This window comes from Diabrotica virgifera, chromosome 6 (genome assembly GCF_917563875.1).
Source record: "Diabrotica virgifera virgifera chromosome 6, PGI_DIABVI_V3a".
In the NCBI taxonomy this organism is placed as follows: Eukaryota; Metazoa; Arthropoda; class Insecta; order Coleoptera; family Chrysomelidae; genus Diabrotica; species Diabrotica virgifera.
In genome coordinates, this window is record NC_065448.1 from 190,409,877 (window position 1) to 190,986,592 (window position 576,716).

Here is a 576,716-nt window from a genome sequence, read left to right on the forward strand (position 1 = left end):
TGAGCCAATATGTGATATCCATATAAAAATGGATCGAATTCTTTTGCAGCATCATCATTGCATATAAAACGAGCATTTATGATGTGGCGGCATACACACAATTGACGGGCCTTGATGATGCTGCAAAAGAACTATGATTCATGAACAAAATCTATGAACAAAAGATTCTAGATCCACTTTATATGGATATCATATAGATAATTAGACTCTGAAGCCTCAAAAAGTTTTAGTTTTACTGCCTACAAGAACAGACTTGTACCACCATGTAACTGTTAAAATTTCGCTAAGAACTTATGCAGATGTAAAAAATCTGATGATATTCCTTGTATATCTCTTTGCAGATTTGCAGATGCATGAAAAAAATGTTTGTAAAAATAGTACTAATAAATAATATCAACTTACTTTTTAGTTATACTTCTGAAATATTAGTTTTTAATGTTTTTTTTTCTCATTTAGTGCAAAAAATAGAAGACAAAGTAAATAGAATGAAAGGTGATACGAGGTACAGTATGATGATTTAATTATAAGAATTATATGATAAAATTTTATTAGGATCTTCAAAAATGAAAAATGAAGATAACGTATGTATACATAGAAATTATAATTTGCATCGAGAAGTTAGCGCGTGAACCTTTACGCGGTGAGCCGATATTGCGCTTCATAGCGCGCGCCATTAAAATATCGACATCTTGGCCAAAAATAAACTTATGAACATTTTCACAACCTCAAATTGTTCCTTTTGAGTTTTTCTATCATTATTGTTCATTAAAGTATAAATGTTTATAGCTCAAATTTGCTTGAAACCCTTATAAACAAATGAATGTACAATATTTTTAAGAAAATTGTAACTTCAAACGGGTATAACTTTAAAACAAATGAAGATCAAATAATTTAATGAACTTTGTTTGGAAGCCTATTAATTAATCTTTAAAGCGACACCTTCTAAGACTCATTTGCATGCGTAGAAGCCGAGTTACGATCGATAAAGCTTCGAAAAATACTTATTTTGCAATTTGCAATTTGCATTGTGCACTAATTTTACAATATCTTGAGTTCTAATTGTTAGATTTAAGTTTAGTAAACGGTTTTTTCTTGGTTTTTTATTAAGGAACAAATTTTGTTTGAAACATTTTTTTTCATCTCTTTTAGTTTATGAGCCAGAGCCTTATAAACAATTTATAAACAATTAAATTGTTTATAACACTTTTTTGACCACTCGGATCAAAATCCCCCCTCGAAATTCGTAATCAGCAGCCAAAAATCCAAAAGAAACCGTTGAGTTTGTCCATCAGAATTGAATATGACACGGTGACCCCTCTGGCGCCTAGACTATTTATTATAAAGGTTGTAACACAGCGGGAGGTCAGGTCATAAATTAAATCACATGTTCCGGGACCCAAAATAGATCGATTTAACCTAACTTACCTTAGTACAAATTTGTACTTCAAAAAAGTTACGGCCTTTTGGAGTTACCAAATGAAAATTGATTTTTTCCAATATATCGAAAACTGTAGGGATTTTATATTGATAATGGACATGTGGACTATCACAAACTACACACCTGAAGTGCAGTATAAATGTAACGTGCTAACACTAACCTATTGGGTATTTATTGAATATTGAATCAAAAAAACTAAAACCGGTTTTTGGAAAAACCGGTTTTTTGGCCGGTTATAACCGCCATGTTAAACCGTAAGTAAAAAAAAAACGTTATAACCGAAAACCGGTGTTTTGTCAAAAACCGCTATCCCTAGTGTGAATAAGGATCAGATAGCAAATAGTCCAAGTAATGAAGCTTAAAATAGAACAAAACCTCGCAATTTTTACAGAATGGATCGATTTGCTTGAAAATTTGAGAATAAGTAGTGGATAGTCCAAGGATCAAAACCTATATGACGCCGAAAGGCGCTTTTACCATGTGGCTGGTTGCCACCCCATCTCGAAGGTGGAAATTTTTTATTATATTTTACCGCAAAAGTTGATAAAAACACTCATTTTAATCAAAAAACGTTCTATACATTTTTTTGATAAAATTACTAATTTTAGATTTATTCGCTTTCGAAAGTGTTAGTTTTATATCGAAAAAAACAATGTTTTTAATCAGTTTTCTGCTAATAACTCAAAAAGTTTTCGTTTTATCAAAACAACTTTGCTTAACAAAAATGTACCTTCTAAAAAAATAAACAAAATCCTTTGTTTAAATTTTCTTTAAGACCAATAGTAATCGAGCTATACTTTATTATATGTCAGCTCTTCTTCGTCAAATGCTAAATATTGTAGTTTCAAAGTCAAAAGCAAGTAAACTATGCATTTTTCGAGAATAAATTGTTTAAACTAATTTAAAATATTTAAAAATATCTATCTTCAGAAATAAAAAAATAGTCTCTAGCTCAAAAATTAAGTGACTTATAATAAAAAGAATGTCAGTACCTATTTTTTTCAGTGAAAAAGTGATCAAAAACTTCCCCCTACTTACCACCCTAATTAAAATTAATCATTAACCTTATTTGGTATTCTTTACTTATGTATTATTAATAGGCTCTGGAGCTTTGACCGGCTTAGAATGATTAGTTTAAAAAAAATGAAGTTAAAAGCGAATAACGAATTTTTGTAGTTTGGTAAAAATGCATTTTTCTTCAGAATAGAAAGATAAGCATCAGAGATACGAAAAAATTATTAATATAAAATTGTAGCTTATTTAATTCCTAAGAACTTAGTTTGCAAACATATTTTCTGCCATAAAAAATTAAGTGAGCTATTGACAATTAAATCTAGTAATAACATGCAAAAACCACCTTTACCAACCCTTTCAAAGTCACCTCTTTTTGCAACTGAGGATTTTAAAAGGATTTAATATTAACAGCCTTATATATCTTATAAAAACCTACAAAATTATTTATTAATAAACTTTCTAGGATACAAAATAAAAAAGTTACAGTTAAAAAATTAATATATTTTTTGAAAAAAAAAGGAGAAATCCAATTTGAAGCATAATAATGTAAGTTAGCGGTATTTTTAGTAATTGGCCTTATACATTCTTCTTTATTCATGTATTATTAATAGATTCCAGAAGTTTGAGTGGATTAGAATGATTAGTTTTTCAAAAACTGGAGTTAAAAGCGAATAACCAATTTTTGTAGTTTAGTAAAAAATGCTATTTTCTTCAGAATAGAAAGATTACCATCAGGGATACGAAAAATTGTTTTTAGACGAAATTATAGGTTATTTAATTCCCAAGACGTTGGTTTAAAACATTTTTTTCTACGGCAAAATTTGAGTGAATGGTAAGTGAGTATAATATCGAAAAACATTGATTATTTCGATATAAAACTAACACTTTCGATAGCGAATAAATAGAAAACTATTAATTTTATCAAAAAAATGTATAGAACATTATTTGCTTAAAATGAAAGTTTTTATCAACTTCTGCGATCAAAATATAATAGAAAGTTTCCACCCCCGAGATGGGGCGGCAACCACCCCCAAGGTAAAAGCGCCTTTCAGCATTATATAGATTTTGATCCTTGGACTATCCACTACTTATTCTCAAATTTTCAAGCAAATCGATCCATTCTGTAAAAATTGCGAGGTGAAAAGCTTCGGTTCCTGGACTAAAAGGCGGGCGTTTCCAAACTCACTAAAAAGAAGATAGCCAGATATATATGAAATACTGGAACGCTCTAAATGAACGCATGATAAAATCCAAGTAAAACTTTATTAAATAGTAATAATAGAGGTGTATAGGTGCACCATCCAACGATGAAACTTCTTTGTGTGTCGTGCTTGTTTTTAAGCGTTGGCAATCGTCGCATTAACAAGCTGATGAAATGTTTCTCGGTCGGCAGCTATATGAAGCAATTCCTCGACCGTTCGATCTGTCCATTGTCTAATGTTACGCAGCCAGGATAGTTGTTTTCTTCCAACCCAGCGTTTTTCTTCGATTTTGTCCTGAATGATCAACCGGAGTAGGCGATATTTAGGTCCTCTCAAAAATGAGCGGAGTATTGAACCTTTCTCATTTTTATGACATTGAAGAATTCTCGCTCTTTGTGAATGGTCTCCAGCACATTTTCGTTGGATATGTGTGCTGTCCACGGGATTCTGAGTATGCGACGGTAACACCACAATGATAACACGGTTACCGCTAAAGATGACCACGATAAAAACTGAGTCTACTTTTAGATCTTATCAGCGAAAGGAACGAAAATTTCTAGTAGTCGTGAAATCAATAGAACACTTCTATCAATACCTCTATGAAAAGAACTTTTTAATCCGAACCCGTTTTTATATATAAGAATCCGGACGGATTGTCAGAAAGCCAGAAGGATTGAACAACTAAAATAATATACGATTTCAATATTGAACATCGGGCCGAAATTAGCCACAGGATCTCTGATATTATCTCTCTAGCTAGACTCTAGAGAACTCTAGAAGGCCGTGTCCAGAATTTTCCCACTTCAACAAAAGAGAATCCAAGAAAGTAGCAGCTCAAAGAACAACCAGTGGCGGACCAGTGACTTCCCCTCCCCCCTAACACGGTCCCAAATTAAAGAAAAAAAATTTTTGAGACATAAAAATACACTCACCGGGACAAATTCCGCCACTTAAATTATTTTGATTAATTTTGGCAATAACTCATAACTTTATTATTTGTTCTCTGATTTTCAAGATTCTTGCAACAGTTTGTACGTACGTGTATTAGTATCGTTTGTTATTATTCCGGTAACAAAAAAAATTTTCTTACATGGCATTATACGGGGGTGAATGGGAGCCGTTGTATTTTCTCCTAACTTTAAAAAGTTCTGGGAATCAATTGAAGAGCTGATTTTGTTTCATAGTTCTGTCATATTATCCCGGAGGCATCGCTAAAAGAATATCTCTTTTATTGTAACAGCTGTACAATTTTTTGTAAATAAAAACACTGATTGACTCATATACATAAGTGGTTGGATTGATAAGATTAAAATGGACCGCATGCAGCCAAGATCTCAATCCTATCGAGAATTTATGAGATGAATTAAAAATAGCTTCTCGCCGTCATCCTAGTTCTCCAAAATTGGTACAGTTATGGCCCTGGTAGAGGAATATCGGGCTATTTCCCAGGTAGGGACAAAACCTCTTTATTCGATGCCAAACAGACTGAGAGCAATTGTTGCTGCGAGAGGTCAACATACCCGTTTTTGAATTGTTTTGTTTTGCTGTTAATTTTGTTTTGTATTATTAATTTTAGTACGTTTGATATTTTTAACTAAATAAACCTCCAAAGCAGTGTTTTTATTTACAGCTTTTACAAGAAAAGAGATATTCGGACAATTCAAAAAACAAAATGTTAAAGATGCCTCCGAGATAATACGATACTTTAAAATCTTAAATAGGAGCCCCATTTTTGATTGCAGATTTGGATTTCTTACGTAAAAATAAGTAACTTTTATTCAAATTATGGACAGATGGCGTTGTATTCGGAATAAACGATTATTGGAAATAAAAAATTAAATTCAAAAATTGCAAGCGCCCACTAAAGTGGAAAACTTTACTGATTTTTTTTTGGTTTTAGGACCTACTCTTCACAACACAATAGGTCCCCAAAACGCTCGAGTGACTGCACATTTAGCATACTTTGCTCCCCTACTATTAGTTGCGGTCTGTAATAATGATTACAAAAACTTAATTGTTTAAATAAATTACTAGAGACTTGCGGAAGACTATCCAGTGACAATAACCTATTAAATCATAATGTTAGCACAAATTATTTGTCACTCTAATAAATGATCATAACATATTTAAAAAAAAAATAAAAATTTAAAATCGTGTTGGTAGACCGCCTGGAGTGTGGCGATTTAGCCTTCTGTTTGCCCGGGGCCTCATAAAATTCTTCGCTAACGTGTTGGGGTGGTTTGGCATTCGTCTATCGTATTTTTGGAAGGAACTGTCAATTTCTTCTTTGACAGTCTTCAATATTTGAAGATAGCGATTGATGTATTCGTTGGGCATGTACCATGGTGCATTAGTGATATTGCCGAAAGCCTTCAATTGTAATCTGCACAGGATGTCAATGATGGAACTCGACGCAGATCCCCACACTCAAAGAAAAATCATTGTAAAAAAGTAATGATTCAACTAAAATCCAATATGTTTTTACTTCATTAGTGTTTTTATTTAAACTAATAAAGGATCTTATGATTTTAAACGCATTTTTAAAATAAGCATGCTCATAGTCATTCTAATTGGTTAATCCTATTAAAACGTCGCACTGTGTTTTTTGAAGTAAATAAATACATACCATTAAGCAATTGAAAGGACCTACCTATTTCAATGAACATGAAACACTGTTATATTTATAATAGTTCTGTATAGATTTAAATGTCGATAATAGCTTTTTAAAAGTAAATTTGATTTGAAATCAAAATGCTATCCCTTTGATTTAAAGAGAAAATGATTTTACTCCCTTGGCTTTCCTTTTTGTTTTAAAATACGTTCCTTTTATTTCAAAACATACAGCAAAAATCTAAGTTGTTTGTCAATTTAAATCAAATTGTTTTCTTTATGAATTAAAACGAACAGTTTATTAATATATTAGTATTTAACTTTGTTTATAGTTTGAGCCGACTTTAATTCAAGCGCATTAGTACTAACATTTTAAATAAAATCAACATTAAAATTATAACAAAAATATATATTTTAATAATTTTGCACATACAAAAATAACGTAAACCTATTATAACATCAATCTAAAAAATAATCAAAACAAGATTGAATTCTAAACTAAAAAACAAAATCAATGAGGCGTATCCATCAGTCTTTCACTGGGATACACGAATCTAGTAAGTTGAAAAGTAAATAACAAGTAAGTATTCTTTTTTATCAACAAAAGTTTAGTGTACTACGACACAATTTTTAAAAACCATAATTTAACAGATTTTTTTTATGGCCTTGGCATAGCCAATTAGCCAGAATTTAATAGATGTCTTATAATTTAATAGGTGTCTGAATCAATGGGCGTTTGTAGCGTAATAATGTATTTCAAAGGCTAACCGATTTTAGCACTCTGGTGCCGTAGTATAGGAGCATCTGTAAATATGCATCCCGACTGGACTATTATGACTTCGAATGAAATAACGCACGTCAGGGCCGCGTTTAGGTCAATTGCCGCCCTAGGAAATTCTCTAGTAGCCGCCCTTCAAACATGTACCATTTTTGCGAAAAAAAAAAATGCAAACAGAATTTTTTATTTATGGAGCGTTCAAGTATTATGTAACGCGATTTTTGAAGATTTTTGAAGATTTTTGACCCCCCTACGTAACGTAATTTTTGAAGATTTTTGACCCCACCTAACCTGCGTTACGTAATACTTGAACGGTCCCTTAAATAAGAAATGTATTGTTTGGAAATGTATTAAAATGAGGAACATAGAATTTATAAGAAATAATATTTTACACAAGTGAGAAGAACAAAAATCACACTGATCACAGTATGGTATGAATTCACTTTTGACCGGTGAAAATAAACACAGAATGTTTTACATAAAAATGAAAAATTATGATTATGTATAATTTGCAATTTGCACTAGTATAAGATAGGAATGTCTTGCGATAGCAGTAGCCGTTATTTTTTAACTGTTATTTCACTAAAGCTATTTCACACTGTTACATCATTTTCATAATAACTGAAATATTCAGGTAGCTGACTACTTTTTTAATTATTGTAGACCTATAGCAAGAAAACCTACCCGTGTCCTGTCTAGAGTTCATGTCCGTTTTTTTAATTATTAACAATTTAATTTGTACGTAATTTCTACATACATTAAATATATGCAATTTTATTATAAATGTATTAATTAATAAAGGGTCAAGTTTGATTAAACATTTCTTGAAAAAATTATTTTTTTCCAAATACCTATTTTCTTAATCATATCATTATAGTATGGTATAACTAGATCCAAACCCAGACATCCAAAGTGAAAGTTATCCTCCAACACCAAATTGTTCTATATGCTCTATATAATGTTCAGAAAAAAGTCACACCACTTTGAGCGTCGGGTTTGGGGGGAGAGGGGGGAGAGGGGGGAGAAATCGGTAAATTCGTAGTTTTTTAGGTTTCTCGTCAATATTTCTAAAACTATGTGGTTTAGCATGAACAACCTTCTATACAAAAATAGTCTACATTAAATTTGAAACAAAAAAGGTCCTCTGCATAATCTGTCTAAAATGAACGGTTCCAAAGTTATGGAGGTAGTATAGTATAATTGGTCCAAAAAAGGCTTAAGACATTAAAAGTAAACGTTTTCCTCCAACACCAAATTGTTCTATATGGTCCAGATATTATTCAGTAAAAAGTTACACCATTTTGAGCGTCCAGTTTGGGGGGTAAATAGGGGAGAAATCGGTAAATTAGTAGTTTTTTATGTTTTTCGTCAATATTTCTAAAAATATACTTTAATGTTCTATACAAAAATGTTCTACATTAAATTTAATACAAAAAAGGTCCTATACATAATTGTTATAAAATCAACGATTCCACAGTTACGGAGGGTGAAAAGTGGAGGTTTTCGATACTTTTTATATTTTTTGAGCAATTTATAATATTTGTACTGATTGAAAGAAATTTTCTTTAACAGGATTTGCTATTTCAGCGGCCGATGGTATGTTAGTAATAAGCCCTTAAAGAAACGTCAACCTCACCACCCAAAATCATCTTCAATTGCCCAAGAACTATAAAAAGTATCGAAAATCTCCACATTTCACCCTCCGTAACTCTGGAACCGTTGATTTTATAACAAATAAGGATAGGACCATTTTGGTTTTAAATTTTATGTAGAATGTTTTTGTATATAACATTATTCACGCTTAAACATAGTTTTAGAAATATTGACGAAAAACGTAAAGAAATAACTAATTTACCGACTTCTCCCCCATCTCCCCCCCCCCCAAACCGGACTCTCAAAATGGTGTAACGTTTTACTGAAAAATATGTGGATCATATAGAACAATTTGGTGTTGGAGGAAAACTTTTACTTTGGATGTCTATAGTTAGGCCTTTTTTTGGACCAATTATAGATACTATACTTCCTCCGTAACTTTGGAATCGTTCATTTTAGGAGGATTATGTATAGGGGCATTTTTTATTTCAAATTTATTGTAGAACATTTTTGTATAAAAGGTTGTTCATGCTAAACCTCATAGTTTTAGAAGTATTGACGAAAAACGTAAAAAACTACGAATTTACCGATTTCTCCCCCCTCTCCCCCCCAAACCCGACGCTCAAAGTGGTGTGACTTTTTCTGAACATTATATAGAGCATATAGAACAATTTGGTGTTGGAGGATAACTTTCACTTTGAATGTCTGGGTTTGGATCTAGTTATACCATACTATAATGATATGATTAAGAAAATAGGTATTTGGAAAAAAATAATTTTTTCAAGAAATGTTTAAACAAAGTTGACCCTTTATTAATTAATACATTTATAATAAAATTGCATATATTTAATGTATGTAGAAATTACATACAAATTAAATTGTTAATAATTAAAAAAAACGGACATGAACTCTAGACAGGACACGGGTAGGTTTTCTTGCTATAGGTCTACAATAATTAAAAAAGTAGTCAGCTACCTGAATATTTCAGTTATTATGAAAATGATGTAACAGTGTGAAATAGCTTCAGTGAAATAACAGTTAAAAAATAACGGCTACTGCTATCGCAAGACATTCCTATCTTATACTAGTGCAAATTGCAAATTATACATAATCATAATTTTTCATTTTTATGTAAAACATTCTGTGTTTATTTTCACCGGTCAAAAGTGAATTCATACCATACTGTGATCAGTGTGATTTTTGTTCTTCTCACTTGTGTAAAATATTATTTCTTATAAATTCTATGTTCCTCATTTTAATACATTTCCAAACAATACATTTCTTATTTAAGGGACCGTTCAAGTATTACGTAACGCAGGTTAGGTGGGGTCAAAAATCTTCAAAAATTGCGTTACGTAGGGGGGGTCAAAAATCTTCAAAAATCTTCAAAAATCGCGTTACATAATACTTGAACGCTCCATAAATAAAAAATTCTGTTTGCATTTTTTTTTCGCAAAAATGGTACATGTTTGAAGGGCGGCTACTAGAGAATTTCCTAGGGCGGCAATTGACCTAAACGCGGCCCTGACGTGCGTTATTTCATTCGAAGTCATAATAGTCCAGTCGGGATGCATATTTACAGATGCTCCTATACTACGGCGCCAGAGTGCTAAAATCGGTTAGCCTTTGAAATACATTATTACGCTACAAACGCCCATTGATTCAGACACCTATTAAATTATAAGACATCTATTAAATTCTGGCTAATTGGCTATGCCAAGGCCATAAAAAAAATCTGTTAAATTATGGTTTTTAAAAATTGTGTCGTAGTACACTAAACTTTTGTTGATAAAAAAGAATACTTACTTGTTATTTACTTTTCAACTTACTAGATTCGTGTATCCCAGTGAAAGACTGATGGATACGCCTCATTGATTTTGTTTTTTAGTTTAGAATTCAATCTTGTTTTGATTATTTTTTAGATTGATGTTATAATAGGTTTACGTTATTTTTGTATGTGCAAAATTATTAAAATATATATTTTTGTTATAATTTTAATGTTGATTTTATTTAAAATGTTAGTACTAATGCGCTTGAATTAAAGTCGGCTCAAACTATAAACAAAGTTAAATACTAATATATTAATAAACTGTTCGTTTTAATTCATAAAGAAAACAATTTGATTTAAATTGACAAACAACTTAGATTTTGCTGTATGTTTTGAAATAAAAGGAACGTATTTTAAAACAAAAAGGAAAGCCAAGGGAGTAAAATCTTTGTCTCTTTAAATCAAAGGGATAGCATTTTGATTTCAAATCAAATTTACTTTTAAAAAGCTATTATCGACATTTAAATCTATACAGAACTATTATAAATATAACAGTGTTTCATGTTCATTGAAATAGGTAGGTCCTTTCAATTGCTTAATGGTATGTATTTATTTACTTCAAATAACACAGTGCGACGTTTTAATAGGATTAACCAATTAGAATGACTATGAGCATGCTTATTTTAAAAATGCGTTTAAAATCATAAGATCCTTTATTAGTTTAAATAAAAACACTAATGAAGTAAAAACATATTGGATTTTAGTTGAATCATTACTTTTTTACAATGATTTTTCTTTGAGTGTGGGGATCTGCGTCGAGTTCCATCATTGACATCCTGTGCAGATTACAATTGAAGGCTTTCGGCAATATCACTAATGCACCATGGTACATGCCCAACGAATACATCAATCGCTATCTTCAAATATTGAAGACTGTCAAAGAAGAAATTGACAGTTCCTTCCAAAAATACGATAGACGAATGCCAAACCACCCCAACACGTTAGCGAAGAACTTTATGAGGCCCCAGGCAAACAGAAGGCTAAATCGCCACACTCCAGGCGGTCTACCAACACGATTTTAAATTTTTATTTTTTTTTTAAATTTGTTATGATCATTATTAGAGTGACAAATAATTTGTGCTAACATTATGATTTAATAGGTTATTGTCACTGGATAGTCTTCCGCAAGTCTCTAGTAATTTATTTAAACAATTAAGTTTTTGTAATCATTATTACAGACCGCAACTAATAGTAGGGGAGCAAAGTATGCTAAATGTGCAGTCACTCGAGCGTTTTGGGGACCTATTGTGTTGTGAAGAGTAGGTCCTAAAACCAAAAAAAAATCAGTAAAGTTTTCCACTTTAGTGGGCGCTTGCAATTGTTGAATTTAATTTTTTATTTCCAATAATCGTTTATTCCGAATACAACGCCATCTGTCCATAATTTGAATAAAAGTTACTTATTTTTACGTAAGAAATCCAAATCTGCAATCAAAAATGGGGCTCCTGTTTAAGATTTTAAAGTATCGTATTATCTCGGAGGCATCCCTAACATTTTGTTTTTTGAATTGTCCGAATATCTCTTTTCTTGTAAAAGCTGTAAATAAAAACACTGCTTTGGAGGTTTATTTAGTTAAAAATATCAAACGTACTAAAATTAATAATACAAAACAAAATTAACAGCAAAACAAAACAATTCAAAAACGGGTATGTTGACCTCTCGCAGCAACAATTGCTCTCAGTCTGTTTGGCATCGAATAAAGAGGTCTTGTCCCTACCTGGGAAATAGCCCGATATTCCTCTACCAGGGCCATAACTGTACCAATTTTGGAGAACTAGGATGACGGCGAGAAGCTATTTTTAATTCATCTCATAAATTCTCGATAGGATTGAGATCTTAGCTGCATGCGGTCCATTTTAATCTTATCAATCCAACCACTTATGTATATGAGTCAATCAGTGTTTTTATTTACAAAAAATTGTACAGCTGTTACAATAAAAGAGATATTCTTTTAGCGATGCCTCCGGCATAATATGACAGAACTATGAAACAAAATCAGCTCTTCAATTGATTCCCAGAACTTTTTAAAGTTAGGAGAAAATACAACGGCTCCCATTCACCCCCGTATAATGCCATGTAAGAAAATTTTTTTCGTTACCGGAATAATAACAAACAATACTAATACATGTACGTACAAACTGTTGCAAGAATCTTGAAAATCAGAGGACAAATAATAAAGTTATGGGCCTTTTTTTGGACCAATTATTATAGATACTATACTACCTCCGTAACTTTGGAATCGTTCATTGTAGGAGGATTATGTATAGGGGCATTTTTTATTTCAAATTTATTGTAGAACATTTTCGTATAAAAGGTTGTTCATGCTAAACCTCATAGTTTTAGAAGTATTGACGAAAAACGTAAAAAACTACGAATTTACCGATTACTCCCCCCTCTCCCCCACCCAAACCCGACGCTCAAAAACGCTTTTTCTGAACATTATATGGACAATTATATAGAACAATTGGTGTTGGAGGATAACTTTCACTTTGGATGTCTGGGTTGTCATTTTTCCCGCGAGTAGTCGCGCGGTGAGATAGAATCTCAATTTTTATCCTTTTTCGCGATAACTTGATGAAAAATTTTGCAATTTTGAAAAAATTTCGTAAGTGCCTCGAGGAAGGGTGTAGTAATACGTAGGAATTTTTTTTCTTCTTCTTATTTTTGTGGAATTTATGGCTTTGGGGAGAGCCAATTAGCTTTAACCCGCGAGTAGTCGAGCCGTTAGATAGAATCTCACATTTCATCCTTTTTCGTAATACAGTAAAACCTGTCAGTAACGGCCACTAAAAATGAAAGAACTATTGGCCGATATAGAAAGGTGGCCGCTATTGCCAGTTTTTGTAGTGTACATATAATTGGTTTGCGAAATTTTTAAACTGGCCGTTAGGACAGGTGGCCGATGTTGGCAGGTGGCCGTTAACACAGGTTTTTTTAATAAAATTGTTAGAAATATATATTTTCAATATAAAAAGTAGATAAAACTAGTACAAAATATAAATTTGTTTTAAATTCGTATTTTGAGATAGAATCTCACACGCGACTATCGACGTTACAGAAGTGAGCGCGACTACTCCCGGGTTAATCAATTCTATCATACTATTAATGATCATAGAAAAAGGTAAAGTACCTATATTTTAATAAATAAATTATTTTTATTAAATAATAATTTATTGAACATAATTTATTCATTAAAATATACCTTAACTTTTTCTATGAATAATAATGATATTATCATTACAAAAAATGGATTTTTGAGAAAATATTATTTTTTCAAAAATTGTTTAAAAAATTAGACTGTTTATTAATTAATAAATTAATGTCTAGACAAATTGCATATTTGTAATTTACACAAAAGTACATACAAATTAAAAGAAGAAATATTAAAATTCATTGAGTAGATCCCAAGATATAGAAAGTGGTAGTAGTTTTAAGTTGCTTTTTTAGTTATTGAACTCGTGCATTTTTCGGCTCCCGCCAGGTAGCTGACAACTGTTTTAATTGTTGACCTATAGGATGAAAACCTACATGTTTCCTGCCTAGTGTTCGCGTTCGTTTTTTATTTATTAACAATTTAGTGCAATCAACGCAGAAGCTTCCCCTTCACTTACTATGACTAATCATCATTTGAACTACATTTTTAAAAATTCGAGTAAAATATCATCTTTCCGAATACCTCTGTAAGAAGATGTTTTGTAAATGTTTATAAACTAGTATTTTTTACTATATTAGATAATTTTTTATCTTTTCTTAATATATTTTGATAGGATCACTTTTCTACTTTCATTTGGCATACGCAGAATTGTCCTATTTTCATTATTTTCTGTCATTTGTTATTGCAAAACAAAGGTCTCTGGGATAAACAAATAGAATACCTAACTTTTAAACTAATTAATGGATCGGTCTCAAATTTTGGGAGTTTGTTATGTACCCCAATACCCAACTTTGAGTAAAGCGAAACACTACAGTTCTAAGTTAGTTTTAGGATAAGTTATTAATAAATAACGATTTTCAGTTATTTTGCAGTTTACGAAGCAACAAATTAACTTTTTGACTTTCAAAAATCGTCATTGTGAAGGTTTTCAATGTTCTAAAAAAATAAATTTTGTAATTTTATGTCAACTATTTAGCTTTTTAATTGAGTGCAAAAAATGGAAAATATCGCATTGATGGCACCAAATTGTTAATAATTAAAAAACACGATCTCTAGGCAGGAAACACGAAGGTTTTCATCCTATAAGTCAAATCCACAATAACTAAAAAAGTAGTCAGCTACCTTGATATTAATTTCATTGTCCCGAACATGGTCTATTTCTTGCTTATTTCCCTGGCTGGAGTATTATATCAGTGCGACGACACGAATGTTATCTCCTTGTAATAATACAGTTTGAAAATCCCAACTCCAACTCGATTTCCTACTGGTAATCTTTAGTTTCTGCAATATGTGCAATATTAATGTTTTCAGTCAATTCACCGTATTTGTGGAGCTTCTGGCTGCCCAATAATCACTAAATTAGGTTTAAGATAACAGAATGCTATGTTTGTTTTATTTTTGATATGAATGCAATTTCTTTTATTTAGAAACGAACGCCCACTTCTATTTCATTGATGGATGAATGATGAATATACATATTTGTTATTCGATTTTAATTTTTAAATACAAATATTTTTTTGTACAGTATTTTTGCCGCCCCCGGGGCGTCATTTGATACGGTTAGGGGAGGCAGTTGCCCCCTCCCCTGAAACTGAAAATGACTGAAATTTACAAAAAATACTTTCAGTTTTCATTATTACATCATATAATATAATGTATTGTATATTATATAATGCTTGCCCCCCCCCCAATCAAAATTTCAAGCCCCTGTGCCGCCCTCTCACAATTTGCCGCCCTAGGCAGCTGCCTATATTGCCTAATAGATAAAGCAGCCCTGACGTACGTCATTTTATTAAATTTGTTAAAAGTGTGGGAAGCGATATCCTTTCCTGTTCTAACTTCACTCAAACTCAAACTGGACGACTGATCCCAATGGTATTTATTTCTGATTTTCCTCATGCTTTTACTCGGTTGCAACCGCTGACATGCTAACTTTACAGAGCACGTCCATGTACAGGGTGTCCCAAATTGGTATGTTTTGCAGTGTATACCGAAAACTAGAGGAGATAGAAAAAAAGTAGTTAAGATGTCATAACTTTTTTTTCCTTAAAGTAACGATTGCCCAATCAAATCATCAATAGCTCCTCATATTATCGAGATACTGGGCGATTATTGAAAAATGTCGAAAACGAAAGGGTTACAGATCTTTTTTATTAAGAAAAATTTTAAAAAACTTTATAGGAACTATTGATAGATATATTATGGACGGATTCAGTGGCGTACAAAAAACTTTTTTAGGGGGTCTCGTTAAGGAAATATAAACCATACTTATGTTTTTTTAAATGGGACACCCTGTATATTTTGACATTTTTCGTTTACCTTTTTAATTCTCTTTCATCTGATATGACATATCATATATCTATTTTCAGTTGTTGGAGCTACCGTGCAAATAAATTGTTTATAGTTAACGTCAGGTTAAAGGCACTTAAAAATAAAACACTCGGTAACGTATTTTAACATTTTAATATTAGGGTACCAATCCTGGACATTTTTATTTAGCAAAAATAAAATCAATCAACTTAAAAATAGGAATAACGAATTTACTAACAACAAAAAACTACTTAACTACAAGAATTAATTTTACAAAAATAATAACATTAACATAAACCAACAAACAACAATAATAAACAACGTAACAACTATAATTAATTTTACAAAAATATGAAAATTATAATAAATGTTCAAAATACTCCCCGTTTTGTTGTAATAATAATTGACACGATATTGATATCGTAACGATTATTTGAGAAGGATACAATTTGCAGAATGGTATATAGAAAAATGTAATGAAAATCCAAATTTTTATTCAAAAGTAATATTTAGCGATGAAGCTCGCATATCCAGTGCAGGAATATTTAACCGACACAATGAACTATATTGGAATGACTCAAATTCCCACTTAGTTCAAGGGATCAGGACGCAAGGCAGATTCGGTTTTAACGTTAGTTGTTTTGTCAAGCATAATAAATTAGTTTATCACGTATTTGACGATAAACTAACATCTTAGAAACTAATTTAAATAACATTTCTGATGAGAAATATTTGGCTGATCTTAATACATTTTGGTTCCGACAAGATGGAGCACCTGCCCATAATGCAGAATTCGTTAGAAATTATTTAAATGAAAAATTTCATAATCGGTGGATTGGAACTCATGGTCCTGTTAGGTGGCCCCCTCATTCACCAGAACTAAAACCTGATTTTTTTATTTGAGGATTTTTAAAAAACAACATTTATAAAACTGAATTTAACACACAGGAAGAATTATTGCAAAGCATTTATCAAGCATTTAGAAAAATAAAACCAGTGCATAATATGCACTGCATATACTCAATTGTGTAAGATCTGTAAGAAAAAGGAGTCAATTATTATTACAACAAAACGGGGAGTATTTTGAACATTTATTATAATTTTCATATTTTTGTAAAATTAATTATAGTTGTTACGTTGTTTTTTATTGTTGTTTTTTGGTTTATGTTAATGTTATTAACATATATGTTAATGTTATAAAAAGTAGCTTTTGTTGTTAGTAAATTCGTTATTCCTATTTTTTAAGTTGATTGATTTTATTTTTGCTAAATAAAAATGTCGAGGATTGGTACCCTAATATTAAAATGTTAAAATACGTTACCGAGTGTTTTATTTTTAAGTGCCTTTAACCTGACGTCAACTATAAACAATTTATTTGCACGGTAGCTCCAACAACTGAAAATAGATATATGATATGTCATGTCAGATGAAAGAGAATTAAAAAGGTAAACGAAAAATGTCAAAATATACAGGGTGTCCCATTTAAAAAAACATAAGTATGGTTTATATTTCCTTAAGGAGACCCCCTAAAATAGTTTTTTGTACGCCACTGAATCCGTCCATAATATATCTATCAATAGTTCCTATAAAGTTTTTTAAAATTTTTCTTAATAAAGAAGATCTGTAACCCTGTCATTTTCGACATTTTTCAATAATCGCCCAGTATCTCGATAATGTGAGGAGCTATTGATGATTTGATTGAACAATCGTTACTTTAACGAAAAAAGAAGTCATGACATCCTAACTACTTTTTTTCTATCTCCTCTAGTTTTCGGTATACACTACAAAACATACCAATTTGGGACACCCTGTACAGATAAAGTCTAATTTATTTTCCTTCTGCAAATTTGAAGCGGTTTTCGTACTCGTTGAGAAAACTATAAATTAGATATAAACAAGAATTTCTACGTCCTTAACGGTTAAAGTTTTTAGATCAGCCTTGTAATAAGAAAAGTTCTCGAACTAAAGACATTTGTTATATTTTGAATGTGATGGGCCGATTATTTTTCGCGAAAACCTATTATTTTAAATGGTTGGGATAAAAAATATCTATCTGTTAATATATCGCACTAAAAGAGATAGGTACATAAAACCAAGAACTTTCTTACAACTTTCGATAAGATTTGAGTTGTAAGATTCTTCAATAAATGCAGTAAAAGTTTATTTGAAAACTGTTTATTTGTGGTATAACAGTTTGTAATCTTGGTTCAACCGCAGAAACTAAATTATAAAGTATTATTTACTGATTTTCTTTTATTTTAGGTCGAAGATTATTGATCATTTAAACTTCTGAAAACTTCGGAAACTTCCTTCTTGTAAAATGTCTAAATTAAATATTATATTTACATGGTTTTAAACGGCAATTGTTATTGTTTTAATGAAAATTAACGCAGAACGCTTTTATTTAGAAAAACGAAAATTAGTACACATATATCTTCCAGAGATAAATCGATTCCATCCATTGCAAATTTCTAGTACCGGTCATAGGCGTCCGTTTTTGGTAGGGCAACAGATATATTATGGCATAACTTTTTTGTTTTTAATTTTTAAGCATTTTTGAGTCTGGATTATTAAAGTGTAAGGTATTATAGTACTAAAAGGTACTATTACTTAAGTCGATAAGATACACCGTTTTCTACAAAAATCGATTTAAAAATTTTTCGTTTTTTGAATATCAAAAAAAATTCAAAAAAAAACTATTTAGAAAAACGAAAACTGGTACGTTTATTTATATTCCAGAGTTGAATCGATTTCATTAATTGCGAATTTCTAATACCGGTCATATGCGTCCGTTTTGGGTAGGTCACCGGCTATTTTATCGCATAACTCTTTTGTCTTTAATTTTTAACGATTTTTGACACTAGATTATTAAGTTATGAGGTATTCTAGTACTAAAAGTTACTCTTGCTTTAAGTTGGTAAAATACACCGTTTTTTTAAGTTTTTTTTCAATTTTTTTTTTCAAATTCAGGAAACGAAGAATTTTTAAATCGATTTTTCTAGAAAACGGTGTGTCCAACCGAAAGAGTACATTTTACTACAAGAATACCTCACAATTTAATAATCCGGTAGCAAAAATACTTAAAAGTTAAAGACAAAAAAGTTTGTTATGCGATAAAATAACTGTTGCCCCACCCAAAAGCGATGCCTATGACTGGTACTAGAAACTCACAATGAATGTAATCGATTTATCTCTTGAAGATGAATATGTGTACCAATTTTCGTTTTTCTAATTGGAAGTGTTCTGAAGGTATTTAAGAAAACTTAATTAGAAGACTCCATGTTCAAAGAGCTTTAGCTCCCTTTAGGCAAGCCGCACACCAAAGAAACATGAAACGAAAAACATGAAACATGAAACGAAAAACATGTTTCATGAAAAGAAAACACTGCTAAACAAATCACAAAGTCCGCCTATCAATGAAACGAGTGTGATTCATGCTCATGACACATTTTTATTTTCGGAGAGTCTCATAAATGGCCGGACGTATATTTGTTTAGCAGTGGTTTATTTCCATGAAACGTAATTTACGTTTCATGTTTCTTTGATATGCGGCTTAAGAAGCATTTTCGGACTACGTGAATTTGGTTAAATTGTCTTAAAATTACCTGAAGAATCTCCTGTGTTCGTTTGTCGCTAGAGTTTCTGGACACCCTGTATAGAAAATGATTTATAAAAAAAATTGATAGAAATGTAATGATTGATTTTAGTGAAATAAAAATAAGAAAAAAATTTTAATGTAATCTACCTATTTTGTTTTTCTTACTCATAATTTTTGTTCTTTTCTGTAGAGACAGTATTATTTGTTTTGTTATAATTATATCTTAGTACTTCCTGTAAATATTTTAGTTGTAAGTTAATTAATAGTTATTTATGAAACAATTCGTGAAGTATTGCTTTTTGCGAACGCACGCGATGTTTAGAGCACGAGCGACAGCGGAACGAGTGCTATACATCGCGTAAGTTCGCAGAAATTACTTCACGCACAGTTTCATACAATATTTTATCTACGAAAAACAAATAAAAAAACTGTAACACTTCGTCAATGGAATTCATTTCTATTCTACAATTTTTAAAACTTTGACAATTAAAAATTCTAACTTCTTTCAAACCACAAAACTGTCAAAACTTTTGTTGTAATTTATTGCTCATTATGTCATTACCATGACAACGCGAACGTTAAACCTTAAGGATAATTTTTGATAATATGAAAGTGTGTCAAAAACAGTGCGAAAAAGTAAATCCCATTTAAAACACATTGTTACTTCACGCACACTTTAACCCTCGTAAGGCGGTGCTTAAATACTTACGTAAACAACGGTGCGGGGTGCATTTGCACCCCATCCGTATATCCATTTTTTATATGTGAACGTTGGGTTAATTGATTTGAAAGATAATTAGGACTTGTTTTTCATTACTATGAAACATAATTTTACAAACAAAGTACTCACTTCATCTTAAAAACAATATTATCGCTTTAAGCGCGTGATACACACGCAATCTTTAATGGTAGGGGAGCAAAGTATGCTAAATGTGCAGTCACTCGAGCGCTTTGGGGACCTATTGGGTTGTGAAGAGTAGGTCCTAAAACCAAAAAAAGTTAAGTAAAGTTTTCCATTTTAGTGGGCGCTTGCCATTTTTCAATTTAATTTTCCATTTCCAACAATGGTTTTTCCGATTATAACGCCATCTATCCATAATTCGAAAAAATGTTTCGAATAAAAGTTACTTATTTTTACGTAAGGAATCCAAATCTGCAATAAAAAATGAGGGCTCCTATTTAAGATTTTAAAATAACCCCCCACCCCACCACCGTATGGGGTCGTGTTTGATGCCATTCGATAGATTTTTCAAAAATATTGAATAAGTGTATTTTACAGTTTTTCGATCTGATGTTCATTTCGCGAAATATCGCGGGATTCGTATTTAAAATATTAAATTTACCCCCACCCCTGTCAGTGGGCAGTCGTGTTTGGTATCATTCGATAGATTTTCAAAAAATATTGAGCACATATTTGTTAGTTTTTCGATCTGTCATTCATTTCGCGAAATATTCGCTTTTTTCTTGTGAAACTTTGGGACCCACCTATTTCCTTACCCCCGGCTCAAATCGTCAGATTTTTGAAATATACACTCTTTTGCATGTACTTAACCTACCTTATCTTAATCTGACAATTTTGAGTTTTTTTAAGGAGAGATTTTTTTTTCGGTTCCCCCTTAACGAACTCCCCTGTGTTAAGAGCCAATATATGGTAGAGGTACATCTGCAGGGTACCAGGTTTCTCCCCATATGATAATCTGACGCGCTCGAGTAACTGCAAAAATCCCCGCTTGGGCTCCCCTACCATAAGTACGCGGGTTTAAAGATCGCGGACTTACTCGGCTCGCCGTCGGTGATACACGGCAGACTTAAAGTACGCGGTTTTAAAGATCGCGGTCGCCGTCGGTAGCAAAAAATTTAGCAACTGTCCTCGTGGTTAAATTTTTTATTTTCTGTGTACCTAATTTTGCTGAAATCTTATGTATTTTAGTAGAGTTTGATTATTTTTTTGATCGGGTTTTGTTAAATAGAAGAATAATTTGATTTTTTATAAGTGTGGTAAGCTGTCAAAATCATGATGTGAAGTATAGCACTCGTTTTTGATCTATTTTAATTTAATACAAGGTAGGCATAAACAAACAAAATATCATAGATAAGATGGTAATATTTTCATCACGAGGATAAAACAGCCTATAAATAATTAGGTTTACTCAAAAACAAATAATCAAAATAATTTAGTATAGCTTAAAATAGTGTTTTACGGTTTTCTCAAAACTTATAAAATGTAACTTGTCCCCTTTCAGCAATAAACGATTGAGTTATTTCTAGGCAATTTGCTTAATTAGTGAAAATATAAGTGTAACTTTAAATGCAATAACATGATGGCTCGAGGCTCGTGGCTCGTGGCTCGTGGCTCGTGGCTCGTGGCAGTGATACACGTACGGGTTACGAGTAAGATTTCAAACTTGTTGGATCGACGGCGTACTTACTCGGCGGACTTAAAGTACGCGTACTTATTCGCGTGTGTATCACCCCTTTAAGACAAACACATGAAATTTTTCACAGTGTGAGCAACGCAAAATTTTTACACACAAAACAGTTATGCCGGGACTTTCGGTATTTTTTTTCTGACATAAATAACACAGACATTGTCCCATAGCTCTATTAGTTCCAGGTGGAACAGCAGAAACGTCTAATTTAGGATGAAATTTTCATCACTTGCACCTTACAGTCATGTTCCAAAAAAAACACGTAAACGCAAAGAGTTTTAAATGCTGTAATGGGTGGAATGCGTTTAGAATTTAATTTAATGCGAATAAAAAAATGGACAAAAATTATTAAAAAGGATAGGTGAGAAAAACGAGGTCTGGGGTGCAGCTGCACCCCGCACCGCCTTACGAGGGTTAAACCCTTCACGCACTGCTATCTATAATGACAGTTTTCACAAACTAAAAACTTACAATAATATATGACATAGAGTAGATAAAATTTTTTATTGTTAGATATCTATGTTATGTATAATGTACCAATAATATAGGTAGGTACTAACTATTTAATTTTTACTCATATTTAAAAATTTAAATTTATTGAAAAATTTAAATTTCTGGTAGAGGTACAAGTGTAGGTATTATTTCTGTTAAATAATTAATTCATTAATTCATTAAAAATTTAGGGGCCGGGGCCCGAAAATTGAATGCCTCGGGCCTGATTTGAAATAAAATAGGCTCTGATTCTAGGATCAAACTACACCTCTTAACCTTCTAAGATAGGTTTTTTTTATTTGAGGACAGCAGCAGATACTTGCTTTCTTAACCATTTCGACAAGCTTCTGCATCAGGATAACAGAAACGCATGATCGTTCAATAATTCTCAGTCCCTCTTCTAGTCAGTCTCCCTAGCATTGTTCTGTGTGCACGCCCAGAAAATGGAGACAGTAGACAATTATTTTAAATATGTATTAATATTTTGGAAAATATCTAAAACTGTAAATCTTTTATATAAAAATATTAGTATTATGTAATAATTATAATATATAATTATAGGTTTATTTGTATTTTATTTAGATATTAAAGCAATTTTTGTATTAACTACTATTGCCACCTGTCATCAAAGAACAAAAGTTTTGCTGAAAGTGTCCAGATACCTACTTACTTAACGTTGGTTAATACATTGATTTCAAACTTTATTTTGAATCAGCTTATTTATTTTATAGGTACAACAACTAATTTACTATCAAATTAATAATATTAATAATAAATTATTTTTACAATCATTAAACTTATTTCAGCGTTAGCCGATAGCTGGCCACCTTCTTGAAAAGCCAATAATATTCTCGAAAAATTTTATTAATTAAAAAAATATACCTAATACAATATATCAAAAAAAACGCAAAGAAAAAGATTGAACAAACTAATAAATGGATCGAAAAAAGAGCCAAGAAAAAGAGATTTGACAAACGTCAATAACAAATTAATACAAAACATCAAATTTTAGCTGTCCCTAGCCTAGAACACAAAATCACACACTAATTCCAAATCCAGTTTCCAACTTCCAACTGAACATGCGCATTGTTCAAATCACAAACCGTTTGTAATCAATCCTCTACGAACAAACCTACTTACACTCTTCACCATTTCTACCAGATTTTGTATCAGGATATCAGAAACACATGAGCATTGTTCAATTCTCAGTCCCTCTGCTATTTACGTTTATTTACGGCATAACCAACACTGTGCTGGGCACAAAGGCACGTTCACGCACAAAATTCAAAATTTAATATGATGGCATGGCTGGACCAAACTATAAATATTAATATTTTGAAGAATATTTTTAACTGTTATTATCTTCGTAGACTTGTAGTCTGTTATCATCATCGTCATGGTATCTACACCAGTGGCGGCTCGTGGCTTTAGGGACAGGGTCGGCAAGGTTTTGTCTCCTCAGATAGGTATGCCATCTAATTAAAAGGCTTCAATTTCATAGAAGATTTTTGGTTTTTGTTTTTTTTTCATTTTTTTTTTATTTTTTTTTTTTGTTTTTTTTTTTGTAAACCTCTTTATAAATTAACTCTAGTCTATGTTGTTTCGAAGTAGCCAAATGGGTTATAACGTCATTGTAAAATTTATTATTGTTTTGGAGAGGTTTTAAAAGTTTTTTTTTCTATTGACATTTGAGACATTCTCTCAAGTTTGATATTCTCTCTTGTTTCATGGTGTTTCGACAATACGTTTTGACTCTTTTGAGACAAGAGAAATTCCGTTCATTTGAGACAGAATTTACCCACATTTGAGCACAATAATTTATTAAATTCGGGAACAGTTTGTTATATGTACCTAATAAATTGAAGTGTATAAAATTAAACATATTTTGTACCACCTTCCGAAAATATTTAGATCAGTATATAAAATTGTTAATACACTTTCTTATTTTATTTGATTAAAGAATGATGATTTTTTTCTTCGTTTTTTGATTTTAACTTTCAAACTATTCACTTCCGAGAAAAGTTACACTGACATAAAAGTTGGGTAATTAAATTTTCTACAATATAGGATTGGTTAAAATTTTTAGAAAGTGTCATCCTTGTTGCAAAACAGCAATAATTGCGAAAAAAAACATAAAAAATAAGTATTGGCATTTTACGTTTTTAAACCATTTATAATACACTTACGACCTTCATATTTTAACCAGAAAACCTTTATGATAAATTAAAACAATACTGTAAATTTCATTAAGATCGATTCGATACATTTTGCAAAATGAATTTTGCAATCCAGCTTTTGCAAAAAAAATTAATTTTTTCAAAATGTTGCAGTACTGACAATAAAGCAGATAGCATGTTTAATTTTTTTTACATATAGAAGAAAGATACAGTATTCTTCTATACGTAAAAATAAATTCAACTTGCTGTCTGCTTTATTTTCAGTTCTGCAACATTATGAAAAAATGAATTTATTTGCGAAAGCTGGATTGCAAATTTTATCTTGCAAAATCTATTGAACCGATCTTAATGAAGTTCATAGTATTGTTTTATTATATGATATAGTTTTTCTGGGTAAAATTATAAAGGTCCTAAGTGTAGCATAAACGGTTGAAAAACGTAAAATGCGAATACTTGTTTTTTATGATTTTTTCGCATTGATTGCTATTTTGTAACAAGGGTGACAATTTTTAAAATTTTTAGCTAATCCTATATTGTAGGAAATTTAATTATGCAACTTTTATGTCAGCGCAACTTTTCTCTAAAATAAATACTTTTAAAGTTATAATCAAAAAATGAAGAAAAAAATCGAATTTTTCCTTAATTTTTTGACATTTCTGGTTATTTAAACAATGTTCCGGACCTTTTTGAGTGGGAGGATAACTTAAATTAATATTATTATATGGGTTATTTTCAAGCGATTTCTGCAAACAAATATGAGTCACCTCTCAACGTCCAAATTAGAGTTATGTAGGTACTAATATTATTACATATGCGCCCTGGTCATAAGTACGTGTCTTGTTGCCGTTTGCAGATCACCGCTGGACTCGGCAGATTGTTTTTCTGCCGTACTTGTCATTCAAATAAATACGGGGCATGTATAATTGGTTGCCTATCGGCTAATATTCCATAGCGTCTTATTACAAGCAAATGGTCACTCTGGGTACGGCTTGTCGAAGCGGGCCTTGAATTCACACAATCACAGTCGGGTGTATGGCTGGTTAGGATAGGATCATTAATTTGAAGTCTCTTACGCACAGCGCACAGGGATCACTTAACGTATTGGATCGATCGAATTCTCTTATAAACAATGAATAAAATTTAGTCTATATTATCTCACAGATATTTTTTTAATTCACAGAAACGAATATCATCAACTCTGATTAACTTATATATTTAAAAAAATCTATAATGTGTCCATAAATGTGTGGGTCGGCACTGCCGACCCTGTCGACCCTGACCAGCCGCCACTGATCTACACACCTAGCGGAGTGATTGCATTTCACGATCACAAAATTATTGGTTGTGTGTTGTGTGTTGCGCGACTTGGCATCTTCTACAATTTTTCTCCATTCGTTCCTGTTTTTGCTTATAGTTGCCCATTTTCTAACTCCCATCTTCTTAAGGTTCTACCATCTCGTTTTCTGCATTCAGAGTGGTCTGCCTGATACTGCCATCAGTGAAGGATTAACCATTAGGCAAAGTAGGCAGTTGCCTAGGGTCCTCTACCCCAAAGGGGGCCTCGCAGCTCTCGCAGGGCCCAAAACGAAAACTATAAAATTGTTAAAATATAAAAATATGCCAAATTTTTACCCTTACCCAACTGACAATATAATCTAAACAATATGTTTCTACGAGTTGTATCTGTTTTGAGTAATAGCCACTAAAATATTTTTATACCTAACTGTTGCAGGGGCGGCCGGTCGGGGTAGGCAAGGTAGGCGCCGCCTACCCTCTTCAAATGTAGTACAATAATATAAATTATTAATATAAATTACTTATTTCAAAATTGTAATTTATAAATTTTGACACAATATCTACAATAAAATAGCAAAAATTATCACTAGTAATACCACTAGAGGTCAAATTATTTCCGGAAATTTTTTTGAGATCATGAATATTTTGAAAATTTCCCGAGTCGCAGACGAGGGAAATTTTCTAAAAATATTCATGACCAAAAAAAAATTTCCGGATATTAATTTGACTTCGCGTGGTATTCGGTAAGAAAATTCCACACCAAATTTGCATTTGAAAATCCAAAGCTGCATGAACAGATTAATAGCGCGCCATAGCTTTGTCAGCAATTATTTAGGCTTTCAAATTCGTAATTTCTACTCATTGTAGTTGCATGGGAATACCATTTCAAGATAGAAAATAGTATATTCTTCAATTTTACATAAGTTTTGAGTAACTACAAGTGATAGAAAATGAATCAAAACTAAATTATGTAAACAAATAAAAACCAGTCTGTCAAAAATGTTCTGTTATTGTAAACGTCAAAAAATTTTCACTATAATTCGCTGTTGGGTACCCCACGAGCAAAAAATTTCCGATAAAATACCTCCGTTGCCATGGTGATCTGTCAAAATAACGTATTTTGATTGGTTCAAAATTACAGGTGTGGAATTTTCCAGCTCTGTGAAGTTGGCACCTCTAAATATGATATTTTCAAAAATTTTTCTTTTTTTTAATTGTCCATCAAATGTCCACTCTTGTCCAGTAAAAAATTTTTTTTGTCCACCTTTTGTTTACGAGATACTAAAAAAACGTGAAATAAGGCCCAACACCCCGACGTCAAAAAAACGTCGTAAAAACTGATACGTTTGATTGTCCAACTGTTGTCCACACTTGTCCAGGCATTTTTTAATTGTCCACCTTTTATTTATTTAAATTAGCAATAATCATCGTTTGTTAAGTAGTAAAAATGCCAAAAAATGAGAATTTTTGGAATTTTTTTTTCACGTTTGATTGTCCATCGAATGTCCACCCTTGTCCAGCAAAAAATTTTTTTTGTCCACCTTTTGTTTACGAGATACTAAAAAAACGTGAAATAAGGCCCAACACCCCGAAGTCAAAAAACGTCGTAAAAACTGATACGTTTGATTGTCCAACTGTTGTCCACACTTGTCCAGGCATTTTTTTTAATTGTTCACCTTTTATTAATTTAAATTAGCAATAATCATCGTTTGTTAAGTAGTGAAAATGCCAAAAAATGAGAATTTTTGGATTTTTTTTTACGTTTGATTGTCCATCGAATGTCCACCCTTGTCCAGCAAAAATTTTTTTTTGTCCACCTTTGGTTTACGAGATACTAAAAAAACGTGAAATAAGGCCCAACACCCCGAAGTCAAAAAAACGTCGTAAAAACTGATACGTTTGATTGTCCAACTGTTGTCCACACTTGTCCAGGCATTTTTTTTAATTGTCCACCTTTTATTTATTTAAATTAGCAATAATTATCGTTTTTTAAGTAGTAAAAATGCCAAAAAATGAGAATTTTTAGAAATTTTTTTCACGTTTGATCGTCCATCAAATGTCCACCCTTTTCCAGCAAAAATTTTTTTTGTCCACCTTTGGTTTACGAGATACTAAAAAAACGTGAAATAAGGTCCAACACCCCCAAGTCCAAAAAACGCCGTAAAAACTGATACATTTGATTGTCCAACTGTTGTCCACACTTGTCCAGGCATTTTTTTTTTAATTGTCCACCTTTTGTTTATTTAAATTAGCAATAATTATTGTTGGTTAGTAAAAATGCCAAAAAATGAGAATTTCTCATTTCGTCTTCTGTGATTGGTAGATGCCGCGTCAAAGAATATTGATCGGGAAAAAATTATTTCGTCATTAGTTAAAGCGAGACAGAAGCCGTTTTCTCCGTTTCCTCCTTCCACTCATTCGCTTTCTGTTCTATGCGTCTCACTCGCACTGCAGCAGCCTCTGTGTCTCCTTAAGATGGGAAATATTGCTTGCACCAGGAATTTGATTAAAACTTGCAGTTTACATTTTTCGTTTATTAAAACATTTATCACCGACACTTTTACTATTTTCTATAAACTTATAGAAAAATGAAATGTTGAATGTTTACAAAAATCCTACAGAAGTATATCAATAAACTCACTTATTAATTGTTAGTCGTCTAATTGTCTATTTCTCCGTGATTCTCAAACCTATCATGCATTTTTTTTTCAAAAATGTAAACATATATTATTTTTCGGTTATCCAATCAACATAACTTGAGCATAGTTTCTTCGAATTTTACGATTTAACTTGTGCCTTACTTTTCATTCACAATCAACTATTAAAATATATGACAAGTACCTACTGCATATTAAAATGAGTTATCTTTTTAAATAGTAAGTAACCCATGTGAAAAGTTACAGATGACATACTATTCTCAAAAATGTTGATCATCAAGAAATTTTTCATCCTCGCCTTTAAATTTACAGAAAATTGTCAGCATTTAACGCATCAAATGAATCATACTTCCGAGGAATTTTCTAATATGTTATTATCAAATTATAAATAATTGCGATCAACAAAAAAAAAAGAAAAATAGAAAGTGTACAAATAAAAAAAATGCCAAAATATGGCTAAACATCAGTTGGACAGTAAAATCTATTAATATTTATGACCATTTTTCAAAGTCCAGGTGCTTGGCCTTATTATGGGTAAAATATATTATGTATCATTTTCTAATTATCTCTTAGGCTAAAAATGGACAACGAAAATTTTCTTGCTAAGCAATAGTAAAAGTTAAAAACATCAAACAAACAATAATATATTTCTTCACTAGTGTGGAAAAGTTTTTTTAAACGAATCTGAGGGTTGCAATGCGAGCCGAAGGCGAGCATTGTAATCAGATGAGTTAAAAAAACTGTTCCACACTAGTTAAAAACGATATTTTATTCAACAATGTGTGAAAATGCGAATATTGCATCGCTCGAGCGTGTGGAAAAGTAACCTTTCCTACACGGCGTTGAATAAAAATACCATTTTTTGGAATACGCATTCATGATCCATTGTTGCTACCAAATTAAAAAATATTGCTGAGAAAAAACCAATGTTTCACAAGTAATGAAAATGTTTGAACACGAATGGACAACTTTTGGACAATCCAAAGCTGTTAGTCCTGACAACTTTTTCTCGAATTCGTAAACTTGTACTCCTTCCCTGTCCAAAAAATTTGTTTCAACTATTTTTTTCAAAAAAAGTGGACAAAAAAAACTTTTTGTTGGACAAGGGTGGACATTCGACGGACAATCAAACGTGAAAAAAAAATTTCCAAAAATTCTCAATTTTTGGCATTTTTACTAACAAACAATAATTATTGCTAATTTAAATAAACAAAAGGTGGACAATTAAAAAAAATGCCTGGACAAGTGTGGACAACAGTTGGACAATCAAACGTATCAGTTTTTACGACGTTTTTTTGACTTCGGGGAGTTGGGCCTTATTTCACGTTTTTTAGTATCTCGTAAACAAAAGGTGGTCAAAAAAAAATTTTTGCTGGACAAGGGTGGACATTCGATGGACAATCAAACGTGAAAAAAAATTTCCAAAAATTCTGACTTTTTGGCATTTTTACTACTTAACAAACGATAATTATTGCTAATTTAAATAAATAAAAGGTTGACAATTAAAAGAATGCCTGGACAAGTGTGGACAACAGTTGGACAATCAAACGTATCAGTTTTTACGACGTTTTTTTGACTTCGGGGTGTTGGGCCTTATTTCACGTTTTTTTAGTATCACGTAAACAAAAGGTGGACAAAAAAAATTTTTGCTGGACAAGGGTGGACATTCGATGGACAATCAAACGTGAAAAAAAATTTCCAAAAATTCTCATTTTTTGGCATTTTTACTACTTAACAAACGATAATTATTGCTAATTTAAATAAATAAAAGGTGGACAATTAAAAAAATGCCTGGACAAGTGTGGACAACAGTTGGACAATCAAACGTATCAATTTTTACGACGTGTTTTTGACTTCGGGGTGTTGGGCCTTATTTCACGTTTTTTTAGTATCACGTAAACAAAAGGTGGACAAAAAAAATGTTTGCTGGACAAGGGTGGACATTCGATGGACAATCAAACGTGAAAAAAAATTTCCAAAAATTCTCATTTTTTGGCATTTTTACTATTTAAAAAACGATAATTATTGCTAACTTAAATAAATAAAAGGTGGACAATTAAAACAAATGCCTGGACAAGTGTGGACAACAGTTGGACAATCAAACGTATCAGTTTTTACGACGTTTTTTTGACTTCGGGGTGTTGGGCCTTATTTCACGTTTTTTTAGTATCACGTAAACAAAAGGTGGACAAAAAAAAATTTTTGTTGGACAAGGGTGGACATTCGATGGACAATCAAACGTGAAAAAAAATTTCCAAAAATTCTCATTTTTTGGCATTTTTACTACTTAACAAACGATAATTATTGTACCACAGCTATTTCTCAGTCGGAATTATTTTTATATTATTAGTTGGTTTGATTTAGATGAGCATGAGACATGACAGTTCAAATAAAACACTAGATAACTATAGAGAATATAATGTCAACAAAATTTTAAGTCCCTTTTTACATACAAATATTAATTTTGATTTCAATAGTTTATAAGAACAAAAGTAAGTAATTAATTAAAAAAAAATAAACCAGAACCAGCTGTTTCCTTCACATAAATATAAAAATCATTGTATTTTAGTCCCCTTTTTAGACCCCTTAACCCAATCTAAATTGTACCTTGTTCTTTCTTGTTTTCTCCCATAAAATAAAATAAAATCTATTACCGTCCTTATTTCCTTCAATAAAAAAAAATCATTTTCCTGGATAAACACACTGCAATCTTCCTTAAATTTTGTCAAAATGTCACGTCAAATATCGAACTTCTAAATAAATCTGCCAAATTTATTATTTCCAATATACTGAATAAATGTAAATCTGGTAAATAAATGTACTTCTATTACTTCTTTAAACAGGATCGATAAATACATACAATTTTGTACTACCGGAACACCCTAGCAAAAGAAAAAGAAAATAAAAATAACTGAACTAACTTCTTAAAACTGAGAACCAATAAACTGAACAAAAATGACTTCAGCTTACCTTTAACATACAAAAGGGTCTATTACACGACTCTCAGCCTGGCCATCAATAAACATCGAATTAATCTCTAGAGGATTTTCCAAGACAAATCTTTACGTGCCCCAAATTTCCAGCACACCAACGGATACCTCAATAAGAGAATTCCCAGTACATCCCACCAAAGGATTGAAAAAGTACCATTTCAATTAAAAAAACTGGGAATCCAAATCGCCGACCAGGCTTCAAGTGCTTTCTCAAAAAAATGTTTATTGAAAAGAATGAACGTTGTTGATTTGCTAACAAGGCGTTCAAAACAAAAAACTCTACAACAAAAATCTTCTCTCACTGACTCACACAAAAAGCATATACATCCAAACATACAAATTATACATCCTCCAAGGACAAAATAATCGGTTATAAACAACCAAAACTCAACAAACGTTACTACTAAATTTTCAACCGTAATAACTCCACCTTTCCTTCTGGAAAGAAAATTAAGTTTCTTTGAATTGAATCCCAAAGAAACTTGTTAAAAATACATACTCTGTTACACTATCTACATCAGAATCCGATTCAACGTGGCTATCAGAGTTCTGTGGGTGAGGTTTCAAGTCTTTCACATGCCAGTGACCAATAGACTTACCATTATCATTTATTAATTCATATGTACAATAACCAACCTTACGCTTTACTCTAAAAGGTCCAACAAATCTATCAGCAAACTTAGATGTAAAATAATTAGCTTTATCAGAAAGAACATAGTTCTTTTTCCAAACTAAATCATTTTCCTTAAAATGAACATCCCTTCTTCTTAAATTATATCTTTCTCTGGTGTTATCTGAAGCTTTATCAATCCGCTTCTTAACCCAGTCTCTCAACCTATTCATATTTTTAGAACGATCATACACACGTTGTTTATTTTCTTCATTCCCTATTTTTAGATGATATTCACTTCCATGAGTCATCATCTCACAACCAAAATTAATGAAGTATGGTGTTTGACCTGTCACCTCATGTTTGGCAGTTCTAATAGCACAACCTAGTTCAGGTAAATTAACATCCCACAACCTATGATTATCTTTAACATAAGCCATCAACATGGTTTTCATGATACGATTAATTCGTTCAGTAGGGTTTGGATGAGGGGTAAAATTTGGAGTAAAAAGAAATCTGATTCCAAACTCTTGACAAAAAGATCTTAGAACATTACCTTTGAACTGACTTCCATTATCACATTTTAAGACTCTGGGAACACCAAACAAAAGAAATACATTTTCTTTTAAAATTTTACTTATAGAAGTGGCAGTTGCCTTTCTCAGAGGGAATAAAAGAGGAAATTTACTGAACTTATCAGTAACTACCAAAATCCAAGTATTACCAGCTGAACTTCTGGGCAATGGTCCAAATAAGTCCATACTGATGATCTCCCAAGGTTTTGTGGGTTCGACAGCCTGTCCCATATGTCCTGCAGGACTTTTCTGTTCAGGCTTTGTCCTTAAACAAACCTCACATTTTCTTATATATTTCGTAATGTCCATTTTCATAAAAGGCCAATAGAAAAGGCGAGATACACGATGAAATGTTTTGTAGATACCTAAATGACCTGAAACACAAGAATCATGACACCTCTGAAGTATCTTATCTCGAAAATCTTTTGGAACTACAAGTTTCCAATATTCACAATCATCTCTTAAACTCGGAAAATCTTGATCAATATATTTATACAACTTATTATTTGCTAGTCTCCATCTGACAAATTTTAAAGGATTTTTATTTACATTATTACACATTTTCTTATACCATTTATCACTGGTAGAAGAAAAATCATATTCGTCACATTCGGGGTTTATTGCTTGAACATTACTTATTTCTACAGAATTTATCATATGTACACTATCAACAGGTAGTTCTAAAGCTCGCGAAAGGGTGTCAGGAACTATGTGATCCTTACCTTTGCGATGCAGTACTTCATAGTCAAACTGTTGCAGACGTAAGGCCCATCTACCAAGTCGTCCTTGAGGGTCCTTCAAATTGTCCAACCATAACAACGAGTAGCAATCAGTGATTACGTAGAACTTAGAACCATCTAGATAAGCTCGTAAAGTTTCACACGCCCACAAAACACAGAGGCATTCACGCTCAACACTGCTATAGTTTCTCTCGGCTCTATTTAGAGTTCTAGACAAATAACAAATTACATGTTCAGTTTCATCATACTTTTGAGTAAGGACAGCTCCAAGACCATACGCTGACGCATCAGTTTGTACGTAAAAAGGTTTGTCAAAATTAGGACTAGACAAAATAGGTGCTGAGACAAGAGCGTCTTTAATACTCTGAAAAGCTTCCTCACAAGCTTTGTCCCAAACGAACTTCTTGTTCTTTTGTAATAATCTACACAAAGGTGAAATAAGATCTGAATAACTATTTACAAACTTACGATACCATCCTATAACTCCAAGGACTCTTCTGACTTCAGTGACATTGGTGGGTCGTGGAAGATTCACAATGGCCTCTACTTTTGCCGGATCTACAGACAGACCACTAGAGTTAACAACATAACCCAAGTATTTAAGTTCTGACACACAGAAAGAACATTTTTCTTTATTAAGGGTCAAATTGGCTTTTTTCAATCTGGCAAAGATTTCTGTCAAGACTTCGACATGTTTATCGTAAGTTGACGTAGCCAGACATATATCATCTAAGTACACAAAAACATACTCAGAGAGTTCAGGACCTAATAGATTATCTACTAATCTTTGAAACGTAGCTGGAGCGTTGTGCAATCCGAAAGGCATACGACAATACTGGAAAAGTCCACGCCCTGGCACAGTAAACGCCGTGTACTGCTTGCTCTCTTCAGTAAGACCCACCTGCCAATAGGCACTCTTAATGTCCATTGTTGACAAATATCTAGCTCCACCTAACTTACTTAAAATGCTATTTATATAGGGTAAAGGATAAGCATCACGCTCAGTAACACGATTTACTTTCCTAAAATCAACGCAAAAACGCCATTCCCCATTCTTTTTAGGTACCAGCAACACTGGTGAAGACCATCCGCTGTGTGACTGTTCGACAACACCAAGCTTCAGCATTTTGTCCAGCTCCTTGTTGATCATATCCTGCTTAATTGGTGATACCGGATAAAACCTCTGCTTGATTGGTTCTTGTTGACCAACTACAATTTTGTGTTGAACTACATTAGTACAAGTTAATTTGTCTGGGTCGATACTAGAAAAATAAGAATCAACGAGTTCGTTAAGCTGTTTACGTTGCTCTGGTAGAAGTTCAGATTCCGATTGTATCGAATTAACCACTGGAACACTCATAACTTCCGAAGAGAAAAACCACTCTCCTTTTCGTAAATCTGGTACAATACCCATTCGCACCCAGAAATCTACACCTAGTACTAAAGAGTGTCTACACTGTGGCCAAACGAAAACATCAATTACCTTAACAACATCACGAAGTTTTATAGGCACCGAAGCTACACCTAATAAAGGACTCTGACTACCATCCGCAACTCTGCAAGACCCATCTGGAACAGTTTTTAAATGTACACCTAAACTACGTAAAATCTCCCATGTAGGCATATTTACAAAAACTTTATTGGCTCCACAATCCAATAAACCGAATACTGTCTTACCTAAGATATCAACTTCTACATAAGGACATTCACTGTCATTACTCTGTGCTAAAATATAATCTAAAACTAACTTAAATGAATAAAAATTATCACTACCTTCTTCCTTATCGACCGTTAACTGTCCGTTCCGATTCGAGATAGCCCGGTCGTCCACTATCTCCGGTTGCCGTTTCCCGAATTATTTCCAGAATTGTTTCCAGTTCTAGAATTATTATTGTTACGATTCTGTGAATTACATTGAGGACAAGTATTTTTAGTAAAACCTTCCTTGTTACAACCAAAGCATCTAAACACACGTTTTGGCCTCTTACAGTCCTTAACCACGTGACCATACTCATTACAGCGCCAGCATTTAGGTACAAACGCCTCTACTTCTTGTACAACGTGATGACGAGAAGAATTAGCTCTACTACTAGAAGAAGGCTTAAACGACTCAATATTAATTCGAGTTTGCTCAATTTTTCGACACAAGTCAATTAAATCAAAAGGACTCTTTACTTCGACTAAAGTTAATCTTTCCTGATAAAAAGGTAAAATGTTTTTAAGTAACACCTGCATTTTTAAACTGTCCGGAACTGGTGTTGGCATTTGTTCGAACTTACTGGTCATCTTGGCAACAAACATACCAAAAGATTCGTTAGATTCCTGAGTAGTATGAAGAATATCCTGCCAGATCTCATCTGCAGAAAGGGTAAATTCTTCCTTCATTAAGCTCACTAAACTATCCCAGTTGCTAGCATAGTTCCTATACAATTTATAAAAACCTAAAGCGTTACCAGTAAATAAATCTCTAGCACAAGAAAATAACTGAATTTTATTTACATTACGTGACCTACAATACTCCTCAACTTCTTCAAGAAAAACAGAAAAATTTTGTGGTTTACCAGAATACTTAATTCCCCACTTATATACAGGTTCTGAAGGAAAGTCACTATTAGATGGCAAGAAAACAATGGGATTAACTGTTGAATTCGAAGTTTGATTTGTTTGGTTACTCACATTCGGTGCAGAAATATTTCGAGTAGGGGTAGAATTACCATTAGGGTCATTTAAATTAAGACCTGATAAATCAATATGATGATAAAAATTAGGATCAGTAGGCATCTCTACAGAAACAACATTACTAGTTTTCAAAACATTAGACTTAGTAGTATATTCACCTATCAAATCCATCAATTTCTTTAACAATGCAGAACGCTTTGACATTTCATCAGTGTCTGTACTGTGAATACGGTTCAATCTACCAGAAAGATGTGCAAACTTAGTCTCAATTCTTCTTACTTGGTTTGCAGTACCTGTAAAAACATTAACAACATCCTGAATCTCTTTTAATTTATTTTCACAATTTGTCAACTCAGCAGGAATATCAGGGGGTAAATCAAAGTTAGGGATTTTGCCAGATTTTTCTAAAACTAGGCAACTACGCAAAGTACTCTTTAACTCTTCTACCTTACAATTAGTCAAAACAATACCTCTCATTTGCAACTCAACTTCAAGTTCGTCTTTGACCAAACGGTCAACATCAAGTTTAAACGACATTTTCTTTTAGAGAAATTAAAATACACAAAAAAATAAGACAAGAAAACCTCTACCTCACTTTAAATAAAAGTACATTTAACTTTTGATTATTAATTTTCAACTTCTGTAACTCTACGTAACCTATGTCTTACTTGAACTATCTAAAAAAAAATAAAAATCTCGGGTGGTTGAAAAGCCCCTTAAGTTGGCCGCCAAAAATGTACCACAGCTATTTCTCAGTCGGAATTATTTTTATATTATTAGTTGGTTTGATTTAGATGAGCATGAGACATGACAGTTCAAATAAAACACTAGATAACTATAGAGAATATAATGTCAACAAAATTTTAAGTCCCTTTTTACATACAAATATTAATTTTGATTTCAATAGTTTATAAGAACAAAAGTAAGTAATTAATTAAAAAAAAATAAACCAGAACCAGCTGTTTCCTTCACATAAATATAAAAATCATTGTATTTTAGTCCCCTTTTTAGACCCCTTAACCCAATCTAAATTGTACCTTGTTCTTTCTTGTTTTCTCCCATAAAATAAAATAAAATCTATTACCGTCCTTATTTCCTTCAATAAAAAAAAATCATTTGCCTGGATAAACACACTGCAATCTTCCTTAAATTTTGTCAAAATGTCACGTCAAATATCGAACTTCTAAATAAATCTGCCAAATTTATTATTTCCAATATACTGAATAAATGTAAATCTGGTAAATAAATGTACTTCTATTACTTCTTTAAACAGGATCGATAAATACATACAATTTTGTACTACCGGAACACCCTAGCAAAAGAAAAAGAAAATAAAAATAACTGAACTAACTTCTTAAAACTGAGAACCAATAAACTGAACAAAAATGACTTCAGCTTACCTTTAACATACAAAAGGGTCTATTACACGACTCTCAGCCTGGCCATCAATAAACATCGAATTAATCTCTAGAGGATTTTCCAAGACAAATCTTTACGTGCCCCAAATTTCCAGCACACCAACGGATACCTCAATAAGAGAATTCCCAGTACATCCCACCAAAGGATTGAAAAAGTACCATTTCAATTAAAAAAACTGGGAATCCAAATCGCCGACCAGGCTTCAAGTGCTTTCTCAAAAAAATGTTTATTGAAAAGAATGAACGTTGTTGATTTGCTAACAAGGCGTTCAAAACAAAAAACTCTACAACAAAAATCTTCTCTCACTGACTCACACAAAAAGCATATACATCCAAACATACAAATTATACATCCTCCAAGGACAAAATAATCGGTTATAAACAACCAAAACTCAACAAACGTTACTACTAAATTTTCAACCGTAATAATTGCTAATTTAAATAAATAAAAGGTGGATATTATATACAAGAAATGGACATGTTAACAGTAGTTATTCAATTATATTTTATGACAGTGACAACATTATATTAATCTAGAAACATAAAAAAACATTAGTAACTAAGGTAGATATTAGTAGCCTTAGATCTTAACTACTAAATATATAACAGTCCTCCGCCCCAATTCCCAACTACAAGACTAGAGGTGCTGGCAGCAGCTGATCTAAGTGACGTTTCCAAAGTAGACCTTCATCTGTTCGTATTTCATAATGTAAGTAACCTATGCGTCTGATTACCTTTCCAAATACCCATCGTTGATCACTGCAGTACTTTCTAGCCTGAACTCTGTCTCCCAAGGCAAATTCCCTACCAGGTGTAGGCCTGTCTGATGGAAAGGAAGTTGTGTGTCTGCAAGGTTTTCTTAACATTGCATGAAGATCCGTTCTAATTTCTCGTCCGAACATAAGCTCATACGGGGTGAAACCGTTAACACCTGGTGTACGACGTAAACGTGTTCGTACTTTAAGTAGTTTATCAGTTAAGCTATTGCTCTCCCCCGCTAAGCTGCGCAGGGTCCTTTTTATAGTTTGTACAAATCGTTCTGCTTGACCGTTCGTTGCTGGGTGATATGGAGCAATAGTTCTATGGGTGATACCGCAATTGGATAGAAATTTGTTAAATTCTGCTGAAACAAATTGTCGGCCGTTGTCAGATACCAGCACATATGGATTTCCGAACGTGGCAAATATTTGTCTTAGCGTTTGTATACACCACGAACTAGTTGTTACCTTTGTAGATATAATTTCCACCCATTTTGTATATGCATCTACCACAATGAATAGTTGAGAACCAGAAATTGGTCCAGCGAAGTCAATATGGATTCTTTGCCAGGGACCTGTGGGCTCTTCCCAGTGATGTAAATGTGTCTTTGCTGGTTCATTTTGTTCTAAACGGCATGATCTACATGATTTCACTTTTTCTTCAATATCTTTATCAATATTTTTCCAGTAGACATGACTGCGTGCTAGTTGTTTCATCTTTAATATACCAATATGTCCCGCGTGCAGTTCGTTAAGAATAAATTTACGAAATTTATGTGGTATTACGACCCTTGTTCCTCTTAAAATACAGTCATCTTGTAAAGTAAATTCATTGTCTTTGTATCCATATTGTTTCAGAGATTGACCTGTTCTTAGTGCTTTAATTATTTTCTGTAATTCGATATCATTTTCTGTCTCCTTAGCGATTATATCTGGGCTAATTTCTAATATCTGAATTTGTTGTATTTGGTATAAGCCATGTTGATCTACTTCATATGTATTTGTGTTCTCAACAGGAAACCGCGACAAGAAGTCTGCGTTAGCATTTTTTGTGCTTGTTATGTACTGTATATCATAATCAAATCCAGATAAAAAATGAGCATAATGAAACAGTCTCATTGTACTCAGTTCTGGTAGATTATGGTGGGGATGAAAGATTGATGTTAACGGTTTGTGGTCAGTAATCAGAGTAAATTTTCGCCCATAGCAAAAATGAAAAAATTTCTTTATACCCCAGTATATCGCAGTCGCTTCCTTATCAATCTGACTGTAATTCTTTTCGGCATTGGTTAAGGTTCTTGACGCAAAAGCTATCGGTCTTTCTGAGCCGTCTTCAACTATGTGTGAAAGGACTGCTCCAAGTCCTGTTGGTGAAGCATCCGTGGCTATGATTAGAGGTTTTCTCGGGTCGAAATGTGTTAATACGTTTTCACTTGCAATTTCCGTTTTAATTATGTTAAAATTTTCTTCGCATTTCACAGTCCAGGTAAACTTGTTATCTTTCTTCAAGAGTTGATTTAGAGGATTTGATATAGACGCAAGATTAGCAATAAATTTGTTGTAGTAATTAGCCATACCCAGAAAAGTTCGCAATTCGTTTATATTAGAAGGCCGTTCCATACCTATTATAGCTTTAATTTTGTCTTTGTTCTTATGGAGCCCATCTTTATCAATTTTATGTCCTAAATAGTTTATGTTCTTTTTAAAAAATTGGCATTTTTCTTTATTCACCCGTAGGTTATTTTCTTTTAACTTGGTAAGTACCTCTCTTAATCTTAGTAATAGCTGGTCTTCTGTTGATCCTTGAATTATTATATCATCAAAAAAACATTGTACGCCTTCTAAACCTTTAAGTAAATTATCCATGAATCTTTGCCATAAACTGGGAGCCACTTTTACACCAAACATCAGTCTGTTTACTTTGTATGTTCCCATATGAGTGCTTAAAGTTTGTATTTGGGCGCTGTCTTCGTCCATCTCCATATTAAGGTAAGCTTGTTTAATATCTAATGTGCAAAATAATTTACCCCCATTCATTTTGGCAAAAATATCTTCTATGATAGGTATCGGGTATTTTTCGTCTTTAATAACTCTATTTAAAGTTATTTTGTAATCGGCACATAGTCTGATACTCCCATTAGGTTTAACAATAGGTACAATGGGTGTACCCCAATTACTATGGTCGATTTTTGTTATAATACCTTCAGAACTTAGCCGTTCTATTTCTGCTTCTACTTTCGATTTTAGAGCGTATGGAATTCTTCTAGACTTAATGAAAATTGGTTGTGTATTTTCCTGTAAGTTCAAACGAGCTTTGAAATTTGGTATTTTTCCTAGGTCTGACCTAAATACTGATGTTGCAAATTCTTCAAGAAGTTGGTCTAATTTGGGTATTTCAACAGTTTGTAGTCTTCGTACATCTGCCAATTCAATATTTATTTCTTTCATCCAGTTACGTCCGCATAAAGGATCAACGTCCTTAGCTATAATGTATAATTTGCTGAAGAAGGTTTGGTTCTTGTAGTTACATTTAACATAAGCAACTCCAGTAGGTTTGATTACTTCTCCTGTATAAGTTCTTAATATTAAGTCCGTTTTAAAAATTTTCTTTGGAATGTTCAGTTGTTTGTACAATTTTAGTGATATAAGAGATAGTGTAGCCCCTGTATCAAATTCCATAGTAACTGGCCTATTTTCAATACTGATTGTAATTGTATATTTTTCAGATCGTTCATCCTTAACAAGGTTTATTTCTCCGATAGATTCTTCACTTGTATTACTGGTACAATCATTAATCTGGAGTGCATTGTTTCTTTTTAAACAAACGTTTGCTAGGTGTCCCTCTATTTGACATTTGTGGCAAGTTCTTTTAATGGCCCAACATTCGTTGGACCTATGATCTGGTTGTCCACATCTGAAACATTTTCCCCTTAAGTCTTTTAATGTTATATTATCATGTTTTTTCTTGTAAGTACATGATCTTTGAGGGTTTTTTACAGATGTCGATAATTTGTTCACCTTTTCAATTTCATTACGTATGTCTGCAGATATTTTATTGTTTTCTATTTTTCCCATTTCAATTGATGTAGCTATCTGAACTAATTTTGAGAATGTGTGTATTTCTCTGTCTTGCAGAATTTTTATTCGAATTTCGCTGTCATGCAATCCTCTGATAAACTGTAACGATAAAAATCCATCTATTGTGGACCTACAACAATTCTGGCATTTAAATTCACAGTTAGAAGCAAGTTTCTTGAGTTCTGCAGCGTATGTTGCCAAAGTTTCATTTTGTCGTTGTAAATGTGTAACAAATTTATGTTGTTGAGCCCACAAACTAGGTTTAGGATCAATAAAGTCATCAAGTAGTTTAATTATTTCTTCAAAGCTTTTATTTAATGGATCCTCCGGAGAACAAAGATTATGTAAAGTATCATAAAGTTGTGGAGAGATCGTAGATAATAGAAAGTAAATTTTACTTTGCTCATCTGTGATGTTATTTAATAGGAAAAATACCGTCAATCTCCTTGTAAAGTTATTAATTGTTTCTGTTTCTTGTAATGGTTGAAAATTAACTTTTGGTAATTGTATCTTATGGTCTATGTTTTGAATTTTTGTACTACATAAAACATCTTGGTCTTTTGATCCATTTTTCTTTCGCAAAATTAGGAGTTTTGTCTTTATCACTGTATATTTTTCTTCAAATTCAAATCTTTCTTGTGTTTCTTGTTCTATATCTGCGTCTTCAATTTCTTGTTCGATATCATATTGTATATTTTGAAATTTCTTTATGGTTTCGTCTAACGTATGTAATCTGGATTCAATTTCTTCGTTTGTGATTTCTCGTTCATGTAAACAGTTTTCAGTTTTTGTCAGGGTGCCTCGTAAACAGGCTCGTACTTTTTTTAGCTTTTTAATGTCCATTCTACTAATCTCGTCGCCAATATTATATACAAGAAATGGACATGTTAACAGTAGTTATTCAATTATATTTTATGACAGTGACAACATTATATTAATCTAGAAACATAAAAAAACATTAGTAACTAAGGTAGATATTAGTAGCCTTAGATCTTAACTACTAAATATATAACAGTGGACAATTAAAAAAATGCCTGGACAAGTGTGGACACCAGTTGGACAATCAAACGTATTAATTTTTACGACGTTTTTTTGACTTCGGGGTGTTGGGCCTTATTTCACGTTTTTTAGTATCTCGTAAACAAAAGGTGGACAAAAAAAAATTTTTACTGGACAAGAGTGGACATTTGATGGACAATTAAAAAAAACAAAAATTTTTGAAAAAATCGTATTTAGAGGTGCTAACTTCACAGAGCTGAATTTTCCAAATTATTTTTAAAAATATCCAAAAAAATTTCTCCGTAGTTATAATTATTGTACGCTCCTTGTAGTATCAGTAGTACTGTATAGATTCTATATTCTCCTTGGTCAGGCACTCGGGAACGTAGCCTGAAATAGAACGACGCCAACACCGAATTGATAGACTAAGAGCCGCTATAGGTGAAATTTCTTAATCATTTTAGGGACGATGGGACCCTATAACTTAAATAGTAGAACCTAAAAGAAAACGTTTGAACACTGTGCCGTCACTTTTCAGTGGCACATGCGTCGACAGTGGCGCATCAAACTTTCCACTTATGGACGGGATAAATAAATTAAAAGTTAACAGAACTTACTAACAGAATTAAATTTTTTTATTTTTTTAAGTTCTATGTGATTAACACATAGGATTCATCGTGATTTTAACCCACCACCCCCTTCCCCCTGCCCCCACCATCAAAAACTTCATTTTTCGTTTTTATTTTTTTTGGTGGGATGCAATCAATTTTAAAATTTCAAAAAATTCACACGCATAGTTGAGGCTTTTATAAAATATGCCTATTTTTTATAGACCCATAGGTAGAGTGTACATAACCTCAAAAAATTAAAAGAAATTTTTTTTTTTTCAAAAAAGCGTATAACTTTTTTTGAGGAATAGCTGCAGGTCTAATTTTTTCTTAATCTTGTGTGTTTTATCAAACACTATATTTTTAATTTTTTTCAGATTTTTCCGTAAGTCTCCCCACCTTCAAAAATCCGAAAAACTGTTTTTTGAGGGGTTTTGGGGGATTTTCCCTATTTTATAGACTTCATAATATATCAAATCAATTTTGTTTTTATAGGTTATATGTAACTTGAAGTAACTAAGTTCTTTAGAATATTTAAAAATTAGAAAAACACGTTCAAACCCCCCAAAACCCCCTTAAAAACAGTTTTTTGGATTTTTGAAGGTGAATAACGTTACAGAAAAATCTGAAAAAAATTAGAAATATAGGGTTTGATAAAATACATAAGACTAAGAAAAAATTAGATATGCAGCTATCCCCAAAAAAGTTATATACTTTTTTTCAAAAAAAAAAATTTTAAAATTTTTTTGAGATTATGTACATTCAACCTACAGGTCTATAAAAAATAGACGTGTTTTATAAAAGCCTTAACTATGCGTGTAAATTTTTTGAAATTTTAAAATTGATTGCATCCCACCAAAAAAAATAAAATCGAAAAATAAATTTTTTGATGGTGGGGGCAGGGAGAAGGGGCTGGTGGGTTAAAATTACGATGAATCTTATGTATTAATCACATAAAACTTAAAAAAATGAAAAAAATTAAATTCTGGTAATGAGGGAGGGTATTTTTTAATTTATGTATCCCGTCTATAAGTGGAAAGTTTGATGCGCCACTGTAGACGCCTGTGCCACTGAAAAGTGACGGCACAGTGCTCAAACGTTTTCTTTTAGGTTCTACTATTTAAGTTATAGGGTCCCGTCGTGCCTAAAATGATTAAGAATTTTCACCTATAGCGGCTCTTAGTCTATGATGTGCGATCTCTCTCTGTTTACGCGAGCAGGCCTGTCGTAGCGACCGTATTCTACGATTTTGAACGGGCGGATAGGCACAGAGTCTTATAGCCGGACCTACAAAATTTTATCAGTTGCTTCTCTTTTGTCTTGTGAAACTGTTTAAAAATATGTAATTGTTTTTTGATTTTGGCTGTTATTAGTAGGTTAAGTATTGAATAAAACTAGGTAGGACAATTTAAATTTGTTTATGAAAACTGAATAATGTGTTATTAGATTATATAGATAATTAAAAATTTAAAGCCAGGTTAATTGTTAACTTATCAATTTATTCGAATAGTAAATTATTATTTGATAAATAAATAAAATAAGTAATATTTGACGTTGTTGAAACGTAGGTGTGTTAGTTTTATTGGTGAAAAAACTTTAGTCATCGAATATGAATATTTTAAACGATGTAATATGCAGTTTGATCGAGACGCCTTTTTCAAGGCGCCAAAATCAAGAAAGATTAGTAATTATTTCAATGGGCCGGCCTTTACCAAATTTAACAATTTTATCCACAGATAAGACAAAAGACAATCAACCATTTTCGAGATCGTTTAAAACAATATGGTATGAAAATCATAAATGGCTAAGCGGAAGTTATTTTAAAAATTCACTTTTCTGTTGGCCTTGTCTGTTGCTTTCAAATTTGAAGCAAAATGTTTGGGTGAGTCAGGGATATTCAGATTTGAAAAATTTATCAGCTAGTGTAAAAAAACATGAATCTTCGATAGAACATTTAAACAATTGCTTAGATTTAAAACGGTTAGAAAAAAATAAACAAACTACTGACAGTGCTTTCGCTGGACATATTTCTCTATCTAATAAGATATATAATGAAGAAGTTGAAAAAGATTGAAGAAGTTGAAGAAGTTGAAGAAATTGATGTTACAATTCTTTTAGCAAAACAAGAACTTACATTTCGCGGTCGTGATGAGAGCCATAATTCTTCAAACATGGGTAATTTTAAAGAAATTTTTAATTTAGTAGTTAAACGCGATCAGGAAATCCAGGATCATGTTAAAAAATAGAAGGGGTGTTCACGGGTTTGTCAAAAACAATACAAAATGATTTAATAGATTGTCTTGCCGATTACGTAAAAAATGAAATTTCAACAGAAATTAATGAAAGTCAATTTTTTTCTATACTAGCTGACGATACTACTGATATAACCGAAAAATCACAGTGTACTTTAACAATCCGTTTTGTTAGAATAGAATAGAATAGAATAGAAATATGCTTTATTGTCACTGAAAATACAAATTTTATGGACAAAGCTTAATTAAAGTCAGAAAAAATAAATAAATAATATCTAACAATAACAATAACAAATACAATTTTCTGAAATTTGATAAATCGTCAATATAAAAAAATATACATAAATACAAAATATAAGTTAATAAAGTAAAGAAAAAAAAATCGATATATTGCAACAATTTATAGAAATTGCAAAGTGAATATACAACAAAGTAAACTATTTATAGACATAGGAACTAATAAGTTTAAGCTGCTGCATGTGACACCCAAATATAGATAAGTTTGGTTACTTATACATTACTGTAATTTCTTAGTTAGTCATTAAGAAACTCTTCTACTGAATAATATGGTCTTTTAGATAGATGAGCTTTTGTCATTTTACGGAACTTGGGGAAAGATGTTGCAGATTTGAGTTGTAAAGGAAGATGCTTGTATAGTTTTTTTGCGGAATATAATATAGATTTCTTTACTAACTCAGAGGACGGGATCGGTAAATAGACATCAAAATTTGAATTTCTGGTGGAGTAGTCATGACGAGGCCTTGCTGGAAAGACATGCATTTGTTTACGAATTAAGCAAACAGTTTCTAAAATATATAAAGATGTAAGGGTTAAAATGCCGTGATCTTTGAAGTAACTTCTGCAATGTGTTGTTCTTCTGAGGCCAAACAGATACCTTATTGCTCTTTTTTGTAATTTAAAAATAACATCTAATTGGGCAGCTGTACTTGAACCCCAAAAAGGAAGACCATATCGAAGATGAGACTCGAACAAAGAAAAATATGTTAGTTTAGAAGATGCTAAATTGAGTTCTTTCGAAACAGATCTTATAGCATAGCAGGCTGAAGCGAGTTTCTTACTTAACACATCGATATGAAGGGACCATTTGAGGTTGCTGTCTAAAAAAATACCAAGAAATTTTACAGAATCAACGGTAGAGATCTGGCTGTTATTAACAAGCAGGGGTTGAAGAGCACTTTTATAGGATAATGCTACTGTCTTATCCACGTTAAAAGAGAGTAAATTAGAGTCAGACCAGGTTTTTATCGTAAGCAAATCAGAAGTTATAGTTGCATGAAGAGATGCAATAGTTGAGTTGCTCCAAGTGATACTGGTATCATCAGCAAAAAGAAAAATTTTTCCATCGATTTTTAAGTTAGTGATGTCATTTATAAAGACAAGGAACAGTAGAGGACCCAATACTGAACCTTGTGGTACTCCACATACAATGTTTTTGAGACTAGAGTCAGTATCATTTGCTCTAACTAGTTGTTTCCTATTATTCAAGTAAGATTGGAACCAATTCAAAGAAATACCTCGAATCCCATAGAAATTTAGTTTCTTAATCAAAATGTCGTGATTTACACAATCAAAAGCTTTGGCATAGTCACAGAAAACAGTGGCAGTATAAAGATTATTGTTTAGTGCTTGGTAAACCTCATGAAACACAGAAAACAAGGCATCAGTGGTACATTTATTAGTTAAAAAGCCGAACTGATTTTGGGATAAGATGTTGTTATCAATGAGAAAGGACATAAGACGGGTTTTTATGAGTCTCTCAATAATTTTTGAAAGTACCGGTAGTAAGGCAATAGGTCTATAGTTGCAAGCATTAGATTTTTCACCACCCTTATGAAGGGGAATAATAATGGCTATCTTTAGGCACTCTGGGAATTTGCCTCTTTCAAAGGAATCATTAATTAGTGAGACGAGGTTTTCCAACACATTTTCTGTGAGATTTGAGAAGATTTTTATGGATAGTCCATCAGTACTACAGGATGATTTGCTTTTGATACTATTGATAGTTTGGATCAGTTCAGAGATATCGATTGGTCTTAAAAATAATGAATTCGAGAACACTCCTAAATTGGGGAGATAGGAAATGGGATCTTTTTGTGGCAAAATAGTAGAAGTTATATTTTTACTCACAATAACGAAATATTCGTTTAGATTTTCCGGGTCTGGAAGGGCAACTGTTTGAACTGCGTGAGTTCTATTTCGAAGATCGGTTAGTATGGACCAAGTTTCTTTTGCAACACTTTTAGAGCTTTCCATACGATTTTGATAGTAGGCTTTTTTAGCTTTTTTTAGTTAACAAAGTTGGTCAGGTAACAGAAAGATTTTGAGCCATATGATTACAAAAATAAATTAATTGCTCAATTTTACGATGGTGCAAGTGTAATGGCTGGCTCTTTAAACGGATTACAATCAAAAATTAAAGTAGATGCTCCAAAAGCAATTTTTACACATTGTTGCGCTCATAGATTACATTTAGTATTGCAATACGGCTCAAAATGTACTACAAATTGTAGGATATTTTTTGTCGCCTACCCGAAGTATATGTGTAGCCTACCCGCATACTGAGGTCACGAGCCGCCACTGAACTGTTGAAAAACATTTCAGGTAAATACAAGATTTTAGCAATATAAGTAACCTACAATGGGGTAAGGTTATATCAACCATAATAAATTTATTTGAATTTGGATATTTGTCACGTACATTTTATGAAGTCTTATAATTATATTGTATATACTTAAACTTAATATTTTGGCGTTGGGTGGTTTTATTTAAACATCGATAGTTCTTTCAATCTAATATTTATATCGAAGTCATCTTTCCTTATTTTGGTTTTGTTCTTTGGAAGAGAATAATTGTTATCGTGTAGTTAGGTGCAATAGTTGATTTTATAAATTTGCACATCAGATTGATCAATATTTTATGCTAATAACTCTTCATTTTAAAGCAGTGCCAGGGCACTTTTAAGTGATCACCAGACACCTTATTTTTTGACTTAGCGTATTTATCTGTTGTGCTTGGTATAATATTGGAATTTAAGCATTTGTTTTGATCTCTACAATATTTAAACCAGGTAAGTTATTTTCAATAAAATGTATATAGTCCAGGGTAATACCTAAGGTTTTTTCCATGACACTTCAAGAGCAAGGACACTGAAGCGTTTTTTCGACAAGTAATGCCTATAAGAGCAAATTGTAAATATTTCCTGCGTAGGATCATGGGGCCATTTTTATTTATAAACAATTTAGTGTCAAAAAACGGCATTTTTCCTTTTTTTTTCAAATCAATTGAAAACAGTGAAACTTATGGGTTTTTAGTACGAACATCTTCGAGGGCATGGAAAAAGCTTTAAGATGGATTATTACAAAGTTTGATACACTCAACTGATACTCAAAGTTTGATATACTAATAGATTATTATAAAGGTTAATATAATTGCGAAAAAGGTCAAAATTGCAAAAAAATTAATTTCGCATAACTATTGTAAAAATGAATGTACAGCTTTGAAATTATTTTCAAATGAGGGTTCTTTGGTGCTAATAGGTGACAAAAATTTCAAAGCGATTCATTAAATTGTTTAAATTTTATTCAAATTGTTTATCCCAGAAAGCATTTTTTTGCAATAACATGTCAGAAAAAAAAATGATGTTAGAACCAATCCACAATGAAAGAGCATGTTTTTTCAACTTGGTTTAAAAAAAGTAAATAAAAAATGCATTTATTAGTAATAAATAATTATGCAAAAGTATCATCAATCTTTCCTTATAAATATTACTTATTAGTTGTGAATCTAAAACAGAGTAAAAAAATTGATTTTTTTTATAATTATTCAAAAAGATTATAAGGAAACATTGACGATACTTTTGCATAATTATTTATTACTAATAACTTTTTCTTAAGGGGCCTCATAGCTTTGGTTGCCTAGGGGCCTCAAGATTCTTAATCCGGCACTGACTGCCATACTGGTCTCCATTTAGTGATTTTCTTGATAATTGCTTCTGGATTTCCCATTTCTATAACATCTTCCTATCTATCTGAATATATGTGCATTATCTTGATAAATCCAACGGTGTCTTGTCCTCCCCTTTCAAAAGTTCTCGTAGATACTTCGTAGTTGATCAGTTTTATAAATTAATTCATTCTTACCTAAGTTTAGTGGGCCAGATAAAAAGGTTAAAGGGCTCTATATTCCCAACAACTTCACCATTTAACTTGTTTTAATCTAACTTCTTTAGATTTTTAGGCCGGAAAAGTTTTTATCCTTAAAAACCCCTAAAAAATTTATAACTCTAAATTTTGAATTTAATCGATAAAAGTGTAAATGCAAAAAGAGACCGTAGAACCTGTAGAGCTTTTTATTACCAACCACTTTGCAACTTAACTTTTTTCATCTGAAATTTTTTTAATTGTAAAGAAGATATGTTTGCCCTTAAAAACGGCCTTAAAATCCCTTTGAAAGGCACATTGTGTGTAGAAAAAATTTAGGGTAAAAAATCGATAGGAGGACGAAGAATTTGCTGGTTGAGAAAGCTAAGAGAGTAGTGTAGCTAGTGTTGCCCAAATGCAAGAACAAGACGAGACTTAGAGAGTCTTGGTCTTGGTCTTGCACCAATACACGTGGTCTTGTCTTGGTCTTGGTCTTGGTATTGCACTTCCGGTCTTGGTCTTGGTCTTGCAGCAAGAGTCTTGCAAGTCTCGCAGTTACCAACTAGCATATTGCTATTTATTAAGCGTTACTTTGGATTTTAGAAAAACGTAACAATATAGGTACATTTTCAGCTTGACTTTGACTTAACATATAGGGCGAGGCATAAAAAAAACTTCCTATTAGAAATATCTCGAGAACTAAAGACAACAGAATCATGAAAATTGGAATTAAGGGGTTTTGAAGATTGAAGAGTGGTCTATTTAATGAAAATATTTTTATCTATTTCCTACTTCCAGTTATACCGGAAGTTGCTTATAACTTCATTTTTTTAAATGGGATACCCTGTATATTTTTACATTTCTGAATTCACTTCCATGTCTTCTTTCTAAAAATATGAGGTTTTGTAATGTTATCTAGGGTAGTTTAAAAGAAATGTTTTCTTATTAATTTCGTAGCAATTTTCACACCCTGTAGAATTTTAGTTATTTGACATCAAAAACTTTATTTATGTTCAATTGATTTTTAATATAGTCTACTATTGTTAAAAGTTATTAGTATGGCTAAATATTAAATTTGGTATACAGGGTTGGTCGAAACTCGGAATAAGTATTTTCTGAGTTTTCTTAAAATGGAACACCCTGTATTTTAGTCTTGTAATGAAATGATATTTTGTGGTACTTTTTATTTGTTAAGCATTCCCTATACCTAACTGCCATAATTTGTGCTTAATTGTTAATTGCACCAACAATCTTAACTACGTAGTTATTTTGATAGCTCAACCATTATTGGTAATTGTTAGGATTAGTCTAGATTAATATGTACTTAACTATTTCCAAAAAAGTATTTGTTATTGAATATGTTCACGGCCAACCTAATAAAATTTCACGTATTTTTGTTGCAATTAATATTTGGCTTGAATCACCAATAACTCACAAACTAAAGCAGTTAGGTATAGGGAATGTTTAAGAAATAAAAAAGTAACATAACATATCATTTCATTACAATACTAAAATACAGGGTGTTCCATTTAAGAAAACTCAGAAAATACTAATTCCGGGTTTCGACCAACCCTGTACTCTAAAATTAAAAACTTAGCTATATGTACTAACAATTCTTAACAATAATAGACTATTATATTACAAATCATTTGAACATACATAGAGTTTATAATGTCAAACTACTACAATTCTACATGATGTGAATTATTTTGCTACGAAATTAAGAAAAAAAATGTAGGTAATTCTCTTTTAAACTACCCTATATAACATTACAAAACCTTTATATTTTAACAACGAAGGCATCGAGGAGAATTATTTAAAAATGTAAAAATATACAGGGTGTCCCATTCAAAAAAACGAATTTATAAGCAACTTCCGCTATAACCGAAAGTAGGAAATAGACGAAAATACTTTCATTAAATAGATCACTCTTTAAAATTCCTTTCGATTCTGTTGCCTTTAGTTCTCGAGATATTTCTAATAGGCCATTTATCTGCCTCACCCTGTAGACAGACACAGTAAAAACCAACCAAATTAATAAATGTCCAAACAACTCACATCGGGTGGGGTTTGAATCCACGATCTAAACTATCTCTGCCTATACTCTCACTAACTGAGTTATCTACCATATCCCGAGGGAGTCAGTCTGTTTCTTAATAAACATTTGCATTTAATAACCTTACATGTGCTAAAACATGATTAAAACAAAAATTAACTGACATATTAAAGAACATTCTCTGTCTAAATAGAAAGGAATTTTGTTTGGCCAATTGATATAATAATTGCACACTCTGCAGAAAGTTTATAAGAACGTTGTTTAATCTTTACGATCTGGTATTTTAGAATCCTGAAAAACAATTGAGTAAGTGTCGTATTATATTTTTTTTATCAGCTTTAGGTGGCATATCTTTAAAAAGTTTCAATAGTCAATAGGATATTACTGTCGGCGTCACAACATAAGATTATTTTATGAAAGGACAGCTATTCTCAAAATCTAGACAATTACAATTCATTTCAGAGCGAAGGCGTCGTCTGCTAGAAAACACTGTATTACAAAATATTTTATTTTTACATTGTAATAATTTAGTATGACGTCTGAGTACGTGTCAAATAAATATGTCAATGTATATTTATTGTATTGTTCATCTTCTTCTTCTTCTTCTTCCTACTTTATAAATAGGCTCAATCCCTTTTTTACTTCGGTTGTTAGCCTCAATTGACATTGTCTGACCATCTTTTCCTCGGTCGTCCCAATGATCTTCTTCCATTTGAAGATGTGTCTTTTGCTATTCGTACTATTATATTTTCTGTCATTATTTGCATGTGTCGGTTCCATTCTATTTTTCTTCTTTTGGTCCACATGTTTATTTCTTCTATACCACATCTCGCTCGTATTTCCTCACTTCTTACTCTGTCTCTTAGAATTTGGTTTGTTATTTTTCGTAAGACTTTCATTTCTGCTGTTTCCAGCAGTCTTTGTGTTTTCGCCGTATCTGATCTTGTTTCCGCTGTGTACGTCATTATCGGTCTTATTGTTGATTTATATAATATCTTGGTTTCCGTTTCATTGTGAGGTATTTTTTGTTTCTCCAGATTGTGTTGTTGAGACATCCTGTTGCTCTATTCGCCATGTTCACTTCTTTTTGTACTTCTTCTTCCACTTTTCCGTAGCTTGACAGTTTTATTGCCAAGTATTCCGTTTCCATCACTTGTTCTATTATTTTATTATTTACGACCAATTTACATCGTCTTGGTTCCGATGATATTGCTTGTATTGTTCATAATGCGCATAAGTCCAATTTTACAAATTTTTGTTACATATTTGTTTCGTCTCATAGTCTCTAAGCATATACCCGAACTACTATATTCCCTAAAACGACACTCAATCCTTACTGCAAGACGCAAGAGTCTCGCAGGCTTAGTCTTGTTCTTGCTCAAGTCTTGCATGGTCAGTCTTGGTCTTGGTCTTGCTAAAATAAAGCGGTCTTGGTCTTGGTCTTGGTCTTACGAAAACGCAAGAACAAGACCAAGGCTGCAAGACCAAGACCGATTTTGGGCAACACTAAGTGTAGCTGCAGCTCAGTAGATCTTTTCACAGCAGTCTCCGATAAGGTACGGATAGCTGTGATGATAGCAAACCTCTGATAGGAGAAAGAACTACAAGAAGAGGAGTAGGTAGATACAAGGCATAGCCTAAACAGCTGATTAGGTAACTTTTTTTATTGAATCAAGGTTAAGAACTGATTGTGACACCCACTAGAATTCAGCAAGACATTTGAACATATTTTAATTTTACAAGTTAATTTCTCATATCCTCCTACTTTGTCATATCCATATCAATTTAGTATTTTAGTTGGAAATAAGCCACTAAATTGGCATATTCCCAGCTTTAATAGCAAATTAGTTTGACAAGTTAAATTATTATTATTAAGCATTATGTCGTAAAATTAAAATAATAATTCTTACGCGTTTTATTCACTTTGTTTTATTCATTTTTTTGTCGGCATTGTAATTGTAACAGCTTCTACACCGCATTCCTACGTAGACCGCAACCTATGGTAGAAACGCGACGGTAGACCGCATACTATAATAGCACCCGTCATCGTCATGGTTACTTTTGCAAAATCTATTTAAAGAATAAAGCACTACTACTATCATTGTTTGATTTGCGTGTATAGATATAATGCTATGTGGAAATGCGACCAATAATTGTCCCCGTTTAGGATTTTGTCCTCTTCAGGGTTTGTAGTGAATGTATAGTGTTGGCAGCAAAAGCAAACAGTCCGAAAAACACTGGGGCAAGCGCCGTGTCCTGGTGTTTATGGATCCTGGGTTATGCCGGACGGTGGTGTCCAGAAGGCTAAGAAGTCAACAGAGAAGAAAGTTTGATGGATTGTTGTTGGTTCCATAGACATTTACGTGTACTGTCCGTGCTTTGCTCTCGACCAGTCTCCCTAGAAACCATTGTACAACGACAGGCGAACCTGCGTCCCTCGTCGGCGGTCAGGAGGTGGTTTTGAGGGCGGCGTGGACAGTGTGCGTTCGAGTGGAGAAAATAGTTGCGGCTATTTTCTTGGCACGAACAGGTATAATTGTGCAATGAAGTTGGGAAACCGCAAAAAACCAACTTCTCCCTGTTCGGGGTAGGGAAGAGGAGTTGTTAAAGGTGGGTACGGAAGGCTAACGGGGTAGCCTCGAGGATGTTTTCGTACTCCACCGGGAGTTCGTCAATGCATGTTTGCATTAGAGCGGACGGTAAATGAATCTTTTTGCGTTTGGGCTTTCGGTGGAGTACGTGGCCGGAAGATGAACAGGAACATTTGAGAGATTCTTGTGTGTCGGAGGGGGGGCCGTTGATTACTTTGATTGTGAAGTTCCTGTTCAGAGAGTTTATTCTCTCGGTGATTTTGGGGATGTTCGAGATGTTATGGATTTCGTTTGAGGGATATCGCCAGTGCTCATAGTTACATCTACGCAAGATTCTACGTTCAGCGCTCAACTTGTTTTGCTCTAGCGCAAAGAGAGTAGAGGCAAGATTTGTACTCCATGACGGGTCGAATAAAGGTCTTGTAAGTGTGAATGAGAGTCTTCTTGTGTGTCTTGCCAATTCATCCAGAGAGAGAGTTGAGAAGTCTGGCCCTGTTCCTTACCCTATCTAAAGTTGCCTTTAGATCTGCGTTCCAGTTAAGAGTCCTGGTGAACAGAACTCCTAAATAGTTCGCAGTCGGACTAACAACAAGCCTTTCTCCCAACAGTCTCAGAGGATATTGGTCGTCTTCATTAATTATGATTCTATGTGACACAGAAGGGGCGCGAAACACAATTGTTGTTGTTTTGTTCGCGTTCAGCGTGACTCTGCACTTACAACACCATTCGCCGACACCGTCCAACAGAGCCTGGGCTCTTCTGAAGAGGAGTCTTGGGTTGTATCGAGAGGTTGTTGTGAGCAGAGTCGTGTCGTCTGCATAGAGAAACAGCCGAGTGCCTGGGATATTTTGGTTAGTGATATCGCTGTTGTAGATAATATACAACAGCGGTGCCAGGACTGAACCCTGGGGGACTCCAGCTTGTGGAGTGAAGGGGGTGGACTTTTGATCACTTATTTTCACTCTGACAGTTCGGTTGTGGAGGTATGAGTGTACAATTTTGGTAAATTGCAATGGTAGCCCGATGTCCAGAAGTTTCCGAACAAGTCCGTCATGCCAGACCTGATCGAAAGCCTTCTGCACATCCAGGAATGTGGCTATGGCGAATGAACCATCGTTGATGGTTTGAGTAACTTTAGTAGTGAAATCAGTTATTGCATGTTTGGTAGATTTACCTGACTGGAATCCGTATTGAAATTTTGGTATGATATTGTGGTTTTCGAGAAAGTCATTGAGCTTCTCTTTTAGGATTAGCTCAAGAACTTGCCCAGAGTGTTGATTAAAGAGATTGGTCTATAGGATTCCACGTTGGTTGGGGGTTTGCCTTTTTTCAAAAGCATGATGGTATTGGCCACTTTCCAAGGAGTAGGGAAGTGGCTGTTTTTGAGACATGCATTGAATATTTTAGTTAGAAGAGGGATGATACTCTCTGGAAGTTTTTTGAGGCATCTTCGGTTGATGCCATCAGGTCCGGGAGCGCTGTTTTTACCTATTTGGCAAAAGCTCTCCGTTTCCCTGTTTGTGAGGGGGTCCATGATAGGATCATAGACTGGAACGTGGTGATTGAGAGTAACATTTACTATGTATTATGTGTTGAGTTTAAACAAGTGATCAAAGTTCGGGTTGTCTGGGGTTTGAAAGTTGATTTGAAGCGAATTTTTGAATGCTTCGGCTTTCCCTTCTGGGGAATTGACTATGTGATTGTTGACCAACAGATGAGATGGTTGAGATAATTTTTGTTTTGTTAGGACTTTGAATTTGTGCCAGAATTTACTACCGTCTCTGTAGTCCAGTTTTGAGGTAGTATCTTCCCACCGGCGAGCCGTTAGGTCAGATATCTCTCTCTTTATCCTGGCACAGATCCGGTTGCATTCTGTTTTGATTAGTGGATTTCTGTTGGCCTTGTATTGACGTAGAAGACGTCTTTTTTGTTGGATTTTGGCAATGATGTATTGTGGAAGTGCCGGTGATGTATAGGATATTTGTTTAAGTGGAATAGCGTGCGTGATCGCCTCGGTGATGAGGTTCTCAATTTCGGTTGCACTGGTGTCGATACTATCGTTAGTATCAAGTTCGCCTAACATAGGGAGATTTTGAGTGATGGAATTTTGGAATTCAGTCCAGTTAGCGTGACGATAGTCTCTTATAGTTCTTGGAGGGTTGGGTTGTTTTGGAGTTAGTATGTCAGTGTTGACAAGAAGTGGTACGTGGTCTGACGTCACTGAGTCACCGATGTGGCATCTATCCTCGAACCGATCCAGAATGTTACTAGTAACTAGGATGTGGTCGACAATAGAGGCCCCAGCAGCGTTCAGAAACGTGTATTCAGTGTTGGTGATTCGAGAGATAGGAAGGTCTAGTAGAAAATCCGTGAGGCGGATGCCTTCTGGGTTTTGACGGTGATCACCAAACTGTGTGTGTCTACAATTTAGATCGCCCATCAACACGGCCTTGCCGAGCCTTGAAAAATACTCTAGCAAATGCCTGTTGAGTGGTTGATCCGGGTGTTTGTAGTAAGAGACTATCGTGAGGGTTTCGTTATTGGGGATATGCACGTCAATTGCCAGGAAGTCCACATCAGGTGGACGAAAATTTTGTGGGAATGTGTGTGTGGTGTGCGGTATTCCGTGTTTAACGAGAATACCATTCCCGCGTGAAACCTGACAGCGGCTTCGATGGATGATCGAATATCCTGCGAAGTGTGGATCGCTTTTCGACAGAGTATCTGTGAGTGCGAGGATCTGGATGTTATGCTTCGACAGGATATTCTTGATGAGGGGTCTCTTTTTGGAGAGACCCTGACAGTTGACTGTGCCTAGGGTGAAATCCATAAGGGGAGGGTGTTTAGTGGTTGGAGCGGAATGTCACCGTGACATTGCTTCCGTACCCGTGGACCACTGTCGAGTGGTCGTAGACTTGGCTAATTAGATTAGCCGTGATAGCTGCGATATGCTCGCGAAGTTCGGGCAACAAGTTCAGTAACAGAGCAGTCTGGATAGACAGGATGTTCTTCGTTTCCGTTGGGAGTTCAAATGGAGGGAATGATCTTTCGATCGATAGTGGCTGTGTTTCGTGTGGGGCGGAGGGGATAGTGTGTCTTTGTGGACACTTATTGGAATATGCAGGGTGGTCGCCACTGCAATTCGGGCATTTGGGTTCCTGCTGTTTTGTGCAGGCGCTGGATTTATGATTGCCGCCGCAGTGGGGGCAGACGAATGCTTTTTGAGGGCATTCGTCGATAGAGTGTCCGTTGATGCAACATTTGCTGCAATATTTTGGGGTAGGGATAGTTGGATCGGAGCCGTGTGGAAGCTCGGCATTGTAGATTTCTCCGTCGAGAGTTATGCCTCGGCTCAATGCTGTTGTGAATTTTTCTAAGGATTTAGTCACCACCTTGATCACCTTAGAGTCCTTGCCTAGCTTGTAGGACTTGACTCTCCACAGTTTTTCAACTGGGAATTCTTGTTCGGTGAGCAATGCGGTGACCTCCTCCTCAGAATAATCCACATCGATACCGGTGATGCAGAGGAGATAAGTGGGCTCTCTAGAGGAAGTGTTGGGGTTTTTGCTACGGCTGTGAACCGTAACCATAGTTTGGCCAGTTGCTTTTCGGATAGCTTTCTCTATTTCCTCTGCATTTATTTAATTAAAGAGTCGCAAGTGTGCGATGCCGTGAGAGAGAACTTTGCATGAGTGAATCTTATTGGCAAGCAGAGAGGTGGCATTTATTTGCCGAAAGAAGGTACGTTTATTGCATAAATCTTTTGGAAGATCTTTGATAAGGTACTCGGACAGAGTCGGATCGTTAATGGCATTGATAACGTTTTGGTTTTTAGACTGATTTTTTGGGCGAGGATTTGCTGCGGCATTGGCATATGAAATTTGTTTTAGTTGTCTTCTTTGGAAGACGAAGTCGTTAGATTGTTGCGGATTGTTGGCGCTGATGGGTGCTTGTTGTGGCGTGGGTTGTTGTTGAGATGATGATCGTTGAGATACTTGATTGGACGTTTGAGTGGGAATTTTTGGAATAGCACCCTGCCTAACATGAGTGCTCTGACGCTGAGGACCAGCCTGTGCTGGTCGCGTTAAAGGCGGAAAGTCGCGTGCATATCGCTGCAGAAAAGGGTTATTGGCGTCTTCCTGCTCGATGCGGCCGTAGGCCTCGAGATACTTCTCGCGGACGATTTTCATCTCCGCGCTAAGCGTCGCGAGGTCCAGTTCCGCCCGGAGCCGGTCGTAGCCGCTGTGTGGAGGTACTGTGCCTTCCTGTTGCAAGGAGGCATATTGGTTGGCTGTAGTGGTGGTAATAGTGGTGGCAACATTTGTCGAGGTCGACGTCCGAGGACGAAGCGACCGGGTGGAGCTGACGGACCTTACTGATCAAGGCATGACAATTGGGAGGATGCTAGTCTGGCGATCGGAGGGCACCTCAGCCTCAAGGTGTTCTGGGGGGTAAACCCCAGGGATAAAGGTGGCTTGTCCACCTCTCCGTGCTTTTCCGGCGTTAGACAATGGCTATATTTACCTGATGGGTGCAGTTTACCCTGCCGCTGGTGGGTCCCTCGCTGAAAGCCTTTCTCGTGATTAGTTTGTCCCCCTTACTCGCACTTGTTCTTGGAGCCGTATGTGAACACTAGATAGAGTTTGGGACGAGCGTTGCCACTCGAGCCCAGGGCCAGAGTATTCCTCTGTAACCCAGCAATCCGTCTACCTTTTTGGTTTACACGGCCAAGCGTCGTTGGTTTTTCACACTGAGTCCAAACTAATCGCTTAGGGCTAGCTGTGCGCCGCTACTTCAGCACTTGGTGCTCTTAGGCTTCTCGCTGTTCGTCGGTAAGAGTGGGGTGTGCAAGCAGTGACCTAACTCTTCGACGTCCGGATCGAGAATGAAGAATAAAGCAAGCAAGCAAGCAATTTGATTTAACCCGACCTGTGGGAATGTCCACCCTCTCGAAAGAGTACATTCGGGTGTAACAATTCATTGGGGCGAGGTGTTTTGACCCGAGCGTAAACAGGGATCACCCCACCTCGCTCCAATGCCCCAGGCCATCCCTTTCCCCCCCATAGCACGCTGATGCGCGATGAGGGCACAACTATCGTAGCCAAATGCTCTTCACAATGGAATCCTGGGTAATAAGATTCCATGTGGTACCCTAATCGAATGCAAAAATCTTAGGCTCAGCGTGATGCGCTCTATACCTTTATCGTCTTACTTACTTAACCGCGGTACTAAAAATTGCTTGCTTGGGCCCCAAGTCATCGTGCTGAGCCCTATTGGGCTCCGCCCAATGACTTGTTGCTCGAGTTTTTATGTGTTTTGTATGGTTTTTTATATTTTTTTTGGGGGCTTACGCCTTTTTATTTTTTTATATATATTTTTTTGGGGGCCTGCGCTCTTCTATAATTTTCTAAAATTGTCTTACCTTGGAGGTGATCGTGGTGTTGGATCTCCGTATGTAACGCTATCTTCGGCACTTGTTTTGAGCTACGAACAGACTACTATCACTTTTCACTTTTGATCACTTTATTCCACTATTTGCTGTTTCGGTCTTCTATGCTTCCATCGGTGGAACTCATCATACCTTAGCATCTCTCGCAGTATATGACTTGGGTGGTGCTCCAGTTCCGCGAATTTGACTCTTGCTTTGTCTGTCATGATTTCGGTGACTCTCACCTGTTGGAGTTCTCTGAACAGGAATCTTTCTGCGACGTATCTTGGGACTCTGGCGGCTTCTCTCAAGCTGCTGTTGTGGACCGCTTGGATCTTCTTTTTGTGGGTGTTACATGTTTGTCCCCATGCGAGAGATGCGTATGTTAATACCGGTAGTATAATACTGTTTATCAATCTTAACCTTGTTTTTAGTCTTAGTTTGCTTTTTCTGCCTGTAAGTCCTCTTAGTGTTGCTTTTGCTATGTTGGCCTTATGGACTGTGGCTTCTACATGTTTTTGGAAGGTTAATCCTTTGTCCATGATGACTCCTAGGTATTTAGCTTCGTTTATTCACTCGATGGGGGTGTTCTGTACCGTCAGCTGTTCCTCTGGTTGTTGTCTTCCTTTCTTGTATAGAACCGATTGTGTTTTTTCCGAGTTGATGGCTATCTTCCATTTTATACTCCATTCCTCTACTTCTTGTAGTGCTGTTTGCAGGTTGGTCACTGCTATATCTACATTTCTGTGTTTGGCCGCTATCGCTGTATCGTCGGCATATAGGCTCATAAGGGTACCTGGTGTTCTAGGTACGTCAGCGGTGTATATCGTGTATAGCAGGGGCGACAGGACCGCTCCCTGGGGTACTCCAGCCTCCGGGTTCCCGAGTTCGGACAGGACTTGTCCTATCCGAACCCTGAAACTCCGGCCGCCGAAGTACGATGAGATTAGCCTCGTCATAGCCCCGCTGTACCCGTAGCCCCTCATTTTGTATAGAAGCCCCTTATGCCATACTCTGTCGAATGCTTTGCTTACGTCCAGGAACGCTGCTCCAGTGTAATGCCTGTCGTTGAATCCAGCTGCTATGTACTCGGTTAGTCTGAGTACTTGTAGCTCGCTGGAGTGCTCTGCTCTGAATCCGAATTGAGCTTCTGGGATAATGTTTAATCTATTTGTTTCCGCTTGCAGTCTGCTAAGAATGATTCTTTCCACTATCTTGCTGATCGCTGGAAGTAAGCTGATTGGCCTGTAGTTCTGCGGGAATGTGTGGTTCTTACCAGGTTTTGGGATCATAATGACGTGGGCCATTTTCCACCTGTTCGGGAATATCTTGAATCTTAGTATCGCGTTCACTATGTTTGTGAAGTACACTATAGCTTTTCTGGGCAAATACTTTAGGGCTCTGTTTGTTGTTTCGTCTGGACCAGGTGCTTTCCTCGGTGAACTGTTTCGGATGTGTTCGTTGATTTCTTCCGGTGATGTTGGGGGAATGATGTCCTCTGGGTCTTCTGGTCCTTCTTCTTGTTCTTCGACTTCTTCCAGGAAGTCGTCGTCTTCGTCTTGGTGGTAGTTTAGGTCGCATTCTCTTTCGAGTGTAGCCCTCATCGCCTCTACTTTATCCTCTATGGTGTATACCATGCCGTCTCTTCCATGTAATGGGGGGATGGGTTTTCTGTCGCTTCTCAACATTTTTTGGATCTTCCAAACGTTTTTCATGTTTGAGTCTAGTTCTTCCATCTCTTGTACAAAGTTGTCCCATTTTTTGCTGCGGTGGAGTTGTAGGGCCGTTTTGACCTCTCTGTTTAATGTATTTGCCCAGGTTTTGTCTACTCGATTTCTTGTTCTTCTGGCTATTTTTTTCGCTCTATTTTTTTTCCTTATCAGCTCTTGAGTTTCTTGTGGTATGTCTTTGAACCTTCCCGTGTGGATCTCGACTTCTTCCTCTATTGTGCTGTTTCTGATTGCCTCTTGGATGATGTTTTCAAGCTCTAGGACTTTTACTTCTATTTCTTCAGGGTTATTTATAACTGGCACTATGTTTATTCTTTCACTCACTAATCTTTTATAATTCGTCCACTTTGTTTTCTTTTTTGTTCTTTTCGGTGGGTTTGTCTCTTCCCATGTTCCAATTTCTAGAAGAATGGGGTTGTGGTCTGTTGATCCTTCGTCCAGCGTGATTAGTTCTGATTGTAGTCCTAGGTTTTTGGCCACAACTATGTCGATATGGGTGGGAAGTCCATTTCCTGGGAAGTGTGTTGGTTCTTCTGGGCCCATTGCCACTGTATCTTCATTATTTTCTATATAGCTATTTAGTAGTCTTCCATTTCTGTTCGTAGCTCTATCGTTCCAGTTGGGGGATCTTGCATTCAGGTCTCCTATTATGATGGATGTTTCAGCGATGTTAAGGAACGCGTCTAGGTCATCGTCCATTAATGGGTGTTGCGGTCTTACGTAGGCTGATGTTATTCTGACTGCGCCTTGCCTCATTTTCACTTCGACTCTTGTTGCCTCCATGTTAACTAGTGGTGGAGTCGTGAATCTGGTGTGAGTGATTCCCTTCTTAACTAGGATGGCCGTTCCTCCTGATCTTCTATTGAGGTCGTTCCTATATACATCGTACCCAGGGAACTTTAGGTTGAAGTTGTTTGTTAGCTTGGTTTCCTGGATTGCTACGATGTCCATCTCATATCTATTGACGATTTCATCCATGATGTTTTGGTTCGTTGATATACCGCCCGGATTCCAGGAGCCTATCCTCAAATATCCCCTGTCTGTCAGCATTACTTCTGCGCTTCCCTGGTGCCTTGTATAACTTCTCTAACTACCCTAGTCACTATTCTGACTATGTAGTCTTCATCAGGGATCGCTGTTTGGTGTTGGTTGTTCTGCATGGCCTGGACGTAGGTGGTGCCGGTGGCTTGTGGTCTTCTTGCCTGTGGTTGTTGTTGTTGCGGCCTCCTTGGTGGGGGTCTTCCCCACGTAGGGCATCTAGGGCATCCTCTGTAGCTGGCTGGATGGCTGCCTTTACAGTTGGCACATGTAGCTTTAACTTCTTTGGCCCTTTTGCACATCTTAGTGGGGTGATCCTCACCGCATTTGACACACCTGGGGTCCTTGTGGCACGCGTTCTGGGCGTGGTGGTAGCCTTGGCAGTTGAAACACTGCGTGGGTCCTGTCGCTTTTCGGAGATCCTCTACCACGACCTTCATGTGGCACAGGTTGGTTATGCGCCTCGCCGCCTCGACGTCCCCCTGATCCAGAGTTATGACGAACATAGGTAGCTGTCTTCTTGGGCCGGCTCTTGTTGACATGTTCTTTGCTGCTTGGCAGTCAATGTTATATTGATCTGCCATGTCATTCTTGATCTCTTCCTCTTTGGTATTCGTTGGTAGCCCTCTTATTACCATTTTACGTTTTACTTCTTCCTCGAATGGGAAGGCTATCCATTGTAGTCTCTTCTTGGGATCTTTTAGGGTCATGTTCTTTGCGTAATCCTCAATAATGTGGGTCATCTTTCGATAATCTTCCGGGCTTTTCGCCTGGATGAGGGTTTCCCTTCCGCTTCTGGAGATCTTATTTGTCGTGATTACGCCTTGTTTCTGGGCTATACTGAGGATAGCCCCTGTCTCGCTCACGCTCTGTAATTTAATTACAGGCGGCTTTCGTTGGTGGGTTACCTGTTGTTCAGGTAACGCGGCAGCTTCTTCTTGTTGGTTTGTCTCCATTTGGTTCGACTCTGAATCCTTGGGATGCCGTGCGGCAGGCGTATCTCCACCCGTGCTCGTAGATGGATGCATTGGTGGGGCATTTCCTCGGGGTAGGTTGAAGGATTCTTCTGGTGGGGGTGTAACAGCTCTCATGGCGTTTCTTGCTTGGTTTTCCCATGATGTCGTCTCGTCTTTTGAGATGGGTGTCTTCAGTTTTGGGAAATCTTCTTTATTTTTTGATGTCTCTCGGATTTTCCTTAGTCTCTCCTCTGCGGGTGACTTTTTGGCTTCAGGGATTGGCTGCGATTTCTCGACTTCAGAGACTGGCTTCTGTTGGAGATTCTGTAAGAGTCCGTTCATCTTTATTTGTTGTTCTGTCATTGTTCTTTGTTGATCTATCAGATCATTCAATCGGGCTGACATTTGCTTCATCTCTTCCTTTTATTCTTGGATTACGATCCTTAGTTTCTCGTTTTCGGCTCTTTGTTGGTCTCTCTCTGCCGTCATCGCCTCTAGCATTTTCCTCATCTCTTCTTGCTCATTCGTCTTGAGTACCTTCTCTTTCTTGTTTTCGTTGGCTTCGCTCTCTTCTGGTTTGGCTCGTTTGGTGGTGCCTCTGACTGCCTGCTCTGCCTCGTCACCCATGGGCTCTGCTTGTGGATTTTCTCCATCCTTCTTCGCTTCTGCGTCGTTCTTAGATTTCTCCTCTTTCTTCTTTTTGGATTTCTCCTTCTTTCTCTCGCTCCTAGGTTTCTTGAACCCATTTTCATCCATGGATTAGCAATCATCGGTGTCGGAACTTAATTCCTGAAACAGGTTTGGGCCCACTTTGCGTGAGCCCTCATAGATTGGCGGGGATTGCGCCATGGATCGGGGGCGTGATCGAGACCTAGCTCGATCAATCGTCTGGGGTTGGGGGCGAACGGTCCTAATTTTTTATGAAGCCTTTTTTTCTGCCGACTGGCCCGACGCCAGCTCGACTTCAGGGTTGGCTCCCTGCACCAAGCGCGGTAGATTACGTACCCAGACAGAACTAGATACGGGTTCCTCTTGCGTTTCTCAATCTACTGACCTAGGGGCCGGGGCTGCACGATGTAGGTTCTAAAGAACTACACCTTGCAGTGTCGAGGTACAATGTTTTAAATTGCACCCATCCCTTACGGAGGCACAGTAGATATCCCGTAGCGGGCTCCCGTCGAGCCCGCTTTGCTTCTTCTGCTAACCGATCTCTAGCTGCGGCGTCTCAGAGAATCCAATAAAATCAAATTCCCTAAGTTTCACCACATCCAGTCGATCGGCCTTTGCCTCTCCTTCTTGCCTAAGGCTTAGAAGTGCACGATTTCGCTATCACGCTTACATTCGTGATGGAATGAAAATTCCTGCTAGTCGTACAACCTCTTTCACCGTTGGCTCCTCGTCGTCTTCTCGCCTCGGAGAGTGAAAACGCTCAACTGTTACCTCGCTTACAGAATGAAGAATAAAGCAAAATTCATTCATTATTTATACTTCACATTCACTTATATTTACCAAACTCTGTGCGAGGATAACAGAAACGCGTGAAGATCGTTCAAATCCCAGTTCCTCTCCTACATCAGTCACACTGTATTTTGTACACGCCCAGAAAATGTACATTTTAAATTAATAAAAGTTATTTCTTTAAAATATTAACATTTTAAAGAATATTGGAAATCTTTTGTATAAAAATACTAGTATTATGTAATTATAATATATAATTTTGACCAGTTTATTTGTATTTTATGCAGATATTAAACTAATTTTGCTATTGCCAATAATTACCATTGTCACCTGTCTTCAAAAGCTAAAAATTTTGGTGGAAATAATTAGATAATAAAGGTTAGTTATTGCTAAATTAACTTCACACTCAAAAATTTTTTCTGAATTCTCTTATTAATTAATATATTAGATATTATAATAATTAAATTCACTAGTAAATAATATATATATTTTAATAATAAATTATTTTTAGATATTATTAATTTAATATTATTTAGCCTAATTTTTGCCCCATCTATCAGATGTAAACTAAACATGCCAAACTAGTAAAGATGGAACTATAAGGCAAGGGAGTTTTCTCTACCTCATTCTGTATAATACTGTTAATTGAAATGGGCACGTTCAGGCGCGGATCTAGAAATTCATAATAGGGGGGCCCAGACTTACCACAAATATTATATTATCAAAATTTAGCCATAAAATTGACTCAACCCAGATATCTACGGTTTTTTTTTGATCTAACACTTTTTGTTGAATTGTTTTTTTCTGGAGCTAATACACAATCCAAGTTTAGCTGGGGTACTAGTTTTTTTGTGTTTTTCTTCTGCATACTTTGCTCTAATTCTTCTTTGTGTGGTGTTAGAGTAATTACTGAAGCCTTTCCTGATCTGGCATGTGGCTTTTTAGTGGTGTCTCTCTTGTCGGGCAGATGTCTTTCGGAGACACAAGTTGTTGATGAGGTAGTGGTGGATTAGGAGTTCTATATTCTCGCATTGGATGATTTGGTTGTTCATGGTTTGGTTCTATTATTTGTTCGTCCCTTTTGTTTTGTGTTTCCAAGTGCTCTTGAATTCCAAATTCAAAGTCTTTAAAAATATGGCGACAAATAGGGACCAGTCCAGTTTTTCGGAAACCATTGCAAGATATTTCCATCGTCGCAGCTTTGTTATACGCTTTACAAAAAATACTGACAATGGCATAAGGCGACACAATACTCAACTGATTTTCTCTAAGCCAGTTTTATATTTCTTGTGCGTAGTTAGTGTTGCCCAAAATCGGTCTTGGTCGTGCAGTCTTGGTCTTGTTCTTGCGTTTTCGCAAGACCAAGACCAAGACCAAGACCGCCTAATTTTAGCAAGACCAAGACCAAGACTTACCGTGCAAGACTTGAGCAAGAACAAGACTAAGCCTGCGAGACTCTTGCGTCTTGCAGTTAGAACTGAGGGTCGTTTTAGGGAGTATATAAGTTCGGCTATATTCTTAGATACTCTATGAGAAACAAAAAAATTGTATCAAAAATTTTGAAAATTGGACTTATGCGCATTACGAACAATACCATAAACATACATAGCGAATCAAAATATCCATTAAAAGAACACTCGACACATTTGACATATGTACTGAGAGGTCATTATTATAATGTAAAAATAAAATTTTTTAGTCATACATTCTTTCTCAGCAGCAGTGACGTAGCTAGTCCCACAGGGGCCCCGTATCAAAGATTTTCGCGGGGCCCTTTTCAAGAACTGATATAAGGTAGTGCTAGAAAATGTTCGATTGAACACCGTACTTATGTGAATGTGTACTCTTTTGTATGGTGTCTAAGGTTAGACTTTAACGGATACCCTTCTCAAAAACCTGGAAGCCTTTGAAACCTTGGTGTATCGGAGGATCCTACGAATAAGTTGGGTGGATAGAGTTCGTAACGAAGTTGTTATACATCGGAGGGGAAAAATTACGGGAAGTCATCAGAACAGTCAAAACTCGCAAACTTGAATATTTTTTGGCCATGCTATGAGGAGCTATGTGCTATCCGTATTATACTACGGGATGGAAGCGTGGACACTGAAGAAAATTGACGTGAGAAGACCTGAGACATTAGAGATGTGGATGTACCGAAGAGTGCTGAAGATCTCATGGTTAAATAGAATAACCAACGTAGAGGTAATGAGACAGACGTATGCATAAGGAAAGAGAAGTACTTCTAACAATTAAGAGAAGAAAACTGAGATATATGCGACATGTTATGAGAGGAGATAAATATCTAATACTCCACTTCATTATGTAAGTAAAATCCAGGAAAAAGATTTATAGGAAGCTGATAGCTGATTTAACTCATGGCTGAAGAATCTTAGGGCATAGTTTGGATGTAGTAATAACGAATTACTTAGAGCCGCACTCTCAAAAGTAAAAATCGCTTTGATGATTGCCAACCTTCGAAGCGGAGACGGCACCTAGAGAAGAATGCGCCACCCAGAGAATTATAATATACTCCATTTAATAATAAAAGGCAAAGGAGACCGAAGAAAAGGGTCAGGTCGAAGAAAAACGCCATGGCGTAGAAACTTAAGAGAGTGGTTTGAGAAACTCCAGCTTCCATTTTCCGAGCTGCCGCCAACAAAATTACTATAGCCAATTTGATAGCCAACACTCGATAATCGAGCACGGCATATGAAGAAGAAGACATGTGTGAATAATTTTATTCCACTTTAAAATTCCTGAAATTCAATTACTCATCAGTACCAACTAACCAGCATCTGAAAGAATTACTAAGAAGTGCTGTCACCATTTATTCACTAAGATTTAAAGAATTATCAAAAGAAGTAAAATAAATTTATAATATTTAAAATTAGTACAAATAGGTTGTACTTTTATTTACACGTGTTCAATAAATATTCTGTAGAAAATTTTGTAAAAAAATTTTTAACTCCTCTTTTGCATAACTTTTTAATACGCATTTAATGACGGCTTCTAAAAAATTTCAAATTTCTATCAAAGAATATCAAGGATCTTGGCCACCCCTGTTACAGACGACAATTAGATAAGAATTAATTATTGTTTCATTAGTAGATAGAGATCTAGATCTAGTACTTACCATTGCAATCTAAATCACTTTGAGAATCTGGTTGATGGAAAAATGAAGAAATTTTGGGTATTATCTTCAAAACTTCTTCCTTTTTTTGTTTCATTTTTCTTTTCATCGCTCCACTCAGCTACACTCTTTTTATTTCACTAATTTTTTTCACTTCACAATATTTTCAGAATTTAAAATTTAAACTTTCTGAATCGACTGCACAAATTGAACCTAATAAACCTAATAAACTCTAATAAACCAAACTCAAAAAATAGATTTGAAAACAGATTCAGTTTTTTCAACAACACTTGTTATATATAAGCCAAGGGTGACTGGACAATGAAAAAATGGGCTAAACAATAAATAGATTAAGTACACGAAAATATACCCAAAACAATACATATACACACTGTTCCAAATCGTCAAGGATTAAGCGATACAAAAATTGCAATTTGGCCATTTTACAGTGTGTCACCGCCAACGGTAAATGAACCATGAAAAGTACCTAACTTGAAAACAAAAACAAAGCTTCTTTGTTGTTATGGAATACGGCGGCAAATGATACAATATTAGAGATATCCATTACACGAAAAGGTCGACATCCAAACAATACACTGTTTCAAAGCATTTTATTAGGGAAATTGTATAATATTTTGTTAAATTTTTTAAATGGAAGTTTTGTTTCGACATGCAGCGCCAAGGCCCAGTATAATATGCCGAATATCGTGTAGACATAATACCGAAATATTATTTTAACGATATAGGTACACTTCTCCAAGAAATTAACGCACCACCCATCTTTATTTATACGTCCATGGCACCACCTTAAAAATGGGTCATTTTTAATGTCTCAAATTTCCTAAACCTGTTGTTATTTAAATTTAATTGATTCTTTTTAATATTTGGTCTTATTCTATTCTTTATAAATATCGCAGTAATAATAGATATTTTTGCTAGACAGGTCAATTTTGTCAGTGTATACCGGGTGTACTAATCAAACTGTGTTTTTTCTCACTCTGTGGAATATTCTAGAATTATGCTAACTTATTATTCTAGCATGCAATAATAGCATACTGAAATTAAAGTCCGACTAAAGCCTCATATTTTCTTAACATTATGTTTTTTTATTCATTCACTTATATTGGATAATAAAAAAGTTAAGTACTTTTTTAACTATCCATGTTTGTCATCAATACAGAATGTTTTTAAATAAGTATGGCAAACTTTAATGGGTAATTCTGCACGAAAAACTAATGACAGTTTACTTCATAAACGTTTACTTTATAAATGCTTTGTTTACCAAATAGGGAGGGGTTGAAATTTTTCTTACAAACTGGCGATTTATTTATTGCTCTAAAATCGGCTGAGATATGCAAATGAAATTTTGTGGGTTTTAAGAGGTAGTTTTAACTTTAGTTAGTTAGAACATAACAGCGATCACTTTAGATCGTGGGTTCAAACCCCACCCGGTGTCAGTTGTTTAGATATTTATTAATTTGGCTAGTCTTTACTATGGCTATGATATTCAAGCTTAAAATGTACCTCTCTATTACGTTGTTCTAAGATATGCAATAGGCTAATGGGCAACTGCGAGACTTGCAAGACTCTTGCTGCAAGACCAAGACCAAGACCAAGGCTGGGAGCGCAATACCAAGACCAAGACCAAGACCAGGTGTACTGGCGCAAGACCAAGACCAAGACTGTCTTAGTCTCGTCTTGGTCTTGCATTTGGGCAACACTATGCGTAGTAAGTTTTCAGCGGTGCCATAATAGCAACATCCAACGGTTGCATTTTACACACGCGGATCCAAGGGGGGTCAATGGGGTCAATTTCCCCCTCCTTGAGACCTCGCCTGGTGTCTACTGACAGTTTATTTAAGAAAGAGATAATTGCGATTAAAAATAAATACTGAGTTTTGTGTCTTGTCGATAACTGAATAACTGAAACATAACACAGAATTCCTTGGAATCGAAGATTATTAAAAGTCTTTAGAACATAATAAATGAAAAATTCTCAAAATAAATCTGTTTATTACCATCAAATGCCAGAGACCATATATCAATAGTAATTTGTTTTTTGTTTGTGGCAAATTAATTAGTCAGTTTCGTTTCAAAAAATGTCATTCTCATCTGAGGCTATTTTAAGATCTGAAGTACAAACTACAAACAGTAAAAATTCAGTCATGCAAAGCTTTAAATTTTGCGATGAAGATGTATTTCCACATTATTGTAAAATACTATTACAAATATTGCTTACTTTGCCTTTTAGTACATCACGTGCATAACTATCGTTTTCTGCTTTTAAACGTCTAAAACTAGTCTTAGAAACAAAATGAGTCAGGATCGATTGTTAGGTCTATCTTTACTCTATGTGCATTTTGATTTAAAATTAATATATAAATTAAATAAAATTCATTATATAAAATTAACGATCGTTTTCTGATTCCAAACGCCTTAAACCTTGGCTTAGAAACAAAAGGAGTCATAATCGATTGTTAGGTCTAGCTTTACTGTTCATTTTGATTTAAAATTAATATAGAAAATATTGTTAATAAATTTGTGTGATTTATTTATGTGATATATTTCGAGCGATACTGCGTTTTCGTCTAATAGTGATTAAATAACAAATAGGTATACATAGTTGGTTTTTATGGTAGGTAGGGGAGAGTTGGACAAAACCGGGTACCGGTCCAAAAACCGTCTGTATCTTTTGCTATGTGAGAGTAGCAAATCTTTGCTGCAGATTGAATTATTCTCCAATGACTAAGTTTGATATGCCAATGTCAATTTTGAAAAATATTCTTAGATTTTTAATTTTTTTTATTTTTGTGAAAATATTGCAAAATACCCGGTTTTGTCCAACCGGTATGATAAAACCGGGTAGTAACTTAATTACCATGTAAAAAGACTAATGGGCAGAAAATAAAATATTTATTAAAAGTATGTGAACAATAATCGAAAATCTATTAACAGAAGTCACAAATAAAAACTTCATCAAGACACACATTTAATTCAGCCTTCCTTCGCATTATAATTTGAAAATAGTTAATTGTAATATAGACACGCATCGTCCTTATTATCTTCTTCCTCCAAACTCTCCAAAATGTTGTTTTTGGTGCAGCCCTTTTTACCACGTTTTTTCTTTTTTTTTTGTCCAGTTCATTTAGTTTTAATTTTTCAACGACTGGAGATTTTTTTTATTTTTTCTACTAGCTTTCTTACTAGCTTCTTCACGAAAGAAGCCACATGTTGTAGTTAACTAAAATAAAAAAAACCACTGCAGAAACTGGAAGTAACAACAGGTCTGATAAAATCGGGTACCCGGTTTTGTCGATTTTCGGACTACCCAGTTTTGTCAAACTCGTAAACAAGACATTAAATGTTATTTAAATTTTTAAGTTATGAAATAATATTCAAATTTTTTTGCCAAATTAAAGGTAATATACTAGGTTACATGTATTAAATTTTGAAATGGCCATTAGTTATTGATTAGAGAAGAAAGCAGCTAGAAACATACCTTAAAAATCGAGTTTCCTGCATCAAAAAACAGGTGAAATCTTACTGCTCCGGCACAGATTACTCAAATGAGGTAGAAATGAATACACACGACTGTTGGTAGTAAAGGGACACTTATTTTAATATTGTCTAATAGATAGCAGCAGACAGTTAGAAGAATTAAGGGGTACCCAGTTTTATCAACCTACCCGGTTTTGTCCAACTCTCCCCTACTATTGATAAACTTTACCAAATTACAAGTTTTACTATCTTTTAGAAAATAATTATCAAATGTTATTAAGGTGAATTTAAATAATTTTACAAACTTTGGATGTACATAATATACCCATTTTTGGTCAAACTAACGTCAGAACGTGTATATGTATCGATCTGTAAATTGGTGCCGAAATTTGTAATTATTACTGTAAATACTAGTTATCAAAATTAGTTTTCGCTCAAATAGTGACTAATAACAATTGTGTTACGTGTTAATCATCAAGAACAAGCTGTAACTTCGGTCAGTAAGAGATGTTTTACTTAATAATCTTCCAACTTAAACTCATTCAGTGTCAAACTGTCAATAGTTTTTCAATGTTGCTATCCCGTCCCAACGGACGCCAACGGTTAGGCAACCAGTATTGCAGTGATGTATCCAAGGTTATCACTTATTTCCAGACATCCAAAACGTTAATATAAACAAATTCAAGTTACTTTTGACTACATGAGTAACAATTTAAATCAATGTTCCCCCACTGTTAGCAACACAATGTCTGGATCCAATTCTTCCAGTAATCTTACTAGTTTATATGCAACTGCTACTATGACTAAACAACGTCCGAAGTATCCCAAGAAGACGGAAGCAATTTTATAATTAGTTGTACGTCTCTATTGTATATCCAATTTCTTTTTCTTCATAATTTTTACCTAATGTTATTTAAGATTTAGAAATTAACTGTTATAAGATTTAGTTTTAAGTCCTTATTGTAATTAATTATTGTATAACCAATATTGTTTGTGTTTGTGTCAATGGCCATTGCTGCCGAGACACATAAATTTAAATAAAAAAAATATATATCTATATATATATATATATATATATATATATATATATATATATACCCATTTTAATTAAGTATATTTAACAAAGCAGAGTTAGTTAAATATGTTTGATAATTTACTAAAAACTCTCCGAATAAAAGCCGCTTTTAGAAGAATTTCCAAATTATTATGTAACAGAGATCTAAAATTGGCATTAAGGATGCGCCTACTTCGCTGCTAAAAGCGAAGTACGTGTTCTTGGTCTTACTGTATGGTATAATTGGACTGTGAATAAATCGATCTAAATCGCCATGAGGCTTTCGAGATGTGGTGCCATAGAAAAATTTTAAGAGTTTCTTGGGTGGAGAAGAGTCGAAACTCCACAATACTAGAACGTTTCAGCAAGACTACTTCGATTATAAAAGGCATCAACAAAAGAAAGCTGGAATATTTCGGACATGTAATAAGAGGTCCCAAATATAGGTTGCTACAAAATATTATGCAAGTGAAAATATAAGGCAAACGCAGTCCAGGACGAAGAATCACTTCGTGGTTCATTTATGGTGGCAGTGAATAAATATAAGATAGCTATGATGCTAACCAACGTTCTGAAAGTATATGGAACATGAAGAAAAAGAAAGTAATAGCCCATTCCGAAATAGAATCCTGCCTAGCCAGTGACGAGAAAATTTTTATTTCATTGCCCCCACCTTGCCAGGTTGCTGGATCCGCCGTTGCTATTTGCTAAATTTGAAGTAAAACGCGACACACAAGGTCTTAAGAATGCAAACTGTAGATATCAAAGTTACTCTTTTGTGGTGCGATTTACTTCAAATTTAGCAAATAATATGGAAAAATCTTGCAAAATAAAACTAGAATTTTATTTTCCATCAAAATGAAAATACATTTTCGCGCCACGTAATATTCATATTAGCTCTTTTGTAGCTGGAATATCGTATGAGCCACTCATTTTTACTGCGTTTAGCGGTTTATACAATAACTAAATTTTCTATCAAATGACATTCGCGAACTCAAGCGAGGGTGCTGCCGCTTATTTGGAACTAGAGGAATTGGGATAAAAATTTAAACAAATCATCCGTTAACCTGGGTACTAACGTCGGTTGAATGCTTGTCGAGTGTGTTCATTTAATGAATGATTTTATTTATATGAATTAATTACATCAATAACAATAGATACTAATTACAGTGGAACCCCGATAAGTCGGCCCCCGATAACCCGGAAGTCCGGCTAACCCGGACCGATTTTCATCAGATAAATATTTTGATTTTCAACATTTTGTATTTTGACAACCACCCGATTTGGGCGTCGCGAAACGTTAATAAAATTATTTTTCAATTTAATTGTGGCTTATTTACCATCAAAATAGTTAATTATCAGACAAACCTTTCAACAATAAAAATGTATGTAATATAATATTTGAGAGATAATGTGTATGTGTGTAATTTGAACTATACGATATTAAAAATGACTCAGCACACGCCGCAGAAACAACAGGCACCTGTCTGTAGTACCTATTCCTTTTTATTTCAAACTGTCTTAGCATTGTTTAGGAAAGACTATTTAAAAAATTCTTTTATAAACAATGGTCTTTAGTTTTCACTGTTCTTAAATAACATTACATCGTTGTGACTGTATTGTGTGCCTTGTATTGTTCGCTTCCGTTTGCTTACGTTTGTGTTTGGTGTTTTTTTTAGTAATTTTGATGAGTAGGTACTGTGCATATTTATAAATATATTTCATGTTATTTCAATTCTAACGGAGTTTACCTGTAAGTATACCGTATTTTATTAATTTTTACCATATTCTCCGGCTACCTCGGATTTTCGATAACCCGGATCGGCCGCGGTCCCGATTAATCCGAGTTATCGAGGTTCCACTGTATACTAAAATATGTTAAGTAAGTATTCCAATTACATACTACATCGTCCATTTTTATGCAACTGCATTGCCACCTATACAGTCGATTGGCGATTGGCGACCGAAGATCAATTTACCATGTAAACAACTTTACAGTTTAAGTCTACAAGTTAGTAGGTGTACATAGGTAATATTGAGGTGGATAATACACATATTTTATCAAGCTAACAGAACCGCCTGAAGATCGTCCAATTCTCAGTCCCTCTGCTACAGGTCCGTGAACTTAGCCTGAAAAAGTCGGGAAAAAAATGTGATCGATGCCATTCGATTGTCTATTGATTGTCCACGTTTGTCCACCATGTTATTTCGTTAGTCCACCCATCAATTTTTTTTATAAACAATAAATTTTTTTCGGGCTAACTTCACAAATCCACAAATTTTAGAAAATTTAAAAAAACTCTTGCTACATTGTTTGTCCATCGTTTGTCCATGTTTGTCCACCACATAATTTTTTTGTCCACCCACTGATATTTTTAAAATAATTTTTTTTATATATTTATATTGCTTACGGATAATAGGACAGTACCGCCGAAAAAGTACTTCAGACATTAGAATGAATGTTTATGCGGGAGCAAAATCTCAACTACCCATTTGTCCACACCCTCGCAGCGTTTGTCCAACCCCTTAAAGTGCAAAACAACCCCCTTGAAGACTTTAATTTATTTTTTTTAATTCTCAACCCGGACCAAATTCACGTCCGCTTAAAAACGCATTTAAACGTTATTTCAGGTTCAGAATCCCAACTACCCGTTTGTCCACTCCTTAGCCGCGTTTGTCCAACCACTTAAAGTGCGAAACGACCCCCCTGGAGATTGTAATTATTTTTTTCAATTCTCAATTCGGGCTAACTTCACGTCCGCCTAAATGCGTACTTAAACGTTAATTCGGGGACAGAATCCCAACTACAAGTTTGCCCACCTCTTCGCAGTGTTTGTCCAACCCCTTAAAGTGCGAAACGACCCCCCGCAGGTTGTAATTATTTTTTTTATTTCTCAATTCGGGCTAACTTCACGTCCGCTTAAAAACACATTTACATGTTATTTCAGGTTCAGAATCCCAACTATCCGATTTTCCACTCCTTCGCAGAGTTTGTCCAACCACTTAAAGTGCGAAGCCACTCCCCTGTTATTTGTAGATAATTATTTTTTTTTTATTTCCTAATTCGGGCTAACTTCACGTCCACTTAAATGCGTATTTAAACGTTAATTCGGGGACAGAATCCCAACTACCCGTTTGTCCACCCCTTCACAGCGTTTTTCCAACCCCTTAAAGTGCGAAACGACCCCCCTGGAGATTGTAATTATTTTTTTCAATTCTCAATTCGGGCTAACTTCACGTCCTCTTAAATGCGTATTTTAACGTTAATTCGGGTGCAGAATCACAACTACCCGTTTGTCCAACCCTTCACAGCGTTTGTCCAACCCCTTAAAGTGCGAAACGACCCCCCTGGAGATTGTAATTATTTTTTATTTCTTAATTCGGGCTAACTTCACGTCCGCTTAAATGCGTATTTAAACATTAATTGGTGGACAGAGTCCCAACCAAACGTTTCTCCACACCTTCACATCGTTTGTCCAACCCCTTAAACTGCAAAACGACCCCCGTGGAGATTGTAATTATTTTTTTTAATTCTCAATTCGGGCTTACCTACTTCACGTCCGCTTAAAAACACATTTACATGTTATTTCAGGTTTAGAATCCGAACTATCCGTTTGTCCATTCCTTCGCAGCGTTTGTCCAACCCGTTAAAGTGCGAAACTACCCCCCTGTTATTTGTAATTATTTTTTTTATTTCTTAATTCGGGCTAACTTCACGTCCGCCTACACAGAATCCCAACTACTGGGACAGAATCCCAACTACCCGTTTGTCCACCCCTTCGCAACGTTTGGACAACCCCTTAAAGTGCGAAACCACCCTCCTGCAGATTGTAATTATTTTTTATTTCTTTATTCTCTAGACTCTGTCGATAAGGTAGAGTCGTGTTGGGGAAACCTGGCGTGACTATGTAAGTATCTCAACATAAACACTTACCGCAAAACTTTTCACCTTTGATGACAGGTGGCAATAGTAGTTAATACAAAAATTAGTTTAACATCTAAATAAAGTACAAAGTACAAATAAACTTTTTAAAATCATATATTATTACATTTACATAATACTAATATTTGTGTAAGTATAAAAGATGTCACGTATTAAATATTCATCAAAATATTAGTACATATTATTTTTTATAATTGTTCGAAACTCTCACAAAATATTCATAAAATTCAAAGAAGTACGTTCCTTATTTATGTTATCGTTCATATGCGGCATCTCCCATCTCTGGTAACGTCAAAGTGACAATTACAGAACAGAAATATATCTCCCGTAAAAGAAGGTCAAAAATTATCTCGTTGAAGAAAAAATTAGAACAGTAGCTCCAGAAGAGACAAGTATGTGTCTCACTCCTCGTATAATATAGTGATAGTGGATACATAGTTATATCAGAAGACTCAAATACTCTCTCTCTCGTTAAGTATCACTACGAAAAACGACGTTAAAATTTTAGTCAACTTGGTTCCTCGTACAATTGGAGTGAAAGATTGCTGCATATCGAGGCAGAGGCAAGAGATATCCAGCTGGTGAGGTAAGGACATATTTATGAGCTCATAAAATAAAGGCCTAACGGACTATTTTCGTGCGCGGAACCATTTAAGAAACAATATCGTAGTTTTCTTTCATTCGTTCATTTTCATTAGTTTTAGTTTTTAATATATATGTATTACCGTTTTTTACTGTTCATAATTATTTATATTTAGGTACACATTATTTTATTTGCGTATATATCTTCTTCTTCTTCTTCATCTTTTTTATATAGAGGGAGAATTAGTTATATATGTATATATTTTTCACTTTACTTTAATATTAATTGTTTAATTTAGAATAAATGTGTTAAATTCTCGTCTCGTCAAATTCATTTCTCTAAATTTATCACTTTAAGAAGCAGTCTCGCTGGTACTTTTAGTGGTATCAGCTAATTACCTTTCTCAGCGAACCAGCACCTATAGAACCTGAGATTGGAACAATTTCATTAAAGTGGGGTCTATTTACCAGCCTCATAACATGGTCCTTCGAGCCGGATCTGAGTAGATATTGGTGATTTGCTTATTTTGCTATTAATTTAACTCATTAAAGATCATATTAATTTTTCTCTCTCATTTTATTAAGTTTCTTTGTTTCTCTTAATATAAATTAACACATTTATTCTAAACCAGGTACTTCTCTGAACTTTAAGAATGGATATTAAAACGGCCAAGGAAAATTGCAAATCCGCGAAAGCGTCTATGACCAGAATTCAGAAATGGGTTAATAGTAAATTAAACTCGGAAACTAATTTATTCATCGTAGAAAATAAAATGTCACTGTTAAAAGATGCCTTTGATAAATTTTCGGTAAATCAAGATATAATAGATTTAGCTACACCTGACACACAAGAACCTGTGGACAGGTCCCTTCAGGAGGATTTGTTTTCTGAGTTATCAGCTCGTCTAGCTGAGAAGATGAATCCTCAGAAGCACAGAGCCGTAATAGATTCAACTCAAGTACTAGTCAATAATAAGACAAGTACGGCACCTAGTGTAAAGTTACCCAATATTTCTATTCAATATTTCTCTGGTGACCCTAGTCAATGGTCAAATTTTTTCGATTTATTTTCTGCCCTTATTATAAATAATAATGAAATTACCGATGTACAACGTTTTATTTATTTAAAGTCATATCTTAAAGGTGAAGCTCTCAAAATGATTAATAATATAACAGTTTCGAATGATAACTTTCATATAGCTTTAAAAACTTTGAAAGATAGATATTCAAATAAATATAATATTATAAAAGCATTATTAAACGAATTACTCGATATTAAGTCTCTTAATAGTAATGCAAGCCATATTCAAGTACGCGAATTTTATATTCAGATAAAAAATACGTTGCAAGCTATAAATAATTTAACTCTCTCTGACTCTGAATTATTGCAATTGATTTTGATTAATTTTATTGATAGACATTTAGACTTTGGTACACGTAGGTTTATAGAATTTGAAAGAAAAGGCGAAAAAATAGACTCTCTTGATGAATACCTTAACTTTATAGATGAAAGATGTTCTCACCTAGAGAATCTAAACGTTAAAGAAAGGAATAAATCTCATTATAGAAAGGAGGAAACACAGGCCTCGTTTCATACAACGGTGGTAAATCGTAAAGCTAGTCCATCTTCGGGATATGTCAATAAATGCTCATTTTGCAATAATACGGGTCACAAAATTTACGCTTGTCACGCATATCAAGCACTCTCAATTCAAGATAGGTTGTCTTTTGTGAAACGATCGAAGCTTTGTATAAATTGTCTAGGACATTCTCATCTAATTGCTAATTGTACTTCGTCTCAGTTATGTGCTTTATGTCATAAAAAACATCATTCGTCCCTGCACCATTCGTCCAACAGTGAAGGCAACAGGAATATGGGAAGTAGAAGAGGCTTCGCTGATGCATCCAGAGGACAATCTCCTACAATTTCAGCTGACAGTCAGGTACAACGGAGTGCTACTATTTTAAATGACAATAGAGAAAATGATATTTCTCGAGCAGCGCTAGCTGTTAGCAGACCTCTAGTACAAAAGGGCTCTATTCTATTGGCCACATGTAAAGTAAAAATAGCAGATGCATTTGGCAATTATATCTCGTGTAAAATGCTGATCGATACGGCTAGTCAGCTATCCTTGATAAAGAGTAGCTTAGTAGAAAGACTAGGTTTTCAAACGTACGCAAACACAACTAGTGTTCTAGGAGTAGGGTCTCGGGTAGCTAAATCAACAGAAATGGTTGATCTCGTAGTTTATTCAAGTAATACAAAGAATAGTTTAAATATTAATTGTGCAGTATTAGAAAATATCACTTGTGAGTTACCTCAGGTAGAGATTGATATATCCAAGCTCAATATTCCTCTCGAGTATAGATTAGCTGATGATGAGTTTCACGTTAGGTCAGAAATTTCTATTCTCCTCGGCGCAGATTTCTGTTATAAACTTTTCTCGGATGGCATATTTCACCTAGGTAAAGGACTCCCGACTCTTCAAAATACCTTGTTCGGTTGGATTGTTGGTGGTTCTGTTGATAGAAAATATCATCGCCACAAGGATTCTACTAATCCTTCTCGAAATTTGGGTCTAGTGAGTTATGCATCTTGTGAAGAACAGGACCGACATGTATCGTTGCTGGTGTCGGAGGAAAATGATGAAAGCCTTAACACTCTCGTGGAAAGATTTTGGAAGGTTGAAGAGATACCGATAATCCATACACCCGGGTCTGAAGCTGAAATGGCTGAGCGTATATTTAAAGAAACAACCAAGATATTGCCGGATGGCAGGTATCAAATCTCTATACCCTTTAGTTCTCAAAATGCGACGTCTAAACTAGGCGACTCTTATAGAATTGCGCAGAAAAGGTTTTTAAATGTTGAAAAAAGGCTGATTGCTAATCCCGAAGTATTTGCCCAATACCATTCTATTATAAATGATCATTTGAAGGTAGGAATTTCACAGATAGTCAAAGATCCTCATCCCGTGGTAGGTAAAGATCAACACTTCATTCCTCATTTTAATGTTTCGAAACAGAAAGCGGACGGTAGTATAGGTATTCGTGTGGTTTACGATGGTTCTTGTCCTACTTCTAACGGCATTGCTTTAAATGAAGTAATGTTAAATGGTGGCAATTTGCAGCCGTCATTGTTTTCAATTATATGTCGTTTCAGGATGTTTAAGTACGTTCTTACTGCCGATTTAAGTAACATGTATATGAACATTGCCATTGATCCCACACAACATGCATTATTGCGCATAATATGGCGCAATGATACCTCGGACCCATTGCAGATAATTGAGTATAAAAGGTTGTTATATGGGTTAAAATGCAGTTCATACATTAGTCAAAGAGTTTTAAAAGATATAGCGGACAATGCCCATGAAATGCCCTTGGCCACCAATGCGATTCAAAATCAGACATACATAGACGATATTTTAGCCGGTACCCAAACGTTAAATGACATGCAAGTGTTGTATGAACAATTGTCTACTGTTCTGAATGCAGCTTGTTTTTCTCTTCATAAGTTTAACTCAAATTCATCACAGTTCTTGATGTCTAACAATCTGGTAGCTCGCGATAATGTAGAAATTCACACTAACGAATCTCAAAATAGTAAAGTGTTAGGACTGCATTGGAATCCGCAAGAAGATAGTTTTTATTTTTCTAGTCCTCGTCATCTAATTGAAGGTAAGCTTACTAAACGTCGCATATTGTCAATAGTAAGTCAGTGTTTTGATCCAATAGGCATCATTAACCCATTTGTTTTAAAGGGAAAGCTGTTAATGCAAAAATTGTGGAAACTAAAAATTGGATGGGATGACGTCATCACGGACGATTCCATCATTAAGGAGTGGTTAAGGTTGGTCAATGGCTTTGAATCATTGAATATGTGTAAAATTGCGAGATGGTATTTTCATAACAAGTTAATACGAGAACAGGAGCTTCATATTTTCTCAGACGCCAGCAAGGATGCTTACAGTACATGTGCTTATATAAGGTCCCTTTATCTAGATGGATCAGTCTCGTCAAGTTTGGTCGCAGCAAAATCTCGGGTAGCTCCTTTAAAGGAAATTACAATTCCTCGATTGGAATTAGCAGGACTAGTGTTAGCTGCTAGGTTATTTGCAACTCTAAAACAGGTTTTTGAGAATGGTTTATCCTTTAGCTCATATCACATATATTCAGACAGCATGATAGTATTAAGTTGGTTAGCCAGTGATTCGTCTAAATGGAAACAGTATGTTGCGAATAGGGTAGCATTAATTAAGGAATTGACTCCAGAGGTACATTTTCATCATGTACCAGGCTCAGGCAATCCTGCGGATATAAATTCTCGAGGTTCCTTTCCTCAGGAACTCTCAAATAATTCTCTGTGGTTTTATGGTCCTTCTTTCTTACAAGAAAGAATTATTGACTATTCAAATTTAAAGTTAATCCTACTAGACTCGTTACCGGAAGAAAAAACGGAACATTCTCGTTCACATCACGTCGCAATAGACGATGTGCTAGACTGGGTTGAATTTTTCTCGCGATTTTCTGAATATGAAAGACTAGTTAAGGCCGTTAGCTATGTATTTCGGTTCGTTCATAATGCTCGTTTCAAGGGAAGTAATAGTCGCTTGCAGTCAGGCAAGGTAGTAACCGCGGATGAACGACTAAATGCAGAAAATTTTATCGTTAAAAGTCTCCAAAGAAAATATTTCAAAGCTGAATACAAGGTTCTTTTAGACAATAGCACAAGAAGCTCGTCACGTATTTGGTCTCTATCTCCCTTCATCGATAATTCACGTGGACTTATATTGGTAGGTGGTCGGTTAAGCTCGTCTGAGCTGTCCTTTAACCATAAACATCCAGTTTTGTTGCCAAAGGACGACCACACAGTCTCGCTTTTAATAAAGTCTGTGCATATATCACTCGGACACGCTGGAGTTCAAGCTACTCTAGCTAATATTCGGCAACGGTTTTGGGTAATAAACGGTTTAAATGAGGTCAAGAAGGTTATTCACCGATGTATTCTTTGTCATAGATTTCGAGCAAAATTTGCTACTCAAATGATGGCCGGTATGCACAAGGACCGAGTTCAAATTTGTAGACCATTTTCTAAAGTTAGTGTCGACTATGCCGGTTACTTTTTGTTAAAAACCTCTAAGTTACGAAAGGCCGCTACTGAAAAGTGCTATATCGCCGTATTTGTTTGTATGGTGACAAAGGCTACACATCTCGAGGTTGTTACCAGCTTGTCAACCGATGCCTATCTAATGGCATTGAAAAGGTTTATAGCACGTAGGGGCAATCCTGCCCTTATATGGAGTGATAATGGTACAAATTTTTCTGGTGCAAGTAACAGATTCGTTGAATTGCACCACTTTTTTGCAAATAATGCAAACTCTAATTGCATCTTGGATTTCTGTGCAACAAATAGAATAGAATTTAAATTTATAGTACCTAAGGCACCACATTGGGCAGGTCTTCAAGAAGCCGCCGTAAAAAGCACGAAACGGCATTTATACCGAATAATGAAAAATCTCACAGTTACATATGAAGTTTTCTCTACAATCGTGACCCAAATAGAAGGAATTTTAAATTCGCGTCCTCTCTCCCCACTTTCTGATGACCCAAATGATTATGGCTGCCTTACCCCTGGGCATTTTCTTATCGGAACTGCTTTAACTGCTCATCCGGAAAGAGATCTCTCGCAACATAATTCGAATAGGTTGAATATATATCAGAAAATTTGTCAAGCTCGACAACTCTTTTGGAAAAGGTGGAAGTTAGAGTATCTTCATCAACTGCAACATCGACCTAAATGGTGTAAACCTGTTAAAAATATACAGATTAATGATCTAGTTATCTTACGCGACGACGATTCGCCTCCCCTTTGTTGGCCACTTGGACGTGTGATTGAGACATATCCCGGTAAGGATGGATTAGTCCGATCTATTAAAGTTAAAACTTCATCCGGGGAGTATGTTAGGCCCATTACACGTGTTTCACTTCTCCCGATTGATGATTCCAAACTCATGGAAGTTGGAATGTCATAGCCCAGGACATGATAGTCCAGTCATATTTGTAGTAGAGGTATTATGATTCAATTTTAGTTTTTAGCATTGTTACACAGTAGTATAAGATTTAGTTTACGGTTACATTCTGATCCATCTGGGATCTGGTCCTTCGAGATTTTTTTTTAGTTTATTAATTTATTTAGACATTTTGACAAGACATCGCCTTGTCAAGGCCGGCCAATATGTTCGAAACTCTCACAAAATATTCATAAAATTCAAAGAAGTACGTTCCTTATTTATGTTATCGTTCATATGCGGCATCTCCCATCTCTGGTAACGTCAAAGTGACAATTACAGAACAGAAATATATCTCCCGTAAAAGAAGGTCAAAAATTATCTCGTTGAAGAAAAAATTAGAACAGTAGCTCCAGAAGAGACAAGTATGTGTCTCACTCCTCGTATAATATAGTGATAGTGGATACATAGTTATATCAGAAGACTCAAATACTCTCTCTCTCGTTAAGTATCACTACGAAAAACGACGTTAAAATTTTAGTCAACTTGGTTCCTCGTACAATTGGAGTGAAAGATTGCTGCATATCGAGGCAGAGGCAAGAGATATCCAGCTGGTGAGGTAAGGACATATTTATGAGCTCATAAAATAAAGGCCTAACGGACTATTTTCGTGCGCGGAACCATTTAAGAAACAATATCGTAGTTTTCTTTCATTCGTTCATTTTCATTAGTTTTAGTTTTTAATATATATGTATTACCGTTTTTTACTGTTCATAATTATTTATATTTAGGTACACATTATTTTATTTGCGTATATATCTTCTTCTTCTTCTTCATCTTTTTTATATAGAGGGAGAATTAGTTATATATGTATATATTTTTCACTTTACTTTAATATTAATTGTTTAATTTAGAATAAATGTGTTAAATTCTCGTCTCGTCAAATTCATTTCTCTAAATTTATCACTTTAAGAAGCAGTCTCGCTGGTACTTTTAGTGGTATCAGCTAATTACCTTTCTCAGCGAACCAGCACCTATAGAACCTGAGATTGGAACAATTTCATTAAAGTGGGGTCTATTTACCAGCCTCATAACAATAATTTTGTCAATCATTTTCTGAGCATGTACACAGTAGGTACAGGCGTTTCTGTTATCCTGATGCAAGGACTGGCTGGCAGAGAGAAGAGAAATTACCCAGTCTGGGTGATATTGTTCAAAAGTTTTTGACTTATTTAATAATAAGAGAGACCATAAGTAAGTTTATTAAAAAATACCTACTTATAAAATTCAAGGTAAAAAGTTACATAAATTTAGTTAGAAAAGATTTAGTTAGATTACGAAATTAAGTAAAAGTGGGCATTGCTGGCCACCTTAGCAGAAATATTATTTATACTAAATTTACATTCAAGATGCAGTAGAAGTAGAAATAAACAAACCAAGACACCAGTGCCGGATTTAGGGTATTTGCGGCCCTAGTGCCAAATTACCCCGAGCGGCCCCCGATAACTTCACGATTATATGTAATTAAAGCATGAAGACCTAATAATAATACAGTGGAACCCCGATAAGTCGGCCCCCGATAACCCGGAACTCCGGCTAACCCGGACCGATTTTAATCAGACAAACATTTCAACAATAAAAATGTATTGCTGTTACAAAATCTCGTGAACCTAATTCATTCATTTGGTGACGTCAATATACGAACGAAACGATTGATGAATCCGACATTACTGAAAATATCAGGGTGCAGATGGGACCCTGTCGCGCAATTCGCAGCAAATAAAATAGTCGTATGTTTTTGGCTTCATTTTATTTCGGTTATACATACGCATTTTCAAGGTTCACGAGGTTTTGTACCAACTCTATGTAATATAATATTTGAGAGATAATGGAACCGGATTGAACTATATAGGTATAGCATAGTAAAAATGACTCATGGTACACCACATTCATTGTCGAAAACAACAGGAACCTGTATTATCCTTTATTTTTTTGAAACTGTCTGTGTTAGCATTGTTTAGAAAAGACTATTAAAATTCTTTTTTTAACAATGGTCTTAGTCATCACTGTTATTAAATAACATAACATCAGAGACGGTATTGTGTGTAGTAAAGTCGTATTGTTCGCTTCAGTTTTGTAATCGTTCGTAAATTTATTCAGATTTTGTGTTTGCGTGTCTTTTGTCTATAAGGGCAACAAAACGTAAAAATTTTGTAGTGACAATGGAAAAGACACTAGAAGCATTAAGTAGAATTGATAAAGGTGAATCTTGCAGCATTATATTATGGTGTCGGTACATCTACAGTATCGGATTGGAAGAAAAATAGAACTAAAATCGAAGAATTTTTTTTTCAAAATGATAACAAAAGACAGTTTAATCGGTGCAAAGCTAATAAAGCTAAGAATGAGACTTTTGACGACGCTTTGTATGTGTGGTTTTGTGTGGAATGCGAACGTGGTTTACCAGTGTCTGTGTGACAATTATAACGGAGTTTATCTGTAAGCATACCATATTTTATTAATTTTTACCATTTTCTCCGGCTAACCCGGATTTTCGATAACCCGGATCGGCCGCGGTCCCAATTAATCCGAGTTAACGGGGTTCCACTGTAATTAAAACGTTTATTACTAATTATTACTTTTTAAAATTCGTAATACAAAGTATAACATAAATGAATAAAAATGCCTCTAATCTTCTATTTGAATACGGACATAAATAGGTTGAAATGTATTTTACTAATTAAATAATCTTGGTTTGCAAATTTGGCTAAAACCCCAAAACAGCTCTAAAAATTTCTATATTTATAGAAATTTCGAAAAAGAAAATTTATAGAAAGAACTCTATATTAGAAGCCTTTTAGTCTATGTGGTGAGACCGCTCCCGTCTGGAAAAATTTCTGATTCGGTTTCTTTGTGGATTCCTATTCAAAAATGTCCCCTTTAAACAAATCTTAAGGGTGCCGGGCGGAATTTTTGGACAGAAATTGTTTAAACAATTTTTCTAAACAAATACAAAAGATCACGTTTTTTTGTTTCGGAGCATATATTTTTAAGTTTTGTCGGTCATTCTAAACCTGAAAGGTATCTTGTAAATTTTCTAAAAAATTGATAGTTTTCGAGTTATAGGCGATCTAAAATCTGAAAAGTGCGAAAATACGCAATTCCGAGGCCTAAAAACTCATATTTAAATTAGTATTTTAGTTTAAACATTCAGCTTCAAGATTCTAAAGAGTGATTGTGTCTAACCTAAATAATTTATACCGTTGTTTTTTAATTGTTAAATATGCGTGTTTATCCGATTTTTATGCCGGTGCGGCGCGCTCTATTTCAAAAATCTCCTATTTTCCTCCAAAAAATATTTTTTCTAGATTCTTTGAGACATTAGTTTCTTGACATTTTTCTCAAAAATTAATAGTTTTAAAGTTAAAAGCGATTTAAAATTCAAAAATGCGTTTTTAGTCATTTTTCGGATATTAAATCGCTTATAACTTTAAAACCATTAACTTTTGAGAAAAAGTGTGAGAGACTGGACAGGGACAAGCATGGGGCGCGTTCACCAGATGCAAACGTTGGCAATCAGTTTGCGCTTTATGCTTCCGAACGACTTGCTAACGTCAAACATGTTTGGAAAGCGGTCGCCATTTTTGCAAACATAAAATATTTAAGGCTATGGGTACATAATTCGCAAATATTTTACGTATATCCCTACTTTTTCTGTCTTTACACGGCAAATTACGTGTAGTAAAATTCACACTTGTATGGATATGTAAACATTACTATAATGTCATTCTACTTGAAAGTGTCATCATTAATTTAAAGAGATGGGTTTTGAATGTTCTTGGATAACTGTTATTTTTATAATTGCAAATTATTAATTCAGTTAATAAATGTAATAATTTTTTCACTAACTATGTATTCAGTGATTGTAATAATTTATTTGTACAACAAAGACTAATACTCAATCAAGAAAAGAGGAAAAGTGTTAAAGTGATTTTTTAATAATAGGTATATTGTTATGGAAAGCTTACAATTTTGAACATCTTTAGCAACAAAATACTTGGATTACAGAATATATTATCCTGATGTATTCTCTGCTTGGATCTTCCACAAATAATACACAGTAAATAACTTTTTATTAAGTTCACGTCTTAAATCAATTATTTATCAAATACACTATATATCAATAATATTTAATCAATAACTCAACATATTCCCGATGCAATGTCAAATATTTGAAATTGTCACTGATTGTCAGTGTCTGACTGACAATATATGCTGACAATAACTAACTTCCTTTTTCCTTAAACAGTGTGCAGAGTCTGTAGCCATTCCTATATCCTTTATAATGAATACTTCTTTTAATCAGGGTTCTCTTCCCTCGTCATGGAAATTGGCTTCGGTTACTCTTACTCCTATATTCAAGAAAGGAAATAAACTTGACTGCAATAATTATCGTCCAATCAGCCTAGTTCCTATTGTTGGCAAGGTCATGGAATCCATTATTTCTGAAGCTATGTCTGAATTCCTCCTTCAAGAAAATGTCATCCCTCACCAGCAGCATGGTTTTATCAAGGGTCGTTCAACGATCACAAACTTACTTCATTGTATAAGTGACTGGTCTTCATCTTTAAACAATCGACATCCTGTTGATGTAGTCTATTTAGATTTCTCCAAAGCTTTCGACCGTGTTCCCAAACGTCGATTACTAGCTAAATTGGATCACTATGGTATCCGCGGAAAGTTAAACTTTTGGATTCAAAATTTTCTATCAGACAGGTACTTCCGAGTTCGTGTTGGGGAAGCTTATTCACTGGACAAACCAGTCAAGAGTGGAGTTCCACAAGGATCAGTACTTGGACCACTACTATTTTGTATATACACTAGTGATCTTCCTCTTGTTGTATCCAGTAAGGTTTCCATTTACGCAGATGATACTAAATTATATGTGAATCCAATTATTGACCAACATGTTCTTCAAACCGACCTTGACGCAATATTCAAATGGTCCTCAGAGTGGTTACTTCCACTGAATATTGAAAAATGCGTCATACTACATATTGGCAAAAATAACCCATTACTACCGTACTTTATTAATGGGCATCCCATAGAGTCAGTAACCTCCCACAAAGATCTTGGAGTGATAGTTAACAGTAACTTAAATTGGTCTGACCATATAGTGTCCGTGTGTAAACGTGCAAATTCCAAACTGTTTCTAATCCGCAAATGTTTTACACGAATATCTCTAACCTCAATGAGTAAACTTTACTCTATATACGTCAGACCTATTCTTGAGTTTGCCGGACCAGTGTGGAGTCCAGATCTTAACCGTGATAAAGTCTTACTTGAAAATGTTCAACGTAAAGCCACAAGACTGGCATTTGGCCGTGTAAGACCTAATTATGAAGACAGACTATCCTTGGCTCATCTAACAACATTTGAACATCGACGTCTTCGAGGTGACCTAATTATATCCTTCCATATTTTAAAATATAATTTTGGAAACCTTAACACAATATTTACGCTAAATCTAGACGAACGATTAAGAGGTCATCGTTATAAATTAAAGAGGGAACATACGACAACAAGATCCAGAATGAACTTTTTACCAAACAGAATATTTAACATCTGGAATAACTTAGATGAAGACACCATATCAGCAACTAGTGTTAACATTTTTAAAAATAGACTTGATAATTCTTTATTTTCTTTGCAAGACTGAATAATTTTAGGACGGCATTATTTATTGTTTCAAAATTTTGTTTGAAATTGTAATCTTTAAAATTTTTATTAGTTTTATAACGATATTTTTCTTTGTTTTGAACATTATGGGAGCTTTACAGGATTGAATTGTTTTAGGGCGACATTGTTTTATTGTTTCAATATTTTTATTTGATGTTTGTTAATTTTTAACTATATTCTTAATTTGTATTAGTTGTAAAATGATATTTCTCTTTGTTTTGGGCATAATAGGAGCTTGCTCCTCTGCCCTTATTTGATTTATAATAATAATAATAATAATAATAATAATAATAATAATAATAATCGCCTGGGGATCGCCAGGGCACGTCTGGAGCCGGCGCTGGACGTGACAGCATGCGGGACGTCGGTGGCAGGGTGTTGAGGAGGCGGGCCCCTGTCATACAATCAGCTACAGCCCAACCACAACCACAACCACAAGCGAGCCAAACAACAACAAGAGCTCCACCCGCCGAAGGTGCTGCGCTGGATCATCAGCCGGCGCTCACTCAAGCGGGACGACCGAGGCAGCGCATGAAATGGACTGTGTCCATTAATGAAAACATTTTGCGCTTCTACTACAAGGTGACAAACCTCGGTCAAGAAACAATCGGCTACCGACAACAGCTGTATGCCGAATTTTGCAGGACGTACCCAGATATTCAAGTATCGGAGCAACGAGTGTCAGACCAATACCGGGTAATTATAAGAAACAACCTTATCCCAGAGACTAGACGCAATATCATCAGAAGCGAAGTCGAACGGGAGATTCATAACGATATTGTAATTGAAGATCAAGTCCCCAATGAAGTTCATGAGCAGATTACTGAGCTTGCCATACAAGAAACTCAACCTGACAATACAGAGCAGGAAAACAACGAGCTATATGATAACCTAGTAAGCGAAATGGCACGTGCTGTACAAGAGTTTAATGGAACAAACCCACTTAGCAGACCACCGCTACCACGAATAAACTCTTGTAAGAGACTAGGTGTGCTGTTACAAATTGTGAACACTGAAGTCCTACCCAATTATGTCGTAGAAGCCCACACATTAGAGTATCTGCACATGCTAATCTACTGTGCAGCAACAGCAATTGCTAATGTAATGGGCATTAAGATCAGAACACGACGGGGTACTAATAATGGAAGGACTGGTAGCAGAACTGCACCCTGGGAAAAAAGACTGCTCGGAAAGATTGAATTGCTGCGTAGGGATATTGGTCAAGTCACAGAATATATACGAGGTGTAAGAAGTACAAGAGTCATCAGGAGAGCTGAAGAAATAATACGGAATACTGCAAGACACTCAAGATACGATCCAGAAAACAACACAGCCCAACAGTGCCTGGATACATTAAAACAAAGACTCTCAGTTTATTCAGGACGACTAAGAAGGTACAAAGTGAGTAACAACCGAAAATCCGACAATGCCCTTTTTGAGACTGCTGAGAAGGCGTTCTATCGAAAACTCAATTCCACCGTAGAAAATCTCGATAAGTCTTACCCAAGCCAAGAAGAAATTCATGAGTTTTGGGGAAATCAACTTTCCACACCAGCTGCTCTTAACAACAATGCTGGATAGATAGAAGATACGGCACAGAACTGCCAACACTACACTACTACTCTCTACGAACCCTTCACCACTGAAGAAGTCTCAACTATCATCAAAGAGCTTCATAACTGGAAATCTCCTGGACCAGACGGAGTTCAAAACTTTTGGCTCAAGAAGTTTTGGAGTGCTCATGAATGCTTATCAACACTAATTAATCATGTTATTTCTAATCCGCAGGATATACCATCATTCCTAACTCAGGGAACCACTTATTTAATACCGAAGGATCAAAATAACACCCAAGATCCAGCAAAATACCGCCCAATTACTTGTCTTCCAACTTTGTATAAATTGGTCACATCCTGTGTAGCCCGGCGTATCTACCAACACTGTGCTCTGAACACTATCATAGAGCCTCAACAGAAAGGATGCGCTAAGGGTTCCATGGGTTGCAAAGAACAACTTATCATCGACTCAGTCATTTCTAATCAAGCATATTCCAAAAAGAGGAATCTATTTACTGCTTTTATTGATTACAAGAAGGCCTTTGATTCAGTCCCGCATGAATGGCTTATAGATATACTGAGAATATATAAAGTCGATGATAATATAGTAACCTTTTTACAACATATAATGACAGAGTGGAAAACTACAATTCACCTTCAAATCCCTGGTGAAAGTAACATCGAAACTGAAAATATCGTAATCAGCCGGGGCCTGTTTCAAGGAGATTCGTTGAGTCCTCTGTGGTTCTGTCTAGCTATGAACCCACTATCTCAGCTATTGAACTCCACAGATGCAGGTTTTAGCATCAAAAATAACAACAATGTGGTGGCGAAGCTTAATCATTTATTGTACATGGATGATTTGAAATTAATGGCTTCCACTCGAAACCAACTCGACGAGATGCTAAAAACTGTAGAAACTTTTTCTAATGATATTAGTATGCACTTCGGACTAGATAAGTGCCGTATTTTAAATATAGTCAGAGGAAAAGTACAGCCCGGAGGATTCGATATGCAAAATGGCCAGAACATCGACGCCATGGGTGAAAACGATATGTATAAATATCTTGGAGTAAAGCAAGCGCGGAAAATTGACCATAAACAAATGAAAACAGAGATAACTACTGAGTTTATACGAAGGGTAAAACAGCTGCTTCGCTCACACCTTAACAGTAGAAATTTGTTTAAGGCACTAAACACCTACGCATGTTCCGCGCTTAGCTACTCATTTGGTATTGTTAAGTGGACAAAAACAGATATAGAAGCTCTTCAGCGAAAAGTACGAACACACCTCACAAAGGCACAAAAACACCATCCGAAAAGTGCAGTAGAAAGAACAACATTACCACGGAATCTAGGAGGAAGAGGACTTATGGATATAGGTGAGCAATTAGATAAACAAATTGCTAATTTAAGAACTTATTTTCAGATGCAGGCTGAGACATCTACTCTACATCGCGCTATCTGCGCAGTAGATGACACAACACCGATCAAACTGAGGGAACCAGAAATACGCATAAACCACCTTACTAAGGACGAAAAAGTGCGCGCCTGGATGGGTAAACCTCTGCACGGGCGACATCCCAATGAGGTCAGCCAAGATTATGTCGACAATATAGCGTCGAACTACTGGTTGACATCAGGAAAGATGTTCCCTGAGACGGAGGGTTCATTACTGGCCATTCAGGATCAGGTTATACCAACAAGAAATTACCTGAAATATATCATCAAAGACCCTCAGGTTCAAAACGACAGATGCCGATATGGATGTCAAGCCCAAGAAACCATCCAACATCTTACAGGGGGCTGCCAGGCATTTGCTGCAACTGAATACAAGGAACGGCATGACGCAGTGGGAAAAATCCTTCATCAAGAGGTAGCTATCAAGCTGGGACTTCTCCAAACAGACCATCTCCCGTATTATCAATACGTCCCTGAGAGTATGCTTGAGGATGGCAACTACAAGCTATACTGGGACCGCACTGTGCTCACAGACCAAACAGCGGCACATAATAGACCAGATCTCGTACTAGTTAATAAATTAACAAGACAAACAACACTAATTGATGTGGCGATACCTAACAACAATAATCTACGTAGTAAATTTACTGAAAAGATCGCCAAGTACAGAGATCTAGAAATTCAAATACGAAGGCAATGGAGAATGGAAAGTACCCAGACGATACCGATTATTATGTCTACTACTGGAGTCATTCCGAAGACCCTCCTCGAAAGCATAAAAAAGGTGGGTCTGAATGAACATCTTTATAAGACCATGCAGAAAGCTGTACTACTCGCGACGGCCAGATGCGTACGAAAATTTCTGAGAGATACACCTGCATTCCAAGTCACCTAGGGCTCGATAACACGGAAAGAGTCCCACCAGAGCTCAATCCTTTTGATACCGTAGGTATCTGGGATGAGTCAATTTTCCCCTTAGAGGGAGTGTGAGCCGTATGGCTAAATCTGGGATAATAATAATAATAATAACCTGTGGGAGTTTTTTGTCAGTTCTTCTATCAGGCGCGGCCCCCTGCGAATGGGGGATGCTTTCTGGGTATTCGTAGCGCCAGTACCCAGAGAGTAGCAGGGATACTTGCCGTGGAACAAAAACTGACACCTGGCAGTAGGTATAAAATGCACACCCATTAATATGGAGAATTATGGTTTATGTTTAGGATCGCTGCCTGGGGATCGCCAGGGCACGTCTGGAGCCGGCGCTGGACGTGACAGCATGCGGGACGTCGGTGGCAGGGTGTTGAGGAGGCGGGCCCCTGTCACACAAACAGCTACAGCCCAACAACAACAACAACCACAAGCGAGCCAAACAACAGCAAGAGCTCCGCTCGCTGAAGGTGCTGCGCTGGAACATCAGCCGGCGCTCACTCAAGCGGGACGACCGAGGCAGCGCATGAAATGGACTGTGTCCATTAACGAAAGCATTTTGCGCTTCTATTTTAAGGTGACAAACCTCGGTCAAGAAACTATCGACTACAGAAAACAGCTGTATGCCGAATTCTGCAGGGAGTACCCAGATATTCAAGTATCGGAGCAAAGAGTATCAGATCAATACCGGGTAATCATAAGAAACAACCTTATCCCAGAGACTAGACGCAATACGATCAAAAGCGAAGTCGAACGGGAAATTAATAACCAAGAGCTAGTTATAGATCAAGTCCCTAATGCAATTCTTGATGAGCAGATTCCTGAGATTCCTATAGCAGAAACTCAACCTGACAATACAGAGCAGGAAAACAACGAGTTGCGCGATAGTCTAGCAAACGAAATGGCTCGTGCTGTACAAGAGTTTAATGGAACAAATCCACTTAGCAGACCACCGCTACCACGAATAAACTCTTGTAAGAAACTAGGTGCGCTGTTACAAATTGTGAACACTGAAGTCCTACCCAACTATGTCGTAGAAGCCCACTCATTGGAATATCTGCATATGCTAATCTACTGTGCAGCAACAGCAATTGCTAATGTAATGGGCGTTAAGATCAGAACACGACGGGGTACTAATAACGGAAGGACTTGTAACAGAACTGCTCCTTGGGAAAAAAGACTTCTCGGAAAAATTGAATTACTGCGTAGGGATATTGGTCAAGTAACAGAATATATAAGAGGTGTAACAAGTAGAAAAGTCATTAAGAGAGCTGAAGAAATAATGCGGAGCACTGCAAGACACGCGAGATACGATCCAGAAAATAACAAAGCCCAACAGTGTCTGGATACATTAAAACAAAAACTCTCCGTCTATTCAGGTCGATTAAGAAGGTATAAAGTTAGTAACAACCGAAAATGTGACAATGCACTTTTTGAGAACTCTGAGAAGGCGTTCTACCGAAAACTCAATTCCACCGTAGAAAGTGTCGACAAGTCTTACCCAAGCCTAGAAGAGATTCATGAGTTTTGGGGAAATCAACTTTCCACACCAGCTGCTCTTAACAACAATGCTGGCTGGATAGAAGATACGACGCACAACAGTCGCCACTATGTCACAGCTAATTACGAACCATTCAATACCGATGAGGTCTCAAATATCATCAAAGAGCTTCATAACTGGAAATCTCCTGGACCAGACGGAGTTCAGAACTTCTGGCTTAAGAAGTTTTGGAGTGCTCATGAGTGCTTGTCAACATTAATTAATCATGTTGTTTCTAACCCGCAGGAAATACCATCATTTCTAACTCAGGGAACCACTTATTTAATACCGAAGGATCAAAATAACACCCAAGATCCAGCCAAGTACCGCCCAGTTACTTGTCTTCCAACTTTGTATAAATTGGTTACATCCTGTATAACCCGGCGTATCTACCAACACTGTGCTCTAAACAATATCATAGAGCCTCAACAGAAAGGATGCGCTAAGGGTTCTATGGGTTGCAAAGAACAACTGATCATCGACTTAGTCATTTCTAACCAGGCATTCACCAAAAAAAGGAACCTCTTTACTGCCTTTATTGACTACAAAAAGGCCTTTGATTCAGTGCCGCATGAATGGCTTATAGATATATTGAGAATATACAAAGTCGATGATAACATAGTGACTTTTTTAAGGCATATAATGACAAGTTGGAAGACTAAAATTCACCTCCAAATACCTGGTGAAAACAATATAGAAACGGAAAATATCGCAATCAACCGGGGCCTGTTTCAAGGAGACTCGCTGAGTCCATTATGGTTCTGCTTGGCTATGAACCCTCTATCACAGCTATTAAATTCCACTGACTCAGGTTTTAGCATTAAAAACAACAATACTGTAGTAGCGAAGCTTAATCATCTGTTGTATATGGATGATTTGAAATTAATGGCTTCTACTCGAGACAATCTAGAAGAAATGCTAAAAACAGTAGAAACATTCTCTAACGATATTAATATGCAATTTGGACTAGACAAGTGCCGCGTTTTAAATATAGTCAGAGGAAAGATACAGCCCGGTGGATTCGATATGCAAAATGGCCAGAACATCGAGGCCATGGGTGAAAACGATATATACAAATATCTTGGAGTAAAGCAGGCGCGGAAAATTGACCATAAGCAAATGAAAACTGAGATAACTACTGAGTTTATACGAAGGATAAAACAGCTGCTTCGTTCACAGCTTAACAGTAAAAATTTGTTTAAAGCACTAAACACCTACGCTTGTTCCGCGCTTAGCTATTCATTTGGTATTGTTAAGTGGACAAAAACAGATATAGAAAATCTTCAGCGAAAAGTACGAAGACACCTCACAAAGGCACAAAAACACCATCCTAAAAGTGCAGTAGAAAGAACGACATTACCACGGAATCTAGGAGGAAGAGGGCTTATGGATATAGGTGAGCAATTAGATAAACAAATAGCTAATTTAAGATCTTATTTTCAGATGCAAGCTGAGACATCTACTCTACATCGCGCTATTTGCGCAGTAGATGACACAACACCGATCAAACTGAGGGAACCAGAAATGCGCATAAACCACCTCACTAAAGACGAAAAAATGCGCACGTGGATGGGTAAACCTCTGCACGGGCGACATCCCAATGAGGTCAGCCAAGACTATGTCGACAATACAGCGTCGAACTATTGGTTGACATCAGGAAAGATGTTCCCTGAAACGGAGGGTTCATTACTGGCCATTCAGGATCAGGTTATACCAACCAGAAATTGCCTGAAATATATCATCAAAGACCCTCAGGTTAAAAACGACAGATGCCGATATGGATGTCAAGCCCAAGAAACCATCCAACATCTTACAGGGGGCTGCCAGGCATTTGCTGCAACTGAATACAAAGAACGGCATGACGCAGTGGGAGAGATAGCTATCAAGAGATAGCTATCAAGCTGGGACTTCTCCAAACGGACCATCTCCCGTATTATCAATACGTCCCCGAGAGTATGCTTGAGGATGGCAACTACAAGCTATACTGGGACCGCACTGTGCTCACAGACGAAACAGTGGCACATAATAGACCAGATCTCGTACTAGTTAATAAATTAACAAGACAAACAACACTAATTGATGTGGCGATACCTAACAACAATAATCTACGTAGTAAATTTACTGAAAAGATCGCCAAGTACAGAGATCTGGAAATTCAAATACGAAGGCAATGGAGAATGCAAAGTACCCAGACGATACCGATTATTATGTCTACTACTGGAGTCGTTCCGAAGACCCTCCTCGAAAGCATAAAAAAGCTCGGTCTAAATGAACACCTTTATAAGACCATGCAGAAAGCTGTACTACTCGCGACGGCCAGATGCGTACGAAAATTTCTGGGAGAAACTCCAGCATACCAAGTCTCCTAGGGCTCGATAACACGGAAAGAGTCCCACCAGAGCTCAATCCTTTTGATACCGTAGGTATCTGGGATGAGTCAATTTTCCCCTTAGAGGGAGTGTGAGCCGTATGGCTAAATATAATAATAATAATAATATTATATTCGGCTGAGTGCGTTGTAAGACAAAGATAGATTTGGAAAATATTACCACGGCATTGTGTTCATTTTGGCTAAGTCTGGATAATAATAATAATAATAATTCGGCATACAGCTGTTGTCGGTAGCCGATTGTTTCTTGACTGAGGTTTGTCACCTTGTAGTAGAAGCGCAAAATGTTTTCATTAATGGACACAGTCCATTTCATGCGCTGCCTCGGCCGTCCCGCTTGAGTGAGCGCCGGCTGATGATCCAGCGCAGCACCTTCGGCGGGTGGAGCTCTTGTTGTTGTTTGGCTCGCTTGTGGTTGTGGTTGGGCTGTAGCTAATTGTATGACAGGGGCCCGCCTCCTCAACACCCTGCCACCGACGTCCCGCATGCTGTCACGTCCAGCGCCGGCTCCAGACGTGCCCTGGCGATCCCCAGGCAGCGATCCTAAACATAAATTATTATTCTCCATTCTCATGGGTGTGCATTTTATACCTACTGCCAGGTGTCAGTTTTTGTTCCACGGCAGGTATCCCTGCTACTCTCTGGGTACTGGCGCTACGAATACCCAGAAAGCATCCCCCATTCGCAGGGGGCCGCGCCTGATAGAAGAACTGACAAAAACTCCCACAGGATAATAATAATCCGCAGGAATCTAATAATAATCTTTCTAATCCGCAGGAATTACCATCATTTCTAACTCAGGGAACTACTTATTTAATACCCAAGGATCAAAATAACACCCAAGATCCATCCAAGTACCGCCCAATTACTTGTCTTCCAACTTTGTATAAATTGGTCACATCCTGTGTAACCCGGCGTATTTACCAACATTGTGCTCTAAACAATATCAGAGAGCCTCAACAGAAAGGATGCGCTAAGGGTTCCATGGGTTGCAAAGAACAGCTTATCATCGACTCAGTCATTTCTAACCAGGCATTCACTAAAAAAAGGAACCTTTTTACTGCTTTTATTGACTATAAAAGGCCTTTGATTCAGTACCGCATGAATGGCTAATAGATATATTGAAAATATACAAAGTCGATGATAACATAGTGACCTTTTTAAGGCATATAATGAGAGATTGGAAGACTAAAATTCACCTCCAAATACCTGGTGAAACAATATCGAAACCGAAAATATCGCAATCAACCGGGGCCTATTTCAAGGAGACTCGTTGAGTCCACTGTGGTTCTGTTTAGCTTTGAACCCCCTTTCCCAGCTATTAAACTCCACTGACTCAGGTTTTAGCATTAAAAGCAATAATACTGTGGTAGCGAAGCTCAATCATCTGTTGTATATGGATGATTTGAAATTAATGGCTTCCACTCGAGAAAACCTAGAAGAGATGCTAAAAACTGTAGAAACATTCTCTAATGATATTAGTATGCAGTTCGGTCTAGACAAGTGCCGTGTTTTGAATATAGTCAGAGGAAAGGTACAGCCCGGTGGATTCGATATGCAAAATGGCCAGAACATCGAGGCTATGGGCGACAACGATATGTACAAATATCTTGGAGTAAAGCAGGCGCGGAAAATTGACCATAAGCAAATGAAAACTGAGATAACTACTGAGTTTATAAGAAGGGTAAAACAGCTGCTTCGTTCACAGCTTAACAGTAAAAATTTGTTTAAGGCACTAAACACCTACGCTTGTTCCGCGCTTAGCTATTCATTTGGTATTGTTAAGTGGACAAAAACGGATATAGAAAATCTTCAGCGAAAAGTACGAACACACCTCACAAAGGCACAAAAACACCACCCTAAAAGTGCAGTAGAACGAACGACATTACCCCGGTATTTAGGAGGAAGAGGACTTATGGATATAGGTGAGCAATTAGATAAACAAATTGCTAATTTAAGAACTTATTTTCAGATGCAGGCTGAGACATCTACTCTACACCGCGCAATTTGCGCAGTAGATGACACAACACCGATCAAACTGAGGGAACCAGAAATGCGCTTAAACCACCTTACTAAGGACGAAAAACTGCGCGCCTGGATGGGTAAACCTCTGCACGGGCAACATCCCAATGAGGTCAGCCAAGACTATGTCGACAATACAGCGTCGAACTATTGGTTGACATCAGGAAAGATGTTCCCTGAAACGGAGGGCTCATTACTGGCCATTCAGGATCAGGTTATACCAACCAGAAATTACCTGAAATATATCGTCAAAGACCCTCAGGTTCAAAACGACAGATGCCGATATGGATGTCAAGCCCAAGAAACCATCCAACATATTACAGGGGGCTGCCAGGCATTTGCTGCAACTGAATATAAGGAACGGCATGACGCAGTGGGAAAAATCCTTCATCAAGAGATAGCTAACAAGTTGGGACTTCTCCAAACGGACCATCTCCCATATTATCAATACGTTCCTGAGAGTATGCTTTAGGATGGCAACTACAAGCTATACTGGGACCGCAGTGTGCTCACAGACCAAACAGTGGCACATAATAGACCAGATCTCGTACTAGTTAATAAATTAACAAGACAAACAACACTAATTGATGTGGCGATACCTAACAACAATAATCTACGTAGTAAATTTACTGAAAAGATCGCCAAGTATAGAGATCTGGAAATTCAAATACGGAGACAATGGAGAATGCAAAGTACCCAGACGATACCTATTGTTATGTCTACTACTGGAGTCATTCCGAAGACCCTCCTCGAAAGCATAAAAAAGCTGGGTCTCAATGAACATATTTATAAGACCATGCAGAAAGCTGTACTATTGCGACGGCCAGAAGTGTAAGAAAATTTTTGGGAGATACACCTGCATTCCAAGTCATCTAGAGCTCGATAACACGGAAAGAGTCCCACCAGAGCTCAATCCTTTTGATACCGTAGGTATCTGGGATGAGTCAATTTTCCCCTCAGCGGGAGTGTGAGCCGTATGGCTAAATATAATAATAATAATAATATTATATTCGGCTGAGTGCGTTGTAAGACAAAGATAGATTTGGAAAATATTACCACGGCATTGTGTTCATTTTTTTCGAATAGTGAAAAAACCAATAAATATTTTTGAAAAATTTAAACACAGAATGAAAGACTAAATTATTTCCGAGGGCCGAAAGTCCCTTAGAATAAATAAAAAGTTTATTTTGAATGATATATTTGAAATTAAAAATCACTCTAAATTTTCTCTTAGTTTTTCACCCATGTAACTTATTAAAATAAAAATTAAAGAAGTTCTCAGGGACTTTCGGCCCTCGCTAATAACGTAATCTTTCATTCTGCGTTTAAATTTTTCAAAAATACTTATTAGTTTTCTCAGGATTCGAAATAGCATTTGAATAGCATTGCAGCCGAAAATACGTACCGATACTCTTAAGTTGAACTTTGCAAACGTGTTGAATATTGAAAAAATATGGCGGGAATTTAAATTATATATGTTGTAGAATGTATTGATAAGGGTTTTATATACAGTATGTCCCTGTAAGTTGTATCCATATGGAAAACTTTTTTATTATTAATTTTACGAAAAAAGTTATTCTTTATAAAAAGCTCTGCATGGTCCAAAACCTACGATTTAATCACCAAATATCAAATTTTTTGAATATTATACGAGGTATGTCAAAAAGTTCGAATTCCACTCAAGAGTAAAGTAGCTTTATTTTTCGTAATATTGGAAATTGCTATTATGAAAAGTTGTTTGGAATTAAAAACTATATTCTAATATGCAATTACATCCTTCTAATTGAAAAAAAATTTTTTGAGAAATTATGGATACCTATCATTTTTTCAGTTATTTCAATTCTGATAACTCTTTTATTATTAATTTTACGAAAAAAAGTGATTCTTAATAAAAAGGTCTGGATAGTCTAAAACTTAAGATACAACCATCTTATATCAAATTTTATCAATTTTATACGAGGTATGTCAAATAAGATAAATTTAAATCAAAAGTAAAGTACCTTTATAGTTCAGAATATTTCAGTTAGAAGGATGTAATTAGATACTGAAACATAGTTTTTAATTCTAAATAACTTTTCATAATAACAATTTTCGATATTGTGAAAAATAAACGTGATTTACTCTTGAGCGAAATTCATATTTTTTGACATACTTCGTATAAAATTGATAAAATTTGATAAAAGATTTTAGATTTTAGACCATGCAAAACTTTTTATTAAGAATCACTTTTTTCGTAAAATTAATAATAAAAGAGTTATCTGAATTAAAATATCTGAAAATAATGTTACGTTATCCATAATTTTTCAAAAAAAAAATTTCAATTAGAAGGATATAATTGCATACTAGAATACAGTTTTTAATTCCAAACAACTTTTCATAATAGCAATTTTCAATATTGTGAAAAATAAAGGTACTTTACTCTTGAGTGAAATTCAAACTTTTTGACATACCTCGTATAATATTCAAAAAATTTGATATTTAATGGTTAAATCTTAGGTTTTGGACCATGCAGAGCTTTTTATAAAGAATAACTTTTTTTCGTAAAATTAATAATAAAAAAGTTTTCCATATGGATACAACTTACAGGGACATACTGTATAAAATAAAGGCTACTGAAGACATTCTGCTACGTTATTATCTATTAAATAAATTTTCTTTTTTCCTTTAATACAAAAAATAAATTCAAAAACGTATTTATTGAGAAAATTTATTTTAGGTTACGTTCAAACCAAGCAAGCAAAATGTGAAATTTTAACGTAAACAACCAACCGTTCAGCTCGCTGCCAACAAGTTTAGAATCAAAGCGCAAACATTTGTGAACGTGTTTGCATCTGGTGAACGCAGTCATGGACAAACATTCGATACTCAGAACCGCTCAAGATAGAGAGCAATTTGTTGAAGTTATAGCCAACCTCAACCTTCAGTAATGGGGAAGGCACCTTAAGAAGAAGATAGAAAATATGTAAGTATGTAATTCAAAATGTTAGCAAATAGCAGTTATTTGTAAAATTATTAATATTGCTAAAATGATTATATATTATTATAAATAATTAGTATTGTAGTTAATTGTTAAAATTAAATACCATTTGTTTCATTCGGAGTGAAAAGTACAGATGACAACAAAAAAACTGAAAAAGTCCGAGTTGAAAAGACATTATAAGCAAAAAAAAACAAGCAAAATAATATGAACTGTAGTAATAGGCTACGGTACTAAAAAATAAAAATATTAATGCCTGCGTTGCACCAACAAATCTTAAGCTCCAGCTCAGCATATAGATAGGGCTGATTTAAGTGTCACATACGTTGCACCATAATTTTCAATTCTTATCAATATGTAATCCACATGACAATCCATTGTGGCAAGCTGAAAATTTATCTAAGACTCAATGGTGCAACGCATATGTTTCGTTAATGCACGCCTTAAGCTTAAGATCTGTTGGTGCAACCAGGCATAAGAATACAACAAATAAACTTCTAGATCGTTCAATTCATTACTCATTATTCTCTTATAATAATCATATCTAAATTCTAAAAACTTACTTTCTAGCTTTTTTTGGCTGCAAAATCTTTAATCAAATTTTTAAAGTCTAAGGCTTGAAAAAGCTCAGAATTTGAAACAAAACTGGCCGAACTAAACAATCCAGAATCTTCGTCAGAAGTCGAGTTACTCAAGTAGTTTTTGATTCTTTTCAACACGCTGAATGATGAATGATCTTTCTCCAGATGCATTTGATGTCATCCTGCATAGTAGAATGCGCAAAGCCGTGTCCATATTCGGAAGTAATGTTGTTAACTGTTTTTCATGAATGATTTTCAGATACTCCAAAAGTGTATTTCTCGGAGGCTTGGTAATCTTGTTGTCATGAGGTGCTCTTTCTTCATTAAATATACCTTCAACAAAGCCTTTGAACGTACACATACACACTCTTCTTCAAAGTCGGCATCTATGTCGATTCGATACTTTTTAGTCAAAATAAAAACGTTTACCCCGATTTCTTCATTGGAAATTGATAAGTTGTTTTAAATCCATATTCTTCGTTAAGACTGAAATAAACTTCGGACCTTTCATTCAATTCTAAATAAAGCGTGTCAATTACAATATTTATGCCTGGTTGCACCAACAGATATTAAGCTTAAGACGTGCCTTAAGCTCAGTTTACGAAACATAAGCTTTACACCATTGACTCATAGATCAATTTTCCACTTGTCACAATGGTTTGCCATATGAATTGGATCGATAAAAATCGAAAATTATGGTGCAAAGTAAGTGAGCCTTAAAGCGACCCTATCTATAAGCTGAGCTAGGCTAAGGTGGAGCTTAAGATTTGTTGGTGCAACCAGGCATGAATATTTAATGCCTGGTTGCACCAACAAATCTTAAGCTTCAGCTTAGCCAAGCTCAGCTTATAGATAGGGCCGATATTATTTTTAATATTACTGAGAAGAAGTTTAAGGTACTATCCACGTGGAAATCCATTGTGGCAAGCTGAAAATTGATCTAAGACTCAATTATGCAACGCATATATTTCGTAAGCTGAGCTTAAGGCACGCCTTAAGCTTAAGATATGTTGGTGCAACCAGGCATAAGTTTTCTTTGCCAATAAAGTGGGGTTCAGTGGATTTATCTTCTTTGTCTTAGCCAGAGAGAGCTTTTCTTTTCGGGCGTCTTTTTATTTCAAGAATATAGGTTTCATTTTTAGACAATTATTTTCCTCTTTTTTTCACAGGAATCAAAGTAGTCTCTCAGACTCAATGCATACTCCTTTAGAGATTTGTATGTTGCAAGTCACATTCAAGTCTGTAGCAGTTAATGTTTTGCTACTCTTGTCAAAACGTTGTAAAATACCGTACCACGTGTTTAGTAGAATAGCTATTCTCTTATTTGAAAAATTGTTTACTGATTTTAATTCAATTTGTAAAATTTTTTACCAAAAATTTTTTTTTACAAAACGCTCCGGCCCCCTTTTGCTTGCGAGTCGGCCTAGTGGTAAATCCGGCACTGCAAGACACGTTAAATGCTACTAAGGAGCACTCCCGAATCATAATTTACAATGAATAGACTTTGGAAATCATTATTTGGGATTTACAATGTATATACCTACATTGTAAATTATGATTCGGGAGTGCTCCTAGTACCTAGCATTTAACGTAACTTGATTTGTTTATTTCTACTGCATCTGGATTGTAAATTTAGTATAGTAATAAACATAATTATAGTGGATTCGCTACTCTGAGATACAATGACTGTAGTGACGTTGGTAATTTTTGTTTGGGAACTTAGGTTGCTAGGCGTAACTGGAAATTACTAAACAACCAATACCAAATATATCTACCTACCTGCTCTGCTCATACTCATAACCAATATTATTAATGGGCACGCTGCAGTTTCTCAACACGACTCTACCTTATCGGTGGAGACGATTGAGTTCGCGAGTTTATGATAAATTATTTTTATTATTAATTTAATCTTCTTCTTCTTCTTGTGCCACTCCTATGGGAGATTGGAAATCATCAAGGCTACCCTGACTTTGTTTACAGCTGACCTAAAAAGTTCATTAGTGGTGCAGCCAAACCACTTTCTCAAATTCCGCATCCACGACATTCTTCTACGGCCTGGATTCCGTTTTCCTTCTATTTTTCCTTGCATTATATTTTGAAGTAATGCGTATTTATGACCTCTCATCAGGTGACCCAAATACTCGAGTTTTCTTCGTTTTATCGTTAATAAAATTTCTGGGTCTCTTCCTATCCTTCGTATTACTTCAAGATTTGTGATTCTTTCAACCCAACTTATCTTCAGCATTCAACGGTAGCACCACATCTCGAAACTTTCAATATTTTTTATGTTGTTCTGTTTGAGAGTCCAGGCCTCTACACCGTATAATAGCGTGTTAAATACGTAGCCACTTATCATTCTTAATCGTAGAGGGATGCTTATATATCTGTTGCAGAAGAATTTTCTCATCTTTATGAAGGTGGCCCTGGCAATTTCGATACGTCTTTTTATTTCATTGTTTTGGTCTCCAGCTTCGTTTATTAAAGTTCCCAAGTATTTATAACTTGATACTTTTTCAATTTGAATGCCGTTTATACTAATATGTGCTGGTTGTGTCATGATTTTACTGAAGACCATATACTTGGTTTTTTTGATATTAATGTTTATGCCATAATTGTTGCAAGCAATATTTATGTTTGTAAGTAATCGTTGTAATTCTTCTACTGTTCTTGCAACTAGTACAGTGTCGTCTGCGTATCGAATATTATTTACAACCTCTCCATTGATTACGATTCCTTCATTTGCTTGCAAAAGGGCTTCCTGACAGATGCTTTCACTATATACATTAAATAGCAGTGGTGACAAAATGCATCCCTGTCTTACTCCTCTACGTATTTCTATTGCTTTTGATATCTCGTTTTCTATTTTGATGTTAGCTTTCTGATTCCAATATAAGTTGAGAATTATTCGCAGATCTTTATTATCTATGTCTTTTCTTTCAAGAATGTCTCTTAGCCTATCGTGGCGTACTCTGTCAAACGCTTTTTCAAAATCGATAAAACATGCATGTACCTCTTGATTAACGTCTAGGCATCTAATTTAATAGTTAGTCGAATCTTGCGTCATCTAGGTATTCGATATATGCCCAACTAATAAAGAAGCAACTGTAACGGAGCCTGTAAAACAACGAAGACAAAAATTCTCTTTATGGTGTTGCCAATACTATCACAAAATATTTTTAGTTTGTAAGCAAGATTGTGTCTGATAGTTTGGTTTTCTGATTCTTTTCTTCAGAATCAGAGGCTACTTCGTCTATGGGTTCATGCTGAATTCTCATATAATGACGACTACTATGAGTTAGCTTTTTTTTTATTACTCCAATTTATTTAACAATCTGTTCCGTTAGGGACAATCAGTTAACGTTATGACTTTCTTAGGCTATGACATGTAGGTAAGAATTCCAATGAAAGCTTTCCTTTCTAGATTATCAACAAATGTATAGATAGTACTACTAGTAAAATAAAGTATAACTTAAAATAGTTCTAATTTATCTAAAATCTATTTAGTAAGTCAGTTGGTTTATAACGCTTAAGTCTAAACCAACTGACTTACCAAATACATTTTAGATAAATTAGAACTATGAGAGAATGAGTTAGCTAAATATCATATTTTTGTGCCTTGTGCAGAATTCTGGAGTGCATTTGCCTTCGGGGGAACTTCCATTGAAACACCAACCAAAAAACATACTTAAAAGAGATAAACCCAAACTACGTAAAAGGCATAAATAATAACTTACAATACTTACATGCATTGTTCCCTCAAATTTCCAGTTACTCGAGCGTTATGGAGGCCTATTGGGTTGTGAAGATTAGGTCCTAAAACCAAAAAAAGTTGAGTCAAGTTTTCCATTTAAGTCGGGACTTTCCATTTTTAATTTATTTTCCATTTCCAACAATCGTTTTTTCCAATTATAGCGTCATCTATCCATAGTTCGAAAAAATGTTTCAAATAAAATTTACTTATTTTTACGTAAGGAATCTAAATCTGCAATAAAAAATGGGGGCTCCTATTTAAGATTTTAAAGTAACTCCCCACTCCACCTCCGTGGGGGTTCATGTTTGATGTCATTCGATAGATTTTTCAAAAATATTGAATACGTATGTTTTGCAGTTTTTCGATCTGATTCATTTCGCGAAATATCGCGGAGTTCCCATTTAAAATTTTACATTTACCCCCACCCCTCTCCGTGGGGGGTAGTGTTTAGTATCATTCGATAGATTTTTGAAAAATATTAAACACGTATTTTTTAGTGTTTCGATCTGACGTTTACGTATTTCTCGAAATATTCGCTTTTTCTTGTGAAACTTTGTGACTAGCTCATTTCCTTACGCCCACCCATCGTCAGATTTTTTAAATATACCTACACTGTTTTGCATGTATTTAACTTACCTTATCTTAATCTGACGATTTCGAGCTTGTCTAAGGATACATTTTTATTTTTGGACCCCCTTAACGAACTCCCCTGTATTAAGATCCAATATATGGTAGGGGTACATTTACAGGGTACAAGGTTTCTCCTCATGTGATTTTCTAACGCGCTCGAGTAACTGCAAAAATCCCCGCTTGGGCTCCCCTACCATTAGCAAGTAAAAGACTTCACTGAGTATGGACTGATAGGTCCGAAAACGTTTTCAACATTATGTAATCTATCTGGAGTTTCTAAGATTTTAATTTTCAATTAAAACTATATACAGTAAAACCTCCGTTAACCGAAATAATTGGGGAGGAGACCGTTTCGGATAACAAGAATTTCGGTTAATAATAACATTGCTTTTCGTATTCTTCTTGTATCAAATTTCAAATTACATAGTATTGGAGAGATATAGCTGCAAAACATCGTTTTCAAGGAAAATACAACAGAAAATAGGATATTTCTTTAAAAAAAACACTCCAAACATCTTCATTTTCATAAATTTTATTACTTTTTTAAAATTTACTTTTTATTAACGAAATTAGGGAAACCTGTCAGCCATTTCGGTTAAACGATGATTCGATTAAAAAGGTTTCGGTTAACGCAGGTTTTACTGTAGGTATACCTATTACTAAAGAGTTCTTACTTCGATTTTTAGAGTTATTTTGTTATTTACCTACCTACCTATATCGTATACAGTACCTACTAGTACCTACATTCTACAAATATCGTATACAGCAAACAGCCAACTCACGGGAACTATCCCGCTAATTCCGCAAAACTCCCTGCGACTTCGTAAATCTTAGGCATTTACGCAGCACAACTTTTGTCACAGAACACCATTAGTATGGTATAACTAGACCCAAACCCAGACATCCAAAGTGAAAGTTATCCTCCAACACCAAATTGTTCTATATGGTCCACATAATGTTCAGAAAAAAGTCACACCATCTTGAGCGTCGGGTTTGGGGGGGAGAGGGGGAGAAATCGGTAAATTCGTAGTTTTTTACGTTTGTCGTAAATATTTCTAAAACTATACGATTTAGCATAAACAACCTTCTATACAAAAATGTTCTAAATTAAATTAAAAATTAAAAAGGTCCTATGCATAATCCTTCTAAAATGAACGGTTTCAAAGTTACTGAGGTAGTACCTACAATACAATTGGTCCAAAAAAGGCCTAACCTAAACATCCAAACTAGAAGTTTTTCTCCAACACCAAATTGTTCTTAATGGTCCACATATTGTTCAGTAAAAAGTTACACCATTTTGAACGGCCAGATTGGGGGGGAGATGGGGGAGAAGTCGGTAAATTAGTAGTTTTTTTACGTTTTTCCTCAATATTTCTAAAACTATACTTTAGCGTAAACAATGTTCTATACAAAAATGTTCTACATAAAATTTAAAACAAAAAAGGTCGTGTACATAATTGTTATAAAATCAACAGTTCCAGAGTTACGCAGGGTGAAAAGTGGAGGTTTTCGATACTTTTTATATTTTTTGGGCAATTTCCTACTGATTTTCTTTAACAGGATTGTGTTTTATAAATCAAATTTGCTATGTCAGTGGCCGATGGTATGTTACTGATAACCCCTTGAAGAAACGTCAACCTCACCACCCAAAATCATCATCAATTGCCCAAAAAATATAAAAAGTATCGAAAACCTCCACTTTTCACCATCCGTAACTCTGGAACCGTTGATTTTATAACAATTATGTGTATAGAGCCTTTTTTGTTTTAAATTTTATGTAGAACATTTTTGTATAGAACATTGTTTACGCTAAAGTATAGTTTTAGAATTATTGACGAAAAATTAAAAAAAAAAACTACTAATTTACCTACTTCTCCCCCATCTCCCCCCAAACCGAATGCTCAAAATGGTGTAACTTTTTACTGAACCATATATGGACCATATAGAACAATTTGGTGTAGAAGGAAAACTTTTATTGTGGATGTCTGGGTTAGGCCTTTTTTGGACCAATTATACTATACTACCTCCGTAACTTTGGAACCATTCATTTTAGAAGGATTATGCATGGGACCTTTTTTATTTCAAATTTAATGTAGAACATTTTTGTATAGAGGGTTGTTTATGCTAAACCGCACAGTTTTGAGAAATATTGACGAAAAACGTAAAAAACTACGAATATACCGATTTCTCCCCCTCTCCCCCCCCTAAACCCGACGCTCAAAATGATGTGACTTCTTTCTGAACATTATGTGGACCATATAGAACAATTTGGTGTTGGAAAATAACTTTCACTTTGGATGTCTGGGTTATGCCATCTTTTGGATCAATTTCTATCATACTACATTCCATTTTATCATTTTTCCGATAGTTATGAGGTGATAGGTACCTACTTTAAAAAATGTTTTAAAATCTTTTATGTCAGGTTTATTCAAAACATGAATCTGTCTCACATATTTGTTGCCCCCGAGTAATTTGCTTGGTTCCAGTTTTTGCCAATACTTGTGTCACTAAAAATGGCGACATTGGTCATAGGTTGTTGTCTCGAGCTCGTTGTGTATCAAATGAAACAATCTCTGCTTACTGACAGTTGACAGCATTGTAAATGGTGAAGTTGTACTTAGTTAGGAAGCCTGTGTTTATAAAAAGGAAAGGGTGCATTTTTGTGGGATCAAAGAATACTACCTACCTACCTACAAACAACCCACCTACTCTACTAATAAAACTTAATTGAGATCAAAATTGGCACATACGTCTTTTCCATTAGAAGATGCACAAAAATTCGATCTTTAAATTTTCGGCTCTAGCTCGGTTCTTTAATTAATAAGATATCTCAAAAATAAAAATTTTCGGTTAAAAGTATCTCCTATCCTCTGTAGTATTGAGGTGGATAATCACATATTTTATCAGGCTAACAGAACCGCCTGAAGATCGTCCAATTCTCAGTCACTCAACTACTTACATCAGTCACCGTCAGTGATGTGGGAGCAGTTGTGGGAGGGAGGATTCTCTCTCCCACATCACTGGTCACCGTACACTGTACCTTGTACACGCCCAGAAAATGGTGCGCACATATTTGTAAAGATTAATATTTTGAAGTGTATTTTATTATTACTAGAAATGTTTTAGATAAAGATATTATCATTATTAATTATTATAATATATAATTTTAAACAGTCTTTTGTATTTTGTTTAGATATTAAAATAATTTTGTATTAACTACCATTGCCACCTATCATCAAAGGCTCAAAGCTTTGCTGGAAGTGTTTATTTGATACCTACTTAGTTACCGTTAGTTCTTAAAATATTAAATTCCATACTGCACTCAAAATTTATTTTGAATCATTTTAGGTAGTTAGTTTATATAAAAACTAAATTTAATATCAAATAATATTTATAATACACAATATTTATTATTAATAATAGGTAGGTATATTATTTAGCAGTGGCGAAGCGTCCATGTAACCACTGTTACCATTGGTAACAGTTACAAATCTTACAAATAAATATTTTATGACTACTACGAAATAATTTCATTTATATTTTTTACCAACAGAAATACTGGTTAATAGCACCTAATTCAGGACCTAATACGCAGGAGAAACCCTCGCTATCGATCGTAACTAGCTCTGAAAATTTTGAAGGAGCGACGGGTCTAGAGACGGCGCGCGGGCACGCTGTGCATATCAGTAGTGTCACCATTTTGAAGATTGGTAACGTTGGTTTGGTTTAGTACCTATTACAGATTACAGTGTGCGTGCATTTAAACATGGAAGAGTGTTGCTACGTATTGCGTAATTGATCAACTACTTGAAAAGTCATTCTACTTGTATATATTTTTTTATATATTATTTTAAAGAAAAAAATGATATTATTGAAAATGGAAGAATTAAAATATAAACAATAGTTTTCAAAATCTGTTCTTTTTCCTACTTGTTCATTTTTTTATGTTAATTTTATGGTATAGAATAATATGTTTAGTTTGTTTATTATTTATTGTTATACCTGTTACATATACATAATTACATAAATAAAATTTGGGAATCGTGATTTGTTTAATTTTATCCCACAGGATTGAAAACAAAAACTTATATTTGGGCGGTTTAAAATATTTCTTTTAAATAAGATTTTTTTACATCTGGTTTTGTTAACACTTTAGAAAAACTCACGCGTCGCCACTGTTATTTAGTCAAACTTTGCACCTTCTATCACATATATTATATTATGGCAAACATTCCAAACTAAGGTAAGTGCGCAGTGCGCCAAATATTGCCATGCCATGATCCTAATATTGCCACTCCTCATAAATTTATTAATTTGTCCCTTGAGCCACAGATCGCCATGTAAGCTCAAATATCGAATTAAAACAACCACTCTAAAATCGTTATAGGTGGAACCAGGCAGTCAGTATTGATGTTCACGGCAAAACAGCGTGTATTTCGTGCGATTTGTTTATAAAAACGTGGGAAAACTGTAATGATTGTTATATTGCTGATACCGATTATAGAAGGGTGAGAACGTTATGAGGTAGGTACATTCAAGTACTTTATTAATCCATATTGTGTTTAAGTAATATAAAATAGAATAAAACATAAATCGACATTTTTGTTCCGCAGTAGTAATGATCTTAATATTGCCACATGAGAGTTCCTAATATTGCCATGGCAATATTTGGAACCTAACATGAAAATTTACTTTTTATTAATAAAAACTTTCTTTTCAGCAGAATGCCGAATAGAAAGAGAGCCATGTGGTCTGAGGCGAATCTCGTTGCAGCGTTAGAAGCAATAAGAGCTGGAAGCAGTATAAGCCAAGCTTCATTAAGATATGAAATTCCTCGAACAAAACTTGGACTACATTATCGCAGCCAGTGCCGGTTTAACCTAACTTCGGGCCCTGGGCGCTGGAGGTTTAGGGTTCCCCTTCATTGCTATTCGTTGTCAGTTTTTTAACAGGAAAACACATGCATTAACTATAAAGGTTTATTGTAAAATCCATAAAGTAATTTTTTTAAACAAGCAAGAAGAATGGCAAACGTAAAAAATAATAAAAAAAATACTTTTAAAAACATAAATAAAAAACAGAAAGTTCCATAGAAACATATTCTAAAAAATACATAAAGATAAAAATTAGATCACTTTTTTTCTTGACTTGGCATTCGCAAACTGCCATATTATATACTATCATCACAATTCAGTTTCTCCAGTTCTTCATTCTCTATATACAATAGTGATAATGCGTCTAGGTTTTTTGATACAAATTTGACCTTAAATATGTTTTTATGCTTTTTAAAGCCGAAAAAGACCGCTCACCTGACGCGTCAAATAAATTTGCAGTAAAGTTAAGATATTGGGAAAAGTTGACTTTACATCCTGGATGACATCAAATTTTTCATAAATTATATGTTTATTCGAACTTTGGCATAACGTTACAAAATGGGTAATTTCATTATGCAAGTTCTCTTTGGTTTCATCAACATCGTTTTTATGTTTCTCGCATAAAGTATTATTAGATGTCTTGACTTCTTCTTTAACTAGAGTAAAAAAAATCATCTAAAAGCTGATGTCACTCCCTTGTAGCATTCAATTCGCGATTCTGAAAACAGCGACTAATTTTCTAGACTCTAAATTACACACTGTGACTACAAATCGCAAGTGGAGTGCTAGCCTTATGGCGCGTCCGCATTGGTAAATTTTTCGTGCGTACCAGCTGTTCGTCGCAAATATTTGCGTGCTCGAAGTAAATTGTGCTAGTGTGGACGTGTTCGTCGCATAAATCGGACGCAAGAATTTTCGACGCACCCAACTCACACGCTCCATCGGTTATCGTTTTCGAGCGAAGATCAAATGATCTGAGCACTGCGTCCTCACTGGTAAAAATTTGCGACGAACCATTAGTTCAATACGCATGAAAAATTTACCAATGCGGACGCGCCATTGAAGGCCACTGTATAATGCCAAATTGCAATTTTTGTAATCGCTTTACTTTTGAATGTTTGAAAGAGTGTGTACCTATTGTTTGGGTATTGGCATTTTCGAGAATAATCTATTCTTGATCTATAAATTAGATGTATGTATATCTATTTTTGTCTTTCGTTTAACTATTTTAAAAGAAATGATTTTGTTCCTATTTTAAAAGAATTTATTTTAAAGCCGAAAAGTGAGATATACCTATTATTATTTAAGCCCCACAATTCAAAATAAAATTATTAGAAACTAAAAAAACTCCGTTTATTCGATTATTTTGGATACAATTCGAGATATAGCTAAATCTGACAACTTTCTGTAGTTTTTGGAAAAGGGCCCGCCAAAAACACTGACACGGGGCCCCTGTGGGGCTAGGCTACGCCACTGTGTATAGGCGTGAAGAGATGTAACAATAGAACATAGGCTTTTGCAGTGTATTGGCGTATCTGCGTATGAGATTTTTTTCTGAGAATATGTAGATTATTTCGCGTCTTTATTTTTTTATAATTAAAGGAACGGGCCCCTTCGGGCCCCGGGCTCCTGGGCGCCCGCCCCAAGCGCCCAGTGGATAAACCGGCACTGATCGCAGCCAAAATTCGGTTAAACCACTTGGAAGGAAACGTGTTTTAAGTTTTGAACAAGAAAGAGATCTAGTTCGCAGAATTCATAAACTAGCAGAGGTGGGTATGCCAATAACCAGTAAAATAGTAAGAAGAAGTGTATTTTCATATGCGATGATAATGAACATTCCTAATCCTTTTTCTGATACATCTAAATTAGCAGGAAGGAAATGGCTGAAATTATTCTTTGCAAGACATCCCGATGTGGCTAGAAGGAAGGCTCAGCAAATGAATCAAACAAGAGCACAGAAAATGAATCCATTTATTGTAAAGGATTATTTTAACAAATTGGAGGAAGTATTCATTAAATTGGAATTGTTTGATAGACCTGGAAACATTTATAATATGGACGAGAATGGTTGCCGTCTAACGATCCATAAACCAGCAAACCGTATTGGCCAAGAAAGGTGCTAAACGTATCCACTTGACAGCGCCTGAACACGGTGAAAATGTTAGTATTGTGGGTTGTGGAAATGCCCTGGGGTAAGCCATCCCACCGTTCATTATTTTTAAAGGGAAGAGATTGAAGCCTGAATGGAATGATCATCTACCACCAGGATCAACTGTAATGATGACAAATCATGACATGACAAATGAGGCGTTTATTTCATGGCTAGCACATTTTGCAAAGTATAAGAATACAGGACCCACACTCCTGATATTCGATGGTGCAAAATTGTTGAAACTGCAGAAAATTATGGTGTTACTTTATTTTGTCTTCCAAGTAACACCACGCATGAACTGCAGCCTATGGATAAAGCAGTCTTCAAAAGTTATGAGTCTTTTGGGACCAGGAGGTTTTAACTTTTTTGATAACTCAACCTGGGAAAAATTTAACCAAAATGCGGTTTAGTGAAGTATTTAGTAAAGTTTGGTTAAAATCGATGACACCAGCTAACATCATCTCTGGATTCAAAGCAACTGGAATATTTCCTTTTAACCCAGATATCATACCTGAATCAGCATTTGCACCCAGTCTTATAACGCATATTGAAGAAAATGTGTTACAACCACTAGACGTCGACAATAACAACGTAAATGAGCCATCAACTTCTACAGTTGATGAAAACGGTCGCTGCACAAGTGGAATAAGTAATAAAAAAAAATCAACAAAACGACTTCGTTTATATAGCGAGTCGTCTCATTCTAAATCAGATTTCAGTGTTCATGATAGTACATCTGATGATATAAACAGCAAAGATGAAAATATGGTACCATTCACTCCCGAAAACGTTCCAGAACCAGACACTTCTTTTAAAGGTATGGGCTTACTAATTTCGCCTCTAATCAAGATAACTGCTACAAAGCGAAAACCAGCAATTAATAGCAAAGCTCAATAAGTTACGAAAGATTTATTTTCCACAGCGATAGAAAAACCACCCAAAGGTAAAAGTAACAAAGAACCTTCCAAACAACAAGAAAAATCAAAAGACAAAAACAAAGAACAGGACGAAAAGAAAATAAACAAACATCAAAAAGAACAAGACAATCTGAACAAGAAAATAAAGAAAAGAAAATAAACAAGAATTTAAAAAGTAGTGAATCATGGTTCTGTCATGTATGTAATGAAGACCGCCAGGCTGATATAAGATTATGTCTTGTATGTGGCCAATATACGTACATGAAGAGTGTGTGGGTCTTACTAAACATGATAAGGATAAATTCATATGCCCCAATTGTTCTCAAAAATAGTCAATGTCTCACATTAGTTTTTTAAATGTTATTAACAAAATACCTGTTCCTTTTATTGCCAGTAGGGGAGCAGGGGGCTAGTTGTAACAATTTTCATAAAATCAAATATATATTGACAGCTATTTTCCCAATTATCACTAATTAAACTCTAAACGTTAGTTTAACTCTTTCTGAATAAAATTGAACTGAAGAAAAGTTAAAAAGACTGGTATTTTTTAATCAACTAGCATTTTACCAAAAAAGTGCATTGTTACAACTTACCCCGCGCTTGGGGCTACTTGTAACATCTATTGGGGCAGGTTGTAACATTACGAAAATTCGAATTTTTTTGAATATTTCGAAGAAAATACCAACGTTGGTCCTGTTGAAAGATGTTGCTCGACTTAATAACGTGGCTTCCGGTGTTCTTAAATATAAATGTAGATTTCTACGCATACAATTTTGGACCCAATCTGGACCAACCGTATAATTTTGATACCAAGAAAGAAAGAAGTTGCTTATCACTGATTTTCACAGTTTCAGCACATTGGTAAAGTAGTTTTCGCATCTTCATCATGGGAATTAGTCCAAAATATATTTATGTGCACTTCAGAATATACGAAGCCATTTTACTTTCTTCTTCGGCTGTAAAAACTATCCCTGGTTTAATAGGTACAGCCCACTTGTAGACTCTTAATGTTTTTCTTTTTTTCTATATCGGTATCAAGATACATGGCACAGTCCGTGCTGTTTTACTTACTTGCTTTATGCTACATTGATTATCTAAAATGCCTGTTGAACCTAACTGGTAGACTTCACTTTCTGGCTTTGAGTTGCCCTTGGTTATGGTATTTTGGGGCAGGGTCCACTTGTGAGCCCTTCAGACACTTAGACCTCCTAAGTTGCCTTGAGTTGCCCTTGCTGATTTTCTTTTATGTAGTCTCATTCTGGACTATTACTAAACTAAATAATACGTTTTTATATTGTAGATAATAAATTTAGTAAGATTCAGCGCAATTTGTAACACGTTACAACAAGCCCCAACGTTTGTTACAACATGCCCCGTAGCACACTTTTGTATATTTATTAAAATAACTGTAAAAATATCTTGCTAATCGTAAAATCGTTAAGCATCATCAAAGTATAACTAAATTTAGAAAAGAAATGAACACCGAAAGATTCATTTCCGTTTAAAACAATAGCGATAACCAAAATTTTATGAGAGTCAAATTTTAAATTAGCTCATCCAAATTAAGCACGTGCATAAAACTACTATTTGCAACTATCGGAGGATGAATGGCTAGACGGTGTCATTTGCAAGGGGATAAGAGAATAAGATTGAGCCAGCTAAATTAGTTAACAACTGTTAAATAACCTATGAAAAAGCCGTGTTACTACTTACCCCTGTTACAACAAGCCCCTTGTTCCCCTACTGTGGCAATATTAAGGGTATAGGTTCCAAAAATTGCCAGTTGGCAATCGTTTTAAAAAAGAAGAATATATATTTTTTTGATTGTTTTATTTTTATAATTGTTTAGAAATTAGACTATAAACATGTTTAGTACTTGTTTAATAAATTTACAGGTTATTTCAAATAAATTTGTATTTAATAAAAAATAATAAGTCTTAGCATGGCAATATTTAGCTCACTTACCTTCTTCTTCTTCTTCTTGTGCCACTCCTATCGGAGACTGGAAATCATCAAGGCTACCCTGACTTTGTTTACAGCTGACCTAAAAAGTTCATTAGTGGTGCAGCCAAATCACTCTCTCAAATTCCGCATCCACGACATTCTTCTACGGCCTGGATTCCGTTTTCCTTCTATTTTTCCTTGCATTATATTTTGAAGTAATGCGTATTTATGACCTCTCATCAGGTGACCCAAATACTCGAGTTTTCTTCGTTTTATCGTTAATAAAATTTCTGGGTCTCTTCCTATCCTTCGTATTACTTCAAGATTTGTGATTCTTTCAACCCAGCTTATCTTCAGCATTCGACGGTAGCACCACATCTCGAAACTTTCAATATTTTTTATGTTGTTCTGTTTGAGAGTCCAGGCCTCTACACCGTATAATAGCGTGTTAAATACGTAGCCACTTAGCATTCTTAATCGTAGAGGGATGCTTATATCTCTGTTGCAGAAGAATTTTCTCATCTTTATGAAGGTGGCCCTGGCAATTCCGATACGTCTTTTTATTTCATTGTTTTGGTCTCCAGTTTCGTTTATTAAACTTCCCAAGTATTTATAACTTAATACTTTTTTAATTTGAATGCCCTTTATACTAATATGTGCTGGTTGTGTCATGATTTTACTGAAGACCATATACTTGGCTTTTTTGATATTAATGTTTATGCCATAATTGTTGCAAGCAATATTTATGTTTGTAAGTAATCGTTGTAATTCTTCTACTGTTCTTGCAACTAGTACAGTGTCGTCTGCGTATCGAATATTATTTACAACCTCTCCATTGATTACGATTCCTTCATTTGCTTGCAAAAGGGCTTCCTGACAGATGCTTTCACTATATACATTAAATAGCAGTGGTGACAAAATGCATCCCTGTCTTACTCCTCTACGTATTTCTATTGCTTTTGATATCTCGTTTTCTATTTTGATGTTAGCTTTCTGATTCCAATATAAGTTGAGAATTATTCGCAGATCTTTTCTTTCAAGAATGTCTCTTAGCCTATCGTGGCGAACTCTGTCAAACGCTTTTTCAAAATCGATAAAACATGCATGTACTTCTTGATTAACGTCTAGGCATCTTTGTGTAAGAACATTCAAACCGAAGAGAGCTTCTCGAGTACCTAGTCCTTTTCTGAACCCCATCTGTGTATTACTAATATCTGACTCCAACTTTTGATAAACTCGGTTGTGGATGATTTTTAGAAATATCTTTAGTAGATGGCTCATTAAAGATATTGTTCGATGTTCTGAACATTCTTTTGCATTGGATTTCTTTGGCAGTGTAACGAGTGTAGACAGCAGCCACTCTTGAGGTATAATACCAGTATTGTATACTGTGTTAAATAAGTGCATTATACCTATTGATTCATCATTCAAGAGCTTTAGTAATTCAGTAGGAACCTCATCGGGTCCATTTGCCTTTCCAGTTTTGGAATTTCTAAGTGCCATTTCTACTTCACATTTTAGGATTTCAGGTCCCGTTTCACCATTTACCTTGTCAATGTTATTTCTGTTGTCCTCAAACAATTCTCTTATGTATTCACTCCATCTATTAATTTTTTCTGTTAAGTCTACAATAATATTTCCGTCTTTGTCCTTAAGCAAACTTATTTGATGTCTTCTTTGGGTTCCTGTAAGTTCTTTTACTTTTTTATGTATATTGAATGTGTCATACTTTCTTTCATAGTCTTCCATTTCTACACATTGTTCTGTAATCCATGATTCTTTGGCCTTCTTTATTATTTGCTTTATGTTCTTATCAACCTCTCTGTATTTTTCTGAATTATTCTTCAATTTGCGTCTTTCATCCATTAGTTCTAGTATGTCTGGTGTCATCCACACCTTATGTTTCTTTGGAGATTTGGTTAGGTGTTTCTTTCCCGTAGTTCTTATTATAGTGTTTATATACTTCAGTTTTTCATCTATGTTGTCTGTTCTGCGGATTTGGTTTTCTGCTACACTGAGGTCGGTGTTGATTTCTTCGCGCACTGTTTGTCGTCGGTGTTCACTTTTAAGCTGACTTGAGTCTAACGTTGATGATGGTTTTTCTCATTTTCTTTGGTCTAGCTTCTAACACAGATAATACTGGATTATGATCCGAACCGATATCAGTTCCAGGGTGAGTTTTAGTAGATTTCACGGCATTACGGTATCTTTTTGTCACCATTATGTAATCTATTTGGTCTCTGATTACTTTTTCTTGTGTGTGTTGAGGTGACGTCCACGTATAGAGTCTTCTTGGGGGTAATTTAAAGAATGTATTAGTTATTATTAAATCTTCGCTTTGACAAAACTGAACTAAACGATCACCCCTTTCATTTCTATTACCTAAGCCGTATTTACCGACATTTTCTCCAACTTTACCCTGACCTACCTTGGCGTTCAGATCGTCCATTACTATGTTAATGTGTTGCCTCTTTGTTGTTCTCCTCACCTCTTCTAAGTTATTATAGAATTGTTCTATTTCCTCTTCGTCTTTGTCTGCTGTAGGAGCGTACACTTGTATGATGTTTATTATGTTCTTCTTATCTTTCAGTTGTATTAACATCACGCGCTCTGAGAATGGAGTAAAATTTGCTACAGCATCTTTCCATTTTTTTGAGATGATGACTCCAACTCCGTATCGATGGGTTGTGGTGTCACTTCCGGCATAATAAAACATACCATGATTAGTTGTGGGGCATTTGCCATTTCCTGGCCATTGTGTATCGCTTATGCCTAATATGTCTATACCCAAACGATCCATTTCCAACACGGCGTTATCTAATTTTCCCGAAGAGAATAAGCTCCTCACATTCCACATACCTTAGTACCTACCTAAACAAGACCCGAAACTACCGGCTCCGTTAAATCTGTGGCTTGGTAAAGTCGGGTCCATCGATATTTCGCCCGTCGGTCGGCAAATTCAAAGAGATAATATTTGTATGTTATGAAATTCGAGTAAACCGATGTCCCTTTATCTAGGCACATGCCGGTATTTTTACAACCCGGTTACTCATCGTAAATCAATCAGTTTAGCACTTAAAATTTATACTTGGGGATTAGTACAGTTAAAATTGTTAGACAATTATACTATTAAGCAATATAATTGAAACTTTTTTCTACTTTGAAGGACAAAAAAGCGAGTTCATTAGCGGAACGTAATTCAAAATTATTCTGCAAATTATATTTGATACAATTTTTGATTAAAATATCTCATTTTTGATGGTAAAAAATATATTAAAAACACATATTAATTTGTCTGGACTAAAGGTGGTAAAAGATGGTCTGGAGTTATATTTTTGTTTGAATTTGCCGACGGGCGATAGATAGATGGTGTCAACTTTACAAGAAGTGCCTATAGCTATGACATATATTATGTCATTCTTTTAAACAAAAAACATCTGTCTACATAAGCATTTCTAGCACCAATTTTAAAAGAGATTTTGAGGAGATAGGTATTTTTTGATCTTCTGAAGATGCTATTTTAAAGGTTAGATAGACTTAGGATGTATTGGATTGAAACATTTGTCTTTTTTAAAGACACTAAAGTCAAAAATGTCAAAAGTGGAGAAAAGTGACTCAGGCACTTCTTGTGCCCAGGCATAGAAATACGATTTGATTTGAAATTAAATATGATTTGAAATTTAACTAATATAGACTAAATAATAATTATGATAGGTACAAAATAATTCTCTGTGCGGTTTATAATTAATTTCTTAATAACTATAGTCGGAGTCGGAGAGATAGAGCGGATTTTGCTTGTGAATGCAAAGCGATAATAATATGGAAAAACTATACGGGGATATGTTGAATTAGTTGTGTATATGACTTTCCCCAACGGGCGGAAACCAGAGTGGGGGACGAGGGTAGTTATAAGGGGTCAAAGTCGCGGTTTTTATTATTTTTTTTGTGATGCTCCTGATCGAGATAGTGCACCAAAATTTGGGAATAAGTAGGTCATGACGTAACTAAGTAAACTCTCCAGGGGCGGAACGCTGTGTGGCCGACAAAGGGGTGGGGGCAGGGGTGAATATAACAATTATAAGGGGGTTTTTTGACGTTCGTGATTGAGATAGTTCACCAATATTTGGGAATAAGTAGACCATGACATAACTCAGTAAAATCCCCAGAGGCGGAAACCAGAGTGGGGGACGAGGGTAGTTATTAGGGGCTAAAATCGCGGTTTTTATTTTTTTTGTGACGCTCATGATCGAGGTAGTACACCAAAATTGAGGAATAAGTACCCTTATAACTACCCTCGTTCCCCACCCTGGTATCCGCGCCTTGGGAAAATTCATGTACACAACTAATTCAACATATCCCGGTTTTTGCATATTACTTCACGAGCAAAATCCGCTCCCAGCTCTTGGATTACTAAGGTTGACTAAAGGGACGATTCCGAACAAAACCGCAAACCGCAGACCGCAGCGACAAGCCTACTGGTTCATATGGTTTCTTATGAGCTGTATGTCGAGTAGAGCGGCACTGTCGCCGCCGCACGAAGAACGTCGCCACCGCAGACCGCAGTACTACACCAGAACCAGTAGTGTCGCCGACTGAAAATTGACTGAAAAGTGAAAAGAATTGAATCTCTTTTGAAAATGAGTATTTCAGATGAACAAGAAGAGCAATTACTTAATTGTGTAGCAAAATATTCAGTTATTTACGAAGCAAGCTTCCTTCAAATTATCTATTTTCAAATAAAGACCTAGCTGACTTCCTTTTTCTTTTATAATGCCAAAGTAACAGATCGTCGTCATCTTCTTCTTCCATCAAAATATATAACATTAATTCATCGTTGTTCATTGCGTCTGACATCCTACTTATACGACTTTTAATATTATACTATTATAAATTCCCATCGTGCAATGCTGTTGTCGCTATTGTGTAGAGCAGTGCAGTTCTGCTCGGAATTGGTCTGACCGCAGACGACACTGTCGCTGCAGTCTGCGGTTTGCGGTCTGCAGTCTGCAGCCACTTTCGGAATCGTACCTTAAAGATTTTTTCAACACTTTTTCCCCATCTAAAAAGTGTATAACGTCCCTAAAAAAGTTTTCGCTTCAAAAATTTATTTTGTCGAAGCAATGACGGTCGCGATGACGATCAATAATTCAATACTTTTTCTCCATCTAAAAAGTGCAACACGTCCCTGAAAATGTTTTCACTTTAAAAATTTATTTCGTCGAACCAATAACGGTCGTTAATTTAATACTTTTTCCCATCTAAAAAGTGCACAACGTCCTTAAAGAAGTGTTAACTTCAAAAATGTATTTCGTCGAAGCAATGTCGGTCGCTAATTCAATACCTTTTCCCCATCTAAAAAGGGCAAAACGTCCCTAAAGAAGTTTTCACTTCAAAACACTATATCGTCGAAGCAATGACGGTCGCTAATCCAATGCCTTTTTCCCCATATAAAAAGTGCACAACGTCCCTAAAGAAGTTTATACTTCAAAAATTTATTTTGTCGAAGCAATGACGATCGCTAATTCAATACTTTTTCCCCATCTAAAAAGGGCACAACGTTTCTACAGAAGTTTTCACTTCAAAAATTTATTTCGCCGAAGCGATGGCGGTCGCTAATTCAACACTTTTTTCCCATCTAAAAGTGCACAACGTCCCTAAAAAAGTTATCACTTCAAAAATGTATTTCGTCGAACCAATGACGGTCGTTAGTTTTTACTTTTTCCCCCATCCAAAATGTGCACAACTTCCCTAAAAAACTTTTCACTAAAATAACATTAGTATTATTATACGTACATTATATTAATATACGTACAAAATTTATTTCGTCGAAGCGATGACGTCGCAATGACGGTCGTGAAATCAATCTTTTTTCCCCATCCCAAAATAGATTTTACATTTATTTTAAATTTAAATATTTCTACACAATATATACACATATACATACACATATAATAAATATACGTACAAAATTTATTTCGCCGAAGAGATGACGGTCGCGAATTAAATCTTTTTCGCCATCCTAAAAAGGTTTTACATTTATTTTAAATTTAAATACCTCCGCACAATTTATATTATACATACACATAATATAGGTATAGCATAAGCGATGATGGTCGCAATGTCGGTCGCGATGACGTTCGCGATGACGGTCGCCAATTTAATGCTTTTTCTTCTATCCAAAAATCGCACAACGTCCCTAAAGAAGTTTTCACTTCAAAAAAATTCAACTTGCTGTCTGCTTTATTTTCAGTGCTGCAACATTGCGAAAAAATGAATTTTTTTCGCGAAAGCTGGATTGCAAAATTTATTTTGCAAAATCTATAAAACCGATCTTAATGAAATTCGCAGTATTGTTTTACCATATTATAAAGTTTTTCTTGGTGAAACATGAAGGTCCTAAGTGTAGCATAAATAGTTGAAAAACGTAAAATGCGAATACTTATTTTTTATGTTTTTTTTTTTCGAAATTATTGCTATTTTGCAACAAGGGTGACAATTTTTAAAATTTTTAGTTAATCATTATTGTAGTAAATTTAATTACGCAACTTTTATGTTGGTGCAACTTTTCTAGAAAATTAATACTTTTAAAGTTATAATCAAAAAACCAAGAAAAAATCGAATTTTTCTTTCATTTTTTGACATTTTGATTATTTAAGCAATGTTCCGTACCTTTTTGAGTGGGAGGATAACTTAAATATTATTATATGAGGTATTTTCTAGCAATTTCTGCAAAAAAATTTGAGGCACCTCTCAACATCCAAATGTACTAATATTTTTACAGATGCGCCCTGGTCTATTATAGCAATGATCAGTGGCGTGCTGGGACTTTTCAGGCGGCCCGGTGATTTTATAGAAAATCGGCCTCCCATCCTCATTTTACCTCCTATCTATCAGGATGTTTTATTCGTTATTTATAAAATAAAAAAAAAAAACGAAAGGTAAATTATTTTTAGAAAACACAAAAATTTTGAATGTAATGATTTTTTTTAATTAGGTATATTTTTTATTTAAAAATAAGCAATCTTACAAATAATAAATGACATGTATGACAATATTGTATGCAGTAAAGTAGGAACCATAATTTCCTGAATAAATATAATATGAATCTGATTTAGGAATTAAGATAAAAGTAAAATAAAATTTTGAGCATTTTTCAATTATGTATTAGGTAAGTTGAATTTTAGTAAATCAATTATACATGAGAGTACAAATACAAGTACAGTGCAAATACTTTAATTTAACAATATTTAAATATTAATACAGCTCTATAATCTAAACATGTATAAGCTCATATAAAGCCAATACTTTATTTTTCTATAGCCATTAGCATAAATATTTTCAAGTGATCTTTTGTTAAAGTACTTCTTAACCGATTTTTTATGTATTTCAACATTGAAAAGCTTCTTTTTCAAGATACTTGCGTCACTGAAAGAGTTAATAAATGTTTATAGGTATACTATATTTATATTTGGATAAGCACACTGATATAAGTTATACTTATGCAGAAGAGCGTAACAGCAAGCTATACAATATTTACACTTTTTAGTACCACAGGGAGGTGAAGTTTTCACGATGTCAACAACTTTGTCATTTGTTACTTTATGTTCGTTATCACTTGGATTAATAATATCATCCTTCATATTTTCTGTAGATATTCATCATAAACTCGATCTTCTATAATTTCAGTTATTTGCAAAATCCTATTTTTAATACAATCCATTTATCAGAAAATCTACGCGTTCTTCTTGAATTGCAGTCGCAGATAATATGGTAGGATAAATGTTTTAAATTTTTAAGCAAATTATTTAAATGCCGTTAAAGGTGTTAGGTCTGGATCCCGCGTATGAAAAAGATGTTGATTAATAGCAAGCTGAAAATTTGTTAATAGCTTAAGGGTGTCTAGTCGGACAAACTTTGATATATGGGAACACGGGAACAGGGGTAGTTTTAATTGTGGAACAGGTTAAAAATTTGGAACGGTCACACCACGAAAACGGCACATTCATTTTGTCCGACAGAACAGACTTAAACTCTTCGAACAGAGATTAAACTCTCATGCAAAAATCAGACCGCTATTTATCACCAAATGGGCGTTTTAATGAGTGGAACATGTAGAATATTTCAAATGACAGGAATTATGACAGGTGATAAATAGCAGTCTGATTTTTGCATGAGAGTTTAATCTCTGTTCGGAGAGTTTAAGTCTGTTCTGTGGGACAAAATGAATGTGCCCTTTTCGTGGTGTGACCGTTCCAAATTTTTAACCTGTTCCACAGTTAAAACTGCCCCTGTTCCAGTTTTCCCATATATCAAAGTTTATCTGACTAGACACTCTTAAGCTATTAACAAATTTTCAGCTTGCTATTAATCAACTTTTTTTTCATACGCCAGATCCAGACCTATATATCATTTTTTTATTGTATCAAAATCTCTAGGATGTAGAGGGTTTATACGCAATAAAACGATTTGTCTTGATCAAATCGTTTGGCGATACTTCCAATAATTCGGTAAAAAATGCACTTTTTTCCTTTTTTTATTCTGCAGAGTACATATTAGATATTTGAAGGAAGTTGGAATACCATAATTAATATACTTGTATGTATGAAAATAAATATTACCTGTAGCAATAATTTATGTATATAGAGTCTTATTCATTTCCTTTAACTGTATTTTACAATTAAAAGAAAATAAATTTTTTTTAATGTTTTTGAAATTAAAAAATATTTTTTTATTATGTCTAAAATTTTTGGTAAAAAAACCTATCTGACCGGCCTCAACAGGCCGCGGCCTCTCGGTGATTGCACCGATTCATTTATATGGCCAGCACGCCACTGGCAATGATAGCAAAACTTTTAGCCTTCGATGAGAGGTGGCAATGGTAGTTCATACAAAAATTAGTTTAATATCTAAATCAAATACAGGTAAACTGTTAAAAATTAAATATACTATAATTACATAATACTAATATTTCTGTATGTATAAAAGATTTCTAGTATTAAATATTTTCCAAAATATTAATATTTATATATTTTTTAATAAGCCTCCATTTTCTGTATGTGTAAACAGTACAGTGTTGTAGTGTGCTCTCTTTTTTTCTAAGATAATGTGATTGACGTAGCAGAGAGACAGCATTGAATGATCTTCGCAGGTGTTTCTGTTATCCTGATAAAAAAACAGGTAGAGAGAAGTGAAGTTCCTTTGATTCTAATTGACATTTCGACTCAAAACAGGTCGAAATTAATATGGCGCAGTGGCGACGCCTGGTGTAAAATATTGGGGGTGCACACATAATATTCAGACAGATATAAAAAGACCTTGAGACCCTATTTCCGTAGGTAAAATTTTTTGAGTGTCGTCAAATTGTAAAAATCAAAGGACCTTACTAAAAATTAAATGTATTTTATTGACTTAATAATTTAGTGTTTAAATGTTACAAGCAAGTTTTGAAACGAAAATCAGTCGCCTTTTTTTAGATAAATTATTCACAACCAAATTCAGTAAAATTTGGAATTTCTTGAATAATTTTTTTAATTGAAAACATTGCGAGTGCAGTTAATAGATCCTGGCCCATAGCTATTCTAAGGAAAGTTTTGATACGTTTCAATGCAGAGAGACATCGTTCTGTTTCTGCAGTTGTCACTGGCATCGTAACAAGTAATTGAAGAATTCAAATTATTTTGGAAAAATCATCTTGTAAATTATTTTTAATAAAAAATTTAGTTAAGTGGACTGCGCCGGATAGTTAAAATCGTATCTTCTATTTTATTCATTATGCTTTCTCTTCTCCAAATATGTGCTTCACACATACACAATTTGTAAGTTTTTACACATATCTCCATTTTAAATAATCATTTATAATCCCGACCTTTGCACTTTGGTACATTTTTAATTAACAAATTTGGTTACGGCATTTTTAATTTTTCTTCTAAATATAATGAAGAAAATTTAATTGATTTTAAATATTCCACGCTAACATTTACATCCACAAATCCTTCCATTCTTAATATTGTTCCGAAATTCGAACTTCACGAAAGCAAAATTTAAAGGTACGTGTGCCGTGCACGTTAAAAACACCATAAGATCACATCAGATCACATCCAACTTGTGCTCTTGTGGCCATCTAAACTTGTGGGCTATAACGGGTAGCGGGGCGGGTGGTGAGTTGTATTTTGCCTTATGAAAAGTCATTGGGATAGGAACCACCGTAAGAGCGGTGAACGAGGGGTTCTATCTAAGGCCTCGCATCCGTGAAGTTTCTCCTTTGAAATAGAATAAAAATAATTAAATGTTACCTATTAGATACTTATAAACTCCTTGGATCTGTTATTTCGAATTTCAATTATTACTGTATAGTTAGATTAAAATGTTATTTACAGAATGATAAATTTTACATATATGAATGTTGGTGTGAAAATAATTTTGGGGGTTCACGTGCACATGTGCACTTATGGAGAAACCGCCACTGATATGGCGACGTCGAAATGCGACTTTGCGAGCTTTGTGAATTTTAGTTGAACTAACTAAAGGACGTCATTAATTTTCGATTTATCGAAATTAATTTCAACTTCAACTGAAAAACAAATGGTTGGAATTTCATTTCGAGTCGAAGTTAATGTGACATGTACATGACATGACTGGCTGTATTGGGAGAAGATAGGTTATGTGTAGTTTAGGAGGTGTCGTGTTTTGTATGCTTCTTGCAAGGAAAACTGGAGCAAAATTGTTAATACGGCTGAATTTTATGGAAATTTGCTTGGTTTGGAGGAATTACTGTAGAGAGGATAGTCTTAAATTAGAAATATAATATGTTAGATGTCCACAACGTGATTTAACAAATCAAATCAGTAGCGGGACCTAGACAATTGCCTTGGGAGAGGGGGGATAGAAATTCTAATGAAACACCAACCTAAAGAAAAAAAAAATAAACGCAAACTACATAAAAGACATACATAATAATTTATACGAGCTATATGCATTAAGTTCCCTTAATATTCCTAACTAGCGTGTTTATAGGGTTGGATTTGTCAGTCTGTTGTTTAAGTTTCATGTCAGAATAATTTTTATGTTTCAACAATTTTTTCTTTAATTTTGGACTTTGTTAGGGGAAACATTTCCCTTTTTTCCCTCCCGTAGATGCGCCACGGACTCAAATGAAAGATGTAATGCTGGCCACTCACTTACGGATATCGAAGAGGCCATGGCATGCAGGCCAGGACTGAAGGCCGTTATTTGAGTAGTTAAGTTAATGAACTGTAGTTGAGACGCCACACACATGCAGTTTTGTGATCGAGCGTGCCAACGCCTTTACGAAAACTGCGTGTATGTGGTGATTTTGGCTTCAATTAACCGCCTGTCAGTCACCTGGCCTCTTCGATATCCGTAAGTGAGTGGCCAGCATAACGTAAACAAACATTCAACAAACGTTGCGTAGCCAATAAACAAGAGGGCCAACCCAAATTCTGAGCAGAGTCAAAATGCTCAAGTAAACATCCCCAGTTGTAACTAAAATCGAAATGAATAAGAATCGGTAGCAATTGCGACTGTCATGGCGTAATCGCTTTTAACCCGGCATCCAACAAGTGAACTTTTTTGCCACTAACAGACAGGTGGGGTATGAGAAACCCCAGCAATTGAAATAGTTGAAGAACCTCAAAAATATCTTTACGTTTAGTTTTTTGACATAAGTGGAACGTCAACGTCTTGAAGCTGGTCAGGATAGTCACTATTTACACTAACATTGTCTATTCCTTCACTTACTTCCGTATCACTCTTGTCAATACATTCGGCACTGTCTGCTTTATCCCATAAGACCTGAAGGCGTGCTTAGTTTCGTTCGTAATTCATTTTAGCTTAGACAAAAAATATGTTAAAACCTGTAATAAGTATTATTACTTATTTATGGGCGAAAAACAAAATAAAGACAATTTTTCAGAAAGTACAAAATCCGACTCGTGGGGTGTGACCACTTTCAATCCAAATGTACTTGCTGAAACTAAACAGACGACTAAAAACTATATGTGTAATCGCATGGCATAGATGAATATACAATAGAAAGCTATCTAGCCGCTATTTCCACTACATGCAAAATTTTCTTATGTTTTAGGCGCTTCAGCATTGTTGGGGTGTACTACACCCCACCTGTCGGATGCCGGGTTAAATTTTAAAATCGAAATGAAATGGAATCAGGGCTCTAGTCTTATCTCCATTGTTTCCTGTTCTTTTTTTGCTGCTGTTTTTCTAGAATTGTCCAGTTTTCACTTGCTCAGTCGCTATCACTATTGTGTTATATATGTATTTTTATCCTTGTGTCTCGTGTACCTAAGTTCTCCTTTTCGTAGTAACATATTGGGGTTAACGCATAGTATAACTTGTTTTATAATAAAATAATCATTTTAATAAACATTGTATCCATTCCATCCCATCCATACCGATAAACTGTGTTTTGACCTACGAAGCATGTCCACCTACCCAGTCCTTCACCTTGTTACCAAGTTATCCTACTAGCATAATACGGACGTGTAAACATGTTACTGATGAACCTACAAATCATCCCATGTAACGGCTTAGAAGTAGATCAAAATTTAAAATTTAATTTTAATTTAACAAATAGTCATAAACCTCATGAATCCGTGTACGTGTGCGTGCTTATGAGTACTTGTTTGCTCATGTGTGTGCATACGCAAGTACTTGATTGTTGTTCTAAAATGTCAACATTTTACAAACTTTTCAAAATTTTGGCTTTATATTAGCAATTTGATAAAACCAGACAATGTTCTAACTCTGGCTTTCTTTAAATTGCAGTATTTAATCACTTGTAACGCCGACCTGAAGATGATCTGTATATTGTAGAGATCGAAACCGGTCGTCGAAGTAAATTAAATGATTGTGAGTACGTCTGGGTTTCTTTACTTCATTTTCTAGCGGTTATATTAAATTGGTGTAGCATACGTTGTAAATTATCTTCACTTTGACAGATTAGTATTGTGTCGTCTGAATAGCAGAATATTTTAAGTTGTTTTTCTCCCATTTGGTATTCTATTTTTGTTCTTACTTTTTTAATATTTCATCCATGATCGGGTTGAACAATAGAGGACTCAGAGAGTCTCCCTGTCTTATCCCATTGCCAGCTTCAATTGAGTCAGTTAGTTCTTCATCTACTTTTACTCTTATTGTGTTGGTCTGGTAGATATTTTCGATGGTTTTAATTATTCCTAGAGGTACCTCTCTTGCGTACAATAAATGGATAACGTCTTTTAGTTTGACCCTGTCCGGTGTCACGGTGTCCATAAAATAATAGTTTTAGAAATATATTTGGTTTTGAGTTTAATGTTTATACAGCTATAGACTAAGAGCTGCTATAGGTAAAATTTCTTAATCATTTTAGGCACGACGGGACCCTATAACTTAAATAGTAAAACCTAAAAGAAAATGTTTGAGCACTGTGCCGTCACTTTTCAGTGGCACATGCGTCTACAGTGGCGCATCAAATTTTCCACTTATGGACGGGATACATAAATTAAAAAATACCCTCCCTCATTACCAGAATTTAATTTTTTTTATTTTTTTAAGTTCTATGTAATTAAGACATAAGATTCATCGTTATTTTAACCCACCACCCCCTTCTTCCTGCCCCCACCATCAAAAACTTTATTTTTCGATTTCATTTTTTTTGGTGGAATGCAATCAATTTTAAAATTTCAAAAAATTTACGCGCATAGTTAAGGCTTTTATAAAACACGTCTATTTTTTTATAGACCTGTAGGTTGAGTGCACATAACCTCAAAAAAATTTTAAAATTTGTTTTTTGGAAAAAAGTATATAACTTTTTTTTGGGGACAGCTGCAGATCTAATTTTTTCTTAGTCTTGTGTATTTTATCAAACACTATATTTCTATTTTTTTCAGATTTTTCTGTAACGCTTGTCACCTTCAAAAATCCAAAAAACTTTTTTTAAGGGGGTTTTGGGGGGTTTGAACGTGTTTTTCTGATTTTTAAATATTCTAAAGGACTCAGTTACTTTAAATTACATATAATCTATAAAAACAAAATTGATTTGATATATTATGAAGTCTATAAAATAGGGAAAATCCCCCAAAACCCCCCAAAAAACAGTTTTTCGGATTTTTGAAAGTGGAGAAGCTTACGGAAAAATCTGAAAAAAATTAAAAATATAGTGTTTGAAAAACACACAAGATTAAGAAAAAATTAGACCTGCAGCTATTCCTCAAAAAAAGTTATACGCTTTTTTGAAAAAAAAAATTTCTTTTAATTTTTTGAGGTTATGTACACTCTACCTGTAGGTCTATAAAAAATAGACATGTTTTAAAAAAGCCTCAGGTATGTGTGAATTTTTTGAAATTTTAAAATTGATTGCATCCCACAAAAAAAAATAAAAACGAAAAATGAAGATTTTGATGGTGGGGGCAGGGGGAAGGGGGTGGTGGGTTAAAATTACGCTGAATCCTATGTCTTAATCACATAGAACTTAAAAAAATAAAAAAATAATTCTCTTAGTAAGGGAGGGTAACTTTTAATTTATTTATCCCGTCCATAAGTGGAAAGTTTGATGCGCCACTGTCGACGCATGTGCCACTGAAAAGTGACGCCACAGTGTTCAAACGTTTTCTTTTAGGTTCTACTATTTAAGTTATAGGGTCCCATCGTGCCTAAAATGATTAAGAAATTTCACCTATAGCGGCTCTTAGTCTACTACTTATGCGAGTTGACATATATACAGTACGTAAATCGTTCAGCTGGACATAGGGAATATACATTATACATTGAGAGAATTGTGGCAACGGCGCTGACCTGTGTTAGTTGACGCTTGTGTTCGAGTACGAGTTTTTGGTGCAATAGAACTGTTAGAACGAATATAATGAGTTAGTTTTGAAGCAAGGCTGTCCATAAATAAATCAAAAACAAAGGTTATGATTAATGAGTTAATAATAATTTTACTTTAATTTTTAAAATATTTTTGAAGATATTCTTCTTTAAGCGCGATTCGATTGAGGGTAAAATTGTACATAAATCTGCGCGCCTGCGCACACAGTCAGTATGTAGTTCCTTGCTAATCTTTCAAGATAGGTATTCATGTATCTGTATCCGTGCAAATAAGTCATTAAAAGAATATATTAGTGTTTTCAGTAAATGTATTATTTATTATAATTCTTGTGTTTTTGGATTTGCGTTTCTCTGTAGTAAAATAATAACATATTATGTAGGCATAACATTTTGTGTGTGTTTTGTAATTATATCCGAAACTTAGATGTAAATTAGAAGGACTTCGCTGGTGTAGTTGGAACGGCATTAGCTGCGTGATTGGAATAACCTGTTAAGTATATTTACTTCGTTGAAATTATCTATATAATAGAAGAATATCTTCTTACGTGCGTACAAAGTACACACACATTCTTTTTTATTTAAAAACTAATTTCAAAACTAAATAGTTTTCCCATTCCTTTGGGCCAAAAATACTTAGCTACTGCATTGTCATATTTGACGTTCTTCTTCTTCTTCTTCCTTTATTGGGTTATATCCCTCGGGATAATTCGCCCAGCTTACACCAGGGAAATACTCGTGTCTTGCTCTGGGCAATCGAATATTTCCAAATATATATGCTAATAGGTCCGGATCCCGCGTATGAAAAAAAGTTGATTAGGAGCAAGCTGAAAATTTGTTAATAGCTTAAGGGTGTCTAGTCGGACAAACTTTGATATATGGGAACACTGGAACAGGGGAGGTTTTAATTGTGGAACAGGCTAAAAATTTGGAACGGTCAGACCACGAAAACGGCACATGTATTTTGTCCGACAGAACAGACTTATACTCTCCGAACAGAGATTAAACTCTCATACAAAAATCAGACTGCTATTTATCACCAAATAAGCGTTTTAATGAGTGGAACATGTAGAATATGTCAAATGACAGGAATTATGACAGGTGATAAATAGCAGTCTGATTTTTGCATGAGTGTTTAATCTCTGTTCGGAGAGTTTAAGTCTGTTCTGTCGGACAAAATAAATGTGCCGTTTTCGTGGTCTGACCGTTCCAAATTTTTAACCTGTTCCACAATTAAAACTGCCCCTGTTACAGTATTCCCATATATTAAAGTTTATCCTACAAGACACCCTTAAGCTATTAACAAATTTTCAGCTTGCTATTAATCAACTTTTTTTTCATACGCGGGATCCAGACCTATAAAGCCTCAATTTTTTTAAATATAAGTAGGAACATCTTCTTATAGGGCCAGACAGTCCCTACAGGAAAGGCAGTATTATAACATAAGGGTTAAAACTATTATCGTTTGGAGGTCTAATATCTTTTTATACCTTTATCTTCTTAATTTTTTTAATTCAAAGTTGGGAATTGATTAATTTATAAGTTAAGTTTAGCTAAGTTAAGGAATTTAAGGATCAAGTTAATCCTACGTGGATTAAGGTTGGTCATAAGTAGGCAAATTTCAATGGGGGTAGGGATATTTGTTTTAGCTAATTCTTTATATAGGTCAAAATTGGGTGACATATTTATAGGGCACTCAAAAATCAGATGATTCAAGGACCCAACCCGGCCACAGTCACAATATGGGTTGTCTTTTACTCCTATCCTGAATAGGTGAACTGGAGTAGCACAATGACCTGTCCTCATTCTAATAATGGTGGTTATATGTCTTCTGTCTTGGTATGCAAAATTGTGGTACCAGGGGAGTTTATCTATCTGACCTACAATTTTAGAGTAAAATGAATTATTTCGATTTTTCCCCTGCCATTCTTGCTTTCACCGATTCCAGATGGAATGCTTGATATCTGGTAGAAAGTTGGAATAGTGAAGAGTGATACCAGCAGCTACATTTAAGGTTCTACCTATATTAGCTAGTTTATCAGCCACCATGTTCCCTTTAATATTCGAGTGTCCTGGAATCCATGCCAGACTAATATTAACGGTATTTTCTTTCGCTTCAATGATGCCTCTCTTGGTCATGAACGATGAGTGTTCTGTTTCCATGGAATAGGTTGATCTGCCTATTTTCTGTATGGCACTTTTAGAGTCCGAGCAGATGATTGCTTGTTTAATCCCATTTTTCAAAATAATTTGGAGAGCATGATTAATTGCGACAATCTCAGCCGCACATATTTGGGTATAATTAGGTAGTCTACTGGTATAAGAATAGTTGATCTCTGGGCTAAAGACACCAAAGCCTGCTGATCCTTCACCATCAACCGAGCCATCCGTGAAGAATTTGATGTGACTAGGTTTATTTAGAATTATTTTTTGGAGTTGAACTGAGGCAAGTTCATCTGAACGATTAGATTGGATATTTATGATTGGAATTGTTGATAATTACTGGTCTAGTTCAAGGTTATGGCATGGGTATAAGTCACTTAAATATAAGTTGGGATAAGTACTTTTAAATGTGTTTTTTAAAAGCACTAGAAATGGAATATTTCTGTTTTTCCAATGATTTTGGTTCCTTTGAATTGCCAAGTCTAAGACGTCGAGAGCGGAAATAATTGGGTTGCCAATTAACATTAAGTTTTTTAATATAAATTTAGAGCTAAGCCATTCCCATCTAGTTTTAAGCGAGATCTGACCACTTTCACTTAAGAGAGCATGGATTGGGGTAGATTTCATGCATCCAGTTATAATTCGGATACTTTTGTATTTTAGTTTCTCCAATCTTTTAATTAAGGAAGTTGGGCAATCAAAAATTACCTGGCAGCCATAGTCCAGATGGCTCTGAATCAGACCATTGTGTACAATTTGTAAGGTTTTTGGATCACTTCCCCAATAAGTCCCACAAAGAGCTCTCATCACATTCAGGCCACGATTTACTTTTAGTTCTATTGAGTTTACATATGAATTCCACTTTAAGCTTTTTGAATATTTACCCCCAGGTATTTGACTAAATCCACCCAACCAATATTCTGGTTACAAAATATTACGTTGGGGGAGAGATGTTCGTGTTTCCTTTTGTAAATAATATTGCAGAAGGTTTGTTCTGAGATAGATTTGAATTGTGGTCTAGCAACCATGATTCCATCTGAATCAAGAATTTATTTACATTAATTACCAATTCATTAATATCACTCCCTCTAATCAGAAGAACTAAATCGTCTGCATACTGAACTAGTTTGCATGAAGAGGGTATTATATTATACAGGAAAAGACAATATAGGTTGAAGAGAATAGGGCTTAATGGGGAACCTTGGGGTAGTCCCAGACTTGATTTTCTTGGGCCATGGGTTTGTCCCAGTTTGTCTTTGACAAATAGCTCTCTGTCATTTAGAAGGCAGAAAATCAAAATGCCAGTTGGGTTGAAATGTTATACTTTAATAATTTGGAATACAGGAGTGATATATTGACATTATCATAAGCAGAAGAGATATCTAGAAAGATGCCAATAGTGTATTGGTTTAGAGCGAAGCCTATTTGAATTGTTGAGGTGAGGTATGTAAGGCATTCCGTACAACCTCTACCCCTTCTAAATCCTAGTTGTAGTGGATTAAAAATCTTATTATGTTCCACAGTCCACTCTATTCTATTCTTTATAAGAGTTTCGAGCATTTTGCCTACACATGAAGAAAGAGCTATTGGTCTAAAGTTTAACGGATTATTACAATCTTTATCTTTTTTGATTATAGGTAAAATTACTGATTGTTTCCACTGAACAGGAACTATACCCGTTCTAAGACTTTCATTGAAAAGTTGAATTAATAACAAAGATCCATCAACGGGAAGATTTTTTAACATGGAGTAGGAAATCTGATCCAAACCAGGAGCCGAGTCAGATTTAATTGAGAGGGAGTTCTGATACTCGTCGAGAGCAAAAATGGCGGTTCTAGGGCTTGAGGAGATCTAACCAGTACTTTATTGACAGCGGAAAGAGGGGTTAAGCAACATAGAATTTCGTGGGATATAGGAGTAGAAGGCAATTGAGTATATATTGAAGGTTTCGAAGCCGATACCTTATTAATTTTCTCCCACACAACTTTTAGAGGAGTGTCTCTATTCAATTTACTGCAAAATAGCCTGAAACTATTTTTACGTTTTGATTTTAGGAATTTTCTTGATTTGGCTATATTCTTTTTAGCCTCGATATAGTTTTCCATTGAGGGGATATTTTTAAAATTTTTTAAGGCAGACACTCTCGCAGAGACGACTTCAGCACATAAGTCATCCCACCATGGAATGTGGTATTTGGAATTATTAGCAGGGTGAAGCCAAGGAATTGTTTCATCAGCTACCGATGATATGGAGTTAGTAAAAAATTCGTAATCTTCCCTGGGAGAAGCTGAGAAAATGCTGTTTAAATTGTTGTGATAAGTAGACCAATCAGCTTTCTTTAGATTTCTTCTTTTACATGAATGCTGGGGAGATTGAGGACATACACCTATCTGACATATTATGGGGAAGTGGTCACTAGTTCCAGTATCTGAAATAGTGGACCACTTGCCCACCCTGGCTGCCACATCGACTGATGCCATTGTTAGATCTACTACCGACTTACTGCCTCCTGGGGCCACCAATCTAGTTGAAGACCCATCATTGAGAAATACTAGCTCAAGTTCCTCCAAAGAATCAAAAATAATCCTACCATTATGACTGTCTCTAGAACTACCCCATGCCTTATGATTACAATTTAGATCACCCATGATTAAAAATGGCTTATTAAGTGATTTCACAAGGGAAGACCAGTTGGATTTGGAGATAGAGTTGTCTTGTGGACAGTATGTATTAAGAATATTCAAATTAAAGTTAGGGAGAAATGTGAGTTGGAATTGGACATCATGATTGAAACCTGAATTGGCAATTTGAATTTCCCTATAATCAATATTGTTTTTGATAAGAGTAATTAATCCGCCATAGCCATCCTCTCGATCTTATCTGATTATTTGATACCCTCTACATCTTATAACATGTTGGTTTAAGAGCCAAGATTCGCTAAAAAGGATTATATCTGGGTTAAGGTTTTTTATAAGGATTTTTAGATTGTCAGAATTAGTGTTATATGAACGTATATTCCACTGAATAATAGTTATCGGAGTGTTAGGATTCATTATATAGAGTATGTTTGCTAGACCAAGGAGTCAGAAGATCTTGAATCCTCAGGCTCGAGATCCTCTATTCCCCTCCGACTCTGGTTTACATTTGTATTGAAAGGTGATACATTTTTACTTATGCTGGTCTTTAGATCTACCATATTGTAAGGAATGGAGTATGATTTTGAGTTTATTAAGTCCCCAATGAAGGTCATGACGAGCTCCCTGTGAGATTGGTTCAGCATAGACATGGCCTGATTGAAATCCAAATGAAGTTGGGATAAATATTGTGAGTTAGTGATTTGAGAATCATGAGCAGGATTGAATTTTGAAGTTGAGGGCTCATTTATTCTTCTACCTGATGGATTAATAAGTAGTCTTTGATGGGAGATTTTATCATAACCTGTATTTTCTTGTATTGAAGGTCTTCTTCTTTTTTGTGGAGATTGAGTGACTTGACTAAAAGGTTTTGAATATTGAGCTGATGCTGCAGACCTCCTCTCCTGTGGTAAGATGCCATTAGAATTATTCTGATCGTTATGTAAGGGGGGGAAATCGTTTATGTTGAAAGATGAAATATTAGAGATCCTAGGAACCTGCTGACTTACCTCATAGAAAGATAGATTAGAAAAGGATATTAGATCCTTAATATCTTTTTGTCTGTCTCTCTCTCTACAATTACGACTACTTGATTCATGGTCAGAAGATTTGCAGAAAATGCAATATTTTCTACACGTATTAGATAAAGAATCCTCATGAGAAGTTCCGCATCTAGCACATTTCTTTTTTCCTCTACATTGGTTTGTAGAATGGCCATAAAGTAAGCAATTCCGACATTGAAGAACAGGGCTGATGAATGGTGTGACCCTCATTGGTAGTTGATATATGGAAATTTCTTTAGGACTAGTTTTTCCTAAAAAAGTTATGCTAATAGTTCCCGTGGAGACAAATTCAATCTTTAAATCTACTTGTACTCTTCGATTCATTCGCTTAACACTTAATATCTTACATAAAGCCAAGTTTGTTTCTGATGCCTCCTTTATTTCTTCCTCTGTGAATTTTTTATTAACTCCCCTTACTATACCCTTACAAGAAACCTGATGAAATGGAATGAACACCTCATACCCTAGGGCTTCCCAATCTTTTTTCACAACGAAATCGTTGGCTGCTTTTCTAGTAGCAAATAATACACCTATCCTGTTTTTACCCTTTCTACTGATTTTCGTGATGTCTTTAATTTTTAAAACGGAAATAGATTTAGCTATGCTTAACACGTGGTAATCTCCAATATTGCTATTCTGACCTTGGACAAATACTTCGTAAGGACCTATGTCGGTCTCCGAATATAGTATTTGTTTTTTTTACTGTAAGACTTTTTTGAATACTTGGACGTTGAGATTGACATTCATATTGGTTGATTTTATTAGGAGGGTCAGGTGGTGGAGGAGGATCGGGAGGAACTTCTTCCTCCATCTTATACGGCGGATTGACGAATTTAAAATCTGTACTAGGCGATGCAAATTAGAAATTAACAGGAAAATATAGATAGTTTTGGCCCTTACCCTTTGGATGAGTTTCAAAAGTCGTCCGTTCACCTCGAACGATAGTCACAGATTTGTCTATTTCAAGTTTTCTTAAAAAAAAATGAAACGTCAAACACAACAAAAATCACAAGAGATATTCACTGCGAAAAGAAGCCGAGGCTGTTCATCCCAGCGGACCTCGACTTCTTATCAGCGATAAATAAAAAATTAACAAATTTAACAATTGTTTTCAAATTAAATTACGTTTGATCAGGTTTTTTTTTATCAAAAAGAAAAAACTGTCAACTATTCGCTATTTGACAACCGTTTTTTGATATTTTGACGTTTATTTTTGTCAGTCGAAATGAGTTGTCAATTTTGAGGTTAATGCCCATTAATGCTATTATAATGCTAACCATATTGTCATCAAGAGAGCTCAGTTGCCACAATTTTCTCAATATAATACAATGTATGTATTTATGTATCCAAATATATACAATGTATGTTCCCTATGTCCAGCTGAACGATTTACGTACTGTATATTATAGGGGAGTGCAATTAGAACGAAAACATGCATTGTTTCGAAATAATTCAAACAAGCTTATATTTTTCTAAAACTTTTTTTGTTAGTTTATATACATGTTAAAGTAAAAAGTTCTACTCACAGATTTTGCAATAATTGTTTATTAATTGTTTAAACAATAACAATTGTTTTGTATAAATACCTAATTTCGTTGAATTCATCATTTTACTTTAATCAAATATGTTTTTATTTTGTTTTTGATTATACTGAATCCGAATATGGCATTATAATTTGAAAATTCTTATACACTAGCTCTTATGCAGCATGTCTGCGTAGCTAGAAACCATATGGGAAACTTTTTTATTATCAATTTTACCAAAAAAAGTTATTTTTCATAAAATGCTCTGCATAGCCTAAAAGCTAAAACTCAACCATCAGATACCAAATTTTATCAATTTTATACGAGGTATGTCAAAAATATTAATTTCGTTAAAGGGTAAAGTACCTGTATATTCCAGAATAATAAAAATTGTTATTATGAAAAGTTATTTGGAATTAAAAACTATGTTTTAATATTCAATTACATCCTTCTAATTAAAAAAAACAATTTTTTCTCAAATTACGCGATATCCAGATGTAATTAAACACTAAAACATATTTTTTAATTAGAAACAACTTTCCTTAATAACAATTTTCAATATTGTGAAATATAAAGGTACTTTACTCTTGAGTGAAATTCATATTTTTTGACATACCTCGTATAAAATTAATAAAATTTGATATTTGATGGTTGCATATTAGATTATATACCTTGCAGAGTATTTTATAAAGAATAACTTTTTTTCGTAAAACTTATAATAAAAAAGTTATTAATAGGTTCCAATTCGCGCAGGCATACTGTATAAGAGCTAAAAAAATTTTTTTGTTGAACATTTATTATTATTGAAGCTTATTATTAAATGTATTTTAGGTAAATTTTACAGAGAAAAGAGAAAAGTTTTGATCACTTTGTATAAACCTTTTTTTAGCTGGTAATTTTCGGTTTTTGTATTACATTTTTGTTATCTTTCTTATTTTCTCAAAAAGAAATCGATTATTTCATCTCTAAAGTAAGATAATTCAGTGCATTTTAAAGATTATAACCTACGCTTTAAAAAAGCACCTATCAAATTGTAATAAATATGTTCCAACTTGAGTAATACCGTCTTAAGTTGGTGGTAATTCTGTAAAACTACGAAGTTTTCAAAAATTACATTTTTTGAGACGTCATATCATTTGAACTAAATTTTTGAGATTTTTTTTGAATGAAGCATCGTTTAGTAAGATATTTAAGAGGTAAGTTGTGCAAAATTCAGAGTTTTATAAGAAAAATTGTATTAGTTACACATTTTTAAATCATTTTTAAACAAAATTCATGTAAATCTGATTTTTCCGCCCACACCGTACTTATGCCCATACACTTAATTTCTTTTTATTATAATTATAAGATAGCTTAATTATTCTTCTTTCATGTCCAATTTGTAAAATTTTATTTGATCTATTAGTTAAAGAATTACATTAAAATATCTCAACCGTGCACTTCTCCGAACGCAAGTTTACAGTGCGCCAATGTTTGTGAGAAGGGTGACTTTAGCGTTATAAATAAAAAATTATAGGAGCTACAGATTTAATTTTAGCAAAATCTTTATATAAGGTTTTTTTTGTAAAATTTTATGAATTTTTTAATGGTCAAGTCAGCTTTTTTCTAAATTTTACATTTTCGGAGTTACTTAAAAAAACATCTAATTTCGCAGTCTATTTGTTTAATAAAAAATGAAGCACCCACGTCTCGAGTAGAACTTTTTGATATTTTGTTTATTAAACATTTTTTAATCAAATTACAAAAAGTTCTATCTTGTTTGATTTTTTCCGAAGTGAAAACCTATATGCACTCCCCTAATAAGAAAAATCTATACTTTTATGGCCATCGTGGAAATTTGAATTTGCTCTCCTGAAAAGTACCAAAAATGGACATATTTATCTGATTTTGGCAAACGACCACTGAATTGTATTAAGATTGTGTTTTCCGTGTTCATTAGTGCAATTTTTATTTCGCCATCATCATTTTTATTCACAAAGTTTTCTTTGTGTCTTACGAAGGGTCTTACGAATCGAAGGCAAAAGTTTCATTGTAGTCCGTTCTTTAACGGTAAAATATTGCAAAACCTCTAAATTTTAAAGAACCGCTTGGATTGACATGAAATATGGCATACACATAGCTAACAAGTCAAAGAAAAAAAGTGATATTGTGCCGATATGTGCTTTTGCCCTGGGGGTGGATTTCCCCCCTCTTGGTGGTGAAAAAATATTCGTCCAAAGTAAGTCCAAAAATGGATAAACTGACCAATTCTAAGTAACTTTTGTTTTATAGAGTTTTTTCACTAAGCCAATATTTTTCGATTTATTTGCTAGTGAATATGTTCATTTTTTCAACAAAATAAATACGCTTTTAGATGGTTTTTTGCAAATAACTCAAATAGTAAGTATTTTGTCGAAAAAACATTCTTAGTAAAAATATAGCCTCTAAAACATTTAAAAAAATGGTATATATATCACGTCAGTATACGTAGTAGAAGCAGAGTTATAGCTAATTAAAATAGGTTCATATTCGTAAAATTCCAAATGGAATAATTTAAAGTGAAATAACCAAAAATTAAGCACATTTCGGGGAAAACTTATTACAACTTATTTAAAGTGTTTAAAAAAAGCTTCATTTTTGTTTTATAAAAAAATTTCTAGCATCAGAAGTAAACAAGTTACGCTCAAAATAAAGTTAGTCCCTTTTCTTTTGGTTAAAAAAATCGGGAAAATCACCCCGTAATTAGTATCTCAAATGAACTTAATCGTTACTACTTTACAAGTTTCTTGACTCGTGTATTTATTGTTTATATGATCTGTAAGTTTCATCGGTTCAAAGCCCTTATTTTTGAAAGGGCTCTAGTTAAAATGGGTTGAACGAGTCACGGATGACGAATGTATGCAAATTTCGAAACACCAAATCTTAATCAATTTTTGTCTAACAGAAAAACAAAAAAATACATGATATTCAGAAAAGCAATGCTGACTTTCTTGTTTTTCGAGATTTTTGGTATCTTTAACAATTTTTAAGTTATTTTGAAAAAAATCATATTTTTCAAAATTAAAATTTTTAAAAATTTCATTTTAAAACCAAATTTTTTCCAAAATAAGCACTTTGAATCGATGAAACTTACAGATCATATAAACACAACATAAGTAAAATAATTTGTGGAGCGGTAACGAATTATTTCATTTAAGTTGCTAATTAGGGGGTGGTCTTCCCGATTTTTTTTTTGCCAAAACAAGAGGGAACAACTTTATTTTGAGCTTAACTTGCTTAACTTTAATAATAAAAACTTTTTATAATAACAGAAATAAACCTCTTTTTAAACACTTTAAAAATAGTTATAATGGATTTTCCCTAAAAAGTGCTTAATTTTTTAGATATTTCACTTCAAAATATTCTATTTGAAATTTGGTGAATATGAATCTATATTTCATTGGCCATAACTCTGGTTTTACGAGGTCCAGAGACCTAACGCGTACACCATTTTTTTTCTTTTTTACAGGCCATATTTTTGCTAATAACGTTTTTTTCGACAAAATACTTACTTTTTGAGTTATTTGCGAAAAACCGTCCAAAAATGTAGTATTTTTGTATATTTTGTTGAAAAATTAACATATTCACTCGCAAATAACTCGAAAATTGTTGACTTAGTGAAAAAGCTCTATAAAACAAAAGTTACTTAAAATTAGTCAGTTTATCCATTTCCGGACTTCTTGGAATTATATTTTTTCACCCCCAAGAGAGGGTGCAAGTCACCCCCAGGGCAAAAGCACATATCGGCACATCACTTTTTTTCTTTGACATGTAAGCTATGCGTATGCGTATGCCAAATTTCATGTCAATCCAAGCGGTTCTTTAAAATTTAGAGCGAAAACCGTGAAAGAATGTACTATTGATATTTATCCAACTACAAAAATTTGGTAGGTTTTCGGCTTCTTATTTTTCCATTGCCTCATTGCCTCCCCTACTTTCAATTTTCAAAATAACTTTTTCAAAATAACAAAATACTTTTCAATTTTCTTTCATACGCTTAACTTGCAAGGACCGCATAGGGTACAATAAAATACAAATTTGTAACGCTTTCAAATAAAATTTATTTATCTTTATTTTTAATTAGTTTGCAATATTAGGTTATAATATTCCACTGATTTTTACATTGACCAAACAACGAACATTGCAATTTATTTCACAGTTATCGACTTTTAAACAGAGTTCACAATAGGAAACGAACAGCTGAAGCAATAACATTGTCCCCTCTACCGATATTTGGAAAATTACTAATATTATAAAATATATATGTCACTCGTGGAGAGGAGAAAATATCATCTATACATAAACGTAATACAACTTTCATACTATTTATAAAATCCTCTTAAAACAGACAACATTTTTAAAGGATATAATTCAAACACAAACATCGATATGCATAAGTTTCTATTTATGTAATTTAGTTCGACGTCTTAGGTCCTGGAACATGATTAAGTACAATAATTTGGCAAAATGGCAAAAGTACAGATTAAGATCATGTAATTTAAAGGTCTTTTGGTTCATTTCTGTGGCTAGTTTAATACAGGGTGATTGATTAGTAGGGTAAAGCTCAATAGCTCCGCTATAGTAATAGATAGCAATCAAAATTAATAACAAAAATTTTAGCCACCTTTGAGCTTCACATTATAAAATTAGTTAGAATGTTACAGGGTGTTCGATAACACAGTGGCAGATTTATGTTTTTTAAATGGAACACCCTATATTTTATTTTATATTCGAAATCCTGTTAACTTCTTTATCACAAAAATATAAAGGTTTGTTATGTTATACAGGGTATTTACAAAGTTATAACCAATTTTATATGAAAATCGTAACAAGTTCAATTCCCTGTATAAATAAAAATAAGCAAAACAACAATGGTTTATTAACGCCATCTTCAAATAGTTAAGATTTTCAAGAATGGTCGATATTGCTAATTTTCGTTATATCAAATACACGGTGAGTCAAAACGCAAGTACATTATTTTCTCTGTAATTTTAAACGGAACACCCTGTATTTTATATCACTATTGAAAAGTACAATTAGCCTACTTTAATTTTTAAATAACATTCCCTATGTCTAAATTTATTAGTTTTAGAGATATTAGTAGCGTGGCCACCCAAATCACCAGAATTTAATAAACTGGACTGTTTTTTTTGGGGTTACGTTAATAATGAAGTTTATAAAATACCTCCAACAACAAGGGATGAGATGAAAAATAGAATACAAAGTGTATTTCGATGTGTTAATCTACAAATGCTCCGTAGAGTAAGTAGGTCATTCAATGATTGTTTTTAGGCGTACATAAATGTGTTAGGAGATAATTTTGAACACCTTATGTAATTAAATATTAAAAATATTTTATTAAAAGTAGCTTCTAATTTTTTCAGGCATGTTTTTTTGCAAAATGTATTGCAAAATGTATTAATTATGTTTCGTTCTTTATTTGTTACATTGTTACATTTACATACAAAAGTAGTGTTTAATTGTCTCCACAAAATATTGTATTTTGTGTTTGTGTGTTTTTTTGTAAAATTTATTACTAATCTTCTTTGTTTATTTGTTGCATTTACATAAAAGATAGTTTTTAATTGTTTCAAAAATGTTGCATGTAGTGGTTGTGTTTTTGTTTGTAAAATGTATTACTAATAAATTATTTTTATTTCTTTATTTGCTACAGTGTTACATTGATTACCGGATTGATAATCGGTAATCTTCAATTGTCAATTCAGTCATGGCTTACTTAAAATTTAGATAAATTTAAACACCTAAAATAATTTGCTTTGAAAAATGAAAATATCTCGAAAACTAATAAATTTGGGCATAGGGAATGTTATATAAAAATTAAATTACGTTAACGTTACTTTTCAATAATGATATAAAATAGAGGGTGTTCCATTTAACATTACTGAGAAAATAATGTACTTGCGTTTTGACTCACCCTGTATTTGATATAAAGAAAATTAGCAATATCAATCATTCTTAAAAATTTTGACAGTAAATAAAAAAATATGGCATTAATAAACCGTTGCTGTTATGCTTATTTTTATTTATTCAGGGAGTTGAATTTGTTACGATTTTCATACAAAATTGGTTATAACTTTGTAAATACCCTGTATAATATTACAAACCTTTATATTTTTGCGATGAAGAAGTTAAAAGGATTTCGAATATAAAATAAAATATAGGGTGTTCCATTTAAAATAACATAAATTAGGTCTGCCACTGTGTTATCGAACACCCTGTAACGTTCTAACTAATTTTGTAATGTGAAGCTCAAAGGTGGCTAAAATTTTTGTTTTTAACTTTTATTTATATCTCTTACTATAGCGGAGCTATTGAGCTTTACCCTACTAATCAATCACCCTGTATACTGATGCTTAGACGTTCTCACTATTGATGATCTGATTGGACCGAAAACATTTTGATGTATTTTATTAATCCATTTAGATAATTTGAATTTTTTTAATAAAAAATTTATATACGTTTTACATTTTACATTTGAAGTCTTTATTGAAATAGTAAATTTTTATACCTAGGTACATAGGGATTTCCCTTTTAAATTTCAATGGAATACTATTTTGACCAATGACATATGGAGCAGAAATTCTCACTCGAACAAAAAAAAAACAGTACTAAAAATGCGAGTGGCACAAAGGCGTATGGAAACATCGATTTTCGGCGTGATAAAAAAAAACAAAACAAGGAACCAAGACCTTAGAAAAAGACCAGGTATCACTGATGTCCTCGAATGTTTAGCCAAGCTGAAATGGAATTGGGCAGGTCACGTAGCAAGACTAAAAGACTCAAGAAGGACCAGAAAACTAATTGACTGGCGCCCAAGAAAAGACAAACGCAGCCGAGGACGACCACCATCACGCTGGATGGACGACATTAAACGAATATCCAAGAAATGACAAGACGTACAGAACCGTGGAGAGTGGCGAAAAATGGGAGAGACCAATGTTCAGCAGTGGACGGAAGAGGTTGCATGATGATGATTATGACTATTTTGTGGTGCGAGGAATTGAGATTTGACGTGCGAGTTAGAGACACTTGAAGCTGAGCTGTAAGAACTAAAGCAGTTTTTCATAATAATTGTCTTAACAATGTTGTTCTGAAGCTATTTCCTTGTGGCATTTTTATAATGAATTATTTTAAATGGGAAATAAGCCACAATTTTACCAAAAAAAATAAATTTATTAACGTTTCGACGCCCAAGTCGGGTGTCGTTTTTATTTTGACAACGACACCCGACTTGGGCGTCGAAACGTTAATAAATTTATTTTTTGTTAAAATTGTGGCTTATTTCCCATTTAAAATAATTCATTGTCTTAACAAATAAAGTAAAGTTTCCTGCTTCAGTAAAAGTATACAATTCAGTTTATATGGTGGACACATTTAAACTATCAGATGGAATAATGAATGCTAATAAACAAATACTATCTGTTAGAGTATTTCCTGTAATGTAAATGATAAAGTATGGAGGACAACAAATCATAAAAATGCTAAAAATTAATCCAACAAATATATAGAAATATCAACAGTACCCACAGTACAAATACCCACAGCTTGGTTAAATGCCTTTATAATACTGTTATATAAAAAGGGGAAAAATATAAATTAGAAAATATGATAGACTCATTAGCCTGATATCAATCTTGTATAAGTTGTTTGTGAAGATAATTACATTGCGACTAACAAATAAAAAACTGGACAGCCTCGGGAACAAGCAGGATTTAAAATAGACTATAGCACCGTAGATCTATAGAAGTAATAAGAACATTTATCGAAAAATCAAACGAATATAATATACCTATCTGGACAGCTATGGTAGATTACAAAAAGACATTTCACTCCATAGAAATTTGAGCAATCCTTAATGCGTTAAGCAGCAGTAGAGCTGATAACATATATAAAAATCATTAATGCGAAAAAACGTCTATTTCTGGATGTGAGAGGTGGCATTCGGATTTTTACAGATAAGGTTAGGTGACACCTTCAGTAATAATAATTGACTTATGCTCCTTCTCAAATATGACAGGAACATTAATAGAAAAATTAAAATATTTAAAAATTTCAAAAAACATCGATTTTTTTCTGCTTTCTTTGCTTATAACTTTAAAACGATTCGTTTTTGAACAAAGTCGTAGAGAAATAAAATAAAGATAATTGAATTTTGTATGCTATACGACTGGTAAAAAATGTCTTAAGGTATTACCTTTTCTCCAATATAGCAATAAATACAAAATAAGGGGCAAATAAGTCTGTTGTTATTCAATATTTTTTAACCACTTCGGTGGAACTTAGAACCTTAGTAATTCGCTTAGAAAATTCTTTGCAAAATACTTAAATCGTCTACCAAATTTCATTAAAATCGACTTAATAAATTTTGCATAATAAATTTGCAATCTAAATGTTTTTAAAAAAGTTCAAATTTTTAAAATCTTTCTGAACAAAAAGTAGACCATTTAGAAGTTGGCTAATTTTTTTACATATAAAGAGGTGATCTACCTGTCTAATACACTTTACAGAATTAAAATCGGATTATTTAAGGGGCCCCAGCAATGTTTTAAATTTATAAACAATTTTTTGGCTTATAAACATATAGCTTTTGTAATAATAAAAAAATTAATTTTTAGCAATGCAAATAATTAAAACCGGTATAATTTGACTTAAACTTTCAAATACTGTCAGCAGAATTGCTATTTTATTTTTTAATCAAACGTTATTCGCGTTCAAAAATTGCATTTTCTCGATTTTTTGAAAGTTCCACCGCGTTTATCTAGAAAACTGTGCATCGTACGAAAAAACTTGTAAGAACATTTTTGGCTTAGAATTACCCAAGAAATAAAAAAAATATTTTATTTTGCGAACAATCGATTTTATGTAATTCTTCAAGTTCTTTGTTTATAACAATCTTATCGACATCGGATCAACTGTTACCCAAAAAATTCGTGTTCTACGGGTCAAAATATATAAAAAAACTTGGGTAAGTCCATCTAAATAAAGGAGCCCGTAGCACCCCCTCCTGGCCACAGCACTAATTTGTTTATAAGCCAAAAAATTGTTTATAAATTTAAAACATTGCTGAGGCTGCTTAAATAATCCGATTTCAATTATGTAAAGTGCATTAGATAGGTGGTGTACTTCTTTATATGTAAAAAAATTGACAAATCTTTGTATGCTCTAGTTTTTGTTGTGCAAGATTTTAAAACATTTTAATTTTTTAAAAAAAGTTTAGATTGCAAAATTATTATGCAAAATCTAGTAAGTTAATTATAATGAAATTTGGTGTACGGTTTTAGCACATTACAAAAATTATCTAAGCGAATTAGGAAGCTTCCAAGTATAACTTAAGTGATGGAAAATCATTGAATATTGAATAAGGACAGGCTTGTTTTGCCCCCTTATTTTATATTTATTACTATTTTGAAGCAAGAGTGATAAATTAAGACATTTTTAACCAATTGAATCTGATAGAAAATTTAATTATCTTTGTTTTATTCTTATAGGACTTTGTTCTAAAATGAATAGTTTTTAAGTTATAAGCAAAAAAATATAGAAACAATTTTTTTTTTAATTTTTAAATATTTTATTTTTTTTATTAATGTTCCGGCCATATTTGAGAAGGACCATAAATCAATTATTATTAACGAAGTTATCACCTATCTTTATCCGACAAAAATCTGAATGCCACCTCTCACATCCACCTAAAAACAGATCCTTACTGTTCTACTATATAAATAATTTAACGATGCAACTCAGTAAATAAAAACAGAGGAAAAAGGTATTAGATCAGGAGACTACATCTTACCAAAACTACTTTTGACTTTAATTTTAGAATATATCTAAGCTTCGAACTTTGGTATGGGCAAATAAAAGAGCGACGATAGACGGCGAAAACCTGAACCATCTGAGATTTGCCGATTATCTTGCGCTAATAGTAGAAGACAGAGAAGAATTTCAAGAAATGGTATTAGACCAAGTACAAAATCAAAAGAAATAGGATTAAAAATAAATCTAACAAAACCTCAATATTTAACCAAAGAATCTTTAGAAATAATTGAGGATATAATTCCAGACAATAATAATAGTCCAGGGTAATAAGGATTTTCTCGGGACACTCAAAGATCCAGGTAGCTGACTACTTTTTTAGTTATTGTAGACCTATAGGAAGAAAACCCTACCTGTTTCCTGCCTAGAGTTCGCGTCCGTTTTTTAATTATTAACAATTTAGTGGAAAAATCGCGATTTTTTCGATTTTTTGCACCCCATTTAAAAGCTAAATAGTTGACATAAAATTACAAAATCCAATTTTTTAGAACATTGAAAAACCTTTAAAATGCCGATTTTTAAAAGTTAAAGAGTTAATTTGTTGCTACGCAAACTGCAAAATAACTGAAAATCGTTAATTGTTAATAACTTTTACTAAAACTATCTTAAAACTTTAGTGTTTCACCCAAAGTTGGGTATTGGGGTACTTAACAAACCTTTAACATTTATTGAGACCGATCCATTAATTAGTTTAACAGTTATTCTATTTGTTGATCCCAGAGACCTTTATTTTGCAATAACATAAGACAGAAAATAATGAAGATAGGGCAATTTTGAGTATGCCAAATGAAAGTAGAAGAGTGATAGTATCAAAATGTATTAAAAAAAGATAAAAAATTAATCAATATAATCAAAAATCCTAATGCCAAATTTTTGAAATTTTGTAGTTTATAAACATTTTGAATAACTTTACAAATATTATCCGTAGGAACAATCTTTTTATATATTCGAAAAGCTAGTATCAAATAAAAAATAGCATGGGTTCACTAGGGACAAAGTTAGCCATGTGCTTTTTTTTATTTCACAGCTAATTTGTTTATAATAATTAAGGAATTTCATTGACGCCATTTTAAAAACAATGCGATTTGTATTTTTTGTTAAAAAATTTGCAATATCATTGTATCATAACAGCTCCCTCTACGATTTTTCAAAATTGTAGTTCAAACGGTTACTAGGGGGAACCTACGAATCCACCGAGTTAAAATAACGAAAAAGCAATTTCAAACTAATACAATTTTCTGTATCTCCGGATGAACTCAATGGATTTTCATCTTTCTTTTTTTAATTTGTATGTAATTTCGACGTAAATTACAGATTTGCAATTTGTTTAAAAATTTATAATTAATAATCAGTCTAATTTGTTTAAACAATACTTGAAAAAATATTTTTTACAAAAATCTACTTTTTTAATCATAGTATCATTAATGATCATACAAAAAGTTAAAGTTCACTTTAATAAATAAAATATTTTTATTAGATAATTATTTATTGAAGATAATTTATTTATTAAAGTATACCTTAACTTTTTGGAATGATTAATAATGATAGTCTGATTAAAAACCTGGATTTTTGGGAAAAAATAATTTTTTCAAAAATTGTTTAAACAAATTAAACTTTTTATTAATTAATAAATGTCAAATTGCAAATAGGCGAATTACATATTTGTAATGTACAGAAAAATTACATACAAATTAAAAAAGAAAGATCAAAATGTATTCAGCAGATCCCGAGATATAGAAAATGATAGTAGTTTTAAGTTTGCCTTTTTTAGTTTTTGAACTCGTGCATTTGTCGGCTCCCAGCTCCCCCTTCACTTACCACGACTAGCCACCAACTTAACAACATTTTTAAAAATTCGTGTAAAATGCCAACTTTTCGAATATGTAAAATGATTTTTCTACGGATAATATTTTTAAAGTTGTTCTAAATGTTTATAAACTACAAAATTTCAAAAATTTGGCATTAGTATTTTTGACCATATGAGATAATTCTTTTATCTTTTTTAGTACATTTTGATAGTATCTCTGTTCTACTTTCATTTGACATACGCAGAATTGCCTTATCTTCATTATTTTCTGTCTTATGTTATTGCAAAATAAAGCTCTCTGGGAAAAACAAATAGAATAACTTTTAAACTAATTAATGGATCGGTCTCAAATTTTGATTAAATACACACAACTTTGGGTGAAACACTAAAATTCTAAAGTAGTTTTAGTAAAATTTATTAACAAATAACGATTTTCACTTATTTTGCAGTTTGCGTAGCAACAAATTAACCGGCAAATTATTTAAAAAAAATCGGCATTTTGAAGGTTTTTCAATGTTCTAAAATACTAAATTTCGTAGTTTTATGTCAACTGTTTAGCTTTTGAATGGGGTGCAAAAAATCGAAAAATCGTGATTTTTGCACTAAATTGTTAATAATTAAACAACGAACGCGAACTCTAGGCAGGAAACAGGTAGGTTTTCTTTCTCTAGGTCTACAATAACTAAAAAAGTAGTCAGCTACCTGGATCTTTGAGTGTATCGAACATGGTCTATTTCTAGCTTATTGCCCTGCACTATAATATAGAAAAGGTTTCATCGTGTATACACTTAGGACAAAAAATAGAACTGTCAAAGTTAAAGACTGATTTAACTAGAAGATATTCTTTAGCATGGGCAGCATTTGATCGATAACACAAAATACTATTCAAATCAAACTTGCCAAGATTTTAAAGGCAAAAACCTTTAATCAGTACGAATTACCATTTCTGGCACATCGTTGGTCTAAAATGAAAAATGCATAAGTCCAAAATATTGAATTTTAGACTTCTGATGGAATTTGTTAGCGTTATCCAAAAGCTATGTTTGGCTCGGTTTTCTTCTAATATAGTATACTAGATTTTGCTAAAATTGTAAAAATGAAATCTGCATAAGTGTATTAATAATAAAACCATATGAAAACTGCACAAGTCCCACAAGTCCTCCCTTGATAGTGGCCAAACCTTTCAAACGTATGGGTGCTTTTCTGATGTGTTTACATTAAAAAGATTTTTCATTGTAAAGGGGTGCATACCTACAGGGTACAGGTTAAAATGACATAACAATTTGATTACCAAAAACGCGACTTTAAATTGTTTAGGGACTTGTGCTATTTTCACATTATATTTAGTTGTGTAAAAGTGGAGTTATGAACAGTTAGTTTTTTGTCTCTCCTGTAAAATCAGGTATTTTGGACTTATGCATTTTTCATAATAGGCCGATGATATGGAAAAGTTCCAGTTACTGAAACATGTGCTTTTACATCTTAATCTACAAACTTAAAGTAACTCAAAGAGCTATGAAACGGAGAATGCTCAACATTGAGCTCAGAGATTTTAAATCCAACGAAGAAATAAGACGATCACAAGTGACAGATGTAATCCAAAAGATTTTCATGTTAAAATGGAACTAGGCAGGACATATAGGAAGAATGAAAAACAACTATTGACTGGGCGAAGTCATTCTTTAATGGTGACCAAGACCACGTAAGAGAAGTAGAGGCAGATCTCAAACCAGATGATACCAAGTGAAAGGCTGTCCAAGAAATCATGCAAAAAAACAACGAACAGAAATGAATGATGATGACGGAGCCTCGGAGCCTGTTATTAGTTTTAGTTTGGTTTTGAAGATAATATTGAAATGCAAATAAATAGTTTATATAGATTAGAACCGCTCGTTTTATTTCAAATCGTAACAATATAATATTACAATTCAAGTATTTAAGAGAAATAAAAGACTGTCGTGTAATAAATGACAATTTTCATAATTTAAAAACAATACAATATATAAAAACCATGTGTATTTCATGTACGTAGCAAAAGAAACGTTCAGAATAAATGTATATGAAAATTGTTAAAAAGTTTGTTCCAGAACAGTAAGCGGGGTTTGTACTAAAGATATTCGAAGTAGCTTTGTCGAGATTTAATCAGATATTTTAAAAAGTACCATATTCTAATTCACTAACTTAAATCTACGATATTATCAACATTTTTTTGTGTAAAATATGAAAAAAATTTTTTGTGTTAGGTATATACAGGGTGTTAGTAAATAAGTATGAAAAATTTTAAGGGCTAATTCTACATGAAAAATTAATGCCAATTGGCTCTATAAACATATGTCCGCAAATGCTTAGTTTCGGAGATACGGGGTGTTGAAATTTTTATTTCAAACTGCCAATTTATTTATTGCTCTAAGACCAGTTGAGCTATGAAAATGAAATTTGGTGAGTTTTAGGAGGTAGTTATTACGAATTTTATGACATACAATTAAGAATTTTGTATTCATCATTGGCGCGCCTACGGGCAATGGTCTGAATTATTTTAAAGAAAAAAATAGTACGCCACTGAGATATTTCGAATTAGAAATTATTTTTAAATTCCACGTCTAATTTATGATAAAAAACCTTTGCTGCCTTTTTTTATATGATGCACCGTTTTTATGCAGAAAAATAAAACCTCTTGGCGCATATTTTTCATTTCTTAATACATCATCAAGAACTATCCAATATAATAATACTAAACTAGAACAATAACAGAAAATATTAATAATAGCATTTCAACTAGGTGCAAAGCTGCAAGAAATGTTTAAAATGATCTCCTTTACAGGTAACAGAAGAATTTTATATTCATCATTGGCGCGCGTAGGGGTAATGGTCTGAATTTTTTGAAGAAAAAAATAGTACGCCACTGAGATATGTCAAACTAAAAATCATTTTTAAATTCCTGGTTCAATTGACGACAAACAATCTTTCCTGCCCTTTTTTCATTTGCGGCGCCGTTTTTATGCAAAAAGATTAAACATCTTAACGTTTACAAAGTATTTGAACTAAGTTTCTATGCATATGGAAACTACCTCAAATACTTGGTAAGCGTTAAGATGTTTTATTTTTTTGTATAAAAACGGCGTCTCGTATGAAAAAAAGGAAAGAAAGATTTTTTGTCGTAAATTGAACGAGGAATTCAAAACTGATTTTTAATTTGACATATCTCAGTGGCGTACTATTTTTTTCTTCAAAAAATTCAGACCATTACCCGTACGCGCGCCAATGATGAATATAAAATTCTTCTGTTATCTGTAAAGGAGATCATTTTAAACATTTCTTGCAGCTTTGCACCTAGTTGAAATCTTATTAGTAATATTTTCTGTTATTGTTCTAGTTTAGTATTATTATATTGGATAGTTCTTGATGATGTATTAAGAAATGAAAAATACGCGCTAAGATGTTTTATTTTTCTGCATAAAAACGGTGCATCATATGAAAAAATGGCAAGAAAAGTTTTTTATCATAAATTAGACGTGAAATTTAAAAATAATTTTTAGTTCGAAATATCTCAGTGGCGTACTACTTTTTTCTTTAAAAAAATTCAGACCATTGCCCGTAGGCGCGCCAATGATGAATACAAAATTCTAAATTGTATGTCAAAAAATTCGTAATAACTACCTCCTAAAACTCACCAAATTTCATTTTCATAGCTCAACTGGTCTTAGATCAATAAATAAATTGGCAGTTTGAAATAAAAATTTCAACACCCCGTATCTCCGAAACTAAGCATTTGCGGACATATGTTTATAGAGCAAACTTGTATTAATTTTTCATGTAGAATGATCCCTTAAAATTTTTCATACTTATTTACTAACACCCTGTATGTATTATTAATCTTTATAATAATATTCAGCTAATATTATAAAAAACGATTCCAGTTTATGTGTAGGTATATGAATATTATGTATCCCTGTACCGGAGGGAAGATACATGGAAATCCATTATTTTATCCAGACTTTAAATACTAAGCTATTTATTACTTAAATGATAGTATGTAATTGTTGGTTAAAAAAATTTAACTGTTAAATATAAGTATTTGTTCTTTTCTTCCTCTCGTTATAAGCAATCCTGCTCGTTCATTGGCCCATTAATACCTCTACGAATGTAACTCCATTTTTTATCTCTACTTATTCTACCTTTTGGTAATTTATTTCTTGCTCTTTTCGCCTCACTGGCCTCCTCCATTCTACTTTTGTGATTATTCCTTTTTTTGTATTAAGCATCCTTGTTCATACTCTGTACGTCACATTTTCTTTTAATGTCTTCACTCCCCTTTCGTTTCCTCAGTTTTCTCAGTATGTGTTCTCCTGAAGAAACAACAAGAGATTATTAAATAAAAAGCTCATAAAATCATAAATAATCATCATCATTCAACCCGGATATATCCACTGCTGGATATAGGTTTCCGTCAGTTTTTTCCATGTATTCCTGTGTTGTGTTCTTTGCATCCATTCCATCTTTAACTTCCAATGAGGTAATGTTTTCTACTTTTTAAATTTTTAAGTATCTTTTGAACTAACTGTTTATTTGCATTACCTTTTTCATTTTAGTTATTTTTGGAGTTTCTGATTATAACGTCATTTGTTATTCCTGTACATGCAGTTTTGGGTCCAAAACGTTCAAAATTGGCAGTTTAGACCTAGTTAATAAAATATGTATAAAGTTTTACCTAACACTAAGATAACTTTAAAGAAGTACAATTCCGAAAAGTTTTGGCGTATGAGCCTTATATGACAAAAATATATTTCATTTATAAAAAATTTTTTTTTCAAAAAGCCAACGAATATCTTCAGTCTAACGAACTAATTCACAAATTTTAAGCATTTTCACATTTTTTAGAAATTATACGTTACAGATTGGAAAATAAATTATTATTTATTATAATGTTTTCGTTTAGTAAAAATATAAAAGTTAAAACTAAGGTTTATTGTGATGTCATATCTAGTAGAATGCTAAAAAATCCTACATCATCAAGTGAAAATCAAATAATTTTTTTTTATTTTTCTTAAAGAATTTTAACAATTTTTAATTAATGCCAGATGTGTTTTGTAATACTCTAAAGCTTCTTGCTGTTTTTGGATTTCAAAATAAGTCGGGGTGAAGTTATCGACTAGAAAATTTATTTAATCATCATTAGATTTTTTTAATTCTGCGAATTTTTTAAATCAAATTGCGAGTATTTTGCAATTGCCAAATACATGTATTTGTATAGGTCGCCACAAAACCTAAAAATGTATGAAAATTAAAATATCTGAAGCAAATCAAAGGGCATTAAGACAAAATCATAGTTAAAATTCACCGCGCAACTTATATGTAGTTAAGTGTTTTTGTGGAATGACGTTATTGTAAGACACGTTTCTAGATCAACATGTCACTGAGAGGACCAAAAATTAGGATTTGGTACTTACGAAGTAAGTTGTATAATAATGTAGTCGAAAAAATCAGTAGGTACGCATGTGTTTCATGCTAAGGAAAAGCGACTTTGAATATTACAACAGAAGAAAATAAAATGATTAAAAGGGCAAAAACATTGGACACAGTCACGATGGAATGGAATACAATGGAGTGCTGAGTCCAGATTTGAATTATGTGTTAGAGACAATAGTCCCGGAGAAAACCAAATTTCCCGCGTCTGTCATAATCTGCGGCAGCATGTCGTATATAGGGTGAGAGATCTTATCGATGGTATTGTAAATATGGCCAAATATTTGAAGATTTTATGAGAATCTCTTTTACCGATTATGGAACAAAATGTAACCTGAACAGAACACTTTGTCTTCCATCAGGGCAGCGCAGGTTGCCATACCTCAAAAAGAGAGTTGAGGTAAAATAAAATGAAACCTGTGGTATACCATGTCTAAAATGGATTTCTAACAGTCCCGACTTGTCTCCGATAGAAACTTGGTGAGGCGAAATCAAAAAAGCATTAAGGAAACATCCATTAAGTCCATCAACGAGTAGAGGAAAAATTGATTGGAAAAAGTAATATGATATTATTTTCATTAGAATTTTGTCAAAACTTGCTAAAACAATGTCTTGTAACAATAGTTTTTTATGTAATTAAAAAAGAAAGGGGATGTCACTTCAGGGAAAGGGAAATTATCAGATTGTCTTTGTAAATGCTTTTGTTAAATATATTATTATTTTTAATTAATCGTTTTTATTGTTTTAAAAAATATTTTCTATACTTATGAAAATTCAAAATTGTTGTTCGATACATCAAAACTTTTAACGTTTACATAGTACGAGTACAAGTTACAAGAACAATAGTCCTGTAAACTTTTAAAGTTTAGACGACTATTTTTTTTAATTCTCTAAAAAAATTATTATTTAGCTTAATGCCTCGACAACTATTGGCCATTTGAATGGTAGGGATTTTTCCAATAAGGTACCTAGTGTAATGTGTAGAGTGTGTGTTGGGTAAATGTCTTGTTACTTAGCAAAGTCGATGTCATTTTCTTTGCAAATGTAAAATTTAATTTTCTTCTGACTTGCTTTAATCATTTTGACATTTTAACTAATTATGCAAGAAACAAAGCTTATATAACTTTAATTAACAATTATTAATATTTATGTATACAATTGCATTAGCTTGATGATATAGGATTATTCGTCAAAATATAAGTACAACCCATCTAAAATCAATTACTTTTTACAGGTAAGTGTAAGTTATGTATATCCAGGATGCACAGACTCAAACAGATTATTTTTAGAGTTAAAATTGGTATTTAATTATTAAGTATCAAAATATCTTTTTACTATCTACGTGTAATTAAAATATATATTAAGTCTTAACACATTGATGTGTTTCCTTATTTTCAGATTTAAACATCGAACACATATATATTTACTTACAAACAGCAATGGTTTACTTAATTATTTTTCTAAAAACGTCTGCTTACTGCTTTATACACCAGATTAGGTAATATTGTGACATGTTTTTTATCGCAAGCTTTTTCATAAATATTTTAACATGATCTAGGTATTTCGTAAAATTTGACATCATTATTTCCATAAAATAACAAAAGATTGGCAATCTCTTGCAATATACAGGTTTTTCTACTTTAAATAGCGCTGTTTTATCTTAACTTTTAAAAATGTTTTAAAAATGTAATTTATTTCTATATTAAATTTACAGTAAATAGCTTGTAGTTCAGGGCGCATCTGTTTTGAGATGGAGGTTGAGAGGTGACTCAAATTTTTTTGCAGAAATTGCTTGAAAATAACTCGAACATTAATATTTGAGTTATCCTTCCACTTAAAATGGTCCGGAACATTGTTTAAATAATCAAAATGTCAAATATGAAGGAAAAATTCGATTTTTTATTGGTTTTTTGATTATAACTTTAAAACTGTTCATTTCTGAGAAAAGTTGTATGTACATAAAAGTTGTGAAATTAAATTTCCTACAATATAGAATTGGTTACAAATTTAAAAAATAGTCACCCTTGTTGCAAAATAGCATCAATTGCGAAAAAATACATACAAAAACAGGTATTCGCATTTTACATTTTTCAACCATTTATGCTACACCTAGAACCTTCATATTTTACCCAGAAAAACTTTAGGCTCTAGTAAAACAACACTGTAAATTTCATTAAGATCGTTTTAATAGATTTTGCAAAATAAATTTTGCAATCCAGCTTTCGGAAAAAAGTCATTTTTTTTTAATGTTGCAGGACTGAAATAAAGCAGATAGCAAGTTGAGTTTCTTTTTTGCTGATAGAAGTGTACTGTACCTTTCATTTGCAATATGCAAAATTAAAATAGATTAATTACCACGGCGTCAGGAAATTTTTTAAATAAACATTAATTTTTGGTGCTACGCGCAAAACAGCGGTGTTCGATTCACACAAGTTGATTTCCACTAAAATTTCTTCTAATCTGTATCTAATATATTATTTTCTTACTCTATATTTTGTTGTACTTTAATATTTTAATTCCACAAAAATCAAACTAATTTTATTATTGTTTGTGAAATATTGTTTAAACAATTGCTTATGTTTAAAAATAATAAAATTTTATTCTCTAAATTAAAATATATGAACAAATAAAAATTTTGCAAAAAAAGTGTTATTTCAAAGGATAGAGTATGTGTTTTTATTTTGCAATAAACAAATTTATTTATTTATATCGAACTGTAATAAAAATTAAAATGTATTAATCATTATCAAAGGTCATTGGAATGCCTGATCAGAGCAAAATATCCGCTGTCCTGCGCGTACCAATAATAATTAATGTTTATTTAAAAAAAATCCTGACGCCGTGGTAGTAAATCGATTTTAATTTTGCAAATTGCAAATGAAAGATACAGTACACCTCTAGACGCAAAAAAAATTCAACTTGCTATCTGCTTTATTTTCAGTCCTGTAACTTTTTTAAAAAATGAATTTTTTTTTGCGAAAGCTGGATTGCAAAATTTATTTTGCAAAATCTGTTAAACCGATCTTAATGAAATTTACAGCATTGTTTTACTGTATCATAAAGTTTTTCTGTGTGAAATATGAAGGTCCTAAGTGTAGCATAAATGGTTGAAAAACGTAAAATGCGAATACTGGTTTTTGTATGGATTTTTCGCAATTATTGCTATTTTGCCACAAGTGTGAATATGTTTTTAATTTTTAACTTATTTTATATTGTAGAAAATTGAATTAGGCAACTTTTATGTCAGCACAACTTTTCTCGGAAATCGAGATGCATCAAACCAAAGTAGTTTGATTTTATTCAACAAACTTGACTTGACTTGAAAACCAAATTACACAACTTTTATGTTAGTACAACTTTTCTTGAAAATGAATACTTTTAACGTTATAATCAAAAAACCAAGAAAAAGATCGAATTTTTCCTTCATTTTTTGACATTTTGATTATTTAAACAATGTTCCGGACCTTTTTGAGAGGGAGGATAACTCAAATATTAGTATTTGAGTTATTTTCAAGCAATTTCTGCAAAAAAAAATTGAGTCACCTCTCAACGTCCAAATGTACTAATATTTTTACCGGTGCGCCCTGGTCTATTGTAGATTATTTCATTCATAGAGATTGTGACCAATAGAAACCTACACGAATAAAAATTATAGCGATTATTTTTTATTGACTTTAATATTAATCGTATAGTAAGATTTTTCATCACGTGTTTAATTCTGTCTAATCAGATAATTATTTCATCGGTAATTTTCTACTGTAGAAAATTACAGTGAGAATTTTTTTAAGTAGATTGTTTTTGTTTAATTGCAACCAGTTTCCTAGTTTTCACAACTGTCACATTTAATAAAATATCAATAATATACTTTTAGTTCTGCATCTAATGTCAAATTGTCACGAGGAGAACACAAATAGGCAAATTTAAGCGCTCGATTTACTTCGTTAAGATTATTTCATGAATAAAACTGTATTTATAAATAAATTAACAAGTATTTTATTAATATCTTCATCTAAATATTTGCTAAACTGTGCTTTTCACTTTAAGAAGTTGAAAAATGTGTGTCACATTAATTGGGATAAATGTCACTGATTATTTTTATATAAAGACTTGAATTTTATATGTAAGTATTAAAAAATAATCTTACGAATATCACATCAGAGTAAGAATAAATAAGAAAATAATGCTTCATTTTTTCTCAAATTTGTTGTCATTGGGAAATAGCCACTCGAGCCCTGCGGGCTCTCGTGTCTATTGCCAGACAATAAATTTTCGAAAAACTGTCGCATTATTGTCAATTTATTCTCACTCTCTTGTGATATTATACCCGATAATTTTTGATAATTTCCCATCGTCAAGTATTTTACGCCAGATGCCCTTCGTTGCTACGCAAAAATACATTCAGTGGCATCAATGAAAATTAATGTTGTAAAACTTGTCATAGAGAACAAAAAGAAACAGGTTTAGCAAATATTCAGGGGAAGATATTAATAAAATATGAGTTAAAATGATTTAAAAAGACAGTTTTATTCATGAAATAATCTTACTGAATTACTCTCGAGCTCGAATTATCGATTTGTTTTGCCCTCGTGACACTTTTACATTATTTCACTCCCCTACGGGTCGTGAAATTAAAACTGTCAAAGTGTCATCCGGGATACAAATCGATAATTTTAGAGCTCTCGTGTAATTATTACTGAAAATTTTCCAATTCCTGTAACAGATTATCGCTAAGCTCTCTAGAATTTGTTTTTCTCTCATTAATTTTAACCACCTCGGAATAGATGTATGGCATGATAAATCTGTTGGTAGATCCTCTGCAGATATACTGCAGAGGAAGTGAAAATAATCAACAAGGAAGCCAGAATATTGAGGGATACATGAGGGATATTTTATGCAGGAATAAATATTTGAAGAGAGCAAAATATTTCTTCTTCTTCTTCATTCTTGTATGTAGGCATTAAAGCCTGTTTCTTTTTCAATATTAGCCTCCTAAATTGTTTAAATTATCGCACCATCTTTTTCTTGGTCTGCCAATACTTCTATTTCCATCCTCTGCCATTCTAATAATGTGTTGTTCCACTCCTGTTTCGGTTTTGTCACCCATTCATTTATGTCTTCTACATTGCATGATCTTCTTATGTTTTCGCTTCTCTTCCTCTCCAACAGACGTTTCCCTGATATTCGTCGAAGTATTTTCATCTCTGTTGTTTCTAGTAGTCGTCTCGTTTTAGATGTGTTAGGTCTTGTCTCCGCCGTCTCTGTCAATATAGGTCTAATTGTTACTTTATAGATTCTTGCTTTTGTGTCTTGTCTTAGGTGTTTGTTCTTCCAGATTGTGTTATTAAGAGATCCCGCCGCTTTACTTGCTTTTAAGCTTCGTCGTACTTCCTCTTCAACATCTCCGTAACTGAATATACCCATTCCAAGATATCTAAACCTTGCTTCCTGCTTTATTATTTTCCCATCAATTTCGATTTTACATCGTAGTGGATATTTAGATGTTGTCATACATTTGGTTTTTTCTGCTGATATTATCATATTGTATTTACAAAAATACGGACATATAAAACACGTGTAACACGAGCAAGTAGCAGAAATAAGAGATGAAACGTCGCTTACAAAAAGACTAATAAGAACTACAGAAATAAAAGTACATATTAAGAACCATAAGAGGAGTTTCTGTCGGAGAGAATAAAAAATCAGGATACAATAAGAAAAACTGAAGTCCAGTATATTGTAAAATGGATACGAGCACGACTCCGCAAATAGAGAGATCATGTCGACAGAAGGGACCCGGCAAAAATTGCAAAAACACAATTAATCCAATACAAATATATCACTAGCAATACCCCTGAACAAATGGTATGAGAGCTAGACAACAACATCCCTATACCTGGGATGATAGAAAAAACATGAGCATGTCCTAGAAGAAGAAAAAGAAGAATAGTAAAAGATATACTTAAATAATGTCGGGGTTAATCCAGAAAAGGAGTCCAATGAGCGGCCAGTCCTCATCTCTCACCATCTTACTCATAAATCGTCCGCAACTCGCAACTCAATTTAAAGTAAATGTAATAAGAATTTTTACTGCTAAGTTTGAAATTTATATTTCCGGATAGATAACTAAACCATGAGGATGAGATCATAAAATAATGAAGACCTAAAATCAATACGCAATTACTACGATCTAAAATCAAACTGAATAAACTGGCAAAAAATGAACTGAAGGATATTGCCTGGAGGTAAACAAAGAGTTTACGTATTAAATAAAAGCCTAACCGCCCAGCAATTTAGGATTGATAAATCGTTGATCTGTTATTCTCTGACCGTGTATTGAACTGCCGCTCCAATCTTCATCATCGTGCCAATTACCTGTCCTTTGTTGACGTGTGTGAATATACTTCCAAAGCGTCGTATTAAAGATACCCCATATTAATTGTATTTGGCGATGCAACCTTTAAAATTATTAAATTACATTATAAGTTATATTTCTTTTTAGGTATTGTTGTAGAATTGTTTTTTTTTGTAAAGAAATTCAGAAAAAATTAAATTTGTATCAACGACCATGAAATCATAGTTTTTCATCACCCTGTATATCACCAAAATTGTTTAGAATTTAATTTTGCTATTAAGCAAGTGTTTCGGGAAAAATTGAAACGACTAATAAGTGATGAACAAACAATTCGGTGATTAGAGAGTTGGACATCGTTGACGAAAACAAAGACGGTTTTAAGATCCTTCCGGGAAAGTATTTTAATGTGGTAAACAAACTGTATTAGTTTTTAGTTGTAAAAGTAGAAAGTAGTAAAGAACCAATTATGATATTCTTTGAAATTTGACAAATTGTAAAAGTTGTTGGAAGAATATTTGGTTTCTTAAGAAATAAATGGTTTGAGAGAGGTTGTTGTTAATTGGATGGAAAATATCAGGAGAAGGGATAATGAATATGAGAGTATGTATTTGAGAGAAAAATAAAGACACTGTGTAATTGACATCGGAAGAGAGCAGTCCAATTTTTTTATAAAGTGTAGAATCAGTGTAGAGTGGTGTGATCGGCCTTTGGGAGCAGAATCAAGTTGAAACCAAATCGTCGACCGGTTGAAGAGTTAATTTTCCTGGTTCGAGGGAGATTCCTTTATTTTGTCTAGAACGAGTAGCTGATTATTATCCGTTTGTGCACAAGATATTCGAGCAAGTCCTGTGTGTTTTTCTTGGAAGCAGTTTGGACGAGAGGGACTTCTTCGCAACATCCAGAGAGTAGGTGTTGGGAGAATCAAGGACGGCGCAATCCAGAAAGCGAGGGAGTGAAGAATAAAAGGTTAGTCAAATTATTTGTCGGAATTTGGAAAATTTATTTATATCAAAACCATATTTGTTTATTTGTTTATTGAACAATTTTTTAACGTAGTTAGTCATTTCAAATTTGAGAAATCAATTCAAAAGAAGAAAAGTAAAATTCACTCAATTTAGTATGAGTAAATAAGAAACTAATCAAATAAATATTTTGTCAAAACAAGGAGATATCAGAGTTAGAGTTTAATTTATTAAGTTAGAGATTGTTGCAACAAAGTTAGGTTTTAGTATTTTTTGAATATTATGTACACGGCTTATTTGATAAAAACAATAGATTACATTTATATGATTTTGAGTGTTTTCAATTTCCCTGTTTCCACCCTGGAAGAAGTAAGCAACCAGAAATACTAGAAGCCACAGATCACAGGTATTGTATCAAATCCAAGATTACCCCTGAGAATAAAATTGATTGGAAAATTTAATTGGAATTTAGTTGTTTTTACATAGGCAAGAAATGAAATAATTGAATAATCAATTAAATTAAGAATTTGCTAACTAATCTAAATAAATAGAAAAAGTAGATCATAACAGTATATTGCCTTGAGTTGGATTTTAAGTAAATAATTTCTTTTTCGAGTTATCAATAAGTCTCACCGCTGATATAAATACAAGTTAATACATTCAAAAAGTACAATTAGTTTTATACAATATTTTTATACAGGTCTAAAACCTTTTCGGTGATTTTATTAATTTTATCTCGAATAAATATTCTTTGATATAATACCAAAATGAAAATTAATTTTACCTAAAGACCATGTTAATAATTTTAATCCCTTGCGAGAGTTCTTCAAATTTCCATAATTTAGGTGAGGATTACGACGTTTTCAGAAAATTTGCAATTCAATCGGTTACAAAGTACAAACAAGGTCCACTTAACCTGCCGTAATTTGCATAGGCGTATTTATGAGGGCAACGTGGAAAAAATGCTCAAATTGCAAATTACTAATCATACTCTGGACAAATTAAAAAAAAAACAACGAACAGTTTGTTAGCAGTAAATTTACTGCTGGAATCGAATCTTAAGACGGCATGTATTAGTAATATCGGTATGCGAAAATCACAGAAAGTGTGTAATTTTGTTGTTAAACAAATTAACGCTCTGAAATCATCTTTGTTTCAATTATTGCTTTGTAACTCCGAAGATATTAACTTTAAACCAAAAACACCAAAATACAAATTCAGCGTACCTAATTTAGTTCAGCACAGAGCTATTTTTTCCGATTTCCTTTGACGAAAATTTTCCTCGAAAAATGAATTTACGTATAAACGACACTATACCTACGTACTTTACAGAATTGAAATTTAACTCCAATTGAAATTGAACTCCAATGACCAGGTACTGACCACGGAGAGGTGAATGGCTAGTTTTATTCATACTTTATATTTTTGAAGGTGCTGAAAACGAAAATGAGGTTTATTTTGAATTTTATGTGGGGGAACATTGTCAAAATCGTAATTTTAAGCTAACAATAAAACAAAAAGAAATCACGTTTTTTGCGTTTACCTCGCTACAACTCTGTTCCCTTTTAATATTTTTTTCTGAAATTTGTACGGTATATATTTCTCACCTTTCTTAAGAGAATGGTACTTACTTCAAGCTTTTATCCTTATTCTAATAAAAGTTATTAATTTTTTAAAGTGACAGGTGCAGATTTCTGAATTCCAAAGTTCAATCGCAAAAGTTGAGCGACGAATTTTTTAAATTTAGCTTATTAATCACGTGTATGTTAAAGTATAGAGTACAAAAAAGTTTTTTGGAAAGTTTTAGATCAAAATGTTTTATAGAAAAATATAGTGCAACTTTTATTATCGACATTAGAAATCTCCGATATAACGGTTATTTTTATGGTGCTGAAAACGAAAATGAAATTTATTTTAAATTTTAGGTGGGGGAATATTGTCAAAATCTCAATTTTACCATAGAAATAAAAAAAGTGAAATCACGTTTTTTTGCGTTTAACTCGCTACAACTCTGGTCGATTTTAATATTTTTATCTAAGGTTTGTACACTATGTTGCTCACTTTTTTGATGACTGCTTTAAGATTTTAGTCTTATTCTAGTAAAAGTTATGAATTTTTCAAAGTACAAGGTACAGATTCTTGAATTGAAAAGTTTAATCGCAAAAGTTAAGAGGCAAAATTTAAAATTTATCTTATTAATTACGTTTATGTTAAAACATAGAGTACAAAGAAATTTTCTGGAAAGTTTTAGGTACAAATGTTTAATAGAACAAAAACTGCGCCACTTTTAATATAGACGTTATACGTCCCAAAATAGCGCTTATTTTTCGACATAATGACCATGGGAGGTGAATGGCTAATTTTGGTCTTATTTTATATTTTTCGATGGTACTGACAATGAAAAAGAGGTTTATTTTGAATTTTATGTGACGGAACATTGTCAAAATCGCAATTTTAACCTAAAAATGAAAAAAAAAAAGTGAAGTCACGAATTTTTACGTTTAACTCGCTACAACTCTGTTCCATTTTAATATTTTTTTTTCTAAAATTTCTACGGCATATATTTCTTACCTTTGTGAAGACTATGTAAGTAACTGTAGTCTTTCAGTCTTTTTTTATAAAAGTTATGAATTTTTAAAAATTAAAGGTGCAGATTCGTGAATTGCAGAGTTAAATCGCAAAAATTAAGTGACAACATTTAAAATTTATCTATTTGATTACATTTATGTTAAACCATAGAGTTCAAAGAAGTTTTATGGGGAGTTTTAGGTCTAGATGTGTTATAGAAAAAATATGGTGCAACTTTTAATTTTAAGAAAAAGGTGGTTTAACTCTTTTTTTATTTTTTAGGGCAAAATAGCGATTTTGACAATTTTCTCCCACCTAAAATTCAAAATAAACTTGATTTTCGTTTTCGGCACCATCAAAAACATAAAGTAAGACCAAAATTAGCCATTCACCACCAATGGTCAGTATCTCGAAAAATTAGCGTTATTTTGGGGATTTATAGCGTAGATGTTAAACGTTGCACCATTTGTTTTCTATAAAACATTTTGATCCAAAACTTTCCAGAAAATTTTTTTTGTACTTATGTTTTATTTTTGAATTTGATTTAAAATCTATATTTCAAATTTTGTCAGTAAAATTGTGCGATTAAACTTTGCAATTCACGAATCTGCACCTTGTACTTTAAAAGATTCATAACTTTTACTAGAATAAGACTAAAAGCTTAAAGTTGAAACCATTGTCTTCAAAAAAAGTGAGTGATATATAGTGTAGAAACTTTAGCAAAAAAATATTAAAACGGACCAGAGTTGTAGCGAGCTAAACGCAAAAAACGTGATTTTTTTTTTATTTTTAGGGTACAATTATACAATTTTGACAATATTCCCCCACCTAAAATTTAAAACAAATTTTATTTTCGTTTTCATCACGGTCAAAAACATAATCTAAGACCAAAATTAGCCATTCTCCACCCATGGTCAGTACCTCGAAAAATAAGCGTTATAGTGGGCATTTCTAATGTCGACATTAAAAGTTGCACCATTTTTTGTCTATAAAACATTTTGATCTAAAACTTTCCAGAAAACTTCTTTGTACATTTTATTTTAACATAAACGTAATTAAAAAGCTAAATCTTAAACTCTTCAATTAAACTTTGCAATGTACAAATCCGCACCTTTTCCTTTGAAAAATTCATAACCTTTATCAGGATAAGAATAAAAGCTTGGAACAGGTACTGTGTCTTCAGAAATATTAGAGCTATATACTGTAAAAATTTTAGAAAAAAATATTAAAACGAAACAGGGTTGTAGCGAGGTAAACGCAAAAAAACGTGATTTCATTTTTTTTAGGTTAAAATTGCGATTTTGACAATGTTCCCCCACATAAAATTCAAAATAAACCTCTTTTTGGTTTTCAGCACCCTCTAAAATATAAAGTATGAATAAACTTAGCCCTTCGGCCCTCCGTGGTCAGTATCTTGAAAACTAAGCGCTTTTTGAGGGTGTCCCGCTCGTGTAAGTGGCCCCAGGAATGTTTTAAAGTTGTAAATAAGTTTTTGGCTTATACACAAATAGGATATCTCGGTAAATATTAGACTAAATTAAATTAAGAAAATGGTGTTGGAAAGGACGCGGCAAGACGCTTCCTTTAAAAGAAAAAAGTTGAATTGCAAGAAGTTGTTCCTGAGTTACAACCGGTCAAATTTGGCGGGCATTTGCGATGAAGTTATAAACAATAGGATGGTAATCTTCGAACCATTACTTACCTGTTTATTTCTTTTCCCTTTCTCCGTACAAATTTTTAAATATTCAGGATATTCATAATATGTATATTAAGTATAATAATAAAAACGACCGGTACCTATTAGGCGTCAAAAATACCAAAAAATCTAGGTTGAAGAAAATATAATTTCAAAATTCAAATTTGATATACGGAAAAAATGTACTTTCTTCGCATAGAGTAATTTTCTTCATTTTTGTTATCATAAGTAGCTCAATTAATGCCACCTAACTAACGAATTACCAAATAGCAAAGATGCTTTAGTTTTGTTATAACAAATTAACTTATTTATAGCAAAATACAACGACATTATTTTTTCCCATGTTATAGACTTTTTTAGAAAAGCTTACCACGTGTCCTGTCATTTTTCATTAGTAACACCGATCGTTTTTATTATTATAATATTATATATAATGTTACGAAAAGATAGTGGTTCAAAATTACCAACCTACTCTTTATAACTTCGTCGCGAATGTCAGTCAATAATAATAATTTTGACCGGTTTTATCTCAAGGACCACTCCTCATTATTAATTTTGTTTCTTTTAGAACAAGCGTCTCATCGAGTCCTTTCCAACATAATTTTCTTAATTTAATTTAGTATAACAATTACCGAGATATTATATTGAGGCCGCACAATAATAATCCAATTTCAATTCTGCAAAATTACGTTTGATAGGTACCTACAGATATTTATACGTAAAATCATGATTATTTTGGTGTGCCATAATTATTCTGGTTATTATTGGAACTGTAAATTTTTAATTAACAATTTAATTCTTGCTAAACTAATTATTCGATTTTCACCGGCTTCTAGAAATATTATACCGGATTATAAAAAGTTTTTAAGTCAACAAGTTATTTTATTATTGATAGAGAATTACTTCCCTAAAATTTTAGTTGAAAATAAAAGATTTTGTTGCGAAAACTCGAATTTTCCGAGGAAAATTTTTGTCAAAGGAAATGTGTAAAAAAATATCTCAGTGCAAAATTAAACTACATAGAATTTTAGTTGAAGTGTTTTTGGATTGAAGTTAAAATTTTTGAAGTTACGGAGTAACAATTGAAAAAAAAACACGATTTTGGAGCGTTTATTTGGTAATAACCAAAATAGCATACTTTCTGCGGATTTTGCAAACCACCATTACGAATATATTATGAAATCTTAAGATTCGATTCCAGTAATAATAAAAACTTTTCCAAAAAATGGTCATTTTTTCGACAATTATTCCAGATTCGTTGCAATTTTGTATAAAAAAGGAAAGGTTGCATAATTTTATTAAAAGATATGCTTTTCTAGACAAAATTACCCTTACTACCCCCAAAAATACCCCCATAATATGTTATGGGTAATTTTGTGATTAAAATCGGAACAGCCTATTTTTTTCATTTCGACATTTTTTCCACAACTATACTTTTCAATTTTTATATAAACTCAGGTTCAGTACATATATCATAATTTTATAAAATAAAAGAATAATATTATTAAAATATTAGAAAAATATTAAAGGGGTTAAAAATTGGAAAAGGGCATTGAAGAAAAAGATAATATAATATTTTAATTTCAAAAGTGTATTTCGAAAATGTTTCCCATTCGGAATTCAACACGTAAACACAAACTATGTGCCTACTGTTAAATTTTTAAAATATATTTTATAAAAGCATTTTTTAGAAAAATATGAATTTAAAAAATGTGTTCCAAAATATTCGAATCATAACAATACCTATATAAATTTTTCTGTATAATTGTTTCTGTAACAATTAAATTAAATAAAATATTTCTCATTTCATATTTTCCCAGTGCAAATAGACAGCAAGAGGAGCATTTATGAAACTTAGATCAACACTGTGCAACTCTCAGTTGAACTTACAACTAAAAATCAAGTTCTTAAAATGTTATACAGGGTAGCGAGAAAGTATGGAAACACGGTAATTTCTCGGAAACCGCTTGAATGATCGTTATAAGTTTTGGTGGGTAAGGGTATTCTAATACGGCCGATATTATAGTGGTAATTACATTGTTGTCAAATCTTCCGTTTTTTTGAAAATCTAATGAACTTTCTTATTTTAAATAGAACACCCTGTATATTTTTTGTGTTTTGAAGTCCTTAAGAAATACTGATTATTTTTTATGTTATATTTCCTATACCTAAATGCCATAATTTTGGAGTTATTGCTACATTTATTAAAAAAAATTTTTAACTAATTATACAAATTTAATTTTTTGTACCGGGTATATATTATTTTAGGTTCTTTGAGTTATTGTTATAATTTTCCTCAAAAGTTAATCCTTTCCGAGTTATAAACAATTTAAAACTGAAAAAAATCGAAAAATGACGATTTTTCTTATCAAACTTATCAGATGCAGATAAGTGATTTGATCTTATTTCATTCTAAAACATTATTTTTTAGTTGTTAATGATGAGCGATAGCCCTTCCTCTCACACAAGCTTTATTAACATTAAAAAAAACAATGTTTTAGAATAAAATATGCCAAAAATTGTTATAGGGATCTGATAGAAAAAGGTTTGAGCTTTAATTTAGGTACTTCGTAATTTTAAAAATGATTTTTTTAGTTGTGTTTTTGAACCTTGAAAATCGTCATTTTTCGATTTTTTTCAGTTTTAAACTGTTTATAACTCGAAAACGATTAGCTTTTGAGAAAAATTACATAAGACCATTTTTGTTTCCAATGATCCAAAGAACCTAAAATAATGTCTACTTGAGCCGACAAAATTGATTTTTATAAATTATTGTTGAATTTTTTTTTAAATGTAGCAATAACTCCGAAATTATTGCATTTAGGTATAGAGAACGTAACATAAAAAATAATCAGTACTTCTTAAGGACTTCAAAACGCAAAAAAATATACAGGGTGTCCTATTTAAAATAAGAAAGTTCATTAGATTTCCAGAAAAACGGAAAATTTGACAACAATGTAATTACCACTATAATATCGGTCGCATTAGGACACCCCTACCCACCAAAATTTATAAAAATCGTTTGAGCGGTTTCCGAGAAATCACCGTGTTTCCATACTTTCTCGCTACCCTGTATGTATCATCTATTATTAAATTTATGTGAAATCTGGACCATGAAGGTTAATATGATGAACAAATTAAAAGCCTTCGAGATATAGTTATATGGTAGAAGGCTCAAAATGCCATGGGTTCAACGCATTTCAAATATACAAGTCTTAAACAGAATAAAACAAGGCGAAGGTGACTTGACGAAGATGATGGACAAGAGAAAACTTAAATATCTGGGGTTAATACTGCAGCTAATACTCAAAGAAAAACTCGAGGTTGTAGAACGAAATATTCATGGCTCCGAAATCTTCGTCAATTACCAGTCATTCAGGAAATACAATGCGGTAGCCGTTAACCGAATAATATAGTTATTTCTAAGATAGGTACATTTTTGTTTTTTCTAAAAACAGTACCTATACCTACTAAAATCACAATAAAGGTACACTAGAAATAAACAAACGAAGACACGTTGAATGTTACGAGGAGCACTCCCGAATCATGATCTACAATGTATTATTGTGTATCATTTTATCAATCAAAGATAGAATCAAAATTTAATTTTTTAATATAACGCGGGGACATAAATTTGATACACCCTCTATATTGATTTGTAACTATTTATTAGAAGTTAGCTTTTACGCAGTGGGTTTATCCTTAATGAGTTTTTCCCTGAAGAATAAAGACATTTGTAAATAAGGTGAAGTGAAAAGACAATTTATTTCGGATTATGATTTTAAAAAGATTGTTTTGTTACGGGAACGGCAAAATCCACAGGTAATTGTAATTATTAGTTTTTAGAAAAAAAAGGTAGAGAAATTTGGAATTTGAAGTCCTTTTGTTTATGCCCAAGAATATTTGTAGAATTCCCGAAAGTAATTATGAGGAGTAGAAGTATTTGTTGAAAGAATGCATGGGTTTTTTCGAATGTGGAGAGAGAAATATTTCTGATTGGCTTGGCAATTTGGAATGGGGAGAGAGAAGTTTGAATGTTCAGACAGTTTGGAAAATGAGATTATTATGAGACCGGCATCCGATAAGAGCAGTAAAAGTTTTCGTAAGTAGTTCAGAAGCAAGTACTAGTGGTTGTTTGATAGTGAAGAATAGCTGAAAAGTGGAACGAGAGACAAATCAAAATTGAGAAGAAATACCTCTTTGATTCTCTAAAGTCCAAGGGAGTAAGTTACAAGAACTGTAGTTATTAAAATTATTTGTGATACCAAATAAAAAAGATACTTGGGTCTCAGGAGATTATCATTGTGAGAAATAGAGGAGAGAGTTTTGGAGTTTATTGAACGAGTACTGGTCAAAAGAGGCCTGGATCGTGTTTTGGAGAAATAGTTGCTGGTATGCGGATGAATTGATGCTGAGAACGGAGAGGGCTTTGATTGGTTGCCTAACATAATCAACAAGGAAGAGCTGTTTGGGTCAAGAGGAGACATCATTGTGTGTGAATCAAAAGGTCAGTCAATAACTTATGTGATAGATTTTCTTTATAATCAGAAGTTAATTTTTTTTGCGTAAAAGTATATAAATTAAGATTCCAACATTTTAAAAATGTAATAGGAAGTATAAGTAGTTTTGCGAATACCTAAATTGGTTTGTTTAGCTTGGTTTATTCTGGTATCAAGAACAAAGCGATAAATATTTGTTTGAATTAGACTAATTTATATGGTAAAAGTTTCATTTGAATAGTTATGCCCACAGGATTTAATTGATAAATTTTCAGAACATTGCTTTTGATAATAAAGGTATTTGTATGTGCTTATTTATGGTACAGTCGAACCCGCTTATTAGAATACCGGTTAAAGGAATATCCCGGTTTAAAAAATAGAAATTTGAGGTCCCGAAACGTTTAAACCAGTAAAAAATGATCGGTTATTAGAATATCCCGGTTATAGGAATACTTTTGCTTGGTACGAAGGCGAAAGCGGGTTCGACTGTATTTCTATTTATTTACTTTTCCTATTTTATCCCGGTAAGGATCAACCAAGAGATACTGAAGCCACGAGAAAGAATAAGTATAACCTAAGATAATTTAGTTATTTTTTTTATGACAAAAAGGCACCCTGAGATTTTTCTTAAATTTTTTATATATGATTTGCGACAATTGAATAATTAAGTAAATAAATACTAATTAATATAAAAGTAAGAGAAAGCAGATCATAACAGTATATAATTTGTAAATCATGATTTGGTAGTGCTACTTGTAACACTCAACGTGTCTTGGTTTGTTTATTTGTAGTGCATCTTGATTGTGATACCTTAAAAAAAAGCATGACATCGAAAGACAACAGCTAGTTTGGTACGGACACGTAAGACGAATGGACGAAAGGAGAATCCCCAAAAAAGTGTTAGAATGGACCCCCACAGAAAAACGAAAACTAGGAACACCAGCAACTACATGGATAAAGGGCATCTCCAAGGCGATGTCTGAAAGAAATCTAAGAGAGGAAGACTGCCACAATAGAAAGGAGTGGCGGTTAGGAACAAAAAAGGCGTAGAACGCTATAAAACCGATATAATAATAAATAAAAAAATCATTAAAAATAATTATTTAAATCGTGAAAAGTGAAAAGTAATATTATGGAACAAATTTTTAATTTTATAAAATGGAAATAAATTTCATTGCAGCTCACACACTTAACCCCATAATGCATTCTCAAGACCGTACCAAAAACAAAACAGATGAAATTTTCTACAAACCTGAATTTGAAGAAATTTTGCTGTTTTTGCTCTCAAACTTAAATACGCCTATATTCAATTTTACTTAAATACGAGGTAATTACCAAGTAACTTATTTTCCTACTAACAAATTCTACGTTGTAAAAAATTAGCAGCATACATAGGTACAGTCACAGCTTTTAAAAAGATTAACATACCTACAATTTTTACAATACGCACTTCCTATTTACACTGAGTACTAATTATTGGGTACATATTTTTACATCAGCACATGATCAAGAATGTCCCACAATTAATTTTAAGCATATCCGTAACTTAATATATACCATATTTTTTCTTCTTTGTTTGTCGCAAGTACCATCATTCGAAATTGTATATTGTGTACCTACAGTAGGTACTGCAACTATGCCAAATAAACATCGATATGTTTAACAGTTACAAAAAACAATAATTGTGTAAAATTAGTAAATTATTTTCTAGGACAGGTTAATATAAATTATTATAGTTCAGAGAAATAAGGAAAAAAATATCCTGTTGGTGACACAACCCCCTCCATGCCGAAACCAAATTTTTTGAGTAGGACATCTATAAAAATAACCTATATGTTTCCTGCAGCCGATTTTGATGATATACATAGTTATAAACAAATGAAGATCAAAAAACTGTAAATTTTCGTTTTTTTTTTGTTTATTATGAATAATTTAAGCATTTTAAACAAATTTGAGAGTAAGAAACTCATAAATCGTATAAAAAAATTTCAATATGGCGTTCGCTGAATATGTCTATCCTTAATGGTTGCTTAGAAAATTGCAAAATAAATCATAAATTTTGAGTTTTTATAAATATTCATAACTTATTTAAAAATTAACTTAGAACCTTTTTATTACACGGAATGCTGATCCTTCAGGTGCTTAAGTCATACCCTAAATTTCAAAGCAATTGGTAAAATAGTTTAAAAGTTATTTAATTTGTTTTTCCCAAATTAATTTTGGTTGCAACACTATAAGACAAAAAATAATGAAGTTACAGTAATACTTTGGATAGTTTATGAAAGAAGAAGATTTACACTATTCATTTATTGAAAAAAAAAATGACAAAAAATAATTCTAAATAGTGCAAAATTATTTTTACTTTGTTCCTAATTGTCCTAGGACAATTGTTTTTCTTTCTACATGTGTATACAAATTCAGTCTTTCTAAGTATGAAAAAATAATTTTTCTACGGGTAACGGTTAAAAAGTTATTTTAATTGTTTATAAGTAAGCAAAAAATCGACATGTTTTTGCAAAATAATTTTACACTGTTTAAAATTTATTTTTTTATTTTTTTTAGTTAAGTTAATAGTATAAATGTTCTTTCATAAACTGTCCGAAGTATTACTGAAACCTTATAATTTTCTGACTTATAGTGTTACAAAACAAATGAATTTGGGATAAACAAATTAAATAACTTTTAAACTATTTGACCAATTGCTTTGAAATTTAGGGTATGGTTTAAGTACCAGAAGTCTCAGAATTCTGTGTAATAAGAAGGTTCTAAGTTATTTTTTACATAAGTTGTGAATATTTATAAAAACTCAAAATTTATGATTTATTTTGCAATTTTCTAAGCGACGAATAAGGATATACGTATTCAGCGAACGCCATATTGAAGTTTTTTATACAGTTTATGAGTTTCTTACTCTCAAATTTGTTTAAAATGCTTAAATTTTTGGCAATTCTTCATTTGTTTATAACTATGTATATCATTAAAATCGGCTGCAGGAAATATATAGGTTATTAATGTAGATGTCCATACTACTCAAAAAATTTGGTTTCGGCCTGGAGGGGGATGTGTCACAAGAAAAATCTTATTTCTCTGCACTACTAGTAAAATTAAGACGAACAAAAGATTCACTTTAAGATAAAAATACAGGGCGGAACTCACTATGGAATAAAATTATTTCTGTCCTTGTTTTAAAAAAATATTAAAACGATGAGACCCGTCAATTTTTTATCTGAGTTTGCATTTTTAAATACAAATTTAAATGTACACGATGTTGTTTTAGCCCATGTGGTGAGACCGCTCCGGTCTGAAAAACATTTCTAATTCGGTTTCTCTGCGGATTCATATTCAAAAATGTCCCCTTTATACAAATGGACAGAAATTGTTTAAACAATTTTTTTAAACAAATACATAACCTTTTATTTCTCCAAAAAAATATATTTTTAGGTTTTTTGGGTCATTCTAAACAAGAAACGTATCTTTTGATTTTTCTAAAAATTGAAAGTTTTCGAGTTATACGCGATTTAAAATCTAATAGAAAATGCGAAAATGCGCATTTTCGAGGCTTAAAAACTCATATTTACATTAGTTTTTTTAAGGGTGGCAATAAGTTGGATTAAAGTTTAAACATTCCTTTTCAAGATTCCGAAGAGTGATCGGGTCCAACTTCAATTTAGACCGTAGTTTTTTATTATGGGTGTCCATCCGTTTTTTTTGCCGGTGCGCCTCGCACTATTTTCAAAAATCTTCTATTTTCTTCCGAAAAATATTTTTTCTAGATTCTTTGGGACGTTCTCAATAAAATAAATTTCTTGACATTTTTCTCAAAAGTTAATATCTTTAAAGTTATAAGCGATTAAAAATCCGAAAAATGACAAAAAACACATTTTCGCATTTTAAATCGCTTATAACTTTAAAACTAGTAACTTTTGAGAAAAATGTCAAGAAACTTATTTTATTTAGAATGTACCAAAGAATCCAGAAAAAATATTTGTCGGAGGAAAATAGAAGATTTTTGAAAATAGTGCGCGCCGCACCGGCAAAGAAACCGGATGGACACGCATAATTAACAATTAAAAAACTACGGTCTAAATTGAAGCTAGGCCCGATCACTCTTTGGAATCTTGAAAATGAACGTTTAAACTTCAATCCAAGTCATTGGTACCCTTAAAAATACTAATTTGAATATGAGTTTTAAGCTCGAAAATGCGTATTTTCGCATTTTCAACGAAAATTTTTCGTTTATAAATTTGCAAAAGTGTGTGTGTTATTGCGTTGCCGCTCCTAAAATATCTAGAGGCCACCTAGCGATGGATACCTATGTAGTTTTGTTTTCTGAATCCAAATCAGAAAACGGCATTTCGCTATCTCTAACCATCTTCGAGATATTCGACCTCAAAGTCGTCATTGTGACGTCACAAGCCTCCTTTAAATTGTCATTTTATTCCCACATAGAAACGTCAACTATACTTTGTTTTCGTTTGACGCAACTAAACGTCAACATAAAATTGAAATATCAGATAAACAAATTTTATTTATTTATATTAATGTAATATTAAATTACAGTTCACTACTTTCAAGGAAAACTGTCTATTTTGTATTTATTCATTTTTATTAGAGATATCAAATCTATATTATACGAGGTATGTCAAAAAATATGAAGTTCGATCAAGATTAAAATATCTTTATTTTTCACAATATTGAAAAGTGTTTTTATAAAAAGTTGTTTGGAGTTAAAAACTATGTTCTAATATACAATTATTACTTGTACATCCTTCTAAAGATAAAAAATATTTGAAAATTTTTCTCAAGTTACGGATACCAATATCATTTTCATTCATAACTCTTTTATTATTAATTCTACGAAGAAAAGTTATTCTTCATAAAAAGATCTGCATGATCTAAAATCTAAGATGCAATCATCAGATATCAAATTTTATCAATTTTATTCGAAGTATGTCAAAAAATATGAATTTCGTTCGAGAGTAGAGTACCTTTATAGTTCACAATATTTAAATTAGGATATAATTGAATATTAAAACATAGCATTTAATACTAAACAACTTATCGTAATAGAAATTTTCCATATTATGAATTTAAATACGTAAATAAACAAAGTTTTCGTTATGATAATGCTCGAATTTTCAGCTTGTTTAGATTTTAAATCGCCTATAACTCGAAAACTGTCAATTTTTTTCAAAAATGAATCCGCAGAGAAACCGAATTAGAAATGTTTTTCAGACGGGAGAGGTCTCACCACATGGACTATTTCAATAGTTACAACATCGCTCTTTGTATCACAGTAAGTGAGTCATGGATCTTGACCGAAAATATGTGAAGAGTATTGGAAGCATTTGCGATATTGTTATATCGGAAAATACTTAATATCTCGTGAACCGACGAGTTGCACATGAGAAGATACTCAGAAGAATGAAAAATAACCGAGACCACCATCAAATCTCGAAAGCTACAATATTTTGGACACGTTATGAGAAGTAAATCCAGATATGACCTGCTGCAAGCCATCCTGAACCGTTTGTATAAGTATCGATTGATGATCTTGGTATCGATATATTTTTTCAACAGTATCGATAATATTAATATCGATATTATTCGAATGGAGTATCGCACACAAAAGTGCATTGTAAATGTAACATTGTAACCTAATGGATATTGGCTATTAATTAAAAAAACAAACACCGGCTTTTGGAATAACCGATTTTTTTGAGCGGTTATAACTGCCAGATTAAACCATAAGTAAAAAAACCGGTATAATCAAAAACCGGTGTTTTTCCAACAACTGCCATCCCTACTAGACAGCACCATAGCATTATTGAGCATTAAATATAAGTCTATTTAACTGTATTATCATCATTTTAAGTTGACCCTACTAAAGACCTCAAGATGGACAGTAAATTGTAGTCTCCGAAACCGGTCGTCCTGTGTTTCTATAAAATAGATTGTATGTCTGAAATTTATTATTATAACCCATTTGGCAAGGACTCACAGATACAACCTATTTTTTTTATAAAGTTAAGGTTTAAGGGTTATCCTTTAAGGGTTAAGAAAGATATTTTTGAAAGACCAAAATAGAATGTCTGTTAAAAAAAGAGCAAATTTTATTAATTGTAAATGGAAACTTTATTTATCTTTCATTTATTCCTCAATTCAATGTGTTTTACCTGAATAATTAATTATGCCATTATCTTTATTATATTCGTACCTATCTAAGATGGTCGATAAATTAGGCAGAAAGAAACAAACAAAAATAGAGATCCACAGAACACAAAACTTTAAGATAAGTAAGTCTCAAAATAGGAGATTTAAAAAATAAAAAATCGAATTGTTTAATGCTAAAAGAAAAAACCTGTCAGATACAGAGGTAAAATTTTGGACAGATCTAAATTAAACATGAATGTTAACAATCAAAAATATTTAACGAAGCCAAAAATTTTTATCTTAAAAATAAATCAATATAATGCACAAAAATTTTATTGCGTGACACTCTTTTAACCAGACCAGATATTTATTCAGCAAAACGTATATTATAGAGGACCTGTAAAACATTAATAAATTAGTTAAATGAGCTACTAAATGTACCACACACACATTATATAGATATATAGTAATATTATTGTTGATATGTTACAGGTATGAGAAATACAGTATGCGGCAAAATAAACAGTATCTACTGAAATGAATATTGAAATGTTTATGATTATTTATATATCTATAATACATGATATAGCCTTGCAAACATCATCCACGACGACGCACGTTCCCGATAAAACAGATGTTAAAGATGCCCTCTGGTCAGTGGCGGATCTACAAGGAGGAAAAATAAGGAAATGTCCACCCTAACAAGGTCCAAAATTAAAGAAAAAAAATTGTTCAAACATAAAAATATATTAGTTCACATCAAACCAAAACCACAGAAAGACAAATTCAACCCAATAAACACGCTAGTTAGGAAAATTAAGGAAACTTAATGCCTATAAGTTATTATTTGTCTTTTATAAAACCTGAGTTTAACTTTGTTATGTCTTTTGGGTGGTTTCTTATTGGAAGTTCCCCCCTAAAGCAAATTTCCCCTTCCAAGGCAAATTTCTAGATCCGCCACTGCCTCTGGCACGAAAAAAATCTTTAATTTTAGTCCTCAATTCCGAAATGGCAGACGATGACCCTTTGAGCATTCCCCATATGTACGCATCTGGTGGCGTTATTTCTGGTGAGTGGAACTCAGTGGAAGTTCCAAAAATGATCGCACAGTTAAGTATTCGAAGAGACTCTCTAGCAGTGTGACAGGTTATCTTGTCCTGCTGAAACCACTGTTGATTTTAAGCTTGACCATATTCGTTACATTTTCCGTATGGCCGAAAATAGTACTCCATTATAAAAAATTTTTCTGCAAAACTGAAAACCATCCTGAAGTATCTAACATTAACATGATATTGAAAAGACGTTATAACAACGTTCAGAAACCACTCAATACGTTTCGGCACATGACACATACAAATTTGAGTCATACGAATTTCAGTACTGTTTATTTTGCCGCATACCGTATTATTGTAGGATATATTGTGCAAGAATTTTTGTGCTACAACCGTTTTTTTTAAACTGACAGTTTTGATATATCGGTAATTTTCCTGAGTTTTCTCAGAAATAGTAATTTTCAAGTAGTTTTTTATATAAAATAATATGTACGCTTAGACCACATTAAATATTTTATATTGATTTTTTTTTAAATAAGTAATTTAGATCTGGATCCCGCGTATGAAAAAAAAGTTGATTAATAGCAAGCTGAAAATTTGTTAATAGCTTAAGGGTGTCTAGTCGGATAAACTTTGATATATGGGAACACTGGAACAGGCGCAGTTTTAATTGTGGAACAGGTTAAAAATTTGGAACGGTCAGACCACGAAAACGGCACATTTATTTTGTCCGACAGAACCGACTTAAGCTCTCCGAAGAGAGATTAAACTCTCATGCAAAAATCAGACTGCTATTTATCACCTGTCATAATTCCTGTCATTTGACATATTCTACATGTTCCACTCATTAAAACGCCCATTTGGTAATAAATAGCAGTCTAATTTTTGCATGAGAGTTTAATCTCTGTTCGGAGAGTTTCAGTCTGTCCTGTCGGACAAAATACGTGTGCCGTTTTCGTGGTCTGACCGTTCCAAATTTTTAACCTGTTCCACAATTAAAACTTCCCCTATTCCAGTGTTCCCATATATCAAAGTTTGTCCGACTAGACACCCTTAAGCTATTAACAAATTTTCAGCTTGCTATTAATCAACTTTTTTTCATACGCCGGATCCAGACCTAATTCATCCTAACAAATTAATCCTAACAATTAGATATCAAATTTTGCCAACATATAAATTTGTCTAAGGGTCAAAATAAATTTATTTTCAATAACGGAAAAATTATGTAATGTTATAACATTAATGTTATAACAACTTTAAATTTTTATTTACTATCCTCATATAATTATTTTATCCCCAGTTTCTTTAGATTTCGTTTGTTTGTTAACTTTTTTCGTTTTACTATTTTTCTTCAAAAGTAGTTGGCAGTAAAGTTTCCTTGCCACCAATTATCCTGTGCATACATAATTTTTCTATTACCATGTTCTAATATCATAACTCAATATCAACTTTTAATTTGATATCTGATGCTCTTAGATTTAAGACCATGTAAAACCATTTATGAAGCTGTAGTATTTGCTTTTATTTTTATTAGAAAACGTTTCCAATTATGTCACAACTTAAATTGTATATATCATACAAAATATTGACTAAAACTTGTTATACCAGATAAATATTGTCGAAAATATCTAATAAATAAAACGTTATCTATCTTTATTATTATTATTTGATATTTTGAAAAATTTATATATTATATAAAAACACCTGATTATAAATGTATTGAACTTATGTAATCATTATTAACTTTCTTTATTATTCTAGTTATGTAAATATGGCACTCTGTTAAAATCAGCCAAATATTTCTAATAAAAAAAAATTGATAGTTAACAGATTTTTACTTTTTCAGATTCTTCAGCGTTTAGGTGATCGGCTTTAAATCTACGATATCGAAAATTTAATGCTCAATAATTATAGACCAGGGAATTTATGACAAAAAACCAGAATAAATATCGATTTTTAAATACAGTACCTAGAGACATGCCAGTTTTTGCATTGTGATCGGGATCACGCCAGAAAAAAAGTATAAAATAGAAATATGGGTAGAAATGCATTATTCAAAATTGCATAAACCTGTCAAAATCAGTACATTAACGACCAGCTTTTGTCATTAGGGGGTTTTTGCGGTCGTTCAACATGAATATGTTATCAGGACCTCGGAGCATCTGGTGTTTAGGTTTGAAATTTCGGTGGACGACATGCATAGTAGTGATCCTGCGTACTAGGTGCTCCGAGGGTCGGTCTGATGCCATTTCGTGTTCAGCAACCATTCTGTTTGCATCAATTTAGTGCCAAAAATGCTTGCACTCCACAAGATGACCTAACTTTGCAGTGACCCTCGGCACGCACTTTGTGCTCCGTGGGCCAGTTATGATGGCGTACTCGTGTTCAACGACCCCAAAACCTCCGAATAATCTGTTTCTCTAAATATAGTGCCGAAATTCTCGAAGCTTCACAAGATGACGTGCCTTAGCAATACCCCTGGGCATCAGGTGCTCTTGGGTCGGTTCTGATGACGTATTTATATTCAGCGACTCCAAAAACCCTTGGTAAATAAAACCTGGCCATTACCTAACAACACAAAACATTCTAGGAATGTACTATCAAAGTTCTATTAATGTTTGAATGTTCTGGACATTCAAGGAACATTCGGTGAACATCTGATTAAATTATTGGTGGAATATTACCGCAAGAGATTCTATGAACATACTACCAATGTCCTGTATTTTAAGAGAGGCCATTTACTATTCAATTTGCGTTCATTTTTAAATTTGCCGCGCGTGTATCTATGTATTAGGCAATCCAAACCACGTGACTTCTGGTTGGCCTCATGGCACACAAAAAGTTACAAAGGTTATGTTTATGTTTGTAATATCTATTTTTCATTGTTTATCGTTGTATTTTGTCTATTTTGGGTTCATTTGAATTTAGTTTGCTGTATTTTGTGAACTTTATAAACTTTACCACCATGCAAAGTGATTATTTAAGGAAATTATTATTGGAAACTTCTCAGTTGTTGGAGGGAGGTAGGGGAAACAATTTTTATTTACTGTTTATTTTTCCCTGATATTTATCAATATTGATGAATTTTGCAAGCAATAACATTATTTCTTTTCTTTTAATATTAAAAAAAAAATCTTTTAGTAATGTTCTTAATATTTTCAATATTAATAATTTTGCTATTAGGATTGAAAACTAACTTCATCTTTCAATTGCCAGATGACGCTAGTCACCTAATACCTTCCCTTCGGTTGCAATGGGTGGGAAAGACTCTCGACGCTAATCAATTGGGGTATGGAGAACAGTGCCTACGTTCTTTCCGATGAGGCTCCAATAAGAGCCGAAAATCGCGTTTCAGAGGACTGGGCTGCGCTCCGTACTCTAATTGAAAAGTTAGATTGTTTTGCCTTCGCATTGCAACTGAATAAAAATGGTATACATTTTTTTTATATCATTTCTTTTATTGTTTTAGATATTTATTAAAGCTGAAAATAATTGTGGATTTAGATCCATACCTATACAATTCACTCAGAATTGGATTTTACAGTACATTCCACCAAATTACTATTATAGATATTTATTTATACATATCTGGTGGAGTCTCACAGTTACTACCCTAAGCAGCAGATGAAAGCATACAAAGGCCTTCAGGCACATAAATATTTTACAGCTGGATTTGTTTTTAAAGTTGGAGTAAAGTTGGAAGTCATGAGCAACAACTTCATAAGTACCTACAAGAATATTGAGGAAAGCTCCTCGATATTACTGGGCAAACTAGAAGATTGAAGAGGACAAAGCCTTTTGAACTAGTTTGAGTAATAGGTGATAGTGAAAAGCAGAGTATAGTGCTTGTGTGCCTGTGTAGGTTAGAATAGTGCACGATCTTGTTAGATTAGATAAGAGACGCTATTGGTTAAGCTTTTCATTTTAAGGAACAGTAGTAATTTAGGTTAAATTAAAATTGCTCATTGGTCAGTTATGACCAGATTGTAATTGTAATGTACAATTCAATACAATGAATCATCATCATAGTGATGATTATGGAAAAAAATGTATGACAAGATTTTGTTCAATAAAAATGTTTATAATTTATCAAGGATGTATTATTTGGTATGGCCACATATATTTCTGGTATATCGTCAGTGATGTGACCATACCTCCTATCTGCTTTTTCATGAATTTTGGAGGAGACGAAAAACCATTTTTAGGGTCATCTCCTGTTTTCACATGTAAATTTTGACATATTTTGTAGTAAATAGATAGTTGAATTTACTACAAAACATGTCAAAAAATATCATATGAAAATAGGAGGTGACTGTAAAAAAAGTTTTTATTCTCTCTTACAAAACTCATCAAAAAACAAATCAGAGGTATTATGTCACATTAGCGACTATATCCAGGTAATGTATAAAAAATATACTGTGAATGTCCAAAGAACATTCGTAGACATTCATGGAATGTTCCAACAAGACATTCAAGGAATATTTAAAATGCTGACAGAGGACTTTCCTGGGACATTTAGGGGACATTCTTGTGCTTTTGAGGACATTCCAGGAATGTTTTCAATATCCTGTGTGTACATTCTACATGGAGTGTTTGGTGTTATTAGGGTTAATATAATAGATTTTGACATACGTGCGCTCTTGTGGATGCATTTTATACACCGTAAATACAATTATGCATTTCCAACATTTTTTTTATTTTAGAAATTTTTCCTGACGTCATCACGAACAAAATGCAAAAAATTCCAACTGAAATTTTTGCTGTATTTAAAAATAAATTATATTTTTTCCTTAATGCCCTGGTATCTTTTCAACTCTTGTTCTTTAGATACTAACTTGAATATGAGTATTTGTGCATAATTAAATTCATAAAATTTTATAGGGGTTATCTTTCTGTATCTTAACAATGATTCTCTCATATTAGAAAAATGGTCGAATAGGTAAACAAATATAAAAATGTAAAAGGAATTCGTTACGTAATTATTAAATAAGTCAATGTATCTATAATATTTATAATCGTAATAATATGTATTCTAATAACCTGATTTTTGATTACAAAAAAGACGAAGAGATTATGTACAATTATTAAATAATCATATTTCTCAGTGTATAGGTATTTAAAAACTTATTAACATGTTAAATTATATATTAGGTCCTCTATAATATTTACAATCTTAAACTAAATGAATAACATACCAATTTGCAGAAAATGTAAACACAATCACGTACTGCGCATGCGCATAGCGGATAGAGAAGGAGATTGTCCTTGCATCAAAAGAAGCGGTCATGCAGATTTACGGATATCAAAATCGAATGCTCACTTTGTTCCCGCAATGTATCAAATGCAAAAATATACCGAATTTTTACAAATATTTATTATACAGTATAATGACCTCAAAAAGATACAGCGGTTGCATTATTCGCCAGCAAAAAAGAGAACAAATAAAAACTAATTATGTATTAATTACCAGATAATACAAATAGTCCAAGATGTGGGTGAAAAATAGGTCGATTTCAGGATATAGGTCAGGAATTTTTGAAACCGATCGGGTGTTTTAAAGGACGATGCCCGGAATAACGTCTATTAAAATATAACCAAATATTTTGTGAGCTTTATTATTTATGACGTTTTTCACTTGTTAAATTTGCAATTTTTAAAGATTTTTAATTTTGCAGCTTAGGATATTCATTTTAGAGAAAAAATTTTTCATAGAAAGTTGTAGTAAATTAAATAACCTACAATTTTAGGGAAGTTTCATTTCGTTAATTTGTTATTGCAAAACAACCTGCGAAAAGGCCAAAATGGCCGTTATTTGGAATTGCATTATTTATTGTAAAATTAACATTTTTATACTTAAGGCTTTAAAGATCTTTTAATTCCCGATAATATTATAAATTGTTTATTCCGAGAGGTCAACTGTCGAAGGCTATAACTTTTTAAAAGAAATCCTAGAGAGTTAATCCTTGAACCTCTTGATCCTCTTTCTGATGATTTATGTATATTTTTATATGTTTATATAAATAAATGCGTAAAACATTTTTTAACCTCTTATTTCGGGTTTGAAAATAGGGGTGAAAATTTCGTTATAAACGTTTAGAACTGAAGCGACCCCTATACATTATACATCTTATGAGTTTCTAACTTGCAGATTATTGTTGCTGAATACAAAACGAAGATTTAAAATAAAATAAAAATTTTCTATGACTGAAGTCGAGATTTTTTTTAAATCGTAGTGACTTTATTTATAACAATTAAAAATTATTTTAGTCATTGACTAAAGAAAGACTTGTTTTATCTTAAAATAAAAATTATTTTAAAATAAACTTATAAAAGATATAATTATTAAAAATGATTTTAAAAGTGGAATGGAGATTAATTTTTCTTTACGATTGTGATTTATTGTGTTTGGTTGCCCTTAGCAACTTATAGTACATATAATCACGGTTTTTGCTCAAAATTTTAAAGAACCGCTTGGATTGACATGAATTTTGGCATATACATAGATACAATGTCAAAGAAGAAAAGTGATATTAGTCCGATGTGTGCTTTTGCCATAGGGGTGAGTTTCACTCCTTATAAAGGGTAAAAAAATATACGTTCAAAGCAGTCCAAAAATGGATAAACTGACTAATTTTAAGCAACTTTAATTTTGTTTTATTGCGCTTTTTCACTAAGTTTAGTACTTTTCGAGTTATTTGCGAGTAACTTCATTCATTTTTCAACAAAGAAAATATGTTTTGGACGGTTTAAATTTTTAAAGTTTTTTGCGAGTAAATATGAAAATTTTTTGATAGAAAAAACACATTTTCAGAGGTTTTTTGCGGATAACTCAAAAAGGAAGTATTTTTTTGAAAAAAATATTCTTAGCAAAAATATAGCCCATAAAAAAGTAAAAAAAACGCATTTTTTGGCTGTTTGGTCATAACAGATTAGCAAAATTAAACTTGTCATAGCTCAAATTGTAGGTTTTTTAATTAACTACAACTTCCTATTTAAAAGTTTTTCTCTAGGATGAATATCCTAAGCTGCAAAATTAAAAATCTTTAAAAATTGCAAATTTAACAAATGAAAACCGTCATAAATAAAAAAGCAAACAAAATTTTTGATTACATTTTAGGAGAGGTTATTCCTGGCTTCGTCCTTTACGAAACCTGGTAGGTTTCAAAAAATTCCTAAATTATAACACATTTTTTAACCCACAGCCTAGAGTAAAAGTAGGGTTCACATTAATCTTCTCCTGTATGATGTAATCTAACAAGGATAACACAAGTATCTCTGATACTGAATTAATTGAAGTCTCTCCTTCGTACTCTATTAGCATAACTTGACTAGACAATATTGATATACTCCGACGTTTATGGTGCACCAATGAATTAGGAAAATACAATATTCAAGGAGCCTGGAGGAATTTAAAGCCCGAGAAAATTAACAGACTTATTTATTTTCTGTTTTAATAAAAATATTAAATTAAAACAACCACTTACCGAAGAAAAGGGACCCACAAGTGTTATTACAGAGTTACGTCTTCAGTCGACATAATACTGCTTGCGGACAGCAGAGGAGGAATGAAAGTTTTATGCCGGATTTATACTCAGCCATTGCCACTGCTGCTGCCACTGCCGAAAATATTGCCCGAAATACGATATCGACGAGAGTGAGGTGTTCACATCAGTTCCTCGCCAATGTCCGTACAACTCATTTACCGAACGACTCTCAAGAATGGAATGTGACGACAGCATCGTCTTGCTCCCTTACTCACTTGCCGCTTTGCCGGCGGCAAGTGAGAGAGAGAGAGAGAGAGAGAGAGAGAGAGAGAGAGAGAGAGAGAGAGAGAGAGAGAGAGAGAGAGAGAGAGAGAGAGAGAGAGAGAGAGAGAGAGAGTGGTTGAATGTGAATACTTACTCGCGCTCGCGCTGCCAGTCCTTTGACTTCCATCTGGAAAACCGACTTTTGAAAGAGCGCCGTGCAATTACAGTAGCATGAGCAGCAGCAGCGCGAGTGAGCTATGTACATATTCACGCTGCCCACTTATCTGCCCAATTCCCTGTCCAACAGGACTGAGTGTAAATGGGGTATTAGTTGATTGTATTACGCAGTACTGCGAGAGGTATGGAATGGCTCTGAATCGCCAATGTCCTTAAAGCAGTGGTCGGCAAACTTTTCAGCCAAAGAGCCAAATATGAACATTATAAAAATTTTAAAAAAATTGGGAGCCAAATCTGCTTGTTCAGCAAACCTTTATTGCACTTAATAAAACTAAAGGGTCTTGCCGGTTAAGATAGTGAAAACAACCCCAGCAGACGACAGCAGATTTGAAATTCGCAGACGACAATAGTTTTGTTCTCTGACAACCTCCAGGTTGTCCTCTGAGTACCAACCTCTGACTACCAAGGAGATAGGTACAATGCTACATGAACTTCAGTTAGTGTGTGCCAGTGTAGGTCTTCAAACAAACATTTCCAAAACAAAATTCATTACAAACCTAGTACCTAGCGGAAATATCAATATTGGAGACAACGAAGTAAAGCTAGTGGAAAAATACATATACCTTGGGCACGAAATAAAGATCACAAGAGATAACCAAACATGCGAACTACGAAGAAGAATAAACCTAGCATGGGCAGCCTATGGAAAACTCAAAGACATCTTTAAAGGCGATATACCAATTTCTTTAAAACGTAAAACATTTGACCAATGTGTGTTGCCTGTGATGACTTATGGTGTCGAAACTTTGACATTGACAGCTACAACTTCTAAAATGCTGCAAATAGCTCAAAGGAAAATGGAAAGGTCAATGCTGAGCATATCGCTTCGTGACCGAGTTATAAATGAAGACAGGATGAAGAACAGGAGTTACCGATGTAATTTCCCGAATTGCCCCCTGAAATGGAACTGGGCCGGACACGTCGCCCGAATCAGTGATGCGAGGTGGACGAAGAGATTACTTGAGTGGAGGCCGAGATTAGACAAAAGAAGTAGAGGAAGACCCCCTACTCGTTGGACTGATGATTTCAACAAAATGTCAAGAAATTGGATGCAAAGTGCTCAAAATAGAGCACAATGGACAAAAATGAGGGAGGCCTATGTCCAGCAGTAGACGCAAAGGGCTGGATGATGATGATATTACTACAGATATCATATTATGTGGAGACCCCTCGTTCTATTATCTAAGTATCTCTGGATATCTGGTTTAAAAACTTAAATTACAGTTGAAACAAAAATTAGCAAGTTTCTTTGATATATTTTTCAGGCCATTGCTACATATCTTAACCTTTCCGTGGCCGTGCGGGGCAACTTGGTTACCCCAGATGCGGTTTTGTCTTTATAACTTTTCAAAATATTTTTATTTTTTTTATCCCTCTAGGTAATCTTAGAAAATATATTATTAAATCGTTTTTTTTTTATAAAAACTATCAAATATAATTTAAATTTTATACTAAAATTGAAATTAACTCCTCGGGGCACACAGTGCCAGAAACCTTTGCCAGAGACATTCAACAATATACAAGTCGAAGATGCAGCTTTTGTGTCAGGGCACGTGATATAAAGACTTAAATATCATGTAGTACATGCAGAAAACAAATTTGTACCATACATCGAGAAGAAAGTAAAACATTTTTATGCCCTGACTGTAAAAATAGGGAATAAGATCAAATTGTAATTACAGGTAAAAATAAAAAAAAATGTAAATCTGTTTAATAATAAAAACAAGTTATTTCAGTTACTAGTGCCTTATTATACAGGGTGTCCCGAAAAGAATGGTCATAAATTATACCACACATTCTGGGGTCAAAAATAGTTCGATTGAACCTAACTTACCTTAGTACAAATGTGCTCACAAAAAAAGTTACAGCCCTTTGAAGTTACAAAATGAAAATCGATTTTTTTCAATATATCGAAAACTATTAGAGATTTTTTATTGAAAATGGACATCTATAATTCTTATGTCAGGAACATCTTAAAACAAAATTATAGTGAAATTTGTCCACCCCATAAAAAATTTATGGGGATTTTGTTCCCTTAAACCCCCCCAAACTTTTGTGTACGTTCCAATTAATTCATTATTGTGGTACCATTAGTTAAACACAACGTTTTTAAAACTTTTTTGCCTCTTAGTATTTTTTCGATAAGCTAGTTTTTATTGAGATGCGACTTCTTTTTCAATATATTTACGTAAAAATTTTATGGGGGTTTTGTTCCTTTAAACCCCCCTAATGTTTGTGTATGTTCCAATTAAACTATTATTGTGGTACCATTAGATAAACACAGTGTTTTTAAAACTTTTGTCTCTTAGTCTTTTGTTCTTAAGTCACCTTTTATCGAGATGTAGCTTCTTTTTCAAAATATACCTAAAAATGTAAATTATAAATAAATTTTCAGATTATTAACCGGTCTCTATAACCGTACTTAACCATATACAAATATGTGGTGGATTCGACAAATATTCAAAATATCTCGATAAAAACTGGCTTATCGAAAAACTACTAAGAGGCAAAAAAGTTTTAAAAATAATGTGTTTAACTAATAGTGCCACAATAATAATTTAATTGGAACGTACACAAAAGTTTGGGGGGGGGTTTAAGGGAACAAAACCCCCATAAAATTTGTATGGGGTGCATAAATTTTACTTAATTTTTTTTTAAGATATTGCTGTCGTAAAAATGCTACATGTCAATTTTCAATAAAAAATCTCTGAGAGTTTTCGATATATGAAAAAAAATCGATTTTCATTTTGTAACTTCAAAGGGCTGTAACTTTTTTTGTGTGCACTATTGTATATAGGTAAGTGAGGTTCAACCTATTTTTGACCCCTGAATCTGTGGTATAATTTATGAACAATCTTTTCGGGACACCCTGTATAACTTTCCAAACAATAATGTAAAATTTAAATGAAATATTAAAGTATTTTAGTGGGGTAACATAGTTACCCCGCACGGCCTGCAGCGTAAGTTTTTATAGCACGGTTCCGGAAAGGTAAAGGTCAAATGCAAAAACTATTTCGAAACTGGGCTCTACCCTTTATTTTTATGTAATATCACAATATTTAATAATTTAAACTAGAGTCATAATATATATCAATAAATAGTATGAAGAACAAACATGGTGTCACTCTTTATATGCCTACGATAACCTACGATACGTTTATATAGTATATATTTATGTCCTTTAAAACTTTTAACAGACAATTTACCTACATTTTACCTTAAATACAACATACCCGAGACCAACATATATATTAAACTATACAATTATAACGACAAAATTTTATTATCAATTTTAAAATTATGTGCAAATAACTAACTTTTGTTATAATCAACGATGAAGGTTTGATAAAAAAATATCTCTTTATCTTTTAGTGTACATTGGACGAAAACAATAATCTTATAAATCGCGAATGAAATTAAAGCACAACAACACAATTGCCAATACATCTTAAGGCACATATCCATTGGTGCTCCGTGTCACTGCTCCAATGGATACGGCATGCGCTCCCCTACATATAAACCGTCACCGATTGGATCGCCGAGGGTGAGCGCCGAGCGGGAGTACCAACGTATCTACTATGTGGAGCTGCTACACGGAGCACGGAACACCAACCTAATGGATACGTACCTTTATAGTGTAAAATCATATCGAAAAACAAGTACTTTGACAATAATTATTACATTAAATTACCTATAACTAACTTTCAATTAAATATTAAAAGGATTCTAAGTCAGAAAACATTTTTTTTTTCAGGAAAAGTTAAAATCTTTGATCTTTAATAACTCAAAAAGTATTGATTTATTGATTACAAATTTTGCTTAGAATTTGTTTCTCTATCGATTTATAGGATTATTTTTAATAAAATAATTTTCACCCACAAGAAGGGGTGGCATCGACCCCCAGCGTGAAAGCGCCAGTTGTCACGCACCACTTTTGTTTCTTAAGGTGTCTTCTAACTACTCACCAATTTTCATGAAAATAGATGGATGTTTAACGAAATCGGAGGTGAAAATCTTTAGTTACTGCACTAACTATGATTTCAAATATTTCAAGAAGTATTTTAAAAAGTACCCTCATTTTGATTACTTAATTATTACCATAGTTTAAAAATTTGCTAAATTTAATATTTCAGATTATATTTTTAATATGACTGTTTCACATATAAACATCTTTATATTTATTTTATAATAAAATTTTATCGTTATTTTAAAAAAATCAACATTAAATATTTGAATCACCCTTTAAAATCTCAATTTTTATTACCAAAGAATATTAGATAAAAATAGGTATATATTACAAAGTTACAAATACCCAATATTCCTACATTTTAATGGTAAATTTTGATACAATTTTTTAATAACTTTATTGTTTACAATTTAAAATATGGTATCAAGTAATAGGTTATATTTATATTTATTCTTTAAAAAATCAATTACACGTTTATCACAGAACTTTTTTAAACAAAAAATCCACGTCAAAGTTGTAATAGTTCATGCATTTGATATTACCGATGACTCTAAATTCTCTTTAGTAGATTACACTCAGAAACTAATACTTTAATCTTTTACGAAATTGCTTACTAATAATGATACACTGAGAGACTAGGTCTTGGACCCACACTTAACAAAAATTATTACCTTCCTCATGAGACTTCGTTTATTCACTTATTCACGTCGAGTCAGAAAACTTTTCTAATACGGAAAATTTTCGGGAGAGGGACGTTTAGTAAATATAGAGGTTTCTCAACTTTGGTGCATGCGGCATACTGTAAAGAGACCGAAATCATTAGACCGAAAGCAGTAGACCGAACTCATTAGACCGAAAAGCACTTTACCGATACCTCACTAGACCTAACAGTAGGAGACCGAAAAGCAGGAGACCGAAAAGCATTAGGTACATAATACAGGGTGCTCAAAAGATTGTACTCTGAGTAAGGGTAACATCAATCACCCTGCACCTTTTATCCATAATGGTTGTTGTCATAATCATGAAATTCAATTTACCGTTAATTTCTTTTTACTTGTCGCAGTAAAAGAGACAAGACAAATGTAATTACAACTAAATGTCATTTGGATGCTTATTAGAAATAGGTAAAATGGTGTTAACCTCACTCTACCCTTAATTTATTTTTACCTTCACTAATTTGTTTAACGGATGAAAATTATTTCATATCAGACTGTACAGTACAGTACTGTACTGTACACAGCATACAAAAATAATACAAAAAAACACAATAAACAAAAAGACAGATATACAAAATCTTAGCATGATTTACTGCAATCTTTTTTAATTTATGTACCATTTCGGTCTAATGCTGTTCGATCTAGTGAGGTTTCGGTAAAGTGCTTTTCGGTCTAATGAGTTCGGTCTAATGATTTCGGTGTAATTGTCGTGTACCGACAACTGGAGTACCCTTATTAATTTGTCGGACAATATTACCAGTTAATTGTAAAGATTTATATCAAACAATCCTGCAAAAATAAGCTGTAAGGGTATAAATTTTATGACTCTTTATGATGCGTGCTCCTCGCCCCACCTCCACATAGGGGGCACTATGGAGTCATAAATGAAGATTTTTTTGTAGAATTGTTTAATAAAAATACCTACTTTACAATTACTGGTAATACTTTCCGATACATTTTTTGGGGTGCTCTAATTTTAGTGGATGAATGTGTTCTAATGCGGCCAATATTATAGTGGTAATTACATTATTATCAAATCTTCTGTTTTTCTGAAAATCTAATGAACGTTCTTATTTTAAATAGAATACTAATAGAATAGTTTTGAAGTCCTTAAGAAATACTGATTATTTTTCATTTTATATTTCCTATACATAAATGCCACAATTTCGGAGTTATTGCTACATTTATTAAAAAAAATCTAGGAAGAAAAAAACGTACCTCAGTTTCCTTGATATGGAAAAAGCATTCGACAAAGTCCCTAGATCAAAAGTATGGAAATGTCTGAAGAACAGAAACATACCAGAGAAGCTTATACAGGTAACTAAATCAATATACAGAGACACTAGAAACCGTGTGATAAGTAAAAATATGATATCTGACCAGTTCAGAACAACTGAAGGTGTAAGACAAGGGGGAAGCTTGAGCCCGTTACCTACTATTTATTACTTTTATGGACGAAATAATAAAAGAAACAAAAACAAAAGTCAGGCCATTACACATAGGGTATAGAAATCTGAAAAGCACGGAGATAGCAGATTGTACATTTGCCGACGATGTAGTAATTTTAGCAGCGACTGAAGACGAGCTACAAAGAAGCGTAAAAACATGGAACACAGTTTTAAAAAAGTATGGTATGACTATGAACAAAGAGAAATCGAAGGTAATGGTAATAGCTAAAGAAAGAGAGGATGTGCATGTCCAGGTAGATGATACAGAGATTAGACAGGTACAATCATTCGAGTACTTGGAAGTAACCATTGAAGAAACAGGTAGACAGGGAGCTGAGATCAACAAAAGAATTGATAAAGTGAATAGACTGTACCACGCAATAGGAAAAACAATTATTAACAAGAAAGAAGTATCGAAACATACGAAAATCAAGGTATTTAAGGCTATATACAGACCAGTACTTACATACGGATGTGAATCCTGGGTACTAAATAGACAACAGAAAAGTAAGATACAGGCAGCAGAAATGAGGTATCTACGCAGAGTTCAAGCAGTCACTAGAAGGGATAGGGTAAGAAATAACTACATAAGAGAAGAACTGAAAATCGAGACAATGATGGAGTATGTTGAAAAAAAACAATTAAGTTGGTGGGGTCATCTACAACGACTACAGAAAGAAGTACCAGTTAAAAAGATATGGGAAACGAAGGTGCAGGGAAAAAGAAGTAGAGGAAGACCGAGAGAGACATGGAACGAAGTGATGGCAAGGATTCTGGACAAAAAAGGAATAGCATGGAACGAAGCAAAGGCGATGGCACAGGACAGGAAACAATGGAAGAGATTTGTGCACTGTTAACAGAGCACACGTTAATACCTACACCCGAGAGGGTAGAAGGTCTAAAGATTATATATATTATTAAAAAAAAATTACAAATTATAAAAATCAATTTTTTTGACCCGGGTTGATATTATTTTAGGTTCTTTGGATCATTTGAAACAAAAAATGTCTTATGTAATTTTGCTCAAAAGTTAATCGTTTCCGAGTTATAAACAATTTAAAACTGAAAAAAATCGAAAAATGACGATTTCTAGGTTTAAAAACACAAGTAAAAAATATCATTTTTTAAACTAAGAAGCACCTTAATTCAAGTTCAAATCTTATTGTATAGGTACCGATAAGCGATTTGGTCTTATTTCATTTTAAAACATTATTTTTTAGTTGTTAATGCAGCCCGATCGCCCGTCCTCTCATATGAGCTTTATTAACAATTAAAAAAAACAATGTTTTAGAATGAAACATGCCAAAAAGTACTTATAGGGATATGATAGAAAAATACTTGAGCTTGAATTTAGGTACTTTCCAATTTAAAAAATGATTTTTGTACTTGTGTTTTTGAACCTTGAAGATCGTCATTTTTAGATTTTTTCCAGTTTTAAATTGTTTATAGCTCGGAAATGGAAAATTTAGAGGAAAATAAAATTACAAAAGACCTTTTTTGTTCCCAATGATACAAAGAACCCAAAATAATGTCTACCGGGGACGAAAAAATTGATATTTATAATTAATTAAACATTTTTTTTAATAATTGGAGCAACAACTCCTAAATTATGGTATTTAGGTATAGGGAATATAGCATGAAAAATAATTAGTATTTTTTAGGGACCTTCAAAAGGCAAAAAATATACAGGGTGTTCCATTTAAAATATGAAAATTCATTAGATATCCAGAAAAACGGAAGACTTGACAACAATGTAATTACCACTATAATATCGGTCGCATTAAAGCACACTTACCCACTACAATTTATAAAAATAGTTTAAGCGGTTTACGAGAAATTACCGTGTTTCCATACTTTCTCGATACCCTGTATAAAACACAGACGGTTAAAAGTTCGACCTATATTAATGATATGAATGAAAATATGAAGTTCTGTTAGAAATTTAAACGAACTCTTAAAAATTTTTGAAAAGCGATAAAAGTCTCTTATAACGTTAGGTCATAAAAAATTTCGTAAAAAATAAAAAACATTCCTTATGATATGGATAAATCAGTAGTTAACCAGCGTAATTTTTAATTTTTACTGTAACTTAATAGCAAAATCTTAATCATTCGTATGTCTCTGAATGTAATCTACACATAATTTAGAAAGCACAGTATATACTTTATGATCTTCATGAAATGATTGTCTTCTATACTAAAATGTCCTAGTCTTTAGTTGCTGTAGTCGAAAGACTCCATTTCTGAAAATCGGGAGTCTTGTTTTTGCAGTCTTTGTGTGCATTCCTTCAAATAGGAATCTTGTATCCTGTACATACCAGAATTGGCTTGGAACATTAAGGTTTCCAATATTCGCTCATTCTTGATAGCTTTTGATGGTAACACAACCTGTAAAACATGAAAAATGATATCAAATTTTCACCAAAAAAAGATTTTCTAATTTACGTTTTAACACAAAGTCGATTTTTAACAGAATTCTGTAGTATTTACATAAAAAAGTTCATAAAATGACATTTTTGGGAACTCTCATAACGGACCAACTAGATCCAGACATAGCAGTAAGCACCTCAGTTTATAACTAAGACAAATAATTGTTAAGTGTTATGCTTGGTCTGTACTCTTGTATATGGTGCAGAAGTGTGAACACTAAAGGTACCGACCATGAACTTAACTATACTAAGGTAACTTACCTTGATGAGCTCCTGTGGCGTTATCCTATACAGCTTAAGATCTCTAGCTAGTCTTTCCATTATACACTTAAATTCTAACTTGGCATCGAGTTTACTAGAAGTCTTTGTACGAATTTTGTGCCTTGCCCATGCCAGCATCGCTTCGAATTTCAGGACTTCAGCTACTTCCAGATTCCTGTAAATGTCAAAATGCTAAAGATAAAATTTGATTATCTAAATATCAGTACCATAAAATTTATTAACTTCCAGATATATCATCAGCGATTACTGCACAAATATGTCTCCACTCGACAATACGTTGTGTCCATCGATTGCCTGATAATCTGGCGACGTGTCCTGTCCAATTCCACTTTGGGGACGCGATTCTTTCGACAGCTTCTGTTGTTTTTGTTCTAGCACGTATATCTTCTTTTGGGGTTCGGTCTCTCGGAGAGAAACCCAACGTCTGGTGATTCATGGACCTCTGAGGTAGGCGAATCTTGTTCACTACCTTTTTTTGTTCATGTTAACGTTTCTGCTCCATAAGTGCGTACAGGCAACACACACTGGTCAAATATTTTCCTTTTCGGGTACATGGATAAGTCTAAATTAAATACATAATTTAATTTACAAATAATGCTGTCCAGGCTAATCCTGTTCGACCGAGTTTCATGTCACAAGTATTTATAAGATTCAGTCTGCTCAATATCCCTTCCATCAACAACAATATTATGATTTAGCACCAGATAAGTCATTATTTGCGTCTTCTTCATGTTAGCCGGTAGTCAGACCTCTAAACAAGCGTGATATAATTTATTAAACATTATTATTGCATCATCCATACGATCAGCTATAAGGACGGTGTCATCTGCAAATCTCGAATAACTAAGCTTATCTCCATTTATTTATTTTGATATGTACCATATTCGTTTAGATCTGCCTTCTTACAAGAAGTTTGTTCTAAAAGGGTCGTGAATAGCTTTGGTGAGATGGTGTCTCCTTGTCGTACTCCTCGCTGTAAACAGAAATTATTTGTTTCGTGTTTAGATAGTGTTGCTAATAAAATATATCAAATAATATAATAGTTGTTATTTTATTCTTTCGAATAGTTTCTGTCTCAAACACAGACTGTAATACTGCGCAAAGACGCCATCCCCTACCGGCACCTTTAAAATCTGTGCACTGTATACGTATCTAATTTTACACGATTCATTTTATTACCTTGGTAGAGATTACCATATCTAGCAAATAAAAATTAAAAAATACATTACCTGCACATAATCATCTGCACCATCGATTCGCTTAGATTGAGAAATTCGGTAGTTTGAAATAAAGTAGAAGCTCTTGTTTCTACAAAAGCTAATATCATATTAACAAGTTCAGAGGCCGAAGTATACCTCCAATAATAATTCTCTAACGAACACAACATACAACACACAACTTCTATTCTTAAAAACTGTTTGGCGTGGTGGAAACATGCTTGCAGAAGTTCCGGCAAATCATAATGCTCAGCTGCACAAATAAGACCGGGAATAGTGGAGCATGTAAGAGGACACGACCCTGTATGAAGATAATCCAGAAGAACTCGAAACGTCTCAGCATCGAATTCAATAATGGAAAATTCAGTCTGGGCAAGTTTCGCTCTATCCACTTTCTGAGCATCCGCGCACACGCTCAACCTTGGAACGGGTAGTTGCGACAACGAAGGCTTTTCCTTTCCGTCCTTGTCTTTACCGTCTTTATCTAAAAAATATACATATTAATAAGTAATTTTCAACAGAACACCTATAATACTTGAACAGTCTTGGCTGCTGGCCCATTTCTTTTTGTCCTCAGCAGAAAGCTGCTGAGCATTGTGTTTTCTTATAGATCTACCCCAACCTGCTGTTATCGTTCCTAATCTTGTAAAGGCCCTTTTTACCATGGGAGAGCTGGGTACGCTCTTTGGTCGCGGAGATTCTATGTCTGGAACTTGAAGGAAGTTGCTACTTTTAGGTCGAGCTTGTTGAGGACTGAGTAGTGTAGGAACAGGTCTAGCTAGAAGTTCTGCTACAGGAACTTGCGGAGATCCAAATCCTGTTTGAATACCATAAAGCATTTCCTGAAAGACTCGACTCCGAACCTAAAATGATATTCGTTTAAGATAACACATCGTTCAATTCAATATATTTATTAAATAAGTTAATAATGTTCTGAAGCTATTTGCTTGTGGCATTTTTATAATCAACAATTTTAAATGGGAAATAAGCCACAATTTTACCAAAAAAATTATTTTATTAACGTTTCGAAGCCCAAATCGGGTTTCTTTGTCAAAATACGAAACGTTAATAAAATCATTTTTTTGGTAAAATTGTGGCTTATTTCCCATTTAAAATAGTTGATTATAAGTTAATAAGTTCTGTATTTGTCTAACAATTTAACTTTACTTTTCATCTGAAAACAAAATATAAGTTCTCCTATTCCATTTCATAATCCCTCTTCAACCGCGGGGGTTACGTTCCGAAGAAAAAGGTGTGGTTGGTGAAACCGTGGATGGCGAGGGATCCACGATCCAAAGAAGAATATGACATATTTATAATCCCAATTTGGATACGTACGGTCGGAAAAATGAAAGAATATGGCTTTTCATCGATTGTCGTGTGTTTCAAGCTTCTGTCATGTGTTGTATAATCTGTGTATAATATTTCTATACATGGATTATACGACATATGACAGAATCTCGAAATAAATGACTGTGAATGAAAAGCCCCATGAACGATCACATCAATCACTTATTTTGTATTTGCTGTCTTTTTCTATAAATAACAAACGTTTGTTATAGAAAAAGACAGCAAATACAAAATCAGTAATTAATGTAATCGTTCATGGGTATTCTTTGATTTTCCGACTGTATAGTATGTATGTGGGTGTCCCAATAAGAATGTCGCTCAGCCATATCTCAGGAACCGTTTATAGTACAGCTTTGGGAAAAAATTTTTTATAAGAAAAGTTGCCTCGAGAAAAGCCTGGAAATTATTTTCATAATTGTAAGTCCACCGCTAGAGGGCGTAATTGAATATCAAAAATTAAAAAATCGAAATTTTACAAAATTTGCCTAATGAAAGGGCACTGGAAATCCGATTATCGTATTCTTTATAAAATTCTGCGCATATTTTATTTCACAAGTTTAAGTCTACCTGTGCAAATAAGAGGTAGGAGTGAGTGGGAACCTTGTTATGAAAAAATCGTTGTAAGTCCGGTTCTGCTTAATCCATTTTTGGAAACTTGGTCTTATTAAAAACAGCTTTTTTCGCCAATGTAACAGTTATAATTTGAAAACAGCCTATTACGTAATATGCCGGCTAGGAGGCGCTATTTATTTTCTTTTTAGAAATCTAGTTTTCTTTGGAAAATATTAAATACAAGTATGTATTTTTTTTCCTGTATTACAAAATTAGACTAAATTAGCAACAGAATACCGAAAACCGCATGTCTATACATTTTTTCTAGCTCGAGATCGAGATATCTTAAGAAACGTGTAAATTTTAAACATAACTGTTGCTGTCATGTAAGTGGAAATATATAGAAGCAAGCAGTGTGCTATGGAAAAAACAAAGAAACATTTTCCAGATGTGACCGTATATAATAAATCAAAACAAAATATGAAAAACTCTACTACTGGGGTGACGTCTTTGGAGATAGTTCACTGCATATATTCTAGCCGCAACAATTTCATTTCTTATGCGTTCAAAGAATGTGGCTATCATGTCAAATGCTTCTTAGTTTGTAAGAATCATCTTGAATTTCACTCTGTATAAATTTTATATAAAATTTAATAGAAACAAACCGCAACAAACCATCAATGCACAAATTTTTATGTTTTACTGATTTGACACATGATGACTTCTTGAAGTTAATACTTCTAATAGTTCTATTTTTTTCCATAGCACACTACTTGTTTCCACTTTGACTTCCTTAACTTAGCTTACCGGTGACAATAACAGTTATATATTTATTTTAGTTGGGAATAGGATAAAATTGATAATGAAATAAAAATTAAAAATTTGTGTATAAAATCTGACGTTTTTACATTTTCTACGATTCATCGAGAGAAAAGCAAATGCGCGGAGGCAACAATTAATAAAATTTACATATTAACGCTATTTTTTTGGTATTATTTTAAGTATTAAAATTAGTGTAATATTTAAATAAAAATAAAATTAAACTGTTTAAAATATATTTATTTCGTTAAAATCATAATAGAAGTATAACTTCTTACTCGCGTACAAAGTACACACACTCTTTTTTTGTTATATTTTATAGTGTTATTTGTCTTATTGTTGTTTTGATTCATTATTTACGGTGACATCTGGACAATGTTCTTTGTTTTTTTTTCATAGCACACTACGTGCTTCTATATATTTCCACTTATATGACAGCAACAGTTATGTTTAAAATTTACACGTTTCTTAAGATATCTGGAGATAGAAAAAAGGAATCGACATGCGGTTTTCGGTATTCTGTTGCTAATTTGGTCTAATTTTGTAATACAGGAAAAAATATACATACTTGTATTTAATATTTTCCAAAGAAAACTAGATTTCAAAAAAATAGCGCCTTCTAGCCGGCGTATTACGTAATAGGCTGTTTCCAAATTATAACTATTATATTGAAGAAAAAGAGCTGTTTTCAACAAGACCAAGTTTGTAAAAATCGATTAAGCAGAACCGGACTACAGCGATTTTTTCATAACAAAGTTCCCACTCACCCCCACCTCTTATTTGCACAGGTAGACTTAAACTTGTGAAATAAAATATGCACAGAATTGTATGAAGAATACGACGATTGGATTTCCAGTTCCCTTTCATTGGGCAAATTTTGTAAAATTTCGATTTTTTAATTTTTGATATTCAATTACACCCTCTAGCGGTGGACTTACAATTATGAAAATAATTTCCAGGCTTTTCTAGGGGCAACTTTTGTTATAAATTTTTTTTCCCAAAGCTGTAGTATAAACGGTTCCTGAGATATGGCCGAGAGCCATTTTTATTGGGACACCCGGTACATAGAAAGAAATATTATGACATTGCATATCTGTGAAATAGTGTTATCATATCAACAAAAATAAAGACGCTGAGATCAGCGTCTACATTCGTCGATATTTTAAACCTTCCGAAGTATAAACTGATTGTAGTCTTACTACTAATAAGAACAAGCGCCAGTGGCGTATCATGAGTAATTTAACGCGACTGGTCAAATTATAAAAAATATATAAAAATAATAAAATATTCTCATTAAAGTTTCAACAGATATCGTAACCGCGGATAAGTGAAACCGCGGTTGATGAGTCCGCGGATAATGAGGGATTGCTGTACACAAATTTTTGCATTATTTTAACTGTATGCCGTATATTTTAAAAGGTGTCAGATACATGAAAATCCTGCAAAATGGACTAAAACAATAATCTACTTAGACTCCAGAATATTAATGATGTCATTTGAGGTGAAGAACTATCTAAGAGAATCTTCTTCTTAAGGTGCATTCTTCTTTCTCGAAGGTTTGCGATCATCATGCCTGTTTGTATTCTGTTTAAAGCTGATGTAAAAAGCTGGTTAGACAAGCAATTAATTAATTAAACCTATTCCTGAGAATGCGCAGTCATGACGTTCGTCGCCTTTCAATGCTATGATTTTCTAAAATCTTTCACTCCATGATATTATGCAGCAGCTGGTGTTCTGTTCCGTTCATCACGTGAGAAAGGTATTGTAGTTTTCATATCATTTATTTCATTATTCATTTCTGGTTCTTTTGAGTTTATTGACAAGACTTCTTCATTCGTGACTCTGTCTATGTAAGATTCAGGATTCTTCTGTAAAGCCATATCTCAAAAACTACCACTTTTCTTCTCATCGATTTAGCCAGAGTGGCTGTTTCTATACTGTAAAGGAGAATACTAAAAATACGATGTAATATCTAATCATGCACAACTATTAAAACGAATACAAAGAATAATAGAACGAAACGGAATACCACAAGAATGGAGATCAAGCATCCTAATGCCTCTCTTAAAAAAAGGAGACAAAATGGACCCAGAGAATCACCACAGTGATAACAAACAAACTAAATGAAATTGTAACCTTAGCAGAACAATAAAGTTTTAGGTCGGGAAGATCATGCACCGACGCGATGGTCTATTTATATTGTGACAAGTTCAAGAGAAATCATTAGAATACAACAAACTGGCATATTTATGTTTCTTGGACATTCTGAAGGCATTTGAAAAGGTCAAATAAAAGGATGTTTTCCATTTGTCATACGTACGAGGTACCTCTAAGAATAATTAGAACGATCGAAAACATCTACTGGCGCAACACAATAACAGTAAAAGTAGAAGATGAACTAACTGATCCAATTGAAGCTGGCAATGGGATAGGACAGTGTAAATCCCTGAGTCCTTTATTGTTCAACTTGATTGTGGATGAAATAATAAAAAAGCAAGAAATAAAAGAGGATACCAAATGAGAAAAAAAAACAACCTAAAATATTCTGCTATGCAGACGATGCAATACTAATCTCTCAAAGTGAAGATGATTTACGACGTATGCTGCACCAGTTTAATGTAAATTAGAGCTGGAGGGTCAAATAATAGAACCGAAAGCTCGAAACGGAAAGGAAATAGAAGAAATAAAAATGTAGGAAAAGAAATGAAAGGCAGAATTTACAAAACAGTCATCAGACCAATAATGATATACGCGGCAGAAACACGACCTGACACAGAAAGGACAAAAAGATTGCTCGAAACAGCGGATATGAAAACCTTTATCGATGGTAAGACACTATGAGACAGAGCTAGAAGTACAGATATACCTACGACGGAGATGCAAGGTGAACATCATTAATAACTGGGTAATAAATGCAGAATAATAGAATGAAGTGACGATATAAGCCGGATGACAACAAATAGAGACGGTTCTCCAATAGGAAGACGATCAGTGGGAAGACAAACAACAAAAAGGAGAAGAAGCAGAATATCTAAGCATGCACATTTTTATGTCGACACTCAAAGTTATATTGTAAAAAAATTGTTTCATTTTCATAAATGAGTTACGTGCAATTCAATTTCTGGTTGTTAGTTCCTTTGCAAGATCGCTATTCTCACTAACACGTTGATTGACGGACAGTGCGTCAAATATATAAGCAAGTGTTGTGACACTATATTATGTATTTTGAAAAGTAGAATAGGGAAATTGCTGAATTTCTTTTATACCCCATTCCACGAATATACGACCCTCTTGGATTATCGCAACAACGAATATTTTACGGTGCAAAATATGAAGATCGAAAGTAAATTACAAATTATATTGTTGTTTATTGGAGTACCTAATTATTATAGCAAAATACTTTCGTACTTCTTATGTTGCACACTTATGCGATAAACACCATACCGCTTATAGTTTATGGAAACAATGAGTTTTTTAATAGTTTTTGTAAACATGTGAATGACAACCATGGACGTCGTGTCATATTTCAGAAGCATCTGTAGATGTACAGTTGAGTCCACGAGTCTTTACCCGTGCGTCATCATTTAAAGCATACGAAAAAGTCGATGATAAGTCGGAAATTGAAATTTAATAAACGCATCAGCAAGTGACAGTAAGTGACTTGCTGTTGCGTTTAGTAAATTTCAATTTGCGACTTATCATCTACTTATTTCGTATGCTTTAAATGATGACGCACGGCTAAAGATTACCGGACTCAACTGTAATGTGACATTTTTTGACATCGATTTTTTGTCACAACTCGTTATTTTAAAAATGACGTCTATAGACGTTGTGTCACATAACATCAATGGGATGGAGACGTCTATAGACGTTCTGTCCGTCAACGTGTTAATTTATTATGATTATTTCAAAGTATTTTACATTTATATACGCGTCCGATATTTTCGCCATAAATAATAAGTTGAGCATTTTGGTTTCTTTGATGGTGTGTTTGTTTTCTTGTTGGGCATTATTAGAACCTTTTTTTTATCCAAACTCATACTTTAAACAATAATTTAAACTTGATGAGTAAAGATTTTGGAACATTATCTGCAAATTTTCAGTATTCACTGCCATTAACAAGGTGTCATCTGCATTCCTTAAGTCATTTTCCGTTCCCTTTCAGTCTACGCAGACAAAAGTAGGAAAATGACTCAAACAAGAACTGTACTATCATTAGTAAGAAATATTTCTGTCAAAAAGCCTACTTCGGATATATAATTCTAATAAGGTCTTAAAAGACTATGCACAAAGTATATCAAATACTAAAAAAGGAGATTGCGCAAAAACGTTACGTGATTAAAAGAAAACTATCAATTATTTTTGGACGGACAACACGTTATACTAATATTCTTATAATAACAAAAAAGTCATTCATCTTTAAAAGATTGATATCGCTGGTGAATATTTTACAATATAGTTTCTTACTTACCCCTAATATTGCTCTAACTCCCACTAATTTCACCTTTTGTTTTGATTGGCCTACGAGGAAAGTCACATCAAACAATTGTGCATTTGTTAAGGTATTAGATTCATTGTTCAAAAACATTCTCGTAAAGTCTTTAGCAATTTGATCATAGTCTTCAAATTGATCTCGAACACTATCTAGTAGAGGTGAAGACGGTCTCATATGTCCAATTGGTCTCCAAGAGCCTAAAAACAAAAGTAAACTATAACAATAATAGTCTTTTAGCCTTACATAATATAGATCAGGGGTCACCAATTATATTTCCTGAAGGTCCGTTTCGAAAACCTATGACACTTCCGGGGTCCGGAGTTAATACTACCTGTCTGCCCAGGCAACCAAGTGACGTCATATAACGTTGAGGAAACGTCAGTTTTTTGGTTGAATATAACACGTGTTTGAACATTACGTCATATAAACGTCTTTTGTAAGTGATTTTAAATACGTAATATTAATGACGTTAAAATTACGTTTAAAAAACGTTTTAATTTCAGACAGCCCAAGTCTGACGTCACAAAATTGGGAGGAGCTTGCTTGTTTGTATTGACTCCAAACAATTTCGTTTAGGTATAGGTAACGATAAATGTTCATAAGACATTTCTCATTTATTGTTTACGCGGTTTGTGTCTTGTGTGATAAAATAATACTTTTCATTTATATATTTAGTTAAAGAAACGTGTAAATTAAGAGATTTTTATGCGTTTTTGCTCAGTGAGTTAGTTTAATGCAGTAATTCTTCTTGACAACTATCTGAGGTTATGTTTATTTGTTTTTAATTAAGCGTTAAATGAAGATATTAAGACAGAGTTAAATTAAGATATTAAGTATGCTGGATAATTTGTTAATAAATTATTTATTATTAGTTTCATATTTTCTTGTTTTTTTTTACATTTTTGCTTCATATTTTTAGTTGTTTCAGTTTTGACACAATAAGTACATATATGTGATCATAAACAAGTGGTAGCACTTATATCTTCGACACATGGGACGTAGGGTTATGTACCTATTTTTTTATACTATTTGGAAACATCTAAAGAGGTCACTTTTTGAAAGTATTAAAAACGTGATTTTACCTACGTGAAAAAAACGTAGATAGGATTACGTTTTAAAATCGTCACAATTATGACGTCAAATCGATGAGACAAATACACGTGATTTTCAACGTCAGTACTACGTCATAGAAACACGTCAATTGATCATTTTTATGACGTATTATCTACTTTATAAAAACGTCGTTTGGTTGCCTGGGTGGTTGTTCCAATACGGTAAACAACTCAGAAGGGTGCAGTGTGAACTTTTTGGCAAAAATTGTTTTTAACAGTTTTTTAATAATTCCAAAATATCACCTTTTTTGCTCCCGAAAATATGTTTTTAGCTTTTTTGGTCATCTTAAGCAAAAAAGATTTTCTGTAATTTTTTTCAAAACTTGATAGATTTCAAGTTTTAAGCGATTTATAAACTGAAAAATGCGAAAATAAGCATTTTCAAAGCTTGAAGATTCATGTGTACATTATTATTTATGCGGTTGTCAAGTGCTTAAATTGAAGTTTAAACATTCAACATTGTATTTATAAACTTCAATTGAGGCACTTGGCAATCTGAAAACTAATAATTTACATATGAGTTTTCAAACCTCAAAAATGCGTAGGTATTTTCACATTTTTCAGATTTTAAATCGTTATAACTCAAAAACCATCAACTTTTGAAAAAATGACAAGATACCTTTTTTTTAAAAACAATTTTTGGGCTAAAAGGTAATTTTGAATTTGTATAAAGATTGTTTTGCCCGGCATCCCGGGCCCCTTCTGATTTGTTTAAGGGGACATTTTTGAACAGGAATCCACAAAAAAACCGAATCCGAAAATTTGTCATTCTTTACAAAATTAAATTATTAGTGAGAGAAATGACATTTTTTATTATGTACAACCTGTCTGAAGTTTGGAGTGAATTTGGTGCAACTGATTCTCATTGGGGAGTTGAGATATTCATCTGTTATCTGAGATCTGTACCGATTTTTAATAAAGTTCATTCTTGATAAAGAGGCTTCGCACACAAAAGTTGAGTCACACATAAAATACAATTTCATGGCCAAACATCTTTAAAATTGCCAAACGCTATATTCTGAATTTAATGACGGTCCGCACAAAAGTATCTCACGGTCCGGATGCGGACCGCGGTCCGCTAATTGGTGATCCCTGATATAGATTATTTAAAATATGTATATTAAAGGTTTTTAATAAAACATGAAGAGAAGTATCCATATTTCACAAAAGGGAACTTGCATAAATTTTTAAATATTAAAATAATATTAAAAAACATAAGGTAACATGATATTAAAACTTTCTTGCAGGTAAAAAAAAACAAATATTTTTAACCCATACGCTTATTACGAGGCTTTGAAAATGCTATATAATTAAAATTCCTTAGAAGGCGCTTGAAGTAGTGATGTAACGAATGTCATTTTTTGAACATTCGCGAATACGAATGCGAATGCGAATATCTGCTACCCACATTCGCGAATGCCGATACGAATGCGAATATTCAGTTTTTTTAAATTTGTTTCTATTCTGCGATGTTTTCTAAATTTTATAATAAGAAGTTAATAGATATTTAGTGTAAATCGATCCGAATCTTACGCTTTATTTTATTACTTCTTCTTACTCATAATCCTTTGTGCCCTTCAGTGCGTCGGATATAGGGTTCCCCTCCGCTTCTTATCCATTTCTTTCACGCACTTCTATTGGTAGCCAGTTTGTTCATATCTCTTATAGTCATGTCTCTCTTTTCACCTATATTATGGATTTGGTCCATCCATGTCTTCCTCGGCCTTCCCTTTTTTTGTTACCAATTTTGGCTTAATGTACTTTCTTTGTTAGCCTCTTTTGCTCCACTTGCAAAAGTTTTGTTCAAAACCAGTTCAATTGTTAGTTTTCGATCTTCCACATATGTTATTATCGGATTAACTATGCTGTTATATACTTACTCTGAGTTTAGTTTTGTTATCTATTTTTGATTTCCCAAAATTTGTATTATTTAATGAGTAATACACGTTAGTAGCCTTTTTCATTTTATAACTCTTATTGACATGTCCGTTTTTCCATCATCTGTTATTATATTTTCCAAATACATATATTTAAAATTAAAAGCTGTATTACATAATACCAAATAAGAAAAAAAGTGAAGGCTGATAATGTGATTATTGAGGTTAACACATTCACTTACAAAACTGCATATGAAGTAACTTACTCCTAAGAAAACAGAAATCGTGTCTACAGGTGAAGCGGGTCCGTGAATGTGTTAAGTTACATTTTCTTGATAAAAATAGACGAGAAGTGATTAGATTTTGATTTTATTAACCAAATATTAACTTCAAATTATTTTTTTTTCTGTTATTCATATTCGCAAAATATTCGCACAAACTTCGCGAATGCGAATGCGGATGCGAATATGCAAAAATATGCGAATATTCGCGAATGCGAATGCGAATACGAATATTCGTTACATCACTAGCTTGAAGGTCCTTCTATTGGTCTGACGTCACGGACCACAACCAAGTTACGAGTCGAGCCCGGTTAAACGCGATTAAAGTATTACGGGAATTGTATATAAAATTTTCATCGGATTTAATTGGAAATTACCAGATATTATTTGTATTCTTGCATAGTTTTACAATCAGTTTATTTAGTTTCAAAGTGCAATTTATAAATCTTTAGAAATTGGTACTTTCAAAAGTGCTTAAAACGCATAAGTAGATACTATTACTCACGAGGGTTTTTCAAAAGAAAGCGATTAGGCTATTCTGGGGAATGTATAGTACATTTTAATCCTCTTTAATTGAAATGCTAAAGGTAATTAATATAAAATTTAACTGGACCAACTTGGGGATTAAAAATACAAGATCTTAAAGATTTACTAGTTAATGTAACCGATTTTTCAAATATTTTCGAAGCATTGCTTTCGCTTATGCCGAAATCATCTCCAAGAGACATAAATGTGTGTTTTGTTCTTTTTAGAGTTAAAAATAGATGCATTGTTTGTGTTTTTCAATATATTTCTATTAATTGAAACGTATACAATCTAGGTCTGTATTGTAACTTCATCACTTTGCACTTCAGAGACAACATTTTAAATTGTTTTGGTTCCTCTTCTTTCGCATCTCCATCACAAAATAATCACTTTTATTTTACCAATAGTCATCTCTACCATGATATTCACTATTATCTTCAAATACAAAACGTCCTGATTCACTTTTTGTATCTTCAAATAATGTTTGCAAGTCTTTTATAGGTGAAGTTCATGCATCCTTATTATGTATTTTCAATGGCGACAACCCGACTGTAACACTTCTTTGAAATTTACACTAAATACCTTTACTTCTGATTTTGATGTGAGTCTGTGTTGATGCATTACTCAATTTTTGAGGTGAAGCTGATTGGTTTAATTCAGGTCCTGGTTGAACTCAGTTTGTGAAACTAGGATCACACTGTCTCTTATAATCAGTGCCCTCTAGAACAGAGTTAGATGTGGAAGCGGCATCTTCAAGAAGCTGACGTTTAACCCTTTTAAGGGCTGCTTCCCTCATGGGCTCAGGAAAAGTTCGATTTATGTCTGGTTAACAATCAAATTTGTGCGGGACAACACACAACTACCTATAATTTTTTCTTGAAACAGAAAATGTCTTATTTATTAGGTACCTAATTAAATAAATACTCACATCAAAATGATCCTCACAGACATAAAGACTTTGCTACTTTGTGAAATATTCTTTTTATTTCGTCTGCATGCCTTTAGCCATTTTAATCGACGTTTTTTGGTTCTACTGGTAGAGTAAAAAAATATTTATTGTATGTTCTGACACTTGTGCTTTGGCATTCCGGCACTAAATAGTTCTTATATTGCGCAGATTTGTTTTCCATATTGATAAAGTATATTCACTAAATACGATAATATAAACACCGAGCAAACAAGACAGTTATTCGACACGCACAACTAGCAATGGCAAAATGCATTCAATGCAATAGCTCACCGAACGGCGAACGAGAACGCAGTGGTTGGTGACGTCAGACCCCAGCCCGCGCTTTTGAAGTTGTTTGAAACGGATATTTTGGGCGCGGAACTATTATTAGCTGTTGTACGTACACTATTCATTGTTAAGATGTAATATTTTGAATACAACATTTTTATGTGCAAGTTCCCTAATGTGGTCTCGAGGTGACAAATTGCAAAATACTCGAAGAAGTCCACAATTTTTTTTTTATTAAAAAGATCAATAAAATTGGACGCGTTTCGGCTCAACTAGAGTCATCATCAGCATATAAGTACAGGGACACAAACATCAAGAACTGACCAGAACAGGAAGGAGGAAGAATCAACTAGTTTAAACGATTAAACATTACTGCACAAACATTCTTTGGTTTTGCTGTTAAGCGATTTTTACATTATATTATAAATAAAGGAGTAATTTTGTAAGGACATCTTCATGTGGAGGAAAGAAAGCCGAGGGAGGAAAGAGGAGCTAAAACGCGTCCAATTTTATCGATCTTTTTAATAAAAAATTTTGTGGTATTTCTTCGCGTTTTTTGTATTTTGTTTTTAATAAATGTTTAAAACAAATAAAAATATGTAATTGCAATTCGATTCATAAGGTAATATATTGGAAAATCGCGCAAGAAAATTGAAAAGTACATATAAATAGTAAAATAAATATCAGCATAGGAGTATAAATAATTACAATCATAGGATTTCTTTCTCTTTATAAGCAATTCTGGTTGTTCATTGCCGGATTGACACCTCTGTGGAAGGTCTTCGTTCCATCTTTTGCGCGATCGACTGATACTTCTTCTACCGATTGCTCATTTATCTCTTGCTATTTTGACCACACGTGTATCTCCCATTCTGCTTATGTGCTTATTGCATACTTTTTTTTCTATTTAGTGTCCATTCGTTTATACACTGTGCGTTACATTGTCTTCTAATATCTTCACTCCTTTTTCGAGCTCTCAGCGTATTTCCTGTAATTGTTTTCAGTACTCTCACTCTGCCGTTTCCAATAAACTTTTTGTTGTAGCTGTATCGGGTACAGCCGATCAACAATCGGTAGAAGACGTATCGGCCGACCGCGCAAAAGATGGAATGATAATGCACTGCGCGTCATAGAAAACGGGCACCCTAAAAAATGGGTCATATTTGATGTCGCGTATCTCCTAAACATGTTATCCGATTTAAGTGATTTTTTGAATATGTTATAGCCCTATTCTTTGTCAATATCCCTGTAATAATAGTTTTGCAAAACAGGTAAATTTTCATTGTATACCGGGTGTACGAATCAAACTGTGTTTTTTTCTCAAAGTTCGCAACACCCTGTGGAATATTCTAGCATTTAAAAAATACTGAAATTAAAACCCAACTATAGCCTCAGGTTTTCTTAACATTCTGTTTTTGATTCATTCGCTTATGTTGGATAATACATAAGTTATGTACTTTAACAACTAGGCATGCTCTTTATCAGTACAGGGTGTTTCTAAAGAAGTATGACAAACTTTAAGGGGTAATTCTGCATGAAAACATAATGACCGGTTGCTTTATAAACATATGTCCTCAAATGCTTCGTTTCCGACATACAGGATGTTGAATTTTTTCTTACAAACTGACGATTTATTTATTGCCCTAAAACCGGTTGAGATATGCAAATGAAATTTGGTGGGTTTTAAGACGTAATTTTTGATCATTTTTTGACATACAATTAAGAATTTTTTATTCACCATTGGCGTGCATACGAATAATATGATCGGTCATATTACCCGTATGCGCTCCAATAGTGAATATAAAATTCTTAGTTGAATGTCAAAAAATGCGCAATAACCATCTCTTAAAACCTACCAAATTTCATTTGAATATCTCAACCGGTTTTAAAGCAATAAATAAATCATCAGTTTGTAAGAAAAAATTTAACATCCCGTATCTCGGAAACGAAGCTTTTGCGGATATATGATTATAAAGCAAACTGTCATTATTTTTAATGCAGAATTACCCCTTAAAGTTTGTCGAACTTATTTAGTCCCTAAAACCCTTTAGACTTATAACACCCTGTACTGATGAAGAACATGGCTAGTTGTTAAAGTACATAACTTTTGTATTATCCAACATAAGCGAATTAATCAAAAAACAGAATGTTAAGAAAACCTGAGGCTATAGTTGGGTTTTAATTTCAGTATTTTGTAAATGCTAGAATATTCCACAAAGTGTTGCGAACTTTGAGAAAAAAACACAGTTTGATTCGTACACCCGGTATACAATGAAAATTTACATGTTTAGCAAAAATATTATTACAGAGATATTGAAAAAGAATAGGGCTATAACATATTCAAAAAATCATTTAAATCGGACAACAGGTTTAGGAGATACGCGACATCAAAAATGACCCATTTTTTAGGGTGCCCGTTTTCTATGACGCGCAGTTTATATTATATAAAGATATCAATGAACCTCCGATAACGAGGATAACCTACAGAGAATGGCACAAACTTTCAATACAGTGGCAAAGAACTACATCATGAAAATATCAACAGCTAAGACAAAATCCCTGGTAGTGTCATAAGGGAACCCATAAGGTGCAAATTAGTAATTCATTATCATCATCATGCAACCGCTTCTGTCCACTGCTGGACATAGGTCTCTTCCATTCTTCGCCACTCTTCACGGTTATGTGCTTCTTGTTGCCATTTCTTGGATATTCGGTTAATGTCGTCCATCCAGCGTGTTGGTGGTCGTCCTCTGCTGCCTTGGTCTTCTCTTGGGCGCCAGTCAATTAGTTTTCTGGTCCATCTTGAGTCTTTCAGTCGCGCTCTGTGACCTGCCCAATTCCATTTCAGCTTGGCTATACGTTCAACGACATCAGTGTTACCTATTCTTTTCCTTAAGTCTTGGTTCCTTATTTTGTCTTTTTTGTCACGCCGAGAGTTTTTGTGAGCGTGAGAGTTTCTGTTCCGTACGTCATAATAGGAAGAACGCATTGGTCAAATGTCTTCCGTTTCGTAGCTGTCGGGATGTTGCTTCTTAAAGATGTCTCTTAGTGAACCATACGCCGCCCAAGCAAGTGTTATTCGTCGTTGAAATTCGCAAGGCTGATTGTCCTTGGCTATTCTGATTTCATGACCGAGATATATGTACTTTTCTGTCAATTCTACCACTTGATTTTGGATGGTTAGGTGTTCGCTGGGAACTAAATTTATCATAAATTTGGTTTTACTGATGTTCATTTTTAGACCTATTGTCAAAGATACGTTTTCTAATTCTAGAAGCATTTGTTGCTCTTCACCCAGATCTTCGGTAATAAGTACTATATCGTCGGCAAAACGCAGATGATTGAGCATTTCTCCATCTATTTTTATTCCTCTATTTTCCCACTTTAGCCTTTTAAATGCGTATTGGAGGACCGCTATAAATAATTTAGGTGAGAGAGTGTCGCCCTGTCTCACACCTCGCTTGATATGAATTTCTTTGGTAGTATCATGTAGTTTTACATGCATTGTGGCGTTTTGGTATAATGTTTGCACTATCCTTGTAAACCGGTAATCTATTCTACTATTGTTCAGAGCAGTTATAATGCTGTCTAATTCCACAGTGTCCAAGGCTTTGTGAAAGTATACGAAGATAAGTACCAGTGGTCTGTTATATTCTTTCGACTTTTCTATTAACGTTTTTACTGTTTGTAGGTGATCGTTTGTTCCGAATTTTGAGCGGAATCCAGCTTGTTCTCGGGGTTGGTAGAAATCTATTTTTTTCCAGTCTTGTCGTAATTATTCGGGTAAACATTTTATAGATGTGGTTTAATAAGCTGATTGGTCTATAGTTTTCTAGGTGCGCCTTGTCTCCTGTCTTGTGTAGTAAAATTGTTACTGCATTGTTCCATGTTTCCGGTATGCAACAATCTGTTAGATAAAGGTTAAAAAAAAATTTTATTTGGTTGAGAAGGGCACGTACACCCATCTTTATAGTTTCTATTACGACTCCATCTTCTCCTGGCGCTTTATTGTTTTTCATCTTTTTCATTGCGACCAATGACGTCCAGGACGCAATGAAAAAAAAAAAGAATTAGTAATTAACAACGAACTAATTGAACAAATCTCGAGATTCGAATATCTGGGAGTCGAAATGTGTACTTATGGAGAGGTTAAAGAATGTGTCCGAAAGCAAGCAAATAAAGCCAATTACGTGTCAGGATGTCTCAGGGATGTCATCTGGAGAAATGAAGATATAAGGCTGGAAGGGAAAGTTCGCATATATAAATCACGTGTAAGACCGATAATGACGTACGCGATAGAAACAGGATGTGACAAAGCAGAAATAAAAGAGGATATTGAGAACTTCAGAAATGAGAAAGTTGAGGTAAATAACGGGGAAAACACTGAGAGACAGAATACCGAACGGCAGATTAAGAGATCTCTGTAACATACTGCAAGCGCCAGTTAACTTGGCGACAGCGAATACGCACAACGACACTGAGACTGATGATCATCCCATAAGCCACTGTGCAATGAGTCTCGCCAAGTTAACTGGCGCTTGCAGTACAAGACATAGTACGGTGGGGAAGACAGAGAAGACGAGAGTGGAATCAGCATGTGACGAGAATGGACAGCGAGAGAATAGCCCGTATAGCCAGATATTCAAAGCTAACCAATAGCCAGATATTCGAAGCAAGAGACCAATAGGAAGGCCCTTTAAAAGATGGCAAGATAGCTGGCAGTCAACATCACAGCTACGAATACAAGCTTAAAATCGGTTACGAACAGGCTAAGAGGCCCAATATAAGAAGAAGAAGAAGGACAAGATCAATGAACTAGTAAAATTGCTTATAAAGAGGAAGACAAAGAAGATAGAGGTTTACATGAGCTTTCAATCCGATGGCCAAATTGATTGCCTTTTTGATAAACCATGTGCCAATTATCAAATTGCAGTTGATATTATTTCACTTGGCTCTTATCTTCTTTCCATAAGAGCTGTATACTCGTAACTAAAGCTTATAAAATATTTTTAAAGTACCTAAATAGTGATCCTGGTTTTAATAGGACAATCAACCGGGTGATGGATGACCGAAGTTATCTTTAACGTTTGAGTTAAAGTTAAGACTACTCTGCTATTTAGAGATGCCCATAACTATTTGGATAAAATTCGGTGTGATGTATTCTTCACAGTTATGAGATAGTTATTTCTTCCACGTTATATTAGAAATAAAATTTGAGGAACAAAGATTGACGTAACAAAGATAACCTTATGTAGAAATAGTACAAGTTAGAGTGAACGCAAGAGATTGTTCGGAACATGCTACAGGATGGGTAGATGACCGTAAAAGCAAATACCCATCGTCGGCCACCGTCAATGACCGAACAGTGCCGAACACCAAACAGCTCTTCAAGTTCAGTGGTGTTTCAAATGGTAGATAGGAACAGGGTTGCCAGATTGGTGTATTTTGGTAAAGACGATAGGAACTACTAATTATTTCCAGGGCCCTCGTTGATAGTAGTATAGTGAAGTAGTATAATTTTGGTTTACTGTTGTCTTCATTTGAATACTAATTTATTAAAATGCGGCAAAAATTTAAATTTTGGGTATTTGAGCTTTAATTTGAGAGAATTTCAGTTTCTAAGTGGGTGATTTATAAAATATCATCTGGAAACTCGGGATAGAAAGCTCAGTAAGTACTTAAAATAAAATTTCAACTTATACCTCTCGATTTGATTTTTGTATGATTTTTAAAATTGTTTGTAAACTTGATTATGCTATTGTTTGTATATCATCTAATTACCTCTCGAAATTAATTTGAACTACACCCTATAGTCGACAAACTCTGAAATGATTATAATATTTTCGTATATGTAAATGTAATTCTACAACCTCCATGGTGTTTCCTCAAAGTAGTAATTCACCCTGTATAATTAAATAATAAAATATTTAATATAATATGGTATTATTTGTCAATGTATAAAAAAATAAATAGTTTTTCATGTATTAGTGTTATCAAAAGAATATTGAATCTTACCTCGCCTATAAGGTTTTGGAATTTGTCCAGTTTCCGCATGATTTTGCAAATTGGCAACAATATCCTCCAACATTTGTGATCTTGTCCTCTCTTGCATTCTGGCAAATTTAGGAGCCGAATAACTGGCTCGTTCTCCATTAACAATTTTCGTTAGCAACCATTCTCTGAACATCGGACCCTTATCAAAGACACTTTGTTCCCACAAATAAGGTTTATAAGCTCCCACTTCGTCTCTTGTCACCACAGATACCTCATAATGTGTCGGTTTCCGCTTAATCCGAGGAGATGTTCGAACTGAAATATATGTGTTATTGATTGGTTTTTAATTTTAAAAGAACATGAAAAATTTATCACGATAATATCAGAAAAAATCTTTCTCTTATGTCAAGAGTACATTCGAAAAAGAGAAGCGTCTTTAGATAATGCATAAAAAAACAACCTCAGAAAGTACAGGCACATAAGTCGACTTTCCCATATTATGTACAAACTATTTACAAAAATAATTACGAAACGTTTATGGTAGGGGAGCAAAGTATGCTAAATGTGCAGTCACTCGAGCGCTTTGGGGACCTATTGGGTTGTAAACAGTAGGTCCTAAAACCAAAAAAAGTTAAGTAAAGTTTTCCATTTTAGTGGGCGCTTGCCATTTTTTAATTTAATTTTCCATTTCCAACAATCGTTTTTTCCGATTATAGCGACATCTATCCATAATTCGAAAAAATGTTTCGAATAAAAGTTACTTATTTTTACGCAAGGAATCCAAATCTGTAATAAAAAGTGAGGGTTCCTATTTATGATTTTAAAGTAACCCCCCACCCCACATCCATGGGGGGTCGTGTTTGGTGCCTTTCGACAGATTTTTCAAAAATAATGAATAAGTATATTTTACAGTTTTTCGATCTGATGTTCATTTCGCGAAATATCACGGGATTCGTATTTAAAATATTAAATTTACCCCCCACCCCTCTTCGTGAGAAGTCGTGTTTGGTATCATTCGATAGATTTTTAAAAAATATTGAGCATATATTTTTTAGTTTTTTGATCTCTCATTCATTTCGCGAAATATTCGGTTTTTTCTTGTGAAACTTTGGGGCTCACCCATTTCCTTACGCCTGGCTCAAATCGTCAGATTTTTGAAATATAAACTCGATTACATGTACTTAACCTACCTTATCTTAATCTGACAATTTCGAGTTTTTTTAAGGGTAGATTTTTTTTTTCGGGCCCCCCTTAACGAACTCCCCTGTGTTAAGAGCCAATATATAGTAGAGGTACATCTGCAGGGTACCAGGTTTCTCACCATATGCTAATCTGACGCGCTCGAGTGACTGCAAAAATCCCCGCTTGGGCTCCCCTACCATTAGAAAACAAATGGAGTTTATCAGCCCATCGAACAAGCGGGTTTTACGGAACAAACGATTACCTCATAATAGTTATTTTCCTAACAAGTGCAGAAAGTCATCCGCACGCGACTCGCAGTTTGTCGAACGACGCGAAGCAGTCGAGTGCGGAAAAGAGACTTTCTGCAAGCGTTAGGAACAATATTTTTTCTATGAGTCTTTAAAAAATGACCAGATCTTAATCAATTAATTTAACTAATATGAAAATACATGCACAAATTAATTCTTTGACAAGGTTGTCAAAACCAAAGTTTCAGCATAATTGGTTAGCATGACGACGATCTTGGTTTCCATAACGACGATTCAAAACCACTGTTACTGTCTACTGATTTAACTTTCGAATATTATGTCAAAATTATTTTATTTCATCGAATTCTCGCGTTAATTTCATTAAAATATGAACACAAAAAGATATATTTGAGATAAATTCTTCTTCTTCTTAAAGTTCCATCTCCTAGCGGAGGTTGGATATCATAATGGCTATGGTCACTTTGTTGGCTGCTGCTCTGAACAGTTGTAATAAACTACAGTTAAACCATTCTCTAAGGTTCCTTAGCCAGGAGATGCGTCTTCTTCCTATGCTTCTTTTTCCTTGGATCCTTCCTTGCATAATAACTCTCAGCAGCTCATATTTCTCTCCTCTGGTAATGTGACCCAAATATTCTAGTTTTCTTGTTTTTATACTGTTCATAATTTCTAACTCCTTATTTAAACGTCGTAGCACTTCAACATTGGTAATCCTTTGAACCCACTGAATTTTCAACATTCTTCTGTAACACCACATTTCGAACGCTACTATTTTTCTTATATGTTGCCTTTTCAATGTCCAAGCTTCCATTCCGTATAGTAAAATAGAAAATATGTAGCATCTTAGAGCCCTCAATCTGAGAGGCAGCTGAAGATCTTTGTTTGTAAGCAGTGACTTCATTTTTATAAATGCTTGCCTTGCAGTTTCAATTCGGACTTTAATTTCTTTGCTTTGGTCATTTTTGTCATCAACCCAGGTTCCCAGATATTTGTATGTCTTTACTTTTTCTATTTGGGTTTGCTCTAGTATTAACCTTTCATTTCCATGTTGTGTTTTTGAGACAATCATAAATTTAGTTTTTTTCTTGTTTATTTTGAGTCCATATCGAATGCAATAATCGTTAATTCTATTTAACAATTCTTGTAGCGACTCAAGGGTGTCTGCCATTATAACGGTGTCATCAGCGAATCTTATGTTATTTACTGTTCTTCCGTTTATAGAGATTCCACCACTTAGTTCCGCTATCGCTTCCTGAAATATGGCTTCACTGTACACGTTAAACAGTAGCGGCGACAGTACACCACCCTGTCTTACCCCTCTCTTTATATCAATATTCTCGGACTCTTGTTCGTCTATCTTTATATTGGCCTTTTGATTCCAATACAGATTGATGATAATTCGTAAGTCTCGTCTGTCTATATCTCTGTTTTTCAATAATTCTATTAGTTTTTCATGTCGGACTCTGTCGAACGCTTTTTCGAAGTCGATGAAACAGGAATAAATATCCAGGTTCATATCTAAGCATCTTTGAGAGAGGACATTAAATGCAAACAATGCCTCTCTTGTTCCAAGTCCTTTGCGGAACCCAAATTGGGTATCATCCATATCATTTTCTAGCTTTCTGTATAATCTTCCATGAATCACCTTTAGAAATATTTTGAGGGTATGGCTTATTAGTGATATTGTCCTATAGTCTGAACAATCTTTGGCATATATTGTTTTAGGTATTGGTACAAAGGTGGACACCAACCATTCCTGAGGTATTTTTCCGGTTTTATACACTTCATTAAACAGATCCAGTAGTACAGGTAGAGTTTCATCGTCTAGACATTTCAGTAATTCTGCAGGTATTTCGTCTGGACCTACAGTTTTTCCGTTTTTTGCGTTTCGTATTGCTTGTTCGATTTCCTCCATTATGATCTCTGGTCCCGTTTCGCTATCCATTTCTTCCGGTTTTTGTCTATTATCCTCAAACAGATCTGTTATGTACGCCTTCCACTTTTTTAATTTCTCTTTGACTTCTATAATAATTTTTCCATTTATGTCTTTAAGAAGGCCATCTTTCTTTTTTCGCTGTGTATTTGTGATTTCCTTTATTTTCTTATGCATATTAAAGCTATCATGTTTTTTAGAATATTCCTCTATTTCACTGCATTGATTTGTCAGCCAGGTGGATTTGGCCTCTTTTATTTTCTTTATTATTAACCTCTGTATTTCTTTGTATTTTTCCTTATTCCTGCCTTTATGTTTTCTTCTTTCCTCCATTAACTCTAGGATTTCTGAAGTCATCCATCTCTGTTTTTTTCTTATTTTTGTCTGTAATATTTTCTTTCCTGCATCTACTAACGTTTCTTGTATCATGTTCCATTTGTCATTAACATCTGTTGTCTTTATCACGTCTTGTTTGATTTTCTTTAAGTTATCATTTATTTCTTGTTTTAAACTCTGACGTATAGGTTCTTCTTTTATCTTTGAGACATCGAATCGTGGTATATTTGTTTGTTTTTGGATCTTTTTTAAGTTTATCTTTATTACGCCTACTAGTGGATTATGGTCTGAATTTATGTCAGCTCCGGGGTATGTTCTCACAGACTTTATAGTGTTTTTATATCTGGATTTGATTAAAATGTAATCTATCTGGTTTCTTACAATGTGATCTTCCGAATCCGCCGGTGATTTCCAGGTATAAAGTCTTCTTTTAGGTAGTTTAAATAATGTATTCATTACTACCAGCTCCTCGCTTTGGCAGAATTCGACAAGTCTGTTCCCCCTTTCATTTCTTTCTCCCAAGCCAAATTCTCCCACACATCCATCCACTTTTCCTTTTCCAATCTTGGCGTTGAAATCTCCCATCACCAACAATATGTCATCTTTTTTTGTGGATCTTATGATTTCGTTCAATTGCATGTAGAACCTTTCTATCTCGGCCTCATCTTTGTCTGCAGTAGGTGCATATATTTGGACAACGTTTACCTTCTTAGAGAATGTTGGCAACTGAATCATCATCAATCTCTCTGAGTAGGGGGTAAAACCAACGACAGATTTGTTTGTCTCTTTGTCTACAAGTATGGCAACTCCATATCGGTGTCTTGGATCATTGTTACCAACATAATACATCATGCCGTTGTTTGTGGTTAGTTTTCCTAGAAAGGTAGTTTCCTGAGATAAATTAGTAAATAATATCTAAATATTAGTTTATTGCATGTATTATAATTACTTTAAGGCCATATTAACATATCTAAATTAACACGCATGCGGAAAAGTAAAACGCGTGCCGAAAAGTAAAACGCGTGCGGAATAGTAACACGCGAGCGGAAAAGTAAAACTTTCTAAACTAAAATGCGTGCGCGAAAGTAGACATTTTTGCACGCTCGTAGAAAAAAAGATTGTAGAAAAATGTACTAAAAATAATAAACCACTCTGCCTTTGACACAATTAAGTAATTAACAAAAATATTGGAAGCTTTGAAAAAATGTCGAATTGCTTATCGTAAGTGGGTAATCGTCAAACTCAGAAATCCCCGATACAACGTGATGTACGTCGGACACCATATTACACAAATTGTTCACCTCGCTTATGGAATATGTATAAAAGGACTAAACTGACCGTCATAGGTATAAACATAAACGGAGAAAAGTTTACCCACCTGAGGTTTGCAGTTGATATTGAATAGGTAATATGATGATATTGATATAGAAGAACAAATCAGCTCTACCATTCCTGGCAAGAAGGGGCATTGAAAATAAATACAGGGTGATTGATTAGTAGGGTAAAGCTCAATAGCTCCGCTATAGTAATATATAGCAATAAAAGTTAATAAAAATTTTAGCCACCTTTGAGCTTCACATTACAAAATTAGTTAGAATGCTACAGGGTGTTCGATAACACAGTGGCAGACCAAATTTATGTTTTTTTTTTAATGGAACACCCTACATTTTATTTCAAATTCGAAATCCTGTTAACTTCTCCATCACAAAAATATAAAGGTTTGTTATGTTATATAGGGTATTTATAAAGTTATAACCAATTTTATATGAAAATCGTAACAAGTTCAACTCCCTGTATAAATAAAAATAAGCAAAACAACAATGGTTTATTAATGCCATATTTTTTAACGTATTGTTAAAATTTTCAAGAATGGTCGATATTGCTAATTTTCTTTATATCAAATACAGCGTGAGTCAAAACGCAAGTACATTATTTTCTCAGTAATTTTAAATGGAACACCCTGTATTTTATATCACTATTGAAAAGTACCATTACCGTACTTCAATTTTTAGGTAATATTCCCTATGTCTAAACTTATTAGTTTTCGAGATATTTTCATTTTTCAATGGACCAGTAGCGTGGCCACCCAAATCACCCGAATTTAATAAACTGGACTGATTTTTTTGGGCTTACGTTAATAATGAAGTTTATAAAATACCTCCAACAACAAGGGATGAGATAAAGTGTTAATTTACAAATGCTCCGTAGAGTAAGTAGCTCATTCAATGATCGTTTATAGGCGTACATAAATGTGTTAGGAGATAATTTTGAACACCTTATGTAATAAAATATTAAAAATATTTTATTAAAAGTAGCTTCTAATTTTTTCAAACATGTTTTTTTGCAAAATGTATTACTGATAAATTATGTTTGGTTCTTTATTTGTTACATTGTTATATTTACATAAAAAAGTACAGTCCGTCTAATTTACTTACCGTTGCACGGCATTATCTACGTTAGAGATCTAAGTTGACATTGTTGCCCAATTACAAAAAATTCTTGAATTCATTTTAAATCAAATACGTCACACAATTTTTGCAGAAGTGGATTATACAGCGAAACAAATTAATATTCAATGTAAACAAATAAAAACTTTAGAAATAGAAAACAAGAATTAAGTTATAATCTTACATTAAAGTACATAAAAAAAACAGTAAACATAATGAAACAAATACTTATAGTAAAGAATATAAATAAATATGAAGTGTCATCACCGCAACTGTCAAATAAATGTTACCAATTTATGCCAAAATATCACCTTCGTTCGATTATAGTTACAGTGTATTCCGAACAAATGTGCTTTAGATAAGCGCTTTATAATCCATTTATACAAATTAAATGAAACATACTATTGTGTATTTCTTTAAGTTAACATTAATAGAAGTCTTAAAATATTATTTCTACGCGTATGTAATAAAATATGTCTAGTGGCTGTAATGCCAGTGTACTCGGCAAAGTGATTCTAAAAAAGAACACACCTACCGCCTAAATATTTCGTGTTGGTATCATGTGACGTCACGGGCTATGACACGGATGACGTGCAACGGTAAGTAAATTAGATGGAGTATAGTGTATAATTGTCTTCACAAAATATTGTATTTATGAATAAAAATGGTATACATTTTTATTGTATTGTATTTTGTGTTTGTGTGTTTTTTTGTAAAATTTATTACTAATTTTCTTTGTTTATTTGTTGCATGTAGTGGTTGTGTTTTTATTTGTAAAATGTATTACTAATAAATTATTTTTATTTATTTATTTGCTACAGTGTTACATTGATTACCGGACTGATAATCGGTAATCTTCAATTGTCAATTCAGTCATGGCTTACTTAAAATTTAGATAAATTTAAACACCTAAAATAATTTGCTCTGAAAAATGAAAATATCTCGAAAACTAATAAATTTGGGCATACGGAATGTTATATAAAATTTAAAGTACGTTAATGTTACTTTTTAATAATGATATAAAATACAGGGTGTTCCATTTAACATTACTGATTGTACTTGCGTTTTGACTCACCCTGTATTTGATATAAAGAAAATTAGCAAAATCAATAATTCTTAAAAAATTTGACAATAAATAAAAAATATGGCATTAATAAACCATTGCTGTTGTGCATATTTTTATTTATACAGGGAGTTGAACTTGTTACGATTTTCATACATAATTGGTTATAACTTTGTAAATACCCTGTATAACATTACAAACCTTTATATTTTTGTGATGGAGAAGTTAACAGGATTTCGAATATAAAATAAAATATAGGGTGTTCTATTTAAAAAAACAAACCTTAGGTCTGCCACTGTGTTATCGAACACCCTGTAACATTCTAACTAATTTTGTAATGTGAAGCTCAACGGTGGCTAAAATTTTTGTTAATAACTTTAATTGCTATCTATTACTATAGCGGAGCTATTAAGCTTTACCCTACTAATCAATCACCATGTATATCTACACCCCAGATAACGACAAACCAATCCTGTAGTCAGCGAAGATTATACGGGTAGAAACAAGATCCATAGACCAGGCAATGGTCTATAAATACCTCGTGCCCAGCACTGGACAACTGGTAACGGACAACTCGTAACAGCGACAGTTCGTAACGGCGACACTTCGTAACGGCGAGAGTTCGTAACTATACAAGTTCGTAACGGACAATTCGTAACGTCCAAACTTAATTATTCTGCTTATTTTTGTCAACGTGGATATTAACTGTTATTACAGGAATAATTGAAATTATCTTTATCAGTTTAACGAATCAGTTCCGGGATAAACATCTTTAACACATTTTATATTTCGTGTTTCAGAATATTTTAAAAGTGTTTAAACACAAATAACTATTTACTTAAATACCGACAAATTTTTAACCATATTTCTAAAATCCCTTTAATATCCCTCTTATTGTTCCTTAAATTTGCATACATCTAGACAAAGGGATAATAATGTAATTAGTGAAATTTTTAAGCCGTCTTAACCGTCTTTAGACATTTCAAACTTTCTATAGAAAGGAAAGATTTTTGTAAAGGAAAGATTATAATTACCTGTTATTATAATAAACATTTGGTTATAGCGTTGGGCTATTTAATCAACGGTTATAGTTGATAAGAGGGGTGGCTTCAAATAATATGATAGCACGAATCATTCTTCAAACATTAGTGATCCTTTAGCTAGTCTGTACTATAGAGTTTTCTCCATAATAATTGTAAGAAATTTAATATGGCAAATGTCGCGTGGAAAACGGACTCTAATATACCAAAATTTCGAGTTTTTTCAAAATCATGTAACGGAATCTGGAATTGTGCATTGGAAGTGTCGGAATAGTTATAATTACAAGTGCAAAGCAACTGCGCATACAAATGGTGACGATATCATTAAATCCAAGGAAGGACATTCACATATTGTAGAACCTTTCGCAGCAGATGCAAGAAAGATGGTAAGTGAAATAAAATCAAATATGAAAAACATAAAATATAAAATTAAATGACACTAAGTTTTTCAACCTAATAAAAATAATTGTAAATTAAATATTTTTAAAAGATTTTTAATTGAAAAACTTTATTGGCCCATTTCCTGGTGACAACCTCCAAGGCTTCTACAATATGCAAGCACATGGATGCTGCAGTGAAGACTAAGGGGAAGGAATTCTACACTATGCAATTCACAACCCCCGTCTGCAGCGTGGTAAAGTTCCAGCGGAAAATGGACCTAGTTACTCTATAGGAGTAATACTAATCAAAATAAAAATGTATACCATTTTTATTCATTCAGTTGCGGTGCGAAACCAAAACTGTCTTAATTTTTACTCAGATCAGAGAGTGCAGCCAGCACTCTTATCGACGATTTCACCTCTTTTTAGAGGTTCATCAGAGACTTCATAGTAAAAAAAAATGGTATACATTTTTATTTTTATTAGTATTACTCCTATAGAGTAACTAGGTCCATTTTCCGCTGGAACTTTAGCACGCTGCAGACGGGGGTTGTGAACTGCATAGTGTAGAATTCCTTCCCCTTAGTCTTCACTGCAGCATCCATGTGCTTGCATATTGTAGAAGCCTTGGAGGTTGTCACCAGGAAATGGGCCAATAAAGTTTTTCAATTAAAAATCTTTTAAAAATATTTAATTTACAAATATTTTTATTAGGTTGAAAAACTTAGTCTTTTATTTAGCAGATGCCGCTAGGCACCTACTACCATCTCGTCAGTTGCGGTGGGAGATGGATATGTCGAAGATTTTTACCTGGGCCAGAGAAAAGCAGCCTATGCAGTCTCTGATGAACCTCTAAAAAGAGGTGAAATCGTCGATAAGAGTGCTGGCTGCACTCTCTGATCTGAGTAAAAATTAAGACAGTTTTGGTTTCGCACCGCAACTGAATGAATAAAAATGGTATACATTTTTATTTTTATTAGTATTACTCCTATAGAGTAACTAGGTCCATTTTCCGCTGGAACTTTACCACGCTGCAGACGGGGGTTGTGAACTGCATAGTGTAGAATTCCTTCCCCTTAGTCTTCACTGCAGCATCCATGTGCTTGCATATTGTAGAAGCCTTGGAGGTTGTCACCAGGAAATGGGCCAATAAAGTTTTTCAATTAAAAATCTTTTAAAAATATTTAATTTACAAATATTTTTATTAGGTTGAAAAACTTAGTCTTTTATTTAGCAGATGCCGCTAGGCACCTACTACCATCTCGTCAGTTGCGGTGGGAGATGGATATGTCGAAGATTTTTACCTGGGCCAGAGAAAAGCAGCCTATGCAGTCTCTGATGAACCTCTAAAAAGAGGTGAAATCGTCGATAAGAGTGCTGTCTGCACTCTATGATCTGAGTAAAAATTAAGACAGTTTTGGTTTCGCACCGCAACTGAATGAATAAAAATGGTATACATTTTTATTTTTATTAGTATTACTCCTATAGAGTAACTAGGTCCATTTTCCGCTGGAACTTTACCACGCTGCAGACGGGGGTTGTGAATTGCATAGTGTAGAATTCCTTCCCCTTAGTCTTCACTGCAGCATCCATGTGCTTGCATATTGTAGAAGCCTTGAAGGTTGTCACCAGGAAATGGGCCAATAAAGTTTTTCAATTAAAAATCTTTTAAAAATATTTAATTTACAAATATTTTTATTAGGTTGAAAAACTTAGTCTTTTATTTAGCAGATGCCGCTAGGCACCTACTACCATCTCGTCAGTTGCGGTGGGAGATGGATATGTCGAAGATTTTTACCTGGGCCAGAGAAAAGCAGCCTATGCAGTCTCTGATGAACCTCTAAAAAGAGGTGAAATCGTCGATAAGAGTGCTGGCTGCACTCTCTGATCTGAGTAAAAATTAAGACAGTTTTGGTTTCGCACCGCAACTGAATGAATAAAAATGGTATACATTTTTATAAAATTAAATATAAAATATACCTATGAAAAAAAATTCTGAAACACGAAATATGAAATGCCTTAAAAATGTTTATCCTGTTACTGATTCGTTAAATTGATAACATAAGTTCATTTATAACTGTAATAACATTAGATTTCCACGTTAACAAACATAAACAGAATAATTAAATTTGGACGTTACGAATTGTCCGGTACGAACTTGTATAGTTACGAACTGTCGCCGTTATGAAGTGTCGCCGTTACGAACTGTCGCTGTTACGAGTTGTCCGTTACCAGTTGTCCGGTTACGAACTGTCGCGTTACGAGATGTCATGGAACCATAAATACCTATGTGACGAGATTCGCGTAGGAAGAGATAACCAAACCATTGGGTTTCTCCATCGTAGAAGACTGACTTGGGCAGCCTTTGGCAAGTTAAAGAGCTCTTGTTGTATATCGTAGTTCTAACACATTTTTTTGTTCATCGACAACTTAATTTACAAAAATATATTTTTATAATAGTTAATTTAGTTAGTTATGTTACACTAAATATTTAGTTAGTTATAATTTAATGTAATATAAATAAAAATATTAAAAATAGAAAACAAGAATTAAGTAATAATCTTACGTTAAAGTAAATAATAAAAACAATAAATATAATAAAACAAAGAATAATTATAGTAAATAACAAAAACAAATCTGTATTGTCAACACCGCAGCTGTCAAATAAATGTTACCAATTTATGCCAAAATTTTACCTTCGTTCGATTCCAGTTACACAGTTTAATCCGGACAAGTGTGCTTCATAAAAACGCTTTATAATCTACTTATACAAATTAAATGAAACAAGTTATGGTGTATTTCTTTTTTACATTAATAGAAATCTTTAAATATTATTTATAGTCGTATATAACACAAATATGTCTAGTTGCTGTAATTCCATTGTACCTACTGGATTAAATACTTTTAAAAAGAAAAAGCCCTTCTACTTATTTACGGTAATTTTACGGTATTTAATGCAACGGTATTTATTCTGTACTAACCATAGTTTTATTCGTTTAGTAAACCTTTCCTTTTTAAAATTTTGCTTTTTCTATACAGGGTGTTTGGTAAAGAATAGTACATAATAGCTTAACCTTAGATTCCTGACGTTAAAATAGGTCGAGTTAAGCTGACTTACCTTAGTACAAAAGTTGATAATAACCGAAATACAGGGTGTCAAAATTAAACTTTTATTTGATTTATTTCTGAATATTTCCTGACAGGCATGAGACAACAACACGAAATTTGGTAAATGGTGCTGGTATTGTACAATCTATTAAATTATGTTAAACAAACGTTTCAGGCTACTACCAGAGGCGTACGACGGGGGAAGGTGAATGGTTGATCCTTCCCAAATTCTACGCCACTGATGGAATTGCTATTTTAGGGCAATTTTTTGATTCTCCGATACTTTCTATGTAAATAACATACTCTTTATTCGTAACGATAAACCCATTATTTTTCGAGATATTTGAAGCTAAAAACAAAGGAGCCTAATACATTAATCAAAATAAGTGTGCCTTATCATTTTTAACTTCAAATATCTCGAAAACTAATGACATTATCGTTACGAATGAAGAGTAAATTATTTGCATAGAAAGTATTGTAAAATCTAAAAATTATGCTAAAATAGAAGTTTTCTCAGTGGCGTAGAATTTGGGAAGGGTCAACCATTCACTTCCACTGTCGAACGCGTCTGGTAGTAGCCAAAAACGGTTATTTAACATAATTTAGTAGGGTATACAGTACCTACATTTTCTGCCAAGTATCACATGGATATGTCAAATTATTTTAAAGTATTCTCTTTTTTTAAATAATTTATTCATTATTTAAAACTTTAAGAACTATGTGTGCCTGGTACTATAAAACTATTTGACATATCCTTATGGTACTTGGCATAAAGTGTAGGTACTGTACACCTTACTAAATTATGTTAAATAATCGTTTGTGGTTAATACCAGAGACCTACTACAGGGGAAAGTGAATGGTTGACCCTTCCTAAATTCTACGCCACTGATGAAACTGCTATTTTTGCATAATTTTTTGATTCTCCAAAACTTTCTTTGTAAATAATATACTCTTCATTCGTAACGATAAAGTCATTAGTTTTCGAGATATTTGAAGTAAAAAATGAAAAGGCACACTTATTTTGATTTAATGTATTATGGTCCTTCGTTTTTAGCTTCAAATATCTCGAAAAACTAATGGCTTTATCGTTACGAATGAAAAGTATGTTATTTACATAGAAAGTATTGGAGAATCAAAAAGTTGCACTTAAATAGAAATTCCGCCAGTGGCGTAAAATTTGGGAAGGATCAACCATTCACGTTCCCCCGTCGTACGCCTCTGGTAGTAGCCAAAAACGTTTGTTTAACATAATTTAGTAGGGTGTACAATACCAGCACCACTTACCAAATTTCGTGTTGTTGTCTCATGCCTGTCAGGAAATATTCCAAAATAAATAATATAGAAGTTTAATTTTGACACCTTCTTCTTTAAGTACCGTGCCCAAATTTTTAGGCGTGGGTAGCTTCCATAACAATTTGCCGATATCGTTCTCGATCTTGTGCGGCATGTAACAATTGATCTGCTGATAAGCCAGTCCATTGACGAAGGTTTCGGAGCCATGAATATTTCTTTCGACCAATTCCTCTTTTTCCGTCGATCTTTCCATTGAGTATTAACTGCAGCATCCTGTGTCTGCTACCTCTCATTATATGCCCCAGATATTCAAGTTTTCTCTTTTTTATCATCTTCATTAAGTCACCTTCGCCTTGACCTACTCTGTTTAAGACTTCTCTGTTTGAAATGCGTTGAACCCAATGTATTCTGAGCATTCTACGATACGACCACATCTCAAAGGCTTCTAATTTGTTCATCATGTTAACCTTCATGATCCAGGTTTCACATCCATATAGTAATACAGGATACACATAACATTTTAGGAACTTGATTCTTAGTTGTAAATTCAGCTGAGAGTTGCTCAGAATAGATCTAAGTTTCATAAATGCTCCTCTTGCAATTTCTATACGAGTTTTAATTTCTTTATCCGGATTTAGTGTCTCGTTTATCCAACATCCTAGGTATTTAAAATGGTTAACTTTTGTTATTGATTCATCACTGACAATTAGTTGCATAGGGCCGACGTCTTGTTTACTAACCACAAGTAACTTTGTCTTTGTTGCATTTATGTTAAGTCCGTTATTGGAGCATTCTCTAGTGACTCGATCAATAAGGAATTGAAGATCTTCGATATTTTCAGCCATGATCGCGGTGTCGTCTGCATATCGGATGTTGTTAATAGTTTCTCCCCCGATTCGAACTCCACATTGTCCTTCCAAGGCTTCATTAAAAATTATTTCTGAGTATACGTTAAGCAAAGTTGGGGATAACACACAACCCTGTCTGACACCTCTTTGAATGCAAATTTTGTCTGTTTCTTTGCCGTCTACCAGAATAGAAGCTTCTGGATTCCAATATAGAAGTATAGATGTAAAAGTCTCAGATCTTTATCATCTATTCCAATCATTTCTAGATATTCAAACAACCTATCATGTTGAACTCTATCAAACGCCTTCTCAAAATCTATAAAGCAGACGTAAATTGGTTTCTGTACTTTCCATGATCGTTGAAGTAATGTTAACATTGAGAACAAAGCTTCCCTTGTTCCCAATCCTTCTCTGAAACCGAATTGTTTGTTTCCCATTGTCTCTTCACATTTCTGCTTGATTCTATTAAGAATTATCTTAAGAAGTAGCTTGAGAGAGTGGCTCATGAGACTAATTAGTCTAAAGTCTTTACATGATGATGTATTAGGTTTTTTTGGGAGTGGAATAAATGTAGACTCCAACCATATCTGTGGCATCATTCCAGTCTCGTATGGTTATAAATGTTTGTTAATTTTGAGACATTATCGTCATCCAGAAGTTTGAGCCAGTCTGATGGTATTTGGTCAGGGCCTGGAGATTTCCCATTTTTGCTCTGTTTGATGGCTTTCTCTACTTCCGCTTTTAAAATTTTGACACGTATTTCGGTTATTATCAACTTTTGTACTAAGGTAAGTTAGCTTAAATCGACCTATTTTAACCTCAGGAATCTAAGGCTAAGCTATGGCCCATTCTTTACCAAAAACCCTGTATAGTCCGTCAGCTATAACTTTTCCCATGCAGTACGATTCATTTTCAATCAAATTAAGTCAAAACAGAAATTGAAACGTACGCCGATGTATGTAGTATATAGTATACAGTATACAAAATGTATATACACATCGACGTTCGTTTCAATTTATGTTTTGACTTAATTTGATTGAAAATGAATCGTACCGCATGGAAAAAGTTATAGCGGACGGACTATACATATATGTTTTATATTATGTTGTAATAATGAAAAAAAAATGCTTACCTAATATAAATGTATGTAAAAAATGGCTTTTTATACAAGCTGGAGAGAATGACGTATTATCTGCTTCCAGGAAAACCACACACACAATGTCGTTACCAATGTGCCTTTTTCTTTGAAGTTTCTGGGGATCGTGTCTTTCATATGGCAATAAAGTACTGACGTGAAACATTATCTCAATGTTTCTCCAGTTTGTGTATACCGAATAAAGTCCTGTTAAATCGTGTACGGTATCCAAACCCCCTTTATACCTATCGAAGCCACGTAATCTGACCTTTTCGCCAAGAATTTGAAGAAATTCTTCGAAAAGGAATGAGTTGTCATTATTGTCTAGGATTTCTTCTTCGGTGTACTGTCCTTCTTTTACATAAATCACTCCAACTTTAAGTTCAGATTTGATAAATACCTAAAACAGTAAACATTTGTAAATATGTACTAATAAAGTGAGAGAGAAATCCGAACACCCATTAGAAATTACTATTTTTTATTATGAAATGTATTTCTAAAGTGGAAATATCAGTTCAATATAATTAATATAATTATATTGTGTGGCATAACACCCAAAGGATGGCTCATATCTACAATAATAATTATGAGTAAGCCATTCTAAAGACTAAATTACAAAAGAGACAATATTTTGTTCAGAATCTTGAAGGGGAGATTTTAATCTTTGATTTGATCACTTTCTGACTTTCATAATATAATTATTAATCGAGTTAATAAGCCTTGAAAATGGCCATTTTTGCATTTTTTAAATGTTAAATCGCGTATAATTCGGCAACAATCAATTTTAGCGAAAAATGGAGAGAGATTTTTTGCTCAGAATCACCCAGATTACCTAAAAAAAATTTGTTCAAAATGAAAAATTTTGTTTTTGTGAATTTGTTAAAAAATAATTGTTCAATCAATTTTTCGACCACGGCATCGCCTGGCACCCTCTGTATTTTTTATAACGACCTCTTGTTGAGTAAATTTGTGCAAAAAAATCTAATCGGAATAATTTCGCTAACGGGGGCGATGGTACATATCCGTCTATATTGTTAAATACTTATTTTATGTGATTTTTTGCTCCTATTCAGTACTTGTTCTGTTATAAAAGCCTCATTAAGAAACTCGTTTAGCCGTTGATAGAGATAAATAAATGATCCTATTTTTAGAGCTAACTCTACTTATTTCTATTTTAATATCATTATATTTACCTGATCTAGTTTAAGTAATTCTTCGGGTGTATCAGGAAGTTGTCCGAGAATAAGGGGCGGGTTAATGTTGACTTCCTTGCCTAAAGATCGAACTACTTCCTCTCGATTATATCGATCTGCAAATACGCAACTGGCTGGAATTAAACCGTGGACTGTATAGCTAATTGCCCTAACGAGTATTCTGCAAAAAATAAAAAGTTCTTTTAATATTTGAATTCAGAAAATTGTCTCTAAAATATTCTACTGTTTTGCATTTTACATATATAGTAGAGGATCCGATATAAGGTCGATTTGCACTGATCTGTTGAATGGATAAAAATAATTGGATATCGACGCTTGAAAGGTAAAACTGCTAATACGCCATTTACGAATTTTACAGGAGAACCGTTTAAAGTTTGAAATTTTATAAAAAAAATTATAATTTTTGTTGTAAGCTTACTATCTTGAAAAATCTTAGGAATATAAATGTTTTATAGTAGAATGCTTTCATGGTATAAATTTCTAAAAGAAATATTATCTAGTTTTAAAATTAATGGCGCATTATACAAAGTGATTCTTGAATGCAATCAGGAGAAATGTATTATAAGCATAATGCGTTATATAACCAGGTAACTGAAAACGGCTAATTTACCAAATATGAGTAATTTTATTAGAAGGTGAAATGTTTTATAATATATCAGTCTTATGAGTGCAAGCTATTAGAAGTGTCTTTTGGGAAAATTACAAGAATATAAGTCATTCTTGGTTTAAATTCTAATGTTATTTTATTATATTTATTGCATAATTATTAGATATTCTAGACATTTTACATTACAAAACAAAAAGACATAGTATAAGTTACTAGAAAATACTTTATTTCTACGAAAAAAAAAACAAGTGAGGTTCATGACAAAAACAATAAAAGAGACATCAGCAATATTAAAGTTGAACTCAATCTTCTTCGTCAGTCTCTGGAAGGATATCATTTACACTATTTAGATTTGAATATTTATTATGATATTGCAAGGGTACATTCAAACAAAACATACTAAAATAAAAAATTTCAGCGAAAACCGCATATTTCTATCTTGAGCCGTTTAAAAGTTATAGACAGTAAAAATGGGGGAAAATATAAGTGGACACCTGGTATATCAGTTACTATTTCACTACCTGTATCATAATGAACTTCATTATGATACAGATTTTCATTAGGATACAGATTTGTAACCAATAGAATCGCGATATGGCATTCGCGATGAAGGTGGAACACGCGCAGTGACCAATGGCGAGTCAAATACATACTTTGATGGCTTTAACAGTTCTCAATATGTAAACAAACTGACAAATTACTTAATTTGTTTGCGTTACAAAATTAATAAATTTGAATATATTTTTTGTTGTGAATGATCATAGAAAAAATCGTGTATACATCTTGCATTTAATTATCATTATGAAGCTCGTACTCTATGATGAAGCTATTATTAGCTCATATTACTTGTTTTGGCTTTTAGCAAACCAAATGGAAAAAATTTAATAATAATAACTTACCGAGATTTTCTTAGATTTTCTTCGTGTTGTTAAATGTTGAAGCACTATTTTCGGTGGCATTAAGGAAAATGAAGGATGGGATAAAAGAAGGGAACTTACCGAAAATATGTTGTCTGGTATCATCAATTTGTCTCACGGAAAACACACACAAAATCAAATTAAAATTGTCAAAGTGTACTATACGTTCCGACCGTATGTCTGTTAACGACTGACTGACTTAACATAAAGGACAGAAGATTATGCTTACTTAGAACTGTGTTGCCAAGACGTTCCCGAATTAAAATAAATGAAATATATATTCATATTGGCGCAAACATTACTCATTATGAAGCTAACTCGTTTCGTATCCCTCATACGCGCTTCATAATGACCATCATTAAATGCTCGTTGCATAATATACTATTATGAAACTCTCTAATTTTTGTGTTTTAAATCTTTCAATATTTTAAACGTTGAGTTTATTATGAGAATACTATGTGTATAAAAATTAAATGTTTTATTGCCAAAACTGAAATTCTCTTGCACCATCTTTTATCAGGAAGAAATATTTCTAAGAGATTTATAATAAAACATTTCTAATTTGCCGCAAACATTTTGGCTCACACTGTAGATGTACATATACCTACCATAAAATCGAGTTTCTGTAGGTGAAGTCAGAATTAAAAAAAATTGTTATTTAGGTACTTATCAGATATAACTAATTTATATTTTTATAGTGTTTTTCACAAAATATTAATAAACCATGTCCTTACCTCTGTGTTGATGTTATGTTTGAAATTTTGTTTGGAAATAGTTTTTATCTTTGGAAAGACCATCTTCGAAGTGGATAATGTAGCACGCTTGATATTATTTTAAACAGATAAAACGTATGATACGCCACCTGTACCCGTAACTGATGTACACAAAACTGTTTTAAGCACCACTATACAGAAATATTCTGCCATATGAAATGACTAACACGGCTTTAAGGCTCTAATACCTGAAAGTAAAATTGACGTATTTCCTAGAATCAAACGTGGGGGTGTATTATACGACTGATAACATATTTTTGTATTAAAATTTGGCGCATAAGACATAGCTGCTTTCAAAACCATCCCAAAAATAAAATGTTTAATACGCCAAAAAAGTAGTTCAAACAGCCTAAATCCCCTTTATACATATGTAGAAAAATTCACTGAATCTAATGGTATATAAAGTCTATTTTACAAAAAGTGGCGTATTATACATTTTACCTTTCAAGCGTCGATATGTAATTTAGCATGTTAATAATTACAAAAACAATGGTTGCCCGATTTAATAATAAAAAAATGACATTTTTTTATGAATGTAAAAAATAGTTTTTTTATGAAACAGTTCGCAAAAAGTACTTCACGCACAGTTTCATACAATATTTTATATACCTACGATAAACAAATAAAAAAAGCTGTAACTCTTCGTCACTTGAATTCATTTCCATTCTAAAATTTTTAGAACTTTGACATTTAAAAATTCTAACTACTTTCAAACCACAAAACTGTCAAAATTTTGTTGTAATTCATTGCTCATATTGTCAGTAAAGTTAAGGATTGTCACCATGACAACTCGAAAGTTAAAAACAGTGCGAAAAAGTAAATCCCATTTAAAATACATTGTTACTTCACGCACACTTTAAATCCTTCACGCACTGCTATCTATAATGACAGTTTTCACAAACTAAAAACTTGTAAATAATATTACATAGAGCAGCTAATAGCTATTTATGAAACCGTTCGTGAAGTATGCTTTTGGCGAACGCACACGATTTTTAGAGCACGAGCGACAACGGAGCGAATGCTATAAATCGCGTAAGTTTGCAAAAAGTACTTCACGCACAGTTTCATACAATATTTTAACTACGATAAACAAATAAAAAAAGCTGTAATTCTTCGTCACTGGAATTCACTTCTATTCTACAATTTTTAGAACAATTCTTAGTAAAAAATTCTAACTACTTTCAAACCACAAAACTGTCAAAACTTTTGTTGTAATTCATTGCTCAAATTGTCATCACTATGACAACGCAAAAGTTAAGGACTGTCACCATGACAACTCGAAAGTTACAAACAGTGCGATAAATTAAATCCCATTTAAAATACATTGTTACTTCACGCACACTTTAAATCCTTCACGCACTGCTATTATATATTATATATCTATAATGACAGTTTTCACATATTAAAACCTTATACATAATATGACATAGACTAGATAAAAATTTTTTTGACCCGGGCAGATATTATTTCAGATTTTTTGGAGCATTCTAAACAAAAAAGTTCTTCTGTAATTTTCCTCTAAAATTGATCGTTTTCTAATTATAAACAATTTAAAACTGAAAAAAGAACAAAAGATGACAATTTTCAAGGCTCAAAAACACAAGTAAATAATATCATTTTTGTAATTATCAAGTACATAAATTAAATTTCTGACCTTTTTCTATCAGGTCTCGATAATAATTTTAGCCATGTTTTATTATACAACATATTTTTTTAATTGTTAATGAGGAATGTTTCTTATGGAAAGACGGGCATTAACAACAAAAAAACATTATTTCAGAATGAAATAAGTCCAAAAGACTTATCAGGAACTGATAGAAAAAGGTTTGAGCTAGAATTTGGGTGTATCGTAATTTCAAAAATGCTATTTTATACTTATGTTTTTGAGCCTTGAAAATCGTCATCTTTCGTTCTTTTTTCAGTTTTAAATTGTTTATAACTAGAAAACGATCAACTTTAGAGAAAAATCACAAAAGACCTTTTTTGTTTAGAATGACCTAAAAAATCTGAAATGATATCTGCCCATGCCGAAATTTGTTTTTTTAAATTTATAAAAAAAATGTTTTTTAAATATTAATAATTAATTATAGTTAGAACAAGCTTAGATTGGGCAACCCTTGTTTTTTGTAATTGTTAACATGCTAAATTACATATTCAACAATTTTTATCCGTTAAACAAAAGCAAATCGATCTTATCTCGTATCTTAGACTAATATTTTTAGCTAAGGGATAAACATTAAGTTAGTATATAGATTGTCCGTCACAATTTTTTTTATCGAACTCTAAAATATTGATTTTTTTCCTGATTGTTATGTTTCAAACTTTAAAATTTATTTTCTGATCTTTTGATCCTTTGTTTAGATTATATAACTTTTTTAATTTCTGTAAATGTATCTGTATGTGGATGAAGTGTTAGTCCATCATATTATGTTGTTAGCAGTTTCCGTTGAAGACAATTTTCCATCAACTTATTTTACTGCAACGGAGCATAAAGAAATTTAGGTCAGCATATCTCTCTCATCGAATATGAAATGCTTTTAAAATGTTTGTTTTCCACTTTAAAACGTCAATTTTGTTTTATTTGATATTTAAAGGAAAATTTGTTACTATAATGTTTGATGGCTGAGAGTAAAAAAAGAATAATAATGTATTTTTAATTTCAAGTCTCTGGTTAGTTCAAAAGCACATTTAAAAATTAAATGTACTATGTGTAAGAAGTATGCTTCTGTTTTTTCAATGTGCGCCCAGCAAGTTGTCATTCTATCGTTTCCGGTGTCTTCCTACTGATCGTCTTTTTATTGGGGAACCATCTGTCGCCATGCTTACTACTTAGTGGAATCACTGAAGGTTTTCACCTCTGAATTCGTTGAACCTCCATCAATTTTCATGAACATTGATGAGTAGTTAAGGATACATCAAGCAACAAAGGTGACGTGATGCAAATTTGCGCTTTTACCTTGGGGGTGGAAGCCACCCCTTCTCGGGGGTGAAAATTATTTTAACATAAATCAATGCCTTTGGATTTATTGAGGATCAAAGATTTTATTTTTTCGTAAAAAAATGCATGCTTTAAAGCTGTTTTTCACGAATAACTCAAAAACTATAAGCTTTTACAAAAAAGTTATAATTACCAAAATTGAAGAAAATAAAAAACTAAATACACTTTTTACTTAAAGAACTAAACTAATGTTAAGATAAAGTGAGTTACAGGTAATAGAATGTAAATGTTTTTCGTCGAGTACTCAAATCTAAGTATTCAAGCTTAAATAAAGGGAAAACGATGCATTTTATAAAATATACCTGTTAAGCACTTGGCAAAGCATTTCGGATTACCTATCAATTGAGCTTCAGAAGAAGTCAACAGCATTAAAATTAAGCAAGTTATGATGAAAATAAGAGCAACCTTTCGAATTTTTTAGGAAAAAGTGAAAGATTGAACATATGCCATTTCCACAAAAATTAAAATTCATAGTAATCCTTACAAAAGTTTCTTTATATTAGCATAAGTAATGATTTCGAAAATTTTGACCGATTTAAAATGAAAATTAAAAAAAAAATGTATAATCAGAAATCAGATTTTTTAAAATGATCGTAATTTTAATTTTCTTTAGGTAATAACTCCAAAAATACTTAATATACGTAAAAAATGATATACAACCAAACTATAGTTTTTCCTGTGTCAATGTAAGGTAAAAAATAATCGAGATAGAAACGTTTAAAGCTTAAATTTTGCTGCGAGAACCATGTAACCAGGGCCATTTAACCTTTTATTTTTAAAAAAGTAAGGGGTTTAAAAGATTAAATTTAACGTCGCTTAATTTTCCTTGGAATTAACTTTCAAATGGTTTTAGGTGCATCTGATATCTTAAAAATTAACGGAGTTATTTAAAAAAGGACAATAACATTTTTTGGAAAAAAATTTAAAATATAAATTTTGAAACATGTTTGGAGCACAAATTTTAATGATATCAACTTGGTCGAGGACTCATTTGATAGATATTTCTAAGTACTTTGCCAAATATTTAAAAAGTTTATGTTGTAATATGCATCATTTTCCCGTTATTTAAAATTGAATACTTAGACTTGCGTACTCGCCGAAAAATATACATTCAATTACCTATAACTCACTTTCAGTTCACATTAAAAGATTTTATTAGTAAGAAGTTTCTTTCACTTTCTATTAGCTTCAATTTTGGTAATAATAACTTTTTTATAGAAACTTATAGTTTTTGAGTTATTTTTGAAAAATCGGTTAAAAACATACAATAAAAATCTCGAAAAATTAAAATCTTTGATATTAAATAACTCAAAAATTTTGATTTATTTTCATAACTTTATATAACAAATTTGTTTCTTAGAATTTGCCCCTCTATCGAACTATGGGATTATTTTTAATAAAATAATTGTCACCCTCGAGAAGGGGTGGCACCCACCCCCATGGTAAAAGCGCAAGTTGGTATTATGTCACCTTTGTTCCTTGAGATAGTTTCTAACCACTCACCAATTTTCCAGCAAATCGATGAAGGTTCAACGAAATCGGAGGTAATAGCTCATATCCACCTTCAGTGACTATAACTGTATTTTTTGTCATTCGGCTTATTTGGTCACTCCATTCTATTTTCTGTAAGTTACCCAATTATTAATCTTCTCCACCTTGAATTTCCGTCGTATATCTCTACTTATATCTCTGTCACATAGTGTCTTGTCATCGATTTTTCAAAGGGTTTTCATCTCTGATGTTTCTAGTAATCTTTTTGTCCTCGTTGTGTAAGGTCGTGCTTCTGCTGCATATGGCATTATTGGTCTGATGACTGTTTTGTAAATGCTACCTTTCATTTTTTATCCGACATTTTTATTTTCTTCATATGGTTTCATTCGGGTAACCTCGGCATTGTTTGCTCTGTTCACCTAATCTTCCACTTTTGTTTCGAGTTTTCCGTACCTAGATAGTGTGATGCATAGATATTTAAACTCCGTTACTTGTTTTATGATCTGACCCTCCAGCTCTAATTTACATCAGTGCCAGTTCTAAAAATTATTATATCTTTATCAACTAATTAAATCATAACAATGAAAATGTAAATAACTTCATTGTGTTATAAACGGAAAGTAGTATAACTGTTATAATCAAAACCCGAAATTCAGGCACTCATAGGTTTGACTAGGCAAGCCTCAGGTCTGACTGACGGTCTTAGTCCAAGCCCGAAATAAATTACAGTTTTGGCCTTTGACTAGTCAAACCTAGGAGATACGAAGATGGTCAGGCAAAGGTCGAAATTTAATTTTATGAAATCGGCGTTTGACTAGTCAAACCCCGATCAGCTATTAAAATGTCGTAATTTGTGAGATTATGTTTAAGGCTCTGGGTACATAATTCGCAAATATTTTACGTGTATCCCTACTTTTTCTGTCTTTACACGGCAAATTACGCGTAGTAAAATTCACACTGGTATGGATATGTAAACATTACTAGAATGTCATTCTACTTGAAAATGTCATCATTAATTTCAAGAGATGGGTTTTGAATGTTCTGGGATAACTGTTATTTTTATAATTGGAAATTATTATTTTTTTTTATTTGGCTAATGCCTCGACAACTAATGGCCATTGGCATGGTAGGTACGGTAATTTTGAACAGTTAGGTACCTAGTGTCATGTGTAGTGTGTGTGTTGAGTAAGTGTCTTGTTACTTTGCAAAGTCGACGTCATTGTCTTTGCAAAGAGACGCTAATTGTATCCGAACGTCTGCGGTCCCTCCGGTGAGTACCGATCCCACAAGGACAGAAACTATATTCATTTATTAATTTATAATAAATGAAAAATTTCTGCCCCTGGTGAGATTCGAACCCACAACCTTTCCGATTGTTTCGATCCAAAGGCAGGCGCTCTTACCACTGAGCCACGGAGGGGGTCTGGAAATTATTAATTCAGTTAATAAATGTGATAATTTTTTCACTAACTATGTATTCAGTGATTGTAATAATTTATTTGTACAACAAAGACTAATACTCAATCGAGAAAAGAGGAAAAGTGTTAAAGTGATTTTTTAATAATATATTGTTATGGAACGCTTACAATTTTGAACATCTTTAACAACAAAATACTTGGATCACAGAATATATTATCCTGATGTATTCTCTGCTTGGATCTTCCACAAATAATACACAATAAATAACTTTTTATTAAGTTCACGTCATAAATCAATTATTTATCAAATACACTATATTTCAATAATATTTAATCAATAACTCAACATATTCCCGATGCAATGTCAAATATTTAAAATTGTCACTAATTGTCAGTGTCTGACTGACAATATATTATGCTGACAATATTATATTCGGCTGAGTGCGTTGTAAGACAAAGATAGATTTGGAAAATATTGCCACGGCATTGTGTTTATTTTTTTCGAATCCTGAAAAAACCAATAAATATTTTTGTAAAATTTAAACGCAGAATAAAAGACTAAATTATTACCGAGGGCCGAAAGTCCCTTAGAAAAAATAAAAAGTTTATTTTGAATGATATAATTGAAATTAAAAATCACACTAAATTTTCTCTTAGTTTTTCACCCCTGTAACTTATTAAAATAAACATTATAGAAGTTCTCAGGGACTTTCGGCCCTCGCTAATAACGTGGTCTTTCATTCTGCGTTTAAATTTTTCAAAAATACTTATTACTTTTCTCAGGATTCGAAAAAAATGAATCCCCATTTGAATTGCATTGCAACCGAAAATACGTACCGATCCTCTTAATAAAACATCATTTTTTAATTTTAATGTTCATTATTTTTATATTAAACAAAGTATATGAAATGGACAAATAAGTAATTCGTTCGGAGGCAATACATAACAATGACAACAGCGAAAGGAACACAGTATAAATTCGAAGAAGTTGAGAGATTTGAGTACTTAGGAACTGTCTCCACAAGAGATCCTAACTGTGAAGAAGAAATACAAAAGAGAATTATGTCGGGCAACCGCGCTATATTTGCTCTTATTGGGTTGTTAATAAGTAAAAATATATCACGAAGAGCAAAACTAAGAACATACAAGACCGTAATAAGGCCGATAGTAACGTATGCTTTTGAAACATGGGTCACAACAAAAAAAAAAAAAACACGAAGAGTTGTTATTAGTTTGGGAGAGGAAAATACTGCGCAAAATCTTCGGTGGGAAAAACTTAAATCGACAATGGGTAAGAAGAACAAATAAGGAACTAACTGAACTCTATCAAGATCCTAACATACTAGCAGTAATTAAGGCGCAAAGATTTAGATGGTTGGGCCATGTGTAGAGAATGATTCCATCTAGAATTCCCAGAATGGTACTATCTAGTGCATTGGCAGGGAAAAGGCGAAGAGCAAGACCGAGGTAACGATGGAGTAATGGAGTTAGAGAAGATATAAGAAGAGTTAACGTAAGGAACTGGGAAAGAAAAGCGACTGACAAAAGGGAGTGGAAAAGAAAAGTACATCAAGCCATGGGCCTACTAGGCTCGTAGTGCTTACATATTATTATTATTTTTATATTGTCGTAATTAAAATAAAAAAAAATAGTGTTTATTCTCACATGTTCCTTCAGGCTTTGTAGAATTTAGAGTTGCACAATACGTTAGACCTTTTACACTTAAATAATTTTGCAGAGCATTTCTTATTGCAGTAGTATTTTATAAAGCCTTGTCCTCCAAATTTAGAACCTTTTGTACAAATTTCTATTTATAGAGACAGCTTAATATCTGGAACATCTTCGAAATTAAGAAAATTCTCTTTGCATTCTCGTATTTCATTTCTTAAAAAACGTAATTTGGTTTGACTAAGTATATGAATTTTATTTTAGCACAAACATATGGAATAGGAATGTCATTGTCAACTGTGAAAGAAGATATTGCAATCGGAGAAAAACACTAAGGAGGATTACCATAATACTAAGGAAGCTTCTGGACCGTCGTCAGTAGGATAAGAAGAAAATTGTCAAACAATTCAGATTACTTCTTCAGAACTGGTTTGTTGTATTTACCAAAAAGAGAGCTTTGACGCACATACGTGCATAATTTATAATTAGGTGGTACATGGTGTGTGCGCTGACAGCTCACTTGGTGCATACTATGAAGGGTTTGACAGAAAACGTACATGCATACGTTGTACACAGACAGAAATGATTAAAATAAATAAAGAAAAGGCGATTGAAGGTCTTCATGCCCAGAATAATTCTATGAAACAATTAAGTGAAAACAATTTCCTTCAATTTTGACCGGAAAACTGTAACAATACCTCTCCCCAGCTTTGATAGGGTCAAAGGAAATGCACGAAATATTTTGGATATCATACAAGATAAAACCATTGACGGTTTATATAGAGTTGGTACGAAATTAGGAACAATAAACACACTTTTTTCAAGAAATCAAATATGCAAAGAGAATTTTCTTAATTTCGAAGATGTTCCAGACTTTAAGCTGTCTCAAAGAGAAATTAGTACAAAAAATTCTAAATTTGCAGAACAAGGCTTCACAAAATGCTACTGCAATAAGAAATGCTCTTCAGAATTATGTAAGTGTACCTAAAAAGTCTAAAGTATTGTGCAACTCTTCTTCTTCTCGTTGTCCTTATGCCCTATAAGAGCGTCGGACTTTGGTATCACCTATCCATCTTTTACCCATTTCTTTCTGATGTTTTCGTTCCTTTCCCTGCCCATATCGTCTTTCCAGTTATTTTTCTCAGCTACTTCATTCCTACTGCATTTATGGTACTTTCATGTCTTTTATTTGTGCAACTCTAAATACCATAATGCTTCAACATCTGAGAATAAACACTATTTTTTTTTATTTGAATTGGGACAATATAAAAATATATAAATATTAAAATTAAAAAATAACGTTTTATTAAACCTAATCTAACAAATTACGACATTTTAATAGCTGATCGGGGTTTGACTAGTCAAACCCCGATTTCATAAAATTAAATTTCGACCTTTGCCTGACCAACTTAGTTCCTCCTAGGTTTGACTAGTCAAAGGCCGAAACTGTAATTTATTTCGGGCTTTGACTAAGACCGTCAGTCAGACCTGAGGATGGCCTAGTTAAACCTAGGAGTTCCTGAAATTCGGGCTTTGACTATAACATAACTACGTGAAGTTACCGTCGACGCTCGATGGTCGAACGCTGTACGCAGTGTACGCGACCTATGGTTTAATGCTGAACGCAACGTACGGCGTTTATTGGAGATCACAGGCTAACTTCTGAAGTGACTACGTTACAGAAGTTGCCGACGACTGACAAACGCTGTGTTCGACGTATGGGCGTAATGCTGTAGGTGGCTTATGGCGTTTATTGGAGACAACAGCTTAAAACAGAATTATACTGGTGATTGTAAAATATATTTATCTATATGTATTATCATTTAAAAAAACTGACCTAAATTGATCCCTGGAGTTAAGCGTTTCTTGTTTAATAGATAAAATTACTGGACCTAGATCCTCATCATTTGTGAAGTAATTCCAATGTTCAGTACCATAAAAATACTTCTCATAAGTCTCTTGCTCCACGCTAGTAAGTTCGAATCCTTGATTCTTTTCCCATTGCTCTTCTATGGTGGTTTTCTTTTTTGGAGAAGATGTGTCATCTTCGTCATCTTCGTACAAATCGTTACAACCTAAAAAACATATTGCACTTGTAGCAAAATAGTTAAAGAATACTCAACAATAATAATTATTGTATAATACAAAAAATATACTGCGTAAGCGATCATATTTATTATTATTAAACAGTAATCATTTAAATTAGCAATAAAATACACTCCTATAAATTCATCCATAACCGAATATATCATAAACACAGACTGGGAACTCGTGAAGCTCTTTTTTCACTTAACAGACTTATACAAAGGTGTCTGCCTGGATGTCAATCAAGATATATATTTATGCGTGTTTTATTGACTATAATAAAGCATTCGACAAAGTACGACATGAACAATTAATGCATGTCCTGGAATCAAAGAAGCTGGACTACAATGACCTCAGGATTATATCGAATTTATACTATAAGCAACGAGTTAAAGTACGTGTTAACGACCAGGTGTCAGAGGAAATTGAAATCAGACGTGGAGTGAGACAGGAATGCGTGTTGTCGCCAATTCTTTTTAATGCCTACTCGGAAGAGATCTTGAAAAAAGCTCTTGAGAGTGAAACAGCTGGAATAAAGGTAAATGGAGTTCCCATTAACAACGTTAGATATGCGGATGACACTGTCATCTTAGCTGAAAATATTGGGGATCTTCAGAGGCTGGTGACCAGAATAGCAGAGTTTGGACAATAATACGGGCTAACAATGAATGTCAAGAAGATAAAGTTTATGAGAATATCAAAAACTTAAACAAATAACGAAAATCTTTTCATAAGCGGTTCCAATATCTAACGAGTCGACCAATATGCATACCTTTGAACAATGATTAACTCCACAGGAGATTACTTACAGGAAATCAAAATCAAAGCAGAAAAGACTAGAGCAAATTTTAACAAAATGATAAAAGTGCTCTGCACAAGAGATTTGAAGTTGGAGCTAAGAGTTAGGTTGGCTAGGTCCTGCGTTTTCTCGACTTTGTTCAATGTAATGGAAGCTTGGACCTTGAATGCTGCATCAATGAAAAAACTAGAATCGTTCGAGCTGTGGGTGTACAGAAGAATTCTGAAAATATCGTGGACAGAACACGTTACAAACAAAGAGGTTCTGAGAAAGATGAATAAAGTAATGGAATTCCTAAATACCATCAAAACAAGAAAATTGGAATATCTCGGACATTACACGTGGAGAGAGAAACAGCTTGCTCCAATTGATTATGCAGGGAAATATTCAAGGAAAGAGAAGCATAGGGAGACGCAGAATATCGTGACTGCCAACCTGAGAGAGTGGTACGGATGTACATCAAATGAACTTTTCAGAGCAGCCGTCTCTAAAATACGAGTAGGTATGATGACTGCCGACCTCCGCCGCGGATATGGCACTTAAAGAAGAAGAATGAAATACAAGACATTCTCACAATCAATTTATTTACATCGGACGACCGGTTTCGCTGTCTATACCTTGCACAGCGTGCTCAGGTCTCGGTATAAAGTAAATTACATGCTACAAATAAAAAAACCAGAATTAGTTATGCTCTCTGGTGTATGTCCAAGAATAATGATCAGTCTTAGAGGTAGCAATAATATTCATAATTTATTATTTTACCAGTTTGCAAGTAATTAACAAACAAAATCTCTTTCGCGTACCAAAAAAACACCTTGGTCGATTTCTGGCCACAAACTTATTTCGGAGTCGAATAACCTGGTTCATACCACGCTTTACCCTATTATTTACACTCAGAATCATGGCGATATATCCAAGCCTTATCTTTAGTGATGATCAAATGCACAAAATCCACTTTACACATTCGCATAGTCTAAATGTTGCTGATAAAGTCGCAATCGAATGTGTTTTTGTCCAATTGTTAGCGAATGCAGCACCCATTGTGAATACAGCTTTCTGAAACCCAATATTTCATTCAAAATATGACTTACACTACCCAATGAGATACTTAGTGTGCAAAGAGCGAGCGAGCGTGGAGGTGGAGGACATATATAATGGAGAAAGGTACACTGTCTGATCTCGAAAGCGATAAAGAAGAAGAGGCAGGAGGACAGAGGAGAAAGATGACGAGGCTGATCTCTTCGTACTTGGGCGGCCGGAGTTTCAGGGTTCGGATAGGACAAGTTCTGTCCGAGCTCGGAAACCCGGAGGCTGGAGTGCCACAGGGAGCAGTCCTGTCACCACTGCTGTGCACAATATACACCGCAGACGTACCAAGAACACCAGGTACCCTGATGAGTCTCTATGCCGATGCCACAGCGATAGCGGCCAAACACAGAAACGTAGATTTAGCAGTGACCAACCTGCAAACAGCGTTAGAAGACATCGAGAAATGGAGTATAAAGTGGAAGATAGCCATCAACTCCGAAAAGACGCAAGCGGTGCTATATAAGAAAGGAAGACAACAGCCAGAAGAACAACTGACGGTGCAGAACAACCCCATCGAGTGGAAAGATGAAGCCAAATACCTAGGAGTCATCATGGACAAAGGATTAACCTTCCAAAAACATGTAGAAGCCACAGTCCAGAAGGCCAACATGGCAAGAACAACATTAAGAGGACTCACAGGCAGGAAAAGTAAATTAAGTTTAAAAACGAGGATAAGGTTAATAACCAGCATCATATCACCTGTACTAACATACGCATCTCTCGCATGGGGACAAGTATGCAAAACACACAAAAAGAAGATACAAGCGGTTCACAACAACAGCCTAAGAGAAGCAGCCAAAGTCTCGAAGTACGTTGCAGAAAGATTCCTGTTCAGAGAGCTACAACAAGTGAGAGTTACAGAAATGATGAGAGACAAGGCTAGGATTAAATTCGCAGAGCTGGAGCACCATGCAAGCCCCATATTGCGAGAGATGCTAGGGAATGACGCTTTCCACCGACGGAAGCATAAACGTCCCAAACACCAAATAGTGGAATAAGGTAAAGAAAATAAAGTGGAATAAATAAAATAAATAAAGAGAGACACGAAGAATAAAATGAAAGTGAAATCAAAGTGATAAAGAAAAGTAAAAATAAAAATAGTAGATAGTTCGTAGCTCGAAACACCAAGTGCCGAAGAAACACGTAACCCAAGTGTAGGTCCAATACCACGATCATAATAAAGTCAGCCTACAAAAAAAATATATAAAAAAGGCGCAAGACACCAAAAAAATATAAAAAAAAACAAAAAATTACTTACCAAGCCATTGGACCGAGCCCAGTGGGGCTTGGTACAATGACTTGAGGCCCAAGCAAGCAATTTTTAGTTCACGGATAAGTAATTAGAAGATAAACGCATAGAGCGCTTCACGCTGGCTTAGTTTTGAATTCGATTAGGGCACCACATTGGAATCTCATTACCCAGGATTCCATTGTGAAGAGCATTTGGCTACGATAGTTGTGCCCCTATCGCGCATCAGCGTGCTATAGGGGGGAAAGGGATGGCCTGAAGCATTGGAGCGAGGGGGGGTGATCCCTGTTTTTACTCGGGTTAAAACACCACGCTCCAATGAATTGTTACACCCGAACATACTTTTTAGATAGGGTGGACATCTCTTACAGGTCGGGTTAAATCAAATTGCTTGCTTGCTTGCTACAGAGGAGGAAATTTAATCAGGGATCTGAGATCTTGTTTCTCTTTTTCCAGAGCCAGGAATCAGTAAGTACCAAAATTAGGTTATGGCGTTAGGGAAATATTTTCTTTTGTATTTATTTGTAGCAGTAACTTCGCAAAAATTCAAACAATTAAACATACAATAGAAGCATGTAGACAACCACACTAAGGTAATCCTAAAATCAGGGCGTAGGTGCAAAATTTCGCGCCAATGTGTTTTAAATGCATTAATTTTTTTCGAATCTTGAGAAAACTAATAAGCATTTTTGAAAAATTTAAACGCAGAATGAAAGATTATATTATTACGGAGGGCTCAAAGTCCTTTAGAATAACCAATAGGTTTGTTTTGAATAAGATATTTAAAATTAAAAATCACACGTTAATTTTCTCTTCCTTGTCACCCCTGTAACTCATTAAAATAAATACATATTATAGAGGTTTTCAGGGAGTTTCGGCCGTGCGTCGGTAATAATGTAATCTTTCATTTTTCGTTTAAATTTTTCAAAATTGCTTATTAGTTTTCTCAGTAGTCGAAAAAAATGAATGTATTTAAAACACATTGACGAGAAATTCTGCGCCTTCGCCCTTAAATATATGAAATATAATACCCTAAATAAACAAATATCTAATATATCAAGTGGAGACCCCACAAATCACTTTAAATGAACTCATATTTTTCAACGGTTCACTAACTCCCAGAGTTTCAAATCTTTTTTTCTGTTCACCCAGTATTTAATGAAGTGATAGTAATTTTACAAAATTTTTAATGTCACCGAGTTTTTGGTATTTTTGTTTCTTGCAACCATTTATTATAAACGAGTAATTCTACAAAGTTGGATATTGTTACCAGATAGTTCTATATACACATATAAATTAAAAGTTTTGACCAACTTACTTCGATCTTTCCTTCGAAAGGCTGATATCCCGTTGTCATGATCCATCCCGTCCGTGTGAAGCTCATCTTCTTCTTCTCCCTCTTGTATCTCATTATCGTGCTCAGACTCGCTTTCATCCCAGATGGTATCGGAAGTTATCTTTTGTCGGGAACACTCTATCCAGTATCCAGGTGTAGGAATAAAGTTGTGAGGAAATTCTTCGCAAAACTCATCTGCAAAAGATTTCTTGTTTGAAACTTACTTACGAACTACAACCAAAGTGAAATAGATATCTTTAACCTAATCTTAGAGTTTCTAACATCAAATTTTCTGCTCAGAAATAAATTTTGATATATTAATGAAATAATAAAATATACCTTAATGGCAACATATTTATATCTTAAAAATGTAATATAAATAGCAAAATAGTTCAAAATTTTTTAAAAATTCATAATTAAATAAAAATATCATTTTTGACAGTTTTTTTTAAGAATAAAACTGCTTAAAAAACTACTTTTTGCTCAGCCCTATTTATTATACTGTATACGCCCTGTGGGGCGCCCCCCCTAGGGGGCGTGAGACTGTTGCAAGGGGGGCATTCAGCTGTTACAAATTGTTGTTACATGTATAAAATTGTAACAAAATGCCTGAAAATTAATTTAAAAATGCTATGAAAAAGCAAATGTTATTATTTTTTTATTATGTAAACTTTTATATGATATTTTATATTATTCTGTAGCCCATTAAATAAATTATACTACCAGTTGGATATTTATAAAATTAGATCGTTACAAAAATTAAGGGGGCGCAACAATTTTTTGTTTTTTTAAGAGGGGTGCAGGTACAAAAAGGTTGGAAACCTACCCTATGGCCTACCTATATGTGAAATTATATACGCCGATGACACATTACTAGCAGAAACTAATACAGATCTACAAAGAATTTTAGATAAGGTTGTTGGAACGAGTGAATAATTTGGTCTGTCGCTAAACATAAAGAAAACGAAATTCAGGGTTAAATCAAAGAAAAATATTAGAAACATCAATCTACACGTAAATAATAAGACGATAGAACGAATTCGGAACTATAACTATTTAGGGACAAACATTAGAGAAACAAAGGAGTATACCAAATAAATCCGAATTAGAATAGAAAAGGCTAGAAGTGCATTCACTAATATGAAACAAATATTATGTAGTAGAGACCTCAGGCTAAATTTTTTAAAGCGAGTACTAAAATGTTATGTATTTTGTGTTCTTTTGTATGGTGTGGAGACATAGACTTTCAATAAACAATGTCTCAATAGATTGGAAGCATTTGAGATGTGGACTGAGAATCTCCTGGACAGAGAGAATAACCAATGAGGAAATACTAAGGAGAATACAGAACAGCAGGGAGGATGCATTCCATCAAAATAAGAAAACTTTAGTACTTGGGTCATATAACACGTGGTGATAGATATGAACTCCTAAAATTAATTATGCAGCGAAAGATTCAAGGAAGGCGCAGCATAGGCAGGAGAAAAATGTCCTGGCTGAGAAATCTCAGAGAATGGTTTGGATGCAGCTCAACCGAAATCTTTCGGGCTGTAGTGTCAAAAGTGAGAATAGCAATTATGATTGCCAACCTTCGTCGCGGAGATGGCACGTAATGAAGATATGCGTATTCATTTTTTATTATTGTCATATTCTTAACGTAGCACTTACTAATAAGTGATCCGAATTACAGTCTGCTCCTAGCCCTATTTTTATGTTGGTAATATAGTTGCCATTTTTTCTTTCTAAGAGTACATGATTTTTTTGGTGGAATGTATTGCTATCCGCTGACGTCTAAGTTCATTTGTATAAAGTTATCTCTCCATTTAAAATTGGTTATTTTTGATTTTTTCTTGCAGTTAATAGTTAAATTGGTAAACTGCACTCGATCTCTCGACATTTTATTTACTTTCTATGCACGTCAAATTAGTTTATTTTTTTTTTCATTGTCATCATCTTTCTCTTTGCCTTATCCCTATGAGGGGTCGGCTTTCCCAATTGCATTTCTTCACTCAATTCTATCTTGGGTCATATCAATGTTAATCCCATTTACCAACATATCCTGCCTTAGCGTCTCCCCAGGTCTTTTTTGGTCTTCCTCTTCTACTCCTTCCAGGAATCTGCACTTCAGCTATTCTTCATATTGGGTGATTAATGTCTCGACGTTGAACATGACCAAACCATATTAACCTATGCTCTCTCATTTTGGCATCAATTGGTGCCACACCTAGACTTCCCCTAATATACTCATTTCTAATTTTACCCTTCTTTGTCACTCCACTCATCCATCTAAGCATTCTCATTTCCGCCACATGCATTCGTTGTTCCTCTTTCTTTTTCAATGCCCAACATTCAGTTACATACATCATAGCCGGTCTTATGGCTGTTTTATAGAATTTTCCCTTCAGCTTTATTGGAATTTTTCTGTCACACAACACACCACTCGCTTCTTTCCACTTCATCCACTTCAGCCATCCAGCCCTAATTCTACTGCATGCATCTCCATCTATTTCTCCATTACTCTGTAATACCGATCCTAGGTACTTAAAACTATTGCTTTTCACAATCATTTCACCATCCAAAGATAACATTTTATTTGTAGTAGCTCCATCTTTAAATGAACATTTCAAATACTTTGTTTTTGTCCTACTAAGATTTAAACCTTTTTCCTCCAGAGCCTGTCTCCACTGTTTCAGTTTTTGTTCTAAGTCTCTTTCAATATTTCCAATTAACACGACATTATCGGCATACATTAAGCACCATGGAATGTTACCCTGTAGTTTCGCTGTTATCTGGTCCAAAACTAATGAGAATACATACGGACTAAGCACAGAGCCTTGGTGCAATCCTACTTTCACATGAAATTTATTAGTCTCTCCCACACCTGTCCCAACACTACTCGTTACTCCCTCATACATATCCCTCACAATCTTTACATATTCACCAGCGACTCCTTTCTTATTGAGTGCCCACCACAGAATCTCTCGAGGAACTTTATCATATGCTTTCTCAAGATCAATGGATACCATAAGAGCGTTGGTCTCTTTATTCCTGTATTTTTTCATCAGTTGCCTTACAATGAAAATTGCATCTGTTGTTGATCTACCCTGCATAAAGCCAAATTGATTTTTGGATATTTCGGTCTCTTCACGTATCCGTCTATCAATTACTCTTTCCCATATTTTCATGGTGTGGCTAAGCAATTTTGTAGCCCTGTAGTTTGTACATTGTTGTATATCTCCCTTGTTTTTGTAAACAGGTACCAGTATGCTGTTTCTACATTCGTCTGGCATTTGTCCGACTTCCATAATTCTATTAAACAGACCTGCTAGCCACCTTGTTCCTGTCTCTCCCAATGCTCTCCATACTTCCCCAGGAATATCATCTGGTCCTACCGCTTTTCCTTTCTTTATTTTTTGAAGCGCTTGAGCCAAATCCTCGTTGGTTATTTTGGTGACCATTGTTGCTACTGTCTCCCTTGACTCTACAGGCTGTCTGTCAAATTATTCATTTAATTAGCTGTCAAAGTACTTTCTCCATCTCTTTTTGACGTCCTTTTCGTGAACTAGTATTTTATTATTTTCATTTCGGATACATCTAATCTGATTAAAATCTTTTGCATTATTTGCTCTCTGTTTGGCTATTTTATATATCTTCGTTTCGCCTTCCCTGGTATCAAGTTGATCGTATAGGTTTGAATACTCTTCTGCTTTGGCTTTTGCTACTGCTACTTTCGCATTTTTTTTTCATTATATTGGTAGTAAAAGCTAAAGACGTCTATAAAATTTATTTATATTTAAAATAGATTTGTCTAGGTGTTGTTACTGGCAATTTTCCAAAACATCTCTTAATCTACCGCTTTTAATCAAACATAAGTAAATTTTACACGTATGAGAGTTTTAGTGCACAGTTCAGTATGTAAGCAAATATTCTTCAGCAGCTCTACTTACAAGCAGAACTACTTAAACTAATGAACAACAAATCAATAGCAATAATCAAAAAGACACTCAACAACATAATACAGCAACAACTCTGAAGAAATGCCAACAGAATATCTGAAGTCTGCGTTTGTTTCACATAAAAAAACCAGCAGCAGAAATGCAAAGTTATGACTTCATAATTATATACGATATTTATGAAGAATGTACATAAGCCTCATGAGTCATATTCTAAAATTGTTTCTAAAGATAATCTATAATAAGACGGTGTACAAACTGTTATGGGTCTAATGCCGTTAATTTTCGCATTATTTACCATCTCTGTAATGCAAATAATGCGATAATTAATGGCACTAGAAGCTCGTGTGGCCCCAGCATTAGGGAGTCAAAAATATTTCCGACCATTTCGTGTTCATAAATGCTGTTGTTACGAGAGAGGCTTGTTCTCAGTACAAGTCTTATTCAAGAGATGCAGATATGTCCATTGGGACGCTTAGACGTATATTATGCATATATCGCTCATCCCGAAGAAAAGTGACATAACTCAAAAAATGCATAAATCGAGTTTCCAAATATTCTATACTTTTATCAGGAAAAATGTTACATAGATATTTTCCAATTTCGAAAGATGGCGGTAGTGTAATTATTCATTTGATGGTAAAATGAATAGTTTTATTCCGGAACAACGACATTTATGCTCAGACATACGACGTGAATTTATCCTTATTTAACACAAAAACCGTTGTATTTCGAGAAGTGTTCTAGGTATTTTTCGTTAATTTTAAAAATAGTGGCCAGTATTTTAAATGGAAAGTGACATAACTCAAAATTATGATCTTCTTTTCTTTGTTAAATCAGACGTGATAGTTTTTTTTTGGTTTTGCCTCTTACACAATTAGAAACATTCACTTATCTACATTCTTCGTTTTTAATTTGTAAATTTTAGCAGTTACCGTTTAAAACTTATAGTTAAATTAAGATCTAAAAAATATATTTTTGTCTCCCCAGAAAAACGTGGATTTTTAGTTGGGACACTGTTCTTCCGGATGGGCGATATGCATATCGGGTTTATTTAAAAAGCGTCTGATCGAGTACAGCGTATCAAGATGATGCCAATACGAAATAAGCAAAAATTAACAAAAAATAAATCCCAAAATAGAAACCTTTATTGAAATTGGACTGCCAATACGTCTAGACAAGACGAAAACGGCTGGTTCTTTGGAGAAAATATTCCCATGAGAGTTTTTTGCATAATCACATTCGTGAGAAATTCCAGAATAAGATTCAAGAAGTCGCCCACGCGAAAAGTGGTCCAAATTTTTTTAAACAATTTTTTTTAATCAAATTGCAAAAATCAATATTTTTGACCCGGACCATTTTTTAGGTTCTTTGGACCATTGTGGATAAAAAAGGTCTCTTATAATTTTTCTCTAAAGTTGCTCGTTTTCGAGGAAAAAGCATTTTAAAATTGAAAAAAACTAAAAATGGCGATTTTCAAGGCTTAATAAGTCGGTTAAAAGTTATTACTATAAAAGTCAAAAAGTGACTAAATGAAAGTTTAAAGCCCCCTACAAGATCCTGAAGAAATTTTTGTCATTATTTGATTACTAAGCTGTTATTTTTAAGTAATAATAATGAGCGCCATTCACGTTTTAGACGGCCGTCCATGATGAGTGCGACTGAGATGCCATTCAGGCAGTACAATGGCGCATCTCACTCGCACTCACATTTACAACCGCGTCAATACCAGCTCATTATTAATAATTATTATAAATAACAGTTTAGTAATAAATTAATGAGACAAATTTCTTTTGGATCATGTAGGGGGTGCTTCAGAATTTATTTAGTCACTTTCTGACTTTCATAATAATAATTTTTAACCGAGTTATAAATCTTAAAAATGGCCATTTTCGCGTTTTTCAAATTTTAAATTGCTTATAACTCGAACACGGTCAATTTTAGAGAAAAATTACAAGAGACATTTTTTATCCGGAATGGTCCGGTAAATCTAGAAAAAAATTTCCCGGGCCAAAAGTATAAATTTTTGCAATTTGATTAAAAAAAATTTTTAAAAAAAAATTTGGACCACTTTTCGCGTGGGCGACTTCTTGAACCTTATTCTGGGGTGTCTCACGAATGTGATTATGCAAAAAACTCTTATGGGAATATTTTTTCCAACGATCCCGCCGTTTTCGCCTTGTCTAGTCCGCAATCCGCAAGGAGTTAATGGTGAACATACCGAATACGTAAAAATTATGCGTGGAGGGAGGCAAGGCTTTATTTTGTCTCCTCTAATATTTACCGAAGCTTTGCTTGAAACTGAAAAAAGCCTTCTAGTAAGAAACCTTCATCAGAGAAATAAGAGCGCCCATCGGAAAAACTAGATCCACCTTCAACCGGATACATGCGGTCTTCAAGAGCCTTTTAGTATAAAAGTGAAAATGCTGCGACGCTACGTCTTCCCTGTCCTTTTTTATGGTATTCAATGGTGGACGTTTAAACAAAGATATGTGGACAAGATTGGAAGCATGTGAAAAGTTATACCGGAAAATATTTAAGTTCCCGTAGACTGACCGAGTGACAAATGACGAGATCCTCAAGCTCAAAGGAATAAAGAAGAACCGAGGGTTATTGACCACTATCAAATCTCGAAAGTTAAAATACTTTTGACACATTATGCGAAATGAATCCAGATATTCCCTACTGCAAGCCATCATGCAAGGAAACATATTTGGAAAGCGAGGTCCAGGAATAAGAAGAACACCATTGTTAAAGAATCTCAAAACCTGGTTCAACATAACATCTGTGTAGCTTTTTCCATGTAATGCAAGATAAAGGTTGCCATGACGATCACCAACATTCGTCATGAATAGGCCCATCAAGAAGAAGAATATAAAATTGAACGAAACTATAAAATTACACAGTGTTAAAATTGACAATGCTGCTCAATTATGGAGTAAATATGTTTCATAAAATATATAGTCACTTTTTTCTAATTATTGTCTAATGGTTGTCTAATCGTCAGAAAAAGAATATTACCATAAACACTTATAGTCCACGGAAATAAATTTTCTCAGGACACTTAATAATCCAGGTACTTAACTGAAAATTTTGAGTTATTGTAAACTTATAGAAAGAAAACCTGACTATTTCCTGCCTATTGTAATGGGCCGTTTTTAATTATTAACAATTTAGAGCAAAAACGCGATTTTTGCATACGCCGATTTGCCTTATCTTCATTATTCTGTCTTGTTATTTAGTCCATTCTTTCACGGTTTTTGCTCTAAATTTTAAAGAACCGCTTGGATTGACATGAGATTTTTCATACGCATAGCTTACATGTCAAAGAAAAAAAGGGATATTGTGCCGATGTGTGCTTTTGCCCTGGGGGTGACTTTCACCCCCTCTTGGGGGTGAAAAAATATAAGTCCAAAATAAGTCCGGAAATGGATAAACTGACCAATTTTAAGTAACTTTTGTTATATAGAGCTTTTTCGCCAAGTCAACACTTTTCGAGTTACTTGCGAGTGAATATATTCATTTTTCAACAAAATAACTACATATTTAGACGGTTTTTCGCAAATAACTCAAAAAGTAAGGATTTTGTCGAAAAAACGTTCTTAGCAAAAATATAGCCTGTAAAAAAGTAAAAAAATGGTGTACGCGTGTTAGGTCTCTGGATCTCGTAAAACCAGAGTTATAGCCAATGAAAAATAGAATCATATTCACCAAATTTCAAATAGAATACTTCGAAGTGAAATATCCAAAAAATTAAGCACTTTTTGGGAAAAAACCATTTTAACTTATTTAAAGTGTTTAAAAAGCTTTATTTCTGTTTTTATAAAAAGTTTCTAGCGTTAAATTTAAGCAAGTTATGCTCAAAATAAGGATGGTACCTTTTGTTTTGGCAAAAAAAAAAAAAAAAATCGGGAAGACCACCCCCTAATTAGCAACTTAAATGAAATTAATCGTTACCGCTCCACAAATTATTTTACTTATGTTGTGTTTATATGATCTGTAAGTCTCATCTATTCAAAGTGCTTATTTTGGAAAAAATTTGGTTTTAAAATAAAATTTTTAAAAATTTTTTTTGAAAAATATGCTTTTTTCCAAAATAACTTAAAAATTGTTGTAGGTACCAAAAATCTCGAAAAACAAAAAAAGTCAGTATTGCTTTTCTGAATATCATGTATTTTTTTTGTTTTTCTTTTAGACAAAAATTGATTAAGATTTGCTGTTTCTAAATTTGCTTACATTCGTGATCAGTGATTCGTTCAACCCCTTTTAACTATAGTCCTTTCAAAAATAAGGACTTTGAACCGATGAAACTTACAGATCATATAAACAATACATACACGAGTGAAGAAATTTGTGAAGTCGTAACGATTAGTTCTTTTGAGATACTAATTAGGGGGTGATTTTCCCGATTTTCTTACCAAAAAAAGGGACTAACTTTATTTTGAGCGTAACTTGTTTACTTTGAATGCTAGAATTTTTTTTTAAAACAAAAATTAAGCTTTTTTTAAACACTTTAAATAAGTTGTAATAAGTTTTCCCCGACATGTGCTTCATTTTTGGTTATTTCTCGTTAAAATATTCCATTTGGAATTTGAGGAATATGAACCTATTTTTAATTAGCTATAACTCTGCTTCTACTAGGTATAGAAATATAATATATACATCATTTTTTAAAAATTTTTACAGGCTATATTTTTGCTACGAATGTTTTTTCGACAAAATACTTACTATTTGAGTTATTTGCAAAAAACCGTTTAAAAGCGTGGTTATTTTGTTGAAAAAATGAACATATTCACTGGCAAATAACTCGAAAAGTATTGACTTAGTGAAAAAACTCTATGGAACAAAAGTTACTTAAAATTAGTCAGTTTATCAATTTCCGGACTTACTTTGGACGAATACTTTTTCAGCCCCAAGAGAGGGTGAAAACCACCCCCGGGGCAAAAGCACATATCGGCACAATATCACTTTTTTTCTTTGACATGTTAGATATGTGTATACCAAATTTCATGTCAATTCAAGCGGTTCTTTTAAATTTAGAGGTTTTGCAATATTTTACCGTTAAAGAACGTACTAATTGCAAAACAAAAGTCTTTGGAGTAAACAAATAAAATATCTTTTAAACTAATTAATGGATGGGTCTCAATTTTTGAGAGTTTGTTAAGTACCTCAATAGGCAACTTTGGGTGTAACACCAAAGTTCCACATTAGTTTTTATAAAAGTTATTAACCAATAACGATTTTCACTATTCTGGAATTTGCCAAGCAAAAAATTGTCTTTTTAACTTTCAAAATTAACTATTTATAATGGGAAATAAGCCACAATTTTACCAAAAAAATGATTTTATTAACGTTTCGAAGCCCAAATCGGGTTTCGTTGTCAAAATACAAAATTCTACCAAATGCAACGATGACAGTAAAATTCTCGAGTTGGAATCTCTAACGCGAGAATTTTACTGTCATCGTTGCATTTGGTTGTCTTTTTAAAGACAGATCACATGCTATGATTTTTTTGTGACGGATATTCTTTAGTTGGGATTGATTGCATGTAATCGAATAAACTATCTTTTAGTAAAGTCGTCCCAGGAACGCAACTCATAAATATTGGCGATATCATTTTAAACTCTTCTATTTAAAATATAGACGAAGCAACGAAGCATTAAACCTAGGAATTTTGTGCAGTAAGATGAATCGTCATGGAACTTTTTGCATTCGATTAGAGAGAGTGTCAGGCAACTTTGTGAACTAAATTCATCTAGGGCAAAAATTTTTGTGCATAAGAAAATGCATTTTAAAAGTGCATCTCGAAGAGGTGAAAATGAAAAATTTAGAACTCGGGCAATATTGATGGAAATGACATGAATTTTTATAATCGGGGATTTTGGGGATCGCTGAGTACGAGTTTCATATCGGCGATGGTCCCCAAGGTACCTGGTGCCCACGGTGGAACTCATCGCCTAGAGTTTTACGTTATAATCATTAAAAATCAGTCAATATCCATTACTCGGTGGGTTTTTGGGCTCGCCGGCCACGAATTTAGTGTTGGCGATGGTCTCCAAGATACCTGGTGCCCAGGGTGGAACTCGTCGCCTGGAGTTTTATGATATAATTATTCCAAATCATTTAAAACCATTACGCGGGGGGTTTTGGGGGTCGCTGAGCACGAATTTTATGACGGCGATGGTCTCCTGTGTACCTGGTGCCCAGAGTGGAACTCGTCGCCTGAAGTTTTATGTTATAATCATTCAAAATCAGTCAATAACCATTACTCTGAGGATTTTGGGGGTCGCTGAACAATAATTTCATGTGTTCGATGGTCTCCAAGGTACCTGGTGCCCAAAGTGGAACTCGTCGTCTAGAGTTTTATGTTATAATTATTACAAATCATTTAAAACCACTACTCGGGGAGTTTTGGGGGTCGCTGAACATGAATTTCATGACGGTGATGGTCTGCAAGGTACCTGGTGCCTAGGGTGGAACTCGTCGCCTGGAGTTTTATGGTATAATCATAAAAAATCAGTCAATAACCATTACTATGAACGTTTAAGGGGTCGTTGGGCATCAATTTCATGTTGGCGATGGTCTTCAAGGTAGGTATAAAATAATCTAAAAAATACGTGTTAAATTAAATGTTAGTGGACGTATCCATAATCAATTTATTTGTATAATATCATGAAAAACTTAATAAAAAAGTAAAATAAAATAAAAAAATATATTTACTTATATGAAGTTACACAAATTTCTCTCTTCCGCAATTTCGAAAACCAAAATTATAAAACAGCGCAGCTATAGGCTGTAGATAATGAATATTCCTTTAATACCAATCTTAAATACCTTGATATTATAATATTATTATTTACTCTGTAATTAACAAAACTAATAAGTATAAAATATATGACTTTTTCAAAACACCAACACTAAAAGCTTACTTTGCTTTAAATACGGTATCACTTTTTAGATGTTTTTTTTTATAATTAATTAAAAATTTTTAACAGAACAGAACTACATAAAAGTGTAGCTTGGAGGTATTCACATATATACTATGCTTTGTTTTTAAACCAGGAGCAGTAAAATAAAAAGACAGATTCACACCCAAGAAGGTCAATAGAAAAATCACCATATACATCTTCTTTTTTGGTTGATCATATCGGCCTTCGACGGTAATCCATCAACATTATATTATACTAATACGTCGCTAAAGAGTTCTAAACTGTTTTTTATATAAAAGCAGACTAGAAACCTAAAAATTAAAATAATACCGTAGAAAACACAAAAAATCGCTGATATAAATTAATTACCCTTGAAATGCCAATTATGTCAAAATTTCATAAATGTCATTAGTGTCAAAATTTAATGCCAACTGCTTTAAAAGCGACAAAATTCTAAAATAATTTTTAAATAGGTAATTTTTTAGGATATAATATAAAAGTGTTTTAAGAAAAATTATTAATGAAAAATATATTTAGCGACCCCCCAAAACACCGAAGTAATGGATATTGACTGATTCTGAATGAATATATGTAACATAAAACTGCAGGCGACCAGTTCCACCCTAGGCACCAGGTACTTTGGAGACCATCGCCGACATGAAATTCGTACTCAGAGACCCCAAAAACCCCCCGAGTAATGGCTATTGACTGGTTTTGAATGGTTACAACATAAAACTCCAGGCGACGAGTTTCACCCTGGGCACCAGGTAACTTAGAGACCATCGCCGACATGAAATTCGTACTAAGCGACCCCCAAAACACCCAGATTTATGGTTTTTCACTGATTTTGAAAAATTATGACATATAACTAAAGGCGACGAGTTGCACCCTGGGAACCAGGTAGGTTGGAGACCACCGCCAACATTAAATTGTGTTTAGCGACTCCAAAAAACCCCCGAGTAGTGGTTATTGACTGATTTTAAATGGTTATAACATAAAACGCTAGAAAACGAGTTCCAACCCTTGGCACCAGGTACCTTGGGCACCATCGCCGATATGAAATTCGTACTCAGTTACCTTCAAAACCACCAGGGTAATAGTTTTTGACTAATTTTGAATAATTATAACTAAAGACTCCTGGCGACGAGTTCCACTTTAGGCACTAGGTATCTTGGAGACCACCGCCGACATTAAATTCGTGGTCAGCGACTCCAGAAACCGCCGTGTAATTGACATTGGCTGATTTTTAATTAGTATAACATAAAACTCCAGGCGACGAGTTCCACACTGGGCACCAGGTACCTTGGAGACCATGGCCGACATGAAATTCGTACTCAGCGACTCCAAAAACCGCCAGGGTAATAGTTTTTGGCTGATTTTGGATAATTATAACTAAAAACTCTAGGCGACGAGTTCCACCCTGGGCACCAGGTACCTTGGATGCCATCGCCAACATTAAATTCGTGGCCGGCGACCCCAAAAACCCCCAACTAATGGATATTGACTGATTTTTAATGATTATAACATAAAACTCTAGGCGACGAGTTCCACCCTGGGCACCAGGTACCTTGGAGACCATCGCCGATATAAAATTCGTACTCAGCGACCCCCAAAACCTCCGAGTATAAAAATTCAACTCATTTCCTTCAATATTTTCCAAGTTCTAAATTTTTCATTTTCACCTCTTCGAGATGCACTTTTAAAATGCATTTTGTTATGCACAAAAATTTTTACCCTAGATGAATTTACTTCACACAGTTGCCTGACACTCTCTCTAATCGAATGCAAAAAGTTCCATGATGATTCATCTTACTGCACAAAATTCCTAGGTTTTGGGCTTCTTAGTGCTTCGTTGCTTGGTCTAATAGAAGAATTGTTTTACTTAGCAACAACATTTTTGTTTATTTTAGTAGTATTTTGTATTTTGACAAAAAAAAAACCCGATGGGGGCCCGATTTGAAACCCGATTTGGGCTTCGAAACGTTAATAAAATCATTTTTTTTTTGGTAAAATTGTGGCTTATTTCCCATTATAAATAGTTGATTATCAAAATGCCACAAGGAAATAGCTTCAGAACAACTTTTATTTTCAAAAATCAACATTTTCAAGCTTTTTCAATGTTCTAAAAATTCAAGTTTTGTAATTTAATGTTAACAACTTAGCTTTTTAACAGGGTGCAAAAATTCGAAAAAACCGCATTTTTGCAATAAATTTTTAATAATTAAAAACGACCCCGAACTCCAAGCAGAAAACATTTAGGTTTTTGTCCTATAAGTCCGCAATAACTAAAAAAGTTGTCACCTACCTGGATTATTCAGTGTCCTGCCTGAACATGGAATATTTATTCCTGATTCCCTGGAGTATTATTCCGTAGGTTTTAAAACTCTATATTTTATTTCATTGTATAACACGATTATCCGTTCTTTTAGACCTCACCGAAAGAATAATCAATAGATGGATTTTTTTTTCAGGACGATTATTTCCGCTCATTAATTCAGACAATGCTAAAACATGTATGTTAATTAAAAATGGATAAGGTGTCACTTCTCATATGTACGTAAGCGAACATTTAGTTACGTGAGATCACGTTGAGCGGATTTATCATTCGAAAGGTTTGACAATAATCTGGGACTGATTAAACAAATTTGCACATTGCCAGCAATGTGAGAGAAATATTCTAAAAAATAAACCAAAGAACTATTGAACTATAGTAGATACAAGGATAAACAAGTGTACGGACTGAAATTGTTGCAATTACGATTCACTACAATTTTTCGAGAGGACAAGTGGCGGGTCTACGAGGGGGATAGGAAAATCCCCCCCCCCCCAACAGGGTCCGAAATTTATAAAATTGTTGAAATATAAAAATATATTAGCTGACATGAAACTTAAAATATCGACAGGCAAATTCAACCAATAAAACCCGCTAGTCAATAAAAATAAGTGAACTTAATGCAAATAAGTTATTATTTATATCTTTTATATAGGTACTTAGTTTGGTTGGTGTTTCATCTAAAGTTTCAAAAATGGTATAAATCTTTATTTTGATTTGTGTACAATTATGTCGTAAAGTTAATAAAAAATAAGACAATTCAACTCACAGTAACTCGGAAAATGTCGGCCGCACGAAAAAAATTGTAATAAAAGAAATTATAGAAAATCATATTTTCAACAATTTTAGTTGTTTTAATTTTTCTCGAAAAGCTGAAAATGGCGGAGATATGAAGCAAAAACAGTTCTCGTTTAAAACCAAGCCGAGATTTTAAATTTGCACTACTATTGACTCCCCCTAAAAATTGGAAAAATAAAATTTGGGGCAGCTCGTAATGCAAGGTCAAATGCCATCCCGATTGGGCTAATACGTTTTGCAAACGCTTAGTGTTAATTCAGTTAATTAATACTTAAAAAAACATCCTTGGTTAATTTTCTGGTGATATTTCAACTGAATCAGTGATATCGTGTTGTGTGTTGCGGACTAGTGTAAATTAGACATTAATAGGCCAGGAACCGAAGCTTTTCACCTCGAAATTTTTACAGAATGGATCGATTTGCTTGAAAATTTGAGAATAAGTAGTGTATAGTTCAGGGATCAAAATCTATATGATTCCGAAAGGCTATTTTACCATGGGGGTGGTTGCCACTCTATCTCAGGGGTGGAAATTTTTTATCATATCTTGATCACAAAAGTTGATAAAAACATCAATTCTAAGCAAAAAATGTTCTATACATTTTTTTGATAAAATTATTAGTTTTCGATTTATTCTTATCGAAAGTGTTAGTTTTGTATAGAAAAAATCAATGTTTACGTTTCACTCAATTTTGCCGTAGAAAAATTTTTATCAAACCAAATTCTTGGGAATTAAATAACCTACAATTTTATATTGAAACATTTGTTCGTATCTCTGATGCTAATCTTTCTATTCTGAAGAAAATGGCATTTTTTACCAAACTACACAAATTCGTTATTCGCTTTTAACTCCAGTTTTTTAAAAACTCACCATTCTAAGCCAGTCAAACTTCTAGAATATATTAATAATACATAGATAAATAAGAATGAATGGGGCCAATGATTAAAAATACAGCTTACTTACATTATTATGCTTCCAATTGGATTTCTCCTTTTTTTTTTTTCAAAAAAATATATTGATTTTTTGACCGTAACTTTTTTATATTTCATCTTAGAAAGTTTGGTAAAACATAATTTTGTAAGCCTTTACAAGCTCTATAAGCTTATTAATATTAAATCTTTTTAAAATCCTCAGTTGCAAAAAGAGGTGACTTTGAAAGAGTTGGTAAAGGCGGTTTTTGCATGTTATTATAAGTTTTAATTGTCAATAATACCTCACTCAATTTATTTTTGCCGTAACAAAATTTTTGCAAACCGGATTCTTGGGAATTAAATAAGCTACAATTTCATATTTAAACATTTTTTCGTATCATTTCCAAACTACAATAATTCGCTATTCGCTTTTAACTCAATTTTTTTTAAAACTAATCATTCTATGCCTGTCAAACTTTTAAAACCTATTAATAATATATAAATAAAAATGACCAAATAAGGTTAATGATTCATTTTAATTAGGGTGGTGATTAGGAGGTAGCTTGCGATCACTTTTTCGCTGAAAAAAAATGAGGACTGACATTCTCTTCATTATAAGTCACTAAATTTTTGAGTTAGAGACTTTTTTTATTTCTAGAGATAGGTATTTTTAAGTACTTTAAATTAATTTGAACAAGTTGTCCTCGAAAAATGCATAAATTTCCCGTCTTTTGACTTTGAAACTACAATATTTTGCATTTGACGAAGAAGAGCCAACATATAATAAAGTTTAGCTCGATTACTTTTGGTCTTTGGTACATTTTGGTAAGTAAAGTTGATTTGATAAAACGAAAACTTTTGGAGTTATTAGCAGAAATCTTATTAAAAACACTGATTTTTCGATATAAAACTAACACTTTCGATAGCGAATAAATCGAAAGCTATCAATTTTATCAAAAAAATGTATAGAACATTGTTTGCTTAGAATGAACGTATTTACCAACTTTTGCGATTAAAATATAAAAAAAATTATGGGGTGGCAACCACCCCCATGGTAAAAGCGCCTTTCGGCATGATATAGATTTTGATCCTTGGACTATATACTACTTATTCTCAAATTTTCTGTAAAAATTGCGAGGTTTTGTCCTATTTTAAGCTTCATTACTGGGACTATAAATGGGCGGTTTAAATATTATGTTAGAACTTTTCGCTAAAACTTTGATCAGTTGTAAAATACATTTTTTAATTATTAATATAATGATTTGTGTTCTTTATTTCCCACATTATTGGGTGGTACTTTGAATTGTAATTTATTAAATTGCTTATTAAGCTCTAAAGAATAGTAAGATCTCCATTAAGTCATGAGGTTGCCATTAAGTCATTGAAATGTGATCAACTCAATTTGGATCCCACGTGTTGGGAAACCTGTATACCTTACCTTAGGGCATTATCCTGTTTGCCATGTGACCATCACAGGCCTTTTTATCGAAGTATACACTTTTAAGGCATCTATATTATATGTAAAGGGTTTTTACCCAGATATTTTTCTTTTGTGGCTCAGCTAGCATCCAGTTTATCGAACACTGATGATGATTTTTTATAAAAATCGAAAACGTGTTGTTGTGATGTAGCCCTTTTAAGGGATTTTTAATAAAAAATTTTTATACCTTTTACAAAGGATTTCTTTCCAATTTTAAGATCTCCATACTAGATGATTATGACGCCAAACGAAGGTTTGGCGAGTTGTGTTCCTAAATCCTAAACTTTTTCAAATTTCTTTCAGCTCAAAAGAACAAAAGACGATTATATCAAATCGTTCGTTTTTTGGCGATCAGAGTAGATGGCATTTTTGTAGATATTCACTTGAAATGGGAAATAAGCGGGATACATTCTTCGGCCGTCTGTATTTACCTATGTTATTCATTGCATGGAACAATATCATAAATAAAGTCCGGATTATAAGCATTTTGTTTTTTTTGCTTTTTTTGCTTATAATTAGGATTTTTAAGAAAAATGCTTATTTTAAAGATATGTTGCTTATCTTTGTTTATTTTACTTCTTATGATAAACTATAGTGAATTTCATGGTATTTCCTGTCTTAAGCAAAATTCTATGAAGTATACAGAGCTATAAAACTGAAATAATTCAATAAACCATACGAATGTTAATCCCTTAGGCTTAGGAGATAAACGGGAAAACCCGTAGTTATACCTGTCATGTATTAAACTAATATTTGTCTGCAGACAGCCCAAATTTATTATATTGTAAAATAATACCGGTACATTTGTCTAAATTTAAATACGCACCAATCATATCTGCAGATGTTGAAAGAAATTTTTCTACGTATAAATATAATGTATAGAGATAGAATATATAGCTTTTTACAAGAAAATTTTGAAAAACATATTATTGTTAATAGTTTTTAGCTAATGGCCATGAATAAAAAATATACTAATATGTTAATTATTTTTAGATTTTTTTTATTATATTATAGCTTAACACTTCGGTAATTCTTTATTTATTGCTAATAATACGATAATTCAAAATAAGTGTAATTCAATGTTAATGTCCTTTATTAATATTTATATCATTATATCCATGTTTACTTACACCATTTTTTTTCTTGAACCTTGCTTATTTCATAAAAACTTTGCTTATTTTTGCGACATTGTTTGCTTATATAAGTGCTTATTTTGACCTTTCTGTCATGCTTATAATCCGGACTTTAATCATAAAGCCACAAAAAGGTACACTAATAGTTTCGGAAGTTATAAAAAAGCTTATATAATGGACTCAGCATCTCTAATCTTCTCTAGTCTCTAATCATCCATACTTTAACACAACGTATCTTTTTACATCGTATGTTGATAACGATTTTTAAAATAACGTGGACTTATCCAATTGTAAATGAAAAGATCCTCAGAAGACTGAAGAAAAGAGAGAGGTTCTAAACACCTCGAGAAAGGTACAGTGGAAATTATTTGGAAGGCGAGGTTTAGGATGAAATAGAACAGCCTGGTTAAAGAATCTCAGAACCTAGTTAAACATAACTTAATAATATGTGCAGCTCTTCCATTTCCCTTCAGGTAAAATAACGATTGCCGTGATCATTCCCAACATAGGTCACGGATATGCAAATTAAAAAAGGAATAGCACTAGTCATCACTAGACTTGATAGACAATAACTATTTTTTTTAATTGTCGGTCTCTGACACCGTAGCGACTCTTGATGCTCCGTTTATCCTAGCGACTAACGGAGGGTTAATTAAGATTTAAAATGAAACCTTTTAAGCCTCATTTTTATGCGTAGAAGCCGAGTTACGATCGATAAAGCTTCAAAAAAATATTTATTTTACAATTTGAAATTTGCATTGTGCACCAATTTTACAATATCTTGAGTTATAATTATTGGATTTAAGTTTAGTAAACGTTTTTTCTTTGTTTTTTATTAAGGAACAAATTTTAGTTGAACCATTTTTTTATCTCCTCTAGTTTATGAGCCAGCGCTTTATAAACAATTTATAAACAATTAAATTGTTTATAAAAATTTTTTGACCACTCGGATCGAAATCCACCCTCGAAATTCGTAATCAGCAGCCAAATATCCATAAGAAACCGTTGAGCTTGTCCATCAGAAATGAAAAGGACACGGTGACCCATCTGGCGCCTAGACTATATTATAATCATTAATTACTGTCCGTATCTATGTAAGTAGATCTATATTTTGTACAATATGTATAAGAGAAATACACATCATATGCTTTAGCGAAGGACTTAAACGTAAAGCTCATTTACAAATTACTTGTTTGTCAGTACTTTTAGAGAAGTGTTTCTCGTTTATGTAAATTTAGTTGTATGTATTTAATCTACTTTGTGATTTAAACCCGCAAGGAGCTTACAAAAGCGTTGAGAAACAAACGATGCGTCTCTAGTGGGAAAGCCGTATTTACCGCTATTATATGTATATTAAAGAAATATTATTTGTAAATGCGATTAAGATATAGTTATTTTCCTAACAAGTGCAGAAAGTCATTCTTTTCCGCACGCGACTGCAGTTTGACGAACGACGCGAAGCGGGAGTTCGGCAAGCAGTCGAGTGCGGAAAAGAGACTTTCTGCAAGAGTTAGGAACAATATTTTTTATAAGAGTCTTTAAAAAATTACCAAATATTAATCAATTAATTTAATTAATATGAAATTACATACACAAATTAATTCTTTGACAAGGTTGTCAAAACCAAACTTTCAATATAATTAGTTAGCATGACGACGATCTTGGTTTCCATGACGATGATTCAAAATGACTGTTATTGTCTACCGATTTGACTTTCGAATATTATGTCAAAATAATTTTATTTCATCGAATTGTCTTGTTAATTTCATTAAAACAGGAACACAATAAGATATATTTGAAATAAATTAGTAAATAATATCTAAATATTAGTTTATTGCATGTATTATAATTACTTTAAGGCCATATTAACATATCTAAATTAAGACGCGTGCGGAAAAGTAAAAACCGCGTGCGGAAAAGTAATACGTGTCCGGAAAAGTAACACGCGTGCGGAAAAGTGAAACTTTCTAAACTAAAATGCGTGCGCGAAAGTAGACATTTTTGCACGCTCGTAGAAAAAATAGTTATTTATCTACTCTATGCCAAGTTTTAAGTTTGTTTTAAGTTGTTTTCTATGTATAAGTTTTAAGTTTGTGAAAACTGTCATTATAGATAGCAGTGCGTGAAGGATTAAAAGTGTGCGTGAAGTAATAATGTATTTTAAATGGGATTTACTTTTTTGCACTGTTTTAACCTTCGCGTTGTCATGGTGACAATCCTTAACTTTCGCATTGTCATGGTGATGACAATATGAGCAATGAATTACAACAAAAGTTTTGACAGTTTTGTGGTTTGAAAGTAGTTCGGATTTTTAAATGTCAAAGTTCTAAAAATTGTAGAATAGAAATGAATTCCAGTGACGAAGAGTTACAGTTTTTTTATTTGTTTATCGTAGATAAAATATTGTATGAAACTATGCATGAATTACTTTTAGCGAACTTAGGCGATGTACAGCACTCGCTCCGTTGTCGCTCGTGCTCTAAATATCGCGTACGTTCGCAAAAAGCATACTTCACGAACTGTTTCATAAATAACGGATAACGAGCGACAACGGAGCGAGCGCTATACATCGCGTAAGTTCGCAAAAAGTACTTCACGCACAGTTTCACACAATATTTTATCTACGATAAACAAATAAAAACACTGTAACTCTTCGTCACTGGAATTCATTTCTATTCTACAATTTTTAGAACTTTGACATTTAAAAATCCTAACTACTTTCAAATCACAAAACTGTCAAAAATGTTGTTGTAAGGCATTGCTCATATTGTCGTCACCATGACAACGCGAAATTTAAAGATATTTGATTATCTGAAAGTGTGCCAAAAACCCATTGAAAGTGTGCGAAAAAGTAAATCACATTTAAAATACATTGTTACTTCAGGCACACTTTAAACCCTTCACGCACTGCTATCTATAATGACAGTTTTCACAAACTAAAAACTTATACATAATATGACATATAGTCAGAGCCGGATTTAAGGCAGTGGGGGCCCCTGGGCAGAATTGGTGTGGGACCCTACCTCCTACCATTAAAAATTGTTGTTATAACTATGGTATACAGTTAAGTATAGAGTATTCCGTTTTAAAAATTAAAAAAATGTTGATCTACATTTATAAATATATTTTTAAATAATAAAAAATACAAGAGGTGTAACTTGTTACCGTAACATATTAAAAATAAATATTGCAAAATGTATGGTTAAAGTCTGGGTATTTTTTAGATTTTTGAATTGAAAATTCCTTAATTATGTCTGACATATCTATTTAGTTCCTATAAGACATGACATTTAATGCTCATTATAGAGAGATGAAACGCTCTTTGCTCATCATAGACCGAAGGCGATTTTTAATTAACTTTAGTTTTGAGAATGATTACTCTCCACTGTAGTTAGAGACAGCAAGGCTGGACTTGCTATCTAGAATTCATATATACACCATTTTTTTCACTTATTCATAAGATACACTTATATTTTTGATAAGAATGTTTTTTCGAGAAAATACTTACTTTTTTAGTCATTTTCAAAAAACCGTCTAAAAACGTGTTTTTTTGTTGAAAAATGAACATATCTACTCGCAAATTTACTGCAAATAACTGAAATAATAACAGACCTCTTCAAAGAAAAGTTTAAAAAAAACTCCCTTGTTTGTAAAAAAAAAAGTTCTGGCGCTCCATAACCCTCTGTGTTACGCGAATCTTGTTCATTACCTTTTTTGTGAGTGTTAATGTTTCGGCTCCATAAGTGAGTAGAGGCAACACACACTGGTCAAAGAGTTTCCTTTTGAGGCATATGGGTAAGTCCGATTTAAATAAAAAGTTCAGTTTACCAAACGCTGCCCAGGCTAATGCCCCTGTGCGATGTGGGAGCTCACACTTCTGGTTATCTCTGCTCAACTGAATTTCATGTCCCACGTACTTATAAGATGCAGTCTGCTCAATATCCATTCCATCAACACCAACAATATTAAGATTTAGCACCAGGTTAGTCATTATTTGCGTCTTGTTTTTGATGCAATATTACTATTGCATCATCCATACGATCGGCTATAAGGACGATGTCATCTGCGAATCTCAAATGACTGAGTTTCGCTCCATTTAAGTTGATACCATATTGTGTGTATCCTTGCTATACTCGCTATAATACCTATACAAAATTAATTTGATTTTTGTTCAGATAGTCTTAAGCTAGCCGTTGCCTTTTGGTAGATATATTTGATCATGTGAGTGTAGCGATGGTCTATTCAGCATTCTGTCAATGCTTTTAACATTTTCTACTGGCTTATGGTATGGAATGCTTTCTCGTAGTCCACAAATATCAGTGCCAATGATTTATTTTATTCCGCAGACTTCTTTATTAGGTTTTTTATTACCAGCAGTGGTCGTTAGTGCTATATCCAGATCTAAGTCCAGCTTGTTCTCTAGGCTGACCGAAGTCTAACTTAGCCTCCAGTCTTTTTTTGATAATTTTTGTGAAAACTTTATTGTGTGATATCAGCAAACGGATAGGACGGTAGTTTGTTAGGTCTGTTATGTTACCCTTCTTGTGTAATAGGTGAGTGCATTTAGATTTTCACTTCGGAAAAAAATCAAACAAGATAAAACTTTTTGTAATTTCATTAAGAAATGTTTAATAAACAACATATCAAAAAGTTCTACTCGAGAAGTGGGTGCTTCATTTTTTATTAAACAAATGAACAGCGAAGTTAGATGTTTTTTTAAATAACTCCGAAAATACAATTTTTAGAAAAAAACTGACTTGACCATTGAAAAATTCAGAAAATTTTACAAAAAAAGCTTATATAAAGATTTTTCTAAAATTAAATCTCTAGCTTCTGTATTTTTTTATTTATAACGCTAAAGTCACCCTTCTCACAAACATTGGCTCACTGTAAACTAGCGTTGGAAGAATTGCACTGTTGAGTTTTTTTAATGTAATTCTTTAACTAATGGATCAAATGAAATTTTACAAATTGGACATGAAAGAGGAAGAAATAAGCTATCTTATGGTTGTAATATAAAGAAATTAAATGTATTAACATAAGTACGGTGTTGCCGGAAAGTGAGCCTTGCATGAATTTTGTTTAAAAATGATTTAAAAATGTGTAACTAATACAATTTTACTTATAAAACTCTCAAATTTGCACAACTTACCTCTCAATCATCTTATTAAACAATGTTTTATTCAAAAAAAATCTCAAAAATTTAATTCAAATAATACGATGTCTCAAAAAATGTAATTTTTTAAAAACTTCGTAGTTTTACAGAATTCCCACCATTTTAAGATGGTATTACACAAGTGTGAATAAATCTAATACAATTTTTTTGCTATTTTTTAAAGCTTGGAATGTAATCTTTAAAAATCACTTAATTATTTTAGTTTAAAAGTGAAATAAACAATTTCTTTTTGAGAAAACTAAGAAAGATAACAAAAATGTAATACAAAAACCGAAAATTACCAGCTGAAAAAATGTATATACAGAGTGATCAAAACTTTTTTCTGTAAAACTTACCTAAAACACATTTAATAATAAGCTTCAACAATAATAAATGTTTAACAAAAAAATTTTTTTTTAGCTCTTATACAGTATGTCTGTTTAACTTAGAACCTATTGATAACTTTATATCAGTTTTACAAAAAAAAGTTATTCTTTGTAAAATACTCTGCATCGTATATAACATAAAATGCAACCATCAAATATCAAATTATGTTAATTTTGTACGAGGTATGTTAAAAAATATGAATTTCACTCAAGAGTAAAGTACCTTTATATTTCACAATATCGAAAATCTTTATAAAGAAAAGTTGTTTGGAATTAAAAACTATGTTCCAATATGTAATTATATCCTTCTAATCGAAAATTTGTTTTTTTTTAAATATTCTTTCCAATACATTTTAATTTTTAATATTATTGTGAAAATTATTTGTTTATCTTTTTTTAAGAATGAAATTCCATATTTGTTTGATTGGATTCTACTTGTTTTTCATTTAAATATCCGCCATTTTGGATCCGCCATTTTGAAATTTAAATTTTTAATCTTTAATTCAGATTCAACAACCTGTTAAAAATAAAGACAATAAATGTTTTAGAAAAATGTTCTTTTTTTATGTTATTTTTAGAAAATCTGCATTTTGGATCCGCCATTTTATAGTTTATAAACCTAACATTTAAGTTAGGTTTATCAAAGCTCTCAAAAATAAATATATGTAGAAATAAATACATTTTGTAAAGAAATTATGATTTTACAACTCTTTTTTAAGTTATCCGCCATTTTGGATCTGCCATTTTATATGTAAACAAACACGTTTTATAAAAAAATCGGATTTTACAACTACTTTTTAAGGATTTTTAGGAAAAAATCCGCCATTTTGAATCCGCCATTTTGAATTTGCAAATTGTAATGTCAGATTCGGTTTCTGCATAATCAAAACTAAAATAAAAACATTTTTTATCAAAATAAAATGGTGAATTCACCCATATTCTTAACATTATTTATACAAAACAATTGTTATTGTTTAAACAATTAATAAACAATTAGCGGCGAAATTTGTGAGTAGAACTTTTTACTTTAACATATTTATAAACTAACAAAAAAAGTAAAATATAACCTTGTTTGATTTTTTCCGACACATTGTACCTATCTTTCGTTCTAATTGCACTCCCCTATAACTAGTGTTTTAAAGTCGCCGAAATAGTACAAGCAATATGTTATTCGAAGCGCCTTAGCAAGATAAAAAGAAATATATACTTTCGTTTTCATGCCTGTCTGTCCGTCCGTCTGTCTATCCGTGAATATTGCTCCTACGTTAATAAAGCTGATAAAATGATGTGTCATGTAAGAGGTTATAACTCAAGGATTATTATTAAAGGTGAGAAATATAACCTCGGACATACGGTTGCAGAGTTGCAACTGGAATTACTGTTTTAAAGTAGCCGAAATAGTACAAGCGATAGATTACTCGACACACCTTAGCAAGGCGAGAATAAATACATACTTCCGGTTTTGTATCACTTCTGAGTATAAAGGTGTAATCGGAAGTTCTACCTTATGTATACTCGCAGATATAGTACATAATATCAGTATCAGTATCAGTATATAAGGTATATATATAGTATCAGTATCAGTATATAAGGTATAGTATATAAGGTATCAGTCATAGGGCTTAAGCAGTCCAATTGCTTGTTACATACCGGTTAGTGTACACTTAAGATTTAAAATTTCCTGAAAAATTGAGTGCAGGAAAAAAACCTGTTATTTTTACGGAAAAAACAGGAAAAAACGGAAAAATACGGAAAAATTGAAATTTGTTACAATATACCAAACAAATTAGTAGAATCGGATAGATCTATATTATCAGAAGTGCCTTTTGTCTTTAAGTATAAAACAGACACAATATGAAATATTCCCCAACAAGTTGACCAGACTAGTTCTCTTATTCAAAGCTTGCTAAAATATGTTAAAGAACGCTACGAATTTTGTTCTAAGCCGATTTACTTTGCAGCCAATCTTCTTGGTGCTCGCTTTAAAGGAGAACAATTGAATGAAGACCAACTAATGGAAGCTATAGACTTATATTTAGTGCAGTCACTGAAGGTTTTCACCTCCGACTTCGTTGAACCTCCATCGATTTTCATGAAAATTGGTGAGTAATTATAGGATACCTCAAGGAACAAAGGTGACCTGTTGCCAACTTGCGCTTTGACCCTGGGGGTGGATGCCACCCCTTCTCGAGGGTGAAAATTATTTTATTAAAAATAATACCATAAATCGATAGAGGGACAAATTATAAGCAAATTTTGTTATATAAAGTTATTAAAATAAATCAACACTTTTTGATTTATTAAAGACCAAAATTTTTATTTTTTCGTAAAAAATGCATGTTTTAAATCGGTTTTTTACGTATAAATAAAAAACTATAAGCTTTCACAAAAAAGTTATTATTATCTACTGAAATTAAAGATAATAAAAAACTGAATACATTCCTCACTAAAGAAATAAACTAATGTTAGTTCAAAGTGAGTTATTGGCAATTGAATGTGTATCTTTTTCGACGAGTACTCAAATCTAAGTATTCAAGCTTCAATAACGAGAAAACGATGCAATGTATAAAATATTCCTGTTAAACATTTGTAAAACGACTTCGGAATATCTATCAAATGAGCTTCAGAATAAGGTAATAGCGTCAAAATTAAGCAAGTTGTGATGAAAATAAAAGAACCGTTTCGAATTTTTTAGGAAAAAGTGAAAAATAAAACATACGCCATTTCCACAAAAAAAATTTATAGTAATTCTTACAAGAACTTCTTTATATTAGCATAAGTAAGGTTTTCGATAATTTTGGCCGGTTTAGAAAGCACATTTTTGAAAAAAAGGTATAATTAAAAAAAATCATAATTTTTAAAATTATTTTAATCCTCATGTTCATTGATAATAACTTGAAAAATACTCGATATACGTAAAAAATTATATATAATCAAATTTTAGTTTTTTCTGTACCAAATATTTTACTTGTTTTACTATTTTTATAGGTTATAAAAAATAACCGAGATAGAAACCTTTATATCTTAAATTTTGCTGTGGGAACCATGCAAATGGGGCCATTTAACCATTAATTGTTTAAAAAATAAGGAGTTTAAAAGAGTAAGTTTAACATGCTTAAATAGCACTTGGAATTAACTGTCAAACAGTTTTTAGATGAACCTAATGTTGTAAACACGAACGGAGTTATTAAAAAAAAAACCATAACATTTTTTGGAAAAATTTTTAAAAGATAAATTTTGAAAAAACTTTTGAGCATAAATTTTAACGCTATCAACACGTTCGGGGCTCATTTGATAGATATTTTTAAGTACTTTGACAAATGATTAATAAGCTTATGTTATAAAATGCATCAATTTCCCGTTATTTCAGCTTGAATACTTGAGTTTTTTACTCGCCGAAAAAAATATACATTCAATTACCTCTAACTCACTTTTAGTTAACATTAAAAGGTATTTCTAGAAAGGGATTTATTTTCTTTATTATTAGCTTCAATTTTAATAATAATAATTTTTTTATAAAAACTTATAGTTTTTGAGTTATTGATGAAAAATCGGTTAAAAACACTCCTTTCTCTCAAGAAAAGGTAAAATTTTTGATCTTTAATAACTTAAAAAGTTTTGATTTATTTTAATAACTTTAAACAACAAATTTTGCTTAGAATTTGTCCCTCTATCGAATTATGGGGTTATTTTTAATAAAATAATTTTCACCCCCGAGAAGGGGTCGCATCCACCCCTAGGGTAAAAGCGCAAGTTGGCACCATGTCACCTTTGTTCCTCTAGATATCCTCTAACCACTCACCAATTTTCATGCAAATCGATGGAGGTTCAACGAAATCGGAGGTAATAGCTCATATCCACCTTCAGTGACTCCACTAATTTCTGCAATGGCTCATTCACTAAATCTAGATGTAGGGAACGTGGTGACGAATGTGTCCCAATTCAGAACAAAAACTGGATTATTTTGGTAGAAATTTTTTATGGGATGGTGCGAATAGTACTCGTCCCGTTATATGGTGGCAAGATTTGTTACATCGCAGCCACTTATGCCAATTGCCTCCTTCCACCTCTTCCACCTTCTCTTTGGGAAAAAACCTGTTTTTTCCCAATTTTTGTCGTTTTTTTCCAACTTGTTAAATCTCTAGTGTGCACTATAATTTTCGTAATTATTTCAGCAAAAAATTATTCTGTTTTTGTATTTAAATAATACCTTTTTTTCTGAAGGAAACCTTTTATATAATACAATCTATAGTCTGAAAACATTTTAACTCAAACACTTAAATATATTACGCGATGAATAGTTAATGAACACCAAAATTATTGGTGCTTAATCATTGTACAGGAAAAAGCTCACGGGCTATTATTCACCTCTGATCAAAATTGTACTCCACACCTAGTTTTTTAACATCGATTGATTTCTGCTTTAAATAAAAAACGAAAATAATGAGTGGCCGCCAAAGCATCAACAACAAACAACGTAGATTCTAGCATTAACGATTTTAATCAAAGATAAATAACCTCTACTCAATCACATGTTAATTGTTTTGTATTGCAATCGATTATTGATTTCAAAACGGGAAATGTGAGGGAATTTAATTTTTTGCCAACTTGATTTGTAATTTTAACTTTAGTGTAACCATGTATATGTTTATTTTTGTGCTTATGCAAAGCTTCTTCTTCCTCTTCTTTTTGTATAGACATGACTCTGTCTATTTTTTCAATGTACCTCTAGTACGTTGTCGTTCTATCGTTTTCGTGGTCTTCCCACTGATCGTCTTCCTATTGGGGAACCGTCTCTCGCTGTCTTGACTACCCCATTTGTTGTCATTCAGCTTATGTGGTCATTCCATTCTATTCTTCTGTTTCTTACCCAGTTATTAATATTATCCACCTTGCATCTGCGTCGTATATCTGTACTTCTAGCTCTGTCCCATAGAGGCTTACCATCGATTTTTCGACGAATTTTCATCTCCGCTGTTTCGAACAATCTTTTTGTCCTCTCTGTGTCGGGTCGTGTTTCTGCCGCGTTTGTCATTATTGGTATGTATATGGTTTTAGTCGAACCCGCTTATTAGAATACCGGTTAAAGGAATATCCCGGTTTAAGGAATAGAAATTTGTGGCCCTAAAACGTTTTTACTAGGCTTATATGATCGGTTATTAGAATATCTCTGTTATAGGAATACTTTTTCTTGGCACGACGGCTATTCCAATAAGCGGGTTCGACTGTATTTCTTTTGATGTCAATAATACAGTACCTAGTAAAACTATTGCTTATTTTATTAAAAGACCAAACTACATTATCTGTGCATACATACACAAATAAGTATGAAATGTATGCAATAATATATGTAGATGTAGGTATACATATTTTCTTATTAACATACATTCAACAGACTAACTTTTTTTCTGGAAAAATAATCGGTAATCTGAGACTAACTTTTTTTGTTACCTAAAATATTAGTCCTTGTTGCTTTAAAATATAATAATTAACAAATTGACATTGGTCTTACCCCCCAGAAAACTTCTTATAATACATATTATTATAACGCGGTTATTATACAGGGCGTCCCGAAAACATTTGTCATAAATTATACCATAGATTCTGGGGTCAAAAATATGTTGATTGAATCTAACTTACCTTAGTACAAATGTGCACATAAAAAAAGTTATAGCCCTTTAAATTTACAAAATGAAAATCAATATTTTCCAATATTTCGAAAACTACTAAAGATTTTTTATTGAAAATAGGCATGTGGTATTCTTATGGCAGGAGCATCTTAACAAAAAATTATATAGAAATTTGTGCACCCCATAAAAATTTTATGAGGTTTTGTTTCCTTAAACCCCTCCCAAACTTTTGTGTAAGTTCCAATTAAATTATTATTGTGGTATCAATACTTAGACACAATATTTTTAAAGCTTTTTGGCCTGTTAGTATTTTTTCGGTAAACCAGTTTTTATCGAGATGCGGCTTCTATATTAATATGTTTACATAAAACTTATATGGTAGTTTCGTTCCTTTAAACCCCCCAAATGTTTGTGTACGTTCCAATTAAACTTTTATTGCGGTACCATTAGTTAAAAACAGTACAACAAAAACGTTGATTTTTCGGAAAAAACGTTTTTAAGCTGTTTTTCGCAAATATCTCGAAAAGTAAATATTTTATCGAAACAAACGTTCCTAGCAAAAATGTAGCTTATAAAAAACCGAAAAAATCGTGTAATAATGAAATCTATAAACCCAGTAAAAGAAAAGTTGTAGCTCATGAAAAATGCGTTCCTATTCGTCAAATTCCAAATCGAATATTTCAACGTGAAATAGCCAAAAAATTAAGCAATTTTCGGGAAAAACTTTTAAAAATTTTTAAAGTGCCTTTTAAAAATAGATATATCTTTATTTTTTATAATAGTTTCCAGCACCAAAACTAAACGAGTTACCTACGCTCAAAATAAACTTAACCTTTTTTTAGTCAAAAAAAAAAAACCGTGGAAATCTCCCTCTATTTAGAACCCTAAATAAAATTAATCGTTGCCGCTTTACTTTTGACTTTATAATAATATGTATGTTACCTACTGTTTATGCGATCTCCTTTATACGAGCTTGAAGGCTTTATGGGGCCCCTCCTAACGTCGGCCCCCCGCCTTGCGGGCCCTGCGGGCCTGTCAGTTACTCCACTGCTTTGACTGTCAATCACTAAATTAATCCTGATTACAAGTGGCGCGCGACGACGTAATGCCAATGAGTGAAAGAACAGTATAAGCGTTGCACGTATACGGTTCTTTCACTCATATCTACCAAATTGCCCTGTCGATATTGAAGAGGCAGAGAGTTGTGTTTATACAGTTCTTTTGCCCAGTGATGCATTAACCATTAACATATTAAACGTATTTTGGCTATCTCAGTTCAAAATGTCGTTTTTGGCGTTTATATTGTTCTTTCACTCACCGATTCAATTGAACACCGGTGGCGGACATCGGTGCCAGCCACCAGTGTCTTAGTCTAAAAGGGCACTAACTAATATTGTAGAATGACAGTTAAGTGATTACAATTGCTTCCAAGGCTAACCTGGTCAAATATGCGTTTCAATTGAACAAGCTTATTTATGAATAATGGCTTTTAATGTATAACTTATTTTTATGTTGATTAGTTCTATGTACCTATAATCTTTTTAATATCTTCTTCTTTAAGTGCCATCTCCGCGACGGCGATCGGCAATCATAATAGCCATTCGGACTTTAGAGACGGCTGCCCTGAAAAGTTCTTTGATGTATATCAGTAATATCCTCTCAGGTTGCACAGCCATGATATTCTGCGTCTCCCTACTCTTCTTTTTTCTTGAATCCTTCCCTGCATAATCAATGGGAGCAAGTTGTATCTCTCTCCACGGTAATAAGTCAGACATATTCTAATGTTCTTGGTAACACTTAAGATTGTTATTTATTCATCTTTCTCAGAACCTCTTTGTTTGTGACGTGTTCTGTCCCGAATGTTTTCATAATATTCTTATTTTATATTATATAAAAACTTCTTTTTCCATTTTTTAGTAGTCACTGTTTGATATGATTACTATGTGTTTATTTTCTACAAGAAAACTGTATGTAAATATACAACAGACTATTCTGCAAAATTAAATTTTGGGATGTTTATTGATGTAAATATTTTTGGACAAAGTTGATTAGACATTTACCTAACACAATCAGCAGCTCAAATACCCGTTAAATCCAATTGAATCATTTAAAAGATAAAGGATGTATTTAACTTGTTTAAATCCTGACATATGTCAATAATTCCCGCAACTTTGAAGTGAATTTTAGGGTCTATAAATGTTTGATCATAAGTTGGTTTAAAATTTATTGAATCCGTTTTCCCCATTATTGTTTATTAGCATTCTAACGTGGATACCTTGCTTTATTGTAGTTCACTACAATTCAGTTGCGAATTTACAAACTCTGGGATATACTATATGCTATAGGCTACTTCTATTAGGATTAAATATTTAATAAATCTAAATAAAATAAAATTCACATGGAAAAATTTCCTGTATACCATTAATCACAAAAAATACTTTATAAAAGGTATATTTATGTAAAAAAAAAAACCTCAAAGGGCCACATCTCTCACAGAAAATTTTCGATCTAAGTAGATCATCATCAGTGCTCCTAGGCACAAGCACAAACCACATGCACCGAAAATACATGTTTAACTCTTAACCACAGGTATGTGGTATGCGCTGCCTCGCCAAAAATATATTTTCTTGTAAAATTTGTTTTATAAAAGATTTCTGGGAACACCAAATGTGTACCATCAAGTGGTGTGTAATTGTTTCTCCTCCCATCTGCTGCAATTTTAGTATGATTTGTTCTTTCAGCAAAGTTGACGTAAAATTTTCTGGCTGTATGACGCACCATATATCAGTGTTTACGCTTCTATAGTGAAAAGCAGTCCATTCAGTATTCTATCAATATTAGAATGGCAGCAAGTTCATCCAGTTGTTCTACTTTCGAGGACTTTCAACATTGTTTTACTATTTTTTAGTTTAACAATACTAGTTTTTTTTTGTAATTCAGTTTATAAAGATTTTTTTAAAAAACCTTCACCATTTTTTATAATAGGTACGCACCTTAGTTCTGTTTCACATTATAAGAATTTAAACGTGCGAGAGTTAGAACGCACGACGACATTACAATGGTGGCGCATGTAATCATATGGAGCCTTTCTCACCAGACGGTGGTTGGAACGTTCGGCGAAGTCGCCGTGTTTATGCCGTCCCTCGCTTACAACAACAGACGGCAGCTGTGCCGTCTTTATGCACCCAGTAGCATAGGGCACTTAATGCATCCTTTCTTATGATACTGTCGTTCAGTTGCACGAAGGTAGTTTCTTTAATTGTTTGGTACATTATTTTCATTTACACTTTGTGGCTGTTTAAAGTAGGTGCATATATTTTATATTATGATGTCTCAGATTGATAGTGAAATATTAATAACATTAATTGAAGCGAAACCTGTTCATTGGGACAAAACAATAGAAATATATAAAGATAGAAACTTGACGAGAAATGCTTGGAATGGTGTATGCCGTGCACTTAACAGTGCACGAAATAATTTAAATTAATTAATTTGACGAATTAGGTGATAAAGAAAAAAATCGTTTCCTTTTATTTCTCTTTCTTCGACGATGAAGTAAACACAACGTTATAATTTGATTTCGCTCCATATAAAATATACCTTTTTTTTTTAGAAATTATATTTAGTTTTATAGGGTAAAACAACTCGGTGAACACTGGAGTAGGGCTGCGGTCACGTCTTGTGTGAAATTATCTAAAAACAACATTTAAAACGAGGGGAACAACATTTAAAAATTAATGGATGACAGAGGGTCTTTTAAATTCTGTACATGAAAAACATAGATTGTAATGTTGTTCTGAAGCTCTTTCCTTGTGGATTTTTTAGAATAAACTAGTCTAAATGGGAAATAAGCCACAATTTAACCAAAAAAAATAATTTTGTTAACGTTTCGACGCCCAAATCGAATGTCGAAGCGTTAATAAAATCATTTTTTTTTTCAATTGTGGCTTATTTCCCATTTAGAATAGTTTATTACATAGATTGTATGAGCTAATTAGATGAGCTAATCCAAGATCCCACAAATAACTTAGTAGAACAACGATTATAAAAACAAATTAAGGCTGTTAATTAAAAACATAAGAAACAGTAACTGAAAAAATAGAAATTGCAAATAAATTAAATACGCATTACAGTACATTAGGTCAAAAGTATGGACAAAAAATACCCATGTGTAATGATACATCGTAATGATACATATCAGAAATCGTATCATGTACCTACCTCAACCACAAAGTGTAAATCAAAATAATATACCAAACAACACAGCAAAATGTTTTCATGCGACTCAATTCTTATTATGTGAAAAGGATAGGTCCGTCAAAACTATCGCACGAGAAATCCCTCGCACGTTCAAAATTCTTATAATGTGAAACAATAGAATAGAATAGAAATATGCTTTATTGTCACTGAAAATTTTACAAATTTTATGGACAAAACTTAATTAAAGTCAGAAAAAATAAATAAATAATATCTCACAATAACAATAACAAATACAATTTTCTGAAATTTGATAAATCGTCAATATAAAAAAAAAACATATATATAAATACAAAATATAAGTTAATAAAGTAAAGAAAAAAAAACAAAATCGATATATTACAACAATTTATAGAAATTGCAAAGTGAACATACAACAAAGTAAACTATTTATAGACATAGGACCTAATAAGTTTAAGCTGCTGCATGTGACACCCAAATATAGATAAGCTTGGTTACTTGTACATTACTGTAATTTCTTAGTTAGTCAATAAGAAACTCTTCTACTGAATAATATGGTCTTTTAGATAGATGAGCTTTTGTCATTTTACGGAACTTGGGGAAATATGTTGCAGATTTGAGTTGTAAAGGAAGATGGTTGTATAGTTTTTTTGCGGAATATAATATAGATTTCTTTACTAACTCAGAGGACGGGATCGGTAAATATTCATCAAAATTTGAATTTCTGGTGGAGTATTCATGACGAGGCCTTGCTGGAAAGACATGCATGTGTTTACGAATTAAACAAACAGTTTCTAAAATATATAAAGATGTAAGGGTTAAAATGCCGTGATCTTTGAAGTAACCTCTGCAATGTGTTGTTCTTCTGAGGCCAAACAGATACCTTATTGCTCTTTTTTGTAATTTAAAAATAACATCTAATTGGGCAGCTGTACTAGAACCCCAAAAAGGAAGACCATATCGAAGATAAGACTCGAACAAGGAAAAATATGTTAGTTTAGAAGATGCTAAATTGAGTTCTTTCGAAACAGATCTTATAGCATAGCAGGCTGAGGCGAGTTTCTTACTTAACAGATCGATATGAAGGGACCATTTGAGGTTGCTGTCTAAAAAAATACCAAGAAATTTTACAGAATCAACGGTATAGATCTGGCTGGTATTAACAAGCAGGGGTTGAAGGGCATTTTTAAAGGATAATGCTACTGTCTTATCCACGTTAAAAGAGAGTAAATTAGAGTCAGACCAGGTTTTTATCGTAAGCAAATCAGAAGTTATAGTTGCATGAAGAGATGCAATAGTTGAGTTGCTCCAAGTGATACTGGTATCATCAGCAAAAAAAAAATTCCATCGATTTTTAAGTTAGTGATGTCATTTATAAAGATAAGAAACAGTAGAGGACCCAATACTGAACCTTGTGGTACTCCACATACAATGTTTTTGAGACTAGAGTGAGTATCATTTGTTCTAACTAGTTGTTTCCTATTATTCAAGTAAGATTGGAACCAATTCAAAGAAATACCTCGAATCCCATAGAAATTTAGTTTTTTAATCAAAATGTCGTGATTTACACAATCAAAAGCTTTGGCATAGTCACAGAAAACAGTGGCAGTATAAAGATTATTGTTTAGTGCTGGGTAAACCTCATGAAGCACAGAAAACAAGGCATCAGTGGTACATTTATTAGTTAAAAAGCCGAACTGATTTTGGGATAAGATGTTGTTATCAATGAGAAAGGAAATAAGACGGGTTTTTATGAGTCTCTCAATAATTTTTGAAAGTACCGGTAGTAAGGCAATAGGTCTATAGTTGCAAGCATTAGATTTTTCACCACCCTTATGAAGGGGAATAATAATGGCTATCTTTAGGCACTCTCGGAATTTGCCTCTTTCAAAGGAATCATTAATTAGTGAGACGAGGATTTCCAACACATTTTCTGTGAGATTTGAGAAGATTTTTATGGATAGTCCATCAGTACTACAGGATGATTTGCTTTTGATACTATTGATAGTTTGGATCAGTTCAGATGTATCGATTGGTCTTAAAAATAATGAATTCGAGAACACTCCTGAATTGGGGAGATAGGAAATGGGATCTTTTTGTGGCAAAATAGTAGAAGTTATATTTTTACTCACATTAACGAAAAAATTCGTTTAGATTTCCCGGGTCTGGAAGGGCAAATGTTTGAACTGCGTGAGTTCTATTTCGAAGATCGTTTATTATGAACCAAGTTTCTTTTGCAACACTTACAGAGCTTTCCATACGATTTTGATAGTAGGTTTTTTTAGCTGATTTGATGAGTTTTAGATAGGTTACCCTGTACTTGGTGATATATTGAGTGACAGAGACGTTGGTAGCAAATTTCTTAATATACAATAGTGAGCGCATATTTTTGGCTGATATGCGGAAACTTTTGGTAGCCCAGGGTTTGTGATGTTTTGGCTTAATTGAAATTAAAGGAAATGCCTTATTGAAGATAGAGACAAGCTTTTCTATAAAATCGTTGAAATTATAATTCACGTCCGCAGAAGGAAAATGCCACTCAGAAGTTAAGCATAAATTTTGAAATTTATGAAAATTCCGAGAAAAAATCCTACCTATACGTCGGGTTTTCGAGGAGGGTTTGCTGAAGATGTTAAACTTCGTAAATACTGCTTCATGATCTGATAATCCCGCATTAATAATTGTAGAGCAGATATCAAGTGGTGAGAAATCTGAGACAATATAGTCAATTATGGTAGATGAAGTATTTGTAATCCTTGTAGGAGAATTAACGTGCATTGAGAGACCATATGATTCAAATATGTTGACCAAGGACATTTGGGTAGCACAAGCAGCATCATAATTAATGTTGAAGTCCCCGCATAGAATTTTTCTGCTTCTATGAGGCAAGTCATCTAACAAATTTAACAGGTTCTGAAAAAATAGTTCCACAGGAGAGTCAGGTGATCTATAGATGCAAATAATGTAAAGATTAAGATTTTTATTATAAACTAGGGAAAACTCAAGGAAGGCTTCATTTAACAGAAAGTCATATTTTGTAATCAGAGAAAAATCTTTATTTCTAGAAAGAATTAGGGTGCCTCCATGAGCTGAACTTGGACGATCATACCTAGCAATTGTGGTATATTTCTCTACAAAAAAAGGCTCGTTGACTTCAAGCCAGTGCTCTGTAACCGCAACTATCGGGGGAAATCCTAATTCCTCCAGAAACAAAAATAATTCGTCAGTTTTATTTCTTATAGAACGAATATTAATCAGAACCATACTAAAGTTGTCATCACTAAAATTATTCGAGGTTTCTAGTTCCTCAGAACACGTCGTGTTATTTAAAAATTTCGTCTTGGAGAGCTAGTAGAATAATAATTTCGGTGACATTCCCTTGATTTTTGTAGATGTATGATTCTTTCTGAACTTAGAAAGGACCTTTAAGCAGCAAGATCAGCTTCCACCTCAGCTGGACCAATTCCATAGGCATCATTAAATTCTAGAAGAATTTTTCTTAGTTCCTCAGTCTTGGTAGGTAGTCCTTCGGAAGCCAAAAATAGTTTTACACTGGTGTTGGTATATCCATCACAAAATACTGAGGCAGGCTGGTCGTGTAGGAAAGCAAGGTGTAGCTTAATTGATTTTAATATGTCCGGTTCCCTTAATCTTGCTAGAAGATATCGACTGTTTGAGTTATTGGTTAATCTAACTCTTGGTGGTGTTAAAGGATCCAAATTTATCGATGGTTCCAAAGTATCTTTCTTAATGAAATTAATTTGGGAACGGAACGGATCTTTAGATTTGCAAATTTCGATGGCCTGCTTATCAGTAAGTATATTTGTGTTTTGAACTTCATTTTTGTTTTTACTTGGAATGGTAATTGGATTTTCCAAGCTATCTGGGCTTCTGATGTGCTTCGGTTTCATATTTGCCTCAGATGAAGTTTTTGGTTCGGACCATGATGATTCTGTAGACCATTTAATGTTTACACCAGGTGGCCAAATTTCCTTATTAAATAATAAGTCAATAGATGTTTTAGACTTAATACCTATTTTGAATGAGGACCCTGTTGTTGTGTTGGCATCTTTAAGAAGGGCATAACATCTTATATATTCCTTGATACCTAGCTTTTCTTTAATGTAGTGAGCTACTTGAATAGGAGTGTAAATTGGGGTTAAGTTGCTAATAACGACAAAGTGGCATTTATCTTCTGCACTTTTTGATTTTGTGACTGGACTAGCTTCGAAATGTTGAGTGTCTTCGGTTTGAGTACTTGAAGTGGCATACACAATGTCTCTCTTCGATACATCTTTCTTCGTTGGTAGAGCAGGTAGTTTATTTGAAAGATTACTCATTTGATTAGATATTTCACTTACGTTTGAAGAGAGCCTATCTAGTCCCAATTTTATCTCAGATGAATTTGAATCTTGGACTTGCACCTTAATCGTGTCATTGGAACAGCCGAAAAAAATTGACGATATATTGAAGATATCTTGTTCCATCTGCCTTATCGATTTTAAAAGGTATTCAGGATTTAGCAGGTTATTTAATTTATGTATCTCGTCAATTTTTTTCGTAATATAGTCTAATTTGCCGTCATTTTTGGTTAATAAATCATATATGTCTCGATGAAAATTGGCAAATTATCAGTGAGCTTTTTTGTAACTTGAATTAAGGCGTCAAAATTCTGTTGTGGTATTTAATTTTTTGAAAGATTGTTAATTTTTTCATTTAGATATCTGAGACTAGGCGAATCACATAAAGTACAGAAAAATCTTAAATGAGAATTTTTTGGGTCCAGTAGAGTTTTTGCCGTTGTTTTATTGAGACCAGAACATTTGATGCAAAAATACCGTTTACAATCTCCATGGCAACGTATCTGATATTTTTCGTTTTCAGAAAATTCAGCTAAGCAAATTTCACAATTTTTGGACATCATGGTGTCAAGGTTAAATATTATACAAATATTTAACTAGGTCGTTTAAACGTGGTGATGTGATGATATTAATGAAAAAAAAATAAAACACTTACAGCTAGTATTCACAACACATCAAATCAAAACAAATAACAAAATGTGTAAACACAAGAAACAAAACAAAACATACAACCGTACGCTTCCAGTGCTGATAAACGACTGTAAACAGCAATAAGCGTTCATAATTTTCTTGAAAAAAAAAAGTTTATTTTATTTGGAGTAGTATTTTATTTTATAGCAGTTTAAAGAATCATTTCGTGGTTTATATAAAAAACAAATATAGTGATATAAGACAAACCCTTATTAAAAACAAAGTAGAATAGGCAACGGTATGACATACCGCATGTCAGTGTCTACGTCGTGAAACATCCACGTCAGTAGTTAATGGTTAAATGTTAACAAAATTTGTTACAATGATATTATTTTTTGAAAAATCTAAGTGATGGATAAAATTTTTATCGCCAACCGTCACTAAAGTTATTCATTATTGTACTCATTTGCCCTCATTTGCGGCAGCAAAGTAACTCTTTATTGTACTGAAAGAAAAATTTTACTTTACCTGCCGCGATTTATCAAATTAACCCAGATTAAATGTAAGTGGTCGATAATCGATTGGCGAGAATTTTAGTGAACTTAAAATTAATTTACTTTAATTTTTAAAAATATTGTACACAATTTGCGTTATTATCAATTAAATTTATGTCAAAAAGTGAAATTCTATAGTATTTTGTAAATATATTCATATAAAAAAAATTAAAACTTTACCGATTTAGTAATTATTCAATATTGAAAACTATCGATTAAAAATCGAAAGCGGCCATCTTGCAAAAGTTATCTGTCATTACTGTCATGAAATTATTATGGCGTCTTAAATTTAAAAAGTTCTTAAATTGTAAATTGCAAGTATGTATGTGTTAAAACTAATATCAAGTTATTATAGAAAGTGAAACTGTAGATAAAATATATTTTAGGGATTATTAAAATTAAAAATGATTAATTTTATGAAATAATGAAGATAATCAAATTAAAAAAATTGTGTAGTGTTATAATGAGATTTTAAAGAAATTAAATAAACAACAGATTTCTATTCAATTTATTTTATAAATTTTATATTATTTTTAAATAATTACAGAGCACAAACTCTTACGTAGTCAACTTTAAGGTGTGAATAATCGGAATTCAAATTCCAAGTTGATTTCCGATCAAATTATGTTGGCGATTTTGTAGGCACCACGTCAGTAAACTGTTACTCGCCTCGCTCACTACGCTCGCTCTTCTCGTAATATCAAGACTCGTTCGATAAAGAGTCACTTTACTGACTTGGTACATAAATACCTATTATCCAGTACTTGGATTTTTTTCTGGAGCTGCATAGAGATGTGATATAAAGTTGTTAAAAAAATTATACGTTCGGTCAGATGACGCTTCTGAGGATCACCAGCAATGCATTATTTCAAGTTACGTGTATATTTTCTTTTTCAATATTTAAAGATAAATATGTAGGGTTTCAATTTTATCAATAAAAAGTTACCAAGTTTATGTTTTACGTTTATATGGTAGAGATCTGACAGGACTCACCCGTCAGCTGGAAAGTTAAGTTGCTGATGGTCTCCAAAAATTTCAACAAAATTAGTACCTACACTTTCTAAATATACATTTGCTATGAAACGTTTAATCTATAATGATACAAACATATTTAGTCCAGAAAGCCACTGCGCATCCGCTAGGAAAAATATTCCGATTCGGATTTTTTACCCAGTCTTATTCAAAACGGACCACTTTTAACAAATTTGCATGTTTCCAGGTCCAAAAGTGAATCAAAATTTTTTTAAACTTTTTTTTTGTTTTTTTCCTAAAATATTTTTTGCATCGAACAAAGTTTTTTTAGGTTTTTTTGGATCATGTGGCGTAAATGTCTTTTTACGCGGTTGACTCTACTATTTTATTTATTTATATTTTTAGGCACTAATTTAAATAAAGGAAGACTTACTTATATTATTTTATTTACATCGCTTATTTATTTAATAATTACAAATAACACCAACTAACACATCTAATTTATTTACAACTCAAATTTATGATTTAATTAACTAAACATACTTCCGATAACTAATAAATACATTTCACTAAATCCGATTTCGAATACAATTATATCACGCGTCGCGGCTCGTTCATTTACTGACTCCCTGCTGCTTAAAAATCATCCGCTTATATAGATACGGCTCTGCTTCGAGAACATTTGGAAGGCCTGAGGCACGTCTCCGCCTATCATCGGGAAACTTCTGGATTAGCGGAGACATTACTCGTCGATGACGTGTCGCTGTTGTTTGTTAACTGCTAGGGGCAGGACCGGCCTCAGTTAGAAATTCGTCACATTGCCCCCTTCTTAAAAGATGGTTCCTCCTGGAACCTTGTCAGGACTGGAACTGGATGCTGGTATCGGCAACTGGACCCTCTTTTACAACTCCCAGTTGTATAAAAGTGGCAGGGGACGGTCTTCTCTCCGCACCAGTAACTATGCGGATTGCAACAGACTAACACCTGGACCTCGGTGTCTTGGAAAATTTCTTCTACCATATTTCGGATAACTCTCCAGTCTAATTGGCTGCATTCTAACTTTGGCATGGCTAACTTTTGCACGTCGGACTCCAACACGTGCTCTCTCAATTGAATTAATGCATCCCATACATCTTGGTAGGTAGGTTGGTCACGGACAGTGTCTTTTGTTACCAGATAGAATAGGTAACGTGATGCATCTTGGAGTTTCAACGCTTTGCCAGGAGCTGGCAGTTGGCATTGAAGTTCTTCAACTCGACCAAACTTCCTTCGGAAGGCGGATGCCAACCCTCGTGCGTCTTTGATACTGGCCGGGATGGTATGGGCCAGCGAATAGTCATCGGGAAGTGCGAGAAGATCTCGCTTTTCTTCAGTGGTAACACCATGTCTTGCTTTACCGGTACCTCCGTAGGCACCCATGAACTCTTCAAAGGTAAGGTCAGGTATTCCTCGAATTTGGTTGACTTCCACTTCTTCATCTACGTTGTGGTCTCCCTCGTACGGTGCCAACCGGTTATGGTGGACTACCATCGGCTTTCCCCTAGGAATCTTGCTTATTCGGTAGATAACGTCATTGATTTTCTTGACAATGAGGTACGGACCTTCCCAGAACTGCTGCAACTTGGGAGAACAACCTGTTCGCTTCTTTGGATTATAAAGCCAGACTTTGTCGTGCTCCTTGAAACATCCCTTCTCGGCTTGGGTATCGTATCATTTCTTCATTCGGTCGCTAGCGATCTGAAGATTAGAACGGACCAACTCATGTATATCGTCCATTCTTCTTCGTAATTCATTCACGTAATCCTCACCAGCAACATCTTTTCCAGGTCGACATCCAAACTCTAGATCACAGGGTAGACGCATCTCACGTCCAAATAGGACTTTGGCTGGTGTTTGGCCAGTTGATTCATTAACAGCAGATCTATAGGCCATTGCGAAGAACGGAAGGTACTGGTCCCAGTCTCGTTGATGATTGGACACCATCTTTGTCAAATACTTGCCGACTGTCCTATTCATACGCTCCACCATTCCATCCGATTGCGAGTGATAGGCCGTGGTCCTTGTCTTCTTCATGCCTAGTTTATCACAGATTCCTTGAAATAGGTCGCTCTCAAAGTTCCTTCCTTGGTCACTATGGATCTCCAGAGGTACTCCAAATCGGCTGATGCAGTCTTTGATTAACACATCTGCAATAGTGGCGGCCTTCTGGTCTGGAATTGCGTAGATCTCCACCCACTTCGTGAAGTAATCCATTATCACCAACATGTATTTGCATCCATTGTCACTTTCTGGAAATGGCCCGGCAATATCCAAAGCTATTCTTTCAAACGGACTTCCAACATTGTACTGTCTCATATGAGCCTTTCTTTTCCGGTAGGGCCCGTTACTTGTAACACAGGTAGTACATTTCTTACACCAGTCCTTCACATCGTCGGAACTATTCATCCAATAAAATCGTTCCCGAATTCTCTGAAGGGTCTTCTTTACACCAAAATGCCCTCCTGATGGACTGTCGTGTAACTGACGAAGTACTTCGGCTACTCTGCTCTTTGGAATCACCAACTGTGTTCTCCTCACCGAACCATCATCATTTTCTATTACTCGTTGAAGCAAGCTGTCTTCCAAGATAAATGAGTCCCACTGGGCCCAATACGTCTTAACTACTGAGCCTAGGCTTGATATTTCTTGCCAAGATGGTCGACGATTTTCTTCTTTCCATTTTCGAATCTTCTGTAAAACTGGATCTTTTTCTTGTTCTTCCTTGATCTTGGTAGGCGTCCACTCGTCGTTGACCACTGTTGTTCTTAGTACTGCTGCTTCCTTTGACTCTGTTTTGTTGCAATGGGAACATTCTGCTGGACACGGTCTTCTAGATAGAGAATCAGCGTTCCTGTGGCTAACTCCGGCCCGATGCTCGATCTTGAAATCATATTCTTGAAGTCGTTCAATCCATCTGGCTATCTGACCCTCTGGATTCTTAAACTGCATTAACCATTTAAGGGCGGCATGGTCGGTTCGGATTAGAAACTTCCTTCCGTAGAGGTATTGATAGAAGTGTTCCACTGATTTTACTACTGCTAGAAGTTCTCTTCTCGTGACGCAATAATTTCGTTCAGGTTTTGAAAGCACTTTACTAAAATATCCAAGGACTTGTTCCTGTCCTCCTTGGTTCTGCGACAGCACTCCTCCAATTCCCACATTGCTTGCATCCGTATCTAAGATGAACTCTCCTTCTGGCAGTGGATACCCTAATATTGGCGCTGTAATTAAATGCCTCTTCAAAGTTTCAAAGGCCGTTTGTCAGTCTCCATCCCAGCAATAATCCCTTGCTTCCTCTGTAAGTCGCGTTAATGGCTTAGCGACATCTGCAAACTTCTTAATGAATCTCCGGTAGTAAGTACATAGTCCCAGAAAACTTCTCACTTGATGTTTATCAGTTGGTTCCGGCCATTCCTTAATGGAATCGATTTTTCCTTTGTCCACGGCCACTCCTTCTTTGCTGACTATATGGCCTAGATAATTGACTTTACTTTGAAATAGCTGGCATTTCTTGGGGTTTAACATTAACTGGGCAGCTTTAAGTCGATTAAAAACGTCTTCTAAATTCTTCAGGTGGTCTTCAAACGTCTCCCCCAAAACGATTATGTCGTCTAAATACACCAGGCACGTTTTCCAAGATAACCCTCTCAACACATTTTCCATAAGCCTTTCAAATGTCGCAGGAGCGTTACAGAGTCCAAACGGCATAACGTTGAATTCCCATAATCCAGATCCTGTCGTAAAGGCCGTCTTCTCTTTACTGTACCCACCAGAGGCCTGGGTAGCTGATTCGTATTCGAGGGCGGCAGACAAGACATCGACCAGCGTCTTGTGACGAGCTAATCGCAGTGTTCTTTGCATTTCATGATCACGAAGGCCATCAATAAATGTTTGAACAGCCAACTTTTCCATCATGTCTTCGGGAGCTGTTGGATATGCATATCGTACCAACCTGGCAATATCGACCTCGTATTCTTGAAGAGCTTCATCTTTCTTTTGTCTTCGATTTTTAAACTGCGACTGATAGACATGCTCTAAATGTTCGTGCCCGTATCGCATATTCAGTCTCTTTTTAAGCTGCTCGAAGTCATCTGTTTCCTTTACGGCTATGGTCTGGAGGACATCCAAAGCGTCGCCTCGAAGAGCAATAGTGAGGTTTACAGCTTTTTCTTTTTCGGACCATCCGTTCGCTCTAGCCGCCGATTCGAACTGTTTCATGTAGTTGTTCCATGATGACTTTCCGTCGAAATTTGGCACCTTAACACGAGCATGACCTACACTCCCTTCAACTATCGACCGTGGCTCCAACTTGTATTTGGTTTCATCATCTTTAATATCTGTTAAGATGGGTTCCACCACTTTGTCCACTTTTTCCGTTTCCTCCAGTTTCTTTTCTATTTCCTTGATCTTTTCTTCAAAAGTAGATTTTATGGACGATATCTTGTCGTCAAAATCCGCAGTGACTTTAGAGATCTCGTTAGTCATTTTGCTGTCAAGGGATGAAATATCACCCGAAACTTTCTTCTCTAATGATGCAATGTCTGTCGAAACTTTCAAAACATCCGAGGAAACTTGGGAAATTTCACTAGAAACCTTTTTCTCTAACGATGTGATCTCTGTTGAAACTTTGTTCTCTAGCGATGTAATGTCTGCCGAAACTTTGAAAACATCCGAGGAAACTTGGGAGATTTCACTAGAAACTTTGCTCTCTAACGACGTAATGTCTGTCGAAACTTGGGAGATTTCACTAGAAACTTTGCTCTCTAACGATGTTATTGACGAAATTAAAGCAGCATGCTTGTCTTCAAACACGTAAGTTTCTGGATCATGACCCTCTTCTTTTAGTGCGTTCTTCAGACGTTCAACTAGATCAGCCTTTTTGCCAGTAGAACTCAGGTCCGTTTCTTCCAATTCAAGTCTCAGGTCTGCAATTGTTAGCTTACACAAGGAAGGCATGATCACACACTTTAATATTACGATTTATATTTAGTTATTATTAAAGATTCCACACTGTATTAAACCGAGCTTATTTACTTATTTATTTTTTATCCACTTCTGATCACCACTTGTGGCGTAATTGTCTTTTTACGCGGTTGACTCTACTATTTTATTTATTTATATTTTTAGGCACTAATTTAAATAAAGGAAGACTTACTTATATTATTTTATTTACATCGCTTATTTATTTAATAATTACAAATAACACCAACTAACACATCTAATTTATTTACAACTCAAATTTATGATTTAATTAACTAAACATACTTCCGATAACTAATAAATACATTTCACTAAATCCGATTTCGAATACAATTATATCACGCGTCGCGGCTCGTTCATTGACTGACTCCCTGCTGCTTAAAAATCATCCGCTTATATAGATACGGCTCTGCTTCGAGAACATTTGGAAGGCCTGAGGCAAGTCTCCGCCTATCATCGGGAAACTTCTGGATTAGCGGAGACATTACTCGTCGATGACGTGTCGCTGTTGTTTGTTAACTGCTAGGGGCAGGACCGGCCTCAGTTAGAAATTCGTCACAATCATTTCAAACAGAAAATGTCTTTAGTGACTTTTCTCTAAAGTTGATAGTTTTTTTTTACATATAAGCGATTAAAAATTTAAAAATTGCGAAATCGGCCATTTTTAACCTTCAAAAACTATGTGAAAGCCTGAAAATTTTGATGTTGCCAAGGTAAGAAGATATTATTTGAACATCGATTGATGAAATCCCGAAGAGTTTTTTGCAATACAGTATCGAAAACCCCTTTGTTTTTTAATTGCCAATCAAGCGGTTGCTTGATTGGCAACCGTTGCATTTATATATAACATGAATAAATATATGTGCGGAAAAATATTTCGATTAAATTTTTTTTCACGATCTTGCTTGAAAATATCCCCTCTTAACAAATTTGTATGTTGCCAGTAAAAATTAAAAAAAATTTTTAAACGTTTGTTTTTTGTTTTTTTCTAAAACTAATTTTTTTGCATCGGACACATTTTTTTAGGTTTTTTGGATCATTCCAAATAGAAAATATCTTCAGTGACTTTTCTGTAAATGTGATAATTTTCGAGATAAAAGCGTTTGAAAATTTAAAAATTGCAGAATCGGCCATTTTTACCCCTCAAAAACTATGTAAAACACCGAAAATTTCAATGATTGTAAGGTACGCAGATATTCTAAGAATATCGATTGATGAAGTCCTGAAGAGATTCTTTCAATACAATATCGAAAATTTCTTTGTTTTTTAATTTTTAGTCAAGCGGTCGCTACGATATTTTTAACGGTTCCATGTATAAAATATTGTATGTAATATGCGTAAATATTGTTATGATCTGCTTTCTCTTACTTTTATATTAATTAGTATTTATTTAGTTAATGATTCAATTGTCGCAAATCATACATAAAATTAAGAAAAATCTCAGGGTGCCTTTTTATCATACAAAAAAATAAATAAATTATCTTAGGTTATACTTATCCTTTCTCGTGGTTTCAGTATCTCTTAGTTGATCCTTATCGGGATAAAATAGGAAAAGGAAATAAATAGAAATACCATAAATAAGCACATACAAATATCTTTTATTATCAAAAGCAATACTCTGAAAATTTATCAATTAAATCCTGTGGGCATAACTGTCCCAATGAAAGTTTTACCACATAAATTAATTTTAATTCAACAAATCTTTATCGGTTTGTTCTTGATAACATTGATAAAACAAGCTAAACAAAACAAATTTAGGGATTCGCAAAACTACTTATACTTCCTATTAAATTTTTGAAATATTGGAATCTTAGTTCATATGCTTTTACCCAACAAAATTAACTTCTGAACATAAAGAAAATCTATCACATAAATTATTGACTGACCTTTTGATTCACACACAATGATGTCTCCTCTTGACCCAAACAGCTCTTCCTTGTTGATTATGTTAGGCTACCCATCAAAGCCCTCTCCGTTCTCAGCATCAATCCAGCAGCATACCAGCAACTAATTCTCCAAAACACGAGCCAGGCCTCTTTTAACCAGTACTCGTTAAAAATACTCCCAAATTCTCTCCTCTCTCTCTCACAATAATATTCTCTCTCTTGGACTTTACAGAATAAAAGAGGTATTTCTTCTCAATTTGATCTGTCTCTCGTTCCACTTTTCAGCTACACTCTTCACTATCTAACAACCACTGGTACTTGCTTCTGTACTGTTCACGAAAACTTTGACAGCTCTTCTCCGATGCCGGTCACATAATAATCTCCTTTTCCAAACTATCTGAACATTCACCCTTCTCTCATCCCCATTTGACTTTTTCATTCGAAAAACCTATGCATCCTTCCAAACAAATACTTCTACTCATGATAATTACTTTTCGGGAATTCTACAAATTTACTTGAGGCTTAAACAAAGAGACTTAAAATTCCAACTTTCTCTACATTACTTTTCTAAATATAAAAATTACCTGTGGCTTTTGGCCTCGCCCGTAACAAAGCTACCGTTTTAAAATTATAATCCCGAAACAAATTGTCTATTCACATCACTTTATTTACTAATGTCTTTAATTCTTCAGGGAAAAACTCATTAAGGATAAACCCACTGCTTAAAAACTAACTTATAATAAATAGTTACAAATCAATACACAGGGTGTATCAAATTTATGTGCCCGCGTTATATTAAAAAATAAAATTTTTATTCTATTTTTGATTGATAAAATGATACACAATATATGCGCGGAAAAATATTCTGATTTTTTTTTACCATCTTGCTTAAAAATGTTCCCTATTAACAAATTTGCATGTTGCCAGGGTCAAAAATGTGTCAAAAAAATTTTAAACAATTTTTTTAAACTTAAAATGTTCTCCGATTACATATACACATGCACCGGTTAAAAATAGTGTCGCTCCAGCTTGATTAGCAATTAAAAAACAAAGGGGTTTTCGATATTGTATTGCAAAAAGCTCTTCGGTATTTTATCAATCGATATTCTTAAAATATCTACGTACCTTGGTATCATTGAAATTTTTGGTGTTTCACATAGATATTGTGGGTTAAAAATGGCCGATTTTGCAATTTTTAAAATTTCAATCGCTTATATCTCGAAAACTATCACATTTACAGAAAAGTCACTTAAGCTATTTTCTATTTCGAATGATCAAAAAAACCTAAAAAAAAAAACTGTCCGATGCAAAAAAATTAGTTTTAGGAAAAAACAAACGTTTAAAAATTTTTTTGACTTTTTGATCCTGGCAACATACAAATTTGTTAAGAGGGGATATTTTCAAGCAAGATGGTGAAAAAAAATTGAATCGAAATATTTTTCCGCACCTACAGGGTGATTGATTAGTAGGGTAAAGCTCAATAGCGCCTCTGTAGTAACAGATAGCAATAAAAGTTAATAACAAAAATTTTAGCCACCTTTGAGCTTCATATTACAAAATTAGTTAGAATGTTACAGGGTGTTCGATAACACAGTGGCAGACCTAATTTATGTTTTTTTAAATGGAAAACCCTATATTTTATTTTAAATTCGAAATCCTGTTAACTTCCCCATTACAAAAATATAAAGGTTTGTTATGTGAAACAGGGTATTTACAAGGTTACAACAAATTTTATATGAAGATCGTAACAAGTTCAACTCCCTGTATAAATAAAAATAAGCAAAACAACAACGGTTTATTAATGCCATATTTTTTAACGTATTGTCAGAATTTTCAAGAATGGTTGATATTGCTAATTTTCTTTATATCAAATACAGGGTGAGTCAAAACGCAAGTACATTATTTTCTCAGTAATTTTAAATGGAACACCCTGTATTTTATATCACTATTGAAAAGTACCATTACCGTACTTTAGTTTTTAGATAACATTCCCTATGTCTAAATTTATTAGTTTTCGAGATATTTTCATTTTTCAATGGACCAGTAGCGTGGTCACCCAAATCACCAGAATTTAATAAACTGGACTGATTTTTCTTGGGGTTACGTAAATAATGAAATTTATCAACATACCTCCAACAACAAGGGATGAGATGAAAAATAGAATACAAAGTGTATTTCGATGTGTTAATTTACAAATGCTCCGTAGAGTAAGTAGCTCATTCAATGATCGTTTTTAGGCGTACATAAATGTGTTGGAGATAATTTTGAACACCTTATATAATTAAATATTAAAAATATTTTATTAAAAGTAGCTTCTCATTTTTTCAAACATGTTTTTTGCAAAATGTATTACTGATAAATTATGTTTCGTTCTTTATTTGTTGCATTGTTACATTTACATAAAAAAGTAGTGTTTAATTGTCTTCACAAAATATTGTATTTTGTGTTTGTGTGTTTTTTTTGTAAAATTTATTACTAATTTTCTTTGTTTATTTATTGCATTTACATGAAAAAATAGTTTTTAATTGTTTCAAAAATGTTGCATGTAGTGTTGTGTTTTTGTTTGTAAAATGTATTACTAATAAATTATTTTTATTTCTTTATTTGCTGCAGTGTTACATTGATTACCGGATTGATAATCGGTAATCTTCAATTGTCAATTCAGTCAGGGCTTACTTAAAATTTAGATAAATTTAAACACCTAAAATAGTTTGTTCCGAAAAATGAAAATATCTCGAAAACTAATTAATTTGGGCATAGGGAATGTTGTATAAAAATTAAAGCACGTTAATGTTACTTTTCAAAAATGATATAAAATACAGGGTGTTCGATTTAACATTACTGAGAAAATAATGTACTTGCGTTTTGACTCACCCTGTATTTGATATAAAGAAAATTAGCAATATCAATAATTCTTAAAAATTTTGACAATAAATAAAAAAATATGGCATTAATAAACCATTGCTGTTTTGCTTATTTTTATTTAAACAGGGAGTTGAACTTGTTAAGATTTTCATACAAAATTGGTTATAATTTGGTAAATACCCTGTATAACATTACAAATATTTATATTTTTGTGATGGAGAAGTTAACAGGATTTCGAATATAAAATAAAATATAGGGTGTTCTATTTAAAAAAACATAAGTTAGGTCTGCCACTGTGTTATCGAACATCCTGTAACATTCTAACTAATTTTCTAATGTGAAGCTCAAAGGTGGCTAAAATTTTTGTTGTTAACTTTTATTGTTATCTACTACTATAGCGAAGCTTTTGAGCTTTACCCTACTAATAAATCACCCTGTATATGTATCTACGCATGTTACGTATACATGCAACGGCTGCCAATCAAGCACCCGCTTGATTAACAATTAAAAAACAAAGGGGCTTTCGATATTGTATTGCAAAAAACTCTTCGGGATTTCATCAATCGATGTTCAAAAAATATCTTCTTACCTTGGCAACATCGAAATGTTAGATGCAAAAAAAATAATTTTAGGAAAAAAACAAAAAAAAACGTTTAAAAAAAATTTTGACCAACTTTTGGACCTGGCAACATGCAAATTTGTTAAAAGGGGTCCTTTTTGAGTAAGATTGTGCAAAAAATCCGAATCGGAATATTATGTTTCCTAGCGGATACGCAGTGGCTTTCTGGACTAATTAAAGTTATGTGAATTGTCAGTATATTTGGCGAAGTTTTTATAACTTAACGACAGTAAAGTTAAAAAAAGTACTCAGAAAATTAAAAATTTCAATGGAAGTATTTGTATATAAAGCAGAATATATTATATCTAATATCGCTGATTCTAAATTTTCTTCAGATTTCTTCGGGAAGATCTTCATTGTTGATTAGGCGTACAGTCCGCTCACTGTAAGGTAGAACACCAAACGAATAACAGTAGCTTGGTGTTCAAACTTAGAGTGACCCAACTATACGCACAGGGTTTAAAGTTGTTGATGATCCATAATTCTTCTATATACGCAGCTGCTCAGAAGAGCCTGGGAGGCGCAGTCATTTTGTTAATATATCATCCTTACTTATCGGTTTCTAGAGATTTATGGTATAAATTAGCCTTAACTTCTTACAGATCTAAAACTAATGATTTTATGGATTGATTATTTTAATACAAAATATCTGTCTTAACAAGAGAGTGTTTACAAACTAATAGTTACTTATCTTCACTGGTAATTAGTGAAATATCTAATAATATCTAAAAATACAGAATAACATAACATAAATGTCAGTACACATATGCGAGTCCAACTGTTCGCGAACCGTTTAAGAACACTATATTCGTGTAATTTGTACGGCGGGACGAACCGCTTGCGAGTTGTTCATCCGTCGCTCGTCACGAACCACCGCCTGTCGGTTTAGACGAACAAAAAGGATATTCGCAATTCAATTTGGACGGCGTTCGCAACGATATTGTCTGTTCGTATCGTCGCATCGAGATTGTGTGAATGACGTGTTCCTAAGATACAACAAACATGAGAAACACTATATAAGCAATACCCTAATTATAAGAATTATTTACATAAATTTCGCACAAGTTGGTTCGTCGCTTTTCATATATCGTGATAAGTTTTCTGTATGTAAATATAATTTCAAGGAACTGTTCGTAAACAGTTCGGCTCGGATGTGTGTACCTACCTTAAGCTAAATAAGAAATTCTACAAGTATGCATAAATACTGTTTGGAAATATAATATCATTTCTGATCAATTTGTAGTAATTTGCAGTATAAAAGAGTTGTAATGATATTACAGGTTTAATATAATTTATATTATCTGAACTATGGGTTTACAGTATGGTTCAAATGAAAGGAATACATTCGTTATTTCGTAAACCGGTGACTTTAAGGAAAAATCCCGAAACGGGTCGATTTTTCATTTTAAATTATGATATTTTGGCATATATTTCATACTAGTGACGTCATACATCTGGGCGTGATGACGTAATCAATCATTTTTTTAAATGGGAATATCCTTCACCTAACTATCCTACTAGCATAATCTGGACGTTTAAACATGTTACTGATGAACTTACAAGTCATCCCTTGTAAAGGCATCATTTAATCACTTGTAACGCCGACTTGAAGATGATCTGTATATTGTAGAGATCGAAACCGGTCGTCGAAGTAAATTAAATGATTGTGAGCACGCCTGTATTTCTTTACTTCATTTAAAATGAACTCACATATGCAACCCATTCAACATTTTTGAAGTTATACTTCTTTACGGGCGTAATGACGGTGAAATTTTATATGGGAAAACCTAGCGACCGGGCGCATGCGCATTATAACTTTGTTCTGATTGGATGTTCAAATGACATGACAAAAAATATCCAATATGGCAGCTGTGGCACAGCTGTGGGACTATGCATGGTTTGGTTATAATGTATGCTGTATGCTGCTTGTTGCGTTTTAAAATTTGTAGGAAGAGAAACAACAAACAAAAAGTTAGTTAATGGTTATACTGCCTTTTTAAATAGTTTTCATATTATATTTTTGGACTTATTTACATAGAACAGATGATTGTTGCATGACAATGTGAAAGCTCATCAAACTGTGCCTAGTATGAGTGCCGCAGATCTCGCTTATTCAAAGCTAAAGAATCTTTCACTGGTAAGTGTTTTATAAATAGTTGATCAAATTTTGTTATGATATTTGAACATAGCCACTTTGCACGACGCAAGTGATTGCGAAATTTATTAGTCGTTATACGGACTCCGATACCTACCTTGAACCTACCAAAATACATAAGTAGTATGTAATACTTTTATTTTACACCTTAATATTGTAGCGGTTATTTACTGTAATTACTTCTAATTACAATAAAACTAGCGGTTCGTAATTTATATACGACTTTATTTTTTTATTTATACAAGTTTACTTTACAAACTTTAGCTTAAGACTAACTCTATTTACAAATATGTCCTATTTATATATGCGATACAGATATTCCAGAAATATCTATATATCTCCAGCTATGTCCATGTGACCGCTTGCACGTCATCGGCGCTGCATCGGCGTATCTCGAAACATCGATAGTGTTCTGTCTGTGCGGAGACGGGAACAGGTATACGAGGGTAGGTCAATAATTATTTTGTTACACTGCTCCCCTCTTAAGATCTGAGCGTCCCGATCAGCAACTCTAGATGGCCCAGGATGGCGGAATCTACAGGATCCTCCAGCTCTGCATACACCCCTAGAAAAGAAGTAACAGTCTACTGTCTTTGAAGGGTATGACATCTTCGGGTTCATGCAACACACAGTAATCCGTACGCCAGTTTCTCTGAAGATCACTTCCAGCATGCTTCTCACAATCTTCCAATCCAGATTTTCTACTGCATGGCCAATTTTTGGTAAAGCCAAATCTTTGATGTCATAATTACAGACCATTTTCTTCAAATTAGTTAGAGCACGCCATATGTTCTCGTAGCTTGGCGTGTCCGTATAAGACTTCCTGGTCACTATATACAGCAAAGATCGAGGACCATCTTCCAATCGCAATACTCTTCCAATTTTAGGTTGTTGATTCCTTAACTCGTCCAGGCGGCCGAACTTTCTATTGAATACGGACGAGATTCCTTTAGTCATCTCGAGGTCTTGTGCAACACAGTGGGCTAGAGAGACGTTTTCTGGAACACCAAACAGATCTTGCTGAACTTCTGTGGTCACGCCGAATCTAGCACTCTTTCTTTCTGCGTAATTTGACATAAATTCCTTAAAACTTGGCTGTGGTGCATCTTTCATCTCCTGTTGGAGGACTCGGGCTTCCTCTGTTTCATTTGAGCCAGCATATGGTGCAAGACGATTTATGTGAATAACTTTTGGTTTACCGTTTGGTAACTTGTTAATTCTGTATATTACGTCATTTATTTTCTTCTTAACTTCATACGGACCTTCCCATTGTCTTTGCAGTTTAGGACACAGGCCTCGACGACGTTGTGGATTATAAAGCCAGACAAGATCACCTACTTCGAAGCTTTCATTCTTGCAGCGAGAATCATATTGATCTTTCATTCTGTCACTGGCTATCTGGATGTGTTGTCGGGCAAGTTCATGAATGTTGTTCATTCGTAACTTCAGGCGGTCTACGTATTCTTCGCCTGCAACATATTCCTCGGAAGGTCTGCAGCCAAACTCTAGGTCGCAGGGCAAACGAACTTCACGACCCAACATCAGGCAGGTTGGTGTTTGACCTGTAGTTTCATTCACGGCCGAGCGGTAGGCCATCAGGAATAAATGAATGTGTTGGTCCCAATCTCGCTGATGTTCAGATACAACTTTGGACAAGTGTTTACCCATCGTTCGGTTCATCCTCTCGACCATTCCATCTGATTGAGGATGCAGGGGTGTTGTTCTGGTCTTATTGGCACCAATCAATTTACAAACGTTTTGGAAAAGAGCTGACTCAAAGTTTCGCCCTTGGTCGGAGTGGATCTCCAAGGGAACACCAAATCGGCTGAAGAATTCTTTAACAAGTACCTCTGCAACGGTAGCAGCTTCTTGATTCGGTAATGCATAGGCCTCGGTCCATTTCGTAAAATAGTCCATGGCTACCAGAATGTATTTATTTCCAGCATCGGTTTCTGGAAATGGACCTGCAATGTCGATTGCTACTCTTTCCATAGGACTTCCAACATTGTACTGTCTCATGGGTGCTCTCTTTTTACCAACTGGACCATTACCGGATGCACACAGTTCACATTTCCGGCACCATCTTCTTACATCATCTTTACAGTTCACCCAATAGAACCGTTCTCGAACCTTTTGCAGAGTCTTCGTAATACCAAAGTGTCCACCTGATGTACCGTCATGCAACTGACGCAATACTTCTGACACTTTACTTTTAGGTACAATCAACTGAAGCTTAGATTCTGTACCATCATCGTTCTCAAAGGTTCTGTACAGAAGATCATCTTTTAGTATCAGGCAATTCCATTGGCTCCAGTAGGCCTTGACTTCTGGACTACATGCACTAATGTTCTGCCAACTAGGTCTCTCACCTTGCCGCATCCAATCCAATACTCTTTTTATACATGGATCGTCTTCTTGGGCTTCTTGTAACTGTTGTGGCTGCCATTGCTCATTAACGACGGTAGTTCGTCTCACAGGGCAAAGCTGTTTATCTACTTTAAGCCGGTGATTACAACTTTCACTACATGGCCGTATCGAGGAAGCATCTGTATTTGAACCAACTCTTCCAGCCCTCTTCATGCGTCTCTTCGGCATCGTGTCACGAATCACCCTCCGTACCATTTCCACCAAACGTTCATCTTTTCTCGTATCGCCTTTTTCCACGGTTATTACCCGATTGTTTCGTGAAGCTTGGCTAGCTGCTTCGTGTTCCAAGGCAATAGCAAGTGCTTCATCTAAAACTTTCGGCCTTGCTAGTCGTAAAGCTTTCTGTAGTTCATTATCTTTCAGCCCATTGACGAAGGTATCTACTGCAATTTCTTCTAAAACGCTGTCTGGCACCTCTGGATAAGCCAACCGCACCACACGAGCCACATCTGCTTCAAATTCTTGCAGATTCTCACTTGCTCGTTGACTTCTACTTCGCAGTTGTGCTTTGTATACTTGTTGTAGATGGGCATCTCCATAGCGTTTTTCTAGACGAGTGAACAAGGTCTGGTAACAATTTTCTTGACCCTTGGGAATTGACCTTAATATATCTGCAGCATCACCTCGTAAAGCAGCAGTCAAGGAAACAGCCTTTTCTTGTTCGGTCCAATGATTGGCGGTCGCAATAGCTTCAAATTGTTTAAGGTATATGGACCAAGAGGACTTTCCATCAAATGGTGGTAATTTGAATCTCATATTATGCGACGTTTCGTCTCTCGGTAGTTCATCTTTCACCACAGGATCTAACGCTGCTGCATTAACTGATGGTTGTACTTTTGTATCGGTTATCATGCTCTCTAGTTGTTTGATCTTTTCTTCTACGGTCTCTACACTTTTCTGCATCTTATCGAATGTTCTAGAAACTTCTTCAAATTTCTCGTCGTTCTGTCTACAAACTTCTTCAAGTTTTTCGTTGTTTTGTCTACAGACCTCTTTAAAAGTTTCGTCAATCTTTTGCGAAACACTTTCGAATTTCTCATTGTTTTGACTACATACGTCTTTAATTATTTGAGAAGTCTCATCGAATCTTTTAGCAACATTTTCGAATTTATCGTCGCTTTTTCTACAAGTTTCATCAATCTTTTGAGAAGTCTCGTCGAATCTTTTAGCAACATTTTCGAATTTATCGTCGCTTTTTCTACAAGTTTCATCAATCTTTTGAGAAGTCTCGTCGAATCTTTTAGCAACATTTTCGAATTTATCGTCGCTTTTTCTAGAAGTTTCATTGATCGTTTCAGAAACAGTTTTTAATTTCGATAAGATTACTTGTTCTGCTGACTGGAAGTGGAACGTCTCTGGGTCATCTCCGTTCTTCGTGAGGACATCCTTGAGTCGTGCTTGTAGGACTATCTTGCACCCACTGCTGTCTAATTCGTACTCTTCTAATTGTTCACGGAGCTGTTTTATGGTCAGTTCTTGTAGCAACCTCTTTGGTCGGCACACACGTACTTTTCAAAATGTCTAAGTCTTTCCGAATACCGAACAATCAACGCACTTCAATTATTCCCGACGAATAAAGTTCAAAAGTCTTTCCGAATACCGAACAATTAACGCACTCCGATTATTCCCGACGAATAAAGTTCAAAAGTCTTTTTTTCACTTTTCATTTATTTACACTCCACACCGTTAACACCACTGTAGCGGTTATTTACTGTAATTACTTCTAATTACAATAAAACTAGCGGTTCGTAATTTATATACGACTTTATTTTTTTATTTATACAAGTTTACTTTACAAACTTTAGCTTAAGACTAACTCTATTTACAAATATGTCCTATTTATATATGCGATACAGATATTCCAGAAATATCTATATATCTCCAGCTATGTCCATGTGACCGCTTGCACGTCATCGGCGCTGCATCGGCGTATCTCGAAACATCGATAGTGTTCTGTCTGTGCGGAGACGGGAGCTGGTATACGAGGGTAGGTCAATAATTATTTTGTTACAATATTCACCTAATATATTGTCTTCTTACTCTATGTTTTGTTGTATTTTTTCAATTCTAAATCATTTCAATTCAAAATCAAAATAATTTGATTTACATAAGTTAAAAATGTCAAAAGGTTAATCTGTTTAGTTAGACGATCTTCGCACATAATGACAAGCTGTCTCTGTGGCGAAGTTTTAATGCGGGTGAATCCCAATACAACGCAAATACCAGCCGCGTGGTAAGTTGGTTCGAATCCCAATAGAAACTTTTATTTTTTTATTTTTTTTATACATTTTATGATTGTAAGTATATTTATTATATAATTTTATTTTCAGAAAATACGTATTTAGTTAAAAAAATTTCCGACAATTAATGTTCAGAAATCATTTGTGGCATTTTTAATGTGTTTTTTGGCACTGTTTTAATAAAAATTTTTGAGAAGTAGTAAGTATAAATTAATTTAATATTTAAATAAAATATAAATAAAAAGTATATTAATTTCGTTTATAATCATATAATCATATAATAGAAGTATAACTTCTTACGTGCGTACAAAGTACACACACATTCTTTTTTTTTATCTTCTTCTAATCCCGTTTCGATGTACTTTTTCCATGCCATTTTCTTCTTTTTTATTCCTGTTTACATTTCTTTATTTCACCACGTTGTCCTTTTTATTTGATTATTACATTTTCTGATTCCACATACTTCAGCTGATGTTTTTTTTAATACTTCCCTATAAGTATTCCATCTTTCTTCCATTGTCCATGTTTCTTCTTGGCACTCTATCTGCCTCAATCTTTTATTGGTTTTCTTCTTGTAAAGTTCTTGTACACGTTCTATCTTTAGTTTGTTTACTTTTACTTTCTTGTACTCTTTTATTTCCACCTCCTCTATTTTTTCATCCTTCAGTTTTGCAGTGACAAGCCTGTGTTGTGTGAGCAGCTCCAGTTCTCTTTCCGTTAAGATATTTTATATTTTTTTTTTCCAAATTTCTCGTATATACTATTATAGTCGATTAAGCTCTTTGCATTTCTCTCTTCAGCCACAAATGTACATTTGTCTTCAATGGTTTGTTTACTGAATGTGTTTCCTATTATCAGTTCATTCGTTTGGCTGAATTCTAGCATTTTAGTTCCATTTCTATTTAGTGTTTCTTCCCCATATTATCCAATACATCCTAATCCCCTATTAACCTTTCCTACTCTAGAATTCTAATCTCCTGAAATTATTGTTTGTTTCTGCTGTCTGTCTTAACTTATCTAATGTATATTGGAGTTCGTTGTAGAATTCTGTCATTGCCTCTTCTTCATTACCTTCTGTTGGTCTTTATATTTGTATTATCCCTATCTTGCCTTTAGTTCTATTTGCGCTGTAATTATTCTAGATGATACTGCTTCGTAATTGGTTACCCTTGATTCTATTCTTTTATTCACTGCAGTACTCCGGAATAGTATAGTCTATATTTCTCGTTGATATTGATATGTCCTCTCCCTATCTTTTTTGTTTCGCTTATTCCCAATATTTGTACATCCATTTTGATTTTAAAATATTGATTATTTAGGACGTTAAATACCCAAAATATCCTATAATATACTCCAGAGTGAACCTATTCAACTCGTGATTTTTAATCTAATAATTTTTGACGGGATTAATTGAGGGGTGTCAATCATCCTCAATTTCTAATTATTGAAAATTAATCAACATCTCTATAGTAGGTAGTATGAAAATGTGGCTGCTAACGTAGTTAATAAACTTTCCGTTTAAGAAATTTTTACATTGTTAAAACTAATAGCAAATCTTGTGTATGGGAAATTGTGCATAAAAATATAAAATGTGCATAAAGGTGCATAAAGAATAGTCGTTTTTAAAAAATAAATTTTTTTTTATCTTAAAATACTTTTACGGTTCAATTTTGACTACTTTTTAAAGATTGAAGAAAAAAATAACCCAGATTAATTTGTATTATACAGATTTCCAAATGTTGCCGCATTTACAAAGGAAAAAAATAAAAATGACTTCAGGTTGATAAAGGATCTTAGAGACAAAATGAGTTGCCCATGTTCATATTCTAATAAACATGCGAGTAATTTCCACTGCATGGCGTACAATGGGTGTTCGTTATTTATAGTTGGTGAGTATGGGCAAAAGACGGGACTCTGGCGCCTAAAAACTGGAACCATATGGGCTGGGAGCCCTTATGGTTTCAACCCGAAAGAAAATTCGGCCATACTGTAATATAAAAAAAATATAAAATATTAAGTCTGCTTCATTCTTACTCAAAACATCTTGCGATGTTAGGTAGACGTACGTAGATGTATTTTTTCGCTCACTGAGTTCTATACTGGCACATTTTCAGAAAATGGTGTTTTGTAATAACCACTTTTTAAAAATCACGAAATTTATACTCACATAATCACTTTATAATAACTGAACGAAACCGGCATAACGGTAGCTTGCATAGAATCCCCTAGATAGAGTTGTACCACGTGCATATTTCCCTCCATTTCGCTCGAGCGGCAGCACTATACCGTCACATATTTCGACACCTGATATGAAAAACATTGTATCTCCACTTACAATGTTTTTCAACTATGGCTTAAATAGCGTCTATAAACGATAACGTTCAATTTGGTCTAAGAACTTTTATCCTATCTTATGTAATTATAAAGTTATTTAACAAAATAACCTCACTGTAAGTGCAAATTTTTGATCACTGGGTGGAAAAAACGTTGTAACCAATGTTACAATATTAAAATTTTTTATTATTGATGAAAATTTTTTACTAAAACATTGTAACATGGGATACAATGTTTTTCTCGAAACATTTTATTGAGTAAGTTTTTATAACTGCATTGTAAGTGTAAGTTGTGATGCAAGAAAGCAAGGTAGTGGAATATTACGATGAAAAACATTGTAAGTCAATTTACCATGTGTTTACATCCAATACTTTACATTTTGTAGGGATAACGATCACTGAACGAAATAGTATCGTGTTCTTACAATGTTATTATGACTCATTTCGTAGTGTTGATTGTTGACAGGAATAGATTTGCAAAATGCAAGATTGCAGAACTTGAGAATTTATCGAAATTTCTGGGTAATGACTGTTAAACTTTTAGTTCTTGTCTACTGGTTCGTGTGTTATTGTAAACATATCTAAATATAAACGTGCTGTGTTAAACTTACTAAATATTAGCACAATTATTGTGCTACGAATTTTTTAAATAAGAAAAATGAGTCGTGGAAAACTGCTTTTGGATTTAGCTATAAAAGACAAAAATCTCAAAGACAATGATGGTACGTAATCTTGATTATAAACTAGTTTTAATTTAAAGATAAACTTAAGGGGATAGGCGCAAAATCTCGATCCAATGCTATTCAGTTGCATTTATTTTTTTTGAATAGTGAGAAAACTAATAAATATTTTTTAAAAATTTGAACGCAAAATGAAAGATTACATTATTACCGAGGGTCGAAAGTCCCTAATAATAAACAAAAAGTTTCTTTCGAATGAAATATTTGAAATTAAAAATCACACTAAATTTTCTCTTTTTTTTTCAGCTCTGTAACTTATTAAAACAAACTTTATAGACGTTTTCAGAGACTTTCGGCCCTCGGTAATAATGTAATCTTTCATTCTGCGTTTAATTTTTTCAAAAAATACTTACCTATTAGGTTTCTCAGGATTCGAAAAAAAATGAATGCATTTAAATACCATTGGACCAAGATTTTGCGCCTACCCTCTTAACAGTTAAGTATAGATTATTAGGTAGGTACTAAGTTATATCAACCTTTTTTTGGTCCTTTCATCCGGTACTTCATCAGCTAAGAATGTTAGCGGCAATGGTGTAGATTACAACGAACTTGGATTGTTTATTGATAAAGTTAGTAGGCTATTATTTTGTATTTTACTAAAACAGTTTTATTGTTTTTATCTTTAAAAATTTACTTTGAGATATTTTATATTAATGGGATATTTTATAGAAATCACGTTTCAAGTAAAACCAATAAACTAAAATAATTATAATCTCTTCATTTTGATATTTACTGATTAGTTGCAATTTATATGCACCTAACCAAATAAACATACTGTGTTGAAATATCATTGTATGAACCACTTACAATGATCTTCACCTAAAATTCTGAAAAAATTTGCTATTGTAACTCGACCTAAATCAGGACCAGTAATGTTGACAACAATGTGATATGTAAAAGTGAAAAGCTGAGAAAAAGTTATAAAGTATGGATTAAGAACATTACAAAAAATATATAAGCTGACACAGTAAAAAAATAAAATGTTTTGGAAATTTCTTTGAATCGCTCTCCTGTAAATTAAGCAAAAGTGAGTTACAATGTTTTTCATATCAGGTGTCGATTTAATATGCCGTTGACATTAGGTGTGTTTGTGTGTTTAATAAAACTAATGTTATGACACTTTATAATTTTTATAACCTTCAATAAAAATATCTTATTTTTTAGTCTATACCGGCACAATAGAAGTTGTGCCAGTATGAAATGAATTTTTTGGCAAAAACATGCTATTTGTGTCACCAAAATATAAGGTTGTGTCGGTATAGAATTTAATTTAATTCAAATACTTCGCTTTATGCCATGAAAGAACAAAGTTGTGCCAGTATAGGTTTACTTTTTCTAATATTTCACTTAGCATGTAAGAAGAAGAAGAAGAAGAATGTAAGAAGTGGATACAAAACCGAATTTAAACAGGAAGATAGACGTTCCAGGCAATTTGTATTTCGAGCAACTTTCATGTCGAGCAATTGATTTTCGAGCAATTGCATTCGAGCAATTGACCTAGAACCCTTCAGCAGGTACCTACCTACATACGTAATATTGGAATTTGTTCGAGATTTCTAGTTTTAACTGAATTTAGCAGTCAAATGTAATTTTGAGTAGTTAAAACTAGAATTGTCTAAAGCGCACAGTTAAAACTAGCTTTTCGTAGTAAATTCGGGTTTTAACTGAAATTGGGTTTCAACGGTAACACATATACGCATAGTACAAGTTAGTGAAAAATCTGTTACGATTGGCGCACAAGAAAATATTGCTTTAAAAGTTAGAACATGCTAGATTGAATTAGATAGTAAGTTAGAAAAAAGGCTGATATAACTTAATTAACCTATGTTAGTAGTGTCAATGTCTATGTAAATGTCAATAGTGTCAAAATTTTATAAATGTCATTTGTGTTAAAATTTGATAACAGTTGAGTAAACTTGACTGAGGTTGGACCAATTACAAACAAGCTTTACAGCGCGGAAAATTTGAATTACTCCTCCTGGTTTAAAAACAGACTATAGTAAAATGGCGTATAAATCTCAATTTCGAAAAATATGTGACTTATCGGGTTTGGCATTTATACGACGAAGGATAAAATATTCTAAATTAAATATTATAAATATTTTTAATATGCTCTACCTGGGACGACTTTATTGAACAAGAGTTTATTTAATTACATGAAATTAACTTTTACTTCAGAATAACTGTCAGAAAAATAATGGTAGGTATGTACCATAAAATGACAGTAAAATAAAGTATATTTCCTTTTAAAGCCTTTTTTCTATTGTGTACCTACTTCTATAAAGGGGACGTCCTCACATGTCACGGCTGACAAAACTTTCTTTAACACTTTTAAGCCTTTTTGTACAAAACATAAAAATTGATTTTCTTAAAAGGATTTATTCATGCATACATAAATTTTAGATAAAAAAGCAAGGTACACGGTGAAAAAAATCCACAATATGTTGTGTATACAGTATGGTGCAAATGTTTGGAATAAACTCGTTATTTCCTAGGCCAGCGACTTTAAGAAAAAATCCTGGATCAGGTCGATTTTTATTTTTGAATTATGATTTTTTGACATATATATCATCCTGGTGACGTCATCCACCTGGGCGTGATGGCGTAATCGACGGTTTTTTAATGAGAATAGGGGTCGTATGCTAGCTCAATTGAATGTTTAATAAATTCTCTATTTAGTAATATAAACGTTGACAAAATTATTTGTACAGGGTGTTTAAGAAAAAATATTTTGGATTAAACTAATTGACACAAAAATAAGAATGTGTGTAATTTATTTAGTTCAAAATACATTATACTGCTGTCATAAAACAAAACAGTTATTTATGAAACAGTTCGTGAAGTATGCTTTTCGCGAACGCACGCGATGTTTAGAGCACGAGCGACAGCGGGGCGAGTGCTATACATCGCGTAAGTTCGCAAAAAGTACTTCACGCACAGTTTCATACAATATTTTATCTATGATAAACAAACAAAAAGTCAAAACTTTTGTTATTGCTCAATATGTTATCACCATGACAACGCGAAAGTTAAGGATATTTGATTATATGAAAGTGTGCCAAAAACAGTGCGAAAAAGTAAATCCCATTTAAAACACATTGTTACTTCACGCACCCTTTAAACCCTTTACGCACTGCTATCTATAATGAAAGTTTTCACAAACTAAAAATTTATACATAATATGACATAGAGTAGATAAAACAATTTTTAATTTACAAATAAACAGCTTAAATTAAATATTCAAACTGTCAAGAGGTCGATGGGTGGCAGGTCGAAAGGAGACGATAGACCAGTAATATAACATTCTGCTAAAAATTAAAACTTATTTTTAAACTTTTTTCTGTTTCAAAAATTATGCGATACTTTTTGCGTTTAGTGTATTATAAGAATAGATTACAAGTTAGACAACACTGAATTGATTTTAATCTGTCTGCTTGAGCTCTGCCATGCCGTCCGTTTACATAATTTTACTACTGTCAATTTCGGTAAACGAAGAACGAAATTTCAATATTGGATGTACCACCTTGTCAGATCGTTGTTACTCACTGATTTTACAGTTTTAACAGAAATGACGTCAGAACCAGATCACATCTCTCCAAATATTTTCTCATGTGTGATGGGGGAATGAATATTTGGTTAAAATATCCAGGTTATATTCACTAGAGGCTAAAGGAACATCGTATAGTTGTCAGTTGATGTCAGTTACTATTACGAGTAAATAGAAGGAAATAATAATCAGAGGAAAGTGTTTAAAATCTACAAATAATTCAAACATAAAATAAAGTATACAGTGATGAGAGCGCTAATAACCGGCAAAATAACGTAAAAGATATAATAATTAGTTCATATTATAGTTAGGAAAGCATATAGTAATTAAATACATTATGTAGCAAAAAGGGATGAAACTAGTAGAGGTGAAAATTATCGATATAAACGTATAAATTAACATTACATTACACAGTTTTCCACCTTTAGCAGTATCGGAGTATTATGACTAATGTCACTGTGACAGGGGAATTTTATAAAATACTCCTGTCACAAACGTCTAAGGGCGGGAAACTATGTAATGTAATGGTAATTTATACGTTTATATCGATAATTTCCACCTTTACTAGTTTCATCATCTTTTTATTTCACAATGTATTATGTTTTCCATATTGTGCCGGTTATTAGTATATGACATTACTGTATTATTGTATATGACACAATAATTATTAACCCGGCATTGGTCGCTAGGTAGGTTAGTACGCGAGTGATCGCGCCTGAGATTTTCTCTCACATATTCAACTTTTGCCTTTTTTTTACAAAATAAAATTTTGAAAACAGATTTTAAACGTTTTTTATTAACTAATAATAAGAACATAACAATATAACAGAATATGGCTAATAATATGATAAGGTACAAAAAAAAAAACGATCGGAATTAAACCACTATTAATCAATCTCCGTATCTTCATAATTTGCGGCACCGCACAAAAGTACAACAAGAATCCTCTGGACAAATTGGTTGATGACAAGAATGACAATTTTTTTACGTTTCTATTTTTGCGGCAAGGGCAAAATGAACAAAACTGAATATCCGATGGTTCAGTTTGTGATGAGTTCGATAATGTTATTGATTTATAAGATTTATAAGATGAGGTTTCATCAACGATAAAGCCAATTCCTTAAAAAAGACACGACGTTCTTCTGTTTTATTATTATTATCTTAATATACAATGTGATTTTTGATGTCGCCAATATTTATTTAGTTCAGAAAAATAAGGAAAAAAAATACCCTGTTGGTGACACAGCTCCCTCCAGGCCAAAACCAAATTTTTTGAATAGTATGGACATCTATATTAATAACCAATAAGTTTCCTGCAGGCGATTTTGATGATATACATAGTTATAAACAAATGAAGATAAAAAACGGTAAATTTTCGTTTTTTCATCTATACGCTCTGAGCTTCGCTGGTGGCGCTCCTAGCGGATTACTAATTCAACTTTCACCGGTAATTTTTAAATTTATTATTTAATTGTTATCGTTTAATATTTACAACGCAAAAAAGAAATTAAATTGTAATCGATTTTTTTTTTTATTTTGCTAATCATTTTGACGTTCTATTGATAAAATATGAATTTCTTACTTCAGATACTTTCACAATTATCGTGTAGATGGCGCTAAGACTAATATATTAATTTATAATTAAATATTACGGAACATTAAAAAAACTTAAATTCGGTATTTAAAACGTAAGTATATTTAAGGTAAAAATATATACCACAGCTTTGACCAACTAATATTTTTTATAATTATTGTTTTTAATTTTAATTTTAAATTAATCAATTTGACATTTATGTCAAATTTCCGGTAAACGTTTACAGACTTGCCACTACTAGCGCTCGCGAATTTGTAAATATCCCCTCTATGTACGAGCTCACAGCGTATAACCAAAAAGTTAAGCATTTTAAACAAATGTGACAGTAAGATACTCATAAATCGTATAAAAAACTTCAATATGGCGCTCGCTGAATATGTCTATCATTATTGGTTGCTTAGAAAATTGCAAAATAAATAATAAATTTTGAGTTTATATAAATATTCATAACTTCTGTAAAAATTAACTTAGAACGTTCTTATTACACGGAATGCCGAGACTTCTGGTGCTTAAATTATACCCTAAATTTCAAAGCAATTGGTCAAATAGTTTAAAAGGTATTTAATTTCAAAATTGGAGAGAAATCCTTTGTAAAAGGTATAAAATTTTTTTTATTAAAAATCCCTTAAAAGGGCTACATCACAACAAAACGTTTTCGATTTTGATAAAAGGGCCAGTTGCCATTAAGTCATTGAAATGTGATCAACTCAATTTGGATCCCACGTGTTGGGAAACCTGTATACCTTACCTTAGGGCATTATCCTGTTTGCCATGTGACCATCACAGGCCTTTTCTTGAAGTATGCACTTTTAAGGCATCTATATTTTATGTAAAGGGTTTTTACCCAGATATTTTTCTTTTGTGGCTCAGCTAGCATCCAGTTTATCGAACACTGATGATGATTTTTTATAAAAATCGAAAACGTTTTGTTGTGATGTAGCCCTTTTAAGGGATTTTTAATAAAAAAATTTTTATACCTTTTACAAAGGATTTCTTTCCAATTTTGTGATTGATGGTATACAGCCAAGTACAGGAAAACTTTTTCTTTTCCTTGTGGATTTTGTATTTAATTTGTTTATCCCAAATTAATTCTTTTTGCAACGCTATAAGTCAGAAAATAATCAAGTTACACTAATACTTTGGGTAGTTTATGAAAGAAGAAGATTTATACTATTAATTTAATTAATAAAGAATCACAAAAAATAATTCTAAATGCTGCAAAATTATTTTGGAAAAACATGTGAATTAAAAAAAGGGGTGCTAACTTTGTCCCTAATTGTCCTAGGACAATAATTGTTTTTCTTTCTAAATTTGTATACAAATTCAGTCTTTCCAAATATGAAAAAATAATTTTTCTACGGGTAACGGTTAAAAAGTTATTCTAATTGATTATAAGTAAGCAAAAAATCGACGAGTTTTTGCAAAATAATTTTACACTGTTTAAAATTACTTTTTGTCATTTTTTTTTAATTACTTAAGTCAATCGTATAAATGTTCTTCTTCCATAAACTGTCAGAAGTCTTACTGTAACCTCATAATTTTCTGACTTGTAGTGTTGCAAAAATAGTGAATTTAGGATAAACAAATTAAATAACTTTTAAACTATTAAACCAATTGCTTTAAAATTTAAAATATTATTTAAGCACCAGAAGTCTCAGCAATTTGTGTAATAAGAAGGTTCTAAGTTAATTTTTGCATAAGTCATGAATATTTATAAAAACTCAAAATTTATGATTTATTTTGCAATTTTCTAAGCAACCAATTAGGACAGACATATTCAGCGAACGCCATATTGAAATTTCTTAGACGATTTATGAGCTTCGTACTCTCACATTTGTTTAAAATGCTTAACTTTTTAGTTACAGACGAAAAAATCGAAAATTTACCGTTTTTTGATCTTCATTTGTTTATAACTATGTATATCATTAAAATCGGCTGCAGGAAACATATAGGTTATTAATATAGATGTCCACACTACTCAAAAAATTTGGTTTCGGCCTGGAGGGGGATGTGTCACGAGAAAAATCTTATTTCTCTGGACTAAATACTGAAAAATAATATTTAAGCGGCTCTCTACAACTAACCCGTGAAATAGAATATAGGGTTTTCATTTCATCGACCACATCCACGGCGCCTTTTGTTACATTATAGGTACAAGGATATTATGTCAGATTTTAAGTGCCAAAATAAAATTAATTTTTATGCACAGTTGGTGGCGCCGGTGGTTGCGCGATGAGAGAATCTCTCACATGAAGCGCACTGACTGAGCAATCTGGTGAACTAAATCACTATCTGAGCGGACGAGTCTATTAGATTGTCGAGGGAGGATAGTTAGGAGACTAGAAGGAACCACAGCGCGTATAATTTCAAAGAAAAAAAAGTTGTTCACAATTTTCTGAAACCGTGAGAGAAAATCTCATATTTTATAGTGACCACTGCCGGGTTAAACGTATATAGTGTAAGGGGCAAAATTGTGGAATAAATTAATTTTTTTTAGAATGGCGAATTTTGAAGACAAGTCATGAGAAATGTCGATTTTTATTTTTAAATAATGATTTTTTAGCATTAGTGCAATTACTCACTATTTTTTCTCCGAATTTTAAACAGCATTTTAATGCTTGGAATGACATGCAATTTAGTATACACATGGCTACACATAGTATACATGCTATACACAACATATCAAAGGAAAAAAGTGATATTGTGCCGATTTTGTGATTTTGTCCTGGGGTGAATAACACCCCTTCTTGGCGGGGAAAAAACATACGTCCAGTATAAGTCCGGACATTTTCAAGCAACTTTTTTTGTATAGAATTTTTTCACTAAGTCAATACTTTTCGAGTTATTTGCGAGTGAATAGGTTAATTCTCCAACAGCTAAAAAAACAAGTTTTTTTTGGGTTTTCCCAACTAGCTCAAAAAGTACCTGTGTTTTACAGAAAAAAAATCTTAGTAAAAATATAGGTTATAAGAAAGTAAAAAAAATGATGTATGTATAAATTCTGTGGACCCAGTAGAAGCAGAGTTGAATCTAATATAAGGTAGGTTCTTATTGGACAAATTTCAAATCGAATATTTCAATATTTTGACGTGAAATTTCCAAAAAATTAAGCACTTTTCGTAATTGCTCATTACAACTTTTATTTAAAAAGTTTCAGAAATAGTTAAACAGCCTTTACTTTTTTTTTAATTTTCTAGCATCAAAATTAGCAAGCTACGCTCAAAATAAAGTTGGCCGCTTAAAAAAATAATGAAAATCTTCCTCTAACTAGCATTCCAAATGAAATTAATTGTTGTCGCTCCATAAGTTACTTTATTTATGTATTGTTTATATGATCTCTAAGTTTCATCGGTTCAAAGTACTTTTTTCACATCTTTTTAGTATATTGATATGTTTTAGGATAAAGTTACCATTTTTATATCGACAACGTTATATGACCTTTTATTTCATATTTATACCAGCAGCATCTTGTGTCTTTTAGTTTAAATTGAAAACATCATACTTAGTTTGCAGATCATCAATTTCAAGATATTTCTCTTCTACGAAAATGGTTTAACTTGACTACTACATACCTGTAGTAGTCCACAAGTGGTTATTTAATTAACTATGAAAATTGTGTAAACAATTTTTGGAAATTCTTTTACGATATTCTTAGGATGACTTTGTTGGCAATCATAGGAGTGGATCATATGCACTTGACTTTACAAAAACTTGGTAATAATAAATGGGTAACTGATAATTGTTACGTTTTTCATAAAAATACAAGTATTCCTAGATAAACCTCCTTTAATTTTATTTTAATAGTCTTGCTATCATACCAAAATGTATGAAATATCTTAATTTTTGTTTTTTTTTGCAATCTTAAAACTATAACTTTCAATGTTTGTAAGATAAAATTATTACAATGTTGTAGAAAATTTCTGAAAATAATTTTGTTCTTTTTATCCTCTCTCTAATTTTATTACATTTCATTTTTCGTTTATCTAGTAGCATGTTTATCAAGAAATAAAACCTAGTTCATTTGAGATTTTTTATTTTCAATTTAATATTATAAGCCAATTTTAGATTTAGGAATAATTGAATAGGATTAGTAATATAATAATTACAGGGTGTAACAAAAATACAGGTCATAAATTTAATCGCATATTCTGGGACCAAAAATAGTTCGATTGAACCTAACTTACCTTAGTATAAAAATATGCACATAAAAAAAGTTACAGCCCTTTGAAGTTACAAAATGAAAATCGATTTTGTCCAATATATAGAAGAGATTTTTATTGAAAATAGACATGTGGTATTTTTATGGCATGAGCATCTTACAAAAAAATTATAGTAACATTTTGACACCCCATAAAAATTTTATGGGAGTTTTGTTCCTTTAAACCCCCCAAACTTTTGTGTTCGTTCCAATTAAATTATTATTGTGGTACTATTAGTTAAACACAATGTTTTAAAACTTTTTTGCCTCTTAGTACTTTTTCGAAAAGTCAGTTTTTATTGAGATATTTTAGATATTAGTCAAATCCACCACATATTTGTATAATATGGTTAAGTACGATTATGAAGACTTGGTAATCGTATGAAAATTTATTATTTATAATTTACATTTTTAGGCCTATTTTGAACCATATTAAAAAAGAAGCCACATCTTGATAAAAGGTGCCTTATCGAAAAAATACTAAGAGACAAAAAATTTTAGAAACATTGTGTCTAACTAATGGTACCGCAGTAATAGTTTAATTGGAACGTATACAACCATTTGGGGGGTGTAAAAGAACAACCCCCATAGCTGCAAAAAAGCCCAAAAAAGAAGCCGCAACTCGATAAAAACTGCCTTATCGAAAAAATACTAAGAGGCAAAAATGTTTTGAAAACAGTGAGTTTAACTAATGGTACAACAATAATAATTTAATTGGGTTGTACACAAAAGTTTGGGAGGTTTAAGGGAACAAAACCCCCATAAAATTTTTATGGGATGCAAAAATTTCACTATAATTTGTCTTTAAGATGTTCATGCCATAAAAATGATACATGTCCATTTTCGATAATAAATGTCTAACAGTTTTCGATATATTGGAAAAAATCGATTTTCATTTTGTAACTTCAGAGGGCTATAATTTTTTATGTGCACATTTGTATTAAGGTGAGTTAAGTCCAATCGATCTATTTTTGGTCCCAGAATATGTGATTTAATTTATGACCTGTATTTTTATAACGCCCTGTATAACTAATATGTACGTTTTACAATAAAAGTTACATCAAATATTATTTAAAAAATAAAAAAAAAATTGTTTAAACAAATTTGATGGTGTATATAACAATTAGTTTATTTAAATAACGCATATTCGTAATGTACGTAAAAAGTAAATACAAATTAAAAAAAGAAACAACGAAATAAATAATCGAGAACCAGAGATGCAGTTAACAGCTCCTTCCCCCCTCTCATCGCTATCTTAAGTTTCAACGCCGGCCGATTTTAAGGGCCACATTTTTAACCTTTGTGGACGATTTCCTTAAAAGGAAATCTTTTGTATGCTTAGTACTTTAAAACTTTGAAATATGTTCTTTCAAATGCGGCTAATTTTATTTCTTAATTATTATAAACAAAGCTGCTGTGAATTAAAAAAGAAGGGGGCTATCTTTGTCCCTAATTGTCGTAGGACAATTGTTTTTCTTTCTAAATGTGTAAAACAATTTAGTCTTTCTAAATATGGGAAAATAATTTTTCTACGGGTAACAGTTAAAAAGTTATTCTAATTGTTTATAAGCAAAAAATCGACATGTTTTGCAAAATAATTCTACACTATTTATAATTATTTTTTGTCATTTTTTTTTAATTAAGTTGATAGCATAGATCTTCTTCTTTCATAAACTGTCCTAAGTATTAGTGTAGCTTCATCGTTTTCTGACTTATAGTGTTACAAAAAAATTAATTTGGGATAAACAAATTAAATAACTTTTAAACTATTTGACCAATTGCTTTGAAATTTAGAATATAATTGAAGCGCCAGAAATCTCAGCATTCCGTGTAACAAGAAAGTTCTAACTTAATTTTTACATAAGTTATGAATATTTATAAAATCTCAAAATTTATGATTTATTTTGCTATTTTCTAAGCAACAAATAAGGATAGACATATGAAGTGAAAACCATATTAAAGTTTTTTATAAGATTTATCAGTTTTTACTTTCAAATTTGTTTAAAATGCTTCACTTTTTAGTAATAGACGAAAAAGGCGAAAATTTAGCGTTTTTGATGTTCATTTGTTTATAGCTATGTATATCATCAAAATCGGCTGCAGGAAACATATAGGTTATTAATATAGATGTCCATGCTACTCAAAAAATTTAGTTTCGGCCTGGAGGGGGATGTGCCACGAGAAAAATCTTATTTCTCTGGACTAAACGAGCAAGAGGAAGACCGACACTTATATAAGTACCACAAACCATACATACTTATAGACGTTTCACGACCATGTTAATCTTTCGGATCGAATTAACGCCATCTCTTGATTGGAATGGGAACTAAATTGACAAATTTTAGTTACGTGAGAATTTCAAATTATAAATTTTGCGGGATTTTTGATGAAATTTCGCAGGAAATTAAAACAACAGAAAGACAATTCAATGTTTTATTCCATATTTTACTGAAAACTTCAAATATTCCAATTTGTTTTCAAAATGCTAAACACTACTGCTATGTGTCACGTGAAAGCACTGATGTGTATCGAGTTGAATGAAAATTTTTGAAAGAATCTTGTACATAGGATGATTGTTTAGATAAATATTACCTTATAATCTTTTACAAACTTCCAAAAATATGTAGGTCCGTAATGTTGATGACACACTTGTCTATTGGAATAAACTGTTTCAGGATCTATTATATTGTTTTTTTTTTAATGTGGAGAAACACAACACGGGATGATCAATGTAAACTAAAAATTCTACTCATAAAAATGGAGAGGAGGTTAATACACTTATTAAAATTGTGATTAAATCTAATTAAAAACGTAACACCACTATAATAAAATAATTAAGCCACAAACTGTAAAATAAAAAGTAAATAACAAATTAATTTAATTGTCAACTGTCAGTTGTTAAATATGACAAGAGAATTGACTGACAGCGACATCTCTGGATTGGAATGGTAACTAATTTGCTGTCTTGACCTCGACAATTTACGTGAAACGTCTATGAGTATGTATGGTTTGTGATAAGTACCAAGACAATCTAGAGAATGATTTAAAATCTATTGGAATTAGAACATAGGGAAGAGTTGTTCTGAAGCCATTTTTGTGTGGAATTTTTGCAATTTACTAGTTTTGATGGGAAATAAGCCACAATTTTACTAAAAAAATGATTTTATTACGTTTCGATTCCCAAATCGGGTGTCGTTGTCCAAATAAAAAAATATTAATGAATTAAACAAAAATGTTGTTGCTTAGTAAAAAAATTCTTCTAATAATTTATTTAATCTGACTCATTTATATCGGCAAGTCAGACATATATTATACATTTTTAAGTAGAAGACTTTAAAATGATATTACCAATATTTATGAGTGGCGTTCCAACAATAGAAAGAAAATATCAGGATTAGTAAGTCAATAACGTATCGATTTAGTACATATTTTATATTTTATTATTATTTGTATATCTATGTATTATTAATATTATTTATAATTTAAAATAACATACACTCACCGGCAGAGAAAACGGGCACCCCAAAAATGGGTCATTTTTAATGTCTTGTATTTCCTAAACGTGATGTCTGATTTAAGTAATTTTTTTAATATGTTATAGCCCTATTCTTTATCAATATCGCTGTAATAATATTGTTGCTAGACAGGTACATTGTCATTGTATACAGGGTGTACGAATCAAACTGTGTCTTTTTCTCAAACTTTGGAACATCCTGTGGAATGTTCTAGCTTTTATAAAATACTAAAATTATAACCAAACTATAGCCTTAGGTTTTCTTAACATTGTGTTTTTTGATTCATTCGCTTATGTTGGATAATAAAAAAGTTAAGCACTTTAACAACTACCCCTGTTTTTCGTTAATACAGGGTGTTTTTAAATAAGTACGGCAAACTTTAAGGGGTAATTCTGCATGATAAAATAATGACAGTTTGCTTTATAAACGTATGCCCGCAAATGCTTCGTTTCAAGATAGGGGGTGTTGAAATTTTTCTTACAAACTGATGATTTATTTATTTCTCTAAAACGGTTTGCGATATGCAAATGAAATTTGGTAAATTTTAAGAGGTAGTTATTGCGCATTTTTTGGCATACAAATAAGAATTTTATATTCACCATTGGCGTGCATACGGGTATAAATATTTTAGATATATCCAGTATGCACGCCAATGGTGAATATAAAATTCTCAATTGTATGCCAAAAAATGCGCAATAACTAGCTCTTAAAATATACCAAATTTAATTTGCATATCACAAACCGTTTTAGAGCAATAAATAAATCGTCAGTTTGTAAGAACAATGTCAACACCCCCTATCTCAGAGAAACGAAGTATTTGCGGACATAAGTTTAAAAAGCAAACTGTCATTATTTTATCATGTAGAATTACCCCTTAAAGCTTGCCGTACTTATTGAGAAACACCCTGTATTGACGAGAAACAGGGGTAGTTGTTAAAGTGCCTAACTTTTTTATTATCCAACATAAGCGAATGAATAAAAAAACAGAGTGTTAAGAAAATCTGTGGCTATAGTTGGGTTTTAATTTTAGTATTTTATAAAAGCTAGAACATTCCACAGGGTGTTCCAAAGTTTGAGAAAAAAACACAGTTTGATTCGTACACCCTGTATACAATGACAGTGTACCTGTCTAGCAACAATATTATTACAGCGATATTGATAAAGAATAAGGCTTAAATAATTAATAAGGAATAAGGATTAAAAAAATTACTTAAATCGGACATCAGGTTTAGGAAATACAAGACATTAAAAATGACCCATTTTTTGGGGTGCCCGTTTTCTCTGCCGGTGAGTGTATGTACATATGAAGGTCAGAATTTGGTATTAGTTCTGAGAGTAAACTAAAGTAAGACCTAATACTTACGATGTCGGGATAGTATCACGAGGTTTTTTCCTGGTTTTTCCTCGTGACTTACCATGGAATCTTTAGCGCGAGAATTTTACTGTCACCATTATAAGTGGTTGTCTTTTTAAAGACAGATCACATGTTATGATTTTTTTGTGACGGATATTCTTGAGTTGGGGTTGATTTCATGTAATTAAATGAACTATCTTTCAATAAAGTCGCCCCAGGAACGCAAGTCATAAATATTGGCAATATCATTTTAAAGTCTACTTTAAAATGTATAATATATATAGTCCGTCCGCTATAACTTTTCCCATGCGGTACGATTCATTTTCAATCAAATTAAGTCAAAACAGAAAGTGAACCGTACGCCGTGTGTGTAGTATATAGTATACAGTATACAAAATGTATATACACATCGACGTTCGTTTCAATTTATGTTTTGACTTAATTTGATTGAAAATCAATCGTACCGCATGAGAAAAGTTATAGCGGACGGACTATATGTCTGAATTGCCGATATAAATGAGTCAGATTAAATAAATTATTAGAAGAATTTTTTTACTAAGCAACAACATTTTTGTTTATTTCATTAATATTTTTTGTATTTTGACAACGACACCTGATTGGGGCGTCGAAACGTTAATAAAATCATTTTTTTAGTTAAATTGTGGCTTATTTCCCATCAAAACTAGTTAATGGAGAAGAGTTGCCAGAGATAGGAGCGAATGGAGGATTTTTCTGAAGAAGGCTTTGGCTCATAAAGAGCTGTGGCGCCACTGATAATGATGATAATGTTGGCTAGTACAGGACTTTTTAGGGCCATAGTCAACAAAGTCAAAGCAGTCATGTTAGTGTTTAACATGATAAAGAATACCAGAACAAATTAGATTGATACGATAGGTTTGAAAACAGTTAAGGTTTAAAGAGTTAATGAACTAAATGTTTACACTGTAAACTACAAGATAGCAGACTATAAAGATTAATGGATAATAAAATTAAAAATTCCCAGGATGGAAAACGAAAGGTAACCCCCAAAAATTTTCAAATATAATCTAAAAGGCTCAAGATACATAAAAAGACCTCAAAAAGATGGCAGGGCTATTTTATCCATTAGGCAATATATAGGCAGTTGTCTAGGGCGGCAAATTATGAGAGGCCGCAAAAATACTGTACAAAAAATATTTGTATATAAAAATTGAAATCAAATAACATTTAAGTACATCACATCCATCCATGGATTATAAGTGGTCATTCATTTCAACAAATTGCATTTTCTTAACACTATTCGGCGGCGGGCGCACTGTTCTATAATTTTTTTAAACTCAATCCTTTTGGGTTATTCGAGGTTGAAAATTGTAATAATATGCATTTTCATTGAAAAATGTCGCGTTTTCGGACAATTTTTTGCGAATACCTTGAAAATTATAAATCTAACGAAAAAAAAAACTATATAAAACATTTTTGTAACTTATGAAAAATCAAAGAGATTCGTTTCTTTATAAGTCTTCTAGTGATAACATAAAAAGAGATATGGTAGGTGAAAATACATTTTTTTTGTGTATGCTCAAATCGGTGTGTTTAACTCGATAACAGAGAAATGGTCGATTTTAAGGGTATAATGATGCTATCAGTATCTTTTGTAAGTACTGCCTGAAAAGACTTTTAAAACGACCGTAATGTTAAATTTGCATTACATTCAAACTAAGCGAGATATGTTGCAACAAAAAAGGATGACTAATTTATTTTAGGATAAAATGCGAAGTATCTATAGTTTAACCCCTCATCCACCAGATTTAAATGCATCGTTTTGCTTCTTCATACCTTTTACTATAGTGTTATTTCTAAGTTCAGCAAGTTGGACGGGTTTAAAATGGTGGTTTTTGAAAAAAAAAATAAGATCAAAATTATAGAGAGCATTTCTAAATTTTTTTAAAAATCTTCCTCTTTCTCCATGTAACTCGAAAATGATAATGAGATACAGTAGTGAAAGGCATTTTTTTACGTATCTCCTATCACTTTCGAATTATATGGAGAAAATGAAAGATTTTTAAGGAAATTTAAAAATGTGCTCCATAATTTGATCTTATTCTTTTCAAAAACCATTCATTTTAACTCCAAACCATTTCAACTTTTTGAATATAGAAATAATACTACAGTAGAAGGTATTGTAGAAGGAAAACGATGCATTTCAATTCTGGTGGATGAGGGGTTAAATGGCAAATATTAAATGTTAAATGGCAAATGTTTAACCACGAAGAACTCAAAAAGTATTAACTTTTCAAAAAAATTTATAAAACAGTTTTTGCTTAGAATTAGGTTCTCTCATCACTTCCGGTGTTAGTTTGATAAAAAAAATTCCACCCAGAGAACGGGTGGGAACAGGGGCGGCTTTACCTATTGTGCAGGGTGTGCGGTGCACACGGGCGCCGGGATGTTGGGGGCGCCTAGCGCCAAAGAGCGGGTCCTTTACTTTGTTTTTCAACATAAAATATGCTTTAAAACGATTAATGAAAAATTACATTGGATGTTACTACACCTTTGGATGTTTTAAATCACTTGTATACAAACAAATTACTTTCAGTGTTGACAAATTTATCACTCAGAGTAAGTATTGGACATAAAATAAAAATTGAAGTCTTCTTCTTCTTTTTGTATAGACATAACTCTGTCTGTTTTTTCAATGTGGCTCTAGTAAGTTGTCGTTCCATCGTTTTCGTGGTCTTCCCACTGATCATCTTCCTATTGGGGAAACGTCTCTCGTTGTCCTGACTACCCTATTTGTTGTCATTCGGCTTATGTGGTCATTCCATTCTATTCTTCTGTTTCTTAGCCAGTTATTAATGTTATCCACCTTGCATCTCCGTCGTATATCTGTACTTCTAGCTCTGTCCCATAGAGTCTTACCATCGATTTTTCGAAGGGTTTTCATCTCCGCTGTTTCGAGCAATCTTTTCGTCCTCTCTGTGTCGGGTCGTGTTTCTGTCGCGTATGTCATCATTGGTCTAATGACTGTTTTGTAAGTTCTGCCTTTCATTTCTTTTCCGATATTTTTATTTCTCCATATTGTGTCATTCAGGCAACCTGCGGCTCTGTTGGCTCTATTCACTTGATCTTCCACTTCTGTTTCGAGCCTTCCGTAGCTAGATAGTGTTATGCCTAGGTATTTAAACTCCATCACGTGTTCTATTATCTGATCTTCCAGCTCCAATTTACATCTTATTGGATCTGCTGTTATAACCATGCATTTTGTCTTTTTTGAGGAAATTAACATGTTAACTTTTCTGGCGATTATGTTGAAGTGATGCAGCATACGTTCTAAATCATCTTCCTTTGAGTGATTAGTATTGCATCGTCCGCATAGCAGATTATTTTAAGTTGTTTTTCTCCCATTTGGTATCCTTTTTTAGTTCCTGCTTTTTGTATTATTCCGTCCATGATCAGGTTGAAAAATAAAGGACTCAATGAATCCCCCTGTCTTATCCCATTGCCGGCTTCAATTGGGTCAGTTAGTTCATCTTTCACTTTTACTTTTATTGTGTTGTTCTGGTAGATGTTTTCTATCGTTTTAATTATTCCCAGAGGTACCTCTCTCGAGTATAACAAGTGGATAACGTCCCTTAATGTGACTCTGTCCAATGCTTTCTTAAGGTCCACGAAACATAAATACATATGCCGGTTTGTTGTATTCCAACGATTTCTCTTGAACTTGCCTCATTATAAATATAGCGTCAGTGCATGATCTTCCCGACCTAAAACCTTGTTGTTCTTCTGCTAATGTTATAATTTCATTCAATTTTTTTGTTATTGCTTTGGTTGTTAATTGAATTGAAATTTTGTTGAAAACTGAAGTAAGTGATATTATTCAAGATTTTGCTAATGCAAAAGCACGAAAAGTAACTTTTTTATAAGTATATGTTGTAATATGTGCGTCCTGTAATAATTCGTTAATAAATTATTATTTTTTTAAATAGTCAAACCTGTCAAATTTCCTCAACCAATTTTTAACCTTACCTCATAGATAAAAAAGTTAATTTTAAATTAAATCTTTTTAACAGATTTGGGTAGGTTGTTCTGACGCCGTGAATACCTATTGGCTCCCGGCATCATTTAATATTGCAATATTTGCATCTGGATTTTTGTTTACATTATAAGCGTACCTAATACCCTCTAATAATCCATGTACTAATACTAAGTAGGTACCTATTCAACTATTCCATTTTCACTGCGCGTCCGCCAAAGGGCGCCAGGGCATTGGCTGCACACGGGCGCTACATGGGCTAGAGCCGCCTCTGGGTGGGAACCTCCTCTAAGTTAAAAGCTCCATAGGATACAGGGTAGACTTTGTTTCTTGAGCTATTACCTACTTATGGTGAAAATATCAAGTAAATTAATGCAGTAGGATGGAATTCGTAGCCAAATACCCTCACTGACTGCACTAATAGATACCTACATCATTCATAATACATGAATGCATTCACTTAAAGGGTCATTTGGATACCACAATAAAATCACAAATCACCAATAATTGACATATCTACATATTAAAAAAAAAGGATTGAAAGATATTTTCCCTAATTTTGATATTGCTTTGCGCAATTATTTGTGCCTCCTAGTTGCCAACCAACGTGTCCGCTGAAAGGTCATTTTCAAAAATGTCAAGAATTGAAAATAGTTATGAAAATAATTTCCGATCAAGTATAACGCAAGAACTTCTTAACAATTTCTCGATTTTGTCCATAGAAAGTGATGTAACAAAGGCGATAAATTATGACGACATTATAGATGATTTTTCCAAAGGAAAATCAAGAAAAAAATCCGATGTGATCTAACTGGAATGACAATTTCTATGTATTGGTATTTAAATAAAAAAATCTGCTTTAAATTTTTTTTCGCAAAAATGGTACATGCTTGAAGGGCGGCTACTAGAGAATGGCCTAGGGCGTCAATTGACTTAAACGCGGCCCCGAAAGATGGTCATAATACCTTTGTGGAGACGGAACAGGCAAAGCCTAATTCCTGTAGTGAACAAGAAGAACATTGTCTTTTGTGTACCTTTGGTTAATGTATAAACTGTTTTAAAACACCCTGTATTGCTTGGAACTTAAAACAAGTAAGCATATTAAATCTACATTGTGATTAACGACACTGGCGTCTTGGGACATATTTAGATGTATGTCTGCAGAAACTTAGGGGTTAAAAGGATAATTATTGAACTTGATGGATGTATTTAAGTACGTATGTTATGCTTGTAATGACTGTGTAATTTCGTTTTAATTAATTTAGCTACAACACAATAACATAAAGATGCTTTATACAAATAAAATAAAATTACACATAAATTTAATGGGGTACAACAAAGCTACAAAATGTTTAATGTAGAAAAAACTGGACCTATAATTTAAAGTAATAAAAACGTATATTTCATCAAAATATGTAGTGCATTTTCTGTTAAATTGGCGGCAGTCTTGTTGCACAAATTTTCTGCGTCGGAGTCAGTCAAATGTTGATATCGGTAAAAGGAAGAAAATTATATATGCATTATAAATACTTATATTTGTATCCAATTTTTAGATTAATTACTATTTCATTTCTGGCTCTTAAAAGAGCTAGCAGCTCGTTTAACAGTCTTCGCTTTGAAATTTTTGTCACATATTAAACATCAAAGAACCCCCATTTGACAAAAATTTCAAAGCTTTACACTATTTTTTACAATAGTTATTGCGAAATAATTTTTTTTGCAATCTCGACTTTTTTCGCAATTATATTAACAATAAACAAGTATATAAAACTTTGTAAAATACGCCATTTTAATACGTCATTTTAACCCTTAATTACTAATACTTCGTCTCTCAGACGGTTTCGCTTGTTTAAAGTGGGATATTTCCCTTCCTAGAAAATTTTGACGGTCACCCGTTTATGACTTTTCAAGTGTGGTTGATCTTTAGTAGTATTGAATTCGGCAATTTGCGGCAGGTTGTTATTCGAAAGATATTTAGACTCAAAGTGTGATTTCCATCTAATAGACGGGGTGTTAGTGTTTGTGCCCAGTTCATCGTTGCACATAATGTGCCCCAGTTCGTCAAAAACATCAAATAAGGGGATAAAGATTATGAGGAAACTCTTTTAAAATGTTTTGATGAGGTAAAAGACGACATATGCGAAGTGGAATCAGTTTGTTATAAAAATGTTGCCACTGACTACCACTGTAGTAATTATAGTACTTGTCAGGTTTTTGTTGTTTCAACATTTTTTAAAAACCTTTTTATTTTCATGTTTCTTACTCTTTGTTTAACTCGAATATAAAGTTCTTTATTTTGTTTAATTTTTATCAAACTTTTTTTCAGGGTTAAAAAGGCACAAAAACAATCCTTCTCTTCTTGTTATAATGTTTTTTATTTTAATAAATACAGAAAAACTAGATTAATTACTGTGTTTTTTAGATAATAAATATTTTCAGTATGTCTTCGAGATATTTTTGCAATAAAATATTTAACAAAAACAAAAATTACTACTAAAATGTTAAACCCGTCTGTCAGACGGTTAGTTAGTGTTTACGTCATTGATTTAAGATGTTAGTACTTAAGGGTTAAAGCTTTTTCCATGCTCTCGAAGATGCGTGTACTAAAAAAATCATAAGTTTAATTATTTTCCATTTATTTTAAAAGTAAATTGCTTATAAATTAAAATGACCGCCAGATCCTACGCAGGAAATAGCTACAATTTGTTCTTATAGGTACTACCTCTCAAAAAAACGCTTCAGTACGCTGGCTGTTGAAGTGTCATGGAAAAAACCTTATTACCCTGGACTAATTTTTGCATGAAATATTCTACAATCCAAATTTAATTTATTAGCAAGCAGTTCATTAAAATAGACAAACTTCAAAATTCTAATTATCGTCGTTGCATAAGTAATGATGTAATGAAATATTACGTGGCTAATAAATAATCGATGCACTTCAATCTTCAAAAATTTAGTTAAATAACGAAGTCACTAGTTAATTACACAATTCCCTAATTATCCCAGTAAATGACCGTTTTGGAGTGTAATGTTCAGGGCAACTCCGAATCGCATGAACATTTAGATTTACGTTCTACTTACCCTCCACTTCAAATTTTAATTTGTGCCGTTTGTTGATTTTCTTGGGGGTGACAGTCACCCCTTCTCGGGGGTGAAAAAACGCATTTTTAAGTAAGCCCGGAAATGGATAAATTGACTGATTATAAGCGCAACTTTCGTTTATAAATTTTTTTCAAAATGTTTATTTTTCGACAAAAAACTACGTTTTCAGACTGTTTTTTGCAAATAACTCAAAAAGATCTGTTCAAAATTTGCATACACTTGCATACACTTGTGTTTAGTGACTCGTTCAAGCCCTTTCAACTATAACCCTTTCAAAAATAAGTACTTAAACCAGTGAAACTGATATCATATAAAAAATAGATAAGTAAAATAAATTGGTTGTAAAGAGGTAACGATTAATTTCATTTCGGGAGCTCAACACGGCGAGATTTTCATGATTTTTTTTTAACAAAAAAAAAAGGGGGGGGGCAACTTTATTTTGAGAGAAACTCGCTTATTTTTAATGCTAGAAACTTTTACAAACAATATTAAAATAAAGCTTTTTTAAACTCTTTAAAAAAGTTTAAATTGGTTTTTCCCGAAAAATGCTTCATTTATTGGCTATTATACGATTTAGATATTCGATTTGGATTGGACGAATAAAAACATATTTTTCATGAGCTAAAAATTTGCTGTCGCTGGATCAATAGACTTAACGAGTAGGGATGGCGGTATTTGATAAAACACCGGTTTTCGGTTATACCGTTTTTTTTGCTTACGGTTTAACCTGGTGGTTATAACCGGCTAAAAAACCGGTTTTTGCAAAAACCGGTTTTCGTTTTTTTTAATCCAATAGGTTACAATGTTACATTTACAATGCACTTTAGTTTGCGATACTCCACTCGACTCAATACTCAATATCAATATGATCAAAATTAGTACTATCGAAAGAGCATAAAAGAGCAATATAAATAAAACACAATTAAAAAAAAAACATTTTATTCTATTAATTATTATATTTATTTATTATTTTATTATAATTATATATATATATATATATATATATATATATATATATATATATATATATATATATATATATATATATATATATATATATATATATATATATATATATTTATTGATTATTATTAAATATAATGTAGCGTAAGATTAATATATACAATGCAATAATATACAATTTAACCTAAACATTTCAACGTATAAAAAATTTCCCAGTTTCTTTAAATGGGATTTAAAAAAATAATATCAACATAAATATTTTACTTAAAAATAAATTGGAGAATGCAATTTATCTTTTATTTTTACTACCATCAAAAAAATGTACCATGTATTTCTTTTAACACGTTTGTATATTTGTATAGGTACATTTTAACTCATTTAATATTTTCTGTATGGGTGTATCGTTTTGAAAACGTAGGAAAATCCTTGGAGATTCGTATTCGTAATCGGTAATTCGATATTCATAGTCAGAACATTATTTTTGGTAATCAGAAAAGTCATTCACCCACTTTCAATGTCAAGAGTCAAGTGTGAAAAATAGATGTTTGCGTCTACTTCAACCAGATCAATTTTTATGTAATTATTATGATTACAAATACCTTTTCAACGAAATATTATAATAAAATTTAATTGTTTCTGGCTGATGTGAATTTGCACTTTCAGTTTGCTTCTGTATTTATAATATAAAATTTGAATTATGGTTTTGTTTGGAATCATTACTTGAGAATAAAAATTATCATTGGGATCCAAAATAATACCTAACCTAATCCTAATCACCGTAAAAACCTAATAACCGGTTTTTACTTTAAAAAGAAAAAACCGGTTATAACCGGGACAAAAAAACAACCGGTAAACCCGGTTACTGCGAAGTAAAAAAACCGGTATTAGGTTAAAACCGGTAGATTTTTCCCATCCCTATTAACGAGTACACAGCTCTTTTCGTTTTTTTCTAAGCTGTTTTTGCTAAAAATATTTTTTTCGATAAAATATTTACTTTTTGAGTTATTAGCGAAAACCGTCGGAAAATGTAGTTTTTTTGTCGAAAAATAAACATTTTCAATCGCAAATAACTCGAAAAGTATATAAAAAGAGTATATAAAAAGTACATAAAAAACACTATAGAACGAAAGTTGCTTATAATCAGTCAATTTATCCATTTCCAGGCTTATGATGAACGTATGTTTTTTCACCCCCGTGAAGGAACGACTGTCACCTCCCAAGTAAAAGCAACCAACGGCACAAATTCAACTTTGAAGTAGAACCTAAATCCAAATTTTTATGCAATTCGGAGTTGCCCCTGAAAATTACACGGTATCGCTGTATTCTCCGTTCATTTACTGGGCTAAATGACCTGAAAAATCCAACGCAATGAACTTCAAAACACGAAATTGAGTAAACAAATAGATTTGAGTTTATTTATCTACGGTCAGGTTTCGCGCCTTTGCATAAAGTATTTGCTTCTGGTTTACTAATAGGTTAACCATGAAATTTATGGGGTATGCGTTAAAATAGATGACTTTATGAATTAGGAAAATATAACAGAAATGGACCAGTAGGTATAGTAGTTATCAAGATAGATGTGTCAGACATTAATCTTACTAGCGTTTTATAAGAAATAACATTGATTACAAGATTAAATTCAAGAATAATTGACTTAAACCTTTTTTTTTGTTATTGGCTTAAAAACTTCAATAATAAAGGCCATTAACCCTTAACCATTGGCAAGCAGTATGTCATCATCATCATGATCATTTGGCTCTACAACTCTGTGTGAGTCTTGGCCGCGTTTACTATTTCCCTCCATTGTTGTCGGTCCTGAGCAGGTATTTCCCATTGCTGTACTCCGATTTTACGTAGATCACTGGCCACTGCGTCCTTCCATCATAGGCGTAACCAGGGGGGATTTGGGGGTTATAACCCCCCATTGGGATGTACTTTTAGCTTTATAAGCTTAACACCATACCCCTCGGAGACCTTCCAGTAGTTGTAACCCCCCCTTTCCTGTAGTTGTAACCCCCCTTAGGATTATCCTGGTTACGCCTATGCCTTCCATCTCTTTCTTGGGCGACCAACTGACCTTTTGCCATCGGATCTTTCCCAGAATGTGGCGTTCAGAAATATTTTGGCACTCAATCTGAGCACGTGACCCGCCCATCGTATTCGGTTTGATTTAATGTAGCGTGCTATGTTTTCATCTCCATATATTGTCTGGAGTTCAGCATTGTGTCTTCTTCTCCATTCTTCTGTTGTCTCTTCTCTGCAAGGCCCATAGATAGTCCGCAGTATCTTTCTTTCAAGTACCAGTAACTTTGTCGTTTCCCGCTGGTTCAGAGTCCATGTTTCGCTTCCATACGTTATTGTGGGACGAATTATTGTCTTATGTACTCTTACTTTTGCTGGTCTTCAGAGTATTTTTGATTTAAGTAGGGTCATTATTGAGTAATATGCCCTGTTTCCTGCAATGATCCTGGCTGCCACGTCCTTTCGTATTTATTTTCAGATGTTATGATCGCTCCCAGGTACTTAAATTGTTTGACGAATTTAAAGTTGTATTCATTATTTGTTACGTTTTATCTAATCCTTGGTCTTAGGTTCTTCGTAACCACCATGTACTTGGTCTTGTCCTCGTTTACCTTAACACCAACTTCCTTGGCTCCGTTCTCGAATAGGGTGAAAACTTCTTTTGCATCTCTGATGGATTGTGCAATTGTGTCCACACCATCCGCAAAGGCTAATAGTATTTTTAATCCTTGGGCGGCAAATCCGTTTGTTAGCTGTGGATGAGCTTTCCTTAAGCATGTTCCAGTGCGAAGTTAAACAGCAGGGGAGCGAGAGGATCTCCTTGTCTAAGCCCGGTGTCAATGAGGAATTCCTCCGACGTGGTGCTGCCAATTCTGATTTGTGCAGAAGCGGTTGCAATATGCGAAACAGTACGTCATGCGCTGCCGAAAATATATTTTGTTTGTAAAACGTATTTTATAAGAGATTTCTGCAACACCACCTGTCTACCTTTAAGTGATGTATAATAATTGTACCTGCTCTTAACTGCTGCAGATTTAGTATAGTTTAGTCTCACATCTACGTGGACGTAAAGGTTTCTTTCTGTAACACGTACCACATGTCAGTGTTTACGTTTATATATTTAAAAGCAGTCCAGTGCAGAGCCGGATTTAGGGCAGTGGGGGCCCCTGGGCAGAATTGGTGTGGGGGCCCTACCTCCTACCATTAAAAATAATCTGTGTTATACAGCCAACTACAGGGTTTTCCCTTTTAGAAATAAACATATTGTTGATTTACTTTTGTAAATACAGTTTTAAATAATAAAAAATACAAGAGCTGTATCTTGTTACAGTAACATATTAAAAATAAACTTAGTAAGATGTATGGTTAAAGTCCAGATACTTTTGAAGGTTTTTTAACTGAAAATTCCTTGATCATGTCGGACATGTCTAGTTGCTTTGAATTATCGTGTTCAATGCTCATTAGAGAGAGGAAGACCGAAGTCGATTTTTATTAACTTAAGTTTTGAGAATGATCTCTCTCCACTGCAGTTAGTTAGCATCAGAACTAAATATAAACGAAGTGTCACCTCAACGTTTGGAAACGCATCATTCACATTCTTTTCTTTTAGCAGTGGGTACATTTGACGTTCTTTACTTATTTGATGAGTCGATTTCCTCTTTAAATGAATTTAAAAATTCTACAAATTGTACCAGTTCGACACCTAGGTATTCATCTAAATCAGAGCTGTAAATGTCGGTAAGCTTCAGTGAGTGAGCTTCAATTTCATTGGGAGTTAAATTTTCTAAATGATTTAAAAATCCAAAATTGGAATGGATTCATATGCAGAAGCCTCTGATATAAATAGGAAATGAAGTAATCTATAATAGCGATAAAATTTTAAGTCCTAAATTTCTCTGATGTTGTCATTTAAGTCTCTGGAGATGTTCCAGAATCCAGTGGAGTCAGTCGAATATTCCTTAAAATAATGTAAATTCTTGTGTAAAGTGTCGCCATACCTGAATTAAGGCCAATATTTGGATTTTGAAGAATACTACTTTTGCTGTTTATCCTCTCTAAGATTTCATTCCAAAATATTGCAAATATGTGCATCGCTACGAGTTTTAAATTGTTGCTCATTGTGTACTTAAATTTTGGATAATGCTGCTTTAATCTGATTATAACCTTTAACTAGCGCTTGCGCTGCATAACTTCTAGATGGCCATCTAGTAGTATTTACTCTTTTAGGAGCAATGATATGTCTGCCACGGTCGGCCTTGCTCTCGAGACCCAACTTTTAAACATTCGATTAATAAGTTGTATCTATGTATATGTAGAGGAAGGGAAAATACATAATGTTCTTCTAAGAAATCAAAGAATGCTTTGGCAGCAGGACAACACTCAGCTGCAGCTTTTGCAACTAAATTTAGAGAGTGGCGGCACACGGAATCCACAACGCCAAGATGTTATGTTCTCTAATTTTAGCCCGAACACCATTTTATTTTCCATAACTGACGCGTTGTCGTAGGACTGTCCCTTGCAGTTTTTCAAATCGATATCATGTTCTTGTAAGAATGTCATTAGAGAATTACATAATATATATTCTGCTCTATAACCGTGATTTGGCAAAAATATGAGAAACCTTTTAACAGGAGTGAAACCTTCCATGTCACGAAATATCATAGTTAATTCGTTGACAAAAATTTTTCTGTGTGAATAATGTGCTGATTTTTTACGTTTGGTGTTTTGTGGGGGCCCCCGGAATGTGGTGGCCGCAGCTGCCCAGCCTGCCCTCCCTTAAATCCGGCCCTGGTCCAGTGTATTTTTTCGCTATTAGTATGGCAGTAAATTCATCCAGTTGTTCTACCTTCACTTTACTATTTTTGAGTTACCAGTACTCAAGTTTTCTTGTAATTCGTGTTATAAAATATTTTGTAGGAACCCTTCTCCACTCTTCTCTAAATATTATGCATGCGTTCATATTTTTTTTAAATAAAGTTTAGTTTTTTTGGAGCAGTATTTTATTCTACAACAATGTGAAGAATCATTCCGTAGTTGATGTAAAAAGGGGAATCATTTCGTATTTGACATTAAGAGGGGTTAAGATTTAATTTCATTTTAGAGACCTCCACCATAATATGTTTACGTATGTTCCATCCTTTTGGATTCCTCAGAAGGGCCTCAAATATTCTAAAGCAATTTAAATGAGTAATTGTGAGCAATTATGAAATGAGTGAAAAATAATTTCGATCACGAATCAAGTAATCTGTTAACCAAGGTACACAGTACCAAGCGGCGCCGTTAGGAAAATATTCCAATAATGCGTCGCCGATTACTTATATGAAACGTGGTAATTTTGTACTCTAAAACCGAGTAAGGTATCACAAAAAGAAAATAATCGTTTCGTTTTGATTCAATTAGAGTCTCTTGCCATCCTCTGACACCTGATGTTTCGGAGTCTATTCCTTGTCAAAGGTCTGAAGTAGACTGAATTGGACCATAACGAAACGAAGAAGAAGTGCAAATATTTTCATTGTCAAAGAGGCTTTGCAAGTAGACTGAATTGGACTATAACGAAACGAAGAAGAAGTGCAAATATGGTCCAATTCAGTCTACTTGCTAAGCCTCTTTGACAATGAAAATAATTGCACTTCTTCTTCGTTTCGTTATGGTCCAACTCAGTCTACTTGCAAAGCCTCTTTGACAAGGAATATATTGCGAAACATCAGGTGTCAGAGGATGGCAAGAGACTCGAATTGAATAAAAACGAAACGATTATTTTCTTTTTGCATTACAGACAAAGGAATAATTAACATCGTAAAGAACAGAAAACTGGCTTACTTCGGCCACATTATGCTTAATGAAAATTACCGACTGCTACAGTTGATTCTACAAGGCAAGATTGAGGGCAGGAGAGGCCCTGGATGTAGACGTATATCCTGGCTGGCCAATCTTAGAAAGTGGTCTGGTCTAACGTCAACTGATCTATTTCGAGCTGCCGTAAATAGAATAAGATGGGTCAATCTGGTCGCCAACATATCCAGAAGATAGGCACTTTTAGAAGAAGACTCTGCGACGCATTATTGAAGTGTTCTCCTAGCGGCGCCGCTTGGGACTGTGTACCTCGGTTAACAAATTACTTGATTCGTGGTCGAAATTATTTTTCACTCATTTCATCATTTCTCGTTAGAGGACAGACTAATCATACTCCGGTGCAAATATTTGAATATTTGCACTTCTTCTTTGTTTTGGTTATGGTCCAATTGAGTTTACTTGCAAAGCCTCTTTGTCAAGGAATAGATTCCGAAACATCAGATGTCAGAGGATGGCAAGAGACTCGAATTGAATCAAAACGAAACGATTATTTTCTTATTAATCAATTTATTTATATACAGATCCGGAAAATATACAAAAATTCTAATTTTATCGTAATTGCATAATCATGTAATAAAATATTAAGTAGTTAATCAATAATCGATGCACTTTAATTTTTAAAAATTTAGTTAAATAACGAAGTCAGTAGTTAATTACACAGTTCCCTAATGACCTGAAAAATCCAACGCGATGATCTCAAAACACGAAATTAAGTAAACAAATAGATTTGAGTTTATTTATCTACGATCAGGTTTTGCGCTTTGGAATAAAGTGTTTGCTGCTGGATTACGAATAGGTAAACCATGAAATTTATGGGGTATGCGTTAAAACAGACGACTTTATCAATTAACAAAACATAACAAAAGTGCAAACGTAAGTAGTTATCCAATCCATACAGAGTACTGCATAATTTTCAATAGTAGACTATAATAGCTCTGTGTTTTTTCAGTGATTGTCCATAAATCTTGCATTAGATGACAATGACTATTTCTGTACTGATAAGAAGTAAAAAGGTCTTAAGGGAGTAGGCGCAAAATTTTGACCCAATGCTATTTAAATCCTTTAATTTTTTTCGAATCCGGAGAAAGCTAATAATTTTCAGTAGTAATTGCACAAGAGCTCTAAAATTATCGACTTGTTTCCGGAGTGACACTTCGAGAGTTTTAATTTCACAACTCGAAGAGGAGTGAAATTATGTCAAATTCTCACGAGGGCAACAAGTCGATAATAGCTTTAGGGATCGAGTGTAATTCGCTGAGTATATTTCATGAATTAAACTGTCTTTTTAAACCATTTTAACTAATATTTTATTGATATCTTCACCTGAATATTTGCTAAACCTCTTTCTTGGTGTTCTCTGTGACAAGTTGTATAACACTAATTGTCATTAATGTCACTAAATGTTCATTTTTCGTAGTAACGAAAGGAATCTGACGTAATGCTTGACGACTTTATATTATCAAAAATTATCAATTGCACAAGAGCTCTAAAATTATCGAATTTCTCCCGAGTGACACTTTGACAGTTTTAATTTCACGACCCGAAGGCGAGTGAAATTATGTTAAAGTGTCACGAGGGCAAAAATTCGATTATAATTTTAGAGATCGAGTGCAATTTGTTGCGATTATTTCATGAATAAAACTGTTCAAAACCAAAATTTTATTGTAATTTATTTATGTAAGTACAAATTAGTACAATTAAATACAGTTATAAATATTTGACGGTTGAAAATCATCACTTTTATAATTTTTTAAACAATAATTGTCATTAATGTCACTGAATGTATTTTTTCGTAGCAATGAAGGGCATCTGACGTAATATACTTGACGACGGGATATTATCAAAAATTATCAGTTTAATTTTTATTTCTGTAGCTTTCTATTGGTCAGAATCTCCTATGAATGAAACAATCGCAGTAATTTTTATTTCTGTAGCTTCCCATTGGTCAGAATCTCCTATAAATGAAATAACCAATAGTAATTACACGAGAGCTCTAAAATTATCGATTTGTTTCCCGAGTGACACTTTGTGTTAAAATGGCACGAGGGCAAAAAGTCAATGGCATTTTAAGAGATTGAGTGTGATTTACAGACAACATTTCGTTAATAAAATTGTCTTTTTAAATCATTTTAACTAATATTTTATTGATATCTTCACCTGAATATTTGCTAGACCTGTTTCTTGGTGTTTTCTGTGACAAGCTGTAAAACATTCATTGTCATTAATGTCACTGAATGTTCATTTTTCATAGTAACGAAGGGCATCTGAAGTAATGCTTGACGACAGGATATTAGCAAAAATTATCAGTAGTAATTGCACAAGAGCTCTAAAATTATCGAATTTTTCCCGAGTAACACTTTGACAGTTTTAATTTCACGACCCGAAGGGGAGTGAAATTATGTCAAAGTGTCACGAGGCCAAAAATTCGATAATAATTTTAGAGATCGAGTGCAATTTGTTGCGATTATTTCATGAATAAAACTGTTCAAAACCAAAATTTTATTGTAATTTATTTATGTAAGTAAAAATTAGTACAATTAAACACACAGTTGTTATAAATATTTGACGGTTGAAAGTCATCACTTTTATAATTTTTAAAACATTAATTGCCATTAATGTCACTGAATGTATTTTTTCGTAGCAATGAAGGGCATCTGACGTAATATACTTGACGATGGGATATTATCAAAAATTATCAGTTTAATTTTTATTTCTGTAGCTTTTTCTATTGGTCAGAATCTCCTATGAATGAAATAATCAGTAGTAAATGCACGAGAGCTCTAAAATTCTCGATTTGTTTCGCGAGCGACACTTTGACAGTTTGACGACCCGAAAGGGAGTGAAATTATGTCAAAGTGGCACGAAGGCAACAAGTCGATAATAATTTTAGGGATCGATGGTAATTCGCCGAGAATATTTCATGAATAAAACTGTCTTTTAAAATCATTTTAACTAATGTGTTATTGATATCTACACCTGCATATTTGCTAAACTTATTTCTTGGTGTTCTCTGTGACAAGTTGTAAAATATTAATTGTCATTATGTCACTAAATGTTCATTTTGCACAGTAACGAAGGGCATCTGACGTAATACTTGACGACGGGATATTATCAAAAATTATCACTTTAATTTTTATTTCTATATCTTTCTATTGGTCAGAATTTCCTTTGAATGAAATAATCGCTATAATTTTTATTTCTGTAGTTTTCTGTTGGCCAGAATCTCCTATGGATGGAATAATCATCATTATTTATAGAGGGTGAGCAAAAAATTTTTTTAAATTAAATTAACAGAAGCAAAAATAAGAATGTAGGTAATTTATTTAACTCAAAATATATTGTACTGCTGTCAGAAAAATGAAATAAATGTTTATTTCACAAATAAACATTTCTCTTTGCTTAAATTAAATCTTAAGCAGCATCCCACCTACCTCTTGGCCTCTTGGCAGTGTGGATATTTAATTTATGCGAATATCAATGTTTATTTGCTAAATAAACATTGTTTTCTTTTTTATGACAGCAATTTTTAGTTAAATAAATTACATGCATTTTTCTTTTTGCCTCAATTAATTTAATTCAAAAATTATTTTTTTGACTACCCTGTATAAATAATGAGGCAACTGTTTATATTACTGAATAGAGAATTCAACACCCTTTCAAATGAGCTACCACATGACCACTATTCCCATATTTAAAAAAAATCATCGATTACCTCATCACACCCAGATGGAGGACGTCACTAGTATGAAAGATATGATAAAAAATTGTAATCTAAAAATTACATGCATTTTTCTTTTTGCCTCAATTAATTTAATTCAAAAATTATTTTTTTGACTACCCTGTATAAATAATGAGGCAACTGTTTATATTACTGAATAGAGAATTCAACACCCTTTCAAATGAGCTACCACATGACCACTATTCCCATATTTAAAAAAAATCATCGATTACCTCATCACACCCAGATGGAGGACGTCACTAGTATGAAAGATATGATAAAAAATTGTAATCTAAAAATAAAAATCGATTTGTTCCGTAATTTCTCTCCAGAATCGCCCATTTTAGATAAAATTAACTTATTCCATAATAATTGTTCCCCTCTCTGTATGTATATTTAGGTTTTAATAAAAATCTACCGCAATTTTCTGGCTTATTAAATTTCACGAATTTTTTATACTCCTTATAAATTTTAGCTCTCTTTTAAATGCATACGATCTTTTTCTAAAGACTCTTTTTTCTGATCCATAATATAAAGAGTGTATGGGACCAAAAATATGTAGATCGATTAAACCTACCTTACCTTAGTACAAATATGCACAAAAAAAGTTACAGCCCTTTGCAGTTACAAAATCAATATGGAATTTTTCCCATATATCGAAAACTCTTAGAGATTTTTTTATTGAAAATGGACATGTGGTAATCTTAACTAATCTTAAGGCAGAAACATCTTAAAAAAAACAAAACTGAAAATTGTACACCCTATAAAATTTTATGGAGTTTTGTTCCTCCTAAAGCCCCCCAAAACTTTTTGTGTACATTCCAATTAAATTATTATTGTGGTGCCATTAGTTAAACACAATCTTTTTATAACTTTTTTCCTCTTATTATTTTTCGATAATCCAGTATTTATCGAGATGCGGCTTATTTTTTAATATGTTTAAATAAGAATTTTATGGGGGTTTTGTACTTTAAATCCCCCAAATATTTGTATCCAGTTAAGATCCAATTAAACTATTATTGTGGTACCATTAGTTAAACACAGTATTTTTAAAACTTTTTGCTTCCTAGTATTTTTTCGATAAGGCATGTCTTATCGAGATGTGGCTTCTTTTTTTAAATTTTCATGTTATTATCATGTTATGTATCTACAGTTGAGTCCATGATTCTTTACCCGTGCGTCATCATTTAAAGCATACGAAATAAGTCGGAGATCCATTCCACGTAACAGCTCCGATAAGTGACAAAAAGTGGGTACTGCTCCGATCACGGAATATTTTTACAAATTTAACGATGTCAAATAAATAAAACTTACAGTTTTGTTGCAGAATTACATCTATGTTTGAAGTAGGTAATTCAATAAATTCTTTTTTCTACAACCACTATTCAAAGTGCACTTTTCTGCACGGTTTTATGTTAGCAAACTTGATATTTTCTCACAGTATAAGATATTTGACATTAGTGTGCAGAAAAGTGACGTTTCTGTGCCGCAAAGTGACGTTTCTGTGCCGCAAAGTTCTTTTCTGCACAGTTGACTACCTCATTCTGAGTAACGTTATATTCTGTTTACATCCGTGGACTACCGCATTCTTAGTAACGTTATATTCTGTTTACATCCGTGGTTAAACTTTAGACAAATATATAACCTATAAGAAAATTATTATATTTAACTATAGCATAGAAACTAAATTATGGATGTTACAACTGTTTTATTTTACAATTTTATTCGTATTAAATATTTTATAATTATCAAATAACCAATAAGGATTTAGCAACCTGTGCAAGAGACGTCGAATGAAGTAAGTTTTGTGTAAATCCGTGACTGCATAAATATAATGTCAATAATGTGTAATAATTGTTTAAATTTAAACAAATTAAGGCAGTGCATTAATTTTTTATCTGATTTCTGTGTAATTTATTTAGGTATAAGGAATTTAAATTGATTAGTAAGTATTAATTAAATACAGTTTAAAATTTATCACATAGGTACCTATTATAATTAATCGTCGTTTGGAAATTGTGATTATTATTTTTAGGAAAAACTGTGCTTGTAGAAAAAGTATAGTGTGAAACACGTGCAGAATAGTATATTGTGCAACAAGTGCAGAAAGGTACTAATTTCTCACGAGTTTGAAAAGTTGCGGTACGAGCGCAAGCGAGTGCCGCAATTCAAACGAGTGAGAAATTACCTTTCTGCACGTGTTTCACACTATACTTTTTCTACAAGCACAGTTTTTCCTAAAAATAAAAATCACAATTTCCAAACGACGATTAATTATAATAGGTACCTATGTGATAAATTTTAAACTGTATTTAATCAATACCTACTAATCAATTTAAATTCCTTATACCTAAATAAATTGCACAGAAATCAGTTAAAAAATTAATGCACTGCCTTAATTTGTTTAAATTTAAACAATTATTACACATTATTGACATTATATTTATGCAGTCACGGATTTACACAAAACCTACTTCATTCGACGTCTCTTGCACAGGTTGCTAAATCCTTATTGGGTATTTGATAATTATAAAATGTTTAATAAGAATAAAATTGTAAAATAAAACAGTTGTAACATCCATAATTTAGTTTCTATGCTATAGTTAAATATAATAATTGTCTTATAGGTTATATATTTGTCTAAAGTTTAACCACGGATGTAAACAGAATATAACGTTACTCAGAATGCGGTAGTCCACGGATGTAAACAGAATATAACGTTACTCAGAATGAGGTAGACAACTGTGCAGAAAAGAACTTTGCGGCACAGAAACGTCACTTTGCGGCACAGAAACGTCACTTTTCTGCACACTAATGTCAAATATCTTATACTGTGAGAAAATATCAAGTTTGCTAACATAAAACCGTGCAGAAAAGTGCACTTTGAATAGCGGTTGTAGAAAAAGATAATTTCTCACTCGCTTGCGCTCGTACCGCAACTTTTCAAACTCGTGAGAAATTAGTATCTTTCTGCACTTGTTGCACAATATACTATTAATATCATTAGTGATATTAAATTTTGGTATAATTGTTATAATATAAATATTTGAAAATAAAATATTTTATTTTTGTTTTTTATTTCACTTTTACGTAAAGTTAAACACATCCATTTTTTTACTGTAAATGAGGTAAACTTTGTATGTAAATTGATACATTTAAGTACCGTAAAATTCCAAACGCCAGTATAAAATTGGTTGTAAAAATGTTGTTTTGAAGCTATTTCTTAGTTGTAAAAACAACTGATTATTTAATATAAATAACTTCTAAGTGCAAAATCAGGGCAATATTTTTTAATGGCATGGACTTTATCTCATTCAACTAGTCACAACATGAGTATTAGTGTCGTGTGTAGTGTGTATGTTGAGTAAGTGTCTTGTTACTTTGCCAAGTCGACGTCATTGTCTTTGCAAAGAGACGCTAATTGTATCCGAACCTCTGCGGTCCTTCGGTGAGTACAATCACGGCAATATAACAGCAAAAAATCCAACAAACTGAGTGACAAGTAAACTAACCAGAAACGTCACAAATAATTGTACCGAAAATCTGAAAAGCGCCATTTTTGTACCGATCTCCTTCGATGTACTGATTCTAGAGCCTTTATAAAAATATCATGTGTCTTTACTTTAATAGCAGGCGGTCTCTTGTTTGTCTTTAGTTTAATGCGTGGAAGACAATGATGCTAGATAAAAAGTATGTGTTTTATCCCGCCAGGTATTAATGGCGCACGGGTAAACAACCCTGGACTCAAGTATATAATCGTACTTAATCATATACAAAAATGTGGTGGATTTGACAAATATTCAAAATATTTCAATGAAAACTAGCTTTACGAAAAAATACTAACAGACAAAAAAGTTTTAAAAATAGTTTGATTAACTAATATGTATTACCACAATAATAATTTAATTAGAACTTACGCAAAAGTTTGTCGGGGGTTAACTCAGTTGTGCCTGACGTACAATAAATTGTACACCATAAACATGTTTTAACTTGTACATATATGCACATTGTGTGTCTTGGTAACACCTTAAATACTTTTAGTAAATCTTAACCAACCATAAGGTGTAGTTGTGAATAGCGCACTTTGTGATGTCTGGTGATAATTTTGTGATAAAAATTATAAGTTTTATAATACGGCTGAATTTGGAAAACGATTTGCTAAATAATTAAATATCTGTTATATTTATGCAGAAAATATATATATTTTTGTACGTACCGGTAGAGGACAAGTATATATTTTAATTTAGGTTTAGAAATTGATTAAATTTTTATTCTAGAATATGCGTTTGGCTATTTGATTTTAGTGTACAAAATATTGTACGCCAGGAAAATACCATACTATTTATTATTAGGGGCCTTTCACTGGAGGATGCTCTTGGTATGTTGGAGAATCATGAAAATTTAGTAGCAATTGTAGACAGTATTGCTTTTCAGTCTCCAGTAAATGCATGTGATGTCCTGACAGACGAAGGCTGATGATAGAGATATAAAGGCAATGGATAATTTACCTAATGTTGTTCTGAAGCTATTTCCTTGTGGCATTTTTATAATTAAGTATTTTCTATGGGAAATAAGCCACAATACAATAGTATTTTGTATTTTGACAACGAAACCCGATTTGGGCTTCGAAACGTTAATAAATTAATTTTTTAGTAAAATTGTGGCTTATTTCCCATAGAAAATACTTAATGATAATTTACCTGGCCCGCAATTACAACCTCGTTCTCAAATATATGTGCAAAATAATAACGAAAGCATATATTGTTACCCGATTCCCAGTAAAATATTCCATTCACAGAGCTGAGAGATAAATGGACAGGTAAAGCTTCAAAGAAAAAATACATATCACTAGGTAAAAGAAAACATACAGAGAGAAGGTCAATGTATTGGTGAAAAAGGAACTTCCAAAATATGGTTCTAAGCGTTCCGCTGAATGTTTTTCACTTTTCGTTGATAAGTAACTTGTACTAAAGCTTATACCGTCAGCAACTGATCGATGTAATTTACAGAAGGATCTCCAACAAGAAGTTCGAGATTATGAGGTCAAAGCTTTTTTGGAATGTAGGAGTGACTATTGAGTGGTCATGTCAACATTCCTTGAAGGACAATCTTTTGGCAACGTGCAAGGGATCCTAGAAATCGACTAAAAGCTGTGACAAATGCCCTTACTTACAAAATTGGATCAGTTATAATTTAGAAGACGCTAATTTAGATAAGGTCGTCCATCTGTCAATGAAAACGTCTAAATTTGCTATGATCGACTAGACCATTTGGTGCTTCTACAGGAAAAAAGAACTCGATAGTATGATTAGTGCCATAATATTTCATAAATACGGTGTTCAAAATGCAACGTATGCTTAAATTTCAAATGTTTGGTTTTATACTATAGTCAAACCTAATAGTAGGTTATATTCCTGGTGTACCATATTTTGTACAGCATTTTTTTAAAATTATTTTACATAAATACTTTGTTTTAACGACAAATACGTTTTTGTTACCTTACATAACACGTAAATTTGAAGAAAAATATTAAAAAATATTTTAAGGTAAGCTTTAGGCATATCTGGGTTAAAGGAATAAAACCACCATAAAATTTTTATGGAGTGCACAAATTTCGGTATATATTTTTTTAAGAAGTTCGTGCCATAAGAATACCACATGTATATTTTCAATAAAAAATTCCTAATAGTTTTCGATATACTGGAAAAAATCAATTTTCATTTTGTAAATTCAAAGGGTTGTAACTTTTTTACGTGCACATTTATACTAAGGTAAGTTACATTCAATCAAACCATTTTTGGTCCCAGAATATATGATATAATTTGTGGCCTGTACTTTTGTTACACCCTGTATAGAAAAAATTAACAGTAGGCACGTATTTATTAAAAAAAAATAATAAACGATAGTGTTAGGTAGAATCGATTTTGAAAGTCGAAACTCGTAACTCATTTTGAGTCGTAACTCATTTCGAATCATCAAACTCTAGACAATTTAAATCCCCATCCAAGTAAATTAAAAGAGTAGGTTATATCCTTGATGCCCGATTCTTCAAGGTCTAATGTAGGATAGTAATTTTCCGTTGTTTGAAGTTCGGAATTAGTGCGTGTATTTGAATTGGTACATCCAATCGATTTCTCAAATTTTCTCTCCCTCTATTTGTCTTTATCCTTATCCCTGTTCCATGTGTTCTTGGACTTCATTTTTAATTAGTTCATTAGTTAACACCAGTAACCGAATTTGTCTATTAAAATTATACCGAATAGGTTCCATTAAACTTGTTTGCAGTAATTGAGTGAATGGCAAAACTATTTAAACAAGTTAATTAATTTCTAAATAGAACGCAGTTTAAATTATATTGCTGTATTCTACAGTATGATTCCGGAGGAAATTATGATGAGAAGTGGATCAATTAGGTATTGCTAAATGTTCTGTTTATACAATCAACAGCTAAATTAACGCACCACCTTAAAAATGGGAGATTTTTGATGTCTCGAATTTCCTAAACCTGTTGTCTGATTTTTGTGATATTTTAGGGTGTTATAGCATTATTCGTTAAAAATATCGATGTAGTAATATTATTGTTCCTGAACAGGTAAATGTCATTGTATACCGGGTGTAAAAATAATACTGTCTTTTTGCCTCAAAGTTCGGAACACCTTGTGGAATATTCTAGTATTTAAAAAATATTGAAATTAAGACTCAATTGTAGCCTTAGGCTTTCTCAATTAACATTCTCTTTTTTGACTCATTCACTTATGTTGGATAATAAAAAAGTTAGGTAATTTGATAACTTGCCATATTCAAACTTTAGGGGGTAATTCTGCATGAAAAAATAATGACAGTTTGCTTCATAAACGTATGTCCCCAAATGCTTCGTTCCGAGATAGGCGGTGTTGAAATTTTTCTTATAAACTGACGATTTATTTATTGTTCTCGCCAGAGAAAAATTTATTTATTGTACAAAGAACGGCAGTTCTCGCGAGTGACGCACAACCCTCGTACATGCGACACTATATATATGGGGCCAAATCCTTAAAGTCTTAAAGTATAGGAAAAGACTCGCCCATCCATATGTCAAACATCCATTTTGGTTCAAGGGTTATGTGGATTTTACGTCCCTTCCCATTTAGGGTTTGTTTTTCGTTCTCGTCCCCAAAACTCCCAAAAATTTTTAAAATATAAGTCCGGCCTTTGCGGTTTCTGATAGTACTGATCATTATCTTTCCAACGAATGTTAAATTTTGAAAACCATTCAAAAGTTACCGAGCTCAGAAATTTTAATCAATTCAATTTCTATTTAAAAAGGGGAAAATGTTTGTATGTTATGTGTGTATGTGTGTAAGTGTGTGGAAAAGCTATACCGATCTGAATTTTTTTTCAGTCTCAATAGGGGGTCAGGGTTGATTCAGAACCGGTGTAATTTGTGACTTTCGACCACCCATAAGCCAGCTATAGGACTGGGTAGGTACAAAACTGCATATTTTTTGGGGATATATATCTTAGGTTCAAGGAGTGATAGAAAAACAGTACATACACAAGATCAATAGCGTTGAGTTAAACTTTAAAATGGTGCCTAAGCGGTTAAGATCTGACGTACACACGGCTCAGTGTAAGCGAAAAACTGAAAAATAAACTTTGATTTGTATTTTTGTGTGCCAATAACTGAGCGTTTGTAGGAGGACTCTAGACGCGTTTAACGGTGTATACAGTTGAGTTCACGACTCTTTACCCGTGCGTCATCATTTAAAGCATACGAAATAAGTCAGAAATTTACTAAACGCAACAACAAGTGACAGTAAGTAGCTACTTCTCCGATCACGTCTTAAAATTTGACGTTATCAAAAAATAAAATGCCAAAGTAAGTTTTGCTTTAAAATTTTCGTGCTGAATTACAGCTGCATTTGAAGTAGCTTCATCAAATATTTTAATATTGTAACGTTGTAAACGTCAAATCTTTGCTATTTTATTTTTAAATAATTATTTTACTTTATTTTCTTTAATATTTCATTAATAATAATCTTATGTATTCGTTTTAACTTGCTTTTTCGTTAAAAACTTGTTTGGCGCCCGTTCTATAGGCAACTCTCTTTTCAGCTAGCATTTAAATTATCAACTGAACACACTGAACGTACCCCGTATATCCTTACTCTCTATATATCTGTCTTTCAATATGGAACATGCCTGCTACTTCATACGTACTTGGTCGTCATTTCAAATGTCGTTTTAAATGACAGTGACACTTTATGCCTACTAGCTGACACAATTTGAAAATGGAAGAGAAGAATTAATTTATTTAAAGAGATGAGCTTTAAATAAGGCCTCATTTTGTTCCAAATCAATTCTTCTCTTGGGGTAAGAATATTATCATATTTAGTTACATTTCCACATCTAACAGTCTTTCTAATATTTTTTATACCTAACTTCCAATCTTCTAAAAGCAGGTATTCTGATATTTTAGTTTTAAATATATATTTTTAACTTACATATATATGCACGTGAGTAATCAAATTATTTAACTATTCCCCTCATCTTAATTCCATTTAATTTATCCCTTGCCATCTGCTACTTTTTGAATACTTTTTGACAAGGTACCTACCTACCTTTCTTCTTGATGTCAAAACTTATCCACGTATTGTATTCTAGTTTTTGGGATAAAGATCACCGTCCTCCCTCTGGGAGCTTAAAAAAGCATATCGCCGGCGATGACACTAAGGCTGACAGCAATGAGACCATGACACCTAGACTGCAACGACTATCATCTCCAGCTGTAGGGGCCTAGTGCCGAACATCTGCTAGGTCTACAAGAAGTCTACAGCAGTACCATTCGACATCAAGAAGTTACCATCTAACCAGATACCAAAAGCCATAAGTATAATCCATAAATTGTTAGTTTTTGTCAAGAATTTGTATATATTAAAATTTGTTACTGCATTTAATAAATCACATTTTTATTATATCTTTATTGAACAATAAACATGATTGGTTAAAAATATTATTTTGTTTGCTTTCATTTTAAATTTTTAGAGTTCATATCTAAGATTAGGACAAGACGAACACACACCCTGAGAGACTGAGCTAGGCTGGGGTGAACCATAGCTATCTTAGTCGATTGGAGTATTATTTTATAGCTGGAAGAGAAAGATGCTAGATAAAATGTATGTGTTTTATCTCGTCAGGTATTAATGACGCACGGGGAAAGACTCGTGGACTCAAGTGTACCTCATATCTAAGAAAATTCGAATTCTTAAGTTATAGGCTTCATAAGTGTGATCAAATCTATTTCCTATGGGAAAAACGATTTTTCAAGCTCAATAATTCCTGTAATACCTTCAGTTATCATACTTGACCTTAGATGTATCATATACTACTTGTCAATAAGTTTCAAACTCATGTTTAGTAATTAAAATCGGTTAAGCCATTTCGAAGTTATTAAGCTCTAAATTATAAGCCATTTACCCATTATCACCGAAATGGTTTATGTAGTTGTAGTGATTATGACGGTAAATTTGAAAAGGCAATCCGAGTTCATTTACCGGCCATTCCAATATATTTTTTAATCTATTTCGAATAGAAAAAAAATCTAGTGTACATTCGATGGACACTAGATCATTTGGAAGATAATACGAGAGAGGCGACCATTTATAACGCTAAACATGGAATTAGGAAACATTATATTTAACTTCGTAATAAATGTAATCACCATGTAATCGAGAAACATTACATTATTCAACTTCATAAATTAGGGGAGTGCATTTAGATTTTCACTTCGGAAAAAATCAAACAAGATAAAACTTTTTGTAATTTCATTAAGAAATGTTTAATAAACAACATATCAAAAAGTTCTACTCGAGAAGTGGGTGCTTCATTTTTTATTAAACAAATGAACAGCGAAGTTAGATGTTCTTTTAAATAACTCCGAAAATATAATTTTTAGAAAAAAACTGACTTGTTTGACCATTGAAAAAATCAGAAAATTTTACAAAAAAAACCTTATATAAAGATTTTTCTAAAATTAAATCTCTAGCTTCTGTAATTTTTTATTTATAACGCTAAAGTCACCCTTCTCACACACATTGGCGCACTGTAAACTAGCGTTGGAAGAAGTGCACGGTTGAGTTTTTTTAATACTTTAACTAATGGATCAAAAGAAATTTTACAAAATGGACATGAAAGAAGATGAAATAAGCTATCTTATGGTTGTAATAAAAAGAAATAAAATATATGGACATAAGTACGGTGTGGGCGGAAAGTGAGCCTTACATGAATTTTGTTTAAAAATGATTTAAAAATGTGTAACTAATACAATTTTACTTATAAAACTCTCAAATTTGCACAACTTACCTCTCAAGCATCTTACTAAACGATGTTTCATTCAAAAAAATCTAAAAAATTTAATTCAAATAATACGATGTCTCAAAAAATGTAATTTTTGAAAACTTCGTAGTTTTACAGAATTCCCACCATTTTAAGACGGTATTACTCAAGTTTGAATAAATCTAATACATTTGTTTGATATTTTTTTAAATCTTAGGATGTAATATTTCAAAAACATTGAATAATTTTAGTTTAAAAATTAAATAAACAATTTCTTTTTGAGAAAACTAAGAAAGATAACAAAAATGTAATACAAAAACCGAAAATTACCAGCTGAAAAAATGTATATACAGAGTGATCAAAACTTTTTTCTGTAAAACTTACCTAAAATACATTTAAAAATAAGCTTCAACAATAATAAATGTTAAAAAAAAATTTTTTTTTTAGTTCTTATGCAGTATGTCGGCGTAACTTGGAACCTATTGATAACTTTTTTAATATCAGTTTTACGAAAAAAAGTTATTCTTTATAAAATACTCTGCATCGTATATAACATACGACGCAACCATCAAATATCAAATTTTGTTAATTTTGTACGAGGTATGTCAAAAAATATGAATTTCACTCAAGAGTAAAGTACCTTTATATTTCACAATATCTAAAATTTTTATAAAGAAAAGTTGTTTGGAATTAAAAACTATGTTCCAATATGTAGTTATATCCTTCTAATCGAAAATTTGTTTTTCTAAATATTGTTTCAAATTAATTATACCCAACATCATTAAATTTTCACTTATTATTTATGATAACTGTTTTATTATTAATTTTATGAAGACAGTTATTCGTCATAAATAGCTGTGCATGGTCTAACACTTAATATGCAAATATAAAATATTATATTTTATCAATATTATTCTCATTGTTTCGGACAAGACTGTTTGAATTGTCCCGTTTTTAATGAACAAGAAATTAAAGAAAGCGAAGATGTTAGCGTAGTTGGAGGTGATATTGAAGATATTTATTTTGAATAATTTGTTCTTTCTTTCTGATAAATTTTAATTTTTAATATTATTGTGAAAATTATTTGTTTATCTTTTTGTTTAAGAATGAAATTCCATATTTGTTTGATTGGATTCTACTTGTTTTTCATTTAAATATCCGATATTTTGGATCTGCCATTTTGAAATTTAAATTTTTAATCTTTAATTCAGATTCAACAACCTGTTAAAAATAAAGACAATAAATGTTTTAGAAAAATGTTCTTTTTTATGTTCTTTTTAGAAAATCCGCATTTTGGATCCGCCATTTTATAGTTTATAATGTTAACATTTAAGTTAGGTTTATCAAAGCTCTCAAAAATAAATATATGTAGAAATAAATACATTTTGTAAAGAAATTATGATTTTACAACTATTTTTTAGGTTATCCGCCATTTTGGATCTGCCATTTTATAAGTTAAATTATCAAAATTTGATTCAGGTTCAGCAATCTCTCAAAAATATCCACATATATGTAAACAAACACGTTTTATAAAAAAAAATTCGTATTTTACAACACCTTTTTAAGGATTTTTAGGAAAAAATCCGCCATTTTGAATCCGCCATTTTGAATCCGCCCTTTTGAATTTGCAAATTGTAATGTCAGATTCGGGTTCAGCATAATCAAAACTAAGATAAAAACATTTTTAATCAAAATAAAATGTTGAATTCACCCATATTCTTAACATTATTTATACAAAACAATTAGTTATTGTTTAAACAATTAATAAACAATTAGCGGCGAAATTTGTGAGTAGAACTTTTTACTTTAACATATTTATAAACTAACAAAAAAAGTTTTAGAAAAATATAACCTTGTTTGATTTTTTCCGAAACATTGTATCTTTTCGTTCTAATTGCACTCCCCTAAATATATTTAATTTATAAATAAATTTGAAAAACTCCTGATACAAGTATAAAAAACCGCTAAATGCAGTAAAAATGAGTGGCGCACACCATATTGCAGCTGCAAAAGAGGTGATATGGGTATTACGTGGCGCAAAACTGTACTTTCATTTTGATGGAAAATAAAATTTTAGTTTTATTTTGAAAGATTTTTCCATAACATTTGCGAAATTTGAAGTAAAACGCGCCACAAAAGAGTACCTTTGATAAAATTTGCAGTTTGGGGCTCTTTTGTGGCGCGTTTTTCTTCAAATTAGCAAATGTTATAGAAAAATCTTTCAAAATAAAACTAGAATTTTATTTTCCATCAAAATGAAAGTCCAGTTTGCGCCACATAATACTCATACCACCTCTTTTGTAGCTTCAATATGATGTGCGCCACTCATTTTTACTGCGTTTAACAGTTTTTTATTCTAGTAATAAAAAAGTCACTAAAATCGGACAGCAGGTTTAGGAAATTCGAGACATCAAAAATGTCCCATTTTTAAAGTGGTGCGTTCATTTTGCTGTTTACTTTAATATATGTGAATAGCCACAGTCTTTGTATTACATTTTTATTACATTTGTAATCGCAATTACATTTTAATCTTAAAATACTTGACGTTTCGACTTTCACTCCGGAAATCGTTTTCAAAAATTAAAGGAGAATTTATCAAAAAAATGTTTTTATAACCGCCAGTTGTTGTTGAGGTAATGTTATATTACATTCAGCAAAAATTTATGTTTGAATGTACTTGCCTATGATGCATGATGGTTGTAGGTAACAGTCAGTTTTGACTGGAAAAATGTGAGGGTAGATGTTTTTTTACTATCATATAATCAATCATTCCTTCATACATTTTGTTTTTCATTACCATTTGACAATAATTTTGATCAATTTAATTTTATAGTCAATCTTATAGTGATAGTTACAATAATTAAAAAGCACATTTAAATTTCTAATATTAAAATTAACATAATTTCAACACATAATACGTCTTAAATCTCCGCAATTACATTGGATCCTGACCTTGGTTAATACGTTAAAAATTGCCCTTTCCTGGATGTCAATATTATTGACATTTGAAGTATTTTCACGTCCTTATAAATCATTGACAGACTAAACGAAGGGTGTTACTGGAAAAGGAGCCAAACGCCAAAATCTTAAAATTTGCATTATGTACCAAGCGCCTTTAAGCAACTATATTTAAATACTGGCAAAAGATCCAGCCGACATAATATAATATACTCTAGCTTACTCTAAGGTTTGTCGAACCAACTGACAAACTGACAAAACAGCGTTCGCGCGTTTATTAAAAGAGATCCAAGCGACAGTGACGGTGGTTGGTTCTTTTTAAATAAATGCTTTTTATTGACATTTGGCGCCTGGATCGTTTTAAATAGTGTACGCCAGTTTACGACATATTTAACGTTCCAGTGTTTTCCAAAGTTTTAAGAGAAAAAATGTCTTTAAGAGAAAAAAAAAATATTATGAAAGTCAGAATAATTTTATAGCTGCTTCAGTTAAGACAGCAAGGCATCAAAAGGAAAAGGAACAAGCAAAGTAACTTAAGAAAGTTTTCCCGCGTATATCATTTAAATAATAACATTGTATGTAGAAATATGTTTATCAAATCATTACAAATCTCTACGAAAAGAGTTGATACTGCTCTAAAAAAATTCTCTGCTGAAATTGCTGAAGACGGAAGAGGTAATTCTAAAAACAACAACAATGGCAGTAAAAATAAAAGGCTACTGATGAAATTAAAAAAGTGTTATTAAACACATTAGTTCTTTTTCAACTTATTCGTCCCACTATTGCAGGGGTGAAACTGAAGCTATTACTTGCCTTTCGATTTAAATCTTAATAAAATGTACAATCTTTTTTTGGAAGACCAAAACTTAAAAATTGCTTTTTCTACCTAAAAATTTTTTTTTTCGAAAATTTCAATCTAAAAAGGAAACCACCTATCCAAGATACATTCAATACTTGCGATCAGTTAAAAGCAAAAATAAAAAGTGGTCAAAATGACCCTGAATTATTGAGCAATACCAATATTTTACACAACCAACATTTTGAAAAATCAGAGCACGCAAGATATGATATGAAAAATGATTTAGAACATGCTAAAACAGAAACCCGTACCTATGACATGGAAAAAGTACTTGGGCTCCCAAAACTGCCCACTAACTTAATCTATTATAAAATAGAGCTTTCTATTTATAATGAAGGAATTTACCAAGGATCCAATACTCAGCCATATTGTTATATATGGAAGAGGAGCGCAAGGAGTTGGTTCATGCTTGAAAGTTATGATTGATAAGCACCTTTCACCTGAAACTGAAGAGCTTAACTTCTGGTCTGATTCTTGCAGTGGTCAGAACCGGAACCTAAAAATTGTCCTTTTTCTCAAAAGTGTACTAGAAATACATAAATCATTGAAAACAATAAATTTTAAATATCTCATGCCTTTCCATCGTTATTTACCCAATGACTCTAATTTTGCAAATATTGAAGGTGCTTTAATAAAACAAATTAGAATCTACACTCTTAAGGATGTGGTGGTAGAATGTTCAAAAAAGCGTAAGTTTATCGTTCACAAAATGGCAAAAGAAGATTTCCTAAGCAGTAAAGAAATTGAGAAACTTATTACTAACAGAAAAGTAGATATACTAGGTAATAAAGTCAGCTGGTTAAACGCCAGAGTAATTAGAATTAATAAAGATAAACCCTTTTCAATATTTTTTAAATCAACTCATGAAGAGGGTGAGTTTCAAGAGATTGATGTAAAAAAGGCATAAAAGGAAGACAACAAAAATATACACACAATTTTTTTTCTTCAAAATTCAAACTTTTCTATCCAGATGGAAAAGCTACTTCCGACAAAAAATTAGCAGTTATAAAAAGTTTATTACCTCTTATTCCCCAAGATGTCCAAGACTTTTATAAAAATCTTCAACATAGAAATTTCGATGATGACATAGATGTGTTTGGTGATGAAGCTGATTTTGAATTCGGAGAATAAAATTAGAACACATTACCACATATTTTGAGATTCTGCGAGAGAGGTGCTTTACTTTTGCATTATTGTCGTATTTTTTAAATAAACACTGTTTACAAAAAGATACATGTCTCATTTTCCTATACATACCAAAAGAACCAAACGCCGAAATATTTTAAAAAACTAATTCTTTTTTAATTTTTAAATTTTTTTTATACTCTACATTTAATTCTCACTTGAGCTATTCATATTATTGTCAAAATTTCTTTCTATTTGGATAGAGTGATTTATAGTACAAATTAAAAATTAAGTGCGATTTTCTCGAAACATAAAAAGTGGCTATTTTCTCCTTTTCCAGTAACGCCCTACATTAACGTGGTTCAATGCAGACCTAATAACAAAAAAATATGTTAACGTAGAGCATCATGTTGCTGGAAGTAATCCATTGGCATCCACTTTAAGGCAAACTATTTTATAATTTTCGCTATGTAGGCAATTCCGTTTAAGCAAACATTTAACCTAACCAGTGTTTGGCATTGTGGCTATTTTGCAAGGACAGGAAGTAAGTAATCTTAACCACACTTTTCAATTTTTAACAGTCAAAATTTCACCCTTTTTCTATTTTATTAAGTGGGATTACTTGCTTTTAGATTCACTGATGATGGACTGATAAGTCCAAAAACGTTTTGAAAGTAATCCTTTTCGATTTTTTTAAATTGTAATTTTTTATTAAAATATTATGCCAACTACACCAGGGAGTGTTTTACTTCACGTTAACCCATTAACCGCCAAGCAAAGAAATACTGCAATAATATGTAATATATTTGATTAACTAGAGTAAAATAAACTTAAACATTCGTAAACATTTTTTTTTACACTTTGATAATGGCAGGTGTCACAACAACAAAATGGTTCGTTTTCGAACCTTTGGCGGAAATGAGATATAAAAATTGAAATACACAATTTTATTTGTTGTGAAAAGTCTCAAAACATTTAGAGTGTAAATGGACCTGGAAGTTTTCATAAACAAAAATAATATGGTTACAACATTGCCTACACCTTCTTCAGCTTCTTTGTCAAAAACGAAGTCGAACGGCCCTCTATCCTTTTTAGAAATTATTTTAGATATTTCAAGTTTACACTTTCCAATCCTGTATCTTGCACTGTGCCAGTTGCATAAATTCGACAAATCGACATATTGTCTACTGTCTACAACACTACACAAACTCCCTTATGGAGCCGCCCCCTCCCCCACCCTAGATTATAACAAAACTGAATACCAGAATACCCGTCTTTCTAAAGGTACGTATCCACTATGTTCGTAATATTGGACCACCGAGGCACTGCCGCACGGTCGTTGGCGCACTGTTGCACGGCCCGGGAGCGCCAACCATCCACTATGTTCACGAACCTCTTGCACTCCGCGTTTCCTGCAACTGCTCCAATCGATACGGTATGCGTTCCTCTACATATAAACCGACACCAATTGGAACGCCGAGGCGGAGCGCGCACTGTTGCACGGTCCGGGAGTGCCTACCATTCACTATGTTTACAAACCTCTTGCGCTCCGCGCTCCCTGCAACTGCTCCCATCTACATGCATGCGCTCCTCTACATATAAACCGCCACCTATTGGACCGTTGAGGCGGAGCGCACACTGTTGCATGGTCCGAGAGCGCCAACCATCCACTATGTTCACGAACTTCTTGCGCTCCGCGCTCCCTGCAACTGCTCCAATCGATACGGTATGCGCTCCCTTACATATAAACCGCCCCAGATTGGAGCGCCGAGGCAGAGTGCGCACAATTACACAGCCCGGGAGCGCCAAACGTGTCCACTATGTGGAGCAGTTGCAGGAGCTCGGAGTGCAAGCATAGTGGATACGTGTTTTTACACATAATAAAGAAATATCCCAACAAATTACTGCCTGTGCATCACCTTGAACTTATTCCTGATCAGACAGGATTATATGTCGACTTCCGCCAATGGTTCGTTATCGAACCATTATTTTCAAACACGAGATTTGATGACTCAGAAATTTTTTTTTTTGTATTTTTATAGCAATTGGTGTACAAATAGGTTAAAAAAATAATGTTTTAATTTATTTGACCACAAAAGTGTTATGCCGATAAAATTACTACAGTAAAAATAAAGTTGCGTCGAAGGATTGAAAATGTCGGACATTTAGAAAATATTTTTATGATGAAAGCATGAGTTTGGAAATTAAACAAAATTAAATTTAGTTACACTTATATCTTCTGGTTGCTTAAAAAATACAAAGATTTAAAAAAAATTAACGAATTGCCAAACAAAAATTCTACAAAAAAATGGTGCGTTTTCGCACCTTTGGCGCTAAATGGGTCAAGTCATTTAACTAGATGGTATACATTCAACTTTCGGGAATAATCCCGTTTTATTTTCAATAAAATATGTATTAAATATATCTACTTTAAAATGTATATCTAAATATGTCTGAATTACCGATATAAATGATTCAAAATTATTAGGAGAATTTTTTTTTAGTAAGCAACAACATTTGTGTTTAATTTATTAATATTTTGTATTTGACAACGACGTTCGAAGTGGAAGTCGAAAAGTTAATAAAATTATTTTTTCAAGTTAAATTGTGGCTTATTTCGCAATTAAAATAGATAATTAGTAAGATAGAAGATAGTATTACCAAAATGTTTTTTTTTTGTTTTATTACAAATTGATTTGTTTCCTAATATTGAAAGTTATTGTATAACAACGGATAAGAATAAACGCACGCGTAGGCATTTAGACCAGGGCGCATCTGTAAAAATATTGGTACATTTGGATGTTGAAAGGTGACTCATATTTTTTTGCAGAAATTGCTTGAAAATAACTCATATAATAATATTTAAGTTATCCTCCCACTCAAAAAGTCCGGAACATTGTTTAAATAATCAAAATGTCAAAAAATGAAGGAAAAATTCGACTTTTTTCTTGGTTTTTTGATTATAACTTTAAAAGTATTCATTTTCGAGAAATATTGCATCAAGGTAAAGTTGCGTAATTAAATTTCCTATAATATAGAATTAACTGAAAATTTTAAAAATTGTCACCCGTGTTGCAAAATAGCAACAATTGCGAAAATACCCTAAAAAAACAAGTATTCGCATTTTACGTTTTTCAACTATTTATGCTAAACATAGGACCTTCATATTTCACTTAAAGGAACTATATGATATGATAAAACAGTACTGTAAATTTCATTAAGATCGGTTTAATAGATTTTGCAATCCAGCTTTAAAAAAAAAATCATTTTTTCAAAATGTTGCAGCACTGAAAATAAAGCAGACAGCAAGTTGAATTTTTTTAGATATAAAACAGTACTGTACCTTTCCTTTTCAATTTGCAGAATTAAAATCGGTTAATTAACACGGCGTCAGGAATTTTTTTAAATAAACATTAATTTTTGGTGCTACGCGCAGTACAACGGATAGGTTCGCTCTGATTGGGCATTCCAATGATCTTTGATAATTATTGATAAATTTAAATTTTTAGTACATTTTGAAATCAATAAAACAAATTTGTTTATTTCAAAATACAAACACATACTCTGTCCTTTGAAATAACACTTTTTTAGCAAAAACTTTCTTTGTTCATACATTTTAACTTAAAAAATAAAAGTGTATTATTTTTAAACATATGCAATTGCTTAAACGCTTTTTCACAAACAATAATCAAATTAGTTTAATTTTTGTGGAATTAAAATATGAACATACAACAAAATATAGAGTAAGAAAATAATATATTAGATAAAGATTGGAAGAAATTTTGGTGGAAATCAACTTGTGTGAATCGAACACCGCTGTCCTGCGCGTAACACCAAAAAGTAATGTATATTTAAAAAAATTCCTGACGCCGTGTTAATTAACCGATTTTAATTCTGCAAATTGCAAATAAAGGTACAGTATTCTTCTATTTGTAAAAAAGATTAACTTGCTATCTGCTTTATTTGAAGTCCATTTTGAAAAAATTAATTTTTTTTTGCGAAAGCTGCATTGCAAAATTTATTTTGTAAAATCTATTAAACCGATCTTAACTTAATTTACGGTATTGTTTTATCATATCATAAAGTTTTTCTGGGTAAAACATGAAGGTCCTAAGTTTAGCAGAAATGGTTGAAAAACGTAAAATGCGAATACGTGTTTTTTATGTTTTTTTCGCAATTATTTCTATTTTGCAACAAGGGTAACAATTTAAAAAAAAATTAACCAATCTTATATTGTAGGAAGGGCCTAGCCGGGTAAGATGATGAAAAGTGCCCCCAACCGGATTCGAATTGCATATAGGTCAACGTTTATTACATACAGAGAAACTCACTTTCTGAAATTTTTAGCCCCCTAGGTGGTCATTTGACCCACCTAGAGCCTAATTAGGGTTTTTAGGTTTTTATCTTTTTATCTCAGCGGCATCGAGAACTAGCGAAAAACTTTAAACAAAAAAGTTGTAAAATTTAAAAAGTTCTGCCGAAAAAAATTTTTTTGTTAATCTTTGGCGGGAAATTTAAATTTTAGAACGATTTTAAAATTTTAAATAAGTTTAAAATAATAACTAAGACATTCGTTTTCACGAAAAAAATATACAACGTGTATTTTTGCATAATATTTCACCCTGAATTTTTTTAAATTTTAAAATTGGTGAAACGCACCTACAAAAATAAAAAACCGCACTTTTTCGGTTTTTTTTTTCGTTGTTTGATACAACTTTATACATATTTTTCAAAAAAGGTAACACCGTCACTAGAATAGGTGAAAAACTGAAAAATAATTGCGGTTTGCTTAATAAAAATTTTTTGTAACGCCATCCATTTTTAAGATACAGGGCGTTGAAGAAAATACAATTTTACACATTTTTTACGATTTTGCCGAAACTACTAGCAACATTGTAATAAAATTTGACGAGTTTTAAGAGGTAGTGGTTGTGCATTTTTCGACATAAAATTAAGAATTTTATATTTATCATTGGCTCGCATAGGGGTAATGGCCTGAACTTTTTAAAGAAAAAAGATAGTACGCCACTGACATATTTCAAATTAACAATCGTTTTTGAATTCCTCGTTCAATTTGTGACAAAAAATCTATCTTCCTATTTTTCATACGACGCGCCATTTTTATTTAAAAAATAAAACATCTTAACCCTAATAAAGTATTCGAACTTCTAGTAGTTTCTACATCTACATAAACTCGTACATCCATTATAAAAACTAATTCGAATACTTTGGAAGCGTTAAGATATTTTATTTATTGCAGCACAACGGCGCGTCCTGTGAAAAAATGAGAAGATATTTTTTTTTATCGCAAATTGAACAAGGAATTCAAAAATGATTGGTTAATTTAAGTATGTCAGTGGCGTACTATCTTTTTTCTTTGAAAAGTTCAGACCATTACCCCTATGCGCGCCAATGATGAATATCAAATCCTTATTTGTATGTCAAAGCATGCACAATAACTTATATTGTAGGAAGGGCCTAGCCGGGTAAGATGATGAAAAGTGCCCCCAACCGGATTCGAATTGCATATAGGTCAACGTTTATTACATATAGAGAAACTCGGTTTCTGAAATTTTTAGACCTCTTAAAACCCGATAAGTTTGCTTAATAAAAATTTTTTTGTAACGCCATCCATTTTCAAGATACAGGGCAATGAAGAAAACAAAATTTTACTCATTTTTTACGATTTTGCCGAAACTACTGGCAACATTGTAATAAAACTTGGCGGGTTTTAAGAAATAGTTATTGTGCATGTTTTCACATACAATTAAGGATTTGATATTCATCATTGGCGCGCATAGGGGTAATGGTCTGAACTTTTCAAAGAAAAAAAGATAGTACGCCACTGACATATTTAAAATTAACAATCATTTTTGAATTCCTCGTTCAATTTGCGAAAAAAATTATCTTCTCATTTTTTCTTTCGACGCGCCGTTTTGTTGCAAAAAATAAGATATCTTAACGCTTCCAAAGTATTCGAATTATTTTTAATAATGGATGTACGAGTTTATGTATGTTGTAGATGTAGAAACTACTAGAAGTTCGAATACTTTGTAAGGGTTAAGATGTTTTATTTTTTGAATAAAAATGGTGCCTCGTATGAACAAATAGGAAGATAGATTTTTTGTCACAAATTGAACGAGGACTTTAAAAACGATTGTTAATTTGAAATATGTCAGTGGCGTACTATCTTTTTTCTTTAAAAAGTTTAAACCATTACCCCTATGCGAGCCAATGATAAATATAAAATTCTTAGTTGTACGTCAAAAAATGCACAACAACTACCTCTTAAAACTCGCCAAATTTTATTACAATGTTGCCAGTAGTTTCGGCAAAATCGTAAAAGATGTGTAAAATTTTGTTTTTTCAACGCCCTGTATCTTGAAAATGGATGGCGTTACAAAAAATTTTTCTTAAGCAAACCCCAATTATTTTTCAGTTTTTTACCTATTCTAGTGACGGTGTTACCTTTTTTGAAAAATATGTATAAAATTGTATCAAAAAACGAAAAAAAAAACCGAAAAAATGCGGTTTTTTATTTTTTAAGGGGCGTTTCACCAATTTTAAAAATTTTAAAAAAATTAGCGTGAAATACTATGCAAAAATACACGTTATATATTTTTTTCGTGAAAACGAATGTCTTAGTTATTTTTTTATGCTCATTTAAAATTTTAAAATCGTTCTAATATTTAAATTTCCCGCCAAAAATTAAAAAAACAAAAATTTCGGACAAAATTTTTAAAGCTTACAACTTTTTTATTAAAAGTTTTTCGCTAGTTCTCGATGCCGCTGATATAAAAAATAAAAACATAAAAAGCCTAATTAGGCTCTAGGTGGGTTACATGACCATCTAGGGGGCTACAAATTTCAGAAAGTGAGTCACTATATTATATACTAAACGGCGACCTATATGGAATTCGAATCGAGTTGGGGGAACTTTTCATCATCTTACCCGGCTAGGCCCTTTAATTACGCAACTTTTATCTTGGTGCAACTTTTCTCGGAAGTGAATACTTTTAAAGTTATAATCAAAAAACGAAGAAAAAAATCGAATTTTTCCTTCAATGTTTTGACATTTTGATTATTTAAACAATGTTCCGGACCTTTTTGAATGGGAAGATAACTCAATTATTATTATGTAAGTTAATTCCAAGCAACTTCTGCAAAAAAATTAGAGTCACCTCTTAACGTCCATCTCAAAACAGATCCGCCCTGGACTAATTACCATTACGAGCTACGAAACACAAATACAGGCGCCGATCCAGACATAGATCGACCGAAGAGGAAATCCTTTGTGACAGTGAATCAATCAACAGAATTTTCGAACAGGCGAAAAATTGAAAATTCTTTTACAACCCTAATATAATTAAATAACTTTTATTTGAATTTGACTTCTATTTGGGGTGTATTATGTAACGCCTACGTTAAATTTTAAAGGCTTCTAAAATTTTAGCGTCCGCTAAAAATATTTTTGTATTCTGTAAATTAAGCACCCATTAAAATCATAACATACACCGTTAAAACTTCCGCTGTATACAGAAACTGTGTAGGATGTCGAAACTTGACCTTTTATTTTTAGCAGCCCATTAATTGATTTATTTATATATTTATTTTATTGTTTATTTATTATATTCTCTCTCTCTCTCTCGTTCAATCCCTCCTTGTGGAGTATTGGGCGCTTATGCGTTTCTTGGCCAAAAGTGTAAGATTGCTGTCTGGCCGGGACAGCGCATCTTCTTTTGTTTTTATTCTCTGGATAAATTGTGAACTAATTCCCTCCATTCTCTTCTATCTTTTGCTCTCTTTTTGACTTCGCCCCATCTTAGTCCAATTTTTTCGTGTTCTCTCGTTGTTGTTCTTTTCCAGCTGTTGTCTGGTCTGCCCCTCTTTCTTTTCCCCTCTGGTTGGTATTCAAGTGCTTGTCTTGCTATGCTGCTTTGGTCTTTCTTTAAAGTGTGGCCGATCCATTTCCATTTTTTTTCCTTGACTGTAGTAGATATGTTAGTTTGCTTTGTCCTCTCCCATAGTTCTGTATTAGTTATTTTGTTTGGCCAGTATATTTTCAGGATTTTTCTTAGAGATTTGTTTACAAATGTTTGTAGTTTTTTAGTTGTATTTTCGTCCTGTTTCCATGTTTCTGCTCCATAGAGCAGTATACTTTTAATGCAACTGTTAAAGATTTTAATTTTTGTTGTTTCCGATATTTCGTTTGTTTGCCAAATTTTATTTAAAGCGTTGAATGCGTGTTGCGCCTTTGTTATTCTCGTCTGTATATCCTTTTTAAACCCCCCGCTCCTTTCCATGACAGATCCCAGATATGTGAACTTGTCTACCTCTTCTACTTCTTTACCGTTTATCATTATTTTATTATTTGGATGGTTATTATTTTTTAGAAGTTTAGTTTTTTCTGTGTTTATTCGAAGTCCGATCGTGTCGGAGTACTGTGCCAATTTGTCAATTTTTGCTTGCATATGATTTCGGTGTTCAGTTATCAGGCAGATGTCATCTGCAAATTCGAGATCTTCTAGCTGTTTGAAAAGGTTCCACCTGATGCCTGTTCGATCGTCGATTACTTTCCTCATTACCCAATCTATCATAATAAGAAATAGGGTAGGGGATAATACACAACCCTGTTTGACTCCACTTTCTATGGAGATTTCTTCTGTTACTTCACCTGAATGTTCTAGTTTGGCTTTGTATCCTTCGTAGAAGAGTTTAATAAAGTTTATGATTTTTTGTGATATCCCATATAATCTAAGGATTTTCCACACCTGTGCCCTATTTACACGGTCAAAGGCCTTTTCGAAGTCGATAAAACTCACATATATATCTTTATTCCATTCATTTGTTTGTTCCAAGATAATTCTAAGGGTGCAAATGTGATCAATAGTGGAATGGTTGGAACGGAAGCCTGCTTGGTTGTTTCTCAGTTTTTTATCTAGTTCCGGCTTCAATCTTTCCAAAATGATTTTGGTCAGCACTTTGGATGTGGCACTTAGTAGTGTTATTGCACGCCAATTGTTGCATTTGCTCAGGTCTCTTTTTTTGGGTATTTTTATAATCAATCCCTCTTTCCACTCCTTTGGCAATTCTTCGTCCGTCCATATTTTATTCAAAAGTGTATGTAGCATCTCTACTGACTGCTCGGTGTCTGATTTTATTACGTCAATGGCTATATTGTCGATTCCTGCGGCTTTGCCATTTTTTAGTAGTTTTAGGGTGTTTCCAATTTCTTCCATTGTAATTTCTCCAATATTCATTTCTAGCTCTGGTGATTCTACTTCATCTTCTATGATTTGAGTTATTTCATGCTTAGCATATACCTCTTCGAAGTATTCCTTCCATCTTTGTATTATTTCTTTCTCATTTTTTATTCTATTTCCTTGTTTATCCTTTACTTCTCGTATATTTCGTTGTGCTGTTCCTGTTAAGTTTCGTATGATTGTATATTGTGTTCGTAAGTCGTTTTCTTTCGCTGCTTCTTCTGATATATTTAGCATCTCATTTATATAGTTTCTTTTATCTTTTCTGGCTTGTTTTTTTCCTTCTGCGTTTTTTGCCTTGTATTTCTTTCAAGTGCCCTCTCTTCTTCGGATCCTTCGTTTTGTAGAATTTCTTCTTTGATTTTTTTTCTTTCTTCTATCAGTAGTAGAGTGTCTTTGGTAATCCATTTTTTATTTTGTCTTCTTTTAATCCGATTGTTTCTTTTGCTGTATTCATCATCACTTCTTTAAAATATTTCCATGTTTCTTCGACTGACTCTCCAGTTTGTTGTGATACTGTTTGGTTAATTGCCAGTTTCTCACTGAATTTATTTCTTATACATTCTTGTTTTAGGGCATCAACGTTGTACTTGTTCCTTCTGCTGATTTTTTGGTTTTTATCTCTGGCTAATTTCATTTTTAGTCTCGCTTTGATTAGCATGGGGTCTGATCCCACATCAGCACCTCTTAAGCTCCTGACATCTTGCAGCCAGCATCTCCATTTATATTCAATTATTATGTGGTCTATTTGATTCTTGTATCTCCCTCCCGGTGATTTCCATGTTTACTTATGTATTCGCTTATGTTTAAAGATGCTTCCGCCTATTAAAAGTTCATTTTGCTCACAAAATTCGATTAATCGATTTCCATTGTCGTTTCTCTCTCCGATTCCCTCCTTTCCCATCACATGTTCATGTCCTTTATTATCATTTCCTATTTTTGCATTAAAGTCTCCGATTACTATTTTATATCTCTTCTATATTTATTACTAATCTTATTAAACGTTGTTTGTAGTTGCTCGTAAAATTCTTCCTTCTCATTTTCGTCGTTTTTATTTGTGGGAGCATATACATTTATTACTATTATGTTATAATATCTTGCCTTCAGTCTCGCCCAAATAATCCTTTCTGACACAGGTTCCCAATCTACTGGAGCCTTTCTCCCCTTTTGGGCTAGCAGTATTACCGCTCCCTTTTCGTGTGTCATTTACATCCGTGTTCCCAGAATATATCATTAGCTGTTGGTCATCTACTCGGGTTGATCCACTACCATTCTATCTTGTTTCGCTTAGTCCGACAATGTCTAATTTGTACTTATCAATCTCTTGGCTAACCTGCTCCAATTTGCCGGTTTCGTGTAGGGTTCTTACATTCCATGCACCTATAAATATGTTCTCTCTTATGTCTAATTCATGTTTATCTTTCGTTTTTGCTCTATTTCTATTTTCGTCCTTGCTCAATTCCTTTTTCTGTGCCTTGTCTGTCGTGATTTGTGCTTTTGTTTGTGTATTTTCATCTTCTGTTAGTTTTTTGGATTTCCCTGGTCTTCTTCTAGCTGGTTGCTGTACTGATTCCAATTGTGTGTTTTTCCATCTATTATTAATTTATTATATTTTATTGTAACACTTTTACCCTTATTAATTTCTTCATTTGCGACTTGTCTTATTTTTTCTGTGTTTGTAGTTCTTCTTTTGTTATGTCATTATTTATATATATTTTATTGCCTTTTATGTGTTTTAGTTTAGCCTTATTTTGCATGATCTTTTCTTTTTCAAACTTGTTCTGTAGTTTGACCAAACATGTTTTTTCTCCCCCTCATTTATTATATTAGATATCAACAATTAAAAGCTAACAAAAAGACAATGGCATAATGTATTTATTTGGCGAATACGTCTGTATACCGCGTACCAAAAAAAAACTTTATAGCAAGCTGAAAATTTGTTAATAGCTTAACGGTGTCTAATCGAACAAACTTTGATGTACGGAAACACTGCAACAGGGGAAGTTTTAATTGTGGAACGTGATTTTAATTGTGGAACATCATCCTGACAAATTTATGGTTGTGAAGACTAGCACGTTGTTTTTAAGTTTATTCAATAGAAAACTTTATTATACTATAATATAATATATTATAATTATATTATAATATATGCAAAAATGTTTGTCCGACAAATATATTGGGCATTTTAATAAGTCCAACATGTAGAACACGTCAAATGACAGGAATTATGTGGTGATAAATAGGTGTCTAATTTTTGCATGAGAGCTTAATAGAAGGGTAACGAATCAATTAGAAGTTCTGTCCGACAAAATACATGGACGTTTTCGTAGTCTGACGTTCGAAACTTTTAACCTCTTCCACAGTTAAAACATCCCCTGTTCCAGTGTTCCCGTATATCAAAGTTTGTCCGACTAGACACCGTTAAGCTCCTAACAAATTTTCAGCTTGCTATTAATAAATTTTTTTTTGGTAAGCATGATCCAGGCCTAGCAGTTTAGTTGAATACATTCGTATATTAAATAATAATGAAAGGTAAGTCTTAGTTTTAGGGAAAGTCAACTCTCCATCAAATTTTTCGTCTAAGGCAATCTTTGAAAAAAACATATGTGTATAGAATAGATAATACCCATTTGTTTGTGGATTTTAGATGTGCCTATGAATGTGCAGACAGAAACGCACTATACAAAGACATGGTATGATCAGTGGCGCCTCGTGGCCTTGGAGACAGGGTCGGCAATTTTTTTTTGTCTCCTCATATAGGTATACCATCAAACTTAAAGGCTTAAATCATCATAGGAGATTTTGTTGTTTTTTGTTTTTATTTTATTTGATGTACTTGACATTCTCTCTTGTGTTATGGTGTTTCGACAATACGTGTTGATTCTTTTGAGAAAAGATAAATCCCGTTTATTTGAGGCAGAAATTGGTGGTAATAAGAAAATTGATGAACAGTTTGTTGTAATGAATTTCAGTACTTACTACATAGAATAATACATACATATTTTGTAACTTATCCCACTTTCTGAAAATATTTGGATCGGCATAATTTTTAAGTACCTAACTTGTAATAATAAATATCTTAGAAATTCTTTGGCAAAGGGAACTTTTAAATTTTGAATCGTAAAAGAGGTAAAAAATTTGCAAATCTTCAAAATTCGAAAAACGAATATCTATTTACATATAACAGTAGGTATCCAAAATTTCAAGATATACCTACTCGTTTTTCGAGATATGAATCATGTCGGTGTCTTTTTTTGGAATGGTTCGGAAATATCAAGCAAATCCAAAACGTTGCTGCGTATATATTGGAAACTATTATCATTACGATAATCTCTGAGATTTTGCACCCGCTTTCGTATTCTATTTTTGGAATTAATAATGTCAGTTGACTGATTTTGAACAACAATGAATATCTTGGGCCAACTCTGTCTTAAAAATATTTAAAAGAATATTAAAAGAGTAATCATTTAATAAAGTTCTCAAACCGATTGCTTCATGGATCGAGGTATCGCCGCTTTCAAAATCGTCGCGTTCGATAATAAAATCAAAAACTTTCAAAAGCTGTTCACGAAAATCTGCTACAGACACTAAAACTACTAGAGATAATCTGCTTAGATAAAACTAACCGAGATTTAAAATTTCATCGCGTCTGACAAACTGTTCGCTGTTTTTTCGAAACAAATTTGTTCTAAAGCAGTAATCCGTGAGCTAAACTGGCAAGAAAAAACGACATTCTTTATTTTTTTACACGTAACATGCAAAACTAAAGTTATTATATGCGCATCATAGTCTAGTGAGTAACCAAAGCTTGTGATGCAATAGTTTTAACTTTTGCCTGGAGACCATTCAATTCACCACAAATCACAGCAACGACGTCATACGATTGCCCCAGTTTGCCCTACCAATTTATTTTTAATATCAAAAATTTTTTTTTACAACCGTGTTAAAAATGCTGTTTTAAGCACTCCTTACGAGCGTTAAAAATGCTACTTTAAGGCACTAGTGCTTTAAAATATTTTTAAGGCACTGCAGTTCGTATTGACCGTATAGACAATTTTGATGTAATGTCAAGAAAATATAAAAATGGAATATCAGTCACGTTCAAGTAAAAGTTTTTGTAGATATTGTCCCGTAATTATGTTTGTAGAAAAAATATTGTATGATATGCGTGTTAAAAAGTACATTTTTAAGGCACTCATATGAATTGCAGAACTCGCTATAGCTTATACCACGTAACACGTATCGAACAAAAATAATTGATAATAATTGTGAATGACATGATAATCAGAAGTTTCATCTACTTCCAGCGAAAAGCAAATGGTTTTCTAAATCTCAGATTCAATAACGTTATTCAAAATGTAACTATTTGATTATATGTATTAGTTAATTTTCTATTACGAATACACTTCGAATCAGAAAGTAAATATTTCTAAAACAATTTTATTAATTCTCTATAATTACTTTGATTTTTAACAAATGATTCGATCCATCATGTCCACTAAATGATAATTCCTGACAACTTAAAAAAATTACAATATCAAACGACGTAAAACGGCGTGATTATTTTTGACAATTTTAAAAGTGCCGTACCTGGCCGCTTAATGCCCACGGCGAAATGTATTTATGTTCGCTTTCGCTTGCTCATCGACTTGTTATTTCGTTAAGTTTTACGTGTAAATCGTCAAGCTACGGATGAGTTGGGTACGGCTAGCCGAAAAGTCACATGAATAGTTCGGATCATTCATTTTTTGAGAAGTCTTTTATGCGCAGGGATCACTTAACGCTCGGATTGATCAACTCCTTTTAAAAACCATGAATAAAATTTAGTCTGTATTATCTGACAGATTTTTTTTACTTCACAGATACAAATATTAAAAAAAATTATATCTATAAATGTATGGGTCGGCACTGCCGACCCAGACCGGCCGCCACTGGGTATGATTTGATACCCCAATATACTTAGTGAGATTAGTGAAAGGAACCCTCTCAACAGTCGAGTGTAAGGTTATAGCGCAGAACGGAGTATCCGAGTATCAAGAGTAATTTTCCAGATACAAACAGAACCCCTATAGGAAGATAGCCTATCCTAGCTTCTATTCAACATTGCCCTAGAGAAAGCAATTGGATAATCTGGAATAACAAGATGAACTATTATTAATCGGAATGTACAAATACGAGCGTCTTCAAACGATACTGATATCATAGCAAGAAGAAAGATGGACATGGTCCAATCGTTCGCGACATTGGAAGCAGTAGCAAAAAGAATTGGGCTACACGATAATAATAATAAAACTAAGCATATGAACATTTCAAACAATAATCAAGTAGCAAAACCCTGCCTATGATAAAAGACCTAAATACTTAAATGCATTAAATATCTTTATATTGTTCTGGAAGCTATTTTCTTGTGGCATCTTAATTTGGGAGTAAGCCACGACTTTACTTTAAAATTAAGTACCTATATTTCGCTGGTCCGGAAAAAAATGACGTAATTAACTTCTAAAATACTGTGTACAGATGATAAAAAACTGTAACTATGTGCTGAGCCACTACAGGGTAGGTGCGTCGTTATTGAAATATGCGCCATTTTAGACCTTGTTTCAGATGAATAATGACTCGACTGTAAATATAGGGTTGAAAATGGGGGGGGGGATTAAATTAATATAATGAAATTCGGTCAAAGAGGGATGAAAATAAAATCCATCGTTGTAAGAATAAACGGCATATTAAATATTTAAAAATCAAAAAATAGTAAAATGCTTTATAAAAGGTATATTTAAAATCCCTAAAAAGGGCTACATCACAATCACATAACTAGTTTTCGACTGGTTAACCAGTCGTCATCAGTGCTTACCTAAAATGAATATAACCTGGTAAACTAATGCAAACATTTTGAATTTTGACTGAGGTGAAGAAAAGTTGTAGATTATACTCACGTGAAGTTTACATGCTAACAACCAAGATATAATTTACAAAAATAGTAGGGTCAAAGCCCTGTAAAAGTAATCCGTTAAGGAAACATCGATTAAAAATACTGACTTAAGCGTGGATGCTTGAAATATTTGCTATTATGCCCCAGGTAACATTTGAGCTGTGATTCGACTTCTTCACATGGTGGAAGTGTAGCAGCAAGTGACAATGAAATGGATAGAAACCTCTGAACGATAACAAGACAGAAATGACAGTTCCACAAGAAATTGAAAAATTTACCTGTCATATTTAAAGACTATGGTGAACAGTTTGTTAAAGTTAGAAATGATGTAACAACACACTCCATTGTGAAAATTATCATTTAAAATTCAGTAAACTAGATGTTAATAGTTAAAAATGTATTCACGTATACTGTTAGTGTAGGTGGTTAGGCAAACTACATTACACAAATGTATGTACTCGAGAACTAAGGTCAGTAACCAAATCTTTTTGTCAATAGTCCTATGATTTAAAAAAGCAGTTTTCTGTTGACTTAAAGTTATCGAATTTATTTAACTTATTGGTAGCTGTTGGAATTTGTGTAAGTTTAAAAGAAATAGAAACCACAATGGGGGTGACTGAGGTGTAAAAAGATTTTTGATATTTAAAAATCGTTTTTTTATAAAGAAAATTTTTAAGATGAAGAATGACACAACTGTAGACAGGGTTTAAAATGGGGGGATTAAATTAAGATAATGAAATTCGAACCAATATGGATCAAACTAAAAGCTGCCATTGTAAGAATAAACGACATGCCGATGCTCCTGGACGGTCACTTTTTATATAATTACTATTTTAATATTTAAATTTGAAAATGGGGGGATTAAATTAAAATAATGAAAGTCGAATCAATAGGGATAAGAATAAAAGCCACCATTATAAGAATAAACGCCATACCAATGCTCCTGGAAGATTACATCACATTTAATCTCTATTTTAAATATTTAAAAATCGTTTTTTTGCCCTCCTGAGGAATTTGGCTTTTTGCACTTATGTCATTCTTCTTCCGGACTGGCGATTTGACGTTTCCATTTATCCTTACGAAATCATTCTTAAAATACCTAAAATTATTTTGCGAACGATCTCCGAAGTGGATGTCGAAACGTCAAATAAACTTAATTCTAATGTAAAATTTTGGCTTATTCTCGACAAAAATAGTAAACTGAACTACTTTTATAGGCGAAGCAACGAAGCACTAAAAAGCCCAAAACCTAGGAATTTTGTGCAGTCAGATGAATCGTCATGCAACTTTTTGTATTCGATTCGAGAGAGTGTCAGGCAATTTTGTGAGCTACACTGATCTCCGGCAAATATTTTTGTGCATAAGAAAATGCATTTCAATGTGCATCTAGAAGAGATAAAAAATGAAAAATTTAGAACTAAGGAAATATTGACAGAAATAAGACGGAATTTTTCTATTTTGGGGTTTTGGAGGTCACTGAACACGAATTTCATGACGGCGATGGTCTCCGAGGTACCTGGTGCCCAGGGTGGAACTTGTCGCCTGGGACGATCGAATAATTCGCGGGACGATTGAATAATTCGCGAAATGAAGATTGAAACGAAAAATTGAAAAATACGTGTTAAACATTTTTCAAAAATCTATCCAATGACACTAAACACGACCCCCCAACTCCACCCCCTGGAGGTGGGGTAGGGGCAACTTTAAAATCTTAAATGAAAACCCCATTAATTTTGCAGATTTTTATTGCTTACAGAAAAATAAGCAACTTTTATTCGAGATATTTTTTAGAATATTAGATAGATGGCGCTATAATCGGAAAAAACTATTTATCGTGATACCATAGGTAAATTATAGAAACGGTCTAATATCTCGAGAAATACACTTCCAAATAGAAAACTAAAAAATAACTGATTCATATTTTTCAAAAACCTATCGAATAACATCAAACATAATCCTCCAGTCCACCCCCTGGAGGTAGGGTGGGGGTAACTTTAAAATCTTAAACAGGAGCCCCAATATTTTATTACAGATTTTTTGGATTCCTTACGTAAAAGTAAGTAAAATTTATTAGGAACATTTTTTAGATTTGTTGATAGATGGCGCTAATAAATAGTGTTTTTCCGATTATAGAGCCATCTATCCATAATGCGAAAACATATCTCGAATGAAAGTTACGTATTTTTACGCAAGGAACCCAAACCTGCAATAAAAATGGGGCTTCTATTTAATATTTTAAAGTTACCCCCACCCAGCCTCCAATGGGTGGAGTGGAGAGTAGTGTTTGATGGTATTCGATAGATTCTTAAAAAATATTAAACAGGTATTTTTGGATTTTTCATTTGGAACTGTATTTCTCGAGATATCAGGCTGTTTCTATAATTTACCTATGGTATCACGATAAATCTTTTTTTTCTATTATAACACCATCTATCCATAGTAGCATATCCATAGCAAAAAAATGTCTCAAATAAAAGTTTCTTATTTTTACATAATAATAATAATATAATATGTAAGCACTACGAGCCTAGTAGGCCCATGGCTTGATGTACTATTCTTTTCCACTCCGTTTTGTCAGTCGCTTTTCTTTCCCAGTTCCTTACGTTAATTCTTCTCATATCTTCTCTAACTCCATTACTCCATCGTGACCTCGGTCTTCCTCTTCGTCTTTTCCCTGCCAATGCACTAGATAGTACCATTCTGGGAATTCTAGATGGAATCATCCTCTGCACATGGCCCAACCATCTAAGTCTTTGCGCCTTAATTACTGCTAGTATGTTAGGATCTTGATAGAGCTCAGTTAGTTCCTTATTTGTTCTTCTTACCCATTGTCTATTTAAGTTTTTCCCACCGAAGATTTTGCGCAGTATTTTCCTCTCCCAAACTAATAACAACTCTTGATGTTTTTTTGTTGTGACCCATGTTTCAGAAGCATATGTTACTATCGGCCTTATTACGGTCTTGTAAGTTCTTAGTTTTGCTCTTCGTGATATATTTTTACTTCTTAACAACCCATTAAGAGCAAATATAGCGCGGTTGCCCGACATAATTCTCTTTTGTATTTCTTCTTCACAGTTAGGATCTCTTGTGAAGACAGTTCCTAAATACTCAAATCTCTCAACTTCTTCGAATTTATACTGTGTTCCCTTCGCTGTTGTCATTGTTATGTATTGCCCCCGAACGAATTGCTTATTTGTCCATTCCATATACTTTGTTTTTGCTTCATTTATATACAATCCTTTGGTTGCTGCCCTCTCCTCGAGTTTCATGACTGTTTCTATAAGTTTTATTGTGCTCCTAGCCAAGATTACCAAATCGTCTGCGAATGCCAAGCACTGATGTTTTTTGTGGTAGATCAGACCTGTTCTATTAATGTTTGCTTCCTGTATAACCTTTTCTAGTAATATGCTAAACATTATAGACGATAATGGATCACCCTGCCGCACTCCTTGTTTGACCTCAAAGCTTTCTGTTATAGTATTGTTTATCTTGACTTTATTCATTGTTCTTTGAAGAGTTAATTTTATAATTCTAATAAGCTTTGGAGAAACGTCCATGTCTTGCAATGCTGTGAATAACTCGCTTCTTTTCACTCGATCGAAAGCCTGTTTAAAGTCAATGAAAAGAACCATGGTGTCTTTATAATATTCGTAACTTTCAGCCTGTATTTCTCGTAGTGTGAAGACCTGATCCACAGTACTTCTGCCTTTTCTGAACCCACTTTGATATTCTCCTATGCTTTTATCAACCTTCGTTGTTAATCTGTTTTTAATATGCATAGCCAATATTTTATACGTTATGTTTAGCAGCGCTATGCCTCGATAATTCTGACAATCAGCCATATTTCCTTTTTTGTGAATAGGACACAGTATTTCTTCTGTCCATTCCTCAGGTAGTATTTCTTGTTCCCATATATTATTAATTAGTTTATAGATTTTCTCTACTAACTGATTTCCTCCAAATTTAATCATTTCAGCCGTTATGCCGTCGCTTCCTGGGCTTTTGTTCATTTTTAATTTATCGATGATATTCTGAATTTCGCTTATAGTCGGAGCCTGCTCTTCACCCTGTTGATTTTGTATTTCATTTACTAGATCCTCTGTTTCCTCGTTATTATCGTCTGTCTTTTCAGGTCCATTTAGAAGCTCATCAAAGTACTGCTTCCAGCGTTCTAATATCTCTGGTTCACCCATAATCATTTCTCCATTTTTGTCTTTATAATGTACAGTTTTCGGTTGGTGCCCTCGTTTCTCATTTTTATCCCTTGGTACAGGTTCCTAATTTGATTATTTTTGTAGCTTTCCTCTATATTTGTCAGTTTAGCTTCATAATGTTTCCTTTTTTTTCTCGTAGTATTTTTTTGGTTCTATTTCTTTGTTTAGTGTAATTTTCCTGCGCTTCTCTTGTTCCTTGAGTTATCATTTTTAATCGTAGCTTGGCCCGTTCTTCCAATGATTGTTCACATTCTTCATCAAACCATTCTTTTTGTTTTTTCTTTGTGTTGTCATTGGTGCTGGAAATATTTGCTGCTTCTTTAATTACATCTTTTAATGTTCCCCACATGCATTCTACATTCCTTTCATGCACTATGCTCTCTAATTTGTTGTTAATAATTTGTCCATACAACAACGTTTGCTCACATTCTGTCTCTAATCTGATTGGTTTGTTTCTTTCGTATTTTAATCTCTTTTTGTTTCGAAGAGTTGGTACTAATTGTTTCATCCATATTCCGACCAAATAGTGGTCTGAGTCCATATCAGGTCCTCTATATGTGCTCACCTTTGTTATGCAGTGTTCTTCGTTTTTCTCAATTAATAATTAATTAAAATTTCTCAATTTCTTATTTTTACATAAGCAATCCAAATCTGCAATAACAAAGGGGGTTTCCGTTTAAGATTTTAAAGTTACCCCCACCCCTTCTCCGGGAGTAAAGTGGGGGGTCGTGTTTAGTCTGATTCGGTAGATTGTTGAAAAATATTAAACACTTATTTTTCAATTTTTTGTTCGTTCCAATCTTTCGCGACTTATTCGATCTTCCCAGGCGACGAGTTCCACCCTGGAGACCATCGGAGACCATCGCCGTCATGAAATTCGTATTCAGTGACCTCCAAAACCCCCCAAGCAAAAAAATTGAACTCATTTTCGTCAATATTTCCTGAGTTCTAAATTTTTCATTTTCCATCTCTTCGAGATGCACTTTACAAACTAGATTTAGTTCACAAACTTGCCTGAAACTCTCTCGAATCGAATGCAAAAAGTTGCATGACGATTAATCTTACTGCACAAAATTCCTAGCTTTAATGATTCATTGCCTCGCCTATTAGGTTTAATTATTACAGATTTATTTTGGGTAATATTTTACAAAAATATTAAGAGATTTCAGCTTCTTCAGAGGGGAAAATTTTAAAACTATAAGATTATCTAAAATATTAAATTGTATCAATACAAAAGTTTTGGGCGAATTATAGCTTTAAACTTGGTCCGCTACTCCGCTACTTAACGCCGAAACATTATTGGTTTATTCCAGGATACTCCATCACTATCAACATTAGTTCTTGAAGAATTCTTGTTTTAACCCTTGGAAGGTTATTGTAAGGCTAAAGTAATCTATATAAACTTTTCCCAAATATTTGAAGGGTCCGTATATTGTATAATAGTCCTGTAAATTACCGTTTTGGAGTGAAATTTTCCTAGCTACGACGGATTTGCTTGAAAATTTGGATCTAGGTACTTCTTACCCTCTACTTTATTATTGCATGCGAGCTCAGGGTTGATTTTACTTGGGGGTAAAAGGCGCGTTCAAAATAAGTACGGAAATTGATAAATGATAAATGAAAAGGAACTGACTAATTCTAAGAAACTTTTTTTTCTATAGAGCTGTTTCATTAAGTCCATATTTTTCCAGATATTTGCCAGTGAAAATATTTATATTTTAACAAAGGAAAAACAGGTTTTATATTATATACTTAAAAAGTAAGTATTTTATCAAAAAAAATTCTTGGCAAAAAATACAGCCTATAAAAAAATGAAAAAAATGTGTTCATGAAGTCTATGGATCCAGTACAATCAAATTTGTAGCTCATGAAAAAAAAGGTTCTTATTCGTCAAATTCCAAATCGAATATTTCAACGTACAATAACCAAAAAAAAATGAAGCATTTTTCGGGGAAAACTCATCAGAACTTATTTAAAATTTGATTCCCTATAGGCCGATCAGAAACCAGCTTAGTCCACAAAGCCGTAGATTCTGAGAATTTTGACTACTGCGTTAGCATTTTTATTTTTCTATTCACCGGACCGAGGCTCGAACCTTGAACGCACGTTCACAAGATTTGTGCTCAGACCGCTTAGTCACAACTCTTGACATTTCCCATTAATTTTGTGGAAGCAAACAAAATAGCGTTGTCTAATATTCGGGCTCAGTGGAGGATGATCGTCAGTTATTAAAACACCGATAGCACTTAAATAATTTATTGATAGCGACTGACACCAGGGTAGTAGAACCAACCCCGGGAGAACGTAGTTGTACTTATATGTGGCTCGTACGCGAATTAGTTTTAGTCTGTTATGATGAAGTTATATTGACTCGTTGAAGTCACTCAATGGAAATCAAGTTAAAGGCACATCTGGCCTGTTTGAGTTAATTCTAATGAATGATTATAAAAGCATCTTTTTTCTTGTTGGCAACATGAATTGGGTCATAGCCCACACGACAAAAGGACAAAGGAACAAAGGCCACTTTAACCCGCCAGTGGTCGCTATATGAGATTTTCTCTCACGGTTTCAGAAAATTGCGCACAACTTTTTTTCTGAGAAATTATACGCGCTGTAGTTCCTTCTAGTCTCCTAACTATCCTCCCTCGACAATCTAACGGACTCGTCCGCTCAGATAGTGACTCAGTTTACTTAGTATCACCACATTGTTGAGTCAGTGCGCTTCATGTAAGAGATTCTCTAAGATCAAGCGACCACCGGCGCCACCAACTGTGTATAAAAATTAATTTTATTTTTACCTTAAACATAAAATAACATAACTAATGGATTCGACCGTTACTTGATGGAAGTTCATTTTATCTAATAATAAAACACTGAAAAGGTTTGTTTTCTATACTTCCAGAGAATTTATTATAACTAAGTGACTACAGCTGTTTCGGCAGAGTGCCTTTCTCAAGTGATATAGTTTACAATGTGTTTGCCTTTTTAAGTCTTCAACTGAAGAGGTTGAGGAGTGGGGAGCTGTTTGTCTCGAGTTGGTCATTCAGAATTATATCTGTATTTTTCAGTTTATTAATTTCCATAGATTCTAAAAAAGATAGCTTAAGGCCTTTATTTTGAATATGCAGAATTTGAAACTCTTCATTGAAAGAATGATTATGATCTAGAAGGTGAAGTTTCACTTCTACATACGCACTTCACCTTCTAGATCATAATCATTCTTTCAATGAAGAGTTTCAAATTCTGCATATTCAAAATAAAGGCCTTAAGCTATCTTTTTTAGAATCTATGGAAATTAATGAACTGAAAAATACAGATATAATTCTGAATGACCAACTCGAGACAAACAGCTCCCCACTCCTCAACCTCTTCAGTTGAAGACTTAAAAAGGCAAACACATTGTAAACTATATCACTTGAGAAAGGCACTCTGCCGAAACAGCTGTAGTCACTTAGTTATAAAAAATTCTGTGGAAGTATAGAAAACAAACGTGTTCAGTGTTTTATTATTAGATAAAATAATATCCTTTTATAATGTAATATAAGGCGCCGTGGATGTGGCCGATGATATGAAAATCCTATATTCTGTTTTACGGGTTAGTTGTAGATGGTCACTTACCATATATTTTTCAATGTTAAATATTGCCGACATCAATAGTCACATTATATATCAAGATAATAATAATAAAACAGAAAAACGTCGTGTATTTTAAAAGCAAATGGCTTTATCGTTGATGAAACCTCATTTTTTTTTGGAAAATTTAGTAAAGAAAGGCAAAAGTTGGATATGTTGAGAGAAAATCTCACGCGCGAACACTCGCGTAACAGCCTACCTAGCGACCAAAGCCGGGATAAAGGCACCTAAGGTTGCCGCATGATCTACAAGTTTAGTTTTATATACTAAAAAATTTGTTGATTAAAAAAATTTGCTTTTCTTTAAATTAGTTCAATTAGTCAGTTTATCGATTTCTGGATTTATCTTGAACGTATGTTTTTTCACCTCCCAGAAGGGATGACTTTCATCCTCCAAGTAAAAGCAACCAGCGGCACAACTGGTAAACTGGAGAGAAAGCAGAACCTGAATCCAATTTTTTAAACAATTCGGAGTTGACCCTGGAAATTACACTCCAAAACTGTCATTTACTGGGCTATAAAATAAGAAAATATTATACAGAAGCAAAAATTCTTTAAAATTATATTTTACATAAAGGAGGACTATACAGAATCGTCCCACACATCAAGTAACAATGCAATATTGGACCTCGATATGTTACCAAGAACTGGTTTGTCTCTGTAACAGACGACTAAAATGTATGTGTTGAATAACATATTTCTTGTATTTACTATTCTATTCATGTAACAGAGATTTACGGCTGGTAACATGGCATACTTCAGTGCATCAATTGAATAGACTGATATTTGTAATATCCTAGGAGGCTCACAACTATCATATCTAACTCATCGAAGGTTTCTATTATTATGTTATTTGTAAGGTCATAAATATTACTGATGCGTAAAAAGTACGGTATTGATCTGAATATAAATATGTTTCTGCTAGCCAAATTTTGAAAAATTATTCGTAATATGTATACGTAATCTAGTTTCCATTCTACCGGTTAGAGTTTATACGTTTAGGTACATTTCGATCTCACAATTATTTTTCTTTTCTTCTATTTGTATAGACATTACTCTGCCACAACAACTTACTGCCTCCGGAAGTTGTCGTTCCATCGTTTTCGTTGTCTTCCCACCGATCGTATTTCTATTGGGGAACCGTCTCTCGCTGTCATTACTACTCTATTTGTTGTCATTCGGCTTATGTGGTCATTCAATTCTATTTTTCTGTTTCTTACTCAGTTATTAATGTTATCCACCTTGCATCTTTGTCGTATATCTGTATTTCTCGCTCTTTACCATAGTGTCTTACCATCGATTTTTCGAAGGGTTTTCATCTTCGCTGTTTCGAGCAATATTTTTGTTTGTCCTCTCAGTATCAACTCGTCTTTCTGCCGCGTATGTCATTATTGCTCTGAAGACTGGTTTGTGAAATTCTGCCTTTTATTTCTTTTCCGATATTTTTATTTCTCCATATTGTGCCATTGTCAACTTGCGACACTGTTTGCTCTATTCTCTTTATCTTCCACTTCTGTTTCGACCTTTCCCTAGTTAGATGGTGTGATACCTAGTATTAGATTATTGATTACGTATTTTAGAGAGGAACTACAACGTTAACGGGGTTTTATTGTTTCATATAGTTAATGGACCTCTAAATATGAAAAACCCGTGGAGTGCTACCATTTAAATGGGTGCGTTTTTAAGAAAGGGGTGAATTAGTCCCTAGGCACAGGGCGAGTTAGGGTGAGTTGTATGCACTTTTGGTACAAAAACGTCTACGGGAAAATTATTCCAGGCTAAATTCACTATCAAAACATCACATGTTAAAGTCAAAAATATTTTTTTTTACATAAACATATTCAAAAGAAAAGCAAGAAAAAAACCCGAAAGATAGAAATTTAATTTTGTTTTTTGCCCCATAACTTTTTTCCAACGGGGATATAGGTATATGCATTGTTTAACAGAAAAAACTACCATTCCTCTTCTTTAAAATGACGTTTGGCAGAAGTCTCTATGATTTTATAGTTTCCAAAATATGATATTTTAAAGTTCGCTACTCACAGCGATGTTAGCCCATTTTCCTTGTTACTGTTCAAACATTGTTCTGTATTTTTTTTCTACGTAGCTAAAGGTATACACAATGGTACATTTAGCAGAAAGATATTTGAATTAACTTAAAAATGGTCTATCGTAGAAGGCTGTGTCACTATTTTTAAGCAAGACATGGTTGTTCAAAATTTTATACTTTTAATGATGTTTGATACATCATCATCAACCCGTACGCGTCCACTGCTGGACATAGGTCTCCCTCAGCTCTTTCCATCTTTCTCTGTTTTGTGCGGCTTGCATCCAGTTGCCGACAATACGTTTCAGATCGTCAGCCCATCTGGTTGGTGGTCGTCCTCTGCTCCGTAGTGCTTCTTCTCGTGGCCTCCACTCGACAATACGTTTTGTCCATCGGTTGTCTGACAATCTGGCGACGTGTCCTGCCCAATTCCACTTGAGCGACGCGATTCTTTCGACGGCGTCCGCTGTTTTTGTTCTACGACGTATTTCTTCGTTTGGGATTCGGTCCCTCAAGGAGACACCCAACATCTGGCGCTCCATAGCCCTTTGAGTTATGCGAATCTTGTTCACTACCTTTTTTGTGAGTGTTAATGTTTCCGCTCCATAAGTGAGTACAGGCAATACACACTGGTCAAAGATTTTCCTTTTCAGGCATATGGGTAAGTCCGATTTAAATACATAGCTCAGTTTACCAAACGCTGCCCAGGCTAATCCTATGCGACGTGGGAGCTCGCACGTCTGGTTATCTCTTCCCAATCGAATTTCATGTCCCAAGTACTTATAAGATGCAGTCTGCTCAATATTCATTCCATCAAGAACAATTATTTGTGTCTTGTTGATGTTAATCTTTAGTCCGACCTCTAAGGAAGCGTGATATAACTTGTTCAACATTATTATTGCATCATCCATACGATCGGCTATAAGGACGATGTCATCTGCGAATCTCAAATGACTGAGCTTCTCTCCATTTATGTTGATACCATATTCGTTCAGATCTGCCTTCTTAAAACTGTGTTCTAAAAGGGTTGTGAACAGCTTTGGTGAGATGGTGTCTCCTTGCCGTACTCCTCGCTGTATACAGAATTTATTTGTTTGTTGATCAGATAGTCTTACGCTAGCCGTTGCGTTGTGGTAGATATATTTTATCATGTTAGTATAGCGATAATCTATTCGGCATTCTGTCAATGCTTTTAACATTTTCTGCTGGTTTATGGTATCGAACGCTTTCTCGTAGTCCACGAATATCAGTGCCAATGATTTGTTGTATTCCGCAAACTTCTCGACCAAGTTTTTTATTACCAGTAAGTGATCGTTAGTGCTGTATCCGGATCTGAAGCCAGCTTGTTCTCTAGGCTGATAGAAGTCTAACTTAGCCTCCAGTCTCTTTTTGATAATTTTTGTGAAAAGTTTATATATGTGTGATAGCAGACTGATAGGAGGGTAGTTTTTTAGATCTGTTATGTCACCTTTCTTGTGCAATAAAACAATGACTGCATTGTTCCATTGAGAAGGCGTTTTTCCTTGGTAAATGCATTCGGTGAAAAGTTTGGCCAAAACCTGGATAATTCTATTTCCACCTTGTTTGATTGCCTCGATCACTACTCCGTCATCGCCAGGGGATTTATTATTTTTCATTTCTGAAAGTGTCTTTTTAACTTCGTATGGTGTTACTTCTGGCATTAATTCTGATCCCTGGTTTGTGATTTTGGACAGGAGCTGATCTTGCCTTGCGTTGGTGCTCTCATACATTTCGCGATAAAACGATTCGACAACCTTAAGGATTTCGGCTCTATCCGTAGCAATGCTGTTGTCTTTATTTCTTATTCTGTACATATTTCTGTTGCCAATGTTATTCGTATTTCGCCGCAAAACTTTTAAACTTTTGTTTTCTTGAATTATTTGAGTTATTTCTCTTGTATTGTTTTCTCTTATGTCTTTTCGGATTGACCGGTGGATATCTTTATTTAATTTCTTCAGTGTTGTGTAGTTGGAGTGGTATTTTTCCGTCAGTTCTCTTCGTTTACTTATTAACTCTTTGGTATTTTGGCTTAATTTTTCTTTATAGGTCACGACCGTCGGGCAGCACTCCCTTTCGGTTTCTTTAAGTGCCTCCGTTATGAGATTATTTGCTAGTTCGATGTCTTCTATTTCGTTTTCTAAGTCTTGTATACGTCTGGTTAGTATATCTTCATAGAGGTCGTTGTTTTCTGGGGGAATCCATTTCTTCTTTCGTGTTTTGAAGATCATCTTAGTTCTTTCCAAGTTGACATTTAATTGTATCATTGCTCGGATTAATCTGTGGTCGCTTCCTATCGAAAATTTGTTAAGTACTTCAATATCTTTAATTATTTCTTTTCTGTTCGTTATGATAAAATCTATCTCATTTTTGACACTGCCATCTGGGCTTATCCATGTCCATTTACGCTGAGGCTTTTTATCGAAAAAAGAGTTCATCACGGATAAATTTTCCTGGTGTAAGAAGTTAAGCAGTCTTTGCCCTCGTTCATTTCTTTCGCCGTAGCCATACTTGCCCATTGCTACTTCTGCATCATCTTGTTTAAAGCCCATTTTCGCGTTAAAGTCGCCCATAACTATTGTGTAGTATGCTGGTGTAGTATGTAATGCTGTTTGTAGGTCGTCATAAAATATTTCAGTTTCTTCATCCGAGTGGCTAGTCGTTGGAGCATATGTCTGGATTATCTTAAGGTTATATCTTGCATTTAGTTTGAAGATGAGGTACACAATCCTGGGACTTATGCTGTTAATTTTAGTTATATTTTGGGCGTGCTTTCTATGTATAATGAATCCTACTCCACCATTTGAAGTGTCTTCTTCTCCTCTAAAATGAAATAAGTGCCCCGATCTAAGGGTAATTTGAGCTTCTCCTCTTCGTCTGATTTCACTGAGGCCGATGATGTCCCATTTTATTGTTTTCAGTTCTTCCTCCAGTTCCATCATCTTCTGGTCCGATATAAGAGTTCTAACATTATATGAGGTGATATGCATTTGTCGTTCTTTGTGGTAGCCTGATCTTTTCCGGGGATTCTTAGCACCCTCTGCTCCAACCCTTTTCCACCCGCTACCTTGGCTGGGGGTGTTGGAGCCGCCGGAAACTGAGGGCCGTTCAGTAGTTTCGTCTTTCATGGAAATTTGCCTTTGGGGTTTTAGACATTAAAACGCCACGCTTGGCTAGTGCGTGTTGGCGAGTTGGTTAGGATGTGAAAGGAGAAAATGGTGGAGATAGGAATGCTTTGGGTTTGGACATGGTTTCCCCGGTAAAGGGATGTTGGGGAAATCCATGAGCTCGCGTAGGGCAGGTGTGCTATTCCTGAAGTAGATCTATTCACTACCGGGATCTCAGAGAAATATCTACCCGCTACCCCGATGTTTGATACATTTTACCAATATTTTTAAATTTCTCATTATAACTTTTTTATTGTATATTTTGGTATATACATTGTACAATAAAAAATAAAGCTTATTTTCTTTGCTTTAAAATGGTGTATTGTACAAAATTCTAGGACTATTTTTAAACAAGATATATGCTTATTCAAAATGTGACATATACACATGCAATAGGTCCCACTAAGTTGGAACCACATGGAAAATATTTTTTTCTACGAGCGTGCAAAAATGTCTACTTTCGCGCACGCATTTTAGTTTTGAAAGTTACACTTTTCCGCACGCGTGTTACTTTTCCGCACGTGGTTTTTACTTTTCCGCACGCGTGTTAATTTAGATATGTTAATATGGCCTTAAAGTAATTATAATACATGCAATAAACTAATATTTAGATATTATTTACTAATTTATTTCAAATATATCTTATTGTGTTCCTATTTTAATGAAATTGACGCGAAATTCGATGAAATAAAATTATTTTGACATAATATTCGAATGTCAAATCGATAGACAATAACAGTAGTTTTGAATCATCGTCATGGAAACCAAGATCGTCGTCATGCTAACTAATTATATTGAAAGTTTGGTTTTGACAACCTTGTCAAAGAATTAATTTGTGTATGTATTTTCATATTAATTAAATTAATTGATTAAGATTTGGTAATTTTTTAAATGCTCTTATAAAAAATATTGTCCTAACTCTTGCAGAAAGCCTCTTTTCCGCACTCGACTGCTTGCCGAACTCCCGCTTCGCGTCGTTCGACAAACTGCAGTCCCGTGCGGAAAAGAATGACTTTCTGCACTTGTTAGGAAAATAACTATATTATTAACTTTATAAAAAAATTAACCTTTATAAAATTCCCTACATAGTTTAAACCTAACATGCAATCATCAGATATAAAATTTTATTAATAGTGTACGAGGTATGTTAAAAAATATGATTCGCTCAAGAGTAAATTACCTTTATATCTCACAATATCGAGAAGTGTTATTAAGAAAAGTTAATTGGAATTAAAATTATGTAACAATATGCACTTATATTCTTCTAATTGAAAAAAATTTAAAAATTTAAAATTTCTCTCAAAATACGGATACCTTTGGATATCCTACGGATATCTTGTATAAAAGTAGACCTAAAATTTGTTCAATACACCATTTTAAAGTAAAGAAAATAAGCTTTTTGAAGATATTCTTCTTTAGCGGCGAATCGATTGAGGGTAAAATTTGATTGATCCGCGCGCATGCGCACACCGACAGTATGGTATTAGTTGTTATACGGGCTCTGATTGGGTGTTGAAATTTTGAAATTATCTGTCAATAATTGTTCAATATGGAGGTTATCGGTAAACAAAAATATTGTATAATATTAATTTTTATCGATGTGTGGACAGACATAAAATCAAATTTATAATTATAGTGACTTTTTAAATAGTTTTGAAAAGCCGCAGGTACGTAATTCTAAATGTTTCAGTTGGAAGTACCTAATAGTTTCAATACCTATCTATTTGGAAAATGTAAACAAAATAATGTAGTTACCTATTAGTAGGCAATGCTTTAATTTACATAATCTGATTACGAACGATAATTTTATTAAAATCATATAAATTTATGGTGTACACGTTTAGTTTGTGTATATTCCCACATGACGTATACGAGAGTTTGGTGCAGTTTGAAATGGCGTCAACTTTCGTACGGCGCAGTAGACGTGAACTGGGTTCAAGCTCCAAGCAAGTTATTATTTTTTATTTTTTTATAGATTTTATGATTGTAAGTATATTATTATATAATTTTTGAAGATATTCTTCTTTTTTGAAAGTGGTAGATAAGATAGTTAGTTTGATTTTTAAATAAAATAAGTACAAATAACCTTTTAAGTATATTTACTTCGTTTAAATTACCTATTATATAATAGAAGAATATCTTCTTACGTGCGTACAAAGTACACACACATTCTTTTTTTTATTCCACAATCTAAATGTACAAGAAAAAAAGTCATAATGAGAAATTTAAAAAAGAACCACTAAAAATATCAAAAAATCGTTAAACGTATGTGTGTGTGTGTGTGTGTGTGTGTGTGTGTGTGTGTGTGTGTGTGTGTGTGTGTGTGTGTGTGTGTGTGTGTGTGTGTGTGTGTGTGTGTGTGTGTGTGTGTGTGTGTGTGTGTGTGTGTGTGTGTGTGTGTGTGTGTGTGTGTGTGTGTGTGTGTGTGTGTGTGTGTGTGTGTGTGTGTGTGTGTGTGTGTGTGTGTGTGTGTGTGTGTGTGTGTGTGTGTGTGTGTGTGTGTGTGTGTGTGTGTGTGTGTGTGTGTGTGTGTGTGTGTGTGTGTGTGTGTGTGTGTGTGTGTGTGTGTGTGTGTGTGTGTGTGTGTGTGTGTGTGTGTGTGTGTGTGTGTGTGTGTGTGTGTGTGTGTGTGTGTGTGTGTGTGTGTGTGTGTGTGTGTGTGTGTGTGTGTGTGTGTGTGTGTGTGTGTGTGTGTGTGTGTGTGTGTGTGTGTGTGTGTGTGTGTGTGTGTGTGTGTGTGTGTGTGTGTGTGTGTGTGTGTGTGTGTGTGTGTGTGTGTGTGTGTGTGTGTGTGTGTGTGTGTGTGTGTGTGTGTGTGTGTGTGTGTGTGTGTGTGTGTGTGTGTGTGTGTGTGTGTGTGTGTGTGTGTGTGTGTGTGTGTGTGTGTGTGTGTGTGTGTGTGTGTGTGTGTGTGTGTGTGTGTGTGTGTGTGTGTGTGTGTGTGTGTGTGTGTGTGTGTGTGTGTGTGTGTGTGTGTGTGTGTGTGTGTGTGTGTGTGTGTGTGTGTGTGTGTGTGTGTGTGTGTGTGTGTGTGTGTGTGTGTGTGTGTGTGTGTGTGTGTGTGTGTGTGTGTGTGTGTGTGTGTGTGTGTGTGTGTGTGTGTGTGTGTGTGTGTGTGTGTGTGTGTGTGTGTGTGTGTGTGTGTGTGTGTGTGTGTGTGTGTGTGTGTGTGTGTGTGTGTGTGTGTGTGTGTGTGTGTGTGTGTGTGTGTGTGTGTGTGTGTGTGTGTGTGTGTGTGTGTGTGTGTGTGTGTGTGTGTGTGTGTGTGTGTGTGTGTGTGTGTGTGTGTGTGTGTGTGTGTGTGTGTGTGTGTGTGTGTGTGTGTGTGTGTGTGTGTGTGTGTGTGTGTGTGTGTGTGTGTGTGTGTGTGTGTGTGTGTGTGTCGTGTTTTATTGGCACTGGTTTTTACAACCAACTGGCCAGTCAATTTTATAATGATTTTTTATACTATAACTTATCACTACCTCAGGATTAAGAGTATAAAAAAAATCACTAATTCAGTTAAAAGTATAAAACCTTGAAAAAGCATAACTTGCTTAAAAAGGGCCGAATATACTTATACACTAGACCATTTTAAAGGTAATTGACTTTTCTTTCTACTAGATGTACTTATTATAGTACCTGGAAATGCGAAGAAAAAAGTTACAGAACAATGTTTGCGAAATAATGGGGAAAATTGCCCAAAAATGCTGTGAGCGGTGAACTTGGAAAAATCCTATTTCGGAAACTATGAATCATAGAGACTTTCACCACAATTTATTTTAAAAAGTAAGGACGGAAGTTATTTTTCGAAGAAGCAATGCCTATACCTATATCCCTGTGGAAAAAAGTTATGTGGCAAAAACAAAATTGCTTTCCTTCATGTTTTTTTCTGGCTTTTCTTTTGATTATATTTTTGTACCAAAAAATATTTTCCACTTTAAAATATGATATTTCGATAATAAGTTTAACCTGAAATAATTTTTCTGTAAACGTGTTTGTACCAAAAGTGTATTCGCAAAAAACCGTTCGAAAAGGTATTATGTTTTAATGAAAATGTCCAATTTTCAACTACGAATATCTAAAAAGTATTGAGTTTTCAAAAAAAATTATAGAACAGTTTTTGCTTAGAATTAGGTTCTCTAGCGAATTCCGTGGTAATTTTAACAAAAAATTTTTCCACCCATAAGAAGGGGTGGGAACCACCCCCAAGATAAAAGCACACGTCGGCACAGGGTAGACTTTGAATTAGGAGATAAGTAAAGTTATGGCTGCGAAACATGGGTGGTGACACAAAAATCTGCCAATGCATTAGGTGACACAAAAATCTGCCAATGCATTAGATGTGTTTGAAAGAAAAGTATTACGTAGGATACTGGGCCCAATAAGTGAAAATAACAACTGGCGAATTAGGTATAATAGAGAAATATACGAGCAATATAGCGAACCAACTCTAGCACAACACACTAAACTGCAGAGATTACGGTGGGCAGGGCACGTGGTCCGCATGCATGAGAGTAGAATCCCCAGAAAATTGCTGAATGCAAGAATGCAGGGAAGAAGACCTGTTGGAAGACCTAAAAAGAGATGGGAAGACGAAGTCGATGATGATGCCAGGAACTTTCTGGGAACGCGTTCATGGAAAAGAACAGCGGTAAATCGAAATGATTGGAGAAGCTTATTGAAGGAGGCCAAGGCTCGATTTGGGCTGTAGTGCGATTGGATGGATGGATGGAAAGACTAGGCCCAAAATGTCATTAAAAACCATGCAGTAGGATAGAATTCGAAGGTAATATCCTATTCTTGCTCCCATTGACTGCGTAATTTTCCAAAAAAAATTACCTAGTGTTACTATTTTCACTTACTTTATTCTTTTTGAGCAGTCATACCATTCAACCTATTAATTTTCGTTTTATCAGTACTATTATTAACCATTAAATTAATACAAAATCACTATTTTCTATGTACAGTGATGAGCGCGCTAATAACCGACAAAATAACGCTAAAGATGGAAAACATAATACATGGTGTAGTAAAAAGAGATGAAACTCGTAGAGGTAGAAATAATCTATTTAAACGTATAAAGTAATATTCATTACATAGTTTTTTACCTTTAGACCTATCAGAGGAGTATGACAACTGTCATTGTGACAGGAGAATTTTATAAAACACTTGTGTCACAGACGTCTAAAGGAAGGAAACTATAGTCCGTCCGCTATAACTTTTCCCATGTGGTACGATTCATTTAAAATCAAATTAAGTCGAAACAGAAAGTGAAACGTACGCCGCGCGCCGATGTGTGTAGTATATAGTATACAGTATACAAAATGTATATACACATCGACGTTCGTTTCAATTTATGTTTTGACTTAATTTGATTGAAAATGAATCGTACCGCATGGGAAAAGTTATAGCGGACGGAATATATTATTATGTAATGTTAATTTTTACGTTTATATTGATAACTTCTAGCTCTACTAGCTTTATCTGTTTTTATTTCAAAATGTTTTCCATCTTTTGCGTTATTTTGCCGGATTTTAGCGCGCTCATCACTGTATATTAATTATACATCTCTTCTCATCCAACTCTTCATACAACTCTTCATTAGTATATCAAATTATAATTATTTGTGAATAAATTTGTTTTCAAATATATATTCATAACTAAATTATTTAAGTAATTATTGTTTAACAACTTACCCAAACACAGAATACTCTTCAAATAAAAGTTTTTCTTACTGTAGGTACTAAATCCGTCTCCCCAAAGTTTTGAAGAAGTATTAACTCAGAATTAAAGTGTAATACCTAAGTTAATTATTTCAGCCCTAAGTGTAGGGCTAACATAATTAATATTGAAGGCTAATCATGTGATCAATCAATTCACATAAATGTAACGGTCAGGTATTAACAGATAGTTAGAGACCGTAATATGTGTAGAGCATGATATGATTTATCACTTAGATAAGTTACCTCTTCAAATAAAAAGTAGGCTCTAATAATACGACTAAAGGTAAAAACGAATATTTCCCTGTAGGTTATTGATTATGTTCAAAATAAAAGAGCTAAAAGGAACTAAAACGTTAACGGGATTTTATTATCTCATATGGTTAACGGACCTCTAAATTTGAAAAAACCGCGGAGTGCTACCATTTAAATGATGGGTGCGTTTTTGAGAAAGGGGTGAATTAGTCCCTAGGCACAGGGTGAATTAGAGTGAGTTCTATGCACTCCTGGTACAAACACGTTTACAGAAAAAATTGTTCCGGGTTAAATTTACTATCAAAATATCACCTTTATAAAGTCAAAAATATCATATTTACAAAAATATTCAAAATAAAAAGCAAAAAAAAACAAGAAAGAAAGCAATCTTGCTTTTTGCCCCATAACTTTTTTCCACAGTGATATAGGTATAGGCATTGCTTCAGCGAAAAATAACCTCCGTCCTTCCTCTTTAAATTTACGTTAGGTAGAAGTATCCAGGATTTACAGTTTCCGAAATAGGATTTTTCAAATTTCGCCGCTCACAGCATTTTTGGGCCATTTTCCCCATTATTTCGCAAACATTGTTCTGTAACTTCTTTCTACACATTTCTAGGTATACGCAATGGCACATTTAGTAAGAAGACAAGTAAATTACCTTTATAATGGTCTACTGTATAAGGCTGTACGACTATTTTTTACCAAGTTCTGCTTTTTCAAGGTTTTATACTTTTAATGATTTTTGATATTTCTTATGATTATTTTTTAAATTTCTCATTAGGACTTTTTTTTGTTCATTTAGGTACATACATTGTGTAGTAAAAAAGCTTATTTTCTTTACTTTAAAATGGTTTATTGCAAAAAATTCTAGGACTATTTTAAAGAAGATATCCGTAGAATATCCAAAGGTATACCTTTGGATATTACCTTTTGTGTTTTTCTTTTGCTTTTCTTTTGAATACCTATATTTTTGTAAAAAGAAAATATTTTTGTCTTTAGAATGTGATATTTCGATAGTAAATTTAAGCTGGAACAATTTTCCTGTAGACGTGTTTGTACCAAAAGTGCATAGAATTCACTCTAATTCGCCCCGTGCCTAGGGACTAATTCAACCCTTTCTCAAAAACGCACCACTTTAAATGGTAGCACTCCGCGGTTTTTTCATATTTAGGGGTTAATTGACAATATGAAACAATAAAACCCCGTTAACGTTGTAGTTCCTTTCTAAAATACCTAATCAATAGCCTACTGCTCAATTTATTAGAAAAAATCAAATTTTTTCTTTGTAAATTTAAAGCACCTTGAAAGTATCTTCAAAGTGATACGGAACTGCTGAATGGATTAAATAACAATTACTTAATAATCGTGCTGGTAATACTTATTTATATACCAAGTCAGTAAAGTGACTCTTTATCGAACGGGTCTGATATTACGAGCAGAGGGAGCGAAGCAAGCGAGGCAAGTAAGACGAGTTCGATAAAGAGTTTTTACTGACGTGGTGCATACAAAATTTTATCCCCAATCATGAAAAACATTAACACCTACTTACATCTTAAGAATTTTTTAAATTTTAGACGAATTAAAAAATTTCCTATGACATTAGTGATAAATGAATTTTGCATGATGGCCGGTTTAGATGTTAAATCGATAGTTGTCAATATTGAATACCTAATTACTAAATCTGTAAAGTTTTGATTTATTTTACATGAATATAATTGCAAAATACTGCAGAATTTCACTTTTTGACATAAAAATTAACAATACCGTAAATTTTGTACAATATTTTTAATAATTAAAATATAGTATATTAAGTATGGAGAACGGTAAGGGTTTTATACCGATCGAAGACAATTGTTTGGAGGAGGAGCGGAGCGACGACTCCAATATTATTGTCTGAGATCGGTTACCCTTAACGTTCGACATGCTTATAACGTTTTTTGCACGATTGATACCATTATAAATTATAAAATTAAACATTTTCTTCATATTGACTAGTTTCATTCATTTTATCAAGATAGATACTTTGGTTGTTAGGTAGTAACTAGGGTGCATAACAACAATGGAGAATTGAGTTTTTATTTAGTTGTCAATAATTTTAAGTACAATTGTGATTATTATAAATTAAAATATGAGCGAAAGTAAATTTGAAGAACTTGAACGGGCTTGGGAAGAAGGGTGTTCCGCAATTATTCCCGAAAAATCCAAAATCCGTTATCAAAATACCTACCAAAGTTTTAAAAAATGGTGCGAAGGCAAGAATTTAAGAATCGAAGCAAAGACTCTATTGGCATATTTCGTTCAAAGACATATGCAGTTGAAAGCTCCTGGAAGCCTCTGGGCAGAATATTCAATGATTAAATCCACCGTTTTTCTTTATGATGGCATTGATATTTCCAAGTTTTCAACTTTGATCGCGTATTTGAAGAGAAAAAATGTTGTATAGGCCTAAGAAAGCGAGCATTTTTACAGGGGAGCAATTTTAAAAATTTCTGATGGAAGCACCGGATGAAGAATTTCTAGTTCACAAGGTAATATAAGCTAGTTTAGGTAAAAGAAATACTCTAATGAAGATTTTTTCATAATTTGTAGGTCGCAATGATATTGGGAATATCTGGTGCCTGTAGAAGAGAAGAATTATATAATATTACTATGAATGACATCCAACAAACCGATGGTTTAATGATTGTAAAAGTACCCAATACAAAAACGAACATCCAGCGAACTTTTACAGTCGTTAATAAACCAGACGATAAAATTCCATATTTAGAAATTCTGCAAAAGTATATAAAACTTCGTCCATTACAAGTAAAATCGAATCATTTGTTCTTAAGATACGCCAAAGAAAAATGTTGTGCTCAAGTAATAGGGAAAGGGACAATCGGGGGCTGGCCTTTTCAAATTGCCAAATTCTTAAATTTGCCTAATCCCGAGAACTATACTGGCCATTCGTTCAGGATGACATCAGCAACGCTTTTGGCTAATAAAGGTGTTGATGTCCTCGGATTAAAGCGTCATGGGGGTTGGCGTTCATCTACAGTGGCAGAAAGCTATGTAGAAGATTCTCTTCAAAATAAAATAGATTTTGCCGAAAAAATATTGTGCAATACTAGTAATACTAGTCAAAAATTCCTAAGTAATACTAGTAATACTAGTAATACTAGTAAACTAGTAAAAAAATATTGTGCAATACTAGTAATACCTACTAATGTATGCGATTCTGCAGGAGTTTCTGTTAGAAGTGAAAACACAGCCCAAACAAGTGGGATTTCATTAAATAATTTAACAAATTGTACCATAAGTTTCAATATTAATAAATAATTCGTTAGTTTTCTTTATTCTTTCAAAAAATAAATTAAAATTAAGAGATTTTTTAACTCGACGGTAAGTGAATTACTTACCGTCGAGTTGGAGTACTTACCGTCGAGTTGGATTACTTACCGTCGAGTTGCTAGTAAATGTCACCTACTGACGTAAAGTCTGTCACGGTAAACAGTCAAAAATGATCAATCGTGCAAAAAATAAATTTAAGTTCACTAAAATAAATAATCGATTATTGCCATCGACCATTTATATTCAGTATAGGTTAATTTGATTAATAATCGCGGCAGGTAAAGTAAAATTCATCTTTCAGTACAATCAATTATTGTTACCTTACTGTCGCAAATGAGTACAATAATGAATGACTTTAGTGACGGTTGGCGATAAAACTTTTTTATCTTCTAGTGCCTGTGTAAATAATTTTGGGGATTTTGTGTCCCCTTGCCTAATTCCTCTATTTATTTTTATTTATTTGGTATTTTCGTGTGTTTGTTTTTATTATGATTGTTGCTTTTTCGTAGATTTTTTTCAACGTTTCTATGTACACTCTCTATTGAACACTCTGCTTCTTCCAATTTATTCCTTATATCCTTATGGATGACTGTTCAGTGTATTACAGCAAATTTCAAATCACTCAATTTTGGAGCAAAAAAAATTTGGGTCTCCGATTTATCTGAAAATTGGTATATAGCTTCTGGGGGACGTAAAAGTAAGATATTTAAGGTCAAAAATCTTCTTCTTCTTCTTTCTTTATCAAAATGTTATTTTATGCGATTTTACAGTAATTTGGTGTTTATTTAAACAAATTTGCATTTTATATCGTAAAGTATCAATGGAAAACATAATAATATAATAGAAGGGACTCAAAAATGTCATTATATGACATTTTAACAAGTTACTTTGATTCAAAACAAGTTTTTGAGCAAATTTTATAATGTAGAAAACGACACACCGTTAAACTTGATAAAAATAATAAACTTAAAGATAAAACCCATAACTAAATTAAAATTCATGGTGACGTTTCAATTATTACTTTAATCATCGTCAGAATAATAAGTTTATTGAGCGGATGCTTTAAAATAATTTTAAAGGAACAAACAATAATTAATGAAAACGTAAAAAATGACATTGACAATCATTGGGTTAAGTCAATAATTTCAAACACGCCATGCCTTGATGCGTGTTTAAGGGTGGCTTCAAAAGAAATATGGATAATGCCTCCTTGATGCTGAGTTCCGTTGGAGAACTTGCATGACTTGCATGATTAAGAAGTCCTTACGACTAATAGGGTGGTCGCAATCAGTCATATGTTGGGATACCGCTGAATTTGGAACCGTTCTTGATCGTCTTCCTAAGTGAGTCACTTTAATGTCGGATGTTGCGAACACTTAGGTGTCACTCCTCACTTAGGAAGACGATCAAGAACAGTTCCAAATTCAGCGGTATTCCAACATACGACTGATTCTGACCCCCTATTAGTCGTAAGGACTTCTCAATCATTGGTCATACAAGTTCTCTAACTGAACTCAGCATCAAGAAGGCATTATCCATATTTCTTTTGAAGCCACCCTTAAACACGCAACAAGACATGGCGTGTTTGAAATTATTGACTTGACCCAATGATTGTCAGTGTCATTTTTTACGTTTTCATTAATTATTGTTTGTTTCTTTAAAATTATTTTAAAGCATCCGCTCAAGAAACTTAGTATTCTGACGATGATTAAAGTAATAATTAAAACGTCACCATGAATTTTAATTTAGTTATGGGTTTTATCTTTAAGTTTATTATTCTTATCAAATGTAGAAAACGTTAAATTTACATTTTAATTTTAATTTTTACATTTTTCTTCATTCCCAAATTACATCATAATCGATTTGGCTAAAAGTTTGGCCACAGATAGCCAAAACATAGGACGTTAGGTTGTGAGCAGGATTTGAATTATATTACAATACCAAAAAAGTTACATGCAATATCATAGTCAAAAATATAGGCGACTGTAAGTAAAATTAACACGAAAATATCGACCTCACGACATAAATTTTTAAAAAGAAATTATAATAATTGTAAATACAATTTATTTGGAACAATTTCAGTTTCTACCATTTTTGTCGAAAAGGTAAAAATGGCGGAGATATTGAGCAAAACAGGTTCTCCTTTAAAATCAAGATCGCGGCTAACGTAACGGAGGAGTTCATTCGTGATTTTAAATTTAGGCTACTATTGACTCCCCTAAAGATTAGAAAAATAAAATTTTGAGCAGCTCGGCATGGAAGGTCAAAGGCTATTCCCACTGGACTAATATACTTTGAGTCCGATATTACTGCATGTAACTTTTTTGGTATTGTAATATAATTAAAATCCTTCTAACCACTCAAAGTCCTATGTAAAAGGGTATTTTGAAGTTTTCTACACTATAAAATTTGATCAAAACCTTGTTTTGAATCAAAATAACTTATTATAATGCCATATAATGACATTTTTGAGTCCTTTCTATTAACAGAAAAGAATAGAATAGAAAGAGTCCTTTCTATTAACTTTGCGACAGAAAATGAAAATTTGTTTAAATAAACACCAAATCACTGTAAAATCGCATAAAATAACATTTTGAGAAAAAAAGAAGAAGATTTTTTGACCTTAAATATCTTATTTTTACGTCCCGCAGAAGCTATATACCAATTTTCAGACAAATCGGAGGTCCAAAATTTGTTGCCTGAGTGATTTGACATGGAATGTACCATAAACCTTACCATAATTCAAAAATAAATAACCATTTTCAATTTAATTTATTCATTATTCATTAAATGTTTATTATTCATTAATGGTTATTCATTAAATGGTTATTCATTCTTGATTTACATGTTTACTCTGATTGGAGTACGAAGGGAAACATTCTCGTTGGAACTATACTGAGCTAAGCAGATGGGACATGAATTATAAATTGTAAAATTCCCTCATCTTCCTTAGTCTCAGCATCCGTTATGGCTTGCAAATTGTAGAAGCCTCGCAGGTGTTACCAGAGAAGGTTTCCATTGTTTTCAATCTGGTAGGAAGTAGAGTAAAAAATTTTCACTTCATTTTTTTTGTGTAAAGTTAAAATCTTCGGAGTTATAGAGCAATAATTGAAAAAAATACGATTTGTCGGCGCCATTTTGTCTATAAAAAAAGTAGCACACTATATGCGGACTTTGCATACCTTTATTAATAATATATATAATGTTATAATTCGATTCCAGCAATAAAATTGCTGGTAAATAACCTTTCTTTGTACTTTACTAATTAGACCAGCGTATTATAACTATTTTTTTTTCAAAATTTAAAGATTATGCAAAAAAAAAGAAAAATTTATATTTTGTCGATAAAATATTAAATAAGCATCTCATCTTTATAATCTTTATAAGTTTGATCAATGTATCATGATTATTTTGGTTATTATTGCGATCGTAATTTGTTAATTAACAATTGAATTGTTGCTAAAATATTCGTTTAATTTTCACCGGCTTCTGGAATTACAATCTATACCAAGAAAGCTTTGATGTCACTAAGTTATTTAATTATTGATTAATAATTACTTACCTAAAACTTTATTTGAAAATTAGAGTTTTTGTTAGGAAAACCCGCATTTTCCGAGGAAAATTTTCGTCGGAGCAAATCGTCAAAAACATATCTCTATGCAGAATTTAATTGCGGTGAATTTTTATTAAGGTGTTTTTGTTGTAAAGTTAAAATCTTCGGAGTTATAGAGCAATAATTGAAAAAAATACGATTTGTCGGCGCCATTTTGTTTATAAAAAAAGTTGCACACTATCTGCGGATTTTGCATACCTATATTATTAATATATAGGATCTTATAATTCGATTCCAGCAATAAAATTGCTGGTAAATAACTTTTCATTGAATTTTGCTAATTAGCCCAGAGTACTTGTATAGCCGTGTCAATGACTTGTTGCTGAGACACGGTAAAAGTAAAAAAGAGTACGGAAAACTATCCGTTCGATATCAGCCATCAATTAACAAAACATTTCAGTTCTACAACTTGGGCAATTCGAAAGCATATTTTTCTGGCAATTCATTTCATTGTTAGACTATGACTGGTCCCTTACGATTCATCAGACACGAAGGTGTAGCTTAGGTCATTCATATTAATTACCACTTAATGTAACCCACGACAGCAGCGGGCATAAACACAATATATTCCTACGCTAATGCTTATTAGTTGCGCCCCAAATAAAATAGTCCATTTACTCACGGTAAAATGTTGCAAAGCCTCCTAATTTTAAACAACCGCTTGTATTGACATAAAATTTGGCATACACAAAGCTAACATCACAAAGAAAAAAGTGATATTGTGAAAAGTCAATACATTTTGAGTAATTTACGGGTGAATATGGAACTTTGTCAACAGAAAAGGACACGTTTTTAGACGGTTTTTCCCAAATAACTCGAAAAATAAGTATTTTGTCGAAAAATATGTTGGCAAAAATATAGCTCATAAAAAAACTAAAAAAACGTGTCGAATATGAAGTCTGTAGACCCAGTAGAAGCAGAGTTGTAGCTACTGAAAAGTAGGTTCTTATTCGTCAAATTCCAAATACAATATTTCAACGTGAAATAATCAAAAATTTCACAAGCACTTTTTGGGGAAAATTCAACAAATTGTTTACTGAGTTAAAAAAAAGTTTCATTTTTGTTTTTTTACCAAAATTTTTGTCATCAAAAGTTACGCTCAAAATAACGTTGATTCTTTTTTTTGGTAAAAAGAAAATCATCAAAATCACCCACTAATTAGTATCCCAAATAAAATTAATTGTTACCGCTTCACAAGTTACTTTACTTATATATTGTTTATGATCTGCAAGTTTAATCGTTTAAAAATGCTTATTTTAAAAAATGTTGTAGTTAAAAGGGCTTGAACGAGTCACTAATCACGAGTGTATCAAAATTTTGAACAGCCATATTTTAACTACTTTTTGTCTTACAGGAAAACAAAAAAAAATCCAAAATATTCAGACAAGCAAAACTTATATTTTTTGCTTTTTGAGATTTTTTGTATGACTAATAGATAATAATTTTTAGGTTATTTTCGGAAAACGAAATTTTGTTAAAATAAAAAACTACTTTAAAATCAATGTTTTCACAAATGGGCAGTCTGAACCGATGAAACTTAGAGATCATATAATATACAATACATAACTAAAGCAACTTGTGAAGCGGTTATTATTAATTTCATGTGGCATTCTAATGAAGGGAGGGGTGATTTTTACGATTTTTGTTACCAAAAAAAGGACCAACTGTATTATGAGCTTCTTTTTGATGCTAGGGACTAAAAAAAAACAAAAATAAAATTTTTTTAAACACTGTGATTAGTGTTCCCCGAAAAGTACTCCCTTTCTTTGGTTGTTTCACATTGAAATATTCAATTTGATATTTTACAAATAAGAAACTATTTTTCATTAGATACAACTCCGCTTCTACTCGAAGAATTCATAACATACACCTTTTTTCACTTTTTTATAAGCCATATTTTTGTTAGGAATATCTTTTTCGATAAAATACTTACTTTTTGAGTTATTTGCGAAAAACCGTCTAAAAACGAGATTGTTATATAGAAAAATGAACATACATATTCACTCGCAAATAACTTAAAACGTGTTGACTTAGTAAAAAGGTCTATAACACGAAAGTTGCTTAGAATTAGTCATTTTCACACCGCACTTATTTTCAACGTCTATTCATTCACCCCCCAAGAAGGAGTGGAACTCACCTTTAGTGCAAAAGCACACGTCGCGTCGAGACGGCACAATATCATATTTTCTTTGACATGATATGTTTAGTCCAATAAAATGTTACATTTAGGTTGCATTTCTTAGAGGAGTCAATTTTAATTTTTTTAATGTGTAGGGGGGTTCAGCAGAAGCTTAAGTTTAAGTTTTGGGGTCGCCACCCTTGTCCCCGGCCGTCATATTGGAAAAAGGGGTGCAAAGTGCTTTCGCGCTGTATCTCCTAAACTAGCAATCCTACAGAAAATTTCATAAAAGATAAAATGTAGCAAATTAAATTTTATACAATTTTATATTTATTACTTTTTATCGTCAAGTGACCAACAAAAAAGTTATACACAAAAATATGAGAAAATTTTGTAAGAAGTTTCCTTTTCGAGGTTATAACTTTTTTTCCGTTCATTTCACAATAAAATAACATCATAGCGATTTTGTAGAGGATTTTTCAGTGAATAATTTTCACTATAAAGTTGTTTAATTTTATTTATTATCTAGGTTTTACAGCGCTCCAATCTTGACCAGATTCTCGAATTCTCATAGGAATACAATAAAAAAATATTTTTCTATCTATTAGTCGAGCGGCAGCAATCGTTATGCCAACCACGAAAATCAAATTTAAGGTGAATGATCAATCTTGGTCTATTTTATGGTTTAGAGGTCGCTGAATCCGAATATAAAGTTTATTTTTATCTAGATTTGGTGGAACATGTTCAAAAATCAAATTTTATACAAAAATGTCGAAAATCAGTTTTGATGATTTTTCAAATTTACCTCGCTGTATCTTTGGTCGCTGTAAATAATTCCTTTTGAAAATTTTACTGTGTCATCTTTGAAGTATGTAAACAAAAATGGAATTTGTACAAAATCTTTAAAGACATTAAAAAAGGAGTTGTTAGTATTTAAACATTTTGTCATCATATTTCGTTAGTTTCATGTTTACTTAAGAAAGATGAGTGATAATTTTTTTAGTTTAAAATTTTAACAATACAACAATAAAATATAATTCATAAAGAAGTTTTTGGGAAAATTTTAAGTCAAAATATACAATAATAAAAAAGTTATGCTACTTCATAGACAAGCGGCACCTCCCAAAAATGCTTGTATCTCGAGATCCTGACCACGGTGTGGTGAATGGTTAATTTTGATCATACTTTATAATTTTGATATCCAAAATTCGTTTTTTGCTCTTTTTAAGAATTTTTTATTTTGCGGTTGCGTCATTCTTCTTCTGAACCGGCAAACAACTTCTTGGGCCTTTTCTATATAAATATGCTTAGGGTTATAAGTTTTATAGTGGGGAGAAAGGTCAAAACAGATTAATAATAGCAAGGAATGTTAAAATCATAATAAGTTGTATGAATAAAAAATATGTATAGATAGAAAAGTAAGTCTAACTTTTTTTTTATTGTATCCCTGTGAGCATTCGAGAATCTGGTCAAGTTTGGAGGGCTGTAAAGCCTATATAAATAAATATAATTAAACAACTTTATAGTGAAAATTGTTCGCTGAGAAACCCTCTACAAAATTGCTATAATGTTACTTTATTTTAAAATGAACTGAAAAAAAAGTTATAACCTCCAAAAGGAAACATGTTAAAAAGTTTTTACATATATTTGTTTATATCTTTTTTGTTGGTCACTTGACGATAAAAAGTAATAGAAACAAAATTGTAGAAAATTTAATTTGCTACATTATATGTTTAATTAGATTTTCCGTAGGGTTGATATTTTACGAGATATAGCGCGAAACCCCTTTGCACGCTATTTCCAAGATGGCGGCCGGGGGACAAGGGTGGCGACCCCAAAAACTTGAACTTAAGCTTTTACTGATCTTCCCTACACATTAAAGGAATAAAATTGACTCCTCTAACAAATGCAAGTTATGGCTTAAAAAATGTAACATTTTAATGGAGTACTGTGTATGCCAAATTTAATGTCCATCCATAGACCAGGGTAATAAGCTAGAAATAGACCATGTTTGGGATACTCAAAGATCCAGATTGCTGACTACTTTTTTAGTTATTGTATACCTATAGAATGGAAACCTACCTGTTTCCTACCTACAGTTCGCGTCCGTTTTTTAATTATTAACAATTTAGTGCAAAAATCGCGATTTTTTCGATTTTTTGCACCCCATTCGAAAGCTAAATAGTCGACATAAAATTACAAAATTTAATTTTTTAGAACATTAAAAAAACTTCAAAATGCCGATATTTGAAAGTTAAAAATTTAATTTTTTGCTACGCAAACTGCAAAATAAGTGAAAATTATTATTTGTTAATAACTTTTACTAAAACTATCTTAGATCTTTAGTGTTTTACCCAAAGTTGGGTATTGGAGTACTTAACAAACCCTAAAAATTTGAGACCGATCCATTAATTAGTTTAAGAGTTATTCTAATTGTTTATCCCAGCGACCTTTACTTTGCAATAACATAAGACAGAAAATAATGAAGATAGGGCAATTCTGAGTATGCCAAATGAAAGCAGAAAACTGATACTATTAAAGTGTACTAAAAAACGATAAAAAGATTATCTAATATAGTCAAAAATTCTAATGTAAAATTTGTGAAATTTTGTATTTTAATAACATTTAGAATAACTTTTAAAATATGATCTGTAGAAAAAGTCATTTAACATATTAGAAATGCTGGTATTTTACACGAATTTTTAAAAATATAGTTTAATTGGTGACTAGTCGTGGTAATTGAAGAGGGACCTGGGAGCCGATGATGACACACTTTTGACACTTGGTAGTCAGCGTTGGCCTAAGATGGTTGCTTAAGTTTCCTGGTAGGGTTTCACCATGTTCCCGGAGGTAATATCTTTTAACATCGGCGTTTAGCCTGTTTAATATTACTTTGAAATAATGTAAATCGAATTATAAATTCAACCATTGTTTGGTTCTGGGGCTATTTAGCAAGTATTCAAATTCACTGATGATAGACCGATAGGTCTGAAAACGTTCTGAATTGGACACATTTTATTCAATCCATTGGGATTTTTTAAATTGTAATAAATATACCAATTACATAGAAGTGGTTTTTACTTTATGTTAGAGTTTACGATCATTTTCTATATCTCGGGATCTACTGAATATATTTTGATCGTTCTTTTTTTACTTTGTATGCAATTTTTCTGTAAATTACAAATATGCAATTTGTCTAGACATTTATGAATTAATAAACAGTCTAATTTGCTTAAACAATTTTTGAAAAAATAATTTTTTCCCAAAAATCCATGATTTTAATCATACTATCCCTATTAATCATAGAAAAAGTTAAGGTATACTTTAATAAATAAATTATCTTGAATAAATAATTATCTAAGAAAAATCATTTATTTATTAAAGTGTACTTTAACTTTTTCTGTGATCATTAATGATACTATGATTAAAAAAATAGATTTTTGTAAAAAAAATATTTTTTCAAGAAGTGTTTAAACAAATTAGACTGTTTATGAATTAATAAATTTATAAATATATTACATATTTTTAATATACGTAGAAATTACATACCAATTAAAAAAAGAAAGATCAAAATCCATTGAGTTGATCTGGAGATACAGCAAATTATATTCGTTTGAAATTGCTTTTTCGGTATTTTATCTCGCTGGATTTGTAGGTTCTCCCTAGTAATCGTTTGCACTACATTTTTGAAAAATCGTAGAACGGTGCTGTGAGGGTATAATGTTTGTGCAAATTGTTTAAGAAAAAATACAAATCCCATTCTTTAAAATGGCATTAATGAGATTCCTTAATCATTATAAACAAATTAGCAGTGAATTAAAAAACATATGGCTAACTTTGTCCCAAATGAGCCCAGGCTAAATTTTTTTATTTGAAAATTCGTGTTAAAATACTATCTTTTCGAATATATAAAGAGATTGTTTCTACGGACAACATTTTTAAAGTTATTCTAAATGTTTATAAACTACAAAATTTTAAAAATTTGGCATTATGATTTTTGACTATGTTAATCATTTTTTTTATCCGTTTTTAATACATTTTGATACTATCACTCTTCTAATTTCATTTGGCATACTCATAATTGCACTATCTTCATTATTTTCTGTCTTATCTTATTGCAAAATAAAGGTCTCTGGGATAAACAAATAGAATAACTCTTAAACTAAATAATGGATCGGTCTCAAATTTTGAGGGTTTGTTAAGTACCCCAATGTCCAACTTTGGGTGAAACACTAAAGTTTTAAGGTAGTGTTAGTAAAAGTTATTAACAAATAACGATTTTTTGATTTATTTTGCAGTTTGCGTAGCAACAAATTAACTTTTTAACTTTCAAAAATCGGCATTTTGAAGGTTTTTCAATGTTCTAAAAAACTGAATTTTGTAATTTTATGTAAACTATTTAGTTTTTGAATGGAGTGCAAAAAATCGAAAAAAATCGCGATTTTTGAACTAAATTGTTAATAATTAAAAAACGGACGCGAACTCTAGGCAGGAAACAGGTAGGTTTTCTTCCTATAGGTCTACAATAACTAAAAAGTAGTCAGCTACCTGGATCTTTGAGTGTCACGAGAAAATCCTTATTACCCTGGACTACCAAGCGGTTCTTTAAAATTAACAGCAAAAACCGTAAGTGAATGGACTAAAAATAGGAAAGAGTTTCGTATATTTTAATAGTGAAAATAACTTTTATAAACTTTCGAGTATTTTTAAGCGAAAAAAAGATTTGTGGAGATCTGTGTAAGCCATTTTTTATTAAAAAGTATGAATTCAAACGATTCTTAAAACGCTTTTAAAAAAGTAGAGCAAATAGAAGACACAAAATAAATCTCACTTTTTATATCACGCCGTGTGTCGATTCAAGATCATATTTTTGGCAAATATAATATTCCTTTGTTTAAGGCACCAATTTTTATCTATATACGAAGTGGTTGAAGTATATTGTTGTATTTATTTTTCATCTTTGTTCATAGCATCTTAATAACAAACTATTTTGTTTATCCTAATGCATTTTTCTGCGCTTCTTAAATAATTTTTGTGTATATCGTTCCGGTAAAAAGGTATAGATACAATATTAAGCTCAAGGAAATAGGTAGGATTGACAAAGTTTATCAAAACAAAATCTTTACCATATAAAATATATCATCATCACATCCAACTTCCAAAATCCGCTGCTACACAATGCCTCTTTCTCGTATTTCCAACAACATATACTTTGCGCCGATTGTGCCGAGTATGTCGTACATCGATGCTTCTCTGTCTTCCGTTAGTCCCCTATCCAATAATCTCTTTATCTCCACGATTTACTTCTTATCTCCGCAATCTTCCTGGTCATCTCTTCTTTTCTGCGTTTAGTGGGGATCCACTGTACCGTCTTCTCTGGCCATCTTTGATTACTAAACTTGGCCATCTTCCTTTCGACATTGCCATACAACTTCAGCCATTTGCATTTTATATTTTCCAGGATGTCAAAATATACGTATGCTCATACGCTCTATGATCTCATTGTTCCTGTCTATAACTCTTCTCCCACTACTCAATACTCTATTTTTGAAGGATAAATTGATAAACCCTAATTAATCTATTTATTCATCTATGTTTTCTAACATATAATAATTATCATATTGATCTTCTCTAAGCATTACTTGGTCACTCGCAAGCTGTAGAGTGTATGATATCAAACTTTAATACCCACAGACTCATATTAAGCATTTTCTATTTAAACTACCCAAAATTACCTCCAAATAAACCTTATAGAGCGTAGATGCAATTAAGCAGCCTTGGAGATGTCGTTTGATCATCTTTATATTTTTTGTCACTTTTGTCCAATCTGTATTTTACTCGTCAAATCGTCGTAAACCTCCCTTACAGCAATAATATAAATCGGTGGAAATTTCTTGTCTTCTAGCACGTGCCACAGCTTGGATAATGAAACACCCTGATACGCCTTTTGAAGATCAATAAATAATATGTCGCACCTCCGCTCAAACAGTGTCATAAGTCAAAAAAGCAAAGTATCGAGAAAATGACGTTTAAAATTTGTGCTAGAACTTTTCCGAGTTTAATTAAAAAACTGCTAAAATTAGTATAATAACTATTTTATTTAGTTACAAATGTTTTTCAAGCTCTACAAAATGGTGTATTAATTCTGCTAAAATTATTTAAAAAATTATTTTTTTTTTTAAATAAAAATGTATACCATTTTTATTCAGTTGCAATGCGAGGCCAAAAATGTCTTAATTTTCACTTAGATTAGAGAGCGCAACCAGCACTCTTATCGACGATTTCACCTCTTGTTAGAGGCTCTTCAGAGAATGCATAGGTTTCTTTTCTCTAATCCAGTAAATTTTTCGACATATATTAGTCCCACACTGCAACTGAGGTGAATGGATTATGTGACTAGCGTCATCTGGCAATTGAAAGGTAAAGTTTTTCAATCCTAATAGCAACATTAGTAATATTGAAAAATATTAAAAATATTACTAATAGATTTTTAAATTGAAAACTTATTGGTATATTTCCCTGGTGACACCTCCAAGGCTTCTACAATTTGCAAGCCAAATGGATGCTGCAGTGAAGACAAAAGGGAAGGAATTCTACACTATGCAATTCACAACCCCCGTCTGCAGCTTGGTAAAGTTCCAACGGAAAATGCACCTAGTTACTCCACGGAGTAATACTACTATAAAATAAAAATGTATACCATTTTTATTCAGTTGCAATGCGAGGCCAAAAATGTCTTAATTTTCACTTAGATTAGAGAGCGCAACCAGCACTCTTATCGACGATTTCACCTCTTGTTAGAGGCACTTTAGAGAATGCATTGGTTTCTTTTCTCTAATCAAGTAAATTTTTCGACATATATTAGTCCCACACTGCAACTGAGGTGAATGGATTAGGTGACTAGCGTCATCTGGCAATTGAAAGATAAAGTTTTTCAATCCTAATAGCAACATTAATAATATTGAAAAATATGAAAAATATTACTAAAAGATTTTTAAATTGAAAACTTATTGGTACATTTCCCTGGTAGTAGCCTTGGAAGTGTCACCAGGGAAATGTACCAATAAGTTTTCAATTAAAAAATCTTTTAGTAATGTTTTTAATATTTTTCAATAATATTATTGTTGCTATTAGGATTGAAAAACTTTATCCCTCTATTTTTTTTTTGAGTTGTGACACTATACAGATAAAATAACCAAACATTTACGAAATATTATTTTATCAACAGTGACTCTTGCAGTACAGAATATAATAAATATGATTATTAGAGAGCGGAATATATGCAAAGTGCATATAGATGCATATATTGCATATTTTCAGACAACAAACACAACATTGCATGTTTAAGCTAAACACGATTTATTTTGCATATTTTAAAAATAAATTATATAAAAGTTTGAAATTTTCCTCTCTTAGTTGGAATTTTATAACTTCGATATGAACGAGCTCCTTATTTATCTATCTATCGCTCATTTGGACTTTCCCATTACTACCTGAATTTAACAATTATGGGTGTTCCCAGAAAAATATTATTTTATTAGCGTAGCAAGTCGTAGGTACTTACCTGCTTTTAAGGGTCTAATAATTATTTTGTCTCTTTCCGGTCAACATTTGTTTAAAGTAAACATTGTATCGTATTTAGTGTTTTTGAAGTGATTGGTATATATTGATAAAGTGTTTCCCGAGTTAAAGCTAAGTGGAGACAAAGTATTTTGCAAGGCCTGTTCCAAAATCGTAAGTTACATTCATTTTCACATTTCATTTTTTAAATGAGGAACTGACAAACAAAAGCATCATGTCCCACAAACGAAATTTTTTCTGGAAAGAGAGTTTTTATTCGACAAATTCGCTTTTACTTCTATAAAGACGGACATAGAGAGAAGCACCAAAATACAAAGATCCATCAAATTTTAGACAATTCCGCTTTTGTTCTTCAGCTTAAGTAACGTACTTTGTTCTTTAAGTAACGTACAAATTGCTAAAGAACTTATGTTCATAAAAGTTAATTTTAGTTTTTTACCAGATCTAATAAAGTCGTTAGAACAAAGGAATTTACAATTAAGTGATTCGGTTAATCTTGTTAGCACTTTTTCTGCTCATTGTCAAAAAATTCCAGGAAATACAGGGATTACAATTAGAAATAAATTAAAAAATGTTTTAGAAAAAAATGAGGGCTTCGATTGTTTGAGGAAAGTTGTACGTATTTTTGAAGGCAACTTTTCTGAAGATCTTATGACTTAATATATTGTTTTATTTTTGAGTATTTTTAATATGCATTTGCATATTTAGACAAATTTAGAAAAAATACCTGCATATTTGTAGTAAAAGTAATGCATATATATGCGCATATTTTGGTAATGTTGTGTTGCATATATTCCGCTCTCTAATGATTATTATTATCTGGCTAACAGATTTACATTTCTTAATGATGTAACTTTAAATACAGGTAACAAGATTAAACAAAAACACTGCAAATAGAAATATAAATAAGTTAGAAATGTGTTACTTTTCTTGAGCATATAGGCAGATTGTTTTGAATCAAGTAATCACATATATACTGTCTTAACTCGACAAAGGAAGCATTATGCACACCTTAGATGGACAAATGCCTTGCACAAGTCGATAAGTGACACAGTTTATGTTCGGTGTACCGATGATCTTGGTTAATCATATAATGACACTAGTGTCATCTAACGAGAAATACTTGAACTATAATAAACGTAACTCTTTTTGAGATAAGATTTTATAGCTTTATTAAGAGTTATGACACTATTTGAGCGGAGTTGCGATGTGTTTTTCCATTATTGCGGTCCAAAAGCTTTTCTATTGTTTGTTTTAGGCAGTCTATACATTGTCTATACAAGAACGACCAGTACGAAAGTCGCTCTGATCGTCAGTGTCTTCACAAAAACCTTCAATTCATTGGTGCAACGCGCATGTTTCGTAAACTGAGCTTAAGGCACGTCTTAAGCAGGCCGTGCACTGAATCGGCATAGAGCGATCGGCTCGGCTAAGAGCAATCGGCAGGTTTTGCTATACATGGAAATAAATGAGCCACCGCGCACCGCCAAAGAACGTTCGACTGGGAACGGTCAGATCGCTTCGGCTTCGGCGAAGAATATTAGCAGAGGCAAAACCCGCCGAATGGTCCGATGCCGTTTTAGTAGTATTTTATGCATTGCAAGGTACACGTCTATAATTTTAAAAAAACGCAAATTCCTATGCTTTATTAACTGCATCATATAAATCTTGATATTTATGTTGTTTTTTTTTTCAATGCAATTTCTTTCATTTTCTTACTAACTAAATAGAATAGAATATTTTGTTTCTATTCATTCTTTTAAGAATTGTTTCACACAGAATATTCAGTAAATAAATGAACAACAGTTAAATATTTATTGCTGCCAGACGTTCGGTACAAAAGTGCTACAATATGGCAACATTATGACTGTAACTGATAAAAAGGCAATATGAAACGGAATGAAAAGTATGCGATAAAAGTAATATAAATTCTTGTTTATTCTAAAATATCGTATAATTATATTCGTTAACCTTTTGTTTAAATTAAATTAAATTTAAATATACTAAACAATACCACAAAAATAATAAAAATATACGACTTACACCTTCGTAATAAACAAAGTCCCCCTCCCCCTTTTTCCAGTTTATGGATGTTCCTTTAGTACTAGATACACCTATTAATACTTCAAAGTTTGACTGATTAATTAAAAATGTGCCAATTTTATTGTACTTATACAGTGCGCTGGAATAACAGTGTTACCCTCCATATTAACTTATTTATTTTCAGCACATAAACAAAACGCTCGGACAGGTCGATTTTTAAAATAATCATAGTATAATATATCATAGTATAATATTATTATATCATCAATGTTTCGAACTTTACGCGATTCTTCTTCATGTGACAGTCATAACTTTGATTTTTTTTAAGTAAGTAAGTAAGTAAGGTATGCTTTATTTTCATAAAATTTTACCAATTTGTGGACAAAGCTTATACAAAATAAAAAAATACAATAAAAAACAAAAAATAATAAAAAACTACAAACAAAACAAAAACAGAAACAGACACCAAGTAAATGGCGTGAGTTATACTACTTAATATAATTTTACAGATATTAAGTACACATTAAAAAATTAAAAATTTTGCAAACAATATGTATACAACGTCAGAGCAAAAAGAAGGCGAACAAGGAAAAGGGAAAGGGAAGGTAAATCAAAAGTTCTATGCCGCTGCAAATATGTACAAAAGTACTCGAAAGTAATAATCCTGCAAGTCAATTTGCTGAATTCAAATCGTTTATAAAAAAGTCATTCACTGTATAAAAAGCTCTCTCTAGCAAATAAGCTTTCAAGGCCTTGCGAAAAGCGGGAAATGCTGTAATAGATTTGATGTTAGATGGCAAGTGATTGTGCATTTTTCTCGAATTGTATAGTATAGAGCACTTAACCAGCTCAGACCGTGGGGTTGGCAGATAAAGATTATGCTCCACGTTTCTAAGGGGATAGTTGTGAGTGGGTCTCTCTGGACATTCTGATGCATGTTTGCGGATTAAACAAACGGATTCAAAAACAAACAAAGAAGTAAGAGTTAATATTTTAAATTTTTTAAAGAATTCTTGGCAATAAACTCTGCTGTTGAGTCTCAGGGAGTAACGAAGAGCTCTCTTTTGTAGTTTAAAAATACGCTCAAATTGAGTCGCACAACACGTACCCCAGAATGGAAGGGCGTACCAAAGATGAGACTCAAAAAGGGCATAATAAACGGTCCTAGATGTTGACAAATTCATCTCCGTAGCAACTGATCTTAGCGCAAAACAAGCAGAACTTAATTTTTTGTGTAAGGCATCAATGTGCAAGTTCCATTTTAGAGACTTATCCACAATAAGCACTAAGAAATTCACCGATTCAACTACCTCTAGACTGTTGTTATTAAGTACTAAAGGTTGCATCATACTGTTGTAAGGTAGGACTTTGGTTTTGGGAACGTTAAATAACAGGAGATTCAAATCGCACCACGATTTAATGGTGACTAGGTCTGTAGATATGGTATTGCGAAGATCCATAATATCCGTGTTACTCCAAGTAATACTAGTATCATCTGCAAAGAGACATATTTTACCTTTAATGTTCAGACTAGAGATATCATTTATGTATATCAGAAACAATATAGGGCCTAGAACTGAACCCTGAGGTACCCCACATTCTAATGGCATGCAAGAAGACGTCTTCGTGTCAACCCTTACAAACTGACTTCTTTTATTAAGATATGATTTAAGCCATTTAAGAGCCTTTCCCCTAAATCCATAGTGCTGTAATTTGTCAGTCAAGATGTTATGGTTTACACAATCGAATGCTTTAGAGAAATCACAGAAAATTGTTGCTGTAGAGTGATGGTTGCTTAGACTGGAGTAAACATGATCGAAAAGGAAGATTAAATAGGAAAGTACATCATGTGACACCCCATTTAAAAGCTTTTGAAATACTGATTACAAAAATGTATAATAGACCGGGCAGTATCGTCGCCCCCGCTAGCGCAATTATCCCGATTCGATTTTTTTGCACAAAATTACTCAAATAGAGGTGCTTATAACATATCCACAGGGTGCCGGGAGGTGCCGTGATCGAAAAATTTTTTAAACAATTTTTTTTTAAACAAATTCACAAAAATAATTTTTTAATTTCCAAAAATTTTTTTTAATTTGGGTCATCCTGAGCAAAAAAGGTCTCTTGTCATTTTCTCTAAAATTGACTGTTGTCGAGTTATACGCGATTAAAAATTTGAAAAATGCGAAATTTTTAAGGCTTCATAACTCGATCAAAAATGATTATTATGAAATTCAAAAAGTGACAAAATCAAGATTCAAATACCTTCTTCAGCATTCTGAAGAGATTTTTGTCATTAATTTATTACAAAGCTGTTATTTTTAGTTATTAACAATTAGCGCTGTAGTCCAACTGTATCGTCGCCCCCGTTAACGGAACTATTTCGATTAGATTTTTTTGCACAAACTTACTCAAAAAGAGGTCCTTATAACATATCCACAGGGTGCCGGGCGGTGCCGTGGTCCAAAAAATTTTTAAACAATTTTTTTTTAAACAAATTCACAAAAATAATTTTTTTATTTCCAACAATTTTTTTAGATAATTTGGGTCATTCTGAGCAAATAAGGTCTCTTGTCATTTTTCTCTAAAATTGGCTGTTGTCGAGTTATACGCGATTAAAAATTTGAAAAATGCGAAACTGGCCATTTTTAAGGCTTAATAACTCGTATAATATGACTATTTTATTTGTTAAAAATGTTTCATTTACCTATTTGTTATTAAAATTATGTTATGTTTAATTGTTGAAGCGGATGAATTAGAATAATTGCCGTGATTGATTCTATTATAAAATATGCATTTAACTTGGCGATAGTTGATGAAAAATTGAATAACATTCGCAAAAAAAATAAATAAACAAAACAAAGTTTTAAGCTTTGATGTGGTCACTTTCTGACTCTCTTAATAATAATTTTTAATTGAGTTACTAACCCTTGAAAATGGCCATTTTCGCATTTTTCAGATTTTACATTCAATTTGAGACGAAAACTACAAGAGACCTTTTTTGCTCAGAATGACCCAAATTATCTAAAAAAAATTGTTGGAAATGAAAAAATTATTTGTTTAAAAAAATTGTTTAAACAATTTTTCGACCACCGGCCGGCACTCTGTGGATATGTTATAAGGACCTATTTTTGAGTAAGTTTGTGCAAAAAAATCTAATCGAAATTGTTCCGCTAACGGGAGCGACGATACAGTTGGACTATACCGCTAATTGTTAATAACTAAAAATAACAGCTTTGTAATAAAATAATGCCAAAACTCTCTTCAAGACGTTGAAGAAGATATTTGAATCTTGATCTTGTCCTTTTTTTAGTTTCATAATCATAATTTTTAATCGAGTTATGAAGCCTTGAAAATGGCCATTTTCGCATTTTTCAAATTTTAATCGCGTATAACTCGACAACAGTCAAGTTTAGAGAAAAATGACCAAAGACCTTTTTTACTCGCAATGATCCAAATTATCTAAAAAAAATTGTGGGAAATGAAAAAATTATTTTTGTGAATTTGTTTAAATAAAAATTGTTTAAAAAATTTTTCGACCACGGCACCGCCCGGCACTCTGTGGATATGTTATAAAGACCTCTTTTTGAGTAAGTTTGTGCAAAAAAATCGAATCGAAATAGTTTTGCTAACGGGGGCCACGATACAGTTATACTATACCGTTAATTGTTAATAACTAAAAATAACAGCTTCGTAATAAAATAGTGACAAAAATCTCTTCAGGAAGTTGAAGAAGGTATTTGAATCTTGATTTTGTCACTTTTTGAATTTCATAATAATCATTTTTAATCGAGTTATGAAGCCTTGAAAATGGCTATTTTCGCATTTTTCAAATTTTTAATCGCGTATAACTTGACAACAGTCAATTTTAGAGAAAAATGACAGGAGACCTTTTTTGCTCAGAATAACCCAAGTTATCTAAAAAAAAGTGTTGGAAATAAAAAACATATTTTTGTGAATTTGTTTAAAAAAAATTGTTTAAAAATTTTTTCGACCACGGCACCGCCCGGCACCCTGTGGATATGTTATAAGGACCTCTTTTTGAGTAAGTTTGTGCAAAAAAATCGAATCGGAATAATTGCGCTAGCGGGTGCGACGATACTGCCCGGTCTATAACGATATATTTGAAATTAAAAATCATACTAAATTTTCTCTTCGTTTTCATCTCTGTAACTTAGTAAAATAAACGTTATAGAAGTTGTTAGAGATTTTCGGTCCTCGGTAATAATGCAATCTTTCATTCTGTGTTTAATTTTTTCAAAAATTCTTATTAGTTTTCTCAGGATTCAAAAAAATTTAAAAAGCATTGGACCTAAATATTTCCGAATTGGATTTGGTTTTTGTAATTCATTGCACGCTAAGGCAATCATAACATCATCTTCAGAATCTGATGAACTATTAGAACTCATTTTTAAAATGACTGAAGTCTATATCACACTGTTGCTGACACGAAACGGCAGTCGCCGTGCGAAACTGCCGATGTGCCGATGCCGAGGACGCCGAGGTGACCGAGTCAGTGCGCGGGTACACTTTGTCGATCGTACCGTTCCGAGCCGACCGTTCTATTCCGATTCAGTGCGTGGGCTCCTTTGAGCTTAGGATCTGTTGGTGCAACCAGGCATTAATGTAATAATATCAGTTCTTGAAAATTTATACGTCTTACATAAGCCCATATATTTTTAATCTTTATGGACTCCCTTATCTTAATTCAACTTTTTTAAATTTCTTCAGTTTCTATTAAGGTTATATGCTTTAAAATTTCGGTTCTCTTGCAGTAAATAATTGTATAATTATAATTGGATTATAGTCCAAAAATAAATACTATAATAGTGCATTATGCAACGAGCATTTAATGATGGTCATTATGAAGCGAGTATGAGGGATATGAAACGAGCCGCCTAGCGGCAAGTTTCGTATAGATTACTAGTTTCATAATGATAATTAAATGCAAGTTGTATACACGATTTTTTCTATGATCATTCACAACAAAAAATATGTTAAATTTTTTAATTTTGTAACGCAAAAAAATTAAGTACTTTGTCAGTTTGACAGTTTGTTTATGTATTGAGAACTGTCAAAGCGTATGTCATTGCGCGTGTTCCAACTTCATCGCGAATGCCATATCGCGATTCTATTGGTTAAAAATCTGTATCGTAATTAAAATCTGTATCATAATGAAGTTCATTATGATAATAATTAATAATTATGATCATAATAATTAATATAATAATATAGTATGAGAATAGAAAAAAATTATGTAAATGCAATTTAGAAACATCTGATCCCCTATACATTGAAGGGTTGTCAGCAATTCATAAGGGACTTAATAAAAACACATTATCAAATAACAGATTCTGGCTCTGATAATAAACATAAATGTTAGTATACTCTACAATCCAACTGAACTTTGCCTGTGTGTTGTGTCCGGTAAAATCCATAATTTTCCACTTTTACAACAAAACAAACAGAGGGAGCGACCAAATGGATTAATATGATTACGATCGTAATTCCATAAAGTTTAAGTGTTATTTTCTGTTATTGTTAATAATTAAGTAGTAGTTTTGAAGTTATTTTTTCTACGCATAACTATAAATTAAGTTTAATAAGGTAGATAATAATATTTGAATCCAATATTTTTTATTTATTGTATTTCAGAACACATATCTTCAAAGATTAACACATATCTTCAATATAATGGCCAACAAATACAATATGATAATATCAGCAGAAAAAACCAGATGAATGACAACATCTAAATACCCACTACGATGTAAAATCGAAATTGGTGGAAAAATAATAAAGCAGGAAAAAAGGTTTAGATATCTGGGAATAGATATAGAGGGTGAGTCATGAGAAATTGTACATACTCCTACCTCGTATAGAGGCCCCTATGGGGAATAACAAATGACCATTAAAACGTGTCTGCTCCCATTGTTTAATAATATACAGGGCGAGTTTCGCATTTTGACAGACATTTGATTGGTCATAATATCTGAACGGTCAGATCGATATGTGTCTCTTATCTTGGTTAATCGTTACACTATTACCACCTAATCAACTGATTTATTCAAACTAGAAAAAAATCAGGTCCGGCTGTAAAAAAATTAGTTCGTTTGGGCCTTAAAAAAAATTTCACCCTGTATACGCTTTTTGAAAACTCTAATATGAATTTTCCAAATTAGACAAACAGGCAATTAAAATGGTATATTTATTTTTTTCCGCCACGATTGCTTAATTTTTTATAAAAAAATCAAATTTGACTATTAATTAAAAGTTTGGTAAAGTGAACCATAAATTTAACAAAATTAACTTTTATTACCAAAATTAATTTTTTTTTAACAAATATTTAATTTATGTTACCACCCAATAAACTGATTTATTCAAACTAAAAAATAAGCAGGCCCGGATTTAAAAAATAAGTTCGTTTTGGTCTTAAAAAAAATTTCACCCTGTATACGCTTTTTGAAAACTCTAATATGAATTTTACAAATTAGACAAATAGGAAATTAAAATGGCATATTTATTTTTTCCCGGCACGATTACTTACTTTTTTATAAAAAAAATCAAATTTGACTATGAATAATAATTAAATGTTTGGTAAAGTCGTAAAGTGAACCATAGATTTAAAAAAATTAACTGTTATTACAAAAATGAATTTTTTTGGAATAAATATTTAATTTATGTTACCACCCAATCAACTGATTTATTCAAACTAGAAAACAATCCAAACTCCCATAACACTTCTTTTGGACTCTATATTTTAACATAGACGTGATCAAATAGATACATTTTAAAGTTTTTCACTTAATTTTTGTGATTTAACTTTGCAATTCACGAATCTGCACCTTTTACGAGAAGAAGATATGTGCTGTAAAAATTTCAGAAAAAAAATATTAAAATGAAACAGAGTTGTAGCGAGTTAAACCGTGATATCATTTTTTTTTCATTTTAAGGTTAAAATTCCGATTTTGAAAAATTTGATTTTTTAATAAAAAATTAAGTAATCGTGTGTGGAAAAATAAATATGCCATTTTAATTGCCTTTTTGTCTAATTTGTAAAATTCATATTAGAGTTTTCAAAAAGCGTATGCAGGGTGAAATTTTTTTAAGACCAAAACGAACAATTTTTTTTAAACCCGGGCCTGATTTTTCTCTAGTTTGAATAAATCAGTTGATTGGATGGTAACACAAATTAAATATTTATTCAACAAAAATTAATTTTTGTAATAAAAGTTATTTTTTTTTTAAATCTATGGTTCACTTTACCAAACTTTTAATTCATAGTCAAATTTGATTTTTTTATAAAAAATTAAGTAATCGTGTGCGGAAAAAAATAAATATGCCATTTTAATTGCCTATTTGTTTAATTTGTAAAATTCATATTAGAGTTTTCAAAAAGCATATAAAGGGTGAAATTTTTTCTAAGACTCAAACGAACTAATTTTTTAAAGCCGGACCTGAATTTTTTCTAGTTTGAATAAATCAGTTGATTAGGTGGTAATAGTGTAACGATTTGCCAAAATAAGAGACACATCGATCTGACCGTTCAAAAATTATGACGAATACAAATTTCTGTCAAAATGCGAAACTCGCCCTGTATATTATTAAACAATGGGAGCAGACCCTTTTTATTGGTCATTTGTTATTCCCCATAGGAGCCTCTATACAAGGTAGGAGCATGTACAGTTCCTCATGAGTCACCCTGTATAACCAGTTAGGGATATGTTAAAGAGGAAGTACGACAACAAAGCTTAAAAGCAAGTAAAGCGGCGGGATCTCTTAGTGACACAATCTGAAAGAACAAACACTTAAGACAAGATACAACAGCAATAATCTATATAGCGGCAATTAGACCTATATTGATATACAAGGCGGAGACAAGATCTGACACATCTAAAACGAGACGACTACTAGAAACAACAGAGATGAAAATACTTCGACGAATATCAGGGAAAATTCTGTTGGATAGGGAGAGAAGCGAAACCATATGAAGATCATACAATGTAGAAGACATAAATGGATGGGTGACAAAAGGGAAACAGGTGTGGAACTAACACACGAACACAAAAGTCACCAAATGGACAAAGAAGTATTGGTAGACCAAGAAAAATATGGTGCGATAATTTAAACAATTTAGGAGGCTAATATCGAAAAAGAAACAGGCTTTCACAGAAGAAACAGAAGAAACTGTACCGGTATTTCAAAGTGAGTAATGAGATATGTATGTGTCACCAAAATAAAGAATAATGCATATAAATATTGATGTAGCAAAGACTGGATAAGGAGAAAGCCTTTAAATAACTATGGAGGGAGGAAAAACGTGAGTATCGAAGAAAAAGCTTTAATTCCTTCTTTTTCCTGTTTCTTGTAGTCTTTATGTTGTGGCTCTATCGAGTGTCTTGTTTCTGATGCATATGTGATTATTGATTTTACGATCTGTCCCAAGTTTTAAATATATACGGGGTTACGAATGGCAGACGCCCTGGGGTGTCTTTTCCTTAAGATAGCATTAGAAAAGTCAATAAGAGATGCCATGTTACACAAAAAATTTATTTTTAGAATTGTTTTACTTAATTTAGAATTATTACTGGTAAATATAGCACAAGACAGATCACCAAATAGTTGAAGGAGCCTGGATATCTGTTGAGGAGGCATCCAAAGATGGAACAGGCGCGAGCCTATTAAGGAAGAAGAAGAAGAAGAATTAAATTTAGTTTGCGATATCGTAGAAAAATTTAAAATGAAATAATTGTGTTTTTGAATGTACATAGGTCATGTTGATTATTTGACAGTTTTGTTTAGTTATAAACATAAAAATATTTTTCTTGTATTTGTATGACATAATTTGTACAAAATTTGTACATTTAATGGTCAGTGAAATCGTTATATACTTCACTTAATTCACAACCCGTGTACATTTACTGAATAGACAATAACTATAGTCGATTTTATATATTCTCCCAAAAATATTCCAAATTTTGATCGTTGCTGTTTATAATAAAACACTTATATTTTTGAGGTTTCCTAAATCTCAGAGAATTAAATTTTGCGACAAGTAAAATATTACTTTAAATAAAAAACAAATAATTTCCGCTACGGTAATCTGTATAGGACATCTTTACTGAAGTAATCTATGCCCATTTGTCAATGTATTTTCTGCTTATAAATGTAGTTCTTGTGAAGTTTATATTAATAAACGGCTTTATTCTTTATCGCTAAAAAAGTTTCTCGACAAATTACATTGCGAAGTTTCGAGAAAGTGATACGATGTTATTATTTTTATTTTGGTACATTTTGCTACATGTAGAGGGGCTTACACGTTTATATTTTAACAGTCGTTAAAGATGTGTGAACAACGTTTTTAGAAAACGTAGAAAAAAACGTAGATGTATGCATAAATTTAATAAAGACAGATCTTCAGAAGAATTTGATATAAACAAAAATCTACGTAACTATCCTGATAAATTTAAGATCCTATTTTTTCGTCACAAGAATGGAAAATAATTCATGAGAAAAGAAAAAATACATTGATTTATTACAAACTAGCCTTGTGTTGGCACGTATTAAAAAGTATTTTCATATAAAAAGATATAGTAACACATAATAGGTAGTATAATAATTATACTTCCGGTTTTATCACAAATTGAGCAGTAATAAACTTCGGTTCTCTTTGTAAGGTTTTATCCAAGATTATTTTGGCAATCTCAAAGACACGTAGTACCCGTTAGAATTTTATAACCAAAGTAAAATTGACCATCCCAATAAAACTATTTACCTAGAGGGACAGAATAGGAAACAATAATAATTGTTTCCTATTCTGTGCTAGAGGTATTAAATTTTATACCTATAAATAAAGAGATTTTGTAAACCTTATATTCAAGACAACATTATAAAATATATATCTTGTAGAGACACATATAATATTACAAAATTAAATATTAAGATTTGGAAGCTATTTATTGTTGATTTATTTTATGAAATAGTTAAAACACAAAATTAAATTACATACATACTTATAAATATGCAAAAACCGGAATGAAACCAAACAGTTCTCGATGAAAAGAGGAGAAGCTACTCCCGACGTCGGCCGATATCGGATCTGATCTGATCTGATTGGATCGGAGCAAAACGGATCCAATGTAGGCACCGCCATTTAATACTATGGGTTTATTTTTTAATCCGACGTCGGCCGACGTCGGATCTGATCTGACTTGATCGGATCGGAGAAAAACGGATCCAATGTAGGTACAGACATTTAATACTATGGGTTTATTTTTTAATCCGACGTCGGATCTGATCTGATCTGATCGGATCGGAGAAAAACGGATCCAATGTAGGTGCGGCCTTAAAATGTAGCTTTACCGTCGAATGCTGAAGATATCTTATACCGATCACGTGACTAATCAGGGTGTTTTGTTGAAAATGCAAAAAGAAAAAAGAGCTGTTAACCGCAATAAAAACAGCAAAAATCCAATTAGACAAGGCGAAAACGGCGGGTTCGTTGGAAAAAATATTCCCATGAGATTTTTTTTGCATAATCACGTATAGTCCGTCCGCTATAACTTTTCCCATACGGTACGATTCATTTTCAATCAAATTAAGTCAAAACATAAATTGAAACGAACGTCGATGTGTACATATATACATTTTGTATGCTGTACACTATATACTACACACATCGGCGTACGTTTCACTTTCTGTTTTAACTTAATTTGGTTGAACATAAATCGTACCCGCATGGGAAAAGTTATAGCGGACGGACTATACGTGAGACATCCCAGAATAAGGTTCAAGAAGTCTCCCAGGTGAAAAGTGGTCCAAATTTTTTTAACAATTTTTTTAATCAAATTGCAAAAATCAATATTTTCGGCCCGGACAATTTTTTAGATTTTTTTGTACTATTCTGGACAAAAAAGGTATCTTATAATTTTTCTCTAAAAAGGATCGTTTTCGAGTTATAAGCAATTTAAAATTGAAAAAACGAAAAAAGGCGATGTTTAAGGCTTAAAAACTCGGTTAAAACTTATTATTATGAAAGTCAGAAAGTGACTTAATCAAAGTTGAAAGCCCCTACAAGATCCTGAATAAATGTTTGTCATTATTTTATCCTTCTTCTTTAGGTGCCGTGTCTCTATTCAGACGTTGGCCGTTATTATGTTTACAATTTCCTGAAATCCCTCTCTATCGGCTGTAGCGAAATAGTTCTTCTCTGTGCAGCCACACCATTGTCTAATATTACGCAGCCATGAAAGTTTCCATCTACCAATCCATCTATTTTCCTCCACTTTTCCTTGTATTATAAGGCGAAGCAGATGGTATTTAGGTCCTCTAATTGTATGGCCGAAGTATTCTGTTTTTGTCCTACTTATGATGCTTATGAGCAGACGTTCTGAATTCAGCATTTAAAGAACATCTTCATTGGAAGTGTGCGAAACCCACGATATGTTTAGGATTCGTCGATAGCACCACAATTCGAATGCTTCTATTTTGTTTAGCATTGTGGTTTTAACGTCCATGTCTCACAACCATACAATAGGATAGACCACACATAACATTTCAGGACCTTCTTTCAAATATTCATCGACAGGTTTATGTTGCTTAAAACTGGTTTCCAGGTCATAAAAGCCTTCCGTGATAGTTCGATCATAGTTATTATCTCTTCATCAGAGATATATTATTTTATTACTAAGCTGTTATTTTTAAGTAATAATAATGAGCGCCATGCACATATTAGGCGGCCGTCAATGGTGAGTGCGAGAGAGATGCTATTCCGGCAGTATGGTGGTTCATCAAATACGATCTTACCGCTCATTGTTAATAATAAAAAATAACAGCCTAGTAATAAATTAATGACACAAATTTCTTCAGGATTATGTAGGGGGGGGGGGGTCTTTAAACTTTGATTTAGTCACTTTCTGACTTTCAAAATAATAATAATTTTTAACCGAGTTATTAAATCTTAAAAATGTCCATATTCGCGTTTTTCAAATTTTAAATTGCTTATAACTTTATAACTCGAAAACGACCAACGTTAGAGAAAAATTATAAGTGACCTTTTTTGTCCAGAATGGTACAAAAAACCTAATAGTGGTGTCAATGAAGATTTTCACCTCCGATTACGTTGAACCTCCATCGATTTTCATGAAAATTGGTAAGTAAGTAGAGGATACCTCAAGAAACAAAAGTGACATGCTGCCAACTTGCGCTCTTACCCGGGGGGGGGGGATGCCACTCCTTCTCGGGTATGGAAATTATTTTATTAAAAATAATACCACTAATCGATAGAGGGACAAATTATAAGTAAAATTTGTTATATAAAGTTATTTCAATAAATCAATAGTTTTTGAGTTATTAAAGATCAAAAGTTTTGATTTTTCCTGAAAAAAATCCATGTTTTAAAGCAGTTTTTCATAAATAACTCAAAAACCATAAGTTTCTTCAAAAAAATTGTTATTACCAAAATCGAAGATAATATAAAAATAATTACACTTTTATAAAAAAGAACATTTTTATAATACTTAAAACCTTTTTATTATTTATAGGCAAGAATATAAAATAATTTAACGATAAACGATTTAACGATAACATGCTTAAAATTCCAAAAATTACACTCTAATAAAAAAGTAGTTTTTATAATATCACGGTTTTGTTATTGTACATATAGGACAAAACATGTTTGGAAAGAATAATTAACTTATAAAATATGATTTTTAGTAGGTGTATTAATTGTTATTTATAATTATGATTCCAAAAATTACACTAGTATAAAATAGTATTTTTTATAATACCACGGTTGTTTAAAATGGTACATATAATTTTAAGTATATAAACTTTTAATTATTTATTAAAACAATTAAAAAAGATACGCAACAGCCGAGTTCCATCTGGGGACCTTTCGATCTGCAGTCTAATGCCACTGAGGCACCATCAATTTGTAGATATCGATTTATTAACGTACTTTAAAATATCATTGCATTAGTAACATTTTTAAAATAGTTTGAAATAAAAAAAAAATCGATTTATCCATACAGTGTGATTGGTCAGTGGGGTACAGCTTTGTAGATTCGATATAAGTAATAGATAGTAATAAAAGTTAATAACAAAAATTGTAGCCAACTTTGATTACAGATTGATAATCAGCAATCGTAAATTGTAAGTTTTAGACAATTATTCAATCATGGCTTACTTAAAATTTGGAAAGATTTAGACCCCTAATTATTAATAATTTTGCTCTGAACAATGATATTATCTCGAAAACTAATAAATTTACGCATAGGGAATGTTATAAAAAAATTATAGTATGGTAATGGTACCCAATAATGATATAAAATACAGGGTGTTCTATTTAAAATTACTGAGAAAATAATGTACTTGCGTTTTGACTCACCCTGTATTCAATATAAAGAAAATTAACAAAACAACCATTTTCGAAAATTTTGACAATAAATAAAAAATATGACGTCAATAAACCATTGACCTTGTGCTTGCTTTTATTTATACAGGTAGTTAAACTTGTTACGATTTTCATATAAAATTGGTTATAACTTTGTAAATACCCCGTATTACATATTAAACCTTTATATTTTTGTAATCGAAAAGGTACGAAGATTTCGAATATAAAATAAAATACAGGGTGTTCTATTTAAAAAAACAAAAGTTTGGTCTGCCACTATGTTATCGAACACGCTGTAACATTCTAACTAATTTTGTAATGTGAAGCTCAAAGTTCGCTACAATTTTTGATATTAAGTTATATCACTATACATTACTATGTATGTGGGCCAAACCAAGACAGGATATGAAACAATACATGGGGGATTAGGCTTTGGAACTAGAAATGAAGCTGGGGATGACATGCTTGAATTAGCAACAGCATTGGATATGGCGATTGTTAACACATTCTTTAAAAAGAGAGAAACTCAACTTATTACCTACAAAAGTGGACAACATCAATCCCAAATAGACTACTTCATGATAAGGAAAGAAGACATACGTGAATGTAAGGACTGCAAGGTAATAGTGAGTGAGACAGTAAGCCAACAACATAAGCTGCTTCTTCTGGACATCGAAGTAAAAAGCGAAACTAAACAAAAATATCGGAGAGGACCACAAAAAAATCAAGTGGTGGCTGCTGAAAGATGAGAAAGAAGGTCTATTCAGGAGAAGAATAGTAGAAAAAATATGTTGGAACATGAAAGGAAGCCCTAATACAATTTGGAGAAAAATGGCCAGTAGTATTAGAGAGACTGCTATTGAAATACTTGGGAAAACGTCAGGAAAAAAGTTTGAGCATAAAGAGACTTGGTGGTGGTCAAACGAAGTACAAGGAAAAATAAAAGAGAAGAGAATATTATATAAAAAGTGGCAAGAAACCAGATCCGACATAGATCTTCAAAACTATATGGTGGCGAAAAAGGAAGCGAAAGTAGCAGTAGCAAAAGCCAAAGCAGAAGCGTATTCAAACCTATACGATCAACTTGATACCAGGGAAGGCGAAACGAAGATATATAAAATAGCCAAACAGAGAGCAAAGAAAGCAAAAGATTTTAATCAGATTAGATGTATCCGAGATGAAAATAATAAAATACTAGTTCACGAAAGGGAAGTCAAAAAGAGATGGAGAAAGTACTTTGACAGCTTATTAAATGAAGAATTTGACAGACAGCCTGTAGAGCCAACGGAGACAGTAGCAGCAATGGTCACCAAAATAACCAACGAGGAAGTGGCTCAAGCGCTTCAAAAAATAAAGAAAGGAAAAGCGGTAGGACCAGATGATATTCCTGGGGAAGTATGGAGAGCATTGGGAGAGACAGGAACAAGGTGGCTAGCAGGTCTATTTAATAGAATTATGGAAGTCGGACAAATGCCAGACGAATGGAGAAGCAGTATACTGGTACCTGTTTACAAAAACAAGGGAGATATACAACAATGTACAAACTACAGGGCTATAAAACTGCTTAGCCACACCATGAAAATATGGGAAAGAGTAATTGACAGACGGATACGTGAAGAGACCGAAATATCCGAGAATCAATTTGGCTTTATGCAGGGTAGATCAACAACAGATGCAATTTTCATTATAAGGCAATTGATGGAAAAATACAGGAGTAAAGAAACAAACGCTCATATGGTATTCATTGATCTTGAGAAAGCATATGATAGAGTTCCTCGAGAGATTCTGTGGTGGGCACTCAATAAGAAAGGAGTCCCTGGTGAATATGTAAAGATTGTGAGGGATATGTATGAGGGAGTAACGACTAGTGTTAGGACAGGTGTGGGAGAGACTGATAAATTTCATGTGAAAGTAGGATTGCACCAAGGTTCTGTGCTTAGTCCGTATTTATTCTCATTAGTTGTGGACCAGATAACAACGAAACTACAGGGTAACATTCCATGGTGCTTAATGTATGCTGATGATGTCGTGTTAGTAGGAAATAGTGAAAGAGACCTAGAACAAAAACTGGAACAGTGGAGACAAGCTCTGGAGGAAAAAGGTTTAAAACTTAGTAGGACAAAAACAGAGTATTTGGAATGTTCATTTAAAGATGGAGCTACTACAAATAAAATGGTATCTTTGGATGGTGAAATGATTGTGAAAAGCAATAGTTTTAAGTACCTAGGATCGGTATTACAGAGTAATGGAGAAATAGATGGAGATGCATGCAGTAGAATTAGGGCTGGATGGATGAAGTGAAAAGAAGCGAGTGGTGTGTTGTGTGACAGAAAAATTCCAATGAAGCTGAAGGGAAAATTCTATAAAACAGCCATAAGACCGGCTATGATGTACGGAACTGAATGTTGGGCAGTGAAAAAGAAAGAGGAACAACGAATGCATGTGGCGGAAATGAGAATGCTTAGATGGATGAGTGGAGTGACAAAGAAGGATAAAATTAGAAATGAGTATATTAGGGGAAGTCTAGGTGTGGCACCAATTGATGCCAAAATGAGAGAGCATAGGTTAAGATGGTTTGGTTATGTTCAACGTCGAGACGTTAATCACCCAATACGAAGAATAGCTGAAGTGCAGATTCCTGGAAGGAGTAGGAGAGGAAGACCAAAGAAGACCTGGGGGGAGGCGATAAGGCAGGACATGTTGGTAAAGGGGATTAACATTGATATGACCCAAGACAGAATTGTGTGGAGAAATGCAATTAGGGAAGCCGACCCCGCATAGGGATAAGGCAAAGAGAATGATGACTATACATTACTATAACGGATCTACGGAGTTTCACCCCACTAATTATTAATCACCCTGTATAATAGCAGTAAACTATTGCATTGTTAGCTAGTTATAAGCTATCCTGAAAATTTCAGGTGTCTAGGTAGCCTAGAACTATTTTTAAAATGGATTAAAAAATTTGCGGAGTCCGTGACACCAACCAAGCCAAGTATATAAAAAGGTTTTAATAAATAAGCTCCTTATTCGAAAAATCCTTTATTACATATACAAAGTGAGTTATATGCAATTGAATGTATATTTTTTGTCCGCGAGTACTCAAATCTTAGTATTCAAGCTTAAATAACAGGAAAACGATGCACTTTGTTAAATATAGATATTAAACATTTTAATAAAGTACTTAAAGGTAACTATCAAAAAGCTATATAAGAAGTCGATAGCATCAAAGTTAAGCAAGTTATGATGGAAATAAGAGGACCCTTTCAGATTTTTTAGGGAAGAATAAAAAATGGAACATACGTCATTTCCACAAAAATTAAAATTTATAGTAACCCATTTAAAACTTTATTTATTTTAACATGAGTAATAACCTCAACAATTTTGACCGGTTTAGAATGCATATTTTTGAAAAAAAAAATACGATTAAAAAAAATTAGAATTTTTCAAATTTTCGTGAATTTCATTTTCTTTTGATAATAACACCAAAAATACTCGATATACTTAAAAAATGGTAGAGAACAAAATTTTAGTTTTAACTTTATTTAAGCTTTTTTTAATATTTTTTTACGACAAAAAATAACCGAGACAGAAACATTTAAAACCTAAATTTTACTGCGAGAACCATGTAACCGGGGCCATTTCACCTTGTATTTAAAAAAAAATAAAGGATTTAGAAAATTATGTTTAATACATTGTTATAGAACTTTTACTTAGCTTTGTAATGGTTTTTGGATAAATCTCATATTTCAAAATTTAACGGAGTTATTTTAAAAAAAACAATAACATTTTCTTTGAAAAAATTTTATAGCGGAGATTTTGTATGTATACAGATTGTGGGAAGTCCAATTAGTCGTTTATTGTAGGAGATACGAAAAAAGTTTATTTAGGTGAGTTTGGGGCATAGATAATATCAGAATTTAAATACATTTCCAAATATACAGGGCCACCCATATTGACGGGGTGAAACAAAATTATCTTTTGTTTAATGGAACACCCTGTATATTTTTACATTTTTGAATTCTCCTCTATGTTTTATTTCTTAAAATATCAGGTTTTGTTATACGAAGTAGTTTAAAAGATAATTTCGTTTTTATCTTCAAATTTCATAGCAATATTCACCCCCTGTATAATTGTAGTGATTTGACATCAGAAAATCAATTTATGTTCAGGTGATTTTTAATATAATCTATTATTGTTAAAAATTATTAATTAAGCAAAACGTTTAATTTTAACTAATATAGGGTTGGTTGAAACTGAATGAGTGTTTTCTCAAAGTTTGAGAGTATGAGTTTTCTCAAACGGAGCAGCCTGTAATGCCTGTAATGAGCATTGTAATGAAATGCTATTGTATGGCACTTTATTATTTCCCACCCTGCCAGTGAGAACTGAATTTATTTTTGAAATCCCTAACTTTATGTCTTTAATTATTTTAAATATTGAAAACGATTAAAAAACAGTCAAATTAAATTGAAATGAATAACCAGTGTATATCTTCCACATTTACTTCATATTTAACGTAGCCTGTACCATAACATTGCACAGATTATTATCCCTGTATAGCAACGATATACCATGAATGTGAATTCATACTTGAGAAATGTCCTATATCCAGTATCACAAAAAAAATGGGATTCCTCAAACATAATATATATGCAGACAAAATCAGCCAAAGTGATTTGCGATATCTAATTAAAGGCCCTACCAAGTTGGTTTTGTTGAATATAGCATGGAAGCACGACGATACTTTAGTGATAAGCGTATTTTTCGTAGTAGCTATAGTATGTTGTTTTATATTATGTATTACCTATATTAAATTAATTTTAGTATGTTTCGTTTATCTAAAAAAATGTAAAACAAACAAAAATTCTGTTTTTCTTGAAGTTGTTTTTTCGTATAGATATTGTTTTATATTGTAGTAAATTGAATTTAGTTTTAGTATGTTCCGTTTGTTTGTAGAATTATATTTAATTAGATTTGGTTTAATTACTAAAATAAATAAATTTTTAATTATATTTTATGTATTTGTGGAAAAGGAAAGGTTTCTATAACGGCCAATTGTTTTCTATTTTTAGTAGCCGTTATCGTCAGGTTTTACTGTACCAATAATATTTTATTAAATTATGAAATATTGTTTAAATAAAAAATTTATAAACTTGATAAAAGAAAGTTTGCTTAGAATTTACTCCTCTATCTAATTATGGGGTTATTTTTAATAAAATAGTGTTCACCAATGAGAAGGGGTATCATCCACCCCCAGGATAAAAGCGCAAGTTGGTACCACATCATTTTTGTTTCTTGAGGTATCCTCTAACTACTTACCAATTTTCATGAAAATTGATGGAGGTTCAACGAAATCAGGGGTGAAAACCTTCAGTGACTGCCTTTTTAGAAATATAAAATATTAATTTTTTTCGTGATTGTCGATTTGCTAATTTTCTGATTTTTGGTTTCTATAAGGTTTAAAAAATTAATAAAAATTATAAATCATGCATATAAATGTAAAAAAATATTTATTTTACCTAATTAAGCAAGATTACTTGAGCCAGAATGCTGAAATCTGCATTTTTATCATTAAAAAAAAAAAAGGTGGATTTCACCCCTAAAATGCAGAAAGCGCAACTTGGTGCCATATTACTTTTGTTTTTTGAAGTATCCTCTAACTAATCAACAATTTTAATGAAAATCGATGAAGGTTCAAAGAAATCGTGGGTGAAAACATTCAGTGACTACACCTTCAGAAATATAGAAGAATAAGGTTTTCGTGATTTTCGACTTGTTAATTTTCGGATTTTTGGTTACTATAAGGTTTCAAAAATTAAAAAAATGTAATTCATGCACATAAATATAAAAAAAATATTTATTTTTCTTAATTAAACGAGATTACTTGCGCCATAATGCGGAAATCTGCATTTTTTTAAATTTAAAAAGTAGGGGTGTTTTACACCCCTAAAATGCAAAAGCGCAAGTTGATGCTGTATGTCTTTTATTGCTTGAGATATCCTCTAATTACTTACCGATTTTCATGAAAATCGATGAAAGTTCAACAAAATAGGAAGTGAAAACTTACAGTGACTGCACTTTCAGAAATCTAAAAAATAATTTTTAAAGAAGGGGTGTATTTCACCCCTAAAATGCAAAAAGCGCAAGTTGGCACCATGTCACCTTTGTTTGTTCCTTGAGATATCCTCTAATCACTCACCAATTTTCATGCAAATCGATGGAGGTTCAACGAAATCTGAGGTAATAAATCATATCCACCTTCATTGACTCCACTGTAAATAAAAAATTAAATTTGTCCGGACCGAAAATAGTGGTTTTTCAATTTGATTAAAAAAAATTTGGACCACTTTTCGCGTGGGCGACTTCTTGAACCTTATTTTGGGATGTCTCACGAATGTGATTATGCGAAAACATCTCATGGAAATATTTTTTCCAATGAACCCGGCGTTTTCGCCTTGCCTAAATACCTCGATCATATTATGAGGAACAGCGAGAGCTATGGACTGCTGCAACTAATCTTTCAGGGAAAAGTAGAAGAAAAACGGAGATCAGGAAGGAAAAGGATTTCCTGACTACAAAATCTACATAAATACGTGGTTCAACACAACCAGAAATCTTTTTATAGCAGCAGTATCCAAAGTAGATTGTCACCTCAAGAAGCAGGATAAAATTAGAAATGTGTTAAATGAGATCCTAAATAGGTTAGTATATTGTTAGATAGTGGTTGGAAGACATCTGAGCATCGGAAATAATTATTTTGTCACTATTTTTGTGGTATTTGTATTATGGTAGTGGAGGCTAAGCGGGGATTTTTAGGGTACTGGTACCCTGTAGGTAGATGTACCTCTACCATATATTGGCTCTAAACACAGGGGAGTTCGTTAAGGGCGGCCGAATAAAAATATATCCTTAAAAAAACTCGAAATTGTCAGATTAAGATAAGGTAAGTTAAGTATATGCAAAACAGTGTATATTTCAAAAATCTGACGATTTGGGCAAGGAAATGGGTGAATCACATAGTTTCAGAAGAAAAAAGCGAATATTTCGCGAAATGACCGATAGATCTAAAAACTAAAAAATACGTGCCCAATATTTATCAATAATCTATCGACTGATATCAAACACGACTCCCCACGGAGAGGGGTGGGGGGTAAATTTAAAATTTTAAATACGAATTCCGCGATATTTCGCGAAATGAATATCAGATCGAAAAATTGAAAAAACACTTATTCAATATGTTTAAAAAATCAATCGAATTGCACCAAACATGACCCCCTACGGAGGTGGGGTGGGGGTTATTTTAAAATTTTAAATAGGACCCCCGTTTTTTATTGCATATTCGAATTCCTTACGTAAAAATAAGTAACTTTTATTCGAGACATTTTTTTGAGTTATGAATAAATGGAGCTATAATCGGAAAAATCGAGTGTTGGAAATGGAAAATTAAATTAAAAATGGAAAGTTCTCACTGAAATGGAAACTTTACTTAACTTTTTTCGGTTTTAGACCCTACTCTTCACAATTCAATAGGTCCCCAAAGCGCTCGAGTGACTGCACATTTAGCACACTTTCCTCCCCTACTATTAAAAACTTATTGATACTTGCACAGTAAAAAATATTTTTGGAGAACTTATTGTCATTTCCTTTGTTTGTATGTACCTAATTTTCAACGAAAACTTTTTTTTAGCTTATAAATTCGCAGTCTCTTCGTCCGTTTGTTCGTTTGTGCGTTCCCGTCCCTGAAATACTTGGAGCCGATCTGGCAATAGATTCATATGTAATTTTATATCCTGATAGACCTGGATTCCGCGTACCAAAAAAAAGTTGATCAATAGCAAGCTGAAAATTTGTTAAAAACTTAACGGTGTCTAGTCGGACAAACTTTGATGTACGCGAACACTGGAACAGGGGAAGTTTTAATCGTAGAACAGTTTAAAAATTTGGGACGTCAGATTACGAAAACTTTCTATGTATTTTGTCGGACAGAACATCCAATTGATTTGTTACCCTTTTATTAAACTCTCATGCAAAAATCAGACTGCTATTACTGATCAACATGATTCCTGTCATTTGACACGTTCTTCCTGTTTCACTCATTAAAATGACCAGTTGGTGATAAACACCAGTCTGATTTTTGCATGAGAGTTTAATGAAATGGTAATATGTAAATCAATTCAAAGTTCTGTCCGACAAAATACATGAAACGTTTTCGTAGTATGACGTTCCAAATTTTTTACCTGTTCCACAATAAAAACTTCCCCTGCTCCAGTGTTCCCATAAATCAAAGTTTGTCCGACTAGACACCGTTAAGCTATTAACAAATTTTCAGCTTGCTATTTATCAAATTTTTTTGGTACGCGGGATCCAGGTCATCTAAATCTGAAAACGTCATTTCGATATCTCGTATTATCTTCGAGATCTTCTTCTTCAAGTAGCTCATCCTTTAAAGACATTGGCGATTATCATGATCCTTTTAACACTGTCTGCAGCGGTTCTGAAGGGTTCTATTGTTGTTTTCCCACTCCACTGATTGTTGGAAAAAATGCTTTTTTTTTAAATAAGTGAAAAAATATTAGTGATACGAAAAATTTAGGACAGTAAAAAATGTAGGTTTTGTTTTTGTGAACATTTTGCATTTATTGAAGTTATACTTCTTTAGCGGCGATATGAGGGTGAATTTTTATATGTTAAAACCTATGATCCCGGCGCATGCGCATTATAGCTTTGTTCTGATTGGATGTTCAAATGACATGTCAAAAATTATTCAATATGGCGGCTGTGGTATAGCTGTAGTTTGATTATTTATGGTTGTTGCGTTTTAAAATTTGTGTGAAAAGAAACAACAAACAAAAGTTAGTTATTAGTTATACTGCCTTTTTAAATAGTTTTCATATACCTCTATGTTTGGACTTTTGGACTATTTGGGACAAGGAAAACTCATTCTAATTTGGTAAGTAGTTTTTATTATAATCATATTGTAATTATACATTTGGATTAGGTTGAAATACAGTAGAGCGTCGATTATCCGAACTAATTGGGGGACATAGGTGTTCGGAAAACCGATTTGTTCGGATAATCGAACTACAATATATTGATACATATTTATAGTCACACATATTTATCCACAAGTGAATAAAAGCCATATTTATATACCTACATATTTATTTATATCTTGATAATGACAACTAGCAACTAAACAAAAAAGTGCAGTCTTTGCAACAACATAATTATTTTTGGATACAATATTGAAGAAAATTGAAGATATTTTAAGCGTCAATTACTAACGCTTGCTCGGTATTCGAGTGCGGGACGCGGGAGTCGATAGTTCGAATAAGCGGTCGTTCGGTTGATCGACGTTCGGATAATCGACGCTCTACTGTACATTTATTTTCTCAAGAATGGGGATTTTAGAGAGAAATCCCAAATTAGGTCCGATTTTTATTTTTAAATTATGATTTTTTGGCGTAGATTTATTTATCTAGTAGGTATGTAATGCTTTGATTTATATACTTAATTTGATTACCAACACAAGTTCTACCAATCTTCATCTAATATATTGTTTTCTTACTGTTTTGTTATATTTTAATATTTTCTTCCACAAAATTTAAACTACATAATTTAATTATATTCAAAACAACTGTCAAACAGTAAAACGTTCAGTTACCCTATTTTTCCACATGACAAATAATGTGGAATTGGACGAGTGAGTCTAGGCTTCGATTACGAATCAAAGCGTCCCGAAATTCACGGGTTCGATTCCCGATGTAAGTTTTTATTTTTTTTATTTTTTTATGCATTTTATGATTGTAAGTATATTTGTTATATAATTTTTTTTTTCAGAAAATGCGTATTTAAAATTTTTGCCAACAATTATTATCGTTCAGAAATCATTTTTTGTTTTTGTGGCATTTTTCAATGTGTTTGTGTGCGTTTTATTCTTTTATTTTTTTAAATTTATGGTATTGTCTTAAAAATCACATATGTAGTAGAAGTATAACTTCTTAGGTGCGTACAAAGTACACACACATTCTTTTTTTTTTGATTTGTTGTAAAACAAAGATTGGATAAAATATGGCTGTTCAAAATTTGCATACACTAGTGAGTAGTGACTCATGCAAGCTCTTTACACTATAGCCTTTTAAAAATAAGCACTCAGAACCGGTTAGACTTACAAATCATATGAAAAATACATACGTAAAATAAATTACTTCTAACGCGGTAATGATCAATTTCATTTGGGATGCTCATTAGGGGTGATTTTCACGATTTGTTTTACTAAAAAAAGGGATCAATTTTATTTTAAGAATAACTGGCTCAGTGTGGATGCTAGAAACTTTTATATGAACAAAATTTGTTATTTAATATACATATATTATATGTATATTCTTTAACTTTTTCTATAACTTTGTCGTTTATTATTGTGACGTCTTCTTCGGAGTGTATGACTTTTGTTTTGTTTAAATTCATTCTCAGTCCTATTTTAGAAGATTTTGTGTGTAGTTCTGAAAGCATGGTTTGCAGTCCTTGTAGTTCAGTAGCTATCAGGATTATGTCATCCGCAAATCGTAGATTACTGATGTAGCGGCCATTGATGTTTATTCCCTTATATTTTGGTAGGGGAGCCCAAGCGGGGATTTTTGCAGTTACTCGAGCGCGTCAGATTATCATATAGGGAGAAACCTGGTACCCTGCAGATGTACCTCTACCATATATTGGCTCTTAACACAGGGGAGTTCGTTAAGGGGGGCCCGAAAAAAAGAATCTATCTTTAAAAAAACTAGAAATTGTCAGATTAAGATAAGGTAAGTTAAGTACATGCAAAAGAGTGTATATTTCAAAAATCTGATGATTTGAGCCGGGCGTAAGGAAATGGGGGAGTCCCAAAATTTCACAAGAAAAAAGCGAATATTTCGCGAAATTAATGACAGATCGAAAAACTAAAAAATATGTTCCCAATATTTTTTAAAAATCTATCGAATGATACCAAACATGACTTCCCACGGAGAGGGGCGGGGGTAAATTTAATATTTTAAATACGAATCCCGCGGTATTTCGCGAAATGAACATCAGATCGAAAAACTGTAAAATACACTTATTAAATATTTTTAAAAAATCTATCAAATGGCACCAAACACGACCCCCCACGGAGGTGGGGTGAGAGGTTACTTTATAATCTTAAATAGGAGCCCCCATTTTTTATTACAAATTTGGATTCCTGACGTAAAAATAAGTAACTTTTATTCGAAACATTTTTTCGAATTATGGATAGATGGCGTTATAATCGGAAAAAACAATTGTTGGAAATGGAAAATTAAATTAAAAAATGGCAAGCGCCCACTAAAGTGGGAAACTTTACTTACCTTTTTTTGGTTTTAGGACCTATTCTTCACAACCCAATAGGTCCCCATAACGCTCGAGTGACTGCACATTTAGCACACTTTGCTCACGTACCATTCTAATTTAGATTTTTAAACACGTCCTCCAAAACTAAGGTGAACAGTTTGGGTGATAGAGTGTCTTCCTGCTTGACTCCCCTGTTTAATGGTACAGGGTTCGTGCATTCATTTTCATTTAGGTAGTATGTAACTGTAGGTTGGTTCATAGTTTATTTTATTAAGTTAATATATCTGCTGTCTATTCTACAATGTTGCATTGCATTTATTACGGGCGTGTGTTCTATAATGTCGAAAGCTTTTTCGTAGTCTACAAATGCTATAAAAACTGGAAAATTGTATTCGTTACATTTTTCTATTAATATTTTTGTGGTTAACAGGTGATCGGAAGTTGAATAGCCTTTTCTAAAACCTGCCTGTTCATATGGTTGGTATTCATCTAGTTTTCTTGTTAGTTGGGTAGTTATGACTTTGGTGACTATTTTTAACAGGTGTGACAGTAGACTGATGGGCCTGTAGTTTTCCAACTTTCGATTATCACCTTTATTGTATAATAAGATTACTTTAGAATTGTTCCAGATCTTAGGGACTTTGCCCTAGTAAAAAAACTTACAATTTTGAATTTATGTTACAAAACTCCTGACCCTTACCCATGATAGTGTTTTCATTGTTTATAACATATTGATTATGGCAGTTTGTTCTACCCTAGGTAATTATCTTCCTTTGTAACAAACGCTGATGTCCCCATACATATATATTGTGTAGCTTATTCCCTTGTTCTGAATTTCACATTTTAATCAAGGAGAATGAATAATGAGTTAAGAAGCGGTTTTGATAGATGAATTCAATTAGGTAAATGAGAAGAAATATAAGGAGATTTGCAAAAGCAATTTTGCGTGACCCAATTTGTATAAAATTACAAGTGAAATCCATTAAAAGTATGATATAAAAAACAAGAATGGCTTTTTCAAAGCTTTCCAAAAATATTTTAAAATCGAAACAACCTTTGTACGCGTATAAATTTGTGTTAAATTTTTATGATACGTTTCTTAAATTCCAATACTTTAAAGACAACGCGGCGCTTTACATATTCTGATTATTTGGAGACTTTTTAATTCTTTCTTTATTATTTCTTTTTTTTTTTGTTTGTTTTATATTTTCTCTTGGTAGTGCATTATTATTTGTAGTTAGATGTGGTTGTTTTTGTGTAAACGAGGTGGATATTAAAAAGCCAGTTTTCTACACCTGGATGGAACATTAAACAAAAAAGGCGATCTGCAGGAACAAGTTCCTGTTACGTCATTTTCTTAATAAATCTGAATTTGGATCAGATATAAAACACTAAGACTATTCGCAAATGATTGTAAAATGCACACATGATGCATATGCTAACGCTATGATGCAGGGATGCCCCACAACATATTCATTGATATTTGCCAGCGGACCGTGTTTTTCTACGGTACAGTAAAAACACCTACACAATATTACAACATTTACTCCACGAAGAAAGAAGTTAAACAACACCCAAGATGCACTAGAAATAGACAAATTTCAAATAGAAAAGAAATAGATAATGCACTAAGACACATTGCATGTTTCGAACGAGGAACACTCCCGAACCAATGTTACACAATTACAATATATATGTTACAGTTCAAGTTGATTATCCAGTTGGAGTTGACTCCAACTAGTTGGAGTCAACTCTAACGGCTGGTTTCAGTAAAAGTTGATTATAAATATAAAATGAAGATTTATATTCAACATTTACTAGTAAAAGTAGACTCCAACTAGGAAAAGTATACTCTTCCCAATGCCATTTAGTAAAAGTTCATTCTGATTCACACAAACAGCCGATTCTAGAAATTAAATGTTACTGAATATGTTCAAATTAGTCTAGGCTGTATCGTCGCCCCCGTTAGGTAAATTACTCCGATTCGAATTTTTTGCACAAACTTACTCAAAAAGAGGTCCTTATAACAAATCTACTGGGTGCCAGACAGTACCTTGATCGATAAATTGTTTAAAAAATTTTTTGAGACAAATTCACAAAAATAATTTTTTCACTTCGAAAAATTTTTTTTTAGATCATTTGGGTTATTCTGAGCAAAAAAAGATATTTTTTCTATGGATGCTATACAATGTGCAACTTCTCTCACTACTTACATACATTCAAAACGAACAATTTCTCAGGCAGTGAGAAAAGTCGGCCATTGCAGTGAGAAATATTTTTTCTCACGGGTTCACCGCCGGTTTACATACATATGATAGCCATTTCCATGGTAACATGCACAATACAAACATAATTATTTTTGTCAAAAGAAATGTGTTGACAATTGTCAAAACTTATCAAAAATTACCTTTTATAATACTGTTCAACTGTAAATTATAACTTTAAATAAATAAAGTATATAAATATTAAGAATATTAAATACCTATGTGTATATATGTATTTTATTCCAATTTAGGCATATAATATATCTAAAAGCACCTAAATTATTTAATTTTGAAGTTTTAACTCTTGACAAAAACGCATCCATAGAAAAAGTACAGTGTACAACACTAGAGAAAATGGCATATTTCTCTCTTGTTGTACAATATACTATTGTGATTTTTCTCTAAAATTGATTGTTGTCGAGTTATACGCGATTTAAAATTTGAAAAATGCGAAAATGGCCATTTTCAAGGCTTAATAACTCGGTTAAAATCCATTATTATGAAAGTCAGAAAGTGACCAAATCAAAGTTTATAGCCCCCTCTACAAGATCCAGCAGAAATTTTTGTCACTATTTTATTACTAAGCTTTATCTTTAATTATTAACAATGAGCGCTAAGTGCGTATTAGGCGGCCGTCAATGGTGAGTGCTAAAGAGATGCACCATTCCAGCCGTCCAATGGTGAAGCTCACTCGCACTCACATTGACGGCCGCCTCAATACACGGTTAGTGCTCATTGTTGATAATTAAAAATAATATCTTATTAATGAAATAATGACAAAAATTTATTCAGGATCTTATAGAGGTAGTTTTATTCTTTGATTTTTTTTAGTTTCTGACTTTCATAATATATAATATCGTATGGCATTTTTGCCTTTCGGACAGTTCCGGCGCCAATTACATCTTTAACCCTGTTTCAAGTAACTAGTGTCGATGTACACTAGCCCAGGGGACCGACTGCTTAACGTGCTCTCCGAGGCACGGTGAGACGGCTCGTGTCACTATTGAAAATGAAAATGGTTTGTCTTTAGCAGGGCTCGAACCCACGTGCACTGGCGTATGAGGCCAGCGATTATGCCGTTACTCCACGGCCGCTCGCTCGACTTTCACAATAATTATCTTTAACCGAGTTATTAAATCTTGGAAAAGGTTATTTTGGCGTTTTTCAAATTTTACGTCGCTAATAACTCGACAACAGTCAGTTTTAGAGAAAAAGGGCCCAACGGATTTAAAAAAAAATTGTACGAAGTGTAAAAATTATGTATTTTTGCGAATTTGTTTAAAATCATTGTTTATCGCCAAACTTTACTAAAATCATTCATCAAATCATCAAAATTATTGTACTTATTTGCCCTCATTTTCGGCAGTAAAGTAACACTTTGTTGTATTGAAAGAAGAATGTTACTTTACCTGCCGCGATAATTAATCAAATTAACCGAGATTGAATGTAAGTGGTCAATGGCAGCAATCGATTATTTATTTGAGTGAAATTAAAATTTATTTACTTTAATTGTTAAAAATATTGTACAAAATTTATCTTATTATTAATAACATTTGTCAAAAAGTAAAATTCTGTAGTGTTTCGCAATTATATTCATACAAAATATATCAAAACTTTACAGATTTAGTAATTAGGTAGGTATACAATATTGATAACTAATATCGATTAAACATCAAAACCGGCCATCATGCAAAAGTCATCTGTCATTACTGTCATACGAATTTTTTATTTCGTCTAAAATTAAAAAAATTTCCTCAAAGTTGTAAGTAAGTGTTAATGTTTTTTATGACTGACGATACAATTTTGTACGCACCACCTCAATACTCTTTATCGAACGCGTCTGTTCCTCTGCTCGTAATATCAGACTCGTTCGATAAAGAGTCACTTTACTGACTGACTTTACTGAAATTGGTTAAACAATTTTTCGACCGCGGTACCGCGTGACACTCTGTGTATTTGTTATAAGGATTGTTATACGGATGTATTTCTTTGAGTAAGTTTGTGCAAAATATCGAATCAGAATAATTTACCTAACGGGGGCGACGTTAAAGGCTATACTAATAAGTAGTTGAAACGGTCAAAACAAAGAAACGCACACTCATCAAAAATGCACTTGAGATTCTCGTATAATCAACATTTACTGAATCGATCCAGGAAGAGTCAACTCCAACTAGTAAAAGTTGATTTAAATTTTTAAAATCAACTTTTACTGCTCGTTTCAGTTGACTCCAACTAGTTGGAGTCAACTCTAACTGAGAATCAACTCGAACTGTAACATATATACAGGGTGAGTGGGGAGGAACGCGCCAAACTTTAAGGCTGTATAATATACGTAAAAATAATCAAAAATAACTCATATGTCGTTATTCGATTTTCATCTGTTTCCGAGATACGGGGTGTTAAAATTTTTCTTACAAACTGACGATTTATCTATTGCTCTAAAGCCGGTTGAGGTGTGGAAATGAAAGTTGAGTGGGTTTTAAGACATAGTTATTGCGCATATTTTGACACACAATTAAGAATTTTATATTTACCATTGGCGCGCGTACGGATAAGGGTCTGAAATTTTTTAAAGAAAAAAATAGTACGCCACTAAGTTATTTCAAATTAAAAATTATTTTTGAATTCCATATATCTTCATGTTTGTTCATACGACGCTTCGTTTTCATGCAAAAAATAAAATACCTTAACGCTTACGAAGTATTCGAAATAAGTCTCTTCGCATTCATATACAGGGTGCTCCAAACCTCTGGTCTTCTTTGATTACGGCTAAACTATGAGATATACAAAAAAATGTTTATAACAAAACTAATGTGTATCAAAGAGGTCTATAATTTAAAATTATTTTCAATTATACAGGGTGAGTCAGAACGACGGTATGAACCAAAGTTTTATTTTTTTAAATGGAACACCCTGTATATTAAATTATTTTTGAATATATTAATTAAAAATATGAAAAATTTGTATAATGTCTTATAGGCCTAAAGTTAATAAATTTCGAAGTATTTATATTTTTATTGAGAAAAATGGTAATATTTATAGGGTTGTGGATTATGTTTCCAAGGAAATAAAAATTTAGGTGATATGTCAAAGTTTTTAAAATATAGTGTTAGTTTTAAACAATTTAATATTTTTTACTTTTAGCCATAAAATATACAGTGTGATCACTATTTGCAAATACAAAATTTTCTCATTTTTTTTAAATGGGACACCCTGTATATTAGTTTTGCGTTTTGTAGTAAATATTACAACCTTTCTTTTGGTATAAGGTTGTATGTACCTAGCATGTTTCGTTTTGTAGATATTTTAAAAAAACTATAGATTTTACATGTTTGCGGATTTTTTATTTAAAATTTTTTTGCAAAAAAAAATAATTATAATCTGGTTTTAGAAACATACACTAAAATATAAAATATAAAAATAAAAACGTAATTAAAGATTAAAATAAATCGTATGCTAGTACAACTCAATTGAATTTAATAACTTTAAATTATTTTACAAAAAATATTTTACCATATTAATGAATGCATAAATTAGTTACTAAATTAAATAAACAACCAAATTTTAAATCAACCGTAGTAATTTTTCTACTACAGCAACTTTCCTGTACCAAATTAATTGTTAGTTAAATTGTATTTAGTTAAACTTTTAATTTACCTTTTAAATTTACTTACATACATCTTGAGAATATAAAAATTATTATAAAGTATGCTTTGAAACAAATGAATGTTAAATGTAGCATCCAAATTATTTATTAATATAAATAGTATTTACTGGTGTCACAAAAACTGGTAATACTTTTGTAGTTGAAATTTTTGTAACAATTTTTTATATTTTAAATTTTAATTTTTTAACCGAAAAATGTTTGGATATGACATTTGTTTTGGGCGAAACCATTAGAAATTATTACCAGCTTTTGTGACACGAGTAGGTACATAGATACTATTTACTTCTTAATATACTTCCATAACGTTCATTTGTTTCAAAGCATACTTTATACGTTCTCAAGATGTAGGTAAATTAAAAAGTTATTAACTGATCTTACTCGTAAATACAATATAACTAACAATTAATTTGGTACAGGAAAGTTGCTGCGGTAGAAGAATTACTACGATTGATTTAAAATTTGGTTGTTTATTTAATTTAGTAACTAATTTATGTATTCATTAATAAGGTAAAATATTTTTTGTAAAATAATTTAAAGTTATTAAATTCAATTGAATTGTACTAGCATACGATTTATTTTAATCTTTAATTACGTTTTTATTTTCATATTTTATATTTTAGTGTATGTTTCTAAAACCAGGTTATAATTATTTTTTTGCAAAAAATTTTTAAATAAAAAATCCGCAAAAACGTGAAATCTATAGTTTTTTTAAAATATCTACAAAACGAAACATGCTAGGTACATACAACCTTATACCAAAAGAAAGGTTGTAATATTTACTACCAAACGCAAAACTAATATACAGGGTGTCCCATTTAAAAAAAATGAGAAATTTTTTTATTTGCAAATAGTGATCACACTGTATATTTTATGGCTAAAAGTAAAAAATATTAAATTATTTAAAAATAACACTATATTTTAAAAACTTTGCTATCACCTAAATTTTTATTTCCTTGGAAACATAATCCACAACCCTATAAATATTACCATTTTTCTCAATAAAAATGTAAATATTTTGAAAATTATTAACTTTAGGCCTATAAGACCTTATACAAATTTTTCACATTTTTAAATAATATATTCAAAAATGATTTATTATACAGGGTGTTCCATTTAAGAAAATAAAACTTTGGTTCATACCGTCGTTCTGACTCACCCTGTATAATTTAAAATAATTTTAAATTATAGACCTCTTTGATACACATTAGTCTTGTTATAAACATTTTTTTGTATATCTCATAGTTTAGCCGTAATCAAAGAAGACCAGAAGTTTGGCGCACCCTGTAGAAACTTCGTCAAAAACTTTGTAAGCGTTAAGATGTTTTATTTTTTGCATGAAAACTAAGCGTCCCATGAAAAAAAGGGAAGATAGATTATTTGTCACAAATTGACCGAGGAATTCAAGAAATATTTTTAATTCGGAATATTTCAGTGGCGTATCATTTTTATCTTTAAAAAATTTCTGTCTATTACCCGCACGCGCGCTAATGGTGAATATAAAATTCTTAGTTTTATGTCAAAACATGCGCAATAACTATGTCTTAAAACCCACCAAGTTTTATTTGCACTTCTCAACCGGTTTTAGAGTAATAAATAAATCGTCAGTTTGTAATAAAAGTTTTAACATCCCGTATCTCGGAAATAAATGAAAATCGAATCACAAGATATGAGTTATTTTTGATTATTTTTACGTATGTTATACAGTCTTAAAGTTTGGCGCGTTCCTCACTACTCACCCTGTATATTTTAAATTCCGAATCATGATTTACAAAGTTTATACTATTATACTATATGTAAATCATGATTCGGGAGTGCTTCTCGTAACATTCAACGTGTCTTGGATTGTCTATTTCTAGTGCATCTTTGTTGTGACTTTAGTATATAGTGTTTAGGATATAAAAACTGAAGTCTCTTTTAAAAAAAATGAAAGAATTTGTGCTGCGAAACACATATTTATTATTAAGAGATTTCGAAACAACCACGATATTTTGCTTAAAACCGAGTTGTTTTATCCATCCAAACAATTCCAAACCAGAGCCTTTCAAATCTATTAGTTGAATTCGCTGGAGGGCCCATGTTAAAACGTATAACAAAATTCATTTGATATTGGAAGGACAATTCACTCTGTCAATCTACAACTAAATACTTTATATAAACAGATCCTAAAGCATATATGGACATATGGTATCCGGCTGTAAGGTTTTGCTAGTACGAGCAATTTACACATCGTCCAGCGATTCCAAAACAAAGAGCTAAGGAGCATTGTCACGAACAAATCCTTCTTCAACACGTCTACGTTGAGGCCATGCAGCTCCTCTTCAACAAGAATCTGGCTAGAAGACTCAAGAGGAAGAAACCCTTCAAGTTAGTTAAGTGAAAAGCAGAACATAGTACATGTCATGGTACAGGTAAATATTTATGCAATAAATTAACAGAATTTAAATGGTACCAGTGAGTTTGTCCTTAACCTTAACCCTTAAACGCCCAACCTTTTTTAGGTTCCATGTATACCCAAGTGTGGGAAAAAATGTCCACCTCGAAAATAGCTAATATATTTATTGAGAGTTGTTGGAAATGGATTAAACTTAAGAATCTTATACTTAATAAACACAGCATCTTCTATAATATTAATATAAACAATTTACAAGCCTTACAACAAAATTACAATCTACGTCAAAATTAACATACCAGTAAAAGTCAGTAATTCAGATTTGTCGATTTTCTCCACATTCTTCCTTTCAGCCTCCTCATTGGCGGATAATTATGTAGATTATGTAATTATACGTCGATAATTATATGGATTATCTTCCTACCAACGAAAAATTATATAGAAACCTTTAGGAACTAGCTTTACCAAGGGTGTACTTTTTATGCCCACCCATATTTAACTCAAGATGCTACGTTTATTTTCAAAAATATCGGTAGAACCAAATTAACATTCGATAAAGGGCTGTCTTTTTAACAATAAATAATTTTCTAAAAAATTTTAAACACGTAATAAATATGTTACAAGGGAATACGCATCAGGTGGACATTTTTTACCCACCCTTGGGCGCTTAAGGGTTAAGGTATGTAATAGGTAGTAATTTAGGCTAAAAAAAAGTTCATTGCTCATTGATCATACTATTATTTGATCCGATTGTAATGTTGTTATGTAATGTTCAAACATCGCGCATGTATACCATTGATTTTTTTGATTACCAAAATTTTTTGAGTGTCATCAAATTGTAAAAATTAAAGGACCTTATTAAGAAATTACAATTAATAATGTATTTTATTAACTTAAAATTATAATTTAGGTTTTAAATGTTACAGGAAAGTTTTGTATTTTAAGTCAAGTCGCCTGCTTTTTTTTCTAAGATAAATTCTTCAATAACCAATCCAATATACATTCGAATTTCTTAAATCATTTTTTTTTCAATTAACAACATTGTCATTCCGAGTGCAGTTAGTCGATCCTGGTCGATAGTACTTCTAAAAAAGTTTTGATACGTTTTAATCTAAAGAAATATCGTTCTAGCGCTGCGATTGTCATTAGCATCGTAACAAATACTTAAAGAATTTAAATTATTTCAGAACAATCTTCTTATAAATTATTTTCAGTCAAAAATTTAAGTAAGTGGATTACCCGAAAAGGTCTTTAACATCGTATGTTTCATATCTTTAATGCCATATTTTGTCCATTCTAATTCCTCATCTCCAAATACGTATAATAAATGTGGAAAACATTGTTTTCCGGGTGTGTTCCCAATAGCACCCCCAAAGGAGCAGTCAGTTACATTCGTAATTAACAAATTTGGTTAAGGACTGACAACAATTTTAATTTTTAATTATTCTCCTAAAAATAGTGAAGAAAATTTAATTGATTTTGAATATGGACGAACATTCACAAATCCCTCTATTGCTAATATTATTTTGATAGTCCTGTCGCCAGGGGGGGTACAACGGCCTCCTATATTCAGATGGACTTACCCAAGTTTTTTTTTATGTATTTTGACCTGTAGAACACGAATTTTTTGGGTAACAGTTGATCCGGATGTCGATAAAATTGTTATAAACCAAGAAGTTGAGGAATCACATAACAGCGATTTCTTGCAAAAGAAAACATTTTTTTGTATTTTTTGGGCCATTCTAACCAAAAAATGTTCCTACAAATTTTTTCGTAGGATGCATAGTTTTCGAGATAAACGCGGTTGAACTTTCAAAAAATCGAAAAATTGCAATTTTTGAACCCGAATAACTTTTGATTAAAAAATAAAATAGCAATTCTTCTTACCGCATTTGAAAGTTCAGGTCAAATTATATCGGTTTTAATTATTTGTATTGCTAAAAATTAATTATTTTATTGTTAAAACAAAGCTGTAAACACCTAGTGCTTGAGTGATGTTTTCAATGATTTCCCATTTAAAATCGAATGAGTAGGTAGAGGAGGTAAAAGTGCAAGCGGGGCTATTTCTACGTAGCATGCATTAAAACGCATGTATTAGGCACGGGAAACACTATGTGTTATAGCTTTTTTTAACAATCAAAAAATAAATTTTTAGCAATGCAAATATTCAAAACAGATAAAATTTTACTTAAACTTTTAAAGGCGGTAAGCAGAATTGCTATTTTATTTTTTATTCAAAGGTTATTCGGGTTCAAAAATTGAAATTTTTCGATTTTTTGAAAGTTCAACCGCGTTTATCTCGAAAACTATGCATCCTACGAAAAACCTTGTAGGAACATTTTTTGGTTAGAATGACCCAAAAAATACAAAAAATTGTTTTGTTTTGCGAGAAATCGCTGTTATGTAATTCCTCAACTTCTTTGTTTATAACAATCTTATCGACATCCGGATCAACTGTTACCCAAAAAATTCGTGTTCTACGGGCCAAAACACATAAAAAAAACTTGGGTAAGTCCATCTGAATTAAGAAGGCCGTTGTACCCCCCCCTGGCGACAGGACTAAGTAGGTAGAGGACGTAAAAGTGCAAGCGGGGCTATTTCTACGTAGCATGCATTAAAACGCATGTATTAGGCACGGGAAACACTATGTGTTTATAGCTTTTTTAACAATCAAAAAATAAATTTTTAGCAATTCAAATATTCAAAACAGATAAAATTTTACTTAAACTTTTAAAGGCGGTAAGCAGAATTGCTATTTTATTTTTTATACAAAGGTTATTCGGGTTCAAAAATTGCAATTTTTCGATTCTTTTAAAGTTCAACCGCGTTTATCTCGAAAACTATGCATAATACGAAAAAACTTGTAGCAACATTTTTTGGTTAGAATGACCCAAAAAATACAATAAATTGTTTTGTTTTGCGAGAAATCGCTGTTATGTAATTCCTCAACTTCTTTGTTTATAACAATCTTATCGACATTCGGATCAACTGTTACCCAAAAAGTTCGTGTTCTACGGGCCAAAATACATAAAAAAAACTTGGGTAAGTCCATCTGAATTAAGAAGGCAGTTGTACCCCCCCTGGCGACAGGACTATGAATTTTATAAGCAACAACAAAATTTAATTGTATATGTTCCGTACAAGTTAAAATCACCATAGGACCACATCAAATTTGTGCACATCAATCCACCTAAACTGATGCGCTGTCACGGTGAAGGAGCACGCCAAGTTTTCTCAACACGACGCTACCTTATCGGCAGAGTATACGAGAAGTGTACGGTAAATTGAAGCTGTAATTACAAAAAAAGAAATATGTATGTCTTTGTACTCACTTTATAACGCTCAAAAAATTACGGGATCTGGATTTCAATGCATATTTTTTTTATAATTCTCATATATCAAAGTTACGCGTGAAGTTAGTGGTATTGATGACAGTTGTTAACCTTTCGTTACTCGCGCCAACTTTTTGTGATCGGATACTCGCGCACGGTGCAGGAGACCGGGTCCAAAAATATGGGTCAGCAGTGTTTTAAAATTATTTTTTTTTGCAAAATTGTGTACGAATAAATTATTTAATGAATATATGATCATATAATTTTGTAGATATGCGTTTGTGTTCACATTATATTACTTTAATCAAAAATTTAATAATTTTCATTGTTATCCATTTATATGTATATACATAAACTTTGGAAGTGAAAAAAAAATTGAATATGGTTAAATTTGTTTACTAAGAACTTTAGATCTAAATTCAATACACAAAAAATTAAAAATAAAGAGTAATTGTAGTAACAAAAAAAGTTATAAAAATTAATTAACGTTTTTAAAACATGAAATACACAATGGTGTCACATTCATTGGAACAATGGTGTTCCAAACACAGATATTTTGGGCATATTTGGCAGTAAAACTTTGTTTTTCTATTTTTCTTCCAATCACAAACAGCACAGCGATCTGAAGTTTCTGGTGTTACGACTGGTACTTGTTCTGTTGGTAAACCACATATCTCCCTAAACCTCATTCTGATGGTTCTGGGTAAGTTATATATTTATATTTATATATATAAATATAAATAAACTAATCTATAAACATTGAAAATAAGGAAAAGATCTTAAATTACCTTACTAATTAAAAATATCGATGTGTGATCCAAACACAAAAATTGGTGCACAAATACTCGCACACGGTGTACGGGACCGTGTTGCGTAATAACAAAAGGACAGTACTATTTTTTACACTGCGAACTGACTTTACCCACAGTTGATTGACCACTGAAGAAGTATACGAAGTAGCCATTCAAAATCCCCACTACAAGCAGAGTTACAGGAATTTATTTACAGGCCCGGTCTCCCACACCGTGTGCGAGTAACGGAGGGTTAAGAAAACGTGGGCGATCCCGGTGAAGTAGGAAGTGCAGTGGGAGGTAGTTAAGCATGAGAATTCGGGCACGCCAGGTTTTCTCAACACGACTCTACCTCATCGGCAGAGTCTGCGAGAAGTGTACGGTAAACTGAAGCTCTAATTACAAAAAAGAGATATGTATGTTACTAAAGAAGTAAAATTTGATGTAACCACTTTAAGTCCAACTTGGATCTTTTTTAGAAAAAAAATTAAATAAATTACATACCATCTGCAAAGGAAGATTTTTATTTCTTTAGTAATTTTTATTATGGTATACAGCCAATGAGACGGATTCTTTCCTTTTTATATTAAGAGGGATTCTTTCCTTTTTAGTTTATATTTTTTTATAATAAAATATGTATGTCTTTGTACTCACTTTATAACGTTTAAAAAATTACGGGATCTGGATTTCAGTGCTTATTTTTGTTATAATTCTCATATATCAAAGTTACGCGTGAAGTTAGTTGTATTGATGACAGTTGAGAAAACTTAGGCGATCCCGTTGAAGTAGAATAGGGAACTTGCATAAATTTTTAAATTCGAAAAAAATGTTATAAATCACAACAGAACATAATTTAAAACATGTATCAAAGATAAAAAGTTTTGTTTGTCTTTCGTTTGGCCCCTAAAGACGATTAAAAATTCAAATTAAAACAGGTGGTCAAAAACGCATAGTGACGTCATATAGTTGTGCATGTATATTCTGCACCAACAAAGTAAACAAAATTGTATATAATTTTAAATTAGACATTATAAACGTCAGTAGAAAATACAGTTATGTAACGTCACAAGCGTTTTTGATCGTTTGAACTATTTTACATTGGCTAAGGGTTCTTCTAAACCAAGGCCAGAAAACAGAAAAAAATATACAGATTTTAAATTATCTTCTAAGTTATTATGAGGTTTTACCGCGTGAAAGTTTGGAAATATTATTTTTAAAGGAAACTGAATAATATTACGTAATAAAAAAATGTGTATTTAAGTTCCCTCATAGGTTTGGCATTCGTTTTGACACTGACACTAAGTTTTATAAATATATTTGATAATTTCTATTTCTGATATATTTGAGTGTTTTTAAGATATATTTTTTAAAATGACCGAAGAGGGTTTTTGTAAAGGGCAGTCTGATAACTTACCTATAGTTGATTATGTGTATGGTGGCTACATATTTTCAAAAGAGTGAAAATTTTTCCGTCGGAGAAGTTCGGGGAGTTAAAGCAGATAAGTAAGTACATATATTATATATATTATACTCTCATTATACCTACTAATTTTAGAGTGTGATTTTATTCTGATTATTATTCTCATAAGTATTTAACGATAAAACTTAGTAGGTACACACTTCCTATTAAGTATAGTGATCAAAAAATGTCATTACAATATAATAATTTTCCCATATTTCGCGACGATGCTGTGGCCAAATACCCAAGTAGGTGGAGGCCAATAAACTAAAGAAGAAGAAGAAGAATATACTTACATAATATAACCCTCCCACATCACTGATATAACCATATAAAAAACTAATGTAAAACTATGTGACGTCACGGGCCGTCTGAACTACTTTAAAATAAAGAAGACTTTAAATTTGTATTTCTAAGTTATTATGAGTTTTTGAAGCGGGAAATTTTGGAAATCTCATTTTTATACAAAACTGAACATTATTATGTAATAAAAAAAAATGTGCAAGTTCCCCATTCGGGCACGCCAGGTTTTCTTAACACGACTCTACCTTATCGGCAGAGTCAGCGAGAATTGTACGGTAAATTGAAGCTGTAATTACAAAAAAAGAAATATGTATGTTACTAAAGAAGTAAAATTTGATGTAACCACTTTAAGTCCAACTTGGACCTTTTTTAGAAAAAAAATTAAATAAATTACATACCATCTGCAAAGGAAGATTTTTATTTCTTTAGTAATTTTTATTATGGTATACAGCCAATGATACGGATTCTTTCCTTTTTATATTAAGAGGGATTCTTTCCTTTTTAGTTTATATTTTTTTATAATAAAATATGTATGTCTTTGTACTCATTTTAAAACGCTCAAAAAATTACGGGATCTGGATTTCAGTGCTTATTTTTGTTATAATTCTCATATATCAAAGTTACGCGTGAAGTTAGTTGTATTGATGACAGTTGAGAAAACTTAGGCGATCCCGTTGAAGTAGAATAGGGAACTTGCATAAATTTTTAAATTCGAAAAAAATGTTATAAATCACAACAGAACATAATTTAAAACATGTATCAAAGATAAAAAGTTTTGTTTGTCTTTCGTTTGGCCCCTAAAGACGATTAAAAATTCAAATTAAAACAGGTGGTCAAAAACGCATAGTGACGTCATATAGTTGTGCATGTATATTCTGCACCAACAAAGTAAACAAAATTGTATATAATTTTAAATTAGACATTATAAACGTCAGTAGAAAATACAGTTATGTAACGTCACAAGCGTTTTTGATCGTTTGAACTATTTTACATTGGCTAAGGGTTCTTCTAAACCAAGGCCAGAAAACAGAAAAAAATATATAGATTTTAAATTATCTTCTAAGTTATTATGAGGTTTTACCGCGTGAAAGTTTGGAAATATTATTTTTAAAGGAAACTGAATAATATTACGTAATAAAAAAATGTGTAAGTTCCCTCATAGGTTTGGCATTCGTTTTGACACTGACACTAAGTTTTATAAATATATTTGATAATTTCTATTTCTGATATATTTGAGTGTTTTTAAGATATATTTTTTAAAATGACCGAAGAGGGTTTTTGTAAAGGGCAGTCTGATAACTTACCTATAGTTGATTATGTGTATGGTGGCTACATATTTTCAAAAGAGTGAAAATTTTTCCGTCGGAGAAGTTCGGGGAGTTAAAGCAGATAAGTAAGTACATATATTATATTTATATATTATACTCTCATTATACCTACTAATTTTAGAGTGTGATTTTATTCTGATTATTATTCTCATAAGTATTTAACGATAAAACTTAGTAGGTACACACTTCCTATTAAGTATAGTGATCAAAAAATGTCATTACAATATAATAATTTTCCCATATTTCGCGACGATGCTGTGGCCAAATACCCAAGTAGGTGGAGGCCAATAAACTAAAGAAGAAGAAGAAGAATATACTTACATAATATAACCCTCCCACATCACTGATATAACCATATAAAAAACTAATGTAAAACTATGTGACGTCACGGGCCGTCTGAACTACTTTAAAATAAAGAAGACTTTAAATTTGTATTTCTAAGTTATTATGAGTTTTTGAAGCGGGAAATTTTGGAAATCTCATTTTTATACAAAACTGAACATTATTATGTAATAAAAAAAAATGTGCAAGTTCCCCATTCGGGCACGCCAGGTTTTCTTAACACGACTCTACCTTATCGGCAGAGTCAGCGAGAATTGTACGGTAAATTGAAGCTGTAATTACAAAAAAAGAAATATGTATATTACTAAAGAAGTAAAGTTTGATGTACCCACTTTAAGTCCAACTTGGACCTTTTTTAGAAAAAAAATTAAATAAATTACATACCATCTGCAAAGGAAGATTTTTATTTCTTTAGTAATTTTTATTATGGTATACAGCCAATGAGACGGATTCTTTCCTTTTTATATTAAGAGGGATTCTTTCCTTTTTAGTTTATATTTTTTTATAATAAAATATGTATGTCTTTGTACTCACTTTATAACGTTTAAAAAATTACGGGATCTGGATTTCAGTGCTTATTTTTGTTATAATTCTCATATATCAAAGTTACGCGTGAAGTTAGTTGTATTGATGACAGTTGAGAAAACTTAGGCGATCCCGTTGAAGTAGAATAGGGAACTTGCATAAATTTTTAAATTCGAAAAAAATGTTATAAATCACAACAGAACATAATTTAAAACATGTATCAAAGATAAAAAGTTTTGTTTGTCTTTCGTTTGGCCCCTAAAGACGATTAAAAATTCAAATTAAAACAGGTGGTCAAAAACGCATAGTGACGTCATATAGTTGTGCATGTATATTCTGCACCAACAAAGTAAACAAAATTGTATATAATTTTAAATTAGACATTATAAACGTCAGTAGAAAATACAGTTATGTAACGTCACAAGCGTTTTTGATCGTTTGAACTATTTTACATTGGCTAAGGGTTCTTCTAAACCAAGGCCAGAAAACAGAAAAAAATATATAGATTTTAAATTATCTTCTAAGTTATTATGAGGTTTTACCGCGTGAAAGTTTGGAAATATTATTTTTAAAGGAAACTGAATAATATTACGTAATAAAAAAATGTGTAAGTTCCCTCATAGGTTTGGCATTCGTTTTGACACTGACACTAAGTTTTATAAATATATTTGATAATTTCTATTTCTGATATATTTGAGTGTTTTTAAGATATATTTTTTAAAATGACCGAAGAGGGTTTTTGTAAAGGGCAGTCTGATAACTTACCTATAGTTGATTATGTGTATGGTGGCTACATATTTTCAAAAGAGTGAAAATTTTTCCGTCGGAGAAGTTCGGGGAGTTAAAGCAGATAAGTAAGTACATATATTATATTTATATATTATACTCTCATTATACCTACTAATTTTAGAGTGTGATTTTATTCTGATTATTATTCTCATAAGTATTTAACGATAAAACTTAGTAGGTACACACTTCCTATTAAGTATAGTGATCAAAAAATGTCATTACAATATAATAATTTTCCCATATTTCGCGACGATGCTGTGGCCAAATACCCAAGTAGGTGGAGGCCAATAAACTAAAGAAGAAGAAGAAGAATATACTTACATATAACCCTCCCACATCACTGATATAACCATATAAAAAACTAATGTAAAACTATGTGACGTCACGGGCCGTCTGAACTACTTTAAAATAAAGAAGACTTTAAATTTGTATTTCTAAGTTATTATGAGTTTTTGAAGCGGGAAATTTTGGAAATCTCATTTTTATACAAAACTGAACATTATTATGTAATAAAAAAAAATGTGCAAGTTCCCTATTCGGGCACGCCAGGTTTTCTTAACACGACTCTACCTTATCGGCAGAGTCAGCGAGAATTGTACGGTAAATTGAAGCTGTAATTACAAAAAAAGAAATATGTATATTACTAAAGAAGTAAAGTTTGATGTACCCACTTTAAGTCCAACTTGGATCTTTTTTAGAAAAAAAATTAAATAAATTACATACCATCTGCAAAGGAAGATTTTTATTTCTTTAGTAATTTTTATTATGGTATACAGCCAATGATACGGATTCTTTCCTTTTTATATTAAGAGGGATTCTTTCCTTTTTAGTTTATATTTTTTTATAATAAAATATGTATGTCTTTGTACTCATTTTAAAACGCTCAAAAAATTACGGGATCTGGATTTCAGTGCTTATTTTTGTTATAATTCTCATATATCAAAGTTACGCGTGAAGTTAGTTGTATTGATGACAGTTGAGAAAACTTAGGCGATCCCGTTGAAGTAGAATAGGGAACTTGCATAAATTTTTAAATTCGAAAAAAATGTTATAAATCACAACAGAACATAATTTAAAACATGTATCAAAGATAAAAAGTTTTGTTTGTCTTTCGTTTGGCCCCTAAAGACGATTAAAAATTCAAATTAAAACAGGTGGTCAAAAACGCATAGTGACGTCATATAGTTGTGCATGTATATTCTGCACCAACAAAGTAAACAAAATTGTATATAATTTTAAATTAGACATTATAAACGTCAGTAGAAAATACAGTTATGTAACGTCACAAGCGTTTTTGATCGTTTGAACTATTTTACATTGGCTAAGGGTTCTTCTAAACCAAGGCCAGAAAACAGAAAAAAATATATAGATTTTAAATTATCTTCTAAGTTATTATGAGGTTTTACCGCGTGAAAGTTTGGAAATATTATTTTTAAAGGAAACTGAATAATATTACGTAATAAAAAAATGTGTAAGTTCCCTCATAGGTTTGGCATTCGTTTTGACACTGACACTAAGTTTTATAAATATATTTGATAATTTCTATTTCTGATATATTTGAGTGTTTTTAAGATATATTTTTTAAAATGACCGAAGAGGGTTTTTGTAAAGGGCAGTCTGATAACTTACCTATAGTTGATTATGTGTATGGTGGCTACATATTTTCAAAAGAGTGAAAATTTTTCCGTCGGAGAAGTTCGGGGAGTTAAAGCAGATAAGTAAGTACATATATTATATTTATATATTATACTCTCATTATACCTACTAATTTTAGAGTGTGATTTTATTCTGATTATTATTCTCATAAGTATTTAACGATAAAACTTAGTAGGTACACACTTCCTATTAAGTATAGTGATCAAAAAATGTCATTACAATATAATAATTTTCCCATATTTCGCGACGATGCTGTGGCCAAATACCCAAGTAGGTGGAGGCCAATAAACTAAAGAAGAAGAAGAAGAATATACTTACATATAACCCTCCCACATCACTGATATAACCATATAAAAAACTAATGTAAAACTATGTGACGTCACGGGCCGTCTGAACTACTTTAAAATAAAGAAGACTTTAAATTTGTATTTCTAAGTTATTATGAGTTTTTGAAGCGGGAAATTTTGGAAATCTCATTTTTATACAAAACTGAACATTATTATGTAATAAAAAAAAATGTGCAAGTTCCCTATTCGGGCACGCCAGGTTTTCTTAACACGACTCTACCTTATCGGCAGAGTCAGCGAGAATTGTACGGTAAATTGAAGCTGTAATTACAAAAAAAGAAATATGTATATTACTAAAGAAGTAAAGTTTGATGTACCCACTTTAAGTCCAACTTGGATCTTTTTTAGAAAAAAAAAATTAAATAAATTACATACCATCTGCAAAGGAAGATTTTTATTTCTTTAGTAATTTTTATTATGGTATACAGCCAATGAGACGGATTCTTTCCTTTTTATATTAAGAGGGATTCTTTCCTTTTTAGTTTATATTTTTTTATAATAAAATATGTATGTCTTTGTACTCATTTTAAAACGCTCAAAAAATTACGGGATCTGGATTTCAATGCATATTTTTTTTATAATTCTCGTATCGAAGTTACGCGTGAAGTTAGTCGTATTGATGACAGTTGAGAAAACGTGGGCGATCCGAGAATTCATTGCTAGATGAGCAGTGCACGGGAGATTGTGTCTTGTGTCTCGAACCTGTGAAGTTTTTTTTTTTTTCTCTGATTCTGGTTTTGGTTTAGAACTAGAACCTTTAGCCACGTAATTGTATAACTTATCGCCAAGTCAGGGGAGTAATGTGTAGTGTGTGTGTTGAGTAAGTGTCTTGTTACTTTGCAAAGTCGACGTCATTGTCTTTGCAAAGAGACGCTAATTGTTACCTGTGAAGTTAATAATCATTAACTCTGAAAATATTAATTAAATAGTTCCTGTCACTTATAGTCCAGAAAGCCACTGCGCATCCGCTAGCAAAAATATTCTGATTCGGATTTTTTGCACAATCTTACTCAAAAAGGACTTCTTTTAACAAATTTGCATGTTGCCAGGACCAAAAGGTGGTCAAAAATTTTTTAAACGTTTTGTTTTTATTTTTTTCCTCAAATTATTTTCGGTTTTTTTGATCATTCCAAACAGAAAACGTCTTTAGTAACTTTTCTCTAAAAATGATAGTATTTGACATATAAGCGATTAAAAATTTAAAAATTGCGAAATCGGCCATTTTTAACCCTCAAAAACTATGTGAAAAACTGAAAATTTGAATATTGCCAAGAAAGGTATATATTCTTTAAATATCGATTGATGAAATTCCTAAGAGTTTTTTGCAATACAATATTCAAAACTCCTTTGTTTTTTATTTTCTAATCAAGCGTGCGCGACACTATTTTCCACCAACAGTATGGTGCAAATGAAAGGAATAAATTCGTTATTTCGTAAACCGGCGACTTTAGGGAAAGTCCCGAAACAGGTCGATTTTTATTTTTAAGTTATGATATTGTGGCATATATGGTATACTAGTGACGTCATCCATCTGGACGTGATGACGTAATCGATGATTTTTTTAAATGAGAATAGGGCTCGTGTGCTAGCTCATTTGAAAGGTTCTTCAATTATCTATTCAGTTATATAAACATTTACATAATTATTTATACAGGATGTCCAAAAAAATTTTTAATAAATTAAATTATTTGACAAAACAGAAGTAGACGGACACCCTGTATAAATAATTATGTAAATGATTACATTACTGAATAGAAAATTGAAGAACCTTTCAAACGAGCTACCGCACGACCCCTATTCTCATTTAAAAAAATCATCGAATACGTCCTCACGCCCGGACGGATGACGTCACTAGCATACCATCATCATCATCATCATCATCATCATCAGCCTCTCTCAATCCACTGCTGGACATAGGCCTCCCCTGTTTGTCTCCAAAGTGTTCTATCTTGTGCTTTTTGTATCCAGTTTTTTGTTGTCTTTACCATCTATACCATATATGCCACAATATCATAACTTAAAAATAAAAATCGACCTGTTTCGGGATTTTTCCTTAAAGTCGCCGGTTTACGAAATAACGAATTTATTCCTTTCATTTGCACCATATTGTTGGTGGAAAATAATGTCGCGCACGCTTGATTAGCAAATAAGAAACAAAGGAGTTTTGAATATTGTATTGCAAAAAACTCTTCGTGATTTCATCAATCGATGTTTAAAGAACCTACCTTGGCAACATTCAAATTTTCAGTTTTTCACTTATTTTTTGAGGGTTAAAAATGGCCGATTTCGCAATTTTTCAATTTTTAATCGCTTATAAATATGTCAAAAACTATCATTTTTAGAGAAAAGTCACTAAAGACCTTTTATATTTATAATGATCCAAGAAACCTAAAAAACTTTTTCCATGCAAAAAAAATAATTTTAGGAGAAAAACAAAAAAAAACGTTTAAAAAATTTTTGACCACCTTTTGGTCCTGGCAACATGCAAATTTGTTAAAAGGAGTCCTTTTTGAGTAAGATTGTGCAATAAATCTGAATCAGAATATTTTTCCTAGCGGATGCGCAGTGGCTTTCTGGACTATTATAAACTGCTTGGATCTGTGATTTCTAATTTCAATTACTGTATAGATAAAAATATTATTTATAGAATGATAAATTTTACATATAAATGTTTGTATCAAAATAATTATGGGAGTGCACGTGCACATCTGCACTTATGAAGGAACCGCCACTGGAAGTAACAACCTGCAATTATTTTAAAGTCTAAGAAGCAACTTAACACTTACCAGAGCAAGCTTGCGGAGGAAGCGGAAAAATAAGCGTGGTAGAGGATTTTCTCCTAGCTACAGCGCACCCTAGCGATTGTGGCTTAAAGGAACGAAGTTGTTGCATGAAATCCGAGCACTCCATGAGAGCTACGTCGGCGAAGTGCAGGTCACACAGGATTTGGTTCTTGAAGCGGCGCGCTCGCTTCTGATTGGGTCCGGTCAAATTGAGACCGCAACTGTTGCACCGCAAACATTCTTCGTGGTAATGGTTATTGTCGTATAAGGGTGAAGGTTCTGAAAACAAGGGCTTTTTGTAATTTTTAATGGTATTGAGAATAAGGTTTGTAGGTAATCTAATACACCTTTTGAAACCCGCTTCGAAGGACCAGAAGGTGTGTCTTAAAATTTAATAATACCTACACTAAAAACGAAAGTAACGCAGTGTATGTATTTTAAAGTAATAGTGGTGTTTAGAGTATTACTATGATATTTTTAAATAGACACGGCGTTTTCTATTTTATAGTAAAAATATAGTAATGTACGGAATGAGAAAATATATATGTAGTTATGTGAGTCGAGAATATTTCCAAGCGAATATTCGCGAACATTGGAAAGTTTCCGAAAATATTCGCCTATAAAAAATGGAAATATTCTCCTGACCGCGAATATTCCCGGAAACTTTCAATGGAAAATTCTCGAGAATATTTCCCAAGAATTTTCAAGAATGTTTCCAAGAACTTTCCATATTTCCGAGAACTTTTGAGAATATTTTCAAGAGCCCTTTGGACATAAGAGTCAGTGACATAATTTGAATTTACATGGAAGTAGTGCTATTTAATTCACATGGCCGGCGAACCTATACCACTGCCAAGTGGAACATTGTTTTGATCATTACCTTCATTATTTTTGTACTAAAAATGCCTAAATTATACTAAAACCACAATAAAGATGCACTAGAAATAAACAACCTAAGACACGTTGAATGTTAAAAGGAGTACTTCCGAATCATGATTTAAAATGTATAAACTTTGCAAATCATGATTTGGGATTTACGATGTACATAAATATTGTAAATCATGAATTCTCCTCGAACATTTAATGTGTCTTTGTTTGTTTATTTCCAGTGAATTTTTATTGTGATTGTAGTATAGGTATAATATACATGGGAATATTTCTAAAGAAAATTAATTAATAAAAAGAAAAAATTCATAACTACAATAAACTTAGATCATTAAAACTTCTTGTAAAAACTAGATGGGGTTCAATCCTTAATTGTATAAATATCATTATTGCGTCTGAAAGTCCTTTACCGATACTTATGGTCATAGAGGGAGAAAATTTAAAATTTTCACGGAATTTTAAACAGAACTGTCTGGATGATGAAATATTTTGGATAAAGCTGCTAAAAGTAGCAGTTGTTCTAACACCAATTGTGAAATGGATTAAATACTTTATTGGAAGGCAATATGTTTAAAATATCCCAGGTTGTCGAGGCATTTAAGGATACAGAAAATATTTTTACCTAGAATATTCCATTACTTCTAATCAGTAAGTCTGAGGAAAAGAAATGCTTATCTAAATTAGAAAAAAAAAATGGCAGTAAAGCCTGTGCACTATGCTGCAAACTTACTTGATTCTTCTTTAACAGGACGAAGCCTCACTGGTGAAGAGCATATTAGCTATGCAGTGTATAATTATTATATATGTATTTTTTAAATAAAGTAACTTTTTATTTTTAACTTATATTAACAAAATAAATAATATAAATAAATAAATAGAGTATTTTCTCAATTAAGTTAAATAAATTTTTAGTATTTTTGGACATTTAATTTTAAACAGATTTTTTTTGTAGTCATAATACCACAACAATAAGTAAAGCTAACAACTGATTTGTATATTTTATAATAATAATTTTAATAAAAATGCAATATTTCCATAAGTTTCCGAAAATTTCCAATATTCCCGGAAAGTTTCCGGAAACTTTCCGGGGTTTGAATCTTCCCGGAAATTTTACATCACTAGATATATGGTATACTTATTATTTTAACGGCTGTCCACATCAGCATAAACTAGTTTTAAATAAAGACCTAAATATAAGGAAAAACGAGGAAGACCCAAAAAGACATGGAAAGAAGGGGTAACCAAAGTAATGAGTACAAGGGATCTTAGAGATGGCCAATGGGATAATAGAACGACGTGGAAGTTAGGCATCGGACAACGTCGAAAGACGTTCTTAAACCGATACATAGGTACATACACACATACCTAAATATATTCACTAGTAATACCACTAGAGGTCAAATTATTTCCGGAAATTTTTTTGAGATCATGAATATTTTGAAAATTTCCCGAGTCGCAGACGAGGGAAATTTTCTAAAAATATTCATGATCAAAAAAAATTTCCGGATATTAATTGGACGGCGTTATTCAGAAAGATACCAACCCTCAATATAATAGATATTGGGTTGGATGCATATTTGGACAAGAGAATACGAATTCTGCATTCTGTAAAAACCTACCACCTCTAGATTAATATATAACCTATAAAACTATAAAAATGCTAAGCCACATATTAAATTTATCTGATATTCTAATTTGCAGAAACCTACCAACCCACTTGGTAGTATATACTTTTAATTTACAGAAACCTTCCAACCCACTTGGTAGAATTTTAATAAAGCGCCACTTGCATCCAAGTGGGTTGGTAGCTTTCTGCAAATATTGGGGATTTCCATTGTAACTGTACATCTAAATGTGCAGAAAATGTTTCTGTTGAAAGTCGAAAATATGAATTTGAGAGGTTTTGGTCGCTAAATTCATATGATGCTCAAACTAATTTTATGGCTGCTAGTGTATGCGAGATTGAAAAAAAGGTCTTATGGTAGAAATGTTGAAAAAAGGAAATTATCTTGAATTTATAAAATAAAGGACATAAAAGTGTGTAGAGAAATATTTATAAATACTCTAAAGGTAACTGCATTTCGAGTAAACACTGCTTTAAAGAAATTTCGTGGTCGGGCTCCTATTAGTGATCAAAGAGGTTTAAAGCAGGGAGGCAAAAACAAATTAGCAGATGAACGAATTCAAGCAGTTGTTAGTCATATTAATAAAATACCTAAATACATTTCACACTACCGTCGGGAACAAACAGAGGCGAAATATTTACCACCTGGTATCACTTTACAACAAATGTATGACATGTACAAGCAGGAAGAAACCAATCCCGTAAGCTTAATGTCATACAAGAACATATTCTACACGAAATTTAATTTGAAAATAAAGCCATTAAAAAAAGACACCTGCAATGTTTGCGATACTTTTAAAATGAAAATAGATAATGAAAAGGATGAAAAAAAAAAGAGTTCAAGCAGTGACATACGAAGCATTTGCAAGTTGCAGAGGAGGCACAAAAAATGAGAAGAGATGATTTCAAGATAGTGATTGAACAAACAGATCAAGAGTGTTTAAGTTTTGACTTGGAAAAAACCCTACCGCTTCCCAGAATACCTACAGGCATCGTATTTTATAAGCGTCAGTTGTGGGTGTATAATGCAGGAATACACAGTGCTAAAGAAAATAGAGGATACTGCTACGTTTGGGTAGAAGGTTCACCTGGAAGGGGCGCCCAAGAAATAGGCTGTTGCCTTATAAAACATGTTATAACTAAATTAACTCCAGAAGTCAAACATTTTACGCTTTGGTGTGATTCTTGCGGTGGGCAAAATCGAAATATTAAGTTAATACTTATGCCTAAATCAATTTTGCATGGGAAACGCACAAACCTAGAAAGAATTACCGTAAAGCGTAAAATATCTCTGTTCTGGTCATAGTTTTTTGCCCAACGACACTGATTTCAGTGATATTGAGTCGGCTCTTAAACGACAGCAAAGATTATATACCCCAAATAACTATATCGAGTTAATGCGTTCTTGTAGAAAGCAGAGACCATTGGTAGTAACCCAAATGCACGTCGAAGATTTTTTAGGCGTAATAAACATTGAGAAAAAAAATTGCTAATCGCAAAGTGACCAAAGATAAAGAAAAAATTAATTGGTTGAAGATTAGGTCAATCAAAATAGAAAAGTCTGACCCATTTAGGCTAATGATACAACACGATTTTTCACAACCGTATCAAAAAATTTCTATCAAAAAATCTTCTCGAGGTAGAACTGCTAACGAAGAAATCTTTAGCGATTTAATACCACTGTGGCCTAACGGGAAGCCTATCGCTGAGACGAAATTACAAAATTTAAAGGAAATGATGCACCTTATTCCTGCCGATGCATTGACTTTTTATCAAAATTTGCAGGGTGCCAATGTAACTGAAGATGTTGAGGGTTACAATGTCAATGTTGAAGATCTAGATTTTGAAGTGGATGAAGTAGATTAATATTAAAATTTATTAAATTAATACGTTAAATATTCATATCCTTAACTTCCTGTAAATAAAAATAATTTTTCTAACTTTACTGTTGTTTATATTTAATATTGTTGATATTAATTTGCCACTTTGCAAAATGCAGAAACCTACCAATCCACAAAAATTCGCCATTTCTCTTTTTAATTTACAATTAAGATATTTAAACATGTAGAAAATACCAAAATATTTATCCACAGTCAAAAAAAAGTTACAAAGTAGTAGCAACATATCCTACAGATTTTTTAAATCAATAAAAACTTTAAACTTGATTATCTCAGTTTGCCACTATTGAGGGTTGGTAGCTTTCTGCATAACGCCGTCCAATTTGACTTCGCGTGGTATTCGGTAAGAAAATTCCACACCAAATTTGCATTTGAAAATCCAAAGCTGCATGAACAGATTAATAGCGCGCCATAGCTTTGTCAGCAATTATTTAGGCTTTCAAATTCGTAATTTCTACTCATTGTAGTTGCATGGGAATACCATTTCAAGATAGAAAATAGTATATTCTTCAATTTTACATAAGTTTTGAGTAACTACAAGTGATAGAAAATTATTTTTTGGCGTATTTGTCTAAACTACGCAAAATTGAAAGTACTGAATGGAAAAAAGGTAAATAAATTAGTGTCTAAATATTATATATATTTTATTAGACATAGAAACTTAATTGAAAACATTCAAAGTCCTGCATTTTCGCCATTAAGAAGAGAGGAGTTGTCCGAAGAATATAGAAAACATCTTAGCTTTGTAACTAAAATGAATCAAAACTAAATTATGTAAACAAATAAAAACCAGTCTGTCAAAAATGTTCTGTTATTGTAAACGTCAAAAAATTTTCACTATAATTCGCTGTTGGGTACCCCACGAGCAAAAAATTTCCGATAAAATACCTCCGTTGCCATGATGATCTGTCAAAATAACGTATTTTGATTGGTTCAAAATTACAGGTGTGGAATTTTCAACAAAATACAGAGCGAATATTAAACACTTTTTAAAGAATATACATAATATATGCATGCAAATATGTGGATGTTAATTTTCGTCTTGTTTATAAAGTACCCTGCACAAACCTTATAGAAATTAGGTCACAGTGGATTTGGTTCATATTTTGAGAATATACTCTCTGAAGCATCCTGATGAAAAGTTCTCATGGGCAGATCTGGATCTCATAAAGGATTTTTGAGATAAAGAGGCACAAACTCTAAAAATTATAAGATTTACCGGGTATTCCAATTCCTTGAGATACTGGCTATCTGGCAACATGTAGAGGTTAGGATCAAAGAAAAGTACTAGCAGTGGGTAAACTGGCTAATTTTAAGTAACTTTTGTTCTATAGAGTTTTTTCACTTAGTCAATACTTTTCGAGTTATTTGGCGTTGAATATGTTCATTTTTTCAACAAAATAACCACGCTTTTAGACGGTTTTTCGCAAATAACTCAAATAGTAAGTATTTTGTCGAAAAAACGTTCTGAGCAAAAATATAGCCTATAAAAAATTTAAAAAGATGGTGTACATATCATGTCTCTACACCTAGTAGAAGCAGAGTTATAGCTAATGAAAAAAAGGTTCATATTCGTCAAATTCGAAATGGAATACTTTAACGTGAAATAACCAAAAATTAAGCACATTTCCGGGGAAAACTCATTACAACTTATTTAAAGTGTTTAAAAAAAGCTTAATTTTTGTTTTATAAAAAAAATTTCTAGCATCAAAATTAAACAAGTTACGCTCAAAATAAAGTTAGTCCCTTTTGGTTTTGGTAAAAAAATCGAGTAAATCACCCCCTAATTAGTATCTTAAATGAACTTAATCGTTACGACTTCACAAGTTTCTTGACTCGTGTATATATTGTTTATATGATCTGTAAGTTTCATCGGTTCAAAGTCCTTATTATTGAAAGGGCTGTAGTTAAAAGGGGTTGAACGAGTCACTGATCACGAATGTATGCAAATTTAGAAACACCAAATCTTGATCAATTTTTGTCTAACAGAAAAACAAAAAAATACATAATATTCAGAAAAGCAAATACGACTTTTTTTGTTTTTCGAGATTTTTGGTATCTCTAACAATTTTTAAGTCATTTTGAAAAAAAAACATATTTTTCAAAATTTAAATTTTTAAAAATTTTACTTTGAAACCAAATTTTTTCAAAAATAAGCACTTTGAATTGATGAAACTTACAGATCATATAAACACAACATAAGTAAAATAATTTGTGGAGCGGCAACGATTAATTTCATTTAAGTTGCTAATTAGGGGGTGGTCTTCCCGATTTTTTTTTTGCAAAAACAAAAGGGACCAACTTTATTTTGAGCGTAACTTGCTTAAATTTAATGCTAGAAACTTTTTGTGAAAACAGAAATAAAGCTTTTTTTAAATACTTTAAAAAAGTCATAATGGGTTTTCCCCAAAAAGTGCTTAATTTTTTGGATATTTCACGTCGTAATATGCTATTTGAAATTTGGTGAATATGAATCTATTTCTCATTGGCTATAACTCTGGTTCTACGAGATCCAGAGACCTATCGCGTACACCATTTTTTTAAATTTTTTTATAGGCTATATTTTTTCTAGGAACGTATTTTCGACAAAATACTTACTTTTTGAGTTATTTGCGAAAACCGTCTAAAAATGTGGTTATTTTGTTGAAAAATTAACATATTCACTCGCAAATAACTCGAAAAGTGTTTGGCGGAAAAGCTCTATAGAACAAAAGTTACTTAAAATTAGTCAGTTTACCCATTTCCGGACTTATTTTGGACATATATTTTTTCACCCCCAAGAGGGGTGAAAGTCACCCCCAGGGCAAAAGCACACATCGGCACAATATCACATTTTTTCTTTGACATGTAAGCTATGCGTATGCCAAATTTCATGTCAATCCAAGCGGTTCTTTAAAATTTAGAGCAAAAACCGTGAAAGAATGGACTATAGCAGTCTAGGACGTTTTCCTGGCTATCCATTGGCGACCTTTACTTTGATCTTGACCTAGGCCTTCAAGATCATGTCAAGGTCACGCGTTCTTATTCGAGTGGGAACACATGGTTCTAACTGCAACAATGGATGGAATGGATATATCTACGTTTGAATATGACCTTGAAAATCATGGTCAAGGTTATTGGGTTGATGGGTTATAGATTCCAAAGTAATGTAATAGAAGTTTGAGATTTTTCCACGGCTTAACGATACCGAACTTGAATTTGACCCTGATCATGACATTATTGATTGTATCAGTGTCATGAATTTTTATTCATAAGGGGACATATTTTTATCGGAGTAACCTAATTGAGTCCCAAAATTTATAATCCGTCTTTCCAATAGCCGAGTTGAGTCCCGAAGATGGGTAAATTGAGTCCCGTGCCTACCTGGGGCTTAGTCGGTGTACGTAATATTTTCTAGGAATGAGAAAACAATAATTTATTTTATAACATATAATTTTATTACAAAAATGCAATTCTAAAATATTTACAGTAAACAATATAACCACATTTACATGCTAAATCTGTGCTAAGTAAGGTATTTAAATGCCAGTCTATGTATGTATATGTATGTTTTTTTCTATCTGGCAATAAGAAGAAAACCAAAGGTATATAATGATCTTCTTTTAGATCATGGATGGAGAACATTTGCATAAAAAACTTTGAGCAATATTCAAAAGTTCAATTGCTGTTGTAATAAAACAATAATTTGGTTTTTGTATGTCGTTTACCATTAGAAAATCCTCCTTTTTGTTGGTATTCACTGGAAATGTTTTAATATTCATGAGTTTCTTCCATACTTTTTGGCAATTTAGGCAGAAGAGATCGTCGGGCGTTATACATATTTTTCTGACCAATTCCACATCTTTGGTAGCCAAGGTACTAATATTGTCATATTTCGTAATTCCTCATGCAAAATTTTCATATCCCCCATTTTCATAGGTCGTTCACTGATATCTTCTATGGTCTTTCACTTCAAGGAGTTACTAACATTTGACGATTGAGTACATCTTCGTTTAATTAACTATGATTATGGTCATCCATAATTTCCGTCACTACGTTGTCCCCTTGGGATTTTAAAAATGCTTTACATTTTTCTTTCGTCTGTGCACAACAAATCCAACGCTTGCCGTCATTTTTTAAATAATTTTGAAAACGATGTTTGAAGCCATTCAACACAATCAATTATTGTTTTTCTTTTTCACTAAGAACGATTTTCATTGGCAATCAACTTAACACTGTATCGTATACAGATAGATCGCACTCTATACTAAATATTTTGTGGTATACATATTACTTTTTGTTTGATTACCCTAAATGCATAACCAATAAAATATTTACAAATTAAAAAGCTATTAAAAGGTAATTAGAAGGATTACGATGCTCGGCACTCAATTCGATCATCTAAATATTTTGACCCTTCTTAATTCAGGTATACGGGACTCAATTTACCTATGCCCATTTTTATTACTCTGAAAACAGTGAAAACGGTATAAAGTACGTACAAAGGACGGGTTATGGAGAAATCTGACGACTAGGTCCAAGCGCGTGAAGCGACATTCTAAGTGAAATAGAAAAATGTAATAGAAAAAGATAAAAACTGAAGACGGGCTTAAACCCAACGTGAAATACATTAAAAACAACATGGAATAGAGAAATTTCTCTCAAAATTTTGTGATTTACGATCCTTGAACAAATACAAATGGTTATTTATGATGAGCGTTGAGTGACATGGGATGGCGATACAGGTATACATTTCAAAGACCCTTTCAGCTGGGCAAACGAGGGAATACATCAGTGTCGTCGTAATTTTGTGGTCTAATTACGTTGGGTTTTAATTTTTATCATTGTGTGAATTAACCAACTACATACTAATATTTTTAACGGCCCCACTGGCGCGGTGTAATAAATATTCTTGAAGATAGAATGTCCAACCATGTGTCTGACCCATCTTATCACAAAGTAAATATTACTAATTTTACAGTCCTGTGGAGTTTTACTGTGCTCTCTGTCGTTCTCACTATTATATATATATTATTATGTCTCTTTGCCGACGTCTAATTTTTAAATACCTGAAGCTCGCATCAACACGGGCTTCGACCTAGTCGTGAGATTTCTAAATTACAGGGGTTAGGATCAAAGTAACATCTGCAAGTTTGTGTCAATATCGATATTCGTTATTGTTTTGACAAATATAGATGCTGTTGACCGATCAGATATAAAACCTGTGTTTAGCAATAGCCGGAATCGACGACGTATAGGTAACAGGTATTTGATTCCATAAATGCGACAGGGCTAACCGCTTCCGATCATTTTCGTTTAAACAAAAAATAGTTACATTAGTTGTTTTCTCGAGAAAAAATTTTTTTTAGAGAAAAATCATTCGTTTAAAATATTCCTTTATTTTTCATATTTATGGTGAAATAAAATGTTTAGTAGTTGCAATAGAATAATAAAGTAAAACAAAGAATTCCGAAAATTAAGTCAACTGTAACCTAAAAGAAAAAAATATTTGCTTCACTGCGGGAGACGTCTATTAGCTCCGCAGCGACGGGATGCAGTTGCTCTTAGCCGCTTCGCAGTAAAAAGGTTAATAATTTTATCGTATTACATATCTTATACGAAATAGGTCCAGATGCGGTCGTTGCATATGCGGTCAAGGTAATTTTCGTTGCAAAAGCGGTCAATCCAAAATATTTTGGCAGGTAACGTTGTACTTGCGATCAGACTAGTGTTGCCCAATATCGGTCTTGGTCTTGCAGTCTTGGTCTTGATCTTGCGTTTTCGCAAGACCAAGACCAAGACCAAGACCGCCTAATTTTAGCAAGACCAAGACCAAGACTTATCATGCAAGACTTAAGCAAGAACAAGACTAAGCCTGCGAGACTCTTGCGTCTTGCGGTTAGAACTGAAAGTCGTTTTAGAGAGTATATAGGAGAATAAAATATTTTGCACATCTTTAACAGCAGACGATTTCTTTGCTCTGAACTTAATTGTCCAGGTTTTTGGTACGAGTGTACCAATCAAACTGTGTTTTTAAATACATATTTTCTTAACATTCTGTTTTTTAATTCATCCGTTTATGTTGGATAATAAAAAACTTAGGTACTTTTTTAATTAGCCATGTTTTTCATCAATGCAGGGTGTTTCAAATAAGTATGGTAACCTTACAGGGTAATTCAGCACGAAAAATAATGACAGTTTGATTTGATTTATAAACATAGGTATGTCCTATTAGAGGTAAAATTCAATAGCTATAGTCGGTTCGCTAAACACAGACGCAACTGGTTAAATATTTTAGTCGATAATTTTTTTGTTTTTTGCCAATTTTGCAAAAATTGGCAAAATTACTAACTATTTAGTGATTATTAACTATTGAGTAATTATTTTTTGCCAATTTTACTAAAATTGGCAAAATTACCGACTAAAATATCTAGAAAGTTGCGTCTGAGTTTAGCGAACAGACTATACACTTTGTACTTGATGAGTTTTTCCATGAACACAATTATTGGATATTGAGAAGTTAATGAATTTATCTCAATAAAGTATCATGACGTTGGGATTCAAAATGAAATAGGTAATGAATACAATGTTAATAAATAATTATTAAGTGCATAAATAAGTTTATACAAACAGTTGCCTCTATAGAAAATCACATGTGATAGAAACAGAAGTAATGTTACTGTTAAAATATCAACTTCCATTTTATACATACAAAGGTACCTATACAAAATTTTGCTGACTTACAACTACTAACGATCTATTAAAAATAACAGTCTATTCTTTAAAAAATGAACAATAAGTTTCGTTGTTTGAAAATACATGCCATTATTTTCGGCGACAGCCACAAAAGTCGCCTGCTTAACCATAAAATAGATAATGTTACCCATTATGTAAGCGTAGGCTATCTGTTACAAAGAAATTTAAACCCATATTTTTTTAATCAATCGCCGAACAGATAATGCACACGAATAATATACAGTTTCAACAATACAATATAACACACAAGTCGCCTGCTTGATCGCAAAATAGATTATGTAAAATATTTGCTACAAAGAAATAATTTAAGCTCATTTCTTTTTTCAATCGCCGAATAGATAATGAACACAAAAATAATAAACAGTTGTGTTTAATAATGTACTGTTTGAAAGATCACTAAATAATATGTATTACCGATTCGGCACTCCAGATTGTAAGGAAAAATTCACTAAGGGCAATAATAAGTTTTAATGAGTTTTACCTTGAAACCGAAATTCACAATCATGCACTTAGTGAAGTATACAATAAATTATCTCAGCAATTAGAATAGAGCCCCAGTTGATTTCTTCAGAGCTGGACAGTACCGTATTGAGTTCAAATTGATGAAAATGTCAAAATCTCAAAAAAGTGCACTTTGTGAGTTTCACCTCTAATAGGAGGGTATGTCCGCAAATGCTTCGTTTCCGAAATAGGGGTATTAACATTTTTCTTACAAACTGAGGATTTATTTATTGCTCTAAAACCGGTTGAGATATGCAAATGAAATTTGGTGAGTTTTATGAGGTAGTTATTGCGCATTTTTGACATACAATTAAGAATTTAATATTCACCATTGGCATGCATACGTAAAAGTCATGCATACGTCATTTTAACATGACTCGTTTGTTTAGAATTACCCGTTAAAGTTTGCCATACTTATTTAAAAACACCCTGTATTAATGAAAAACATGGCTAGTTGATAAAATACCTAACTTTTTTGTTATACAACATAAGCGAATTAATCAAAAACAGAATGTTAAGAAAACATTAGACTATAGTTGGGTTTTAATTTCAGTATTTTATATGCTAGAATATTCCACAAAATGATGGGAACTTTGAGAAAAAAACACAGTTAGATTGGTATACCCGGTATCCGGTATACAAGGACACTTTACCTTTCTAGCAACAGTATTTTTCCAGCGATATTGTTGAATACGGCTATATAGTTTTATATATAAGGCTAACAAGTGAGATATTGAAGAGTAAGTTTCACTCTGCTTGTGAAGCAGCTGACGTGCCATAAAATCTGAAACCCACACTGGTCTGTCCAACCCAACGTAGTGGATAAAAATTAGTACTGGCATTAACATACTGTGCAGATCTGTCACCGAATTGAATGCTTTTCAAATCACAGATAGTGAATAGCAAATACACTAAAAAATGCATGTTTCTAATAAACTTTAGTTAGTTAGAATATGGGCACGGATCACTTACACCGTGAGTTCAAAACCCACCCGGTGTCAGATATTTATTAATTTGGTTGGTTTTTCCTATGGCTATGCTATTCAATCTTAAAATGTACCTACTCTGCTACGTTGTTCTAAGATATGCAATATGCTAATGGGCAACTGCGAGACTTGCAAGACTCTTGCTGCAAGACCAAGACCAAGACCAAGACCGGGAGCGCAGTACCAAGACCAAGACCAAGACCAGGTGTACTGGCGCAAGACCAAGACCAAGACTATCTAAGTCTCGTCTTGGTCTTGCATTTGGGCAACACTAGATCAGACATTTTACTTAAAAGCTAGAAATTTAAGAAGGTCGTAAATTAGTAACCACCCGAGTTATTAGCAGGCCAGGTCGACCCTATTGAAATATTTTAATCCGCTTATCTATATTTCGAACAATAGGTAATGAAAACAGTAATGACTAAACCACAATAATCCCCTCATTACGGATTTTTGGAAAGTTTGTATTTGCCTAATTATAAAGGTTGGGGGAGAATTGCCAAAATCTAAATATAAAAACAAATGCATATTATGTACAGTCGAACCCGCTTATTAGAATCCCTGTTATAGGAATATCCCGGTTTATGGAATATAAATTAGAGTTCCCGAAACGTTTCCATTTACTCCTTAATAAATTTATCCTTTTATTGGAATAGGTTCTAATTAGATAATACCGCTTATTAGCATATTTTGCAGGTCAACGACTATTTTTTTTTACAATTTTACTAAAAATTTAAATTATGTTTGGTTATTATGGTCAGTCGTCAAGGATTATGGATTAGATATTATTAGGGTAATAAATATTTATTACTTTGTTACGAGTACCAATTCGATTTTTAGCCGACAAATGCATGGGTCATAAAGTAATTTTTATTTGTCTACACAAAGGCACTGTTGCCTGCTATAAAATTGTTAGAAGCAGTTTATTTAGAATTCACCCAGAGAGGCTTATGATGGCTTTGTTAAATTCAATTCATCCATTTCTTGCCGCCAATAAAAGTTCCATTCAACCAATGGATTAAGGATGACCGCACGGATTAACAACAAAAAGCTATAATTACCGATAATTTCTCAAGAAAAAATAAGTAATTTTGTTATATGCATTTTAATAAGAAAATATTTACATATCTACATATTGCATACATTTTATATTAATTACCTACTGCTACTGTATTCATTCACATATATAATATAATGTAATTTGGTATTTAACACATACATAGATAAGTAGTAGTTACACTACTGTATTATTGACGTAAAAAGACCTAAAACCATTTACATATACTGATTATGTAGGTGTACAAGTGTACATATATGATATACATATTGGCATAGTATGTAAAACTACACATTGGCATAGTATGTAAATAATATTATTACGTATATTCGGTACACTTATTTCGACTAGCCACCAATGATCGGTTATTAGAATATCCCGGTTATAAGAATATTTTTGCCTGGTACAAAGGCTATTCCAATAAGCGGGTTCGACTGTATTTGTATATTGTTAGTTTGAGAGATTGTTTATTGCAGTAAGTAACAACTTTTAATAATTGAAAATTTTGAAGTGATTGAAACCACCAAGGGAAAACCTTCTGCTCTTCACGCTGGATATCCACTTTTAAAGGACATCGCACACATCTTATGGAAAATATAATGTCACTCAAATTCAATAAAATTTATACGAATAGATTCGTTTTAAATTAACGGTCAAATCTTATCATTGCGTCAACTCTTAATTATGATTAATTACGGCGCAAATTGCAATTAAAGTTTATCGAAATCAAATTTTTTAGTCAGTAAAAGTGTCAGTTACAATTACTATTGCTCTGGGTGCTATTCAAAAGAGCTTAAACCCCGCTGGGCCCCCGCTGGGCCTAAGCGGATTAGTAAAACTAATCCGCTGATTTATGGAGTACCAACAATTTGGGTATTATAAAATATTTTTTCTCTCTCTAACTTATGTACGTATCCATTTGATTTCAGATTTATTTATATCAATTTCTGCTCTTATTATTGAAAATATGGAGTTGGCGCAATGATAAGATTTGACCGTTAATTTAAAACGAATCTATTCGTATAAATTTTATTGAATTTGAGTGACATTATATTTTCCATAAGATGTGTGCGATGTCCTTTTTAATACTTTTTAACATTTGACACAAACAGTAAGGAAGCCAATTTATATAGAAATAATCAACAATTCGCTAATATTTTATTTATGTGACACTAAGGTTTAGTAAATCAACTATCTTAATTTTTTTTAATTAGTGCAGATAATCTCACTAAACTCTCAAAAGAAGCAAGTTTTTTTATATCAAATACTTTTTGCCGTAATAAAATTATTAGTAAGCATTTATCTCCTCTTATCAACGTCTATGATAAATATTATTTAAATCATACAAAAATTTGGTTATAGAATTATTCATGTGATAGTGGTAGAAAAAGATAAAAATATTATTTATTTATTAGGCAATGACCGCACATGCAACGATAAAATCAACATATTTTTGTATGACCGCAAATGCAACGATAATAGCCGTGATCGCAAATGCTACGACCGCATCTGCAACGACACCATCTTATACTATTAAGCAACCTTGTACAAGCCGACAAGCCAGTGCTGGCGCGTGACCTTGAGCGAAAATACACAGCGACAAATGCAGAATACGGGAAGGTCAGCCGCCACCACTCGCTTGTCGCACTGTATTTGGATAGTGAACATTTGGTTGATTTCTAGCTTATACTAATAACCATAAAAAACATGCAACATGTCAGCAAGTTCCTACAGTTCTAGCTCCTGACTGACAAGTGTAGTAATAGCCATGTGTATAATGTATAGGTTCTTCGTCTTCATCAAGAGCTTCACCTTCAGTTTCATAAGCCATAAATACTTTATGGCTAAATAGCTGGTCGTCGAAACCTTGACTGGACTTTCAGTCTAATGAAATCTGGTTCACTCAATTTTCAATCTGAAAGTATTCCACCATTTAATTCGATATTGTCTTGCACATATGATGCTGCAAAATTTATCTGGAACACATCCATTGTTACGTCTCGTAAATAATCCATGTCTAAAACAGGGAAATCAGGTAAATCATTTTCATCAAACATAGATATAATCATTCTATTCATTGTTGCAATTAGAAACATGGGTTCCCGCTGGAATAAGAACGCGTGACCTTGGCATGATCTTGAAGGTCAAGGTCAAAGTAAAGGTCACCAATGGATAGCCATGAAAACGTCCTAGACTACTAGTATTTTACTTTGATCCTAACCTCTACATGTTGCCAGATAACCAGTAACTCCGGGAATTGGAATACCCGGTAAATCTTATAATTTTCCGAGTTGGTGCCTCTATGTCTCAAAAATTCTCCATCAGATCGAGATCTGCCCATGAAAACTTTTCATCAGGATGCTTTAAAGGGTATTTTCCCAAAGTATGAACTATATCCACTGGGACCTAATTTCCATAAGGTTTGTGCATTGAACAAATTCATATAATAATTGCCTTCATAAAAAGGGGTGAAGAGGGTAAAGAACTCAGGTTCTTGGTAAACTTTAACTCGTAATTGCAACTCTACAACAACTTTTTTAACAATATTTATCAAATCAGTAACGTGTGGAAAATGTCGTCTTATTTCTTTCTCTCCAAGCCATGGACTACACTTTACATGAATAAAATTGCTATACAATATCATTAGTTTTGTGCTACCTCTAGCATATAGCTTTCTCTGTCACTTAACATTAATAAAACTTTATCGCATTGTATACTTTCCAGTAGAAAAAAACGGGATATTTCACCTTGAAAAAAAAAACGTGTTATGGACAAATTGTTGGTTTTCTCCAATTGCTTTGAAGCAATAAAATAATACTTATTATTACATGACCGTGAAAATCCCCTGTCATTAAATGCGTTATATAGGGCCCCCGTGAATCAGTACTTTCGTCAACTATAAAATAAATCGAGTTATCGGCAACAATTTTTCGATTTTTTTTTATTGTCTCATAGCAGAAAATATCGATATATTTTTTTATTAAGGTTATTTCATCAGGAATATTAAATTTAAAATCTAAAATCTGAATCAAAAGGCCAAAGTTTATTCACACGTTTTTTAACGAAACAGGCATTGGCAATGGCTCTTACTTGTCTTAAAAATAAAAAAAATTTGTGGAGCAAGTCAACAAAACGCCTTTCTTCCATGTAGCTTTAATTCAAGATAAAAATGATAAACGGAACTTAAAATACATATGTATGTTAAACTCCATAGTATTGGTATTAAATATACTATTTCGAACAGACACGTAAAGCTAGATTTTACACTAATACACAAACATTTTAAATGCAAAATGTTTACAATACTGCTAGAATATATGCGTAAGAAACTTAAATGAAAGGACATGGAATTATCATCGATCGTGAAAGATAAAACCATTCACGCTTTGCTGATGATAGCGAGCTGATTTCATAGTCTCAAAGAAGCCCATGGTTTGATAAGTATGTGAAACTATGTATTAACCGAAGTTTATTAAGGAAATTAATCTTAAGAAGCCTAATATATGAAAAAGTTAGTCGCTAGCAGCAACATATCGATATATATGATGTAGAAACCTAATACGTAAAGATCTTATAAATATTTAGGCCAAGAACTTAGAAAACGTCGGGATAAGTGTGCTTCAGTATTAACTTGTGGTACAAAAGCTTACTAGTTACCAAAAAATGTGAAAAAAATCAGAGTGACTTAGTGAGATATAAATCTGTGGATGTTGGAAATAACACTAAAACATAGTTTTCGAATGTCAGTATAAAAGACAGAACAGGAGTTATAGATGCCGTTGAAAGGCGGTGGTACCCAAAATTCCGACAGCCAAAATTCCGACAGCCAAAATCCCGACGGCCAAAAACCCGACGGCCAAAAACCCGACCCGCCAGAATCCCTACACGCTAGAATCCCGACATGTCAAAATCCCGACATACCAAAATCTCGACATGCCAAAACCTCGGCATGACACAATCCTCGCATTAGTAAAAATCCCGACCGCTACATTTTGAATATTTATTGTTTCCTTTTCAAATGCAGTACCAAATAATATATAGAGTATTGAAATTGAAAAATTAACTACTTACTTACTAATAGTGCGGCAGATTCGTGCAAATATTATAAGAATTGTGCATTTAATGATAGAAGCATATAATTTGGACCACATATTCTACACGTACAAAGGTTCAAAATTAGATATGAGGCTATCTCAGATTTTACTTTTTACAAAAATGGCGGGCATTCAAAATGGCGACGATACATATGTGACTAATAACTTTTGAATGAAAGGTCAGATTTAACCAAATTTGGTATATAGCTTATTTTTTTGAAGCATAATATCGAGGTCTTGAACCGGAAGAATCGGTTTACCAAAAGCTGTGTTTTTGCTGGTTTTTTTATGTAAAAATATGTTGTTTTTTTTTCAATTCTTTCACCCTGTATATAATTATTTTTCCAAAAGGTAATACCGGCATAAAAAAGAGCGGTAAAAATATTTTTTAGGAAATATTATGAACTTTTTAGTTATGTTAATTAATTACCATTTAATAAATGCATAACGTATCTTCACATGTACCTATGTGCGGCAGATTCGTGCAAATATAAGAACAATTGTATACACATATACAATGTATATGTGCAACATATAATTTAGACCGCATATACTACACATACAACGGTTCAAATTTGGATATGAAACCATCTCAGATTTTGTCTTTTACAAAAATTGCGGTGATTAAAAATGGCGACTATACATATTATGTGACTAATGGCACGATAACTTTTTAACGAAAAATCCGATTTTAACCAAATTTAGTATATAGGTTCTATTTTGATGTATAAGATCAAGGTCTTGAACTGGAAGAATCGGTTTACCAGAAGTTGTGTTTTTCCTGATTTTTTATGTACCTAAAGATTTAAAGATATGTTGTTTATTTTTTCAATTATTTCACCTTGTATGTATTAATTTTTCAATAATGTAATACCGGCGTTTAAAAAGAGTGTAAAAATAGTTTTTAGGAAATATTTAGTTATGTTAATTACCAATTATTAATAAATGCATAACGTATCCTAACATGTACCTATGAAACTATGTGCGGCAGATTCGTGGAAATAATACATATAAGAATAAATGGGTGTTTAATGGTAGAAGCATATAATTTGGACCACACACACTACATATACAAAGATTCACATTTAAATATGAGGCCATCTCAGATTTTGTCTTTTACAAAAATGGCGGACATTCAAAATGAATCTGCAGGTACATGTGAAGATACGTTATGAATTTATTAAATGGTAATTAACATAAGTAAAAAGTACAAAATATTTCCTAAAAAATATTTTTACGCTCTTTTCAACGCCGCTATTACGTTTTTGAAAAATTAGTATATACAGGGTGAAAGAATTGAAAAAAAAAATTTTAACATACAAACCAGGAAAAAACAACTTTTAGTAAACCGATTCTTCCGGTTCAAGACCTCGATGTTATACATCAAAAAAATAAGCTATATACCAGATTTGGTTGAAATCGGACGGAATGCCCGCCATTTTTGTAAAAGGCAAAATCTGAGATGGCCTCATATCTAAATTTGAAACTTTATACCTAGGTATGTGTAGTTTATGTGATCCAAATTATATGCTTCTATCATTATATGCACAATTGTTTCACATATCGGCTGCACTATAATAAGTATGGGTACTAATTATCATGTATTTTAAAAGAAAAAATTATTAAACACTTCATTTCATAATGTAAATACTATACTTACTGAATTGGAAGCTTGTAAGTGACTTGATAATATATCTATTACGTGAAAGTAAACTTGAATTGAAGATTTGATTATATACCGAACTATATATTGGCAAAAAAGACAAATAATTTAATTCGTGTACCTATGTTACAAATTTTATTTAGAAAATTAGTTCATATTAAATGGTAAACTAAACAAAACAACAAAACAATAAGGTAACAACTAACATAGATACTATGTATTATAGTTTTGAAAATCTGGCGGGATTTTTGACTTGTCGGGATTTTGGCTTTTGGGATTTTGGGGTAGACCCGTTTAAAGGATAGCACATAAGGAAGTACTACAATTTAATTTTTGTTTGTGTTTTGTGTACCACCGCAAATAATGATATGTACCACCAGTGGTACATGTACCACAGATTGAGAACCGCTGGTATAAAGAGAATCACAAAAAATTAAATTTACATGACACAATCGACCTATGCACAACACTGGACGGTAAAGGCTGTGCTACAATGGTGATGATTTATTTAAATATATACAGGGTGTTTCATTGGGAAAGTAACACACGTTAACTGCAGAAAGAGGATACTTGAGCGGTCTCAAAAATATCATACTTAATGGGTCTTACTCTATTAATAATAAAGGTACTGAGTGTTTTATCTATTTTGCCATTTTCTTAATTGGTTCATAACTTTTTAACCACACTGTATATTTATTTTATGTTTGGCACGCAAATATCATCTAAGCTGTACAATAAACTAATTTATTTACAATTGTAAAAAATCCAGGTCCGGATTAAAAAATATTGTAAAAATATTCCAACCCAAAAACAACACTCTGTACATTAAATTTTTTTAAAATGGATTTTTCAGTTGAAAAGAGGATGAAAAACTAAATTTAGTGGTATACTGTGAATTTTTGGCAAAATGATTTTTCTGGTCAAATTTTGAATTTGAATTCTGAAATTATGTGAATTTCGAGAGCTCCAAATAGAAAAAAATTGAAATAGAGCTTACAACTTGTCAACCGCACTATATATTTATTTTATATTTAACACGCGAATATTCTTTAAGGTGTCCAATCAATTAATTTACAATAATTATAAAATTTCAGGTCCGGATTAAAAAATATTGTATAAATGTTCCGACCCAATAAACACCCTGTATATTAATTGTTTTTAATGGATTTTGCATTTGAAAAGGGGATAAAAAACTAAATTTAGTGGTATACTTTTAATTTTCGGCAAAATAATTTGAATTCTGAAATTATGTGAATTGCGAAGCTCAAAGTAAAAAAAAATTAAAATATGACTTAATTTTAATTAATACCATTATTTAACCTAAATTGGTAAAATATTAACATTTTGACACAAAACAATAATTTTTGATGGTGGTAATTTTGAATAAGTACTTTAGTTTTGAATAGTTATTATGCTGCAAATTTTCTCTGTTTTGTTATACTTTTTAGATACTTTGTTGATTACAGTGATGTCTTCTTTATTATATATATATATATATATATATATATATATATATATATATATATATATATATATATATATATATATATATATATATATATATATAACAATTTTGATTTTCGGTGGGTTGGAGTCAATAAAAGGGCTACTAGAAGACTATTTTTTAATTACTCAAGCTTTCGAATGTGTTTACATTCATTTTCAAGAGCTAAAAAGTAACTGATAAAGTGGAACAAAGATCATGTAAAAATACAACTTACCAGATAAATCTAGATTGGTAATTAAACTTGCTTACATAAATAAATACAAATAAGAGAAAAAATGTTAATAATCATCAAATGAATTCTTCCCAGACTGAATATTACAAAATAACTGCCAAAAGATTTAAATTTTTTTGAATTTTGAATTTGAAATATAGATATTAAAATGAATTTTCAAAATTTTTGTCAATGTCAATGTCAGTGAAAAAGTATGTGAAACATCGACAAGTAGCTAAAATTGGGATATATTTAACTATATTACTGACATGATAATTTATTAAAAAAAAAGATGTAAATAAGTAGAAGAAAAGAAAAAAAAAATAAAAATTATTTTCGTAGTTTACAGAAGCACAAACGAATGTAACAGGATACGAAAAAAAATTTTTACATGTTATGGTGCTATGAATAAATTATAAAGAAATTATGTAGTTATAAATTTTACTTAAATTCTGAATTTCTGATCTTTTATTTAAACTATGATTACTTCTGCTTATAGATACCATTTCTAAAAAAGTCCTTTTGAATTTATTATCTTCATTGCACAAAATTTGAATGTTGTCAAAGTCCATTACATGGTCTTTTTCAATCACATGTTTTGCCAAAATATATCCCAATTTTAGCTACTTGTCGATGTTTGACATACTTTTTCACTGACATTGACTTAAAAATTTTGAAAATTCATTTTAATATCTATATTTCAAATTCAAAATTCAAAAAATTTAAATCTTTTGGCAGTTATTTTGTAATATTCAGTCTGGGAAGAATTCATTTGATGATTATTAACATTTTTTCTCTTATTTGTATTTATTTATGTAAGCAAGTTTAATTACCAATCTAGATTTATCTGGTAAGTTGTATTTTTACATGATCTTTGTTCCACTTTATCAGTTACTTTTTAGCTCTTGAAAATGAATGTAAACACATTCGAAAGCTTGAGTAATTAAAAAGAATGTGTGTGTAATTTGTACGCACGTAAGAAGTTATACTTCTATTATATGATTTAAACGAAATTAATATACTTTTTATTTATATTTTGTTTAAATATTAAACTAATTTATACTTACTACTTCTCAAACATTTTTATTAGAACAGTGCCAAAAATTAAAATAATAAAAGAATAAAACACACACAAACACATTAAACAAGCCACAAATGATGTCTGAACATTAATTGTCGAAAATTTTTTTAACTAAATACGTATTTTCTGAAAATACAATTATATAATAAATATACTTACAATCATAAAATGTATTAAAAAAAAACAAAAAAGAAAGTTTCTATTGGGACTCGAACCAGCGCTGATAAGAGCGGTTGGTATTGGAATTCATTCGCCTTCTCCGCTTAGCCATGGACACTATGTGTCATTATTTACGAAGATCGACTAACTAAACGGATTAAACTTGTGATATTTTCATATTTTGAAAATTGATCAAATTATTTTAATTTTGAATTGAAATGATTTAGAATTGAAAAATACAACAAAGCATAAAGTAAAAAAACAATATGTTTGGTGAATATTGATAGAAATTTTGATGGTAATCAAATTATATAAATAAAAGTATTACATACTATGTATTTTGGCAGATCAAATAGGTAGGTTTATACCCATGATACATTAACAATTATTACGTACCTGTTGCTTTTAAAAACTATTTAAAAGTCACTACAATATTATAAACTTTTTTGTTTCTGTCCTCACAACAATAAAACTAATATATTATACATTTGTTTACCTTTACCTTTACCTCCAAACCACAGCTGCCATATCGGATAATTTTTGACATGTCATTTGAAAATCCAATCAGAACAAAGTTATAATGCGCATGCGCCGGGCTGATAGGTTTTAACATATAAAAAAATCACCCTCTATCGCCGGTAAAGAAGTATAACTTCAAAAATAGTCTTCTAGTAGCCCTTTTATTGACTCCAATCCACCGAAAATCAAAATTGTTTTATCCAAACAAGTCAACAAAGTACTTCTTTTTTCTTTACTTTATATATATATATATATATATATATATATATATATATATATATATATATATATATATATATATATATATATATATATATATATATATATATATATATATATATATAACCGGTTCTATAGCGTTCTACGCCTTCCGGTACCCAATTGCCAAGCCTGTCGATCTAGCCAGTCATTTTCTTGAAGATTTCTTTCTGACATGGCTTTTGTAATTCCTTGTTTCCAGGAGGTCGGTGGCCTTCCTCTTTTCCGTTTTTCTGGCGGTATCCATCTCATTGTAATTTTTGGTAATCTTTCATCTCCCATTCGTTGGACGTGTCCATACCAAGTAAGTTGGTTTCGTTGTACCTCGTCCACTATTGTTTTCTTCTTACCTACTTTTTCTCTGATCTGTTCATTTCGAACATGATCCCATCTCGATATTCTGGCAGATATTCTAAAAAAATCCATTTCAGTAGTAAGCAGCTTATTTTCGGATTTTTTTGTCATTTGCCACACTTCGGAGCCATACGTTAAAATTGGTTTCAGAATAGCGTCGTACATCCTCATTTTTGTATTTAAATTTATGTTATGTTGCCATAAGACAGGGTTTAGGGCTCTAGTAACCTTTCTAGCCTTCGTCACTCTATCATCTATACTGGGTTCCGTTCTTCCACTATTTGTTAATTTAATCCCTAGATATATATACTCTGTACAACCCCTGATGTAGTCACTTCCGTCAAGATCTAGGTCCTCCTGTTGTATTTGGTTACCGATGTGTAGATATTGTGTTTTCCTTATGTTTACCTCTAAACCCCATTTCCTGTATTCTTCCATCAATTTTCTGGTCATATATTCTAAGTCTTCCTTATCTTGGGCAACTACCACCTGGTCGTCTGCGTAATTCAAAGTGTATAATGTTATGTCTCCGATTGGTATATACCACTGCATTGGTATGTCTCCAGTGGTATGTCTCCATACCACTGCATTTCTGCTTCCAAAGTCTGAGAGCATGTCTTCTTTATTGACTCTTTATTATTTATTCATTATCTTAAGATGAATATTCGCCATGAACTATTTGTCACACATAATAAAAAAACCTCGAAAAAAACACTAAAATGTTTTAACATTTTACCAATTTAAATTAAATAACGGTATTAATTAAAATTAAGTCGCATTTTAATTTTTTCTACTTAGGCAAGCCGCACACACGTGCGTTTTCATAAAACACGTTTCACGAAAATAAAACACAGGTAAACAAATCTTGAAGTCCGCCAACCAATGAAACGAGTGTGATTCATGCTCATAAAACATTTTTATTTTCGGAGAGTTTCATAAATGGCCGGACGTCTATTTGTTTAGCAGTGTTTTATTTCCATGAAACGTGATCTACGTTTCATGTTTTTTTGATGTGCAATTAGATGTGCCTTAGAGCTCTAGCAATTGACATAATTTCAGAATTCAAATTCAAAATTTTATCAGAAAAATCATTTCGCCGAAAATTCAAAGTATACCACTAAATTTAGTTTTTCATCCTCTTTTTAAATGCAAAATCCATTTAAACAAATTTAATATACAGGGTGTTTTTTGGGTCGGAACATTTTTTCAATATTTTTTAATCCGGACCTGGATTTTTTATAATTGTAAATAAAATAATTGATTGGACACCTAAGAGAATATTCGCGTGTTAAATACAAAATAAATATACAGGCGGTTAACAAGTTGTAAGTTGTATTTAAATTTTTTTCTACTTAGAGCTCCCGCAATTCACATAATTTCAGAATTCAAATTCAAAATTTGACCAGAAAAATCATTTTGCCGAAAATTCAAAGTATACTACTAAATGTAGTTTTTCATCCTCTTTTCAACTAAAAAATTTATTTTAAAGAAATTTAATGTACAGGGTGTTTTTTTTGGATCGAATATTTTTCCAATATTTTTTAATCCGGGCCTAGATTTTTTACATTCGTAAATAAATTAGTTTATTGTACACCTTAAAGGATATTTGCGTGCCAAATATAAAATAAATATACGGTGTGGTTAAAAAGTTATGAACCAAATAAAAAAATGGCAAAATAGATAAAACACCCAGTATTTTTATTATTAATGGAGTAAGACCCATTAAGTATGGTATTTTTGTGATCGCCTAAGTGTTTTCTTTGTACAGTTAACGTATGTTACTTTTCCAATGAAACACCCTGTATATATATGCACATTAAAATAAAACAAATTGTATAACTCATAATGTTAGCAAAAGTACAAGAAAAAGTAGTATTGTATACTATAGGCTATTATATAGGCAATTATATGCTAGCTACAATTGAATAGGCTATAATTACAAATTTAAAATGATAACAAACAAACTGAATGGCATTATAATATTAGCAGAAGAACAACAAGGTTTTCGATCGGGAAGATCATACACCAATGATATATTTATAATTAGGCAAGTTCAACAGAAATCATTAAAATACAACAAACCGACACACTTATGTTTCGTGAACCTTAAGAAGGCATTTGGCAGGTTCCAGTTAAAGGACATTATTAGGCTTATCGCTATTATTAGGACGTTCTTAGGCAAGCAGGACGTTAAAGGCTCCATTTATTTTACGCAAAAAAAGTACCTCTAGAAATAATTAAATTGATTAAAAATATATTACATAATATACCATAACAACAAAACAGAAATAAAATTGGAAGAAAAATCCAATTAAATAGCAATGGGATAAGACTTTCTGAGTCCTGTATTGTTTTAACTGAGCATGGATGAAATATAAAAAAGAAAGAACTAAAACGAATACCAATTGGGAGACAAACAGCTAAAAATAATCTGCTGTGCAGACTGCACACAATACAATACCACTTTCTCAAAGTAAGGAAGACTTACCAAGTGTTCTGCACCAATATAACCGTCAGAAAATTTAACATGTAAATTTTCCAACAAAAAAAAACAAAATGCCTGGGTATAAGAGCATATCTACTACTCTGTAAATTAGATCTGGAGTGTCGGATATTAAAACAAGTAATTGAGTTAAAATATATAGCCATCACATTATCTAGCTATGGAAAGCTCAAAACAGAAGCGGAAGATCAAGTGAATAGAGCAAACAGAGCAGCAGGTTGCCTGAAATAAACAATATCGAGAAATAGAAATATCGGAAAAGAAATGAAAGGCAGAATTTACAAAACAGTCATAAAACCAATAATGAAATACACGGAAGAAACACTACTCTCCTGACACCGAGAGGACAAAAAGAATTCTAAAAACAGCAGTGATCGAAATATACGACGCAGATGCAAGGTGGACAACATTAATAACTGGGTAAGAAACAGAAGAGTAGAATGGAAGGACCACACAAGTAGAATGACAGAGCAAATAATAATAGTCAGGACGGCCAGAGACGGTTCCACAATAGGAAGATGATCAGTGGGAAGACCACGAAAACAATGGAACAACAACTTACTGGAGGCAGATTTAAAAAACAGACACAGTGATGTTTACAACAAAAGAAGAAAAAGAAGATATAGGGTGTTGTAATTTTCTTTTTTTTTTTTTTAATCTTTCTATAGATTTTATATATTCACTAGGTACTCTTTATTTTGGTTTACACTCGAGAGTTAGTGACTTAGTAAGTAGTGACTTACGTGTTTAATTCATTTTTACAGCGACTCTAATTCTGTCACATCTCACCTGTAACTTCAGGACAATATTTCTAAACTTGACGGCAAAATTAGCTTTCCCGCGCGCGTGATAGTGAAACGTTCTAAAAATGAATCTGCTGCTGCTGAGAGACGTTTCAACAACAAAAAGCTTTTAGCTTTCGCACACCGTACTGCAATTGAATTATTATACATAAAACAAGGTTAGCAACAGGAACTAGTAAACCATATTTAAAGTGTGTTTAGGAAAATAAAAAAAAGTGTTTTTCTACTCGTAATTAATAAAAAGAGTGAGCAAGTTTTTCTACTCGTAATTAAGTCAAAACTGAAAATATAGTGGTCAATTCAGAAGAAAATCTACCTTTGTTACAGTTTTTATGGAAAATAAGATTGAAAGTACTACGTATATAGTATTAGGCCTGGATACCGCATACCAAAAAAAGTTTATTAACAGCAAGCTGAAAAGTTTTGAATAGCTTAACGGTGTCTAGTCGGACAAACTTTGATGTCCGGGAACACTGGAACAGGGGAAGTTTTAATTGTGGAACAGGGGAAGTATTAATAGTGGAACAGGCTACAGTTTTAAAACGTCAGGTTACGAAAACGTCCCATGTAATTTGTCGGACAGAACTTTGAATACATTGTATTGTCGGAAAAAGGATTCCGTTACATCGCCTTGAATTTGCTATTCGCCGGGCTACCGAGAGAATATTTTATTTCCTCATTTCAAACATAGAGGTCGTGCTAAGCATACTCCGGTGGGTTTCTTCTATAAATCCACCAAGAAATAACTGCATTTTAGTTGGCTTCGAACACTCACCTAGTGTCCCCCGATGACGAGTTGACATGACTCGAAACTACTCGGGCTCCGGTGAGGTTCGAATTTAACTAAAATGCAATTATCCATTTCATTTTACTGTATTCTCCAGTAAGAGACGAATTGGTTAGCCCGAACTGTGTTTGCTTGATGTATTATCGGAGGATTCCGTTACATCGCCTTTCATAGCTTTATTGTTTTAAGGCTTGAATTTGCTATTCGCCGGGTACCAAGAGAATATTTTATTTTCTCATTTCAAATATATATATATATATATATATATATATATATATATATATATATATAATACTAGTAACATCATCCATCTGGGAGTGAAGAGGTAATCGATGATTTTTTAAATGAGAGTAGGGGTTGTGTTATAGCTCATGTGAAAGGTTGTTTAATTCTCTATTCAGTAATATGAACAATAACCTAATTATTTATACAGAGGGGCCAATTTTTTTTTAATAAATTAATTAAGATAAAAATAATAACGTATTTAATTTATTTAATTCGAAATACCTACATTTTACTGTTTCCCGAAAAGAGAAAAAACGTTTATTTGATAAATAAATATTTTTTCGCCTAAATTCAATATTACAGATGTCACCCCTTTGCCTCTTAGCAGTTTGAACATTTAATTTAAGCAGAAAGCAATGTTTACTTTCCAAATTAACATTTTTTTCTGTTTTCTGATAGCAGTAAAATGTATTTAATTAAAAAAAAATTGGCCTCCCTGTATAAATAATTAGGATATTGTTCATATTGCTGAATAGAGAATTAAATTACCTTTCAAATGAGCTATCACACAACCCCTACTCTCATTTAAAAAAATCATCGATTACGTCATCACTCCCAGATGGATGACGTCACTAGTATTATATACATGCCAAAAAGTGTTAAAAAAAGTTTAAAATTAAAAATCGACCTGTCAGAGGATTTCTCTTCAAATTTGCCCATTCTCGAGATAATGAATTTATGAAAACTCGAAACCTCCTCACTGTATATGTCGTGTTATCAGCAAAATCTCTGATTTCTGCGTGTAACAATGACAAACATCGCACATCCGACCTGTTTATCTTGGTATATAAAGTGGAAAATGGGAAATATGTCAGCATTTAAATAATCCCTTGGAAAGTTTCTAGAACTGAAAGGATTACTTTGATGAATTGTCTTCCAATAAAACTTGATTTTCTTTGTTAGATTTTCTTTGGCGGTAAAGAGACGATCTTGTGGTTTAAGCGGACAAAGCCAAAGGAGAAAGTTCCACCAATAAAGAAACTGCTCTAAGAAAGATTTCCCAATACTAGTTTATTAAAGTGCTTTTTCTTTGATGTATTATATTTTAGCTTTCCAAATACTAGAATTTGTTTGTTGATTCATCATTAGTTAAATACATGATATTTTTCCCATGTCTTAAGTAAACCACAGGATACTAAATAATTTATAATCACTAATATTTTTAATTCTCTGTGATATACTTTTTTTTATATTTTTATGTTTAAAAAAGAGGCTATGAATATTTAGAGGATACAATCTATAAAAGTAATCATGTGCGAATTCTATTGTCAATTAATTTTTCACTTATAAGCACCTTTTGTTCGAGACATTTTTTTGAATTGTGCATAGATGGTAAAAACAATTCATCGTGATACCATAGGTAAATTATAAAAACGGTCCAATATCTCTAGAAATACTCTGCCAAATAAAAAAATAAAACGCACATGTTTAATATTTTTTCTACGTGCGTGCAAAAATGTCTACTTTCGCGCACGCGTTTTAGTTTAGAAATTTTCACTTTTCCGCACGCAGTTTACTTTTGCGCACGCGTTCTATTTCTCCGCACGCGTTTTACTTTTCCGCACTTTTCCGAAAAGTCTCTTTTCCGCACTCGACTGCTTGCCGAACTCCCGCTTCGCGTCGTTCGGCAAACTTCAGTCGCGTGCGGAAAAGTATGACTTTCTGCACTTTTTAGGAAAATAACTATTTCAAAAAGCCATCGAATGACACTAAACTAGACCCCCACCCCACACCCTGCAGGTGGGGTGGGGGGTAACTTTAAAATCTTAAATATAAACCTCCGTTTTTTATTGCAGATTTGGATTCCTCATGAAAAATAAGTAAGATTTATTCGAAAATTTTTTTAGAATTGTTGATAAATGGCACTTATAAATCGCATTTTTCCGTAGGTATATACACATATCCATTAACAATTCTAAAAAATGTTTCGAATAAATGTTACCTATTTTTTAATAAAGAATGGGAGTTTTGATTTATGATTTTAAAGTTTTCCCCACCCCACCTCCAGGGTGTGGAGTAGGGGGTCGAGTTTGATATTTTTGATAAGCTTTTGAAAAATATTAAACACGTGTTTTTTGGTTCTTCATTTGGAAGTATATTAAAAGAGGTGCTAATTTTTACGTAAGAATCCAAATTCAGATCCAATAAAAAATGGGGATTTGATTTAAGATTTTAAAGTTACCTCCTACCCCACCGCCAGGGGGTGGAGTAATGGGTCGTGTTTTAATCATTCCATAGAGTTTTGAAAATTATTTTAAAAAAGCACGTATTTTTCAGTTTTTCGATACTATGTATATTTGGCGAAATATTCGACCATTTCGCTGCTTTTGGTACACCCTATATAATTTATCAGCTTATTTCAATTCTATACTTATTTTTTGTTACTTTGTAGTAGTCGGCATAAATTAAATCCATTTGATGATAAAAGGTGATAGGTATTAACATTTTAGTTGCAGTAGCGTAAATCTACTCCAATGAATTTTTATCGGATTCTACCTCTATGATGATGATAATGTTCTCTCTCTTATAGGCCTGGATCCCGCGTATGAAAAAAAGTTGATTAATAGCAAGCTGAAAATTTGTTATTAGCTTAAGGGTTTCTAGTCGGACAAACATTAATATATGGGAACACTGGAACAGGGGAAGTTTTAATTGTGGAACAGGTTAAAAATTTGGAACGGTCAGACCACGAAAACGGCACATGTATTTTGTCCGACCGAACAGACTTAAACTTTTCGAACAGAGATTAAACTCTCATGCAAAAATCAGCTATTTATCACCAAATTGGCGTTTTAATGAGTGGAACATGTAGAATATGTCAAATGACAGGAATTATGACAGGTGATAAATAGCAGTCTGATTTTTGCATGAGAGTTAAATCTCTGTTCGGAGAGTTTATATCTGTTCTGTCGGACAAAATAAATGTGCCATTTTCGTGTTCTGATCGCTCCAAATTTTTAACCTGTTCCACAATTAAAACTGCCCCTGTTACAGTGTTCCCATATATCAACGTTTATCCGACTAGACACCCTTAAGCTATTAACAAATTTTCAGCTTGCTATTAATCAACTTTTTTTTCATACGCGGGATCCAGACCTATTATGACGAAACGATGTTTTTTTAAGGTTTTTAATAAGTAAGGCTAATTGTTCCTAATTATTATTTTTATTCGTGTAGGTATACTAATTTCAAGTTTAAACATATTTTGTTAATTCCAATAATCTTAAAACTAATTATGATATTAATGCCCGACTGGAATATTATATGAAGAGTACAGGGGAAAAACAAGGAATATCACATTTTATACATATTGAGATAAACACCAATAAATGTTCAGTTCTTATGATACCTAAACACTACTTGCAGATTCTTAGCAGAATTCTAGCAATTATTGGTCTATAATCTTAATATAATATTAATCTATATTAAGTTATTAATTTAATAATGCACCAAAAACTGCTAACATTCCTTATTTTTGTCCAGTGGCATGAGGACAATCCTGGTTCTTCGCCTGGATACAAATTCTTAAAAAATTTATATAGACTGATCTTTCTGGTTATTGTTCAGAATCGAAAGTCTAGTCGATAGTACTTAGTTTTTGCTACCAGATGGCGAGAATAGCCAAAATTCATGAAAAAGTGACATTCTTTGTTTTTCCCCTGTACTCTTCATATGACAAAATTTGTCAAAAATTATTTAATATTGACATGATTAGGAAGTTAGTTAAGTATGATATAATTCCATAGGATCTAGGGTGTTATTTTAAAAAATAACGCCCTAGAGCCTTAGATTTAAGTATCTAGTTAAATACTGAGAGAAGAACAGGAAAAGCCCAGGACCTGACATGCTTCTTATCGACCTTTTTAAAATTATAGATGAGCAGCATATTGATGTTTTAGTGGTACTCTTGAACAAAATTTATAGCTCAGACGCATTACCCAAAGAATGGTTGACGTCGATCTTGATTTGTCTCCCTAAAAAGTAAAACGCAAGAGAATGCGGCGACTACCGCACCATTAGTTTGATGTCCCATGCGCTAAAGTTGCTACTGAAAGTCATCCATAACCGAATATATCATAAACTTGACATAGACATTAATGATACGCAGTTTGGGTTTCGCAAAGGCCTGGGAACTCGTGAAGCTTTTTTTCACTTAACATACTTATACAAATGTGCCTGGATGTCAATCAAGATATATATGCGTGTTTTATTGACTATAATAAAGCATTCGACAAAGTACGATATGAACAATTAACGCATGTCCTGGAATCAAAGAAGTTGGATAACAATGACCTCAGTATTATATCGAATTTATACTATAAACAACGAGCAAAAGTACGTGTTAATGACCAGCTGTCAGAGGAAATTGAAATCAGACGTGGAGTGAGACAAGGATCCGTGTTGCCGCCAATTAATGCCTACTCGGAAGAGACCTTGAAAAAAACTCTCGGGGGTGAAACAGCTGGAATAAAGGTAAATGGAGTTCCCATTAACAACATTAGATATGCGGATGACACTGTCATCTTAGCTGAAAATATTGGGGATCTTCAAAGGCTGGTGACCAGAATAGCAGAGTTTGGACAAGAATACGGGCTAACAGTGAATGTCAAGAAGTCAATGTTTATGAGAATAACGAAAATCAAAAAATAACGAAAATCTCTTCATAAACGGATCCAATACCGAACGAGTCGACCAATATGCATACCTTGAAACTATGATCAACTCCACAGGAGATTACTTACAGGAAATCAAAATTACAATAGAAAAGGCTAGAGCAAATTTGAACAAAATGATAAAAGTTCTCTGCACAAGAGATTTGAAGTTGGAGCTAAGAGTTAGGTTGGCTAGGTGCTACGTTTTCTCGACTTTGTTCTATGGAATGAAAGCTTGGACCTTGAATGCTGCATCAATGAAAAAACTAGAATCATTCGAGCTGTGGGTGTACAGAAGAATTCTGAAAATATCGTGGACAGAACAAGACACAAACAAAGAGGTTCTGAGAAAGATGAATAAAGAAATGGAAATCCTAAATACCATCAAAACAAGACAATTGGAATATCTCGGACATATTACACGTGGAGAGATATACAGCTTGCTCCAATTGATTATGCAGGGAAAGATTCAAGGAAAGAGAAGCATCGGGAGACGCAGAATGTCGTGGCTGCGCAATCTGAGAAAGTGGTAAGGATGTACATCAAATGAACTTTTTAGAGCAGCCGTCTTCAAAATATGAATAGCTATGGTGATTGCCGACCTCCGCCACGGAGATGACAGTTAAAGAAGAAGAAGAAGTTAAATACTGTCAAGTTGACAAATAACAACCTAAGTAAAACTATGGTACCACAATGACGTGTCGACTATTGCTGATAAATGTACTTATTTGAAAACTAATTAATTCAAAATTCATTAAAATTTTTTGCATATAAAGAATAGGTTAGTCGGACATTAAACGTTGAAGGCACCACGGGTATTATAGATAATAACGCTTTCTGTCAACGTATATCCCTCGGGACAAAGGCCCTCGGTATATACACCATTTACCTCAAGCGTTATTATCCTTATAATACCCTTGGTACCTTAATAACTATAATAATAGTTTTATTGATTTAACGACAAAATAAGTAACGTAATTATTGTAACAGTAGTCCCATATATATTCGCCTATTATTCGTTGATTGAACTCAGTTTACTCTTTAATTCTAGTCATTTAGCAAGCAGATCAAACTTTACGACTGGTATCGGAATTTGAGAACATGGTGCCCTGCATAGACAATAATAACGTATTGATAAGAAACTAGGCCACAACATCGTTTAATCTGGGTAATAAAAAGCTCAGATTCTGAATTGAGATTTATTGTTAGTGGCCACTTAGCGTGTAAAACAGGACATTATCGTTACAAAGTACATAAACTTCTGGACCTATTAATCTTATGTTTCTAACATGCTTGTGATTCGAATTTTATACCTAGTTGTAATGTAATTAAAAAAATTGTTCAAAATATTTACACAATTTTAATTTAGTTACACAAGTTACATTTACACTAGTTTATTTAGTACATTCTTTAACGGTAAAATATTGCAAAACCTCTAAATTTTAAAGAACCGCTTGGATTGACATGAAATTTGGCATAAACATAGCTAATAAGTCAAAGAAAAAAAAGTGATATTGTGCCGATGTGTGCTTTTGCCGTGGGGGTGAGTTTCACCCCTTCTCGGGGGAAACAATTATATGTCCAAAATAAATTCGGAATTCGATAAACTGACTAATTCTAAGCAACTTTTGTTCTAAAGAGTTTTTTCACCAAGTCAATACTTTTTGAGTTATTTGCGAGTGAATTTGTTCATTTTTAAACAATATAACCACGTTTTTAGACGGTTCTTCGCAAATAACTCAAAAAGTAACTATTTTGCCGAAAAAAATTTTTTCTTAATTAAAATATAGTTTATAAAAAAATGAAAAAAATGGTTCATATATTAAGTCTGTAGACCCAGTACAAGCAAAGTTGTAGCTAACGAAAAGTAGGTTCTTATTTGTCAAATTCCAAATCGAATATTTCATCGAGAAATAACCAGAAAACGGAACACTTTTCGGGGAACACTCATTTTAACTTTTTTTAAAGTATTTAAAAAAGGTTTATTTTTGTTTTAAAAAAAACTTCTAACCTTAAAAGTAAGTGTGTTATGCTCAAAATATTGTTGGTACCTTTTATTTTTTGGTAAAAAGAATCGCGAAAAGCACCCCCTAATTAGCATATCAAATAAAATTAATCGTTACCGCTTCACAAGTTACTTTATTTATGTATTATTTATACGATCTGTAAGTCTCAGCAGTTCAAAGTGCTTATTCTTGAAAAGGCTGTAGTTAAAATCGCTTGAACGAGTCACTAATCCCGAGTGTATGCATTTTGAACAGCCAGAGAATAACCGATTTTTGTCTAACAGGAAAACAAAAAGTCCAAAATATTCAGAAAAGTAAACCTTCATTTTATTACTACTTGAGATTTTTGGTATTATGTACTAATAATTTTTAAATTATTTTGAAAGAGCAATTTTTTCAAAATTTAAAATTTTAAAAATTTTATTTTACAACCATTTTTTTTTCAAAAATAAGCACGTCGAATCAATGAAACTTACAGATCGTAGAGACACAACATAAATAAAGCAACGTGTGAAGCGGTAACGATTAATTCTATTTAAGTTGTAAATAAGGGGGTGATTTTCCCCATTTTTTTATGCCAAATCAAAACGGACCAACTGTATTTTGAGCGTAACTTGCTCACATTTGATGCCAGAATATTTTTTTTTATAAAAATGCACATAAAGATTTTTAAATTCTTTAAAAAAGTTATTATGAGTTTTTTCCGAAAAGTGCTTCCTTTTTTGGTTATTTCACGTTGAATTATATCTATTTGAAGTTTGGCGAATATGAACATATTTTTCTTTAGCTATAATTCTGCTTCTGCTAAGTCTAGAGACTTCATGTATACACCATTTTTTTCACTTTTTTACAAGCTATACTTTTACTAACAACGGGTTTTCCATAAAATATTTACTTTGTGAATTATTTGAGAAAAATGGTCTAAAAACGTGTTTGTTTTGTTGAAAAATGAACATATTCACTCGCAAATAACTCGAAAACTATTAACTTGGTGAAAAAACTGTATCGAATAAAAGTTGCTTAGAATTAGGCAATTTATCGAATTTCGGACTTATTTTGAACGTATGTTTTTCACCCCCGATAAGGGGTGAAACTCACCCCCAGGGCAAAAGCACACATCGGCACAATATCACTTTTTTTCTTTGACATGTTGGCTATGAGTATGCCAAATTTTATGTCAATCCAAATGGTTCTTTAAAGTTTACAGCAAAGACCATCAAATAATGTACTAATTTTGATGTTTAGATTTTTAATTCTGCACTTTACCGCTGTATATTATGAACATTTAAATTACAAATTAAATTTATTTATTCATAAATCTAAATCAAACTTATGGACCATCGAATGAACAGCAATAATCAACAACTAATATTAAAAGATGTTCCTGCTCTAAGAATGCCACGTGCCCATTTTTAGTCAAAAATCTCTAGTAGTTTTCGGTATATTTGAAAAAATCGATTTTCATATTTATTGTAACTTAAAAGCATTGCAACTTCAAAGCGCTGCAACTTTATTATGTGCACATTTTTTTGTACTAAGATAAGTTAGTCTCACTCCAACTATTTTTGGTCCCAGAATATTGGTGACTTAATTTATGACCTGCCTTTGTACTTTGTGTTACACCCTGTATACATAAAAGTGTTTGTCAGTTTATTCGAAATAATGTACTTGACTATAAATACATATTCGGAAAAATTTATATCAATAAACAAGTGTCCTGAATCGAATACAGGTGAATTGAACAGACTGGCTCTAATCAAGTGGAACATAACTATTAACCCCATAGGTACATCGGTTTATTGATTTTTGATAAATAATACCTATCGTTTTATTGTAAGGCCACTGTTTGTTATGTATGTCCTAAAAACTATGTATATGTTCATGGAGAATGTAACATCTCAAAAAATTTACCAACCTACATTCATATTTTTTACTATTTTTTATTCCCAATTTAAAAAAAAATTAAATATTTTTGCCCATCTGAACATCTGCTTATACATATATGTACATGCTGCGATATTTTAGATATAAACTACATAAAAGCTAAATATTAGAAATATTTGATTTTTTTAAATACGCGATCGAAGGCATAATAATAAAAGAGAAAATCAATATTATATTGTTTATCAATACCCGCCTTGTGGCCAAAAAAAGTTGTGCGCAATTTTCTGAAACCGTGAGAAAAAATCTCATATAGCGACCACAGGGTTAACACTGACACACGTACAAAACAAACTAGAACGATCTACGAATTGGTGTATACTTTTTCAATGAAATAAAAGAAATAATTAATAATATAGGAGGTTTCCGAAACAAGACGTCATATATGTCACATCTAAACTTGAGGTCTCTAAAAATAGAGACGTCTCAATAAATATCCCTTTAATTACTGCGGAGAACACACATAGCAATACATACATAACTGATGATATAAAGTTAGGATACATATCAGGAAAAATATATACCTAGATAACATTAATAAACAGTTTAAAAGTCTGAACATTTCAAATAGAGAACTAGAAAATTCAAATAAACTAAAATTAACATAATTAAAAATTTAAATTAAACAAGAAACAATCAAATTAAATGATTAGTTATAATTAGAGAGATAGTTTGATGGGTGGATCACGGATCACAGATCATAAAACTAGTTTTCGCAACAAGTAATTCAGATGTATGCAGATATGTATTAGAAATGTACTCGATTGGAGTTTTAAGGGCTGTGTACACGAGAGAGTAACTTGCGATAGCACTTCTGACAGCAATTTCTTGCGGCAACTGCTATAACCAAGGCAACTTCGTGCACATTTTCAGCAAGTGACTACGTACCTGTTTTCACTCGTGACCCGTCAAAATAGCCCGGTCAAAACAGCCCCGTCAAAAAAGCCCCGTCAAAATAGCCCGCAAACAAAATAGCCCCGACAAAATAGATCGCACACAAAATAGCCCCGGTCAAAACAGCCCCGGTTAAAATAGCCCCGGCTAAAACAGCCTCTTATAAACAATTACATAATTATTTATACAAGGTGTCCAAAAAGCTTTTTTTTAATTTAAATTATTTGACAAAAGAAGAATGTATTTAATTTATTTAATTTAAAATACATTTTACTGTTGCCCGAAAACAGAAAAAATGTTTATATCATAAATAAACATTGATTTTCGCTTAACTTAAATGTTCAAACTTCCAAGAGGCAGGGAAGACAGGACTCGAGTTCTCTGAAAAGACCATTTTTATTTAATGTGGTTAAGATAAACATCTGAATAGAGGATAATTACCATTTCCGAAAAAATGTATTTTTAAGGAATTATTTCATGATGAATTCTGAAGGGAGCTTTTTTGTCGGGGCTATTTTGTCGGGGCTATTTTGTCGGCGGGCTATTATTTCGCGGCTATTTTGTCTGCAGGCTATTTTGTCGGAGCTATTTTGTGTGCGGGATATTATGTCGGGGCTATTTTGTCGGAGCTTTTTTGACGGGGCTATTTTGACGGGGTACCGTTTTCACTATTAGACTAAGAGCCGCTATAGGTGAAATTTCTTAATCATTTTAGGCACGACGGGACCCTATAACTTAAATAGTAGAGCCTAAAAGAAAACGTTTGAGCACTGTGCCGTCACTTGTCAGTGCCACATGCGTCTACAGTGGCGCATCAAACTTTCCACTTATGGACGGGATACATAAATTAAAAAATACCCTCCCTCATTACCAGAATTTAATTTTTTTTTCATTTTTTAAAGTTTTATGTGATTAAAGCATAAGATTCATCGTAATTTTAACCCACCACCCCCTTCTCCCTGCCCCCACCATCAAAAACTTTATTTTTCGATTTTATTTTTTTTGAAGATATTCTTCTTTAGCGGCGAATCGATTGAGGGTATAATTGTACATGAACCACGCGCCTGCGCACACTGACAGTATGTAGTTCATTGCTAATCTTTCAAGATAGGTATGTATGTATCTGTAACCGTGCAAATAAGTCATTAAAAGAATATATTAGTGGTTTTAGGAAATGTATTATTTATTATAATTCTTGTGTTTTTGGATTTGTGTTTCCCTGTAGTAAAATAATAAAATATGTAGGCATAACATTTTTACAGTTTGTCGCCGTGTTGTGTAATTATATCCGAAACTTACGTGTCAATTCAAGTGGCTCGATGGCGTAGTTGGCAGAGCGGTGGGACAGAGAACGGAAGCACACGGAAGGTCGCGGGTTCTAATCCTGGACGATTCATACTTTTTTTATATTTTTCGTTATTTTAATAAAATTTTTTTGAAAGTGGTAGATAAGAAAGTTAGTTTAATTTTTAAATAAAATACAAATAACCTGTTAAGTATATTTACTTCATTTAAATTACCTATATAATAGAAGAATATCTTCTTACGCGCGTACAAAGTACACACACATTCTTTTTTTGGTGGGATGCAATCAATTTTAAAATTTCAAAAAATTCACACGCATAGTTAAGGCTTTTATAAAACACGTCTATTTTTATAGACCTGTAGGTTGAGTTTAAATAACCTCAAAAAATAAAAAAAAAATTTTTTTTGGAAAAAAGTATATAATTTTTTTTTGGGGATAGTTGCAGATCTAATTTTTTCTTAGTCTTCTGTATTTTATCAAACACTATTTTTAAAATTTTTTTCAGATTTTTCTGTAACGCTGGTCACCTTCAAAAATCCAAAAAACTGTTTTTAAGGGGGTTTTGGGGGGTCTGAACGTGTTTTTCTGATTTTTAAATTTTTTAAATATTCTAAAGGACTCAGTTACTTCAAGTTACGTATAACCTATAAAAACAAAATCGATTTGATATTATTATGAAGTCTATAAAATAGGGAAAATCCCCCAAAACCCCCCAAAAACAGTTTTTTGGATTTTTGAAGGTGGGGAGCCTTACGGAAAAATCTGAAAAAATTAAAAATATAGTGTTTAATAAAACACACAAGATTAAGAAAAAATTAGACCTGGAGCTATTCCTCAAAAAAGTTATACGCTTTTTTGAAAAAAAAAATTCTTTTAATTTTTTGAGGTTATGTACACTGTATCTATGGGTCTATAAAAAATAGGCATGGTTTATAAAAGCCTCAGCTATGCGCGTGAATTTTTTGAAATTCTAAAATTGATTGCATCCCACCAAAAAAAAAATAAAAACGGAAAATGTTTTTGATGGTGGGGGCAGGGGGAAGGGGTGGTGGGTTAAAATTACACTGAATCCTATGTGTTAATCACATAGAACTTTAAAAAATAAAAAATTAATTCTTTTAGTAAGGGAGGGTAACTTTTAATTTATTTATCCCGTCCATAAGTGGAAAGTTTGATGCGCCACTGTCGATGCATGTGCCACTGAAAAGTGACGGCACAGTGTTCAAACGTTTTCTTTTAGGTTCTACTATTTAAGTTATAGGGTCCCATCGTGCCTAAAATGATTAAGAAATTGCACCTATAGCGGCTCTTAGTCTATATATAAGGTCTGGCTATTAAATAACGAGACTGCGCGCGCAGAAGTCGTCCTAGAGGGGAAGAGTGGGAAACGAATGCAGCATTGGATAGCAGTACGAAAACACGTTTTTGTCACTGTAGTAGTATTTTTTCTGTAGAGGTTAGAAAAGAACGTGTTTTTTTTCTCGTGCCGACAACAATGTGTGACGAAAAAGATGAGCAACGGATTAATGTGAAATTTCTCGTTAAATTAAAATGAAACTCCGACTAAGTGCTATAATTAGTTGAAAGAGGTCTACAGTAAGGATTTTCTATCTCGTGCGCGTATTTTCGAATGGTATAAACGGTTTTCTGAAGGAAGAGAGAGCGCCGAAAATGACTAACGTCCAGGTCCAGGTCGACCTGTCTCTGTTTCAACTCCGCAAACAGTGACCAAAATAAATAAAATTGTGCGCGGAGATCGTCGTATGAGCATTCGGATGATTGCTGAGACTGTAAACGCCGATAAAGAAACTGTAAGAAAAATTTTACATGACGAATTGAACATGAAGAAAGTCTGTGCGAAGTTGGTCCCAAAAAATTTGACCCCTGACCAAAAGCTCGTCCGTCAACAGATCGCTGTCTGTGAAGCTTTATTTAGCCGCTAGAGGCATTCCAGTGCTCGAACACCCACCGTACTCACCTGATGTAGCACCCTGTGATTTTTTCCTGTTTCCGAAGATCAATTATTCTGCCTTAAAAGGAATCCGGTTCCAGTCGATGGAAGACGTGAAGCGAAAAACGGCGAAGCTCCTAAAAGCTCTAACAAAAGAAGACTTCCAGCATTGCTTTGACCAATGGAAAAAACGAATGGAATGGTGTGTGGCGAGAGAAGGGGAATATATTGAAGGAGAGTATTCGATTGTAGAATAATTTTTAAAATAAAACTCTTTTTCATAAGCAGTCTCGATATTTAATAGCCAGACCTCTAAGTAGTATGCCAGTAGGTAGTGTGGTAAAATTTATCGTTAGAAAAAAAGAGTTGCATCCGCTGCTGTTGTTATTACAGCGTTGCTTTGAAAAACAAAAAAAAAGAAAATTCTAGAAAAAGACTATGGTAAAAGAGTGGATAACCCGGAGGTCAACTATTGGTGCTGATTCAGTGGTATTATCTAAATTGAAAAGTGGAGATCCGAATCGGTTCAAAAATTTGCTGCGTGTGTCAGATTTTAATTTTTTGCTAACGTTAGTATCTACTAAAATATCAAAAATTGACGCAAACATGCGTGAATACATTAAACCAAGAGCAAAATTGGCTCCCACGTTAAGGTCTTTTGGGTACGGAGATTATAAAATTTCCGCTAAATTTCTGTCTTGCTCGAGTAAAATTTTCGGCTATGATTTTTAACAATCCTTATTTTTTACTCTATCCGTATACATTTTTAATTTTATTTGCCATAATTCTGGAAATTCTTCACAAAGTCCTATTAAGTCATATTATGTCTCTTCCTATGTCCAAACACGCTTAGGGCCAAACTAGATGGACCACTCCGCAGTGCTACTCTGTGGATCCACAAAGCAGCTTCCGATGATTGGCCGTTGGTTCTTATGTGAAGTGGACGTCGCACCCCAGACGAGCCACAGTCGCCGAGCCTCACTGCTAGTGGCGTCCACTAGTGGCAAAACCCATTCAGACGGACCACTTTTGTAGCTGCCGCAGATGTTTACGAGAGTTTATAGGGTGAGCACCTAAAATGAATTTTGATTCGAAACGATTTTTGATTGAAGTGCAAAACAGACCGGCTATATGGTATACAAGAACCCGAGGACATTAAAAGGAAAATCTTGGGACGTTATCTGAATTATTTGTTTCTGATTTTAAAGAAGGTAGCCCTATCGAAACGATTAAATTCCTTAAGCAATGTTTTCTCTATTTACATTTACATTTTATTATATTATATTGGATACATTTGAACTGACCAAAACAAAAACTCACAATATTGTTTGTTTATTTATGTTAAACGCTGGGTCCCATCCTAGGCCAAGAAAGGTTTTATTGTTTGTTGAAAACAATTTGAAAACAAAAGGTTTTATTGTTTGTTTTATTGCTGAAAACAAAACGATAAGATATCAGTTAAAAGGGGTTTGCAAGCTAATATGTTTAGATATTCAATGCCATCATCTTCTTAACTCAATTGTCAGGTTGTATCAAACTATTTTACGCCTGTAGGATACCAGATGTACTGGTTAATTTTTTATGTGCTTCTTTCTGTGATATAGCTGTTTTTGTCTGGTTCTTCTTAATTCCATTTATGGAGTTTATCGGTATTTTTCAAAAGCGTTGAAATTTTATAAAATATTTAAAACTATGGACATTACAAACACTGATTTTGACGAACACACTTTTTCAAAAAAAATGAGCCGGCAAGTTTTTAATCCTTTGAACAAACTTACTTTTTATCTCACCACCGTAATCTCAATTACATTAAACGCCGGGACATCTTGATTATTAGTGCACCCTATGTAACGCACAGCTGAATCTTATGTTTGTGCGTCACAGTGTTGCCATGCCATTTCTTTCATAATTTCAATCAATGTTAAATGTACCTACAAGAATAATAGAATAAGAACGTTTATTTCTCCGTCATTATACTAGGTAGAATGATAAATGAGGTGTCACATGAAAGCTTATAATCCAAGGATAGCACTAAAGGTGAGAAATTAGACCTAGATTGTCTGTCCCTCAAAAAATAAGCGTTATATTGGGGATTTCTAATGTCGACATTAAAAGTTGCACTATTTTTTTTCTATAAAACATTTTGATATAAAACTTACCAGAAAACTTCCTTGTACTCCCTACTTTCAAATAAACGTGATTAAGAAGCTAAATTTTGAACTTCGTCACACAACTTTTGCGATTTAACTTTGCAGTGCACAAATCCGCACCTTTTTATTTGAAAAATTCATAACCTTTATCATGATAAGAATAAAAACTTAAAGTAGATACCTTTGTCTTCAGAAATGCTAGAGCTATACACTGTAAAAATTTCAGAAAAAAATATTAAAACGGAACAGAGTTGTAGCGAGGTAAACGAAAAAAAACGTGATTTAATTTTTTTTATTTTTAGGTTAAAACTGCGATTTTGACAATGTTCCCCCACATAAAATTCAAAATAAACCTCATTTTCGTTTTCAGCACCCTCGAAAATATAAAGTATGAATAAAATTAGCCATTCACCCCTCCGTGGTCATTATCTCGAAAACTAAGCGCTTTTTTGAGGGTGTCCCGCTCGTGTATAATATCACAAAAAATTGTAACGTGATAGTATGAAAAAATAGAGGATACGGCAACGGTGTTACAAGTGATGGTCAGATCCAATGCCAAAATCTACACAGATATATTAGGGTGCACTAATACCCAAGATGTCCAAACGCTGCACCTTTCCAAACGATCCACTTTGCTGCGTAGTCGCCGGCGTTAGAAAATCGCCTGTTTTAGCCACAGTGTGGATCCACAGAGTAGCGCTGCAGTGTGGGCCGTCTGGTTTGGCCCTTATTATCTTCCATACTAATGTTCTCACATGCAGTGAACAAAACCAAAATAAATATGTGAGTCCTAGAGCACCGTACGAACTTTTTTATAAACTTATATAACATAATACATTTAGGTATAATATAAACGTTTACAATAGCGTCTATTTTAAATGATTCACTGCTGTATTTTCTTTCGTTCCGCATTATGTCAGCAGTATGTCCGTGGAAGCAATTGTTGGACGGAACGGCCTCCGTGCGGCGGCCGTTCCGTCCTGTGTCCGCTCATGAACACCGGCCTTTGGGGTCCGGACAAATAATCCCCGGACAAATAATCCCGGACAAAAAATCCCCACAAATTATCCCTGGACAAAAAATCCCCGGACAAAAAATCCACGCAAAAAATCCCCACAAATAATTCACACAAATAATCCCCGGACAAATAATCCCCGGACAAAAAATCCCTACAAAAAATCCCCACAAATTTTTTGTACACAATATTCCCACAAAAAATCCCGGACAAAAAATCGCCAAGAAATGTTTGCTGCCGAATAGTTATCTAAAAGTTTTTCCGTGAATGGTGGAAGATATGGGGAATAGGCTAAGGCTGTGTGAATCATGTTGTAATTGGTTTAAATCTTTTGTTCACTCTGCTTTGAATAACTCTGTTCAAAACATTGTCTATTCGTGATGATAACTGCTGGTACTGAAAACGATAATCTTGATTATGCTAATGCAAAAAATCCATTCCACGCATCGCCAAAAAAGTTATACAAAACTTTTCGATTATTTTGATTTTTCTGGTGGTTTTGGGAATAAATTTACGGGCATTACTATTCGATATCCGGTTTTTAAAAAACGTAATTGAGGATCTGTGTGTATCCATAAAAAACTTTAAAAATTTACCCATAAATCAAACCAGACATAGCTGGTCTGTGGATAAGGTCTGGAGGGCGGCCTAGAGAAAGGTGTAAAGATGTAGTCAGAGAAGGTCTGGAGTAAATGGGAGTGAAACAATGGGAAATAATGGCACAGGACCGACAAACATGGAAGGAAATAGTAAACGCGGCCAAGACTCTAGAAGAGTTATAACGCCATTGATGACGCTAAATATTTTTGACGTTACATTTACAAAAAGGAACAGAATTTTTTGCATTACAATCAAGATTATCGTTTTCAGGACCAGCAGATATTATCACGAATAAACAATAAGTACAACATGATTCCCACAGCCTTAGCTTATTCCCCATATCTGTCTCGATTATTAAGGAAACTCACAATTGGAATTCGAAATTTGGTAATCGAAATTACAATTCATGCTTTATTTTAAGTGCTAATCATTATTTTCGTGCCGAAAACTGGTTTCATGGCGATTGCTATAATAGTCCTGTCGCCAGGAGGGGTACAACGGCCTCCTTAATTCAGATGGACTTACCCAAGTTTATTTTATGAATTTTGACCCGTAAAACACGAATTTTTTGGGTAACAGTCGATCCGGATGTCGATAATATTGTTATAAACCAAGAACTTGAGGAATCACATAACAGCGATTTTTCGCAAAACGAAACATTTTTTTCTATTCTTTGGGTGATTCTCAGCAAAAAATGGTCCTACAAGTTTTTTCGTAGGATGCATAGTGTTCGAGATAAGCGCGGTTGAACTTTAAGAAAATCGAAAAAGTACAATTTTTGAACCCGAATAACTTTTGATTAAAAAATAAAATAGCAATTCTGCTTACTACATTTGAAAATTCAATTCAAGTTCTATCGGTTTTGATTATTTTCATTGCTATAAATCAAGTTTTTATTTGTTAAAAAAAGCCATAAACACGTAATATTTCCCGTGCCCAATGCATGCGTTTTAATGTACGTAATCTACGTAGAATTTGTGTGTTGAGAAATGCATTGAAAACATCATTAAATCACTATGTGTTTATAGCTTTATTTAACAATAAAAAAATTAATTTTTAGCAATGAAAGTAATCAGATCAGATAGAATTTGACTTGAACTTTCAAATGCGGTAACAGAATTGCTATTTTATTTTTCAATCAAAAGTTATTCGGGTTCAAAAATTGCAATTTTTAGATTTTTTTAAAGTTCAACCGCGTTTATGTCGAAAACTATGCATCCTACGAAAAAACTTGTAAAAACATTTTTTGCTTAGAATGACCCAAAAAATACAAAAAAATATTTTGTTTTGCGAAAAATCGCTGTTATGCGATTCCTCAAGTTCTTTGTTTATAAAAATTTTAACGACATCCGGATCGACTGTTACCCAAAAAATTCGTGTTCTACGGGTCAAAATACATAAAAAAATCTTGGGTAAGTCCATGTGAATTAAGGAGGCCGTTGTACCCCCACTGGCGACATGACTATAACTCTCATGCGCTGAGGCTGAAAAACATTTGCGTCGATTGCATTTACGGGAAAACTTTTAGAGAACTATTCGGTAGCAAGTATTTCTGGGGATTTTTTTTCCGGGATTTTTTGTGGGGATTTTTTGTCCGGGGATTATTTGTCTGGGGATTATTTGTGGGGATTATTGGTGGGGATTTTTTGTGGGGTTTTTTTGTCCGGCATTTTTTGTCCGGGGATTTTTTTTCCGGGGATAATTTGTGGGGATTTTTTGTCCGGGATTATTTGTCCGGGGATTTTTTGTCCTAGCTTCGGGCCTTTTACACTGGTGCAAAATTCTTGCCGCAACCGCATGCCATAAATTATTTGATTTGGTGGGGGAGTACTCTCAGAGAGTGTTTATGTGCGCCAATATAGGTGAAAGTACCAGACAGTAAATTGCGATAGTTCTGCTTGCTCGTGTACATAGCTCTTTAGTCCGTTCCATAAAACAGTTTGATATGATTTAAAGATACATAACGTAACTTTTGATTTTTTCATTAAAAAAAAATTAAATCAGTAACTGATAAAAATAACAGTAACAGTAAAAATAGCATAACTGTTATGCTATTTTTATAACATATGCAACAAAATTCCATAAAGCATTTATGTATAATTCTGTTCCGAACAAAAAGGAGAGAATATTTCTTAATATACTGGTAAGAAAACATGCCATCGCTTAATTATTTTTAATCTCTAATCAGTCATAATTAGTAAACTAAACAATGTGGAAGGTTAGTCTCGATGGTAAAGTCTTAAAACATGATATCACTGATCCCGAATTCTGCCAAAGCCAGTCTTAAGCCTGCTTGAGAAAGGAAAAGGTTTAGAAAGGGTTAGGTCGTCGGGTTAGCTCCCCCACACCTGGAAAACAAAAACTAAAGCTAACAATCCCTATATAAGTTCTTGCATACTAGATGGAAACAAGCGAAAACGAAGTGAGTATCAAAAATTCACCATAAATATAGGATGTTGGAATGTAAAAGGTATAAACAATCAATACCACGAAACTTTTACGGAATAAAACAATAAAACATGGATATATTGGTACTTACTGAGATAAAGGGAATAGCCCGATCAAAGAACAATCTGACCTCAAAAAAAATAAAGGAAGGATGAAAATTTGGGAACAGGTAGTTGAAATTGTCTATTATTTTATAAAAAAAAGTTTACAACTCTACACCCCCTCCATTTTACAAAAATAGGGAAATAAGGGTTGGCTTTTCATTAAAAGTGCTGTATTTCGGAAAATAAGGCAATAATAACAAAAAATTTTATTTAAAAATCATCAAGGTACTTTTATCCTAACATTTTGACTAAAAACTTTTTTTGCATCTTGATTCGTTTCTAACCTATAGCCCTTTTTAAATGTACTTAACAGGGGCGCTTATTTGAATTGCGCGCGCAACAAAAATGTCACATTTTAAAATTAACTAACTTTTAAATCGATAATTTGGGGCATTTATCAAAAATTAAAATGTACGAAAAAAACACAATACCTTTAGAAAAATATCAATTTTAACGTTAATATATTTTCATTGTGAATTACAAATTATTTAATTTAGAAAAATATGTTTTAAAATATACTAATACAAGTTTTGAAAGCAACAAATATTTTTTGTCACAAAAATTTACATATTCATTTAAATTAAAATTCCTTTTAGATTTACGTTTTAAGATGGCTAATTAACATTTAGATTTAAAATTGCACAACGTTACTTTAAAGGATAAAAATTTGTATGGCGATAAAAAATGGATATTTTTTTGATTTTTATTTTAAGTCAATTTTCAAGATTTCAATCAATAATATCTTTGTTGAAAATTCGCAAAAAACTTTAAAAATATGCTTGTAGGTACTTGAAAATGTACTCTTTCGAAAGCGGTATCTATTTTTCTTATGCATAGAATACTTTTTAAATAAGGCTCACTTATTATAAACAACTACAAAAAAATGTCATGTTTTAATAAAATCGATGCCATTCTTTTCTGAAAGCCTTTTTTTAAATGAAAATATGGGAACATATTAAAAAAGGCTTGAATAACATATTACATATATATACAACAGGCCTATTGCAAAGGTAAAAATATATGGGGCACGTAAAAACAGGTGAAAAAGTTGCTTAAAAAAGAAAACGGCGCGCTTCCTAAACACAGTAGACTAACATAACCTAAAAAATTGGAGCAATGTTGACGCTGCAATGTTTTGTTATCGATTTCGGCTGTAAAAGTTTTTGAATTTATAACTTATTATCAATAAAAGTGATCTGTTTGTTATAAAATAATTGTGTAAATATTTACAATGAGTGCGAACAGTGAAACAAATAATAATAATTCTTGTTTTATTTGTGAAAAACATTTAGAAGGTGATAACGAAAAAATTGTAATTGTCAAACGTGGAATTGAAACATTAAAAAGTGTAAGTTTAGAAAGAAAACATGATAGACACAAAATGCTTTTGGACTGGGATGAAATTAGAATGTAGACAAAAATATGTATTAAAAAGAGGAGAAACGTTTTCATGCTGCATGCGGAAGTTGTCAAACTGGTAATTGTACAAATCATAAAAAGGAAGACATTATAGTTTCTGATGATTAAGATGATAATAGTTTAGATGGCAGCTGCCAAGAGACCCAAAATTATGATTTTACAGTTGATTCTATTATAAATGAAGTTGATTAAGACACAAAATTTCATTTTTCAAAATGAACTTTGAATAATTTAGATTAATTAATTAAATGTAAACAGTGACGATCCAGTTCGATATACAATAAACGATTTTTCATTGCACCTTTTATCATTTTAGTACTTCATACTCATTTGATCCTTTATAACTTGGGAGGCAACATCAGCGCGAAAAACGCGTTCCAAGATTGCAACTTTAATTTTTAATATTCTGTTTAGATATCTGGCACACATATTCGCAATATAGTAAAGAATTGTGGTACAGAGCCCAATTTAAGGAACATGTTAGTATGTAGAAATTACTCTAAAATTAAATTAAATATAAAAAACGAGTCTGTGCCGCTTTAAGAAGAACAAAAAAATACAGTTTCTTCAAATAAACTTTTTTATCCCATGTCTAGATTTTGTGTCACAATGGAATTATTAAAAAACGATTATCTATAACAAGAAATCGAACTTGACTGACATGGCAACATTTAACGCGCCTATGAGTATAATAATTATTGTTATCACATTACTGTGCCTTTGTTTCTGATAGTATAGTGTATAGTGTCACTGACACTGTAGTACTGCCCACACACTGTTGCCGCACTGTTGAAAGTTCGGAGAACTATCGAAAAAAAATATTGATGACGCGCTGATGTAGCCTCTTAATAGAGTACATTTATTTTTAATTAAGTTAATTTAATTTTTAAATGAACTTTAGAAAACCTAATAAATATTTAGTAAAAGAAATATTTTTTTGAGAAATTTTGATATATTTTTATTTTATATGTTTATATTGAAATAATTAACTTAAAAATACAAGTATTTACTTTAAAATTATAGTTTTTTCAAATTATTAACTTAATTCAAAAAGAAAATAATATAGGATACGTGCACGCGCATGTAATTCGTTCAGGTAAGTACATACTTACAAGAAAAAACCAAAGTTTTCAGTTCTTTTTCCAAAAATTCAAAAAAAAAATTCCAAAATTTTTCCACTGACCGTAAATTTTTTTTGAAAATTTTTTGGAAAATCTTAACCTCAAGCCCTTACTAGATCTGTAAAGAGTGTGTTCACCACTTTCAGATTAATTGATACAAAACTAACCGAATAAGACCGTTTTAAAAATTTTTGGTTTTCAACCCTTATTAAAAATAGGCTATATCTCATAAAATAATCGAGATCTAAAAAAAATTTTAAGACCAATCTTTAAAGGTTAAATCACTCTGATGATTATTTTATTTTTCACTGTTACATTTTTTTTATTATTTCATTATTTTTAAAATACAACACTTTTAATGAAAAACCAACCCTTATTTCCCTATTTTTGTAAAATGGAGACGGTTTAGAATTGTAAACTTTTTCTTATATAATAATAGACAATTTCAACTACCTATTCCCAAATTTTCATCCTTCCTTTAATTTTTTTGAGGTTTTTGTAAAGTTTTGTGTTCCTTGATCGGGCTAGAAAGGGTGAAGGAAACGATTAAATATAAGAATTTACCTTCATTACTACCTGTAAGTAAATAAAGACCAAAAAACAAAAGGGGGGTGTCTGTAGCGATAAGAAAAAATGTAATAACTATGTTAAAGATTGAATAAGAAATATTCACTAAATATATAATATTGACTGATATTCCATTTTTATATTTTTACTTTATCGTACTACATACGTAATATAATAGTATAAAAGATAAAGTTATAGGATCGTGCAAAAAATTTTTTTCAGATTTCACTTTTTTTCGACGTTTTGAGTCCCCCTGAGTCTAAAAAGCAAATAAAAAAAACATGTCGGAAGTATGTAACGTACCTATGTACAGTTACGGTCACTGAATAGTTTACACTTTAATTTTTACATTGTAATACTGCAAAAATAGCAGTGTCGTACGGATTTGACAAATGTCAAAGTCAAAAAATTTGAAAAAGTCAATGCTTGTCAAAAATTTCAGAAATATTGAAAAATAAAATAAAACGATATCAAACTCCTCCAAAATGATTCGAATGCATTTGAGTGATGCGCAAAAAGCAAGAGAAATTGCCAAACTCGAAGAAGGTTGGTCACTAAGGCAAGTTGCTGCAGATTTAAACGTGAGCCATATGTGCATGTGGAAAATCAAACAAAAATGTGTTTATCAATATTTAATATAAAATAGATTTAAAATAAAAGGGTATTTTAAAACCAGACTTCTTTATTTTCGATATTAATATCATAATCAAGTTTATTCAAAAATACTTTTCATTTTGTTAAATTTTGTAAAATATATTATTTATATTATTTTGATTTTCTAATTTTAATCAATCTATTCTAGGTACACCACTGGTAACGTCACTTTGACGTAAAAGGTGCGTTTACACGGGGTAAAAATTTAAAAAATCGGCTCCAAGATACGCAATCCTGTAAACTATTTAATGACCACAACTGTACGTACGTATGTCGCCACCGCCTAGCAAAAACTACCGGACCGATTTCGATGAAATTTGGTATGAGTAAGTTTAGGAGAATTTTGTCGAGAAACTAAGCTATTAAAAAAACTTCTCAAAGGGGGGCCGAAATAGGGGGGTTATTTAGGGCCCATTTTTACAAATTTTGACCGAAACGAATGAAATTTAACTCAAAGTTAGCTCATCGATAGGTAAATAGAAATACGGAATTTGACATTTCCAAATTCAAAATGGCGGCCGACCGCCCACCCGACAGATTTCCTTACCTATCTAAAAACTTGTTTAAGATAAGTTTAATTTGAAAAAGCCCTTATATAGCCTAAAGATGGGGCTATAAGAAGAATATTATCGTTTTTCAGAAAAAGTTACGGGTTGCCTATATTTAACAGGTCAAAATTTGACATAACTTTGAACTAGCTTTTCTCAAAAATGGCTTCAAGGAATTTGTTTATTTTTAGATATATTTTTGATATCCTAGCGTTAAATTGAATGACATTAGTCAGATTTATTAACTTTATATAGGAGGGGAGTTATGAATTTTCTATAAAAAATATTCGAGTGCCCGTAACTTCCTTTGTAATAGAAGTTAAAATTTTAAACTTTGCAGACGTATATGGTACATTATTACCTATTATCACAATAAATTTTACCCAAAATGTGGCTTCCAGTTGAAACGGAAATGAAAAAAATCTAAATTTTTTTAAATACGCCCTGTATATTTTTACATATTTTGAAGGAATGCAAAATTACCTTTCCAATGACATAAAACTCGTTAGCTCAAAAACTCGAAAAGTTACAGTAAATAGAAATTTTGCTATAATCTTGTGTGTATTCTCTCTCACGCGATCATAGCACAGCATTATTATTATCGAGCAGTAAATGAGGGTATTTGGCTCCGAATTCCATCCTAATACATCGATGTACTTATATTTTTACAGTAAGTAGGGAATAGCTCAAGAAACAAAATCTACCCTATACACTATGGCGCTTTTATCTTGGGGCAGTTCCCACCCCTTCAAGGGGGTGGAAAATTTGTTGGTCAAAGTAAGCATGGAAGTGGTTAGAGAAACTATTTTTAAGCAAAAACTGGTCTATACTTTTTTTTGAGAACTCAATACTTTTTGAGTTATGCGTAGTTGAAAATTTGCCATTTTCATTGAAAAATGACACCTTTTCGGACGGTTTTTTGTGAATACCTGAAAAACTATGCATCGAACTAAAAACACTATATAAAACATTTTTTAGATTATAAATAACAAAGAGATTAGTTCCTTCGTAAATTTTCTATTTATTATACAAAAAGAGATATGGTAGGTGAAAGAGTTTGTGTTTTGGTGCATGCTCAAATTGGTGTATTCAATTTGAAATAACAGAGGAACGGTAGGTTATAGGTTTATAATGCTACCAACGCCTTTTTGTTTGAAAAGGCCTTTAAAACGAGCACCATTAAATGCCGGTTACATTCAAACTAAGCGAAATATGGTGCAAAAAAATATATGACTAATGTTCTTTAAGGAAAAATGAAAAGTACATACATTTAACCCCTCATCCACCAGAATTTAAATGCATTGTTTTTCTTCTGCAATACCTTTTAATATAGTATTATTTCTACTTTCAAGAGTTGAACGGGTTTAAAATAAATGGTTTTTGCAAAAAATGTGATCAAATTATAGGTTTTTATAAATTTTTAAATTTTCTCAAAATCTTCCTTTTTCTACGTGTAATTCGAAAATAAAAATGTTCCACGCCCGAGAAGTGGTGGGAACCGCCCCCATGATAAAAGCGCTACAGTATACAGAGTGAGGCAGATAACTGGCCTATTAGAAATATCTCAAGAACTAAAGAAAACAGAATCATGAAAATTGGAATAAAGGGGTTTTGAAGGATGATCTATTAAATGAAAATATTTTCATCTCTTTGCAACTTCCGGTTATACCGGAAGTTGCTTATAACTTCGTTTTTTTTAAAGGGACACCCTGTATATTTTTACATTTTTGGATTCTCTTCGATGTCTTCTTTCTTAAAATATGAGGTTTTGTAATATTGTGCAGGGTATTTTAAAAGATAATTACGTTCTTTTATTAATTTCGTAGCAATATTCACACCCTGTAGAATTGTAGTAGTTTGACATCTAAAACTCTACTTACGTTCAAATGATTTTTAATATACTCTACTATTGTTCAGAATAATTAGTATAGCTAAATTTTTAATTTTAGTATACAGGGTTGGTCGAAACTCGGAATGAGTATTTTCTGAGTTTTCTTAAATGGAACACCCTGTATTTTTTATTGTAGTGAAATGATATTTTATAGTACTCTTTTATTTCTTAAGCATTCCTTATACCTAACTGCTTTAATCCTCTAAATAATAAACAAGTTAGGCACTTTAACAACTATACTTCGTCTAATTTACTTACCGTTGCACGTCATCCGCGTCATAGCCTGTGACGTCACATGATACCAACACGAAATATTTAGGCGGTAGGTGTGTTTTTTTCTAGAATCATTTTGCCGGGTACACTGAAATTACAGCCACTAGACATAATTTATTATATACGTGTAGAAATAATATTTTAAGATTCATATTAACGTTAACCTAAAGAAATTCACAATAATATGTTTTATGTAATTTGTGTAAATGGAATATAAACGTTTTTATGAAGCATATTTGTTTGGATCACACTATGATTGTAATCGAACGAAGGTGACATTTTAGAATAAATTGGTAACATTTATTTGACAGTTGCGGTGATGACACTTCATATTTGATTATATTCTTTACTATAAGTATCTGTTTTATTATTTTTACTGTTTTTATTATTTACTTTCACGTAAGATTATAACTTAATTCTTGTTCTCTATTTTTTAAGTTTTTATTTATTTACATTGAATATTAATTTGTTTTGCTGTATAATCCACGTTTACAATAATTATGTGATCTGTTTGATTTAAAATGGATTCAGGATTTTTTTTTTTACTTTGGCAACTATGTTAGCTTAGATCTCTGGCGTAGATAATGACGTGCAACGGTAAGTAAATTAAATGTACTGTAGCTATGTTACGGGGTAATTCTGCATGAAAAAATAATGACCGTTTGTTTTATAAACGTATGTCCACAAATGCTTCGTTTCCAATATAGAGGGTGTTGAAATTTTTCTTAAATACTAAAGATTTATTTATTGCTTTAAAACCGGTTGAGATATGCAAATGAAATTTGGTGCGTTTAAAGACGTCGTTATTGCACATTTTTTGACATACAACTAAGAATTTCATATTGACCATTGGCCCGCATACGGGTAATATGAGCCGTTATACTCCAAATATTTTTAATCTGTTCCACAATTAAAACTTCCCCCCTTCCAGTGTTTCAGTACATCAAAGTTTTTCCAACCAGACACCGTTAAGCTATTAACAAATTTTCAGCTTGCTATTAATGAACTCTTTTTGGTACGCGGAATCCAGGCCTAATTATATTTATTTTTTGTTTTGTATGTTGCTATGTATATGCCAAGTTTCTTCTCAAGCCAAGCGGTTCTTTAAAATGTACAGCAAAAACCTTGAGTAAATGGACTATAAATTAACTTAAGTTTTCATAAATATATTATGATAGATTTTATGATATAATGTGATGATTTATATTTAATGTTTATTAAAAACTTTAATATTATCTTCGACACCGTAAGGTATAAGAGGACGCCTTAACCCGCCGTTACACGCGTCTTCTATTGTGACGTGGTTGCACGCGTATGAGCGTCGCCCTCACCCACATAAATTCGACTTTTTTCGAGGAAGAATGAATGTCAACATGTATAAATATAAAATGGGTTTTACTCACATATTATAGAAAGTCTCGTAAATCAATTTTTTTATTAATTTAACAAATCAAAAGTAAAAATAATATAGATCAAAAGCAAGTTTTCTTAATTTTTAAATTTCAGCAAGCCACTGAAGAAATTAACGTTCTTTACGCGAATTCATTTTACTAAAAATACAAATTAAAATTAATAACTGTTCTGAAGCTATTTCTTTGTGGCTTTTAGGTAACTAACTATTAATATTTTGTATTTCGATAACGACGTCCGAGGTGGAATTCGAAACGTCAATAAAATTAATTTTTTAAGTTAAATTGTGGCTTATTTCCCAATTAGAATAGGTAAATTTAAAAATGGGTTCTTAACCAGTGGCGCACTTAGAACTTTCCTCGGGGGGGGGGAGGGGGAGGGGGGTTTGCTTGGACACCGATAGTTTTTTGTATTATTTGTAAAAGACAAGTTACATTTTCCTACTTTCTTTTATATATATATATATATATATATATATATATATATATATATATATATATATATATATATATATATATATATATATATTTCTATATGCTCTGGGAGGGATTTTACCCCCCCAACCCACCCCCCTCGTTGCGGCACTGTTCCTTACCTAATTCAAACAATCATATTTTAATTAAACCTACCTAAATATTAAATAAAAACCTAAAAGTTTTTTTGAGATAACAGAAACGTGATTTCACCGTGATTGCACGCGCAGTGAGGAATTCCCTCACTTGAAGAGGGATGTCTCTTCTTTCAACTATCACACAGCACACTGACCGCCTGAAATATTCTATAACTTTTTCATACCCTCTCATGAACCGCTTAAGGTTATCGTATTAGTTTACACAATTTCATTGGTTATAAACAAATATGGTGAGGGATTCCCTCATAGCGCGTGTAATGGCGGGTTAAGTAAGTAAGTAAGTAAGTAAGTAAGTGAAAACTTTTGATATACAATGTGTGTTTTTATTGGGCGGACGGGCCCGCATCCCAACTGGAACCAGGGCCCGCTGATCTATCAGTACGCCACTCACAACGCCTATTCCGTAAACATATAATACAGAAACACTCTTTGAATAAACACATTATACATAAACACACAAAACAATTAGAATTTGATATCAACCTGAGGGTGTATATTAGGGTGGGCTGAAAAAACAATTTTTTTTTTGATTCGCAATACCTCACAAAAGTTGTTAATTACCTATCTGAGTAAATTTCTGAAAAAAATTTCTAAATAAAAAAATATCTTCCGTTCGCGCATTCCATTCAAACTTTTGAAAAGTTGCGAAAATTTGCTCGTCTTTGACTTTTTTTTTTAATAACTAAATTCACTATTATCAAAACTCAATAGGTCCTAATGTTGAATTTAGCGTATGAGAAACCTAAAAAAAAAAATTGAAATCAGTAGTTTTCAACATTAACTGACCGCGTAAATCGTGTAAAACATGGTATATATAAAACATAGTATTTTTACAACTTTTTGCTTAATTTTGAACAAAACTAGTAATAATAAGTATCGCTTATTTCAATCTCCCACCGAAGCTGCGGTTTGAACAGTTCATATGGTCGTATTCTAAGGTAATCATCGAATGTAAAAAATCATGTAAAACCGGTTTCCGCCCGGGCGAATTTACTTTACGCGGTTGTTACGGAGGTTACTCTAGATCATATGATCTGTTGGGGGAAACCGGTTCTTCCCAACACTCCCCACTCTTCACCTGAGTGTTTCTCTATCTCGTCTAACCTTCCTTCCTCAGTTACCTACTACCTATCGATTACCGAAGTCATATTTGTAAACTGTTTCAAGTTCGTTTTCAACATTTTGTTTTGTTCATCGTGTTAGTGAATTTTGGTAAAAAATGTCGTGTAAAAAAGTCATTACAAGAAAGGATTTTGAATGCCCGATTCTTGGTAATCCTCGAGATTTTCCAAATAATAAACTCCCCAATTACGAAGATGTCTTATTGTGCTGCTTCCAAGTAAGGTATGAGATGTCACTCTACACTAACAACAAAAAAGTGAGCTTTAGTGAAGTAGCTAATACGGTTGCTACAAAGATAATGAATTTGTATTCAAAAGCTTCTATTCCTTCGGTGACCAAAGAAAGAATAGTGCAACTTATTAATAAGTACCATGATAAGTACTACAAAATCATAAAATCTTACCATCGTGACATAAACAAACCCGATTTCAAAAAAAAGATTGACGAGTTCAAACGTGATTCTGCCTTGCTTTTTGATATGGCTGCGTGTAAATGTCCAATTGTCGTGAACTGCACTTGTAAAAAAACTAAGTTGATTGAGTGTAAGTGCACGATTTCAATAAACTGTCATTGTGAGAAAGCCAACAAAATTCCAGCTATTGAATTACGATTTATTTATCTACAAAGAAGGTATGGTTTGGGAAAGATTGGATCGTTGGACTTGCAGGAAACACGCAAATTAGCGAAACGGCTTGACAGAAAAGCCAAGAACATAGAGCCCCAGCCAAGTACGTCGAGAGGAATAATTAAGGAATCTGACGAAAACGTACAGTTTATAAAGGTGAAAAAATATTCTGATAGTGATGATGACCTTGACTTATACGACCCTCCAGTGCGGCACCGAGTTGTCAAAAATAAAAAACCATGGCAGATGAGGATCAATCTCAAAACAACATCTCTAGCTAGTGATCGTTTCGGAGTCTCTGATCGAGCCACGGCCGCGATCGCGTCATCTCTCCTTCAAGATTTTGGTATCATTAATGACACAGACACTTCCCAAGTTATTGACAAAAATAAAATACGCAGAGGAAAAACTCAAAACAGAAATTTTTTGCAGTGTCAATCGATTAAGGAAGCATTACATGGATTGTACTTTGATGGGAAAAAAGATGAAACCATAGTAATAAAAGAAATTAATTCAAAGCGCTTTCGAAAAACTGAGAAAGAAGATCACTATTCCCTCATTCAGGAACTTGGATCAAAATATATTGGCCATGTTTCTCCCTCTTCAGGACTATCCAAAGACATAGCTTCTTCTATAGTTGCCTATTTGGCTAAACAAGGGATTTCCCTTGAAGGACTTGATGTGATTGGGAGTGATGGAACGGTGATTAATACAGGTTGGAAAAAAGGTGTCATTCATCAGATTGAGTTGCATGTTGGAAGACCAGTGCAGTGGGCTATTTGTCTGCTGCACTTCAATGAGCTACCGTTCCGCCACCTTTTTCACCACTTGGATGGAGTTACCACAGGGCCAAAATCTTTCAGTGGACCAATTGGGAAAAAACTTGTTGGCTGTGAAAAACTACCGCCGGTCCAATTTGAGCCTGTGGATTATAGACAGAAAAGTCCTGAGCAAGGATCAAATGTACCTACTTGACATTTCTGTTGCCATCAATACAGGTACTATTTCAGAAGATTTGGCGGCCTGTGATCCTGGCCCCCTTTTACATTCAAGGTGGTTGACTGCGGCTAATCGAGTACTCCGACTTTATGTATGGAAATAAGCATGGAAATACCCTCTGAGGAGGTTAAGCAGTTAATACATTTTATTTTAAAATGCTATATGCCTCTGTGGTTCAAAATTAAAACAAGCAAAAAGTTTACAGAGCGTAGTTGGGTAGCGGATAGGAACTCCTTTGGACAGTCCTACCAGGGAAAGTGAATCAATCCCTGCCCTCCGCAGATTCCAGGAGTTTCCTGACCTGCTTAGGGTCCCTTGTCCAGGGTGACGGATGAAGACCACAACGGTATCCACGGCGGAGAAGAACATCTTCGGTACGTGTGTATGGCGGAAGTGGCGACCTCCGATTTTAGGGTTCGTATAAAATTAAAGGGCAATGGATACTCTTAAGCTGCAGTGAAAGCAAACCGTCTAGGAGAAGGAACACTCCAAAATCAAACCCTGGCCCTCCAAGTTGGGGGTTGAGGCATTGGGCTAACCCCTCGGTACTCGTCAAAAATCTTAAAGGTTAAAAAATCCAAAATCCGGCCTCGGAACAGGACTGATATACGACGACGAAAAATGCTACGGAAAAGGAAAATGATTTTTGCGACATGGAACGTCCAAGGGATCTCAAAGAAAACTCAAGAAGTCTTAGAAGAACTTAACAATATGAAGATAGACATAGCTGTTATTACGGAAACCAAACGGAAAGGTCAAGGATCGGAAAATCTAGGTAAATACGACCATTTCTACATCGGAGTAACAAAAGAACGTAGAGCTCAACAAGGAGTCTCAATTATGGTACACCGTCGCTTCAGAAAATACATAACATCATGGGAAGGCATCAATGAAAGAATGATAAAAATGAATATGTGTATAAAAGGATACAGAATGACGATTCTGGGAGTATATGCAATCAACGACGATGCTATTGTAAATGTGAAAGATAACTTTTTCGAACACCTGAGTGAAGAAATCACAAAGGTGGGAAACACCAGAAAAATAATAATCCTAGGAGACCTCAACAGCAGAGTCGGGAAAAAGAACAACGACAAAGTAGTTGGCAGATATGGGGAAGATAACACAAAAAATAACGAAGAAAGGTTAATAGATATCTGCGACCAGAATAATGAATGGATATTTCCAGCATAGAAATATTCATAAATATACGTGGACTCAGGAAACACGCAACTTAAAATCAATTATAGACTACCTATGTCATTCTTAAACAAAAAAGTCGACTGAAAACAACAGATGTGAGAGCATGTAGAGGACCAATTTGCGGCAGTGACCACTATCTCCTACGTTCAGATATTTCATTTCCACCGAAAATAGAAAAAGAAACGCAGCAAGGTAATAATTCAAATGAACAGCTCCAAGAAGTACGATACAATTTGAATAGTTTACACCAAGAAAGTGTTAAAAACCTATATAAACGTAGACTGGAAGAAAAACTACTTGAAACGGAAGATAACACCAGAAATGTGAATCAGTCATACGAAAACATCAAAGAATGTATACACGCCGCTGCCTTAGAAGCACTAGGGCGATATGAAAAAACCGTACATCGAAAACCGTATTGGTGGGATCAAGATATTTCGCAGGAAATAACAAAGAAAAGAGAATCGTATCAAAAATATCTGAACACAAAAAACGTGGAAGACAGAATACATTATAAAAGAATGCAAGCGAGGGTCAGGAGAAAAATATGTCAAAAGAAAAACGAACTCTGGACAAAAAAGTGTACCAAAGTTCAGAAAGTTGGAAACTATTAAAAAATTTAAGAAACGACAGAAAAAAAGACATTATTCAGTCCATATCACCACAAACTTGGGAAAGATACTTTGAAGATTTACTAACAGAGACAAGAGAGCCCTTCAAACAGATACAATCCAACGATATACAAAGCGTCAGGTTGATAGGATCACCAATCAGAGTAAATGAGAGAGAAGTCGAAACCATATGTAAACAGTTGAAGAATGGCAAATCACCGGGCCCAGGAAATATAGCTCCGGAACTCATCAAATATGGACCTAAAGTTTTAATTAAGCGGCTAAGACAACTTTTCCAGCAATGCTTGAATAACCATGAAATACCTAAAGAATGGAAAGAGTCACATCTGAGCACTATCCACAAAAAGGGAGATAAATCAAAACCTGAAAACTATAGAGGAATTGGAGTCACTAGTAGTATCAGCAGAATATATGGAAAACTTATTAAAAATCGAATAGAAGAAGAATACCAAAATATGGAAGCCGAAGAACAGGCTGGTTTTCGCGCAGGTCGATCTACAATAGATCATGTTTTCTCCATTACTCAGATAATTGAAAAGAAAGTTGCTCGTGGCCAAGAAGTCCATCTGATGTTTGTAGACCTTAGAAAAGCGTATGATAGTGTCCCGCTGGTTAAATTATGGGAGGCACTGGAGAAAACAAATGTAAATATAGAATTGGTTGAAGCCGTAAAAACGTTGTACTACCAACAAACAACAAGAATTAAAACGGGAAATCTCATAACACCTGGATTCACAGTAACTAAAGGACTAAGGCAAGGATGCTGTATCTCACCAACACTATTCAAAATATACCTCGAAGCAGCACTCAACAAATGGAAGAAAAAATGTACGAATATGGGCATACCACTAACGGACTCAACTTTGTACACGCTGTGCTTTGCGGATGACCAGGTGATCATCGCACAGGACTCTGAAGATCTTAGTTACATGATGCGAAAACTATTAGAAGAGTTTACAGAGTGGGGCCTAGAAGTGAATATGGAAAAAACTGAATACATGAGTATCGGAGGAGACCAACATAGCCTCCGAGTAGAGGAAAATCAAGAAATAAAATTATGTGAAGACTACAAATACCTGGGAGTAAAGATCACTCAAGACGGAAAATTAGATGCAGCTATTAAGGAACGAAATATACAGGGTAGGAAAGGCATATCCTTACTAAACAGCGTACTGTGGGATAAAAATATTTCTAAGGAGAATAAAAAAAGAATATATAACACTATAATAAAAAGCATCACAACATATGGACGCGAAGTGTGGCCCATAAAAGACAGAACAGAGAAAATGCTTAGAGCAACAGAAATGGACTTCTGGCGCCGTTCAGCGGGAATATCTAGACGCGACAGAATAACAAACGAGAGAGTCCGAGAAATCATGGGGGTTACCCATACTATTGTTGACGACATCAGGACGAAATAACTCAGCTGGTACGGACACGTAAGGAGAATGCCGGAGAATAGAATACCAAGACAAATCTTCGAATGGCAACCAAGAGGAAGGCGCAGACCAGGAAGACCTAGAAGAAGTTGGAGAGAAGGAGTTGATAGAGAAATCAGGGACAGAGAACTCGAGGACGATCTATGGAATGACAGAACGAGATGGAGATTGGAAATCGGAAGACGTCGAAGAACGTTTTAAACCGATATTATATATATAAAAAGTTTACAGATGGTCCGAAAATTGTTTTTGAAACCATCAGAACATCACGCTATCTATCTCAAAACTTGCTGCAAGTCATTGACCCTGTGATTGAGCGGAACGCATTTTTCGCTCATCCCGAAAATTTGCTTCTTACAATGATAGTTGATGAAAGTAGATTCATCAGAGAACTAGGGTTGCGCCGAATTTGGAAAGCACTATCGCTTATGAAGGGAAAGGTAATACGAAATTTCAACACTCCGAGGATAAATTTCGATGCTACAGACTACACCGACATGATTTTTTGGGACACGTGTAAACTTTCCCCTCCTCCCCTTTTAAGCAGGATCACGGATGAAGAAATTAAACAACTGATACACTCTGGCACCTGATTTTGATGATTTTCCTTGTCACACACAAGCAGTAGAACGGTGTGTAAAGCTCGTTTCTGAAGCTTCAAAAAAAGTGTGTGGAGTAGACGCAAGAGATGGCTTGATAAGAACCACACTCCTGTCACGGTCCATTATGCCTGAATTTTCAACAAAATCTGACTTTAAAGTGCAAACTGTTTAATAAAATTGTTTGTTTTTTGTTAAATTATTTTATTTTGTTCTAATTGTAGTTATTTGAGTAAGTAAATGTGATGTAAAAAAAAATTGGAAAATCGGTCATTTTTGTGAGAAATTGTAATATTTAACTGCATTGCGCGAACGTGTAACAATAAAAATTTATTAAATTCGTCGTTTTTTTGTTTTCTTCATGCCTTAAACTCATCATTAGGACCTATTGCGTTTTCATAATAATACATTTTGTATTTTTAAAAAATTAAAGAAAACAGCAAATTTTCACAAATTTTTAAAAGTTTGAATGCAATGCGCGAACGGAAAACATTATTTTATTTGGAAATTTTTTTCAGAGTTTTACTCAGGTAATTAACAACTTTTGTGAGGTATTGCGAATAAAAAAAAACAAAAAGTGTTTTTTCAGCCCACCCTAGTGTATATATCATAATAATAATAATGACGTGAACAGGTAAGTAATAATTTAAAATAATGTTGCTGCGTGCAAAATGTAAAACACGAATGGAGTATTCAAAAAAGAAATGAACCCAAAAATACAAATTGCATAGACTGACTAAGCGTATAATCTTGAATAAAATATTGTTTTTTGAAATGAAATACTTCAAACAAAAGATTTATGGTGCTAAAATATGTATATAATCTCTTTTTCGCTGCACGGTTTATAACAAAGGTAAAATTAACCGGCTTAAGGTTTTACTTTTGTTGCTAACTTTAGATTAAAAAACAACAGCCAAAAAAAGTAACCAACTGGATTTTGTTAACCCAATTTGTTGGGACTAATCTTTTATGTTTTAAATTGATGTGAATAGAAATATTATATTTTTGACGTTTTGACCTCCAACTTTAAAATTTATTGTGTTTTAATAATATATATCTACAGACGCGGATCTAGAAATTCATCGGGATAAGGGGGAGGGGTGCTAGACTTACCTAAAATATGGTTATATTATTATTAAATAATTTTCACCAAAGGCAACATACAGGATAATTTGAATTGCAATTAAATGTTTTACTTGTAAGCATTTTGCGTTGTTCTACTTGTAAACGCTAAACCCGTCGAAGAATTTTTAAGATGGTTTTCAAGAATCTCATCAGCTGCATCAACTGTATATTTAAGTAGTTTCCTGAAGTTCCCTTCATCATCATCAGGGCTTTTCATTCCAGGTGGAATGTTTGCCGCTCTTACTTAGAGCTCTCAGATTCGCTTATTGCGGTGAATCACTCCGCATTCCACTTGTATGTTGTCAAAGTTTGTTGTATGACTTGGCTTTCGTTACTATTTTCTTCCACTCATTTCGATATGTGCATAGTTCCCTCTAGTTTCTCACTTCCAGAATTTTGATATCTCTCATGACCTGGTCCTCCCATCTCTCTCTGGGTCTTCCTCTTGGTCTTTCAGTTGCCGGTTTCCATTTGGTGATCTTCTTAATCAGTCGGTCGTTTTTCCTTCTTTCTATGTGTCCCAGCCATCTCAGCCTCTGTGATTTAATAAATCTAACTATATCTTCTCCCTTCATTATGTCTCTTAGTTCATGGTTCATTCTTCTTCTCATTTCTCCGTTGTCCATTCTTATAGGGCCCATAATGCGTCTGAGGATTTTCCTTTCGAATATTCTCAATTTTTCTTCATCTTTTTCCGTGAGGCACATTGTCTCAGCTGCGTACGTAACTAGCAACAGTATGTTTTGCATACTGTATGCAACAGTATGTTTTGTTGCCTGTTAGTATTCGTTCCGTTACTTCTTCACTTCTCTTGTTTTGGCCATTCACTATTACTCCCAAATATTTAAATTGTTGGACTCTTTCAAAAGTGTACTTTTCTATTTTGATTTCTCTCATCCTGTTATCTTCTCTTCTAGAGCAGAGTAGATATTTTGTTTTTCCTTCGTTAATTTCTAGACCTCTTTTCCGTGCTTCTTTTGCCAGGATTGTTACTGCTTCTTTTAATCTTTCCTTGTCTCTTCCCATAAGAACTAAATCATCTGCATATGCAACTATTTGTGTTGAGGAGTGGGCTATAGTTCCTTTAATTTTGCTGGCCTTGACTGTTCCTTCTAGTGCTATGTTGAATAATATGGTTGACAGGGAGTCGCCTTGTCGCACTCCTGTTTCTATTGCAATTGATTTTGTGCTACCTTCTTCTGTTGTTACTTTGGCTCGAGCTCCATCCATGGTCATTTTTGTTAATCTGATTAATTTTGCTGGTATATCTTGATTTTTCATTTCAATAAATAATTTATTTCTTCCAATACAGTCAAAGGCTTGTCTGAAGTCTACGAAGAGGATGTGGAGTTCTATGTTGTGTTCGTGGCATTTTTCGATTGTTTGTGTAACTATGTGGATCGCATCTGTAGTGGATCTGCCTTCTCTGAATCCTTGCTGGTAGTCCCCAATTTTTTTCTCTGTGAATTGATTAAGTTTTTGTTTGATGAGGGCTGTTAGAATTTTATATGTTGTACTCAGTAGAGATATTGCTCTATAATTGTTACAGTTTGTTACTTCTCCTTTCTTAAATATTGGTATAATTCTGCCTTCTTTCCAATCCTCGGGCATTTCTTCTGCTTCCCATATTCTAACTATTAGGTTATAGATGCTTGTTAATAACTTTTCCCCTCCGTTTTTAATTAGCTCATTGGGAATTTCATCTGGGCCTGGTGTTCTTTTCTGATTCATTTTTTGAATGATGGCTAAATATTCATCATGTGTTGGCATCCCTATTTCATTATCTCTAATGTCTTCCATTGCGCCTACCTCCTCTTCCGGGCTTTCTTTGCATCTATATAGTTCTGTGAAGTGTGTTTCCCATGATCTATTGTCAATTTTAACTACTGGTCTGCCTTTTCTTTGTTGAGCTTTTAGGTATCCAAATAGTTTGGCGCTGTCTTTACTATTCATTTCTAGTTCCTTTAGCAGCTCCTCGATCCACAGTTTTTTTTTGTTCTTGCAACAATTATCGGCTGCTTTCTTTTTTTCTTTATATTCGTTTCGATGATGCACTTCTTTAGTTGATATCCATTTATCTCTTGCTTGGTTTTTCTGTTTGATTTTGTTTTCGCATTCTGCATCAAACCACTCTTTCCTTCTTTTTATTTCCCTCTGTCCTAGCACCTCTTCAGCTGAATTCAAAATGGATTCTTTTATATTTTTCCATATGTCCTCTGTGTTATTTGCTTGTGTTAGGTTTTCCTTTAGGGTTTTCTCATATTGTTCTCTTAGTTCCTGTACTTTTAACTTCTCCAGATTCCATCTTCTTTTGTTTTGTCTTGTTCTCTCTGCTTTAATTAGCTTCATTTTGATTTCTCCTATTACTAGAAAATGGTCTGTGTCCGCGTTTGCTCCTCTATATGATCTGACATCGTGCATTATTGCTTTCCATTTTTTGGATATTAGTATGTGATCTATCTGATTGCCATCTGTTGTGCCAGGTATCAACCATGTTACTTTATGCTCTCTTCTGTGCATGAAGTTTGTACTTATAATGTAACTGTTTGTTATTGTTGCTAGTTGGCATAATTTTCTTCCGTTATCGTTTGTCTCGTCATGAATAGTTTCTTTCCCTGCTACTTCCTTATACTGGTTTTCTTTGCCTACTTTTGCATTGAAATCACCAACCATTAGTACTATATCATTTCTGGGTAATCTTTCATATAATTCTTCCAGTTGTTCATACAATTCAATTTTATCATTTTCTGGTGCATTTTCTGTGGGTGCATATATGTTTATGATTGTCATATTGGCTTGTTTGTTTTCTACTTTTATATACGACATTCGTCCATTTATCGCTTTAAATTCTATAACTTTGTCCCTAATCTTACTGTTAACCATGAATGCTGTACCGTTTTTTCCTTGCTTGTTTTCTCCCGAGTAATATATTGTGTAGTTTTTCTTTTTGATATTTCCTTCTCCCTTCCATCGTACTTCTTGTAGTGCTAGTATGTCTATTCTGTATCTTTGCATTTCTCTTGCTACCTCTTCCATTTTTCCTGGTCTCAATAATGTTTGAACGTTCCAGGTTCCTACTTTTACTCTATTTTTCTTCTTGGTTTTTCTTTTTCTATCTCTTTTTCTTATGTTTGATTCGTTGTTCTTTTTCCGTGCTAGTTTCGTTTTCAGGTTTTCATTCATTTTCTTTACAGTCTCTTTACATTCCATAAATGCGTTTTCCATATTCGTTTGCCGGTATGTTTTAGTGATACTAGTCGTTTGTTCTCTACTATGTGCTACTTTTACATACAATCTCAGTTTTTTGGCTTTGTGCCGGAATTATGTGCAGTCTTGGTTATTTTCGCCATATTTTCTGATTCATTTTCGTCATCTCCTGGTGATCTTTCCGTATATGTTCTTCCCCTGGGTTTTCCTTGAGGTGTTTTAGTATTCATCATTTCGCTTTGTGTCCTCTTGTATCCTAAGCTTTCCACAATATATGTTTTGTCGTTGAAGTGAAGTTACCTTAGTTTGAATTATTGACTGATTCAGACGATTCCATTTCCAAATCAATAGCACCATCATTGATGCGCCCTCTTAAAGAAATGTTTTGTCAACCGCACAAAATAATTAATTTTAAAATAGGAACAAGTTACATTCTATTTTTGTTCACTGTTTTTGCAACTTCATTGTTCAGATAAGGGATAGTGAGCGGCCGTAGAGTAACGGCATAATCGCTGGTCTCATACGCTAGTGCACGTGGGTTCGAGCCCTGCCAAAGACAAACAATTTTTCATTTCTAAAAATGATACGAGCCGTCTCACCGTGCCTCGGAGAGCACGTTAAGCCGTCGGTCCCCCTGGGCTAGTGTACATCGACACTAGTTACTTGAAACAGGGTTAAAGATGTAAATGGCGGCGGAACAATCCAAAAGGATCTCCCCGGCAAAAATGCCATAAGATATTATTATAATTATTATAGATAAGGGATAGGCGCATAAATTAGGCTCCAATTCTTTTTACAACGTTTTTATATACTTGGCTGCGTCTTTGTCACAGACTCTGCAAATTTTTAGAATAGCTCAGAACTTGCTAACAATGCAATATTTAACTGCTATTATATGGATAAATGTTCTTCCTCTTCGTGCGACTAGGATTATTCCTGTTTGTCTACCTCTTATTATGTTTCAGTTGTTGTTGACTGTACATTGTCTTTCCACCCTTTTGGCGGCCTTCCATCAGGTTTTCTACTATACGGCTTGTTGTTTTTACATAATGTTCTGTCCAGTTTTTCATTATGAATAAATCGATTTTTTTAATTTCAAACTATTTTAAAAATGTGACTAATGCAATGACATTTAGATTCCATTTTAAAGTACGTCAACAAATCGATAATTATAAATTGATGGTGGCTCAATAGTAGAGCATTAGACTGCAGATCGAGAGGTCCCGAGTTCCAAACCCGGCTGTTGCGTATGTTTTATTAATTTTTTAAATAAATAATTAAAAGTTAATATACAGTATTGCCCAAAATAAACAGTACTGAAACTGAAACACAAATCTCTCTTTGTGCGCGCTGTCATATTAAAATTAACTAGTATAGACCTGTCAAGTAATCCTTAAACAATTAATTATTAAGGCCTAATTGTTAAAAATGGTGTTAAGTACAGAGGAGAAAGTGTTTCTTGTGGAGCATTATTTTCGCTCATACGGAATCGGCCCACGTAATAGTGCAAGTCTGCAATACGTGTGTGATCAATTCACACAACGGTTTAATAAACGTTCTCCAAGTAATGCCGTAATTTTGAAGGTTGCTGAAAATTATACCATTACTTGGAGAACGTTTATTAAACCGTTGTTTAAATTGATCACACACATATTGCAGACTTGCACTATATGTCGGCCGATTCCGTATGAGCGAAAATAATGCTCCACAAGAAACACTTTCTCCTCTGTACTTAACACCATTTTTAATAATTAGGCCTCAAAAATTAATTGTTTAAGGATTACTTGCCAGGTCTACACTAGTTAATTTGAATATGACAGCGTGCACAAAGAGACATCTGTGTTTCAGTTTCAGTACTGTTTATTTTGGGCAATACTGTACTTAAAGTCCATATTTTATAAGTTAATTATTATATATGAATATTATACATACCCGACGAACGACGAATGGTATAAATTTTTATATTATACATACCATTTTATAGTTATTTATGATATAAGTGGTAAAAGTACACGTTTAACGCACACATGTGAAAGTTTGCAGAATGAGCGATAGCGTGTTCTGCAATTCACATGAGTGCCTTAAAAATGTACTTCTTAACACGCATATCATACAATATTTTTTCTACAAACGTAATTACAGGACAATATCTACAAAAACTTTTACTTTAACTTGACTGACATTCCAATTTTATATTTTTTTGACATTACATCAAAATTGCCTATACGGTCAATACGAACTGCAGTGAATTAAATTTTTTTTAAAGCACTAGGGCCTTAAAGTAGCACTTCTAACGCTCGTATGGAGTGCTAAAAATTGCATTTTTAACACGGTTGCAGAAAAAATTATTTCTTTGGTTTCTATGAGTTTACATCCGCTAGAGAAAATATGCCTCTAAAATAGTAGTTTACAAAGTTCTTTTGTGGCAGAAATTGAAACAGCAAAATAGTTTATAATTTTATATTGGGTCCTATAAATAATTAAAACGTTTTATTATGAAAAGTTCTGTTTTATAAAAGTGTAATTATTAGAAATATATTCATTGTTTTCGATTCCTGGGAAAACTAACTAGTATTTTTGAAAAAATTAAACGCAGAACGAAAAAATACGTACCAAGGGCCAAAATTCCCTTAAAATAATCAAAAAGTTTCTTTTGAATGTGATAATTAAAATTAAAAATGACACTAAATTTTCTCTTTTGTTTCACCCCTGTAGCTTATCAGAATAAACATTATAAACATTTTCAGGGACTTTCGGCCCTCGGTAATAACGTAATCTTTTATTCTGCGATTAAATTATTCAAAAATACTTATTGGTTTTCTCGGAATTCGAAAAAATGAATAGGACATTTAAAAAGCATTGAAGCCAAAATTTTGCGCCTACTCCCTTAAACCACAACGTTTTCTACCTTACCGTTAGATACTTGTTTAAAGTTACTACATTTTAGTTGAGCTGTTTTATTATAATTGTTATCAGAATGGCCGCTCAATGTTTCAAAAGTTTTATTTAATTTTTAGAAAGGGCTTCGTAACCTTCTTCGTAAATATGCTGAAATTGTCTTAAGTCCCCATGCTTATGTCTTTGGAAATATGTATTCATTTTAAGGTACCCAAAGGTCAGCTAAGACTCAATACTTCAACTTATATCATTGAACGTTACGTCACCCATACAGCAACCTACAGTGTTATCTGCCGAACCTGTACACGACACATTAGTGCCGAACACCAATACTGCAGTTTCCGACATCTAACGTTAACTATTAATGCCTATATACAATTACCAATGGGAACATTAGTAGATCCAGAAATTACTTCAGAAAGCCTTTTTATGAACTGCAGTATGTCGGTTTGAGTTTTTCATTTGGACATATTCTGTGCTAGCGAACATTACAACTTAATCTTACTGGTCGCTTTTTATGCGAGAAGACTGCCTGCCCAGATGTTGATACATAGGTTCGACCGTTGTGCGAAGGCATTCTCATAAACTGTTCCGTAATGTACTAAAGCAGTACTAAAAGAGCCAAAATAGATGGATAGGAAGAAAAAGATCAACTCATTGGTCAGACAGATCAGCAAAATTAAGTAAAGTCGAATTCTTCTTCTGGGACTACAATAAAAAACTAGTGTACTGTGAAACTCCAAAAAATAATTGATGACACGAAAGTTACTCCATAAATGCTTACAAATATAAGTAATTTATTTCAAAACCGTCTTCAAGCCTGTGTTAACTTTGTCACAAAATTTGATCACCCTGTATAGTCGTCCTAATGGATGGATAAGATAAGTGTTAAACATCTACTCTTAAATATATTATTAAAATATTGTTTATTTACTGTCATTAGTGTATAAAGAATTTGCAAGATTAATGTAAATATACTTACTTAATCAAAATATTTGTAGTATGTAGTATATAGATTGAGTTTAAAATTTGTATAACATTTCTCTCTGTTTTTAAAACATTTCTCATATTATTACCTTTTTATCCGTTTAACTAAAAAAACAAATCAATGTGTTGCTGTGCTAATTAAATAATTAATGAAAATTAAATAGACTTAAAATAAACAAACTTTTGAAAAACACATTAAAAGTTTTAATCAAACAGTAGCTAGTAATTAAGTTCTAATCAAACTAACAATTTGAATTAAAGCCAAAAGAAAAATAAAAATTAGGAAAACGGTTAAAAGCTAATTTATACAAGATTTAATAAAAAGTACCTAAAGATACAAGATGCAACGTAACTAAAATTATCACAAGAGTACTTTTAAAAATTTGTGTCTCACTAAAAAAGTTTACTAAGACTTTCAACAGATTCTATCTACTTTTTTCATGCGACTAAGTAGTTACCACAGTTATGCTATGTATTTTTTAAATTATACGGAGTAGTTACTGACTTTTGCCTTTTTTATCTATTTTTATTAAGTCACACACTTTAGCAATCTTCTTCTTCTTCTTCTTCTTTTATATAGGCAGTACTGCCTGTTTTTCTTCAACGGTGCCTTTCATTCTACCCCTGAGTTGTCATTCCATATATTCCTTGGGCGTCCTATAATACTTCTCCTGCCTAACGGTGACTTGTCCCTGGCTATTCTTACTATCCTTGATTCAGACATCCTGCTTATGTGCACATTCCACTCTTCTTTTCTGTTCTTTACCCAGGTATTTATATTGTCCACCCCACATATGCGTCTGATTTTCTCACTTCTTACCCTATCCTGTAGTCCTTTTCCAGCAATCCTTCTTAAGATCTTCATTTCGTTGGTTTCCAGATGTCTTCGTGTTTTGCTTGTATTTGGTCTTGTTTCGGCCGTATAAGTCACAACTGGCCTAATAACTGACATATATTCGGGCCTTTGTTTCCAATTTTAGGTGTTTGTTTTTCCAAATTGTGTCGTTTAGGCATCCGGCCGTTCTACTGGCTTTAATTATTTGGTCTTTTACCTCTTCTTCGATATTGTTGTCGGCTGATAAATTAATTCCCAGATATTTGAAAGTCATTACTTGTTGTATAATTTGATTGTCTAACTCCAATTTGCGTCTTATTGGTTCTTTGGCAATTACTAAGCTTTTTGTTTTTTGGGCTGATATTTTCATATTCATTTCTTTTGCGTTAATGTTGAACTCGCGCAATAATCTTTGTAGGTCGTCTTCGCACTCTGCTACTAACATGGTGTAATCAGCGTAACAGAGTATTTTTATCTCTCTATTGCCCATTTTGTACCCTCTTTTTTTCTTCACTTGTTTTATTATTGCATCTAATATTATGTTAAACAGTAGAGGGCTTAGTGAATCTCCTTGCCTGATTCCTGTGTTTGTTTCTATGGGTTCTGTTATTATTCCATTGACTCTCATTTCTATTTTATTTCTTACATATATGTTTTCTATCAGTTTTATGATATCCAGTGATAAATTCATATAGTAGGTGTATCACATCTTTTAATTGGGTTCTATCAAACGCTTTCTCTAGGTCTATGAAACAGGATATAGTATAGTATAGTTCATCCAAAAGATGGCATAACCCAGACATCCAAAGTGAAAGTTATCCTTCAACACCAAATTGTTCTATATGGTCCACACAATGTCCAGAAAAAAGTCACACCATTTTGAGCGTCGGGTTTGGGGGGGAGAGGGGGGAGAAATCGGTAAATTCGTAGTTTTTTAAGTTTTTCGAAAATATCTCAAAAACTATGCGATTTAGCATGAACAACCTTCTATACAAAATTGTTCAACATTAAATTTGAAATAAAAAATGCATAATCTTTCTAAAATGAATGGTTCCAAAGTTACGGAGGTAGTATAGTATAACTGGTCCAAAAAAAGGCCTAACCCAAACATCCAAAGTAAAAGTTTTCCTCCAACACCAAAATGTTCTATATGGTCCACGTATTGTTCAGTAAAAAGTTACACCATTTTGAGCGTCCGGTTTGGAAGGGAGATGGGAGAGAAGCCGGTAAATTAGTAGTTTTTTTAGGTTTTTAGTCAATATTTCTAAAACTGTGCTTTAGCAAAAACAATGTTATATACAAAAATGTTCTACATGATATTTAAAACAAAAAATGTCCGATACATAATTGTTATAAAATCGACGGTTCCAGAGTTACGCAGGGTGAAAAGTTGAGGTTTTCGATACTTTTTATATTTTTTGGGCAATATTTATGATACAACTATACCAAAAACCCAGACATCCAAAGTGAAAGTTATCCTCCAGCACCAAATTGTTCTATATGGTCCACATAATGTTCAGAAAAAAGTCACACCATTTTGAGCGTCGGGTTTGGGGGGGGGGGAGAGGGGGGAGAAATCGGTGAATATAAAAAGTATCGAAAACCACCACTTTTCACCCTCCGTAACTCTGGAACCCTGGAACCGTTGATTTTATAACAATTATGTATAGAACCTTTTTTGTTTTAAATTTTATGTAGAACATTTTTCTATAGAACATTCCTTACACTAAAGCACAGTTTTAGAAATATTAACGAAAAACCTAAAAAAAAACTACTAATTTACCGATTTCTCCCCCATCTCCCCCCCAAACCGGACGCTCAAAATGGTGTAACTTTTTACTGAACAATATGTGGACCATATAGAACAATTTGGTGTTGAAGGAAAACTTTTACTTTGGATGTCTAAGTTAGGCCTTTTTTTGGACCAATTATACTATACTACCTCCGTAACTTTGGAACCGTGCATTTTAGAAGGGTTATGCATAGGGCCTTTTTTATTTCAAATTTAATGTAGAACAATTTTGTGTAGAGAGTTGTTCATGCTAAACCGCTTAGTTTTAGAAATTTTTATTTAATTTAATCAGTTAAGCCCATTCGTACCTTTCGGTGTTGGGCTGTTTACAACTAGTTCAATATCTACATTTCAATACATTTTAATAATTATACAAAACTTTTATTTCAACAATACAATTTTAATAAATATAAATTACTTATTTGACCCATTTTTCTGTCCATATGTTTTAATCTTGTGGTGCTTCTTTGATACTTATTTTCCATGCTGTTCTATTTTGAGCCAATTGTTTTACCATACTCCATTGTAGTCCTCTCTTCTCTGCTTCTTGTCTAACTTGTTCTTCCCATCTCATTCTTGGGCGACCTACTTTATTTTTCCCTTGTACTCTGACTTCATATACTTTTTTCGTTATTCTTGTGTCGTTTAGTCTGTGGATGTGGCCCAACCATCCTAACTGTCGTTCCCCTATAATTGTCTCTATGGGTTTTATCTTTAGAGCTTGAGTTATTGTGTCGTTTCTTATTTTGTCTCTTCGTGTGACCCCTTCTATTTTTCTCAAGAATCTCATCTCTGTAGCTTTGATTTTTCTTTTGTTGTTCTTTGTTAGCGTCCACGACTCACTCCCATAGACGATTGATGGTCGAACCACTTTTTGGTACACTTGTGTTTTGACTTCTTTGGGTACCTCTTTCTTTCCAAAGAACGTATTTCTTAATGTATTATAAATTGTCCCTGCTTTTCCTATTTTATTGTTTATTTCTTTGTCTATTTTACCATCTTCTTCAATAATTGTACCTAAGTAGTTGTAGCTGTTTACTTGTTCCAAAACTTGTCCTTCTACCTTAATTTTTATCACTTTTTTTGTAGTTGCCATAACCATTGTTTTACTTTTATCTGTGTTTATTTCCATGTTCATTTTTCTTAGTTCTTTTATATAAGTGTTTATTATTTGTTGCAGTTTCTCTTCCGTGTCAGCTAACAATAACATATCATATGCAAATAGTAATTCTTGTATTTGTACATTGTTCATTTTCCATTTTCCCAATATCATGTCTTTAGATTTCTCCTTGCATTGCTTTATTGCGTCATCTAGTACCATTGAGAAAAGTAATGGACTTAGTACACAGCCTTGTTTTAGTCCTATCTTTGCCTGGATTTCATCAGATTCTTGATTGTGAGTCTTTATTTTTATTTTATTATTTTTAAATAAGGCTTTAATTATTTCTATCATATCCTTTTCTATTCCATTTTTCTTTAAACCTTTCCATATATCTTCCCTTCTTATTCTATCAAAAGCTTTTTTCAGATCAATAAAGCATATGTGTATCTATTTGCCTTTCATCAATAGTTTTTCTCCTATTTGTCTCAATATGAATATCAGATCTTGGGTACTCCTTCCTTTTCTGAAGCCATGCTGGGATTCTTCTAGTTTTATTTCTAGTTTTTCCCTTAGCCTTTTTTCAATTAATCTATTGAATATTTTGGCAGGAACGCTTGTCAATGTAATACCCCTATAATTTTCGCAATTTCTTGCGTCTCCTTTCTTAATCAGTGGTACTATTATATCTGTTTTCCAATCAGATGGTATTTCCTTTGCTGTGCTTATTTCATTTAGTAGTTCTCGGAATTTTTCTTTTGAATTTTCACTCATGTACTTTAACATTTCAGCTGTGATTTCATCTTGGCCTGGAGATTTTCCCAATTTTAATTTGTCAATGGCTTCTGCAATTTCCTCTTTTGTTATTTGCTGCATTTCCTCTGTATTTTCGATCATGTCTTCCTCTCTTTCATGTTGATATTGTTTCCATTCTGTTAGTTCTTCAAAGTACTGCTTCCATCTTTGCATTATTTCTCTTTCTGTAGTTAATATATTTCCTTCTTTATCTCTTATGTTTCTTAATCTATGTGTTTTCTTTTGTCTTAGCTGTTTCAATGTACCATAGAACAATTTTTGGTTATTAAAATAGTTTTCATTCATTTTGTGTCCAAAATCTTCCCAAGACTTCTTTCTTGCCGTTTTAATTTCTTGTTTAATGTCGTTTCTGGCCATTTTATATTTTTCGAAATCGTCCTCCGATTTGGTTTTTAGATACATTTTCCATACTTTTTTCTTTTCTTTCACTTTACGTTGTATTTCCGCTGTCCACCATTTACTTTTCTTCGAATATATGTTTGTGATTTTAGTTGTTCCGCATACTTCTTTTGCTGTTTTCAATATGATTTCCTTAAATTGCTTCCATTTATTTTCTATTCCTGTGTTAATTGCCTTTATAGTCTCGAACTGTTTGGTTAACTTCTTCTGGTATTCCTCTTTACTATCTATTTCTCTTAATTTGTAGCTTTTTATTTTTTCTTTAGTTATCTTCTTTCTTTTTTCTGTTGTGTTATGTGTGTACACCCTTAGTTCCATTATAAGCAAGTAATGGTCACTGCTTATTCTAGCCTCTCTTTTTACCTTTACGTCTTTTATCATCTTTAGGTCTTTTCTTTTTATTAGGAAATAGTCTATTATGGATTTTTCTTTTCTCGATGAGATTTCTCTAGTATATTTGTGTATGTCTTTGTGCATAAATTTTGAATTCGTTATAACCATATCATTTGCTATACATAGCTCTATGATTCTGTTTCCGTTATCATTTTTCATTTCTTCTCCATGTTGCCCTAAGTATCGTTCAATCCCTTTATTGTCTCTTCCCAGCCTACCATTTAGGTCTCCCATTAATATAATGTTTTCTCCTTCGTTGTCCATCTCTGCTTGTAATATTTCAAAGAATTCATCTTTTTCCTCTTTTTTGGCATTATCATTTGGCCCATATGCTACGATTATGCTGGTTATATTTGTATTATCTAGTTTTACTTCCACTACCAATAATCTTTCGTTTATATATCTTTCACCTATTATGTTATTTGTCTTTTCTGTTTTTACTAATAGGCCTACACCGCCCGCGCCCCATTCTTTTAAGTCAACTCCTGACCAATATAAGCGGTAATCATCATTTAGATCTACTATTCCTCTACCTTTCTTTTTTATTTCAGTTACTCCCAAGTAGTCTATATTTTGTAGTTTCATCTCTTCAATTATTTCCTCTTCTTTACCGTTAATACCTCGCACGTTCCATGTAGCCATTTTTATGATTTCCTTTTCATTTTCCTTATGATCCGTATTTTTATATATCTCACCATTTTTGTTCCTCGCTATATTTGTAGCTTCATATATATTTTTATTCGTGTCCATTTTATTTGCCAGGTTCGTTTTGTTTGTTTTCATGTCGCTTTCAATTTCTGCTATTCGTTTTTTGGATTTATTACTTCTAGTTTTTTCATAGTCTTATTCCATTTCCATGTCTCGCCATTTATAGTTATTTTATTGTATCCAATTTTCACCTTATTTCCTTTTAATTCTTCTTCTTTTGCCATTTTTCTTATTTGCTTGTTCTTCTCACGCTCCTTTGTTGTCATGTCATGATTTATGTATACCTTTTCCTACTGCAGTTCTTTTAATTTGTATTTGTTTTTCATGATTTGTTCTTTTTCGTCTTCATTATTTATTTCAATTAAGCATACTTTTCTTCCTATTTTATGAGCTGTTTTTACATTAATATTTATCTGTAGAGTGTTTTTTATTATGTTCTCCACGAATTGTTTAAGTTCTGTTTTATTTTCTGTCTCAATTTCAATTCCTGACATCACTATATTATTTTTCCTTTTCTCTCTCTCTAGCCATTCAATTCTATCATTTGTTTCCTCTAGCTTCTCTTTTATATCTTTATTTTCTTCTTTTAGTTTTTGATTTTCTTGTCTCAATATCTTATTTTCTTCTCTTATCATTTTTATATCTTCACTGGTTTTGTCACTCTGCTTTTTGAGCTCCGACACCACCTCTATTAATAGATCTAGTTTTTGTTCTTTACTATTTGTTTTAGATGGTATTTGTGAGAGTTTTCTATTTTTTGATCTTTGAGTCGCATCATCCGGATCTCTTTTCCTTTTGCTGTCGTCCGAGTTGTAGTTTTAGAAATATTGAGGAAAAACTTAAAAAACTACGAATTTGCAGATTTCTCCCCCCCCCCCCCAAACCCGACGCTCAAAATGGTGTGACTTTTTTCTGAACATTATGTGGACCATATAGAACAATTTGGTGTTGGAGGATAACTTTCACTTTGGATGTCTGGGTTTGGGTCTAACTATACCATACTAATAAGGCTGGTTTGTTTTATTCTAATGATTTCTCCGCTATTTGCCTTATCACAAAAACTGCATCGTTACATGATCTTCCACTTCTAAATCCTTGTTGTTCATCCGATATATTTATGCACGCCATTATTTTCTCCATAAGTATTTTTGTTGTGAGTTTCAGTACAGTGCTCAGTAAATTTATCCCTCTACAGTTACTGGGGTGTGCCCTATCACCTTTCTTAAATAACGCTATCATTTGAGTGGTTCTCCATTCTCCTGGAATTCTTCCTGTACTTATTATTTTACTTATAAGGATATTCAGTCCTTTGTGAAGTCTATCTCCTCCGTATTTTAAAAGTTCATTAGCTATTCCATCTTTCCCAGGAGCTTTTCGATTTTTCATCTTTTTTAAGGCTTTCTTTATATCTTCCTCTTTAATTTCTGTTTTCTCATCCGATTCTAATTCTGGTGTTTCCAGTTGTTTGTGATTAGCTGTTTGATAGAGATTTTTTAGGTAAGTTGTCCATGTATTTGTATCAATATGTTTTACTTCTATCAATTCCTTCATCTTTGCTCTTTGACCTCTTATCATTTTCCATATTTCCTTTTGCATCCCATAAAATTCGTGCTCCATCTCTTTTGAAAATGCTTCCCAATGTTCTGTTTTCTTTCTTCTTACTATTGAGTTTAATCCATTTCGTACTCTTTTATATTCTTCATATGTTTGTCTCGTTCTTTTGGACTTGTATTCTATTCTACTTTAGCAGTCAAAACACAAAATAAGGTTTTATAAAATAATTTGCTAGCTCGAAGCAAAAGGCTTCTATTAGCTAGGTGAGTTATTCTCCAGTGACAAGAGTAATTTAACCGATTCTCAGGTCAGCTGGCCACATCCATTTCAGTGTTCTATTGTCATAAATATGTTCTATTAAATATTGAAGTAGGGGGTTAATACATGATTCACAGTAAATTTAGTGATCACATCCTCTATAAATGTAATTCTTAGATCTCCGTGAAGCGTTAGGTTTGACACAGCTTTGCGGTAATTTTCGATTAGCTTCTTTGAATTATGGTTCTATTTGACTTGCTCGCACATCCCCAGAGTTGGCTTTGATAATATATGTTCAGATAGGTTTTACGGCAGATTTTTAGACAAGGATTTTATTTTCTATAGCCATTTCCGATTTTCTACCGACCAGCCAGTTTAGGGCTTTCATTCTTAGGTAAATTTGTTTCCGCTTCTTAATAATAAGTTCTTTCCAATTGAGGTTTTGAGCCAAGATGTATTCCTAGCTCTCTAGTGCTAGAGGATTAAGTAATTTTAGGTGAAACTGTCAGACATTAGCCTCTGCTAAAGGTAAAAGCCACTTGGACTGATTTTGTTTCATTGATGCTAATTCTCCACTTATTTGACCACGCCTCCATTTCATTCGGTTGTACTTATAGAGTGTTAGATGTTGTAACTAAATTATCGTCGACAGCAAAAATTACCTCATCATCTGCAAAAGTATGCAAAGGATATTTTCTGAAACTTTTTTAAGAAGCTCGAGACGTCTTTCATTAAATGAGCAAGGAATGCGAGAATATTAACATAATTATAAACAAAGAGCGCAAATTAGAATATCTGGGCCGTGTTATGATAAATAAACAGAGATATGATTCGTTGCAACCTACTCTACAGGGCAAGATATTTGGAAAAAGACAACCAGAGAAAATTATCTTGACTTAAAAATTTCAGAAACCGGTGTAACAAATTGCCTGCGTTACGCCTTTCTCAAAAAGTTTCATGTGACGCCACTCCACAAAAGTTATTGTACTTTTTAGGGCCAAGTCAGAGAGTTATGAAAGATGAAAATTTTTAAGGTGAAGCCATGTCGGTGATATATATAACTGACATGATAACTTTTGAAAAACCTTCTATCATGTAAAATTTCGTGACATTATATGGATATTTATATGCGATTTTGTTGCTTTGGTGTCCAGTAAAACTTCATTAAAAAATTGATGGCGCTCCACGAAAAAATATTTTTCATATTATGTATCTTCTTTTTTAATGTAGTCCAAAGGAGATGACTGTGGCCTCTTATAGTCCAGGAACCGAAGCTTTTCACCTCGCAATTTTTACGGAATGGATCGATTTGCTTGAAAATTTGAGAATAAGAAGTGGATAGTCCAAGAATCAAAATTAATACGATGCCGAAAGGCGCATTTACCATGGGGGTAGTTACCATTTCATCTCGAGGGTGGAAGCTTTTTATTATATTTTGACCAAGAAAGTTCATAAAAACATTCATTCTAAGCAAAAAATGTTCTATACATTTTTTTGATAAAATTAATAGTTTTCGATATATTCGCTATCGAAAATGTTAGTTTTATATCGAAAAAATCAATGTTTGTCGATAATACTCATTTACGTTTCAATCAATTTTCGCCGTAGAAAAAAAATTTTCAAACCAATTTCTTGGAAATTATATAACCTACAATTTCATGTAAACATTTTTTCGTATCTCTAATGCTAATCTTTCTATTCTGAAGAAAATGGCATTTTTTACCACACTACAAAAATTCATTATTCGCTTTTAACTACAGTTTTTTTTAAACTAATCATTCTAAGAGAGTCAAACTTCTAGAATATATTAATAATGCATAAGTAAAGAAGAAAGAATAAGGCCAATGACTAAAAACACCGGTAACTTAAATTATTATGCTTCCAATTGTAATTTCTCCTTTTTTTTCAAAAAATATATTGATTTTTTAACCGAAAATTTTTTATTTTTTATTCTAGAAAGTTTGGTAAAAAAGAATTTTGTAGGATTTTAAAAGATCTATAAGCCTGTTAATATTAAATCTTTTTAAAATCATCAGTCACAAAAAGAGGTGACTTTGAAAGGGTTGGTAAAGGTGGTTTTTGCATGTTATTACAAGTTTCAATTGCCAATAGCTCACTCAATTTTTGCAGTAGAAAAAATTTTTTTAAACCAAGTTCTTGAGAATTAAACAAGCTACAATTTAATATTAAAACATTTTTTCGTATCTATGATGCTAATCTTTCTATTCTGACGAAAAAGCCATTTTTTTCCAAACTACAAAAATTTGTCTTTCACTATTAACTCCATTTTTCTTAAACTAATTACTCTCAGACTGTCAAACTTCTAGAACCTATTAATAATACATAAATAAGGAAGACCAAATAAGGGCAATGACTAATTTTAATTAGGGTGGTGATTAGAAGGTTGCTTCCGATCACTTTTTCGCTGAACAAAATAGGGACTGACATTCTTTTCATTATAAGTCACTTAATTTTTGACCTAAATACTTTTTTTTATTTCTGGAGATAGATATTTTTAAATACTTGAAATTAGTTTTAACAAGTTATCCTAAAAAATGCATAGTTTTCCCGTCTTTTGACTTTGAAACTACAATATTTAGCATTTGACGAAGAAGAGCTAACAAGTAATAAAATATGGCTCGATTACTCTTGGTCTTAAAGAAAATATAAAAAAAGGTTTTGTTTATTTTCTTAAAAGGTATATTTTTTTAAGTAGAGTTGTGTTGATAAAACGATAACTTTTGGAGTTATTGGCAGAAAATTTATTAACAACATTGATTTTTCGGATATAAAACTAACACCTTCGATAGCACATAAATCGAAAACTGTTAATGTTATCAAAAAAATGTATGGAACGATTTTTTCTTGGAATGAATGTTTTTACAAACTTTTTCGGTAAAAATAGAAAAAAAAAGTACCTCCAAGATGGGGTGGCAACCACCCCCATGGTAAAAGCGCCTTTCGGCATCATATAGATTTTGATCCTTGAACTATCCACTACTTATTCTCAAATTCACAAGCAAATCGATTCATTCTGTAAAAATTGCGAGGTTTTATCTTATTTGAAGCTTCATTACTTGGACTACTATTGACATAACGTTGTCACTTATACAAGGTGTCCCAAAAGTAGTGGAACGGTCAAATATTTCGCGAACTGAACATCGGCTCGAGAAACTGAAAAATACGTGTTCAATCATTTTCAAAAATATATCCAATGACACCAAACACCAACCCCCACTACACCCCCGGGAGGTGGGGTGGGGGGTAACTTTAAAATCTTAAATGGAAACCAACAGTTTTTCTTGCAGATTTTAATTCGTTACGTAAAAGTAAGCAACTTTTATTCAAGACATTTTTTCGAACTGTGGATAGATGGCGCTATAATTGGGAAAAACGATTTATTCTGATACCATAGGTAAATTATAGAAACGGTCTAATATCTCACGAAATACACTTCCAAATGAGAAACTAAAAAACAGATTTTTAATATTTTTTAAAAACCTTTCGAATGACACCAAACGTGACCCTCCAACCCACCCCCTGGGTGTGGGGTGGGGGGTAACTTTAAAATCTTAAATAGCAACCTCTTCTTTTTATTACAGATTCGGATCCGTCACGAAAAATTAAGCAACATTTATTCGAAACATTTTTTAGAATTGTTAATAGATGGCGCTTTAATTGGAAAAATACGATTTATTAGCGCCATCTATCAGAAATTTTAAAAAATGTTTCGAATAAATGTTTCTTAGTTTTTTATGGCGATTCCGAATCTGCAATAAAAAGTGGGGGTTGCTATTTAAGATTTTAAAGTTACCCCCACCCCACCTCCAGGGGGTGGGTTGGAGGGTCAAGTTTGGTGTTATTCGATAGGTTTTCGAAAAAGATTAAAAATCTCTTTTTTGGTTTCTCATTTGGAAGTGTATTTCGTGAGATATTAGACCGTTTCTATAATTTACGTATGGTATCAGGATAAATGGTTTTTCCCAATTATAGCGCCATCTATCCACAGTTCAAAAAAAGTCTTGAATAAAAGTTGCCTACTTTTACGTAAAGAATACAAATTTGCAAGAAAAACTGGGGGTTTCCATTTGATATTTTAAAGTTACCCCCACCCCACCTTCAGGGGGTGTAGTTGGGGTTGGTGTGGTGTTTGGTGTCATTGGATAGATTTTTAAAAATGATTGAACAAATATTTTTCAGTTTTTTGATCCGATGTTTAGTTCGCGAAATATTCCACCGTTCCGCTACTTTTGTGACACCCTATATATAACCGACATGGTCTACTACAAAGAGTTCCTCTCAGTCAGTTTTGGGTGATGTGGAACGCAATGTGCTAATAAGTCTTATACAACCGTATTATTCCGAATAGCTGCAAGTAAAATTAGGATAGCCATGCTGGTCGCCAATATCCGGAAATGATAGGCACTATAAGTAGAAGAAAAAGCCTTTGAACTTTGCTTGATGCGGTTTCTATAAATGGAATATTAAATATCAAAATGAAATATATTTCAATTGCAACAATATTTAGACGATTTATCTTTATTTAGAACTCATAAATCTCAAACTAATATTGTACTTTTAATAAACTGAGCAAAATTAATATAAAATGTAAAGATAAGATAACCAGTTTGGCGATAATAATCGACTTCATAGTACGATTCAAAGTTATTAAATTCTGCACAACTAAATTTGGAGTGCTTTATTGAATGATATTTTTTATGATAGTAATAGCTTTCATCGATATGTAGAAATATCTTATGACTTATTCAAAAAACATTAATAGTATATAGTAAAATATTACCTGCAATGCAGTTTAATTATTTCATTATTATTATTATTATTATTATTGCAAATTCTGCCTATACTGGAAAATAGAATTTAGGCCAGGGAAGTATTTTCCCAAGACACTCATTCATACATTATCTAACAACTAGTTTTAATAAATTTGGTTATAAAAATATAATAGACAAAAATATATAAAATACTAAATAATGTCATTTGTTATTTCTGTAGTGTTTTGGCAAAGGTCCGAGTTTTTGATCCTCTTGTTCTTCTTATTCAATCCACTAATGGATGTTCGCGATCACGTTTGACCATTTTTCTCTATCCCTTGCAGTATGTATTAGGTCTCCTATGTTTTTTAGTCCTGTTCATTATTTGACATTCCAAGCAATGCCATTCCCGTCGACACCGCTTCTTCCAACAATATTTCCTTTAATTAAGGTTTGGAGAAATTTCAATTTTTCGTTTCTAATTAGGTGCCCCAGATATGCCGGTTTTTCTCTGTTTAATTGTGCATAGCAGTTGTCGTTCTGTACCAATTCCTCTCAGGATTTCTTCATTTGTTATTCGTGCGGGTTATACAGGGTGTCCCGAAAAGATTGGTCATAAATTATACCACTGATTCTGGGGTCAAAAATAGGTTGATTGAGCCTCACTTACCTATATACAATAGTGCACAAAAAAAAAGTTACAGCCCTTTGAAGTTACAAAATGAAAATCGATTTTTTTTCATATATCGAAAACTCTCAGAGATTTTTTATTGAAAATTGACATGTGGCATTTTTACGACAGCAATATCTTAAAAAAAAAATTAAGTAAAATTTGTGCACCCCATACAAATTTTATGGGGGTTTTGTTCCCTTAAACCCCCCCAAACTTTTGTGTACGTTCCAATTAAATTATTATTGTGGCACTATTAGTTAAACACATTATTTTTAAAACTTTTTTGCCTCTTAGTACTTTTTCGATAAGCCAGTGTTTATCCAGATATTTTGAATATTTGTCGAATCCACCACATATTTGTATATGGTTAAGTACGGTTATAGAGACCTGTTAATAATCTGAAAATTTATTTATAATTTACATTTTTAGGTATATTTTGAAAAAGAAGCTACATCTCGATAAAAGGTGACTTATGAACAAAAGACTAAGAGACAAAAGTTTTAAAAACACTGTGTTTAACTAATGGTACCACAATAATAGTTTAATTGGAACGTACACAAACATTAGGGGGGTTTAAAGGAACAAAACCCCCATCAATTTTTTACGTAAATATATTGAAAAAGAAGCCGCATCTCAATAAAAACTGGCTTATCGAAAAAATACTAAGAGGCGAAAAAGTTTTAAAAACGTTGTGTTTAACTAATGGTACCACAATAATGAATTAATTGGAACGTACACAAAAGTTTGGGGGGGTTTAAGGGAACAAAATCCCCATAAATTTTTTATGGGGTGGACAAATTTCACTATAATTTTGTTTTAAGATGTTCCTGACATAAGAATTATACATGTTCATTTTCAATAAAAAATCTGTAATAGTTTTCGATATATTGAAAAAAATCGATTTTCATTTTGTAACTTCAAAGAGCTGTAACTTTTTTTGTGAGCACATTTGTACTAAGGTAAGTTAGGTTCAATCGAACTATTTTTGACCCCAGAATGTGTGGTATAATTTATGACCATTCTTTTCGGGACACCCTGTATATCCAGGGGACTTAAAAGATTGGTGGATAAATCTACATCTCAAATAACTCTAGCTTATTTCTTGTGTTTATAAAGTCCATCATTCCATGCCATATAGGAGCACCGACCATATTCCATTTCGTGAATCTTATTGTTCGGTTCACGTCAAAGTCAGGCGATTTTTTGATATGTGCGATTATTTGCTTGATATGTTATTTAGTAACATTTCTTCAAGTTGATACAGTTCATTTTGTACATGCTGAAGGTAAAACCTTTCAAAATGAGAATGACAATATATATATGTCCGCTTTTTAATTATTAGGTAGGGCAAAACTTGTCACATGTCACTTGATTCCTTATGTTGAATACTTTTCATTTTTGGGTTGGCAAAACATGATTCAAAGTTTCAAAATACTCTACTGAAAAATTGGATTAAACAGTTATGGTAGCCTTTGCGAAAACACTACAGATTTATAAACAATATATTTATAACTGAATTGAAAAAACTATATAACTTGCATATCGCTACCTACATTCTAATACCACGTGTGAGCAATACATTAGAAAAAAAAATCTGATGATATAATCATCTTCTAGAAGAATAATTGCGTGATATATTTCAAAGAAAAGTATTTCAAATTAGTACTCTGGGCTAATTAGCAAAATTCATGGAAACGTTATTTACCAGCAATTTTATTGCTGGAATCGAATTATAAGGTCCTATATATTAATAATATAGGTATGCAAAGTCCGCTGATAGTGTGCTACTTTTTTTATAAACAAAATGGCGCCGACAAATCGTATTTTTTTCAATGATTGCTCTATAAATCCGAAGATTTTAACTTTACAACAAAAACACTCAAATAAAAATTCACCGCAATTAAATTCTGCATAGAGATATGTTTTCCCGATTTGCTCCGACGAAAATTTTCCTCGGAGAATGCGGGTTTTCCTAACAAAAACTCAAATTTTCAAATAAAGTTTTAGGTAAGTAATTATTAATCAATAATTAAATAACTTAGTGACATCAAAGCTTTCTTGGTATAGATTGTAATTCCAGAAGCCGCTGAAAACTAAACGAATATTTGAGCAACAATTCAATTGTTAATTAACAATTTACGAACGCAATAATAACCAAAATAATCATGATATATTGATTAAACTTATAAAGATTATAAAGATGAGATGCTTATTTAATATTTTATCGACAAAATATAAATTTTTCGTTTTTTGCATAATCTTTAAATTAAAAAAAAAATATAATACGTTGGTCTAATTAGTAAAGTACAAAGAAAGATTATTTACGAGCAATTGTATAGCTGGAATCGAATATTATGATCCTATATATTAATAATATAGGTATGCAAAGTCCGAAGATAGTGTGCTACTTTTTTTTATTAACAAAATGGCGCCCCCCAAATCGTGTTTTTTTCAATTATTGGTCTATAACTCCGAAGATTTTAAATTTAAACCAAAAATACTCAAATAAAAATTCACCCCAAGTTAATTATACATAGAGGCATGTTCTTCCCGATTTGCTTCGACGAAAATTTTCCTCGGAAAATGTGGGTTTTCCCAACAAAATCTCGAATTTTCAAATAATTTTTTTGGGCAAGTAATTATTTATCAGTAATTAAATAGCTTGGTAAATTAAAAGCTATTTTGGTATAGATTATAACTGCAGAAGCCGGTTAAAATTAAACGAATATTTTAGCAACGATTCAATTGTTAGTTAACAATATTCAGTCGCAATAACAACCAAAATAATCATGAGACATTGATCAAACTTAGAAAGATTATAAAGATGTGATGCCTATTTAATATTTTGTCGACAAAATATAAATTTGTCATTTTTTTGTATAATCTTTAAATGTTAAAAAATAGTTATAAACAAATGAACATTTCTCAGAAATTGTTTATTATATTCTAATTTTAAAAAATACTTAAAATGCGTATTTCAAAGGTCTTGAAAATGAATGCTTTAAACATTTTTTCTAACCATTTGCAAAAAAGTTATGAAACAGCAAAGTAAATATACGATTGCTCCGTTGTTCATAAATTGTTTTAATTGTTTCAAAGCTTAAAAGTGACTCTGTGGTACAAACTAATTACTCACAAAAAATATCAAATATTAGTTCAATGGTTATATTTTAAACAAAGATTAAATATACTTTTTTTTGTACTTTTTAGCGCGAAAGTAGGCTTGATACAGAACCGGAGCTAAAATGTTCACTCGAAGCGACTGACACGCAGCATACATAATACTACAATTTTATTTATTAAGTGTACGTCGCGCGGCGGTCGTCGCTTCGAGTGAAAATTTTAGCTACAGTACTGTATTAGTCTACTTTCACGCGTGTAAATTACAAAAAAATATATTTATAATCTTTAATTAAAATATAACTATTAAACTAATAATCGATATTTTTTGTAAATAATTAGCTTGTACTTCAAACTCACTTTTACGCTTTAAAAAAATTTAAAAAATTATAAACAACGTAGTGTTCGTATGTTTATTTTTCTGTTTAATAACTTTTTTGAAAATGGTTGGAAAAAAGTTTTAAAGCATTCATTTTCAAGATATTTGAAATACGCATTTTAGCTATTTTTTAAAATTAGAATATAATAAAAACTTTCTGAGAAACGTTAATTTCTTTATAACTATTTTTTTTAAACAATTGAAGATTATGGAAAAAAAATTAAAAATTTATATTTTGTCGACAAAATGTTAAATAGGCATCTCATTTTTATAAGATTTCAAAGATTGATCAGTGTATCATAATTATTTTGGTTATTATTGCGACCGCAAATTATTAATTAACAATTGAATTGTTGCTAAAATATTCGCTCAATTTTCACCAGCTTCTGAAACTATAATTTAAACCAAGAAGGCTTTTAAGTTACCACATTATTTAATTATTGGTAAATAATTACTTATCTAAAACTTTATTTGAAAATTGGTTGTTGAGAAAACCAGCATTTTCCGAGGAAAATTTTCGTCGGAGCAGATCGTGAAAAACAAATCTGTATGCAGAATTTAATTGCGGTGAATTTTTATTTGATTGTTTTTGTTGTAAAGTTAAAATCTTCGGAGTTATAGAGCAATAATTGAAAATAACACGATTTTCGGGCGCCATTTTGTTTATAAAAAAAGTAGCAAACTATCTACGGAATTTGCATACCTATATTATTAATATATATTTATAATCATAAGCTTCGATTTCAGCAATAAAATTGCTGGTAAATAACTTTTCCCAAAAATGGCCTATTCTCCGATAATCAGCCCAGACTATATAGAGGTTTTGAACTCTTTGTGCCAAAATATAATAATTTCTTTATACCCAAACGTAGCTGTAAACTAATAATTTTATAAATACTTCCTGTCTCAGAAGCTAGTGGGGAAGGAAGTTTTTCAAAATTGGGAACTATTATGTCATATAAGACAAACAAAACTAAAAAACTTAGCAATTATTTCAATAGAGTTCTCACTAGCTGCTACACCTATCTATCCCCACTAGACTACACCAATCTTATTGACGATTTTGCCAAAATTAAAGTCAGAAGTGTAAAATTAAAATTTTTTTTAAATGTTACTTAAGATCATAGGCGCAAAATTTGCTTGAAATGTTTTTTAAGTGCATTCATTTTTTTTCGAATCCTGAAAAAAACTAATAAATATTTTTGAAAAATTTAAACACCGATTGAAAGATTACAATATTACCAAGGGCCGAAAGCCCCTTAGAATAAACAAAATGCTTCTTTTTTAAAAAATATATTTGAAATTAAAAGTTACACTTAATTTTTTTTTCACCCTGTAACTTCAAATAAACATTATAGAGATTTTCAGGGCCTTTCGACCCTCGGTAATAATGTAATATTTTATTCTGCATTTAAAAAATACTAATTAGTTTTCTCAAGATTCGAAAAAAAAATGAATGCATTTAAAAAGCATTGCAACAAATTTTGCGCCTAGCCACTTAACGTAGTGTTAATACATATTTTATTTAATTTAAAGTAGTTTTTGTGTTTAAAATAAAAGTGTTGGGGTTATTTTGTGTAGTTTCTTTTAATAAAAATAGAAGTTAAGTTTCAATAAAATTTTTCGGCATTTCGAAGACTTGCATCATATTTAAAAGATGTACCGCACGGCTCTGCAGCCACCGGTAAGTGGTTGAATGGTTTCTTGTGCTTGACATCCATATCGGCATTTGTCGTTTTAGACCTGAGGGTTTTTGACGATATATTTAATTTTTTGGTTGGTATAACCTGATACTAAATAGCGATTAATGAACCTTCCGTTTCGGAAAACATCTTTTCTGATGTCAACCAATAGTTCAACACTGTATTGTCGACCTAGTCTGGGCTGGCCTTATCGGGATGTTGCCTGTGAAGAGGTTTACCAGAGTTTACCTATCTAGGTACGCATTTTCTCGTCCTTTGTGAGGTGGTATACGCGCATTTCTGATTCCTTCAGTTTGATCAGTATTGTGTTACCTACTGTGCAAATAGCGAGAAGTAGAGTAGATATCTCAGCCTACGTCTAAAAATAAGTTCATAAATTCGCAATTTGTTTATCTATTTGATTAACTATATCCATAAGTCCTCTTCCTCCCAACTTCCGCGGTAATGTCGTTCTTTCTACTGGACTTCGAGGATGGTGGTTTTGTGCCTTTTGCGGTGTGTTCTTAATTTTCATTGAAGATTTCCTATATTCGTTTTTGTCCACTTAACGACGCCAAATAAATAGCTAAGCGAGGAACATATGTAGGTGTTCAGTGTCATAATCAAATTTCTACTGTTAAGGTGAAGCAGCTGTTTTACCCTTCGTATACACTCGGGAGTTATCTCAGTTTTTACTTGCTTATGTTTTATATATATATATATATATATATATATATATATATATATATATATATGTATATATATACACATATATATATATATATATATATATATATATATATATATATATATATATATATACAAACAACTAGTTTATTAGGGTTGCAGTCAGAAGGTTGGCCAGGATGTTAAAGAAACACTCTTTTGACTTTTTGTCTAGCTTTCGGAATGGTTTTATTCCTTTTTCAAGACTCTGTAATATAGATAAAAAGAAATATGTAAATTTTTATAAAATATCACAATTCGTCAGTTCAACTTACTAGTCGTTGAGATTATTTAAAAGCTTTATGACCCTCAACAATACTAACACAAACATAGAATACAGAAAATAATGGACAAAATACATTCTAAAATTTGGTAAGGATGGTAAATTTTTATATTTATTCTATGACATCTTTTGATGGTGTGTTTTAACTCTGATACATAGAGAACAGAAAGAAAAAACAGTCAGATTAAAATGTAATTAGGTGTTTTTAATATTGTATTTATTTTCAAAAAACCAATAGGCCCATACTGGGTAATTTTTATTTTTAAATCTGTCTTAATGGTATGCAACCTGTTATGCACACAGATGTATTGTGTAGTGCATATGTATAAGAAATATTTATTTTATTTTTGATGTTTTTCCAGTAAGTAACAATAAATATTGCTCAGTTTATCTATGTCAGACTTTTTATTTATGCAAGACTTACTGGATTTTATCAAACACATTTCCAAGAAAACACGTTTTGAATGGTTTGTTTCTTTGGCCAAAATACATGAATCTTCGAAATTAAACTCATGTTTCAAAGTTAATGCATGTTCTGTAAGTGCACATGCATTTATTTTATTGGTTTTTATATCACTACGATGTGAGATCACCCTACTGTGGAAATTGCGAGATGTTTCCCCGATGTATACGTTGTTACAATTGGAACACGGTATGGAATAAACAACATTCGAAGACTCTTGTCTTGTGAAGGGATCCTTTGTTTTTGAGTATAACTTAGATACCGTTTTCACGTTCCTAGTTGAAATTTTTAAGCCATTAACATTTCTGAAAATGTTAATTAGCTTAGGTGTCAGAACTGGAATGTAGGGCAAGGAACCAAAAGTTATTTTAGGTGGTATTACTGATGTGTTGTCGCTGTCTGTCAATGTCAATTGTCGGACCTCATTATTATGAAAATTTTGTTTACCAGAAAATTGAGAAGGAAAAGGAGAACCGAAAATGAGTTTATTTAAAAGCCCTATGGGATATGAGTTCTCTAGTAGTATAGATCTCAACTTTTTTAGTCCCTTGTCCCTGAAATCAATGTGCGACAAGTTTGTAACCCTACTTTTTAAGGCCAAAACCAAGTTTGTTTTCATCCTAGATGGATGTTGAGAATGAAAATTTATGAAACGGTTACTAAAACAAGGCTTACGATACCACTCCGTCCTCAGAATGCCATCACTGCCACGATGAATAAGCATGTCCAAAAAAGGAATCATATTATCAGCCTCCCTCTCAACTGTAAACTTTAGGTGTTCACATTGATAATATGATTCCTTTTTTGGACATGCTTATTCATCGTGGCAGTGATGGCATTCTGAGGACGGAGTGGTATCGTAAGCCTTGTTTTAGTAACCGTTTCATAAATTTTCATTCTCAACATCCATCTAGGATGAAAACAAACTTGGTTTTGGCCTTAAAAAGTAGGGTTACAAACTTGTCGCACATTGATTTCAGGGACAAGGGACTAAAAAAGTTGAGATCTATACTACTAGAGAACTCATATCCCATAGGGCTTTTAAATAAACTCATTTTCGGTTCTCCTTTTCCTTCTCAATTTTCTGGTAAACAAAATTTTCATAATAATGAGGTCCGACAATTGACATTGACAGACAGCGACAACACATCAGTAATACCACCTAAAATAACTTTTGGTTCCTTGCCCTACATTCCAGTTCTGACACCTAAGCTAATTAACATTTTCAGAAATGTTAATGGCTTAAAAATTTCAACTAGGAACGTGAAAACGGTATCTAAGTTATACTCAAAAACAAAGGATCCCTTCACAAGACAAGAGTCTTCGAATGTTGTTTATTCCATACCGTGTTCCAATTGTAACAACGTATACATCGGGGAAACATCTCGCAATTTCCACAGTAGGGTGATCTCACATCGTAGTGATATAAAAACCAATAAAATAAATGCATGTGCACTTACAGAACATGCATTAACTTTGAAACATGAGTTTAATTTCGAAGATTCATGTATTTTGGCCAAAGAAACAAACCATTCAAAACGTGTTTTCTTGGAAATGTGTTTGATAAAATCCAGTAAGTCTTGCATAAATAAAAAGTCTGACATAGATAAACTGAGCAATATTTATTGTTACTTACTGGAAAAACATCAAAAATAAAATAAATATTTCTTATACATATGCACTACACAATACATATGTGTGCATAACAGGTTGCATACCATTAAGACAGATTTAAAAATAAAAATTACCCAGTATGGGCCTATTGGTTTTTTGAAAATAAATACAATATTAAAAACACCTAATTACATTTTAATCTGACTGTTTTTTCTTTCTGTTCTCTATGTATCAGAGTTAAAACACACCATCAAAAGATGTCATAGAATAAATATAAAAATTTACCATCCTTACCAAATTTTAGAATGTATTTTGTCCATTATTTTCTGTATTCTATGTTTGTGTTAGTATTGTTGAGGGTCATAAAGCTTTTAAATAATCTCAACGACTAGTAAGTTGAACTGACGAATTGTGATATTTTATAAAAATTTACATATTTCTTTTTATCTATATTACAGAGTCTTGAAAAAGGAATAAAACCATTCCGAAAGCTAGACAAAAAGTCAAAAGAGTGTTTCTTTAACATCCTGGCCAACCTTCTGACTGCAACCCTAATAAACTAGTTGTTTGTTTATATCGACAGTCACTAATATCCAGTATTTCTTATATATATATATATATATATATATATATATATATATATATATATATATATATATATATATATATATTATGCGATATTTATACATATCGTTTTTACTTTACATACCATTTTACTTTACGTCAGAACATCGAGTAATTATCGTTTACTCGATGTTCTAGCCATTTTGCATATCGGATCCTAGGAGCTGTACGACAATATTTAAAGAAATATTACGACGACTAATATCATTAGAAAAGGGTTCTACAGTTTATATCGTCTGATCTAATTGTTTTTGAGTGGAAGTACTACTGGAAATACAACAACTTCCTTAAAGGTAAGAAGCTTACTCAGAGTACTAAACTGAAATGTTGTTCTGAAGCAACTTTCTTGTGGCATTTTTTGTAATTAACTAGTTTTGATGGGAAATAAGCCACAATTTTACTAAAAAAAATTTTACTTTACTTTTTTGACAACGGCATCCGATTTGGATGTCGAACTGTTAATAAAATAATTTTTTAGTAAAATTGTGGCTTATTTCCTATTAAAACTATTTAATTACTAAAATGAAAATTTACAGAGCAGCAATTAGACCAGTAATAACATATGGTGGTGAATTAATGTGACAGACACAGAAAGAGGAAGAAAGATAGATGATACTACAGAGGAAAATAATTCGGAGGGTAACAAGCCCACTAAACTTAGGTAATAATGAATTTAGAAAACTCATGAACCAAGAAGTAGGAGAACTTTTGAAAGGAAACGACATCGTCAGATTTATCAAGGCATAGAGACTCATATGGATGGGATATATATAAAGGAGAAATCCAGAAGTCGTTATCAAGAAAGTTATAAAATGGAGACCTGTATCAGGCAGAACACGAGGAAGACCAAAAACCAGATGGGAGAACCAACTAGTCAAAGAGAAGGTGGGAGTTAGAGAAAAATTGTAGAAGATGCCAAGTCACACAACCAATTGTAAAACCAAAATGTTAATGCGGACTGATTCACCGCGACAAATGAATCGGAAGAGCCAAAAGAGGGCGGCAATCACTCCTCGAGGAGTGTAGATGCCATGATGATGAAAATAGGTGAAAATAAAATGTGTTCATAAAAATTATGCTTTTCAATATAATCTGTTATATCTATAGCTAATGCCGACCCTGCTCTGATGATCTATCTCTACTATAAACGAACTTAGTCGGCCAACCGAATTGTGGGTATAAACATATTTTATTATTATACATGCTGCGTGCAAATGGGAAATTTATGATTTAATAAAAGGATTACGAGGATTTTATGAGATAAAATCAAATTCCTTATAGCTCTGTCCTTTATCTCGTAAAAGAAATGATAGAGACAAATTCCATATTTAGTAGGCGACGCAAATAAAATTCCAGACACTTTTTAAATGCGTTTTGTATTGTGCTCCGGCGACGAATAACAAATAAGCCAATAGAGATTTTCGAAAACACTTCATCAAATAAAGTATCAACAAGTTATAGACTAAGGGCCGGTTGTTCGAACGCTAATCAGCATTGATCACTATCAAATACTTAATTACTGTCACAACTGTCAATGTCAACTTTGGTTGAGTTGCCGAAAAGATATATTATTGTTGACAATTATGAAATTAGTTAATCAATTATGTTAATAATTGTTATGTTAATTGACTAACTAATCTCATAATTATAATTAACTATGTTTTCAGCAACCCAACCAAAGTTGACATTGACAGTTGTGACAGTAATTAAATATTTGATAGTGATCAATGTTGTTCGAACCGGCGGGTGTAATTTCCTCACCAAAATAATCTTTTGCCTGCGTTTATAAGGGTCTGTCATAATCCCACAGGTATTTTCCTCACCAAGACCAAAATGGTTATTTCAGGTAGATTTTACTAAAAGGCATTCAATTGAATTATTTATCTACCATTAAATTACAGTGGGTACCTATAATTATAATAATTAATTAATTAATTATAGTATTTTATTTTTAGTGACAATTGGAATTTTGACAAAAATGGAATGTTTAATAGAAAGTGAAAGCGGTAAACCTTACGCGGTATTGGTATTTGAAAATTTTATTTTTTTATAAAGTGAAAGTTTTAAAAAGTGAAGAAATATTCTGGAGGATAAAAAAACTTGTAGTGCGAAATTTTTTACTATTGGTGCAACTTTTACAATATCTAGAAGTAGCCGACAACATAATCATGAACCAGATTGTCATAGTCCTGTCGCCAGGGGGGGTACAACGGCCTCCTGTTTTCAGATGGACTTACCCAAGTTTTTTTTATGTATTTTGACCTGTAGAACACGAATTTTTTGGGTAACAGTTGATCCGGATGTCGATAAGGTTGTTATAAACCAAGAAGTTGAGGAATCACATAACAGCGATTTCTCGCAAAACAAAACATTTTTTTGTATTTTTTGGGCTACTCTAACCAAAAAATGTTCCTACAAATTTTTTCGTAGGATGCATAGTTTTCGAGATAAACGCGGTTGAACTTTCAAAAAAACGAAAAATTGGAATTTTTGAACCCGAAAAACTTTTGATTAAAAAATAAAATAGCAATTCTGCTTACCGCATTTGAAAGTTCAAGTCAAATTATATCGGTTTGAATTATTTGTATTGCTAAAAATGTATTATTTTATTGTTAAAACAAAGCTATAAACACCTAGTGCTTGAGTGATGTTTCAATGATTTCTCATTTAAAATCGAACGAGTACGTAGAGAAGGTAAAAGTGCAAGCGGGGCTATTTCTAAGTAGCATGCATTAAAACGCATGTATTAGGCACGGGAAACACTATGTGTTTATAGCTTTTTTTAACAATCAAAAAATAAATTTTGAGCAATGCAAATATTCAAAACAGATATAATTTGACTTAAACTTTTAAAGGCGGTAAGCAGAATTGCTATTTTATTTTTTATTCAAACGTTATTCGGGTTCAAAAATTGCAATTTTTCGATTTTTTGAAGGTTCAACCGCGTTTATCTCGAAAACTATGCATCCTACGAAAAAACTTGTAGGAACATTTTTTGGTTAGAATGACCCAAAAAATACAAAAAAATGTTTTGTTTTGCGAGAAATCGCTGTTATGTAATTCCTCAACTTCTTTGTTTATAACAACCTTATCGACATCCGGATCAACTGTTACCCAAAAAATTCGTGTTCTACGGGTCAAAATACATAATAAAAACTTGGGTAAGTCCATCTGAATTAAGAAGGCCGTTGTACCCCCCCTGGCGACAGGACTATCAGAAGTTATATCGAAAAATTGTTTATAACTATTGTAAACGTAAAGCCCAAGAGAATTGAAAAACCAGCAAAAATTATATGCCAAGCACTTGCAGCTAATTTGTCTGAAACAATTACTACGATTGTTGTCAGTTACATAAGAAAAAATATATAATTATCGACGAAAAATGATGCCTGGTCGACTCCCTTCCAATATTGATGAGGTTCAAGAATTTGTGACGGGGTGTGCTCAAAAAACAATCAAGAGAGAAAAATTTCTCTTTATAAACTGTGTCAAAAGTAGGATAATTGTATTTAGTTGTGAAACAAATATAAGACTTTTAGCCACATTGAATTTTATTATATGGATGGCATATTGCAATTATTCATTATTCATGGGCTAATTAATGGGCATTATATTTCTTTATTATACTGTTTACTACCAAACAAAAAAACAGAAATTTACAACAATATTTTTTATGTGTTAAAATCAGAAATTTTTAAAGCTCTCAAAATTGAGTTTAATGCTAGTAAAATTTTTGAAGATTTAGAAAAGGAGTGCAATTATTGAAATGTGTCCGAACACTGAAATACATGGTTGTAAATTTCACCTACACTAAGCTTGGTATAGAAATGTCTTGGTCTCTTGATTTAATATCAGAATATAAAAATGATTCTGAAAGAGCCAAGTGGCTCAAACATACTTTTGGCCTTACATATAAAACCAGAAGACGTATCAGAATGTTTTGTGTTTGATTTAATGTCATGCAAACTAGGAAAGGGAGCGTTCAAGTATTACGTAACGCACCTTGGGGGGAGGGGGGTCTTGCATAACGTTACGGCGCGTTACATGGGGGGAGGGGGAGTCAAAAACTGCGTTACGTAATACTTGAACGCCCCCAAATGAAATTTAAGATAGATATGTTGATTATTTAGTTTAAACTTATATAGACGAAAATGCCATATTCTCCCCATATTTGTGGACAGAGGCAAATTCTTTTGTTATTCGTATTACGAATGCTTGCGAATCTTTTCATTCGCATTTTAATTTATCGTTTTGTAATACGCATCGATCCATATATATTTTCTTTGAAAAAATTAAAGAATTTCAGGTAGATACGTATGTTAAAATTTAAAGTTTGCATATTGCAAAACCTATCAAAGATAAACAAGTTAAACTGAAATTGAAAAATATAGTAAATTTATTATTAAGATATCAGTCTAATCAAATGACTAGAATGGATTTTGTAGAGTGTCCGTCTTATTATAGTAAATATTAAATAATAATTTATACGTCTTGCATATTATCTATATTATAAACTATTATTATAATGTAAGGAAATTAATGTCTTGTATTCGGATTTCGGATGCTTTCATAATACACATTCTTAAATTAAACCTATACTTTTATTTTATTACCTGAGTGAGTTGGTGAGGAAAATACCTACCGGATTAATAGGAACCTTTAAATTTGGTGAGGAAAATACCTGTCGGATTATATGTTTTACTGGTTGGTGAGGAATTTACCTCCGCCCGTTCGAACGCTAATCAACAATGATCATTATCAAATATTTAATTACTGTCACAACTGTCAATGTCAACTTTGATTGGGTTGTTGAAATCATAATTATTGATTACAATTATGAAATTACTTAATCAATTATGTTAATAATTGTTATATTAATTGATTAACTAATCTCATAATTAGAATCAATTATGTTTTCAGCAACCCAATAAAAGTTGACATTGACAGTTGGTGACAGTAATTAAATATTTGATAGTGATCATTGTTGATTAGCGTTCGAACAACCGGCCCTAAGAGCTGGTATAGGTGAAATTTGCTAATCATTTCAGGCACCATAAGAGTCTATAACTTAAATAGTAAAACCTAAAAGAAAACGTATGAGCACTTTGCCATCACTTTTCAGTGGCAAATGCGTCGACAATGGCGCTTCAAACTTTCCACTACTTAAGGACGGGATAAATAAATTAAAAGGTACCCTCCCTTACTCCCAAATTCATTTTTTTAAATGTATAAACATTTTCAATTTCTTTGCAACACGAAAATGCAGCAGCTGCATAATACTCTGGTTAAATCGGAGAGTGCTACTTTGATTAATAACTTACTTTGTTTTTCGGTAGGTGGCTCTAGTTCATCAGTGACATTTCTTTCTTTGCAATTCGGAAAGGTGTGATGTCTGGAGAAATCGGAGAGAAGATGATATGGGACTACTGATGAAGGGGAAAAGGCCCTCAAAACCGGTATAGACTCTTCCTGCACTCTCCGATTTAACCAGAGTATTATGCAGCTGCGCATTTTCGTGTTGCAAAGAAATTGAATATGTTTATACATTTTTAATTCATTTACTCTTTTGTAGGAGTATTAAGGAATCTTTCGTGTTGGAACTTTTACCACGCTGAGCAGATGAGTTGTGAATTATTTAAAATTCTCTCGTCTTAATTTCCTCGGCATCCTGCATGATTTAAAATTTTTGAAAATCTCGGGAGGTTGTAACGAAAGAAAGTATTCCACCTGTTGTCAATCTGGTGGTATGGGAACGATATTTATTGTCGTGTTCTTTGCTACTTCGATTGATAACTTACTTTACTTTGTTTCATTTTTAAATTTTTTTTTAATTCCATGTAATTAAAACTGCGAGTGTTAGGAGTGCGAAATTGGAAAACCAAGGCGATGGACAGGAAGGAATGGAAGTTGTTTCTGGAACAGATCAAGACCCACCATGGCTTGTAGAGCCAATGCTGATGATGTGATTAAAAATAAGACTTAGCGTAATTTTACCTACCACCCCTTCCTCCTTTTTTTGAAGTGGAATGAAATCAATCAACAAAATTCACACGCATAGGTGAACTTTTATAGACCCATAGGTTGAGTGTACACGTGCGATACACGAACTAATAGTGAACATATGGAATAATAAACAACTGCCACAAGACTGGAATACCGGAGTAATTATTCCACTACATAAAAAGGGAGATCAACTTGAATGTAAAAACTACCAAACCAATAACGCTACTGACTGTGGCATATAAAATACTGTTAAATATTGTGTATGAGGGATTGAGACCAAATGCGAAACAAATAGTTGGGGGATATCAATGTGGTTTCTGCAGGCAGAAGTCCACAATAGATCAGATCTATGGCGATCAGCGCCCCCAACATCCCGGCGCCCGTGTGCACTGCACACCCTGCACAATAGGTAAAACCGCCTCTGATATTACCTAAGACTACCCGTGTCGCACACTACAATGTGCTGCAATAAAATTCCAGACTTTTTAACGGGATTTTTTATTATGCGTCGGCGACCAACAACAAATAGGGCAATAGCGATTTTTGAAAACGCTTAATCAAATAGAGCATCAACAAGTTATATATTCTACAAGCGGTAGTTTTCTTGGTCATCGGGTCATTAAAATAAAAAAGCTTTTTGCTGATTGGCAATTAATACAAAACGTTATTCCAGTAATCTTAGTACATACTTAAATCTGTTTTGATCACTGAAAGTAAATTATCTCCTAAGGAAAAGTAGAATGCGTTGCACGAGTGAGTCAGTTTCAATTTAGGTAAGAGAAATAAAAGTGGACTAACTCATAGTGAGTTTATTATTACTATAGGTAATTATTATTACTATAAATTCCGGCAACTCACCCATCGGAATATTACCTAAGACTAAATAATAAAACTAAAAAATCACAAAACCCCACATGCAGATCAACATCAAACAGGTTAAATTTAACGAAAGTTCGATCAATGATAGTTCTCAGTATATAGATTAAAAAAGTCCATGAGACCTAGGTCTGAAAAACTTCTGAAGTTATTTAATTTAAGTGTTCAGTGTACGTCAAATGCACTAATTCACACTTCACAGTCAAGTGAACGAAAATATTTATTATTGAAAGAAGAGAGAATAATTTCCTTTATGCATATTTGCGTGCTGCATAAGAATTCGTGGTCAAAAATAGGTGCATCCTATCTTAGTCTTCAGAAAACCTCCGAGAGTTCCTCAGAAAACTGAAGAAGAGCGACAAAAAATATGCTGCTAGAGCTACATAAGAATTGTCATGTTGTATACCAGTATGGGTGCAGTTACGCCTTATCAAAACTACTGAACAAGGCGGATCTATTAGGGGTAGGGGAGAGAATGTAAGAGAAATTCTAATAATGCCTTGGCAGCATATTTTCTATCGATCTTCTTCAGTTCTTGATGCATCTATTTTGACCACAGATTCATATACAGCTCGCAAATATGCATGAAGGGAATGAATCTCTGTTCTCTGAAAGACGGATATCATCACCATCATCATCATCATTCAACCCGGATCTGTCCACTGCTGGATATAGGTCTCCCTCAGTCTTTTCCATGCATTTCTGTTTTGTGTTGTTTGTATCCAGTTTTTGTTGATCCGTTTTATATCATCAGATCATCTGGTTGGCGGACGACCTCTACTTCGATATGATTCTTGTCTTGGTCTCTAGTGTATTATTCGCTGTGTCCATCTGTTATCCGACATTATAGCTATGTGTCCAGCTCAGTTCCACTTTAGGGTCATAATTTTTTCTATGGCATCCGTCACTCCTGTTCTCTGTCTTATCTCCCTGTTCGTAATTCGACCCCGACCAGAAATGCCTAGCATTGAGCGTTCCATGGCTCTTTGGGTAACACAAATTTTATTTTTTACTTTCTTTGTTATTGCTAAAGTTGCTGCACCATAGGTAAGTACTGGCAACACACACTGATCAAAGACTTTTCTTTTGAGACACATAGGCAGTTCTGACTTAAGGACATAGCTCAGCTTGCCGAATGCCACCCAAGTGAGTCATATGCGGCGGCTTAGTTCGCACGTTTAATTAACTCTTCCTATTCGTATCTCATGCCCTAAGTACTTATAAGAGGTGGTTTCTTCAATAGGCATGCCATTTACTGAAATCTTTTCGCTTAACACAAGATTTATCATGATTTGCGTTTTGTTATGGTTGATTTTTAATCCAACTTGTAAGGAGGCTAGGTATAGTTTCACCAGTTGCGATACTGCATCATCGATGCTGTCATCAAAAAGAACAATGTCGTCAGAGAATCTCAAATGACTAAGTATTTCTCCGTTGATATTAATTCCTTTTTCACTCAGATTTGCTTCCTTAAACATATTCTCTAATAATGTTGTAAACAATTTTGGCGGAATTGTGTCTCTCTGTCGCACACCCCGTTTTATTTTAAATCCGTTGGTCTTTTCATCTGCCAGTTTCACGATTGCTGTCGCATTTTGATAGATGTATTTAATCATATTTATATAGCGATGATCTATACGACACTCTTTTAAGGCTTTTAACATTTTTTGATGACTTATGGTGTCAAAAGCTTTTTCGTAGTCAAAAAATATTAGGACGAATGGCTTGTCATATTCAACACTCTTTAAATAATTGATGGATTCGACCGTTACTTGATGGAAGTTCATTTTATCTAATAATAAAACACTGAAAACATTTGTTTTCTGAATTCAGAATTCAGAATTCTGTGGAAGTATAGAAAACAAACGTTTTCAACACTCTTTTCTATTAAGTTCTTAATTATCTGTAAATGATCATTTGTGCCATATCCTGCTCTAAAACCGGCTTGCTCTTTTGTCTGATAGAAATCCAACTTACTTCCTTAGAAAGACGGATATATCTCTGTATAATAAATATTTGCATTCACTTGGCTCTGAATTAGTGCACTTAACGTACACCGAACACTTGAATCCAAAGAAATAGAACTCGTAGATAGATACAATTTATACCTAGGACATGAAATTATGATTGGCGGGGATAATCAGACTCATGAAGTGAAGGGAAAATCGGTCTTGGATGAGCAGCATATGGAAAACTGAGAGAAACTTTTAAACGTCCAACGAGCTGTCCACATAATATATAAGGAGAAAGGTATTTGATCAGTGCCAGTCTTGACTTGCGGTACAGAAATACTTACCTTAACAAGCCTCGGCTACCAAACTGAGAGTCACATAGAGAATAATGGAACGGTCTATGCTAAGAGCAACTCTGCGAGACAGAATAAAAAACGAAGAGATCAGAAGAAGAACCAACGTGACTGCCGTCATCGAAAGGATGGCCAGACTAAAATGGAGATGGGCAGAACACATAGCCAGAATGACAAATGAACGATGGACAAAGACGTAATTGTAATGGAGACCAGAGGAAGACAAAAGAAGCATCGATCGTCCACCTACAAGCAAGGCCGGATTTTAGGCAGTGGAGGCGCCTGGGCAGAATTGGTGTGAGGGCCCTACCTCCTACCATTAAAAAAATGTGGATCTACTTTTAATATAATTAACTATATTAATTTTAATAGCTGTAACTTGTTACAGTAAATATTAAAAATAAACATATTAAGGTGTATGGTTAATAGGCTATTGATTATGTACTATAGAAAGGAACTACAACGTTAACGGGGTTTTATTATTTCATATGGTCAATGAATCTCTATATATGAAAAAACCGAGGAGTGCTACCATTTAAAGGGGTGCGTTTTTGAGAAATGGGTGAATTAGTCCCTGGGCACAGGTTACATTAGGGTGAGTTCTATGCACTTTTGGTACAAACAATTCTACATAAAAATTGTTCCTGGTTAAATTTCCCATCTAAATATATCTTTTTAAAGTCAAAGATACTTGTTTTTATAAAAATATATTCAAAAGAAAAAGCACAAAGAAACTTGAAAGAAAGAAATTTTGTTTTTTGTCCCATAACTTTTGTCCACGGGGATATAGATATAGACATTGCTTCATAGAAAAAAAACTTACATATTTTCTCTTTAAAACGATGTTTGGTAGAGGTCATCAGGTTCTACAGTTTTTGAAATATGAGTTTTCAAAATTCGCCAATCACAGCAATTTTGGGCAATTTTCCGTGTTATTTCGCAAATATTGTTCTGTAAGTTTTTTCTACGCAACTTTAGTTATATGCAATGGTATATGCAAGAGGAATAGAAATCAATTACCTTTAAAATGTTCTACTGTATAATGTTGTACGACTTCTTTTAAAGAGGTTATCTTTTTCAAGATTTTATACTTTTAACGAGTTTTTATATTTTTTACGATTATTTTTTAAATTTCCCATTATAACCTTTTTTTTCTACATTTAGGTATATATATTATATAATAAAAAAGAAAGTTTATCCTGTTTACTTTAAAATGGTGTAAAATGTAATAAGTACTTGCAACGATTTTTGATTTTAGGATTATTTTTTAAATTTCTCATTATAACTTTTTATGTGAATGTGTGCTATGATTGAATCTTATTTTTTATAGGTAATACTTTGGATCCACTTGACTCGGCCGGGCAAACTTTAAAATATGGATTAATTCCAATATTTACTGTCAAAGCTCCTGCACCACAAGCTTTGCTTGAAAAAATAGCATGTAAGTGTACCAAAGGATGTACAAAAAACTGCGGTTGTAGGAAGATAGGAATTAGTTGTTCAATATTCTGCAAAGGGTGCATGTGCATGGATACTAATTGTGGGAACTCTAAGATAACTGAGGTGTCAGAGGAAGATATTGAAGCTAATGCTAACGAAGAGATGGACTTTGATTTTGAAAAATTTTTAAATGTCATTGTTTAAATAATTTTAACTAAAGTGATGTTTTCTAAGACTAATGTTTATGTAATTTTTGTAAAAGAAATAATTTTAAATAATACGGGTAATAAAATATCAAAGAATCACTCGGTTTCCATTATTGAAATATAGATGATACACCATTTTAAAGAACAGAAAGTAAGCCCCCTTTATTAAGCAATATACAGTATATTGAGAGAATATAGAGTATATTGAGAGAAAAGAAAAAAGAAGTTATAATGAGAAATTTAAAAATAATCCTAAAATCAAAAATCGTTTTAAGTACTTATTACATTTTGAAAAATAATATCTTCTTCCAAAATAATCCTAGAATTTTTTGTAGTATACCATTTTAAAATAAACAAAATAACCTTTTTTTATTATATTATATAATATATACCTACATGTGGAAGAAAAAAGTTATAATGAGAAATTTAAAAATAATAATATTTTATTTTTATATTATATTATAAAAAATCGTTAAAAGTATAAAACCTTAAAAACCCATAATCTCTTTAGAAAAAATCGTACAACGTTATACAGTAGACCATTTTAAAAGTTATTTATTTTTATTTCTATTACGTGTACCATTGCATATACCTAAAGTTACGTAGAAAAAAGTGATAGAACAATATTTGCGAAATAACAAGGAAAATTGCCCAAAATTGCTGTGAGTGGCGAACTTTAAAAAATCATATTTCGAAAACTATAAATCCTAATTACCTCTACTAAACAATATGTTAAAGAAGAAAGATGTAGCTTTTTTTTCTGTAAAGTAATGTCTATACCTCTATCCTCGCGGACAAAAGTTATGGGACAAAAAACAAAATTTTTTTCTTTTGGGTTTCTTTGTGCATTTTCTTTTTAATATATTTTTGTAAAAAAAAAGTATCATTGACTTTAAAATGTGATATTTAGATAGAAAATTTAACCAAGAACAATTTTTATGTAGGTATGTTTGTACCAAAATGCATAGAACTCACCCTAATGTAACCTCTGCTCAGGGACTAATTCACCCATTTGTCAAAAACGCACTCCTTAAAATGGTAGCACTCCGCGATTTTTTCATACATAGATAACCATTGACCATATGAAATAATAAAACCCCGTTAACGTTGTAGTTCCTTTTAGCTATCTTATTTTGAATATAATCAATAGCCTATAAAGTCGGGGTACTTTTTCGAGATTTTTTAATTTAAAATTTCTTGATTATGTCGGATATGTCTAGTTGCTTTAAGACATCGTGTTCAGTACTCATTATAGAGGAATGATTCAAACGCTATTGACCCATCATAGAGCGAAGTCAATTTTTAATTAAATTAAGTTTTGAGAATGATCTCTCCCTACTGCAGTTAGCATCAGAACTAAATATCAATCTCAACGTTTGGAAACGCATCATTCACATTCTTTTCTTGTAACAGTCGGTACATTATATTTGCTTATATTTGATGAGCCCATTTCCTCTTTAAATGAATTGCAAAATTCTACAAATTGTACTAGTTCGACACCTAGGATTTCATCTAAATCATTGTCTATAAATGTAGGTAAGCTTTAGTGAGTGGCCTACAATTTCATTGGGAGTTACATTTTCTAAATGATGTAAAAATCCAAAATTGGAATGAATGGACTCATATGCAGAAAACCTCTGACTTAAAGAGGCAATGAGGTGATCTATAATAGCGATAAAATTTTAAGTCCTAAATTTCTCTGATGTTGTCATTTCAGTCTATTGAGATGTTCCATAATCCAGTGGAGTCAGTCGAATATTCCATAGTGGTTTTCTATGTGTCGACTAGTCTTCACTTTCGCTTATCATCGCGTCTCATATTTTGAAATTGTCACGGCTTAATAATATACATAAAGATGCAGCGTTTAAACACTCGATTAAAAAGTTGTATCTACTAGCCTTTGATAAGTGGCGTTACTTGATACCAAATAGCTCTCGATTTTAACATTTGCCATTCATCACACGACGTCTGTGAAAATTTTAATGCAAAAAACTATTATGTAGTTTGTTTTTTACAGTTGTCAGAAGCAAACAACTTTTGTGTTTTTGGAAGAATGGAACAAATCGACTATTGTTAGGTGACTAAGTTCCTCCACAAAAAGGGGAAAACCAATGTGCAAATCAAATCGGACCTGGACGAAGTACGTATATTGTGAGGATTCACCTTCGTTAGCAACAGTAAAATTTTGGAAGGCTAAATTTTTTCGTGGCTGTACGAGTTTTTCGTGATGAGCGTCCCGGGAGGCCAAATGAAGCCACCACGCCGGAAATGATTAATAAAGTCCATGACATGAATATGGCATATCGTCACCATCATTTAGACATAAAAAAGCTATCCGTGCGATGGATGCCACGTTTGTAAAAAATCGCCAAATGCGAAAACGTGTGGTGTAACCACTTCGGAGACGCTTTTGACGATGATATAGCGCGATCCGAATTATTTTTTTCGCCGATTTCCAGGGCATCATCTATATCGGCTACTTGGAAATGGAAAAACAATAAATGGCAAGTACTACGCAGCCTTATTGAACCGAATTGAATCATTATTGCGTCGAAAACTCCTCGATTTGGGACGCAAGAAAGTGCTTTTTCACCAAGGCAACGCACAATTGGTTGAACACCCACCTTATTCCCCAGATCTTGCCGCCAGCGACTATTTCCTGTTTCCAAAGCTAAAAAAATGGCTCGGAGGACTCCGTTTCGCAACAAACGATGAAACCGTTGCTGAAACCTCAGCCTGTTTTGAAAAGCTCGAGGAAAAGTACTATTCGAATGGGATAAAAAAATTGGACCAACGTCTTACTAAGTGAATCGAGCTAAAAGAGGACTTTTGTTCCCTACCCATACAGCACATGTCATCTTTAAGATATCTTATTTGCAACCAAATATGGTCTTAATGTCTTCGGTCTCAATTAAGACTTTTAAAAGATATCTTTAAAACGCCAAATTTAAGATACCTTTTAAACATCATATTTTAAGTAATTTTTTCTTAAAAATAGGTTCTGTTATAATTATGAATTTAAAAGTTAGGTTAGGTTAGTAAAACATTTAAAATAAGAGCTGGTAGCAAAAAGACAAACTCCAAACAAAAGCTTTTTCATATCAGTGACTTCAGTGGTGTTTCCCATATGGTTTTATTTGAGGGATATTTAGAAGACTACAGATATTAATAATGCAGTAAGTTTAGATTTAGATTGTAATATTATTAAAGCAAAAAGTTAACTTTGTTATCGAGAGTAAATGCATGTCTCATAATTCAACAGCTTACCTTAACAATATGCTCTTAAAAATATATATATTTTTAGGTAGGTATCGCAGGAGGATCAAAAGCCTATGATTTTGTATAAAGAGTTAGAAAATTAATTATTAGCAATGGACAAGCTTTAATCAAGTACAGTTGGCTGGGACAAAAAGGCAAACAAAAGTTTTGTGATACCAGAATTGCAAATCTGATCATTGGTAAAGCTTATTCTACATGTACATGTAAAATTTTAATAGCAATAAAAGTATTTTTAGAACCTAATTATTTTTATTAAAAGTTCATTTAAAATATTTCATAAAAAATTAAAAAGAAAGCTATCCTAAACACGTTAATAATATACAAAAAAGACATCTTTAAGATGTAAGGATTTGTAACATCCGTACATCTTTAAGACGTGGTAAAGATATCTTTCCGGAAATACCAGACATCTTTAAAACGTCTAAAACATCTTTAGTGAGTTATCTTTTAGATTTCTTTAAGATGTATTTGTGTTATCTGGGTATATATGTTCCTTATGTTGAGAAATATATCGATTTAATCCCAAAAAACTTATTTTTTCTATCAAAGGCTAGTTTATATCAATCCACCCTCGTATATGTTGAGGAAATGAAAAACACATATAGTCCTTCCAAGAAATCAAATAATAATGCTGTGGCAGCAGGACAAGCTGTAGCTTTTGCAACTAAATTTAGAAGGTGTTTGCTTAAAACAAAAATAATTATATGTGAATAATTTGCTGATATTTTTCACGTTTGAAGCTTTGTGGGGGCCCCCGAAATGTGGGGGCCCCGGGCAGCTGCCCAGCCTGCCTCCCCTTAAATCCGGCCTTGCCTACAAGATAGACGATTGCCAAATTGACGATTTAAAAAGGCAAAATAAAAACTAAATGTAAAGACTGAAATAGTTTTGTACACACTTATGACAACAGGTGAACAGGGAAAAGTGTACTTTTTAAGTGTGTAAAACAAATAATTCCTAGCTGAGCGCTTTCGGCTTATAAAGCCATCTTCGGGGCTATGCTACAATAGAAAGGACTCTAATGAATAATTGATCTTAGAATTCAAAAGTTTAACTTACGTCAAAAGGTTCAAAATACCACTATGAAGAGAGATGGATCCCATGAACGATATATAAAAAATACTTCTATACTTGTGCAGTTTTTTAATGATGGAAAAAATTTAGAAAAAAACCTTGTCTGTCTGTTGAAAAAAGGTGGTCAATTCTTGCTGTTTCTTAGTCAGAAAAGTTGAAAAAACATATATATTACAAGAACAAAGAACTTTCACGAAAAACTACATTAAATATAACAAAAATTTGTTCATGGTAAGATCAAGAGACCTTACCATCTGATGCGTGCTGTGTCAGTATGAAGAATGGCCAAATGGCGGCATGTAGTCTGGTGGATTTTTAATGACAGCTGACATAGATAGGGATATGATACCCATGTCATCTAACCATCCCTTTCAACATAAGATGGCAGCTATTCAATGTTATGTTCACAGACTTTTAAACATCCCCATGTCCCAAGACAATTACAACAACGGAATTTCAATCATTAAACAAATAGCAAACAACAATGGCTTCCCTCTTCTACCGTAGATAAGGTCATTAGAAAGTCAATACTCAAAAAGAGACTAAACCAAGCTTTTAACGTAGTAAACGAACCCAACACCACATCTATTTATAGATCCTTATCCTACTTAGGGCCAATTTCAGAAAAAGTATCACGATTACTTTGTAATAAAGTCTTCTTCTTCTTAAGGTGCCTATCCGTTCCGGATGTTGGCGACCAGCATGGCTATCCTAACTTTGCTTGCTGCTATTCTGAATAGTCCGGTTGTCGATGTATTAAACCACTTTCTCAGGTTTTGAAGCCAAGATATTCTTCTTCTCCCTGGTCCTCTCTTTCCAAATACCTTGCCTTGAAGAATGAGTTGCAACAAGCCATATCTCTGTTCATTCCTCATAACATGGCCAAGATATTCTAGTTTGCGCTCTTTGATTATGTTAATAATCTCGCATTCCTTGCCTATTCTACGTAGAACCTCAATATTAGTCACACGATCCACCCACGAAATTCTCAAAATGCGCCTGTAACACCACATCTCAAATGCCTCGAGTTTTCTCAAAGAAGCCTCGGAAAGTGTCCAGGCCTCTACTCCGTATAATAACGTAGAAAATACATAGCATCTGATGATAGAGATTTTGGTAGCAAGAGGTAAATCGTGGCTTCTGAAAAGAGACTTCATCATTATGAACGCTGATCTCTCTTTTCCTATGCGTTGTTTTATTTCACTTGAGTGGTCCCACTGGCTGTTTATGTTGGTACCAAGGTATGCGTAGCTGTCGACCCTGTCAATTAGTTGTTGGTTAACCAAAAGCTGTGTATTTAATATTTCGCGCTTACTGACTACCATATACTTTGTTTTTTTCGTATTGAGATCAAGTCCGTATTCTCTACTTATATCTGATATGCGCGACATTATTCTTTGCAAACCATCTAGACTGTCTGCAAAAACTACAGCGTCGTCGGCATATCTAATGTTGTTCAGACGCACTCCGTTGACTAATACGCCTTCCTGTAGTTCTCCCAGCGCTTGCTCGAAGATACATTCAGAGTATATATTAAACAGCACCGGGGACAGGATGCATCCTTGCCTCACTCCTCTATCTATGGAGACTGCCTCTGTTAATTGGTCTTCCACTTTAATATTGGCAGTTTGGTTGTAATACAAATTATATATGATTCTCAAGTCTCTATCATCTACTCCCGCTTCTTTCAAGATGTTTATGAGTTTATCATGTTTTACTCTATCAAACGCCTTTTTGTAGTCGATAAAACAAATATACACTTCACAGTCAACATCCCTGCATCTTTGGGATAAGTAATAAACTCCCTGCATAATAAAGTAAGTAACCTAAACCTGCATAATAAAGTAAGTAACCTAAACATCTCCTTCAAAACCAAAAATAATATTAAGTCCATCTTTAACCACACCAAAGATAAAATCGACAAACTAAATAAAAGTGGTATTTATAAACTGTCTTGTGGGGATTGCAACATGACTTATGTGGGCAGAACTATGAGGACTCTTTCTCAGAGGATCAAGGAATATCTCAACAATCCAGAAAAATCCAACTTTGGTTATCACGTTAAATGTAGTAACCATTCCTTCTCTCCTTCCAAAAACAATTCAATTTTACATAACATACCAACCAAAAACTATAGACAAATGAACCTTTTAGAAGATCTAGAGACAACTAAGGAAATGAAACGTAATCCTGATTTTTGCTTAAATACACAAATCAATTTTAATTACAACTATAAACCTCTATTCAGACTCTTGTGGGAGACTCTTGAGGAAGAAGTTTGACCTCGTGCAATCAAAATCAAACATTTTTTATAAAACTTTTTAATTCTTTACTAAATATTATCATTATAAATCAATAATTGTAATGGATCATTTGGCAGCTTATTCTTTGGAAAACCATATTCTCAAAAAATTAATTCTTAATTAATTTTATTTTCCATCTTCGACACACCCATATTGCACCTAACGAAATTTGTGACTTATTCAATAATATGGAAAACTTCACCATCAAGCTTCTTTACATCCCATAATAATTTTTTAATAAAAAAGAGTTCAGTTTTTTAGAAGGATAACTTGTCAACTGATTTATCTTGGACCTTAAGTCTTCTTTATCATTAATATGTATTTCATTAAGTATAATTTTAAAAAACTAGATTTATGTAATTACAGACCATGTTGAAAAGTTGTTCAATTCCATTGCTAAAATGTCATATGCCAACTGTCACTGGTTATGAGAAAAGGTGAAAATACCTTTACCAGCACACACTATCTATGTCAGCTGTCATTAAAAATCCACCAGACTACATGCCGCCATTTGGCCATTCTTCATACTGACACAGCACACATCAGATGGTAAGGTCTCTTGACCTTACCATGAACAAATTTTTGTTATATGTAATGTAGTTTTTCGTGAAAGTCCTTTGTGCTTGTAATATATATGTTTTTTCAACTTTTCTGGCTAAGAAACAGCAAGAATTGACCACCTTTTTTCAACAGACAGACAAGGTTTTTTCCTATATTTTTTTCATCATTAAAAAACTGCACAAGTATAGAAGTATTTTTTATATATCGTTCATGGGATCCATCTCTCTTCATAGTGGTATTTTGAACCTATTTACCTAAGTTAAACTTTTGAATTCTAAGATCAAATATTCATTAGAGTCCTTTCTATTGTAGCATAGCTCCGAAGATGGCTTTATAAGCCGAAAGCGCTCAGCTAGGAATTATTTGTTTTACACACTTAAAAAGTACACTTTTCCCTGTTCACCTGTTAAATAAAAACTGAATGAGAGCGGCGCAACATAGAGGGGGTTGGAAACACGACGAAGTGGCTTATGTCCAGTAGTGGACTTTTGAGGATGATGAAAATGGTTTATTACATAATATGTTCATTTTACTCTTACACAATATTACCAATTTACATACAATGTAATACGGCACTACGCCTACGCGATGTAGCGTGCAAACTCAGTCAATATTATAAGAAGTGATTACTGTACTTAAAAATCTAATGGAAAAGAAACCATTATTTTATTCTAGCTACTCAGAAAATGCATTTTGACCTATGTGTATTTGTAGGGGTTACTTAAAACAATGTCGCGGGTAGGACTAACTAGCCTGAAGGGCCGCAGTTAAAATCTATTCAAAGTTTTTTTATCGAGTATGTTAAAAATAGTTGTTGTAAAAACAGTAATTTAAACATAAAAGCCCAACATGCCATTATTAAAGAAAACGAGTCTAAAACTTAACAGAGTTTGTAATCTACACCTACACATAGTAGTTCATGTAAAGGTCATGTAGTTCATCTGTAATAATTACTCCATTCAAACATTTTAAGAGAACAGCAAAAAACCAATGCCATATAAAATTTTGCTACAATTTTTCATTGTTGTTTGGATGGTGAACTGTTTTGTTTGTATTACTTTTTTAGTATCACTCATTTCTCGTTTTGTTTATTATTAGTTCACCGATCACCTGAGGTCACGAACACCTAAGCACAAAGTGTATTTTATACAAAATGAGTTTGGTTAATTTAAGATCAATTATTGAAAGGTTTATTTCAAAAAAGAACAAATGTCAGTTTTATGAATCTTTTAACTATTAGTACTACTTGATAGCAAATTAACATTTACATTTGTCAGAAACTTATTTTGAGAAAAACCGCCATAGTCCCAAAATTATAACGATTTTTAAAACACTGTTTTTGCATAAACAAGCAATGTCAGTATACAGGGTGTAACAAACATGCAGGTCATGAATTAAATCAGGTATTATGAGACTAAAAATAGATAGATTTAACCTAACTTACTTTAGTACAAATGTGCACATAAAAAAGTTACAGCCCTTTGAAGTTACAAAATGACAATTTTTCCATATTTTTTTCCATATATTGAAAACTCTTAGAGATTTTTTATTGAAAATGGACAAGTGGCATTCTTATGGCAGGAAAATCTTAAAAAAAATTATAGTAAAATTTGCACACCCCATAAAATTCTTATGGGGGTTTTGTTCCTTTAAATCCGCCCAAATTTTTGCGTACGTTCCAATTAAATTATTATTGTGGTGCCATTAGATAAGCACAATATTTTTAAAACTTTTTTGCCTCTTAAAATTTTTTCGATAATCTAGTTTTTATCGAGATGCGGCTTCTTTTTTAATATTTTACATAAAAATTTTATCGGAGTTTTGTTCTTTTAAACCACCCAAATACTTGTATACATTCCATTTAAACTATTATTGCGGTAACATTAGTTAAACACAGTATTTTTAAAACTTTTTTGCATCTTACTATTTTATCGATAATAAGATGTTTCTTTTATCGAGATATGGCTTCTTTTTTAAATTGGTTTAAAACATAAATAAAAATGTGAATTTTCATGTTATTACCAGTCTCTATTATATGTAGTTATACGTAACCATATACAAAAATGTGGTGGATTTGACAAATATTCAAAATATCTCGGTAAAAACTGGCTTTACGGAAAAGTAGTAAGAGGAAAAAATGCTTTAAAAACATTGTGTTTAACTAATGGTATCACAATATTAATTTAATTGGAACTTACGTAAAAGTTTGGGGGATTTGAGGGAACAAAACACCTATTAAATTTTTGTGAGGTGCACAAATGTCAGTACATTTTTTTTAAGATTTTCCTGCCATAAGAACACCACATGTCCATTTTCAATACAAAATCTCGAATAGTTTTCGATATATTGGAAAGAAACAATTTGTGGTCGAATTGATATTATAGTAACTGGAAGATCTGATATCAATAAAGGTTGTTTATATTTTTCTAAATAACGATATGCAATAGAATTCATAGTAACGATTAAGCAACAGTTTAAGTGACATAATTTTGTTGCTCTTTACACAATTTGCTCTATATAATTTATAAAGTTACACCTTAGATTCATATTCAAGTCCTTTGTAGAGCGCACACAGTTCTCTTGAAATGCATGAAAGTGGATAGCTCGTCATCTGATGTAAAGGTGTCTTTGTACCTATATATTTTTACATAATTTTAACACTAACGAACTGAATTGACTGTTTAATATAATAAAATAATAATGCACCTTGCTGGCCTGTTTAAAAAAATACGGTTACTGGAGATTTCATGCCAGGACTTTTATTTTAAAATGCGAACAATTCTCTCTAGTTTTATCGTAGTAATACACTCTCGGCCAAAATTAACCGTCCACCTTAAAAATGGGTAATTTTTGATGTCTTATATCTCCTAAATCTGTTGTCCGATTTTAGTGATTTTTTTAATATGTTATAGCATTAAGCCTTGACAATATCGATATAATAATATTGTTGCTAAACAGGTTAAATTTCATTGTATACTGGGTGTACGAATCATACTGTATTTTTTTCTTAAAGTTTGCATCACCCTGTGGAACATTCTAGCATTTGTAGAACACTGAAATTAAAACCTAACTGTAACTATAGCATCATGCGTTCTCAACATTTTTTTGTTTGACCGATTCGCTTATGTTGTATAATAAAAAAGTTAGGTTCCTTAACAACTAGACATGTTTTTTATCAATAGGGTGCTTTTAAAAAATTTTGGCAAAGTTTAAGGGGTAATTCTGCATGAAAAAATAATGACAGTTTGTTTTATAAACTTATGCTAATGCTTCGTTTCCGAGATAGGGGTGCTGAAGTTTTTCTGACAAACTGACGATTTATTAATTGCTTTAAAACCGGTTGAGATATGCAAATACAATTTGGTGGGTTTTTTGACCTAATTATTGCATATTTTTTGAGATACAATTAAGAATTTAATATTCACCATTGGCGCGCATACGGGTATTATGAGCCATCATATTACCCTATGCGCGCCAATGGTGAATATTAAATGCTTAATTGTATGCCAAAAAATGTGCAATAACTACGTATTAAAACCCACCAAATTGCATGTGCATCTCTCAACCGGTTTTAAAGTAATAAATAAATCGTCAGTTTGTCAGAAAAATTTCAACACCCCTTATCTCGGAAACGAAGCATTAGCGGACATAAGTCTCTAAAGCAAACTGTCATTATTTTTTCATGCAGAATTACCCCTTAAAGTTTGCCGAAATTTTTTAATAACACCCTGTATTGATAAAAAACATGTGTAGTTGTTAAAGCACCTAGCTTTTTTAATATCCAACATAAGCAAATCAGTCAAACAACAGAATATTGAGAAAGTTTGAGGCTATAGTTAGATTTTAATTTCAGTATTCTAAAGATGCCAGAATATTCCACAGGGTGATGCAAACTTTAAGAAAAAAACAGAGTTTGATTCGTACAGCCGGTATACAATGAAAATTTACCTGTTTAGCAACAATTTTATTATAACGATGTTCTCAAGGAATAATGCTATAATATATTAAAAAAATCACTTAAATCAGACAACAGGTTTAGGAGATATATGACATCAAAAATAACCCATTTTTAAGGTGGCCAGTTAATTTTGGACCAGAGTGTAATCTAAGATACGATATAAGGCCGAACTGCACCGATCTGTTTAATGGATAAAAATTATTTGATATGTAATCTAAACAATTATAAAAAATAAGGGGTGCCCCATATAATTTTTTCCTGACAACCTAAAATTAATTAATAGTTAAAAATGACTTTTTTTTATAAATAAAAAAAAATCGGCTCGGCAGATACTATTTTAAATTTTTTGACTCAATCGAAACAAAAAAGATATTTTGTAATTTTTCTCTTAAGTCGGTCTCCTTTGGGTTGTAAATAAGTTTAAACTAAAAAAAAAAAGAGCGAATGATGACGATTTTAAAGGCTCAAAAACATAATTAGAAACTATTATTTTTGAAATAATTACGAAGTACCTAAATTTAAACTGAAACAAGATTCTATCAGTTCTTGATAAGTATTTTAAACCTATTTCATTTTGAATCATTGTTTTTCCTATCGTCCCTCTTACCATAAGAAATCTTCCTCAGAATGGATAATAACAGAACACGTAGTACAACGCTTAGTGGAATTACGGTGAGACATCGACCAATAGAAAAACCAACAAAGAGGCGGATAGACGAAGTGAAAACCAATACTAAAGAGATATTGAGGATGGATAACTGGCGAAGAGCAGCCAGGGACAGATATACTTGGGCCCGACTTGAGGTCTGGCTCAAAGAGAGAGAGACAGAGAGAGAGAGAGAGAGAGAGAGAGAGAGAGAGAGAGAGAGAGATATGTACAGAGACGTAGAGACAGAAAAGATAGAGCTCTGGCGCGAATAAGGCGCCTTAAGTATTTTATTAGTGTTATAAAATATTGGTTTTTGTTGACAGAATTAATTAAAAATAAGTGTAACAACGAACAGTAATATATTTATTTATTTTGGGTAAACAAGCATGGTGTTTTGCTTATATCTCGAAAGGGTATTGTTAGCGAGAGCAAGGGTGTTTATTTATTTATTATTTATACATATGACCTGGCCTCTAGTGACTAATCCAGGTCGTTTTTTCCTGATGGGATTACAGATATTTTTTTTTTATATTTTTACATTTTTTACTCAACTATTAAATCTATTTTTACAATAACAATTTGCCATAATCTCTTAATTACGTATAACAAACAAATTTAAATAAACAATTTAAAATATTTTTGGTACTATCAACTCCCTTCTAAGTTATAAAGACAGTCCCTCTATTTTCAGAAGAGAGTTGGTAGTTTTTTTTTTATTTTTTTTTATTTTTATGAATTATGAATTGAATTATTATTTTTATTTATTTATTTTATATTGAATTATTATTATTATAATTGTAAATATCTATTCTTGAATTTATATTTTATTTTATTTATTTTAACTTTATCTTATTCAACTTCATCAGGGTTGGATTATTGGTTGTCTTCTTCTATTATTATAGATTTCTTGTTGTTTTTTAGATATTATTTGTGTGAGATTGTTTAATATTTCAAAATATTCTTCATTTTGTAATATATCTCTTATTTCAATTCTTTCTAATCTTCTTCTCATTTCTCTGTGTTCTTCATTTTCTATAGTATTTTCACAATGTAATATAGTGTGTCTGAATCGTTCGCATGCTGTCTAGAGACTGACTGGCCGGACCACCAACTATTATGTCAACTGGTTTGAGGTTTTGCGGTAATGGCCAGAAGGCCATAAATTACTGCATTTGCCTTTTAAAAGATGAGAACCTTTTTGTATTTTAAGAAGTTGACATGAAGAGTGTGGCAATCTGCATGGTAATCAATTAGTGTTTCCTTGAAAAAAACATTAATTTTATACAATCTGTTTAATGATACATTTTCGTTTCTCGAAATCAACGGCCCTTGTTGGCATATGCGTTGTGTATTACATGTGAATTTTAAATGACTAATGTTGTTTCGTTTTGAGAAAAGTTATTAAAAATTAAGAAAATAAAATTAGCAAAAATAGTAATTTTTTTTATTTTATTAATGGCTTTGACATAGCCAATTAGCCAGAAAAATAGTAATTAAAGCGTATCGCTATAAATATCTAATTAACGTTATAAAATATTAAGTGTATTCTTTTTCTCATGATCATCTTTCAGTGCGTCACAGTTTCTCGATTTCTTTCTAACGCATTAAATTGTATGTGACAGAAAAAAAGGCACGTCTTGGATTACTTTGGTAATTATTCTAGTTCGGTGGTTATTCTAGTTGTCAATAGATGACGCCATAATAAAAAATATTTTTTTTTAATTAGATAATAATATTACAAATATAATCTGTATAATTTATAAGACTATACAAATCAATGAAAATACCATTTTATAAATGCAAGAAACACATTTGATTTGTTTTTATTCCAAATTGAAAATAAAATGTGACAACTGTCAGATTTAACTAAAATGTTATGTTAGAATAAATGTCATAAATGTGTATTATCACCGACTTACCCTTTTTCCTATCATTTGTTACGCACTGAAAAATGATCATGAAAAGGACAATACCTACCTAGCAAAAAAGAAACAATGTAGAACGTAAAAAGTTATAATCTTGTAAAGTAATATTGATTATTAATCAAATCATTCCAAAAGTAGTAAACTTGTATAATTTAAAAGTTTAAAATAGGTCAGTCATCAAGAATTATATTGAGAGCTCTAAAATACGGCTATATGGTCACGAATAGCTATAAATACCAATCCATCTTTATAACCCAGCTTTTAACTTTTGTGTGCCAGGTAAATCTAGATAAAAATTTATAAACAATGTAATAATTTGAAAGAAATATTCAATACGTTGTTATGATTATATTTTGTGTAACAATAAATTTGCTCGAAATAGCGGAGATGACAACCCTCCGAAAAATCGATGGTAAGACTCTATGGGACAGAGTTAGAAGTACAGATATATGACGGAGATGCAAGGTGAACAACATTAATAAGAAACAGAAGAGTAGAATGGAATGACCACATAAGCCGAATGACAAAAAATAGCGTAAGGATAGCGAGAGACGGTTCCCAGTAAGAAGACGATCAGTGGGAAGACCACGAAAACGATGGAATGACAACTTAAGTACTAGGGGCATATTGAAAAAACAGACAGAGTCATATCTATACAAAAAGAAGAAGAAGAAAAAAGAAGAAGAAGAATAAATTTGTGGTACACTCATAGATATAACAGAATAGATTAGGCCAGTTCGAAAAATAGCGTAACGCGGAACAGTTCGGGTCGGTGGTCTATCTATCTCTCTCTACCGGCGCTCAGCTTTCTCTCTCTAGCATATGATGGCCGCCGCCTGTGTGTCACTGTCGTTCCGTTATTCCCACCTCTTGGTAGATACGCTCACACTCGCACGACAGACAAAGATAGCTAGACCACCGTACTTGATATCGGCGTTACACCCCGATGCATTGAGTGGCATTATGACTAGCCTGATCTATTTTCTTTACATATCTCTGGGTACACTTCGCGTCAGAAAAAACTGGTACAACTCTTATCCGCTGTGAGCTCGTACGTAGAGGGGATATTTACAAATTCTCGAGAGCCAGTAGTGGCAAGTCTGTAAACGTTTACCGGAAATTTGACATAAATGTCAAAGTGATTAATGTAAAATTAAAATTAAAAACATTAATTATAAAAAATATTAGTTGGTCAAAGCTGTGGTATATATTTTTACCTTAAATATACTTACGTTTTAAATACTGAATTTAAGTTTTTTTAATGTTCCGTAATATGTAATTATAATTTAATCTAAAAATCTTAGCGCCATCTACACGATAATTGTGAAAGTATCCGAAGTAAGAAATTCATATTTTATCAATAGAACGTCAAAATGATTAGCAAAATCTTTAAAAAATCGATTACAAGTTGATTAATTTTTTGCGTTGTAAATGTTAAGCGATAACAATTCAATAATAAATTTAAAAATTACCGGTGAAAGATAATTCCAGTAATCCGCTAGGAGCGCCACCAGCGAAGCTCAGAGCGTATAACCAAAAATCGCGTTTTTCAAGTTGTGTAAGTTGATCTTGTCAAATGTGTCATTCTAATTTCTAGGGCAACGTTGCCAGTCATCTCAATTAAGTACCCATACACTGATTCGTGTTTTATTATAATTTATGAAAATAATTCAATTAAAAGATAATGATGAGTTAATAAATCTAGACATAACTTTAAATTATTATGTTTTAATTAAAATCGAAGCGTTATTGGTTTCTCGTAAATTGTACTATAAATTCAAAACTCTACAGTTGTGGGATACTAGAATTAGTCCAGAAAGCCACTGCGCATCCGCTAGGAAAAATATTCTAATTCGGATTTTTTGCACAATCTTACTCAAAAAGGACTCCTTTTAACAAATTTGCATGTTGCCAGGACCAAAAGGTGGTCACAAATTTTTTAAACGTTTTTTTTTGTTTTTTTCCTAAAATTATTTTTTTTGCATGGAACAAAGTTTTTTGGATCATTCCAAACAGAAAAGGTCTTTAGTGACTTTTCTCTAAAAATAATAGTTTTTGACATATAAGCGATTAAAAATTGAAAAATTGCGAAATCGGCCATTTTTAACCCTCAAAAACTATGTGAAAAACTGAAAATTTGAATGTTACCAAGGTAGGTAGATATTCTTTAAACATCGATTGATGAAATCCCGAAGAGTTTTCTGCAATATAGTATTCAAAACTCCTTTGTTTTTTAATTGATAATCAAGCGTGCGCGACACTATTTTCCACCCACAGTATGGTGCAAATGAAAGGAATAAATTAGTTATTTCGTAAACTGGCGACTTTAAGGAAAAATCCCGAAACAGGTCGATTTGTATTTTTAAGTTACGATATTAAGGCATATATGGTATACTAGTGACGTCATCCATCTGGGCGTGATGACGTAATCGATGATTTTTTTAAATGAGAATAGGGGTCGCGTGCTAGCTCATTTGAAAGGTTCTTCAATTCTCTATTCAGTAATATAAACATTTATATAATTATTTATACAGGGTGTCCTTCTACTTCTTTTTTTGTCAAATAATTTAATTTAATAAAAATTTTTTGGACACCCTGTATAAATAATTATGTAAATATTTACATTACTGAATAGAGAATTAAAAAACCTTTCAAATGAGCTACCACACGACCCCTATTCTCATTTAAAAAAATAATCTATTACGTCATCACTCCCAGACGGATGACGTCACTAGTATACCATACATGCCACAATATCATAACTTAAAAATAAAAATCGACCTGTTTCGGATTTTTTTCTTCAAGTAGCCGGTTTACGAAATAACGAATTTATTCCTTTCATTTGCACCATACTGTATACACATGCAACAGTGGAAAATAGTGTCGCGCACGCGGATTAGAAATTAAAAACAAAGGAGTTTTGAATATTACATTGCAAAAAACTCTTCGGGATTTCATCAATCGATGTTTAAAGAATATCTACCTACCTTGGCAACATTCAAGTTTTCAGTTTTTCACATAGTCTTTGAGGGTTAAAAATGGCCGATTTCGCAATTTTTCAATTTTTAATCGCTTATATGTCAAAAACTATCATTTTTAGAGAAAAGTCACTAAAGACCTTTTCTGTTTGGAATGATCCAAAAAACCTAAAAAAACTTTGTTCCGTGCAAAAAAAATAATTTTAGGAAAAAAACAAAAAAAAAACGTTTAAAAAATGTTTGACCACCTTTTGATCCTGGCAACATGCAAATTTGTTAAAAGGAGTCCTTTTTGAGTAAGATGGTGCAAAAAATCCGAATTAGAATATTTTTCGTAGCGGATGCGCAGTGGCTTTCTGGACTAAATAAACACACAGGAAAAATAAAAAAAAATGATTTGGAAATTATGAATAACTTTTACAATGAACAAGTGTGGAATTTAAATATATATTTATTACAATTCGAAACTGCTGAAATATTAATATTTTGTCATATGTAGCTCCATTATTTTTAATCACTTCTTGTAATCTTCTGGGCACTGAGAAATAAATTATAGTTATAAATTTTCATCTTCGTCCAAACTTTCCCAGGTTTTTTCAATGATGGTTAATTGGTAGTGATAAAAATAATACCTATCTAAAACCTTTATACATTTTTACACGTCATTTTTTTGTATTTAGATTTAGTGCAATTCCGTTATCTGTGATGGCAACAACGAAGTGATTCACGAACCATTGTGTCCAGTCTGAACACAGGTTTACATTTGGAAAAAAAAAGTTTACCAGTTTTTTATGACGGGAAGTGTACTATACATAAAATGGTTTCGGGTTTCGACAAAAATATTGCATAGTTTTAAATTATCATGTGAAATGAAATTTTTTGTGCTGCAATATTTAGACTTAGCCCTTCCATTGACAGTTTTCACAAACTAAAAACTGACACATAATATGAGATAGAGTAGATAAAAGAAACTTAAAGTATTCTTGAAATGATAAATGATTTAAGGAGTCACATTCCTAATCTCTCAAGTATTTCGGCTCTTTTAAGGGAACTTCTAAAAAAAAACGGTCATTGTTAACCCTTTTCTTGGCAAACCAAAATAAAAATGTAAAAACTGTGTTTTATTGCTATTACTTATAAGTGCCAAATTTGAATTTGTTACAAATTTGTTACATTGCCGTAAACCTTTTTATCACGATGATCCATGCATTTTCTAAGGTTTGAGACGATTTCTCACAACAAAGTTCAGATTTCTTATATCTGAGTTTATGGGAGTACTCTCGTCTCATAATTCCCCCTCCCCACCCATTAAATTTTAGGAATATCAATTTTTCCAAAAAAAAAAATGTTTGTAAATTTAAAATACAATTTTTTTTATAAAATATAATTATTATATCTATATAAAATCCTTATAATCTAGGTATACTACATTCGCTCTCGCGAGATTCTTTTTGACACATTCGGAATAGGAAACATACAACACAAAAATTCCTACCTCACACTATTAACTGCTAAAATCAACTCAAATCAACTTAATCTTTCATTAAAAAAAGAAGAATTATTAGAAATAGTGGGAGTGTCTACTAATCTCATACAATTTTTTGAAGTTTATTTCTACAATATATTTTTATTTTGTACAATAAATAATTTTCTCATTTGTTATCAATACAATGGTGTAAATAAACAATCATTGATTGGCGTAAGGTTTATGTTATTTTTATGTCTGTTTACTATTAATAATATTGGATATGAGCAGGTGCGTTGGTTTTGTAGTAATTTCCAGTCACTTCTGACAACTGAACTTTTCAAAATAGCAATTACTAACGTCAGTGTCAAAGTGAATCTCGATAGGGCGAATTCAGTATAACTCCTTATTTTTAATGATAGGCGTAAAAATAGTTTCTTTTGTCATTCAGAAAAAGTCGCCTGATTTCATTCACTTTATGCACTGAAAGTAATGCCTGACTTAGAGAACATAGAAAAAATTTTGTAGGTATATCCTTTTTTTAAACATATTTATCTGAAAAATGGATAAAATTATATAAAAATATTGCAGAAATAAAAAAATCAAAAATCTACGTTTGGAAAAAATAAAAACTTTGCTCACCGTATACTTGGCAATGTAACAAATTTGGCAAAAATGTTTGACAATGTTTTTTGCTATTTCAAAAAACAAAAAACAACGAAACGTACAC

The 576,716-nt window shown here is 32.9% G+C and overlaps 2 protein-coding genes across 2 annotated transcripts; both read right to left on the bottom strand.

Moving 5' to 3' along the window:
• Positions 1-133,151: 133,151 nt before the first annotated feature.
• On the bottom strand, positions 133,152-137,887 carry LOC126886263 (uncharacterized). Its single transcript, XM_050653132.1, has 2 exons — positions 137,800-137,887; positions 133,152-133,672 (listed from the first exon to the last, which is right to left on the bottom strand). The coding sequence occupies exons 1-2, from the start codon at positions 137,885-137,887 to the stop codon at positions 133,152-133,154; spliced, it is 609 nt and encodes a 202-aa protein (XP_050509089.1).
• Positions 137,888-192,890: 55,003 nt separating this feature from the next.
• On the bottom strand, positions 192,891-454,722 carry LOC114329261 (uncharacterized). Its single transcript, XM_028278300.2, has 11 exons — positions 454,451-454,722; positions 247,943-248,155; positions 243,240-243,477; positions 231,510-231,690; positions 230,314-230,716; positions 215,307-215,600; positions 204,236-204,456; positions 197,579-197,906; positions 197,056-197,527; positions 195,806-195,980; positions 192,891-195,503 (listed from the first exon to the last, which is right to left on the bottom strand). The coding sequence occupies exons 1-11, from the start codon at positions 454,572-454,574 to the stop codon at positions 195,330-195,332; spliced, it is 2,823 nt and encodes a 940-aa protein (XP_028134101.2). The 5' UTR covers positions 454,575-454,722; the 3' UTR covers positions 192,891-195,329.
• Between the last annotated feature and the right edge of the window lie 121,994 nt (positions 454,723-576,716).

Bases quoted from the DNA above. Each gene is read 5' to 3' on its own strand.
- LOC114329261 (XM_028278300.2), bottom strand. From the start codon at position 454,574: ATGGAGTGCTCGGATTTCATGCAACAACTTCGTTCCTTTAAGCCACAA. The intron at 204,457-215,306 runs GTAAGATTCAAT...TTTTGTTTTTAG, and splicing joins TCCAAAACCTTATAGGCGAG to GCTCTTGGAGACCAATTGGA. The intron at 197,907-204,235 runs GTAAGTAAGAAA...ATATCATTTTAG, and splicing joins GAGTTAGAGCAATATTAGGG to GTTCGGAGTCGAGTCTTTCA.
- LOC126886263 (XM_050653132.1), bottom strand. From the start codon at position 137,887: ATGGAGGAAGAAGTTCCTCCCGATCCTCCTCCACCACCTGACCCTCCT. The intron at 133,673-137,799 runs GTATTCAAAAAA...CTAATCGTTCAG, and splicing joins ATGTCAATCTCAACGTCCAA to ATGAACTTGCCTCAGTTCAA.